The 548,506-nt window shown below is 54.1% G+C and overlaps 39 protein-coding genes and 2 long non-coding RNA genes across 61 annotated transcripts; 18 read left to right on the top strand and 23 right to left on the bottom strand.

The window, feature by feature from the left end:
* Positions 1–77,025: 77,025 nt before the first annotated feature.
* LOC117650865 (cytochrome P450 6a2-like) lies at positions 77,026–80,881 on the bottom strand. The gene is made up of 6 exons (XM_034394480.1): positions 80,546–80,881; positions 79,702–79,998; positions 79,189–79,363; positions 78,896–79,114; positions 77,538–77,789; positions 77,026–77,346 (listed from the first exon to the last, which is right to left on the bottom strand). The coding sequence occupies exons 1-6, from the start codon at positions 80,804–80,806 to the stop codon at positions 77,183–77,185; spliced, it is 1,368 nt and encodes a 455-aa protein (XP_034250371.1). The 5' UTR covers positions 80,807–80,881; the 3' UTR covers positions 77,026–77,182.
* A 787-nt stretch (positions 80,882–81,668) lies between these two features.
* Positions 81,669–92,769, top strand: LOC117650465 (phosphatidylinositol 4-phosphate 3-kinase C2 domain-containing subunit beta). The gene is made up of 23 exons (XM_034393920.1): positions 81,669–81,831; positions 82,218–82,518; positions 82,643–82,814; positions 82,919–83,008; positions 83,092–84,832; positions 84,918–85,134; positions 85,245–85,446; positions 85,522–85,704; positions 85,845–85,960; positions 86,066–86,219; positions 86,307–86,495; positions 86,578–86,803; positions 86,878–87,024; positions 87,112–87,363; positions 87,448–87,733; positions 87,844–87,994; positions 88,088–88,244; positions 88,325–88,560; positions 88,678–88,878; positions 90,136–90,341; positions 90,441–90,532; positions 90,605–90,760; positions 90,860–92,769. The coding sequence occupies exons 2-23, from the start codon at positions 82,218–82,220 to the stop codon at positions 91,034–91,036; spliced, it is 5,652 nt and encodes a 1,883-aa protein (XP_034249811.1). The 5' UTR covers positions 81,669–81,831; the 3' UTR covers positions 91,037–92,769.
* LOC117650466 lies at positions 88,975–89,864 on the bottom strand. The gene is made up of 3 exons (XM_034393921.1): positions 89,773–89,864; positions 89,556–89,603; positions 88,975–89,443 (listed from the first exon to the last, which is right to left on the bottom strand). The coding sequence occupies exons 2-3, from the start codon at positions 89,570–89,572 to the stop codon at positions 89,071–89,073; spliced, it is 390 nt and encodes a 129-aa protein (XP_034249812.1). The 5' UTR covers positions 89,573–89,603; positions 89,773–89,864; the 3' UTR covers positions 88,975–89,070.
* A 10,321-nt stretch (positions 92,770–103,090) lies between the features above and the next one.
* On the top strand, positions 103,091–231,162 carry LOC117650844. The gene is made up of 3 exons (XR_004588066.1): positions 103,091–103,460; positions 195,579–195,623; positions 231,080–231,162. It is a non-coding gene; the product is annotated as an uncharacterized LOC117650844 (long non-coding RNA).
* Positions 169,107–169,865, bottom strand: LOC117650843. The gene is made up of 4 exons (XR_004588065.1): positions 169,794–169,865; positions 169,531–169,709; positions 169,283–169,447; positions 169,107–169,200 (listed from the first exon to the last, which is right to left on the bottom strand). It is a non-coding gene; the product is annotated as an uncharacterized LOC117650843 (long non-coding RNA).
* Positions 231,163–231,184: 22 nt separating the features above from the next.
* On the top strand, positions 231,185–234,381 carry LOC117650841 (FMRFamide receptor-like). The gene is made up of 5 exons (XM_034394448.1): positions 231,185–231,597; positions 231,693–231,812; positions 231,892–231,984; positions 232,532–232,714; positions 233,612–234,381. Exons 1-5 carry the CDS (start codon positions 231,232–231,234, stop codon positions 234,188–234,190), a joined length of 1,341 nt encoding a protein of 446 aa, XP_034250339.1. The 5' UTR covers positions 231,185–231,231; the 3' UTR covers positions 234,191–234,381.
* Positions 234,382–236,522: 2,141 nt separating this feature from the next.
* Positions 236,523–243,416, top strand: LOC117650846 (DNA polymerase alpha subunit B). Of its 2 annotated transcripts, XM_034394453.1 has the most exons (10): positions 236,523–236,684; positions 237,102–237,333; positions 237,532–237,571; positions 241,098–241,222; positions 241,318–241,609; positions 241,737–242,010; positions 242,116–242,347; positions 242,432–242,635; positions 242,733–242,919; positions 243,007–243,416. In XM_034394453.1, exons 1-10 carry the CDS (start codon positions 236,609–236,611, stop codon positions 243,151–243,153), a joined length of 1,809 nt encoding a protein of 602 aa, XP_034250344.1. In that variant the 5' UTR covers positions 236,523–236,608; the 3' UTR covers positions 243,154–243,416. The 2 variants fall into 2 exon arrangements, with proteins under 2 accessions (XP_034250344.1, XP_034250345.1); XM_034394454.1 differs by lacking the exons at positions 236,523–236,684; positions 237,102–237,333; positions 237,532–237,571 and adding an exon at positions 238,593–239,061.
* A 759-nt stretch (positions 243,417–244,175) lies between these two features.
* Positions 244,176–250,621, bottom strand: LOC117650208 (folliculin-interacting protein 2). The gene is made up of 11 exons (XM_034393445.1): positions 250,196–250,621; positions 249,749–249,965; positions 249,520–249,677; positions 249,346–249,437; positions 249,035–249,247; positions 248,747–248,951; positions 248,380–248,673; positions 248,100–248,223; positions 246,159–247,984; positions 245,934–246,075; positions 244,176–245,844 (listed from the first exon to the last, which is right to left on the bottom strand). The coding sequence occupies exons 1-11, from the start codon at positions 250,279–250,281 to the stop codon at positions 245,638–245,640; spliced, it is 3,564 nt and encodes a 1,187-aa protein (XP_034249336.1). The 5' UTR covers positions 250,282–250,621; the 3' UTR covers positions 244,176–245,637.
* A 534-nt stretch (positions 250,622–251,155) lies between these two features.
* LOC117650210 (adenosine 3'-phospho 5'-phosphosulfate transporter 2) lies at positions 251,156–253,647 on the bottom strand. Its single transcript, XM_034393448.1, has 8 exons — positions 253,483–253,647; positions 252,984–253,207; positions 252,770–252,891; positions 252,592–252,688; positions 252,274–252,439; positions 251,994–252,184; positions 251,739–251,920; positions 251,156–251,570 (listed from the first exon to the last, which is right to left on the bottom strand). The coding sequence occupies exons 2-8, from the start codon at positions 253,179–253,181 to the stop codon at positions 251,408–251,410; spliced, it is 1,119 nt and encodes a 372-aa protein (XP_034249339.1). The 5' UTR covers positions 253,182–253,207; positions 253,483–253,647; the 3' UTR covers positions 251,156–251,407.
* A 103-nt stretch (positions 253,648–253,750) lies between these two features.
* LOC117650209 (histone acetyltransferase type B catalytic subunit) lies at positions 253,751–257,008 on the top strand. Its single transcript, XM_034393447.1, has 10 exons — positions 253,751–253,948; positions 254,177–254,246; positions 254,321–254,396; positions 254,471–254,594; positions 254,676–254,817; positions 255,213–255,369; positions 255,519–255,730; positions 255,807–255,961; positions 256,190–256,306; positions 256,399–257,008. The coding sequence occupies exons 2-10, from the start codon at positions 254,177–254,179 to the stop codon at positions 256,573–256,575; spliced, it is 1,230 nt and encodes a 409-aa protein (XP_034249338.1). The 5' UTR covers positions 253,751–253,948; the 3' UTR covers positions 256,576–257,008.
* Positions 257,009–257,105: 97 nt separating this feature from the next.
* On the bottom strand, positions 257,106–260,495 carry LOC117650211. 2 transcript variants are annotated; one of them, XM_034393449.1, is made up of 3 exons: positions 259,993–260,489; positions 259,339–259,614; positions 257,106–259,073 (listed from the first exon to the last, which is right to left on the bottom strand). In XM_034393449.1, exons 2-3 carry the CDS (start codon positions 259,611–259,613, stop codon positions 258,752–258,754), a joined length of 597 nt encoding a protein of 198 aa, XP_034249340.1. In that variant the 5' UTR covers position 259,614; positions 259,993–260,489; the 3' UTR covers positions 257,106–258,751. The 2 variants fall into 2 exon arrangements, with proteins under 2 accessions (XP_034249340.1, XP_034249341.1); XM_034393450.1 differs by having other exon boundaries at positions 257,116–259,073; positions 259,339–259,629; positions 259,993–260,495.
* Positions 260,496–260,650: 155 nt separating this feature from the next.
* Positions 260,651–268,623, top strand: LOC117650735 (coiled-coil and C2 domain-containing protein 2A). The gene is made up of 28 exons (XM_034394325.1): positions 260,651–260,888; positions 260,973–261,200; positions 261,285–261,440; positions 261,518–261,667; positions 261,746–261,847; positions 261,933–262,025; positions 262,115–262,235; positions 262,467–262,652; positions 262,725–262,863; positions 263,002–263,119; positions 263,207–263,367; positions 263,446–263,583; positions 263,661–263,982; positions 264,076–264,359; positions 264,438–264,680; positions 264,761–264,991; positions 265,191–265,329; positions 265,414–265,617; positions 265,702–265,907; positions 265,994–266,323; positions 266,400–266,568; positions 266,673–266,867; positions 266,953–267,118; positions 267,207–267,313; positions 267,393–267,656; positions 267,741–267,979; positions 268,062–268,200; positions 268,309–268,623. Exons 1-28 carry the CDS (start codon positions 260,808–260,810, stop codon positions 268,495–268,497), a joined length of 5,100 nt encoding a protein of 1,699 aa, XP_034250216.1. The 5' UTR covers positions 260,651–260,807; the 3' UTR covers positions 268,498–268,623.
* A 115-nt stretch (positions 268,624–268,738) lies between these two features.
* Positions 268,739–288,936, bottom strand: LOC117650744. Its single transcript, XM_034394342.1, is given in 19 exon segments — positions 268,739–269,113; positions 269,310–269,481; positions 269,545–269,726; positions 269,802–270,006; positions 270,203–270,564; positions 270,672–270,894; positions 271,004–271,180; positions 271,259–271,528; positions 271,612–271,860; positions 271,947–272,222; positions 272,316–272,677; positions 272,680–272,778; positions 272,884–273,079; positions 273,164–273,326; positions 273,453–273,711; positions 282,407–282,492; positions 282,587–282,834; positions 285,423–285,772; positions 288,747–288,936. Coding segments are annotated over 19 exon segments (4,194 nt in total). The 5' UTR covers positions 288,910–288,936; the 3' UTR covers positions 268,739–268,961.
* Positions 288,682–291,812, top strand: LOC117650737. The gene is made up of 9 exons (XM_034394330.1): positions 288,682–288,817; positions 289,137–289,381; positions 289,455–289,535; positions 289,607–289,685; positions 289,761–290,618; positions 290,693–290,850; positions 290,942–291,275; positions 291,349–291,439; positions 291,514–291,812. Exons 2-9 carry the CDS (start codon positions 289,283–289,285, stop codon positions 291,620–291,622), a joined length of 1,809 nt encoding a protein of 602 aa, XP_034250221.1. The 5' UTR covers positions 288,682–288,817; positions 289,137–289,282; the 3' UTR covers positions 291,623–291,812.
* Positions 291,780–293,452, bottom strand: LOC117650740 (proteasome subunit alpha type-1). Its single transcript, XM_034394335.1, has 5 exons — positions 293,292–293,452; positions 292,688–292,938; positions 292,456–292,615; positions 292,167–292,376; positions 291,780–292,079 (listed from the first exon to the last, which is right to left on the bottom strand). The coding sequence occupies exons 1-5, from the start codon at positions 293,292–293,294 to the stop codon at positions 291,879–291,881; spliced, it is 825 nt and encodes a 274-aa protein (XP_034250226.1). The 5' UTR covers positions 293,295–293,452; the 3' UTR covers positions 291,780–291,878.
* A 70-nt stretch (positions 293,453–293,522) lies between these two features.
* On the top strand, positions 293,523–294,836 carry LOC117650741 (protein NDUFAF4 homolog). The gene is made up of 4 exons (XM_034394336.1): positions 293,523–293,759; positions 293,961–294,049; positions 294,128–294,350; positions 294,487–294,836. The coding sequence occupies exons 1-4, from the start codon at positions 293,603–293,605 to the stop codon at positions 294,765–294,767; spliced, it is 750 nt and encodes a 249-aa protein (XP_034250227.1). The 5' UTR covers positions 293,523–293,602; the 3' UTR covers positions 294,768–294,836.
* A 74-nt stretch (positions 294,837–294,910) lies between these two features.
* LOC117650738 (zinc finger CCCH domain-containing protein 11A-like) lies at positions 294,911–303,339 on the bottom strand. Of its 3 annotated transcripts, none has more exons than XM_034394333.1 (6): positions 303,204–303,339; positions 302,590–302,671; positions 302,353–302,472; positions 302,105–302,270; positions 301,799–301,948; positions 294,911–296,624 (listed from the first exon to the last, which is right to left on the bottom strand). In XM_034394333.1, exons 2-6 carry the CDS (start codon positions 302,653–302,655, stop codon positions 295,873–295,875), a joined length of 1,254 nt encoding a protein of 417 aa, XP_034250224.1. In that variant the 5' UTR covers positions 302,656–302,671; positions 303,204–303,339; the 3' UTR covers positions 294,911–295,872. The 3 variants fall into 3 exon arrangements, with proteins under 3 accessions (XP_034250224.1, XP_034250222.1, XP_034250223.1); XM_034394331.1 differs by lacking the exon at positions 303,204–303,339 and adding an exon at positions 302,999–303,155; XM_034394332.1 differs by lacking the exon at positions 303,204–303,339 and adding an exon at positions 302,772–302,964.
* A 50-nt stretch (positions 303,340–303,389) lies between these two features.
* On the top strand, positions 303,390–304,904 carry LOC117650743 (60S ribosomal protein L34-like). 4 transcript variants are annotated; one of them, XM_034394340.1, is made up of 4 exons: positions 303,390–303,458; positions 303,639–303,715; positions 304,175–304,372; positions 304,770–304,904. In XM_034394340.1, the coding sequence occupies exons 2-4, from the start codon at positions 303,651–303,653 to the stop codon at positions 304,867–304,869; spliced, it is 363 nt and encodes a 120-aa protein (XP_034250231.1). In that variant the 5' UTR covers positions 303,390–303,458; positions 303,639–303,650; the 3' UTR covers positions 304,870–304,904. The 4 variants fall into 4 exon arrangements, with proteins under 4 accessions (XP_034250231.1, XP_034250228.1, XP_034250229.1 ...); XM_034394337.1 differs by having other exon boundaries at positions 303,391–303,473; XM_034394338.1 differs by having other exon boundaries at positions 303,444–303,564; positions 304,770–304,903.
* Positions 304,888–306,991, bottom strand: LOC117650739. The gene is made up of 5 exons (XM_034394334.1): positions 306,801–306,991; positions 306,299–306,458; positions 305,954–306,163; positions 305,343–305,769; positions 304,888–305,273 (listed from the first exon to the last, which is right to left on the bottom strand). The coding sequence occupies exons 1-5, from the start codon at positions 306,832–306,834 to the stop codon at positions 305,022–305,024; spliced, it is 1,083 nt and encodes a 360-aa protein (XP_034250225.1). The 5' UTR covers positions 306,835–306,991; the 3' UTR covers positions 304,888–305,021.
* Positions 306,992–307,610: 619 nt separating this feature from the next.
* LOC117650736 (paired box protein Pax-6-like) lies at positions 307,611–355,066 on the bottom strand. Of its 3 annotated transcripts, none has more exons than XM_034394326.1 (12): positions 354,824–355,066; positions 350,783–350,865; positions 345,880–345,900; positions 343,741–343,906; positions 339,471–339,651; positions 326,876–327,093; positions 326,709–326,800; positions 310,889–311,059; positions 310,249–310,331; positions 309,827–310,152; positions 309,291–309,706; positions 307,611–309,003 (listed from the first exon to the last, which is right to left on the bottom strand). In XM_034394326.1, exons 2-12 carry the CDS (start codon positions 350,862–350,864, stop codon positions 308,909–308,911), a joined length of 1,851 nt encoding a protein of 616 aa, XP_034250217.1. In that variant the 5' UTR covers position 350,865; positions 354,824–355,066; the 3' UTR covers positions 307,611–308,908. The 3 variants fall into 3 exon arrangements, with proteins under 3 accessions (XP_034250217.1, XP_034250218.1, XP_034250220.1); XM_034394327.1 differs by having other exon boundaries at positions 326,882–327,093; XM_034394329.1 differs by lacking the exon at positions 345,880–345,900.
* Positions 355,067–395,415: 40,349 nt separating this feature from the next.
* Positions 395,416–399,239, top strand: LOC117651220. Its single transcript, XM_034395035.1, has 4 exons — positions 395,416–395,925; positions 396,485–396,783; positions 398,790–399,010; positions 399,092–399,239. The coding sequence occupies exons 1-4, from the start codon at positions 395,664–395,666 to the stop codon at positions 399,237–399,239; spliced, it is 930 nt and encodes a 309-aa protein (XP_034250926.1). The 5' UTR covers positions 395,416–395,663.
* LOC117650514 (nose resistant to fluoxetine protein 6-like) lies at positions 398,857–406,704 on the top strand. Its single transcript, XM_034393998.1, has 11 exons — positions 398,857–399,010; positions 399,092–399,180; positions 399,251–399,444; positions 399,523–399,683; positions 399,756–399,924; positions 400,076–400,269; positions 400,502–400,649; positions 405,642–405,831; positions 405,958–406,100; positions 406,185–406,293; positions 406,372–406,704. Exons 3-11 carry the CDS (start codon positions 399,283–399,285, stop codon positions 406,473–406,475), a joined length of 1,380 nt encoding a protein of 459 aa, XP_034249889.1. The 5' UTR covers positions 398,857–399,010; positions 399,092–399,180; positions 399,251–399,282; the 3' UTR covers positions 406,476–406,704.
* Positions 406,589–413,995, bottom strand: LOC117650513 (WD repeat-containing protein 44). 2 transcript variants are annotated; one of them, XM_034393996.1, is made up of 14 exons: positions 413,866–413,995; positions 413,606–413,684; positions 413,134–413,314; positions 412,326–412,985; positions 412,103–412,237; positions 411,766–412,021; positions 411,483–411,691; positions 410,979–411,332; positions 410,627–410,896; positions 410,303–410,548; positions 410,062–410,217; positions 409,684–409,983; positions 409,319–409,597; positions 406,589–409,217 (listed from the first exon to the last, which is right to left on the bottom strand). In XM_034393996.1, the coding sequence occupies exons 2-14, from the start codon at positions 413,671–413,673 to the stop codon at positions 409,074–409,076; spliced, it is 3,258 nt and encodes a 1,085-aa protein (XP_034249887.1). In that variant the 5' UTR covers positions 413,674–413,684; positions 413,866–413,995; the 3' UTR covers positions 406,589–409,073. The 2 variants fall into 2 exon arrangements, with proteins under 2 accessions (XP_034249887.1, XP_034249888.1); XM_034393997.1 differs by lacking the exon at positions 413,866–413,995 and adding an exon at positions 413,770–413,848.
* A 218-nt stretch (positions 413,996–414,213) lies between these two features.
* Positions 414,214–421,150, top strand: LOC117650475 (RAB11-binding protein RELCH homolog). Its single transcript, XM_034393933.1, has 23 exons — positions 414,214–414,672; positions 414,760–414,921; positions 414,998–415,161; positions 415,241–415,426; positions 415,499–415,587; positions 415,655–415,782; positions 415,878–416,181; positions 416,282–416,492; positions 416,564–416,693; positions 416,771–416,916; positions 417,024–417,164; positions 417,260–417,424; positions 417,534–417,717; positions 417,820–417,979; positions 418,056–418,179; positions 418,269–418,406; positions 418,500–418,689; positions 418,773–418,908; positions 418,992–419,055; positions 419,147–419,285; positions 419,367–419,529; positions 419,613–419,726; positions 419,797–421,150. Exons 1-23 carry the CDS (start codon positions 414,399–414,401, stop codon positions 419,936–419,938), a joined length of 3,654 nt encoding a protein of 1,217 aa, XP_034249824.1. The 5' UTR covers positions 414,214–414,398; the 3' UTR covers positions 419,939–421,150.
* Positions 421,151–421,671: 521 nt separating this feature from the next.
* LOC117650476 (TAF5-like RNA polymerase II p300/CBP-associated factor-associated factor 65 kDa subunit 5L) lies at positions 421,672–426,279 on the bottom strand. The gene is made up of 12 exons (XM_034393934.1): positions 426,079–426,279; positions 425,411–425,616; positions 424,998–425,261; positions 424,831–424,921; positions 424,488–424,634; positions 424,123–424,250; positions 423,856–424,047; positions 423,612–423,767; positions 423,373–423,520; positions 423,099–423,267; positions 422,821–422,992; positions 421,672–422,729 (listed from the first exon to the last, which is right to left on the bottom strand). Exons 1-12 carry the CDS (start codon positions 426,178–426,180, stop codon positions 422,621–422,623), a joined length of 1,884 nt encoding a protein of 627 aa, XP_034249825.1. The 5' UTR covers positions 426,181–426,279; the 3' UTR covers positions 421,672–422,620.
* An 837-nt stretch (positions 426,280–427,116) lies between these two features.
* Positions 427,117–432,591, bottom strand: LOC117650878 (glucose dehydrogenase [FAD, quinone]-like). Its single transcript, XM_034394500.1, has 9 exons — positions 432,466–432,591; positions 432,092–432,244; positions 430,474–430,622; positions 429,743–430,154; positions 429,325–429,555; positions 428,821–429,054; positions 428,535–428,723; positions 428,144–428,458; positions 427,117–427,360 (listed from the first exon to the last, which is right to left on the bottom strand). The coding sequence occupies exons 1-9, from the start codon at positions 432,475–432,477 to the stop codon at positions 427,226–427,228; spliced, it is 1,830 nt and encodes a 609-aa protein (XP_034250391.1). The 5' UTR covers positions 432,478–432,591; the 3' UTR covers positions 427,117–427,225.
* A 3,788-nt stretch (positions 432,592–436,379) lies between these two features.
* LOC117650543 (putative fatty acyl-CoA reductase CG5065) lies at positions 436,380–445,124 on the top strand. Of its 4 annotated transcripts, none has more exons than XR_004588047.1 (12): positions 436,380–436,505; positions 436,599–436,705; positions 437,007–437,175; positions 437,597–437,845; positions 438,469–438,620; positions 438,690–438,799; positions 439,421–439,619; positions 439,895–440,140; positions 440,493–440,762; positions 440,886–440,921; positions 442,445–442,745; positions 444,171–445,124. XR_004588047.1 is itself a non-coding variant. In XM_034394048.1 (11 exons), exons 1-11 carry the CDS (start codon positions 436,497–436,499, stop codon positions 442,491–442,493), a joined length of 1,596 nt encoding a protein of 531 aa, XP_034249939.1. In that variant the 5' UTR covers positions 436,380–436,496; the 3' UTR covers positions 442,494–442,775. The 4 variants fall into 4 exon arrangements, 2 of the variants coding, with proteins under 2 accessions (XP_034249939.1, XP_034249938.1); XR_004588046.1 differs by having other exon boundaries at positions 442,445–442,757; XM_034394048.1 differs by lacking the exon at positions 444,171–445,124 and having other exon boundaries at positions 442,445–442,775.
* A 148-nt stretch (positions 445,125–445,272) lies between these two features.
* Positions 445,273–451,632, bottom strand: LOC117650542 (O-acyltransferase like protein-like). Of its 3 annotated transcripts, none has more exons than XR_004588045.1 (14): positions 451,494–451,610; positions 451,115–451,416; positions 450,813–450,952; positions 450,363–450,583; positions 450,095–450,165; positions 449,671–449,879; positions 449,416–449,576; positions 449,166–449,346; positions 447,158–447,339; positions 446,793–446,931; positions 446,503–446,695; positions 446,288–446,430; positions 446,040–446,204; positions 445,273–445,526 (listed from the first exon to the last, which is right to left on the bottom strand). XR_004588045.1 is itself a non-coding variant. In XM_034394046.1 (14 exons), the coding sequence occupies exons 2-14, from the start codon at positions 451,377–451,379 to the stop codon at positions 445,492–445,494; spliced, it is 2,085 nt and encodes a 694-aa protein (XP_034249937.1). In that variant the 5' UTR covers positions 451,380–451,387; positions 451,494–451,632; the 3' UTR covers positions 445,273–445,491. The 3 variants fall into 3 exon arrangements, 2 of the variants coding, with proteins under 2 accessions (XP_034249937.1, XP_034249936.1); XM_034394046.1 differs by having other exon boundaries at positions 446,040–446,184; positions 451,115–451,387; positions 451,494–451,632; XM_034394045.1 differs by having other exon boundaries at positions 446,040–446,184; positions 451,494–451,609.
* Positions 451,633–453,042: 1,410 nt separating this feature from the next.
* Positions 453,043–457,554, bottom strand: LOC117650544 (alpha-amylase B-like). 2 transcript variants are annotated; one of them, XM_034394050.1, is made up of 11 exons: positions 456,879–457,554; positions 456,367–456,521; positions 456,116–456,284; positions 455,928–456,043; positions 455,660–455,790; positions 455,275–455,400; positions 454,618–454,742; positions 454,330–454,546; positions 454,141–454,256; positions 453,686–453,838; positions 453,043–453,092 (listed from the first exon to the last, which is right to left on the bottom strand). In XM_034394050.1, exons 1-11 carry the CDS (start codon positions 457,062–457,064, stop codon positions 453,081–453,083), a joined length of 1,506 nt encoding a protein of 501 aa, XP_034249941.1. In that variant the 5' UTR covers positions 457,065–457,554; the 3' UTR covers positions 453,043–453,080. The 2 variants fall into 2 exon arrangements, with proteins under 2 accessions (XP_034249941.1, XP_034249940.1); XM_034394049.1 differs by lacking the exon at positions 453,043–453,092 and having other exon boundaries at positions 453,595–453,838.
* A 331-nt stretch (positions 457,555–457,885) lies between these two features.
* LOC117650950 lies at positions 457,886–463,061 on the bottom strand. Of its 3 annotated transcripts, XM_034394611.1 has the most exons (8): positions 462,362–463,061; positions 461,807–461,951; positions 460,624–460,854; positions 460,366–460,512; positions 459,886–460,038; positions 459,292–459,393; positions 459,054–459,227; positions 457,886–458,944 (listed from the first exon to the last, which is right to left on the bottom strand). In XM_034394611.1, exons 1-8 carry the CDS (start codon positions 462,376–462,378, stop codon positions 458,759–458,761), a joined length of 1,155 nt encoding a protein of 384 aa, XP_034250502.1. In that variant the 5' UTR covers positions 462,379–463,061; the 3' UTR covers positions 457,886–458,758. The 3 variants fall into 3 exon arrangements, with proteins under 3 accessions (XP_034250502.1, XP_034250501.1, XP_034250503.1); XM_034394610.1 differs by having other exon boundaries at positions 461,807–463,061; XM_034394612.1 differs by lacking the exon at positions 459,886–460,038 and having other exon boundaries at positions 461,807–463,061.
* Positions 463,062–480,324: 17,263 nt separating this feature from the next.
* On the top strand, positions 480,325–488,352 carry LOC117650978 (4-coumarate--CoA ligase 1-like). The gene is made up of 10 exons (XM_034394655.1): positions 480,325–480,385; positions 481,284–481,418; positions 484,678–484,885; positions 485,227–485,294; positions 485,461–485,714; positions 486,053–486,218; positions 486,606–486,884; positions 487,052–487,282; positions 487,692–487,857; positions 487,989–488,352. The coding sequence occupies exons 2-10, from the start codon at positions 481,287–481,289 to the stop codon at positions 488,147–488,149; spliced, it is 1,665 nt and encodes a 554-aa protein (XP_034250546.1). The 5' UTR covers positions 480,325–480,385; positions 481,284–481,286; the 3' UTR covers positions 488,150–488,352.
* Positions 488,353–488,625: 273 nt separating this feature from the next.
* Positions 488,626–491,822, bottom strand: LOC117650979 (pinin). The gene is made up of 5 exons (XM_034394656.1): positions 491,574–491,822; positions 491,203–491,283; positions 490,432–491,123; positions 490,129–490,347; positions 488,626–490,056 (listed from the first exon to the last, which is right to left on the bottom strand). The coding sequence occupies exons 1-5, from the start codon at positions 491,717–491,719 to the stop codon at positions 489,554–489,556; spliced, it is 1,641 nt and encodes a 546-aa protein (XP_034250547.1). The 5' UTR covers positions 491,720–491,822; the 3' UTR covers positions 488,626–489,553.
* An 86-nt stretch (positions 491,823–491,908) lies between these two features.
* Positions 491,909–501,034, top strand: LOC117650977 (probable helicase senataxin). Of its 2 annotated transcripts, none has more exons than XM_034394654.1 (20): positions 491,909–492,364; positions 492,827–492,936; positions 493,019–493,135; positions 493,225–493,410; positions 493,943–496,361; positions 496,461–496,777; positions 496,864–497,045; positions 497,135–497,223; positions 497,303–497,476; positions 497,577–497,677; positions 497,749–497,898; positions 497,972–498,068; positions 498,187–498,366; positions 498,447–498,730; positions 498,839–498,987; positions 499,079–499,226; positions 499,326–499,561; positions 499,648–499,794; positions 499,884–500,079; positions 500,197–501,034. In XM_034394654.1, the coding sequence occupies exons 2-20, from the start codon at positions 492,862–492,864 to the stop codon at positions 500,308–500,310; spliced, it is 5,361 nt and encodes a 1,786-aa protein (XP_034250545.1). In that variant the 5' UTR covers positions 491,909–492,364; positions 492,827–492,861; the 3' UTR covers positions 500,311–501,034. The 2 variants fall into 2 exon arrangements, with proteins under 2 accessions (XP_034250545.1, XP_034250544.1); XM_034394653.1 differs by having other exon boundaries at positions 491,910–492,359.
* Positions 501,035–501,166: 132 nt separating this feature from the next.
* LOC117650981 (ganglioside-induced differentiation-associated protein 1) lies at positions 501,167–505,141 on the top strand. Its single transcript, XM_034394658.1, has 5 exons — positions 501,167–501,525; positions 502,343–502,535; positions 502,610–502,789; positions 502,954–503,154; positions 503,561–505,141. Exons 1-5 carry the CDS (start codon positions 501,418–501,420, stop codon positions 503,866–503,868), a joined length of 990 nt encoding a protein of 329 aa, XP_034250549.1. The 5' UTR covers positions 501,167–501,417; the 3' UTR covers positions 503,869–505,141.
* A 117-nt stretch (positions 505,142–505,258) lies between these two features.
* LOC117650980 (fat storage-inducing transmembrane protein) lies at positions 505,259–507,243 on the bottom strand. Its single transcript, XM_034394657.1, has 2 exons — positions 507,106–507,243; positions 505,259–507,018 (listed from the first exon to the last, which is right to left on the bottom strand). The coding sequence occupies exon 2, from the start codon at positions 506,976–506,978 to the stop codon at positions 505,818–505,820; it is 1,161 nt and encodes a 386-aa protein (XP_034250548.1). The 5' UTR covers positions 506,979–507,018; positions 507,106–507,243; the 3' UTR covers positions 505,259–505,817.
* Positions 507,244–507,698: 455 nt separating this feature from the next.
* Positions 507,699–509,400, bottom strand: LOC117650684 (cuticle protein 38-like). The gene is made up of 3 exons (XM_034394264.1): positions 509,323–509,400; positions 508,110–508,310; positions 507,699–507,888 (listed from the first exon to the last, which is right to left on the bottom strand). Exons 1-3 carry the CDS (start codon positions 509,332–509,334, stop codon positions 507,730–507,732), a joined length of 372 nt encoding a protein of 123 aa, XP_034250155.1. The 5' UTR covers positions 509,335–509,400; the 3' UTR covers positions 507,699–507,729.
* Positions 509,401–522,131: 12,731 nt separating this feature from the next.
* Positions 522,132–524,593, bottom strand: LOC117650660 (pollen-specific leucine-rich repeat extensin-like protein 3). Its single transcript, XM_034394220.1, has 3 exons — positions 523,864–524,593; positions 523,177–523,437; positions 522,132–522,435 (listed from the first exon to the last, which is right to left on the bottom strand). The coding sequence occupies exons 1-3, from the start codon at positions 523,873–523,875 to the stop codon at positions 522,283–522,285; spliced, it is 426 nt and encodes a 141-aa protein (XP_034250111.1). The 5' UTR covers positions 523,876–524,593; the 3' UTR covers positions 522,132–522,282.
* Positions 524,594–524,891: 298 nt separating this feature from the next.
* LOC117650642 (oocyte zinc finger protein XlCOF22-like) lies at positions 524,892–528,100 on the bottom strand. 2 transcript variants are annotated; one of them, XM_034394201.1, is made up of 6 exons: positions 527,891–528,100; positions 527,625–527,721; positions 527,106–527,540; positions 526,842–527,012; positions 526,689–526,772; positions 524,892–526,587 (listed from the first exon to the last, which is right to left on the bottom strand). In XM_034394201.1, the coding sequence occupies exons 2-6, from the start codon at positions 527,677–527,679 to the stop codon at positions 525,635–525,637; spliced, it is 1,698 nt and encodes a 565-aa protein (XP_034250092.1). In that variant the 5' UTR covers positions 527,680–527,721; positions 527,891–528,100; the 3' UTR covers positions 524,892–525,634. The 2 variants fall into 2 exon arrangements, with proteins under 2 accessions (XP_034250092.1, XP_034250093.1); XM_034394202.1 differs by having other exon boundaries at positions 526,689–526,766; positions 527,891–528,099.
* Positions 528,101–528,126: 26 nt separating this feature from the next.
* LOC117650643 (ribonuclease P protein subunit p21-like) lies at positions 528,127–529,326 on the top strand. Its single transcript, XM_034394203.1, has 3 exons — positions 528,127–528,453; positions 528,532–528,632; positions 528,721–529,326. The coding sequence occupies exons 1-3, from the start codon at positions 528,370–528,372 to the stop codon at positions 529,061–529,063; spliced, it is 528 nt and encodes a 175-aa protein (XP_034250094.1). The 5' UTR covers positions 528,127–528,369; the 3' UTR covers positions 529,064–529,326.
* LOC117650641 (conserved oligomeric Golgi complex subunit 3) lies at positions 529,238–533,717 on the bottom strand. The gene is made up of 16 exons (XM_034394200.1): positions 533,520–533,717; positions 533,039–533,200; positions 532,833–532,952; positions 532,622–532,729; positions 532,362–532,529; positions 531,986–532,275; positions 531,691–531,912; positions 531,460–531,599; positions 531,210–531,370; positions 530,952–531,111; positions 530,683–530,858; positions 530,452–530,578; positions 530,162–530,373; positions 529,797–530,009; positions 529,532–529,705; positions 529,238–529,447 (listed from the first exon to the last, which is right to left on the bottom strand). The coding sequence occupies exons 1-15, from the start codon at positions 533,673–533,675 to the stop codon at positions 529,553–529,555; spliced, it is 2,568 nt and encodes an 855-aa protein (XP_034250091.1). The 5' UTR covers positions 533,676–533,717; the 3' UTR covers positions 529,238–529,447; positions 529,532–529,552.
* Positions 533,718–534,029: 312 nt separating this feature from the next.
* Positions 534,030–545,544, top strand: LOC117651219 (netrin-A-like). Its single transcript, XM_034395034.1, has 4 exons — positions 534,030–534,977; positions 540,034–540,559; positions 542,399–542,481; positions 545,377–545,544. Exons 1-4 carry the CDS (start codon positions 534,153–534,155, stop codon positions 545,542–545,544), a joined length of 1,602 nt encoding a protein of 533 aa, XP_034250925.1. The 5' UTR covers positions 534,030–534,152.
* The last annotated feature ends 2,962 nt before the right edge of the window (positions 545,545–548,506 follow it).

The following is a 548,506-nucleotide window of genomic DNA, read 5'->3' as shown; positions in this document are numbered from 1 at the left end:
TGGCGGACCCTTCTACAGTTGTGCACCTGGGGGTGTTTGACACCCCGTGCGCCGTGCCGCGCCCCGCCGTGCCACGCGGCACAAGGCAGCCAGCCATCAGCCTGCGGACAGGGCCAGGCAGTGCCAGGCAGGGCCACTGCGGCCCGCTCCGCCCACCTCGAGGCGCGGTGCATTGTCCTGCTGCGCTGTGCGAATCACCTAATGGACGCTGTGCCCCGCGCCGCCGCCCCGCCTCGCTCGGACTGCAGCCAAGCCAAGAGCCAAGCATCCTTGTAAATCTTGTCAGAACGTCAGAAACCTGTCGGAGACCCTGATCAAAATTCGCACACCTCTGAAAGCTGAAAACTTATTCTGACTCTAGCCCATCAATTTTAGCAAAAGTATTCAGAATTTCAGCTTTCAGAGGTGCGCGAATTTTGATCAGGCTTTCAGACATGTTTCTGACATTCTGACAAAATAGACCCTTTCAGTCGTCACCCGTTGAAGAACATAAGTAATACAGGATGCACGCCACCTACACCCAAAAATGAAAGGCGGTACAAATGTATCAAAAAAGGCGGTATTGAATTTACCGCCTTTTACGTGCCATCATTACCGCCAATCAAAGGCGGTACTTTCATTTACCGCCACAACTATTCCATCAGTGCTGAGTCCATAATTGAGGGTTATTAAAACATTGCATCAGTACCGCCAGTCAGAGGGAGTACCTAAATTACCGCCAAACACAAGCCATCAATACCGCTCATCAAAAGGCGGTTGTTTGATTTACCGCCTACACTGTACCATTGTGGTCAGATTTAAATGTCTCGCTGAATCCAAAATTTGTTAATATATCTTAGGTAATGTGTGGATAGCAGACTTTTCTAATTGCCCGTGAAGGTTGTCAGACCCACTGGGGACTCTTAAGAGAAACGATAGTTGTGACGCTCATAAACTAAGAGGTCCATACTTGCATAGCATAGCAGCAGTCATTCAGTTTTCTTGAAGTCAGATGTACTCACATGAATCATGATTGAGTGCACAGCAGTGAAACTGCTGCTCAGAAGATAAATATGGCAAACAGGTTGAGTCATCCAAAGTAGATAGCATCAAATCTTGTAGCTTTCTGCACTGGTAAACTGGGCTTGGTGGAGCACAGATGTGCTAGTGTGTATATAAACTTATGAAGTTTTGACAGTTTTCTCATTTTACACGCACTTTCACTGTAGCTTGGATGGTAGCAAACAATCTTCGCCCACGCACGACACAGTTGGCAAAAGGTCTCTATCTCACAAAACTAGAGGAAACTTGATTATATGTATGGATATTGGACAAAAACACGAACCGACGGCGGCCCTTTGTTTATGATTTTCAGGTTAGTTCTGCTTTTGTTTTGTAGGCCTCTAACTGCGAATACTGCCTATATCCTGCGTACAGCCGACCCGTAACTGCCCATAAAAATATCAGATATTCGCAGTCACTCGTCGCGTCAACAAAACAAGTTGCAGATGGTTGCAGAAAGAAAATGGCCGCCTGTAGCTGTGCATGCATATCAATATTATTCAGTTTCTTCTAGTTTTGGGCAATGACGTCTAGCACCAACGGGGTCGAGTGTGGGCGAGGGTTGTTCTTTACCATGGAAGCAACTGTGAAACTGAGAGTGAAGTGGATACACTGTCAAAATTTTATAGAAGTTCATCAACACAGTCTGTGGTCTGAGCTCCAGTGCTCTAGGCCCAGTTTAACAGTGTACAATGCTACATGTCTGAATACCAGCTTTATGACTTAACTCAACATTTCTGCTAATTTCATCAAAGAAGCAGTGCCATAGTGATTAATGTGAGTACATCTGACTTCAGGAAACTGAATGTTAGCGGCTCCGCTAAGTGAACAAGGACCTCTTAGTTTAAAAACGGAAACAAAATTTACTGCTTGCAATGAGCGGTAATTATGATTCTTGCTTGCAGTGTGGTACAACCTTATGGTTTAGAGCGGCTTTATATATTTATATGGCCATCCTCTTCTGGTGGTATAAAGATTCCCCTCCTGAAAAGGCGGTACAGAATATTCTTTCTGCATTGGCGGTATAAATTATTACCGCCATTTAAGACCCGTACATTATTTTTTCTCCAGACCTGCATTTGTACCGCCTTTTTGGGGCAGTTGAAAAAGTACCGCCTTCCCAAAGGCGGTAAAATTTGGATTCCGCCTTTGCAAGTTTACCGCTCTCAATTGTGGTAATTTTACCGCCTTTCAATTTTGTGTGTAGCGGCCACTGCTATGAACTTCGTCCACACATACGCTCGTGACTAATCAGGGTTCAGCTTTTGACAGTTCACAGTAACGGCCGCTAGGTGGCGCGCTACTGGCTCCTGTCTTTTTGATTACTTTTGTTCTTCACCCGGCGATGAATGAAAGGGTCTATTTACACGAGTGAGCATAGCGCGGCACCTCGCCTCCGTACCACAATGAGACATTACGCCCGTCCCTCGACCGCCCTCGGCGCATCGTGGTGGTGGATTCCTCGAACGGAATCAATCCTTGGTTGCCACGTGAGCGACGCACCGATCGTTTGGCCAATCAGAGAGCGGGCCTCCCCTCCCCTCGCCGTGGCACTAATCAGCGCCAGCAGGCCGTCATTGTTGCAAGGACACAGAGCACGGCCCAGACCGGGAAACGGAATGCGGCCTCGGGAAAAACACAGGGCCGATGTGCCAAAGGGTTGATTGCATCGCTCTTGGCGTCGCTGCCGCTCCCGCAGCTGCATAGCGTGCGCGCCATCCCTGTTCGCCACGGTCCGATAGGACTGTTCCCGCTCGCACTTGGGCCCGGATACAATCCCAGCGCAATCAAGGCACTGGCTGCTGAATGACCGGGTGGAGAGCTCGGACAGCGGACATCAGGTTGACGAGGTCGACAGGCGGTGTCGCCGACGTGTTTGCGGAGCACTGCACAGCCAGGGCACAGCCCGTGTGGCGGCGTGCGTATGAGGCGAGCGTGTGTGCGTGCGGGTGACTCGATCCACGGTCCGGGCGCCGGTGCACTCTGCCCCGATCAAGACAGCAGGCAAACAGTGTTGCCAACCTGTTTACAGACAACTTGAAAATGCAATTAATTCGCTGCAGTGCCGCGCTGCCGCCCCGCAGTCAGGGCGCCACCAGTCCCATTGTTGGCGGCCCTGTTTGTGCCCCGGCGGCCCCGGCAAGCCGAGCCGAGCCTGATCAGCGGGAGTGAATGGAGGTGGGAAGGGTTCGAATTAAATTGTGCGGCGTCGGCGGGGCGGCTGCAGTGGTTGCGGGGTCACGAAGGGGCGGCCTGTCTGACTCCGCTCTGGCTCTGGCCCTTTTGCCGCCAGGCCGGCGGCAGGCCCCTGGAGGTACTGTAGTGCCCTTTTCGAAAAAGTAGCAGAGCCACCGTCAAATGGGTCAAAATCGTGGCAGAAAAGCTGTGGACACCATACGTCAGCTCCAACTACGATTCCGGGACCCACCCTTTCAGGGTGGGTCTGGGAATACCAGGCGATACCTTCACCGCGCTCCCTCCAATAGGGGGAGCCGCAGAAGTGCGAGAGAGCCGGAATCCCTCTGCGACCCGCCTTCAGCGGAGCCAAGTGGAGTCTGTTCACTTGGCTGCGGAGGGAGAGAGACGGCGCTGCGTCGTGGCGCAGCCAAGAAGGAGACGGCGGTAGATTAATATGCAAGCGCCTTCAATATGAGGCGGGCTGGCTCCTCGCGAGTCGAGACCGTCAGGCCGAGGCGAGAGGTAAATACGGAGATGTGGTTTCATTTGATTCAGGCCAACCCCTCCGCCCCGAGTTTCATGAAAAGTCAATTAATGCAAACCGTGTGATTCGCGGAGGCTGCGAATTTTCGGCATGCAAATCCGCGGCGCACTGAGAAAGTTACCCGCCGCGGTGAGGCTGCGCGCCGCGCGGCGCACGGACGGTGGGATATTGGCGGAGAGACTCTCGCGGCCTCGGAGTCTCTCAGCGCTTCGATCGGCGGCAGCCGCGGCAGCGTAAGGCGCTCCGCGCTGGGGCGCTGAACCAGTCTGGCAACGAGTGGCTGAACTACCCACACTCACCAGCGCGTGGCAGCTGCGGAGGCTCCATCGTGGCTGCCAGTCCGCCGCGGCCCAGGGTGCTAACACCCCGGCGCCCTCCACGGCCGAGGTGGCCGAGGTGGCCGAGGTGGCCGAGGTGGCCGAGGTGGCCGAGGTGGCTGAGGTGGCCGAGGTGGCCGAGGTGGCCGAGGTGGCCGAGGTGGCCGAGGTGACGGAGGTGGCCGAGGTGGCCGAGGTGGCCGAGGTGGCCGAGGTGGCCGAGGTGGCCGGCCGAGGTGGCCGAGGTGGCCGAGGTGGCCGAGGCGGCCGAGGCGGCCGAGGCGGCCGAGGTGGCCGAGACTGAGATGGCCGACCCTCCACTTTGCTGGGTGCCAAAGCGCTGATAAGGCCCGTCTGACCTGGAACGGAAGCCAAGCCACGTCCGTGTCGTCCGCCGCTCCGTGCGGTGTGCACGCGGTGTGCACGCGGTCGGCCTCCTCTGCCTGTTTATTTATCCCATTAAATTCTCTCGCTTCATGTGAAGCAGGCGTCGGCCGCCTCCGTTGGCACCGCGGGCGGACGAAGGAAGACTCTCACGCGCTCTCTGGGTGGACCTGACCGCCGGGCTCTGGCGGTCGGACCCCAGGGAAGACGGGAACACCAGTTCAAAAGATTTGCTCTCACTGCGAACTGCATAGTAAATGTCTTACGGTGAAGGGCTGCACCAACATTATTATGGTGGAGATTTTCTCCATGATACCAACGAAATTCATCAAAATATCTATAAGGTACAGTGAATTCTTAATGGTATGTTACGAAGTCAGCTGCACCACCATAATATGGAACATTTTCACCATACACTCTAAAAAAAATGTCCTGTCAACGCCGTTAATTTATTACCAATGTTTGCTGTTATGCAATTCACGGCGTTTGCTGTTATGCAATTCACGGCGTTTGCTGTGAACTAGTTCACGGCGTTCACTGTGATCTCGGTTACAGTGTTCACTGTGATCTGGCCACAGTAAACGCCGTGAATTGGAGCCTGATTTGCAGTACTTCGGTGCTCAGCGGCGTCAAACTCACAGTGTTTACTGGGGACCAGATCACAGTGAACACTGTAACCGAGATCACAGTGAACGCCGTGAACTAGTTGTGAATTGACCTACAGTGAAAACTGGTAATAAATTAACGGCATTAACAGGACATTTTTGGTAGAGTGTAATATGGAGAATCTTCACTGTAGAACATTTCGAGTGTGGCGCGGTGTGGCAACCCCAGCCGCCGAGATCAGGTACCTGCCCTTTGTTCGGGCGGTATGTCACGTTGAGCAGTGCAAGCATGCAAGTTACCGGGCGCGAAGCGGCGTGCGATCAGTTTGTGGTCTAGTCTCTAAAGACCAGTCAGGTGTCAGTATGGCGAGTAGGTTTGAATCCCCGCGCTCAGGGAGGAACTCACGTCGCTAGCGGAAATGCTAGCGCAGCCCTTAGCGGCTGGCTCGCCAGGCCTCCACGGCTCTGGTGAGCGACACGCTAGCGACGCGAGTTCCTATTATCCCTGAGCGCGGGGATTCAAACCTACTCGCTACACATGCCCGCCTGCACTGCAAAACGAGACATGGCCGTCCTTACTAAGGTGACACTTTATCCCGGCGGGGAAGAGCCTCAAGCGACTACAAGCCCCCACTCGCAGTATGGCCAGTCAGGGTGAAGGAGTACATCCCCCCCGAGGGGGTTATGCAGGCCTCCACCCCGGAACAGCCCCTGCAAGCACAACCGGTTCCGGTGCCCCCCTGCTTCGTCCCCTTATCTCGGGGATCAACGGCGTCCTCTTGGTCCAAATCTTGATGCATTGAGAAAGGTGTTCTTCGCCCTGCCCCTCTCTTCATGCGACCTGTGTCCTGGCGAGAGCATCCTGCGACCTTGCCGACCGAATAGAAAGCTTCATCCAACCAAACACCCGACCGACTACACCAAATCGCCGTGCTGTGCATGTTGGTCAAGGATCTGCGATCTGGCGGCAAAAGAGACATCCCACTGCTGGCTACACTGCAAACCTAACTGTCTACTAAGTACACACTTACAGATGCATGCTTGCAAGTACACACTTACAAACGCATGCTTGGCAAGTACACACTTACAAACGCATGCTTGCAAGTACACACTTACAAACGCATGCTTGACGCCGTATAACTCCATGCGTCAAGCATGCGTTTGTAAGTGTGTACTTGCAAGCATGCATTTGTAAGTGTGTACTTGGCCAAGCATGCGTTTGCAAGTGTGTACTTGCAGGCATGCATTTGTAAGTGTGTACTTAGTAGACAGTTAGGTTTGTAGTGTACCTGTAGAGAGGACCTCCTGTGCGCGGCCCCGTCGCCTCATCACCGCGGGCCCTGCGCAGGCCTGGCGCGCGGCTTGCCTACCCTCGCCATCACAGGGGCTCTCCAGACGGGCGAGTCCGAGTCGTTCCGTCTCCCTGCCTCTCTCGCACCCCTGCGGGCGAGCCTGCGGGCCTGCCGGACGCACCGCGAGTGCGACAGAGACGGCGTGTTGAAGCGACCGACCGACCGACGCCAAATCATCGGCGGGGACGGATTAGAGCGGCGAGGGCCGGGATTGGGATCGGAGGGGTTTCTTTTTCGGGGGTGGGTGTACCGAGTGCAACGAGGGTGTGAATCCCCGTGCGAGCGCGCCTTCTGGTACGAGTGTGGGGGCGAGAGTGTGGGGGCGTACCGAAGTCGAGAGAGGCATGGCGACGGGGGGGATCAGTGGAGATAGACCGAAAGAGGGGAAAGAGGTGGATGTGAGTGCGTGTATGTGTGCGTTTCTGCGTTGGCCGTGTGTGTGTGTGTGTGTGTGTGAGTGTAATCGAGTGTTTGTGTGTGTGTGTGTGTGTGTGCGTGTGTGTGCGCACGCGCGTGTGTGCGTGTGAGACGCACGCGCGTGTGTGCGTGTGAGACGCACGCCTCGCTGCAACATCAGAGGAAATTGAAACGTTGTCTCCTCTTTCTATAAGCTCCGCAGAGAAGGAAAGAGATTGCACATAAAAAGAGGAGTTGGTATTGAGCGTGTCGGCCGGGTCGGCCGCCCTGCCCCGCCTGCCCCAGGGCTGCCCCCGCCATAGGCCTCTGCGGCCCTGCAGCCCTTCCCCCTCCAGGCCCACTAGGGATGCAGGTCTGGTGCCACTGCAGTGTAGGCCTTGCAGGCCGCGCGCAGCCGAGCCGAGCGGAATCGAATGTCGAGCCGAGCCGAGCCGTGCCGAGTCGAGCCAAGCCGAGCCGAGCCCGGTCCGACGTGGTGCTGACCTCGCCCACTTGGGCCCAGAGACTGGGGGCCCGGAGGACGGGGGGCCCAGAGGACGGGGCGCTGGCACTGCCTACCAAGCTAGCAGGCGCAGAGCCTACCAGGCGGAGCAGCAGCCTACGCAGCGCAGCCTGCAGCAGCAGGGCTGCCAAATCGCCCAGGGCACGGCAGCAGCGAACCGCGCGGAGCAGCGCGACCATTGTCCTGGAATTGCATCTCGACTGCCCCGACCACCCCAGACTGCTGCCGTGCCTCTGCGATGGGAATCAATGGGCAGAGGAAACGGTAAATTAAGTCGAGATCACACGCAAAGGCTCTTTGGAACACTATCAGGCGTACCAATTTTGCATGCTGAGAGTCGTCGTGTCAAACTGAACAAGTTCATCCTTTGCGTGCGGACAGCTTCTTTTCAAAGTCTAGCTAGGGGCCTGGCTTCCCTGTTTTTGTCGTGCCTTTGGCGGCCTCCAGCTGTGTCGCTTTTTGAGCACCTTCTTCGGAAGCGATGCGGGTCCACAGCAGCCAGTGGAGACCGGACCCGCATGCCCACAGTGCTTTTGGCGCCTCTCCCGCGCGCAGCGATACGAGGAGTGGACTCACCCCCTTCCCTTTTTTAGCAGATGATACGTTCACGTATCAGCGTGCTTGTACTCTCGAACAGACAGTACCGAGATTCCGGCTAGCCAGCCAGCATCAGTTGCCGTTGCCTGACTAGCAAGCCTAGAAGAGGCCGAGCGCCTCGCTGGCAAGGCAGCGGCTGGCTGGCCTGCCTAGAAGAATATGAGCGGAGGGCCCTCAGCGTGCCGCGCCGTGCCGTCGCGCCGCGCGCCGCACAATGAATCGGGGCGGCTGCGGGGGCTCGGGTTCAGCGCGCGGCGTAGAACCACCCAGTTATCTAGTTCTCATAAAGTGCGTCCCTCACGTTGCGCGCTATGCCGCTCCCCTTCCTCTCGTCACGAGACACTGCTATAGCACGCATCGCGCAGCAGCCCCCCGCGCCCCTTCCTCTGCCGAGATGCCACGTCCCGCCGCGCCCCGCCACACCCCGCAGCAGTCCACACACACACACACCCACTTGAACCTTGAGTGCGTAGAACGCATAGTGCAGCGCCCCCCCGAACCCCTGCCTCTCTCGAGAAGCGCCACTCATGCTTGCTTATCTTGAGCGTCTCGGGTTCGGGTGTCGCAGGCCGCGGCCGGCCGGCCCTGCTTGGAGATGTGGCTGACACGCCGCATGCCGCAAGGCGCCTTGCCCTAGTACCGAACACAACTTTTACGGGTATTGAGTATTTATGTGATTAGCCACCAAATTGTGCATCCTCGCGTTGAAACAACGAAAATGATACCCAACACAAGTGGTATCGGACACATGAGTGTCCCACCGTCATTGCGAACATATTTAACACAAAACAATTACGCTAGGATATTCAAAAGTTATACTAAAATTGACATTTTCATGAATTACCATGCGTTAGAAATTTGTCAAAAAAAAGAGTTCCGAGTGTTTACTCTTTGAAATAAATTGACAAAATGTCACATTCATACATTTAAATAAACATTCTCATAAGTATCATCTGCTTTCACGTTAGCGTTAGCGTTAACGTTTTTTTTCTTTCCCCTTCCCTCACACAAATACCCTCTCTCTCTCTCTCTCTCTCTCTCTCTCTCTCTCTCTCTCTCTCTCTCTCTCTCTCTCTCTCTCTCTCTTTCTCTCTTTCACTCTCTCTCTCTCTCACACACACACACACAGAGGCACACACACACACACACACACACACACACACACAGAGAGGCACACGCGCATGCACGCTCGCACACCAAGAGACTCTTGACGCGCGTCACAACACTTTTAACTCGATGTTGGGGCGCCGCGCACTCGTCTAGCAGGGTGGCTGACCCGCGGGTTGACGGACTGGCGGAGGAGGGCGGAATCATTAGACCAAGTCTTTGTGTGCCCCTGCGAAGGGCCCAGGCGGGACCCAGGGCCCTCCGCCACCAAAGCGCGGCCAGGACGCTGCAAAGGATAAGGCAGGCCGCGCCGCCAGGGGGCCGCAGGGGGCCTTCCGTCCCGCAGTGCCGTGGGGCCGTGGTCTAGGCCGCGCCGTGGGGCCGTGGGGGCGCAGGGTCGTTAGCACTGCGAGCCCCCCAGCCCCCGCCCGGCCCGGCCGCCCCGCGGCTAGACGACAATAATTGAGCATCACGCCGACCAAGGCCCAGCCAAGGCCCAGCCAAGGCCCAGGAGAGAGGACCAGGGCAGCTGAGGGACGGCGGCGGCCTTCCAGACGCCGCGCCGCCATTCTTTGAGGCCCTCATCAAATTCGGAGGTCGCGAGGGGATTGGTCTGGCTTCGCGTCCGTCGCCCTTTTAGGCACTCCTGCTGGAGTGCTGGAGTGCGCATCCCGCGACGCGGCACCACCTGCCTTGGCGTGTAGCCCCGCGGCCCTCGAGGAGGTCTCGAATCAACCATAATGCAGAGCCCCTCCAACGGGGAATCCATCCTGGGTGTGGATCGAGTGCCCCTTTCCATTCCAGTCTGCCACCGCACTGCCTAAACAGGCCCTCCGGCCCAGGGCCCGCGCTGCGCCCCAGCCCACTATTGCGGCCCACTCTCGAGCCCCCAGAGGCCCCGACCCGAACCCAGTGCCGTACGGGGCGCGAGGCTCGGCGGGGCCGCTCGGCGTTACAGTGTGCTGCCCTGACACTTAGGCATCCCTCTCGCTTTGACGCCCTGCCTCGCGCCCTGCACAGCCTGGCAGCCCGGACCGGCACTCAGCGGCAATCTCTTTGGCCTGAATCTTTCATTCCCAGAGTGTGTGGCTCACTCGCTTGGGTGAAAGGCACCCGACCCTCCTCGCCACACCTCAGAGTGGCCCCACCCCGCCCCGCCCCGCCTACCAGCAACGCCCCATCCACCGCGCGCCGCGGCGGCAAGCTGCTCGCTCGCGTCGGAAGGCAAACCACTCACTTTATATTGGCATTGTCGCCGCCAATCTAGTTTGGGGTAGGGTCGGCGATCCGGACCCACCGTGCCGCCGTTGGCTTCCTCGGTGCCTCTTTTTGTGTGAGGACCGCCGCGGCCACCCCAGCCTGGCCTCCCGGCTCACCCTGCCCACCACCCAAAAATGAAAGGCGGTACAAATGTATCAAAAAAGGCGGTATTGAATTTACCGCCTTTTACATGCCATCATTACCGCCAATCAAAGGCGGTACTTTCATTTACCGCCACAACTATTCCATCAGTGCTGAGTCCATAATTGAGGGTTATTAAAACATTGCATCAGTACCGCCAGTCAGAGGGAGTACCTAAATTACCGCCAAACACAAGCCATCAATACCGCTCATCAAAAGGCGGTTGTTTGATTTACCGCTTACACTGTACCATTGTGGTCAGATTTAAATGTTTCGCTGAATCCGTGGATTCATAGCAGATTGGATAAATTACTAGATTATGATTGCACACAAATTCAATAGAAAACTTTTCTAATTGCCGGTGAAGGTTGTCAGACCCACTGGGGACTCTTAAGAGAAACGACAGTTGTGACGCTCATAAACTAGAGGTCCATACTTGCATAGCATAGCCGCTGTCATTCAGTTTTCTTGAAGTCAGATGTACTCACATGAATCATGATTGAGTGCACAGCAGTGAAACTGCTGCTGAGAAGACAAATATGGCAAACAGGTTGAGTCACCCAAAATAGATAGCATCAAATCTTGAAGCTTTCTGCACTGGTAAACTGGGCTTGGTGGAGCACAGATGTGTTAAGTGTGTATAAACTTATGAAGTTTTGACAGTTTTCTCATTTTACACGCACCTTCACTGTAGCTTGGATGATAGCAAACAATCTTCGCCCACGCACGACACAGTTGGCAAAAGGTCGCCATCTCACAAAACTAGAGGAAACTTGATTATATTTATGGATATTGGACAAAAACACGAACCGACGGCGGCCCTTTGTCTATGATTTTCAGGTTAGTTCTGCTTTTGTTTTTGGAGGCCTGTAACTGCGAATACTGCCTATGTCGTGCGTACAGCCGACCCGTAACTGCCCATAACAATATCAGATATTCGCAGTCACTCGTCGCATCAACAAAACAAGTTGCAGAAAGAAAATGGCCGCCTGTAACTGTGCATGCGTATCAATATTATTCAGTTTCTTCTAGTTTTGGACAATGACGTTTAGCGCCAACGGGGTCGAATGTGGGAGAGGATTGTTTTTTACCATGGAAGCAACTGTGAAACTGCGAGTGAAGTGGATATACTGTCAAAATTTTATAGAAGTTCATCAACACAGTCTGTGGTCTGAGCTCCAGTGCTCTGGGCCCAGTTTATCAGTGTACAATGCTACATGTTTGAATACTAGCTTTATGACTTAACTCAACATTTCTGCTAATTTCATCAAAGAAGCAGTGCCACAGTGATTAATGTAAGTACATCTGACTTCAGGAAACTGAATGTTAGCGGCTCCGCTAAGTGAACAAGGACCTCTTAGTTTAAAAACGGAAACAAAATTTACTGCTTGCAATGAGCGGTAATTATAATTCTTGCTTGCAATGTGGTACAACATTATGGTTTAGAGTGGTTTTATACATATATGGCCATCCTCTTCTGGTGGTATTAAGATTCCTCTCCTGGAAAGGCGGTACAGAATATTGTTTCTGCATTGGCGGTATAAATTACTACCGCCATTTAAGACCCGTACATTATTTTTTCTCCAGACTTCATTTTGTACCGCCTTTCTGGGGCAGTACAAACTTTACCGCCTTCCCAAAGGCGGTAAAATTTGGATTCCGCCTTTGCAAGTTTACCGCTCTCAATTGTGGAAATTTTACCGCCTTTCAATTTTGTGTGACCCCGCCCCGCCCCACCCCGCCCCGCCCCGCCCCGCCCCACCCCGCCCCGCCCCGCCCCGTCCCTCCCCGCAGCCAAAGGGCACTCCGACGCGAGCAAACAATACGTAGGTAAACTGCGATGAGCAATGCTCACAGGGAGGGCTCCAGGGCGGCCAGGGTTCATGGCGGTGCCTCGCGCGAACAGCGCAGTCCTCACGACGGCCAACGGACCAAGCGGGCCAACCTCAGCGTCAACAAGCAGTCCGCGGGGCGGGCGGGCTGGGCACACCGACCTCGCCCCGCGGTCCCTGCGCTTCGTTCGGCCTCGTTGCCCTGAGCTGCGCTGCTGCGCTCTGCGGTGCCTGTGCCACGGACGGCAGACGGATGGACAGAACAGTGCCGTCGAGGCGGGGAGCGCCGAGCATGCAACATCGAGTCCTGATTCGACACGGTAAACGGCTCCTGGTTTTCCCAGGAACTTCCTGGAAATTGCCTATACCTTCACCATTAGCGTCCTGGGCAAACCAGGTTCCGTTTTTACCGTGGAGGTAGAGAGACCAAATGAGCGGACGGAGCGGACACTGCTGTCGGGACGTGTTGCGAGCCGAAGCATTTTTCGGCTTCCGAAGACACCCGAATTCGTTGCCGAACGGTGGTTGAAACCTCTGTTTCCGGGTCGACACCCGCCTTTTTCGGAAGCCGGCCAACAGAAACCCCCGCCTCACCCCTCGCCTGCTATCTGTCACAAACCGTCCCGACAGGTGCTGCCCTCTGGTAGGCAAGGGTTCAATCTAGCGGCTGTCGTTCGGCTCCGAGCGACCCGTCGGCCGCTCTTCGGGCCGCTTCGGCGTCCGAGCCTGGCGAGCTTTGCCGTGTCCGCCCGCCCGGCTCGGCACGAAACGGAGCCGAACGAGCCGAAGCTCGCACCTTCGTTTGTTTCCGGACAAACGGACAGCCAAGTCCGCTCGTTTGGTCTCTCTACGTGGAGGTACTCCTCTTGGCTGCAGCGCACAGAACGACCTTTGGACCCCTTTGCAAAAGGGCGGATGTGAGGACTTCGATAATGGCGCATACCTGAGTTCCGTATAAGCTGGGAGTGTTATTAAAGTTGCTCGTAAACACGGGCGTCGATGCATCCCCTTGTGCATCCCTCTTATCGAACTACTTTTGAGTTTGTACGCGCTGGCACCGCGTGCGCGCCAGCCGCACCGTGCGTGCTGGACCAACACAAGCGGAAAAGAGACCTCGCACGCCTGAAAAACGAACACGTTTTTGAGTCCTTTCGAGCAAGCTCCGCCCGGTGAAAAAAGTGGCCCGTTTTTGCGTGTAAATCCCGAAGGCTGGCAAGGGCGGGCCGACGGGGGTCCGTTTGTCTGGTTTGCACGCGGACAGCACGCGGACAGGCGGCCCAGCGCATCGCGACAAAGTAAGCCTGCAGCCCGGCCACCGTCCGTCCTTCCGTGGAAAAAAATGAAATACACGGAAACAAATGGCAGGAGAGAGAGATAGTAGCGGGCCGCGGGCTGCAGGGCCCGCGCCAAACAAGGAGGGATTTGGGCGTCGCGACGCTGCGTGTCACGCCTGACGTCGCGACGCCGTGCGCCCGCCCGATACATTGTGGCGTGACAGCAGCTGCACGGTGAAGGCCTGGAGGCCCTGGAGGCCCTGGAGGCCCTGGAGGCCCTGGAGGCCCTGGAGGCCCTGGAGGCCCTGGAGGCCCTGGAGGCCCTGGAGGCCCTGGAGGCCCTGAAGTCCGGGAGGGCTTGGGAGGCCTGAAGATGCGGGCAAAACTAAACCACGTTTCACTGCAGAAAATAACCACAACAAAAGTACACAAATTTCTGGCAAATTTTTTATCAGGAATTTAGTGTACTTTTTAAGTACAACAATTGTTGTACAAAGTACAACGGAACCGGCATGACGAGTGCTGGGCAGTCCAGGGCTGGTTGTGGTTTGTACAATTCTCGTTGTACTTTCTACAATCCCTGTTGTACTTTTATTGTACAGTTTTTGTTGTACTTTTGTTGTACTATCCACACTTTTTCTTGCAGTGTTCCACTCGAGTCCAACACTTGACGGGACCGCCGTATGTTGCCTTGTCGACGTGCAACCTGCCGGCTCTCTAGTCCCATTCCAGGATGTGAAGTCCAAAATTGTGCAGAGCGACAAGCTCCTACACTTTTGGCTGGTTGCAGAACGGCGCGGCGGGGCGGAGAGGCACCTGCAGGAGGATGTCGATCCCGTTCCGCGCAAACACTGTGCTGGAAAGCACGCACGGAAGAGCGCCGAAAAGAGGGCCTTTGTTTTCCGAGGCCATCCCGAAAAGACGCGTCCTGGTTGTCGCTGCGGTCGCTGCGGTCGGGCCGCTGGTTCCGGCCTGCTTCCGGTCCGCCGCTGTCACTCCGTGTCACTCCGTGTCACTCCACCGTGAGCGCTTTGCGCAGCTTGTCGCTGCAGCAGACGCGCTGCAGTCGGTTCGCTGCATTTGCGCATTCGTCGCTCTCCGTCGCACACCAGTGCGAGAGAGACAGAGCAGCGTGACTGCGCCGGCTGCATTCCACCGAGCCATCGCCCCAATCAAATTGGGGGCCTGAATCACGGGCATACGCGATGACGTCATCCGAAGCATCGACGCGAACAAAGGGCACAGCCGTGCCGTTTTCATTATTTTCCGGGGAAGTCAAACACGCGAGTCGCAATTAGTGACACAACAATAAAACGCAGAACGAGCGGGCCGCCGCCGTGTGTCGCGGCCTGGCGGCCTGGTGGCGCCCTCGCGGTGCGGCTCGGCGGCACAGCGGGATCCACTTGGGCCGCACATATCGACTGCAACAATGGCCGACAATAGCAACGTGTTTGCCGCCATCATCGAGGCCCAGCGCAATGCTTGCGCATCTCTGTTTACCGGAGCCAGCCAGTGGGGAAGAAAAAGAATCACCTCGTCGCCACACACACACACACACAACACACACACACACACACACACACACACACGCATACATACACAGACACAATGCACACACCTGCGAGCACGACATGCACGCACACGTATAACGTGCACCTTTCGGCCGGCTTCGCAAACACGTTTCAAAGAGTCCCATTGCAACAACGCATTGGCTTTGCCCGGCCTGCCGTGCAGTTCGAATGTCCCATCCGCTCCTGGTTCTTTTTGCCCTCTGCCACCGGCCGCCTGTCAGTCGACAAGTTTGCTCCACGCACGGCAAAAGCAGCGCCTGCATTGTTATTCAACGAATGTGACGCCACATTCGTTAGAATGTGAATTTTGTCACGTTCGTTTGACTACGATGTCACATTCGTTTGAACGTGACGCGGCCATCATGCGGCCATCTGATGCGGGTGTCACATTCGTTTCAGCGTGGATCAACATTCAAACGCATGTGACATCATATTCAAACGAAACGTGACAAAATTCACATTCTAACGAATGTGACGTCACATTCGTTGAATAACAGTGTGGGATTCCCAGGCGGCACTGGAAAATACAGTCGACTCTGTCATTTTGTCCATTTCTACTGTTGTCATTTTGTCCACAAGTCATCCCCACTACTTTGGCTGGACGGGCGCCCCCGGCCGGTGCCTGGCCTCGCCGGTAGGGATTACGGCGGCCTAATCCGCCCTGGCTGTTTTCATTTTGTCCGCAGCTCCTCCCGGGTAGGTGGACAAAATGACAGAGTCGACTGTATATCACTCTTAAAACCTTACGAAGTATTTTGAGCATACATATAACAAACTAAAATACTTTGTTATACGAAGAAATAGTTCGTAAATTACGAAGTATTTTCTTTGTAAGCTTACGTATGCTCAAAATACTTTGTTATACAAACTACTTTTCTTTGTAAGGCCCAAAATAGTTTGTAAGGTTTTCTCAGTGATCCTTTTTTCGAGGTGGATCTGGGTATCCCCGGCGCTGCTTTAGCCGTGCGTTTTTGTCTGAGACCCGCGACTTGTGCTGCCTTTGGGTGGCCAGTGCTGTGTCCAATGCAGGCCGGCCAGTTGAAGTCTTTCGACAGGGAGGCGTTCTTTTAATCTTTCTGTTCGATGGCCTTGAAAGGGTATGCGTTAAGGTAGCTTGTACCATGTGAGCCAAAAGAACCCGACCGCTCCGGCTGGCTCTGACTGAGGTTTTCTGGCCACAGCGAGGGGGAAACGACTTCGGTTATCCGATGTACGGCAAATTGATTATCCGATATCCGGATAACCAGAAATTTCAAAGTAATCCGGGGAAATTCTGAGGTAATCCGGGGTAATCCGGGGAAATTCTGAGGTAATCCGGCGCAATACAATGGTAATCCTGGAAATTTTTCGATGTAATCCGGAGGTAATCCGCGGGTTATCCGGGGTTATCCGGGGTTATCCCTATCCGATGTGCACAAAATTTCTCAGTCGTTTCCCCCTTGGGCCACAGCGTCTAAACCGTTCAATTTAGTAAGCGACCCGATTGTTCCTCGCACAGAGACAGCCGATTGTAGGTCTACAATCGGCTCGCTTACTATACCCCTCTAAATTGAACAGTTTAAACGCTGTGGCCAGAAAACCCCAGCCAGAGCCAGCCGGAGCGGTCTGGTTCTTATGGCTCACATAACTGGGAATAATGATTTGGGCCTTCACATTTTAAAGATGTTGTCAAACAAATTACGGACGCTGATTAGAATGCAAGCAGCACTATCAATTTCACCGCTACTGACACGTTTAAGAGCTGTGCTGTCCGATTCGAAAGACAAGTTATCCACCCGAAAATAAGTCCATTCATACCACTGTGATTCGAGCCCCATTCGAGCCGCATTGGGTGACGGTCGCGCCTGAATCGTCCCTTGGCGTGTGCCTACACTGGTCTCGCTGTTCGGCCGTGTCGCCAGAGTGCCGCTCGGCCCTCCGCACCGCCGCAGCCTGCAGCTCCCCCGCAAAGCCAGAGAATAAATAAAGAATATCAACGGGAAGGGGAGCGGCGTAATCAGATAAATGCGTTGACTTTGGCAGGCATCTCTTTATGTTGACTCTGTTCTCCATCTTTGTGCCGCGGGGAGCCTCCGGCCCGGTCCCGGCGCAGCGCGCTTGTCAAGCAAGTGATTCGGGCCCCTCCACACCTCGCCAGCCCCGCCAGCCCCGCCAGCCCCGCCAGCCCCGCCAGCCCCGCCAGCCCCGCCAGCCACGCCCCCAGTCACACGACTTGCTCGCCGATAACTTGTGTTCCCGTTTAATCATAGCTGTGGGAAGCAGGGGGAGGGGCATCCCGAATGTGATGAGGTCCCAGCCAGAATACGCGCGCATTGTCGAGGCATCAGGTGGCTGGGCGAGGCCGTGCGCGCCGTGCCGTGCCAAGTTTTGTATTTTCAATATGAGACGCGCAGGCAACGCGAACGCGCGGCAACGCGGGAGCGGAGAGACACTGTCAGAGAGGCCGCCTGTGCGGTTCCTCGCCATGACTGGTGCGACCGCACAGGCGGCCGCGCCCTGCCTTGTGGCCTTGCCGGGCGAGGCACAGCGAGGCGCTGGTCACGGCGTGCCCCATCCGCCCACACTGTGAGAGGCAGAGAGAGGAGACGCCAACAATTTGGCGTTTCCCATTTCCTGAGCAAACGGCTCGGCCGCCTCTGCACCGCGCCACGCCACGCCACGCCACACCGCGCCACGCCACGCGGACCGAGGCCACGGACCGAGGGCGAGGGGCGAGGGAAGGGCGGACGAACCGTCGCTCCTCACCTGATTGGTTACTGGAGGGCAGAATGCAGGCCGACTGCGGGCAAGTGCATGGAACTTTGCTCTCGTTACGGCCCCGCAGTCCTCGAACGCGACTGACTGAATCGCACTGCCGATGCAACCAATGGGGGCCCACAAATCAGATCGAGGAATATCTAAAGCGTGACAGAGGGCTTTGAAGCGCAAACGTATGTATACCTACACGTTCCTTTGAGTCTGACCCTCGGTCTGTGACCTGTCACGTTTAAAGGAACGTGACAGTTTTCACGTTCAAACGAATGTGACGTCACATTCGTTGAATAACAGTGATAGTCGCGCACAAGCGCCGTGTTACTTACAAACGACTATTGCGTGGATGCAGTCCCGATGTAGAGCTACACTCTCACCCGCTTTGGATTTAGAAGCGATGCCGGCAGAGGTACGGGAGGTGGCGCGCACAGTTGTGCCGCCCTCTTCCGGCTGGGGCTGGGGCGAGGGGGCAACCACTCGAGAAATCCTGTGTCGCCTAACTAGAAATTTCCGTAAATCCAAAATCTTTCCCCAAAAAGGCCCGAAACTGGCACATTTTAGGCCTAAAAATGGACGAAGTCCGACAAAATCTCTTGTCTGAAGAAATCTTGTTTCCCCGAACATCGTACTTGGTTACCCCCTCGGGCTGGGGGTAGTAGGGGTCACGGGGCGACGCTTCCCCGGCCGTCGCGCCGCTCCGTGACTGCAGGGCCTTGGACCGGCGAGCACGCGACGTAAACTACACTACAAACCTAACTGTCTACTAAGTACACACTTACAAATGCATGCTTGTAAGTACACACTTACAAACGCATGCTTGGCCAAGTACACACTTACAAATGCATGCTTGCAAGTACACACTTACAAACGCATGCTTGAGGCCGTATAACTCCATGCGTCAAGCATGCGTTTGTAAGTGTGTACTTGCAAGCATGCATTTGTAAGTGTGTACTTGGCCAAGCATGCGTTTGTAAGTGCGTGCTTGCAAGCATGCATTTGTAAGTGTGTACTTAGTAGACAGTTAAGTTTGTAGTGTACGCGGCAACGTGAGGGAAGGGCAATCAGCAACGCAGATACAGAAGGGCGGGCAAACGAGGCCCATTGTGCAATCTTCGAAGGCCGTCGCTGCGTCCGCCGGGGAGGCGTTCACTGCGTTTGCGCACGGCGGACGCACCGAGGCTCGCCCTGGGCTCCAGTCGGCTCCAGCGGCTGCAGCGCGGGGGAGGGGAAGCAGCGGCACTGGAAACACCGCGGAAAGTGCCGCGCCCGTCGGAGGATTGGCTCAAAAGCGATCGGTCAACGTACGACAGCACTAGAAGACTTTGGCCGTCCCCACTGTAATGTCTTAACATATTGTGGTAGAGATTTTCTCCATAATACCAACGAAATTCATCAAAATATATATAAGGTACAGTGAATTCTCAATGTATGTTATAAAGGCAGCTGCACCACCATAATATTTTCACCATAATATGGAGAATCTTCATTCACTCGTGTAAATCTTGTCAGAAGACGTGTCTGAAAACCTGATCAAAATTCGCGCACCTCTGAAAGCTAAAAACATGTTCTGACATTCTGCACAACTCAGGCGTCAGCAGCATAAGTTTTCAGAATTTATCAGCTTTCACAGGTGCGTGAATTTTGATCAGGATTTCAGACATGTTTCTGACGTTCTGACAAAATTTACACGGGTGCTGTACAACATATTTAGAGTGAAAGGCGGCGAAAGGACGTGCCGAAAGGAGGCCAGGGGACGCTGAAAAGTAGCCATCTCGGCCGGCAACTCTCCCGTACGTGGACAGTCCGCCACGTTTGAAAGAAGGCGCCGGGCCGGCCGCTTTTGATAGCGTTGGCCAGGCCAGCGCCGCGTTGCACCGAGGGAGCCGCAGGGACCTCAAATCAAGAACAACGCCGTCCGGGCCGAGCGTCGGCAGTGCCGGGCAGTGCCGGGCAGTGCCTGCAGCATTGCAGCTCCAGGCCGCGATCAACGTGGGCTTCAGGGAGGAGGAGGAGGAGGACGAGGAGGAGGACGAGGAGGAGGAGGACGAGGAGGACGAGGAGGACGAGGAGGAGGACGAGGAGGACGACGAGGAGGAGGAGGACGACGAGGAGGAGGAGGACGAGGAGGACGAGGAGGACGAGGAGGAGGACGACGAGGAGGACGAGGAGGAGGAGGACGAGGAGGACGAGGAGGAGGACGAGGAGGAGGACGAGGAGGAGGACGAGGAGGAGGACGAGGAGGAGGACGAGGAGGAGGACGAGGAGGAGGAGGGGGCGGAAAGGACCTTCCCCTCGCTCGTTGTCCGATTCAGACCGGACTTTACAAATCACGACCAGCCTCTGCATTCCAAGTGTCGCGGTGACAGGCCGCGCCGCGTCCGGAGTGTGGCGGCGGAGGAATCCAGGACACCCCGCTGGAGCAACCCGCCGGAGGCAGGATCCGGGCAGGCCGGCTGGCCCTGGGCAGGCCCCGCAGTCAGGCCGCCGAGTGAGATGCCTGGGGCGGTGCGCCCACACTGCGCAGACCGCGCGCCGCTGCCGCGCTGCCGGACCCCAACAAGACCCTCGAGCAGCCAATCAGCGGGACGTCACGTGGCGGAAACCGTGTTGTCGCCACTCTTTGTCAACACGGTCCCGTTCGGTCCCCGTTCCTCGGTCTCCGGCCAAGCCAAGATCAACAAAAATTGCCCACTTTATCCCCCCGAAACAAAAACACGCCAGACAGGCGCGCCACACTGCAGGAAATAACCACAACAAAAGTACACAAATTTCTGGCAAATTTTTTATCAGGAATTTAGTGTACTTTTCAAGTACAACAATTGTTGTACAAAGTACAATGGAAGCGGCATGAGGAGTGCTGTGCAGTCCAGGGCTCGTTGTGGTTTGTACAATTCTCGTTGTTCTTTCTACAATCCCTGTTGTACTTTTATTGTACAGTATCTGTTGTACTTTTGTTGTACTATCTACACTTTTTCTTGCAGTGCATTATTTTTTTCCCTCTTTTCTCGTCTTCGCCGCGCGTCGCTCCGCTCGGCGCTTGTTTTCCGCTTTTCATTTGCGAAGCGGCCGAAGCGGCCTCGGCCGTGACACCTTGGAACGAACGCCCTCATTGTGCTGCGGGACTCGCGCGGCGCGCCACTGGTAAATCAGACAAGCATCCGGCAGACTCGGGCTGACTCGGAACGCCGCCGCGCCACCTGCTCTCTCGGCCCTCCCTTCGCCCCATCGCCCCCCCCCCCTTCCCCCCCACGCGCCAGTTTCTAACTCCTGCGGGGACGCGCGCCCCGCTTCGCCCAGTGCCCCGTTGTTCCGTCGGACCCTGCTATGGCTGGCTGGCTGGCTGGCGCCCTTGCGAGCCGAATTACGGGGCTTAAAGTACAATTACTGTTTCGGACTCATTACCCCCGCCGGAGATCTTCATATAAGCGCGGCCGGAATCGCATATAAGCGCCGCCGTTCCGCGTACGTATCACTGCAAAGACGCGCGGCGCAGCGGCCGGGCCGCAAGGTTAGGTCAGGCTGCACTCGTGTAAATCTTGTCAGAAAGTCAGAAACCTGTCTGAGAACCTGATCAAAATTCGCACACCTCTGAAAGCTGAAAACTTATCCTGACGTCCTGCAGAATTCATGCCATTAATTTCAGCTTTCAGAGGTGCGCGAATTTTGATCAGGATTTCAGATATGTTTACCAACAGATACCTTACCTGTCCACTGTACGGGAAAGTCAGTTGGCCGTTTGTCTGCAGCACTGCAAGAAAGAATCCACAACAAAAGTACACAAATTCCTTGCCAATTTTTTATCAGGAATTTATTGTACTTTCAAAGTACAACAATTGTTGTACGAAGTACAGTAGCACTGGCATAACGAGTGTTGTGCAGTCTGGGCCTCGTTATGGTTTGTATAATTCTCGTTGTAGTTTCGACAATCGCGCTGTTGTAATTTTATTGTACAGTTTTTGTTGTACTCTTCACACTTTTTCTTGCAGTGAGGGATCCACTCGTCTGCAGCCCGCAAGCAGACAGCTGGCACGGCCCGGTACCCCACTGCGGACACTGGTAAAACTAAAGCGTAGTATTACCCTCTGTTTTCAAGCGTTCACGGTAAAAACGGTACCTGGTGTTCCCAGGAAGCCTATGTTAAAGACATGCGATTTTCAGGGAGTTCCTGGGAAAAGCAGGAACCGCTTATCAGTTTACGCTTGAAAACAATCGTAACTGGCACATTAGCCAAGATTTCCACTCTAAATGCACGGAAGAATTTTCCGAGTACGCTTCATTTCAAGCTTAACGTCTTCAAGCTTGACTCAAGCATAGAGTTACGCTTTAGTTCTAAGTGGATAGTGCTCCCTCCGCGGCGGCTGGACGCTTACAAGGTGTGGCACTTCAGCAACGAAAAAAAATGCAACGCGGCCGTGGTGGCGCCGCACCGCCGCACCGCCGTGCCATGACTGATGGCCTGCAGGCGCCGATTAATCAGCTTCAATACCAGGCCAAGTTTTAATTATGGCCCGCGGTCCGAGCCTCGGCGCGCTCTGCCGCGCTTTGCAGCCGTCAGCGAGGCGTCGGCAAGGCGTCACGGCGTCAGCAAGGTGGCGGCCCCGTGCCGCCGGCCTGGCTTTAGCCTGGCTGCAGCAGGGGGTAGGCCGGCCTTGATGGATGGAGGGGCCGCGCGTCTGCGTGAAAACGATTAGCTGCGCGCGACCGGGCGACCGACTCCGTCTCTCTCGCACCCCGACAGAAAGCCCCACGAGTGCGATGCAGTCAGACAGCGTCGAAACGAACGACCCATCGGAATCACTCCTTGCAGTGTAGCGCCTGCGGAGCGGCGGGTAGGCGAGGCGGCGCGCACGCATGCGTCGCGAGGCGGAGCGCGGCCTACCTCGCAGGCGGGGTGCACTGTAAATGTCTTACGGTGAAAGGCTGCCCCAACATATTATGGTGGAGATTTTCTCCATAATACCAACAAAATTCGTCAAAATATCTATAAGGTACAGTGAATTCTCAATGGTATGTTACGAAGTCAGCTGCACCACCATAATATGGAACATTTTCACCATAATATGGATAATCTTCACTGTACAACATTTAGAGTGTGGTGACTGCCACTGCTGGCTGCAGTGGTCCATGGACCAAAAGTCCAAGGACTGCGCCACGTCTTTTCACGGAAAAAGACGTGACGTAATAGCGGTGCCTGGATCGTGGTCCAGCTTGCAGTGGCAGTAGGCAGCCACCCCGCGAACGTTTCGAACTGCTTTTTATTTGCGTTGCATTTTCAAACTTTTATTACTGTCACGTACCTGACTAAATTTTCGTAGATTTTAAAAGTTTTTGCACAAAGACAAGCCTGCCATCCTGCTGGTTTCCCCGCCACCTGCAAGTAAATTTTTCAAATCTATTGGTTTTTTAAAATATATTCTTTTTGATCATTCTTTCTTTTTTTTTCTTCTTGGCACTTCTGAAGGATCTGGAGCGAGAGCGTGGACTAGTCTACCACCACCATTCCCCTCGGCCGTGCTGGCGGTGAAGGAGAGCAGAAGGACAAACTTTTTTCCTCTCTATCTTTCTCCTCTGGACTGTGCGCGCCGTGCTACGCCGTGCCGTGCCATGCTGTGCCGTGCTATGCCATCCATGCCGTGCCGTGTGCCGTGCCGTGCCATGCCATGCCATTCCGTGCCGTGCCGCTCCTTCAGGTTCTACAATTGCCGGCGGAAGACCAGCTTCCTAGACAGCCAGCCTTTCGGCCAACTCGGGGGCAAGGGAAGGGGAGTCCAGCAGGCCCGGCCGCGTCCGCGGAGACGGAGACGCTGCCTCGGACACGCATTGTCGCCATCGAAGCGTGTGACCCGCCTGGCCCGCCTCCCACTACTTTCGGGTGTGCTCTGGAGCCTCCTGCCGCACTGTCAGCTGGTAGACGATGGCGTTTGGGGTGATGCGGGCTCAGCTGCTAAACATGAGCCACACACTAAATGTTTTTGCACACATTTTGTACGAGACATCACAGTTTTTTTTTGCATACGAACTTTTCGTACAAATTTGTACAAAATTTGGTACAATTTTGTACAAAAATGGTGAAAATGTGCAGTTTTTCGTATGAAAATTGCACGAAAATTTCGTGTGCTCGAAAAACTGTGATGTCTCGTACAAAATTGTACATATCATTTAGTGTGCGTGATCTGTGGCAGCTAAGATTGTAGAGGTGTCTTGGGCCCCAGGAACGAGCCTTTGACTCCAGTGCAGTTCCAGCCCGTTGCGTCACTCGATCCAGCCAGATCCCAGCCCATTGTGGCTTTTGTCTGGACCGCCATGAATTAATTGTTTTAAACCGTCTTCATTAAATGCGTTTAAAAATCATCCACAGGGAAAAACGTATTATTAACAAGGGGTCTTTGACGGCAACTGCCCAAAGTGGCCGGCAGTGCCCCTGCAGTGCAGTGGACGCGAGTGGAGGGACACAATGCCGGTAACGAACAGCCCAGCCCTTGGCCCAGCCCGGACGCGGCCCGCAGTCCCGCGCCGCCGGAGTCCTTGGAAGTCCGCCGAAGCCCTTCGGAGGACAAGGCGGATTTGGCCGTAAGAAGATTCGATGGGGACGCAAAGGTGCGGTCCCTGGCCCCTGCGAGGGGTAAAACCAACAGCGAGGCAAGGACCTGGCCGGACATTGGGCGGGGCTGGCCGGCAGGCACCGGGATTGAATCAATCAAGGCTTCTGGAGGCCAGGACGCCACGCCGCACCACACCGCGCCATGCCGCCACCGGCCAGGACCGGCCTTTTAGATTGGGCCCCCGGGGCTGGCCCCGGCCCAGGCCCCACCGGGACCCATCAAGGCTTCTAGGCCCAGCACGGCACCCCGGGGCCCACCCGGGCCCCAAAATGGCCGCAAGCCGGCGTGGACCCCCGGTTTAGATGACCCGGGGCCCGGGGACTGGGTTCCACCGGGACCCACCGCCCCACCCCCCCCGCCCCGCCCCTACCCCGCTCCAGCCCCGCCGCGCGCCCCGCCCTGCCCAAAGATGGACCCGGGAAAGGCCCGGGCCCGTGGATGGCGTGCGGGGACGACCGGGGGGGGTGGCAACGGACCGCAAAGGCCCGCCCCCCCCCCCCCGCCCCGCCCCCGCTCCCGCCCCCGCCCTCCCCCCCACCCGCCCCCGCCGGGGCCCGCCCCTGAAACAAGATGGGATCTGGACAATACAAGAGGGGGGCCCGTGACGGGGACACAATGTTGGAGAAAGGTTTTTAAATGTAGACCAAAAAAGGCTTAGGGGCCTTTGCTTGCTTGGCATATATCAGCCTTTACCCCCCCTACTCGAGTATCGCCCGTTTTTCGGTCCCGCTCCCGCTCACACTCAGCCTCTCACTCGGCCCCACTCTCGCTCCATAATTTACCGGCCGAGTAACGGGACCCGCACTGAAGGATGATCTTGTTTCACATCAGGAATGAGAACTTTGGTTTGCGGGATCAAAATGAGTTTCATCCGTCCAACCTTTTAGCACGCGTATTAAAGTTCGGGTTCCCGTCATCAAAATTTTAAACGCCGAAACGGCAATTTTTGAAGCGTCGAGTGCCTGTGTTGGACGGATGAAACACATTTTGATCCCCGAGACCAAAGTTTTCGTTCACACTAAATGTTTTTGTACAATTTGTGTACGAGACATCAAAGTTTTTTTGTGCACTCGAACTTTCCGTACAAATTTGAACGCAATGTTGCACAAAATGCGTAAATATGTGCAGTTTTTCGTACAAAAATTGTACGAAAATTCCGTGTGAACAAAAAAAAAACTGTGATGTCTCGTGCAAAATTGTACAGAACAATTAGTGTGTTCTTGATGTCAACGAATCTCCAGGGCGAACGACTTTGGTAAAACCGATAATATAAGAAATTGGGTTAAAACGAGCATCCGGATATTCTGAGCAATTTCGAAGTAATCCTGGAATTCTGAAAGGGGAAAAACCCCAGCTTTCAGGGGCGAATTCCCGAGGGAAACCGTGGAATTTCCCCACGAGGTCGTGGTAATCCTGAAATTTGACCAGTTTGTAATGCGGAGGCAATTTCCCCCGGGGTTATCCGGGCCCTATCCATGTAAAACCAAATTTCCGCGTTTGATGCGGCGCGAATCCTCAGCCGCGACCAAAAGCGCCCAAACTCTGTCGAAATTGTAGAATAGAAATATGTCTGAAAATTCGAGCATCTCTGAAAGCTTATATTCTGAGCACTTACTCTGATATTGATGACCTGAGTTCTACAGAATGTCAGAATACGTTTTCAGCTTTCAGAAGTGCGCGAATTCACTGAGAAAACAAACGTGGCCAATTCCGCACGAGGTGGTGTGGTCAAATTTTGACAAGATTTGACCACGTTTCGTGATGCGGTCATCGCAATTCGGAGCGCAAACGTGGTCAAGCTTATCGAGGCCCTATCCTTTAACATGGCGCAAACGTGGCGGATTCCGCGTTTGGTGATGCGGCGACGAGACTGACCTCAGCCGCGTCACCAAACGTGGTCAAAGTCCCTGTCCGCACCACACGTGCGGAATTGGCCGCGTTTGTTTTCTCAGTGTTTTGATCAGGTTTCCAAGCAGGTTTCTGACATCCTGACAAGATTTACTCGAGTGCCGCACCCGGCCGGAGCATTATTGCACGGCTCGGGCGGCAACCGAGGAAGTAGGTCGCGGGGCTCGCCATCCGTGTTGTTGTCAAAGCGCCGGTCTGACTGCTGGAAAGCAAACTGGCACTTTTTGCCCGCCGAGCGAGGGACCTACACTGCTTCCCTCTCGTATTCTTCTCCTCGGGCACAGCAGTTGCACAGGCTTAGTTCGACGGCAAAGTTCTCGTAAAGTTGAGTCGAGAGGTGACGTGACTCCCGTTGGCCAATCCACGTGAATCTCCATTCCGCTCTCGCCTTTACAAACTAATCCTATTGCGCCGATGAAAGCACAATGACCACCGTCGACGTCGATCGTCCCGCGATGTTTGTCCACTGGATCTCCCGGAGGACGGGACAAACATCGCAGGCTCAGTACTTGGTTTCTGACTTTATTAAAGTAAATCTCTACCATACCGGAGGACTGAGGGGCGGTGGCGGACGTCAGAAAAATTCCTGGTGTAGTATTTAGTTCCTGGAAGGGCTTCTCGAGCAGTCGCCCCTCCATTGGAAGGGCGGCTACGGCCTCATGGCCTGACACTCCCTCCCCCCATTCCGGGCCAGAAGGCTGATTTCGAAATGTACTTTCATCTCTGTCTCTCTTACACTCACGGGGTTGCTCGGGGGTGCGAGAGAGACAGAGCGACGTGGCAGTGTGTTCGGAAGCGGCCTGCAGGACGACGACGCCTTTCGCTCTGAAAGTAGTGCGAGTGAGATTTGCTCCAATTGAGTGGAAGACCATTTCCTACACAGATGTGTCGCGCGAGGCGGCACTAAGGTCCGGCGGGGCGCGGCGGACTGGCGGACGCACGCTGTGGGAATGCGCCTACACTGCCAGCCTCCGCCAACAGTCAGCACGCCGTCACCGCTGAACCCCCTTCCGGCGTCCGTGAGCCGCGGGGCTCCGCACTGCTCCGCACCTCCCCGAACTTGGAGGTGTGCGAGGAGGTGTGCGTGTCGGCGCGGCGGCGCGGCGTCATTGTAAAAGAGCGGGAAAGCTCAAATTTAACGACCCCGCCGCTCCTCGCTGCTGCGCGCTGCTGCCAGTGGCCGTGCCAGTGGCCGTGCCACGTCCGCGACCGTCCACGACCCCCGCAGCTCTGCGACATCAGCATAACGTTTGTGGTGGAGTGGCACGGGGAGTGAAACGGGGAGCGGGAGACGGCGCGGCTATTGAAACGCGGCCCTCTCTTTTCCCTCTCGCGCGTGTGTGTGTGTGTGTGTGTGTGTGTGTGTGTGTGTGTGTGTGTGTGTGTGTGTGTGTTGTGTGTGCGCGCGCGCGCATTAGGCCCGAGTGTTGGCGCGGCGCGAGGCGCTGTGCTGTCGCAATGTTTCATGCGATCAAGATCGGCATGCACTGGGGAACTGGCATAAAATATCGGCGAGCTTATTTTTCTCGGCGGGCGACGCTGTTTTGGGGGGCCATCTCCTTCATCCCGAATGAGGTTTTTGCCGAGTGAGGGTAAAGGGTGCAGAGGCAGCGGAGTGACTACTCCAGCTCGGCCTCGCTTTGGTCCACGCGTGGATGGCGCTAAGGAGGAATGCTCTTCTGGGAAGGAGTCTGCAGCCTGCTGGGTTGGATTCGAAGCCCCGATCCAGAAGTCCACCAAGGTGTGGGGCCTTCCCGGCAAGCCGCCAGGCAAGGGTCGAGAGGGGCGTTTGCTCACGCCTCACGACTCCTCGAAGCAGACCGGTAGCACAGCGGTTCGCATGCATCCTCCTCCAGCCACCTCCGGAGCCGCAGCCGTGGCGGCTGGCGGGGCACAGTGGTTTAAAATCCTGTTTTAGGGGGAATAAAGCGATTTTTCAAAAGTGTCGCGGGGGGCATTCTGGGGAGTGGAAACGAACTATAATACTCCAATACAATATAAAATGACGTTTATAGATTTTTATATGACGCTGGGAGCCACTGGGAAGGGTTTGATTTTAGTCTTTTGTATTTTGATCAAATTCACGTAATTTTCTTAGATGTTTCGTACCCTTATTTTTCCAACGAGGGCGATGATACTGGTATGTTGGCGTGTTTTTCTTTTCGTTTCATCATTAATCAAAGGAAAGCAGCACACAGCGCAACATTTCGTTCGCGGTTTGGCTCACGGTGGCGGGTTTTTGCTACAAATGCGTTCAACACATTAAAAAACACACTTTTGGAGTTTCGGACATCGATGGGGCGCGATGGGGCGGAGTTATTGGTGCGAGGCGCTTCCCTTACATGTATATTAAGATGCCCCGATGATAACTTTTCCGCACTCGTCCGCAACACGAAACGCAAGGGGACCAACACCACAAAAACGTGCAAAATTGATTAGTTCTGGGGATAATCGCTTCTGGTGTGCACCATTCAAAATGAAAAAAACATCAGTGCAATTGTTTTTCTTTTCAAATATTTTGTTTTTCTTAGTAACAAAATGGTTTAATGCGGCTTAGAAGTTAAAACTAAGTATTTTGAGCACTTTTAGTTTTGCACTTTTTGTCAATTCTGTCATTTTTCTTCTAATTTTGCTATTTTTCTCATTATTTTAGCATTATAAATCCAATTTTTATCGGACCACTTTTTCCTTTGAACTGGTCTTTGCCTATTGCCTACAGATGATTCAGTTCAATTCTGGTAGCATTTGGTCGCACGGGACGCTTGCTAGGACTTATTCCCCCGAAAATCGCATTTTAAACTACTGTGCGGGGCCTGCCTATGACACGCGCATAGAATGAGACCGCAAGCGGGGCGCTCCTGTTGGGAATGCATTTCCGATAGGATTAGAAGGCGGGGCCGCGGCGTGGTCTGGCGGGGCGTGGCATGGCGTGGTGGGGCGGGGCGGGGCGGGGTGGGGCCGAGATCGGGCACCACCTAGGGCCAAGAGCGGGGCCAGCGGGGCTCCGCTCCACCTCGTTCCTCAGAGGTGCGCGCTAAACAGGGTCCCGGCCGTCCCGGGCGGGCTTTGCCTCTCGCCCACTCTCGCCTCTCGCCTCGCAGCCGACAATGCACTCCACTCCACCTCAACTCGGCTCTAACACGTCCGAATTCCGCCTGGCTTGCCTGCCTGTCTGCCTGGCTGCCTGCCTGCCTGGCTGCCTGCCTGCCTGCCTGGCTGCCTGCCTGCCTGCCTGCCTGCCTGCCTGGCTGCCTGCCTGCCTGCCTGCCTGCCTGCCTGCCTGCCTGCCTGCCTGCCTGCCTGCCTGCCTGCTGCCTGCCTGCCTGCCTGCCTGCCTGCCTGCCTGCCTGCCTGCCTGCCTGCCTGCCTGCCTGCCTGCCTGCTGCTGCCTGCCTGCCTGGCTGCCTGCCTGCCTGCCTGCCTGCCTGCCTGCCTGCCTGCCTGCCTGCCTGCCTGCCTGCATGCCTGCCTGCCTGCCTGCCTGCCTGCCTGCCTGGCTGCCTGCCTGCCTGCCTGCCTGGCTGCCTGCCTGCCTGCCTGGCTGCCTGCCTGCCTGCCTGCCTGCCTGCCTGCCTGCCTGCCTGCCTGCCTGCCTGCCTGCCTGCCTGCCTGCCTGCCTGCCTGCATGCCTGGCTGCCTGCCTGCCTGCCTGCCTGCCTGCCTGCCTGGCTGCCTGCCTGCCTGCCTGCCTGCCTGCCTGCCTGCCTGGCTGCCTGGCTGCCTGCGTGCCCGCCTGCCTGCCTGCCTGCCTGCCTGCCTGCCTGCCTGCCTGCCTGCCTGCCTGCATGCCTGGCTGCCTGCCTGCCTGCCTGCCTGCCTGCCTGCCTGGCTGCCTGCCTGCCTGCCTGCCTGCCTGCCTGCCTGCCTGCCTGCCTGCCTGCCTGCCTGCCTGCCTGGCTGCCTGCCTGCCTGGCTGCCTGCCTGCCTGCCTGCCTGCCTGCCTGCCTGCCTGCCTGCCTGCCTGCCTGCCTGCCTGCCTGCCTGCCTGCCTGCCTGCCTGCCTGCCTGGCTGCCTGCCTGCCTGCCTGCCTGGCTGCCTGCCTGCCTGCCTGCCTGCCTGCCTGCCTGCCTGCCTGGCTGCCTGCCTGCCTGCCTGCCTGCCTGCCTGCCTGCCTGCCTGCCTGCCTGCCTGCCTGCCTGCATGCCTGGCTGCCTGCCTGCCTGCCTGCCTGCCTGCCTGCCTGGCTGCCTGCCTGCCTGCCTGGCTGCCTGCCTGCCTGCCTGGCTGCCTGGCTGCCTGCGTGCCCGCCTGCCTGCCTGCCTGCCTGCCTGCCTGCCTGCCTGGCTGCCTGCCTGCCTGCCTGGCTGCCTGCCTGCCTGCCTGGCTGCCTGGCTGCCTGCGTGCCCGCCTGCCTGCCTGCCTGCCTGCCTGCCTGCCTGGCTGCCTGCCTGCCTGCCTGCCTGCCTGCCTGCCTGGCTGCCTGCCTGCCTGCCTGGCTGCCTGCCTGCCTGCCTGGCTGCCTGGCTGCCTGCGTGCCCGCCTGCCTGCCTGCCTGCCTGCCTGCCTGCCTGCCTGCCTGGCTGCCTGCCTGCCTGCCTGCCTGCCTGCCTGCCTGCCTGCCCGGCGCCGTCCGTGCAGCGCAACTGGCCGAGCAGCGAGGCGCGGCTGGCACTGACGACATTGTTCGCTGGCCCCATTCTCTGGCCCACTATGCAGCAGCTTCGTCCTGCTCCGTGCAGAAAGAGAGCGCCGCGCTGCCGCGATGTGCCGGCCAACTCCAAGCCCTCCTCAAACACGGCGCCGTGCCGCGTCAAAGGAGAGTTCGCCAACTGGACCGGCGAGGCCGGCGAGGCCGGCAGGGCCCCTTGATGCGAGGCTGCGACTCGGATGCTGCCGCGCGGCGCCCCGCGGCCCTCCGCTCGCCAGGTGCACCGTGCGCCGTCCGCTTTGACCAGGGAGGTCGGAGTGCGCACGTGCATGAGAGTTTGCGAGCGCACGTGTGTGTGTGTGTGTGAGAGAGAGAGAGAGAGAGAGAGAGAGAGAGAGAGAGATGTGTGCTTACTGACTGTGTGGGTGCCTATGAAAAGCTCGCCTTGAAGCACGTGCTCCGACACAGCAATTACGGAATTGCAGCGACATTGCTGGCTGATATCGGAAAGTTGGCTACAATGGGCCGAGCTGAGGCGCGCCGGCATAAATGCCTCCCGAGCATGAGCAGGAGGGGCGGTTGCGGCGGGGAAGGGGTGAGGGGGAATGCTGAATGTGCGGCCGGCTAACCTGAACAGAGTGTGTGCTGCATACGGACCATACGGACGGTGCGGTTCCGCGACTCTCGGTCCCGCCCGGCCCGCCCAGCCCGCCCAGCGCCAAAGTTGGATCTCCGTTCCAAACTGGAACTTTGAATGAGCGTGCCTCCCAATGTAAGCCCCCGCCGCCCCCGCCGCCCCCGCCTCGCCTCGCAGCCTCGGTGGCTGGCTCACTACTGTGGCGCCCCGCGCTGCCGGCGTAGTGACACATGTGCTCGACATGCTCGCAGCACCGCGCGCAGCACTGCGCGCCACACGGTGGTTTCCAATAATGCCTTCGGCAAGCCCACTGCGAGCCCACTGCGGGCCCACTGCAAGCCCACTGCGAGCCCACTGCGGGCCCACTGCAAGCCCGCTGCAAGCCCACTATACAAGCCCACGGCGTGCATCGCCGCCCCGGTGACAGCAGTCGACTGATTCCAAGGGGCGCCTTAGTCACTCTGTCTCTCTCGCACTCGTGGGGCGTCCCCTATAGGTGCGAGAGAGAAGGAGCGACGAAGGCGGCCTTCGGAATCAGTCGACAGGTGCTGCACCTGGAGGCGGCGTGGCGGCGTCGCGGCGTCGCGGCGTGGCGGTGCGCGAGGCCCGCCCTGACGGCGGCTGATGGAAACGACCGTTGCAGTATTTCTCCATACGCGTCGCACTGATCGGAAAAAAATAAGTCAACGTTGACAGCGGCGGAGTCGTCTGTTTTGATATGCTGCAGAATCGAACGCCCGCTTTCGCACACGTCACGTCCACCCGACTGCTGCACGTCATTGCAAGATTACCTTAGAATTTTTAACAGTTTCTTCCAAGTATTAACTAGGGGTACGCGCCGTTTAGTGTGGGCGCGTAGTGTGGCTGAGCGATGCGAATTTGTGCATTTCGGACTTTGCTTATGTAGACGAAATGTGCAGCTTGTGGGCTCATATTGAGTGAAATGTAGGTCTGGGGTATAAATGGAGGTGATTTTCGTTATCAGCACACAAAAAACTGTTGGAATCAACGTCAAACTCAATTCAAAAATTTTCGTCCAAAATTGGTTAAAATTCGGTAATGCGTGAGTCTAGGAAAAATTTGGAAGTCATTTTTGAGTTCAGCGCACCAAAAACTGCAGGAAACAATATAAAACTCGATTTGAAAATTTTGGTCCGAAATGACCTAATTTGGGATGAAAATATAAGTCTGGAGTCGAAATGGAGGTGATTTTCGTTATCAGCACACAAAAAACTGTGAGGATCAACATCAAACTCAATTCAAAAATTTTGGTCCAAATTTGGTCCAAATTTGGTAAAGCGTGAGTCTGGGAAAAATTTGGAAGTTATTTTTGAGTTCAGCTCATCAAGCACTGCAGGAAACAATATACAACTCGACCTGAAAATTTTGGTCCGAAATGACCTAATTTGAGATGAAAATATAAATCTGGAGTAGAAATGGAAGTGGTTTTCATAATCAGCACTCCAAAAACTCCAAAAATCAATATGAGATTCGATTGAAAAATATTGATATCAAATTGATCAATAATGGGTAAACAATGGGTCTGGGTTGGTCTTCATGGATCACCCTTTGTCGTCACCAAATACCTTGATGCCACACCAATTCGATTCCTTTAGTCGAGTAACATTCCATTGCCAGCATTGAGTCGCTTAATTTGCTATTCGTCTGCTTGACTCACTATTTGATACATCTTTTTCTTCAAACTAATGAATTTACAAATTTATTAGTTATATTTGAGAAGCCTTTTGTCATTCTTTCATTTTAAACCAGTTAATTAAACAATATAGACTGGAATATGTAATCATAGTTAACATGAAGTGACCAAGTTAAGGACAGGCTGATGTGAAGCATTCGACGGAGAACAAGTTTTGTCAAATTCAGTGAATCGCCTCATGAAGTCAAATGCAGAGGCCACTTGTTGCTCAATATGCCAACATAATTTACCTTATTCATGCCTCGTGATATTTTATCTTTAGAGTAAAAGAATACAGTATACTATTAACATTGGGCTTACATTCAGAGAGCCAGCTTTTAAACCATTACCAATACTTAGTTCCAGTTGTCGGACACAAACTTTGGTGAAGTGAAAGCAATCGTGTCATTAAATCCAATTACCAAGTCACCCACCCGCTCAAAACCTGAATCGTGTCATTGAACCCAATATCAATTCATAATCTGTTAGCACTAAATATATGGATTATTTATTGCACTAAATACATCTATTTATGGATTCTTTTAATCAATAGATGTTAGTACTAGAATATTTATGTTAGCTTGCAGCATTGCAATAGAATGTCATTTCCCGAGACAAACCAAGACAATTAACATGTCTTCTAATTTCAACAGAAGTTATTAATGCATTTACCAGATTTGATTTACTGTGAAAATTTTTAAAAAAAAGGGTAGTTTCAGAGAGAATAAAATCAGTAGATGCACACGAAGGCAAAGGAAACATTCTAGTTACAATCCACAACTACACTCACAGTGCACTGACCTAAAGCAAGATTCCCCTGTGACGGGGGAGGGGGGAGAGGGGAACGAAACACGCAAACCATTCTCACATTCAGTTTTCGTATTTTCCTCTGTTGACACTCCGGAAGGGTTTCAATCATTCTAGAATGTTAAAAAACTATCTCAGAACCTATTTGAGAACCCCTTTGCTCTTTGGTTTGTTTATTTGCATAAGTGCCGTCCCGTCTTGCAGACGGCTTGCAAGCGCGGCAGCCGGTATGAGAAAATGTTCAGCCAGACGCTGCTACCAACCTAACCACGCTAGTTACCTAGTTCAAAACGATGTTTTGAATATTTCAAACGATGATAATTGTTAATCTGAGATAAACTACCCCTGTAGGATGTTTAGGAGACATCAGGTGTGAAATTTGGATGCTATTCGTTCAGTAGTTGCTGAGAAACGTGAGTGATTACATACAGACAGACAGAGAGACGGACAGACAGACTCACGACCAGTCACTTTTTGGAGCGCCCAAACACGGCAAGGGCTTCGCTATCGCTCAGCCAATAAATTATTGAAGAAAAATGATCTTGACTCGACGGAATTCCTTTCTTTTTCATAGAGAAACAATTACCACAAGGGGAAATCAAGATCACCATGATTGTTTTCACGAGGGTTCCTTCCGAAGTGCGGGTGTACTGAAATACTCCCCGGTCGTCCTTTGCTCTTGCAGCCAGCCTGGCCGTGCTCGCACACCGTCCGCCGCCCTGGGGACGTTCCGAGGGACGTTCTGCCGCACAGTGGGCCAGAGGACTGATGGAGGCGGCCAAAACTCTAGACGCGTTTTGAGCTCCAGAGTCGCTAAGCAGGCCTCGAACCGAACATGTGACCCCACCAATGGATTGCTCTCCGAACGAGGAATCCATTGGTGGGGTCACACGCTCGGTTCGAGGCCTGTTTAGCGACTCTGGAGCTCAAAACGCGTCTAGAGTTTTGGCCGCCTCCACCGGTCCCTTGGCCCACTGTGTGCCGCCCCGCCGCCGCGGTGCAAACTGCCGCGACAGGTAAAATACGCCTCCGGCACAGCGGCCCCGCCATTCCTTTGCGCTTTTTTTCCGCCCTTTAATTCCTGCCAGCGGGAGCCGGGCCAGGCCGGGACAGGCTGGGCGGCCGGGTCAAGTGGCACCGTTACTCAGGGCGGCTCAAAGCCGTCGCCCTCCGCGAGGCTAGGGCGCGCGGGGCCGCGCGGGGCCGGTGCGTCGATGTCAGCGAGTCGTGGCTAATTTGGACGCGGTAATTAACGAATCAACGCGCCAACGCGCCACGCCGCCGGGCGCGAAGCGAGGTGTGTCTCTAATTATTTTGGGCAGCCAGCTCGTGGAGACCGGCGGCGAAATGCGGCGATTCGGGGAGTACTCGAGGAGCGGGGAGACGGGGAGCGTCGAGCAACAGAACCAACTTGACGACAATCATTTCTCCAACTGTGCACACTAAATGTTTACGTACTTTTAATGTCCATAGCTGTGGCCGTTTTTGTGCATACTGAAGTTACAAATTTGTACACACATCAGGGACAATATTTCCACATTGTGTTTAAGTGTTTAAAAAAATTGTACCTAATGTATGTATGTACAAATTTGTACACAACTTCAGTGATGCACCAAAGCGGCGGCCATAGTTATGGACATAAAGTCCATAAGCATTTAGTGTGTGACTGTTACACAATTTTGACGTTGAGGTGGCGTTCTGTTCTTTGCTACATTTGGGACTCCTACCCACCGTCGACTTCCACCTGAGGGCGCATCCTCCATCTCAATCTCTCTCTCTCTCTCTCTCTCTCTCTCTCTCTCTCTCTCTCTCTCTCTCTCTCTCTCTCTCTCTCTCTCTCTCTCTCTCTCTCTCTCTCTCTATTTCTACCTTTCCGTCTCCACCCAAGACCCAAAGCTCGCGGCCTGGCCTCTGCGGATCCGTCTTCTTTGCATCAGGGATGTCTCCGGAAAGGGATAATCCAGCCTGGAACGGTGCGGGCCCTTCTTTCAATGACGTCCTTTGAGGGCGGCACGATCCGAGGGCGTCGCAGGGACACGGTGAGTCCGAAATGGAGTCTGAATAGAGTCAGAAATGGAGGCTGGAATAACGGAGCCTGAAATATGGCCACCGAGCAAATAGTCACAAATAAGTCGTCGTGATGACGGCCTCGGTTTGGGGGGGGGGGGCAATTCCGCCGTTTCCGCCAGAGTTCCTCCTCAGCCAATACAGGCGAAGGCGATAAGGATGAGAATTTTGATGAAGCATAAATAGAGGTTGTCTTGGGGGCTCGCGCGGACGGGCCGGGACGGGCGCAGCGACGACGAGAAGATTGGAGGCAAATCGAAGCAACGAGTTCCGGGACGAGGAGACAGTGCCGCCTGATGGCCTCGTCTGGCCTCGTCTGGCTTCGTCTGGCCCTGGCCCCGCCTCGCCTCGCCTCAACCCGCCTCGCCTCAACCCGTCTCGCCTAAACCCGCCTCGCCTCGCCTCAACCCGCCTCGCCTCAACCCGCCTCGTCTCAACCCGCCTCGCCTCAACCCGTCTCGCCTCAACCCGCCTCGCCTCAACCGCTTCGCCTCAACCCCGCCTCTCCTCAACCGACTCGCCTCAACCCGCCTCGCCTTGCCTCAACCTGCCTCGCCTCAACCCGCCTCGCCTTGCCTCAACCCGCCTTGCCTCAACCCGCCTCGCCTCAACCCGCCTCGCCTCAACCCGCCTCGCCTCAACCCGCCTCGCCTCAACCCGCCTCGCCTCAACCCGTCTCGCCTCAACCCGCCTCGCCAACCCGCCTTGCCTCAACCCGCCTCGCCTCAACCCACCCCACCTCGCATAACCCCGCCTCGCCTCAACCCGCCCCACCTCGCCTCTGCCCGCCTCCCTGTTGCGATTATCCTCTGCGAGATGGCCTGCTCCGGAGAGTCAATTCTTATGGAATCACATTTGCACGCCGTATAAGGCGCTCCCGTCCTGCCACCCCCAGCGAGGAGTCTCGGCCCGCCATTGTCGCGGGACGTGTTGTGACATGTGTTGTGACGCATTGTGCCGCGCTGTGGCGTTCGGTGACGCGCCAGTCGGCCTGTGCACTTCGCTCCGTACAATTCGTGTCGCTGAGCACAGGACTATATTTTAATTTGAGGGGGCTGCGATTTCCGGCCCTCTGCGTAGCGTAATGCTTCTTTGGGTGAAAGAGGCTCTTGTCCCAACATGTCACATCTATTCTTCTGGCCTAGGTAGCACTCTACAAATCGAGTGTGCTCTAACTGGAGCACGCCTGCAGGCACGCTCTAGCTAGCGCATGCCTGCCAAGCATGCACTTACTAGTGCATACATGCCATGTACACGCTAACTGAAGCATTTATCTACTGCAAGGGATAGAGAGTTGCCTGCTTCAGGAAGCGTGTTCATGGCATGTATGCACTGCATGCTTGGCTGGCATGCGCTAGCTAGAGCGTGCTTGCAGGCATGCTTCAGTTAGAGCGTGCAATGTACGCTCTTCGATTTGTAGAGCAGAAAAGACTAACTTAGGAATATTCGACCAGATCTATCCGAGTGACTGTTTTGTTCGTTTAAAACCTTTGGGTGCTTCGCTTCGCTGCACAAAGAAATACCGAATCTCTGAAATCATACAATTCTCGTTTCTGGACGAGGGGACTTTAGTCGGTCCCGCTTTCACCTCGGGTGAAAAAAAAAAATTGAATTCGGAGAGGGGAGGGGGCGATGTCGGCGACATGCCCCGCGCCGCGCCACTAGCCAGCCCCCTCGGTACTCCTGGGATTCCGGGGATATTTTATTAGAGGGACAGAGCGCGCCCAGCGAGGGGTCGACCCCCCTACCCTCAAACCGGCGGCGCGCACACACACGCGCGAGCACACACACACACACACACACACACACACACACACACACACACACACCACACACACACACACTCCACACGCCACACATACTCGCTACGCACAGGGGATTCCCGCGCCCAGCCGCGTGTTAGGCGGGACGTGTAGTCTCCGGATTAGATTAGGTCTAGATTAGGTCATAATAAGCCGAAAGAGGGTGGAACAGAGAGGCGGCCGAATAATGCGGGATAAAGGTCTGCGAACGCTCGGAGCAGCGCACCACGCCGCCGCACCGCACAGCCCCGGCTCGGCCTGCACGGCCTGCAACTGCACGCGCCGATTGGCCCCGAAGTGCGTCTAGCGCTGCACTGCGCTGCACGCTTCCAGGGCCCCGCGCAGGCGGAGGAGAAGAGCGAGGAAGAAGGAGAATCGTCGTTTGGCGGTCGGGCGGCAGTGCCATCATGGATGGGCCTTCCTTTCTCTCTCTCTCTCTCTCTCTCTCTCTCTCTCTCTCTCTCTCTCTCTCTCTCTCTCTCTCTCTCTCTCTCTCTCTCTCTCTCTCTCTCTCTCTCTCTCTCTCTCTCTCTCTCTCTCTCTCTCCCTCCCCCCCTCCCTCTCTCTCCCCGCTTCTTGCTCGTCTTGCTGCACGAGACTGGCGAGACTAGCGAGACGAGGTGGCGCCGGTCTCCGCCGGTCGGCGCGACTTGTTCGCTTCCGGTAAGATTGCCTTTTGCGCGCGTATTTCGCGAATCTCCTCTCTGCCACCGCCGCCCGTCGCACGCGGCAGCCCCCCCCCCTCTCCTCCCGCCAATTTCGCAGCCATTCGAGGCCTCGTCCTCGCTGCCGCCCTGGAGCCCACACTGGCGGGGCCTGCTGGGCCTACCGGGCCCGCACTATTCCTATCCCATTTTCGTTCTCGGTTATCCCCGCCTTCAACTGTCCACTGAAGCGCAACACAGTATATCGAAAACTTTCCGAGGTAGTCCGAACCTTCCTCCTCCCTCTCCCGTCCATCCCCTGAAGAGGTCCTCCACCCTCCGGCGCGGGCGTGGCGGTGGGATGGGAAGGGCGGGCCGGGCCGGGTCGCGCCTAGCAGCCAGGGCCTCGGCCAGGCCCAGGCCAGGCCACGCCTCGCCGGTCCCAAACGTAACAATTGAATTTTCTATGCAATTCCAACAAAATCTTATCTCGTGCATACATCGCGAGAGGGGGTAGGGTACGGCGCCCCCTTGGCGCTCGCTCGCGTGTGTGTATGTGTGAGAGTGTGCATGTGTGTGTGTGTGTCTGTGCGCGCGAGGCCCCCCGCGGCGCGTGTCCCTGCGGTCGCCCGCGTGATGACTACAAAGGCCCCCGCATGGCGGCCAGGGCGTCCAGGGCGGCTGGGGCGAGCGGCCGGCAATATCTGCCGGTAGACGAGACGGGCGTTGCCGGAAGAGGGGGCAAACCGAGGTAAACACTCGTGTAATAATCCTGTTCACAAAAACCGTGTATTACTCGTAATACACGTATTGTAATACCTTTTTTGGGCCAAAGGTGCCAAGTTTCTTGCATTTTAATGCCGTAATACACGTGTATACCCCCGTAATACAGCGTAATACCACGTAAAACCGAGTACTGTACACAATTTCTTGGAGTGTTTACGCCCTCGCGGCCCCGGGCGTCGCCGCTGTCTCCGGCGTGGGTGAACCGCTCGGTGTTCAGGCGCGTTAAGGAGCCCCCAACCCGGGGGTGGGGGAGGGGGGGAGAAATTGTGTATATTTTGCCTACTAACACAGGCGCATGTGATGCTGGTTGCCTTACTATCAGGGTGGTGACGGGGAGGGACACTGCTGCCCGCTGCCACCGCTGCCCCATCCCCTTTGCCCTCCGACTCCGCTTTGACTTATTCAAATCACCAGGTCCAATCCAAAAGGCGGAAAGTGTCCTGATTCCCGGCGGCAGCTTGGCGGCCTGCCTGTCGCCCTCCGCTGCCCAACTCCAAATATCTTTCAACTTCGCGGCGAATAATTAGAATGCGGCTTCGTAAGTCCGAGGCTGAGGCTCCGAGGTGACTGAGCAGAAGAGGGGGGGGGGCAGCAGCGGCCCTCCAAGCCCGGCAACCCGGCTGCTTTGTCGCAAGTTTGTCGCCCCGCTCCGAGGCGAGGCAGTGCCTCGCCGGGCCGCGCAGGGCAGCGCCGGGGCGCAGGGTCGCGCGTTGCTCCAATCCTACTTTGCTCTTTTGTTGTTCACATATCCATGAATACCCGCGAACTCAAACTTAATAAAGATTGTATTTGGCCTTAATTTAAAGTTTATTAATAGTTTATTAAAATGGCTGTATAAGAGCCCATTTTATTCATCCTTATTAAACAAATTAAGGATTTTATTCAGTACTTATTAAATACTTATTAAGTTTGTATATAGGTGCAACTTAACGATATTCAGTTTTAATAAGCATCATCTGTAAGAGAAAGAAGTGCTCGGAAAAAATATATAAAAAGTAAATATGGCAAACGTGAGCCTAAATATAGTTTTTATTTACCTTAAATAAAAACCAAATATAAATTCTTATTTGTTTTATAAAAATGAATAAAATGGAACCATATACAGCCATTTTTAATAAACTGTTAATAAACTATAAATTAAGGCCAAATAAAGCTTAATTCAATTCAAGTCGGCGGGTAGGCAGTTAGTCTTTCCTGCAGGGAGTGGCGGTGGGTGCAGCCGGCGATAGCTTTATTCCTACGTGTGTGTTCGTTCGGGATGAGGACGCTTTCCGACGCTTTCAAACAAAACGACACCTCCCAGGAAGACTCGACTATCTTCGCGCGCCCGATAGAGACTCGACTATCTCCACGAGCCCGATAGACACTCGACTATCTTCGCGAGCCCGATAGACACTCGACTATCTCAGTTTTTACATATATTGTCTCATAAATCAATATGAATTCTACAAGTAGTTTTCCTTTTGATGGCACTTATCAGATACATACTAAGAGATGATTGTACTGCGCTCAAATTAATTACTAGAGTGAGAATCATCTCAAAAAGCGCAATCTGAAAAATAAAGTGAGGTTATGGTCGTTTGTTTTTACGGCAATTACAACCAAACTATAGTTTATTGCGAACAAAAAACTAAAGGAATTTCATCTCCTATATATTTTTAAACTTTTGAGACAACTTCGCGACTACAATCTCCTTGTATTTTGTTTTAATCGAGCTCGTTCTCAATTCTGCGTGTTCTAACTTTTAGCTCAATATTTTTGTGTGTTGTTGTGTACTTACGTGTATAAATCATATGCCGTCGTGTTCGGAAAAGACTGGACTTTGCGATGAATACCTCGGACATTACCACACATGATTATCTAATTGTTCCGAAGAATCTAAAGTTTCCTTTGCTAGCTTTTTGAGGCGACCTGATTTGAGATAGTCGAGTGTCTATCGGGCTCGCGAAGATAGTCGAGTGTCAATCGGGCTCGTGGAGATAGTCGAGTGTCTATCGGGCGCGCGAAGATAGTCGAGTCTTCCTGGGAGGTGTCGAGAAGCCGAATGCAAAAAAAAAGACAAAAAATTACGATAAACTGATGCATTTTCCTAAGTACTGATGTGGCTCCCGCCTTGCATGGTGCCCTGGTGGTCCACTTTTTAGGGTGCGGACCATAACGCCAATGTAAATATACATGTCTACAAAAAGGCACAGGCGCAAAGCAACACATCCCTGAAAATTTTGAAGCCGCGGATCCAGAGCGTTGTCCGCTGATACTGGTTCTCTACCTCTGCGCGTGCAGGGCCTGTAGGGCGTGCAGGGCGTGCAGGGCGTGCAGGGCGTGCAGGGCGTACAGGGCGTGCAGGGCGTACAGGCGTGCAGGGGGTGCAGGGCGTGCAGGGCGTGCAGGGCGTGCAGGGCGTGCAGGGCGTGCAGGGCGTGCAGGGCGTGCAGGGCGTGCAGGGCGTGCAGGGCGTGCAGGGCGTGCAGGACGCGCTTGGCCGTGCAGGGCGTGCAGGGCGTGCAGGGCGTGCAGGGCGTGCAGGACGCGCTTGGCCGTGCAGGGCGTGCAGGGCGTGCAGGGCGTGCAGGGCGTGCAGGGCGTACAGGGCGTGCAGGGCGTGCAGGGCGTGCAGGCGTGCAGGGCGTGCAGGGCGTGCAGGGCGTGCAGGGCGTGCAGGGCGTGCAGGGCGTGCAGGGCGTGCAGGGCGTGCAGGGCGTGCAGGGCGTGCAGGGCGTGCAGGGCGTGCAGGGCGTGCAGGGCGTGCAGGGCGTGCAGGGCGTGCAGGGCGTGCAGGGCGTGCAGGGCGTGCAGGGCGTGCAGGGCGTGCAGGGCGTGCAGGGCGTGCAGGGCGTGCAGGGCGTGCAGGGCGTGCAGGGCGTGCAGGGCGTGCAGGGCGTGCAGGGCGTGCAGGGCGTGCAGGGCGTGCAGGGCGTGCAGGGCGTGCAGGGCGTGCAGGGCGCGCTTGGCAAGGAAGGCCGAGTGGCCATGGAGCAATTTAGAGATTGAGCGCGCCAGTGCGCCACCATGCATGCGCGGCTCGCGGCTGCAAAGGGCCGCGCGGTCCGGCTTTAATGAACAGCCTCGCTAAATCCCGGAAATGAAAAGAAAAATCCGGGCGGACTGGAACGCCGGGACGCCACCTACCGCCGCGCCGTGGAGCCCCGTACTTTGTGCGTCGCGCGATGTGCTCCACTCCGCGAGGGGCCTCGCTAACCTCGCCGGCACCGCTGGCACCGCTGGCTGCGGCGTTGCGGCATTGCTATTCCCCAAGCAATTTGGAGGGCGTCTCTCTGCATCGTCGTCGCGTCGCGGCCTCGAACGCTGGCGCCAGCGGTGCACAGTGGGCCAGAAGACCGGTGGAGGTGGACAAAACTCTAGACGCGTTTTGAGCACCAGAGTCGCAAAACGGGCCTCGTACTGAACGTGTGACCCTACCAATGGATTCCTCGTTCGGAGAGCAATCCATTGGTGGGGTCACACGTGCGGTTCGAGTCCCATTTAGCGTCTCTGGAACTCAAAACGCGTGTAGCGTTTTGTACGCCTCCACCGGTCTTCTGGCCTGTGCGGGGTGCTGCCTCAGCAGGGTCGGGTCCAGCAAGAAGTCCGGCAAGTTGAAAGCCAAGACGGGCGCCTCAACGCAGGTGCGGAATAATGGTCGTGAGGGTAGGGCACTCCTTCTGTTCCTGGTAAAGTAAAAGGCTTTCCGGGTACCTCTGCTTTGTTTCGAAGAACGTAGTTTCATCATCCCCGTTCCAAGGACTTTAATGTCCCCAGACTTAAGTCAGGCCTCCTCGTGGGTCTTCTGGCCGTCCGTGCGACGGGCTTTCCTCTCGCCGACCACGGCGTCGTCGTCGTCGGCACTCCACCCGCACTCCGGCGACGCGGCGACGCAGCGACGCGGCCCGGACCGGCTTCCCACGCGTTCTAGGGGCTCACGACGACGGCGAGGCGCCGCGAGGCGGGCCAAGTTTTTGAGGGGCTCGCTCGGCTCGGGTCGGGCGGGGCACACTGCGAAAGTGGCGCGGCGCGCGGAGCTCGAGGACGCGTTGAGGACCGTGCGTGCGAACCTTGAGCCGCGCGCCCTCTTAAACAGGGGGAACGTCGCGGATTCCGCGCGCCCCGTCGAGGGGAAAATGGGCGGGAAGACGCGGGCCGGGCCGGGCAACTTCCGTACCCGCGCCGCTCGCCGAGCACCGCGTCGAGCACCTTGCCGAGCCAGGGGCAGCCGAGCCAGGGGCAGCCGAGCCAGGGGCAGCCGAGCCAGGGGCAGCCAGGTGGCAACGGGGCTAATTGGGTGGGATTCGCGCGACGTTCGCACCGCGCGCAGGAAGGCGGCCGGGCCGTCCAAAGCACCGGACGGCCGGAAAGCTTCTACCAATTCTCGTGCCATTGCTTCCGGGAGAGTGAACGCAGCAGCCGCACTACTGCAGACCGCGGCCCAGCACAGAGCTTCCACGGATCACTCCCGTTCTCGACACAGGATAGTCGGCACCGCTGATCGGAAACTATTCTGAGAAGCGTGGGCCGGGGCCCATGTCAATTGGGCCACGCGCGTGTCACCAGCACCCCGAACTAAGCTGTCACATGTTGCTCCGACTTACTCGACGCAAACATTAACACCTTCGCGCCGGTGCGAGAACATGGTTCTCGCACGCTGAAAGCCCAAACGCCGATACGAGAACATGGTTCTCGTCACGAGCTGTTTTCGTTCAAAACCTCTAGAAAAGATGGGGTAACTCGGATCGAAAAAGCGATGCCATATTCGGAATCTGCGTAAAATTTCCAACATTTCGGCTAAAAATTTAAGTCTCGAGCATGTAATTTGGCACGAGAACATGGTTCTCGTGCCGGCAGGAACGGATCGCAAACACGAGAACCATGTTCTCGTACCGGCGGGAAAGCCATTTCACCAAGGTAAATTCACAAAAAAGGTCCTCGTACTTTTGTGAATTTACCTTGGTGAAGTGGCGTTCCCGCCGGTACGAGAACATGGTTCTCGTGTTTGCGATCCGTTCCTGCCGGTACGAGAACATGGTTCTCGTGTTTGCGATCCGTTCCTGCCGCCACGAGAACATGGTTCTCGTGCCAAATATGACATCGCTTTTTCGATCCGAGTTACCCCATCTTTTCTAGAGGTTTTGAACGAAAAAAGGTCGCGACGAGAACCATGTTCTCGTATCGGCATTTGGGCTTTTGTCGTGCGAGAACCATGTTCTCGCACCGGTGTAAAGAGGCTGAGTCCATTTTTTTTTTTTTCTAATTTTATCATCCCTTTACCACCAATTGTGGCCTTTCAGCCGGTACGAGAACATGGTTCTCGTACGGCAAAGGCTCAGACGCCGACACGAGAACATGGTTCTCGTATAGGAGATTTTTGGCGCATGGTGTTTGGGTGGTCATACCAAGTCCGAATATCCATGTGCCATGTGGTTGCGACGTAAGGTTCGGAAGTTAGCACCTTCGGCATCTAGGCTTTTCCACCAAACTTGGCTTCGGCGCGAAGGTGTTAATCAAATGGTAGTGGCCCAAATAGTACAGAACCTTCTTGTTACTTGGAGGAGCCAGCCTTTGAAAGATGGCAGTTCGATTGTTAAATAGGTACTACACAGTAAAAATAGTTCCTGATTTTCCCAGGAACTCCCTGGAAATCAACCTATGCCTCTACTATAGGCTTCCTGGAAAAAACCAGGTACCGTTTTTACCGTGTACTTTATGGCCAACTGCTGTTAAACGATTTAACCATCAGTGCTTGATATGGCCTACATCCAAAAAAAATTTTTTTCAGAAATCAAAAGGGAAGAATGCACTATCATTCCAGGAGCGTGAACGTGTTGAAGCGAGCGTGACAAAATTTCACGCTCCTGGAATGAGAGTGAGAATGAAATCAATACGTTACTCATCATTTTTCTTTTTCGTTACAAACGAAGTGCCGATAGAAAGCCAGTTACAGTTAGTCCGGAGAAATACTGGGAAGCCAATGAGCGAAAGGCTCTGTCTCGAGCATCATCAGCGGCCACCCGGCCACGCCCGGCCCCGCCGCGCCGGCGGCCCCCAGGGCCCGGAGCGGCCGACTACACCAGCTGCTACCTCCGGCTCTGGCCAGCGGCGAGGCTTGCTGCCTGCCTGGCTGCCTGCCTGGCTGCCTGCCTGGCTGCCTCTCTGCCTGGCCGCTTCGTCGGGCGATGAGGGACAGGCGGCAAAGCCATCATTTATTTGGGCGATCGTGGCGGCGGGCCGAGGCGGGGCGCTTCTGCGGCCTTCCCGGAACCACGACGTGAGCTCCGGGCTTCATCTCGCCCAGACCACCGGCCACCCTTTTCGTCGCTCTGCCTCTCTCGCACCCCTTCGGGCAGCCCCATGAGCAGAGAGAGAGAGAGAGAGAGGAGAGAGAGAGAGAGAGAGAGAGAGAGAGAGAGAGAGAGAGAGAGAGAGAGAGAGAGAGAGATTCTCTCTTCGGAAGCAGCCTGCCGCGCGTGCCTCCGGTAATTGAGCCGAGCAGATAAGAGAGATAAGGATGAACGGACCGCCATGGCGCGCCACGCCGACCACCGCCCAGACCATTTGGAATGACTCTGCGTGCGGAGGCGGGGCGGGGCGGGGCGGGGCGGCTGGGGCTCGACGTGTGTTGCGCGTTGTTATATGGACCCAGCTGCCCACTCGCTGCCTCACCGCCCCTCGCACGCCGCAGCCACGTGGATTACGCCTTCCAGGATAATCACCATTAGAGTTTGTTGGAAAGCTGTTTTATTACAACTTTGTTTTTTGCAGTAATTTGCGTGGCCGTCAAAGCTCTGGCGCATTGTGGATTACTGCTGCTCGTAGGGGCCGGCCAGCCGCTTGGGCAGCCCTTACACTTGTGGTTATTGCGGGGTCGGCCGGCCCTTGGGCCCAAAGCCCTTGCCGCCCGGTCCGAGGGCGGTCATCGCGCGCCGACCGTGCAGGCATTTCTGATATCCGAACGTCTGAATCGGCAGATGCGATGGCATGGCCAGGGCCATGGCCAGGGCCATGGCCCGCCTGCCCCGCCGCCATCAACGGGCCCATCAAGCCGGCCCTGCCGCTCGCGCCGCCCGACACGCAGTGCCCCGGAAAAAGAGGGGCAACACGGCGAGTTCGAGAGGGGCGCTACACTCTAAATGTAGGGTGCCAAGAAACTGGGCGCCTTTGTCGCCCGCCCCACTTTTTAGGGTGCCAATGTCGCCCAGTTTCAGGGCACCTTTGCCGCCCAGTCTCAGGGTTGACAAACCATTAAGGAACCTGCCTTCACCCGTGGCTCAGCAGCGACTAAGGTGCCGAAGGTGCCCAGGATCTGGGCACCTTTGTCGCCCAGGAACTGGACACCTGTGCATGCTCTACTATGGGAGAGGGCCGGTTTGTCCACCCCGATTGGCCGATTTGTCCATCCCGAGACTGGGCGACGAAGGTGCCCAGAAACTGGGCGACATTTGGCACCCTGAAAAGTGGGGCGGGCGACAAAGGCGCCCAGTTTCTGGGCACCCTACATTTAGAGTGTAGTCCAGGGCGACGCGGCGCGGCTATGTATACCCCGCGCGTGACACCCGGGGGGGTCGGCGCTGCTTCGGCTGGAGTATCACCACTGCGCGCGACTGAAGCTCGAGCGTTACACGGGCCCCCGTGTTGGACCGTCGAAATCCAACTGGAGTGCCTGGGACACGACAAAGAACACGAAACACTCGCATTTGCTTTGCGCTTCGGTGTGTGTGTGTGGGGGGGGGGGGGGGGGGATATGCCGAGGGCGCCGGAAGCACTGCAGGAAAACAGCATCGAGCACTCATCCTCTCCCTCCGCACGGGTTTGTTTTGTCTTCTTCTCTTTTTCTTTCTCTTTTTTTTTGGCAAATCACTCAGTTTTACCCCATCTGAGTTTCTGCATTGTTCGGGTTGTACGCAACGTCACGCCCCATCGCCCCCCCCCCCCACCACCACACACACACACACACACACACACATAGCCTCTGACGCACACATTCACACACCACTCACACGGCAACGGCACCCTGCCTGCACCGCGATCAGATCTTAGCAACAGACAGCCCCGCCGAGCGTGCGTGTGTCGCGCCCCGCCCCGCCGAGCGGTGTGACAGGAGGCCCCGCCTTTTCCCCTTATTTCCCCCAACAACGAGGCTTCGACGCAGATTGTGCCCGACAAGCAAAAGAAGAGGGCCGGAGCGACAAGGCCGGGCCGGGCGAAAGCTTGGGCGGAGGCCTGGGCGGAGGCCTGGGTGGAGGCGCGAGGGGTGCCAGGAAAGACAAGGACTTGTGCTCCAAACTTGGCGCTCTGGGCGCACTCGCGCGACAGCATGCGGCGACACGCACACACACGCACACACACGCACATACACACACACTCACACACACTCACACACACACACACACGCACACGCGCGCACACACACACACACACACACACACAGACACAGACGCGCGCGCACAAGGTGCGCCCCGCGGCGCTGCATGACAGTGAGCGCCGTGCTGGTTAGGCAGCCTCGACGCACGGCTGGCTGACGGGCGGGCGGCGGTGCAGGGCGCTCGGTGCGCCCGGCTAGAGTCCTCCGGCCCGGCCTCCTTGACTTGCCAGGCTGACGGGGAACGCGACGTCGCACAGTGGGCCAGAAGACCGGTGGAGGCGGCCAAAACTCTAGACGCGGTTTGAGCTCCAGACTCGCTAAGCAGGACTCGAATCGAACGTGTGACCCCATGGATTCCTCGTTCGGAGAGCAATCCATTGGTGGGGTCACACGTTCGGTCCGAGTCCCATTTAGCGACTCTGGAGCTCAAAACGCGTCTAGAATTTTGGCCGCCTCCACCGGTCTTCTGGCCCACTGTGCGTCGGCGCGGCACACTCTTTTTTGTGGACGTCACACACGGCGCAGCGCGGCGCAGGCAGGGCGCCGCCATACGGTGGCGGAGAGAGCGACTGCGACATCCGGTAAAGCCGGGCAAAGCTCCGGGCGCTGCGGACGCCCCGGGCGGCCGTCTAATGCGGAGGTGGGGTAATGGGCGGCCCGGCTTGGCCCGGCGCGGCCCGGCAGGCCAGGCCCGCGGCCGTAGGTAAGGCGGCGAGGCGAGGCGAGGCGAGGCGGCAGCAGGCAGCGAGGGCGTTATCTCCTGGTAATGCATGCACTGCGGCCAAAGGCGGCCAAAGGCGGCCAAAGGCGGCCAAAGGCGGCCTAGGCGTGGAGCAAAGTGCCGCCGATGGAGGTGTCGGCAGTCGCACAGTGGGCCAGAAGACCGGTGGAGGCGGCCAAAATTCTTGACGCGTTTTGAGCTGCGAAACAGCACTCGAACCGAACGAGTGATCCCACCAATGGCCTGCTCTCCGAACGAGGAATCCATTGATGGGGTCACACGATCGGTTCGAGTCCCATTTAGCGACTCAAAACGCGTGTAGAGTTTTTACCGCCTCCACCGGTCTTCTGGCCCACTGTGAGTCGGTGGCAGGGATGGCTGGCCCTGCCCCTGACGCCCTCCAAATTCGCGAATCTGTCCGACGCGCGGCGCCGCCAAGGCGGCTTCGCCGCGCCTCGCCCACCTCGCCCGCTTCTCCCACCGCTTCCTCGCCGGCGGGAGGCGCGGTCTGGCTCAAGTGCACCTGAAGCCCATCTTATCAACTCGGCGAGATGGGGCGGCAGGGGAAGGGGCGGCCGGGCCGGCGGGGCGCGCAGGGGCCGGGCCTCGGGCCCCGGCGGCTCCGGGCTCGTCTGAGCTCTTCGTTCCGGGAAGAGGCTCTGCCAATTCTTCTTTAATTTGTCGATTTGTCGTAAGCCCCACGTGACGAGGGGAGCAGAGACAAAGCGAGGCCGCAAGGAGGACAGTCATCAACCGGAGTAGCGCCGTCCTCCTGGGCCATAAGACCACAGGACTACAGAACTACAATACTCCAGGACTACAAGACTCCAGGACTACAAGACTCCAGGACTTCAAGACTCCAGCAGGACTCCTGGACTCCAGGACTCTAGGATTACAGGACTACAGGGCTCCAGGACTCCAGGCGACCAGGTGAGCAGGGAGTCGGGCGTCCGAACCAATTCAAGCAGCAGTGTCTTTGTGGGTGCGGTGGAAAATGATGTGGATGTCCGCTCGCGGAAACACGAAGGACGAGGAATGCATGAATTTTGGTAAAGATGGCTTTATGACCCGATTTTGAGTCTGGTAAGTTTCCTTGGATGGATATCATCCCTTACCAAAGGTTTGTTTGACCCTACCTTGCTACATGGTCCTGGTCATGACTCATTCTCAGTTGCAGCTAAGACCGAATATCATCCATCTGCAGAGCGGCCTGACCTAAGCTGACCTAACCTATCCTGAACCTCAGCTCCCTGAAACGAAAGTTGGCGTCGCGGTGTGGGCTCCATCACGCTCGGCGAGTGCGGGCCGCCTCCCTTTTTTTACGCGGGTCAGGAGTTCGAAATAAAGCGGCCGGCGAGCGCGTTCGGCTCTGGGTGAGTGATGGCAGTGGCCAGCGCGCGTCGCGTCGCAGCGGGGCGGGGCGGGGCAAGGTGCGGCGCCAGACGGCCCCGGGGGTTAATTTTTCACAGCACGGGGTGCATTTTATTCCCCCTCTGGGTGTGACCGGGGCGGGGCGGGGCGGGGCGGGGCGGGGCGGGGCGGGGGGGTGGCGTTCCAACTTCACGGCCCGCTGCCCTGCTCCGCCAGGCCCCGCCAGACTCCGCTTCATCACTCAAGACGGAAGGACTGAAGCGGAGGCGCGGGCCGCTTCAATGAATGCGGCCCAAACCTGGAACCTGGAACCTCAGAGGGCGACGGAGTGCGTCCTCGCCGCAGTGCCTCGGAGGGTTGTCGCAGCGTCGTCACATCGCCGGCGTCTCGCCGCCCGGGGGCCTTCCGCCAAACCTCAAACTCGGAGACTCGGAGGCCCAAACACACAGACAGCCACGGGCCGCCCTCGCCCTCGTCCTCCTGTTGTCGTCCTATTACCACTCCACTGGTTTCGCGTCGCTCTGTGGATGCCACTCTGCAAATGATGCTCGCCGGGCTGAACTCACTGCCGCCAACAAGGCAGTGCCACCCCCACCCCCACCCCCTACCCTCAAATTGCCGTCTCATCCGCCGTGGCCACACTCAGGGCGTGGGTTCGAGTCCCCGTGCCGCCTAAAATTGAAAGGGAGGGCCGGAGGGGTCGCAGTGTGGCCGCCGGACCGCCGGACAATGACCGGCCTCTAACTTTATAATGGAATATGCCGCCTCTTTCGCCACACCCGGCCGCCCCGACCTTCTTCGTCTCCAGAATATGCCAAGCCGCCGGGCCGGCCGAGCCGCCTGGTCAACCCTGATAGCATATCCGTGTAATTAGAGGGTCGCTCTCCCCCATGCGTGCCTCTGGCCACCCCGCCGCACAGTGGGCCAGAAGACCGGTGGAGGCGGCCTCGGCGGCCACAACTCTAGACGCGTTTTGAGCTCCAGAGTCGCTTAACAGGACTCGAACCGAACGTGTGACCCCACCAATAGACTCCTCGTTCGGAGAGCAATCCATCGGTGGGGTCACACGTTCGGTTCGAGACCCATTTAGCGACTCTGGAGCTGAAAACGCGTCTAGAGTTTTGTCCATCGCCGCCGGTCTTCTGGCCCACTGTGCGCCGCCCCGCCCCGCTCACTCCGAGGAGGCCCCCGGACGCCCAGCGCCGCTGGTGGCGAGGCGAGGCCCGTGCCATTTGGCCAAAGGACAGCCATTGGGCGGCCGAGGCTCCGTGATGGGGTGTCGAGGGAGTGGCACGGAGTGGCACAGAGTGGCGGCTGGTGTGTGGTGCGGGTGGGTTGGCGTTTTTGGAGCGGTCGGTTGCAGCGTAAAAAGGCCGTGCCATGCCCAATCAGGATTGACCAACCCCTGGATTGATTGCCCAGTCCTGCCAGCACTGCACTGCAGACAATTGTTGCATTATTGCATTTCTCTAAGAGAATTTTTCCAGGAGCATTTCTCCAAGAGCGTTTCTTCTGGCAGCAAAAGAATTGCTCGATGGCATGCCGCACTCTCGGTCGGGACGACCGGACTCGAAAGCGGAGCAGCTCAAAAACTGTTTGCGGTCCATTGCGTGTCAACCGGTGTCAACAGTGTCAAGCACTCTGTTCCGCGCCGGGCCGGTCGAACTTTCCCACGAAGCCGAATGATGGACGGCAATGGACGAGATTCCCAGCGGCCCCTGGAAAATAGACCCTCTCTTTTCAGGATGCCCTTACCAGGCGTTACTTTTGCCGTGTGAATAAGCTGCTGAACGAACAAATTATTTTTAAACTTGACGAACTTCATAATATTTTCCGCGCTCCCTCTCCACTGGTTCAACCCATGGCAAGAGCACATGCGTGCAAAGTCACACGACCGCTTTAAAAGTGTGCATGCAAGCAAAAGCGTCTGCTCTTGTTGTTCTTGTCTTTGTAGCTTGTTGTTGTTACTTTTGTTGTTGGGCCCGCAGTCTGTGCGTCGCCGCGTCATTAATTTCTTCAAATACAGAGGGCGCCTTCGCGGCAAACGACACAAAATCAATCCCTCTGCAGCGCGGTCCACCCCCTCACCTTCTGCACCGCACTCCTTCCCCGGCGGCTAACAGCCCCTAATAATTGTTGGTCCGCTTCCTTCCCGCTCGTTTCCTTTCGGAGGCGATGGCCCCAATAATAAAGGGCCTTTGTTGCCAACGTCACGCGCCGAACGCTCTGAGCGTGGCAGCCATGGCTGGGCTGGGCGCCGCCATTGTTGCCAACCCCTCAATGGCCGGCACTCGGGCCAGTCTGCAGCGAAGCAGCCAAAGTGGAGCACACACTGCGACACGCGGCCAACAAGCGGGACAGGTGGCTGCGCTCAGCGCGTCGCTGCGCACTGCTCTTGGACACCGAGAGAAAGGATAACTCACGAAATGACACTGTTTGGCAAGTACACTGAGAAAATTTTGTTGTCACTTTGTGACAAAAACGCGGATGACATTTTCATCACTTTCAAATCATGACAATCTCATCACAAATTGATGACATTTTCATCAAAGCTCCTATACTTATTGCATGGGCGTGACAACAATGTCACTAATTTTTTTGATGACATTGTTGTAAGGAATATTAGATATTAGCCTTGAAATTGTCCTCAAGTGACGACTCAAATTTTCACAGTGTAGCAGCAATGTCTTCTTGCAATGAATTTTCCTGACACCACACATTTAAACACTCGAAACACTCTCAGCACGTTGCTGACTTTTTGCTCACTTTGTCAGTACTTATGCAAGTAATTTGTACAACCATAATACGCACTTTTCCTTTTTTTAAAGAACTACTTAGGAAATAATAATATGAAATAATGTTTTGTACATAATTTTACAAAGGAAATTAGTCATACTTTACTAAGAAAAATACTAAGCATTATTGTTGCTTATACGAATACGTACACGGTAAAAACCGGACCCTGGTTTTCCCAGGAAATCCCTGGAAATCGCCTATGTCTCTACCATTGGCTTCCTGGGAAAACTAGGTTCCGTTTTTACCGTGTAATTAATAAGGAAAGGGTCGGTAACGTGCTGAGAGTGAAGGATGTTCATATTCTTATGAATACTTTCAACGCAGCTTCAGTCTCGATTGGTCAGGGCGAATTCTACAAATACCACGGAGGCAAGAAAGGCCTCGGTCAATTTATTGGGAAGGTAAGCTGCCGAAACGATTTCCGCCGGCTGCTGCTCAGCTCCCCGTCCATGGAATCTGATTGGTGGGCGCACTGCGCTGCAGAGCCTCTATTGGGGCCGACACGATGAGTTTTGTGGAGAGATACGCGCAGCGCCGCGAACGGGATTTCGGAGTTGGACCGCTGCAACGCATCAGACTGCACGCGGCCCGGCCGGGCCTCGCATGGCTGCGAAGCGATTTACCCAAATCGGCTTTGTGTCGCCCTGGTTGGGCCTGAGCCCTGGCCGCGGCCCAGGCCGCTACCCTGCCCGCTACCCTGCACGCTACCCTACCCGCTACCCTGCACCCTGCCCGCTGCACACCCATGGCCAAGTCCCGCCATGGCATGGTGACGGGCAGCGGCACCGTGTGTAGCTCTGATAAGAGCCGACCACGGCGTGGTGGTCGAGGATGGGAAGCCAAAACCATTTTTATTGAGGCGGAAATTAATGCCGAAAACAACTAAGTTAAAGTTTGTCTGTTTTGGTGTTTAAGTGCCCAGTGCTTTGTTTTATGAAATGTGTTCGTTTCTTTCCCCCTCCCCTGAAGCAAAACTGTCTCGCAATTGCGTGTCCCTTGGGGCGGCCTGGGCTGCGGCTGAAATGGTGCGGAAGCGGCAGGGCGGGGTGGGGTGGGGTGGGGTGGGGTGGGGTAGGCGGATTGGACTGTCGGCGGGGCGGGGGGGCGGGGCTGCACGCGTCTAACGAGGACCGCGGCATCCCCCGCCACGCCCCGCCGATCTGACACGGGCCGTGACGAGCCGCAGAAGCCCGGAGTGGCTCGGACCCACATCAGGGATGGATTTGGTCCTATTTGTCACGTGACCGGAAAGATTAACCTCGCCTGGGGTTTATTGTTAATCCGGCGCGGCGTCCGCCGCGACGTAGCCCGACCGCAGGGCGTGATTTTGGTGGAGAGGGGGCCGGGTGCGGGGGGCGGGGGGAGTGATGGCGGAGGTCGAGTGCTCCGCAGAGGCTCACCGCGCCTCGGCCTGCCTGGACCAGAGTCTGGACCGGCCTTGGCAACTGCAACAATTACAGTGTGGGGTCAAGGGCCGCTCCAGGCTGTGCGTTGCTGGCGTTGCGCGCCTCTCAATTATATGCCAGTGGCTGCGGCGAGTTGGTGGCGCGTCAAATGTGCAAATTACAGGCTGGCTGGGCTGGGCTACACTGGGCTGCGGCGCTGCCAGGACGGGGCGCACAGTGGGCCAGAAGACCGGTGGAGGCGCTGGACAAAACTCTAGACGCGTTTTGAGCTCCACAGTCGCTTACTGGAACCCTAACCGGACGTGTGACCCCACTAATGGATTTCTCGTTCGGAGAGCAATCATCCATTGGTGGGGTCACACGTTCCATTTGAGTCCCATTTAGCGACTCTGAAGCTCAAAACGCGTCTAGAGTTTTGGCCGCCTCCGCCGGTCTTCTGGCCCACTGTGGGGCGCCCTCCGACACACAATGGTGTCATTTGGGCAACGGGTGCAGCGAGCGGTCGCCCCCAGCATCCAGCGGCTTGGCGAGCTACACTGTTCCATCCAGGTTGAGACCGATTGAGACTTTTGAGGGCAGAGAAGTGGCTGTCTAAAAAGCGATGAGCACAGCGAGTTGGATTTACACTACTAGCGGAAACTCTGTCCAAACGGAAAACGGTCATCTATTTAGCACCGACAGTCTAAACATCTAAACAGTTAGGTGAACGCAAAGGCCACGCCTCCGTATTTGCCTGTTACGCGGCGTGTTTCGCTCCTCACAGCAGTTTTCTGCCCAGCCAGCCGTGTTGTGATGGCCCAGGGCAAAGCTTCGCCTTCGGTCAAGGGATATTTAAGTTGGAGCGCGCCCTGTCGACCCTGACCAGACCACCCCACCCCGTCCCGTGTTTGACTTGGGGTGTTTCGCGCAGCAGTGCAAAAATAGGGGTTGGCGGATACAAAAAAGTGGCGGCGGCTGTTTACCGACCCCCACGAATCCAAACCCTACTGGCTGCCGGGGCTGGGCTGCCTCCACTTCGCTGGCAAGTTTTTCACTGGCGCCCACACTGTAACGGGGAAGACCGGGCTCCGGAGCTGTGGCGAACACCGTGGCCCGTGGCGTCCTCAAACCGGACTCGAACCGCTCCCATCATGATTGAGCGTGATTTGACGAAAATGGACACGTTAACGTCTCAGTCCGTGTCCACCCAGAGAGTCTTCCGAGCCAGAACGGCGAACGAAACGGGCGTCGAAAATGAGGGCTGGTTACCGACGCTGTCTCTCTCCCGCCCTGACGCGCCCCACACATATCTCACGTTACCGTCCTCTCTCTCGCCCCCGCCGCCGCCCAAACCCTCGCCGCCCCTCTCTGTCACTCTTAATCGCAGCTAGCGGGGAGCTAACGACCCCCCAGGCGCTCCTAGGGGTCCCTCTCGCTCGCTCGCCCGCCCTGTCCCACGCGGTCGGCTCCCACCTTTCTCTCCCTGTGCACTCACACGCGCTCACGCCGCCGCACACACACACACACACACACACACACACACAGAGGCACGCACCTACACGAACACGCGCGCGTCTCACTCGATGTTCCCCGGGTGACAGGTGGATCGGTGTGTGATGCCGATGCCCCCGGCGCCGTGGTCTGGCGCAGCAGCCCCGCGTCGAGCGGGCGCCCTAGGCGTGGTTCTATCCGTGCCGCAGTCAACCCGCCGCGCGCCGCCCCGCGACGCGCCGCGCCGCCCCGCCCCGCCCCGCCCCGCGACGCGCCGCGCCGCCCGCGCCGCAGCCCCGCGACGCGCCGCGCCGCCGCCGCCCCGCCCCGCCGCGACGGAGAATGCAGCCAGTAAATCTCACCTTATCCTCGCGTGAAGAAGCCCCGGCGAGCAGTGCAGGCAGCACGGGCGGCGCGGCCAACTCGTGCAGCCTGCTGCATGCTGCTGCACTGCACGCCGCTGCACTGCACGCCGCTGCACTGCACAGCTCGCCTGTCAGCCCCCGTGCACTGCCTGGAGATGAGCGAGGGCAGTCGCAGGCCGGGGGAGCGGGGCGGCCCGGCGGCGGGGCGGCGCGGCCGGTGACTCCGGGGGCCGCGCCAGGCCGAGGGCTCACCGACGCACTTCATCGTCGTTAGCGTGGATTTACAGCGGTGGCTCGCATTGTTGCACATATCAGCCCCACTCTCCGCTCGCCTGCAGCCTGGCGGAGGGAAGCACCGCTCCGGGCGCAGCGCGGCGCAGCGAGGCGCAGCGAGGCGCAGCGAGGCCAAGAAGCAGAGCAGACGAGGGCCTCGACGGCCGCGCCGACGAGGGGAGGCCCAGAAGTTCGCCCAATAAAGGATCGACTCTGAAATGCATTCCGTTTTAAATTAGCCAGCAGGAGGCAGGAGAAACAGTGGCCTTTAGTGAGTGCGCGGGGCCCGGCGCGGCGGCGGGGCCTCCTTACGCTCCGTGGGGCAGCGCCGGGCAGCGCGCGGCGTGCTCGGCAAGACTGATTCCGAAAACCGCGCTCCGTCCCTGTCGCACGCCTGCGTTGCGTTGGGCAGCCTCGCGAGTGCGAAAGAGACGGAGCGACGAAAGCGCGATTCGGAGACAGCCTGCAGGTGCGTTCATTACGCGTCCCGTACGTCTGCTCACAGTGGCGTGCGCGCAGTGCTTACCGTGCCGTGCCGCGCTGAGCCGCGCCGAGCCGTGCCGTGCCGCGCCGCGCCGCGAAAGCCTATGGCACACAGCGCCTGATTTATACCCGGCACACATGCATGCGAGATTCCCTGCAGCTGCCGCGGCAGCCGCTCCTCGGAGAATACTTCCGGGAGACTTGGCTCGCCGTGCTTTACCTGCCTCGCAAGCGTAGCGGAGCAAGCGTAGCAAGCGTAGCAAGCGTAGCAACGTGCCGTAGCAACGGCGGAGACGGGACCCAGCGCCACGGCCGCAGCCTGCCGCAGCCTGCCGCGATGCAGCAAGGCTTACTTTAGAGTCAAAACAAAACACCTCCTACTCAGCTACACACTCTAAATGTTCTACAGTGAAGATTCTCCATATTGCGGTGAAAATGTTCCATATTATGGTGGTGCAGTTGACCTCGTAACATACCATTGAGAATTCACTGTACCAACCTTATAGATATTTTGACGAATTTTGTTGGTATTATGGAGAAAATCCCCACCCCACCATAATATGTTGGTGCAGCCTTAAGACATTTACAGTACAACTGTGCATGGTCTGTGTGTATAAAAAGGCCGGTACGGGGCCACTGAAGATCTGAAGCTGCCAGATTCTGGCATGCCCGACTTTGGCACACCTCTTGCCCGACTTTGTCACCCCTCGTGCCAGATTCTGTCACCCCTCTCAGCGGTGATGGGAGGGGGTTGGGGTTGGGGTTGGGGTTGGAATGGGGTGCGGTACGGCGACGAGGTGCACCAAAAGTGAAAGGTGTGACACTACGGGCGTAACCCAATCAAAAACCGTACGAGGCAGACCATAAGCCGTATACGGCAAACAAAAAACCGTATGCGGCAAATCAAAAACCGTACGAGGCACACCAAGAGCCGTATACGGCAAACGAAAAACCGTATGCGGCTAATCAAAAACCGTACGAGGCACACCAAAAGCCGTATACGGCAAACGAAAAACCGTATGCGGCAAATCAAAAACCGTACGAGGCAGACCAAAAGCCGTATACAGCAAACGAAAAACCGTATGCGGCTAATCAAAAACCGTACGAGGCACACCAAGAGCCGTATACGGCAAACGAAAAACCGTATGCGGCAAATCAAAAACCGTACGAGGCACACCAAAAGCCGTATACGGCAAACGAAAAACCATATACGGCTTTTTGTGCGCCTCGTACGGTTTTTCATTTGCGGCATACGGTTTTTCGTTTCCCGTATACGGCTTTTAGTCTGCCTCGTACGGTTTTTGATTTGCCGCATACGGTTTTTCGTTTGCCGTATACGGCTTTTGGTGTGCCTCCTACGCACTCTACCAAAAATGTCCTGTAAATGCCGTTAATTTATTACCAGTTTTCACTGTAGGTCAATTCACAGCGTTTACTGTGATCTGCTCACGGGATTCACTGTGATCTTGTTCGCGGTGTTCACTGAGATCTGGTCCCCAGTAAACACTGTGAGTTTGACGCCGCTAAGCACAGAAGTACTGCAAATCAGGCTCCAATTCACGGCGTTTACTGTGGCCAGATCACAGTGAACACTGTAACCGAGATCACAGTGAACGCCGTGAACTAGTTCACAGCAAACGCCGTGAATTGCATAACAGCAAACATTGGTAATAAATTAACGGCGTTGACAGGACATTTTTTGTAGAGTGCGGTTTCTGATTTGCCGCATACGGTTTTTCGTTTGCCGTATACGGCTCTTGGTGTGCCTCGTACGGTTTCTGATTTGCCGCATACGGTTTTTCGTTTGCCGTATACGGCTTTTGGTGTGCCTCGTACGGTTTTTGATTTGTCGCATACGGTTTTTCGTTTGCCGTATACGGCTTTTGGTGTGCCTCGTACTGTTTCTGATTTGCCGCATACGGTTTTTTGTTTGCCGTATACGGCTTTTGGTCTGCCTCGTACGGTTTTTGATTTGCCGCATACGGTTTTTCGTTTGCCGTATACGGCTTTTGGTGTGCCTCGTACGGTTTTTGATTTGCCGCATACGGTTTTTCGTTTGCCGTATACGGCTTTTGGTGTGCCTCGTACTGTTTCTGATTTGCCGCATACGGTTTTTTGTTTGCCGTATACGGCTTTTGGTCTGCCTCGTACGGTTTTTGATTTGCCGCATACGGTTTTTCGTTTGCCGTATACGGCTTTTGGTGTGCCTCGTACGGTTTTTGATTTGCCGCATACGGTTTTTCGTTTGCCGTATACGGCTTTTGGTGTGCCTCGTACGGTTTTTGATTTGTCGCATACGGTTTTTCGTTTGCCGTATACGGCTCTTGGGTGTGCCTCGTACGGTTTTTGATTTGCCGCATACGGTTTTTTGTTTGCCGTATACGGCTTATGGTCTGCCTCGTACGGTTTTTGATTGGTCACACCTTTCACTTTTGGTGCACCTCGTCGCCGTACCGCACCCCATTCCAACCCCAACCCCAACCCCAACCCCCTCCCATCACCGCTGAGAGGGGTGACAGAATCTGGCACGAGGGGTGACAAAATCGGGCAAGAGGTGTGCCAAAGTCGGGCATGCCAGAATCTGGCAGCTTCAGATCTTCAAAGGCTCCGTACTGGCCTTTTTATACACACACATGGTCTTCCCCGTAGCAAATGAATGGTACGTTGACAACCACTTTGTGGTATTGGATAACTCTCATTCGGTGAAGTGAAGTGATCCCGGCCCCATGGATAACCATATTTGCACCAAACATTATTTCTGGGTGCGGTCCTAGAACTGCTCCTTACAAGAACGTCGCCTGTGCGCTAACTTTGATTCTGGGTTTGGGCCGAGTGCTAGGCCTTGGGTTAGTTGAAGGCTCGCGGTACGGTGGTGGGACCCACGCCGCACGCGCGCACCGAGGTACGTGTTCACGCGTGCCGCGCATGTCGCGGAAAAGTTTTGGCCACAGAGAAGCGGATTGCGTTATTCAGAACACGGAGAACTGGACGAGTTTTAGTGGCGACGAGCGGCGCTCCCCCGCCCCACCCCGCACCGCCTCGCAGTCAAAGTGGCGTCGCTCTGGTCCTCATCAAGTTTGCGCAAAGTGAAACCCAACGGCGAGGAAACTGCCTCTGTTCCCCTTATTGCGCTCCCCTTTTTTCTAAATTATATTTTTCATGGAGTCTGTGGTTATTAATTGGAGAAAGTATGACAAACAGAAAATGCGTTTATCATTTTCCGCCGGAGTTCCCCACTTGGCGAAGCAACTGCTCCATAACTATAACCACACTCCTTGGGAGCATTGAAGTATTTTACTCCGTGAGCCGAGAGTCTAGAATCAACATGCCAAGAACGGACTGCACCTGCCCGCTGCGGTGCGCCTCCGCCCGCCCCTCCGCCCCGCCCCGCCGCCGCCTCCGCCCGCCCTCCGCCCGTTCTCCACCGCACGCCCTTTTGCCGACCGCCGTCCGCGCCCCCCCTCCGCCCCGCCCTCCGCAAGGGCTCCGCCTGGCCCTCCTTCCCGCAAGCACCCACGCGCCACCGCCCCGCCTTTCCCCTTCCTCCGCCCTTTTCTAATCCATCCCCTGCCGCCTGGCTCTGCCCCGCTCCCCCGAACGCCCCTCCGCCCCGCCCCTCCGCCCGCCCCTCCGCCCCGCCCTCCACTACCCCCCTTGGCCCCTCTTTTCTCCGCCCCTCCGACACCCCCCCGACGCCTCGCCCCGCCCCTCCGCCCCGCCCCTCCGCCCCGCCCCTCCGCCCCGCCCCTCCGCCCCGCCCCTCCGCCCGCCCCTCCGCCCCGCCTTCCCGCTTCGGCTCGGCTGCTTGGCGTGCAGTGCGGTGCGCCGGTCTGGCCGCGTGCAACGCGATGCAGCCCTTTGCCGCATCAAGGCGCGCCGCGCTCCACTCGAAAACTTTTAATTAACAGACCTTGCTGGGAGCCCGAGCCGAGCTGCAGGGTTGCCAACAACACCAACAACGTGTCCGCGACAACAAAAACCGCCGGCGCAGTTGAGACGGCAAAGCGAGGAACCGCGAGGCCCCCCCCCTCCCCCACCCCCTCCCCCCCCCTCCCCCTCCCCCTCCCCCCCCCTCCCCCTCCCCCTCCCCCTCCCCCCCCCCACACCAGCCACCACGCACGGCTTGCCGCGTCACATTTCACGGTCTGGCGCACCTGCACCCAAAATCGAAAGGCGGTACACATGGTGTTACGAAGGCGGTATTCGTTTCACCCGCCTCCAAGTGTGGTACAAAAATTACAGCCCATTGAAGGCGGTAAAATTACCACCTTTCACCGCTGTACCGCCCTTTAAATTTTCCCTCCAAACGGAACATTCAAGGCGATAAAACTGTGGAAGGTGGTAATTTACCGCCTTCAATGGGCGGTAAAACAAATGCCTCACTTGGAAAGGCAGTAAAACGAATACCGCCCTCGATTGTGGAAATTTTACCATCTTTGGGTTTTGTGTGTGGCCACGATATGATTAGGTTGGCACCACTGCAGCGCCAGCACTGCGGCGGCTCGTCACGGTCCGGCCGTCGCGGGGGACAGCTGGACAGCAGCGCCACACACTCCGCTCGCCCTCTATTGGCATGCCCAACAAGCACGGCCAGCGTCCGCAGAGCGGCGCGGACCGCGGCGTGATTGGTGCCCTGCTCCGCCTTGGTCCTTGCTCCGCTCCGAAGCGGCTTTTCTGAGAAGAGCAGCCTCACCCCAAAGCAGAACCTGCTCCAGGAAAAGTGGCATTGCACTGCCACGCGAACGGCGACTTCCAAGAAACCGTTCCTTGAGGTAGAGGCGCCGACGGAGGCTCTCCTCTAAGAGTGGTAACGGAGCGGAGCGGGACGCGAGAAGCGGCTTCGACATGAAGCCTTGTTAGTCTGCACTCTGCACACGGAGAGCCAACTGCACGGCGTTCACAGCAGCGCGAAAATTGGCAAAACTCGAGGCTTATAACCGGACATGAAAGGTCGACATTTTTTCACCGCTTGCGATATCGTCCATGTTGGCGATGTTGACTCGTCAAAGGTGAAGCGTGCGCCTTTGCAGCGCTTTGCAGCGAGCAGAGCGCTGTCCCGGCAGCGAGGCACCGCTCGACTCTCCTCAATCAAATCCCCTATCGACCTATCGCGATGCAAAGCGAGTCCGGTCCTCGGGATGAAAGGGCTGCAGAAGCAAAGGACCGCCCGCCAGTGTCGTCGTAGCCCACGAGTGCCAGGCACCGCTCGGGACACGAGGGGATAGGGGCGGCAACTGCACTCTTTTGTCGAGGGAATAACAGAAGCACGCTTCCGTACATTTCAACTCTCTTCGAAAAGTCGACTGATTGTCCTAATTTTACGAACGGTTTGGCACCGAACCGACAAGCCTTAGCGGCTGGGTGCCGCCGCCGTATAGACACAAGATGGTATTTGTCGGGCTTCGCTTCGGCCTGCTTCGGCCGGCGTGTGTCCGCTACATTACGCAATTACACCGTCTCTGGAGAAACCTGCTCTCAATTAGGTGCGTTTTGGGGAAGGTAACACTCTCATTCCAGGAACGTTACATCACGTTGAAACGAGCGTGACAAAATGTCACGTTCGTTTGGGTGCGAATTGGCCAAAAATCAGGTTGTTCACATTTCAACGAACGAGACACAATGCCCAAAGGAACGTGAAATTTTGTCACGTTCGTTTCAATGTGATGTCACGTTCCTGGAATGAGAGTGAATGTGAATGCCATTACTTTCAGCTGCGTCGCCGCGGAGTCCATCAAAATTATTATTTTGGGTTAACGAGCGAAGCGAGATGCTCCCGTGACGGGGTCGAGGCACTGCTCTATTCCGCGCTTCTCTCTCTCTCCCTCTCTCTCTCTCTCTCTCTCTCTCTCTCTCTCTCTCTCTCTCTCTCCAACACACGTGTGATTATGCACCAGCTATCGCCATTAAGTCCCTCTCCTTGCCAAGCGGCGCGTCGCCACTACCTGTAATTTGCTAAAGCGGCAGTTTACAGGCCTCGGAGTCTCGTGATTTAAGGGAGGCGGACTGGCTCCGAGGGCGGGGTCCCCGCCCCGCCCCGCCCCGCCCCGCCCCGCCTCGCCCCGCCCAGCCCCGCCTCGCCCCGCCCCGCCCCCCCGCCCCGCCCGCCCCGCCCCGCCCCGCCCCGCCTCGCCCCGCCCCGCCCCACCCCGCCCCGCCCCGCCCCGCCTCGCCCCGCCCCGCTCATCCCCTCCTCGGCCTGGCTGCGACCGCACGGCAGCGCTCCTAGCGCCTGCGGATGGCGGGGTAGGCAGCCCCGCCGCTCGGGTGCGCTCGCGTTGCCTACCTCCCGGGCGGCGTGCGGCTCCCGCATCGGCTGCTCCGTCGGCCGGCTGCTCCCACGCGGCCCTCTCCCTCGCCCCACCCCGCCCGAGTAGCCGATTTCTCGCTACCAATCACACGCGCCGCCAGACGACAAGTAATATCCATTTGAGCAGAGTGGCGTTTGCTTTAATCTTGTGTCGGACGACCCGCGCCGCCTCCCCCGCACCGCTCTCTCCTCGCACCGCAGCACACGGCGGCAGCGCAGCAGCGAAGAGCACACAAACCACCCCATCGGCAGCCCAGGCAGCCCAGGCCCCTCGCGCTGCACAGGGCGCCTGAGGTGCACTACGGCCAGCACCACGGCCAGCACCACGGCCAGCACCACGGCCAGCACCACGGCCAGCACCACGGCCAGCACCACGGCCAGCACCACGGCCAGCACCACGGCCAGCACCACGGCCAGCACCACGGCCAGCACCACGGCCAGCACCTCGGCCAGCACCACGGCCAGCACCACGGCCAGCACCACGGCCAGCACCACAGCCAGCACCACGGCCAGCATCGCCCCTGAGTGGTATCCCAAGCCATCCTCGTTCTCAGCCCCGGTGGCACGGCTCGCGAGTGCCACGCCGGCGTGGGCCCACGACCAAGCTCACGCCCCACCTCACGCCGCCCCGGATTGTTCGGCGCCGAAGCAAGAGATTAAAATAGCCTTAATTTTCTTGTTAAGATGCAATTAAGGCTCGGGGCGGCGTCCGGCCGCTACTTCTCGCGGGGATGGGGAGGCGCAGGGACCGTGGCGCCATTTAGGCGGGCAGCCGCGCGGTGAGGCTCGAGATTGTCCTTAATTGCATTTCGATTGACATTAAAAACGCGCCGGCCGTGCCGCGCTCCCCGGCGGGGCGCCGCACCCCTCCCCGTCCCGTTCCGGTCCGGTGGACCGACTGGGCCGACTGGGCCGACCTGGAGACAAATTGGCTTTATTGTTTGGAGCTGCCGGGAGGCTAGAGGTGGTGGCTCGCGAGGCCACAGTGCAGGGCCTAATGAGCTGCGTGGGAGTTCCTGGTGGAGGTCCAGAGATAGGCTCCGGAGGCGGAGGTATTGTTACTTTCATTATGGCCAGGCGACCGCGTGAAGACGACGGAACTGACGCAACTTTCATGCGACGGCAGCGCGACTTGGATACAGCAGCTGTGACGTCAAGAGCCTTCTACCCCTCCAATTCCTGCCTGCTGACGACAAGAGAAAGAAAAAGAAGAAACAGGGGAGGAAAAAGAGTCTGTTATTGCCCCGTCTGGCTGGCTGGCTGGCTGCTTGTCGGCTGCTGCCTATGGATGCTTGCTGGCTGGCTGGCTGGCTGCTTGGCTGCCTGGCTGGCTGGCTGCTTGTCGGCTGCTGCCTATGGATGCTTGCTGGCTGGCTGGCTGCCTGCCTGCTTGGCTGCCTGCCTGGCTGGCTGCTGGTTGTCAGGTGAGGCACCGCCGAGCACCACAAGCCACCGACATTAATCAGCAACCGGAAGCCGTCTCGGTGCTCGGTGCTCGGCGCGAGGCGGCCGCTGTGACTCCGTGGCGGCTCGTCCTGCCGAACGAACACCTCGCCGTCGCGTCGCGCTGCGGGTTGTTACCACACGCCCCTTCCCCGGTGCAGCCTTTCGCCGAAACAAAGTTGTTATTATTCTTTGGGGACCTTGCCCCCGCCACTGTGCTGCCCCCGCCGCGCTGCCCCGCGCATCGGGGCCCACGGTTCGGCGCGCGTCACGGCGGCGTCGCGTCGCCCCGCGTCGCGCCGCGTGGACAAGTTTCCCAGATTATGGCCACTCTCCCTCCGCTCCTTATCATATAGCAGCATTATGTAAAGCGGCGCGCGAGGCCGCGGTGGCGGGCCGTGGCGGCGCGGGGAGGACCTGCGGCCCCTGCGGCCCCTGCGGCCCCTGCGGGGGCGGCTGTCTCGAGGTGCCGGGAGAGTGTTGCAGTGTGTGGCCGCGAGGCGCCGCGCGGCCGCATCAAGGACCCAATCGCACGATGGGAGAGCCAGTCGAGACGGATCGGCGATAGCGCCGCCTCCACACGCGGGAACGCGCAAGCTCACTCACACATACGTACGCATGCACACACACACACGCACACACACGCACGCACGCTCACACACACACACACACACACACACAGCGCCGGGAGTTTGGACTGGCATGGCAACGCGTTCCTCGCAAAGGGTGCGATAGGGGCTGCCTCTGTGGAAAGAGTGTGGGCGCCCCACCCTAGACAAGGCGAGTGGGCCGCCTAAAGCGCGCGTTCGTGTGTGATTACGGGCGCGCGCGTGTGTTTGTGTGAGAGTGTGTTCGAGATGAAGAAGCAGAGAGCAGGTGGGGGGAAGGGGTTAGGTGTGAACGTGACGCGGGAGCGAAGTAGTTACTGGCAGCTCGTTGCCGCGTCGCTCCGTGGCACTCCGTGGGCAGGGCGGCCTGGATGCATGCCGCCCCGCCTGGCCGAGCCTGGCCGACCCCATCCAGGGCCCCGTCTGGTACCCGCAGCCACGTTAAGGGGAGGTTCTACTGAAAATCTTACTTTCTTCAAATTGAGTCCCATTATCAATATTCATTGTAAATTTAAAGTATTTCATAGTAAATAGTTAAATTTGAAGTTTGGAGAGCAATACCTAGCCCCAAATCCAGTCGAAGATGAATTTTCTGCTATTTCCAGTCGTAACTTGAAAAATTCTCCTACGCAAAGTATTTCAACGTAAACTGATGTTCTGGGCATTTTTCACTTCTTTGGTTCATACTTGATAAACCGTGGCATTAGTAAGATACTGGGACCATTACTAAATCATAAGCTGTGTTTTTAAGACAGCATGTCAATAAAATTTCAAGAAAATTGTAAAAATCCTGATATTTTAGAGGTTTTTTTTCTGAAAAGCAATGCCAAAATTAATTTGTTGGGTTCCATGTCTTGGTAATGCCACGCTTTATTGCATATGAGCCAATGAAGTGAAAAATGTCCACCACATCAGTTTACGTTGAAATTCTATGCGTAGAAGAACTTTTAAAGATATTGTTAAAGTAGGCTGAAAAAACCTCTTCGACTTGATTTGGAGGGAGGTACTGGGCTCTAAATTTCATGTTTGACTATTTACTATGTATTACCATGCATCTGCAACAAATGTTTACACTGGGGCTCAATTTGAAAAATGCAATATTTTCAGTAGAACCTCCCCTTAAACAATTCCGCCAGGACGCGCCAGCCCCACAGCCATCCCGGTCGCCAGGCCATCGCCATCCTGCCCCCGCGCCGCCGCACAGTGGGCCAGAAGGCCGGTGGAGGCGGACGAAACTCTAAACGCGGTTTGAGCTCCAGAGTCGCTCAATAGGACTCAAACCGAACGTGTGACCCCACCAATGGATTGCTCTCCCATTCAGCGACTCTGGAGCTCAAAACGCGTCTAGAGTTTTGGCCGCCTCCACCGGTCTTCTGGCCCACTGTGCGTCGGGATGACTCGACGTGGGAACGCGGCTGTGTATTGTGCAGCCCGTGCACAACGCCGTCGCGTCCCGGCATGACCACACGGCATGGCCGGCTTATTGGTTGATGGCGGGTACGATCCTACACAGTGCAGGGCCAAAGACCTGCAGGTGGACAAGTTTCGAATGTTAACGATTGAGTGCCAATCGAATGAGAAAAACACAGGTCTCCCACTTGACCCACACCCTGAAAAGTGGGTTCTTGTCGTTAGAGTCACTCTTATCACTAGCACCAAATACTCTTGAGCTCAGCGAATATCCAATTGTGGCAATGAAATACTCTTGCTGCCGTCCAGAGTATCTCTACGGGCAAGATCACCCTTTTCTGGGTGCATGTTTTTAACATAATCAGTATTGTTCCCTCGCACTGCTAACGTCGACAAGACTTTGCAAAGGAACAACGCAAAGGGAACAAAGCCAGCCTTGAACAGCACCTGACCTCATGGCGTACGAAATGAAAGGTGGCATCCCTTCGCTTGGCGGTGCCCTGACGCAACTACTGGGTCAGCTCGTCGTTGTTGTCTCCGATTCGCTCCTCTGAGAGATTCCATTCCGCGAGGACGAGCTCTGCCTTGACCGGGCCCTGGCCGGTCGCACGAGTCACGGTGTAGGTTTACCCTGGGATTGCGTAATGCTGATGTCATTGCCTGCGGGCAGGGCGTAACGCGGATGACCGACATCAGTTTACACTACAAACCTAACTGTCTACTAAGTACACACTTACAAATGCGTGCTTGCGCATTTGTAAGTGTGTACTAAGTAGACAGTTAGGTTCGCAGTGTAGAATAATACTACAAATGACATCATCAGATAAAACGGACTACTCGATCATTGCCGATAAAAATATCCATGCCCCGTTTGACTCGTGTCTCTCACTCGCACCTTGCAACTCAGTTTTGTTGGTCTCCGCCACCTCGGCCCGCCTGCCAGAACTACACGCTAAAACTTTTTTCGAAAAGCCCCGCCGAAAATTCGGTGTAAATAGCCTTCTTCGGCGGACAACTGTCGCGCCGCGTCTAAGTTCGGTGGAATCACCCGCCGAGCGCCGCCGAAAGCCGATGACGCGGCCGATGAATAGTGGCCGGTGTTAGTCAAATGACCCTGCACTTTTTCCGCATGCAATGCCGCTTTGCACATCGATAGTTAAGGCCAAAAGAAACGTTTTGACCCGCAGACGCATTTTTTTTATCCCTTAGGAAAAAAGTTATGAAGGGTTAAATTTAACATGGCGCCTTACGGGAATTTCGGGTAGGCAACCCGCAGCGCACGGCGGTGGTTTCCACGTCGCGGCCGCGAGTTTTGGCCCAAAAGTGGGACTTTCAGTTGGAATTTCCGAACCAAATTTTCAGGGTTGCTTAAGAAGGGTTCAAAGATCACGTTGCCGTCGAGCACTTGCCAAAATTGTGACTGAGGCCGATTCTGCGAGGCCTCAAAGTCCGAATTTCGGGAAATTTAACAAGGTGGTGTTCAAAGCCGTCCAAATCCTTAACGGTGCGCAGAACAAGTTGCGTCTTCGGCGGGATCAATAAAGTGGAGTGTCCTGAACACGCTCCAGGTGGTCGATTTTTCAAATTTGACCTGGAGTTTGAGATAATTGATTTTTTTGGGGACATTGCAGCTCGGCCGGCGAGCCGCGGCGGTACCAGATTAGCACGCACAGGGGTTTTTGACGATACATGTTGGAAAAATGAAGCGCGCTAGACTCTTTTCACGCAGTGCTCCGCAAACTATGCCACAATCACAACCAAATGCCAAATTTTGAACCAGATAGGGGCCGGGGAACGTCCCTAAATGAGGACGGGAAAACGGCTCCGGACGCCGAAATGACAGACTTATGCCGCAGTGCTCGGCGAGCGGGGCGTAAGGGCACGTTTTTTGAGAATAATTGTGCGTTATAGAAGCAAGGTAGATCCTTTCCGCGCAGTGCTCCGTAAACTATGCCACAATTACAAGCAAATGTCAAATTTTGAGCCCGGCGGGGGCCGGGGAACGTCCCTAAATGTGGGCGGGAAAACGACTCGGGACGCCGAAATGACAAACTTTTGCCGAAGCTCGGTGGGAGTGCCCGGGCCCATGAGGCCCCGTTGTGCTTCGACGGCCTTCCGCCGAACGGCTTGCCGTCCATGTTCGACGCTCCTTCGTCAAATCAAACATAATTGGGATTTTATGTAACAGGGCACGGAATATACTAGCAAGGCAACGTAAAATTTCACGTAGAATCTTATTTTAGGGTCAGTTGTGTAAATTGTCCAAGGATGTCCCGGTTAAAAGCGGATCTGCAACTCAGAGCTAGGTTATGCCAGCCGTGACGTGCGCCTCGCACCGTGCTTCGACGGCAAACCCCTGTCGCGATTCACGCCGTATTTTCGGCGGTATTCCTTCGAAGGTTCGAGAAAAGTTTTAGCGTGGTGTTTGCATCGACGTAGAATCGATGAAAAATCCATCGATTCTACGTCGAACCGATGTCGTTTCGAACGCCTAATTCTGGCTGGGCCTTTACCCTAGCTGCCACCTGCCACCCGAAAAGGCGCGACTTTTTGCCAAGGCAAAGGCAAAAAAATTGTTCCGCTGCCACGGACTCATTTTTTTAGTCACTTGGGCCAAGCAACTGGTTGTTTTCACGTTGTTCTGCTCGCACTTATTGCGGTGCGCTGCCGAGGTGTTGCTGGCGCCCTGCCGCCGTCGCTGCCAACTAATTCGAAGCGAGAGAAGCACAATCTCGCGGCTCGGCTCCCCGAGGCGCGGCGGGGCGGCGGCGGGGCGGCAGCGTCAATCTTCTTTCCTTTTTCATTCCTTCCTGCCCCGCGTCGCCTGGCCGGCGATGGCTGTCGCGCCTGCGACACAGAATGCCGGCGACGTCGCCTCATCCCCGCATGCAGCCTGACGACACAGTAAATGTCTCACGGTGAAACACCCTTAAAACCTTACGAAGTATTTGGAGCATACATACGTACAAACTAATTTACTTTGTTATACGAAGAAGTAGTTCGTAAATTACGAAGTATTTTCTTTGTAAGCTTATGTATGCTCAAAATACTTTGTTCTAACAAACTGCTTTGCTTTGTAAAGCCTGAAATAGTTTGTGAGGTTTTCTCAGTGAAGGCTGCACCAACATATTATGGAGACTTTCTCCATGATACCAACGAAATTCGTCAAAATATCTATAGGGTACACTGAATTTTCAATGGTATGTTACGAAGTCAGCTGCACCACCATAATATGGAACATTTTCACCATAATATGGAGAATCTTCACTGTACAACATTTAGAGTGGAGAACACCGCCTCGCCACGGCCTCACCATGCGTCAAGAAATGTTCAACTTCAGCCGTCTTAGCGGGGCGTTTCGGGTTGCCATCCAGGGCCTTGCGACAGCTCGCCGTCCTCCGTCCCCGCCGCCGCCACACAACACTTCCCCCAGGTGCGCGCCGCGCCGCTCGCCGCGCTTGGCCGCGCCACTGCTTTGCCGTCCCCGAACTTTGCAAACTCTCGACTGGCAATGGTCGTCGTTTATTTGACTCAGCCGTTTGTCGCGCCCCAGGGGCCCGATCCGATCCGATCCGACCGGCCGGCCCGGCGGGGCGAGTGCCGTTGGCTGCACTGGCTGCAGCGGCTGCAGCGCACAGTGGGCCAGAAGCCGGTGGAGGCGGCCAAAACTCTAGAGGCGTTTTGAGCTCCAGCGTCGCTAAATGGGACTCGAACCGAACGTGTGACCCCACCAATGGATTCCTCGTTCGCAGAGCAATCCATTGGTGGGGTCACACGTTCGGTTCGAGTCCTATAGAGCGGCTCTGGAGCTCAAAACGCGTCTAGAGTTTTGGCCGCCTCCACCGGCTTCTGGCCCACTGTGCAGCGGCCGGTCTCTGCCGCTGCTTTGTGGCGCAGCACTGCACTGCACTCCATTCACCGTCGTCCGTCCCCCGTCCCCAATCAAGAGGCGGTGCAGCCAAAGTGCAGGCTGAAGGCTGAAAAACCAAACCCGGTCCGACAGAAGCGTTTTGTTTTGTTTTGTTTCTCGCATTTGCATGTCAGCGCGCGGCGCCGCGGCGGCGGGGGCGCAGGCGGGGGCGCGCCCAGAGGCGGCCCGGTGTGGCCCTTAAAAAAGGAGGGAGAGCGAGGCGAAAGGTGGGAATGCAAAATAGCGTAAACCACCTCGGCGCGCTGCAAATTTCATGAAATGTCAAAGAATAATCATGATAATGCGTTTTCGAGGTCGTGGAAGAGAGAGGCGGCGTGCGCTGCGCGGTGTGCTGCTGCGAGGTGCGGCAGGAGCGCCAACCGTTCCCTGAATTCATTCGCCCAGGCGGACCGCGCCGCTGCATTTCCCAGTGTGCGTCGCTCAATTCAGCCAGCGAGCCAGCACACTGGGGCCGGCGAAGTGGCACGGGGCGGAGCGGGGCTGGGCGGGGTGATTCGCCACACGTGGCCAGCCGGTCGCCAGGGCCCGGACTAACTTCTTCAGAGAGCTAAAATGGACTGGCGGGCCGTCACGCCCGGTCAAGCCGTCCCAAGTACCAGGAACCGACGCACAGTGGGCCAGAAACCGGCGGAGGCGGCCAAAATTCTAGACGCATTTTGAGCTCCAGAGTCGCTAAACAGGACTCGAACCGAACGTGTGACCCCACCAATGGATTCCTCGTCCGGAGAGCAATCCATTGGTGGGGTCACACGGTCGGTTCGAGTCCCATTTAGCGACTCTGGAGCTCAAAACGCGTCTAGAATTTTGGCCGCCTCCACCGGTTTCTGGCCCACTGTGTGACGCCTCTGCCACCTGGACTACCGAGGTACATGGTTGGATTGGGGGCGGGCGATTTCAAGCCTTAAACCGCACTGGGAGAGGCAGTGAAAAAGCAGAGCACTATAGTAGTAGTTCTTATCCTTTTTGGTTTGGTTGTGTACAAAATCTCATTCAATTGCATTTTTGGACCCGCCACTCACACAAAGACTTTTGAAGATTGTCCGAGCTTAAAAAAGCGCTTCGATCCTCATTGTTTGATCGTTTCTGCGCCCCGTTGTCTGTCCAAAAGTCATACCCACCACCTTTTGCGAACATGCGAACAGAGACAGAGAGTGCAGACAGGCTGAACGAGGGCGGGGGGCCCAGGGCCGCACTGCACATGCACTCGCCAAATCCCTTGCCGGGGAGCCACCGCGTTGAATTGCAAAGCAAGTCCTCATCCATTTGCTACCCCGACAGATATAAGTGCAAATATTGAAACTGCAGCCCCATGGGGCTGGGGAGGCGGCAGCCCCCTTTCCCAGCCGCTGGCGGCGGGCCTCCAGACCCGCTCACTCATCCCGTTGTGTGCCGGGGAGAGTCTTTCAATAAATCCACGGAGACGCAACTCGATAATCGCACAGCCAGCCGCGCCGCCCCGCGCCCGACGCGCGCCATATCCCTCTTGCTGAGCCGCTCTCACGCCCCACGCCGCGGCAATGCCACGGCCCACGCAATGCGAGGATGAGAAATCGGGCGGGAAGCGCGTTGGACGGCGCGGCGACGGCTGTCTCCGTGCAGGAAGATGCCTGGCACATTTGCACACCCGAACCGAACCCGAAGCGCTTCGGCTCCGAGCGGCACCTCGGCGGCCTCGGCCAGGCGGCTTCGGCGGGGAAGGAAGGGCGATGGGAGGCTTCTCTGAAACTCCAGAGACGAAGTTGTCCAACCTATTGTAACCAAACCTAACGGGCTCGCAACAGATCTTTCGATACAATCTTGAAAGCTGTCAAAGCAAACAACTTCGCGGTACAAAGTATTCTCCGGCATGGCGTGTGGCTCCATGTCTCCAGCTTTGTACACCGCGAACTTCTCTTCACTTTGCAAAGAAATAGTGCGTAAGTTGCTCCAAAAACGCAACGTTGCGAAGAGATGGTTTGTTAACTTCCAAAGCGATTTCTTTGAAAGTTCGAAAGTAATAGTTAACAAAGCAAAGAAAAAACTTTGTAACAGAGAGACCTTTTACGCGTACTTAGCAAGGATTTAAGAGTGTACCAACGGCAGCTATTACGCTACTGGTGGCAGATCTGAGGTGTCACGCAGACAAGGTCAATAAAAATTAAAAAACTCGGTACTCTCCGAGTATCATCTGCTTTATGTTAAAGTATAAAACCATAAACCCGCCCCAGCGATGAGAAGCCGCGTCCAGCCGCCGTTCCCCCACCCACGGGCCGGCGCCCGAACCGATGTGCAAATGTGCCAGGCATCTTCCTGCATTGAGACGCCAGTGGCGCGGCGGCGTGCTGCCGCATCATCAGTGTGGCCACTGAGTGTGCCAACCCCTGCCCGGGGTTCGGGTTCGATCGAGGGTTCGATTCCGAGACGCGCCCCTACAACGGAGTGGCTAGACTACACAGTGGGCCAGAAGACCGGTGGAGGCAGACAAATCTCTTGACGCGTTTTGAGCTCCAGAGTCGCGAAATGGGACTCGAACCGGACGTGTGACCCCACTAATGGATTCCTCGTTCGAAGAGCAAACCATTGGTGGGGTCACACGTTCGGTTCCAGTCCCATTCAGCGTCTCTGGAGCTCAAAACGCGTCTAGAGGTTTGTCCGCCTCCACCGGTCTTCTGGCCCACTGTGCGCTAGACTGCCGGCCTGCCCGCAATACCGACAAGGCCCTGGCGCCGGCCGGGCCGACTGCCTCGCCACCAAGTCCCGCTCAAAGATGCGGCATTTCAATGGAGCGCGCAGACAAGGGAAACGAAAGCAGGCAGGCACGGGGCCGCGGGCGGTGCCAAGGCGAAGGCGGTGCACTGCTGAGGAGACACGCCAGCCCGCCAAGTCGAAGGGGGCAGCGGGACCCGCAGCAGACGGCCGTGGCACGCCGGCGCGGCGGCACGGGCCTTTGAAGACGTCGACAAACATTGACTGTTGGCGGTTTGTTCCTTATACTCGGCGAGCCCGGCGCCGCTATTGAGGCATGCGGCACCAGGAGTTGGAGATCTCGGTCTTGGCGTCGTACGGAGGAGGCGGGGGCCGACCGAGGGCTAGGTCCCGCCGCAAGTTCCAAGAGAACGCCGAGATCGAGTCCAAGTCTAGTCGGCGCACTGTAAATGTCTTACGGTGAAAGGCTGCACCAACATATGGTGGAGATTTTCTCCATTATACCAACGAAATTCGTTAAAATATCTATAAGGTACAGTGAATTCTCAATGGTATGTTACGAAGTCAGCTGCACCACCATAATATGGAACATTTTCACCATAATGTGGAGAATCTTCACTGTAGAACATTTAGAGTGCGCCGCACCGGCGCCTACCCCCACGCGGGTAAGGCGTCGGCGTCGGGAAGGGAAAATGGGATGCACCCATCTCCAACTCAAGCTAAGCAGCTCATTTGCTCCCTCAAGTCAGCGAATGGGACTCGAACCAAACATTTTGATGATGCCGATTAGTTTGTCTTCGCACCAGCTGATCGGTGATTCTAGTTCATAACTATTCAGCGTAAACCATTGACCCCAACGCGAGGGGTACCTCACTTCGTCTAGTCAGTGTACACCCCTGACTCCAGTCACTGCCTTGTTTCAGTCTAGTCCGAGGGGGCAAAAACTCGCGCAATCATGTGTACACGGCCCCCGAAATCACACGCGAATCATTGAGAATCACGCGAAATCAAGCAATCCGAAATCAGCCAAAATCACTAAAATCGACCGAAATTAGGCAGAATCACACGAAACCAGGCCAAATCAGTCCGAAATCATTTCTTTCCGAACACAATCACACGCAATCACGCTCAACATCACCCTGGTGCGTCGCGAAATAAGGCAAAATCAGCCATGAAATCAATTTAAACCATGCGCAATCATTGTGTTTTCCGAATCATGTGTACACGAAAATCCCGAGTTTTTGCCCCCTCGGTCTAGTCACTGAAAAAGTCGGCAAAACCACGTAAATTTGTCCCAATTTTAGTATTTTTGCAACGCATTTCGTCATATTTTCAGTCTAGTCAAAGTGGAAATTGAGTATAGTCACCAGTCAGTGTACACCTGTTTTCGAAGTGAGGTACCCCTCGCCCCAACGTTGTCCGCTTGGGCAAGGCACCGGGCCAGTGTGCGCTGGACCGAGCACTGAACAACAAGACAACCCCGAGGGGGTAACCACTCGCGTAATACCCTGTACACCAAAACCGTGTATTACGCGTAATACACGAGATCGTAATACCATTTTTGGATCAAATAAGCCAAATTTTGGCATTTTAAGGCCGTAATACACGTGTAATACACCGTAATACAGCGTAATACACTCAAAAAAATTTAAATACTAAATTCTGTAACATGGTTACGCAGTAATTTCCACTACAGATGTTACAGAATTTTGTATCAGCACTGATACAAAATTTTGTATCACGCGTTACGGTAAACTGTTTCCCGGTTACAGAATTCTGCAATGCAAAAATCATAAAAATTTGTCGTTTTATAAACAAAATTTGAACCTCAACGACCGTTCGTTCCTACACTTTCGCTCCGTCGCTCCTGTACTCCCGAACACCCGGAGAAACCGAACTGCGTTCTCCGGAACCGAACCCCGGTCCCCCGGATTGCCAGCTCGGCATGCTACCGCTTGCGCCACAGCGCCGTATGGGGAGGCACGCCTCAGACTGTCGATGACACCGAGCGGGCACACTGCATGCCCAGGTAGTGGCGGGAAACGAGCCCTGCGGCGCGACAGTTGGCGTTCCTGGCCCAAAGCTTCTAAAAAACCATGCCCAACGTTAGGACTTTTCGCCCGATCAACTGTGATGTTAAAATGAAGCTCGTAATTTGACTTTAAATTTGCGTTATTAATTTTTGCATCAGACGATATGTAAACTTGTAACGATATGTTACGGTTTTCTGTATCAGTTACAGTTATTTGCATAAAGATCGCGTTTTTACATGAAACTATATCACTGATTGTGGATATTGAAACGAAAAGTACAGAATTTTGTATCAGTTTTAGAATTTTGAAGCACTAATTCATAAATTCGTAACATTCATGACGTGATACAGAATTTAGGATCAAGGATACAAATTTTTGTATCCGACTGACGTGTTACAGAATTTTGTATCAAGATCGTTACAAAATCCTATATTATTTTTTAGAGTGTACCGAGTAGTCTGTACACGATTTCTTGAAGTGTTTACCCCCTCGGACAACCCGGCCAAGGGTCCCAGGGCCCATGGCCCAACTTCCTCAAAGCGATATTCTGTCTTCTTGCTCCTCGGCACACATGCTGTGGTAAACATGTTGTGCTCCTCATTAGTCTGCACCGGTTTAGCGGAGAGGGCGAGGCGAGGGCGAGGCGGAGGACGGAGAGCGAGTGCGCTTCCAAAGCAAAGGCGGGCGCTCTCCATTCTCGGAGGCTTTCTTTGACTGCGAAGCGTAAAATATTTTCCGAGGAGAAGACGCCCCGTGGCGTACCGGGCTGCTGCGTTTGAGCGCGCGTCTGGAGCGGCGGCTCGGAACGTTCGCTCAGACGCTTTGCTGCCGCTAGCGAGCTCGCATTGGCGGAGCGGTCCACCTAGGCGAGGAGTGGGAACGCCTCGCCCCACAGTGGATTTGCCAGAAGACCGGTGGAGGCGGCCAAACCTCTCGACGCGTTTTGTGCTCCAGAGTCGCCAAACAGACTCGAACCGAACGTGTGACCCCACCAATGGATTGCTCTTCGATCGAGGAATCCATTGGTGGGGTCACAACGTTCTACTCGAGTCCTGTTTAGCGACTCTGGAGCTCAAAACGCGTCTAGAGTTTTGGCCGCCTCCCCCGGTCTTCTGGCCCACTGTGGGGCCGCGTCTCTGCGTCTCGGGATTAAAAGGAGCCTATTTCCGCGGCCGCAAACCGTTTTCCCGGGTTTCCTCGCGATTCCGCTCCCGCCGCTGCGACACTAAGAGAGGCAAGCGGAGGCGAGACGGAGAGAGGGAGAGAGGACATACTCCCGCGGGGATCGCCATCCCGGCCCCAGCGCGGCCACCTGATCCCCTGCACGAGGCGAGGCCTCGACTCGTCCATCCCCGATCCTCGCCACTCAGTCCAGGCGTGGCTCGAGGCGTGGCGAGGCGTGGCGTGGCGTGGCGTGGCGTGGCGAGGCGTGGCGTGGCGAGGCGTGGCGTGGCGTGGCGTGGCGTGGCGACCCGCGGCCGCGACACGCCTGAGCCATGGAGGCCGCAGGCAGTGGCAGCGCTTTACGGCTGTTTACGGTGGATCATGGCGATCTATGCTAAAGCGCCACAGCAGCCGAAGCAAACCGCACGCCGCTGCGCCCTTAGCTCCCCCCCCCCCCCCCGCCCGCCACCGCGGCCCGCGGCATTGAGATTAATGATGGGCGTCGCGCGGCCGGACAATTAGTAATCGTTGTTGCGCCCAACACTCCGTCTTTGTCAAGCGCAAGCCCCAGCCGCCCCCACCCCGCCCCGCGCCACCGCCGCCGCCGAGAAGCAGTCTAGTTATCGCGCACGTGACCGGGAGCGTTGAGGCAGGTAAGAGTCGGCGGAAAGCACGCGTCCAGGTGCGTCCTGCCGCTGCTGGTGCATGCGTTGCTGGGGGGCCAATTTAAGTTTCCTGCTCTTTTCTTTTTGGTATTTTTGCGTTTGTATGGGTTAATGGGCATTGGTCAACACGGACTCCGATCGTCCAGGTCGTGATTTCGGTATCGTGATGACACTGGCACACTGGGCCGCTCAGGCGGCGCCTCGCTAGCGCTTTGAGATCTTGACGTGCACATCTCCTTGGACCCTGGTGACGAGCCCTCTGGGGTCCACCCTAGGTACGCGGCGCCTCGCTAGCGCTTGGAGATCTTGACGTGCACGCCACCTTGCACCCTGGTGACGAGCCCCCTGGGATCCACCCTCAGAGGGTACGCAGAATCCCGGCTCGGTGACACGCGGTACGCCCTCATGATGACTGTGAGCGCCGACTTCATCTGCATCATGGCGAAGCGGAGGCCTGCCGCGGACAGAAGAACAAGGATGCAGATTCCTCAAGACCAGAGATTTTGCAAGATTTCATCCAATTTTACGCCATAAATCTGCCTTTTTTGCCTTTTGGGGAAAAGATTTCGGATTTCCAGAGATTTCTATATGAGGCTCCAGGGGACACAGGATTTCTCGAGAGGTCACCTGAGCTTGTCAACTCACCTATGCACACCCTGGGGCCCTCTCCGAAGGGGATGTAGGCGAAGTGTGGACGGTTCATCTTGTTCTCCTCTGTGAAGCGTTCCGGGTCGAAGCGGTCCGGGTCGGGGTAGTACTCCGGGTCGCGGTGGATGGCGTAGACGGGGATCATGATGCGGGTGCCCTTCTCCAGGACGGACTCGCTGTCGGGGAGCTGGTAGTCGCGGGTCACCATCCGGGGCAGCAGGCCCAGCGCGGGGTACAGGCGCATCGTCTCTGCGGAAGACGAAGACCCACGCCGTCAAGACGTCAAGAGGCTCGTCGGAGCAGAGCTCCACCCACAGCGCCGCACAGCGCCCCGCGGCTACACTCCAAATCCAGGGTGTCTAGAAACTATACGCCTTAGGCGTATGCCACAGAAATGGAACTGCCTTAAGGCGCCTTGATTCTACACGCCAAAGGCGTCCCATTGAGCACCTTTTGCAGATAGAAGTTAGCCTGTGAACACCATTGGTCGAAGGAAAGGTGCGTGCATTGTACACACCCTGGATCATAGGCACTGAGCTCAACAGGACTCTAGGTGCGTTGAATGCAAACACCGCCCTTGGCCGAGGCCATGCCTACCGAGGCCTTAAAGGGTGTTTACATTCTACGCACCTAGAGTCCTGTTGAGCTCAGTGCCTATGATCCAGGGTGTGTACAATGCACGCACCTTTCCTTCGACCAATGGTGTTCACATGCTAACTTCTATCTGCAAAAGGTGCTCAATGGGGTATACGCCTTTGGCGTGTAGAATCAAGGCGCCTTAAGGCAGTTCCATTTCTGTGGCATACGCCTAAGGCGACACCCTGGATTTGGAGTGTAGGCAACCCATTCGACAGCACGCAGCTCGGCCGTGACGCAGACGACGTGACGGCCCCCGCACGCCCACCGCGCCACACGGGCGTCATCAGTACTTACGACAGGCTGCAGGAGGCTCAGCAAGCATCACTAGGTTCTAACCTTGATTCTAGGCGCAAGAGTCACTGCCAAGCGCACAAGCATTCATCGAGATCCTGATTTGTTCGGTCCGCTCGCGAACGTAAACAAAATCTCCTTCTCTGGTGGACAACCATTCGGATGTTTTTTCTTGGGCCGCGCGCCACGGCGCCACCAACAATCAAATTGTCGTTGGTGTTTCTAGGATTTGGCTGGCGCTTGGGTCCAGCCAGTCACGCCAAGGTCAATAGACGACTTGAGCTAGGCGAAAGAAGAGGAAGGAAACACCTTCCCGAACATGGCGGACGGCCGCCGTCGGCTGCTAGGACCAATGAGGGGCCGGCCGCCATGTTCGGGAAGGTATTTTCTTCCTCTTCTTTCGCCTCAAGTCGTCTGTGCTTCACCTTCAAGGACCTGCTCCATGTAGGTCATCTCCTGCAGCGCCTCGTACGTGATGGCGCCGTGCTTGGCCAGCACGCGGTCCACCTCCTCCCGCAGCCGGTCCTGCACGTCCTGGTGGTGGGCCAGCTCCCCGAGGCAGGCGCTGGTCGCGCTGGACGATGTCTCGAAGCCCGCCACGAAGAAGATGAAGGCCTGGGCCGGCAGGATGGTCGGGTCGATGGCTAACCGGAAAACACGCTATTAAAAATAGTAAAAAGGCGGGAGAGGGAGGAACATGAAAGGGTTGTCGGCTGACCTCCGGCCTTCTTGATCTGGATCAACAGGTCGAGGAAATCGTGGCGGTGGTCGCCGGTGTCCTCCCTGAACCGCACGTTCTCGTTGAAGGTCTTCGTGAAGAAGGAGGTGACTTCGGAGTCGAACAGCGGCAGCGGGATGAGGCGGCGCAGCGTCGGCAGCGCCGTGTGCATGACCTGCGCGACGAACGGTCAGCAAATCGGTCAAGACTGGCAGGGCCATCGCCCTTGCCATCGCCTCCGAGGCGCAGGGCCCTGCACACTCGTGGAAATCTTGTCGGACTGTCAGAAACCTGTCTGAAAACCTGATCAAAATTCGCGCACCCCTGAAAGCTGAAAACATCTCCAGACATTCTGCAGAACTCAAACCATCAATATCAGAGTAAGTTTTCAGAATTTCAGCTTTTAGAGGTGCGCGAATTTTGATCAGGATTTCAGACATGTTTCTGACATTCTGACAAAATTGAGACGAGTGCAGGGCTGCAAGGCTTTGGGTTGTACCGCGTTGCACGCACCAGAAGCAGCGCACGCCACTGCGAGATGTTGAACAGCTTGCGGCCCATGTTGCGGAACGCGGCGTTCGGGTCCTTGAGCGAGTTGGTTTCGACGCCGAAGGCACAGGAGCCGATGACGTCCGTGGTGAACTTGGCCATGACCTCGGCCATCTCCAGCTCGCCGCCCGCGGCCGTCTCGGCCGCCAGGAAAGCGTCCAGCTGCTCTGCGCACGCGCGCACCAGGTAGAACATGTTCTTCATCTTGCCGGTCGTGAAGGTAGGCGTCAGCTTGGCGCGCAACTCTTTCCACTCGGAGCCCTGCAAACGCACCGAGCAGGTCAATTCCTTGCACATTGCAGAGTCCCACACTGGTAGAACTCAAGCGTACTTTTACGCCTTTCTTCAAGCGTAGTAGAACTACGCTCGGCTGGCTTCAAGCGTAGTTCTCCATTTTGCCCTGTATGCTTGAATCAAGCATTCAACTACGCTCCAGTTTTACCAGTGCAGCTCGAGGGGGCAAAAACTCGGGATTTTCGTGTACACATGATTCGGAAAACGCAATGATTGCGCATGGTTTTAATTGATTTCATGGCTGATTTTGCCTTATTTCGCGACGCACCAGGGTGATGTTGAGCGTGATTGCGTGTGATTGTGTTCGGAAAGAAATGATTTCGGACTGATTTGGCCTGGTTTCGTGTGATTCTGCCTAATTTCGGTCGATTTTAGTGATTTTGGCTGATTTCGGATTGCTTGATTTCGCGTGATTCTCAATGATTCGCGTGTGATTTCGGGGGGCCGTGTACACATGATTGCGCGAGTTTTTGCCCCCTCGGTGCAGCTGCACCTGCTGGAGCCCCCAGCTCACCGTCAGGTTGAAGAGATGGGCCATGAGAGGGTCTCGGCGGCGGTCGATGGCATGGCCGCGGTCCGTGATGTACTGGAAGTCCTTGACCAGCAGGGTCTTGAGCAGGTCCACGTCGCACACGATGAGCACGGGCTGGCGGCCCAGGAACACGCCCAGGTACTTGTGGCCGCTGGACTTGGCGCGGTGGTAGAAGCGCTTGGCCACCTCGCCGCGGTACTCGGTGGACAGCAGGAAGGCCAAGGAGCTGCCGACGAACGGCATGGGCTCCAGGAAGGGCACCCCGCGCTTGGCCCAGTAGTCCGCCGTAGCTTCGTCATGTAGTCAGTAACAGCTGGCGGCGAAAGAGCACGACCTGCCCGGGCGAGCCGAGCCAGCAATATGAACCGATGGCATCGCGTGTCTGGTTGGCGCACCTGTCGACTAGTCACGACTGACCAGGCAAGCTGGCGACTACGAGAAATTGTCTACGTACCTAAGCCCTGATTCTCGTGATGGGAGATCAAGATATGCACCTCATTGCTTCTATTCGGTTTAAAGTTGGCAAAACCCGGAGCCCACTACCGCGTTCCGCAATGCCCGCTTTCCAGCACGGGCAAGGGGAGATGACCAACCGAGACTTCTAGGAACTTGGGAGTGAACAAGGATATAAACAACAACACAATCTTCTATTCGGAAATAAAAAGTGTAATCAAAACACTCGCGAGACGCTCACTGTCTGTGACCTCTCGTATCTCCTAAATAGGCGGTCCTTTCTTGCAGGTGCGAGGAGAAGGGGAGAACCAACGCGATAGATTAGATACCGCCTTTCTCATTTTGTGAGTTATCTCCGCGGATGCAGGCGCGTCGGAACGTAAATAAAAGTTGGAGGGGATTGCAGGTTGCCTACCTCGCAGAGGATTGACCTGGGGCAGCTCGGAAACTGGGGGGTCAGCTGACCTTCTGACCCGGAGGACCCGGTGCTTCTGACGCCACTGCGCGGATGTTTACGTTTGAGCTCTGGGATTCCTTTGTGCCTTCCCTCATGTAGGGCTCTGCTCTTGCTCTACCTTCCCTACCAAAGAGCTACAAGAGTCGCGCAATTTTTCATAATCCACTAGCCTCACAAGAGGCACAGCGCATGCGCAATCCTCCAATCGCAATTGAAATAGTTAACCTAACCAGATTAAATGAACGAACGTCGTAGACGACAACTTTACATGTTTCTAAACATGCACAATGAATTGTCACGAATAACTCGGTGTTCGTACAACTTTTAATGCAAGTTTAACTATGCCACATGCATCGCTGTAAGTTTTTGCCGGCCCATCCCTTGTGTGCATTTTCCGTTAATATTGTTTTTAGAACCCTTGCAACCAATGTTTGACATTCTTGAACGTAAACAGACATCCGTCAGATTTTGACATCCCCATTCCTTGTTTTTCGGCGATTTTCTTTTTATTGTGTGTTACAATCATTTACAGACTATCATATACAGCATTGTTCACTATAGTCCCTTCCCACAACATTTACGGTTATTTTCAATCAACTGTTAAACTTAGGCTTCAATCTGAGTGGCCTCATTGTGAATTGTTTTTATGATCTCTTATTAGTGACTTTCAATGCATGTATGTTCTCTCAAATTTGTGTGTCTAAAAATATTTGATTATTTCCAATTTTTATGTAATTATTTTAGATGGATGCCACAAAGCACAAGGCTAAGTCAGAGATGGACCGAAAATTTGAAGAGGATTTAGAGCGAGCACGGGCTCTCAGTTTAGAAAGTCTTGCTCTTGAAAAATTTAAGTTACGCAAACAGCAGAAAGAGCTAGAAAGGTTGCATGAGAGCCAGAAACAAAGGCAGCTAAATGCACTGTCCACAGATAGCCAGCCAGACAGTCATGCTCGTAAGATGTCTGCACCTCAAACATCTAATATTAATGCACAAGAAAGATTAGAATTGAAGTCTAGGCCAAGGCCAGGCTCCTTCAACTCTGGTAAGTTCTGCATTGACATTTGATTTAATCCATGACTGCCTCTTAAGTTTTGCTTGCAACATTGTTCTCTTCCTGATTGATAATTTTCATAATATTTTACATTTACATTTTTGTTACATTGAAGGTCCCTCAAAAAATCCTCCAATCTTAGCACCACCTCCAACAGCCAGACGTGTTTCGGTTGCGTCTGCAGACAGTTCAAGAGACCTCATATCCTTTAGCAGCCCAGTTAAAGATGACAGTCATTCCTTATATCCAGATTTGGAAGATCTGAGTTCTCCCTTTGCTCGTCAAATGTGAGTTTCCCTCTTATGAATTTTGTGTTTTGTGCTTCCAACATTTTTTCAGAAACATATTCTCTTAATTGTATAGGTTTTAAATATCTTATCTTCTCTTTCAGTGATGTTTCTTCCTCAAACGAAAATATGGTTTCTATTGTATCTTCCACTCCTCGGCTAAACCGAAGTAATAGCAGTGTCAGCCACTTAGGGTATGTCCGTGTGTAGAATCATTTATTGAATTTGTTTCTTTATCTTTCAAACTGTGATTTCTCTTAATTTTTTGTTTTTGCAGGCCACAGAGACATTTATCGTTAGATAACTCTCCAATCGCTGCTCCCTCCCTTTCGCATTCCCACAGTGATAGTGTAGCTATGAGGAACATTCAACTCCCAGGGTTTAATAGTTCAAGCAATGTCAACAATTATTCAAATTTTTCAAATATGTCAAGTATATCAAGTCTATCAAATTTTTCAAATGCATCCAGCTCGACGTTTCCCACAAGTCCCTTGTCATCGTCAGCTCCATTTTTGGGATATTCAGCTGGCCAGCCCTATCGCACCTTGCAAGCTGTAGACACTTTGAAATCAAGTTGTTCCATGACTGCCTTTGGTGGAATGTCTATGGTACCAGCCTTGATGGGGACTCCATCCATTCCCTTTCGCTCGTATGAAATACCAGCCAACGGATCTTCTGATTCTGGATTGAGTACAGCAGGATCTTCTACGTTGTCCCAAGTACCCTTTCCTGCAATAACGCAATCGGGTGAGCTGAATAGCTCAGGTCTGGAGGTACTCAAGATAGTTGAGAAGAAAGATAATAGCAACCTAATAGACTTGTCCCTGTTTGAAACTCAAGAAACCAACCTCAGCCAAGGACATCAGAAAAGCAACAATGGCACTTTAGTGCGTACTAGTGTTCTGGAAGCTTTCGACCCTTTAATGACATCCCAGGACCAAGTCTCAGTTCGTCCTCCAACAATACAAGAAAATTCAGGAGAGCCAGATGAAATCGCTTCGCAGTGCTCAGGCAGCTTCTATGATCCGTATGACCCTTTTGACTTCATGTATGCTCCATCAGAGGGTTCGCAATCTGATCCTGTCTATGCAGCTGTTGTTAAGAAGAAAGACCTGTCAGAAAATGTTGTCATATCTCCCAGTGGATCAGCACCCCCACCGCTGCCTCCCAGAAATTATGCATCAAAAAAAGCAGAAGAAAAGAAACAAAACCGTCACAAGAGTTTCCTGCATGAAGATATATCTCAAACATCTTGCAATACTTCTTATATTAGCAGTGACTTGCGCGCTTTCCACGCCATGGTGCTTTCACTGAGAGCTGAACACTTGCATGATGACTTGTACACTAACACTGGCCTTGTCACAAGCTCTACCATTGAGAGTCATTACTCCGAAGGAACAAGCATAAAGTTAGTTGTTCACTCACTGAATGGGAAGAACAACCAACCTGTCACATTCACGTGTGATGTAGACTCCACAGTCGAACACGTTATACTCCATGTTATGTGTGAATTAGAAGGTGACATTTCTGGTGAAGCCAGTGATTATGTCCTAAGAGTTTGGGGCTTGGCAGAATATCTAACTCCTAGCACCTCTTTGTCAGACTATGAATACATTCATACTTGCATAAAACTTGATGAGGATGTGACCCTGGCCATTATGCATATGGATGAAGTCTGTAGACCACTGGCCCGGACAGTTCAGGATGATAATAGGGACAAATCTTTGACTCTAGAAAACCTACTGCCAAATGAACCGGTCACGCCCATTGCATATGAATCCCTTCTTATTTTATTAGAGACTCTGGAAAAAGAGATGAACAGACTACAAAATGCTTCAGAGCATGTGGTAGGCAATAGTGGTCTACAAACTAAAGGTGTTGTCCAAGCAGTTAAAGCTGTATGTGCTCTTCTTGGAAATGTTGAAACCTCAGAGGTCACAGAAGCTGTTGAAGGTATGATCCAGCATTGCACCCATCGTACCCAATCTTATTCTGTGCCTCCAGTGCAGCCTAAGCCGGTAAGTAAATTGTAGTTCACTCTGATTCAGGATATCTTTGGCATCTTTTACAATGCACTTAAATTTTGAAATATATTTTCAACAGGAAGTGGAGAGCTCCTACCGCACAGAAATTGGTGGGGATGATGGATATTATTCAGTGGTTACTCTACGACGTAAAGAGAACAGTGAAAGAACCTTCTCTGAAATGGTTGTCAACCAGTGTGATAAGATTAGAGATGCAGTTCATCACTTAATTGAAACTTATTGCCAAGCCTTCAGAGTTAATTTTCAACTAGAACCTCACCATACCATCTCATCAGGTAATTAATTGTTTTAGGATGGTTATAAGCCAGTCCTTAAAACACAAAATGTTCTTTCTAACAGAAAATTACAAATACTAAATACACCTAAATTTCTTTTTTAAAACCAGGAAAAAGGTGTCTTTCAACTGTTAATGATTGCGTGCTTGTGCACATTGATGGTTTACACCGACTACAATCTACTTGGGATCATGACGAATACCTCATTGCTGGACAAATATATCATGGAACACGACCTATTGGACACACTGTCCTGACGCAACCTGTGCCTGTACAGAATAGTTATTACAAGAGGGTGCTTTTTGACTCTTGGTTAGTAATTATTGATGTGCATTGTTGCATTTTATTTACTTCATCCTTATTTAATTCCATTCAAATTAATGCCAGGCTAAACTTTGACTCTTTGAGTGTAAATATGCTACCCCGTGAAGCCCGCCTGGTCCTAGTGCTGTATGGGAGATCAGTCACTAAGTCGGCTGACAACAGTGACCATGATGGCCATGATGGCTCACAGCAGATGAGTGAAGTGGAGTTAGGTTGGGCTTCATTGCAGTTCTTCAACTTTGATGGGTAAGAATATAAACTCTGTTTCTTTATTTAAAAAAAAATCTTTTTGATATTTTTTTATTGATATTGATTATTGACTGTTTTATTTATTACTTATATTATCTGGTTTTTAACATTGTGGTATCTATTTTTAATGCTTTTAGAGTCCTGACGCATGGTACCTTCCTTGCCTCCTTGTGGCCGCCTGGTGCTGACAAACGTCTTGGCCCTGCTCCATTGCCTGGCTCTCATCCCCACAGTGATCTTCATCCTGTTCTTGGTGAGTGGTCTAAGTGAATACTGTACTCATGTTAAAAATGTAAAAGTTTTGCAGTTTCATAGATTCTGTGGCTTCTTCTTTAATGCTTTTAAATGGTTTTATCAGGTGTGGAACTACCAGATTATGGAGGAACTCTTGTGTTCCCTTCAAAAGGAAATAATGAGACTGTGGTCTCGGCCCCAACCTATGACTTTGAGAGTCTTGATCAAAACACCCAGCAGCAATTGCTGGATATCGTAGGACAAGACACATTCACAAGGTTTGTTTGTCTTGTACTGAGATAAATCCAATTACATTACCTAGCTATTGAATGTGGCACTTTTAAGAACACTTTATTTTTTCACAGACCGGTTCCAGCAGACAGAGAAGTTTTGTGGGAGAAGCGACACTACCTCCATCACAAGCCAGAAGCATTGGCTAAAGTTCTTTTGGCTGCTCATGATTGGGACCATGCCTCAGCATCTCAAATTCATGCCTTGTTGCATTCCTGGTCACCTATGGAACCTGTGCAAGCTCTTCAGCTGCTTCTTCCCTGGCAAGAACAAAGATGAACTATTTGCTTTAGTTTGTTGCTGCCGCTAATACTACAACATTCATTCTATTCATTTTTTGTTTAGCTATCCCGATGGAGAGGTGCGGAGGATGGCAGTATTATGGATCCAAGACATGGGAAGAGATGAAATAATAGATTACCTACCACAGCTGGTTCAGGCATTGAAGCATGAAACTTATGACTCTTCTCCTTTAGCTGCTTTTCTTCTTCGTCGGGCATTGTGCTCGCCCCGAGTAGCTCACCATCTGTACTGGCTGCTCACTCAGAGTTTGCCAGGACAATGTCCACAGGTTGGTAAAAGAAATAAAGTTACTCTGATGTGGCCAATTTCATCTAACTCTGCTATTAATGGCAATAATTACAGAACACTTCTGAGGCAACTGGTACAGATGATGTCAGTGTTTGTGAAGCCCGCTACCATAGGCGGTTTCAGCTTATGCTACGAGCGCTACTCTCAATATCTGGAGAGGCCCTTCGTCAAAGGTTCTTAGCACAACAAATGCTTGTTAAGGTAAGAGACTACAAAAGAACGTGATTTTGCATTTATTGAAATGTATGTATGTATAGATTTTTCACACTGCTGGTTTTTTTTTCATAGAATCTGTTAGATGTTGCACAATCTGTTAAGAGCACAAAAGAATCTTTACGGATTCAAACATTGGTACGAGATTTGGAGTGGGTACATAGATCTTTGGAAGAGAACTCGTCTGCAACATGTTTGCCTCTAAGTCCTGCTCTTGAAGTTTCTGGGATACAAGTGCGCACATCATCTTATTTCCCTTCCAACACACTACCTTTAAAGATAAATTTTATTGGGTCCAACTCCGGAATTATTCCTGCTATTTTCAAGGTATTTTTCTCGGTAGATCAGATATTTTAATTGCTGAGCACCTTGTAACTCTTTGATAAACACTTTCATTCATTCGATCTCTAGGTTGGAGATGACCTTCAACAAGATATGTTAACCATTCAAATGATTCGTATAATGGATAAACTCTGGTTGAAGGAGGGCCTTGATCTAAAAATGGTAACATTTTCTTGTGTTCCAACTGGCCACAAAAGAGGAATGATAGAAATGGTGCAGCAGGCTGAAACGCTCAGAAAGATTCAAGTTGAACTTGGTCTAACTGGATCTTTCAAAGACCGCCCTATTGCGGAATGGTTGGCTAAGCACAATCCCTCAGCTCTAGAATATGAACGTGCGGTCAGCAACTTTACAGGTAAGGAAATGAAATTTAGTCAGTTGTATTCCCAATGGTTCGGGAAACCTGTTACTTCTTGTAAGTTGTCACTAACCAGTACGTATTTGTTTTGTTTCTAATATTCACAGCATCCTGTGCGGGGTATAGTGTTGCCACTTACATTTTGGGTATATGCGACAGGCACAATGACAATATTATGTTGAAAACATCTGGTCATCTTTTCCATATTGATTTTGGAAAATTTTTGGGTGATGCTCAAATGTTTGGAAATTTTAAGCGGTGAGTAATTAAAAAGATTTGACTATGTCATTGTTCTAATGCTATATTATTTTGTGGATATACTGTGAATGTCAATATTTTTTTTATTTCTAGTGACCGCACCCCATTTGTACTGACCTCTGATATGGCTTATGTTATCAATGGTGGTGATAAACCATCAGTAAAGTTTCATCATTTTGTTGATTTATGCTGTCAAGCTTTCAACATTGTTAGAAAGCATGGAAATCTTGTACTGCACATGTTTGGTCTTGTAAGTTATTCAACAATGTCCTTTTCTTTTTCTTTGATCTTGGTGTAATATTATTTCTATTTACTTTCTTTAAAATTCAGATGGCATCATCAGGTATATCTGGAGTGACTATGGATGCTGTTAAATATGTCCAACGTGCCCTTCTTCCTGATTTGTCCAAGCCTGAAGCTGATGCATACTTTGCTCGTATGATTCAAAGCTCTTTGAAGAGTTGGTTCACCCAATTTAACTTTTTCTTGCATAACCTCGCTCAGTTGAGATTTACTGGAGATCATAATGATGGAGAACTTCTCAGCTTCATTCCTAAAACTTACACGTATGTTTGAAATCTTTCTCTTTCCTCTCATGGAGGGTTTGCAGTTCCTGCAGCCAGGAATATTACAATGAATATTTTGAATTGTACTTGTAATTGTTTTTTCCCATTTCTCGTCAGAATGCAACAAGAGGGTCGCATAAAAAGTGTTGCTGTCTATGGATGTCAAAAGCGATATGATCCAGAAAAATACTATGTTTACATACTAAGAGTGGAAAGAGCTAACCAGCCAGACCCATCATACCTCTTCCGTTCATACAAAGAATTTTGTGAACTACAACAAAAGCTATGCATCCATTTTCCACTTGCCAAATGCCACAGGTAAGATCTATTTCTCTTTCAAAGTTGCCATCCCTTCTGAAGGAAGGGTTGTATATTTAACAAACTTGGGTGGTGAGGAATGAAGTTCTTGACAGCTTTAAAAATCAACAAATTTGGGATAGTTTATTACACTTTTTTCTTACTGGTTTTACAATTGCCAAAATCTTTTAGTATTTTCTCAATTTCTGAGATTTAAATTTGTAGAACAAAATCTTTTTCTTGATTTGGAGCATTTCTACTCTCAGTTATATTATTATCTTCTTGTTTTTCTCTTCCAATGGGTTCATTAATTATTTCGCCTTGTAAACGTTTCTCAGAATCTGTGTCCTCTTTATTTCTTGCCGGAACTTCCATTTGTATCATTGATGGAACAGATTGTAGGCGTGTCAAGGGAGATCTTACTGGTGGAGCTGGTGGTATTGGTTTTTGTTGTTGTTGTGTACCTCCTGCTATGGCATTCTCTTCCTGCACTGTCTTTCGATAATTTCCAAAAACCCATGATTTCGGCCTCTCTTTGATAGTGTATCTCCGAAGTCTTGGATTGAACCAGGAAGCTCGACGCAATCTGTATAGAAAAGTTTGCACAGTAAATTGTTGGTTTCAGTTTGAAGCTATACTTCCATAGGTGCAATTCCCACTATTCTGTTTTTCAAAGTTCATATTTTGAACTGCCTTACCTGTCGTCTCCATCCATTGTAGAGTTGAACTTGTTCTTGGTTATTTACCTTCAAACATTCAGAGCAATGCATCAACTTTTTTTTTCAAAACACGCCCTTGAATCAAATCAGCAGTGATCTACCTAACTTTGAAACTCTTTGATACTAAAACTGTCCCTAATTAGTCTGGCTACGTTTTCACAGCACTGTTAATGTTTAACTTTATCACAAAATTTACCAAGTAAAAAGTCTCTTTCCTTCCTCTATAAACGTGGGTTTCAAGTGGTGGGAGCTGTGTGTTCAAACCTGTACTGGCACGCACCTCTTATCAGTGCCTTGTCAGATGGGAGATTATGTGAGGGTTATCTTGAGACATTCCTATTGTCTGCAAGCAAAAAACAAGAAAAATGAATGATTCATTCTCAATTGCAGTTAAACCCTTTTAAACTGTCGATCGGTGGTCCGGACCAACGGCTGCTGACGTTTTAATCATTTGACTCTTTAAGTGGGTTTTACTGAGCCTCATGTGCTTCAATTTAGACCGTTGGTTTGTTGTGTAAGCCTAAGGTGTTTATGTTTTACATGTTTCTTTAACTTTCAGTCTTACCAGTGGGCTTCACATGGGCAGATCAAACATCAAACAGGTTGCAGAAAAGAGACGTCTGGATATTGAGAAGTTCCTCGTGTCCCTTTTCCGAATGGCTGACGAAATTTCACACTCTGATCTTGTTTACACGTTTTTCCACCCTCTTTTGAGAGACCAGGAAGAAATCAGTATGGCCAGTATAAATGCAACCAAATTTAAAGGTAAACTCACGTTATCATTTTTCCATTCAAATTTATTTTTCTGTGCTTTTTTTTCTTTTGTTCTCTTTTTTTCCATATTTCAAAGTATTTTTATTGCAGAGAGGAAGGCATCTCGACCCCAAGGCATAGAAGCACATTGCCTGAAGGGACAGTTAAAATTGTCCCTGCAGTACCAGAGAGGCACCTTAATGGTAATTGTTGTAACAATTCAGTACGTACTGCTATTGCCTTCATACTGTTACCTTTACACTTTTGCCCCACAGGTCATGGTTCATCATGCCAAGGAGCTACCCTCATTAGCAGGAAGTCAGGAGCCATCGGCTTATGTAAAGGTTTATTTGTTGCCTGATCCTTCCAAAGCAACCAAACGAAAAACAAAAGTTGTTCGAAGAAACTGTCATCCAACTTTTATGGAAATGGTAAGCATTGTTTATTGTTAGCATTCACTTTGACTTTTTTTTTTTGTTGAATAAAACTTTGAATGACATTATAATTTTTTTAACACATACGTTTTACAGATTGAATATCGTATGCCATTAGATATTGTACGCCACCGTACTTTGCAGGCTACAGTATGGAATCATGACACATTGCAAGAAAATGAATTTCTTGGAGGTATATCCTTGCCTTTGGAGTCTTGTGATCTATCAAAAGAAAACACCGAATGGTATTCCCTTGGAAATGTCTGCAGATGACCTTGGTAGTTTGCTTGTTACCCCATAAAAAGTAAACATCCAGAAAATTTTCCCCACTCATTATTGGCACTCAGCAACAGAAACATGATAATTTTAATTTGAAATTTTCATTTAATTTCTTTGAAGTTTTTAGCACAATTTGTGAGTGATAGATAAACCTCAAGTGTTTATCTTGGGTTGTGAGTGTTTTCAAGGTCTGTCAAACTCTTCTGACTCTCCATTTGTATACATTTATCTTAAAAGAAAACATTAATATCATACCACTTTAATCAAGTTTGTGTAGCATTGTGCCCTCCTTTTGTTTGGCATAAGTAAATCTTTAACATAGATATGTACAATATTCTTGTAACTTGCTATTTTTCAAACAAAATGTGACATATAAGGCAAAATGTTGTAATTTTTTAAAGAAATTCTCCTAATCAAGAAGCCTTGGAACAAAGCAAATTCAATTAGATGCTCAAAGACAAAGTATATATTTTTTAAAAGTTGTGGTTAAATGTTAGTAGAAATGATGGAATTTTGTATGGATATTTGTTGTTCACTATGGTGCCTCATGAATTTGATGCTTTCAGCACACTGTGTGTCAGACTGAACAGATGTTTTGCTGTGATGGAATTGTATTCTACTTGATAAATTGTTATTCCTATTTGTATATATGTGTGTGTGTTTTGTCTTCTTTTTTTTTTTCTAATCAAATTGAATCAAGTTGACTGCTAATTGAACTGATTTGGTTAAAATATTTGTCATTTATGTCAATGAGCTGATAGGAAAGATTGTTGGAAGGTGAATCATCAAACATGGGATGATTGATAATCGTATTACTGATATTGTTGATACAGTATTGTGTACTGTTAAGATTTGTGCATTTTTCTTATTGTAATTTACTTGTGATGAATTTATTCCTTTCCATGTATACTTGCTCGCCCGATGTACATGTAATTAGGTGCTGTTTTTACTTCCCATCCTAGATTTTTGTTCTTTGAGATTGTTCAATAGACATCACAATTTTATGAAATGGGTATGTAAGTTTTAGCATGTGTTTCATTTGCTAATATTCTACAAATCCATCTCACAGATGTTTATAAAGGGTACAATTATTTCTTATTCCTTTCTGCATATATTTAATGAAATGAGATAACTATGGTTTCTTTTTGTAATTATTTATTTCTATTCTTTTTTAAGGTCATTGTTGTGATTTTGTTAGTCTAAATGACCTACTGTTATGCTAATGCAAAGCAGATCAGGTGTGCAATATTTTAATATTTTGGTGTAGTCGTGCTTCATCACTGCCAAGGTCTTTCTTTTCCTTGAGTCATTCCTTTTTCCTGGGTGTTCTTTAACATTCTTCATTTGATAATGTCAAGAATGTCAATTGACATCCCAATTGCCTCAAAGTCATTGAGTGTGTGGTAGTTATTGAAAGTTTCTTACGTTATGTGCTGCCTACTATTACTCAGACCTTAGGCTTGTTGGCTTCTCTTAATTTTATACCTACTAGCCATTATGCTGTATTATTAATTTCCAATTTTAAAGCTTACCCATAATTGCGTGGGTGGATAAAAACCAAAACTGAGACCAAAAATGTTTATCTTTTAATGTAAGCATAATTATTATGTTATATGGAAAGCAGTTCTCACTTCTAACTGTTCGTATTGTCATCATTTCTCTTTCAGAAATAAGTTGTACAGGTGGTGCTTTCATTTAATAAAGACTCTATATTTTGCTCTGGACAACCGTATGTTTACTTCTTCGGTCCCTTACGCAAGAACCATGTCGGGGATGCACAGCACAGTGGCGTGACTGCCAGCACACTCTGAGCTCTTTTGTTTTTCGTCCTGCATCCCTGAAGATCTCGTCCCTAAAGGTTCCATCATTGTGATTTGGTTTTAATCTTAATTGAGGATCGAAAAGCTTTAAACACTCCACGTAGTCTTGTACACCAAAACATCTTGCGGCTCACTGAGGCACAGGGAGGGAGCACCTTGAGGACGAGGAAGGGAAGGTCCCCCCCACAGAGGGCGAGGAAGGGAAGCCCCCTCCGCGAGAAGGGGGAGGGGGCGAGGGAGGGGGTCACTACGGTGCGGCGTTGTAATGACCAACAAAAGAGGCCTTTCGCTCCGAGGCCGAAGCGCCTCACCACCGACCCTCTCAGCCCCCGAGCCTCACCGCCTCTCCCCGCGCGGCCTCATCAACAATAAAGTCGAATGCTGCACAAATGGGACGTGGGGGCGCGCGGGTTAAATGGTCGCTTCAAGTGACTCTTTAATGGTCCGAGGATAAAGCAGGGCGCCTGCTGCCTGCCTGCACTGCCCTCGCACCGCGACTACGAGGCGGCCGGGGGCGGCAAAAAGGCGGGCGAGGTTCGACAGCCCCGCTAAACAGGGCAAGCATGAGACCAGTCTCATGGGGCAATCACGACGCGAGCTGATGCCGTTTCGAACCCATGGCTTCAAGTCCTTCACTCCACGGGCCAATTCGCATTCGCCATGGAGGCCGAGAGCAGAGAAGCGTCGACTCCCATCACTGAAGTTGGGGTTCGAAGCCGTTCGGTCGCCAATGTCTTTAGCAAGCTTGCATCGCACAAAGGCGGTTCAAGTTTACAAAATCGGCCGGCGGCCTGCGTGCCTCACAGTTCAGTGGTTCCGCTGCTGGGCAGGGTGACGCAGACTCACTAGTAGGCCCGAGGGGTGCCTCACTCACTGCTCAAAAAAGTGCACAACTGTGTGCAGAATGTGTGGAGTGCTTGGAACGGATTGGAAATTTGGCCGGGTCGGACAAAAGAAGGCCGGACAAATGAAGTACAGTACACCCTCCTAGAGGAGTCTGTCGCGGAGCTGCCGCCCCCTCCCCCCCTCCCCCCCTCTCCCAGTCCGCGGTCGCGGCTCAAGGGCACAAAGCAGAATATTGTTCTGTAATGGAGATGACTGTGACGCTAGTAATGTGGTGAGCAGGGCCTGCGGCCTCTGCGATGTGCTGCCGCGGCCGGGCGCACCCCGGCTGGTGGACCCTGGCTGGAGGGGGCTGGAGGGGGCTGAAGGTCAGGGTGCACGCCCGTTTCCTTCCATCACACCATCATACCGTCCAATGCGGCGAGAAAGCCGGCGCCGGCGTGGGCAGCCTGGCCTGCGTGGCCAGAGGGGAAGGAGTTCGCGGTCGCATCGACCAAAGACAGAATAAAGTTATTTTTCGCGATGGGAAACTTCGTAGGGGCTGGGTGTACCATCGGCGCTGAGAGCGGAAGCGCGCTCACACTGACCTTCAAGCCTCCGCCATCTAGCAGCCTCATCACAATAAGTTGCTACAATGGCGTGGGGCCTTAAATGGTCCCAGCTCTTCAAGGTGCGAGATATATAGCAGGGTGCTCCTGCACTGCAGTGTCACACCGGTCGAACTGTGGGCGAACGGATTGAATGCCCGTAAACGGGCAGATAGCCAGTGCCATTGTAGATTTTCACTCCGAGCGACGTTGGACCGGGATTCAAGTCCTTCCTCCACTGTCCATTCGCTGCGCCAGGAGCGAACAAGCACGATATCTGGAATGGGTTGCGAAGCCGTTGGTAATGCTTGGAGCAGGTTGCATGCACCTTGTACAAGTCGCCGGCGGCCTGCGCCCCCCACTTCAGGTCCGCTGCTGGGCGGGTGACGCGCTCCAGGGCCCGAGGGTCCTCACGCTCACTTGCTCAAAGGCACCATTTCACATGTACGGACGGTTGTTCCGGTCGGACAAAAGAAGCCGATTCCGATTGGAAGTACATCCTCCTGATCTGTCCTAGCTGCCTCCTCCTCCCCTCTCCCCTTCCCCTTTCTCCCATCCTTCTCGCATGTAGGAAAAGCATTGTTCTGATGAGTGCACGACCTAGTATGTGGCAGGGACTGACCTGGTCCTTGCATGGCGTGACCCACTCGGGCCAACCCGACTGGTGCCCTGGTCATGCGTAGGTGGGCTGAGGTCAGGGTGCGCTCCGTTGACTTCCATCACCCTCATACCGTCCAATGCGGCGAGAAAGCCGGCGCGGCGTGGGCAGCCGGGCCCTGCGTGGCCAGAGGGGAAGGAGTTCGCGTCGCATCGACCAAAGACAGAATAAAGTTATTTTTCGCGATGGGAAACTTCGTAGGGGCTGGGGTACATCGTCGCGCTGAGAAGCGGAAGACCGGCTCACACTGCTTCAAGTGCCGCACAGCAGCACACAATATTGCAGGCGGAGGACATAATGTCCCACTCTTCAAAGTGTGGAATTTTCATGTCCTGCATGCAGTTTCACATGTCGAACTGTGGGCACTGATGAAACCTCGGCCCTAACTGTGCACTTCCAGCGAGAAATCTACGGGCGCGGTCTAGGGCGTGATTCAACCCAGGGGGACGCTAAAAGCCAGCGACGGCACTAGAAAGCCATCCGGTCTGACATGGGCGCTGGCGGCGCTGGCGCACTAAGAGCATTTCCGACTGGAATCCCGGGAAATCCAGTTTTCCCTGTTGAATGCTTTGTTCGTCGCTGTCAAGTTCGCGGCGCCGCGGCGCTATCGTAGGGCGGTTCAGGGAACACGGGAAGGGTGCCCGCGCGGAGGGGTTAATTCACCCATTGCTGCTGCTGTGTTCCGCGAACCGGTCCTCCGCGCGCCGCGCACAGTGGGCCAGAAGACCGATTATGGAGGCGGCAAAAATTATAGACGCGTTTTGAGCTGCAGATTCGCTAAATGGGACTCGAACCGAACGTGTGACCCCATCAGTGGACTGCTCTCCGAGCGAGGAATCCATTGGTGGGGTCACACGTTCGGTTCGAGTCCTGTTTTAGCGACTCTGCAGCTCAAAACGCGTCTAGAATTTTTGCCGCCTCCACCGGTCTTCTGGCCCACTGTGTCGCGGTCCGGAAGGCAGCACCGGCTGCGCGGCGCTCGGATCAGGATGCACCGGGATGCACCGAAGCCAGAATAATGGACGGATGATGTTCGGCTGGGTGCCCAGCGAAGCAAGCCAAGCGGCCCGCGGCCCCCGCGGCCACGCCCCGATCTGCTTGCCAATACCCCGAGGGATGAGGAGGGTGCGGCGGTGCACTCGCAGCCCTGGGCCTGGGACGGCGTAGGATTCTCGACTTGGATTCCAATGCTCAGATTGCTTTTCCCCTGTCATGCAGACGGTCTGGTGGTCCGCGGGGCGACCATCGCCATCGCCGAGCACTGCCCCGAGGCGGAGGGAGATGGGAGATGGCAGTGGGGGAAGGGGGACGCAGGCGGGACGCAGGCACGTTGTCCTCGGGCGGGCAGGGCAAGGCCCGACCGGGCCCGATGCCGCGCAGAAGGAAACACACTGAATTGTGACGGCGACTCGCCTGCCCGGCCCTGTCCTGCCTGTCCACACAAATGGAAAGAGGAGGAAAGGGTTGGCTGCGCGCTGCGCTGCGCGGCGTTGCGCGTACCTGTGCCGGCAGTGTGCCGGACAGTACAAGGTCGCGTCGCGTCGCGTCGCCGCGGGGTCCGAACGAGTTCCGGCAAGGCTTTTTCACCGGGAGGCAGGGCACGCGAGGGTCTCCGCGTGCACTGTAAAAAATTCCGTACTTTTGTACGGTACAGAAAAATATAGTACGGAGGTACAGAGAAAAGTACGGAACGTCCGCACTTGTCCCATAAGAACTCATGTAATCGGGTATCGGGTACGGAAAAGTCATAAGTCCGTAGTGCCCGGTCAGGAAATTATTGCGAGTGTTTTTTTCACTGTGTCAGGCAGGGGTCCGGACGAGTACCGGCAAACCGCCTTGACCAGGCCGGCCCGCGATTGTCTCCGGGTGCACTGTCGACTTTCGGCTCACACAGTGTGGGCAGACGAAGTCGGGCTCGGCGCGAGAACTGCGTGCGAACAGCGGCCGGCGCGTGTCGCGGCCGTGCGGCGGTCCGGCGGATGCCGCGCCGGGGCTGCCGTCACTTTCGGGCGCTGCAGCGCGCAGCGGCGCGGCCAGGACTGGTGGAAGGACCGGGGCGGCGCGGGGCGGGGCGGGGCGGGGCGGGGCGGGGCGGGGCGGGCGGGGCGGGGCGGGCGGGGCGGGGCGGGGCGGGCGGGCGGGCGGGCGGGGCGGCGCGGGGCGGGGCGGGGCGGCGCGGGGCGGGGCGGGGCGGGGCGGGGCGGGAGGGGCGGGCGGGGCGGCGCGGGGCGGGGCGGCGCGGGGCGGCGCGGGGCGGGGCGGGGGCGGGGGCGGGGCGGCGGCGGGGCGGGGCGGGGCGGGGCGGGGGGGCGGGGCGGCGCGGGCGGGGCGGCCAGGCGCCAAGGTTGTCTCGTGCAGATCGCCACCACGAGGCCGCCAGCGCCAGGCCGCCAGCACGCGGCGCGCCCCGTACTCAAATCGGCCAGCGAGCTCGTCTGCTTGACGAGACGACGGGGGGACGGGGCCGCGAGGGCGATGGCTCCGGCCGGATGGCTCCGGATGGCTCCGCCGGTCGTCACGGCGTCGTTTGCGTCCCCCAGGGCACGGCACAGCACGGCCGGCGCGGCCCTGGCGCAGCCGGGGCAACGCGCGCTTACGACTTAGAGCTAATTCAAATTGATGGAGCCACGCGACGCTGGCCACAGCGCCACAGCGCGCCGTCCGAGCCTTGGAGCCGTGCAGCATCGGAGACTTGGCGGGGCGAACAGCGCGAGGGCGACCCGCGCCTCGATTTCATCTGCACGTCCTGCGAGCGCGGCGAGAGCGGCTGGTGACGTCACACCGCGTCACGGCCCGGGCCGGCTGACGTCAGAGCCACCACCGCCCCCACCCCCGCCCTGCAGTGCGCCAAGTGCGGCTCACACGACACCCAGCGCCTGGAGCCTGGTGCACCAGCGGCACCAGCACGCCTATGCACTGTCGCGAGGCTTTCCGGCCCCATCTCCGGGCGGAGATGGGGGTGGCCCCTGCGTTCGACCACCGCACGCCTCGCCGCCCATCGAGGCCCATGCTGCACGGCCTGGGCCTCTCTCTCTCACTCGCGTTCTCCACACAACTACCCCTGCATAGCTTTCTGCTACTTAGCCCTTCCACGAGACAGAGACAGACAAGACCGCCGCGTTGAGTGGGATCGGCGTGCGGTGTGGCTTGGTGCCCCGGCCGCTGAGATGAGGTGCCAGCTCTTTGTACGGGCGCTATGTCATGTCGGCCAGTGCAACATGGTTGTCACCGGGCCCGAAACGGCCCGTATTGTGGTCTACGGTTTCCCGTCAAGTGAAACGAGGCCTGCAGCACAGTGGGCCAGAAGCCGGTGGAGGCGGCCAAAACTCTAGACGCGTTTTGAGCTCCAGAGTCGCTAAATAGGACTCGAACCGAACGTGTGACCCCCACCAATGGATTGCTCTCCGAACGAGGCGTGCGGTGACAACCATGTGACTTGGTGCCCCCCGGGCCCGAAACGGCCTGTACGATCAATTGTGGTCTACGGTTTCCCGACAAGTGAGGCCTGCAGGCGGACCTCGCGGAACGCCGAGCGCTTATGCTGCACCCCGCGCGTGCGCGCGTGCGCGTGGCCTATCCCGAGTTCTGCGGGCGCTCCGCTCGGCGGCTGGCGGAACGGCCGCGGCGTCGCAGTCAAATGCCGCGGCCGCCATGACGGCAGCGCCGTAGCGGTAGTGCGGCAGGCAGGCCGCCTCGTGCTCTTTTCCATCATGTTAATTTAACAGAAGTTGGCTACGCTCTGGAATTTCGTCACGGCTTCCTTACGAGCATGGAACCTTGCCACTAAACTCGAACTGTTGCGGAGACCTGATGAGCTCTAGCAATGACGATGAATGCACGTTCGAACGGTCAGTGCGTCATTAAAAACGCAATTTTGAATGAACACGACGCAGATGATCGTGCCTTACAACCAGGGAAACCAATGACTTCTGAACAAATTTGCTCGAAAAAGTTAAATTATTTTAATGAATTTACCACTTTCTCTCTCTAATATCTGTCTCGATCTAGGAAACATACATGTTTCAAAATGTCTCTTTCCTTCAACCTTGAAGGAAAAATGAAGAAAAATCTTGAATCAAAATATTCGGGAAAATTATCCTGGGGGGTATTGCATTGGGAACAGGTCGAGGAGCAGAAGTTTTGCGTGCAATCACTCTGCCTGCCTTTTCACGGGCTCGCCGCCCAACCCCAGCCCGCCCCGCCCGCTCCGCCCGCCATCGCAGCCCCGCTCCTTGAAGCAGCGCACCGCGCGATTACCATGATTTACATGCTTAATTACTGACTGCGATATTTCTCGGCGCAGCGTTGGGTCGCTGTGTGCTTCACGGAGTGCGTCTCGCCTCCCCGCGACGCCGCGCTTATACTTTTACGAGAAAAGGCGCGGAGAAGGACAGTGATTTGACGATATGCTGTTCGGTTTGTTTGCACATGTTCGGACTAATAACCTTAGCTAATTACTTGACAGCTGCCGTGCTGCAGGGGTCCATCGCGGTAGTTAAAATTTAAGGACTTTACAATTATCTCTCACATCTAACTTTGATTTGCAAAAAATAGGTCGAAATAGATTGGGATTTCATTTCGACTGAGCAAGATTTACATCGCAGCCCAAGCTAAGCAGACCCTTTTCTTTTAAGAAATTGTAAGGAATTGTCTGTGATGATGACGGTTTTCGACGGCTCATGCATTGTGGTGATTTGCGTCGTGGTTTTCTTCTTTAGGGGAAGGAAGTATCGCCGAGATTGGACTGTATCACCTCAATGGGGTTCCCTCGTTGGCCGTCGTGTCGTGGCCTGGTCGTCTTTCCCATAGCTTCAAGGGAGGCCCGCTTTCCGTAGCCTCCAGCGAGGCACGCACAGTCCCCCGACAACGTTGCAGGCTCGGACTGGCCCCCAAAAGGCCCCGGCAGATAAGACCGCAAAAGGCCCCCGATCATCACTGTTTTTACCCTTCATGACCAACTTTGTGAGGCTGCCGCTCCCACACAAGTTGCGGTCAATAGCCTTCCCGTACAGGACATGAAAGACTAGGGTCTTAAGAATTCTAGGGCGTCGAGGGAGGCCTTTTACGGCTACTAGATTGGACACAGTGGACACCCAAAGTCAGCAAAATCAGCAAATTTCCGATATTCGACTACTTTTTGACCAACTTGGTCGGAAAATCATTGCGGTCAAAGGCAAAATCGTTGTGGTCAACGTCTTCCCTATACAGGGCATGAAAGAGTAGGTCTTGAGAATACTAGGACGTTGAGGGAGGCCTTTTACGGCAACTAGATGGACACAGTGGCCGCCCAAAGTCAGCAAATTAGCAAATTTCCGAAATTCGACCACTTTTTGACCAACTTTGGTCCCTAAATCGTTGCGGTCAAAGGCAAAATCGTTGTGGTCAACGTCTTCCCTATACAGGGCATGAAAGAGTAGGGTCTTGAGAATACTAGGACGTTGAGGGAGGCCTTTTACGGCAACTAGATTGGACACAGTGGCCGCCCAAAGTCAGCAAAATTAGCAAATTTCCGAGATTCGACCACTTTTTGACCAACTTTGGTCCCTAAATCGTTGCGGTCAAAGGCAAAATCGTTGTGGTCAACGTCTTCCCGATACAGGGCATGAAAGAGTAGGGTCTTGAGAATACTAGGACGTCGAGGGAGGCCGTTGGCCGCTACTAGATCGAAGCAGTGGCCACTCAAATTCAGCGAAAACGGCTACTTTCGGAGATTCAATCACTCTTTGACCAACTTCGTGACGTTACAGGTCACAAATCCAAAGGCCCCGGCAGATTTTTCTGCCTGTCTGCCCTGGCCAGTCCGAGCCTGCAACGTTGTGTGCTCTAGGGGAACTCAGCGCTCGTGTAAATTTTGTCAGAATGTCAGAAACATGCCCGAAATCCTGATCAAAACTCACGCATCTCTGAAGGCTGAAATTCTGAAAATTTATTCTGGATATTGATGGTCTGAGTTTCTGCAGAATGTCAGTTAAGGTTTTCAGTTTTCAGAAGTGCGCGAATTTTAATCAGGTTTTTAGACTAATTTCTGACATTCTGACTAAATTTACACGAGTGAGCCCTCTGGAGTGTTACACTCGCCAACGGTTTCAAGTTCTCGTCGGTTCTCTCGAATTGGTCTTGCTGCGAAACGGGAGAGGAAGAGGGGGGCGGGGGGGTCTGTGAAGCCCGAGCCTCTCTGGTTTCCCCCTCCCCCTCCCCCTCTCCATTATGGCCCTCTGGTGGTCACGACTACCGGTGTTCTGTAAACGTAATCGTCATCGGATTTCAATAAATTAATTCCCTAGCCCGACTGGACTGCACCTGGGCCGCGATCGGGCACTGGGCCGCGACACTTCTATGGAGCGGATTCGCTCGTTTCGCCGCCCTGCTGGCACCGTTGTTCTCAGCGCCACAGCGCCGAGCGTTCACAAACCACGCGACACACTTTTCGTTTTCTCTAAATACGCTTTTACGTTAATGTACCCCTTACTCATCATCATCATCATCATCATCATCATCATCATCATCATCATCATCATCATCATCATCATCATCAGCGCTGTTAGACCTCAGCAGACCTGTAGCGTTCGAGTACGTCCCTGCGTAAATAAACAAGAGCTTTATGAAAACAAAAAGGGATCAGGGGGCAGCAACGCTAACGGCTCGGCTGGGGGCTATGCGCGAGACCGGTACATTGTCAATCGGGGGGCCTTAATTCTCGAAAACTGTTGCGTGTAACTTCGATTTCTCAAAGCAAACCTTAAGTTGAGGCATTTTTCGATGTAGTAGGCTATTTAAGTTCATGATAAGACTGCTAGTGACTAGCAGCTAGTCTCTTAGGAAAAGCCCATTGCCGAAACTCAAAAGTTCAAATTTAAAAATGGAGGGAAAACTTCTGAAAATGGACTACTTTGACTGCTTAGGAAAAGCCCATTGCCGAAACTCAAAAGTAAAAATTTAAAAATGGAGGGAAAACTTCTGAAAATGGACTACTTTGACTGCTCCCCATTAATAGACGGTGCGACGAATTGGTGTGCCACATGTCCTAATACACAAAATGAACCTGTATTTCTAAGACCGCGTGACGGGAGATTGAAGAAAAGCGACCGTCATTGAGCATTAAGGCCCCCCGATTTCCTTGTTTTGCGTGGTCTCGCGGATCGCCCCCGCACCAGCCATTGGCGTTGCAGCCCCCTGAAGGGATCATCGATAGAAGCTTCCGACTAAAGAAATTTCGAGTTCAAGGTTGAGCGGGCATTTTCACGGTAACCGGGTCGGATCCCAAGAAAGAACGGTACCGGTACCGACCAAGCCGATCTGCTCCTCACGCTGATTGGCTGGCGCTGAGTCGCAGACCAGTCAGCAGGAAACAGCTCGCGGTCGGTTGCTCTTCTCTTTGGGAAAATGGGAGGGGTGGGGATGGGCACCAACGGGAGTGACGTGACTCGTCGGCATCAAGGCAGGCAGGTAACGGGCACTTTGGCCAAAAGTCTCGTGTTTACACCTCGCCGCTGCATTGGAAATTCGATTTAGTTCGCTTCACGCCCACGCCCGATGCGGGTGGAAGACATGGCGCGAGCTGATAGTTGAGAGTGACGGGAGTGAGTGAGTCAGTGACGAGGCGAGTGCACACTACAAACCTAACTGTCTACTAAGTACACACTTACAAATGCATGCTTGCAAGTACACACTTACAAACGCCTATGCTTGAGCACGGAGTTATACGGCTTCAAGCATGCGTAAGTGTGTACTAGCCAAGCATGCATTTGTAAGTGTGTACTTGGCCAAGCATGCGTAAGTGTGTACTTAGTAGACAGTTAGGTTTGTAGTGTGCGTTAGGAGAGTCGACGTCATTTCTGTTGTGGCCACAACCGACCTCCTCCAACCACGCTAGGTGGCCACAAAAAGGAACGTCTGACAGGCGAAAAGTGAGGTTATGTGACAGTACCTTTCCAACGGTTTGAAAATGGAAGCTGGACCAGCCCGTTGCGGGTGCCTACAGGCCCGTGCTCGCCGCTCCGCCGCCGCTGCGGCTGCGCTCGGTGGGGCTGCTGGCTGGCTGGCTGGCTGGCGGCTGGCGGACGGCGTGGGGACCAAGGCGCTGGCGGGGCGCTGGCTGGGCGCTGGGCCAGCGCGCCAGCGGCAGTCAGTCCGCGGCGAACCTCCACAGCACTCGCACCGCGCCGCCCGACCGCCCGCCCGCGAGCGAGGGAAGGCCTGTCGCAGCAACAGCGCCCCTTCCCTCCGCCACCCAGCGAGAGCAGCAGAGTGAGCAGCAGTGGCAGCAAGTGAACAACAACAGTGTGAACAGTGGCAACAGTGACAAAGGACCCGTGTGCCTCGGCTTCAAGCGGCAATTGGACCGGAGTGACAATGTGGCAGTGAATGGGCGTTCGTGTGTTTGGCGGCGGCGGCTTCATAGCGGTGCAGTGACAGGCGTTACATCACCGGGGCGCCGCCGTGGCAACTCCGTGACGTCCACGCGACAGGGATTAACGCGCCCTGAAGGAACCCCCCTCTCGACATCACTGGTGTAAGTAGCCTCTTCAGGGATGGGATGGGGATGCTGACGGCGGGCTGACGCTGGCCGACCGCTGGCAAGCGTGCTCTCGCCCGCTCTTGCGTGCTGCAGCGTGCCCAACAGTGCCGTGCCCTACAGTGCCGTGCCGCACGCGTGCCTCTCCTAGTGACGCCTGCCGATGCCTGCCTGCCGGAAATGAGTGGCATCGCCGCGGCAGCTTCCGGGTGGGCGGGGGAGCGCCCCTGTTTGCTACTTTGTGGTGGCCAGCCGACAGGTTCCGGACGGGTGGTCTCTCTCGCTCTCGAGGGGCGTCCCGCAAGGGTGCGAGAGAGACGGGAGCTGCGCCTCTTCCCCCTGCTACCGAGCCGGGATGTTGTTTCTTGAACGGCGTGTACTGTACCTACGCACCCAATCTCGGCCAGTTGGTGGTTCACCCCCTTCCCTGCCTGCCTCCTCCCCTCTGTCGGATGGGCTGTGAAATATACAGGAGGTGTTTAGCTTGTGACAGAGCCAGAGCTCCGATCGAGACGTTGTTTTTACCCGCTCTCCTTTTCTTCTTGAGGGACGGCGGCGTGTCATTGATTGGGGAACGGACTGTAGCGAAAAGGATGGGGTTTTAGCTTGCAAAAAGCTCTGTTTGTTCAACTTTCATGGAATTCAAGGTCTCCTCCTGCTTCGTCTTTTGTTTCCAGCAATAGGAGCCAAGCCAGAAACCCGACTCGCGGTACCAGGCGGTATACCTTTGCAACTCCATTTGCTTTTGGCTTTTTCGCAAGGGGTGTCACATCTCAAAAAGTTCGACTCCCCTCCTCGCGCCCTCCTGGTTCCCGGTTCTCGCCAGAGGGCCAGACCATTCTAGAGTTCGATTCAAACGTCTGACTTTATGAATAAAGTGTCGATTGCAGGTGATTCCGCGCCCTCAATGCGGCGTCGTAGTTTGCCGATCCCAAACGGGCGCGTACCCAGGCCGCCCCGCCCAACGGGTCTCCATTTTCATTAGACTGTTAAAGCAGTCGGCAGGATGTAAGGTTTACAGTTGCCTCCGCGTCTCTGCATCAGCAGGCAGTACACCAAAGGTTACCGGGGTCGCGTCGTCCCGCTCCTCACACCGCTCCCGTGAGACGCGCCTGGACCTGTCTGCTTTGACTGCGCAGCGGGGGGGGGGGGGGGGGGGTCCTCACTGGAGGCCAGGAGAGCGAACGCGGGGCGGTCGCAATCAACCGGAAGGAGTGTGCGTCCCGCAGCGTCTCATGTTGACTGACGATTTCACGATCCCTCTTCGCTCACGTTTCGAGGCCTGCTGGAGGAGAGGAAAAAAGGGGGGGGGCCAACTTGGCGCAAATCAGCTGACGACTGATCCCGAAGATCGACGAAGCGGGAGGATTTTGTCCACTACGCCGACGCCTTGACCAATCAGAGACCTTCATACCTCTCACTAGTGCAGTGGCAGATCCAGAGGCGGCCTAAGGGGGGGGGGGGTTAGCACTTTTTGCCCACCTTTCAGGTGCCGCCCCAATATCCGCGCGAGCACTAGCGGCACGAAATCTCCCTTCGCCGTTTTTCGGAACCAGTGAGTCGGCTGTGCGCTTTGGTGGCGGCACACGTGACTTAACGCAGGCGGTGGGTGGTGCATTGCGGTGCATTGCGATGCAGTCGGCTGAGCGCTTTGGTGGCGGCACACGTGACTTAACGCAGGCGGTGGTGCATTGCGGTGCAGTGCGCTGTGGATGCGGGCTGCACGGCACGACGCCGCATGACGGCACACCGAGAGGCCGAGGCAGGCCGGGGCAGGCCGGGGCAGGCCGAGGGCTGCAGGGCTTTGCCTTTGGCGTGTCCCCGCGCGTCACCGTGGTGCGGGTCGGGTGCGTTGATCCGAGAGGCTCGGCGGGCAGGCAGGCCAGGGCCAGGCGTGGCCAGGGCGAGGCGTCCCCGCGGCCCTCGGCGGCCTTGCCACCGTGGCTCTCGCGGTGCACACACGACGGCCCCTGCTCCCGAGGGGGGACGCGGCCGGGCGTGTCCCCGGTGCGCCTTGGGGATGAGGAAAGGAAGGAGCACACCGACGAGACGCCACTGAGGGGTTTGGCGGGAAGGTTGCACACTGTGTACAGGACACGGTCGCGACACGCACACGGCAGGTACCTGATATGCACGTGACAGGCACGTGACAGTCACGCCCCAGGCACGATAGGGACGGGACAGGCACGCGGCGGGCACGCGACAGACACGCCACAGGCACGCGTTAGGCACGCCACAGCGCGTCACAGGCACGCGGCGGACACGATAGCGACGTGACGGGCACGCAGCAGGCACGCGAACGACACTCCAGCGACACGCCGCTTGCAACGCACACGCGTCTAATTGATTGGCACTTCGTGTGGAAGGGGTTCGAGCAAGGGTTCGAGTCAATTATTTGGAGCGCCTCGATCGGTGTGTCGAAGGGTCGGCCGCAATATAACAGCTGCTACACAGTTTTGAACGTTGCCTCGAACAAACTTGTACTTGTCAAATTTTCCGAACAAATTTGTGTTGCGGAATCGCAAAAAGTTCTTAGGAAATTCGGAACTTATTTGTTCCAAAGGCACGCATGCTCAAAATTTTGTGAGGCCACTTTACGAACAGTGTACCCTTCGATATTTATTGTGTACAAGCCGCAGCCGCTACAGCTGCAACAGCCTCACGTCACCGTTGTCGAGGCAGCTCCCCCCCCCCCCCCCCCCCCCCCCCCCCCCGCGGCCCTCCCCCGCGGCCCCCGCTTGGTGCTCTTATTAATGGGGGCAGTGTGCAGCAAGGTGTGGCGGTGCCCTTCATAACGGTGCCGGGTCTGGCCGTTGACCCTCCACTGCGAACTCGCCGGGCCAACGCAGTCATGACACAGTCAATGTCCGAGGTGGTCCATTAGCAAATGGATCGAGAGGCACGGCCCATGCCTTGAAAGCCGAAGCCCGCCCGCCCTCGCCGCCGCTTCGTCTGCTTCCGCAGAGTCTTTTGCTGCGTTTCGCGCACCTGCTGTTGGCGAGGTGCTCCTGTTCGCCCGGCCCACTCCGCTTGCTTGCTTGCTCCGCTTTGACGGTGTCGCCGGGTAAAACAGGCACACTTTTCGCAGCGGTGCAGATTAGTCTGAGGGCGTTGGGGCGGTGGGAGATGTGACTGGGCCGACTCGAGCCGTGCCGTGCCGTGCCGCGCCGTGCCGCGCCGTGCGTGAACCCTGGCCTCGGGCCAAGAACACCAGCAACAGCCGGGCTGTACTGGTCGCACCAGCCGTACCTTTGTCCCAGTAACTCTTTTACGATAATTAATCAGAAAAGTGGATCCCTTGTCCGAGGATTGGCATGTTGTGTCCACTGGCGCGTGCGGCCGCAAAGCTCCGAGTCAAACAGTGTCGCGCCGTTTTAGATTTTAGCGTGACTGACTAATAAATTAAATATAATAAAAAACAACATTTTTTGTTAAGGCGTTTCCAAGGCGGGGCAAAAAAGAGAAGGGTATAGAGGGTTACTTCGACGTCGGGGGAGGACCGTTATTTTGGACGCAGTGGCCGCCCAAAGTTTTAGCTTTTTCGATATTTTGACAACTTGGCGGAGCTGGCGCGCAAATAATATATCCCATAGTCTTGAATAATCAAACAATCATTTAGTATCTACCCACAATCAGTGATAGACAAGGGCGGATCCAGGGACGGGTTCAGGGGGGGGGGGGCGATGTCGCGAAAGTTGCCTACCTACAGGGGGTAATGTGCGACTTTTTGCCTACCTTTCAGGCGGCTTCGCCGCCTTCAGGGGCCGCGCCTGGTGATAGATAAAATAAACAGAAGTTATCACATGTAATCATTAAGTCTCTCCAATTTTAATAATTCAGTAATCACTGTACTTGAAAATAATCTTGAGTCGGTTACCCCGCGGGCCAGCCCTAGGGCCAGCCGGGCCGCCGCGCCTCTGCGATGTCTCTATTGCCGCTCATCCCCGATGTATTTTCTTCTATAAATATCGCCGCGGGGCGGCGTGGCGGCGGCACTCGGCGCCGAGCGCGGCGGCGCGGGACAGCGGCACCGCGGCACCGAAGGCGTGCGACCGGCGCGGCGGGCATTTGGATCAGTCGGACTCGAGACGCGCGCCGCAGGGGTACGCACGCTCTTTGGCCTGCGTCTTCTCGCTGTATCCTCACTCACTGCCGTGCTCGCCGTGCTTTTACGGGCGGCACTAAACGCGCCGAGCGAGAAACTCCACTCGTGTGCACACCGCCCCGACGTGGTTCTTCACGCCGCCGAAAAAGTACGCCGACTTCTGCGGCGTCGTGCGACCCCTTTCCCCTCCCTTCCCCTCCTCCCCTCCCCCCCTCCCCCCCCCCTTCCCCTCCTCCCCTCCCCCTTCCCCTCCTCCCTCCCCCTCCCCCTTCCCCCACCACGCAGGACGGGCCGGTCGTCACGCCCCCCAAGAATTTGACCCAGTGAGGAGGGGAAGAAGGGGGTTGACAAACAGCGAGTCGTGCGGTGGCCGGGCCGCAGGGTGGGCGGCCGGGTGGCTGGCGGGGTTTTGGCGAGGCGGCCGGCCGAGACACCGCGTGGCCGAGCGGCGCTGCCGAGCGGGCCGGGCCGCCGCCGCCGGGCCCGGGCCGGGCCGCCCGCCGCGCCGACTCTAGCCGCCGGCAGTCGATGGTCAAATGGGAGTGGAGCATGATGAGGTCGTGACGGGGGCCTCGCCCTCCACGCCCTCACGGCCGTCGAGGCCCTCTAGGCGCTCCTCTGTAGGTCGGCGCGGAGCGTCTCCTTGTTGCTTCGAGTGTGGGGACCCGAAGTGCTGACTGGTTCAATCCTCTCGGACGACATCTCGACTCTGCTCGTCGCCGCGCCGCCGCGTTCGCAGTGCACACTCGTCGCGCTCCAAAGAAGCGAGTCCGTTTTTTACCGACGCGAGTCGCGATTTGGCCGATTTGGCTGCAATCCCCGGCCCGGCCCACCATCAATCACGGCCCTTCCTTTGCCGTCGGAAGGAATTGATTTGGAGAAATTCACAGACGATGGTGTCCGTTTCTCTTTGAGCTCGATGAAAGGAAAGGAGACTAGCGGAGTGTCTTTCGGTCGGGGATGAGGTGAAGGTTGAGTCCCCTGGGCTGTACACCCCCGGCGGGAATTTCTGTTGGAGGGTCGCCCTGTGCAAAGCGGGCCCCGTGACCCTTCACGTAGACTCCGCGCAACCACCTTCGCGCGCCGGCAGGGTAGGCTAGGCTGGCCCCCAAGAATTAGGGCTCTGGGGGACCTCCACGTAGCGCCACGGAGCCTCCACGGAGCCACCGCCTGGAGTGGACAGTCGTAAAATAAAGGGCTTGATTGCCTTGAAGGATACGGTGGCCTCGTCGTGGTGGTCACCCCCCAAGGGCTGGGGGTGCGAGTGGCGTGCGTGCGGCTGTTTTGGGGAGGGCCGTGGGGTGGCTCGGCGGCCGTGGGGGCCTCCGAGGGGGGGGGGGGGGCGGAGTGGCAATCATGGCCTCCTCGGAGGAACGGACTCTGATTCGTCGCGCAGTTCAATGGGGCGTTAAGTGTCAATGTCGGGGTTACGGCAGTACGGCGGGCCAAGGTCTGCTCGGCCTCGGCCCGCTCCGCCTCAGCGGCAGCACAGCACTGCGCTGGTCGGACGCCACTGCACGACCAATCCGCCCAACGTCTGAAGCAGTAAAGCAGCATGACCGAAGGCACTTCTAGAGCTGAATGCAACTGGGCAAACACTACGCAGCGTACAAAAAAAATGGCAAACTGGGTGTCGAACAAGCTTTGCATCCAAAATGAAGAATTTTAGCACCAACTTTCTTTTTAGAGTGTGGACTGACATCGCGACGCGAGTTGTGTCCGCCTGGCGGTCCTCTAGCCCACTCCACTGTGGGCCGTGGACCGGCCGAGCGGCGCGCCGCATCCACTGAGGCAGCCACCTTTGACGATGCTGATGTTGGTGCTGGTGACTCGCGGGCGGGCATTCACGACTCATCCATCACCATCACGCTCCTGAAAGCAGGGCAGGCAGGACAGGGCTCGGACGGGACCTAAAAAGGCAGGCGGCGTGTGGTGTACCGCGCCATGATAACGACGCACGGCGACACCAGCTTACCCAACTTTTTAAACCCTTGCCTTTCAGAAGCTGCCGGAGCGGTGGTTCACTCTTTTTTCTAAACAGGAAGTACCTTTGTAAGGCCTCTGCACCGCGCTGTGAACTCAGTCGCTAAGCGCAGCTGGATGTCCTCCGGATGTTCTTGCCTGCCCTCTTTTTTAAGCGCCTCGCAGTATATTGGAGAGCACACACAGAAAATCAAGTTGAGTTCTCGGACCAGGCAAATGTCGTTCCAACAACGTTTCACAGAACACGCATGCGCATTGTTTAGATTCTTGATTGAAATGAAAGCAGAGTGCGACTGCTGCTGGCGCGGCCGCTGTCGAAGGATTGGAGTCCAGGTGTTGTTTTCCGAGCCGCTCGCTGCGCTGTTTTCGCCGAAGCCTGGGCAAGCGGCAAGCCGAGCCAGCAGCACGGCGCCGACCACTAGGGCCCCTGTCTGCTTCCTGCCAATTTGGCCTCTCCCACCCTCGATCGTGTGTGCTCGGAGCCTGTACACACGCATGAACTTTAGCTGCCTAGCTGCTCTGGCCCTGCCACAGCCCTCGGGTACAAAGGCTGGAGACCCTCCAACGTAAACTCTATCCTCGTTGACGGGGCTCAGGACCTCAAGTGTGCTGACGATTACAGAAAGTTTCGGTCTTCGCGGCGTTGGCTGGTGCAGGCTTGCAGGCGACTTGCAGGAAGGGTGTAACTCTCTGGTTGCACCCTGCCGCGCGCCGCCGCGCCTCACTCATGCCGACCAAAAGTAGTTCTGCTGCGGCCGCGCAAATTGGCCCCTTTCAGCGGCTGCACCCCCCCCCCCCCCCCCCCCCGGTGTCCCCGGAGGGACGACGGGGCGACCTCTCGAAAAGGCGGGAACGAAGTGCCTCTCCAGCAGTGCGGGGCAAGCCTCGAGGCAAGGCGCCAGAAAATGATTCGCGGAGCAAAGTTTGCGAGTGGCATATGTCGCCCCGAAAAGGGTGCTGCCAAGGCGCGGCTTGCGGGCGCACAGTGTAGCGGCGACGCTGTAGTGGGCCGGATGCTGGATCCGCACCCCGCGTGACGTCGCGCAGGGCGGCATAGACCGTCTCGTTAGCCCTCTTCACTCCGCTAGGCCCATCCGCCGACATCCAGGCCGAGTCCGCGCGGCGCGGCGAGCGTGGTCGTCGGTGGTCGTCTTTTTGCAGCCAGGTGCGGCACGGCACGGCACGTCGCCGGCGGCGGTGATGATGTTGTCGACCACTGATGATGCGGCGCCATCCGATAGTGCTGCCCGCCAGCCGCGCCAGCCCGCCTCTGGTCCCGGATTTAATAATGAAACGGGACGCGCAAAGTCACGCCACCCGAAGCTGGCCGAGGTTCGGCCGCCCCGTCACCGACTCGTCCAGCCAGGCCATCCGCCCGGCACCTGATAAATTGAGTCAACGGGCGGTGGCGGACTTCCTCATTCCTCCGGCATGGACCCTCGGACCCTGCGCAAACTGCGTGCCGGGCTGCGGCCGGGCCAGCGGCGGGTTGTGCGCACTGGGCCGCGGCCAGTCGGCACGCCGTGGACGCCGTGGAGGCCGTGGAGGCCGTGGAGGCCGTGGAGGCCGTGGAGGCCGTGGAGGCCGTGGAGGCCATGGAGGCCGTGGAGGCCGTGGAGGCCGTGGAGGCCGTGGAGGCCGTGGAGGCCGTGGAGGCCGTGGAGGCCGTGGAGGCCGTGGAGGCCGTGGAGGCCGTGGCGGCCGTGGCGGCCGTGGTGGATGGTGGAACGAGCCACCCGTGTTGGACTGGGACGCACCCAGTTTGTCGGACGAACTCCTCATCGCTTCACGCTCCAGCCCTCAAACAGGACGAGAATCAAACTTGCAGTGACCTTTAGATTTCTAGTTCGTTAGTTCGCCTGAGCGGGTCTCTACTGTGGCGTCCCGCCCGGATTGCGGGCCAGTGGACGCCCACTCCACTGCGAATCGGCGGGCCTAATGGACGCCGTAATTGGAACAAAGATCGACACGCGAATAAAACAGAACGTGCCGGTCGGCGCGCCCTCCCACACATGAATGAGGAAAGCTGGGGGCGAAAAAAGGAAGAACGCGTCGCGGTGATGGGGTGGGGGAGTTATCGTTCCCCGAGGATATTTAGCAGAGCCTTCCTGGCTGCACGCGCCGCGCCTCGCCCGGCCACGCCCGGCCACGCCGCGCTACAAGCGCCGGATAATGACTATTGCGCCGGGCCGTGTTGCATTTTATCATTTTATCGCCGCGGACGGGGAGGCAGGACGAGGCAGCAAGGCGCGCGCGGAATGCGTCATGAGGCTCGGCCGCGTTCGCCCTTCGGACACTGTGCCGACTTCATTTTCGCGACGACGGCGCCATTTCGCTTCGCACACGCACAACACTGGTAAAACAAAGGCATAAAAATTACGCCCTTTAGGGCATAAATACTCTTTTACGCCCTTACAAGGGCATAATCCTTTTATGCCCTTGGGAAGGGCGTAAATGGTATAGGAATTTCCAGCAAAATTTTAATGCCCTTCCCAAAGGCATTAACGATTTATGCCCTTTAAGGGCGTAACTCGTTTACGCCCTTAAAGGGCATAATTTTTATGCCTTTGTTTCACCAGTGAAGTCATCACTGTGGAAAAAAGTTGACTCACATTAAGACTTTCACTTGGTTGATTTAACAGAAACATCTCTATTCAATTTTACGTGTTATCTGAGGTTTCTGCTGTCGTGAGCACTGTCTGGAACATTCGCTTCCGTGTTGCGGAATTTGGATGTCGACATTAATTGGCGCGATGACATTTACCCTTCGATGCCAGTGGTAGTGCCTGGCTGCCTGCTCCGGCAGCCTGCACTGTGAAAATTTGTTGTTACTTTAAGGGGGGGTAAAGCGAAATTTCGAATTTTTTCATGTTTTTTCAGCCTTCTATTCTTAGATATTGGTCACCCTGACATGAAAATGGACATCACCATTGGATTCTCCATGCCTTTATACCATTTTACCATCTTTGGTTGGGGGTCTGGTGGCACTTTTTGAATTTTCGCAAACATTTTACATTTGGTCCATATTTGGGTTTTAATCCTTGCGCGCAGGATTTCAATTCCAAATGTTGTCCCAAAAATCTGACGAAGTTGCCACATCTTTTTAAGGTCAAAATGAAGAAGACAAGGGAGCCGGATTTCAAAAACATGTTTTCTTTCGCTATGAATCTTAAAAACTAGAATCATGACTGTTTTTATGCCGCTTTTGGACATTCATTGACCTGTAACTAAAGATTGGGACAAAATTTTGAAAAAAACTCTCCCTTGTCTTCTAGCTATTTGAACACTGATCATTTTAAGCTGTCGCACAACATTCTACCTCTTACGGTCTCCGAGATATCCTGCGCGCAAGGTCAAAAAAAAAGATACCGAGGAAAACCGGTTTAAAGTTAAAGGGCCTAACCTAACCTCACAGTGATTGTACGAATTAGAAGCTCCCTATGCCGATTTGACGGTGCTGTGGGTCGAAATATGGTCAGGTTTGGTTGTACCAAGGCCCAAAGAGTCGAAAAAAAGCAAAAACCGAAAATCGATTTTCTTCACTTTACCCCCCCCTTAAGACAAAAACGTGGATGATGTTTTCGTCACTTTCATATTATGACAATCTCATCACAAATTGATGACATATTCATCAAAGCTCCTATACTTGTCGCATGGGCGTGACAACAATGTCATCAATTGTTTTGATGACACTGTTGTAAGGAAAATTAGCCTTGAAATTGTCATGAAGTGACGACTCAAATTTTCTCAGTGTGAAGGGGTGGCCAGCTGGAAGGGTCGGGATGACTCTGCACCGACTCTGCACCTGGCCAGTCCTCGCGGTCTACGTACTCTGTTGACACGGCCCGGCGCCAATGGAGTGCAGCAGAGATGGACTCTGCTTGGTGGGACATGTGTGCAATGTGTGTGCGGCGGCGGCGACGCGACCACCCTCCCCCTTTCTCTCTCTCTCTCTCTCTCTCTCTCTCTCTCTCTCTCTCTCTCTCTCTCTCTCTCTCTCTCTGCCCCCAGCTGCGCCTGCCCTGGTGAGATTGCAGGAAGGTGTTCGCGCCTCGGTGTCCACAGACGTACCACCGGACATGGAATGGGCAGCAGCGACGCGTGTTCGAAAGCTGGACTTATTGAGCGACCCCACCCCCTTGGGACCAGGGACCCAGGTGCTGGTCTGTGGGATGCTGCTCAAGCCATCTGTGCACCTCAATTCAATTATTCCCCACTACCAGGACCCGGGCCGGGCTCGCACAGAAACCAAGAGCAAAGTGAGAGGGGTCCAAAGCCAACATCCCACTCATAGCATCATTCTCTTTGACCAGCGAGCCAATAGGGCCTAATTTTCCTTTTGGTGTGTTTTTTTTTTGTTTTGTTTTCGGTTGTGTGTAAAAAGGGGAGGGTGAAAAAAGGTACAAATCTGTTTGTTGCTTCTTGTTTGGCCGTCTCTATTTCACCGCACTGAAATTGCGGTCGTTCGGCTCTCTTGTGGCGAAGCGTGTCCGGGCCTGTGCGCGCCACAGACACGCACACACACGCACACACACGCCGCCCACACAGAAAACACACGCCTAGACAATCAAAGCACTCGTGTAAACGTGTCTGAAAACCTTGATCAAAATTCGCGCACCTCTGAAAGCTGAAAATATATTCTGACATTCAGCAGAGCTCAGCCCATCAATATTAGCATAATTTTTTCAGAATTTCAGCTATTAGAGGTGCGCGAATTTTGATCAGGATTTCAGACTTGTTTCTGACATTCTGGCAAAACCACAGTAGCTCGTGTGATGACGCCCGCATTACGAACTCAGTACTCGCCGTGCCAAGCCAACTCGCTCTCGAAAGGCGCTTTCGAGCTTCCCCGCGAAACTCTCCACCTAACACGGAGGCCGTGACGAACCGACTCGCTGGCCAGGGGACGGTCCCGATGCGTGCGTGCGTTTGGCGGTGCTGCCTGTTTTCCTGGATTGGCGGAGTGAGGCTTGCCGGCACCATGTGCGGCTCATCCCGAGGCTCATTCAAGGGCCGAGGATAATGATTCCGAGCAGGCCTTTGCCGTGGCTCTGTCTCTCTCGCAGCCGCACGACGGAACACCCCCGACAGAGAGAGAGAGAGAGAGAGAGAGAGAGAGAGAGAGAGAGAGAGAGAGAGAGAGAGAGAGAGAGAGAGAGAGAGAGAGAGAGAGAGAGGGGGCCCCGGCCTGTGGCTGCCTGCAGATGGGGCTGCGTGCTGCGCGGCCAGGCGTGGAATGCCGCCTATCCGAGCGCAGCCCATCCACGCAGCCCATCTGTCCGGGCGCTCCGGGGCCGGGGGGTTGTTCTGCTCGACCCGTCTTGCGGCACCGTCTTGCTGCCCTGTAGCGAGTCCTGTAGTAAAAAGACATGCTAACCCTTTGGCAAGTTTGTGTGGCGAATTGCGAGGCGGGCCGTCTCGGCCGTCACGGCCGCGCCGCCAGAGACAGCTCTTCGTCTCGTCGCCACCTCTCCCCAACCTAACCTAATCCCCGGCGTGCTCGCCAGCGTGCTCGGCAGCGTGCTCGGCAGCGTGCGGCGCCCCCTCGGGCTGCCGGCCGCAGCTCGCTGCTTGGCGCCGGTCCAGCCGACCGATTCCGAGACGTCGCTTCGTCGCTCTGTCTCTCTCGCACTCATGAGGCGCCCCGCACGGGTGCGAGAGAGACAGAGTGGCGAACCGGTCTTCCGAATCGCACGACAGTCCGGCCGCCGAGTGGACCGGGCGGGGCGAAGGCAGGCAGGCGAGTGCTGCACAATAATTGACACAGTTACCCACATTTTTCAAGGTCCGGCTGCCTCGGCCCCGTACGCGCCGCGCAGTCAACCGCGGAGGCAGGGGCGTCGGGTGGACGGTGGGAACGACGCCCTCCCTGGCGCCTTGCGTGGCGCCTTGCGTGGCGCCTTGCGTGGCGCCTTGCGTGGCGCCTTGCGTGGCGCCTTGCGTGGCGCCTTGCGTGGCGCCTTGCGTGGCGCCTTGCGTGGTGCCTTGCGTGGCGCCTTGCGTGGCGCCTTGCGTGGCGCCTTGCGTGGCGCCTTGCGTGGCGCCTTGCGTGGCGCCTTGCGTGGCGCCTTGCGTGGCGCCTTGCGTGGCGCCTTGCGTGGCGCCTTGCGTGGCGCCTTGCGTGCCCTTGCGTGGCGCCTTGCGTGGCCCTGCGTGGTGCCTTGCGTGGCGCCTTGCGTGGCGCCTTGCGTGGCGCCTTGCGTGGCGCCTAGCGGGCGCGCTTGCGGGCGCCTTGCCGTTGCCCTTTCGGTCCGGCGCCTCGGGGCCTGCCCTGCGCGCGCAGTCACCGCGGGCGGGGCGTCGGGTGACGCGGGAACGACGCTCTCTGGCGCCTTGCGTGGCGCCTTGCGTGGCGCCTTGCGTGGCGCCTTGCGTGGCGCCTTGCTTGGCGCCTTGCGTGGCGCCTTGCGTGGCGCCTTGCGTGGCGCCTTGCGTGGCGCCTTGCGTGGCGCCTTGCGTGGCGCCTTGCGTGGCGCCTTGCGTGGCGCCTTGCGTGGCGCCTTGCGTGGCGCCTTGCGTGGCGCCTTGCGTGGCGCCTTGCGTGGCGCCTTGCGTGGCGCCTTGCGTGGCCACCAGTCATGACGTCATGAATTTGCATGCGTCCCCTTTGTAGGCCCTTTGCTCTTCGCATGAGGGCGCCTCAGCAACGCACCGCTTTGACAACAGCCCGGCCTGCAGCCTGCAGCCCTTTGAGGGCCAGGCGACGAAGGGCGTGCGCCATCGTGCGATCCGCACCACTACACTGATAGGCCAGCACGTGGCGCTGGTCGCGTTTCGGCCAGGGGCACGTTACACAAGGCTTCATGCTGTTCTCGCTCACTGCGATCGGCCGGACAGTTGACTTGAAGCAGCAGAGAGGCCCGTCCCGGCCCGACCTGTGGTGCGGTGCCCGCGCCTCGTCCTTGGCACCTAATATAAATCCCGCCGCGTTGCTACGGCGACGCAACGACGCCACCCTGAAAAACGAAAAGACGAAAAAACAAAGTTCTCGTCGTCGAGCACGTGCGATCCGTTCTCCGCGACGAACGACGGCGGCGGCGCGCGTCGAGCCCTCGAGACGCTCCCCGCTCTGCTCCGCGCATGTATTGGCGGCTCATTGCTGAGCGAAGCGAAGCACCCTGTTTGGATTTTGAATAGCTCATTTGTCCGACTCCCCCCCCCCCGGATACCTTTAGTTTACAAGAGGTATCTTCCTCTGTTTATTTTTACTATATTCATATGCGTATACATAGTCGAAGCTCCATAGTCCAAGCTCTATAGTCCAAGCTCCATAGTCCAAGCTCCATAGTCCAAGCTCCATAGTCCAAGCTCCATAGTCTAAGCTCCATAGTCCATATTCTATAGTCCAAGCTCAATAGTCCAAGCTCCATAGTCGTACGCCAAGCTTCATAGGCCATTTAGTTTGAGAATAAGATCTGTCGCGAGTAGGGTATGATCTTTCGCGAGTAGAGGAAGATCTGTCACGAGCCCGTTAGGTTAGGTTAGGATTGGTTGGACCATTTAGTTTGAGAATAAGATCGGTCGAGAGTAGGGAAAGATCTGTCACGAGTAGAGAAAGATCTGTCACGAGCCCGTTAGGTTAGGTTAGGATTGGTTGGACCATTTAGTTTGAGAATAAGGTCTGTCGAGAGTAGGGTAAGATCTGTCACGAGTCGAGTAAGATCTGTCACGAGCCCGTTAGGTTAGGTTAGGATTGGTTGGATCATTTAGTTTGAGAATAAGATCGGTCGAGAGTAGGGAAAGATCTGTCACGAGTAGAGAAAGATCTGTCACGAGCCCGTTAGGTTAGGTTTGGTTGGACCATTTAGTTTGAGAATAAAATCTGTCGAGAGTAGGGTAAGATCTGTCACGAGTAGAGTAAGATCTGTCACGAGCCCGTTAGGTTAGGTTAGGATTGGTTGGAACATTTAGTTTTAGATTATTAATAGCCTTCCGTCGATTCAAGGAGAAACAACCATTGCCGAATCACAATCCTTTGCGCAAAAGCATACTTCCTGGCTATCACCCCCCAAAAAGAAAAGAGGCTCATTTTCAAAATAAACACATCCAAATTTACTACTGATGAAAATGCATTTCCATCTCCAGCAGAATCCAGCTCAGCATCGAGGCCGAAGGCCTTCCCCTGGCTAGTAAATATTTGGAGGCAGCTCAGCTCCTGGTGCGCCGCCAGTGCGCCTGGTGGTGAGTGGCGAGGCGAGTGGGGTCGTGCGGGTCGTCGTGTCGCTCAGTGCACTGAGCGGCTTGCCTCCAAAATGAGATTCCATTAAGGAGCCTCTCTCGTGGCCGCTGCTTCTGCTCTGCAGCCGTGGCCGCGCCGTGGCCGTGGCGTGGCCGTGGCGTCGCTGGGCTCGGGGATGGATTCGCTTGGATGGTCTCTGGTTCCCGAGCGGCGCGCGCTGAGAGATACTTTGATCAAATAGACACGATTTGCGCCTTTCGTCCCTGGAGGTTGACGTCGCGAGCGAGGTGGCGTGACGGGGACGGGGTGGGGCGGAGGGGAGGCAATCGTGCAATTGTGGGATTGTGGTGGCCGGGGCCGGGCCTTCACCTCGGCGACAACGGCGGGGCGGTCGCGGGCGGTCGGACCGAGGTCGGCGGAACGGCCCGCAGCACGGCTTGTAGTTGTCCAATATCGGGCCCGGCTAGAGAGGGCCGTGTCCCTGCCGACGCGACCCGCCGGCACCGGGGTTAACGAGACCGATCCCCGCGCGGGCCCTCCCCGCCCCAGCCGCCCCAGCCGAGCCGGCTCACAGTGGGCCAGAAGCCAGTGGAGGCGGCCAAAACTCTAGACGCGTTTTGAGCCCCAGTCGCTGAGTGGAACTCGAACCGAACGTGTGACCCCACCAATGGATTGCTCTCTGAACGAGGAATCCATTGGTGGGGTCACACGTTCAGTTAGAGTCCCATTTAGCGACTCTGGAGCTCAAAACGCGTCTAGAGTTTTGGCCGCCCCCACTGGTCTTCTGGCCCACTGTGCGGCTCTGCAGAGCTCTGCTCCCCGGAATAAGTGCTGTGGCCACTCGCTTCAACTTGAGTTTTGCGCCACGACACAAGAACAAAGTCTCAACTCAATTTCGTTCGTTTTCGCCACGACACGTCGGGGACAGCGGCGAGGGACGAGGCTCCAGCCCCGGGGCAGCCCGCGCACCTTCTTCCTCGTGTACCTTTCGGAACCAACTCCGCCCTCGCAGGCGCCCGGCCGCTCGGTCGTTGTGGAGGCCGTGCGCAGCTGCGGGAACAGGCTAGGAGACAACTTCAGCCACACTGTCTTTTGTTCAAAAATTGCGATTTAGATTAAGATAAATTTTTATTTTTGGCTCTTGGAAAAGATCTCGTCCTTTATTTTCTTGACCCAATCCGGAAATCTGTCCGTGGGTGCCAAGTTGCCCCGACTTGATCCAAGGGCTAACCAATGGCTTCTCTGGATCCCAGGCCTTACTGCCTTCCCTGTCCGAAGACAGAAAGCTGTCCCATGTTTCAGTTGACATTTTCCGGCGGCAGTGGAAAAATATTTTGCTCTCCTGATTCTCTCTTCGGAGAGCGCGCGCCTGTGCTTAAAAGCGCCCCGTGGTGCTTTGAGGCACACCGCTCAGACGCCCGCCCATCGTCCCCGAGACGGTCCCCGAGACGGTCCCCGAGACGGTCCCCGAGACGGTCCCCGAGACGGTCCCCGAGACGGTCCCCGAGACGGTCCCCGAGACGGTCCCCGAGACGGTCCCCGAGACGGTCCCCGAGACGGTCCCCGAGACGGTCCCCGAGACGGTCCCCGAGACGGTCCCCGAGACGGTCCCCGAGACGGTCCCCGAGACGGTCCCCGAGACGGTCCCCGAGACGGTCCCCGAGACGGTCCCCGAGACGGTCCCCAGAGACGGTCCCCGAGACGGTCCCCGAGACGGTCCCCGAGACGGTCCCCGAGACGGTCCCCGAGACGGTCCCCGAGACGGTCCCCGAGACGGTCCCCGAGACGGTCCCCGAGACGCCGTGACACGACTCGCTGCGACGCGCGCCCCTTAACGATCCATCAACTTTTTATGTTCCCCAAATATTGGAAGAGAATCGGCGCGTATCAAAATTTATTGTTTACCCGGGTGCGCGGCGTTCGGCCGTTCGGGTCGGCGAGCTTGAAGCGCGGAGGACGCCGGCGGCCTTGTCTCAGAAAAGATTCCCTCCCGAACCTTTTCCGAGGTTCGGCGAACCACTTTGCTTAGTCCTGGCGGCCTCGCGGACCGTCCGCCGGCCGCAGGTGGAGGCCGCGCCGTGGGTCTCGCTCGTACCGAACGGTCCGAGAGTGTACCAGTGGGATTACACTACCACTGAAATTATTTGTGCATCTCTTGCGAAATCTTCGCTCATGTCTTCAGTTGTCGCAAGCTGTCCACTTCTAACTAAACCCTACGAAATTTGACGTAAGTGGCGATTCCTTCGCGAGAAGATTTTACGAGGAACCGTGTCTGACCTTGCTGGGTCAAAGTTGGCTCCGAGTCGCACGAATGATTTTATGAGAGTGAGACGTGGCCCGGCGGCACGGCGGCTCGGCACGCCCTGAGAGAGAGAGGGTCTCATCCGCGGAATGTAAACATCACATCAGTGGCTGCATGCCGCGCAGCGCACGCCCCCTCGCCCCGTCTCCGCCCTGGCAGTGTAGGGCCCTGCAGGGCCGCGCCGGGACACTCCCTGGAGGAAAAGCAGCACTCTTTCTCCTCCATCTCTAACTTGGCTCTGCGATTTGGAACTTCCGTTCGGAAGCACTGGTGCTGCAAAGTTAGCCAAAATGTCTAAAAATTAAGTTTCGGGTTGACTTCTGGGCGGCTCTGCGTCTGAACGCTTGTTGTAAACCGCACTCCGAACCGCGGGGGTGGTCTTCACCCTCTTTTACGGCCCGACTCTCGGGCATGCGATCGGCAACACAGTGGCGCGACAAAGTAATGGCGGTGCCTGTTATACTACTTTCTCGCAACCGAACAATTGTGTACTTTCGCGGCCAGAGTCAAACCGGAGCTGACAGCACAATAGAGTTGGCAGAGTTACAAACAGGGCTTATAGGGCGCCGTGCCGTGACTAGGTGCTGGCAGTGCCGACTTGACAAAACGGCACTCCGAACGAGGAATTGATGGTTCCATTTCCTTGTTCGGAGTCCTCCCTGCCTGATGGCTTTACAGACCGAAACGTGTCCAGAGTTGTGTTCGCCTAAGCTGCCCTCCTGATTTCTGCGGGGAGAGGGCGGGCCCCAGGGGTGGAGGCAGGAGGGGTGCAGGGGGCGCATGAGTTGGCCTTTCATCAGGGTCCCGGGGCTGAATGGTGGCCCGCCAGGCCCGCCAGGGCGGCCAGCTGGCTGGACTGCTATTGCCCCGGGACGGGCCGGACGCGCGGGGACCCGCGGCGACGCCCCTCGCCCCACCCCACTCGCCCCATCCCGCGCCCCGCCGCCCCGCCGTACCGGTTTGCGGCCCGGCAACGCGAGCGGAACAAGGAAACGGAGCGGAACGGGCTGCTGGGGGAGGAGGAAACCTGTGCCCGTGCGAGGCGTGGCGGGGCGTGGCGGGGCGTGGCGGGGCGTGGCGGGGCGGGGCGGGGCGTGGCGGGGCGTGGCGGGGCGGGGCGTGGCGGGGCGTGGCGGGGCGGGGCGTGGCGGGGCGTGGCGAGGCGTGGCGGGGCGGAGCGTGGCGGGGCGTGGCGGGGCGTGGCGGGGCGGAGCGTGGCGGGGCGTGGCGAGGCGTGGCGTGCTGGGGCGAGCGTCGTCGCCGGCGGCAGCTTCCAAAATGATTCATCGCTTGATAGGTCCGCGCTGCTACTGTTCCAGAGCCGGGCTGGGCCTCGCGAAAGGAGTTGCTCGGCTTTCGCGCGTCTTCCGGCACACCGGCCTCTGGAGGGCCACTTCTGATTAACTCGTGGGTTAGCTGTGATGCGCCAGACGTGTCTGTCGGTGGGATCGTTGGGGCTCGACTGGGGCCCCGCCTGGGGTTCGGGGGCTGCACCGCACACTAAACTTCTTACGGATACATCCTATCTGTATTACGGACGTTTTTGTGCAATTGCAATTACGGATAGATTTTGCTTGTAATACGGATGAAATCATCCGTATTACAAAGAGTTTTACGTCCGTAACATACAGACGAAAATATCCGTATGGTACGGACGTAAAACTCTTTGTAATACGGATGATTTCATCCGTATTACAAGCAAAATCTATCCGTAATTGCAATTGCACAAAAATGTCCGTAATACAGATAGGATGTTTCCGTAAGAAGTTTAGTGTGCGCCACAGATGGTGGCCGCTTTGTTGCGCCGGGCCGGGCCGAGCGGCTCAAGACGCTCAAGACGCTCAAGACGCTCTTATTGCGCCCGGAGGCCTGGCGGCCCGCTGGCCCGATGGCCGGGTGGCCCGGTGACCCGATGGCTGGGGGACCGGGTGGCCTGGCCCGAGGATGCCCGCCACCTGATTTATCGGCTCCACACGTATACACTGCCACACCCGAGGCCACACCGGACCGGACCCCCTGGGGCCGCCGCCGCCGCCACGCTGGGCTGTGGGAACTCATTTGCGGGGCGAAAATGGCCGGGGACAACTACACTGTCATTCAGGGGTGCTCTGAAAGTTGGCGTCTTTTGACGCTTGCCTCAGTTTTTGTAGCGCCTTTCGGCGCCTCGCCATAAGGCGCCTAAAGGTGCCTTTTTATCGAGGTGCCTTAGGCGCTGAGGTTCGAGACACCTTTGGTACAGCCCACTGGCCCGCATCTAGTGGGCTGGCCCAAAGATGAAACTCGGCGCCTTAGGCGCCTCCAAATAAGGCAGGCTTCTAAAGACGCCAACTTTCAGAGCACCCCTGAATAACAGTGTAGGCTGCGGCCACGGCATGGAAGCTGCTTTTGTCGGGCAGCGGGGCGGGCCGCAGAAGTCGGCTCACCTTCTGGGGTGGCGGACGGGGCGACGGGGCCGCTTCACGGCCCGTTAGACCGGTGGCGCTGCGCGGCGGAGAAGCAAAGCCGCTACGCCGCAGCGCCGTCGTCGTCCGGAATGCAAAAGACCGCCATCAGCGCACACGCGGCTGGCCGCGGTTAGCCGAGGCAATGGCGCCGAATGCAGGCTGCGCGGACAAAGGCAGTCCGCCAGTCCGCGCCGAGCGGAACAGCGCGGGGGACCCGAGGGGGACCAGATCATCAGAATCGGCACGTCGGGGGCTGCGACTTCCCAAAATTAGGTCAAGAAACAATGACTACAATTAGTTTCCTCGTTTCGAAGGGCAGTCCGTGCATTCCATTCGGGTCCCTCTGAAGGGCTTATCTCCACCTGCACAAGTCCCCTACACTGCGGTGCAGTCGGGACGTAGCGAAAGCGCCAGACTCCGACCTTGCAAAGAAAACAGCAGCGGCTGAGCTCGGGGCGTGGACGCCGTGGACGTCGGGAGGGGGCGCCTTTGACCCAAACCCCCGCAGAGGAATTTGGAACGGCGTACAATTTTGTTGGGAAAGAAGGGCGAGGGGGTTGTCCCGCTGCCTGCCCTGCAGCCCCTGCCGGCCTGCCTCAGCCGGTCGTCGGCCTCCAGCCTCCAGCCTGCGGGCAGGCCGTGCCGTTGCGCGCGCGTGTGTTGCGGGCTGGCCTAAGGTCGCAGGCGATTGCGATTGCGATTAACGGCTGGACCACAAGTGATCGTCTGCCTTTCGGGCCCGCCCCGCCATGTCGGTGATACACCAGCACGCGCTCGCAGGGGTGGGCCTGCCCACTGAGGCCTGCCACGGCAGTGGCGCCAAGGCCACGGCCTCCTCGTGGCCCTCGAGGCCGCCGCCGTGGCGCCAAGGACACGGCCTCCTCGTGGCCCTCGAGGCCGCCGCCGTGGCGCCAAGGACACGGCCTCCTCGTGGCCCTCGAGGCCGCCGCCGTGGCACGCGCTGCTGGCGCTGCTGGCGGCTGCATAGGGGTTAACAGGACACGTTTTGTTCATTTAGCGCTCCGTGCTTCGCGTGCTTCATCACGCCGGCGGTGCGCGGCCATTGTTGTGGAATGGCACGTCGGAATGAGATTGTCAAGCCCAGCCCCGCCACGGCCTCGGCCACGGCGCGCCATGAGAAGTGTCCTTGTGGACGCCGTGCTTGCCCGGCCCGCCGTGCCCACCGTGCTCGCCGTGCCCGGGGCGACGGGGCGAGGCTCGGAGTGCCCGGACAAAGCCACTCCTCCTTAATCCTCGCCGTGATGCGCGCGTCGCGTGCGAATTCCTGGCGGTAATCGACGGCGTGTGCCGCGCTGTGTCCGCGTGCGGGGTTGTGGGGGCGTGGGGGTGTGGGGAATGGGGGGCTGGGAGCCTGGGGGCAGAGGGGCCTAGGGCCTCGGGGGCCTGGGGGGCTGGGGGGGGGTTTGGGGGGTGGGGGGCTGGGGCTGGGGGCCTGGGGGCTGGGGGGGGGGGTTCGGGGCTGGGGGGCCTGGGGGCGGGGGGGCCTGGGGGCTGGGGGGCCTGGGGGCTGGTGGGCCTGGGGGGTGGGGGGGCCTAGGGGGCTGGGGGGCCTGGAGGCTGGGGGGGGGGGGGGGCGTGAGGGGCGTGCCAATGCTGCTGGAGCAGGCCGGTCGCAGTCACCCCATGTTCACATAGACTCAACTGTTGTCTCTGGTCTTGTTGCAGATGTGGCTGCCCGTCGTCCTTGGTGGAGCCCGGCGTGGTGAGCAGAAGCACTGTCCGCTGCCGGGACGGCCTGGACGGCCGGAACGCTCATTTCGAGGCTGGCGCGCTCCCAGCACCCTGTAGCGGAGCTAGCAGCGCTGTTTGCGCTGCCCCGGGGCCTTGGGGGCTTGTTGGCCTGCCCAGTCAACTGCTGTCCCGCCGCAAACAGATAATTTCTGCCAGCCTTGCTTTCTTTTGTCGGGCGTCCCGGCCGTGGTATGGCAAAGCGTTGCAACTTTTCCTCCTCCGAGGAAGGCGTTTGCCTGGACGCGAGGACGAGTGAGCACCGAGTCACTCAAGAGCGAGCGACGCGCGGCCCGCTCCGTCTTTCCTCCGGCCTCTGGCGCCAGCAGGGATTATGCCCGAAAAAGAAGGCCGGAAAAATCAATCCCGCAGACAAGAAGTGGCTGTTGGATCGCGATAATTCCGCCGAAAAGGCTCTTTTTTATCACCCCAACCAATGGCATTGTCATAAGTTCTCTCGCTGTCCCCTCCCCTCCTATCTCCTAGCTCGCTCTCCCTCTCTCAATTTCCTCTTTTTCCTATTTTTTTGTTTCCTCGAGTTTGGCGGCGAGGCAGGGCAGGGTTCGCAAAACTAAACTCTCTTGAGGGTGACGTGAGGAGACAAGCGGGTGGTGTTGGGTGAAGCCCCTCCCCCCCCCTCCCCCGCTCCGTCTGCTGTCCCATGTTGAGAGTTACGGAGGAAAGGGGACTGCAACTCCGAGACCGCTCAGTCTTTGCTCCCCACTCCACTGTAGCCGCACATTGCGAGCGCTCGGGCGCCATAGAGTGAAGGGGGTGTAGAGTGAGAGGGGGGGGGGGGGGTAGATAGGCGTCGGCCGTAACACCCGCGGGGGCCCTGTCAGGTGGGTGTCGCCTTGTCGCCACGCGCCGCCTCGCCTAGGCCCGCCTGACTCCTGCTGACTCCCACTTGGAGAATTAACCCAGAGATAATCGGGCGGGAACATCGATGAGCTAGGGTGCCCCCCCCCCCCCCCCCTCTCCACCGTCGGGCGGGCTGCCGCCGTCCTTTGTCCGCCTGGAGAGGGCCATCCCGGAGGAGCTTAAATTACCTGGACAAAAGGGAAGGGGCAAGATGCGATCCTCGAAGGGAAACTAGTTTTGATGATGTTTTATCTCTGCGGGTCGGCTCCGTGAATGGGTCGGCGTCCGCGCGCAGAGGCTCCTCCCCCCGTCGTCCGCGAACATAAAAGGGCGGAGCAGACAGGTTCATTCTTTTAATTATTAATTAGATAGCGGCGCGCCAAGTTTCTGGCGATGCTCGGCCTCGGCGCGTGGCGGCGACACGCTGGCGGCCACCCCCGCGGCCCGCGCCCGCGGCCCGATTACAACCGCGGTACCACTCTCTGCCTTTGCCAGCACACTGGCCGTTCAAGTGACGTGCCGTCCTAGGCCGCGCCTCAGGTAGCCCCAACCTTTGGGCTAACTAGGGTAGTCATGTAGGTCAGGCATAAAGCCTGGCCGGGCCGGCCCTAGGCTGCGGGAGCGGACTTGAGCTCCTCGGCCGCGGATCTGCGGCCCTCCCCACGAGGCGCTGGCTGAGGGAGCGAGCCCCCCCCCCCTCCTTCCGCTACCCTCCATTTGTCAGAGGGGTTGATCCAGAGGAGCTGGCTCCCCAGCGGGTGATTTCTCTTTGGGCCGCGTCGGCCCCGCCCCGCCCGCCTCGCCCCGCCGCGCCTCGCCCCGCCCCGCCCCGCCCCGCCTCGCCCCGCCTCGCCCCACCCCGCCCCGCCCCGCCCCGCCCCGCCCCGAACCGCCCCCCCCTGGCCAGCCCCCCGCGCCCTCGCCTTGGCCCTGAGATAACTGCAGTTACGGCATGCTGCACTGAGATAGGGAGATCCCAGCGGACGGCCGACGGGGCCACGAATTTGGTTCATCTCGGCGCAGTCGCTGCGAGATAAGTCAGTGCTTATTGCATTTCCGCGGTCGCCGCAGTTTGGCGGGCGGGTGCCTCGCTGGCGGACACTGGCCTGGCTGGCGTTTGGAGCCGCACCTACAATCTCAAGTTTCCGCTTTCCTTCGTGTCGTACTAAGAAAACCGAGGAAATTGCATTTTTAAGACTTGATTGCCTTAGTGGTTTAGACAAGTTTCTTCATTCTGATAAATTTGTGAGTGGCATTTTGATGGATTTGCACGAGTCAAACTGACGGTGCCAATGTGGCATAGTACTGCCGCTTGCTTCGCTTCACTCCAGTCCCGTTCCGAGGACTTGGCTTGTCAATTAGAGCCCTATCCGTCTCGTATGCGCCAGTCCCAGCCTCCGTCGCAGGGATGCGGCCGATGCGGTCGCTCCAGCCGTTTCCGCCAATTTAGGACGCTCGGCGGTATCGGGTCGGCAGGTGGGCGCAAGCCCTGCCTTGCCACGCCCTGCCCCGCTCTGCCCCGCCCTGCCCTGCCCTGCCCCGCCCTGCCCTGCCCACCTGCTCGCGGCTCATTAAGTTTACCCGACTGGCAGCCAGCAGCGGTCCTGCGGCGGAGCGCTCCCTGAGACGCGCACACCCTGCTGCACTCGGAGCCTCGGCGCAACAGCCGAACACCAATGCCCCCTCCCCCTTCCCCTTTCCCGGGGCGCCCGCGACGTGCAAGCAACTGTGCCCGCTGTGCATCCGAGTCCACACGGTAAAAACGGTTCCTGGTTTTCCCAGGAACACCCTGGAAATCGCCTATGTCTTCGCCGTAGGGCTCCTGGGAAAACCGGGTACCGTTTTCGCCGTGCAGTTCGCTGGCAATGACTTGCGCGTTGGCAGGTTGGCTGCTGCGAGGCGCGAGGCGCATCGTCGCACCGGGGGGCCAGAAGGCCGGCGCAGGCGGCCAGAACTCCCGACGCGTTTTGAGCTCCAGAGTCGCTAAACAGGACTGGAACCGAACGTGTGACCCCACCAATGGATTGCTCTCCGGACGAGACCTGTGTGGTCACACGTCCGGTTCGAGTCCTGTTTGGCGACTCGGAGCTCAAAGCGCGTTTGGAGTTGCCGCCTGCGCCGCTGGTCTTCTGGCCCACTGTGCGTCGTTTCGCGCGGCCTGGCCGGGCCTGGCCGGCCGCTAATGCCTGTGCAAATGGTTGTCCCGGAAGCCGGAGCGATACGGCGTTATTGATCGCCGAGTATCAGAGCAGCCATCGGCGCGCTCCTCCCGGTCCCAGTGCCCTGCCAGTGCCCTGCCAGTGCCTCCCCCGGGACGCTGCGACGTTGGCGCGGGAAGCGAGGCGCGAGGCGCGGGGCAGCCGATTTAAAGCGCCACGCCCGGGGCATGCTGGCCGCCTTCCGACGCCGCTTCGTCGCCCTGTCTCTCTCCCACCTTTATGGTTCAGCCCGTCAGTGCGAGAGAGACAGAGTGTCCGGGGGCCCCGCGCAGCCCCGCGCAGCCCCGCGCCCCGCTCTGCTAATGGCCCGCCGTCTCGACAAGAAGTGGCGCGAAGCGGCGACCAGCTTGCCGACCAGCTTGCCGACAAAATTCGCATCGATTCCACGGGATTGACGCCGCGGGCCGGGCGTGCCCTCCCTCAGAGCGCACTCACACAGCACACCCCCAACACACTCACACTCACACACACACACACACACACACACACACACACACCGCGCACGCACGCCCCCGCTGTATAGCAGCGAGGCACGCCTCCAAAGCCGTAGCCACCCCATTCCTTATCAAGGAGCCGGCCCTCCTCGGGGGGGCCTTGTGGGGGGGCCTTGGGCCGACTCAGGCCTTCTGCTTTCCAAGTGGCCGCGTGCGCTGAGCGGGCGGGCGTCCGTGCGTGCGCGTGTGTGTGTGCGTGCTGGCGTGTTATGTTTGCTGCGCAGTATGTGTGTGTGTGTGTTGTGTGTGTGTGTGAGAGAGAGAGAGAGAGAGAGAGAGAGAGAGAGAGAGAGCGTGTCTGTGTGCGTGAATGTTGTCCACTAGTAGGTGCGCGTGCTGCATGGGAGGGGGAAGCCCTAAGGGCTCTCTGGACGACAAAAGATAGGCAACGGCTCGTAAAGCGCGGCGGGCCGCGACAAGGCGTCACGCTGTGTGTGTGTGTGTGTGTGTGTGTGTGTGTGTGTGTGGTGTGTGTGTGTGTGTGTGTGAGGGAGAGAGAGGGAGAGAGAGAGGGAGAGAGAGAGAGGGAGAGAGAGAGAGAGAGAGAGAGAGAGAGGAGAGTGAGAGAGAGAGAGAGAGTGAGTGAGTGAGTGAGTGAGTGTGTGAGGCTTCGGGCAGGCCGGTGTGCTTCCTAGCGGCTCGCTGGGCTCGCCGGTGTCTTGTCCGCGGCGTCCACGCCGTCCACGCCCACGCTGGCGATGCCTCACTGTTGATCCACGCCTTGACGCCACCCCGCCGCTTCCCTGCCCGCTTCGCCCGCTTCGCATCCAGTTCGTGTCAGTCTAGTCCGTCTGCGAGGCGGCGCGCGGCGCGCGGCGCGGTGGCCGAAGGCGGGGCCGTCGCGCCTTTGATGCGCGACAAAAACATATACGCGACTGGGCCCGTCCCAGCCTCTCGCGACTGCCTGTCCATGTGAGGCAGCGCCAGGCAGCGCGCACGGACGGAGCAGGCTTGGAGCAGGAGGCGGGCCGCGGACGCGCGGCAAGGCGGAGGAGAGAGTGAGAGCGGAAGAGAGCGCGAGAGAGATTCCCGCGGCGGCCGACTGGTGGGAGTGGGCGTGTGGCCGGGAACGCGATTCACTCTGTTCATTTCGCTAGCTTTTTATTCGTTTTCATGTCTTCTTGGCCTTGTTGCACTGTAAAAAAAAATCCGTACTTTTGTACGAAAATGGTACAGAAAAATAAAGTACGGAGGCACGGAGAAAAGTACGGAACGTTCCGTTCTTGCTTCATATGAACCCCATGTCAATGGGTACGGAAAAAAAGTACGGAACGTTCCGTAGTTGGCACGACGTTCCAGGCAAATTATTGACCAGACATGTTCCGTACTTTTTCCGTACTTTTTTCTCACAGTGTGGGAGGGAGCGTGTGGCCGGGAACGCGATTCGTGCTGTTCATTTCGCTAGAGCTTTTTATTCGTTTTCATGTCTTCTTGGCCTCGTTGGTGGCCGCTGCCAAATGTAGCGAAGCAAGCGAACGGCAGAGGATCTCGTTGAGGCCACGGCCGCAGCAGGTGAGCATAGCATAGCATTGCCCGAGGGCACCGCCGAAGGCCGATGCGTGATCTGGAGCGCGCCGCGCCCTGCGCCCCTCGCGCCGCTTGGCGCGGTGCTTCGGGCGGTGCTTTACCGCGCCCGGCATGCATTTCCAGGCGACGTAACTCTCGTGTATCGGCGTCGGGTCGCCTCAGGGACGCCGTGTGGACCGACGAAAATGGCCTGGCCCGGCCCAGGCGGGACGCGACGCAACGCGACGCGACGCACGGCCTTGAACCAGACGGTCACGAGGGCCGCGGTCGTCATCTGGAGGAGGAGAAGTGCGGCTGCCTGCCGGGACTAGGACCGGCCCGTATGTGGCGTGGGCGAGGCGAGGCGAGGCGAGGCTGGCAAGACAGACCTCTCTCTCGCACTCACGGGCCGTCGGCCGCCGTTCCGAACGGGACCGGGACAAGCGGCCAGCTGCCGAATCGAGGCGGTGCACAGTGGGCCAGAAGACCGGTGGAGGCGGCCGAAACTCTAGACGCGTTTTGAGCTCCAGAGTCGCGAAACAGGCCTCGAATCGAACGTGTGACCGCACCAATGATGGATTCCTCGTTCGGAGAGCAATCCATTGGCGGGGTCACACGTTCGGAGAGCAATCCACTGGCGGGGTCACACGTTCGGTTCGAGTCCCGTTTAGCGACTCTGGAGCTCGAAACGCGTCTAGAGTTTCGGCCGCCTCCACCGGTCTTCTGGCCCACTGTGCGTTGTCGCGTTTGACTGCTTGGGCTGGAGCGCTAGAGCACCGCGACCCGCGGTTCTACCGCGAGGTCCAGCGCGCAGCGTACAGTGGGCCAGAGGAACGGTGGAGGCGGTCGAAATCCCAGACAGGTTCTGTCTTCTGAGTCGCTAAACAGGACTCGAAGCGTGCGTGTGACCCCACCAATGGATTCCTCGTTCGGAGAACAATCCATTGGCGGGGTCACAAGCTCGGTCCGAGTCCCATTTAGCGATTCTGGAGCTCAAAACGCGTCCAGAGTTTTGGCCGCCTCCACCGGTCTTCTGGCCCACTGTGCAGCGCGGCGGCAGCGCATGGAACGACGAGGAAAGCAAAAACCCTCCTCGTCGGGCTTGATGAGGCGTGTCGCGTGTGCCCCGCGCAGTTTGGCCGCGACTTGAGCACCGGATGGAGCGTCGTGGAAGCGTCGTGGAAGCGTCGTGGAAGCGTCGTGGAAGCGTCCCGGGGGTGTATGTGCCTGGCGTAGGCTGGGCATGCCTGGCCCGGTGGGGAGGCACACTGTTTGCGCGAGACGGCGGCGCGGCCGGGCCTCTCTCGGGGACTAGCCGGAGACGCGACTTGAGTTTGCATTGATTGTCTCCGCAGACGAATAAACATGAGGCGACTTTGCCGGCAGCACGGGCCTCGTCGGTGCGCACCGAAGCACCTTTCGCTTCGCTTTCCAGACGCGCCAAAATGTTTCTTCGGCTTCCGAAGCTGGCGCGGGCGGCGGACTGGACGAGGCGAGTGTTGGCCGCGCGGCTGCGGTGCAGGTGGAATGCCTCATGTAAATGCAGCGTCTGGCCGAGGCGGACGCACCGCCACTGGAAGGCGCCCAGGGGAACCTTTCCGGCGGAGCGGAAAACGGCGCGAAAAATGGCGGTGGCCGGCCAAAGCCAAGCCAGGCAAGCCAGGTGCTGCAAATTGGCCCGCCCCTCAGGCACCTCGTAAACAAGTCGCGAGTGAGCCGCGGGGGCCGGCGGCCCGCTTGTCCCCAACCGGAATCTACGGCACAATTTACTTGTTTTCAATTACAACGGGCCAAAGTTTGCTAGAAGCGCTGCGAGTAGCGGGGTGCCGGGCACGGCAGGACAGCCGGCCCGGCCGCCACGCAGCGCAGCCCGAGCATTTTTCCCGGTTAGGCGCGGCGGCGGCCAAGGCACCGCAGTAAAGTTGCCACTTTCGGCCGAATTGGCGCTATTTGCGGGCTCTCCTCCGCGGCCCTGCGTCGCCCTGCGTCACCCTGCGTAGTCCGCGGCGAATGTACACTGGAGCGGGGCGCCACGATCCGAATAATTGCTTATCGCGACTCATTTTCGTCGGTCCGATCGCACTGCCAGTGGCGCGACGGTGTTGTGTTTCGCTGTCGCGGTCGCCGCGGTTTCGTTCCCTTTTTTGACCGGACCTTTCCACGACCTTGTCCTTCGTCCACGAAAAGGACTTTGCAGTGCCGGGCCATCCCTCGCCTTGATCCCGGGGCTGCGGGCCCCTCTGCGCGCCGGGCAAGGTGGATCCGATTCGGCACCTGAAATACGGCCGCCAATTAATTGATAAATATCGCCGGTGTCTCGGCGCCGCACAGTGGGCCAAAGACCGGTGGGAGCGGCCCAAACTCAAGACGCGTTTTGAGCTCCAGAGTCACTAAATGTGATTCAAACTGAACGTGTGACCCCACCAATGGATTACTCGTTCGAAGAGCAGTCCGTTGGTGGGGTCACCACGTTCGTTCTGACACCTGTTCAGCGACTCTGGAGCTCATAACGCATCCAGAATGTTGTCCGCCTCCGCCGATCTTCTGGCCCACTGTGCGCCTCACGGCAGCCCGCTCGGATGTCGCTGTGGCGCCGTGGCCCGTCGGTAGGTGTTTGAAGCCGTCATTAGAGCCAGGCAGGCGTCCCCGCGGGGCTTGTCACGGCGAGGCTTGCGGTGCGGGGCTCATCGCAGCATCCCGGCGTCCCCGCGCGGCGCCTCGTCCGAAATGCCAAAAAGGAAATGTCGCTCTGTCGCGTGGCATGAATAAATCCGCCTCTGCCTCGCTGCTGCGCTGCCGCGCTTCCGTGCAGAACGAGCGCACAGCGCAGGCCGTTTTAATAAGCGGGCCTGCGACTCGGCCAAGTCGTCCTGGAGGATGCAGGCATTCGAGGCTGGCAGAGCCCGGGGTGAGGCTAGGCCAGGCCCGAGGCCCCGGAAGGGAGGCTTCGGAAGTGGCGGGCACAATGGCTTCTCGTCTAACAAAAGGCGCCATTTCTTCGACGTCCTGGGGCAGAGCCGAGCAGAGGGACGGGGGCGAGAAGGATTCTAGTATTTCTCATTCACCGAATCCGGGTATTTCCAGCCGCGCACTTCGCTCGCCTGCAACGTCTGCAGCGCTTTCGACTTTGTCCCTACGCTGAAAAAATACTTTCCTCTTCATCGAAGTTCTGGTTTAAGTATCTTTACCGATTCCAAGGTTAGGCTCCATCGTTCAATCGGCGTAAGGCCAGTCGGAAACGAAGTTAAATGGGAATGAGCCACTCGAAAAACAACTTTTAATTATGAAAGTTGAGACTACGCGCCTACCTTCGCAGGGCTAGCGCGGAGCCTAAGCCCTTGAAGGGCGAGGGAGAGTGGTACCAATTCATCGCTCCATCGGAGCTCCATGGGAGGCGACTGTGCGGCGTTTAGCCCACCTTCCGGGCGGCGCGCTTGGGGCGCTTGCTCTCTGCCCTTATCATCCATTCTCAATATGCCGTCCCTGGGTCTTCTTTGCTCCGTTGCACACCGTCGCTGGGCCTGCTTTGCTCCGTTGCACACCGCGCCAGAGCCAGAAGTCGGCGTTCGATTGGTCATCTTTTACACGCTGCTCCCTTTTGCATACAGATCGAAAACATTTCGAATGAGAGTGATGAATGGTGCGTCGGGATCGCGGGAAAAGGGGGGTGGGGGTGGGGGGAGGCGTCAGCAGCACAAGGCAAGCCCGGCAGGCCCGGCAAGCCGCAACGACTTGGGGGCGACTTGGCGCGCCTCGGCGTGGAGACAGCCGTCGCGGCGGCCCGTCATCAGGCCGCGGGGGGAGACTTGCTCCTCAACGTCAAAGGCGAGCCAAAGGCGCCACAGCACAGTGGGCCAGAAGACTGGTGGAGGCGGCCAAAACTCTAGACGCGTTTTGAGCTCCAGAGTCGCTAAATGGGACTCGAACCGAACGTGTGACCCCACCAATGGACTCCTCGTTCAGAGAGCAATCCATTGGTGGGGTCACACGTTCGGTTCGAGTCCCATCTAGTGACTCTGGAGCTCAAAACGCGTCCGGGATTTCGGCCGCCTCCACCGGTCTTCTGGCCCACTGTGCACAGGCAAGCCGCTCGGCCGAGTCGTGGCGTCACGGCACTGCGCAGCACTGCGTCGTCAGGGAAAGCCGCCGGGAGAGCAGTTCCGAGTCCGAGACCGCAAGGGCTGCTTCCGCTCGTTGACGGTCCAGTCCGGAGCAGTTGCCGCGCTTCAGCGAACTATTTCCGGCGTCCCGCTGGCGCGCTGCTGGTGCGCCGCTGTCGCCGTGTTCGCCCCGCCGCATTCTTTGCCAGCCATTTCGACGCACGCCGTGCTGGTGCCCGACCTGCATACCGCGCACGTGTAACCGTGCAACACCCTCCATTATCGTTTTTTGGTGACGCGGGGCCGGGCGACTGGACGCGCGCCCAGGTGGAAAAGCCAGCCCCGCGAAACACGTGGAAACGAAATTGTAATTTGAATACCCTTGCAAAGAAGTGGGAAAATAAAAAAGGCTTGTCGAGAAATGTCCCTCCGTTTTGCGTATGCTGTAACGGCGCGGATCCAAGGGGCCCCTGAAGGCGGCGAAGGCACCTGGAAGGTCGGCAACAAGCCCCACTTTGCCCCTGTAGGTAGGCAACTTTCGTGACCCCCCCCCCCCCGGTCCCTGGATCCTTGATGCCGTTTGTCACCGTGTGATTCCAGGGACGGCATTATGGGATCCGACATACCTGGCATTGCTCGTGTGCCGGTGAGTCGGTGTTAGTGTGTGTGTATGTGAGCCGCGGTGGAGCGCTCACTGTTTAAAAAAGGGGGGTTTCGATTTTCCCGGAACCGTGGAAAGGCGGGGTCCCAATTTTTCGCCCGGCGAGAAAATCGGGTTAAGTAAATCGAACCCACTGGGGTTTTAATTTTCCGGCGCGGGGTTCGAGGGTGCGCCCGGCTTTTCGCTAGGGTTTCGGCTCGCGGTCTTCCCCCCGCCCGGCAGCGCCCGGAGTGAATTGCAGTACTTGACCGGCGCACCGCCTCACCTTGGCAGATTTAGATTCGTCTCAAGTAGACAAACCAATCAACATATCAGTTAAAATGAAAAATGAAGAGTTATTCACTTCTAATGTCTTTTACCATTTTTGCACTCTAAAATCCATACTCTTCTATTTCTATTTTAACCCATAACATGTTTGACATTTTTTGTTTGTCTTCTCGAGACAAATCTAAATCTGTAAGCAATGTCTATTTGTCAAGTTTGATAATTCACTTGTCTCAGCGAAGCTCATCCCTACAAGCCGAAAATCGAACACTACCAGAGCCGAAATCGAACCCTCATCTTGTCAAAATATCGAACCTGCATGTATCGGCCACCGTCCGATTTTCGACCGAGATGGGTTCGATCCTACTTAAGCCGTATTTCGAGCCAAGGTGGTTCGAAAGTCGAACCCTCTTCTACAGTGCTCCCGCGGTCGCCCTTCTAGGAAAAGAGGGGACGAACGGTTTCGTTTAAATTAAAGAGGGGCCCCTTTCACCACGGCTAGAACCAACAAAGCGAGCAACAAAAATGTCCCTGACTTTTAGGAAGAAAGTCGCGCAGAATCTTCTGCAAACACGGCGAGTAACCCGCGACTCCACCTCCCCTTCGCGGTAAAATGGAAGTAACAGCGTCATGCCACTGGGCGACGCTTTTTGGAATGGTAATCTGCCGCGCGCTGCCAGGGTGGTGCGCAGGGTGCGACGGTCTGATTTTCGCTAAGTGGTCTCTGAGGAACGACCCCGCCCGCCGCCGCCCGCCCCCCGCCCCGCCCCGCCCCGCCCCGCCACGCGACCCCGGGCGGAATGAGGACGTGCGGTGCAGTACTCCCCGGCGAGTGATTCCGGCGCTACCGGGCCTCACCTTGGCGGGGCGGGGCGGGGCGGGGCGGGGCGGCCTGGCGTGCTGAGCCGAGTGAATCCCTGTGAGCCGTCGAAGTCCCGCACGCTGGCACCCCCTCTCCGGCCTCGCCTGTCCCAGCCCGGCCTAGCCTGGCACGGCCCGCCTCCTGCTCCTGGCGACCGAGGCCGCGCTGGACAAGACGACGCCGCCCTGCTGATGTGTGCCGAGCGAGAGAAGTTGTCCGTCGGACATGTCAGCGCAGCGTCCGAGGCGACACCGCGAAAACGGAAAAAGAAACCCAAAACGGAAACCAACAGCGGAGGAAAGAAGCGCGAGATTAATTGCGGGACCAAGTCCTCAAGGGCCAGCGCACAGTGGGCCAGAAGACCGGTGGAGGCGGCCAAAACTCAAGACGCGTTTTGAGCTCCAGAGTCGCTAAACAGGCCTCGAACCGAACGTGTGACCCCACCAATGGATCCCTCGTGGAGGCATCCATTGGTGGGGTCACACGCTCGGTTCGAGTCCTGTTCAGCGACTCTGGAGCTCAAAACGCGTCCGGGATTTTGACCGCCTCCACCGGCCTTCTGGCCCACTGTGCAGCGCCGCCACCCCTTCCAGCGTGGAGGCAGGCCGAGCGGAGACTCCGTCGCTGTCTCTCGCGCACTCGTGGCCGTGAGGGTCGTGCAGAGTGCGCGCAAAGGAATGGCGACTGTTCGGACTTCTGTTCAGCGTCGCAAAAAAGGGGGTTCGGGGGACGGCGGCGTCCGGCCGCGGTTTGATATCCTATTTCTCCAGGCCCTATGGATTCGCTGCAGAGCGATGCGTGCAGCCGCGTGCGCCCATTTTCTTTTCTCTCCCCTCCTTTCCCCCCTTCTTCGCGGCGCCGCGACGGAGTGCGGCCAGGGCCAGACAGCCCGAAGTGCCTGCTGGCTGGTCCGGATGAGTGCTCCGTCGCTCCGTGATGCTGCGTGGTTTCGGCGTCGCAGAAACAACAACAACAACGACAAACTCCGTCTCGGTTATTTTTCGAGCGCGTTTGTTTGCTTGCTTGATTATTGCATTCCACGCGGATATTGGTTCGCTGCTGCTCGCTGGAGGCTCGCGGTGGGGCTGCAGGGGCGGCGGGCTGCGGGAGGTGAGGGGTGCTGTTTGCTGGTTTGCCGGAGTGCTGCGGCCGGGGCCGCGCGGGCCAAGGTGTCCGTCCGTGGCGGCCCCAGGCCGCAGAGGGATGGATGGCGCTGGCGGCGCTGGCATAGCCGGTCATCTGGCAGCCATCTGGCGGCCGTCTGGCAGCCATCTGCCGCCCGTCGTTACGCCCGGAGCATTTGTCGCCGTGTCCACGAGCCAGCTGTCCGCAGGCCCGCGGCGGTGTCCACCTCCCGAGAAGAAGTCTCGCGTCTTCCTCCCCCGGTGCGACACTGCGGGCCACTCACGGGTTCGCGGGCAATCCCTGTGACGCGCCCTCCTCGGCGCACAGCGTCCAGCGAGGCGTCCCACAGTGGGCCAGAAGACCGGTGGAGGCGGCCAAAACTCTAGACGCGTTTTGAGCTCCAGAGTCGCTAAATGGGACTCGAACCGAACGTGTGACCCCACCAATATGGATTGCTCTCCGAACGATGAATCCATTGGTGGTGTCACACGTTCGGTTCGATGCCTGTTTAGCGACTTTGGAGCTAAAAACGCGTCTAGAGTTTTGGCCGCCTCCACCGGTCTTCTGGCCCACTGTGCGTCCAGTCCCGAACGGCCGCGTTCGATGGACTCGCAAACAGAGGAATGCCGCGGTACGCTCCGATAGAAAAACGGCCTGAGTCCACACCGCCTCATGTCCATCTGAGTCGAGGTCCACATTCGAAGGGCTATCTGGATGGTTACTTACTCAGGGCATTGACGTAGGCATCGAGACATTCGCGTGTGCCGGTGTCCGGCGGAGTGTTACGGGGTACGATTTCCCGCCTAAGTTTGGGAGCAGTACGCGCCGCTAGGTTGGTCAGAGTTGTAAAAAATTTTGTAGACATTGTGGTTTGGACTGAGTTTAGGAAGCCACTGCGTCCGATCCGCGGTGGGAAATCGTGCTCCCTCGGGAGGGTGATCTTTGAGGTGCACAGTAAATGTCCTACGGTGAAAGGCTGCACCATTATGGTGGGGATTTTCTCCATAATACCAACGAAATTCGTCAAAATATCTATACTGTACAGTAAATTCCCAATGGTATGTTACGAAGTCAGCTGCACCACCATAATATGGAACATTGTCACCATAATATGGAGAATCTTCACTGTAGAACATTTAGAGTGTGGTCTTTTTTTTCAGCCAAGGTTAAAGGCGTTCGCTAGGCTGGGAATAGATGCTTCCACGAGCACGTCCTAAACAAGGCCAAAGCCGAATATTTTTACTAAATATTTTTATGATTTCGAATAGTTGCCTTTTTAAAATAGCGTCTTGATTAAAAACATCAATATTAGACCCTTCTTTTGGTTCACAGTGAGCCGTCCCCTACTCCCGGGTACATCTTCGAACCCCTACTTGTTTCAAGGACGGACTTTTCGGGGCGTCCCTTGATGAATGCATGCGCGGGGCCCTCTGCACACAGTCCGGCGTTTGCATATTCGCGCTGGGTGTCCGGACGGAAGGAGAGGCTTTGCCCCGCTTTGCCCGGCGCGTGTGTCGCAGGGGCCGGCCGGCCGCCGCTGCTTCAGCCCTTGTCAAACTTTTGGCAGCGCCCGCTTCGGGCGGCCCAGTCATTTACACGAATGAAGCAATCCCCTGCTGGAGTGCCGGAGTCCGCCGTGCCGGCCCACTGCTCCCCTCCGCTGATATTGAAATTCGCGGTGGCCGAAGGGGAAGCATGAGGGCTGCGAGGTGGGAGTCGTACGTGCGGCATACATAGCCCTCATCTCATCTCGCCGGGCGGCGCACAGTGGGTCAGAAGACCGGCAGAGGCGGACAAAACTCTAGACGCGTTTTGAGCTCCAGAGTCGCTAAACAGGCCTCGAACCGAACGTGTGACCCCACCAATGGATTCCTCGTTCGGAAAGCAATCTATTGGTGGGGTCACACGTTCGGTTCGAGTCCCATTCAGCGACTCTAGGGCTCAAAACGCGTCTCGAGTTTTTGTCCGGCTCCACCGGTCTTCTGGCCCACTGTGCGGCGGGACCTCGCCGAGGCGGGGCGTGGCGCGGCGGCGGCGTCGCGTCGCCCATTCAAACACGGCCAATCCGTTGGGAGCCTATCTGGGATGGTTGTTCGGTCCCGCCGGGCCGGCTGGCCGGATTATTGGCCCGCCGTGTATTTGCAGCGGCCGATTAGCTCGGCTAACGCGTCTCGCACCTCACGCACGCGCAAAGCACGCCGACGTCCACCCCGATTTTGAGGCAGAAAAAACGGAGTTCACTTTACAAAACGCCAAAAAAACAAAAAACTGAGTGTCGTTCGTGGTTGGAGAGTTCTCCGTTTCTCCGTGAGGTGGCATCGGATCCCACTTCATCGATGCATTCATCTTTATTTCGTTTTTCAAAATAAAACGCACCAGTCTTCGAATTCATGACTGCGGTTATGGCCATAAAGTGGGCGAGGGTGTTTGCAGGCGCGGCGCGCTGCCCGTGCTGTACACGGCGGTACATGGCGCGGGCGGGGCCGCGGGCGTGTCCTGGCGATGCATATTACAGGCGGCGGCAGCAGCGGCGGCAGCGGCAGGACCCAAAGTTGGACGCGCGCCGGCCAGTTTACTGCCGCCGTACATCGGCCCGTGCGCGCACACTCGCCTCCCTTGTCTTCGTTGTCTTAATCCACGTCGTCGCCCCCGCCCCCCCTTCCCTCCGTGCCCTCGGGCTGGGGCGCCCTCGCGCTCAGCTGGGGCCAACACCGCAGCCAGGGGGTGCTCCAGCCGGGCCAGCGGGCCGCGCGCGCCTTGCGTTATGAGATCAGTTGTTATTTCCACGGCCACCGCAAGCCCCGCTCCACCCCGCCCCGCCCCGCCCCGCCCCGCCCCGCAATGCTATCCGCTGGACGCCGGTCCTGCAGACCACAACCTCATAAGCCCCCTCTCCCCTTTGCCGGGCGCTTGGCGGCGCTTGGTGCGCACAGTGGGCCAGAGACCGGTGGAGGCGGCCAAAACTCCAGACGCGTTTTGAGCTCCGGAGTCGCTATACATGACTCGAACCGAACGTGTGACCCCACCAATGGATTCCTCGTTCTGAGAGCAATCCATTGATGGGGTCACACGTTCGGTTCGAGTCCGATTTAGCGACTCTGGAGCTCAAAACGCGTCTAGAGTTTTGGCCGCCTCCACCGGTCTTCTGGCCCACTGTGGTGCGGGCCTGGGATTAGCGCGTACACTCCAAATCCAGGGTGTCTAGAAACTATACGCCTTAGGCGTATGCCACAGAAATGGAACTGCCTTAAGGCGCCTTGATTCTGCACGCCAAAGGCGTATACCCCATTGAGCACCTTTTGCAGATAGAAGTTATCATGTGAGCACCATTGGTCGAAGGAAAGGTGCGTGCATTGTACACACCCTGGATCGTAGGCACTGAGCTCAACAGGACTCAAGGTGCGTAGAATGTAAACACCCTTTAAGGCCTCGGTAGGCATGGCCTCGGCCAAGGGCGGTGTTTGCATTCAACGCACCTAGAGTCCTGTTGAGCTCAGTGCCTATGATCCAGGGTGTGTACAATGCACGCACCTTTCCTTCGACCAATGGTGTTCACATGCTAACTTCTATCTGCAAAAGGTGCTCAATGGGGTATACGCCTTTGGCGTGTAGAATCAAGGCGCCTTAAGGCAGTTCCATTTCTGTGGCATACGCCTAAGGCGTATAGTTTCTAGACACCCTGGATTTGGAGTGTAGGGGCAACGAGGCGTGCAGACCTGCCAGCCGCTTTCGCTCATTATTCCAGCATCGTTGGCCACCTGCTTGCCGCGTGATCGGCACGCTCTGCCGCGCCCCGCCCGCCACACTGATAGCGACGCACTGCAGACGGACGGCCCGCCGGCCCCGCCATCCAGGCCATCCAGGGGCCGGCGCGCCGCGGCGCCAGTCGCACGGAATTTACGATCTTTCATGCGCACGCCACAACACTACCGAAATACCGGGGCTGGGGCCAGCCAGCGCCGCCGGCCCCGCCTGCCCCGCTCCAGCGCGGAGTAGTTGGGCGTGGCGGTGGAGGGGGCGGCGGGCGGTGGCGGACGGAGTGAATTATAGTCGCCTTGGCAAACAACATGAAAGCGTCCGCGCAATTTTCTATAAATTACTTCCGGTCGGCGGCGGTGATCGCGCAAGACTGCATTGTTCGACGATAAATTCGCATTGCAGCCCACTTTGCGCGGCGATGAGGTGGCCGAGGCCGAGGCGTTCCCCGAAGCTGGCCGAGGCGGCGGCGCCACACTGTGGTCTCGGCGTCGAGGGGGCAACCACATTGGATGTTTGCGGACACAAAATTTCTTAGGGCTAAAGATTTCGTAAGATTTTAATCGATATTCCGCACAAAATTAGCCTGTTTTTGGCCTTTTTTGAGGCAAGATTTCAGATTTCCCCGAGATTTCTAGCGCTAAGGGGACACAAAATCTCCATAGTGGTTGCCCCCTCGCTCGGTTCGGTGCGGTGGTCCCGGAGTGAAATGTCTGCGAGCTTCCCGAAGTTCCAGTGTGAAGTGGCCAGCCCGGAGCAGAGCCTCCAGCAAGCCGATTCCGCTGCGCTGGCTGCGCTCTGCCATTCATCGGACAGGTTCCGAACAGCAATCTGTCTCGCCCTCAGTGCGTCCCGTATTGAGGGATGGCTGCGGAACGCTTTGCTCCGCTGCTGGCTGCTGCTCTGCGACGCGCACACTGTTAGAAATTAGCTCCGAAATTTTATGGAGAAAAACCCTATAATCACGTTCATGAAGACTCCATTCATTTTCCATTTTTTTCGGAGAGATTTTCTCAGGGCTTATACAGATGTTCTTCGGAGCATTCCTTGGGTCCAGATAGGAGGTTAAATGCAAGTCTTTTCTCAGATATATTAAAGAGGACTTCGCTGAAGCATTTTTTGGTCTGAAATGGTCAAAGAAGGGACAATCTCATTCGAGCTCATTTGACTTATATCCTGTAGCTTTCCCTTAATATTATGAAAACTGAGCTCAATATGTAGGGGTTCACCCTTCCCTCAATTTTTAACTGGTTGCAAACCTTTTTTCGTGTTTTAGTGATAGTGCAGCATGCATTTTTGTTCAAAATTCCGTAATTTTTCGGAGAAAGCCCAGAATTTGCATTTATGGAGAGCTCCATGCAGAAGTTTCGGATAAACTCCATGATTTTTCCATTTTTTTTTTTCGGAATTTTCTGACAGTGCAGCGTACACTCTAAATGTTCTACAGTGAAGATTCTCCATATTATGGTGAAAATGTTCCATATTATGGTGGTGCAGCTGACTTCGTAACATACCATTGAGAATTCACTGTACCTTATAGATATTTTGACGAATTTCGTTGGTGTTATGGAGAAAATCCCCACCATGATATGTTGGTGCAGCCTTTCACCGTAAGACATTTACTGTGTAGGGAATGGCAGTCACACTGCAGGAAATAACCACAACAAAAGTACACAAATTTCTGGCAAATTTTTTATCAGGAATTTAGTGTACTTTTCAAGTACAACAATTGTTGTACAAAGTACAATGGAACCGGCATGAGGAGTGCTGTGCAGTCCAGGCCTCGTTGTGGTTTGTACAATTCTCGTTGTACTTTCTACAACCCCTGTTGTACTTTTATTGTACAGTTTCTGTTGTACTTTTGTTGTACCCCGTACAGAAAAATTCAGTACGCTTTTGGGTCGTTTTCGGGACGCTTTTAGGTCGCTCCCCTGTCGACTAGGTCGCTTTTGGTGCGCGCGCAGTGAGACTAATACGCTTTTGGTCATCGAAACAAGGAGGACTGGTTCGCGAAGGGTGCGCTTTGCCGGGACTGGGGCGTGAATAGGACGCGTCGTTGGCCCGTCGGAGGCGTACTAGGTCGCTAAAGGTTCGCGTGCGAAGGGACTAGGTCGCTTTTGGTCACCGGCAGAGCGGACTAGTTCGCTCGGAGTACGCGAAACGCGGCCTCATCACGCCCCAGTCCGCCCTGGACGGGTACTATTAGCGTACTGGTGCGCTCTGCCGGTGACCAAAAGCGACCTAGTCCTCACGAACGCGAACCTTTAGCGACCCAGTGCGCCTCCGATGGGCCACACGCACTGCCGTCGTCTTAGAGGCCGCACATTCTTCTTGCCCTCCGGTACCCTGCACTGTTAAAAAAATTCTGAAAATTCAGACAACTTTTTTCAGACTTGACGTTATGAAACACCAATTAAGACCTTTTTATGAAATTTCATAACTTTTGTCTGAGATGTCAGACAGGGCAGTCTGAGACCGTGCTTGGTCTGAATATTTGTACCCAGTCTGAAATTTCATAATGAGGGAAGTCATAAAATTAAGATTAGGCTGACTAATACAAAACCAGATATACAAAATCAAACGTCGCGCATCAAAGCATTATGATATTGGCAGTTGTTATGTTGAGGGAGCTTGTTGAATGCAAACTGTGGACCAATCACTTCTCAAATGGTTTGGTCCACTTGCTTGCAGCCGCCTGGAGTTACGTTTCAGGGACCTGCCGCTAGGTGGCGCCTGGAGCGCCGCGGCAGATCGCCACTTTGTATTTCCGATTAATGTCATTAAAGTAAATAATTTTTGCAAACAGCATCATCTGTTGCTTTAGTAATTATCAGCTCTAGCCTTTAGCAATAAGTTTGAAACAAAATATTACTCTGAAGTCGATAAAACCGCATTTCAATGTTGGCTCTCGCTGGCGTCTGCGTTCGGTCATTAGGTTGGGTGCCCGCATGATCCTCCGTGATGTTGTGGCACACATGGGAGATTCTATATGTGATCTCACCCTCGAACGACGAGTGCCTCAGTCTTACTGCGGACCATCTCGTCTGATATTTTTTGAGTAGCGATGGTGTCCATCGTGCGCGGAATCCCGGCGCGCTTTGAAGTTTGCTCTGTCTCTCACAGGAGAAAAATCGTTATCCGTCCAGTAGGTCCGCCCTATCAAGCGTCTAGACCACCACAATAGGCTGCCCTTTCCGCACGATTGCTGCAGGATAAATTCACACAGTATGTTCTAAAATTTTGGACAAAAAGTATGAATTTTCAGCTACAAAGCAGTGGGAATTTTAAGACTTGGCCATGTCTGAATTTTAAGACTTAATTTTCAGACCAAGACGAGTCTGAAAATTAATAACGAGTTTATGTAAAAGTACTTCACTCAAATTAGTCTGAAAATTCAGAATTTTTTTTTAACAGTGTGTGCGAAGAGTTTGCCAAGGGGCATATTGGGGCCCCTTTGAACTACGTAGCCTATGTCTCTACCGTAGTTTAAAATCATGGTAAAAGTAATCCGACAGTTTTAAATGCTGCCTGATAACAATCTGCCAGTAAGATACTAATGCCACGTCGCCAATCTAGTCACTAAATAGATTCAGCTTTGGTAACAAAACAATGACACAGTGCCGATATGCAATTTTCAGCTCGTGTAGTTTTCTTCGGGTCAAACCTTTACCTCGGGGTCAAATTAAAACAATTTTCCCGTAGCACTCCTGTGCGCTTGTGACGAAGTATCTAATCATGATATCCGCGTCGAAAACCGCATCTCTCTATCTTTATTCTGGCGCCCTCCAGAGAGCGAAGACTGAGTGCGAGCGGAGCGCTGGGCGCCGAGCCGCGCTGAGCCAGTGAAGAGGCTCGCCTGCGGGCCCAGTCCTCGTGTTTCAGGTTAGCGCAGTGGGCAGCGACGTCGACACCGAGGATCCAGAGGAGTCCACATCACCGAAGGCCAGGGGTTCGACTACCATCAGCACCGACGCCCTCAAAAGAAAATGCCAGCCCCTCCCCCAGTGTCGGCCCTCTCTTTTGACTCTCGGAATCGGACGGGGACTAAAAGCGTACTAGTCCCCCCGTCACCGAAAGCGAACTAAAAGCGTACCGGTCCGGCGCGGACTAGGACGCTTTGAGGGCGGTTTTTGGTACATTTGGGCCAGGAAGCGGACTAGTCCCCTCGTCGGAGGGGACTAAAAGCGACCTAGTCCACGCGTACCAAAAGCGTACTGTTTGGGGACTAAAAGCGTACTGTATTTTTCTGTAAGGTACCATCTACACTTTTTCTTGCAGTGCAGACGACGTCCTTTGCCCGCCGCTTTGAGCGATGCCTTTTGTCTGAGTCTGCTGGGGAGCGCTTTGGCTTCCGAAAGTTGCCGTCGCCCTGGCCTCGGCCGCCTCGGCCGCCTCGGCAGGGACTTACTCGCTAATTTGGCGGGTCCGCGCCAGCTTTGCACTCGACGCGCCGCAACGACGGTTGTGATTGTCTGGCTTGCCGATGCGGGTCGAGGGGAGGTATGGCCTAGGGGGTTGGAAATAACGAGGTCTGGCCACTGGGCTAGGGAACCAGCATCGCTTCAGCTCCATCAAATGGAACTCGAGTAAATCCCATGATGGCACCGACCGCTTGCTCTCCAAACGAGAAGTGCATCACGTCACGGCGCCACAGTCACGGTGCCACAGCCACGGGCCACAGTCACGGTGCCACAGTCACGGTGCCACAGTCACGGTGCCACAGTCACGGCGCCACAGCCACGGTGCCTCAGTCACGGCGCCACAGCCACGGTGCCTCAGTCACGGCGCCACAGCCACGGTGCCTCAGTCACGGTGCCACAGTCACGGCGCCACAGTCACGGTGCCACAGTCACGGTGCCACAGTCACGGTGCCACAGTCACGGCGCCACAGCCACGGTGCCTCAGTCACGGCGCCACAGCCACGGTGCCTCAGTCACGGCGCCACAGCCACGGTGCCTCAGTCACGGTGCCACAGTCACGGCGCCACAGTCACGGTGCCACAGTCACGGCGCCACAGTCACGGTGCCACAGTCACGGTGCCACAGTCACGGCGCCACAGTCACGGTGCCACAGCCACGGTGCCTCAGTCACGGTGCCACAGTCACGGCGCCACAGTCACGGTGCCACAGTCACGGCGCCACAGTCACGGTGCCACAGCCACGGGCCTCAGTCACGGTGCCACAGTCACGGCGCCACAGTCACGGTGCCACAGTCACGGCGCCACAGTCACGGTGCCACAGCCACGGTGCCTCAGTCACGGTGCCACAGTCACGGCGCCACAGTCACGGTGCCACAGTCACGGCGCCACAGTCACGGTGCCACAGTCACGGTGCCACAGCCACGGTCCCAGTCACGGTGCCACAGTCACGGTGCCACAGTCACGGCGCCACAGTCACGGTGCCACAGTCACGGTGCCACAGTCACGGTGCCACAGTCACGGTGCCACAGTCACGGTGCCACAGTCACGGCGCCACAGTCACGGTGCCACAGTCACGGCGCCACAGTCACGGCGCCACAGTCACGGTGCCACAGTCACGGTGCCACAGTCACGGCGCCACAGTCACGGTGCCACAGTCACGGCGCCACACTCACGGCGCGACAGTCACCGGGCCACAGTCACGGCACCACGTGTCCGGCGAGGCGTCCTGCCAGCGCGGTGCGAGGGCTTGCGAGGGCGTGCCCGCGGCGACCGTGTCGTGTTCGAGATGCAAGACTAGATGGAGGCGCCGAGAGAAGGGCGGTCCGCAGGGGGCCATGCATTCCGGCGGCGCGAGGCGCGCGAGGCGGCGGGGCAAAGGACGCCGGGACGCCGAAGGACGCTTTGCTTCAGCGATTGGGTAACAAGATAGGGCCTTTCGCCCCCCTCCCCCTCCCCAGCGCGGCCGTCTCCAATACGCCGTCGGCAAAAAGCGCTCCGGGGGTTGGTTCCTGCATAGTAATTATGCTCCTGGGCGAGGTAGCGGAGCCCGGCCGGCCGGCCCCGCGTTAACAGGGTGGCGGGTACTCGTTAGACTGGCTAGCCGAGGCCCTTAATGGCCCCTTGCATCCATCTTGCCGAGGGGACGACACCACAACAATGTCGGAAACAGACAAGCACGGCCCGATGGATGCCACCGATGACAGCACGTGGCGTGGGTGGGGTGGCGCCGGGTGGCGCAGGCCCCGCAGCGACGACGGCGGGCACCCGCCTCTCGCAGTTTTGCTCCAGTTTTGGAAAGCGTTCGCCGCGTTGCTGCCGCGCTGCTGGCCGCCAGAGAAATGGCCCCCGTTTGTTGCGCTGCCCGGACCGCGCGGACCGCCCGGACAACGGCGGGACCTTCGCGGAGAGGATGTCGTGGGCGCCGCTCCAATGCAGGGACCGCAGGGAACCGCAGGGAACGGGGACAAGAGCGCACATAACGTAAGACGCGAAGAAGGGGAAAAGTTGCTGCGCGAAAGGTCGGCCGTGCCTGCTGTCAATTTCAGTTAGCGACGTGTGGAGGATCCGACCGCAGCATGCGGGGGGCGTTGATGCGGCCTGCCTGCCTGCCTGCCTGCCTGCCCGCCAGTGACACGTAATGATGACAGAGAAGCGAGAATTAGGTGTGGGAGGTCCCGGAGCTGGTTACGCCGCGTCAAGGAGGAGGCGGGGGAGGGGAGGGGGGCCCCTTTGGACTTCATCACCCCCTCCCCTCCCCGATCCGGCGGCCATGCGCTGCTCGTAAAAGAGCACGTTTTATTCCCGCTATCCCGCTCGAAAGTTCCCGATCGGCATCATTAGTCGGCGACGCAGAGGCACGAGGTGTCTCCGTGTTGCCGGCGGGCCGACGTCTGGCGCACGTGCTCGCCGCGGAGGGGGAAACGCTAACGAGTGTCGCGGAAAACGGAAAAATAGAAAATGGATGGGCGGTCGTGCTCCTGGAAATGGAAAGGCGGCCGGCGGTATCGCGCGCAATAAAGGAGATAAGGGGACTCCTCGGAAGGCCGATTCCGAACAGTCGGTCTGTCTCTCTCGCACTCCCACGGCACGCGTCGCGAGAGACAGAGCGAGGAAGGCGTTGTTCGGAAGCAGCCTGCAGCCCCCGGCGGGCACTCCGCCTCGCCTCCAGCGCCGCCGCGCCCCTTGATGAGAGGGGCGACACGACGCGCAACTCGCTGCCGATGGCGACAGCGGCGTCGCGATGACGTGACGTCGTCCAGCCGGCCGGCCGGCCCCTCCCGGTGCATTCATTCGATTATTCGCTCGCGCCCTGCTGCCCCCTCTCCGACGGCGCGGCGCTCCCCTGCGCCGCCGAGGCGAAGCGCCGTCCGCAATGATGCTGGCGTTGCATGATGGAGACCGCACCACCGGCGCCAAGGCTGACGACGGCGTCGCGCGGCCCAGCCAGCGCACTAGAGCTCTTGAAAACCCGGACCCTGGGTGAGGCGCCCATGGGCGATCCATGGGCGGTCCATGGGAAATTGAAAGCGGATATCTATGGACAGTCCATGGACGGCCCATGGACGGCCCATGGAGGGTCCACACTGGCTGCATATTGCTCTGGCAAAGTCCTCTCACTATTAAGCAGTCTTTCCAAGTCAGAATAACATGGTGAGCTCTACATGAACTTTTCGCGCTTCACTCAATTCTAAATTCAGATTTTGTTTCGGACTAACGGCTCAAAAGTTAAAAGGACTTTGTGAAAATTACTTGGAGACTTAGATGCACGAGGAAGTCATTGTCAATTGGCCGTCCATGGACCGTCTGAGGATGACCATTGGTTGTCCATTGAGGGTGACCCTGGCCACCGGCGGGCCTCCGGTCGCCAGGTCGCCGCGCACCCTAGACGAATGCGTCACCACGGAACTAGTGCGATGGCGACCATGCGCCTGGGTCGCGGACTGGGGAGCGCGGCCGGCGTCCGGTAAACGGAGATCGGGGGCGCCCGGAGCCGGTTCCGACGCCGTCGCTCCTCGCCCCAGGCACGCGTCGCAGGGCGGTGCAGCAGGCGAGGATCCAAGGCTGTAACGAGCGGCCTGCGGCCCACCGGCGCATACCGGACCCGGCCCTCTAAGCGCCTGGGCTTCGGGCGTCCATTTGATGAAGCGGTTTTAGACACTGACTGCGGGACCCTAGGACTCAGACCTGGCGATACGCCGGCCGTAGCCTTCGGACGTAAAGTCTCCAAGTCCAGGTGCCTAAGCGATCCCTTTGCGATCCAAGTTCAGATTCGGCTCGGATCGCCAAGCTGCGGGACCCTTGGACTTGGGACCCTCTCGATGCCGCAGAGCCGGATTTCAAGTGCCGTCGCATGATCGAAGTTGAACATTTGCTCAATTTGTATGGATGACCAGAAAATCCCACGGCAGTCCAAGGCTGACACGGCTCGTCTTGGCACCCCACGCGATACCAATGAAACCGATTGGGTGACTCGGTTCCGCCCAGTAGATACCTTTGGTTCGCGGGAAGACCCAGGGTACCGCGGTACCGGTGTAGCGGCTAAAGCCGGTAGGATCCCGGGTACCCGTCTGCGGGTTTACCCGGAGCCTTGGAGCCACCGCCCTGGCAATAGGCAACACGCAGTGCGCTCCAGTGGGCCGTGTTGCCTACTGCCGGGCGGTGGATCCAAGGCTCCGGGTAAACCCGCAGACCCGGGACCTGGGTCCACGGGTTTACCTGCATACCCGGGTACCCGGGTCTACCCGCGGGCCCGGGTCCACCCGCGGGCCCGGGTCTTACCCGGGCGGGTGGGTAACCCGGGTACCCGGGCAAAAGTCAGAGCCCCACAGCACAGCGCACTGCAACCTGTGCGGTGCGGACTCCTTGCCAGCTCATTGTTACCGAAAGAAATGAGGGAATTGGGCTGGGTTGTCAGGAGCGTTCCGAGCTCTGCCTCGGTTCCCTTGGAATTAATCAGGAAAACAATTGCCTTCGGTCCCTTTTTCAGGTGCTAATTTCAATCTTCACTGCGAGTGAGTCGTGAGGGTAGCCAAGTTAACTAATGCTAAAAGGTCCTGGCGGTACTGTTTTACAGCACTTTTTAAAAATCTCTCTTTCCGGCCCAATGAAACCCGCGCTGCAAGACTCACACGAGCTCTGAAAAAGTACCTCACCAACTTTTTCACGGCCATGTCTGACCCTCTTTCTTTCTGCGCCTTTTTTTCGGTGGTGGTTCCGCCAGTCATTCCCAGATTATCATCCGGCTGGCCTCCGCCGGCGTCGCTGGCGGCTCGTGCACTGTGCAGTGAGGGGCTGAGGACGCTCAGGCGAGTGGACACACACAAAATCTATGTGTGTACTCAGTACACACTTCTAGGTGCGTGCTTACAAGCATGCACTTCTAGGTGTGTACTTGCCTAAGCACGCACCTAGAAGTGTGTACTTGAATGAGTAGACACTTTAAAGGTGCGTGCTTAGGCAAGTACACACCTAGAAGTGCATGCTTGTAAGCACGCACCTAGAAGTGTGTACTGAGTACACACATAGATTTTGTGTGCACTCTGCAGGGCGCAGCGGGGCTCATGCGCGAGTTGGACCTTAAACACACAGCCCCCTCCCGGTGGATCGCCGGGTCGAAACAGTGGCGGGTGTGGCGGCCCGGCTGCCCCCGCTTGGGGACGCGGCGACGCGCCGACGCGGTGTGGCCGCTATTTTTGAAACAATGTTATTTGATGGTCGTCATGACTGACAGGATCTACTTTATTAATAGCACTGGGACGCATCGCCCCCCGCCGCCCGCCTGCCTGTGCTGGGTCCTTCTCTGCCTCGGTCCCCGCCTCGGTCCGCGTCCGCCGCTGCTGCTGCACCCTTGACCGTGCCAGTGCCGGTCCAGCCGGAGCGGCGCGGAGTGGGCGCCGCCGAGGACGCCGCCGAGGACGCCGAGCAAGCCGTTCGGGCTGTCAGGCGCCGTCATAAGTCTCTCGGTCGGCGCTGTCGCCGCTGTCGCCGAGATGCGCCCCGGGAGGCCGAAGCTCACCACTCCGCCCTCCTCCGATGCGCTGCGGTTTGATGGGGCTGTGCGAAAAGAGAGCCTCCCCCCGCGCTGCCCGTCCGACCGGACGGAAACACGTGGCGAGGGGCAAGGTCGTCATTAGCGCCGACAACAGGTGCCCCCGTCGAGCCGACGGAGCAAGGAGCAGCAGTGAGGCTAGGCCTGGAGCAGGGAGCAGCAGTGAGGCTAGGCCTGGAGCAGGGAGCAGCAGTGAGGCTAGGCCTGGAGCAGGGAGCAGCAGTGAGGCTAGGCCTGGAGCAGGGAGCAGCAGTGAGGCTAGGCCTGGAGCAGGGAGCAGCAGTGAGGCTAGGCCTGGAGCAGGGAACAGCAGTGAGGCTAGGCCTGGAGCAGGAGCAGCGTGAGGCTAGGCCGAGGGAGTAAATCAGCTAGGCTGGCAACGTGCTACCTGAAATGTGCCACGGTACTCAGTGCTACCATCAGCAAGTGGGTATAAGGTGACATCAGTAGCTCGCTGGAGCAGGGAGCAGCAGTGAGGCTAGGCCTGGAGCAAGCGGTACAGCAGTGAGCGAACATTAGGCCTGGAGCAGGGAGCAGCAGTGAGGCTAGGCCTGGAGCAGGGAGCAGCAGTGAGGCTAGGCCTGGAGCAGGGAGCAGCAGTGAGGCTAGGCCTGGAGCAGGGAGCAGCAGTGAGGCTAGGCCTGGAGCAGGGAGCAGCAGTGAGGCTAGGCCTGGAGCAGGGAGCAGCAGTGAGGCTAGGCCTGGAGCAGGGAGCAGCAGTGAGGCTAGGCCTGGAGCAGGGAGCAGCAGTGAGGCTAGGCCTGGAGCAGGGAGCAGCAGTGAGGCTAGGCCTGGAGCAGGGAGCAGCAGTGAGGCTAGGCCTGGAGCAGGGAGCAGCAGTGAGGCTAGGCCTGGAGCAGGGAGCAGCAGTGAGGCTAGGCCTGGAGGCCGGGAGGCCCGAGAGCACGTCCAGCTCGCCTTTTAGCACGAACAAAGCCAACTCCCGCGGGGCGGATAGCAGCGAAGCGCGGCGCAGCGTCCGGGTGTCACGAGCGCGCTGCGCGCTGCGCCTGATGCGCCGACCCCTATCTGCCCTTTCGGCTTTTCCTCGTCACGACAGCGCCTGTCTACTGGCCTGGAACCGAGGGAGGGAAAAGCACCTCTCGCTGCCGGCGCCGGTGTTTGCAGAGTGTGCGCGCGGCGTTAACGCGCCGAGCGTGAACTGTTTGGCCTGGCCGCATGGCTAAGCGCCTCGGTCGCCGCGTCGCGTTGCACGGGGCGCACAGCACCGCACGGCGCCACGCGGCGCTAGGCGAGGGTGTCGTGTGCGGGACTCTCGTGACTTGTTCATGAGCAAGCAGAGTTGCGAACCCAGAGCCCCTCGAGCTCTGAGCCGGTGTAAGCCCTGCCCCCGGACCTTCGTGTCGTGCGCGTATGCATGAAACTTCAGGCCCGCCACGCCCGCCGCCGTGCCCTGCACGCCCAAACCATGTCCATCTCCCACATATTGTTTTTGCAGGTGATGTTTTTTCTCACGGCCAGGGTTTTGGTTGCGCGCGGCGCCCTGCCCTGCCGCCACCCCGCCTTCTGACCGCTCCTCCCCCCTCCCCAGGCTGGGCGGCCGGGGGCTCGGCCGGAGGGCTGGATGGATTAACTCCCTGACCGCTTGGCCGAGTCGGTCCGAGTCTGGCCGCGTCGGACCGCCTCCGGCCGGCAGGTGTAGGTGCAGCTCCCTGTTTGCTGACGGATTACGCCACGCCCCTATACGCCGCCCTGGCCGCCCAGCTCGCCTCGCCGAAGGCCCACTGCAAATCGGCCCACAAAAACACATCATGCAGTTGCAAAGGCGGTGAAACCTGCACTGCCTCTTATCGATGGTCAAATCTGAATCCCGCCAATCATTATTATACCCGCCAAGAACTCTCAAAACAACTTTGTTTGGAGCACGCCGTTGCTTTGTTTCGTTCTGATTTTTTTACGTGCATTACGGCAGCAGATTTGCTTTTGGGTTCGGAACTGCTACGCAACTGCTATCAGGCTGCTGGGGGCCGTGCTGCCACTCTGTGTGCTTGGCCGCCCCGCCCCGGCCCGCCCGCGCCGAGCCGCGCCGCCACACCCGCCTGCTGTTAAAAGTAGATTTGGAGCCAGCGCGGCTTACAGGCGCGACACGGATATAGATCGCGGCTGCGCGTGCGACAAGGAGAGGCGAGTCGGCGGCCGGCCGGCGAGCGACGGAGACGGCGAGAGACAGGGTGACGAGCCCTCCCCCCGGCTTGTCCCCACGCCGCGACGCGCCGCCACGCGCCGCCACGCGCCTCCTTGAGGCGGCCCGACCTTCTCCCGCGCGCCCGCCGCGGCTCTCGGATATTTCCCTCGCCGCGGCGCAGCGCGCAGGGACGCGAAAGGAACAAAAAGCAGCGAGAATCGGGGAGGCAGATTAAAAACGGGAATGGCGCAGCGACTCCGCTGCCGTCTGATTCCGAACACTGCTTCGTCGCTCTGTCTCTCTCGCACCCCTACGGACCGCCCCATGAGTGCGAGAGAGACAGAGCGACGAAAGCAGTGCTCGGAATCAGACGGCTGGCATGCCGCTGGGGAGGCGAGAGAGGGGCCACCTTATCCGCCCCTCTTCCCTCGCCCACGTGCGGCCGCAGTCATTCTGCGCTCATTTCATTCCGACCGCGAATCCCAATCGGAATGCGAACGTTATTGCCGAATAAATGATTGACTGTTGCGGTTCGCCGGGACTCTGGCAATCCCGTCGCCGCCGCAGGACCGCAGGCTGATTCCGAGCGGTGGGCCCCGCCCCGCCGCCCTGTCCCGCCCCGCCCCGCCCCGCCCCGCCCCCCCCGCCGCCCTGTCCCGCCTATCTCGCTCCCACTCGGGGCGCCCCACGAGAGCGAGAGAGACCTCCCTCCGCAATCAGTCCGCTGCTCTCGCCGCTGCTCGCGTCGCCGGCGACACGTGGCGGCGCGACGCACTTTCGACCGGCGCGGCAATATCGCGGCTTTGGAATCCTGGGGGATGATTGGTTTTATTTCCGATGGGTGTTGAGTGAATTTTCAGGGTTGGCAGAGCGACACTGGTTTGCAGAAATGGATCTGTCTCGACAAAGATAAACATATAAACGTCCGTGTAGGTTGTTCGACTGGGGAATGAAACCGTGTGAACTTGAAAGTGCCATAATGGCGCCAAAGGACAGTCGACTGCGGGCTAGTGTCTAGCCACTGCGTGTGGGCGACTTAGTGCTGCACTACTGTGCGTCGGCGTCGGTCCCGCCGTCTTCTGGACGCGCTTTCGCTCCCGGTCCATCTCGTTCCGTCTCCTTGGGATGTGCGGACGCGCGGCGGATGTCGCCGATTGGCGTGCCCATGACGTGCCTGGCCCAGCCGCTGCGTTCCACGAGGCGTATGCTGACCTGCTGACCCCCGCCGCCACGTTGATGCTCACGCCACGCCACGCACAGTGGGCCAGAAGCCGGTGGAGGCGGCCAAAACTCTAGACGCGTTTTGAGCTGCAGAGTCGCTAAGTGGGACTCGAACCGAACGTGTGACCCCACCAATGGATTCCTCGTTCGGAGAGCAATCCATTGGTGGGGTCACACGTTCGGTTCGAGTCCTATTTAGCGACTCTGGAGCTCAAAACGCGTCTAGAGTTTTGGCCGCCTCCACCGGCTTCTGGCCCACTGTGCCACGCCACGCCTCGTCACGCCACGCCGCGCCACGCCTCGCCACGCCACGCCTCGCCACGCCACGCCACTCCTCGTCATCCAGCGCCTTCCGCAAACCACTTTGCGTCAGGAGCGACGACGGACGCCATTGCCCCCGAGTGGCTCGCCGTGGCGGTGTCGACAGCAGTGAAACTGTATTACGCTATTGGCACGGGCGGGGCGCGCGCGAACGCGTTTGTGTGTGTGTGTGTGTGTGTGTGTGGTGTGTGTGTGTGTGTGTGGTGTGTGTTGTGTGTGTGTGTGTGTGTGTTGTGTGTGTTTGGGGGGGGGAGAAGGGGGCGACCCCGCGCAAGGCCGAGGGGATTTCTTTCGGCCACTGTCTTCAATGTTGGCAACGGCCGCGGGGCGTCTGCCTTGCCGGCCGTGCCGCGTGCTGCCGCGGGCCAGAAAGCGGGCGGGGCGGACCGAGCTGGCGGCGTCGCGGCGTCGCGGTGGCGGCGACGGCGCAGGTGGAGGGACGCCAGTGGCAGCAGTCCGCGGCCCGGGTCGTCGTGACGGCGGTGATAGCGGTGTGCTGGGCACGCCGAGAGCGACGCCGAGAGTGGCCATCGCCACGCTGAGCGAGTGCTCGGCGAGCGCCTCTCCCGCCGCCCCCGGGCCCCAAAGGAACGCCCTGGAGTGGCGCAGGAAGCCCGCCTGCGCCCGCCTGCCCGCCTCGCGCCCCAACGGCCCCCACTCGCTTCATTTCTTCTCCGATTTCAACCGGTTTGCCTTTTCTTACCTTTTTCGCTCTGCGGTGCGCGGGGCTACGAGAGCAACGGCGTTGCCGCTCGGGCGTTGCAGGCCTCCGTCGCCCGCGCCTCCAATGTCGTTTCCGCCCTCCACAAAGAAGCTCCGACGGATAAAGAGCGAAAGCGAAGAGCGATCCGGGTGGCGGCGCGGAGGCGCGACCGCGTGGCCCATGGCGCCGTTTTGTAACCCGACGCCCTTTTGTCAGGCCAGCGTGACAGGGCCAGGGCCAGGGCCAGGCCCCAGGCCGAGCCCCGAGGTGTCAACCGGCGACAAGCACGGCGCCAAGCGTGCCCCCGAGTGCGGCGTTGAAGCGCGGCGCCAAGCGGCCCGCCAAGAGCAGCGTCGAGCACCGCGATCGAGCACGGCTTCAAGGGTCGCGTCGAGTACGTCGTCGAGTACGTCGTCGTGTACGTCGTCGAGTACGGTGTCGAGCACGGCGTCGAGCACGGCGTCGAGTACGGCGTCGAGTACGTCGTCGAGTACGTCGTCGTGTACGTCGTCGAGTACGTCGTCGAGTACGTCGTCGAGTACGGCGTCGAGCCGGGCTTCGCGTCGCTGGCTGGCAGGTGCACTGAGAGCGCCTGCGGGACAGGCCGTGCCGCCACGCGCTCGCGAGTGTTGCGTGCTTAGGCGATGATCCGCCTGCGCGTGGTTCCACTCGTCCCCTCCTTCTCCCGGACTCAATAAACGGGAAGGGGCTGGCTCGGGCCGGACGGCCGGATAGGGGCGGCGCGCGGACTGGGACGCTTTGTCTCGCCGCGTGGGACGCCGAGTCCGGGACGTCGGAGTCCCCGCACGCGCCACTGCAAGAGGAAGCCGGTTTATTCCGCCGAATTGCTTAGTCTGTGTGTGCGCACTCCCGCATCCTGCTCCGGAGGCGCGGTGGCGGGGCGGGGTGGGGCGGGGTGGGGCGGGGTGGGGTGGGGTGGACTGGGGTGGTCTGGGGTGCGGCGCCGCATCCGTCATCTCAGCTCGCGGTCTGGTCGGTCTGTTTGCTGGCGGAGCACTGCTGGTAGCGCTGCTGGCAGCACCCCGCCGCCATGGGGCCACGCAGGCCGGTCCGTGGCCCGGCAACCCCGAGGGCAGCCCCGGCTTGGGTCCAAGGTCACCGCGTTCGTGTGCTCCGCGCTCACACACCTGCTGCTGGATTGTATAAATTTTAGACGCGGCGCGCACCGCGTGTGTGCTGTCGTTATTTAGCAAATACAGTTTGAGGCTCGCAGCCCTGGACACGTCGAGAGCATCGCGGCCTTCATGTCGTCCCCAAAGAGCTCACTTCTCCGCACGGGGCGTTGCACAGTGGGCCAGAAGACCGGTGGAGGAGGCAAAAACTCTCGACGCGTTGTGAGCTGCAGAGTCGCTGAATGGGACTCAAACCGAACGTGTGACCCTACCACTGGATTCCTCGTTTGGAGAGCAATCCATTGGTGGGATCACACGTTCGGTTCAAGTCCCATTTAGCGACTCAGAAGCTGAAAAGGCGTCAAGAATTTTTGCCGCCTCCGCCGGTTTTCTGGCCCACTGTGCGCTGCGTTTGTGCGCCCTTGATTGTGGGGCGCTGATGTACCCTGCACACCGGCCTCGGCGCGCCGCGGTGGGGCTGGATGGGGCTCCAGTGTCTGGCCCTCGCCGCGTCCCCTTTGCGCGCCCCGGGGAGCGGGCGCGGGTCTCCGTTTAATGGGTTCGTCAGCCCGCGGCGAAAGATCGTCTGGAGGCCGAGGCTCAAGGCAGCGAGAGTGCGGCGCGCCGCTCAGACAAGCTCTTAATCTTTCCCATTTGCGTCGTAATTTAAAAATCCAAAACTAGCCGCCATTCTCTAATGGCTCGCCGTCGCCGACCCCTCCCCTCCTCCCCTCACCCCTCTCCGCCTCACCTTGCTGCGGAATCGTTCTTCCGTCTATTTGGCGGCGGGCCACCCCGAGCCCGAGGCCAGTCGTTCTCCCAGCAGGCCTCGTCCAGCTCCGCGCGCTCCGCGACCTTGGCGGCCTTCTTTTCCGACCTGTTGAGTACGCGGCCTGCTCCGCCTGCCGGGGTCGTCGCGGTGCCCGGCGGCGCACGTGCCCCGCGGTGCCTCTCGACAGGCAGACTTTCCTTCCGGTGGCACATCATCCAGGGCGCGCCGGGCCCCGAGACCGTGATGGCTAAAGTTCCGGCAGCATGACCTGGCAAAAAGGCGGTCCAAAACGGCCGGCCAATCAGAGGCCGAGGCCGAGTCCTTGGCTGCTCGTGGGCGTGGGGGCGTGGGGGCGTGGGGCGGGGGGACCTAATCGGCCGGGCACCGACCGATCAAGTGTGGCCGGCAGCGCGGCAGCGCCGCAGCCCTCGAGCAGTGAGTCTCAAAACTAACTGTATTTCGGCCCGCGGTCCGGCCCTAGTGGAGCAGCGCGGCCTTGGCGCGGCAGTGGCGCGGCGGGGCGGGGCGGGGCGGGGCGGGGCTGGAGGACAGACGAAAACAAAGGCTTGGGGAATGGAACAATTAAGTTCCGCAAACTGAAATCGTTTGTCCACCTCGTTTTTCTGCCGGGGCTTTCTCTTCGCCTGTGCAGGACGCTGAGCTGGCCTGCGTCCTTTCCCGAGTCGTTTTCTTCTTCTTTCCGACCGTTTTCAGGTTTTTTCTTCCAGGAGGGAAGGCGGTGCTCGCGAAGCGGCAGTCGCAGTGAAATCGCACTAGTTGGCGGCGAGGGCGGGGCGGCGGGGCGGCGGGGCGCATTCCGCGGCAGTGGCGCTAAGCCAATAATCTTTAAGCCGCGATGCCGCGAAGCGAATAAAACATTTCGGACGGCCAAGGCAGGGAAAGCCCCGTGGATGTGGTCTGTCGCGACGGGACGCGGCGCACCCCGCCCCGCCCCGCCCTGGGGAACATAAAAATTGCGGACGCACGGCTGCCATTCCAGTCGGCGGATTCTGTTCTGCTCTCTTCCGGCAGCGCTGGGTGCCACTAGTGTGTAGCGTCGTGTGGGCGAGGGTGGGGCGCTCGCTGCAAAAAGAGAGAGGAAAACAATTAAAGAGAAGAACGAAAATGGCAGCAAAATTAGAGCGCGGCGTTTGCAATGCAAAACCAGGGCGTCAAATAAGAGCGCGCGAGGCACCGTAGGGGTTGGGGGCGCTGGGCTGGCAGTGTGGTGGGCAGGCGCCGCTGCATTGCTGCACGAGGACAAGCTGTCCACGTGGCGCGGCGCAGAGCCCTGCAGGGCTGGCAGTAGAGACCCTCCCGTCAGAGATGCGCAGAGGGGGGCCCTCTCAGCCAATCACAGACGACTGGTAGCCCCATGCGGAGCGGGAAGCCCGAATTCGCCCCGCGCGAGGCTACGCAGGTCAGCATCTGGTGCGGCACAGCCGAGGGGGAAACGACTTCGGTTATCCGATGTACAGCAAATTGGTTATCCGCTATCCGGATAACCAGAAATTTCGAAGTAATCCGGGGAAATTCTGAGGTAATCCGGGGAATTTCTGAGGTAATCCGGGGTAATCCGGCGTAATCCAATGGTAATCCTGGAAATTTTTCGATGTAATCCGGAGGTAATCCGCGGCTTATCCGGGGTTATCCCTATCCGATGTACACAAAATTTCTCAGTCGTTTCCCCCTCGGGCACAGCAGGTATACGGCGGTCGCCCGCTAGCCTGACTCAGGGTGCCTTTGACTCCACGAGACTACCAAGCGCTGGCTCGCGCATCTCTGATGGGAGGGTCTCTAGCTGGCAGGGCTGGCAGGGCTGGGGGCGACGTCCAGGCGTTTTCCCTGCCCTCCGGCCCGGCGCGCCGCGGCGTCGTGTCGACAGGCCCAAGGGACGGGCCGTGGCCTGGCGTGTGCGGCACGCTTGCCCGCTCTGCGCCGTCCTGGTGGACCCCGGAAAGCAAGAGGTCCGAGGGTGGCCGAGGGCGAGGGCCCTACAGCCGGGCAGGCCCTTCAGCAGGCCCTTCAGCAGGCCCTCTGGACCGAGAGGGGCGGCTGGCGTGTGTCTTTGAGGCCCTCCGCAGCGCTTTGGGCGGCCTCCTCCTTCCTAGGGGACCCGCCGTCTCTCTCTCTCTCTCTCTCTCTCTCTCTCTCTCTCTCTCTCTCTCTCTCTCTCTCTCTCTCTCTCTCTCTTTCTCTCTCTCTCACACACACACACACACACACACACACACACACACGCACACACACGGAGCCAATGTCCGCCACAAACAAAGGCCGGAGTGCTCCCGGTTACGCATGCGATAAATCAACGACGCGGTTAGAGGCACAAATATATTCGTGTCATCCGTCTTGCCGCGCTTGCGCTGCTTGCGCTGCTTGCGGCGGAGGCTGGGCCTGAAGGCTGGGCCTGAAGGCTGGGCGGCCGGCGCGGCGACGGCCTGCCTGGGGGCCCCCCGGCCCGGCCGCTTTGGAAGCGAAGAATGAGGGAAAAGCGAGTCTCTGGTGGAGCTGTGGCACTGTGGAACTCGGGTCGCCGGGCCGCGGAGCCGCGGCATCAGGGCTTGCAATTGGCCGGCGCTGGCGCGCACAGTGGGCCAGAAGACCGGTGGAGGCGGTCAGAACCCCGGACGCGTTTTGAGCTCCAGAGTCGCTGAACGGAACTCCACTCTACAAAAAATGTCCTGTCAACGCCGTTAATTTATTACCAATGTTTGCTGTTATGCAATTCACGGCGTTTGCTGTGAACTAGTTCACGGCGTTTACTGTGATCTCGGTTACAGTGTTCACTGTGATCTGGCCACAGTAAACGCCGTGAATTGGAGGCTGATTTGCAGTACTTCGGTGCTCAGCGGCGTCAAACTCACAGTGTTTACTGGGGACCAGATCACAGTGAACACTGTAACCGAGATTACAGTGAACGCCGTGAACTAGTTCACAGCAAACGCTGTGAATTGACCTACAGTGAAAACTGGTAATAAATTAACGGCGTTTACAGGACATTTTTGGTAGAGTGTCGAACCGAACGACTGACCCCATCAACGGATTACTCTCCGAACGAGGAATCCATTGGTGGGGTCACACGCTCGGTTCGAGGCCTGTTTAGCGACTCTGGAGCTCAAAACGCGTCTAGAGTTTTGGCCACCCGCCACTGAATAGAAGGTTGGAGGAGGCCCCGGGCCGCGATCGCCTCGGTCGCCTCGATGCGAGCGTACGTGACCGAATGGGTGCATCATTATGTGCATCGTCGCCAAAAAACAACAACAACAAAACGCTTCTACTCGCCGCATAAAAGGTTTGGAGCGGGCCGGGCCGTGAACGCCTCGGTCGCCTTGATGCGAGCGTGCGTGACCGAATGGGCGCATCATTATTTGCATCGTCGCAAAAAAAAAAAAAAAAAAAAACGTTTCTACGCGCCGCGCAACCACGTCGCGTGGACTCGTAGTTCAGCCGTTTGGTGACGCAAAAAATAAAGTTGGGAAAGTAGTTGGGGGCATGTGACAGGAGTCCACGGGCTCAGGACGCGGGTGCTGAACGTACGGTTGGGCGGCGATTCAGACATTTCACGAAAAAAAAACTGGGCACCGGTATGGACAAACACCTCCCCGCCCCCTTTCCCGCCCTCGCTGATTGCTCTGACCCGATCGCTAAAAGGCGGGTTCATTCAGAACACAAATCCCCGCGGCAAAGCTGCAGCCTGCTCGCCCCGCTTCTGCTCGTTAATCGGTCCGGCCTTCCACATGCTCCCGCGCTTTTCCGCGTCTCGCGGCCGTCCTGCCGCGGGCCTGCGGCCAGGCCTGCCATGCGAGCACAGCCGTGACGCAGCGACTGCGTCGTTGTCCCCCGCCGAGTGAGTCGGGGGCATGTTCTTCCTCGACCGGGCCGCACAGTGGGCCAGAAGACCGGTGGAGGCGGACAAAACTCTAGACGCGTTTTGAGCTCCAGAGTCGCGAAACAGGCCTCGAACCGAACGTGTGACCCCACCAATGGATTCCTCGTCCGGAGAGCAATCCATTGGTGGGGTCACACGTTCGGTTCGAGTCCCATTCAGCGACTCTGGAGCTCAAAACGCGTCTCGAGTTTTCTCTGCCTCCACCGGTCTTCTGGCCCACTGTGGGCCGGAGCATGCGGAAATGGTTTGGGACATCGCAAGCCCCGCTGCCCGCGATCCCTCGACAGACTCGTTTTGTAGCGGGTTGCTGTTCGATATTTTTCAGCTGAGCGCACCGTTGGTTTGACATTCGGACCATTTCGCAAATGTATCGTCTTTGGTGTGACCTCACCAGAAGTCTGGCATATGAGTCGGACAGTGTCCGGAGGACAAGGAGTTCAGGGCTCGAGGGCCCTGCTCTAACCGCGGTGTGACGTCCTAGTCGTGACCCCGTCGTGTCCTGGCAGCGCCCGTTCGCTGCTGCGTGCCGTGCCATGTTCTTCATCCATTGCTGATGGATGATTTTCCATCGACTCCGGCTGCGCGAGCCACGTCATTCCGACGAGACTGCGTCACGCGCTGCCGCATTTTCTCCTCTTTCTCGCTTTTATTTCGATTCAGTTTTGCTTTGTCGAAAGAGAGGCCCAATCAGCAGACTGCACGCGCAAACGTTTTTATGGATGAAAAAAGAGCCAGCTGCATAAGCGCGTGCAGCGCGGCTGACTTTGCGTGGGGCGCCGCGGTGCAGTGCGCAGCGCTTCACCGTGAAAACAAAAGGCCGGCAAAGAGAAAAGGCAGCGCCTAGTCTAAATCTGGTGGGACTCGTGTTTCGCTCCGATACGTCTCCACATGCGTACACTCTACAGAAAATGTCCTGTCAACGCCGTTAATTTATTACCAATGTTTGCTGTTATGCAATTCGCGGCGTTTGCTGTGAACTAGTTCACGGCGTTTACTGTGATCTCGGTTACAGTGTTCACTGTGATCTGGCCACAGTAAACGCCGTGAATTGGAGCCTGATTTGCAGTACTTCGGTGCTCAGCGGCGTCAAACTCACAGTGTTTACTGGGGACCAGATCACAGTGAACACTGTAACCGAGATCACAGTGAACGCCGTGAACTAGTTCACAGCAAACGCTGTGAATTGACCTACAGTGAAAACTGGTAATAAATTAACGGCATTTACAGGACATTTTTGGTAGAGTGTAAGCCGTGCACGGCGAATGCGCGCGTGTCGTATCGGCAGCGCCGCACTGCGCCGCCAGCGCGTGGCACATCAAAGCCATGACGTAGCCGTGTTGGTCCCGGCTTTCGACGACTTTTCAAGGTTGATTGGGTTTCGCCAAATCCAAATGAGGTTTACGGGACCCGCACAAAGAGAAAGCCGCCCTCCGCTCTTAGTTTTCGTGAAAAAAAAAATAATTGACTGACCTTGCATTAGTTTTTGTATAAAAAATTATGTGTCTGGGAAAAGAACAACGAGGACACGAAAAATAACGGATCTCTTTTTTGGCCGAGGTCGGAACGAAAATAGTTTGTCCACAGAAATCAGGCTCGTTACCAGGGCCCAGCACGGATGACACTGCGAGAAAAGATCACGGTAAATCCTGTACTGATTACTCCAGACTTCACCGTACTTTTTTTAACAGGCAATACCGTCGTTTTTTTACAGGCAATACCGTACTTATTTAACAGGCAACGCCGTACTTTTTATACAGGGAATCCCGTACTTTTTTACCCGGCAATCCCGTACTTTTAATACCTATCGAAAACTGCTATAATTTTTTTCAGTCGGTCGACCCTTGTTTTTCAAGATCCTGATGTACGTAACTGCTGAAGTCGGACTCCTGGACCCCCCTTCCGACCACTCGTTGAAAAGGTTTGGGACGGGACCCAAAAACAAAAAAAGTGGGCACTCCGCTTTTTTAAGATTTGTGGACAATTATTTGGGGACTGCCTTTGGGGCCAATTAGTTTTTGGTATTAAAAAACGAAATTCTTTTCTGGAATATGAAAACGAGTAGGGAAAATTTAACGGGGATCTGGTTTTTAAAGGGGTAACGGTAAAAGTTTGGCCACAGAAAACCCAGGCTTTACCGTCCCAGAGTGGATGCTCTTGTCCCGAATTTCGGGGTTCGTAGTTCGGCAACTACTCCAGCCCAGCGCGAGGGCTGGTGGCCCTTGAGCGCTCGGAGAGGGCCCTGGATGCGGGCCTGGACGCGGGCCTGGGCAGGGTCCAGAGCAGCCTCGGAGGCTCTATACAAACTGGACCGTACCTTGGCAAACTTTGCTGGTGGTCATATCCGTCCGAGCCAGCATCTTCCGTCGCGTAGCCGCGTCGCCTGCCACTGCCAAATCGGAATAGCTCTTCCCGCGCTCTCCCAAAACCTTACACCTGTTTTAGGACTTGAGAAAAGCAGCTTGCCATGAAAGTAGCTTACGAACCATACCTTACATACGCTCAAAATCCTTCGAAATGTTTCAAGCCTGCGTCCAGAAAGTGACAAATTCAGTAAAATGATCTGAAACTTAGTCGGGCGTCCCCAACTCAGAAACGGCTAGCATCCTCTTAGAAACGTTCTATAGAGAGAAATTCTATTTTTGAAATCGGTCTCGATTTCCAACTCGTCAGTCTTGAGTTCAGGTAGGGAAACGAGCCGTGCCGGGGGAGCAGCAGGGCCTGAGGTCGCGGTCAAGGGCAGGCCGCTGGAACGGCGTCAAGCATCGGAATATCATTGACGACTGTGTGCTAAGTAAACACAGTGGGTAATGATAAACCCGACCGATGGGAAAACGGCGCTGGCCGAACATTTCAGGATAACAAACTTCGCAGAAATGCATTCTAAAGTTTTGTTATCCTCCCCACCGCCGCGGGCTTCTTTTAGGGGCGCCCGGCCTTCCTGCCCGTGACTGGGCCTCTTAGCGCTCCGTCGTCGTCGTTGTTGTTGTTGTTGTTTTTTGTTGTTGTTGTTATTTTGCGATAGCGCCGCCGCTGCAGGGTGCTAATCGCTAAGCCACGTTCACGAAGCAGACGATGCGTCAAAAGAATGGCCTTGGATCGGGCTGGGCGCGAATGCTCCTTTATTCCCTACTACTGCAGGCCGGATTAAAGAGCAATAACAACAACGCACTCGCCAACACACGCGCACGTGTGTGTGTGTACACACACACACACACACATCCCGTCTGAAAAGGCCCTTCCCCCGCCCTGCTCATTGTGGTTTGGAATTGGGGGAATGCATGAGCAGATGGAGCCATGAAGCTTTGTGGTACCCACGGCATTGGCGTGCGGTATCACCCAAAATCGAAAGGCGGTACACATGGTGTTACGAAGGCGGTATTCGTTTCACCGCCTTCCAAGTGTGGTACAAAAATTACCGCCCATTGAAGGCGGTAAAATTACCACCTTTCACCGCTGTACCGCCTTAATTTTCCCTCCAAACGGAACATTCAAGGCGATAAAACTGTGGAAGGTGGTAATTTACCGCCTTCAATGGGCGGTAAAACGAATGCCTCACTTGGAAAGGCAGTAAAACGAATACCGCCCTCGATTGTGGAAATTTTACCATCTTTGGGTTTTGTGTGATTGGGCGGCCATCGCTCCGTACGTGAATGAAAAGCTCGGATTAAGAGTCAAGTCGACGGCAGCGGGCAGTCAGTTCACTGAGGAGCGAGAGGGGCGCAGGGGCCGGTGGTTGGGTGCTGGGAGTCGAGGCCCCCGACGGGGCCAACCTCATCGTCTCGTCGAAGCCTCGGCGCGTGCAAGGCCCACCAGGCCTACCGGGCCACCAGGCCGACCGGGCCACCGAGCCCGCCAGTCCCACGAGGCCATCAGGCCATCAGGCCATCAGGCCACCCGGGCCGGGAGAGCGAGGCGCGGCGAGGCGGCACCACGCAGACGGCTGCAGCGCGGCCTCCACGCGGCGCCCCGCCGTGATTCGACGAAACCAGCGGCAAACAATTTTGCGCAGAGAGGATTCGAGGAAAAGGGGAGGGGGGAGGGCATCTCCACGGGCGGCACTGTACGCGCTGCCGTGGAAAACGGAGAAGAGGCAGGGGGAGGGGAGGGGGATCGTGAAATTTACGGCAGTGTAGTGGCCGTGTGGCGGTGGTGGATATGTATCGGCACACCTGCGGGCCTGCGGGCTTGCGGCCGGCCACGCTGGGCTAGGGCAAGGCTGGGCCACTGCCGGGGCGTAAAGCTTTGAATTCTGGACACGCCCCGCATGCCGTGCAGTCACGGGATTGCGGAAATCCTCCTCTCTGGGCCTCAGGCTGGCCTTTCCTCCCCCCCCCCCCCTTTTACAGTGTGTCCCCGATATCAATCAGCCCGGTAAGTGGCGCCGTGAACCGGGGCTGGGATGGTTTCGCGCCCGAATGCCTATACTCCTCGCTTGCTGTGAGTGCCGTGCCTAGGGGCGCGGCCTCGGCCTCCGCGACGAGCCGAACCGGAAGACTACTTGCCCGCATCTGAGTCTCCCCCCCTCCGGCCGGACCTCTCTCTCTCCTCTCTCTCTCTCTCTCTCTCTCTCTCTCTCTCTCTCTCTCTCTCTCTCTCTCTCTCTCTCTCTCTCTCTCTCTCTCTCGCTCTCGCTCTCGCACACTGGACAACACTGTGAACCGCAATGGACACTGGCCGGTGACACTTTATTCTGAGAATGACAATGATGGCCTGCTTTCGTTTATTGGCATGTGCACAGCGCACGCCCGGAGAGTCGCCGTTGTTCGCAGGCGTGCTTTGCTCGCTGTCACCGGACCTGACATTGACACGCGTTGTCCACACACGACATTCGAAGTGCAGTCCGTGTTCGTTGCGTGCTGGAACGCGAAACCTGCTCCAGGTTGCACGGTAGAAACGGTTCCTGGTTTTCCCAGGAACTCCCTGGAAATCGCCTATGTTCCTGGGAAAACCAGGTACCGTTTTTACCGTGTTGGCCTGGGAGTTTTTCCTTTTTTGCCAAATTTCAGAAAGAATTACCCATGGTTCCGGCCCCGAACAAGCACGGGGTGAACCGGGTTTTGCCCGAACAAGCACGGAACACCCGGAGCATGCCCTGCGTTCCAGCCTGTTCCGGGCAAGCTCCGGCCCCTGGCTGCGGGCCACGCGTCGCGTCGGCGGCGCGGAGCGCGTGGAGCGCCTGCGGAGGGCGGGGTAGGCCAGCCGCCGCACTGCCGCGCGCGCCGGCACAGGCTACGCTCGCTTCGTAAGGCGCTCCACGCTCCAGCCATGCCTCATCCACACGTGGAGATTTAGAGTGTAGAGTCGGGCGGCCTGCATTGCTGTTGTGGCAACTTCACCGGATGAATGCGTTTTGTTGCGGAGCCGCGGTGCGGGGTGGCCGGGCCAGCGGAGAGAACTCCACACGCACCTCGCTGGCTGGCTCCACTGTGAAGTCGCTCGACGCACGGCCTTCGCGGCGCCCACTAAATGTTTTTGTACAAATTTTGTACGAAAGATCACAGCCTTTTGTGCACACGAATGTTTCGTACAAATTTGTGCAAAATTTTGTACAAATTTGTACAAAAATTCTTACAATTTTGTACAAAATGGCGAGAAATGGTTCCTCGCCCAATTTTGGGTGAGGAAGGGTGTATCAGCTCCCTATCTAGCTCCATAGTATTATGACCCAAATTTGGGTGAGGAAACTTTCCTCACTCAAATTTGGGCGAGGAAAATTTCCTCACCCAAATTTGGGTAATAAAGAACTCCTCACCCAAAATTTTAGTCATGATCATGACTCTTTCATTCTCAGTGATAACGGGGCGTTCCGTACAGTGTGATAGAGATGAGGCGATGAGATCCACTTTCGGAGTTAGTTTGCCGGCGGAGACCGCTCGGCCTCTTCACCACCCAGCCACTTACCCAGTCGCGGCTGTCGCGCCCTCTTGCAACTTTGAAAAGTGTCAGGCAGCTGCTTCGGGGAGTTGCTTCGGCCGACAAGCCAAGGGCGTCCAGGTGGGTTTGGATCCCTGTTAAACCGTCCTGTGGAAACGAAGCGCCCTTACAGTGGGCAGGCTGTAGCGGCGCCTGAGTGCAATCGGGCTCAGAGAGAGGACTTGAAAATATCTGGCGCGTCGTGGGTGCGAGCGTGGCGGGCGGCGGGGTATCCTTTTTGCCGCCGCGCATTTGTAGCCGCGTCACGTCCCTGCATTCGGCTCCACGGCGACGGGCGGGGCGGGGCGGCAGTACAGCACTGGGTGTTTGACATGCGGACGTCGGAAAGCCGCTTAGGGACTCTAGCTTATCTTATTGTTGGTTGATTCTTGACCAATTTCAATCTAACTGCAGCAAGGCAGCATTTGCACTGTTGGAAAAAAAGATTACAGTAACACGCCAACATTAACAACGTTGTAGTTCATACGCCGTCTCTCGTGTTCTCTGGTGTGTGGATAGTAATAAACGAATTTGTTGCTGATTTTAAGCGACTTAAGCTGTTTTAAAACAACAAATTATTGTTTATTGCCAACCCCGGTCAACCTGACCGTAAGAAGTGACAACTGCGGCGTACCGATAGTCTGTGAGGCCCGGGACTTTATCAGCCATCAAAATTGCGATCAACTTACCTCATCAATTAACGACTTGAATCATTTAAAAACGAATTTGCATTCGAATCACAACACTAATTATTTTACCACGAGGAGCTCCCCCCCCCCTTTTCCGGTGCGCTGCCGCTCCTGCCGTTTACACTGTGGCAAAAAGCTACGGAAAATTCTGTAAACAGCTTGTGGTAATTCTCCGTAGGCCCCTTATCAATATTCTCCGTAGGCTCTTACATTATTTTCTGTAGGACCGCACAGTATTCTCCGTAGGACCGCACAGTGATCTCCGTAGGACGATACAGTCTTCGAGGTCCTACGGAGAAGACTGTGCGGATTTACAGAGAATACTGTGCGGCCCTACGGAGAATACTGTAAGAGCCTACGGAGAATATTGATAAGAGGGCTACGGAGAATCCTGGCAGAAAAATTAACAGGATTTTCCGTACCTTTTTGCCACAGTGTAGCGCCGGTTGACGCTGCACAATGGGGCTCCCGTGGGGCAATCCCCCCCCCCCCCCCCACGCTCTCCCGGCCCCAAACTCATCAGCGAGTTGACAACTCGAAACAAACGTGGCGGAGGGAAGCGGCGGCAGAGCAGCGGTGATTTGCAATGAGTGGCGAACGGGTCGAGCAAAAATGAACCCAACTCCACTGTTCTGTTTTCCCCTCTGGGGGAGATGCGCCGGGCACTGTTCGCTGTCAGCAGACGGAGTGATCTGAAGCGTGGTGGGGCGAAGCGAGGCGGGCGGAGTGAAGCGAGGCGAGGCGGGACGAGGCGGGACGAGGCGGGACGAGGCGGGGCGGGGCGAGGCGGGGCGGGACGAGGCGGGGCGGGGCGGGGTGGGGCGGGGCGCACGGTAACACCGAGACATGCGATTTCTCCAGACCTTCCAGGTGACAAGAATCGGAGGCATTGCTTGACTTTTTTTCTCAAGAGAGGTCTGGAGAAATGAGATGGGCAACCCAGGTCTAAAAATCTCGTATGATCATACGGGATTTGAAAATTCGTTAAGGGATTCCCGTACTACCATACGAGATCCCGAGCCGTACAGGATCCTGAGATGGACGGGATCCCGTGAGGACACACGGGATCCTTTAACGAATTTTCAAAATCCCGTATGCTGGGACAGGATCCTGTACGCCAGGACGGGATCTCGTAGGCCGGGAAGGGATCCTTTACCCACTAAAAGGATCCTGTAAAGTACAGATAAAGACGTAAAAATGCAAGTTCTTCTGCAGATAGAATCAAAAGAGTGAATCATCTAGGGGGTGGAAACCGAGATCTATCCAAATCTGCAGTAAAAATTTGAAAAACTCCAGGGGTTCTCGAGATAGCAGAAAAAAGTTGTTAGTTTTCAATAAAATTAAAATGGCACTAGTAAATTTTTAGCGAAATACCCATATAAAATTTGAGTTTAAAAATTTTAAAAAACTTTCCGAGTTACAGCATACCTAAATTTGAAATCCCGTGCGTACTTCCCGGGATCTGGGCCCGCAAAAGGGGATCCCGCAAGACCATCACGGGACCCCGTTGGCTCTTCCGGGATCTCGGCAGAGTGTTGGATCCCGTACGCCCCTTCGGGACCCCGGGCTACAAGGGGATCCCTTATGACCCCCCAGGATCTTGCGTGACCTATACCGGATCCCGTAAGGTCTTAAGGGATCCTGTGCGACCCTCCCGGATCTCGGGTGTTCTTACGGGATCCCGCAAAACCATACGAGATCTCGTAAAACTAGACAGGATCCTGCAAAATAATAGGGGATCCCGTAAACCACAAAAATTTTTAGACCGGGGAACCGGGGTCTTGCCAATGGGCGAGCCGCAGTCGGGGTTTGTTTGCCGCTGAGCGCTCGAAAAAAACGCAAGCCCGCGTCTCCCGGGCCCACGCCCGGCCCACTCCGTGAGGCGCGCGCCGGAGGATTAGCATGCTCCCCCCACCACTTCTGCCAGTGCGGCCTGGGGAAAAGTCAAGTCTCCGCTGGGCCCATCGTCAGCAGCTCGGTCGCCTTTCTTCTTGCCCGTTCTCGCTGTTCGGCGATCGGTCGATGTGGATTTTGCATACGCACTTTTGCCTATTCTCATACTCTCTCTGACTTATCTGCAATGCTTTCTCGCCATTTGGAGGTTGGTCGCTCTCTTTTCTGCATTCGTATTTTGCCGTTCTAGCGGCCGTGGCGGGGTTTTTAGCAAAGAAATGGGTCGAGATTGAAATGTACATTTATTGATGTATTTAACACAGTAATTAAATTCATCAGTTAAAAAAAAACTTGGCAGAAAGTTCAAATTTTAAAAGTGTACTGTAGTTTAAACTAAACACAAAGTTTTTTCACATTTCGCTGAAATAGTTCATGCAGAATGTTGGTTGATATTGACATCTCTACACCACTGGTCTGAAATGAGGAAAATAAAAGATAAAATAAAATAAATGCATGTTATGTAAGTAATGATAACATGGGGGGAGAATCTACCTACTTTTTGTTTAAATATTCCATAAAATAGTTGTTGTGATGAAGTGGACTGTGGACATGTCCTGATCAAAACAAAACAAAATTTGTTTTCAGTGGCTGCTGCGGGAAACATGAAGTTATAAATGTGGTGATCCATAACTACATATTACTCCATTTCTTGATAAGTTGTCTGGAATGAGGAAAATAAAAGAAAAACAATCAATAAATTAATAAATTAAATTGTTATGAAAAAATAAAGAGGAGAGTACTCACATTTTTAAAAATAGTCCATAAAAGAAGATGCAGTGATGATTTGGACTCTATCGACAATGTCGAGATCAGAACAAAACAAAAATAGTGTTCAGTGACTGCTTCGGGCAACTCAAAACCAAAATGTGGTGTCCAGAATCATAAACGAGGGCCACATATTGCTCCATCTCCAAATTTCTTGTCTGAAATGAGGAGATTAAAAGAAAAACAATCAGATAAGTCATAATTTAAATAAGATAGGGTGAAACAAGAGATGGGCTACTTACATTTATCTAAAATTGTAAACAAAAGGAGATGTAATGAAGTTAGTGACTCCGTCAATAACTGGAAGTCCAGAACAACATATTTTTTTTTCTTGAGCTGTTGCCGCCCCCTTCAAACAACAGTGGGGTTCTCAATTATAATCGAATTATCATTTTCTGCCGCCTCTTCAATGTAACCCTAGAATTTAGTAAAAAAAATTAAAAACAAATCAAGAAACAGTATGAAGAGTTCTTCAAAAATAAGTGGAAAAGCGGATTACTTACATTGTAAAAAAAGAGTAACGACATAAATTATGAGAAGCTCTGGATGGGCCGGCTTTTAAACCCAAAATTAAGGCAGATATCAAACATAGCAGTTGTCAGCCAAGACTTTCGGGGTGCTAGAACAAAAGAAAAAAATTAGTATCGAAGAGAAGAGGTATTATCATACTAAAAAAATAAGGCTTAGAAAATAGGGGGGAAAAGACCAGCTAGAGTGTGTTAATTTTTCAAGAAAACCAATGACTTTGATAAGAGAAATACTTTTAGGGCAATTTTATTTGTTTGAAAGAAATTAGAATTTGTAGAAATAGAACAAACATAGCAACAACAGTCGATGAGGATTAAAAAATACTGAAATAAAATTTCTTTTGGACTTATGGCTGGAGAGGTTATGTTTCCTTTGGAGCAGATAACAACCATTCTTTCACTTCAAGCCAATCAGAAACTAAACCGAAAGCTTTTAAAATTTCACAGTCTGTTTGCTACAAAATTTAAAAAAAAGAACACTTCACGGTAACATGTAAATAATTTTTCATGAAACTAAAGAAAGGACCCGGCGAGAGTAGGCGACGAGACAGCCAACGCGGATAACGTTTGTCAATGTTTCCAATTTTAAAAATGTATTTTAAACAAATATTAAAACAAAAAATAAATCAAATGCACATTACTTACCTTCTCATTCCTCCAAAACAACCATCTTAAATTGGGATTGAATACCGTGCTGGTCCGATCGTCCCACAAGAGATGCCACAGGCTAGGCCACCGTAAGGGAGCAGGGGGGAGGGGGAGGGGGGGAGACGAAGCCTACGGGGAACTGGGGAAAGGGGGGCGGAGGGGAGGGGGGGAGTGAGCAGTGACGTAGCAGCCCGCCGGGGCCCCGCCCCGCCGAGCCGCACCTGGGCGAACGCCATCCGGAGACTTGACTTTTCGCATGACCCCCGAATCCCAGCGCTCTCTTGACTTTCGATCTTGCGTTTTCCCCAATGCTGTGGGAAGCTGCTAGTTGGCAAGTCTCGCTTGACAAAAAAGCAATGGCTCGGCGGATTCGCAAGATGTCGCTGGAGAAAAATTTTCAAGTCTACACTTGCCCACAGAGAATCGCATGTCGCGATGTTACCGGGGGGGGCGAGGCGGGGCGGGGCGGGGTGGGGGGGGGCGGGGCGGGGCGAGGCGTTCGCTGCTCGAAGCGCGCCTCAACATCAACAAGTGACGCGGGCCGAGACGGGGCGGTGGGCGGTGACTGTGTTCTTGGTCGGGGCGACGCTACGTGCCTGCGGCGAGTTGGAGCTCGGAGGTGGCAGGTGGCAGAAGTGCTACAAACACGGCGAAACTTTGCTCTAGCACTCTGCTTGCCGTCGGCAATTCAGTCACTCTATTAGATTTTTAAAGGCGATTTTGGTGATGTCGTGCGTCACCGGGTCGCGTTCGTCACATCCTGTCCTGGAGGTCAAATGCGTGCTGTCTGGACTAAGCCCCGGGCCGGCCGAAGGGGTGCTAAAGCTTTCGCTCGAGGGGCCGCACGGCGTGCGTGGAAAGCGATTCTGTCCGGGGATCCTTAACTTACCTCACAAGGGCATTATAACGTTATCATAAGAGTTAATGTTATTGAGCAAAATCAACTAAGACGGACCACTTCTTCCGGTGACCCTCTCCGATTTGCCTGATTTTTTGTAGGCTTAATAACGAACTTAAGGAGAGTCTAAAGCCAAAATATTAGGTCCGGCAAAAATTTATTGCCTGAGATATGGCCAACTTTAGTTTAACTTTTGGAGAAAAAACACGAATTTGGGTATTTTGGACTAATTTTACACTTTTCACAGTAGAGGGCTAAAATTTGGTCACTTTACGTAAAATTGGCCAAGGAACAAGAATATGACCTCAGATTTGACCTCTGACGAATACCGGAAGAGTAAACCCCCCAAAACAACCTAAAAACACATAAAAAAACAGTTTTTTCTTGGGGTTTCTGGGAAAAATATGTGGACAAATTTTTTTGATGATCTTATCTTGTAGAAAATGGCGCGATGAATCGAATGAGACCACGCGCAGATTTTTATGTCAAACCGTTTAAGAGATATGGCGGTTCAAAGTATGAAAATTTTGCCATTAATTTTTAAAAAAATGTAGGTTTGGAGCATTGTTTGACGGTTTTTGCCTCCTTGGTGTGTGTGGGTATTCTTATCTTGAGGTAAAAGACGCGCTGAATCGAATGAGACCACGCACAGACCTGTATCTCAAACCGTTCAGGAGATATAGCGGTTCAAAGTATGGGCACTGTAGTCCGCCTGCCAAACAGACGTGTTTGGCGGGCCTGCCTTGTCGGGTGTTTCAGGAGCTCTCCCGTGCCCATACTTCAAACCACTATATCTCCTAAACGGTTCGAGATACAACTCTGTGCGTGGTCTCATTCGATTCAGCGCGTCTTTTTCCACAAGATAAGAACACCCACACTCACCAAGGAGGCAAAAACCGTCAAACAATGCTCCAAACCTACATTTTTTTAAAAATTAATGGCAAAATTTTCATACTTTGAACCGCTATATCTCCTAAACGGTTTGACATAAAAATCTGCGCGTGGTCTCATTCGATCCATCGCGTCATTTTCTACAAGATGAGATCACCAAAAAATTTTGTCCACATATTTTTCCCAGAAACCCCAAGAAAAAACTGTTTTTTTATGTGTTTTTAGGGTGTTTTGGGGGGTTTACTCTTCAGGTATTCGTCGGAGGTCAAATCTGAGGTCATATTCTTGTTCCTTGGCCAATTTTACATAAAGTGACCAAATTTTAGCCCTCTACTGTGAAAATTGTAAAATTAGTCCAAAATACCCAAATTCGTGTTTTTTCTCCAAAAGTTAAACTAAAGTTGGCCATATCTCGGGCAATAAATTTTTGCCGGTCCTAATATTTTGGCTTTAGACTCTCCTTTAGTTAGTTATTAAGCCTACCAAAAATAAGGCAAATCGGAGAGGGTCACCGGAAGAAGTGGTCCGTCTTAGTTGATTTTGCTCATTACCCTTAACTTCTAAGATCTTTTCAAAAGGGCAGGGTATTTTTTATGTCTCGAATTTGTGTAGATATACTTTTGCAAGTCCGTACCCTTAACCTTTAGCGAACATTGTCTTATGTTACGTTAAAAGCAGTGTTAGTTAAAAGTTAAGTTAAGTTAAGGATCCCTGATTCTGTCGTTAGTCGTCGCGCTGCGGCAGACCGTTCGCTTGCATCCTGGAGGCCTGGAGGCCTCGCGAACGACCTTGGCCCAGGCGGCCGACTCGGGACACGGGTTTCGTAACCGGTTCGTCTCCCTCGCATGCACTCGTGGTGAGGGGTGGAGGGGCGCGGGAGAGGACGGCGGCGGAACAAGTGTGCGGATTCGCTCTGCTCGCTCTGCTGGCCTCGGCCGGCCGGTGGGAAGCGCGGTTCAAGTGACACGCTTAAATCTCCTGCAGCTGCCCGTTTGTGGCGCTGGCCTGGAGGTCGGGGGGCCGGAAGGCTGGGGCGCCGGGGCGGCCTGGGGCTGGGGAGGCTTGCGGAGGTTTCAGTCTCCGGCCGGCCTGCGCCCAGACAGCTCCAGCGGCCCGGCACACTGTTAGCCTGAGGTTGGGCTTTTCACCTAGGAAGCTAAACCACCCCAAGGTATAATTTTTTTTCCCTTTGAGAGGTATAAAAGTCTATACCTTGTGGAGGCAAGAAATGGCCCTCTATTCCTTTAGGTATGCCAATCGGCTTCCCCCACCACTTCTCCCTCCCTGAACTCTCTATACGGATATGAATGCGCCTGCAGACCCCACAGTCCCGGGCTTGTTTGGGATGCCGGGGCGCACAGGCGTAGGGCGGCCCCGACGGACTCCTCGTTAGGGCAGTCCGCCATGCGTGTTTCGCGTGGAGGAAAAGCTCGCGACGCGGCCGCGGCACTGCCATTCAACAGGCGCGACGGCATGCTCGTTATAATTAGAATTTTGTCACATTCGTTGTTGATCCACGCGAAAACGACCCCTGATTGCACGGCCGTGTTACGCTCAGCCGCGTTATGCGACACACGGTGCCCAATCGAACGTGACGAAACATCCGCATTTTAACAAATGACGTCACATTCATTGGATGCGCTGGAGAGACTTGCTTTTCTCACGCCGAGGGGCTCGGGCGAAAGCACTCTGCAACTTGCTCTGCAAGCCTCTCGTCAGCGTTCTGTTAAAAGGGAAGTTTGGCGGGGCCTGGCCTCGGGCCCCGCGCCGTGTGCCTGTCGAGGGAGATGATCCTTTTGTCGCCGAGGGCCGGGCCGGGCCGGGCCGTGGCGCGGGCTAGCGGGCGGCCACGCGGCCGCTCTGCTCGCCCTGCTCGCGGCGCTCAGTGGGATTATGGCGCACGGCGGCTTGCTGCTAGCGCGCTGCCGAGGCCGCCCGTCGCTGGGCACTGCCCCGTTGTCGGAGAGAAAAGTCCTGCTGTCACAACAACAGCACCGCCAGTGAGTGGAGTCGACCGGCAACATTTTGTCGCTGCTGTATTTATTTTTCCCCGCGATCATCCCGACTCCGTCCCACGCAGCGCGCGGCCCTTCGGCCTTGGCAGCCGGGCGGCGTTTATCGAGAGGTCGCCTGCCTGCCGCCGGGCCGGGCCCGGCCGCTGAGTGCAAAGAGAGAAGCTTGTGATATTCATGCCGGCCCTCTCCCCGAGCTGACGCGTCTAAATCCCGGCCCGCGACCAGGGGCACCGCACGGCGCGCTGGCCCGCGAGGTGCGAGGGAGAGCGCGGCGACTCCGTCTCTCTCGGCCCCCCTTCCTCTGCGGGGCGGCGGGGCTGCGGCCCCATTCCCGCCAAACGAACTCATTCGACCCCCAGGCCAGAGTCCCGGCCGAGCCGCTGCAAGTGGCACCAAGTGACACTCCAGATCCAGGCGATAGCGGCCTGTCTGCCTGGCTGCCTGCCTGGCTGCCTGCCTCCCTGCCTTCAAGGTATGAAGGTGGTGCTCGCGCAGAAAGCCCTTGGCGTGGACGGCGACTCGCTGCGCTGTCACGACGGGGAGACGTCCATTGCACAGTGGGCCAGAAGACCGGTGGAGGAGGCCGAAACTCTAGACGCGTTCTGAGCTCCAGAGTCGCTAAATGGAACTCTAATCAACCGTGGGACCCCGGATTGCTCTTCGGACGAGGAATCCATTGGTGGGGTCTCACGCTCAGTTTAAGTCCTGCTTAGCGACTCTCAAAACGCGTCTAGAGTTTTGTCCGCCTCCACCGGTCTTCTGACCCACTGTGCGTCGTCGGGCCTCGACCCTGCCTCCACCATCCATCGGCATTTATGAGGGCGCTCAGAGAAATTTTGTAGCGCAGCTATGGGGCAGTGTCCGTGTCACGCGTGATGAACCCGTGATTACAATAACATCCCACCATGTTGCGCTCGCTGCCCACAGCTTTACCGGGCCGGCCACTCCGCTTAACTCGACATCCACGTCACCCAGGGGTGAGTCGGCTACCCCTCGCTCAATGGGCGGAGAGAAAGAGAGACAGACACACATACACACAGACAGACAGAGGCAGACACAAAGATTTTCCGAATGGATGGGGACGGGGGTGGGTGGGATTTGAAAGGGCGTGCCGGCAACACTTTTATTTCGGTCCACGTGTTCATTTGACGGTCCTGTGTCCGTGATTGTCGCGTGCGCCCTGTCCACGCCGCGGAGGCGCGCAGAGGCCGGCCAGCACGCTGGAATAATAATATGCAGCAACCTTGCCCCGGCCCACGCAGCGGCATTGTGTTATAAAAGCAATATCGAGCCATTTCGGCGGCCGGCGGGAAGTGCGCGGCCTGTCGCCGAGCCAATTTGGGCCGATCGGGTCGGGGCGACGAGGCCGGGGCGACGAGGCCGGGACGACGGGGCCGGAACGACGGGGCCGGGACGACGGGGCCGCCGGGGCGACGGGGCCGGCGCGACGAGGCCGGGACGACGGGGCCGGGACGACGGGGCCGGGACGACGGGGCCGCCGGGCACGGGGGCGACGGGGCCGGGACGACGGGGCCGGGACGACGGGGCCGGGACGACGGGGCCGGGACGACGGGGCCGGGACGACGGGGCCGGCGAGGGCGGACGAGGGCCGGGGCGGCGCCGGGGCGACGGGCCGGGACGACGGGGCCGGGACGACGAGGCCGGGACGACGGGGCCGGGACGACGGGGCCGGGACGACGGGGCCGGGGCGACGGGGCTGGGCAGGCAGGCGGCGGCATGATTCACGAGGCGCCTCTCGATTAAACGACAGGTAATTGCCATCGCCGGCCGAAATTACAAGACGACGGGCGGCCGCCCTGTCTGAAGCACGCAGCGGGGGGGAGGGGGGGGGAGGGGTCGCTTCCTATCCGGAGCGCCAATGTGCCCAAGATTGGCTGCTCATCGCGTGTTGCTGTGTGCGCCTGACGGCGTTGCAATAAAAAAAGTGCAATATGTAGTTTCGACGAGGCACCCCCCCCCCTTCCCCTTTCCCTACGCATGGCTCAGGGGAACGCTTGTCAGCGGCAGAGATTGGATGTCTACTCTCGTTCACGGTACCGTAACGACGGGAACAACATTTGAATAAATCATGCTAACACCCGCCTTTTATGTGCTGATGGCGCGAAAGCGGAAGAGCGAGACTGCAACAGGGGAACAACGCAAACCGTGTTGCCGGGGCGGACATTGACTTTGATGATGTTTCGTTTTTGCCTCGCTTCCGAAGGCGAATGAGCTACGAGCAGCCGCTCCCTGGAGGGGACGGCAGAGGCGCTTATTGCATTTTCCCGGGTGATAATCGAAATGTTTGGACGCGCCGCGCTCGCCCTCGGCTTTCGGCAAGGGGAGGATCGTCACGGCTATTCTCGTCCAGCTGGCCGGCCTGCCTAAAACCCACTGACGACACGAGAGCGAAAACGTGGCGACGGCTCTTAACGAAATAAGCTGCAGTCCGCGCCAGGTGGCAAGGGCGTGTTGCGTCGGAGCGAGGCCTCAGGCAAGGACCGAAAAACAAACAAAAAGCGACGGCGCGCAATGAACGCGGAGTGGAACCAGACGTGCGGCGCGGGCATTTAGCGGATTTTCGGCGACCTTGAACGGCTTTCAGAGTCGAGCAGGGGATGGTGCCTATGGCGGGCAAGGGCTTTTGGCGGCGCGGGGCTCTCTCTGTTTGGCTTGTCTGTGCGCCGTGGGCCCCCTCCCCCTTCCAAAGTCGCCGGCACCTACGGCCGAGGCGGCTGCCTGCGATGCAAATTGCACGCAGACAGCCATTAGGTTGCAATCGCCTGGCCGATGAGGCTGTCAGGCTTGCCGTCCTGGGGCCTCTAGGCCTGGAGGGCTCGTCAACCAACACAGCGCCAAAGAACACGTCCACGCCGCGCCCCGCCCCGCCGCGCCCCAACCACCGCGCCTCGCCACGCCCTCAAAACTCCGATGCCGTCACGGCTACCTGCCTAGCCAACCTGCCTAGGCCTAACTTATTCATGAACAGACAGCGGCTCGGAAGCGAAGGGCGGCATCAGGTCAGGTAGGGCGTCCGTCGGCTAAACTCTCGTCTCGCTGCGCCCCGCCGCGGCCCGCCGCGCCCCCGCCGCGCCCCGCCGCGCCCGCCGCGCCCGCCGGCCCCGCCGCGCCCGCCGCGCCCCGCCGCGCCCCCGCCCGCCGCGCCCGCCGCGCCCCGCCGCGCCCCGCCGCGCCCGCCCGCCCCGCCGCGCCCCGCCGCGCCCCGCCGCGCCCCGCCGCGCCCGCGCCCCCGCCGCGCCCCGCCGCGCCCCGCCGCGCCCCGCCGCGCCCCGCCGCGCCCCGCCGCGCCCCGCCGCGCCCCGCCGCGCCCCGCCGCGCCCCGCCGCGCCCCGCCGCGCCCCGCCGCGCCCCGCCGCGCCCCGCCGCGCCCCGCCGCGCCCGCCGCGCCCCGCCGCGCCCCGCCGCGCCCCGCCGCGCCCCGCCGCGCCCCGCCGCGCCCCGCCGCGCCCGCCGCGCCCCGCCGCGCCCCGCCGCGCCCCGCCGCGCCCCGCCGCGCCCCGCCGCGCCCCGCCGCGCCCCGCCGCGCCCCGCCGCGCCCCGCTGCGGCCTGGGTTTGCTAATTAATTTCAGTTTCCACGCTTATTTGTCCTTGGTGAGGCGGGCGAGGAAAAACGGACGAGTGGCGCTGCGTTTGAACGGCCTCCCCCTCGGCCCTCCGGCATCAGCGCCTTTTTGGAAACAACTTGAAGGGGAGTGGGGCGCCAACCTTATCTTTACAAGAGAGGGGGACACGACAAACACAACCCCGTCGGCGGACACTCACCTCCGGCACGGCGAGCACGAGGAGCGCGCCGAGGAGGGACCAGGGAGGCGGAGGCAGCGGCCAGGGCGTTCGCGGCGCAACGGCCCTCCCCGCACACCTTCCCTCCGCCACACCGCCGCTGCCCGTTTGCGAAACGCAGTCGATTTACTTCGCGCTTTCTGGGTCGCCTGGTCGCCACTACCTCCGCCCCCGAGGGGGCAAAAACTCGCGCAATCATGTGTACACGGCCCCCGAAATCACACGCGAATCATTGAGAATCACGCGAACAAGCAATCCGAAATTTCCCCAAATCACTAAAATCGGACCGAAATAGGCAGAATCACACGAAACCAGGCAAATCAGTCGAAATCATTTCTTTCGACACAACACACGCAATCACGCCCAACATACCCTGGTGCGTCGCGAAATAGGCAAAATCAGCCATGAAATCAATTAAAACCATGCGCAATCATTGCGTTTTCCGAATCATGTGTACACGAAAATCCCGAGTTTTTGCCCCCTCGTCCGCCCCACTCCAGATGCAATCGTGCTGCAAACGCTCGCCGACGTATCAAAACGTTTTCAACGGAAAATGTAAAAGGCGCGGCCGGCGCGACGCTGGTCATATACATTTCTCCATTTGGGCGCCCAAGTGCGGGCTCCCCGCGCGACGCGCGTGCCTCGGAAGGAAATGCAAATGAGTAGATTTTTGTTGGCGCCGCGACCCGGACGTGCGGAGATTAAGAAACGAAATGTGGAGGCCGCGAGGAGCGGCTCGCCTTAAATCTGGCGGCCTGCGGGCGCTATCGCTCGCCGGACGCGAAGCGCCGAGCCGAGCCGGGCACAGTGGGCCAGAAGACCGGCGCCGGCGGACAAAACTGCAGACGCGTTTTGAGCTCCAGAGTCGCGAAACAGGACTCGAACCGAGCGTGTGACCCCACCAATGGATTCCTCGTTCAGAGAGCAGTCCATTGGTGGGGTCACACGTTCGGTTCGAGTCCCATTTAGCGACTCTGGAGCTAGATTTTGGCCGCCTCCACCGGTCTTCTGGCCCACTGTGCCGGGCCGAGCCGGGCCGGGGCCGATTTCACGCCACGTCGCCCCGGGGAGGGGGAGGAGAAGGAAGAGCACTGGGTATCGGGCGGCGCGCCGCGCCACCGCGCAGTAGGCAAGCAGGCCCGTCCGGTCTGGGCGGTCTGTGGCCGAGGGAGCTGCGCGTAGCTGCGCGTAGCTGCGCGGGCCTCAAACAGACCAGACTCGAAGCAAACACTCGGCGGTACCGGCTGATGGCCCTATCGGGCAGGACCCGGGGGACGAGTTTTGGGCGGGGCGCAAAAGAGGCTGGGAGTCTCGCAACGGTCTCATCCGCACCACCGCCTCGCCACGTGCCGCGCGGCCCCCCGGCCCCCCGGACGAGTGGGACGAGGGCCCCTAACGAGGCTGGGAGTCTCGCAACGGTCTCATCCGCACCACCGCCTCGCCACGTGGGGGGCCCCCCGGCCCCGCGGCGGGGGACGGGGGCCGCTAACGAGACTGGGAGTCTCGCAACGGTCTCATCCGCACCACCGCCTCGCCACGTGCCGCGCGGCCCCGCGGCCCCGCGGACGAGTGGGACGAGGGCCGCTAACGGGCTGGGAGTCTCGCAACGGTCTCATCCGCACCACCGCCTCCCCACGTCCCGCGCGGCCCCGGGGCCCGCGGACGAGTGGGACGAGGGCCCTAACGGGGTGGGAGTCTCGAAACGGTCTCATCCGCACCACCGCCTCCCACGTGCCGCGCGGCCCCGGGGCCCCCGCGGACGAGTGGGACGAGGGCCGCTAACGAGGTGGGAGTCTCGCAACGGTCTCATCCGCACCACCCCCTCCCCACGTCCCGCGGGGCCCCCGCGGCCCCGCGGACGAGTGGGACGAGGGCCGCTAACGAGGCGGGAGTCTCGCAACGGTCTCATCCGCACCACCGCCTCGCCACGTGCCGGGGCCCCCCGGCCCGGGGGACGAGTGGGACGAGGGCCGCTAACGGGCTGGGGTTCGCAACGGTCTCACCCGCACCACCGCCTCCCCACGTGCCGCGGGGCCCCCCGGGCCCCGGGACGAGTGGGACGGGGGCCCGCTAACGAGGCGGGGAGTCTCGAAACGGTCTCATCCGCCCCACCGCCTCGCCACGTGCCGCGCGGCCCCGCCCCCCCCCGCGGACGAGGGGACGAGGGCCGCTAACGAGGCTGGGAGTCTCGCAACGGTCTCATCCGCACCACCCCCCTCGCCACGTGCCGCGCGGCCCCGCGGCCCCCGCGGACGAGTGGGACGAGGGCCGCTAACGAGGCTGGGAGTCTCGCAACGGTCTCATCCGCACCACCGCCTCGCCACGTGCCGCGCGGCCCCGCGGCCCCGCGGACGAGTGGGACGAGGGCCGCTAACGAGGCTGGGAGTCTCGCAACGGTCTCATCCGCACCACCGCCTCGCCACGTGCCGCGCGGCCCCCGCGGCCCGCGACGAGGGGAGAGGGCCGCTAACGAGGCTGGGAGTCTCGCAACGGTCTCATCCGCACCACCGCCTCGCCACGTGCCGCGCGGCCCCGCGGACGAGTGGGACGAGGGCCGCTAACGAGGCTGGGAGTCTCGCAACGGTCTCATCCGCACCACCGCCTCGCCACGTGCCGCGCGGCCCCCGGCCCGCGGACGAGTGGACGGGGGCCGCTAACGAGGCGGGGAATCTCGCAACGGTCTCATCCGCACCACCGCCTCGCCACGTGCCGCGCGGCCCCGCGGCCCCGCGGACGAGTGGGACGAGGGCCGCTAACGAGGCTGCTTAGAGAGTGAGGGGCCGGCGATAATTAATGTGCGGCTCGGCCAGGGCTCGTCACCCGTCGGCTTATCGGAGTGAGAGGGAAGCGGAGGCCAACGCGAAGGCAGCTCACTTCCCCCAGTGCACTCGCGGGCTGGGGAGTTGAAACCGGCGAGTCGGCGGCAAGTGCAGTGTATTGCCCCCTGGGGTGCACGCGCGTGGCACGCACGCAGCACGCAGGAGCAGTGGGGAGCAGAGGACCCCGACGAGGCCGCGTCAACTACACGTCCTGCTGCTCGGCCTCCTCGGCCTGCCCGGCCTCGGCGCCGACGAGCTGCGGCTGCTTATACAGGCCGCGCCCCATTAGGAAGAGATTACGCTAGAGGCACCGCGGGCTAGAGAGAGAGAGAGAGAGAGAGAGAGAGAGAGAGAGAGAGAGAGAGAGAGAGAGAGAGAGGGGGGGGGGAAGGGGGGGAGAGAGAGAGAGAGAGAGAGAGAGAGAGAGAGAGAGAGGGGTGGATATACATTTCAGAAGGAAGCGCGAGGAACATAGGAATGACGAGGGGAAAAATGAAAAGGCGAGGAAGCCGCTTTAGCGGCGATGCTCTGAAGAGAATGGCCTAGGCTTGAAAGGGGACGTGTGGGGCGGGGGCCTGGGGGACTCGAGCCGGGGGTACTGGGGCCGGGGACTCAGGCAAGGGTGTCCCAGCAGCCCACGCTTATTGCAGAGCCGCGTGAGTAGTCCGTGAATGGGGGCCTTTCAAGCGCGTAGTGGCCGCTTTCACGGCCATCACTTTTATGATTCGTCAAGAGGCGGTGCGAGCGGAGCCGCGGCGGCCGCGGCCAGTGTGGAGGGACCACGCCGCGGCCTGTCGCCGAGGGAAATTCCAATTCCCCGTGGAGAGGCTTGCCGAGTCTTACTGTGTGGCGTTGCAGGCGTAATCCAGACAAATGTTACCGAAAAAAAAGCCGTGTCGAGCGGCCTAGCCTGGTGTTGGCCCTTGACCGACTTTACTGTAGGCAAATTTGGTTGGCAGCCCGCCGTAGTTTCTTTGGATAGTTTATCGGCAGCACTGCGGCCCGCCGGGCACGCGGAGAAAGTGACCGGGAAGGCGGGGAGGGGAGATGTTGGTCCGGTGTTGTGTGTGCGTGCTCGACCCGCTGCCCTATTTGTTCTCCCCCCCCCTTTTCCGCCCTGCCCGCTGCGCCATTCAATTTCCGGCCCATGTGGGGTAATAAGGCGCCGAGGAACTCGCGGAGACGGTGTGGGGCTGGCCGCACGGGGTAACAAGGGCATCGCGCATCCAGGCGCGGCAGGCCGTCACACAGTGGGCCAGAGGACCGGTGGAGGCGGACTAAACTCTAGACGCGATTTGAGCTCCAGAGTCACTAAATGGGACTCGAACCGAACGTGTGACCCCACCAATGGATTGCTCTCCGAACGAGGAATCAATTTGGTGGGGTCACACGCTCCGTTCGAGTCCTGTGCAGCGACTCGGGAGCTCAAACCGCGTCTAGGGCTTTGGCCGCCTCCACCGGTCTCTGTGCGTCAGTTGGACGAGAACGAGAATTTGATCTGCGTGAGGAGGATGGCGCCGTGGCAGCCGCCGCGACGCCACGCCGCGGGAGGAGAGGAGAGAGTGTGGTCTGGCCCGCCTGGCCCGGGAGCACGCAAGAGGCAAACAGTGCTTTGGGCAAACAGCCGGCGGGCCTGGCCTGCCGCTTCGCGCATGTGTTTCACTCGCACACCCGGGATGAGCCGCCCCGCCGGGTAATGCGCAGCGCATGATGCAGGGGGCCCAGGGGCTGCGGATTTCGAGTCAGTCCGATTGGGGATTCCCCCATTACCCCCAAAAAGACCAGCCGGATTACTCTCGAAACGAGTTCCTGGATTCCCGGATTCCTCAAACTCTTCCCGCCCCGGAACCTCTTCGGGGTTAAACCGGCGTTCTCGGATTCCACTTGCTGAGCACCCGGGATTCCCGGGGGGTCGTTCCGTCAATCACAATTTCCGAGGCGGGACCCGCCCGGGTGTGCAAGATCCGAGTCTGTCGGAACTTCCTGAGTGCCCTTTAAATGGGGGAGAAAAGAGCGGGGCGAAAACGCCGCGAAACGAGGCCTTTGTGAGGTGCCGGGGGGTTCCCGTTGTTTCTATCCGCATTTCCCCCGGATGGGGAAAGGTGTCCTTGGGGAAGTGAAATAAGCCGGCCTCGCCCGACCCACACTTCGCCCGACGGGCCCCATGAGGGCACCAAGGGGGAGATGCCGGGGCGCTCTGCCCGTGCCCTTGCCCCAGAGGGCATCGCTGCCCGAAAGCAGTGTGCAAGATGGCCGCAGTTTTGGAAAAGCTTCCCCATCGAGTGCCCTTTGATGGAGGATGGACGGTCCTGGAGCGAGCGCCGCGGGACGCAGGGCCTTTGTGCACGGGCTGCGCTGGAGGGAACGAATTGCCCTGCCTTGATTTTTGATCGGCATCCGGGATGGGAACGGTTTTCCTCATGTGATGTGAGCGCAGCCAGGCCCTCGCCCGAGCCGCCCTTGCGCCCTTGAGGGCCCCATGCAGGGGGCGCCAAGGGGGCGCATGCCGGGGCCCCGCTGTGCCCTTGCGCCCTTGAGGGCCCCATGCAGGGGGCCCCCAAGGGGCGCATGCCGGGGCCCCGCTGTGCCCTTGCGCCTTGAGGGCCCCATGCAGGGGGCGCCAAGGGGGCGCATGCCGGGGCCCCGCTGTGCCCTTGCGCCCTTGAGGGCCCATGCAGGGGGCGCCAAGGGGGCGCATGCCGGGGCCCCGCTGTGCCCTTGCGCCCTGAGGGCCCATGCAGGGGGCGCCAAGGGGGCGCATGCCGGGGCCCCGCTGTGCCCTTGCGCCCTTGAGGGCCCATGCAGGGGCGCCGCAAGGGGGCGCATGCCGGGGCCCCGCTGTGCCCTTGCGCCTTGAGGGCCCCATGCAGGGGCGCCGCCAAGGGGGCGCATGCCGGGGCCCCGCTGTGCCCTTGCGCCCTTGAGGGCCCCATGCAGGGGGGGCCAAGGGGGCGCATGCCGGGGCCCCGCTGTGCCCTTGCGCCTTGAGGGCCCCATGCAGGGGGCGCCAAGGGGCGCATGCCGGGGCCCCGCTGTGCCCTTGCGCATTTGAGGGCCCCATGCAGGGGGCGCCAAGGGGGCGCATGCCGGGGCCCCGCTGTGCCCTTGCGCCCTTGAGGGCCCCATGCAGGGGGCGCCAAGGGGGCGCATGCCGGGGCCCCGCTGTGCCCTTGCGCCCTTGAGGGCCCCATGCAGGGGGCGCCAAGGGGGCGCATGCCGGGGCCCCGCTGTGCCCTTGCGCCCTTGAGGGCCCATGCAGGGGGCGCCAAGGGGGCGCATGCCGGGGCCCCGCTGTGCCCTTGCGCCTTGAGGGCCCCATGCAGGGGGCGCCAAGGGGGCGCATGCCGGGGCCCCGCTGTGCCCTTGCGCCCTTGAGGGCCCCATGCAGGGGGCGCCAAGGGGGCGCATGCCGGGGCCCCGCTGTGCCCTTGCGCGGAGAGGCGCGTCCCCTCGACGATAAGCCTCGCCGCGCTCAAGGGCGCGGGGCGCGTCTGGGACGGGCGGCGAATCGTACCAATCGCATACCTAACGGCCTTTGAAGGTTGCGCCGCCTGCGCCGTGCATGCCATGCACGCGATGATGGAACCGCTCGCTTCGTTTGGCAGCCCTTGGTGCATTCCGCCGAGGCCGCCGGGCACCGCCAGGCCGGCCAGCTGCCCCCGGGCTGCGCCTAAGCTGGCCCTCGCCACTCGTTGCCATAATCGTGTTGGGCTATCGGCTCCACTCCAGCAGCAGCATCAGTTCCCAGAGGCGGCAAGTGGCTGCAAAGTGGGGTGCCAGTCAAGCCGCGAGGCGGCAATGTCCCTCCTGAACCGGCCGCCTCGTGCGCAGCGTACGCAGCACTGCAAGTCCATCCCCGCCCTGCACGCGTCCATGCACAGTGGGCCAGAAGACCGGTGGAGGCGGACAAAACTCCAGACGCGTATTGAGCTCCAGAGTCGCTAAACAGGTCTCGAACCGAATGTTGCACCCCACCAATGGATTCCTCGTTCAGAGAGCAATCCATTGGTGGGGTCACACGTTCGGTTCGAGTCCCATTCAGCGACCCTGGGGCTCAAGACGCGTCCAGAGTTTTGCCCGCCTCCGCCGGTCTTCTGGCCCACTGTGCTGCACTGCGGTAGCGGAATCCGCCACGCGGCGGCTGCGGTCTGGCGGCTGTGGCGTGGGTCGCGGCAGTGGCGTGGATTGCGGCGGCAGTGCGGCAGCCCCGTGGAGCAGCGATGGCTGTTGGTCCGGCCGATGACCCCCGTGGCCGCGATGACCTCGAGGAACATCATTAGCCGCGCGACGTGCGTCCGCGGCGAGCCCTTTCAAGCTCGCCGAACTGGAGCGCGCGCAGCACGGCCGAACGAACCCCCAAGCCCCTTCGAGAAGACGTAAGGTGCAAACTTTGTAGTGTGTTGCATGAATTAGTTCATTAATTACGGAGTATGAGTTTGTAAGTCTAATACTTTCATAGGTACATAGTGAGGTTTTGAGAGTTTGCTCGTCGTGCTCGTTAGAGAGGTCGGTGCCAGCGAGTGCTCCCCACACCACTCCGCGCTGATTCGGTTTAGCCGCCGCTGCGTCGCGGTCGCGGTGACGGCCCCGGTCGCGCGGCGGCCAGGTGGCGGTGGCGGCCCCGGCGCGCCCTGACCGCCGACGGCGCTGCTGGCCGTGCTGGCCATGACGAACGGCGTGTGGCGGCGGCTTGACGGCTGGGGCGCCACTGTAACGAGGCAGCGCGGCGGCGCGGCCGCGGCCAGATGGAATATGCATGAGTCGCGGGATGCAGGACGCCGCGCCGCCGCGGGCTCGCCGCATTTTTGCGAAAACTCTCTCTGTTTGTTCACGCGCGCGCCAGACAGTGCGTGAGTGGTGAGCTTTGTGTCTGCGCTTCGCAGTGCGTGGGCGCGTGCGCTGTTGACCCACTGAAACAATGGCCATCCCCGCGCGCGCAGGCGGCCACAAGCGCCTGATGAGCGCAGGGTAGGCACACCGCTCGGCAGGCGTGCGCCGCGGGCCCGCACACATGATCCGTAAGCCATTAAGGGCTCAACACATGCTCGCCTGCACTGCAAAACGAGACAAGGTCGTCCTTGCTAGGGTGACACGTTATCGAGGGGTGAATGTCTCAGCGGTCTGGTGTACACATGAGTACATGAGTACGGGTGAGTACACCTTACTTTGCTCACAAATTTCGCATTTGTAAACGTTTAAAGGCTTTATTTAGCGTTTTAAACGACACTCAACGCCAAATCAAGCGAAAAAGTACTGATTTTCACACTTATTAAACTTGTGAGTACACTGAGTACGGGCAAATTTGTACACATGAGTACACTAGTGATTCACCCCTCGCACGTTATACCGGCGGAGAAGATCGTCAATTGGCTACATGCTCCCACTCGCAGTACGACCAGTCAGGGAGGAGGTATACATCCCCGGGCGGTGCCTCCCGGCGGCGGTCGTGATGCGTCAGAGAAGGAAAAGACGGGGGGGAGGGGGGGGGGTCATGCGCTTGCTTGTCGATGTTGCACTTTCGTCTCGCGTTCGGCGGGGAGTGTGTGACGCAAAGCTGGCTTGTGTGCCGCCCCGGTCTCGGCGGGGAAAACCGATTACGCGTCGCACGTCTCGTCGACAGCCAGCCAGACAGGGAGGGGTGGGGGTAGTTCAGCCAAAGGGGGCGCCCATTTTTTGGTCCAGAGGGTCGCCGAGACGCCCAGACTTCTTGGGTCCAGAAAAGAGTTTACGCGCCAGCAGATGTGACGAAATCAAGTCATGGTTTCTAGCAACTTAGCTCCAGGCGGCTCCAGGAGTCCTGGACCTTCAGCTGGACCCTGGACCTCGGCAGGCCACTCCGCGCGCCAGCTCCGCGGGTGCGGAAGCCAGGGCGCGCAGTTTGAAACACAATATAGAGTGGCAGAGCCTCTCTAGAGGCCATCTGAATCGATCGAGCATGATCTATCGCATTACTCGAATGCCTGTATTCACTAAAAGCCTGGTGAAGGTTGCCGCGAGGTGTACCGTGCCGTGCCATTTCTTTTGTTCCCGCTCGGTCCCGTCAGCCTGCCTCCCCGGGGCCCTTGCGCGTTGTCTGCCCGCCTGCTTGTCTGCGAGGCGGAACTAGGGACTAGCTGCGGGTCGCATTGCTTTGCTTTTCAGCTGATGCCTCCCAACTCCAAGCGAGTTGCCGTGTTGCCGCGCTAATGCCTCTCGTGGAGATCCAGCGTATGCAAATCTCGACATGCGTTCCCACCGGGTTGCCCGACTCGGCTTGTGCCTGCACCACCGTCGCGACCTCGAGTCGCAGTCACACTGCCTCGTTTGGATCATCGGGCCTAAGGCCGGCTCAGCCCGCAGGGTTTTGATCTAACCCAGGCCCACCGGGATCAATCCTAGAAAGTCAAGTCCACGTCGGAGGCTGACGTGAATTTAGATTAACCTGAATCTTGTCCTGGTCCGCAGACGACGTCTAAGCATTTGGGCTTATCTGGCTTAATTTAGGTTGGATCTCCCGGCGCGGGGTTTCGATCAATCTGTACCATAATTTCTCTGAAAACCCTCTAACGATGAGAAGCCACGACTGGCTACGATTGCCGTTAGAAATGTTGGCTTCTTCATACAAAAGAATGTAAAGGTATCTGTTCCAAAATCCTTTGCAAGCCTTAAAACGCCCAAATTCCTGGCTAATGAAAGCGCGATACCCTTGCAAGGATTTGAGCAGCGCGCCGTTTTTCCTTTTTGCGCTTTTTTACGGCTTCTCGGCACATTTTTGCTCGCCTTCGCTGAAACGCTTTAAATTGATTCCATCGCTGAAAGCCTCGAGGTTGGCTTCCCTGCTTCGGCACCCCGGCGCTCGGTGCTCGGCGCCCTAGTCGGCGCCCGGGGAACGCATCCGGCGGCGTCGCGGTGTCGCTATCGTGGCCTGGGGCTGGCTAGGCTGTCTGCGCTGGCGGGGGGGGGGGGGGGGGGGGGCTCCGAAGCGCGGCACTCGAGGCGCCTTGCTGGGCTGGGGAGCGCCGCCGCAGTCAAATGTTAATCCCGGGGCCGCCATGCCGCCGAGCCGCCATCCGGGGAGACGGCCTTCTGCGACGCCAGTCTGTAAGCTTCATCTGCAGGTCGCGCCTCACGCACGCGAGGGGCGTGCCTGGGCTCTGGAGCGCGGCGGGGCGTGGCGGGGCGTGGCGGGGCGTGGCGGGGCGTGGCGGGGCGTGGCGGGGCGGGGCGTGCCTGGGCTCTGGGGCGTGGCGGGGCGTGGCGGGGCGTGGCGGGGCGCGGCGGGGCGCTAGGGACGGGCGATTTTGCGATTGATCGCGGGTGCGATGCGATTTTTTCATAAAATCGCGGTGCGATTTCTGTTTTTGAACCTCGGCGATTAATCGCAAAATCGCAAAAAATCGCTAAATCGCAAAAATCGCACCGTGCATGGATTTCGCGACCACTGCACCGAACGAGGCTGGCGCGTGTTGTCGGTGCCACTAGCCTGCCATTTGACCACTCAGGAATTTGTTTTGGCACTTTTTAAAAAGATTTTGTGCCATAATGGGTAGTATCTAAGTATTGTTGCGTTTGTTTGCGATTTTGCGATTCTTGCGATTTTTGCGATTCTTGCGATTTTGCGATTAATCGCATGAAATCGCGATATATAAGAAATCGCAATCGCGATACTAAAATTTGGAAATCGCCCGTCCCTACGGGGCGCGGCGGGGGTGGTGAGCATGCATGGCGGTAAAGTTTCTCTCCGTTTCGGTCGAGGTGGCAATCGCACGCGTCAGGGAGGCGTCGTCGGGGAGCTCCCCACAGTGTGCCAGAAGACCGGTGGAGGCGGACAGAACTCAAGACGCGTTTTGAGCTCCAGAGTCGCTAATCAGGCCTTATACCGAACGAGTGACTCCACCAATGGATTCCTCACTCAGAGAGCGATCTAGTGGTGGGGTCACACGTTCGGTTCGAGTCCCATTCAGCAACCCTGGGGCTCAAAACGCGTCTAGAGTTTTGTCCGACTCCACCGGTCTTCTGGCCCACTGTGCTCCCTTCGTAGACCGCCAGACACCCCGTCGTGCCCACGCGGCAGGTGCCACCAGCAGCACACTTTGGAAGGGAAAGGGGGGGGGGACAAATCATTGAGTTCGACTACTAAGCGAGGCCGAAACTTTTTAAACGGCTCCGTCCGCGGGTGTGTGTCTGTCTGCCACAGTGCCTACGTGTGTGTGCACGTGTGTGCGTGCGTGTGCCCACGACTGACGTCCGGAACCGCGGGTCCGCTCCAGACTCGGCACCAGCGCTCGCCGAGGAATGGTTGTTGGTCTGCCGCGCACGTCGACGTCGTGCTGGCTGGAGAATCTTTCTCTCGGATATAGACGCGTCAGACGGCCGGCCGGCCCGGCCGAGGCCTGCCCGAAGGGCCCGAAGCAGCGCGCCGCGGAGTGATTTGTTGTCGGCACCTCAGCGCACAGTGGGCCAGAAGACCGGTGGAGGCGGCCAAAACTCCGGACGCGCTTTGAGCTCCAGAGTCGCTAAACGGGGCTCAAATCGTACGTGCGACCCCACCAATGGATTGCTCTCCGAACGAGGAATCCATTGGTGGGTTCACACTGTCGATTCGAGTCCCGTTTAACGACTCTGGCGCTCAACACGCGTTTTTAGAGTGTTGGCCGCCTCCGCCAGTCTTCTGGCCCACTGTGCAGCGGCGGGTCTGAGCACGCGCCGGCCTGGTGGCAGCACCTTGGGCCCGCACTGATAACTCGCCCGAAATTGCAACTTCAAGTATCGATATTAAGTTATTAGAACGGCGAGCGTTTGCGTTCTCAAGCGCACTCTGCGTGAAAATTCTAATTTCGGTATCAAATAATTTTACTCAAGACGCGGCTTCTAACGCTCGCCGCTCTTCTCGCCGTTTCAAACCTTGAGAACACAAGGCAGGACTTTGTTTGATCAATGATCAATGTATATATATGCTTCCGTCCTGCCCCGCGATTGGTTCGCCACGACCCTCTGCTCCGCTGCTGTGTTTGCTCGCTCGAACGTCGCGCAGGATTTCCTCTTACCTCTTCCCCGAATCACCGCATCGCCAATCACTCGGTAGTGTGTGCAGTGCACGGTAAAAACGGTACCTGGTTTTCCCAGGAAGCCTATGGTAGAGACATAGGCGATTTCCAGGGAGTTCCTGGGAAAACCAGGAACCGTTTTTACCGTGTGCATATCGCCCAGGAGTGTTCCGAACCCGATAATCGAAAACCTCACCGAGGCGTCTGGGAAGATAACCGGTGCTCATAGATTGTCCGCCCTGCCCCAATTTCATCTGCCTGTGAATCGGCCCAAAATTTTGCCTTGAGGCACCTTGTTTTGAACGACCTCTATTGACCGACCCATTTATATCGCCACAGGCTCAGGCAGCTGGAGAGCGAGCGACCCGGCGGCCGGCGGCGCTCAATTGATTTTCACATATTTCCACATATTTTCACGTTTTGCCTGGCTATCCCCACTGCAGAGCAAAATCGTTGCCTCACCCAGCGCATGCTATAGACCCTGGTGGCCGAGTGCGCAAAGGCGTCCGTTATGGGGGCCCGAATCGGGCGATCGAAACCTAGCGCTCCCACATTACTGGCTCTACCATTTCGGTTCGAACTCATGGCATTTGAAGCCGTTCAGTCGCCAATGCTTTTAGCAAGTTTACACAAAAGCGGTTCAAGCATACAAAATCGGCCGGCGGCCTGCGTGCCTCTCATAGCCCAGTGGTTCCGCTGCTGGGCAGGGTGACGCAGACTCCTGACTACCAGTAGCATGGCCCCTGAGTGGGAGGGGGGCCGGGGATCGAAACCCGACTACTGGGAAAGGTGGCATCCTGGCCTACTATGAGAGGACTCCTCCACATCACAGATGACGTGACCAATGACGGGGCCACTGAGGTTGCTCCTGTGATGAGATGGGGGAACTGTCTGGTGAGCACCACTTCCGCAGGGAAGAGGGCCGGTTCGCCGGGGTGCCCTCTTTCGCTGAAATTTTCTTTATAGTGTTGATTTTATTTCTAGAGCTCTATTTTTTTCTTTTGTTGAAATGCGTTTGGAAATTATTCAAAGGTGATTAAATATTATCAGATCAAGTCAACAGGTTTAGGAATTTTGCTCTGGGAAAATTGTCTTTGCGTTGCGAGGGACTCCGTGCGGTGGGGCGGGACCATCGGGCCGAACTCAGACCGCCTCCTCTGTGAGGTTTACGTGAAGTTGACACAGACGTAGACAAACCAAGATGCCCCACCCGCTTGAATTAAATGTCTGAATAGCTGCCGAGGAGGGCCCTGGAAAGGGAGATCATGCTAGTGAATGGAGAAAATGGTGAGACTCCAGGGGCGTGCTGCGCGGTGATGCCTCCGGTGAAGGGCTGCCTCCGGCGAGGGCTGCCTCCGTTGCTGCCGCAACAGTGGGCCAGAAGACTGGTGGCGGCGGCCAAAACTCTTGACGCGTTTTGAGCTCTAGGGTCGCTAAATGGGACTCGAACCGAACGTGTGACCCCACCAATGGATTGCTCTCCGAACGAGGAATCGATTGATGGGGGTCACACGTACGATTCTAGTCCTGTTTAGCGATTCTGGAGCTCAAAACGCGTCTAGAGTTTTGGCCGCCTCCACCGGTCTTCTGGCCCACTGTGTGCCGCTGGCTAGGTCATCCTCCGGTAGGGGCTGACTCCCTCCCCCAGGACACGGACGGCGCGACCTTGGCGAATGCTCAAAGCGGACTGTCCGCGCACCCCTCGGCGGCGCCTCCTCAAAGCCTTCCCTGATTCTGTTTACGACGGCTCTCGCACCTCGCACGGCGCGGCGCGTTCCATTTTCACGAGGCCAGGCCTCGGGGACGCACCGCGCGCTGCCTCTCCGTGCCCCGCAGGGCACCCTGGGGCACCCAGCTTGGCTTGCCGGTGTCGGCGTGTAAGTGTACCCCCCCGACCCAGAGTACCCCCGGGTACACAACGCCTAGGGCCATAGTACCCTGGGGTACATGACGACTAGGTTCAATGTACCCAGGGGTACAATGCGCCTAGGTGCCAGGCGAATTGTACCCCGGGTACAATGCGGCTAGGCGAAATGTACCCCGGGGTACATTTTGCCTAGGCTTATTGTATCCCCCGCCGGCCGGAGGAGGATGCACGTCGCCTAGGCGCAATGCACCCCCCCGGATACAAAGAGCCTAGGCGAGGAGTATCCCCTCGGCCGGCCGGAGGGGGATACAAAAAGCCTAGGCGCAATGCATCCCCCCCCCGGATACAAAAATCGAGAAAAAAAAGAAGAAAAAAGGGGGGCCCTTCTCCCACCTCCGCACACAGGTCGGAGGGCCGCCTGCAACTTCGGTGGATCGGGGGAACCGGTGCTTTACAGGCGGCGACCCCAGGGGTTCTCGTCTGTATATGGGCCGGGCTTGAAGGGCGGGTTTGACAGTCTCTCTCTGCCTTGAGAGCCTTTGCTTTTCGCGGGGTGGTCTGTACCAATGTACACCCGCTGTCCGGCGCTCTCTACCAAACATACAGCTTGTTTAAGGGCCAGCTTCAAAGGACTTATCATCTCCTCCCGACGAATCAGGAGGACCCACCCGCGACCAATTACGGGTGGCTGGATTGACGGATCAAATACTCCGTCGCTCCAGTGCCGAGGCCAACCCGCCGAAGCGCAGTTGCTTTTTAGACACCCCAGCGGAGTGGCCAGGTGAATGTGACTCTGACCACTACGCTATCAAGCTTGTACGTCTGGCGTCGTGTTAGACGACGGGTTTGAGTTGCAGTGGAAGGAAGCCAGTCGAAAAATGTAATGAAATGATGGGAGTCGATCCCAGGACTCTACTGCCGGGCCGCACGACTTTTGCCGCTCGCCCACCACGGCCCATGACGAATGGAGCGGCGTGAGGCGGGCTCTTGACGCGACAGGAATGGACCGACCCGGTCAAAATTTCACAAGAGTTTGGGGAGTCGAACCGCCGACCTCAGCACGGAGAAGCGACGCCTCTACTCCCTAGACCACCACAGCACATGCAGTTCGTTGGCTGCAGTCACGGTTTTCAACCACACTGGGCGAGGCAGTAAAATTAAATGTTAATGTCCCTGCAGGAATCGAACCCCCGACGTGTGGGACTGTTCTACACGGCTCCGCTCTGATGGCCTCAAACCGTTCCACAAAAGAAAGGAAATCGAAAAAAAAATTTGAGATGCCGGTATTCGAACACCGCACTGTGCAAATGCGATCGAACGTCTGTAACATTTGCGGTGTTCGAATACCGGCATCTCAAAATTTTTTTTCGATTTCCTTTCTTTTGTGGAACGGTTTGAAGCCATCAGAGCGGAGCCGTGTAGAACAGTCCCACACGTCGGGGGTTCGATTCCTATAGGAACATTAACATTTAATTTTACTGCCTCGCCCAGTGTGGTTGAAAACCGTGACTTCAGCCAACGAACTGCATGTGCTGTGGTGGTCTAGGGAGTAGAGGCGTCGCTTCTCCGTGCTGAGGTCGGCGGTTCGACTCCCCAAACTTCTTGTGAAATTTTGACCGGGTCGGTCCATTCCTGTCGCGTCAAGAGCCCGCCTCACGCCGCTCCATTCGTCATGGGCCGTGGTGGGCGAGCGGCAAAAGTCGTGCGGTCCCGGCAGTAGGGTCCTGGGATCGACTCCCATCAATTCATTACATTTTTCGACTGGCTTCCTTCCACTGCAACTCAAACCCGTCGTCTAACACGACCCCAGACGTACAAGCTTGATAGCGTAGTGGTCAGAGTCACATTCACCTGGCCACTCCGCTGGGGTGTCTAAAAAGCAACTGCGCTTCGGCGGGTTGGCCTCGGCACTGGAGCGACGGAGTATTTGATCCGTCAATCCAGCCACCCGTAATTGGTCGCGGGTGGGTCCTCCTTGATTCGTCGGGAGGAGATGATAAGTCCTTTGAAGCTGGCCCTTAAACAAGCTGTATGTTTGGTAGAGAGCGCCGGACAGCGGGTGTACATTGGTACAGACCACCCCGCGAAAAGCAAAGGCTCTCAAGGCAGAGAGAGACTGTCAAACCCGCCCTTCAAGCCCGGCCCATATACAGACGAGAACCCCTGGGGTCGCCGCCTGTAAAGCACCGGTTCCCCCGATCCACCGAAGTTGCAGGCGGCCCTCCGACCTGTGTGCGGAGGTGGGAGAAGGGCCCCCTTTTTTCTTCTTTTTTTTCTCGATTTTTGTATCCGGGGGGGGATGCATTGCGCCTAGGCTTTTTGTATCCCCCTCCGGCCGGCCGAGGGGATACTCCTCGCCTAGGCTCTTTGTATCCGGGGGGGTGCATTGCGCCTAGGCGACGTGCATCCTCCTCCGGCCGGCGGGGGATACAATAAGCCTAGGCAAAATGTACCCCGGGGTACATTTCGCCTAGCCGCATTGTACCCGGGGTACAATTCGCCTGGCACCTAGGCGCATTGTACCCCTGGGTACATTGAACCTAGTCGTCATGTACCCCAGGGTACTATGGCCCTAGGCGTTGTGCACCCGGGGGTACTCTGCGCCGACGGGTACAGTTCGCCTCCTACACCGGCCAGATACACGATGCACTGCCTTCTGGGCCTTCTGCGTGGTTCGAGGCCAAGGCAGTGCAGCGCTCACTCCCCCCCCCCCTTACTTTTCATCTCCCCGTTTTGGCGGGTTGTGCCGGGCTTTGCGCCTCACCGCGTGTTTGGCCCGCGGCCCGGCTCGGCCTGTAGAGTCGCAAATGAGAAGCCGCCCGCCCCCGCGGCCACCCTGTCGCCCTTGCTTACTGGCTATTGCTTCTTTTTAAGTTTCATTTCCATTTATTGATTTTTTTTAAATTTCTGAAGTAATTGGATTGCGAACCCCGAGAAGTGGGGCGCTTTGTGGTTTCCCCGCTTTGTTCCGCGCTAGAGTGGAGTGCGCCGTCTGAAACAGAAATAATAGAGTGACACACAGGGGAACTGAGTGGCTGTCGAGTGCATGTTGCGTCGCTGCCTGGTCCCGGTGCGTTCGCCGCGCTCTCGCCGAGCACCACGTCGGGTTGGCCGCTGGGCTGACAGCTGGCTGCCTTTTCCTCTTCCAACTTCCTCGAGATTTTGCCTCTCTTTTTCCACCTCTCTCGTGCAGCATTCTTCGCAAAGAGATCAAGGCCATGCGGAGGACCGGTGGTGACTGACTCGGCTCGGTTGCCTCGTAGCTTTTGTTGGGGCAGCTGGCGGCGGTCTGCCTCCTGGGTGCAACCACGAGGTGGAACACGTGTCGTCGTCAGCGACCTTGACAGTGACCTTCACAGCGACCTTCACAGCGACCTTGACAGCGACCTTGACAGCGACCTTGACAGCGACCTTGACAGCGACCTTGACAGCGACCTTGACTGCGACCTTGACAGCGACCTAGACGGCGACCTTGGCGGCGTCCTTGGCGGCGTCCTTGAAAGAGGTGTACTCACGCTGCGCTCTTGCTTGCAGGTGAATGAGACCGCTGTCGTCGCTCCCCCGGGCCACGAACACCAGGTGAGTGAGAGGGACGAAAAGTCCTCGGGAAGATTCGCCGCTTTGTTCTCCCCCCGACTGGCCTCGATAGTCAATGGATCCTTTCTTCTCCGCGCTAATGCTGCTGCCCCTTTGTGGTGCTTGCCTCGCCCTCAACCTGGCCTGCTGCGCGAGGCTGCGAGTGCCACGGAGTGTCGGCCGCCACGCCACGCCCTCGCGGCCCTCAACCCTGGACTGGCTGGAGGCCGCGCAGAGCGAGGAGTACGCATTGTTGGCGTTCTCGACGGTGCGCCCTGCTGCGTTCCCCGCGAATGCCGGAGAGAGAGGTCCGCGGGCATTCTCTGTCATTCTGGGCCACGCCGGCTCCCGGTTTGCTCGGTTCGCCGCGCCACTCGCGTACGCCGCTGCTGCGGCTCTTCCATTATCGCATGATTCCACCGCAACCAGAGTCCCCCTCACCGCCCCTCACGCCGGCACGCCTCACGACTCTCTGGCTTTTGGTTCATTACGGAATGGCGCACCTGCGGATCAAGGCACGCTGCTGCAGGCACACTGCGCGATGGAAGCCTCCAAATCCAGGAGGACGTTTCTCCAGTAAGCTCGCTGACGGCGAAGGTGCTTCGCGAACACGGCTTACGCAGCGACACCAGCCGACTCGCCGCGCCTCGCCGCGCCCCGCGCCGCAGTTGCGGTTCCGCCAATCGAGCTAAAAGGGCGAGGGGTACCTCACTTCTCAAACAGGTGTACACTGACTGGTGACTATACTCCATTTCCACTTTGACTAGACTGAAAATATCACGAAATGCGTTGCAAAAATACTAAAAATTACGTGGTTTTGCCGACTTTTTCAGTGACTAGACTGAAACAAGGCAGTGACTGGAGTCAGGGGTGTACACTGACTAGACGAAGTGAGGTACCCTCGTAAAAGGGCGCGCCGCAGCCAGGCAGGCAGCCGGCCTCGAGCCGGCCGCAGCCACACGGAAAGAGTTCAGCCTCGCTCCTCGATCCCCAGCGCCTTTGCGGCGGTGTCGTCAGAGACCACGGAGAACAGTTTGGACGCGCGCTGCTTAGGTCCGTTTTGAGCTTCACTAGTCTTCGAATCCGTATCACGTGAAGAAAGATTGCCCCTCCAGTGGTTTCATCGCGCCCGTCGCTGCGGCCCCGTTCGAGTCGTGCAGGACACTTGCGCACTCGAGTGCCTACTCGTCACCGCGTGTCCGTCTAAACAGGTCTTTCGCAGTGCGGCGTCTCGGGAGATGCCGCCGCGATGCGGGTCAGGTTGTGTAGCAGTGCCGCGCCAACCTCGGCGCCAGCCCTGCCCGCACAGCGCGCATCGCGCGGCCGAGCCAGCGGCCCATTCCGGGGCTTCATTTGCCGCTCCCTTTATTCCGGCGACGCGCTGCTGGGACGGCGGGCCGCGGTCCACGCCGTGCACCACCATGACCGAGGGGGTATGCACACGCAGCGCGCCTTCCACTCCGCGGCCCCGCACAGTGGGCCAGAAGACCGGTGGAGACGGGCAAAACTCTGGACGCGTTTCGAGCACCAGAGTCGCTGAATGGGACTCTAACCAAACGTGTGACCCCACCGCAATAGATTGCTCTCTGAACGAGGAATCCATCGGTGAGGTCACACGTTCGGTTCGAGGCCTGTTTAGCGACTTTAAAGCGTCTAGAGTTTTGTCCGCCTCCACTAGTCTTCTGGCCCACTGTGTCGAGCGCCGCCCTGGTTTTACCGCTCGACGTGTGCGGAATGGAATATATGTACGCGGAGCGGGCGGGCGGGGCGGGCCCTGCCGGCGGCGGCCCAGCGCGGAAGACGGCTGCTCGGCGTCCGGCGTCGTGGCTGGGCGGGGCGGGACGGGGCGGGACGCAGTGAATGGAGCGGGTCCCTCCATCCGGTCATCGGTTTCCGGTTCAGCTGCACGCCGTGCCACGCCGCGCCGCCTTGGCCACCCCCAGCCTGGGCCCTCCGCCGTAATGGCCAGTTAAGCCGCTCGGCTCCGCGGTCATTCGTTAGAGGGGCGAGTAGTCCAGCGCTGCCAGGGCCTTGCCAGCGCCGCCCGATGGCCGACAAACTGCCGCGCCGTCCGCCAAGTTACCGCTTCGCCAGTTTCGCCGGACAGCACGTTTGACGTGGCAACTTGAAGAAGTTGGTGGTGCCTTCGGCGTCCGCGTTCGTAGGGCGAGGCAAGCCATGTGCCAGGGATGTGACGTCACTTTTGCTTGAACGGGAGTTGCGTCATGGGCGTTTTAATCAGTGTTGATTAGTATCCTGGGGGGGCTGATGAGTGCAAGCCACAGGGCCGCGTCGAGGGTATTAATATTGGCCCGGCGGAAACTGAAGTGCTCGTTGACTGTTCGCGGCTAGTTTGAGGCGCCCCGCCCCGCGCCGCCCCGCCCCGCCGCCACAAGTGTTTCGTTCGGCCCTAGCTCGCCTTCCCTTCGGCCGGCACGCCACGCACCTGGGCGCAGAGGGCATGCGGCTCGTCTCCCGGCCCGGCCCGGCCCGGCGGCAGGGCTGGCTTGAGAGGGCGCGCCCGCCTTCGCCGGCTATGAAATTAACTCGCAAGTTTTCAACTGCGGCGGGGCGGCCCGGGCGGGGCGGCCCGGCGGGGCGGCCCGGGCGGGCTGGGCTGCAGGGAGGGCCGCGCGCCGTCGCCGTGCCCCCTTTATACCCCTCTTCGGTCGCTCGCAAAAGAAGGACATTAGCGTGGAGAAAGTTCGCGGTGAAATATGACGCGCCTTCTTCGCGAGGCAGGCGGCGGCGGTGCGGCGGCGATGCGGAGGCTGCCGAGTGGAGGGTAGGGAGAGCGAGGGGTGAATCACTCTGCGTTCTGGTGTACACATGAGTACATGAGTACGGGTGAGTACACCTTGCTTTTCTCATAAATTTCACATTTGAAAACATTTTAAGTCTTAATTTACCGTTTTAAACGGCACTCAACGCGACATTGGTCGAAAAACTAGTGAATTTCGCCCTTTTTTAACTTGAGAGTACACTGAGTACGGGCAAATTTGTACACATGAGTACACTAGTGATTCACCCCTCGAGGGAGAGTACCATCCCGCACAGTGGGCCAGAAGACCGGTGGAGGCGGCCAAAACTCTAGACGCGTTTTGAGCTGCAGAGTCGCTAAACAGGCCTCGTGCCGAACGTGTGACCCCATCAATGGATTCCTCGTTGAGAGAGCAATCCATTGGTGGTGTCACACGTTCGGTTCGAGTCCCATTCAGCGACTGGGGCTCAAAACGCGTCTAGAGTTTTGTCCGCCTCCACCGGTCTTCTGGCCCACTGTGCCCCTTCAAGCCAGCGCGGCGGCCGGGCCTTGGGCCGCACTGCCGTCGCTGCTCGGGACTCCTGGCCGCGCCACTGCAGCCGCCGTGGTGCAATTTCGAGTTTGTCTCCCCAGCGAGACGGAGCAGTTCCACCCCTAATCCCTGAGGACGTCCCTGCTGCTTCCCGCCTGCTTTTCGCACCAGGTAGGCGCCTCACCGTCGCAGAATGCAGGCGCGCTTGTCCTGCTCATCCTCTTTCAGAAGTTGCAAAGCCCATAATGCGATCCTGGGCCGATTGCTGGGGCACGGGCGCGCGTCGCAGATTTTCTCATAGTTTACCAACTGAGGAAAAAGCGGTCCGAGCCCGTCGGCGACGGCCTAGTGCCAGCCGGAGGCGCCACCCGTCAGCCCGTGATCCAGGTGGAGCAGACTGGAGCGTGCGACTTCTCTCACGACGCCCTGTCAGAGCTGGCAGCCAAGCAGGCAGCCAAGCTGGCAGCCAAGCAGGCAGCCAAGCTGGCAGCACAAGCCTTTGGCGGGTACGGCATTCGGGCATCAGGCCTGACCCGGCGCTCCCCCGCGGCGACGCGGCGTGGACAAGCAGAACTTGATGAACTAACTTGCAAGTTCCAGTCGGCCTCCGCGGGCCGCGCGGGGCAAGGCAGGCCTTCGGGATCATCCCTGGGATCACCGAGTCGGGAGGCGAAGGCAGCGAGGCGCCGCCAAACGGAGCGGCCTCGTTTTGTCTCGGAAAATGGGCGCGGCTCGGACGTCGGCTTATCGGAAGCCACCTGGCCGAATGGTCGGCCAGACGACCGCGGGGCCGCGGATGGTGTAGATTGAACCTCGCGGCGTCACGGGAGCCACCAGAAGGCTACTTTCTCCAAATTGTGCCATCACTGAAATTCAAAGGGTGAGACATCTGACCGATTTTCGGTGATACAAAAAGTATGACCGAAAAACGGTCATACACAAATGTATGACCGAAAAACGGTCATACTTAAATGTATGACCAAAACACGATCAGACATCAGCGAGACTGGCTATTGTTTAGCTTGGGGATATATCAGCTTTTACCTGTGATACACTATAAAGTATGACCGTTTTTCGGTCATACATCGAAGTATGACCTTTTTTCGCTCTTACATTTCAGTACAGTATGACCCTTTTTCGGTCGTACATTTCAGTAAGACCGTTTAAGGGGTCGAAAGTCTGACCCGGTCTGACCTTTCTATTTTCAGTGATTCTGTCCGGCGAACTTTGATGTAACTGTTTTGGAATAAAATTGGTTTGATCGACTTTGAGTTACTTCGTCGATTTGGCTGAACAAATGGAAGCCAAGACTACTCCGGCATCGCTCCGAATGTGTCTGTCCGGCGCGACCTTTCCTTCCCCTCCTATTTGCCGCTCTGTGTCGCGGCCTGGCTGCCACAAGGGAGAGGCTCGCTCCCAGCATTTAAACTGCAGCGCGAGCTAAATAGACGAAATCGGATTCATTAAGCGAGTTGGCTCTTAACCGTGGCGGCGCAGGCGTGGCGGGCGAGGCTGGCGTGGCAGGCGCACGCACTAAGTGAAGTCGGCGGCGGTCGGGTACTCCCGGAGATTGGAGGTGCAATCTCTTTCCCTCGGCTCCGCGCGAGCCTCCCTGCACGGCTCTGTTGCCAATTTCCCCGCTCTTTCTGCTTCAGGCGCTCATTAGCTGGCTCTGCCTCTCGGCTTTTCGGGGCAGTGTTGGTCCCCGCCGCGGTGCAGGCCTGGCTCTGGCAGCACCGGCACTGAGAATGAAAAAGTCATGATCAATACCTAATTTTGGGCGAGGTTTACTTTCTCACCCAAATTTGGGCGAGGAATGTTTCCTCGCCCAATTTGGGCGAGGAAAGCTTCCTCGCCCAATTTTGGGTGAGGAAGGGTGTATCAGCTCCCTATATAGCACCATAGTATTATGACCCAAATTTGGGTGAGGAAACTTTCCTCACTCGAATTTGGGTAATAAAGAATTCCTCACCCAAAATTTTAGTCATGATCATGACTCTTTCATTCTCAGTGGGCAGCGCAGCGGCGGCTCTGCAAACGCTGCGCACTGCGCGCCGGGCGGCGCCGCGCCTTCATATCTGTCGCAGCCACGCACACACAAGGCCCTCTCCGGCTGCGGCCGCCGAGGCCTGGCTGTACTGGCCGGCTGGGCTCGGGAGGGTGGCCGATTTTACGACTCAATTCCTGTCGCTTCGGCCGGTGGTGGCTTGGCGGTGGCTTGGCGGTGGCCTGGGGCGGTGGCCTGCTGGCGGGTCGGCGCGGTCCGCGGCTCGTGATGGGCCAGTCGGCCTGCCAGTGCTGGACTCTCTGGCCGCGCCCATAAAGGGCCTGCGGGGTTATCGGCGCAACTTAGTCGGGGAGCACAGCCAGCACGGCCTCGGTGGCCTCGGCGGCGGCCTTGGCGGCATTCGCGGGGACGCGCGGGGAACTAGCTGCTTTTTCTTCGGCATGCTGTACTAAGAGCTCGGTTCGCTTGGCCCCGCATTGATTTTCCGTCAATGTCGTTTTCGGAGACCGAGTACGTAATTGACTGTACAGTGCAGTACCCGAATAGTCGAGCGGGAAACCGCTCCGGAGGCTTGTGCACAAGGCCAACCAAGCCCTGGCAAAGTCCCCCCGCCATCAGTCATCCTTCGTCACCAAACCTCTGTTCTGCCGCAGCGCTCCCCGCTTATTTGAATCTTAGTCCATTTGTTTGGTTTTCCAAATTTAGGTAGTGGCGAGCCACCTGTTTGACACCGCGCCGCGTTGCGGGACGGCCGGGGTCGGGCCAGGGCGACAACTCTGGAATCGATTTTGGGTTAATGAATGGGACTCAAATGAAAGAGACGGGCGGTACCGACGCCCCGCCCCTCGACCGAGCAGCCACGTGTCTGATTTTGTTTTTTCAAAGGCGGTTGCGCATCGCGGCAGCGAGCCCCGGCCGCGCCATGGCCGCGCGGAGGCGTGTCCGCCTGTCTCTGCGGCCCTCGGCCCTCTGCGGCGCCCCGCGGCCGCACGACGCCCTCGCCTGTCTGTCCTCGTCCCCCTCGGCTCCGGCTGCACAGTGGGCCAGAAGACCGGTGGAGGCGGACAAAACTCTAGACGCGTTTTGAGCCACAGAGTCGCTGAATGGGTCTCGAACCGAACGTGTGACCCCACCAATGGATTGCTCTCTGAACGAGGAATCCATTGGTGGGGTCACACGTTCGGTTCGAGGCCTGTGTAGCGACTCTGGAGCTTAAAACGCGTCTAGAGTTTTGTCCGCCTCTACCGGTCTTCTGGCCCACTGTGGGCTGGTCCCGAACATGGCTCGGTGGCTGTGAGTGCCGCGCGGCAGAGGCGCAGCGACCACGGGCGGGGGCGCGCCCGGGCGGTCTCACGGCACACGGCGCCCACGGCGCGCAAAGGTCGTAACGTGACGGCAGGATGGCAGTCCGCTTGCCAGTCGTCCGCGGCCCGTTTTCGTTTTCGCTTTCCATTTCCAGCCGGACACTCCAAAGGGGCACTCCAAAGGGACCCTCCAGGGAGGGCCACTGGGAGGGACGGCCGCGGCCGGCCAAGGCTGGCATTATACGGCCACGGCGCCGCGGGCTTCACGGCGCTATCTTTTACGGGAGCCGCGAGCACCCCTTTGACGCCGACTTTTTGATGATGGGCGTTTCCTTTCCGGCGACTCCTCGGCGACGGGCTTCGCGGTGAGCCGGCAGGCCAAGGAGGCCAAGCAGGCGGCGTGGTGCGTTGCATTACCGCCCGCTGCGGTGGCCACCGCGTCGCGTCCCTCTCGTCCGTGACCCCCTTTGTCCCGCTGCCGCCTCCCTCTGGGCGACTTGAGCCGGCGAGGGCAAGGCGCCGATCGGGGCGAGGCGGGGCGAGGCGGCCTGATTAGCTCCCCAGCTTCCGACCGATAGATAATGCCCCACCCCGCCACGCCCCGCCCCGCCCCGCCCCGCCCCGCCTCGCCACGCCACGCCACCCTCGGTCCGGCGCGTTGGCGGGGGGTGTGACGCCCGGGCCGTGTGAATTGTGTTAGGACGCCGCAGACGCCGCGACGCCGCTGCAGCGCCACTGCAGGGCCACAGCAGCAGCCAGCTCGGCCCGGCTCGGCCCTTCCTCAGACGCTTCGTTAGCGCCGCAGCGCCGCCACGACGTAAGACGGCACAACTGGGTCAGGGATGGCGGCCGCGCCAGGGAAGCCGGGCCGGGCGACGCCCGCGTTTTCCCGCAATTCAGAGCAATCACCGACCGCCTGGCCCCGCCTCGCCCGCCTGGCCGCACCGCCCCCGACGACAATTCGGGCCCGCCAAGGCTTGTCACCGTCGGCCGGAAAGCGGCGCCGCCCCACCAGCCGGTCCAAAAGCGGGACCCTGGCGGGACGCAGCACAGTGGGCCAGAAGACCGGTGGAGGCGACCAAAACCCCAGACGCGTTTTGGGCTCCAGAGTCGCTAAATGGAACTCGAACCGAACGTGTGACCCCATCAATGGATTGCTCTCCGAACGCGGAATCCATTGGTGGGGCCACACGTTCGGATCAAGTCCTTTTTGGCGACTCTGGAGCTCGAAACGCGACTAGAGTTTTGACCGCCTGCACCGGTCTTCTGGCCCACTGTGCGCAGGAGGGCAGGCATTCTCGCCATTCCTGCAGGCTGATTCCGAGCGGGAGATCTCTCTCACAAAGCCGTGCGGCGTTCCGTAATGAGTGCGAGAGAGACGAGCGGGCCGAGGGGGAACCCCCTGCAGTGGGGCGGACGACGTCGTCGCTGCGCACAGTGTCCGAGAGCCGGGGGGTGGGGCGCGCCAGGCGAGCGCGCCACCGCTTTGCACAATGTAGTCAGTCTGCGAATAAAAAGGGCGGCCTCCGTGGTGCCGTGCCGAGTGTCGAGAGTGCCGAGGGCTCCGCGGGGCTGCGGCGCGGCGCGCGGCACTCCAGCCCCTCCGGCGGCACGTTGCGGCCAGACAGCGCGTCACGTTCGCAGCGCCACAAACAAAAGCCCCACTTCCGCTTTCAGGGCTACTTTTAAAACGGACCTGGTGTGGAACTCGACAATGAGGGGCGCCAGCAAAGTGCGCGACGTCGCAGCGTCCTCGTCATCACGGCGACGATAAATTGATTTTGAGATTAATCTCGGAGCGAGCCACTCATAATTGCGTTAAGGGGTGTTTTCGCAATCGGGGCGACAGGAAAAACGGACCCGTTGTGGAGGAAAGCAGAGAGACAAGGTAGCCAAGGCTAATTTTGTTGTCTGGAGGATCTCAGGAAGCGGGTCACGCGGAAAAGCTTGGGGACACTTTTAGAGCTTATGACGACGAGACCCTGATGAAAGGCGGGCTAAACTTGTTTTCCAGACGCGGCGCGTCGCGGCAAGTTGAAGGCGAAGCTAACCTGATGACCTCGTGCGGCAGTGGGCGATCGGCGCGTGGAGGGGCAATATCGCGTCGCCTTTTGTGTGTCAAGCCTCCGACCCCGCCGCCGGGCCGGGGCCAAGTCGTGACACATTTCCTGCTCTGCAGACACGGCGGAGTGGGCAGAACCTGTCGCCCCTGCTCCCCGGTGTCAAGATGACATCGCTCGGCCGGCCCAGTGGAGACATCCCGATCAACTACGTCGCCGTACGTCGCATTCATGGCGTTTTGACGCACACCAGGGATATCTGAGTGAGGTGATCTGTCACCGGGCAGGCAGCAGGCAGGCAGGCGGTGTGTCCGTGTATGTGTCTCCCGTTTGGCTCCCTCCCTCTGTTTACCCTCCGGCCTCCGGCCAGCCAATTACGCCTTGGCTTTGTGCACCTCGCCTCGCTGCCTGCTCAGGCCCTGCTGGACGCGTGGCCCAGCGCCCCAGCGCCACGAGGGCTATCCGGTCCGACGCGCGGCGTGCCTGTTTGCCGCCGGGCCGCCACCGAGGTGCGCCTCTCGCTCCATTTGGCATGCAATCTCGTTTCCATCGAGCGACTGCCACGCAGCAGGCAGGCAGGCAGGCGGCCCCGTGGCAGCCCCTGGATGCTGGATGTGATCCAGCGGCTAACAACTTGGCCTCGGCAGCCGCCAGCGGGGCCTCCGAGGCCTCACCGGGCCGGAGTGGCGCTGAGCCCTGACGGGGCCGCCGGGCCGGAGTGGCGCTGAGCCCTGACGGGGCCGCGAGGCGCCGCGAGGCCTTGCGAACAGACACGCGGACAGGCGCGGAGGCGGAGGGAGGGTCCGACGTTCCGGATACCAGCACCGCCTTCCTGCGGGTCAGCTGTCTCTCACGCCCGTCTGCGTGACGGCGCCGACGTCGGAGAAATGTTATTTCGAGTGCCGGGCCGGCCGACCGCCCCCCCCCCCCCCCCCCGGCCCGCCCGCCCCGTCCGTCGCATCGGAGGGGCGATTCGGACGAAGGCCGCACGCGCCGCAAACGGGGTGGAAGTTAGTGGCGAATGTCTGCGCGTCTTCCCGATGGGAAACCGACATGCCCTCCGAAGCGCACACTGTCAGAAAGAGGCTCGATTACGAGCGAGTAAACCGCGACCCTCCGTTCTAGTGGGAAATCGGCACTCGTAGATCTGGTTCCGTCTAATTTCGCCCGTCCGAAAATCAAACCGCCTTCAAAGGGGCAGCGCAGGGCGGCTGTCAAGCGGACGGAAGCGCGGTGTCTCTTTCTTGTTGTTGTTCCTGTCTGTTTGTATTTTGACAAATCCTCAAACCGCCTGGGCCAGACCCAAACTGAGGCACTGTAACCACCGCCATAGTTCGGGCAGCCGCTGGCTTCCGCCCCGACCTCTATCTAATAGTTAGTTGGTCGCTGCCCGCGCCCCAGCGCTCCCCCGTAGAGAGACCAAACGAGCGGACTTGGCTGCCCGTTTGTCCGGAAACAAACGAAGGTGCGAGCTTCGGCTCGTTCGGCTCCGTTTCGTGCCGAGCCGGGCGGGCGGACACGGCAAAGCTCGCCAGGCTCGGACGCCGAAGCGACCCGAAGGGCGGCCGACGGGTCGCTCGGAGCCGAACGACAGCCGCTAGAGGGCAGCACCTGTCGAGAGGGTTTGTGACAGATGCCGGGCGAGGGGTGAGGCGCTGTTGGCCTGCTTCCGAAAAAGGCGGGTGTCGATCCGGAAACAGAGGTTTCAACGAGCGTTCGGCGACGAGTTCGGGTATCTTCGGAAGCCGAAAAATGCTTCGGCTCGCAACACATGCCTACAGCCGCCGACAGCAGTGTCCGCTCATTTGGTCTCTCTACTCCCCCGCCCCCTTTTCAGGCCTGGCCGAGAGCAAGTTCTGCGGGAATGGGGGCGGCGCGGTCGGCGCGGGGAAGACGGTCTGGCCTGGCCGGGCCCAGCGAAACCCAGAACGACTGCAGTGCCCTTCCCCCCGCCTGTTGCGCCCACCTGTGTTGTGGGTTGGCCTACTCGTGGCGCAGCGCGCAGCAGTGCGCAGCCCACGCAGGCAGCCAGGCGAGCTCACCGCCCGTGGATACCTGGCTTGGCAAGTAGCCAGACAATAGGCAAGCCAGGCAAATTGCCCGGCAAGCGGCGCGTCTCGGCGCCTTGTCTCTCCATTTACAAAATTGCGGAGGATGGAGGAGCACCGCGTCGTGCGCGCGGGTCTCTGGCGGGGATCATTGGATCAGCCGTATCGGCTCGCATCGGCAATATATCTCGGCGACCAAAGCCCCGCCGTCGCCCTTCCGCACTTCCGCTCGGCCTGGCTGGGGCGGGGCGGGGCGGGGCGGGGCAGGGCGGGGTGGGGAGAAAGGGGGGCGTGGTACGTCTCTGTACCTTCATTAAAACCATACTGAAGTTTGTATTTATTTATGTTATCCCCGCTTCAATATCCCAATCTCATTGTTACGTGTCAACGCCTACCTACACTCTAAATGTTCTACAGAGAAGATTCTCCATATTATGGTGAAAATGTCCCATATGTTATGGTGGTGCAGCTGACCTCGTAACATACCATTGAGAATTCACTGTAACCGTATACACTTTTGGAAGTACTTCAAATATAGATATTTTGACGAATTTTGTTGGTATTATGGAGAAATTCCCCACCATAATATGTTGGTGCAGCCTTTCACCGTAAGACATTGACAGTGTACGCTTTCGGCTTTCCTCGACTTTGGAGTGCGCCTCCAAGCAGGGGACTTGAAGTACCTGCAAAAGTGTACTTGAAGTCTTAAAAAAATTTAAGAGGGAAGGAAGTCGGCCAAATTTTGGCAAGGCGAACAAAACAAAAAGGTCGTACGTACTTCGGTCGGTTCGAGTCCGATTTGAAGAATGTAGGAAAGCAAACTTCCAGCTTGCGGCGTGCGTAACCCGTCTGCTGTTTTCACACGCCGGAGGGTTGCGCCACGGCGTCGCGGCTCCTGTCGGCTCCAGCACAAACATGATTATACTATAATTTTGTTTGGAATACAGACGCGGCCTTGTCGCATTGCTTTGAGCAGCAAGCAAAATGCATTTGGAATTGTGTTTGCGCGAAATTCGCCGCAGAACCAACCACTCCCCGCGAGGGGATTTAGAGTGCCGGTTTGAGTCAATAACGCTGGCGTCGCAGTCTGCCGCTGATCCGTAGGCCGTGGCCGCGCCAACTAACTTTGGCGGCCGGTTTTGGGCAAGGCCTTGTTGAACTCACTCACACTACTGTACCATTCGTACCACTACCATGTGCAAATTCTTGTGAAAGCACGCCACTGTATACACGCCGAACTTTTAACCAAGGTCATTTCAGTCTAATGCCACCTGAGAGGCATTACATCACGCCAAGCTCATCTGGCTCTCCGCTTCTCCGAAATGCAACAGGGCCCCTGCATCGCACTTCGCCCTCAGTAAAGGCGGGCTGAGCTTACCCTCGTGCGTTTTATTTTTCCCTCCAGGGGACCGCCCGTTCCAGCTTTTGTTTTTGTTTTTATTTCCGGTCCGGCGTGCACTAATGGGCGCAGCAAGGCAAATAATAAAAACAACACGGCGGCCTGCCTGCCGGGCGGCTACGTGTCCGCGAGGCCACGCCGGTATATTGAAGCGCAATGAACATTCCGGACGCGCATTGAGTGGCGTGGAATGTGCGATGAGAATAGGCCCCCGCGGCCCCGGGGCAGAGAGGAGGGAACGGAAAGGTGATGGCTGGGACTTGGGGTCGCAGCTTGCCGCAGTGGCGCGGACAGGCGCACCCGTCCCATGCCTGTCTCCAAGCTCCGTTTCGGCCAAGTCCGAAATATCGAGACAATATTTCGTCTTGTTCATGGAAACAAAGCAAAGCCCATCTGGACTTAGTTTGTTTTTGTTTCCCATCATGTTATCTTTAGGTTGTTACCGTGGCTGCACGGGGTGGGTACAATTGCTGCATCAAAAGGTACCAAAAAGATTGTCCCTCCCCCACACTGAGAAAACCTTACAAACTATTTCAGGCCTTAAAAAGCAAAGCAGTTTGTTTGAACAAAGTATTTTGAGCATACATAAGCTTACAAAGAAAATACTTCGTAATTTACGAACTATTTCTTCGCATAACAAATTAAATTAGTTTGTACGTATGTATGCTCAAAATACTTCGTAAGGCTTTAAGGGTGCAGAAAGCTTCGTTCTTTATCCGGTTAGTGAATTTTCTCCATGTTATCCGGGGCATAAGCGGCTATTTCATTTTCTTGGGGCAAGAACGACGTTTCTGTCTGAGTGCTGGAGATTCACTCGCAGCGAAGTGAGTGAGCGAATCCACAGCCGCCGTCTCGTTTTCCATTTTTGTCGCTCACCTCATTTCCCTCACAACACTGGGAACCCAGCAAAATGACATCACGTTCATTTTGAACGTAAATCGTGTCACGTTCGTTTGAATACCTAATCACAATCGCATTTGAACGTGACTCACGGCATTATCAGGCAGGCGCCTTCGCCGCGTCGAATTGAAACGAATGTGGCATTACATTCAAACGGACGAGACAACGATTCACGTTCAGACGAACGTGACGTCACGTTCCTGGATTCTCAGTGAAGTGGCAGATGCTTAGGTCCTCCCTCGGAGGGGCCCTCGGTGGGGCCGCTGCCGGGTCGTCCCTTCTGCGCGGCACAACACAACGCCCATGATTCGATTTGGACCTGATCACGATGCGGTCCGCCGCCCATTGCCCCCCCCCCCCTTTTCCTCCCTCTCTCCGGTCTCTCTCTCTAGCTCCCTCTCTCACTCTCTCTCTCTGTCTCTCTCTCTCTCTCTCTCTCTCTCTCTCTCGCTCTCTCTCTCTCCCGCTCTCTCTCTCTCGCTCTCTCGCTCTCTCTCTCTCGCTCTCTCGCTCTCTCTCTCTCGCTCTCTCGCTCTCTCTCGCTCTCTCTTTCTCTCTCTCTCTCTTTCTCTCTCTCTCTTTCTCTCTCTCTCTTTCTTCTCTCTCTCTCTCTCTCTCTCTCTCTCTCTCTCTCTCTCTCTCTCTCTCCCCCACACACTCCCACACTCACAAGAACGCCGCACACGTCCCCTGCCGTTCCAGATCAGGAGACCCAAGGTCATGAATACACCGAGGCACCACAATTGAACCGTGTGTGTGTGTTCCCGAGTGTTTTTGCGAAAGGGAGGAGGACATGGACATGACGTGTGCTAACTCGTGGCCTTGCACTTTGCATCCATCAGGACAGGTGTGCATGGTACAAATGTGTGCGTCTGCGCGCGTGGGTGTGAGTGAGTGAGTCAATTTCGAGCCTTGTTTATGCAGTGGCGGTCCTGGGAGGAGTGGCGGCATTTATAGTAGGGTTGTCGGCACGAATAATGGCCGTGTTGCATCTCAATTTGCGGCGTGTGTGTGTGTGTGTGTGCGTGTGTTGGGGGGGGGGCGCTCCCCTGGTGTTTACGGTTCAGACGCCGAAGACAAGGGCTATGCAGAGCAGATAACTGCGGCGGGGGAAGGGGGGGCAGCCTAGTCGGACTGTCTCAAGGCTCAGACGGCGGCGCGTTTCAAAGGCGAGAAATTGAATTCTGCCATGATAAAACTGGGGAAACTGTATATGACATTATGTTTTTTTGTTTTTTTTTCACGACGACGCCCTGAGGCTGCTCGACCTCGACCCGTCTGTGCCCTAGTACGTGTTGCACTCTACGGGGAGGGGGCAACTTTTATAAAACTTCCCTAACGACGATCGCGGTTGGCACATTTTCGCGACGGCTTTCGCTCTTTAACTTCCGGCGCCACTTTGCTAAGCCGGCGTGCGAATCCTGACGTGTGGCGTGAGCGCCGGCAGGTCTAGTCCCCGTCTGGGTGGGCCGCGTCGCGCCACGCGTCGTCGCGCGGCCTCTCGACTCGCGCGTCAAACTCGAGGCGGCGGCCCGGCCTCACGCCCTCGCCCACGTCGGATCCTCTCTCTGGGGTGGGGTGAGATTAAGTTGGCAGTACCGCCCGGAAGTCGGGTATGACAGATAAAAGAGTGGTGCGTAGGCAGGAGGCACGGAGTAGGGACCGTCCTCGCAGATCTCCGTAGCCTGGTCCAGCTCCAGGCGCGGAAACCGGGGTGGATGGGGTGGGGGTGGTAACAATTGGGTTTTCGCCCCCCCCCTAGCCCCAAGATCGCCTCCTGAAAGGTATAGGCAAAGGTGCTACTTTGCCCCCGTCAGTAGGCAAAAAGTGCTACTTTCAGGCGCGGATACAGTGGGGGGGGGGGGGGAATGGGGTTTTTGCCCCCCCCATACCCCCTATATAGCCGCCTGAAAGGTAGGCAAAAAGTGCTACTTTGCCCCTGTAAGTAGGCAAAAAGTACGACTTTGCCCCCTTCCCATAGGCCGCCTCTGGATCCGCCACTGCCCAGCTCCAGCCTTGGCTGGCCTTGGCTGGCCTCGGCCGGCTGATCCTGCCTCAGGCCGTCCTGGCCCTCATCAGAGCATTCCGGTGACAACCTTTCAGCCGCCAGCCCCATGTCCCGGCAGCGCGCCCAGCGAGGCGCCCAGCAGGCTGCGCCCTGGCGCGGATTACAACGTGTGGAGCAGCAGGGCAGCGGCGCACTGTCCCCGTCCCCGCGCTGTCCACTCCGGCAAACAGACCTCCGTTTTCCCGGCTCTGGCGGCGTCCCTATACCTGGGACGTCCTGTGCAAACCGCGGCGTGACCCGTTCAGGGAAAAGGGACAAGACGTCTAAATAGTAGTCCTCTGAAAACAAAGAAGAGGTCAGGTCGTCTAGGTCACCGAGACGGGCACACGGGGAGCGAGATTCGGAAGTTGCTTACACTGCGTGAGTGTGGCCGGGTCTGTGGCCGGGCCTGTAGCCAGGCCCGCGCCCTCCCCCGAGGCCTCCACCGCCTCCACCTCGAGGCAGCGCCAAGGGTGGGTGTGCGCGGCCCGCGCGGCCAATGCGCGCGGCCGTGTCGTCCAAGTCCTTGGCGGCTTACTGGCTGCCGCTGTGGCGTTGCGTGCCTCTCTCTCTCTCTCTCTCTCTCTCTCTGTGTGTGTGTGTGTGTGTGTGTGTGTGTCACACCTTTTATGGAGCTGGGAAGTGGGGCGGCCGGCGATCCGGTCGTCATCCGCAGGCTTTACGGCGCCTGGAGTGGCGCGGTGGGAGGGAGGCCGGGGGAGGGGGGGGGGGAGTTGACTGAAACGACAAGCGTGAACAGAAGGCAGCCGCGGAAAGAGAAGAGGATCACAGAGCACTAGATGCGCTGGGACAACTCCGAGGGCAACACACTCTCCGGGCGGATCCGTTGATTGGCTCATTGTCTCGGCGAGCGCATGCCTCGCGAGCCTAGCGCGGCTGTTTCGCGACTCGACTGCGCGAGGGGCAACAACACCGAGGGGTGCGTCACTTCGTCCAGTCAGTGTACACCCCTGACTCCAGTCTCAGTCTAGTCACTTAAAAAGCCGGCACAAACGCGTAAATTCACCCCATTTGCGGCACATTTGTAACGCATTTCGTAAGATTTACATTCTAATCAAAGTGTGAATTCAGTCCAGTCACCAGTCAGTGTACACCTTTATTCCGAGTGAGGTACCCCTCGAACAACACGGGGCAGCCGCTGCTCGCCCAGAGCGGTCTTCGCTTGCGGGCTCGGAGTTCCCCGCCGGGTTCCTTGGAAGTTGATGGCCCGGCCCCCATCATTAGGAGGGAAATAGCTGTTATGGACGGGGATGGCCAGGAGGACCCCCGCCCCGATCCAACAAGTCTGCGCCAAGTACTCGTCAGGCCCCGCCGCGCCGCCGCCGGGCTGATTAAACTCGTATTTCAGCGCCTTGGCGGCGCCCACCTGGCCCTTGACCTGGCTCGCCGCGCTTCGCCGCGCCACCTTCCAGTCGCTGCGCTTTGCGCGCTTTGCGCTTTGCCGCGCTTGCGAGCCGCGCCGCCGCCGGGCCGGCAGGGCGGGGCGCGGCGGCAAGGCCCCGCAGGCCGGCAAAGCGCGGCGAGCAGGCCGTGATGCGAGTTGATGGCCCATCGGGACGCCCACTTTGTAATGTGGAGGTAGTGCCGGCGCGTCGCTCGCTCGGATTCACGGTAATGCGGCGCTAACGGACGATCACGGTGGGGGTCGTAGACTGCAGCATTACTCGCTGGCGCGGCGCGTTGCCATGACGACGCCGCCGTCGCTGCGTCCACTCCACTGTGCACTGACTCGACCAGGACTCGACGCTGGCCGGGCCGGCCGGCCGATCGTATCGTGCGTTGTTGTTGTCGGCAGCCTGGCGGTGCCTGGCGGCCCTTGCGGCACCGGACGCTGATTTGTGGACGCCGCCCTCTCGCCCCGCGCCTCTAACTTTCTTGGCACGTCCGACCCGACGCCGTCCCGAGTCCGGTCCGGAGTCCGGGGGGCGCGGCCGAGCCGTGGCCGAGCGGAGCGCCGAGGCGCGGCGCCAGCAAGCCAGCGAGTCACGACGCGACAGCATCGCGCGGCGCCGAAGACCCAGACAGGTTTTGGCACATGCGTCCTTTACTTTAAGGCATATATAAAACACATGGAGGTGTCAGCCAGCTTTTGCTCCGAGACCAAACCAAGTGCGTAGCCCAGCGGTTCCCAACCTTGGGGTCGCGACCCCATTTTGGGTCGCGGAAATTTTTTTTTGGGTCGCGGCGTGGTGGCGGGGGTCGCCTTGGGTCGCGAAGCGTATACCTGGGTCGCCAGTGGCCCCTGGGTCATTCTCCGCCGAATCGACGATGGTCTGTTTTTGAGGTCGATGGATTCGGTCCAAACCACTTTTAATCGATGCATTGGGGCCCCAAAGGGACCTCTCTAAGAGGATTTTTTTTTAAAATCATTTTTCCCAGAGTTAAGGCCAATACCATTTTGGGAAATTTAGTGAAATTTAGTGAAAACAGTACTTTTCATCTTAGCCTATGAAAGTGTGATGTGAGACCCCTTTGGCTTAAATTTCCATTTCAACTAGCTTAGAGGGGTCCTGAAAACCTTCTCCTCTGACTGAAGGTGAAAAATCAAAAAATTTCCATTTTTTACTTAGGAAAATTTATGAAAAAAAGTGAAAAATGAGCATAACTTTTTTACGTGGTTTGAGAATTTTGACGATACTTTGTCCTAAGATTCACTTTAGGTGACCGCTTAAAACTACAAAATATTTCATCTGGCAATACGTATCTTCACTGAATCGGGTTGATAAAACTTAATTTTGAGCTAAAATTTTACTCGAAACTTATGACGACAAAGCGCATTGACTCCAAAATCAATTTTCAAAGGTCAAAAAGTTACTTATCATATATCTTGAAGTCAGGGCAGATTAAACACCTCAAGAATCCATCCCATTGATGCTCAAAATGTTGATCACTCCTTATTTTAGGTATTTTGCTCTCCATTTAAGTCTAAACCCATAAAGTACATAGTGGTTGGTAGTATTGGTGGTAATGGTGGTCCGTTGTTTCAAACAGCTGATTCTACAGTGTCTGCAATGTTTGTAAGTGGTCTGTACTAGTAAAACTAAGGCATAGTATTATGCCTGTCCTCAAGCGTAAAATCTTACAGTGTACTCCTGCGCTTGACTTCAAGCGTAAGAAGAGCTATGTTTGAAGCCAAGCGTAATCAAGCCACATGAGAAATTCTGACCCACTGCTTCAAGCGTTAAGTCAGTACACTCAATTTCAAGCATAGTGAAAACCCATGCTGCATTTTACAAGCACAGGAGAATGCGCACATTCATAATGCAAAATCAGCTCAGTTTAATTTAAGATAATATCTTGGCTATCTTAAACTGAGCTGATAAGATAATATCTTAGCTCTCTTAAATTGTCTTATCTTATCAGCTCAGTTTAAGATAGCCAAGATATTATCTTAAATTAAATTGAGCTGATTTTGCATTATGAATGTGCGCATTCTCCTGTGCTTGTAAAATGCAGCATGGGTTTTCACTATGCTTGAAATTGAGTGTACTGACTTAACGCTTGAAGCAGTGGGTCAGAATTTCTCATGTGGCTTGATTACGCTTGGCTTCAAACATAGCTCTTCTTACGCTTGAAGTCAAGCGCAGGAGTACACTGTAAGATTTTACGCTTGAGGACAGGCATAATACTATGCCTTAGTTTTACTAGTACAGACCACTTACAAACATTGCAGACACTGTAGAATCAGCTGTTTGAAACAACGGACCACCATTACCACCAATACTACCAACCACTATGTACTTTATGGGTTTAGACTTAAATGGAGAGCAAAATACCTAAAATAAGGAGTGATCAACATTTTGAGCATCAATGGGATGGATTCTTGAGGTGTTTAATCTGCCCTGACTTCAAGATATATGATAAGTAACTTTTTGACCTTTGAAAATTGATTTTGGAGTCAATGCGCTTTGTCGTCATAAGTTTCGAGTAAAATTTTAGCTCAAAATTAAGTTTTATCAACCCGATTCAGTGAAGATACGTATTGCCAGATGAAATATTTTGTAGTTTTAAGCGGTCACCTAAAGTGAATCTTAGGACAAAGTATCGTCAAAATTCTCAAACCACGTAAAAAAGTTATGCTCATTTTTCACTTTTTTTCATAAATTTTCCTAAGTAAAAAATGGAAATTTTTTGATTTTTCACCTTCAGTCAGAGGAGAAGGTTTTCAGGACCCCTCTAAGCTAGTTGAAATGGAAATTTAAGCCAAAGGGGTCTCACATCACACTTTCATAGGCTAAGATGAAAAGTACTGTTTTCACTAAATTTCACTAAATTTCCCAAAATGGTATTGGCCTTAACTCTGGGAAAAATGATTTTAAAAAAAAATCCTCTTAGAGAGGTCCCTTTGGGGCCCCAATGCATCGATTAAAAGTGGTTTGGACCGAATCCATCGACCTCAAAAACAGACCATCGTCGATTCGGCGGAGAATGACCCCCCTGGCACCTTACGGTATTGGCGCTTCCGCGAAGGGAAATCCCAGAGTTGTTTGTGTCTGCCTGGGCAGTGGGATGCGTCTTAGCATCTGTTTTCGGCTAAAAGGGGGAAGATGGATTTACATGGAAAAGGGGCCCTTGACATCAGCTGTCGAGTACAGTCGCTTGCAGAAAGGTTCTACTGCGGCCCGGGGCGGCGGCTCGGCTCGGGAGGCCTGCTGCCGTGCTTGGGGCGGCCGGGGCATGGCGGGTACGTATCCGTACGTGAGTCGTACGTGTCCTACTGCCCTTCGCTACAACATACCTGTCTGAATCGTCATTCTCTGACAATGGTCTACTTAATAGTCAAACACAGAAACAGGCTGGATGTTGAAGGAGATCTACGCTTGGCGGTGACGCAAAATACCGAACCGCGCATCGACAAGCTGGTGCGCAGAATGCAGGCTCAGGGCAGCCACTTGAAGTCAAATAAGGCTATTAAAAACTAACCTTTCTTTCATTTACAACATATAAAAAGACAGAAAGCTAAACAAAAAGCAATTAAAACATTTAAATTTTTTGAGGGGGGGGGGGAGTCATGGGTCGCGTTGGGTCGCGACATTACGGCTGTGGGGTCGCGAAAATTTTTGGCAGCCATTTTTGGGTCGCGAGCCGAAAAAGGTTGGGAACCGCTGGCGTAGCCTAACAATAATGTTCGGGGGGGGGGAGTGTCGTGAACCAGTGAGTCCACCCGTGCAGTCCGCCCACGAGTAGCACCAAGGAGAAAACCAAAGGAGTCTCATCAGCTTCCATTTGCGTTCCTTGAATGATAGTTTTGAACAGTATGCCTTTGAAACAGGGCCAGAATCCAAGCGTGGCAATCTCGCTGAGATTGCCTCGACTCCGACGGAATCGTGCGTTTCATTGGAGTCCTAGTTAAGACAGAAGAGTGTCCACGGGTCTCCCGGTGCAAGGCCTTGGCTCTGCGAGCTGCGCTGGGCTGGGCTGGGCTGCCTTTGGCTTTGCCACGCGCTCATCTCCTGCCCGCCGACTTCAAGCCTGCCGCCCTCTGAGGGCCGCTCGGGGATTAATTTGCCTGAGAGAGAGAGAGAGAGAGAGAGAGAGAGAGAGAGAGAGAGAGAGAGAGAGAGGTGAGTTTATAAGCCGCACGGCAAAAACGGTACCTGGTTTTCCCAGGAAGCCTATGGTGAAGGCATAGGCGATTTCCAGGGAGTTCCTGGGAAAACCAGGAACCGTTTTCACCGTGCGGAATGCATCTCCGCGAGGCAACGCTAATACGCCCCCGCGGCCCTTTGCGCGGGCGACTCGCCTTCATGAGCTCCTCATTCTCGGAATGCCATCACGTCCGGGAGGGCCGCTGATATCGGATCGGTCTTTGGGTCTGATTTGCGCACTCCCCCACCCCCTCCGCTCCTTTTTCGCGCAACCACCGTGCCGCCCCCGCCGCCCCCGGGGAAACACAAAAACGGCCGGGCCGACCTCGCAGGACGCCAATGGGACGCGAGGCCCTGCGTCCTGCGTGCCCAGAGAGTCTAGCGGGCCTGGCGAGGCCTGGCGACCCAGCGCAGCACAAGCGCCTGCCTTTCTTGAATTCCGCAGATGCCTCGGCCCGGCGCGCTCGGCGTGGGCGTCGGTCCTTGGCAGCCTGGCGGCTCCAAATCGGCCCGTTTTCCTCCTGGCCGGCAGTCTTTAGGTCACCTCGGAGCGTTGCGTGAGCGGAGGCACCGCGGGGGCCGCTGCCGGCAAGATGAACTCATTGTGAGCGCGACGGATCGCTGGAGAGATTCGCTGGAGTGCTCCGGTAGAGGGTGCCGTCAGAGGGTCCCGCCGGAGAGTCTCGCCCGTCCGTCTGCCCAGACGAGGGGCCGCCACGCCGCCGTCGGGGCACTGACTCCGCGTGTCCCCTTGCCCGCCTCGGCCCGCCCCGCCGCATTCCGGAGGCGCGCCAGGCCATTCCGCGCGACCGTCGGCGCGTAAGTCAAACCTCCAGTGAGTTTTCCATACAAAGTCGCCGGCGGGCCGGGCGGGCCGCCCCTCAGCCACTCCGCCACTGCCCGGCGAGACACTTGCCAGGTCGCTCCCTTCCCTCCGTCACATCCCGCTGATAGCGCCCCGTCCCGCCACGCCCCGCCCCGCCACGCCCCGCCCCGCCCCGCCCCGCCTCGCCCCGTGGGGCATGTGGCTGCATAGCCAAGTTTTTACACCCCCGGCGGCGATGGCGGTGGCAACACAGAGGCGGACCCGGCTTGGGGACAGGGCCCCAGAGAGCGCTGACCCCACTATCTCGTGGCCGCCACGCCCCCGCCCCGCCCCGCCCGCACTTCTAACACCTCCTGCACCGCCCCCGTCCCCCGCCGCCGCTTGAAGCCTGCGCCGCCAGCAGCACTTATAATTGGTTAAGTCGAGGAAGCCCGGGCGGCTGCGAGGCAGTGCGAGGGAGCGGCGCGGCCGGCCTGGTGAATGACCCCTGCCCGTCTCCCCCGCCGCCCCCCGCCGCCCTCCGCCCCTAACCATTGCCCTCCCCATTTCCCGCCGTCAAGTGTTAATGATCTCAAAGACACGAAAATGAAGTCACGCCGAGTCATGGCAACAAGTGGCGCTCAAATTAGACGCCGTGCCGAAATTGCCTTCCGTTCGCGGCGCTGCTGATGAGGTGGCGCAGCGCGGCGTAGCGCCCCTTGTTGCCCTTTGTTTCGGTTTTTACCGATCCCTTCCGGGCGCGGCGGGGCGGGGCGGGGCGGGGCGGGGCGGGGCGGGGGCGGGGCGGGGCGGGGCGGCCGCGCGGACGGGGACAGGGCAAGAAAGGGCGCCGCGCCGGCCAGGCCGGCCACGCCCGCGACCCGAGGAGCCCCGCGGTGCCCCCCGCGGCGCCCCATACAGTAGTTACTGTTATCGCCCTGCGGTCGGTCCTCTCGGCCCTCTCGGGCGGCCTTGGCTGCGGCTTGGACCTCGGCTCTGGCTCCGACTTCGGCTCGGACCTCGGCTTAGGACTTCGGCCCTCGGCTGCCCTCGGCCTCGCGCTTTTTACCATGCCGCCGCGCAGGGCCGCACAGTGGGCCAGAAGACCGGTGGAGGCGGCCAAAACTCTAGACGCGTTTTGAGCTCCAGCGTCGCTAAATGGGACTCGAACCGAACGTGTGACCCCACCAATGGATTCCTCGTTCGGAGAGCAATCCATTGGTGGGGTCACACGTTGAGTTCGAGTCCCATTTGGCGACTCTGGAGCTCTGCACGCGTCTAGAGTTTTGGCCGCCTCCACCGGTCTTCTGGCCCACTGTGGGCCGCAGGGTCCACGCGCCGATTGCCATCCGGGAGAAGGCTTGGCCGCTTGGCAGCAGGCCGGGTGCCAGCGCGGCCAGCGCGAAGAGGGACCTCCAGGGTGAGGGACGGCCGGGGCGGCCAGTCGCTGCGCTCACACTGTCGCGGCACCGCCTCCGCCTTTATTTATACCGGCCAGACATTCGGTTCCCACACTGCATATCGAGGTTGTTCAAAAGGCGTGTAGGAACAACTAGCCCCCCAACGCGTACAGTCTAGGTTACCTTTAGGCGTACAGCAGCGAGCACTCCAGATATTCGATGCAGTGCCCCAGAGGGCCGGAAGACAGCTCGGGCGCGGTTTGAGCTCTCTAGTCCTTAACTCAAACAGCACGCTGCGAGGGCAAACACACGAGAAATGTATTCCTCGCTCGAAGGGCAATCCATTGTGCCCTGCTACGTGTGATTCGAGTCCTAGTTTTGAGAGCACTACGGAGTTCAGGACGTGCCCGGAGTTATAAACGCCGGCCGAAATCGGTTTTTGGCTCAATTCTGCGGCGCGATTTTCCCGTATCGGCCGCTGGGGTTTCGCGACAGTCGCTCGCTGCATAAGGAACCGTTGCCTTTATTTACGGATACAAACGGCCGCGCGGAAGGCGTCGTGCTGCCGGCTAGGGTTGGCTGGGGCTGCCTGGGCCCAGTGCGGGCCAGAAGACCGGTGGAGGCGGCCAAAACTCCAGACGCGTTTTGAGCCCCAGAGTCGCAAAATGGAGCTCAAACCGAACGTGTGACCCCACCAATGGATTGCTCTCCGAACGAGGAATCCATTGATGGGGTCACACGTTCGGTTCGAGGCCTGTTTAGCGACTCTGGAGCTCAAAACGCGTCTAGAGTTTTGGCCGCCTCCACCGGTCTTCTGGCCCACTGTGCTGGGGCTGCCTGGGGCTGCCTGGGTGGGGCTTCCTGGGGCTGCCTGGGGCTGGCACCGAGCTGCTGCAGGGGCCATGAAATGTTCATCAGTGCCTCTGAGCGTAAACTCTTGGCCCGGAGCGGAGCGGCGGACAATCACATTTACCACAATGCAGCCCCCCGGCTAAGGTACGCCCGTAACTCAGGGCCGGACTCGCACACACGCGAGACTGGCGCCTAAGGGATGGGCCAGAGGAGCCCCTAAGTGCCAATTGATATTTATAATAGCGGTCCGAGGAAACGACACGAGGGTGGGTTTGCTGTTGTGCTGTGCCTTCCGTGTGGTGTGCGCCCCCCTCGGAAGATGGCCGGGTGGCACTGGCGGGGCTGGCGGGGCTGGCGGCGGGGAGGCGTGGTGGTTCCAGCAGGGCGACAAAATCCAATCCCACTGGGATGGTATTGTATCGCTTGCCCTTTTGCTTTGACACTCCTGCACAGGATACTCCTCACTCACTCACGCTCACAGACACACTCTCTCTATCACACAAATACACAGACACACACACACACGGAGTGAGAGACAGAGAGACAGAGACGGAGACAGAGAGAGGCAGAGACAGAGAGACAGGCACTCTCTCTCTCTCTCTCTCTCTCTCTCACACACACACACACACACACACACACACACACACCGTGGTTTCTAGGCCACCGTGTTCGTGCCGAGTTGCCAAGACGACGACGGGGGCGGGTCGGATTCAGTTGGAAATCACATTGTGCAAGAGAGGCATCGGTGGCGGCCCGGCCTCCAAGGCCGCCCGCTCCGTGCGCACTGCCGCCGTCGAGGCCGTCGAGGCCGCTGCCGTGCCGCGGTGACGTGGCGGTGCGCGGCTCGCCACGGCCCGGACGCCGGTTTAATAATCCAGAGCAGGCGCGCAAAAAAAAAAAAAAAAAGAAAGAAGCTGAAATCCGAGGGAGTCGATTAGGCCCTGTCTGGAGTCCCGGAGGCAGTTGGTGACGGCGGCGGTGCGGACTCACTCCCACGTAATGAACGGACGATGCGGTTCCGTTTCAGGAAGATTGCTTGCAGCCAACGCCCCGCCCCACCCCACCCCGCCCCGCCCCGCCCCGCCACGCCCCGCCCCGCCACGCCCCGCCCCGCAAGACGAATAGCTCCTCCATGATGGAGCAGCGATTCTTCTTTCCGCTGTCGCCGGGTCGTCGCCGGGTCGTCGCGGTGCGTACTGTACCTCGCAGCCCGGCAGCCTGGCAGCATCGCAGCCCGAGTGCCCGGCGCTCTCGGGAAGGAAAGGCGACTCCGTTTAAACGTCGGTCGCGCGGCGACAAAGAAGCAAGGGAGGGAACGGCGCGTTGGAAATCCGAGACAAAAGAAAGGCGGCCTGTAGTGACTGTCGTCGGCGGCACGGGGCACGCGCCAAGCCTGCGCCAAGCCTGCGCCAAGCCTGCGCCAAGCCTGCGCCAAGCCTGCGCCAAGCCTGCGCCAAGCCTGCGCCAAGCCTGCGCCAAGCCTGCGCCGAGCCTGCGCCAAGCCTGCGCCAAGCCTGCGCCAAGCCTGCGCCGAGCCTGCGCCAAGCCTGCGCCGAGCCTGCGCCAAGCCTGCGCCGAGCCTGCGCCAAGCCTGCGCCAAGCCTGCGCCGAGCCTGCGCCAAGCCTGCGCCAAGCCTGCGCCAAGCCTGCGCCGAGCCTGCGCCAAGCCTGCGCCAAGCCTGCGCCAAGCCTGCGCCAAGCCTGCGCCAAGCCTGCGCCAAGCCTGCGCCAAGCCCGGACCAGACGGACCCGGCCCGGCCAGAGACCACCGAGACCAGCAATGAATGAATAATGCATATTACCATTATGTAAAGCCGCGTCGTTACAGCCGTTACAGCGCGGAGGCGCGGAGGCCCATTTCATCCCCGCGCTGTGTAGACAAGGCCTCCGGAGGCCTGCGAGGCCCGCCTCGCCCCCGCGGACTTTGCCGTTTTTGTTCGAGGTGATCCTTACCTATGGGGGCGTCATCAGGCCCTGTTTGTTTGTTTGTTTTCTTGGACGCACGTGCAGACTCTCCCGGAGGCTCTCCCCGGCGACCGAACTCGCATTGGCGATACACTACGCCCCCGATGAGCGGCCCACTCCCACGGGCCCCCACAGTGGGCCAGAAGACCGGTGGAGGCGGCCAAAGACGCGTTTTGAGCTCCAGGATTTCTAAATATGACTCGAACCGAACGTGTGACCCCACCAATGGATTGCTCTCCGAACGAGGAATCCATTGGTGGGGTCACGCGTTCGGTTCGAACTCTGGAGCTCAAAACGCAGAGGATTTTGTCCGCCTCCATCGGTCTTCTGGCCCACTGTGCCACCCTCCACCTCAAGGCCTGCGACGCGCGCCTCTGGCGCCTTTCGCCTGCCGCCCAAGTAGGCATTTCGATGCGCACGATAACCAAAGACAAACAGAAAGATGAGATCGCCACAATCTGAGAAAAAACGACAACTTGAACCTTTCCAAGGATCGAGGGTTATTGGCGAGCGGTAAATAAAACCTCGCTTTGCGCGCACCGCGCCCTCGTCTCCAGAACGGAGCGATCCGACACCGAGTGTTTTTTGTTTGCCGTGTAATCACAGCAGTTCAAAGTGCTCACCTTGGATCCCACTCAGTGAAGCCCGTTCAGTCGGCATAACTGATTAACGCCCTTTCCCTTCGTAAAAGGTCGGTCCTCCAAGACCCTCGACTGACGATGAAGGGCGTGAAGAGTTTGTTGCTTGAATGGAGTGGCATCGAAGGGCGGGCAGGTTTCGCCTTTCCGTTTGCAGTGCAGCTGCACTCCCGGCGAGGTGCCCAGCAGACTCATTTCGAGTGTAGTTCCCGTCGCTCTGTCTCTCTCGCACTCACGGAGCGCTTCTTAATTATGCGATAGAGAGACAGAGCGACGAAGACGATTCTCGGAATCAGACTGCTGGCGGGTCCATTCAGGCAAGGCCGCTCCACGGGATGCGAAGGACCACACGCTGGTGGACTGGTGCCTGTTGACCTGGGCGCTGGGGCCACTCCGACAGCCGCCAGCGTCCCTCGCAGCGCCTTTCGACGCGCCCTGGCCTGGCAGCGCTGCAATAGAAATTAATCTATCGTCGGTGGTCTGCCGGCCGTGGTCCAACGGCCCCACCACACGCTGCACTCTGCGGCTGCCGCGGCAGTGCCGCCTCCCAGGGGCCAGCCCGGCCAGCCCAGGGCCTCTGGGGCCGGAACCAGTGCGGTCGGGACGGTCGGGACGCCGAGGCTCGGAGAGGGCCGCGGTGGGTCCGGCGGCGGCTCGGCCACGCCACAGCCCCAAGGGAGTGCCAGTGCCACAGCCAGCGCCACCACGGCCAGCGCCACCACGGCCAGCGCCACCACGGCCAGCGCCACCACGGCCAGCGCCACCACGGCCAGCGCCACCACGGCCAGCGCCACCACGGCCAGCGCCACCACGGCCAGCGCCACCACGGCCAGCGCCACCACGGCCAGCGCCACCACGGCCAGCGCCACCACGGCCAGCGCCACCACGGCCAGCGCCACCACGGCCAGCGCCACCACGGCCAGCGCCACCACGGCCAGCGCCACCACGGCCAGCGCCACCACGGCCAGCGCCACCACGGCCAGCGCCACCACGGCCAGCGCCACCACGGCCAGCGCCACCACGGCCTGCACGCTCGCACATTGCTGGAGTGGAATGTGTCCAGAGTAAGCAGGACAAAATGCCGCGCGCTCGCAGGGCAGCCGGAAGTGGAGGGGGAGGTCGTGGGCGCGACCAGCAGCGGGTGGGATAGAGACCAATGGCCTCAGTGGCAGGATTGGGGTAGGAGGGGGGAGGGGGGTTGTCTTGCGATTTCAAAGAGATGTGAAGGGATGCGTGGGGTGGCTGGCTGGGGGCTCAGGCGGCGCGCCCCGCATGGGGGACACGGCCAGCGGGGCGGTTAACCTGGACGTCGTGGTGTGCACGCGTGCGTGCTGCCCGCAGCGTGGCTGAAGAAGTGGGTCATGCCTGTTGCATTTGTCCCCCCTCCCCTCCCCTTTCGTCTAAGGTGCGCTGCTCAAGCCCAAGGGGAAGGAAGCGGCCGCCCGCCCGGCCATGGCCCTGTGCTGTGGTATCTGCCTCTCATCTCGTCTGCCTGCAGTGGCATTCGCAAGTGTCCCCTCGCCGCTCTGTCTCTCTCGCACTCAAGGGGCGCTCCGTCTGGGCGCGAGAGAGACAGCACGCTAAAGCGCTCTGCCGAATCTGGCCGAATCTCACGGCTGGCTGCTTCGGCATCCCCGTGCGCGTTTCTGTCTGCGGTCTGCTCGCGGGGAGGAGGGGGGAAAGGGGAGGGGGGAGGGGAGGGGGGAGGGCTGCGCGACGACCGCGCCGTGCGGAGAGCAGAGGCGGCGAGCAGAGGCGGCGAGGCGGCGCGGCGAGGCGGCCGGCTGCGGGGAGCGCCCGGCGGGTAGGCAAACTTTGGGCGGCAGCGCAGCCGTGCACGCGTGTTGCCTACCCGCAAGGCGCCTTCCGCCAGCGATTCGACCCGCACTGCCCTGCCACGCAAGGCTGCAACCGCAACCCTGGCCGGCACCTCCCTCTCTCTCTCTCTCTCTCTCTCTCTCTCTCTCTCTCTCTCTCTCTCTCTCTCTCTCTCTCTCTCTCTCTCTCTCTCCCTCTCTCTCCCTCTCTCGCACACGCTTGCAGCTGAGCGGTGCGCTGCGGCGCATCACGGCTGGCGCCATCAAGAGGATGGACGCGCGTCCTGGCCTGGAATGCTGCGGTGCGCGAGCTTCCCATTTATGTAAATCCCCCCCCCCCTCCGCTTGTTTTTACTGCCGTTGTCACAGTCGTTGTCGCCGCGCTTTGTCGGGCCCGGAGTCCGCGCACTCCAGCGGACTCGAGCTCGGCCGGGTGTTCGTTTGTCGCGAGCCAGCTTTGTTGTTTGTTGCCTTTGACGCGTCACGCGTGACGCCTAGGCTTTGCTGCGCTCCGCCGGGCCGTGCCGAGCCGCCCGTGTGCCGTGCTCTTTCAGCGTCGTCTCGTTTTCTCTGTCCCTCCCCAAGGCTTTCGACGCGGTGTCCGATCGCGCCTCCGGCTGGCCTCCGGCCTTGGCGGTACCGTTACCTTTGGCGTCGCTGCGCGTCGCTGGCTTCGCGGAAGCTCGAGTGACGTAAAGTGACGCGGTGATAAGGGCCGAGGGCGCTGAAGCCGATGCTGACGTCGTTCGGCGAAGTGGGCGACCGGCGGGGGCCACTGTAGGCACCACCTTGGCCTCCCGCCGGTACCTCGGCACCTCCTCCACGCCCTTGGACCTCTTGGTGCCGCCGTGGGTGGGGGCGGCGGGGGCTCTGCAGTCGCTTCCGGGAATATATATCGCTGCGGGGACAAAAGCCCGCGGGCCGGGGACGGGGACTGATGCTGCTGTTGTTGAGTGTGTGTGTGCGTGTGTGTGTGCGTGCGAGCGGGGAGCGCTCTGAGATGCCCCAGGATGTAATCCCCATTCGCCAACGTCGCCGACGCCTCGGAGATGAAGAGAAAAACACGGCGAGTCATTGCGTGGAGTGTCCGCTGTAGACAATGGGCTGCCGCCGCTGTGTGCTCGCAGTGTAGCGGCGGCCCGGGCCTCCCCCTCCCCCCGCCCCCGAGCCGGGCAGCCTGGCGCTTGTGCCGCCCCTGTTGCATAAGGCAACCCGCGGCGGGGCGGTGTTTCAAGTCCGGAGGGCTCTACCTCGATTCAGTGGCCCCGTGGCCCCGTGGCCGTCACACCCCGGGCAGCGTCGGGCGACAGGAACACGCTGTCATATCGAGCACATGTGTCAGCCGCCGCCGCCACCCCGCCCCGCCCCGCCACGCCCCGTTGACGGTGATCCCCTCGGGGCTGTCCAGGCGGGGCGGGCGGGGCGGGGCGTCGTTTATCACCATTATCCACTTGGCTTCACGCCGATAACGGCTTGAGATAGTGCGTCAGCCTCGGCGTCAGCGCGCTGCGGACAGGAGCTGCACAAACGCGTGCGCCATTTTCGGCGTTATTATTTTTGCGCTCACCGTTTTATGGAGCGTGTGGCCGAAATAGCTGTAAAACGGCGGCGGCCTGCAAGAAGTTTTTTTGTGAGGGGGCTCTGAGTTTTTACGCCTGCTTTTTCCATCGCGCGCACACACTATCTAGTGCTACTGGGGAAAGTGCTGGCGGTGGGGTTGAGTCGCGTGGCCCGAGTGGTGGGGCCGGGGCCGCCGGGGCCCCGAGTGGGGCAGGGCCGGGCAGGGCCGGGCAGGGCTGCAGGGCGACAGCCAGAGTTGTGGGAGACCGGGGGGGGGGGCGTCGCGGCGACGGCGCGGTCGTCACGCCGTTCCGTCCGGAAGTGCGTCAAGCTGATTTATGGACGGGGCTCCCCATCTTTCCGCCGGGGCGACTGGGCGACTGGCCGGGGCTGGCCGGGGCGCTGCAGTCTGCTGTAATTAACATGAAATGAGGTCGATGTACTGGAGCGACCTTGCGGATCGGGCGGCGAGGGGAGGGGAGGGCAGGGGATGAGCCGCGCCGGCATCAAGATAAGCCAGTCCGCGACCACGGCCACGGAGACCGCCATGCGTGCCGGCAGCGCAGCCATTACGAGAGCGGCTCTATTGAAATGGATCGGAACGGAAACTATCGTCAAGAGGGTGGATCGGAGAACGCCCCGTCCCGCAGTTTGACCCGCCCCCTCCCCCTCTTTCTCCCTTTCCGACCCCCGTCACGCAGCTGTAGCGGCGGCGCGGCGGGCACAGTTGCAGCGAACCCAGCGCGACATATGTCGCCCGAATCGACTTGGAAATCGGTTCTTTGTATGCAGGCCACGGGGTTTATTTATACTGCCTGTAAAGGGCCGGGCGAGGCCTGGCCACATAAAAGCGGGCTGGGGGCGCCAGGCCGTGCTCGGTGGCTCGGCTTGCCTTGGCTGACCCTCTCGCCCATACGCAGCACCGCGCGGCACGCACTGCAGAGTCCGATTGACCTCCCTCGGCGAACCCGTGCCCGTGTGCACTGGCGTGGGGGAAGGGAAGGGGGATGCCGTCCAGGCGAGCCGCAAGCACGCGCAAGCACCGGGCAGGGCGTGCTGCAGGTGGCGGAGCGAGACGAGGCGTCGCGTTTGCATTTGCACAGGCCTCTTTTTCCTCGGCGCCTGTACGCAGCGGCAGGGTCCCGTCCCGCGTGCCGAGGCCGAGGTGCCATAATCCCCCGGTGTGTGCTCGTGCGCGCCGCCCGAAGCGCCTCAAATTAAGTTGGCGGCGCTGCTCCACTCTCGCTCCCCGGCCCCGGCCCGGCGGCGGTTAAAAAGAAATTGGTCTCGTTGCCGCGGCGCCACGGCATGCCTGCCACTCCGCGCGAGCAGCCCAGCCCGTCGCGCGGTGCGCTCACCTGGCGGGATTTGAGAGCGTCGTTTGCTTTCGCGCCCTTGGAGTAGCCGCGACTGGAAGGATCAAAGGGCCCTAAAGGGGCAGGTTTTCACTTTCAAGCAATGAGTGGCGACCCGGAGGGCGCGGTGCGGGCACGCGTGGGAAGGAAGTTTCTCTCTCCTCTCGGTCTGCGAGGACCGACACACCGCGCAGGCAGCCTGGCAGGGCGGCAGAAGACACGGCCAGGACACCAGCCACCTCCGGGCACCTCATGTTCTTCAAAGGCCGTCCGAACTGGCCGTCCGAACTGGGGCGTGCTCTCCAGGACACCTTTATCGCGTTTGCCTTGCGGCTTTCCCGTGCCGTGGCACAGTGGGCCAGAAGACCGGTGGAGGCGGCCAAAACTCTAGACGCGTTTTGAGCTCCAGGGTCGCCAATCAGGCCTCACCACACCAACAGACCCCACCAATGGATTCCTCGTTCAGAGAGCAAATTGGTGGGGTCACGCGTTCGTTTCGAGTCCCATTCAGCGACTCTGAGGCTCAAAACGCGTCCAGAGTTTTGTCCACACTGAAAATAGAAAGGTCATACTTTTGACCGCTTAAACGGTCTTACTGAAATGTACGACCGAAAAACGGTCATACTTCGATGTATGGCCAAAAAAACGGTCATACTTCGATGTATGACCGAAAAACGGTCATACTTCTATGTATGACCGGAAAACGGTCATACTTTATAGTGTATCACGGGTAAAGGCTGATATATCCCCAAGCTAAACAATAGCCAGTCTCGCTGATGTCTGACCTTTTCTTTGGTCATACATTTAAGTATGACCGTTTTTCGGTCATACATTTGTGTATGACCGTTTTTCGGTCATACATTTGTGTATGACCGTTTTTCGGTCATACTTTTTGTATCACCGAAAATCGGTCAGATGTCTCACCCTTTGAATTTCAGTGCACCTCCTCCGGTCTTCTGGCCCACTGTGCGCGGCCCCTTGAAAGTCCTGGAGCCGCCGGGCTGTCCACGCCCTCACTGCCGTTAATTAGGTAGCGTTCTGCTTCTCGCCGGACCGCCCCTCGGCCGTCTCGGCCCAACGCACCCTGGCGCTGGCTGCCGCTCCCCACATTCCCGACCCAACTTTTGTCATCACACTCCAGACAAATTATATTGGAACAGCATCGGGCGACTGAACGGCGACAGCTGACTCGAACGAAAAGTCGATTTCATGGCTATGGCAGCTTCAGCGACGTTTGGAATGGCGCCGCCGCCGCGCTCCTGGAGCTCGGCGGCAACTTGAGGCACGCCGAGCCACGCCACGCCACGCCAAGCGAGGGCCGCGCTCGCCTCTTGTCATCCATCGATGGGGCCGCCCGTGGCAAGGCCACCAAATCCGCTCGGCGGCGGCACGGGGGCATGACGTTTAATTAAGGGAAGAGTGATCAGAAGAGGAGACGCGCAGAGATCCCTGGATCGGCTCGCGTCTGCCGGCCTGCCCCTCCTTGCCCCTCCCCGCCGAAGACAAGCAGGACGCCAGTGATAGTGCGGAGTCTTTCAATCAGGGCGGATGGGCCGGACAGGCCGGACCCCAAGTAAGTCCCCCCGGCCTACTCTCATTAACAACTGTCCCGGCCAGTGTCTCGGCCCCTGTCCCGGCCACTGGCGGCCCGCGGCCCGTGGCCCGGCCCGTCGCGCTCCGACTGAGCCTTGCAGGTCCTTGGCGTCCTTTGTGGTCGCGTCGTGGTGGGCTCGCCGATGTCGTCTGATTGGCAGTCCTCGCCATCCGCGTCGTCTGCTTGAGGTGGCCGGCCACCACTGCCCAGATCAGCCTGTTTGTCGCCCCGACCCTGGCCAGTGGGGAGCGCGCCACGCTGGGAGGCAGCCTCACCCCGCCTCGGCGGATAAAACCAACACAAACCCGCATCCCTCCGCCAACGCACTGCTCTACATTTTCTGCACATTTCAACGCCGCACGCCACAGGCGATAGTCTTTTGTTTTGATAGCGTCACACCCACACACGTGCGCCCGCTCACACCGACACACACACACATACGCGCGCGAGCGAGCGCTCACACGCCGACACGCAACCTGCGCGCGCGCACTTCCCCGCGCCCACTTGCACAAAACGCGCACACGCCGAACGAATGGACGTGTCCCACATGTGTCCGCATTCTTTCAGCCGCCAGATCATTGCGCGTGTGTGCGTGTGTGCGTGTATGCGTGTGTGCGTATGGTAGCGTGTATTTGTCCGTGTGTGAAAAGGAGGCTGTTTTTGCAGTCTCGCGTTGACGCCGCGTTGAGCTGAGGCTCAGGTTTTACAGTATATAGGGCAGCTGGTGAGGCAGGGGATTGGGAGGGGGGGGGGGAAAGGACCAAAGACGATGTGCAGTGCAGCGCTGCGTCTCTCCTGCCTACAGTCCCTCCCGCATCGTCGTCGCAAACCGAAACTGAAGACGCGGCAGCGTGCCCTCTCCTCTCACACATGCAGCCTTAGCCGACCTTAGCGCGATATCCGCGCTGCTCATGTCAAGCCTTTTAAAGGTCCTTTCCCTCCAAACCCCACCAAAAAACTCTTTCTATTTTTTAACTTTTCCACAGATTCCGGCGTTATTTATTTGCCGTCTGGGTGCGCGGTGGCGGCCGTGGCGGGGCGTGGCGGCGTGGCGGGGCACGGCCGGGCCGCCCCGCGCGGAATGCGATGCTGCGTTTGCTTTTTCCCGCCACTTCTTGGCAAGCGGCGGCCATGCACAGTGGGTCAGAAGACCGGTGGAGGTGGCCAAAACTCTGGACGCGTTTTGAGCTCCAGAGTCGCTAAACAGGACTCGAATCGAACGTGCGACCCCACCAATGAATTGCGCTCCGAACGATGAATCCATTGGTGGGGTCACACGCTCGGTTCGAGTCCTATTCAGCGACTCTGGAGCACAAAACGCTTCTAGAGTTTTGGCCGCCTCCACCGGTCTTCTGGCCCACTGTGCCATGGCCGAGCGACGCAGCGACGCCAACCCAACAGCGCCGCGCAACCACGCCTTTTTGCACCAATGTGGCACGGGCTTTTTTTTCGCTCCGCGCCGCCACAGCCAACTTCCCACACAATGCCTCAACACCGCCCCTGCACGTGGCTTGGGACCGAGGGGCGCGCGGGCCTCGCGGGGTGTATCGAAAAATCGAGAGTCATGTCGATAAGTCGATGGCGTGGATGGAGCACCATCTTCGGGGCGGCGCGAGGCCTCGCGGGGTGTATCGAAAAATCGAGAGTCATGTCGATAAGTCGATGGCGTGGATGGAGCACCATCTTCGGGGCGGCGCGAGGTCTCGCGGGGCGCGTCGTGAGGCGTCTGCATCGGGAAATGTCGGAAAAATCGCCCTGGCGCCATCTTTCTCCCTCTCCCTCTCTCGCCGTGCAGTGCTACATGGTGCAGCAAGTGTCCCCAATCTGATTCTCGCTGGGGGCTGCCTTGGCGTGGCCATGGCGTGGCCCCACCCACGGGCAGTGTCGCGCCGCCGCCGGTACCTCCCTACAAAAAGCACCTCTAAATCGGAGTTGACGATGTAACTAGGTTGAGGGCTGGCTTCAGCACGCTGTCTCTCTCACACCTTTGTGGGCCGCCCTTTGAGTGCGAGAGAGGAGAAGCGACAAAATCGCTGCTGATCGCTTGGACGGACTGCGAACTCAAGGCGCACTTAATTTGTGGTTCATTCAAGTGATTAACCACAAGTACTTCACTGATTATAGATCATGTGTTGATATGATGCCATTGCCGCCCGTTTCTGAGCTCCCGTGTCCCTGGAACTAGGATGGAACACCTAGTTTCACCTGGTTCCCGCCCCGTGAACTGCCCTTCGCGCCGTCCGTGGAAAGAGCGTCTAGAGCGGCCTGTGTGTGGCCGACTGCGGCGGCGCCAGGCGACGCTCCCTATGATTGCCGTGTCGCACGAGCGGCGCGGCACCGCGACACAGCCTCCTCCTCCCCCCCCCCCCACCGCCATCATTGCATTGCCATTCAGATTGCATGCAAGGCGCCACAGGGGCTGCCGCGGGCAGGCTGTCGCGGACGGGCTTCCGCACTGCGACGAGAGCGCGCGTCGTACCCCTGTCGTACCCCCTGCACGCCGTCCGTCGTCCGTCACCCCGTCCACGCCCTCCACACGCCGCCGCCAGCGAGGCCGCGCGGTGCGCAACACGGGGGATGGGCTCGTAGATTCGCTGTCGGCCGGAGTACGGATTACCCCTGGATTACTGCCGGAATATCCCTGGATAATACAGACTATACCCCGGCATTGTCTTTTGGCTTGCCTCCCAACCGCACTGTCAGTGATTGTCAGCCGGCATGTCCGACGTCGACCCTACCGAGGGGAGTGAGGGGCGGTCCAAGCCGATGCTCCTGCCTGACTGTCTGTTGCTTCTCCTGTTGCAGGTGGAGGCTATGAGGCGGGCGCCCGGCAGGCCGCGCCGGTGCCGAGGCCGGGGCCTTGGCCGGGACTGGGCGGGAGGCGGCGGCGATCTGGCCGTGCTGCTGGCCGTGCTGTCCGTAGGTCGTGTAGGACGTGGTGCTGGCCAGCAGGCGCTATGAGCATGTCAACGATGTCAACCCAGCCCAGCATGGACATCACCTCGGTCACCTCGGTCACCGAGCTGCCCGAGGTGGCCAACGTGACGCAGCGCGTCAGCGAGGCCGACGCCACCCGCCAGTTGGAGGTGCTGTTCCAGTTCATCGCGGAGGGCATCATACTCACCGTCGTGGGGCTGCTGGGCATCCTCGGCAACATCGTCTCCATGATCATCCTGTCGCGGCCCCAAATGCGCTCCAGCATCAACTACATCCTGATCGGCCTGGCGAGATGCGACACCGTGCTCATCGTCACGTCCATCCTGCTGTTCGGCCTCCCCGCCATCCACGCCTACACCGGCTACCTCTACACGTACCAGTACTATGTAAAGTATCCACTGCCTTACCCACGACCGGGACCACCCATTTCTTTTGTCGTCTCAATGTAATGCCAATGACAATTGTTCCCTAATGCCTCCAGGTGTACCCGCACATCGCCCCCGTGGTCTACCCCATCTCCCTGATCGCGCAGACCATTTCCGTGTACCTCACCGTCACCGTCACCTTCGAGAGGTTCGTGGCGGTGTGCCACCCGCTCCAGGTAACTTGGTAATCTGTGCCACAGTTTTGTTGTCCGACTGTGTCTTTGCGCTAACGAGGGCCTGCTTTTTGTCCACCAGGCGAGGTCCTACTGCACCTACGGCCGTGCGCGGATCTACGTGCTGCTGACCATCGTCTTCTCTGTGCTCTACAACGCTTCCCGGTTCTTCGAGGCGAGTACTGTAATCCCATTCCATCCCATCCACCCGGCAGAGTGCGCATACAAATCCCGACCGACCAGTCCGCCAGGCCCCGCCAGGTGGACTGTACTTTCCTATAGCCATCTCAGTCTGCTGAGCTCGCGGCTCGCGCGCTGCTGGCGCGGCGGAGCCTAGGCGGAGCCGGCCCTATTCCCTTCAGCCCTTCAGGAGGAGGTGTGTAGTCATTCATCAAACGCTGGGGGATCATCACATTACTCGTCGAGTGAAAAATGCCTTCCTCGCACAGCGGCCACCGCGCGCCCTGCCCGAGCAAAGGGCGAAAGGGCGCCCCTCCCTCTGCGCCGCCCCGCCGTCACTCGTAATTTGCCGCTCGTTCCCTTCTTTCTCTTTTTCGCCTCTCTGTTCCGCAATTTTTCTCGCGCCTTGAGTCTCCCTGACACAGCGCGTGACTGATTGACGTCGTTGATTTGGAGCCCTCCCTCCCCCCCCCTCTCCCTCCCTGTTTGCCTTCCGGCCCGGACTGCGGGACTGACCGCCTGCCTCTCTGTCGTGCCTCCAGGTGCACTGCTGCGAGATGGCGTTGGACAAGAAGACCAAAAAGCAGGCGTACTTCGCGAGGCCCACGACGCTGCGCCAAAACTCACTGTACATCAACTTGTACATCAACGGCATGTACCTGGTCTTCATCTACATGGTGCCCTTCACCATGCTGGCCGTGCTCAACGCCGCCATCTACCGCCAGGTGAGTCGAGGTGGGGTGCGGTGGGGTGGGCGCTGTCTTGGCGGTGCCTTGGCGCTGCCGCAGATGTTTCTCTCTGCCTCGCCCTGGAGCTGCAAGTCTGGCGGGGACTCGATGCTCCTCCTCTGACGACAGCCCCTCCCTTCGCTGTTCCGTGCTGTCGGATTGATTTCCCTGTCCCTGTCGGTCCCTGTCCTGGACCATTGGACCATCCTGGACCCTGCAGGCAGGCGCGCCCTATAAGACAGCACCGAAGGCGGCCCGCCGTGGGCAAGGCCGTGGGCAAGGCCGTGGGCAAGGCCGTGGGCAAGGCCGTGGGCGTCGCGTCGTCGAAAGTGACGTGGGTAGACGTGGGGTGTGTGAAGAGGGCCACCGTGGACATCTTTCGCGAACAAGCAGAGTGGAAGGTTGGCTATCGGCCGTCATCGGCCGCCATCGGCGCACAAAGGCTGGCGAGAAGTAGGCAATATCCCGGCGCCTGATTGGAGGGCGCCTCGCCTCTGCCGGTTGGCCTCTGCGTCGCCGCCTTCGCTCCGAGGGGGTCGAGGAGATGACACGGGAAGGCCAACTCTTTTCAAAGGCGCTTTCTGCGCTGGGCTGCGCTGCGCCGCGCTGCGCCGGGGGCGGCTTCAAAAGGATCTTTGTTGCGCCGTCCATAGTCCATGCCCATACCGGGCACGCTGTCCCGCGTGCACGCTCGTGCACATCAAAGGCTGCTGGCCCCGAACGGCTCTCCGCCTGCATGGCGGTGCAAACATGTTCCTATGCGGCCCTGTGTGCGGCCGGCCCCATGAGATGAGCCCCCCATCGCAGATGAGAAACCGTGCCAGGTGCATCGAGGCGCATCGAGGCGCAGCGGACCAAGTCGCCCCTTTTCACGATGACGTCTCTGTGTTGCAGATCCGTCGGGCGAACGCGGAGCGCCAGCGGCTGTCCCGACTGCAGAAGAAGGAAATCGGGCTCGCCACCATGCTGCTGTGCGTCGTCATGGTCTTCTTCATGTGCAACATCCTCGCTCTCGTGGCTAACGTCATGGAGGCCTTCAACGGCGTGATCCTGGACCCACTCATCAAGACATCCAACCTGCTGGTCACCATTAACTCTTCGGTCAACTTCGTCATCTACGTCATCTACGGGGAGAAGTTCAAGCGTCTGTTCCTCAAGCTGTTCTGCCCGCAAGGAAAGCTGCTGTGCGGCAGCCCCGCCAACGGCAGGGACAGCCCCGAGTGCGACAGCGTGGTCTCCAACGGCGACGGCCGCTCCTACTCCGTGCGCTCCAACATCCAGATGCAGACCCTGAACCGCTGCAACACCGCCCTGGTCCGCAACGGCAGCCGCGGCGTCGCCGGGGGCTGCGGCGCCAATGGTCCCACCCGAGCGGCCCCCGCCGGCTCCTGCGTCTACTACCCGCAGACTCCGGGCGGCAACAGCGAGGACAACCTGGCGACCGGCATCGCCACCACCGTGCTGGACGAATAGCAGGTGCCGCGCAACCCCATGGGCCGCAAGCAGTACGGCAGCAGGCTCGACGCCAGCAGGCGGGCGCAGCAGTTCCTGTAGGAACACTGCCCAGCCAGCTGATGCAGCTGATGCCTGCCGCTGCTGCCGCCAGGCCCGGTGCCGTGGCCCGTGGCGTCGCGTGCCGGGGCTCTAGTCATTCCCTTGGCGGGGGGAGGGGCAGCACGGAGGGGCCCAAAGGGGGCCGGCAGGGCGGCAGCGCCAACTCAGATGAACTTGCAGTGCTACGCGCTGCGCCGTCGTGGCGCGCTCCCGCCCCGCCTCACCGAGCCCCGCCTCACCCCTCCCCGCCCCGCCCCGCCTCGCCCCGCCCCGCCCCACGCCGTCATGCGCCCACGGCCGGGCCGCGGTCTTGCGGTAACGCCTGTTGCGGTGTCACACTGTACGAGACACGCCAGGCGATCTCCAGGGGTTGCGCCGTGATGTATTTAGTACTGGAGGGGCCGCGAGGGGCCCCGGTACTGTTAAAGCAGAGAAATGTTGCGATGGGCTGTGATACGTTGGCTTGGTCGGTGATGTAGTCATATAATTTATTTATTATTACCAGGAGTGAGTAATAATGTTTGTACTATGGGCTCTCTTGAAGTGTTGTTGGGAAGGAACAGGACAAGTCAAGAAATTCATGAGTACTGAGTGTGCTGGACACACGGGAAATTGTTTGATGAGCATTTGAATGTCTTTTTGGGATTTGGGAAAACATTTCCGGTACGGAATGTCAAAGAAAAAACGATTTTCTTCATATTATTATTACTACTATGTGGTGTCTTTCTACTTTTCACTGTATCAGCTCTTGTCTTTTCTGGAAGAGAAATTCTTTCAATTTTCAAATACATCTCTCTCTATCCTCTATCCACACTGATATTATGTCAAAGAACTCCTGTGTATTCTGTCATTTAGAATTCTAGATTGGCACGTTTTGGTGTTATTCTCTTTTGATTGGTGTCTTTTGATTCTGTGTGTGTACTCTGCTGTTCATGTTTATGTTACAAAGGATTTTCCCAAAGTCAGTTTTGGATGTTCAGGGAATTTTCTGTTAACTTTTTTAAAATAGAAAAAAGTAGAATTGATTCGAAGTTCCATTTCATACATTTATTTTTTAATTACTTTTTCCTAAGATATCTGGGCTTGACAGAAACCTGCTGGTTCCCTGCCCTTCTTTTCTCATATCAGAATTTTTGATGTAAAGTGTGCGTGTGGCAACTGGAAACTATTAAAATTATGCTAGCCCAAGTACATCAGACTAGAAGAGATTTTTTCTTGTATTTTCTTTTCTTTATGTATTTTCTTTCGAAGTAATTTCCCCAAACCATTATTGTGTGTCATGTGTACCAGCTTCACAGTACTGTGAAGACCAAAAAAAATCAATAGAATAGCATATTTTTAATCACTTCTGATTGTGTGTAGATATTCTGTTGATGAGGTGTTGTATTTTACAGATTATGTCTGAAGGAGGCCAAATGCAACATGTAATTATCAATAGTTTTAGTGTCTAAGAAATCTCAAATTGTAACAAGCGTGAGTGTCTTGCTTCTCCTCGGTAGAAACCTCAGCAGTGGCTCAAAATTCAGATATATAGTGATAATTTCCTCTCTTTAAATATTAAAATTGACTTGTTCCGTATTTCTTAAGTGAAAGCGGTATGGAATAAAACAGAGCCAATATTTGTACAAATCAAGGTCTATGTAGAACAAATTAATTCTTGTATACAAGTCTATTTTCGAAGAGCCCCTTAGTGGCTTGCTTCACGTATGCTGTATAGTAAAGGAACGTGGCTGTGACACCAAATTTGGTGTGCTGGGTAAATGTGTTATTTTCCTCTTTGATTGCGTGAGGCATAGTATGAGTGTGAGTATGTCTATGAGTATGTCTATGTGGAAGGATTTGGCTGTGTATGGGTATGTGTGCGGGTTTGTCTGTACAAGCATGAATGTGTGCGTTTTGATGAATGTGTTAGTAGATGAGCTGCATTCTCCTTTCATGTCCGTATGTGTCAGTCCGATGTGGATAGATAGCTCTGGTGATTTCCTGAATAAAGTCTTTACTGTCCTGTGTGTTTTTTCTTGTTTCATTCACCGCAAAATTCTACCGCTTACCCACTCTATTGATCCAAAACAACCAGAGGACACACGTTCTGCGGTCCCGTGTCAAAGCACGGAGCAGGGCATACACTGGGCACACATGACGAGACGAACCTTTGAAACACGCGGAAGCGGAAGTCGCCTTCTTTGTTTATTCCGCTCGGAGCGCCATCTGCGCGGGCGCGTGCTCAACGTCAACGAACGCTCCCGCGCGGTTTCCCGCGCTTTTCAGTCTCTGTACTGTACACACGTCTCATCTGTTGTCTCCAAAGAGCTGTCTCCTGAAAGTCAGAAGAAAACCATGGACATTCGAGCGAGTTTATCGGACGGGTTCGAAGAATATGGCGTGGACACCACCCCCGCCGTCCTAGATAAATGTAAGTCCGTTACATCACCGTTCACGCAATTCTGTTAGTTTCGTATCAGGCCTTCGTATCACGGAAGGAAAGCGAGGATTGCGCCCAGGAGGGCTGCTTTTCCTTCCTTATCTCATTGTTTCCGATGAATGCCGTGTTTTTTCTGAGTTTGAGTAACAAATTATCACAACCGCCAGTGAGTGAGCTTGCCCCCACTTTGATTAAAATCAAGTTCTACTTTGAACATAACCTACATCTGTCTCAACCGGCTTTTAGTGAAACATTTGTTTCTGGTCCCCTTTGTTGAGATTTCTATCAGTTGCACTGCAGTTGCATTCTTCTCTTGCCTCACTCTAAAATTAATTTCTTGTTTTCGTCTTGTATTTTCGACTTTCCTTACCACTCTAAGATCCTGTAATTTGTTGTTACTTGCCGAAGGTCTCGACATTTGTGCTCAATATGGAGTGGATGCACAAGAAGTCGTGGAGACGTGGATGGCCTTCAGTGTATCCAACAACCATCATGAAGTGACGCTTGAAGCTTTGGGCCAGATGGAGCGCAAGGAATTTGCCAAACGATCTTCCCGTGATGTCCCTACTCCTAAAGGGCCTTCCAAGCAAACTGCGAAAAGTAGTGTTGTTGTATATAATGCCAGCAAAGATCCCATAATGTATCCTTTGTGTACTTAAAACTTCAGTTTTATTATCATTTTTATTCTCGTGCAACACACTTCCTTTCTCTTACTGTAATTGGAAATCTTTCAAAGTGGGACATTTGAATACATGCTACATTTTATTTAATTTAGTGTTTCTTTGGGTTTTATTTTCTGAATTGTTAGATTTGTAGAATCCTTAAATCAATCATTCAGGGAGGACAACATTCTAAGTGCCTACTGTACCACTCCAAAGGTAAATACTATTTATTATTACTTTTATTATTATTCTGAAATGGCATGGTTGGTCTGAAAATGAGCCTCAACTGTTGAATCTATTTTTAGTGTGCTTAGCATTTGGTGGCACTGCCGACATGTCAGAATTTTGATGGGTCTGTCTTCCCTTCAAGCTCTCCTCGCCCTCTTCTCCATGAATACAACTCTTACTTTTCTTAGACACTAGAATTTGTGAAAATATGTCTGTCATGTTCAGTAAGAGTTAAAGCATGTAATGCCAGTCTCAAGACATCCACCTTTGTGTTCTGTTGACTTTGGCAGAATCTAATTTTACATCCTTTGCATCCTTATCAAGTGCAGGTGGGGGAAGTGGAATTCCCTTATTGATAATACTGTGGGTCCGATTTTATTCCATCCTTTAAGTTTGCAAGTGCATTCATTCATTTGTCCATTTTCTGTTCTCAAGTTAGCTTTCTTATTTCCCTTTTGTGCAATTGTGGAGCCCTTTCATTGTTTTGTAATGTACTCACTCATCATGACTTATCTGCATTTCCTTCATTAGAATTGTGCAGTTTGTTTCCGGGTTGAATTTTTCACCTGTTGGGCTTAAATGTGTTGTGGCAGTCCCAGCAAATCGATATGGAACTGAAACTTGATATAGTTTGGTGAGCTGGTTTGGTACCGGCAAACACGACGAAGTGCAGACTGCTCTCTTCCCGTTTGTCCGTGCACCGTCCGTCTGGCTATACGTATCTCTATGCTCTCAGAATCTCAAGGCCAAAGTCGCTTGACATGGCGCGCCAGAACGGATCAGGCAGCCAGCAGGCACTTGCTTCCAGGTAACCTGATCTCGCCTCTCTTTTCTGGAGTCATTGGTTGTCGTGGTGCAAGTTAGCTCGCTCCGACCATAGCCGCCTAGCGGCGAGCTTCGCGGCCGTGGCGACTCGACCGGCGAGCCGAACAGCCGAACCGTGTCGAGCAGCGCACTCTGCTCTGCCGATGCCGAGCCGAGCAAGTGAGGTGTGCCGCGTGGCCCGACGGAGCCGAGCCGCGCACAGTCGTTTCATCTTTCTTTATTTTTTCGAGCGTTCCAGGCCGGGCGGGGCGACCGACCGGCCGGCTTGGCTTTGGCTTGGCTTGCTTCGGCTTCAGTCAGTCACTCAGTTTCCATGGAAGTGCCGGGCTGTCCGTTCCGTCCGGGGCCCTGTTGTGTGTGCTAGGCTACGTTTCGTGGTTGTAGTAGTTCTCCCGCGTCATGGTGACTGTGCCGACTCTGACGGGAAGCTGGGCGTCGCTGCGTGTGTGTGGGTTACAGCAGCCACGGTGTAGTGATGGCAGTGCGGCTGCGGCGCCGACCTGTTGCCTGCAGGTCGAGCGGCTTGGCGTCGCGGCCCGCGGCCGGCCTGGCCCATGGCCTGGCGTCGGCTGCGTCCGCGTCACGTGCTGGCGCCGTGCCGGCGAGGAGCCCGCCTAGTCTTCGCCTCGGACAGCGGACAGCGTGAGCAAGGGGTGGGTGTACTGAGTGGCCGGGGCCCTTCTTCGAGGGACCTGGAGCGGACGTCGGCGTTCTGTCCGTTGCCGCTTGGGCGCTGGCATCTAGGCCCTGGGCGGCGTGGCTTGGCTTGGGGTGGGTCTTGATCTTGGAGTGGCAGAGGCCGACGCCGCCGAGAAGAAGGAAGGTCTCCTCCGGGCGGCGCTGGGGAGGGGGCATTCTTTCTTTTGTGTGGCCGGGTCCGTGCCCAGGCGTGCCATGCCGAGCATGTTGAGCTGTACCCCCTTCCCCTCCCTTCTTTCCCCCCGGCCCGCGCTGTGTGGCATGGCGGGCATGGCGGCTGCGGCTTGACTGCCGAAGCTCTGCTCGTCGTGAGCTCGTGACGTTGAAGGTGGCCGCCGTGCGACTGGCAGTCAGCTGCTGAACTGACACCTGTTCTTGTTGCGCGCTCAAGTCAAACTTCTCCCCTCTCCGGCCCTCCTTGGTCGTATTCAGCGTGAAATCATATTTGCATGAAAAAACTAAAAAGCGATGTGGTTGGGGTTATGGGCGCCTTGGTGCGGACGCTGCTACTGCGGGCCCATTTCATTAGGAAATTGTTTTGAAGCAATTTGGACGCTCCTAGGCAGCTTGCACGCGTGCTTGCGAACGTTAGTATTCCCTCTGAGCAACAAAACGCCATTTAAGTCACGAAATAATCATCCCGATGCTTAATTACGAGAACACTACTTGAATGTTCCCGCTCGTTTTGATCCCCAGATGATCGTCGCTTGTCGAGATGTGAGCCTGCCCTATGGCAGGCATGGCGGCTGCGGCTTGACTGCCGAAGCTCTGCTCGTCGTGAGCTCGTGACGTTGAAGGTGGCCGCCGTGCGACTGGCAGTCAGCTGCTGAACTGACACCTGTCTTGTTGCGCGCTCAAGTCAAACTTCTCCCCCTCTCCCCGGCCCCTCCTTGGTAGGGTTCTAAAAGCGTGAAAAATATTTGGAAAAATTGCGAAAAAAACGGTTTTTTTCGGTTTCTTTTCATCGCTTTACTTTTCGAAAAATATGAAAAATATAAAAATGGACGTAAATTGAAGCATTTGAGGTTTCCAATCGACTCGAATAGAAAGGTATAAAGCATTGGAGCAAGGGACCCACTTTGAAAAAGGCATGGAAGCATGAGGAATAAGCGATAGAATCGCTCTCAATAAGTCTTCTACTGATTAAGAAAAGCAAAACAATTAAATAACAGCTTTTTTCTCATTTTAAGTGCAATTCAAGTAAAATTTAATTATTTCCCGACAGGAGCTCTGTTTCTGCAACCATTTGAGTCTTATCTACTCCCGCCACCGATTCAAACAATTTTCAAATCAAAATATATTTTTCCGTTTTTTTCGGAAAAAAACCGTTTTTTTCCATGGTTTTTTTCATCAAAAATAATTTTCACGTTTTTTTAGAACCCTACTCCTTGGTCCAGTCATGACGAGGTGCAACAGATGGGGCGGCGATGGCATTTGTCTTACCCCCGGTCGGGACTGAACAGCGTCCGTATTGACGAAATTTCAAGTGAAGACTGTCCCTTGTTACCCCATCAAATATGTCTCTAATTGTTTCTTTTATGTGTGGTGTATTGGGAAGTATGTAGTTGAAATCTGGGTTGTTCATTAAAACAATTTGTGCATGCCCCTGTACTGTGGTAGTGATTTGATGGTGGTTTGCTCTCCAGTTTATTGTTTTAAACTTATTGCAGGTTCATGTGACAGCTGTCAATGGGTTTGGATCTTGTGCACTTTGTATTTGATTTGGTGACTAGATCCACACTCATTGATATTTGTCCTCAATTGTAGCTGTGATTGTCAAAGCTCAAGTTCAACCACCATCATCAATTCTTTTGGAGGTGGGCGGGTTTGGGTCTAGTGCATGTATATTTGATCATGACTAGATCCATACTCGTCTACTGCCTAGAGTACTCTCTTCGTGGGACCTTCAGGCACTCAACATTATCACTTTTTTCTATTTTGTTTGCTTAAAACAGCCTGTGTTTTTACCTTCTTTTTGCTTCTGTTTCAGCGCAACCGTGTTGAGAAGAGAAGTGCCGAATGTCATACCCCTGAGGACTATGGCGTTAAGCGTCAAACAACCGCTGGAAGAAGTCCACGCATGACTTTTTCACCTGCTAGCTTCTCACCTACTGTGTAAGTATTAACTCTTTCTGTTGCCAGGAATAAATCTTTCACAGTTTTGCTGTGAATTTCTCTTTTAAAATCATATTGTGTTTTTTCTTTCTTAGATCAACTCCATCAAGTAATTACAGTACACGGACTAATGCAGGTCAAACAGTTGCTGAATGGGGTTCCTTACCACCTGGAGCCACTTGGGCAGCAAGAAGTTCTATTCCAGATCTAAAAGTATGCAACTTCTCTGGTCATGGCCAAGCACCACTATCCACCGATGTAAGATATTTGTACGAGAGGCTCACTACAAAAGCTTGTGTTTTGAATGATGTGGTCGAATGGCTTGGAAAAGAAATATGTCTTAGACACAATCTGGATGAACCTGATCATTTGAAAAAACTTCACCCGGTAAGGAATCATCACACTTACAAGAAAAGACCTTCTCTCTCTCTGTCCCCCCCTCCCATTTTCTGCTTGACGGCTTTAATTTCTTTTCAAGTAGTAACATTGACAATTATTTTTTTCTCTATTGCAGGAAAGATTTGTTGGTATTGGGCATGTTTGTTGTGATGCTAATGGTAAGCTCAACCATACTGCAGTTCTTCTGGAAGGTGCACGAGGACATCCAAGCTTTGGCATAAGTGTTCCCCTTAAGTTAGCATCTGTTCCGTCATACGCACTGTTTCCGGGTCAGGTGGTTGCAGTTGAGGGAACAAACCCCACTGGTGAAGTGCTTGTGGCTGAAAAAGTCTACTGTGATGCTGCTCTTCCTCTGCCATCCACTCCTTTAAGATTATCGACAGCAAATGGTAATTAAGTTATCTATCTAAAATCATAAAAGAAATTTTTAAAATATAATTAATTTGTGCTAGAAGAGTGTCTAGTATTCTCAATATCCCTTTCATAAATTTCAGGGCCTCTTCATGTTGTTGTCGCAAGTGGACCATTCACTCAAAGCGACACTATGACTTATCAACCTCTTGAGGACCTTATAATGTATGTTCAACAACACCAGCCTCACATTTTAATTCTCATTGGACCATTTCTTGATGCATTGCATCCTCAAGTCACTGCAGGCCTTCTAGCTCAGTCCTTCACTGAAATATTTGAGAATATTGTTGATACTCTGATGCGTACCCTTGCAGGGTAAGTGTTTGTACTTCATATCGACTTTGAAATGAAAGCTCACTCATTTATCATTTTCTAAGGGAAATTGTGTGCTTGTTCCAGATGCCATACTGAAGTAATTTTAGTTCCATCTTCTCGTGATGTTCATCACCAACCTGTGTACCCTACTCCTCCTTATGTCCTGCGAAAATCATATCCCCGCCTTCATCTATTGCCAGACCCAGCGTTACTTGATATTAATGGAATAGTGTTTGGAATCACAGCCACTGATGTTCTGAAACACATCACCAGAGAAGAAGTTGTCAAGTATGTTATAAGTCCTCATGTTGAAAACATTATAGGTAGCGTCCTGTTATTACGTACATAATTTTTAAACTGTCTTTATTTTTGCACATCTTTGCAGTCCACCCCAAGCTCCGGATCGTTTAGGTCGTTGTGTTTCTCATCTGATCAACCAACGGTCCATGTACCCTCTTTATCCTCCCCCAGAAGATTTCAATGTGGATATGGAAATGTGGGATGATCACACTCACCTTCCAGTCACCCCACATGTTCTTGTTTTACCATCTGACCTGAGATATTTCCTCAAGGTGTGTAATTTCATTTTATCATTAAAAATTTTATGCAAACTTCATCTATTTTTCTCAACCACTTCATACATTTTTTTATCTTTGCAGAACATCAATGGTTCCTTTGTTGTTAATCCAGATAGACTTGCTAAGGGATCAGCAGGTGGTACATTTGCCAGACTGAGTATTAAACCTGTTCTCGAAGAAGACAGGTCTATAGCCAAGAGTATATGTGCTCAAGTTGTACGAATCTAATTATAATGTACTTGTGATATCTTGAGATCAATTGTTCAATGTTATTTTGTCTTTCGGAGGCTACTTTTCTTACTTTTGTACCCACCATTGATTTGATATATTCCTTGCTCTTGAAATTGATTGTTGTTTTCTAGTCTGTTAATTGTTAAGTTTATTTGCTTCTTATGTATATGGTGCCAAGTGCACTTGTGGAAGTACTAAAGATATCAAGTTTCCATGTATACCTTAGCTGGGCACCTGAATTAAAGATGTTGAAATTGTCACTTCTAGTCTTATTTGATTGGGCTGTCTCACAGCTTCCGCACCGAATTTCAGCAACTGAATCCACAAGCAAGTAGTCAGCCTTTTAAACTAAGACCACCAGCACACTCCATGCAGAACCCAAGTGCACTCACACTGGCAACTGAAGCAGGTCGGACGGTCAAACCGAAAATCGCCATCCGGTGGCTCCCCACCCTTCCACGCCGGTTCACGCAGGTTCAGGAACATTTTCCTCTGTTGACTGCTTCAATGCGGTAGCGGTACCATCACTCTGAGTTTCGACAAATATGACTCAATCGGTGGCTCAGTGGGCTGGCGTCGTCGGCTACTGGCTACCACCCACCCACCCCAGCGTGTCAATTGGGTGGCCTACCTTGGTGGCGCGGCTCTAGGGGCTAAAAGGGCTCGCATTTCCCCTCTAAGATGCAACGGAGTTCCCGCCGCTGGCTCCTGACAACTGACACTCGGTCCGCCCAAACTGAGGCCTGAGGAAAATAATAACTCCCCGGGGACGCGAATCCAGGTCCTCAATCGAGGAGGCCACTGCCTTTGCGCCCTGACCCACTAGAAAACACAGAGGTCATGCGCCCAAACTTAGACTTCTGCTCTAGGCTGGAGAAGTTAACCGAGGAAAGTGTTACCTCACTGGGGAGTCGAACCCGGCCTCTTTACAGGCTCGGACCGACCGACCCATTGTGGGATCACCTTTAGTTGAACCTTTGAGATTGATTGTAGCAGGGAAAAGAACAATTAATCATTGCTCAGAATGCTAACAAAACAAAGTTTATTGAAAACAGCAAGTGTCGATCAACAGACAAATAAAATAATACAAGAGAAAACAGACCAAATTTGGTCAAATTAGGAACTTATAATTCTCTTGATTCACACCAAATAAGTAAAAGGAGAAAAAGAAAGAATTGAACATTCTTCATGCAAACATTGGGCATTGGTCCCTTACAGTTACAAAATGAAATCTAAAGTACTTTGGAGAACATGAATGTCAAATTTATCCTCAAACCAATTTCATGTTCCCCATCAGCTTCATCAAGAGAGATGCTCAAAATAAGAAAAAAATACTGTGTAGTTCATTTGTTTTACAGGAGATCATTGTGGCTGTACACAATTTAAACAATGTATGTTTTAAGTTTTAACAAAGAGGCAGAAACAAAGCAATACCATTTGACCAATGATAAAAAATAAATAGAATAAATTAATAAAAACAAAAACAGTCAGACAACAAGCACTAAAAGTAAAAGAGGAAGGGGAAAAAATGTTCCTCTTCTACAAAGTCTTATCTTAATTTTGAACAGGAGTCATATTCATATCCAAAAGAACACAAACACACACCACTCTACCAGAACGTAAAAGCAAATATTGCTTGATCTATAAGAGCGAATTAACTACATTGTTACATGTTTCAAAGAGTTATTTAAAGATAAATTGAATACATTGAAATACTGGTACCAACAGAGAACCTATGAGCAGACTGGCTAATCTAAATAAAAATTTGAAATGTAGGTCTTGATTATCTTTGAACAACATGCCATGTGTAACAAAAAAAGTTCAGGAATGACAGGAATCTACAAAAAAGTTGCACAAAAAGAGAAATAGGTCACATATTTTAAACTGATTATTGCTATGTGTTGATAGGGTACACTCATCCAAAAGAAACAATCTACTTTTACCAGTATCTATGATTTGGGAATACCTCTAATATATTGCATCATTAGAAAAGTAAATAAAAGAAAGCTCTAATGCTGATGGTGTCTACATTTTGAAGTAGGAATGTTGTTTTCTCATTTTCTAACAAAGTGGAAAACAGTGAGCACTGATGAACAATGAATGCACAGGTTTTATTGATTTAAGTCATTTCGATATTCATCAAACTAGATTAATTATAAATAATACAAACCCTGATATTAAGATTTTCTGAAACTTATTGCTTAGTCGATAATGATGGTATATCAAAGTCAAAGATGTCAGTCTGTATCTCAAAATCATTACTTAAGAAAAATCACAAGCCATAAATAACACAGTTGAGACAAAACATGCTCGTGACATATTACCAAAACTTCAGCATAAAAGTCATACTAAACCTACATTATTATTACTGTATTATTATTTCTTCCGCAACTTTAGAGTTGTTTAAACATCCAGATTTAGGATTCTCCCATTAAGTGCACTTAGAATTTGACAACATGGGTTTACTGAGAAGGAAAAATGTCATCTAAAGCTCAAGCCATATCTCTGCGTCACTTCAGGTGAATGTGTCGATGCCACTGATAACAGAAGGGGCACATCATTTGGTTCAAGAGAGAGAGATGAAGTTAAATTATCCATATCACAAAATTCTCTTGTAAGGAGCAGCTCTGACAAAGCCTGACTGCGTAGCACAATCTCCTGAAGACGGCTTTCCAAAAATGATAAGCACTGCAATATGTTTAAAAAAATTATTGTAAACATGAATATGAATTCAAGTAAAATTATTTTTGTTGTTTTCATGAGCGCCTTATGCTTACCAACTCAGAAGATGCATGTAGCTTCCACATGTGGTACACAGACTCAAGCATGTTTGCAATAAGTTGAGACAGCCCCACTCTAATGCCCAGCGTACCTGGTCTATCCACAACATAAGTATGACTGGATATCAATTGTACTTCCCTGAAATAAAATTAAAAGTATAGACAAATTCAGTGATTTTGTCCTTAACTAGAAGATTAAATATGCTTTATTCAATTGATTACCATGAATCGATGTTAGCAACAATAGCAACAGCCTCTGTTAGTCCTGGGTCCAATGTAGGGTGCAGTGCATCCAATAAGAGATCTCTTTTTAAAATAACTTCCCATCCAGGGCCAAGGGGAGCACAACCTTGAAGAACTCTCTCCGGCACGTAACGTGGTGAAACACCACCAAATAATGAGCCAGCAATGCCCCAGCCACAAACTGTTTCTGCAAATTCACCGCATGCCAGGCTCGCAGGAAGAGGAAGCTCCACAACATTTGACTGCTTCAAATCTGAGTTCTGAGTTTCTTCAAGTCCATTGCATTTTTCTCTTGTAGTGAAGGAGCAATCGTCAACACGAGATTTTGCATCGTGAAAATTGCACTTCTGACATATGGGGTTGCTTTTCAAAGACTTCCTGCTCTGACTTTGAACGCAAAATGAACTGTGTGCTCTCCTTAGGTTCCTCATGTTTTTTTTACCGCACGCTTGTCTCAAGTCTCTCAGAGGGTGCATATTTTCTTTACTTTCTGCTTTGGCAATCTGGTCACCGCATGAGATACATGTATCACTTTCACACAGCTCATGCTTCACTGTTTTCAAACACACCGGGAGATTCACACTTAAGGATCTGGCAAGAGACCTTAGGTTGGCTGAACTAACAGAAAATGAGTCTGCTCGTTTTTCAGACGGAATCAATGTTGACTGAATTGTTAAAAGTCTAGGGTTAACCTCATGGAATGGTAAAGTTTCTTCTTTATGTGAGAGACGTGTAGAACTAGTATTAAAATTATTTGTGTTTCTTTCATTATTTGAACAGTAGAGCCTTGGGTCCAGGCTAGAAGTGAGGAGCTTAGAAGAATTAGTTGTTTTGCCAGAAGAATTCATAAGATTGGCACAACCAGTGCGTACTGGTGAAAGCTCAAATGATTCACATTCAGAAAATCCACTTTCCACTTCACTTCCAGAGAAGCTCAATGGCTGTTCATGCATCTTCCCTTTTTCATCTATGATGTTAAGGTCCAATTCATCAGTATCGGTCCTTGATTTTCCTTTCAGACCAATTAAGTTTTCATTCTCTCCTAGCACAAAAATGACTTTGTCAAATGGAGTGCACATATCCTGTGAAGCCCTTTGATTGGGACAGCTGCTGCCAAATTCATGCAACTTTGATAGCTTTTCAGATACACACTGGGAGGTTATTATTTCTCTTGATATTTCACTTGTAACAGCATTGAGCGTATGTTTTCCCTTGTTGATTTTATTTTCAACTAAGGCTGAAGTTGTCATTCTAGAGGAATAACTCATAGTTCTTCTCAGTCCCACATTGGCTGTTTTCTTGAGAGAAATGTCTAAATGTATTCCATTTCCTTCCACAATCAGAGGGGTTTCACCTTTGCAAGACATATCCACAACACCCAGAGTCTTAGATTTAGGTTGAGAACCTGATAATTCACAAGTATTTACGGCAGTAGAGGGATGACAAGCTAGGGAAAGAGGGGAGGACTTTTCTCTCCTTGAATGAACAATAGATGAGGAAGATGTGTGGCCATCAGATGACAACATCTGAGAAGTAGAAACTCTGGCAGCAGAAGGACTTGAACTGATACTTGAGAGAATATCAAACTCTTCCAGTTTGGGTTCTTGTCGCTCAATAGCAGCACATCTGATGAAGTATGAAACAATGCGCAACATCTTCTCAATTGTTTCAATACGGTTCTTATTTGAAGCCAAAGACATAATTATTGTACGAGACGTTTTGAGAGGGTTCCCAAGCGCACCATACAAATCCATAGCTTGTGCCCATAAAGGGTTATAAGGATGGACTTTAGGTAGATCAAACAACTGAAACAAAAGGTATAAATCATAAGACAAAAGATAAAAAGGGTAGGCTGGCTAAAATTTATGGACAGAAATCATTGGAGAGAAAAGCAATGATGTGCATCTTAGTCATACTAACACTGCAAGGTAGAGAGGTACCATCTATACAAGATGGTCGAAGACACAAATGTGAACCAGGAGTAACTGTAGGAACCCAGCCTAAATGGTGTGTCAAAACAGAAGTCAGAAGTGTACTCACAAAACTGTAAGAAAGCACATAAAGACTATTAATTTATCATTCCGTACTTCATAACCAGTTTATTGTTTGATGCCACATCTGGACTCCTCTCCATTCCCCTTGTGACCTCAAATGGTAATATAGTTTGAAAATACAAAATTAAAAGAGATAGATGACTTACAAGTTTGTGTCTTTTGTGTCAAAAACCTCAAGTATTTGGCATAGCTCTTGCATGAAACCTGAAGCTAATGAAGAATGTTGAGAGGGCGAGGAGAGAAGCCCAAGCCACATAGGCATAGACAGCCTTGGTCCTAAGAGCAGATCCTCCACATTTTGTTCTAGGTCGCTACTCGCATCCAGCATCATTGAAACAAACTGTTCTTTTCGACAATAAGCTCGCTCAACCGCAGAGTGAAGGCGAACTGCCATACTATCCAACAAAGCTGCATGTTCTAACAAAAACTCCTCCATGGAACTAGAAGGAAAACAGAATATTTAAAACAAATCAATTGACAGAAAAAATGGCAGGTAATTGCTGAAATCCTTACTCTTTTTGATGCTGGGTAAGGCTGATTACAAATGCAACTCCCAATTTGGTGCGGCGAAGGGGCTTGTCATCCCCACTGGGTGGCAGTGAGCCACACGAAGCTACTGAATCAGTCTTTGTTAGGCTCTGACTGGAATCAAGGTCCAAAGACGTACTAGCCGTACGGAGCCATCTTCTTCTTAAACTGGATAAGCTTCCACCAGAGCCTACATGTGATTCAAAAACGAAAAGTTAAAGAAGACCTCTGTGGAAAGCATTAAACATGTTGTAAAGATACAATAGAAACTACCTTTCCGTGAGTCTGGACTAGCCAAAGCAGCATTAAATGAACTATTAGGTGGTAGGCCTGCAGCACTGCAGTCGCTATTTGTATAGCACCCACTGTCTGCTTCCAAGCTACCATAATGACCAGTTCTATCATTTCTAGATGAAAATTGTGATGCCCCTAATGTTAAACTGCTAGGAAGAGGCACATCTAGAGGACAAGATCCAGTGGAAGTAGCTGAAATTTATTTAAAAAAGTAGGAGATTAAACTTAAACTGGTGAGTGAAAGTGCATCAATAAAACAAGTACGAAACCAACACATTTCTGACACACACCTATCTTAAAATCTGAGCTGCTGCTTCCTCCACAGAGGTATTCATTCATAGAATTAATTGAGCTTCCATAAGAGTCCTCCAAAACATTATCACTGCAACAAGCCAGAAATTGTGGTGATGCTAAGGGCAAACAGTTTAAATTCAGTCTAGAAAAAATAAAAGGGGACACCTCACCATTCTCTCTTTGCTGGAGAGATTGAAACTTTAGTAAGCATAAGAACAGGAGGATTTCCGCCAACATGAACTTTAAATGTTGTACCACGAAGAGCCATGGCAACAGAACCGAAGATCATTTCGCCTAATGGCTTCACATCTGATGACGGACGAGTGTACTATACAGAACATAATATATTAAATAACGTAAACCAAATAAAATTTCACTCACTGCAGTAACCTTGCTCACCTGATAACCAAAGCCATTTGTGATTTCTACAAAAGCTTCTGCCTTCTTTATTTCTTCTGCCTTTACACCTTTTCTCAATTTGCTGCATTGTAATAGGCTTGGTAGAGATACCTTTTTAACGGCTTTGGAATCAAACAATAATTTCCTTCCACGACGTTCACATTCTCGGAACAATAATACCCTAACTTGGCCTTTATTAAATTCAAACACTTTGGAGCTGAAACAAAAAAAAAAATATGAAGCAAATAAGCAAATACATGCACATTAAAGAGCTGGCAAAATAAGCCTTTGACACCAGATTGACAGATTTAAAGTAGATTGACAAGTGTCAATGGACAAATCCCCAAAAGGATCATTAATGATAAATATTTGCAGGTGTATTTTGATGATAGTCCAGGCTACACATTCAACACTTACATCTACAAAAATAATAGTGTAGTAACTTACTTCCCCTGAGAAAGGCTCGGAACAGCATAACCTTTGTGAGGTTGTTGTTTCCTTCTCGATGAAAAGAGGCGATTCAGAAGTGCCATAATATATTTAAATTAATAATGTGGTTCTTTTTAACATTTTTGATGACAGATATTTGTCCAGGCCGCTCTAGTCCTAATCTATTTTTGAGACTGAGTAAATAACATCACGTGCAGCCAGCGGCGTTCGTCAGCACAGCAGTCATATGATTTCATGTCACCTGCCTCCTCTGGCAAAACGCCAAAGCTAATATGAGTTTAGGTATATACTATAGAGGAAGCACGCTAGAATATAACAATTTCTTTTTCTTCTCCTTGTGAGTTCGGTGAATTAAAGAACCCGAGCAAGTGACACGATAACCGTAATCCAGCCATTTGTATACAAACAAGGTAACGAATCTATCTAAATCGGATGTCATCTGTTTCGTTTCCTTTTCCTTTCACGAGCTGTTGGTAACAGTGGCTTTTGAGACAGGCAGCTTTCAACCATTTTCTAATAATTTTCTTCCGTTTCGTTTTAACTATTTTTAGGAGAATCAGGGCTGAAATGGAATCTTTGTATTACTTTAGTACTTATAAAAAATGAAGAAGGACGTTTGCAATTACCCTTTTCTACAAAAGGTATCTTGCCAAGCACATTGTAGGTTGGCACTAGACGTTGCAGACCCGCGCGGTACAACACCGCGTGAAATTCGATTTGAAATTTGGCCGTTTCTGAAGGTATAGTTCACGGCATTGAAGTTCATGACAATTTTAAGCCGAAAGAGACTTTTGACAATTCGACCAGCATTTGACAAGACCTCAGCAACATCTGAGGAAAGAGCTTTCATTTTGGTTCTCTGCAATTTCTTCACCGTAATTTTGTGAGAAATAGTAGTTCGGGTCCAAACTTTTGATAACAGGAATTGGAAAAATATAAAAGGAAAAAGAATCTGAAAACATGAAAAATGTGATAATTTATTTACGCATGTTTATTTTTTTGCCACCCATCAGCTCATAAAACAATAACAGTTTGGGATCAGCAATAGAAATAAATACTGATTGGTATGGAATTAATTTCAATCTTCAACCAAACTTCAATCATGTACCATAATGACAGCCATGTCAGCATGCCATGACAGCAAAGTAACACTTCATTTAACAATGCACTTCTTGGTTTCCGATGGGGCAGTGGATTGGATAGATTTACCTAAACATTCTGAAGAGTTCTGGATGGATGTTTCCGTACACAGTTCAGAGCCCATTGAATCAATTTTCTTGGAGCACCAGTCAAACTTTGACTAGCGTTTTTATTTTTACTACAAACACTAACATAAATACCAACAACCACCAAAAGTCCAGACCATAGATACCTGAATATAAAAAGATAGAATAATTAAACAGTGTACATGGTGATACTTTACATTTAAAATGTGAACAGTGTATGAATAGAAATAGAAATGTCTATCATAATGTTACTTCCCCTGAAAAGAGCCTCTTCAAAGGAGGTTGTATAAGGAAAATAAAACGAAGGTACTTACGTAAATGTGAACGGCTTTGAAAAAAATATGAATGATATCACAATTGAAACAGCCTTGCGGCAAGTTGTCACTGTTGCGGCTGTTACTGCTCCACCAGTCCTCACTAATATGAGCACAACTTGAATTCCCAAATATCCAGTCAATGAAAATAGCAGAGAGAACCCATATGTGAAAGTGGGGTACTAGAAGTAAAATAAAATTATGAGTTTATTTTTGCATTAAAGCAAAAGTTAAAAGACATAAATTTTAGCATACCTTTGAGCATGTCCCAACAGATGAAGTCAAATTCCCACTTAAAAGAAGGATTAAGAATAGATAGACAAATCCAATAAAGTAAGAGTATAATACGACTTCAGCATTACTAGCCTTAAAAGACTTCATTGACTTCTCTTGCACATTTCCAATTACTGCATCACAAAGCAAGGCACAAGATATCATGAAAACTCCTAAACAGGAAAGGAGACCAATCCATTAGAACAATTTGTGTTGTAGCCATAGTTTTGAAACAGATAAACAAACTCCTGTTTCGACTTACCTATTGAGCTAAATACTGGTGATATTTGACTGTCAGCCAACGTAAAAAGGGTCAGACCAAGACACATGCAAAATGCAGCCAAAAAGTCGAGGGTGCTATAAGCTTTTCTTTGAATCAAAATACCTCCTACCATCACAGGTATAAGTTTACAGCATTTAAAAATAACCTGTTGATAAAAAATTGAAGAACAATGAATTGAATTAGTGCATATAAGCACATAAGACTGTATATTGTGATTTACTCTTTTCTTTGTCCATAGTGCGTGCAAAAAATAAGCTGCATACTTGCCGACCAGCTGTTTATAAAAACAATACTTACTTGGGTAGGATAATTAAGATACTGCAACGATGAATTTGAGAATCCCATCGTCCCCAAAGTAAGAAAGGCAAGTAGGCAATAGGTTTTGAGAGGAATCCTGTGAGAGAAAAAGAGGGGAGCCAATCATGGTTGGTTCCATGGGTTCCATTTCAAAATTAAGGCAACTAAATCAACTTACTTTCGGCCTCTTATGTCTCTGAGTTTCATTTCTACTATTCCGAACACTGAGTAATATCCAAACTGTATCAGAGTCAAGTACCATCCACAAGATTTCAGACTTTCCAAGGTAAAAAGAAGCTCCTAAAATGGTCAATGATAATAAAGTGAATGACATGCCATGGGATATAATCCATCCCACATCAATAAACACATGGTTATACTAGCAGGATTACCTGAAGATAACCATACAGTAAATAAAAAATGAACACTGCTAAGCAGCATAAAAGAAATTGGTTAATAGGACGAAAGGTACTAATGTCAATCCATAAGATTTGAAGATTGTTGCTGTTCTGGTCTACAGCATCTGAAGCTTTCAAATGTTTGCCACCGTCATAGAGTTCCGTTTTAACTTCTAACACTACGCTAGACATTTTTCAATTGTATGATGTAAATTATTCTGTAACAGAAAGACATCAACCTGTAGTGAACGCTAGATTGCATTGCACAGAACAATTCCCATAGACATAAGAGGTGATAGATGACAGCCAATGGGAAATGACTTTGAAACAAGTTGAAGTAAACTAGAAGGAAAATCTCGCGCCAGACCATCAAATGAAAGAAGAGAAGTAATAGGATACGACAACTATGGTACATGTCAGTGTCAAAATGTTGCGGTTATGTCACCAACACAGCAGCAGACAGCAAGCAAACAGTATGTTTGAAGGGACTAACTTATCAGCATGGATCACGTCAGCTTAGGTGAACTCTTCATTTGCTCTGCATCTCACGCAGAGCAATAAACTACGATAAAAACAGCATGGTTCCGAAGAAAATAAGTTAGACCCGTGGCCGAGCGTATATATGTTTTTGATAGGTGGAAGGGGGGGGGGTGCGGTGGTGCGGTGGGTGGGGAGTGGAGAGAGAATATGAGAATATTCTTCATGTCAACACAATTTGCGTGCGAATAGTACAACCCTGGCCGAGTGGAGCAATTTCTTCTCTTCTCTCTGCCGCGATCGGCCGTTGGTGCGAGTTGTTGTAAGCTGAAGCTGAAATCCCCGTTTCGCGCGCAGTAGCAGAATCGTCACCGACCACACCATAGTTTCCCTCTATTTGTAGCAGTTGGATTGGAAAGCTCTTCATTGTCAGAAACTGAGAACACGTGTGGATTTTGCAGAAGTCAAGCCGGACAAACATCGTGAGTGATTGGTGAAGCGACTGTCCCGTGCTCTTTCCTTTCTACTTTGGGCATCGGACATTAGAATGAGCCTATTCTCACTTATATCTTCTCATTCAACTCCTAACTGTGTTCATTGTTTTGTTTCAATATTAAAATTTTACATGAATTCCTCTTCTTTCACTCCTGTTTGCTTTGTCTGACGTCGGTTCTTGAAGAAATTATTCTTATTTCTCTCACCTTGTTCAGATGGACATTGCTGGCGATTGTTCAGAGGCGTTTCTTGTTGACAGCAATTCTGCATTGGAGTTTAAACTAGGTAAGTGATTGCAGTCACTGCGGCCTTAGTTGTTTTTATATCACAGTTCTTGGCTTATCTCCTTTCTATTGCAGTTCGACATGCTGATGATTTAAAAGATGAAAAAACCACCTTCCGTCCAGAAATGTCACACCAGGTATTTGGAGAAAAGTAAGTGTCATTCCATGTATGAACTGACTGAGCCTTTTTTGAAATGTTTTTCATCTGTTTCTTTTCCTTCCTAGTGAAAGAATCTTTGGATATCGAGACTTGAAAGTCAAGTTGTACTACACTGCTGGTCGACTTAATACGTACTTGGGAATAGATTTCAAAGAGACTGCAGATCCAGATGATTTTGATGGAGTTGAGGTACCTGTTAAGCCTTAGCACCTTGGTACTCTATGGTTTGTTAGTAACTTATCTCATATGCATTTCTCTTTCCTATTTCAGCCTGATGATATCATGAGGATTGTAGCAGAGAAAATACCACCAGGTTTCATGGTCAATCTTGATACTTTTTTGGAAAGTCTGAACAAGGAATCAAGTTTCAAACCGCATGGGGAACTTGTCCACTCTTTCAAAACTGAAAGGGGTATGTTAGTTTTCTTTGTGATTTTCAGCATATGCATTACTTTGTTCAAATTGATTGTACCCAAGTGGCCAGTGAGGACAACATGCATTGATAAAGTCATGCTTTTTTACATGCTTTAAATGATGGATAAAGTTTTCAATCTGAGGCACACTTAGGGCTAGTGATGATCTTGGTTTGTTTGAGTTTTTGTGGCAGCTGTACAAGTGATCCCTGAGATTTTGTTCTGTATTTCTTTTACAAATACATGAGCATGTTTTTAGGGACGTTTGTTCTAGCCCCATTAGCTTGCAAGCCTCTGAAGCCCTTCCTATATCAAACTATTTTCATTTTCCAGAGGAAGCTACTACACACTTTGCTCTGTAAAATTAATGTATTAATGTTTTTTTCTTTGTTAGATGGTAAGGCCCCAAGTACCTGTGAGATATACTATTGTGAAACTTCCAATGCTGACTTTATTAAGTATCACAGCCGACTTCAAACATTCGTTCTGTGGTACATTGATGCATCCTCATATATAGACACTGATGATGATAACTGGAGATTTTTTACTTGGTAAGTGTTTGACTTTTATGAATACGTAGGTTGTATCTCCTACTGACTGGGGAACTGGCAGCTGACTGGTGGAGAATCAGCCATTCAAACATGATAAAGGGCTTTTGTCTACTTGCTGTGGTAAATGACTTCGTCAATTTTTGTTGCAGCTATGAAAAGTATGAGAGAGATGGCAATACTTTGTATGCTATTGCTGGATATGCAACTGTCTATGATTATTATGCCTACCCTGAAAACAAACGGCCCCGCATTAGTCAATTCCTTGTACTTCCTCCTTTCCAGAGGCAAGGTATTGGTGCAAATTTGCTTAGAACTATTTACAACCGATATATGGGTAATGCGAAAGTCCTTGATATAACAGGTATTGTATATGAACTTAAACCTTTGCGGTAAGTTGGTCAAGATTTATGTTCCACACCACCTTTAAAATGTTGCAGTGGAAGATCCGTCTCAAGATTTCCAATTCCTTAGAGATTATGTGGACTGTGAAAATTTGAAGCAGCTTTCTTGTTACCAACCTGATGCACTGAAAAGAGGATTTTGCCCAAATGAAATGGCACTAGAAGCCAGAGAGAAATTCAAGATCAATAAGGTAAGTCTACTTTTGAGCGCATCTCATAATGTTTTGAATATACGCTTCCTCCTCCCACCTACCCCCTCCCGCCAAATGTTAAGGTGCTCATATGGAATATATCCCTTAAGACTGGACCCCCCGCCATTATTTAAGCTCAATTTTGTGGGGAAAACAGGGGCTTGTATTTGGGATATTTCAGTTCCAGTCTTCTTAATGACTATCAATTTTCTGTCCCTCACTTCATAGAAACAGGCCAGGCGAGTGTATGAGATTCTGAGGCTGAGAGCAACCAATCGAAGTGATTCAGAGGAATATAGGCAGTATCGCTTGGATGTGAAAAAGAGACTTAACACACCATTTCAGGTATGTGTCGTATTTCAGCACCTGTTAAAGCTTACCGTATACAGTGGGCTAATGTAGGATCCTGTCGCTAATAAGATTATTTATTTTGACAGAAAGAGAACTTGATGCTTGAGAAATTGCAAAAGGTCTTGAGTGAAGACGAACTTAAGGCAACTGCTCTGAACCTCAAGGATAAATCACAGCGCCTCGAAAGTTTAGACCGACAGTACAAAGATCTGGAGGAAGAGTTTCTTCATGTGATTGAGCGAATGGCTGCTAGCTCATCGTAGATGGCAAGTCATCATGTATTGTGAAAGTTCACACTTGTGGAAGTCTTGTTACTCTGTTTTAATCAGGTTTTGCTTTTGGACTACTATTAAGTATCATTTCTGTACCTGTTATATTTCAATAGTATCTCCAACTTTTAGTTTTGAATTTTAAGACATTCCAAATGTTCATTCTGTTTTATGGTTTTGATTAATTAATTTGTAATGTAAAAGTGATTTGCACATGAGCACAAGGGAGAGGGGAAATTTGTTAAGTCCTTTTGTTTTTTTTCTCCTTTTTTTAAAAATCAAACTGAAGGTAGCAAAGTTAATAAACTAATGCAAAGTAGCAGGAGGAACTATGAACATAGTGTTGTATTTATCTTGCTTGTCTGTAGTCTTTGTGATGTGTGCAAAAACAAATTTCAAAATAGACATTCTGTCACTTCTGCCTTGATGCCGTGTTTTACTTTGATGTGATACCCTACATAGTCTGGCAAAACAGGTAGAACTGCTTTAGTGTAATTTAACAAGTAGTAAGTGCTATGAACAAAAATACAGCAATCAAGTTTATGCATTGCATGTAGTATAGCATTAAAAATACAATATAACATTTCTGTAGGTTTAACAACAATCTGGCATTGCAAACATTCAACTGCAATATACCAGAAGAAAAAGAAAAGAAAAAACAGGTACACACCAAACGTACATATTAATCAACAATAGTAAGCTACAAGTTTGTGCATTCTTGTGGTCCTTTCATGCATTTATAAACTAATTTATTGTACAGGGATTGCTGGTTAAAGCAACAGTAACAGTGTAAGCTCAAAAAGAATATCTAGTCCAGGTACTAACAGCCAGATGGAACAAAAACAAGGTTGCCTTGCAAACCAAAGATGTATACAAATTATCACTATCAGACTTCCTGCAGGTTAAAGAAAAATGCACTAAACTTGAGCAACCTAAATTTAATCATGATTATAAAGTATTTATCAAACATTCCAACACCCCTCTGTGATGAAAAGGACCTGAGATCAGCATCTGTTTCCATGAGCAATATTGAGGCCAACACACCACTGCTTAAGCTTGAGGGAATTGTGAAGCACTGTGGAACAGACACAAACTATCTACAAAAGATGGATGAAAAAAAGTCCAGTTGGCTCCCAGAGTGTTATTTTTAAATTCCACTAAACAAGACTATCTTGTGTCAAATTGTATGATTTGTTTTTGAAAATAGACGTTAATGTAACACATTTCATTAACATTAAATGAGCAAATAACATCCTATTTCTCAGAAATAATTCATCATGGAAAAGTACATTATAGCGTGCCAAAATTCTCATTTACTGAACATTCAAAGAGTAGCAAAATTAAAACCAGTAATTTAAGAAACAAAAACAAACAAATTTCAGACTCTTGTATGATGTCAAGAATGTCTGAACATCCTGAGGAAATTTACCTTTACACTCAGAAAAGAAAACAAGTGTAATGTGAGAAAAAGAGGGAGAAGGAAGGATGGCTCCCATGAGATACTTCACAGCAAACTTGGGAAATCCACGAAACCAAAGTTGATAGGACAATTGCCATTGCATACTTATTGATTTCCTTCCATCATGAAGGTACAAGCTATAAATGGGCTTTTGTTTCTTTGTATCAAAATGAATTTCCCATTGTAGCACCCTGCTCAGCAAATTTCTAGGAACTCTAAAACTTTTGAATCAATATTAAACAGTTTCAAAAATCGCTGATGGTTCCCTGCTAAATAAAAAACACACTATGACCCCATGTGTTATGAACATCAAAAACATTTGAACAATTTTCTTCAGTCTTGTTTTGACAAGATTCAATACTAGCCAATGTTCCCTTAATCATTACAAAATAAATACATGGTGCAATTCAAGCATATATTAATTATGTTACGTATATGCATCGGTACACACAAAGAAATGGGGTAGGTTCAAAAACTGAAATAACCAGGATACTGGAGAATTAATTAAGGGAGAGCAGTTACAATAAATAGTTGCAATCAAATTGCATGCAATTGTGACCGCCAACACAGATGATGTTCATAAACAGACTTTCCCTACACCAAATATCACTTATTTAAACTAAATAATAAATAAGTTCCATTTAGAAAATGATATTGATGACAAAGTTACAATAGTTCACCTCCTTTGAAAGCAACACCTTTAATGTTAATTTATTCACTGACATTCAGTCTATGAAGTCCACTAGAAACAGAGTCTACTTCTCTTAAACTGGCAATTGTATCGGAAATTAGCTCTTTCTCTGCGGTGCATACATTTTCATCACTGGTCCGTGCATCAATACTCTCCATTGACCGTGATTTAAACAAGTTACTTGCTAAGACACTGTCTATAGGGAGAGCAATATAGGGCACTGGTTCTAAACTAGGGTGCTGGTTAGGTGCACAGTGGGGCAAATGATCAAGCAGGTCTGATTCATTTTCGCTTTGCGTTCGTGATCTTCTTCGTGAACTTTTTGGTTCTGATAACCTTAACCTGAAAATTTAAAAAAAAAAATTCTTTAAGAATAGGCCGCAAGTAAATGCAAAAAAATGCAAACAATATTCAGGGGGACCCACTCATAACATGGCGACTTGGGAGATATCTTTAGGTTACAGGAAGGAGAATGTTTAATAAAGGTAAACACTCAAGTGTGATGAGTGATTCTGTTCAGCACATCACAACATTATCTGGAGGCAATGTTATCAGTGGGATCCATGGAAATTCAAGAAATAAGCATAAGGAGTTTTGTTTTTCTTACCCATCATATGGCTTTAATCTTAACCTAGAATCCTTGAATCTCTTCAAAACAAAGGTGCGCCCATTAACAGTCGACATGCTGCTTGCTCGAGTACGCATTCCATTACCAGCATTACTTGAGCCCACATCGCGATCCTGCAGTATTTCTAGAGCAGCAAGTCTCGAAAGCTCTGCAATGTATTCTTGACGGCTGTTGGTGATAGAGCTCAGCATACCCAATTCATCCAGGGCTGCGTCTAGTGCCACTTTTGACATCACTCCGCCCGAAACGGACATTCTGCAACAATGGTAACTGATAAAAGACATTTGTTAAGGAAGCATGTTCAACATGAGAAACACAAACAAACGTCCATAGATCAATGGGATCTAAGAGTGCTACACTTTTGAGTACCATTGAGCTAAATAAGTTGACATAAAACATTGACAAATTTAATTAGGGTAAAAGAAAGGAAGCATATTCTCCACAGCCGAAAACATATCAATTATTAATGTATTATAATAAAGGAATATGATGGAACCAGATAACAAAAGAGAGAAAGAAAGACATAAGCAATTGAAAGATATCCTGTACACACTCATGGCAGACTTACAATGTACGAATTTACTCGAACAACTGAGTCAAAAATAAATCAATAAGATGGAAAGATATAAATACCTTATTTTTCTGGCTGATGCAGAAATGAGGTTGGACGTACGACGAGACTGAATACAAGTTCAACCTCGGGTCCCCAGTAAAATGAATTTCATGAAAGCCACATTTTCTTTTCCTCAATGATAGACATATCAAACCGGTGTAGGCACTAGGAAACGGTTCTTCTCTTAAACAACAGACTAAAATTCCTTGAATGGGTTGGTTTAGTCAGCCTTCATCCATCAGCTGAGCTCGCTGCTGACTGAGCTCATAAATATGAGGATCCGACAGTCCACAACAATGCTGCTGTGAAATTACTTCTACTCTACTTCTCCGATTTCGAACACGACATACGACGTTACTCCAAAATTAAACCAAATTTTGATAATACAAGACTTTTGACAAAGTAATCAACTATAAAAATAGGATAACAAACTACTAAATTTGCTTTAAAAAGTGGTCTGCTGGCTGGCTGGCTTTTTGACAGGGAGGCACTGCCCTCCGTTTTAAATTTCAACCGAAACGTTCGGCAAGTACCAGGACGAAATCATTAACCAGCTCGAAATATGGAATCGCCAAATAATAAATATTGCTCATATTTATATCTTTCCTCTCCTTCATTGTTTTTTTTTAGGAGGAAGGGGGGAGGGGGGAAGCAGTAGGACTGAAAGAAAGTGAGTGTGGTGGTGTTGGTAGTATTTGTTGTTTACAAATGTCGGATGTCGGCTGCTTGTTTGATTGTCCCCCTTAGCTAGCCCTTTGACATCGGACATCAGTTTACATTTTGTGAACGGTTTACGACAGCAGCAACTACGCAACCGGTGTAAGACTACCTTAGTATGAGTTCCTTAGACGTAGAAAGCGGAAAAGGGAATGTTGGTCAGTCAGCATTGCGACAGGCAAAGCAACCAACAGCTTGGGTGAGACTTCAAACTACTTAAAACCACTGGTACTGATAATATCGTTGTATGTTTGATGAACGAATGTTCAACCCTTTGCTGCAGGTTGAAGATGAGCTTCCAGAGCTAAGCCTCAGCTCTACAAGTGCTTCATCAAGCGATGAACCTGATAAAATAAAGCAGACGGAAGCAAATATGAAGAGCCAGCAAAGCATCAAAAACACCTCAAGAGCTCATCGCAATCCTGCCACAGCTGCCAGACAGGAATACCCTGAGGTTGTTGTTCGAGCCAGAATTGTCGAAACAGCTGACAACAATCCCAAGTCTCTAAAGGTAAGCAAGTTTTATTGAAGTTGATAGTCTCTAAACCTTCCACACATATTTTTTAAAATTTTACAGTTAATTTTGTTTCTTTAGTTAGATCTTCCTGCTGCAAAATCTCATGATGAATTGATACAAAACTTAAATGAGAAGACCAGTGACTCTGAGCCTAACAGCTTACATGCGTCAAATGAAACCACTCCAAGAATCTCAAAAACTCCAAACAATAAGAATGAAAAGTACCAGACCCAAGTAAGCCATATTTTAAAAGTATACAAATAAAATATTATAGTCATTAATACATTGTATTCTTGTTTCCACCTGATCAGGTGGCTAAAGATGAGGTTGAACCAGATATTACCAGGAGAATTTCTGTGGGTGATTCATCACTTGACGGAAGCTACAGTATGACATCACAGTCTCACTCTGAGACTCGATCATATCGAGACAGATTGAAGGATCGATTCCAGAGTGTCAAGGTTAGCGCACCACTTTTAACCAACACTTCATAGAATATAAATTCTGTTTGTTCTTTATGATTGACTTTGGAATTTCAGGTAAGAGCTGGCAACATTAAGCCTGAAACAAAGGCTAAAAGGAACCCTATTAGTGATTACATAAGTCAGCAGAAAGCTGCTCAGTCACGGGTTGATGAACTGGTAAGTTTTATTTCTATGCCAGAGGACAACCAATACCTCGTTCCCCAAATTGCATATGTCTAAAATTATAGTTGCTTGATTTCAGTTTAAGAAGGAAGAAATGGAACTAGAAGTTGCATTGGAGAAACACCAAAACTCTCACCATAAAAGACTCTCTCCTGACAAACTTCCAGAACAAGTAAATCTCTGAAAATCCATTTCTTTAAATTGGTTTTTTGGTAGGAAAAAAAAAGTAATTTTGGACCTTTATATTTAATCTATTTACAGGTTTCAAATGCAGACTCATCCATTGATTTCTTTACCAGAGTGTGGGAACCTGAACCAACAACAATAGGCTCTCCAGCTCCTCTAGCATCCCAAGATGAAGGAGATTCTGTCTCATCATCAGGTAAAAAATTGACTCATTCCAGGTGGGCCAGAACACTGCCCTAATTTTTTGTCAGTAAATGCACATCTTTAGAGGTCTGTAAGGACAAAAAGAGTATGAAAGGCTCTATGTAGCAATAAAGATTGTTATAAAATACGTCTTATGCATTCAATTTTTCCTTCTTACGGCTAAAATAATTGTGTGCAGAAACTGTTTGGTTATTTTAGTGTACTATATATTTTATTTTAACAGAACGAGCTGAGGATCATTTGGATATGAGTGGAGCAGATAAGTCCAAGTTACTGGCAGCTGATTATTTAGGTCTTACCCGAGATGAATGGGAAGTAGTTGATCATAATGCTGGACCTTCACTTCCTGATGATCATGAATCTCGTACTAAAGAGTCTGAATTATACTTCTTTCCAACAAGAAGTCTCGGTAAGTCTAAGTGCTCCTTTCCTAGTTTTCAAGTCGTGCAGTCCAAGTCTTTCAATGCAGTTTAATTTTCAGTCCCACTAGAAGATCGCCTTGCTCCAGGAAAGGAGGTCCGATACAGAGAAGAAGAAGGGCTCTTTGTTGGTTTTCGACCTAAAGTACGTTCAAGCAACTGCCATCGCTTAGAAAAGAGATTGCTTGAACAAGGGGGAAGGTAAAAGTTGAGAAATAAATGAAACTTTCAAACTACTTTCAGCATTTGTGTGTTTAATTTTAAGTACCTTGGATTACTTGGATGGTCCAAAAAACTTTTGTATTTATGGCAGTTTTTAATTTTGTCCTCTGGTTTCAGACATTGGTTTGGAGATGATGGAGAGTTACATGTTCTACCTAATCCCATCAGGTTGACTCCTTATAGACCTCAAATAGAAGATTTTCCTACAAATTTACAGCATGTTGAATATGAACCTGTATGTCATCCCATTACAATGTTTTTAAAGTAAGATATTTTTTAAAATCGTAATTCATAATCATGACTATTTTGGTACAACATACAGGGAATAAAACCTCTCATCTTTCAAAGCAATGTAGCTTCTGAAGGTGTCAATTATGCCCTACTAGAAATCCACATTGGGACGCTTCACTTCGAGCACCATCCTCTTTTTAGTCAGGAACATGTGCTTGCTCAACGTCTGTTAAATTTGTATAATCAATACAGGTACTTCAACTGTTGAAAATGATTCTATAATTTGAATTTGCACACATTTCATCCTTTAATTGCAGAGTTTAATTACAGAGTAAGAGAAGCTATGCAACAAGAAGAAAGACTATCAGGCCGTCTAGATTCATTACGCCAAGCATATGATAATCTACAAGCCTTGCTAAACTCTAATGCTGCTGACATTTCTCCACAACAATTGGACCGTATGAAAATGTAATTGACATAAAACAATATTGATTTTTTTGCTGTTTGTTTTAACATTTTTCATGGGAGAATGCATGTTTGCTCAGGTACAAAAAAGAAGTTCGGGCTACGTGGCAACACTTACTAGCTGAAGGATTTCAAAGCCGCCAACTACTTGTTTCCCTCCTTTCTATTTGGCGTGATCTTAAAAAGCTTAGAGATGTTCAAGGTTTCACATGTACCCCTCATAGGCTGGTCATTCATTGTGAGCAGTTGACTCAGAAGGAATTATTAGCTGAAAAGGCTAAATGGGAAAGAGAGATACGACAAGCATGTATTGAACTTGAAATGGAAGAACAAGAAAGATTCAGCTCTGAGTGGGAGCATTATCAATCTCAATTAAAAGTTTGGAAGAAACAAGAAATTATGGTTGGTACAATGATAGATTCTGTGTACATGTTGCTAGTGCCCTTTATTGAACTCAGTGATGTTACATTGACATTTAACTTTTAAATCTTGCAGAGAGGAAAGGTAACTAACATACAGTCAGAGTCCATACCGATAGTTTACAGTGAAGAAGGAACAGAGGACCACACAAATAGTGACAGAACATCACAAATTATGATAAATACAGGTGGTTTTGTGCTGTTGGACAAGCCACTAGAACCTAAGCCGGTTGACATAAGCAGTATCAAAGCGCAAGTTTTTGACAAAATGTCTCTATGTTTACGTCCTCCTGGAGAGCCTAAGCTGAAAATTTCATTAAAAGAGTCTGAGAAGGCAACAGATGATCCCAAAGATGCGAGGTGGGCTAAATTTCATTGTTTTATTCTCATTGATGTGATTATTATTCTGTGGACCTATAATTTGTTGGGAAATTGCAGAGAGAAGCAACGATGTAGTGCCTTGAAGCGGTGCCAGTTATTTATTCGTATCTACTACAATAATAAAGAAGTGTGCAAAACTCAATCATATTCTCTTAATGCAAAATTTAAAGTAGTCTTCAATGAGTGCTTCTCAATCAGAATTCTTCAGCCACCTGAGAGTATTCACCTTGCAGTATTTGAAGATGGTGCTGGAGGAGGTAGGCACCAGCTTGCTCAAGTATTCTTGCCTATCCCAGCTGCGTGAGTATATAGGAAGCAAGGACTATCATGTAACATTGTACACATGGGTAAATCTTTACTGCTTTGTTTCCCTCTTTTAGAGACAAGACCTTAAAAACGGCAGTTTTGGATCATCATGAGTTTAGCAGTGATCGGATTGTGTCTTTTAGTCATGCTGGGGTGGGAAGTGGGACATTCATTAGTGGATCTCCTGGTGTTAATGGATGCTTGTACACATCTGGTGTTGTGTGTTGCCGGGCCGGATGGGGCATAGACAAGGAGAAAAATTTGATTCTTGCCCCTCAACAAAAATATTTGCCCCCTACTGACAGGTATGCTGTAATTAAGAGTACATAGATTTGTACTAAATTGCATTGCCTTTAAAAAATTAAGATTCCTGGTCATAGTTTCCTCAGAAGATTCTTAAAAAAAAGTCACTAGATTTGTTAAACTTTTTTTTTTTTTAATTAAAAATTTTTGTGTTGTATTCTGTTGTGCTTCTTCTCTCTAATTCTTGAAAAAAATTTTCAGTGAGCTCGAATCATCTGATTTTCTGGCTGATTTGGGTAAAGATGGCTCCTTTGATCTTACCAAATTGACAGAGTGGGCTCAAAAATCTCAACTTGATCCTAATGATCCGTCCAATGCCTCTTTCTTTTTTCTCTTGAAGGTTGTAATTTTTATATCTGTTTATCTTTAGGTAACTACTATTTAGTGTATTGTGTTACTGTTAATTGTAACTTTTTTCTTTCAGAACCTCAGTGCAAACTCAAAGCAGGAGTTGAACTATTTTCGTTTAAGTCCTTTGCAATGCAATTTTGATTTCTGTGAACCCAGCTTTCTTGATAAAAACCGAAGGTTGCGTCTGTTAGTATTACGCGCCCAAGGAGAGACAGAATTCCGTGACTGGAAGCAAATACCAAACCGAGAAAAAGAAATTTCAACTGAAATTTTTAAGGTGGTAAAAATATTTTGTTGAGACATATTCTCTTATATGTTTAAACATGTTCAAATTTTCCTTTCTGCCTTTTTACATGTAAAGTCCTATGAGAAAAGGTTGAGCGTCAGTGCTAGAGAGACTGAACTTGATGTTGAAATGATGTGGTCTGATCCACTGTCATCTCACAGAGCCTGGGGTCGATTATATTTGGAACGAGTTTATCAGAGGGTTCTTGCGCAGTGTAGACAAGCACAGCGTAGTGCCAACTTGCATCATATTGTAGCAGAGGATCAAGTACCCGACATTAGGTAAAATATTTGTTCTTATGATGAGACGTATTTTTGCTCTTTTCTTTGTACAATGTATTTAAATTTTTTAAATTTAAATTTTTTAGTACATTAGGATTGACGTTTATGAAGTGGTTGCAACCCAAAAGGCCTTTGAGACCACTACGCAAAGAACGCAAAAAAGTAGCTGTTCAGAGTCTTGCTGGACAAGAAGTCAGATTAATGGTGAATGTCATACGGGCATTTGAAGTTCCTGTTCGTAAGATGACTGATTCACTGCTAGGATCTGTATCTGTGCCCTCATCTACAAATCTTGGTTTTGCTACAGTTGCTGTGCGACCATTTGTTGAAGTATCATTTCAGGGATTATCTTTTCGCACTACTACTGCTGAGGGAGCTAACCCAACATGGAATCAGGATCTTCAAATTCCAGTGAGGTAATATCAGATGAGTTTCATTTCACACATGAATGGAAGGATGAAATAAATTCTAATGAGACTCATAGCATTACAGGCCTGGAAGTACCGAATCTGATACTCTTTTTATTCATTTATTTGATGAAGTCATTGTTGATCTTGTGGAGGACGACAGACAAAGAGAAACAAGCATCCACCAGCGTTTAGAACGTAATTGGCTGGCAAGCTTGCACATTCCTTTTTCAACTCTGGTCCATAATGCAAGAGTAAGTATTTATATTTCTTACCAGGCTAAAAACAGATTTTGATAACAAAATTTTACTTCCAAGTATTTTTTTTTTTTTTTAAATGAATTGGTTTAATTTTGTAGATTGAGGGAACCTTTAAAATGTACTCTCCCTCAATGCTTCTTGGCTATGAGAGAGAATCCCACCAGAGGACAGGCTGGCAGCCAGGAACATTCTCTTCAGATCAAGGTGGCCAATTATTTCCAAACAGGGATGCTACCTTTCTCAACCTATTTATTACAGTGCTACCTGTTCTGAACCCTCCAGAACCATTCAATGTAAGATTCACTCAGTTCACACAACTGTGTGGTGAAGGTATTATATTCTACATGTGTATTGTGAACTATGCCATATTTATTTCAGGAACGTCTTGATAGCAGTGAAGTGTCAGTATTGGAAGAGCATCTTCTCCATTTTGAGGAAGAAATGAATGTGGTTGTCCCACATAGGCAGTTTAAAACTCTAGTCATTGATGCAAGTGGAAAGTCAGTTTGCATTACTAGATTTTTCCGTCCCTTAACACCACCAGGTAAGTACATTATTAGAATAATATTTTTAAAAAAATTATAAAAGCTGTGTCTTTTAATTCTATGCATTGAATAATCGCCTTTGAGTAGCCCTGTTAGGTGAAGGGACAATTACAGAGCACATGGCTGCAAGATTTGTGTCTATGGTACCAGTGGCTCCAAACCAAGGAATGTTTGACGTTTGGTTAACCTGTGATGTGGGTACTCCCTTATATTTCATGACTTGTATAATTTTCTCGTACTATGTACTTGTTTTTAATCAAAGTCATATTTCAGCAAGTTCTGCGTCTGGGCTGGGGAGATCCATGGGCTCATGCAGTTCTGCTTTGCTGCTACTTGATGGGATTAGGCAAGAAAGCCTGGCTTTTGGTAGGGACGGGCATACCACACGGTCTAACAGCTTATGTGTTTGTCCATGAGAAACAAGAGCAGAATAAATCACACTTTTGGGTTTGGGACCCAACAGCAGGGCAGTGCTACAGTATATTTGATTCATTCTGTCCTTTGCAACGAGTCTATGGCCTCGTAAATGATGAAAATGTAAGAAGTAATTTTATGTTATAATCTCCATGTAAGAATATATGGTGGTATTTGATTACTAATATGTCATTGTTTGTATGTTAGATTTGGATTAATTTGCAGAAGGAGGAACTTCCTCGGCGCACTCAGTTTGATTTGAATCGCAGATCAGATTGGATGGCTGCCTTTGGAAGCCGAAGAGGTGCTATATCTGCCCCTGTTGGGAGTGTGCAACCCTCTTCCTTGCACTATTCTCCAACATCCACCAATGCCTCAAATATCTTACAAGATAAAGTTGAAAACTTTTTAAGAGATTCTCTTATGAAATGGAGGCGTACAAAAATGTAACCCTTCAAATTAAGTTGTTGAAAAAAATCTGTTTTGTATTTTGATTTGAAACATAGATTTTGTTTCTTTTTGTTACAGAACACTGTGGAATCGTTACTGTATTGCTACCCTTCGCAAATTACTGCCTCGGCTAGAAAATGCTAGTTGTTTTGGTTCTGGAGAAAATTCTAGCCCTCACCATTCTAGGGAATTGCAGCATATCTTGACTTCTCATAAGGTTTATATAAGATTTTTGATAATATATTTAGATTGTGAAATTCCTTTCCTAAGTTTCCCAAGTCAGCACTTGCTTAAAACATATTAATATTTTGATGTGATGTTATAGGTTTGTGGATTTCCTATAAATCTACCATATACTTCAGTTGAAGCTATCGTTGAAGCAGTTCGAGCAACTGGAGTCCACCACAACCAAGATGAAAATGCCGAATTTGCCTTAGCAGTGTACATTCATCCATTTCCAAATAATATATTATCAATCTGGGTTTATGTTGCATCTTTAACAAAGCTTCGGTAGCTATATAACTCATTTGAAAACACATTCTTGAGCGCATGAGTGTTGGAATTTGATTTTGGCATGTATATCAAGTTGGATTTACTGATGATGATTAAAGAGTCTTTAAATAAAGAAAATATTACCAGATCTTGATATCCCAATCATGCTACTACTGTGTCTAAAGAACCCTTTTTACATTTCTAAAATATAAGTTGTTCTACAGATAGATCTGGATTTTTAGCTTAATTACCAGTACAGCACATCTTTAAAAAAATATTTTATTTCACTAGTTTATCTTTTGCTTATGGGTTCTGGAAAAAGTGACTGTTCCCATACAATTGGAATCTATTTAAATTACATTTATACAAAAATCACATACACAATTCAGTTCATAGCTATGAATAAGAATAATTAATAATTACAACAGTCATATTCTTAAAAAGAAGATATTGCATCAACTACACACCTGAATATTCTTGGTGTTATCAAATTTTGCCAATGCGATGTACAGACCAGCTGCGAAAAATTTTGCGAGCAGGTTTCTTTAACTCTCTGCCATGGGCAACTTCTACTTCGACAGAGGCTCCATTGTTTAAAGCCAACCATGTGTGCACTTCATTTGTGTCTGGGGCAGCAGCTGATGGTAATTAATACAAGGTGAATCAGTAAACGAGTTTAAGTGGAAGGCCACTCATCACAAAAACCCTGCTATGCTTCAGAAACTAGACATCAACATGAGAACAAAGGCTTGCTCTTGCTGCATAGCTCGGTTTCTGATCTAGGTAGAGCCAATAAATATTGACCTTCCATGGTGAAATTGCTTGACATCTTACCTGACAGTAAATCTTGAAGAGTGATGCGCCTGGAAGCCACAATGTCTTTGCTGGCACTCCGTATTTCAAAGAGCAGTGCAGCTTGTCTCGGGATTGGCGATGATGAATCCAATTGGAAGTGGAGATCAAATCGTGGATTTGGAACAGCAGGAAGAAGACGGGACTTTCCAACCTGTATGAGAATACTATAATTAGCAGGCACAGAACAGATAGTAGATAATAAATGCGAACTTGCCGTTTTTCCAGTTGCACTATTGCTACTCAGTCTGGTCTGTTTCTCTGGACTGACTACTGTCTGCAGTTTGACGCGGCAGTAGAGCTGAGCAACATGGGCAACATGCAGTCCCTGTGCTTGAAGAACTTTGCCCTCTACACCTACATAAGTGTCTGGACGAGGACTTGCAAGCCCCTTCAGATCTAAAAGAAATTGCCGCATGGTAGATAGTTGGGAAGATGATGAGTTATAAAATTTATCTTTTACATTTCCAATACCTGTTGGTCTTTTGGGCTTGGACGAGAATAAGCTAGGTTGCGACACAGCGTGAGACAATGGCTCTCCATGCAGCATTTCAGATTCATCTGCTTCTTCTGCACTTCGAGGTTGAAGTGTTATCCCTGATGCACTATTTTTCCCATTCTTTTCCTCATAAAAATTAATTTCTGATCGGAACCTTCTCAAACGAAGACCTTGTTTTACCTAAAAAGGTGGATATTAAAACGATCACTAAACAACCAATCACAACTCTACTAATCCAATAGATAGAACTGCAACTGAGAGCACTGGGTTATAGATGCTGGTTTTCCTAATTAAAAATTAAAGAAAGGAAAAAAACTTTCTAAACTCAAAGGTACCTGAACAACTGTAAGTTAATTGATAAAAACTCTTTAAGTACCTTCTGTTTCATGATCCTTAAGCTGCTGTATTCGTTTCCTTTCTTGAATGGGCTCTCATCATTGGCCTCAAAGCCTGAGTGAGTGCCACTGGGACTGAGTCCACTCAAAGGTGGCTTGTGTGATCGTAAGGAAAATCGACCCGGCGAACTATGCGCACTGCTATGAGGTGATGTGACCAAAAGCCGAGGCACAGGCAAAGGTGATGAAGTGGCTGAATTGACTGGGCTCCAACTACCACTAGCAAGCATGGATTCACTCAATTGATTATGAACACCATTGCCATTCACTTTGTTGAGATTTATTTCTGATGAGTTCAAAGTTGTCTCAGTTGAATTTGCATTCCCCACCAATGAATTGGGTGCTGCCATAAAATTTGAAAATAGAATTGGAAAAGATTGACCAAAAAATTAAAAACCAAAATATATTTTTAAATATTTTTTTTCATGAATTTGTTGAGTGGTTAAGTACCTTCCTTATTTGTTCCTTTGTGTTGAAGAGTGACAGTTCTCGGAGGAGGAGGGGGTGGATCAACATGCAGCTTAAGGCGTGAACGCTCCATCGAGGGTCGTCTAATTATCGGTTTAAAACTATAATTAGAGTCTCTGTCACTCTCAGTTTTGATGGGAAGGCGGGGTGAACTGGTGCAACTATTCACACTTGGAGCAGTGCTAGGTGCGTAACTGCTGCAACTCTGTCAAAAATATTCAATAATTTAAAAAATTTACGCAGCAAACAAAGAAGCTCTAAACATACAAACAACGTAGACAGAGCTATAAAAAGCAATTAAAGGGTTTGCCTACCTCCATTTCCATATCAGATATCACTTTCATTTTAATTTCAACACTTCCAGATTTAGTGTTCTGAAGTTGAAACCACTGAGGAGCATCAATAGCAGAACAACGTCTTATTTCATCACAGGTAAAAGTTATACTGCCAAGAAAATCTTTCATGCCAAAAATGTCATGATCCCAAATTAACTGAAAAGAAGGGAATAAAACATAAACAATTGATTTGGCAATGATGATGCCAAAAATAGCAAATATGAAATCTCTTACTATCTCCAATATTTCAGAGTGATTTGGCATCCCTGTGATAGTGCTTTCTTCCCATACAGGGTTTAAAGTCTTCTTTTGGATACTAGTCTTATATTTGCACTCTCCATTTACTTTCACTTCACAATATGGATCACTAAAGCCATTCAAATCCTTGGCCACAAGGTTCCGTGCTCTAAAAAAGCTGACTTCAATCAATCCTTGACCATTTGAAAGAAGATTGCTAATATCGGATACACTTGTATCATTATCTTTGTGAGTTAAAAGCATCTTCTGCAATGAGTGATAAATCATTAATAAGTAAGCCTTTAAGTGTGAAGAATCAAGAAAAAGAAAAAATGATAAGGTGTTCTTACAGCTTGATGCATCCATGTATTACTGTTGCGCTTTCCCCTCGTAAAAGTGGAGAAGTCATCAATATTTCTTTGGTCTGGAGAAGCAGGGCGCTGTCTGTCCCTTTCATGAAGACTTCCAGTTCCTAGTCTTGATATAGAATTAGATACAGATACTGAGGCTACCGGCTGGAACGCAACAGAAACAGTGATGTTTGCAGCAGCACTATTGCCAGTGAGAGCCAGATGCCGTTGTGCCAATCTCCTTTCAGTCTGCAAAAGCGAAATCTATTCGAGAGAATCCCAAGAAAATTAATTAAAAAAATAAACTGAAAATTGTGTACACCAAAAGACTCTACATTAGCCATATTTAAAACAGCCACCCCGAGAAGGTCTGTGTCTGCCATTTTAGCAGAGCTCCATGAGCAGACAACAAATGACAGAGATGTTTGAGAGAAATCAGACACGAGCAGTTGGGTGCGAGATTCCCACGCTGGGGACGTGGTCCCGCGCATGTAGTGGGTAGTTTTCACTTTCTGTCGATTGTTGAATATCATGCAGTACGGGTTGCATTCATTTTGATCCGAAGGTGACAGTCCTTCCGCACCATGGATCACAACATGTAGAACACCACCCTGTTAGAAAACAATTTAAAACGCACGTAAATAAACTCCCCAAACACTGAAAACGAAAATAACATGATTGAGAATTGGAACAGCAGTTCTTGCCTGTAGTGAGTCGGTGCCATTTGACATGGGTAGCTCGGGCTGGTTGGCTTGCATGGGGGGGAGCGGCGTGTATTCGAGGCGCACGTTGATGTTGGGCGCCTGCTGCAGCGAGGACGCCTTGCTGACCTTGCGCAGCACCGTGTCCACCACGAGGCTGGAGCGCGCACCGTCCGAAGGCGAGTCCGCCGCGTACGCCGACTCCATCACGTAGGCCGACAGGGGCAGCTCGTACTGGGCGAGCGTCAGCGCGCCCACCAGCCGCTTGGCCTTGAGCTTCACCTGCAGCCGCTCCGCCGAGGTGGCCGAGGGCTGCAGTTGCGCCGCGCTCACCAGGAACGACACGCTCTCCGAGGCCGACTGGGCGACTGGGACGACAGCTGGCAGGTGCGGCGCTGCGACCCCAGCGTCAGCACCAGCCAGCGCGCGCCGCCCTCGTCCGGCCCGGAGCCCGCACCGCCCGCACCTGCAGACCAACGCCAGCGCGCGTCAGCGGTGCCAAACACAATCCGTGGACACGACTAAGGGAGGCAGGAGGCTGGCTCACCATGGCTGGCGGCAGAGGCCAGGCTGCTGGACAGCGTGAGGGTGAGCACGCCGCAGGCGAGGCTGTCGTTGTCGGTGGCCTCCTTGGCCGGCCTCGGGCAGTCCGGCGACATGAGCACAAAGTCCAGCTGGCCGGGGTCCACCAGGGTGGTCATCAGGGCGTCCAGCACCAGCGAGTGGATCCACGTCTTGAGCAGCGGCACCTCCATGGCCTGCACTGCCTGCAACAAGTCAAGAGTCATTCGCGCCTTCCCCATTCGCTGCCAGGCGGCGAGGCGGCCCCACGGGGCACCGGGGCCACCCACCTTGAGGACGCGCACGCTGAACCAGATGTCGGGCTTCTCGACGAAGGCGATGGACAGGTGCGTGATGTGCGGGAATGGGGCGTTGATGTCCAGGGTGAGGGTCGCCAGGACGGTGCCGCTCAGGTGCAGCTTCTCGATGGCCATCTCCATGTCCACGCCCACTCTGAGAGCAGTCAGGGCAAGTGGTGAATGAGCAACGTACACACGCATGCGCCACGAGACAGACGAGACTGGACGAGACGCTAGCTCCATGTCCACTCCACTCCGCTACGCTACGCAGGCTACGCACCCCCTGATGCGGGCTCGCAGGACGCAGCGAAAGTCGTCGCTGGGCTCCAGCTGGACGTCGGCCCGCAGCGCCACTCGGTGGCAGGGCGCCAGCGGGGGGGAGCCTGCCCTGCCGCTGGCCGGCCCTTGCAGCCCGGGCCCCCCCAGCAGCGAGGACAGCGAGAAGGGCACGCAGCGGCCGGCCACGAGGTCGGTGGCTCGCAGACCGGTCAGCAGCGGCGTCTTGGAGCCCAGGCACAGTTCACGCAGCTCCAGACTCTCTGAAATCAAACACAACAAAGACGTGCTGCTTACAAACTGCCCGAAAACAGCCCATACTCTCGGGGTGTTCCAAGAACCTCGTCATCAAGTACTTTGGCCGAGGCTCTCCAATCGGTCACAAGCTGGTCTACCAAACGACATCGGCCGGCAGGGAAATGGGCCGGCCGATGTGACGCGAAGGCACCGACCAATAACAGCACTTTGTCGGCCCTCGACAGCGTACCGCCCCTTGAGCCCTATATAGAAATATAAAGGGCTCTAACCACCCCGGCTGGCCCCGGCTGCCCGGGCCGACCCACGCCGCCGCGCCGTACCCACCAGGCCGAGCGCCTGCAGAGCCGAGGGTAGGCTAGCCCGCCGCACCCACCTGGTACCCACCAGGCCGAGCGCCTGCAGAGCCGAGGGTAGGCTAGCCCGCCGCACCCGGCCGAAGCACGGGACAGCCCGCCCTCGACTCCGCAGGCGCTCGGCTGGCGCTCCCTTCGCGCCCCGCCTGGCCGCCTGGCGCTACGGCGAATTACAATCCCGATCGGACCTCACATTTTGCTTGACAAATCTCAAGAATCACGATCCCAACCGAAGCGCTCTGCTGTCAGGGGAAGCAGTCGATCGATACGGCATCTTTCAACTTCCTCAACCCGGTTTCCATTTTGTTAGTGTCATTTCACAAATTCTGTAAACTCAAGCGCGAAGTTTTTTTTACACGCCTGTAAGAGGGCAGGCCTACTTGTAGGTTTTTCCTCAGATGAAACCATTGATAGGCCGTTGATACGCACACTTGAAACCAATGAACCAACGTCTTCATCTAGTGCACTGGCAAAACTGCATACTTGTCACTCTTGTCAGTCAAGGAATCGTTGCGTGTTCAGAACAACCCGATCCTTCCACACTGAGAATCCAAACGCTATGAGTATAGCGTCAATTGGTGCAATGCAAAAGCATTGCACATGAAGTGCAATGCCTCCCATTTCCCATGCATTAGGATAGGGCCTTTTCGGGAAGCATTGCACCAAAGGTGCAATATGGCTGTGGCATTGCACGTATGGTGCAATATCACAGCGCATTGCACCATACGTGCTATACTCATAGCGTTTGGAATCTCAGTGCAAACAGTTCATTATCGACAAGTACGCACTAAAGACGAGGCACACATTAAAATTCACTCGATTGGGGGGTGGCTTCCCCAAGGCAAGACTCGGTCCGGTGCCTCCCTTGGGGTGCGGTCAAGGCGGGGCGAGGCGGGGCGAGGCGGGGCCAGGGAAAGCAGCTAAGCAACAGCAACTCTTATCACGAGCAACTAACTTGCCCAAAGCACGCTACCTAGCGGGGCCAGAGTGGGGCCATTAGAGCTCACCCCCGCCGGCGGGCCAGCTTGCCCTGGCTTGCCGGCGCAGAGTGGAGAGGAGCAGACAGACATCGCCAGACATTCGGCAACACTCTTCAGCAAAATCGTTGTTTTTGCCTCGTGCGTATCAAAACTTTGCCAATTTATGTTGGCCAGACTGTGTCGGGACGTCTGCGTCCCGACGACAAAGACGAACAGAACGTCAAGTTTGAGTATGTGCCGTCTGGGCCGTCTGCGCCGGTCTGCGCCCACACTGACACCACACTGACACACCACAACACCGAGCACGGCCAGCACGGCCAGCACGGCCAGCACCGCGGTCCCAGTCCGCTTCCGAATGTTTCACACGCATCGCAGGGCGGTCCGGCCGACGAAAAGGGAAGACAAAGAGGCGCGCGGACGGGAACAGCAGCACGCGTGGCGTGGCTCAGAGCCCCAATCCAGTAGCCAATAAACTTCCCCCACGCGTCGAACCGCCTCGGACAAAAGTGGACAAAGGCATCCCGCGACGGACCGAACACTACGCTGAATTGAGCAGGATACCTGGGGGAGGAAAACCGGGGGGGGGGGGGGGGGTGACGTCAATAAGAAATAGCTGGCGTGGCGCGGCCAGCCCCCGACATCCCATCCCCGCGATATTAATTAAAACCGCGGCGCTCGCGCGGTGGCACGACAGGGCCGAGAGGGTCCGCGAGGCGCCAGGCGCCGCCAGGCGCCGGCAAAGTGGCGGAGTGTCGGACCTCGGCGCTCCCAAGGCGAAAAGCCAAAAGGCTCCAGCCGTCCAGGTGGCCCGAACAAGTCCGACCGACGCGGCGGCAACACAGACAGCGCGCGCGGCAATCGCGTCAGCCAATAACCTCGTCAGCCGTTCATTTCCGTCGCTCGGCGAAAATCTAACTAAAAGGTAATCAGGAGATGCAGGCCATGGCGCTATAGACTCGACGAGGCGTCTCGCCGGCACACAGAAGATTCACAAGCGATTCAATCACCGCCCGCCCGCACGGCACGCACAACGACTCGCAAACAGGGTTTCGCCAGCCGCCCTCCTCGCAAGGCGTCCCGCGTCAGTGCGAGAGAGAAAGAGCAACAAGGCCCACAATTCTGGATCAGCCTGCTGCACGCTGCACGACAGCACGGTGTCGCTTCGCACCGCTTCGCACCGAACCTAGCCACGCCGCCACGCCTACCGCGCCCCATCCCTCGGCAGTCGTCCTCGGCAGTCGTCCTCGGCAGCCGGCAAGTAACCTAACGCACCTACGCACACGAGAGAGAAAAACAAACTCAGTCTACATTTGTTTCTGGAGACCGCGTGTGCAGCGGCGGATCCAGAGTCAGTCCAAAAGGGGGAGGGGGGGCAAAGTAGCACTTTTTGCCTACTTACAGGGGCAAAGTGGCGCTTTCTGCCTACCTTCCAGGCGGCTATCTAGGGGTCAAGGGAGGGGCAATTTTCCTTTTGCTCCCCCCCCCCCCTGGATCCGCGCTTGCGCGTGTGGGTGCGCGTGAGGGATCCCAATCCTCTACATTCTGACCGAGAGCCTCGGGAGGGCTGCCCACAACCCTGACGGGTCGCTGGGATGTGATTTGGAGCTCACATCATCCAAACTAGGTCCATTTCGTGTCTGTTGCATCCACCTAGCGTCCACCCCGCGTCCACGCAAGTCCGCGCCAATCCACATTTCGAGCATTACTCCAGTTGGCATCCTGATCGCGTCCACTTCATCCCGAGCAGCCGCAGACGGATCATCCATTAAGCATCCGACACATCCAGGAGATCTACTGACATCTAATTTACGTCCACCACGTCCACATAAATCCGCAAGGGGTCCACATTACATCCGCAAAATCCACACAAAAGTGACTGGGCTGCAACACCACATCTCCGTCAAGTCCAACACATCCACGAGACACCTAAAGTCCAGATGAAGTCCACAACATCCAAACGTTCATAATCCACATCACATCCAAGCCACTCCAACACATCCAGACTGCATCTACCACGTCCAGACTGCATCTGCCACATCAAGATCGCATCCAAAGTACATCTACCTCATCCCGATCGCATCCCAAGTACATCCACCACACCCAAAGTGCATCCACCACATCCAGATCGTATCCTAAGTGGATCCACAACATCCGGATCGCATCCAAAGTGCATCCACAACATCCAGATCACATCCAAAGTGCATCCACAACATCCAGATCGCATCCAAAGTGCATCCACCACATCCAGATCGCATCCAAAGTGCATCCACCACATCCAAAGTGCATCCACCACATCCAGACCACATCCAAAGTGCATCCACAACATCCAGATCACATCCAAAGTGCATCCACAACATCCAGATCGCATCCAAAGTGCATCCACCACATCCAGATCGCATCCAAAATGCATCCACCACATCCAGATCGCATCCAAAGTACATCCACCGCATCCAAAGTGCATCCACCACATCCAGACCACATCCAAAGTGCATCCACCACATCCAGATCGCATCCGTAGTGCGATCTGGTTGCGTTGAATGCGATACGAGTGTAGCGGATGCGTTCAGGATGTAATGGATGTGCATAGGATGCGTTCATGGTGTGATAGATGTGCATTGGATGCGATCAGGATGTGATGGATGTGCATTGGATGCGTTCAGGACGTGATGGATGTGCATTGGATGCGTTCAGGATGTGATGGATGTGCATTGGATGCGTTCAGGATGTGATGGATGTGAATTGGATGCGTTCAGGATGTGATGGATGTGAATTGGATGCGTTCGGGATGTGTTGGATGTGCATTGGATACGTTCAGGATGTGAATTGGATGCGTTCGGGATGTGTTGGATGTGCATTGGATGCGTTCAGGATGTTGTGGATGCACTTTCGATGTGATCTGGATGTTGTGGATGCACTTTGGATGCGTTCAGGATGTGTTGGATGTGTATTGGATGCGTTCAGGATGTGATGGATGTGCATTGGATGCGTTCGGGATGTGTTGGATGTGTATTGGATGCGTTCAGGATGTGTTGGATGTGCATTGGATGCGTTCAGGATGTGACGGATGTGCATTGGATGCGTTCGGGATGTGTTGGATGTGCATTGGATGCGTTCAGGATGTGTTGGATGTGCATTGGATGCGTTCAGGATGTGACGGATGTGGATTGGATGCGTTCAGGATGTGATTGATGTGCATTGGATAAGTTTAGGACGCACTCCAGATGTCCTGGTGGTTTCGGAAGCCAAGTGGAGATTGTGGATGTTGTCTGGACGGTTGATGCCTGTGGACGAGCTGGACTTAACGAGGATGCTGTGTGGACCATACCTCGCGTGAAGTTTAAGAGTACCTATTGTTCTTGCTCCTCTAACAAGGATGTGGTGGCCGAGTGACTTAAGTTGTAGGCTAGTATGCGGAAGGTGCCAGGTTCAACTCCCGGTAAAGGCTTACCAGTTTCGAGAAGTTCGTCACTCATCCAGGCAACATCAACACGACGAGTCGACAGGCTACAATTTCTCCCATCCATCCCATCCGCATCCGGAGGTCGTCCAGCTCACCCAGAGTAAAGGAGTCATCCATCATATCCAGAATAGGCCCTAATCACATCCAAATAACACCTTGGATGTGAAATGGATACGATCTGGATACGATGGATATGTTTTGGATACGTTCGGGATGTGCTGGATGTGGTTTGGATGCATTTTGGATGTGGCGGATGCATTCTGGATGTGAAGGATGTGTGTTGGATGCGCAGTGGATGCCGGGGATGCGATCTGGCTCCGTTAGACACATTTTGGATGCGCAAGGAGAGCGTTGGATGCACTTTGGACTGCATGTGGATAGGTTGGATGAGAAATGGATACGTCGCAGTTGTGGATGGTCTGGATGTGCTCTGGACGTGTTTAAGACGTTGTTTGGACATCATTGTGGACTTTGTGGATGCTACCTGGATCGATTGTGGATCGATCGAGCTCGTCCTATTCGCATCCAATATGAAACAAATCGGATGCGATCTGGGCGTCCAATCCACGTCCCCGCGACCCGTCAGGGAAGAGCGGCACGGCCGCACGGGGCCATCGCTGGCCTTGGGCCACACGTGGCGGCGGTCCTTGGGAAGTACACAGAGGGGACGCCCTGTACAATGCTGGCGCCCTATTTGCAGCGATTCCAAGATCTGCGACTCATTTCAAAGGGCCACCACCGGGCCACTTGTGCGCGCACTGGTGGAAAAGGGGGGGGGGGGGAAGCAGCGCGGGCCCTTAGCGACTTACTGTACACTGTACGGTACGAGCACTAGAGTGCTGGCCAGGGCGGGCCAGGACCTCACTGAATAACAGGAAAAGTAGCGATATACATCGGCAACTTTGGCCCGTCCCGTACATTAAGAAATGTGCGAATTTATCACCTATGTTTAACCCTGATGGGATTTGAACCCGAGTCTGGGGTCAAAATAGATTTTATTTTCGTCATCAGCACCCTCCAAAAACATCAGTAACAATGCAAAAACTCGAATAAAAAGAATGTTCAAAATAAACCCCACTGGGATCTGAACCCGGGTCTCAACTTCTCCGATTCGCTTGAAACTGGCACCGTTGGTTTTGTCTTGTCGCCCTGATTCAAAAAGTACCCCAACATGCCCTACTAGCTGCATCCGTTGCCGAAATCCTCCTCGACCCCATGTAGACCATGATGCACCTGCAGCAGCGCCCCCGGGGCTCGGATCGGATTTGCTGCCACCGGGTGGTTCTTAGGATCACCCAAGGAGGCTGCATACCAAATTTGGTCAAGGTCGGACCACGGGAAGACGGACGGACGGACGGACGGACGGGCGGACGGGCGGACGGACGGACGGACGGACGGACGGACGGACGGGCGGACGGACGGACGGACGGACGGACGGGCGGACGGACGGACGGACGGACGGACGGACGGACGGACAGCATGCATCATACTATATGCACGTCCCTCCGTCTTTTTTTTTTTTTTACAAAAAATTAACGGGACGGGCCAAAAACCAAACGTGGTCCAGACCGCACCACTGGTGTGGTCAGACGGGCGCCATTTTGACCACATCAGTTGGTGTGGTCTAGACCACGTTTGGTTTTTCAGTGCTCTTGGCAGAGTCGGGCAGCGGGCTTGGCAGCGGGGCCAGGCGGGGCCCTACAGGAGACAGTCAAACCATAAAGCCACGGAGCGGGTGAGCGGCGAACCTCCGACCGGGGCCTTTCTGCTTCGGAACCGACGTTTTCTCGCGACCATCCCCATACTCGTTTCGGTGAGCGTGAGCGCTCGCCCCTGTTGAAACTTTGGCCGAAAGAGAGAGGAAATGAACTTCCTTCTATCGAGTTCAACTTTTGAATATTGTTGTATCGCTCCCCCCTTTATCCCCCACCCTTGCTTCCACCGTCCAGCGTGATCCGAGAGTGACCTGCGCCCCTGCAGGGGCATGCCCGAGACCGAGACGACACCACGACGAGCCCTTCCGAGGGCGGCGCGGGGCGGGCGGCGCGGAGAGGGCTCGTTTCTCACCACTTCCTGCACGCGGGGGCCGCGCGGCCACGCTCGCACGCTGCATTCGCCAGCGCGAGACGCTAACAGCAAAATGCCTTTAGAGGGATGCCGCCGCCAGGGGGTGCGGGGGCGGCGCGGGGGCGGCGCGGGGGCGGCGCGGGGGCGGCGCGGGGGCGGCGCGGGGGCGGCGCGGGGGCGGGGCGGGGGCGGGGCGGGGGCGGGGCGCCCTGGCGAAAATCGTAACGACAATAAAGCGTTTCTTTAGCGTATCGAGGCGTTTGCGGAGCGCATCTGAGCGTTTCGAGGCGTTTCAAAGGCGCTTTACAACGCCGCTCTGTCCAAAACGCCTCAAAGCGCTCAGCGATCGCTCTTCAGAGCGCTTTTGGGGCGTAGTGTCAGTGCTGTAGAGCGCTCTTGTCGGCGTGTTGCGCAGCGTTGCAATGCGCCTGAAGTGCGCTCTGCAGGGTGTTTGCGGGGCGTACTGAGTGTGCTGCTCTGCGCTCTCACGGGCGTTCTCTCTGGGTGTTGTATTACGGCTCATGAACGCTCCTCAGGGCGTTCACACAGCGTACTGGTGCGTTCTGTAAACCGTCGTTTCGGACTTAGTCGCTGGCACTGCGTGACGCCGCGTCTCCCCCACCAAGTCGCCTAGAGTGTTCGCAAGGCGCTCTGAAACGCTGTCGTCCGATCCCCGCCGGTGCAGTGCTATATGAGAGCCACACGCACAGCTCTCCAGCAAGGAAGCCTGGTAGCTCCGGGGTAGCGTGCGCGCTCTCGGGGTATCAGGAGCACAAGGCGTGGGTTCAAATCCCACTAAAGCCATAGCGGTTAGTTTCGGGGAAGCGTTCGCGCTCTCGAGCTAAACGGTGACTGGCGCATGGCGTACAATCCAAATGAGGCTAAAATGAAAAAACAATTTAGATGTTTTTTTTACCGCTTTTGCAGCCGTGCCGCTTGTGATAAAAATTTTAAAAATTTATTGAAAGAAGTGGATGTAACCTATGAGCGCAGCGTGCCTGGTTCCGTGGCGCGGGGCGGTGGGGAGTGGTGGGGGAAGCAGCGGGCCGCCGTGTGGCCACGCACCTCGAACGCTCTACAGAGCGTTCTGGCTGTACCCAACACTCACATTGCACTCTGCAGAGCGCTTCAATGCGCTCAATAGGGCTTTTGGAGCTGCAGACGGGGTGCGTCGAAGCACTCTACAAACACCCGACAACGCTCTGTAGAGTGCTCCGTAAAACGCTCGAAGTGATCACAATTTCACCCTGCGAACACTCTGTAGGGCGATCTTAGAGCGTAAACGGTGTCTTCAACACGCCTTTTGAACGCTTTTTGCAACGACTCCAAACGCTCCAATCTTGTTACGATTTTCGCCAGGGCGGGGGCGGGGCGGGGGCGGGGCGGGCGCGGGCGCGGGGGCGGGGCACGGTTTCGGAATAACAAGCGCCCGCGCCGCCCCCGCGACCCCAGCTCGCCGCTCGCTGGTGACGACGCGCAAGACGCAAGGTGCGTTCGGCCTAAGCCCCATCAGACGGCACGCCAGTCCACGAGACAACACCACGCCAGACACGGCAAACAGTGAGGCGGGCGGCGGAGCGAGCTCAGACTCGATTCGATCACGCGCCATGCGCTTTCGCGTGACATTCCGCCAACAAGGAAAAAAAGTTTCCGCCCGGCGAACGGGTTGGAATCAACCCTCTTCCCCCGCCGAGCACGCCGGGGAGGGCGAGCCATCACGGCGCATCAACTCCACAGGTCGATACGGAAACGGGAATCATTAGCGCCAGGAGTTCTCGCGGGAGTTCCTCATTTTCGGGCACACAATGACGATCGACGAGCTGAAAGTTAACGAACTTACCAGCGATGGAGGGCCGCGCCTCGTTGAGCAGGGGCTCGAGGCGTTCCTTGAGCGTGGTCAGCAGCGAGTTGGAGCTGAACGTCCACCTGCAACACGACGAACAAGCCGGCCGGCAGAACAGGATGAATACGATCCGAGCCACTCAGGCACGGCCAGGCACGGCCCGGCCAGTGACCTCACCATCGGTGCAGCAGGAAGTTGAACCACTCGGCCGTCTCGTCCTGGCACAGGGCGCGGCGCACGCGCACCCTCACCGTCTCGCGGCGGACCGCGTCCGCGACGATGCCGGGCAGGGAGGGCCAGGCGGTGCCCAGGGCGGCCAGCAGCAGCAGCAGCCAGGCCAGCGACAGGCCGACCGCCCCGATCAGCCACGCCAGCAGCACGGACACGCCCACCACGGCCCCGATGCGCCACATCACTAGGTGGCTCTGCAACAAACCAACCACAAAATCCATTCCCTGGCCAACGTCTAACCTCACCCAACTTCCGGCGCCTACCGATCTCGGCGCCTCGGGCGGGGCGCGCGGGGCGTTTGGAAGGGCATCGGCCTCCGCGTCCTCGCCCACGTCGTCCTCCTCCAGGTCCTGCTCCACCACAACACCGAGCGGCGGGGCGGCCGCCCACGATGGGGGCACTGCATGGCCGCCATGGGCGCGCCGGCACCGCGAGGGGCTCGCCGTCATCACTCCGGGAACACGACCAACACGGCGCCCACCGCGAGGGGCTCGCCGTCATCACTCCGGGAACACGACCCACACGGCGCCCACCGCGAGGGGCTCGCCGTCATCACTCCGGGAACACGACCCACACGGCGCCCACCGAGGCGCCCACTGGCCTTCCGTCCTGCGTGCGCGGTGCCAGCGGTGCCAGCGGTGCCACGCTGGGCGGGGAGCCGGCTTGCGCGGGGTCGTGCAGGGCCTCATCATCTATGGATGACGTGCCCACCGCTCCATCCCCGGCAGCGGGCCGGCAGCGGGCCGGCGGTGGGGCAACAGAACTTGAAGCCTGAATAAGACCCCCCCCCCGGTAATTTTGCTATCGATTGCACGAAGTCTGACTGCACGTGTATAAAGCAACACGTAATGAGGAAAGGAGGTTTGGGGGGGGGGGCACCTATCACCGCGTGCTGCATTAGCGAACGCATTCTTGCCAAACACCATCACAGGACCTTCAGCCGCTCGACAGTGTTTTGACGCGGCCGCGCCGACGGCCTCTAGGTCGGCTTGAGGGACTCGCGAGGCACGAGGGCGTTTTCGACTCAACGCGTGCGTCCATGCCGGCGAGCCGCGCCTCGCCCCCGCCGTACGATCCCGACATGACGACTATGGCGTGGACGTCGTGGACGGCGAGGATGGTGACCGCCGGCAGCGGCCACGGCGGCGGTCAATATCGGCCGCCCGGCCTGTCCGCGGCACGGCGCCCCTTCGAGGATAGGCAGGCGTGCAGCAAAGGGCACGCCGCCCTCGGCGCCTCCCCGCGCCGCCAGCGCGCCAGCAAGCCACTCCGTGCGACCACTCGGCGACCAATTCGGCATGCCATGCCACGCATGACGGCTGGCTAGCCGGCGACGCGCATCCTTCCTGCTGGCGGACGACGCCGGCGTGCCGGCTTCTGAACCCGCAGTGCCTCGTGTGGCCGTGCGGCCCTGGGACGCACAGTGGGCCAGGAGACCGGCGACGGCGGCCAAAACTCTAGACGCGTTTCGAGCTCCAGAGTCGCTACATGGTACTCCAACCGAGCGTGTGACCCCACCAATGGATTGCTTTCCGAACGAGGAATCCATTGGTGGGGTCACACGTTCGGGCCCCATTTAGCTACAGTCTTCATCGGCAAAGAGTCGACGGGTCGGGACCGGATTTCGACTCTTTGCCGACACGAAAACCAAACAGCACATGGTGGTAGACAAAAGCTCCGGTAGTGCTCCGAGCTCGGGAGGGCCATAAAACTATTGTGGCTCGAGCTCGCCCCCGCCGCGTAAGCGGGGACCGTCACATGAAGTCGACTCTTTGCCGGTCGACTCTTTGCCGATGAAGACTGTACTCTGGAGCTCAAAACGCGTCTGGAGTTTTGGCCGCCTCTACCGGTCTTCTGGCCCACTGTGGGACGTGCACCTCGACGACGAGTCGCGGGGCGGGGCTGGGGCTGGGGCCGCGGCGCGGGCGACCGGGAGAGGCAGGGGAGAAGGGGGGCGGCGATTGCCGCTTGGCCGCTCTGGCGAGCGCGGAGCGCGGTGCATAAGCAGAACAGCGAGTGCAGTGCAGCACAGCGCCCCACTGGCAAACTGGAGCGCGCGGCCGCCACTCCCGCTGCCCGCCCGCGCTCGGTGCCCACGACGACGTGCGCCCGTCGCGCCCCGCCGCTTGAAGGGACCAAAATGCCACAGTGTGCCTCCTCGACGGCGCGCCTCGCCGGCCGAGTCGGCGGCCCACCTCCACCTCCGTGGCCTCCCTGCGGTGGAGGCGTCGCGGCGCCCCCGGCAGCAATCAAAGCGCTGCCGCCCCTCTGCCGCCCCGCCCCCGCCCCCACCCCCAGCCGGCCCTGGCCAAGGTCAAGCAACACGCGTATTAGCACAGGGCGCGTCACGTCCAGAGAAATGACCGCGATCGAGATAAAAGTGGCCCGCGCTGACCACTGACCACGCGAGGGCCAGGGCGCTGCAGGGCGGGCGCCGAGGCCGCGCGTGTTATGGGCGGCGCTTTGCCGTCGCCGCCGTAGCCGCGCCGTAGCCACGCCGAAGCGGCGCGTAAAGGGGCTGTAGCCCGCCGGCCGCCACGGACGGCGAGGCTCCCTGGCTGTAAAGTGCGCGACAGAGACTCTCCCGGAAAAGAGCGGTTGGAACAAGAGGGGCGATCAGACGTACGGAGGCAGCCACTTTCGCTGCTGGCATATTCAGAGAAAAGGGGAGAGAAAAGCACGGCCGTTTTTGTTGAATGTCATTCATTCTTTCCGAGGGGAGGGGGGCACTTCTTTTCCCTGTCCACGCGCACAGAAAGTGAGACACCGGGCTGAAACTTACCGTCATCTTCAGCTGCAGGTCGGCGGCCTGTTGGCCGTCGTCATCGGTGGCCGCCATGTCGCCCGGCTCGGACGGCGCGGTCGTCGGAGTGCCCGGCTCCTCGGTGGTCGGCGCGCCGGCCGCACCCTTGGCGCCCTTGGCAGCCTTGGCGCTGGTCTTGGCACGTTGCTTGGCCTTGGCGGCCTTGGCGGCCTTGGTCTTGGACGACCTGGACGTCGACGCCCTGCTCCCAGACGACGCCCCCGAAGAGCCGGCGCACTCGTCGGGAAAGAAGTCCTCGGCTTCGGACCCCTCAAAACTCCCCGGCTCGGGATCGCCGGGGTGGGGGGACGCGCGACGGCCCCTGCTTCCTGCAACCAGAAAGGCAGAAGCGCAAGTGCCGTGAGCACACTGCAACAAGCTGGGCAGCAAAGGGAGAGCGAAAAAAAACAAACGCATGCACGGTCAATCCAATCCAGCCGCGCGGAACGGCTCAAGGCTCCAGCCTCCTGGCGGCGCCTCTCCGCGAGGCACGCCGTCCGTCCGCACGCGCCGCCACGCCTCGCCCCGGAAACCGATGCGACAACAAAAGGAAAAGAAAAGAAACAATAAGTTTTAAAGGACTTGTTGCGGCGCCGCACGCAACTCCGGCATGCGCCGCCAAGCCGTGGCCAAGCCATGCAAATGTGTGAAGAGGGAGGAGGGCGCCACGACGAGCAGTCGCGGAGAAAAGCGCAACATCCAAACGCCTTACCTTTGCGTCGCCTGGCGCCGCCGAGGTGACTTTCCAGGGCGTTGCGTACGCGCAGGAACATGGCGTCAAGGGACTGTGGGACGACTTGCTGAGCGCGTTATCGCATTGCTCGCACGGCCCCGGCCGGCCCGGCGCCCTCCAGGGACCGCTACTTCGCTACTCGCCCCGCCGCACTTGGTCGGCTGCACAAGGATGCCAGACACAGAGAGCGCCGCAGTCAATCATGTCGGCCGGGGCGAAAGTGGTTCGCGGCACCGACACCGAGTGCCGCTTACTAACACGCCGCGATGAGACTCACTATCCAGCCGGCGCAGCGGCCTGGCCCCTAGCCCGGCACACCGCGTTGAGGCATCAACGTCATGGTGCCCGTCGGTACGCGGCCGGCGCCGCCAACACCAAAAGCCACCAGTGGAGTGGCCAACGGCCAAGACCCGCACCAGTGTAAACACGTACGTGAAAGCCCCCGTGGTGGGCCCGGACGCGGACAGACAACGCGTTAGCATGGTGTTCGCCTCCATGCCAGCGCGCAGCACCGCGCTGCTGAGAATAGCCCTGCCTCTCGGCCCGACGGGCCCGACGGCCGTGGCCATGCCGTAAGCCAGACCTCGCAGTCTCGCAGGACTACATAGAATCACTAGCGTGGAAGCAATGAGGCCACAATGCGGCAAACCTTGGCCGTCGCAACCCCATCTCAGAAACAGGAAAAGTCCGCCGAGAGGTCGGCCACCACCACCACCACCAACACCTGAACGTACAACTACTATTGACTAAAAGCACTAGTTTGTTTTGAGATGATTAGTCATTTAAGGTTAAAAGTGCGTGCGACATTAGTAGCAGACCTGACTGATTAGTTCAACAAAAACAAAAAGGGTGCCATTTAGAGGTGTTAAAAGTTAGGCGAGGGCAAAAATCCGCGCCCGTGCGTGCGGCTTCGACACACTCCGAACTTACTTGAACGGGACCGAAAGGAGGAGGTAAGGGCGGGCATTATTTCAAACCATTCGCCCACCCAACGAGTCTGACAACCTCAGAGCCGAACAAGGAACGATACTGACACCCTCAATCGGAACAAAACGAAAACGGTTCGAATGCGCCGGCTGGAACGGATGCAGTGGTGCAGCGAGCACGACACGGGGGAAACGAAACGAGTCTCCCTTGGTCTCCCTCCGCCGCGCAGCGCGCGCAGCCTGGCGCAGCCACGCAGGGAAGCACGCTGACGAATGGGACGGCTCGCTCCCTCGTCGCCCCGCGTCCGCGTCGTCCGCGTCCTCACTCGGACTGACTGCCCTGCCGACTGCACCCACAACACAACACGGCACCGGCACGGCCTGAGCCCGGCGTCCGGCAGAACCGGGGGAACGGAGGGAGCCGAGCGCAGCGCCGCCGAGCGCCTCGATACCGCCAAGCCGGCCGAGCCGCGAGGCACCGCGAAGCGCGAAGCTGTGGGGGGCCGGCGGCGGAGCGCGAAGACGCCACCCCCTTTGCACCCCCGCACTGCCGGGGCCAAAATATCAGGAAGAGTGCGTGGATGTGAGTGTGTGCACGCACGCGCCAGGCGCGGGTTCAGGGGGTTGGAGCGACGGGGGTGTCCCCCTTCCCCCGAAAGCCGGCGAAGCCGACTGAAAGGTAGACAAAAAGGTGCACGTTGCCCCTAAAGGTAGGCAACTTTTGCGACATCCCCCCTGAGCCCGCCTCTGGATCCGTGCCTGGTGTGCCTGCGCGCGCGTCTGCCGGCCTTGGTTCGGCCTTGCCGAGGGGGGCGTAGTCACTGGTAATCACCCTTTTTGCCTGCTAACAGGCTGAGAGTACTGCAAATGGCCCAGGCGTCTTGTTAGGTGTGGAAGGTGTGGAAAGAGGGGAGGGGGCTCTGCAAGCGCCACTGGATGCAATTAATGATCTCAGAAAAGAGAGTTAAAGTTCCTCTTGCGAATACCCCGCGCCTCATGTTCGACGATACCTCGCGCGCAAGTGACTTCTTGTTTGCATTGACATGGGATATTGACACCTCTATTTCTTTCTCCGCGACACGGACGGAGCGCGGGTGGAAGCAGTCTAATTTTGTTGCTGGACTATTACATGCTTACCTATTCATAATGCATCCTTGCAACGAGAAATGAGATGGAGGAGTGCTAAAAAATGGCGTCTTCAAACGCTGCAGAACGAAAAGATTGTGGAAACGCGCAGTCCAATGGTTCCGGCGTGGGACGACCGCAAGCCGAGCGTGGTGAAAGGCGAGCGTGGGGAATGTTCATGTTCAATGCTCGACAGCCGGTCGGGCGTATCCATCGTCTGTCTAACCTGCAATCTGGCGACGCTCGCTACGCGCTACGCTCGCTGCACCGGGACATGAAACGCTGCAGCGCGCAGCGCGTGCCGCCAAGTTGTTGGCCGCGATGCAGTCCGGTCCGGTGCCTCTCGACGTGCGACGGCTGCAGTTGCAATGCGGGCCCAACTACATCGCGGCTCCGACGTTCCCGACTCGCGGGGCAGCCAAAGGGGCTCGCTGGAGCACGCCGATGCCGATACGTGACGGACGGGGTTTGTTTGTAAACACACCGCACTGACACTCGTCCCGTTGTTGCCATCCTCACCTTGGGCGAATCCTAGAGCGCTTCGCACGGACCGGGAAGGCTGCACCAACGTGGGATTATTGTAGCTGAAGGTTCCGCTGCACGCATCTAGATTTATTTCAAATGATAAGAATGACCGATTAAAATAAGAGCTCTTAAAATTTTGAAAGGAGTACTCAAACATCAACCAGCGTCGGCTGCACCGGCTTCAAACAGGAGCACCACTTTCGTGGACCGCTTTCCGAAAAATATTTCAAATTGTTGATCTTGTGCCATTGATTTTGAGAGGTTTTTCTGTTTCGATTATTTAAGATTAGGAGTAATTATGAATTAATTTGAGTTTATATCATTTTTAAATTCTAGTTTCACTGTTCCTAGATAAAATTTCTATATTTTTTTTGGTTTGTGCAGTTGGACGTTTTGGAGAGCTAAAACGACGACGTTTCAAAAACTTGTGCCAACGAATTTTCGAGTTGAATTCGTAAACACAGTTCCGTGATGCTTGAACTCACTCGGGCCTAGTTTTACTTTTGACTTAGCTTATCCAGCCTTTTAAAATGGTCGAGTTTAAGAAGGAATCTTTGGAGGTCATGAAATACACAGACCTGGTGAAATTAGCTAAGGAACACAATGTTTTTCGACGCTACGCGCCAAAGGTACAGTTCTTGTTTTCCAACCTCTTGTGTTCTTTTCTTCGTACCATTTTATCCTATGCCTCCTGTTTTTCAGATTGAATTGGTAGAGAAGTTAATGGCACTGTGCGAGTCACCAGCTGAAACTTTAAATGATATTTCCATGCCTTCTTTCATGGTAAGAAGAGATTCTTTCTTCAATGTCTGTTATTTGTTCTTGTATTTATTGTGATTTTATTGTGTTTTAAGGAAAATGATGAAACAGGATCAGATGAAGGTGATGCTGAAAACACATTGCCTCATGAGGGTACCACTGAGTGCCGTAAAGGTGACTACTTCCACCAAAGTAAAAGTAACGTTCCTAGTTGGTGAAAATCTATATGCTATTTTCTTCTGCCTTCAGGCTCCACCTCCGATTCCAAACCAGACAAAGTGAGTTGTTCATCGCCTCGGGTCCCTCTATTGGACCAAGAAAAGAACTTGAATCGGCATTCATCAGTATTTAAAAGTCAGTCTCCAATGAACAAGAGCAGATCTGGCACCCCTCAATCCCTTCGAAAATCTTTGGCGGGGCCAGCCAAGCCTGCCATTATTGGTAAAAAATTAAGGCGTCAAGGTGCATTTGAAGTGGATGACACAACAGCAGCATCTTCACCCTCGGTTCAAGCAATTACTCGCAGATTGACACGCCAACGAACATTTGAGGTAGAAGAAGTTAGTGGTCTCAAAATCAAAAGGGAAGGAACATTTGAAATTGGTAAAGGCACCAAGGAGCTGGAAACTTCTGTTGCTCGAACTCAAATACTGAGACGTGAAGATACATTTGAGATCACAGAATTAAAAACAGATTCCAAGGAGAAAATTGATAACCTTCAGCCTCACAATTTGAGACGAGAAGGTACATTTGAGGTAGAAAATACTTCTTTTACTAAGAAGCCCTCTCATGGATCAATCAGTACATCCTGCTCAGTTTCGATTTCAAAGCCCAGGGAAACCATAAATCGCTTGTCACAATCTAAACAGCCAGCAAGAACATCACTGAAGTCTCCTTACCAGTTGAGGAGGGCTTCTGCTCATACTCCCAGTTCTGTAAAAACTATTGACAAGAATGTTACTGAACAATCTGTTCCAAGACGATTTATCACATCAAGAATCAAACCTATGGCATCATCTCCGGGAATTAAGTCGCCAGCTATCAAATCTAAAATACCTTCAGTAATAAATCAGATTGAAAGGAACAAAGCTGAGGTTTCTGCTAAAAGTAAGTCAGGTGCAATAAGCTCATCACAATGAATTGTTTTAGTTCCTGGAGTGATGTCTCTTTTTCTCTTGCAGAAGTTGTTGAGGCTACAGCAGAAAAACCTATCCTGGCTAAGAAGATTCCAGACTTCAGTGCTATCCACAAAAGGATGTTTAGTAAAATGGAATCTTTGGTAGATTCCAGACAAAAGGTCATAGACAAAGCCAATTCAATGCAAAAATCGCAGCAAAAGGTATGTTAAAGTGAATAAGTACCTCCATGAACAAAAAATCTCTGAATTATTAGTATACCAGTTTCAAATGTTGCCTGTTGCCCCTTTTCAGTTCGGTAACAGCAAAAGAAGTCCTCCAAACACACGTGTGGTAAGGAAACTTCTGTCACCCAAGGCTGGAAAGTCGAAACTTGTTGGAGTCAAATCTAGACTTCCCACTCCAAAATCAAAAATCCCCTCTCCAAAATCAAAACCTCCCACTCCCAAATCTCAGCTTTTTGTACCTCAGTCCAAGTTAAATACACCACGAGCAAAAGCTGCTTTCCAGCATGTAGCGTCTGAATACGCATCCAACATTGTTTCCATCCAGAAGAGACCTTCAATTGGATCCCTTATACCAGGAGTGTCCAAATTGCAGTCTCCTAAATTTGAGGCGAGAGGAAAAAGTAAATATTTGAATTTCACCACATTTTGGCAATTTTCAATAGGAAATGTTCTGATTGTATCAAGTTGTTCCAGGCACCAAAACTCACTTTGGTTTTACCAAGACTGAGCCTTCACGGAAAGAGGCATTGAAAGCTAGCATTATGGAAAAAAAGCCCCTTAAGAGGTACTATATTTTGTGCTACTTAATATTACAATGATTCATGTATAGGACTTGAGTTAACCAGTATCTCATTACAGGAGTAGCCCAATGGCAAAAGCAAAGAAAGCTCTGCAAACTGTGAGGCTGAACAAGCGGTTTGAACTTCAGATGAAACATCGTATTGCGCAACAAGAGCATGGCAACTGATCTACAGTTCAAAGTTTAATTTGTTTACATTTGATTGTGTAATTAATAAGTATGCATGTCCTCCTCTCGGTTTCTGAACTTATTATGTAGACATTAATGTTTTGTGTGGCTTCAGTGTGTGATTGTGAACTATTCTTCGAATTTCAAAAAAAGCATATGTGCCTTAAATAAAAACTTTATTAACTGTAAAGAGCAGTTTCCAATAATCAAAAAAAAAAAAAGTTGGAGTTTTTTTTTCTCAAATTATTGCCTTAAATTAGTCAGTTTCCATGGCCACAGCAACTTCAGGGTCTTGAGGGTCTTCACCAGTTGCTTGGCTTGTAGAAGACTTTGAGCCCGATGATCCTCCACCACCACGCCTCTCCTCATGCTCAATAGATGTCAGATACACAGCAGTTTCTTGCTCATCCAGTACTGAGAAAGGTGTCTTCTCACCCACCAAGCCAATGGACACATTCTGAAAAGAATGAAAGAATTAAATATAGCCAAAGTCATCAGAAAATATGCTCAATAATGAATAATGAACTAAATGTTGGACAACTACCTTCACTGTCAACTCAACTTCATTGGGCAGAGTATCACTCAATGCACGTAGCCCATGCCGAATCAATTCATCTTTATCACAATCAGGGAATTCCCCCAAATGCTTTTCAAGATAAGTTCTGGCACTTTGAGAGCGAGCACCCATAGCCATAGCCTTACAGTCAAAGAAGTTTGCAGATGGGCAAGTTTGATAGATATGTGGTCCTTGATCCTGGATTAAATTTCATAAATAAATATTAAAAACTTATTAATTTTCCCAATGAGAAAAAGGGTTTCAAAAGGATACAAACATCATATCCTGCCACAAGCAATCCAACACCATAAGGTCGACGATCATATCTCTGCGTAGAGCTCTGCATTTTGTTTCCAACATTGGCAATTAGGCGGCACACAGGTAGAGGAGAATCATGAGCATACTGGTAGTTCAGACATTCGGTCCGCATGTAACGGCTATAAGAAATAAAATAATGATCAAGCATATAAATATATTACCAATCACAAGTTGATGATGCAAGTTCATACCTTAGCATTCTAGCGTCTGCTGTGAGCCCAGTAATAGCCATTCCAAGATGTTTGTCAATGGGAATGATCTTTTTCTGATGAGCTGAAAGCTCAGAAGACGCTCTTTTAAGGGCAACCACTACAGCGTGAGTTTTGTTCTTGAGTCCAACAGCCGCCGATCCCAATTTCACAGCTTCCATTGCATACTCAACCTGGTGGAGTCTACCCTGCGGACTCCACACAGTGACATCACTGTCATATTGATTACGGAACTGAAAGAAAAATTCGAACAGTTGAAGGAAACAAGACGAAATCAATTTTATATGACAGTAGAGATCTGCCAGTAATCTTGACTATGACAATAATGACACATCATGTATTTGAATCAGTAATTGAAGTAAATTTGAACAAGATGTGAGGTATAATAAAAATAAAAGAGTTTATCATGAAATTGAAACTGATGTATATATGAGAAAAGAACACTTAAAACCCTTTCTGACAAGTCATGTTAAGCGCTTGCTCATGCCGGTCATAACCTATCGAAACATTTCAATCCGTAAAGTACACCTAGAAACATTCCACTGAAACCAGAAAGCAACTCAATTAGATAACAAACGTCGATTACCATTTTGCTTGAATGGAGAAATTGAAGAAGGAGCACTTCAATTCGCACTGACAGCGGTCTTTCTTTTAAACCCTAGACGAACAATCCGGCGAGCAGTCTCTCGAGTCCCGTCCCGTAAACAGTGGAGGAAAGGGGGAGGGGGAGGACGGGGAGGGAGGGAGTAGGCAGAGTGGCAATTTTCAACATTCAAATTCATATTCGCTTCCGGTGCAGTTGAGGTATGAGAAATTATACTGTACAGAAAAGCAGAAGCCTCTAAGCAGAAGACAGAACGGAAAAATGGTCAAATGGTTATGGTGAAGGGTTAAGCCATGGGTAATGCTGCTGGAGCTTTAGGGCGATTCGTTACGAAAAAAGCACGTCGCTTTAATGTCGAAAGTAGAACTGAAAGATATTTGGAAAAGAATGTTAAAAACCCTGCACCCAAGCCTGCCGCTACTCAAAGAGAGATTGAGCAACTTCAGCGAGGTAATGAGAGGTTAAGTGACTTAATGGCATATCCGTTTCAAATACTGAAATATCTGTGTGACTTCGTCGAAAAGACTGATGACCAGGCAACTGACAGGTGTTTCAATTTAAAATGTCACCTCACCACTTCTTGCTACTATGCAACATCTCAGGAAATACTCTGAGGTCCAAGATTTTGACTTACTTCTCTCTCTTTTCCAGAAATGCCAGATTTAATGCAGAAAATAAATAAGCGCAATGAAGAACTTCTTACTAGATTAAAGAAGGTTTATGTATCTTCAGAGGATCCGGTAACTTTATTTACTTTGTCGTTTACTTACACAAATCGCTTCATTGTTCCGTAAAGACAATGCTTTTGTTCTCTTCAGCCACTTGACAAAATAGAGGCAGATGCCAATCCAAACAGACCACTTCCTCTCCAACGTAAAACTGAATATCTTGAATATGGTTATGTAGAACCTGAGTCTGTAACGCCCGGACGGTTGACTTTGAAGCAAGCTTTACAATTACTTTCAAAATATCAATTAGATAAAGAAAAGGACAGCATTAAAAGCCTTGCACTTCAGTATAATTTAAGTGAGAAGGATGTAGGTGAGTTATAATAAGTTATGAACTCCTGTGTTTTTTGGTCTGTAAAAATAGGTTTTTACTTAGGGTCTTGAGTTCGCACATGCTGATTAATGCAACTTGATCATATTTTTTTGACATGTTGTGTTCTTTGTTCCAGGCAATTTGGTTGATTATTTTAAAGTTTATACTCTTGTTGAAAATACTGTGCAACAAAGTGGATATGATGTTAATCCTTACACCATTCTGAATGACCCCAATGACAAGATTCCTATCAATTTAATGAATCTACCAGAGGAAACAAAGAAGTTCCAGGCAGCTGTTCAAAAGTTCTCTGATGCTGCCACTGAGAGGTCATTAGGCACATCTGAGAATAATTCCAAGAATAGTTCCCAGGACAAGAATAGTTCCCAGGACAAGAATAGTTCTAAGAATAATTAGAACCTGCTCCTCTCAAGATTACCTGAAGTGCCCAGTTGTTTATAAATATAAAGTAGTGGTGGCAACGTGTTTCTTTTTCTAATTCTACTCCACAATGTATTGGGTTGAGTTACAAGGACAGAAGATTCAATGTTCACTGTAAATTTAAAAAAAAAGGGGGAGTTTATTAAGAAACAAATTGCTAACAAATTTACCAAGAAACACACAAACATTTTTAAAAGTGCTTTTTCCTTCACAAACACACAAAAGAATGTAAATATCAATGAGTTTCCATTTGATGTAAGTGGACATTCACACCTTGTATGGTTTAATATATGAATGTGACAATTCAGGAACCATAATGAGGGCGGCAACAATTTGCAAATAAGAAAAAATGGTCCCATCTTAATCCATGGAAGATGTTATGGGACTTGCAAAATCTCTATTTTCAAAAACTTATGTGCTAACATATCACAGCAGGATTGGGCACAATAAAAAAAATGCAACCAAGTCAACAATAGCTTTCAGGGGAAAAATTATCTCTGCTAATCTTCTTTACTAACATGATGTGAAAAAAAAAAGTCCCTGATAAATACATGGCTTTATCAGTTTCTCACAAATATGATCACTGCAATGCAGGTGAACGATAAAAGTTGAACCAAAACTGCAAATTTTTAAAGCAAAGGGAAGAAAAATTTAAAGAAAGCTATGCAAACAGGTACTGTTATACCTGAAAGAAATGAAAAACAAGAAAAAAGGCTACTAGCACGCCTGTAAATTAATGTCAAACACATACATAACTTAGAAAAGCTAAATATTTATAACTCAACAAAATTTGGCCACAACTTCAAAAGAGAAAAGTAAGTCCTTTACACGCTAGACAGGGGAGTCAGTAAAATCACAGAAGAAATCAAGAGACCGTTGTGGAAAGTCCTTCACCAAAAATAAAAATAGGAGTTTCATTTTAGAACTTTCAACAATTTCTGCCAGCAAGTGGAATATATATATATCTTATACATGACATACAAGAGAGTTTGTGATAACAAAACAGATGAGTCAATTTTAGTATTCCGGTTCACTAGGCCTACTAAGTGCAACCAGTACCTTTGAATGGAATAAAATAAACTCATTCCAACTCCATCAAAAGTTTATCAATGTCACTAAGAAAATTGTTATCACTGTCCAATTCTTCATATACTCCATCGCTTTTCATGCTTCTCATTAACTTGTCTCCTGTCTCCTTGTCACCTATCATCTCACTTAGTCTCCTAAGCCTAATTCTTTGTTTCTTGTTAGGCCCACTTGGAGGAGATATTTGACGTTGGCGTTTAGAACTTAAAGTGTCACTTACATTTGAATTGTCTGATCTATCAAAAGGCTTAGCGCTAGAGAGTTTTGATCTCAGGTCATTCATATCTGAATGGGATTTACAATCCTCTGATTGTTGGTTGGAATGACCATTTATCAATGGTTTTGCTTGGGAACTAATGTTACATCTCCTATTGTCCATTCCATTTCTGAAATCTGTTCTTCTTGCTCGATTTTTTCTTATTTCATCTAGGGTGAGAACTTGAAAGTCCAATTCTTTAGTCACATTTTTGGTGTTAATGTTTGATTTCTTAAAACTAGATGCATTTGTAGATGAGTTACTGGGTTTCCGCACACCCGAAATAATGCTGCAAGGACTGCCTGATGGGTTTGCAGCTGGATTGGCTGCCTCCCATGCCATTGGTCCCCCAGCTATCCCTTCCCAGTATGCAGCTGATTCCGCCTGGACCTTTTCAAGACGAATCTCCTCCAGCGTCTTTACATGTAATGTCTCCTTCTCCTTCGGCATCTTAGTTGGTGTCCAGGATGGGGCACTTTCTGAATCTGATTCTGCAAGAACACCACCCCAGCAAAAGCCATTAGTTTTTATACTGACTGAAAGCAATCAAATATTCCCTCACCTAGACATGAAACACGAGTGGAAAATAAAATTACAAGCCACTGCCACACTGATTAAGCTTCCAAGGCCAACTATTGGGAAGCATTTTCAAAGTACTGTCATGATTTTAACTAAACCTGTCAAATGAAAAATGAAACTGCAATAATCAATATGAAATAATATGATCCCATTGAATCAATCAACATTGAGTTGATCAACAGATGCTTCCAAATTGAAATGAAACAAATGCATGACCAATATTGTGCACTAATAGTCAAAAGAGGTGAATTCTTGCAGTTCAGAGATGAAAAATGCAAAGTCAATAACACATAAAAGAAACCCAATGATGAAGAACAAAGAAAAACAAAAAGTTGATGAGGCCATTTATATTTATTATCAACCTCTCCTTATGACTATCAGGGGAAAGAAAAAGACAAATCATAAGGTTAACATAAACACAAAGGTCGAGTTGTTTCGACGGAGGTGATGGCATCTCTAAACAAAATAGCTTTGCACATTAACCAAGGAAAGCAATTTTTAGATTGACATATTACCTAGACATACAAAAGTAAGGCACACACACTTCATAGTAAATCTTGGTCAAAAACAAAACAAGAAAACACTCACAATAGCAGAAGTTTGAACAACGTTTAAGGTCAACCTCTCACCAAATCCATAAAACATTTTTATACGTATTTTTAAAGGGGGGGAGGGGCATATTTGAAAATGTACACAGGGTGCAAAATAGCTCTGGATTTCTGCTGTAATACCTTTGGCCTTTGTGAGTCAATAGCTTCTTGGAACGTTTGAATAGTTTAAAGTGAATAGACATTTCTTATCATTCATGACACAGAAGATTTAAAAAATCGGTTCAAACATAGCAGAATTCAGCAGCTCCTCCTCCGCCCCTTGAAAAAGAGAGACATAAAACAAAGGGAGTGGAAACTTAATATTTTCAGTACTGAATAGAACTCAAATACTTTTATTAAGATGGTGGTGGATGTTGATTTGGAGTGACAGTGTTTTAAGGAATTCAGAGCTATCGGTACTAACTATCAAGTCACAGAGTCAAGCCTTTTCAATGCAAAAAACTTTCATAATTTGCCCCTTTTTAAATTGACAAGGGTTGACCGACAAAATAGCCTATACTACTTTTAGAGGTAGACAACAGGTAAAGTGCAGCAAATTTTCTTCCTCTCTTTTCTATTAATTACAATTGCTCCAGAATGGTTCTTTGGTCAATGAAAGATGGGCTTTTGAATAATGCATCCTCCAGGTACCGTATGGAGGTATAAGTTGACTCTTTCCAAAACCAGTGTGGGTATGCAGGCCACCCTGCAAAGTTTTGCTACAATCAAGAGATCAAAATGCAATAGCTACCTCACAAAGTTGGGCAAGGAAATTTTTTTTGCCACAATTTATAAATCTGCAGATCTTACCAATTTACAGTACTGCACTACAAACCTAACTGTCTGCTAAGTACACACTTACAAATGCATGCTTGCAAGTACACACTTAGAAACGCATGCTTGGCCAAGTACACACGCCGTATAACTCCATGCTTCAAGCATGCGTTTGTAAGTGTGTACTTGCAAGCATGCATTTGTAAGTGTGTACTTAGTAGACAGTTAGGTTTGCAGTGTGATTGTCATTAAGTCCAACAGGCTACACTAAACAAGCATTTTGCAAATAAATATCCATATAAGTATTGAGTAAGAATTTAAACTTTAAAGAGAATCCATTCTACCGAGAACATAAAATCGAGAATCAAGACCCTGTTTACAAAAACAAAAAACAGTGCAATGCTTATTTCATGAAAAAAAAAAAAACAATGCAGCTCTTCAAAGATTGCAATAATAATGTTTATGAAAAATACCATATCCAGTGTATCATCACTCTTTCAAGCTTTCAAGATAGCTGAAAAAATTAACATTACCACCAATTTGAACTTTACAAAGTTAAACTTAATAAAAGGCTAAAATTTATGATAAAGCTACACGGAAGATAAGAAAAGCTGACTAGTTGCAAGAAATACGCAAATTGGGCAGAAGACATACAGATTTGCTAAAAAATCATCAGAGATGGGATCCTCAAATGACTTCAATAAGACAATTCTATCAATACGATATCAAATTGACATCATTGACCCATTCCTGAATTAGGGATAAAGTTGAGATTCTTGAAATACACAATGGACTTGAAGTTTGTTAGTCCTTAGCAACTTCAAATCCATGCAAACTTGAGCAAACCTAGACACAGTTTGAATTGTTATTAAACAAAAAGGAATCAATATTAATTCAAGCCCATTTTGACATATTAACAAATCCAATTTTTAGATGAACCTAACAATATTAAGTTTGTAATAAAATAGCCTATTCGTGAAGAAAATTGTGGAGCAACTTGACACATGCAGGGGATAAGAAATATGCAAATACAGCAGTACCGAACTGATTTTCTTCAAGAACAAGCTTATTTTAGTCCAAAATCAAGCCAACAAACTTAAAAAAAATTAAGTAAATTAAATAAATAAGTTGATTTGTACAACAAAGGAAAAAGAAATGCTTCCGATATGACATCATAGCATTGCCAAAGTAATTTCCAGAAGAAATTTAAGACATTCTGGAAGAAATTGGCATGGTAAAAAGATACCTTCAGTTGAAATACATCAAGACAGCATCCAAGTTCTCTAAATTGAGCGTTTTAAAAAAATAGCTGCACAAATGACCAAATATCAATACTTTAGGTAAATGCCTAAAATATCATGTGGTTGGTTCTACACATGATGAAAGTGTTAGAAAGTAGCAAAATCACAAGAAGGAAATAGGCAGAATAAATATGAGAGGATGGCAATAGTACACCCCTCCGAGCACAAGGACATTGAAGTCCGTTAAGTCACTTAAGAAAGAAAACTTATTATTACATTGCAGTCATGACACAACAACTTGCCACTCATTTGTGAAATCTTCAATCCCCACATAAAATTTATTCAAACCCTGAAGAAAGATCCACAGGGGCGCAACGAAAATTTAAGACACAAGAAATGAAGGAAAAAACAGGTTATTGCATTGAAGTCTGGTAAATATGGCTTTTAAGGTAAGGATCCTTGGTATACCATTCTGAGAAACACAAGACAATAAAAAAGAATTATGCATAAAATACAACAGAAAATATTCATTCCTTACAGAAGAAACATTGAAAACGCAAGTTTCATTGGTTTCATTGAAATAAGGTATCATCAAGTCACTTCAAATTCATTTCACTTTTCTTCTTTCCAATGCAAGAGATTTTGGAAAGTCCAAACATATGTGAACTAGAAACTAGATGAACAGTGTGATGCTGTATAAATGATAGATAGTTAAAATATAAATATAGATAATGATAAATATTTACACATATAGAGTACTATCTGTTACTCTTAGTGCTAGCTTGTCATTCACCAACACTCCAAGAAAATAGGGAGGCCAAGAGACATTGAGAAGATAAGACCAAAAATTTCTTATCATACTATCTCAACTTTTGGCTCTATAAATAACAATCAACACGCCTCAATTTTTTTTAAAAAAAGAAAAAAATGTGAGGAAAACACACATAAAAAATTCAGTCTGATCAAACGGCATTGTTGAAGTTATTAGGCTAGTCCCATAATAACCAATCTATTGCATTTAATATAAGGGAACTTTCTTTCATGTTCACACCACTTTCATTGTGTTTGGGTTTGTCTTGAAAAATACTCCACTTTTACATCTGATAAGCTGAAAGCAGATATCATACCAAGGACCTAGAGGCTTGGCCTGATACGCACAAACCCTATAATTCCAAAAACTTTCACTTTGCTCACTTTAAGAGGTCTGCTCCTTTCCAATTAACAAAAGTAAGAACAGCAATAAGACAGCAACAGTACGAATAAAAGTTTTCGGAACGCCATTAATAATCAGTTTTTGGAGATCAGACAGTTAAACTACAGTTTAACTGAAGATGCAAGTTTGTTACAAAATTGAGAAGAGAAAAAACTGAAAAGAAAGTATTTAATCAGAAAAAGAAAAAAACAAGAACACTAACACACGTTCGAGTGAATAGATTATGTGCACGCACAAATTAAAATGAATCTAGAGAACAAGACTGATGAGAAGTCTTTGAGAGATAAGAAGTGCAGATTCAAGGTGATAAGGTTGTTGATATTCAAACAAGGTTTGTTTTTTCAATCTCAAAATACTTTCTTCTCCAAAAGTGTAACATAGAATTACTATTAAAAATATCAGAAAACTTAGGGAAAGGCCAAAATAAAGTGCCAGTGTCATGACCCGAACTTGAGCTGAGTGAGATTGGCTGTCAGTCAATCAATTTGATTTGAGGGAGCAGTGACCTTGCCCTTCAAGAAGTGGGTTTCCCTAGTCCATTTTGATGGTCACAGCTGAATCATTAGAGTCATCTCCAGTACACTGCATCCACATTCCAATAGTACAAACTCTTGTACAATTGGAGTTAGAAGCTAACCCTTAATTAAATGACACTTAGCTCAACAGTGCTCTGTCCACCTTAAAATAATTTCAAGGTGGTGAAGAACAAGCAAATGTTGATGGAAGACCACACTCACCTAGATCCAATTAATTATTGCACTTGATACATTCAAACAAATGTGACTCAATAACAGACACATATAAATAGGAGAAATGAAACCAAACAGAAAGAAACGTCTAATTTGATTAATAAATAACAGATGGAAAAAGTACAAAAATTTGAAAGAGTAAATAAAGGGGAGAAAATGCTAGTGAACTGGGCCTACTTTTTAAATAATACCAAACACGTAGGTTAAAGTGAGAACACTCTTCTTATATTTTATCATGTAAAGAATAGCAAGAGAGTATAGCGAGAGAGTAGAATCAACAGAAACATACTAATTGATTTCTCTTGCATACTCTTGATCTGTCCTCTATTTTGGCACTTAATTGAATAAATTTCCCAGAAATTTCATATCATGAAAGAGGTTCAGCAATGTGGGGTAGAGAAGAACAAACATTGAATGTGATTCTTGATTTACCTTGAAGGCTATGAGAATACAACAGCAGAAAGGAAAAACACACACACTCTACAAATGTGAGATAAACCTCTCAAAACAATCGCATACCTTCTTCAAAGTTGACTACAATTGGTTCAACGGCAGCTGGAGATGAGTTGTAGCTTTCAGCTGCACCTTGGCTCACACGCCGTGATGTTTCAGCAATAGGTGCCTCAGGTGTGGATGTGGACTCCATACTTGCAGCACCTTCCAATTTAGCTGTAAAAACCAAGCACAAAGATAAAAATAAAAAATGGTTAATTTGATATTTTTTAGACAATAATTCAAGATTTTAATTTTTCTTGTTTGAAAAAAAGAAAATACATATGATAGCAAAGCTGGTTTAAAATAATATAAACTGCTCAGAATATTTACCATTCCGCCAGTCTGGCACTGATGTTTCTGGTTCTTTGTTGGAGCCTTCTGGAGAGTTGGGAAGTTCACCTTGTGTTGATTTAGATTGGTGTTTGAATGCGCAATGAGCTTTACGACAGCCTCCTGGCTGCTTTTCCCAATAGCATGGGATTTCTTTCCTCTTTTTCTGTTTGAATGCAAATTAAAAAACATTTGAATTACGACCCAATAAGACAGTCATGAAGTTAGTTCAAACAAGGACTACTTACTTTGAGTTCCATGTGACGTAGACTGCAATGTGCCTCTGTACAATTGCCGTCCTTCCATTTCATGCACACATCTTCACAGCCAAGAGCAGCCGGTTCATGTCGAAATTTGCAGAAATTTCCCTGCGGTATGAGATGTTAATGAATTATTGGATTCAAATGGTAATAAAAAGGATCCCAAAGAAAAACGTATCAAATAATTGAATGTCTTGGATGTCACAGAAATTATTCGTTCCTTACCCTAACACATTCAGAATAGAAATAAAAATAGCAGTCAATATTCTTCGATTTCTGATCCATGGCCATGTTGCTTGAAAAGTACCTGAAAAGGAAAATGCAGGCAGACATGAAGGAAGCAGCTTCGGAGTTTGTGACATAACCTCAATCCAGTGTGGTAATAAAACGAATGGAAATGTCTGAACCTTGTGACACAGAAAGAGCAAACTACGTGCACTAAGAAAAGATCTCCAGAATAAGTAACTTTAGACAATAGGCATAAAGTTAGAGACACGACCCGAGTAAAATCTTGTGGGGAAAATGTGGGGCAAATCGTCTGTTCCTGGATAGTGTCCTGAACTCGTGGCACAGAGTTTACATTTAGGATGGAGGAGTAAACTTAACATCATTTGGTTGTGTGCGAGTACAGTACCTTCAAAATAGTGTAAACAGTTACAAATGAGTTACATTCAATCCAACCATAAGGTATCTTTTAAAAACATATCACTAAGAAGAGGTATTTTTCTCTCTTCCCCTCCCACTGCCGCCCACTCTCCTTACTCTCTCTCTCTCCCTCTCTCTCTCTCTTTCTCTCACATCACACACACACACACACTCTCTCACCCACACACACTTACTCCGCCCCTTTCGCCTTTTCTTCACGAAAATATGATTTCCTAAGTTCAATAAATGGACGATATAAAAAGCGAAGTCCTACTAAGTGACATTGTTATTATTGCAACTTTTACAGCCATTTTTGAGAAAAGAGGCGAGGAAGCTAAAACTAAAAAGAAGACAAGGAACCTAACAGGGTCCTTTCGTTTGTTTAAAGGCGGAGTGCGGTGGAGGAAGAAGAAGAGCAGCACGTCTCGCTTGAACCTTTTCTATTTCCGGTACGTGGATTGTAGGTGTGTAGTGTTCGTTTCTGTCGTGAAATTCTTTTAATCCATTCGAATCGGCAAAGTTTGTGTTTTCCAATATCCTCGAACTTTTCCATTTGTATGATTTACTTGGTTAAGATTTGGAAAATACCTTCGAACGTTCTCTGAATTTCTTGTTGTCTCTGTATTCAGCTCTCCCCCAAGATGGTGCAACGCCTGGTTTACCGACGACGATTGTCGTACAACACCAAGAGCAACAAAAGGAAAGCGTGAGTATTTTCAACTCTCTTGTATCGGTTAGTTCATTGGACCTACAAACGGTTCCAATATTATTATCATGCTTCGTCAGTCTCTCTTCTATTTGCTCTTCTTAAGCCGGCAATGCTAACCTCCAAAAAAGTGTGACGCCATCATTTCCAAAACATTCTTAGAACCATGAGCAGAACCGATTGCCTCGCTTGTTTTAGTCCCTTTCTTCATTTCTCGAGGGGATTAGTGCGACTTCTTTCAACTGCGCACCAAGTCCTTTATTATGGGCGATGTGTCATGCCAGTTTCTCAAAGTAAACAGATCAGTTATGTTCCATATTTGCCTCCCTCATTGATGTCTCATTTCAGCATTTTCTTATAAGAATTGGATTTGGTTATGCTGCACAATTCTCTGTTTGTAGATAGTTAACACTCTTCTACTCATTTTGAGGTTTAATTTGCTCTCGTTTTGTTTGCCAGTGTCCGAACACCCGGTGGCAAACTTGTGTACCAGTACCTGAAGAAGAAGGGGAAGGTTCCATCATGCGGTCAGTGCAAGGATTCCCTCAGAGGCATCACCCCTGCCAGGCCAATGGAGCGTTCACGCATGTCCAGGGGACTTCTGACTGTGAAGCGCCCTTATGGTGGAGTCCTTTGCCACAAGTGCGTCAAGGAAAGGTAAGAAATCGCCACTCACTGTCTGGTCTTGCATTGATATTGGTGCCCATGAACTATCTTCTAGTCATGTGTAGACTCTTCCTAACAATATTATCCTTTGTATTTTGTAATGTATTTTTTTTTGTTGTTTTTTCATTACTGGCACTGTAACTTTTAAAGTACACAACTCAGTGGGTTCATTTGCACTTACTTGCCAGATTAAGTTTAGTAGTCTAATCATAACTTTAAAGTATCTAATTTTGGTTTGTGCCTGGCCGTCAATGTTTTACTGAGAATAATTACGTAGTTTGTTGGTCTTGTTTACCACTGTGAAAGTTTGTTCACCCTAATTAATACTCTTTGGTTCCCTGAATTGATTGATTGGTTGGTTGACTGATATTCTTTGTTTTTCTTGTAGGATTGTCCGAGCCTTCCTTATTGAAGAACAGAAGATTGTAGTAAAGGTGTTGAAGGCACAGAAGGCTTCTGCCAAATCAAAACCAGCAGCCAAGAAGTAATCTGTAATTTTCGTAATATAAGATTTAAAAAACACTGTTTCATTTATTTATTTATACTTGCCCTGTTGTTTTAGAACTCCGTTATATTTTACACACTTTAAGTTTTTAATTTGATTGACAAGGTTTGCTAACAGTCTTTGGCTCATTCAACCTTAGGCTTCGTTTGGAACTAGTATTTTGTATTGGGTGGTAGTATTGCGAGGAAACGAATACCATGCCAATAATGGGTGGTATGTTGACATGTACAAAGAGAAATGCATGTTCGCATTGTGATACATTCTTATGAACTTGCCAATTATGGGCCAGTTCATCGTGGAAGGTACAATGTGAAGTAAGTACAGAAGGGATGAGCTGTATGAGTTTGGAGGCTCAGTTCGTTGTGGCTGAGGAATTCCTATTAATTCCTGTAACACAGCAGATTATTAGGTCCCCTGTTGACTTCATATTTGGATTAAATCAGATAAACTTCGTACCTGAGTGAAGTTGAGAAATGATGAGTATTCTAAGACCGGCATAATGCACCATGATCCTTCCAGAAGAGCATGTGACATTTGAGCGAACTCTGGGGGTGGGGAGAGCAGTGCAGGCCCCAGCCACCTTGTGCACACTTCTTCCAAAACACCATCAGTAGCACTGATGTCGTAGTCGAACTGGCAGATATTGAACCGGTCTTGAATGCCTATGAGGCACCCCAGCGTCCTCCAGACGTGCATGAAGTCCAATACGTCTTGGTCGCTGGCGTCCAGGTGCAGTAGTTTCCGTCGCACCACGGCGATGCCGCAGAAGGCGAACTGAGTCAGAACCAGGTCCAGCTGGGAGATGCCCGGTAGACCGGCTCTCCGAGCTGCCGCGGCCCCCCGCAGGTGGTGCCCGCGTACAACCGCCAGTGACTCGTGGCTCCTAGGGTCATGAAGGCAGATGCTGTGGTTATACTCTCTCAAAAGCTCTGGCAAAAGGGAAGGACAATCTGGCTTCACTTCTCCTCCGTATTTTGAGTTTCGCTTCAGAAGTATTTCAACGGTGGCTCATGGATTATTTCTCTGTCCATTGTCTTTTTAACATTGTAATTAAGATTCATACTCACAGAGATTTAGGATCCTTCAGACTCGACCTGTACCAGAACAGCATGTGTCTGATAGTGTCCACATATCTTCTGAAAGCTTTGACCGGTTCTTCTGACTTCTTAGTCAGCACCAACACCTTCACGATGGTGGGCACGGCCAACAGGGTCAACAGTCCGGCCATTTTACCGGTAAACATGAGAAAGATGTTTTTCTCAAATGTCTCCACACCCCTGGCGCCAAAAAATTCCAAATTGAATTAGTGCTCAACTGTTCTCATTCAAGCTAGTGCACTGCAGGCGCTAGGCTAGGCAACCCAACTGGCAGCCCTGCCGTGTGGGGTGCATGCCTTCTGGCGGAAAGCTTACCGTTTGAATCTCTCCTCGTCAAACCATGGAGGCAGTCCATTTTGCGTTTGGGCCAGCCCCTGGTCATGGTTGTCCTTCTCGAGATACACGTACGGGGCTTCGTTCTCCAGGGAGGAGACGAGTTGCCGGAGAAGCTCGTCGCCGTCATCAACGGGTCGCGCTGCAGGGACAGTCCACCAGCCAAAGTCACGGGATGAACGCACACAATCGTCTCAGCTGCTACTGCTATCGAAACATCGGCACCGCTTCTCCGGAACGCATTGCAACAAGGCATCACCATCACTTTCGTTTAGGTCTTTCTCTGGGGCCGTCCCCCCCCCCCCCCAAAAAAAAAAAAAAAAAAAAATCGCCCCCCCGCCTTGATTTTAGGGAACGACCTCAATCAAGCCAGAATAAGGTGTTCGGAACGACATCGGTTAGTCGCAGAATCGATGGATTTTTCATCAAATACGTCGTATTGAACATGTAAATCTGACCGGGAATAGTTCACGACGCATAGTACCTGAAGAGTCTTTGCGGCCGCTCTTGAAGCCCATGGTGTTGACAGCTTGCAGTGCAGATAGCGAAAGATGGCAGGCCTTGTCGCCGTACAGCCGCGAACATCCTCGGCGAAGAGCGTGGAGCGACCAGAAGGTCCTGCAGTGCGCCGCAGCGCACTCGAGTCCACGCACGACGCCGAGGCGCTGAGCTAGCGTGGCGCGCTGTGGAAAGCGGCTGGCCCCGGCCACTCCTCCGCTCCCCCTTCCTCCTCCTCCCCCGCCCTGTTCCGCCGTAGTGAAAGTGAGGGGGAACCGGGGGGGGGGAAGGGGGGGGGGCTGCTGCGTGTTGGGCTCGGCCTCTCGGATGGAGGGGGAATTCTCATGAGAAGAACCGGGGGGAACGGGGGGGGGGGGGGTCATATGTGATGTGTACATTTCGATTCATTTTCGGCAGACCTCAGCAAATTTGTACATTTTTTGTAATTTTGGATAGGCATCAGTAAATTTCAAAGAATTTTAAAGTTCGTTTTCGAGTTGCATCGCTTTTCGGTCATGGCCTCAGAAAAAATGTCAAAAATTGACAGCCTTGTGCTGGATTGGGGTAGCGCCGAAGGTAGGCAACTCAACCAACAGCAAACACTGTAAAAAGGCGAAATTCAAAAGAGCTTTGGCTTCGTACGCGAAGGGCTACAAGACGCATTGACGCAGATTGTAGCTGTGTGTGCAAAAAGCCAAAAGCTCTCTCAAATTTCACTTTTTCATGGTATTTGCTGTTGGTTGAGTTGCCTACCCTCGGCGCCGGCATGCAGAAGGGTTAAAAAAGATGCATCGTGGATTGATAAAAATTCACATATTTATTTGGTCAAGAGATCATCAATAACATTCAGAAACAGGAGCTTCTAAATTCACAGCGGGATCTTCTTTTAAAAATTACAATAGTTTTTACATTATATAAGTATAATCACTTTGTTTTTTAAATATTTTTTTGAACAGATTCTACAATAAGAACAACGTGGGCGACGCAAGACAACCAAGTTGTTTGCTTGACTTGGGGAAATAATTATGTATAATCTAGAACACACCACTTTCTCTTCACTTACGGATTACAAAGTGCACTGACAGCAGTGTGCTCTACATATATCTCCTAAGATTGCAAGCATATCACGAGAAAAGGAATAAATTCCATCTTATCACCTTAAACATCATATATTATTAATATGCATCTTCTTCTTACTCAGCACTACACCACAAAATTAAACATTGCACTGACAAAGAAATTTACCAATGCGATTATGAACATGGCAATCTAGTATCGTGTTGACTAAAGCGGTACAGACACTGGGACAGTTTTTGTATTTAATCTATGTGTTTCGTCGCCGGATGGCATCGCGTTGGTGAATCACCACTTCAAGGTGGCAAGGTCGTTGCCGATCTCAGATGGGCCTGGCCCGCAAGACTATCACCACGGGGCTTCCCTCTCGGCCGCTGGTGCCCTGAGTCCGACATCAGCCCATCCCCGAGGGGTATCACTTGCACACTGCCGACACGTCCGACACGGAGGACGCCGGCGGCTGCGGGGACCCTGATCACAACACTGAAGACACACCGCTGACACTAGTGCATCACCAATCCGAATTGCCCTGGGCTTGTCATTCTGGACCGGCAACAACCACTTGCTGTTTATTATTTCCTCCTGATGGGTACAATGGGTACCACGGCCCGCCTTATTTTTCGGCAAGGGGAATCGTGGCGTAATTATAAACATATCATCACATTGCCAAACAAAATAAGGAAATCTTTGGAAACAACCACCATACCAAATTCAAGACGTATGCTTACAAATACGGATTTAAATCCAAAACGGTGGTAGAGTAGGAAACCATACACTTCCTTTTTTAAAAAACAAATAACAACAACATTATTTCAAGTGAAAATCAGGTTATAACTTAAGGATCCAACAAAGGACCACCTAGAGGGTATTCACTTTAAAACACATTCTATGCACAGGCGTGCTGTGCGTGATTACATTGACTGCGGGGCCGTATCTATCTCATCCAGTGGGAAATGGCTAACTTTATCATTTAATTTAACACATGGGAGGGCAAAATGCGGGCTGGACTGTCCTTCGTTGTCACTGCAGACGCGGCCAGTACTGCGCCGACATGTCGGGACCCGGCGTCTGACCGGGGACGGCGATGGGGACGGACACTCCTGGCGATATTAGACCTGGACAGACAAACAGAGATAAGGTTGAGTGAGTTGAGGGAAGCTCAGTAAGCTGCACGTCTTGCGCATACTCCATGCCTCCCACAGCGGCATCTGCCGCTAGAGCGCGCGGCGGTCGGCACGCCGGCAGTCGGGTGGCAGGCGTGGGGTATCTCCGCGGCGTCCTCGCCTAGCCTGCAGTGCAGCCGCAGCCTGCCAGCCGACCGCGGCGCGCCGCGCCAGCAATTACATTTGCCCGTCACCGTGAGGCTATCGAAGATTGTCACCGTCCCCACCGTGGTCCTCACCTGTTGACGATCCTCCCGCCGAGCTGAGCGCTGATCCGTACTGGTGGTGGTAAGTCTGCATAGAGCACGGCGACGGCCGACTGCCGTAGGACAGCCCGCCCGAGAGTCCGCCGGACAGGCCGCTAGACAGCCCACTAGAGAGCCCACTGGACAGCCCACTGGACAAGCCGCCAGACAGCCCGCTGGAGAGACCCAGGGTCTCGTAGTGCGGCCGCATGCAGGAGTAGGGCGAGGGAGAGTCGCGCTGCGGCACGCAGGACACGCCGCCCGACATCATGGAGCCCATGCCCGAGGAGGTGGACACCAAGTCAGCCGCGCAGCCGGGGCTGGGGACGTGGCCGTGGCCCATGCCCTGCCCCATGCCGTGGCTGGGGTGCGTGCCCGACATGCTGAAGGTGGACATCGGCGACATGGCGCTGCAACACGAGGACACAGTTAGCACACGGCGCCCGATTCGCCCGCTCGTAAGGAGGGAACGGCGGCACCGTCGGGGCCGGGCAAGCCGCAGGCAAGCCGGGGCCACGACGTGGGCGTACCTGTACGAGTCAGCCATGCTGGTGATGCTGGAGTAGCAGTTGAAGGCATTGGCGCCGCCGTTCATCAGCGTCCTGGGCGGCGACACACTGCCCACGGGCGTCACCGAGCCGGGCGTCGGCGGGCCCACGCCCTGGCCGACCACTGAGCCGCAGTCCACGCCCGGAGTCGCCCCCGCGCCCGTCCCCGCGCCCTGTGGCGCTCCGGAGTTGGGGCCGCTTCCGGGGCCGCCGGGGACACCCCCGCCCCCGGAGGACGGCTCCATGCGGCGCTGGTCGCGCACCTTGGCCTCGCGGCGCCACTTGGCCCGCCGGTTCGAGAACCACACCTGCGAACGGAATGAGAAACTTGAATGCAGGAGGCTGAAGGCGCTGGGAGTGGGCGGCGCCAGGCTGGCCATGCTCTAGCACGGCGAGTGGCTCACCTGGATGCGAGCCTCGGGCAGTTTGATCTTGCTCGCCAGCCGCTCCCGGGCGAAGACGTCCGGATAGTGCGTTCTCTCGAATTCTGGAAAGGAAAACCATGTTTCTCAGCATGATGTCCCACACTGTTTATTCTTGCAGCGGTTCAAAGCAGCGCTGTGCCTTTGACTGAAACAAGGCCCCCAAATCCCCGGCGAGCTCTTTTTCTCTTCATGCTTCACGTCTTCGCATTTTCCTGCCTTTATCTACAAAGGGAAGACGTCTGGCTGCCGTCCCGGCGTCCCACGGCCAGGCCCCATTTTCCTCAAGGTTCCCTAAAGGGGAAGCGCTGCAGTTGACGCGGCGCCGCGCGGCAGGGCCGGGGGGGGGGGGGGGGGGCACGGCTCGACTTGGGGTCGTCGGAAGGCAGTTTAGCCAGAGAAAATCGACTATCGATAAGTCGATGTTGCTCGCCCGCCGCCCGCGGAGAAGTCGTGGGCCGCGCCTTGAAACTTGAAACTCATAGCGGGGCCCCGGCTTTGGCTCCGCCAAATCCCAAAGACACCACATCAAACCCTCCAACCCAGCCGGCTGGCACGCGCCGCTTGGCCCTCACGCCTCGGCGACCCCGGCAGGCCGGCGGCAGGCCGGCGGGCGCATTACCTTTTTCTAGGTTGTCGATCTGCTCGTTGGTGAAGGACGTCCGGTTGCGCTGCAGCTTCCGCTTGAGCCGGAGCCGCGCCTGGTCGTCCTCGCCGCCCGCGCAGGAGCCGGGGTTGGAGTTGTCGCCCCCAGACGCCGTCTCGTCGCTCTGCACGCTGTCCAGGTCCATCACTGCAACAAACAACGAGCGAGTCCATCCATCATTTGTCCATCTATCGCCGCATCGTCGCCGCATCGCCGCATCGTCGCCGCAGCCCCAGGTAAGACAGGTGCCGCAGCTGGCGCGCGGGTTGCCTGCAGACACACACAGCGCTCCACTGGTGAAACAAAGGCATAAAAATTATGCCCTTAAAGGGCGTAAACGATTTACGCCCTTAAAGGGCATAAATCGTTAATGCCTTTGGGAAGGGAATTAAAATTTTTCTTGAAATTCCTATACCATTTACGCCCTTCCCAAGGGCATAGAACGATTTATGCCCTTGCAAGGGCGTAAAAGAGTATTTATGCCCTAAAGGGCGTAATTTTTATGCCTTTGTTTTACCAGTGTCGATACAAAGTTGAAGGTTGAAAGCGCCTTGCCTGCGGTGGGGGCCGCCCCGCCGCCCCGCGGCCCCGCCGCACCCCGCCGCACAGTGGGCCAGAAGCCGGCGGAGGCGGCCAAAATTTTAGACGCGTTTTGAGCTCCAGAGTCGCTAAACAGGACTCGAACCGAACGTGTGACCCCACCAATGGATTCCTCGTCCGGAGAGCAGTCCATTGGTGGGGTCACACGTTCGGTTTGAGTCTCATTTAGTGACTCTGGAGCTCAAAACGCGTCTAGAATTTTGGCCGCTCCACCGGTCTTCTGGCCCACTGTGCGCCGCTGGGTGCTGGGGAGGCGGCCCGTTATCTTGACGGCGAGATAACGGCCTGCAAGGGGTGGTCCGGGCCCGGGCCCGCCCGGGTGTGGTGTTTTCCATACGGACCGCAGGCCAAAGCAGGGCAACGCTACGCAACGCAGGGCGCCGCGCAGGGTTGCAAACCCGCAGATAAAAAGCCATTATCAGTCCGATGGGCCGCATCGTGAACCACATCGTGAACCACAGGCCGCAGGAAACAAAGCGCAAGCTGGCCAGCGCCGCCGGCATTGTTTCGGGCGGCGCGACCTCCAGGTTGGCAACACTGGAGATGAGTGCGCGTCGCACGGCGTCGCACGGCCGGGAGGGTGGCTGTGGTATCAGGGGGCCGCGCTGGGCCGCGCTGCTGTGCCGCGCAAGGGCTCTGGGGCTCTGGCAGGGCTCGGGCTGGCTCCAGGAGGCGTTCGTTACGTGTATACCAACTTGCGGATTCGCTGAGGCAGAAAGGGCCGATAACGCCACGCCCGCCACGCCGCCACGGCCCTAGCCCCGGCTGGGACGAGGGCGGAGATAGGTGTCCGGGGGAGGGGAAAGGGGGGGGGGGCATGGGCCGCCATGGGCCGAGACGGAGAGAGGCAGGGATGGAAAAAGGGAGAAGGGGGAGGGAGATAGCGAGAGTGGCTGGACTGAGCTTGGCTGTGGTCTAACGGAGGAGGCGCGAGTGGCGGGGCGGGGCGGGGCACAGTCCGCGCGGAAGGAGTTGTACCCCGGGCCGACGTTACCCCAAACCACAGCGGCAGCAGCAGCCGCGGCAAGACAAGAGTTTTCAAAGTTATAGGCCCGCCTTCGCGCGCTGCCCGCAGCCCACAGCCCCCACTCGGCACGCCCCGAAGACCCCACCCGTTCTGCCCTGGGCTGCTCCAGGCCGGGGACTTTGTGGAGACCTTGGCGGATTCCCCGGGGATCCCTCGGGGTATCCGAAAGGCACTGCTTGGCGAAGGAGAGAGAACGAGAGAAAGGAATGGGGGAAGGGGGAGTTTGTCAGACGCCTCTGGGAAATTGTTCGGGATTGCGGGATCCGTTTGCAGGGTAGCGAAAGCTTGTGTCTGCGTGAACGAGTAGATGTTCGGCCTACGGCGGAGTCTTTTGCGAAGCTTCGGCAGTCCCTCTGGCGGCTTTAGTCTGGCCGGCCCCCTGCTCCCCCTTGCTGCCGGAGTGCACATGGCGACCCCCCTCCCCCTCTCCGCCTCGTCTCGCCCATCATCTCCGCCGCGCCATCTTTGTGGGCGGGAAAGGGTTCTCTCTCCTTCTTCCACCCTCGCCGCTAGGGCGCCCCTTGGAGCGGGCCGTGCGGGCGGCGCGATATCGAAATATCGAGTGCACAACACGAGCAGCGCCCGCCACTACGACGAGGCCGACGACGAGGCCGACGACGAGGCCGACGACGAGGCCGACGACGAGGCCGACGACGAGGCCGACGACGAGGCCGACGACGAGGCCGACGACGAGGCCGACGACGAGGCCGACGACGAGGCCGACGACGAGGCCGACGACGAGGCCGACGACGAGGCCGACGACGAGGCCGACGACGAGGCCGACGACGAGGCCGACGACGAGGCCGGCGACCCGACGAGGCCGACGACGAGGCCGACGACGAGGCCGACGACGAGGCCGACGACGAGGCCGACGACGAGGCCGACGACGAGGCCGACGACGAGGCCGACGACGAGGCCGACGACGAGGCCGACGACGAGGCCGACGACGAGGCCGACGACGAGGCCGACGACGAGGCCGACGACGAGGCCGACGACGAGCCGACGACGAGGCCGACGACGAGGCCGACGACGAGGCCGACGACGAGGCCGACGACGAGGCCGACGACGAGGCCGACGACGAGGCCGACGACGAGGCCGACGACGAGGCCGACGACGAGGCCGACGACGAGGCCGACGACGAGCCGACGACGAGGCCGACGACGAGGCCGACGACGGGGCCCGACGACGAGGCCGACGACGAGGCCGACGACGAGGCCGACGACGAGCCGACGACGAGGCCGACGACGAGGCCGACGACGAGGCCGACGACGAGGCCGACGACGAGGCCGACGACGAGGCCGACGACGAGGCCGACGACGAGGCCGACGACGAGGCGATGCGACCACAATCGTGGTAGGCCTCGAGTCGCTAGACCCCGCCTCTTTCCGGCCGCGCGCCGCGATGCGCCAAGTCCGCCAAAGTCGCGACACTCCGGGACCGCGGGGCGCCCCGGGGACCAACCAACCACCTGAGAGGAGTCTGGCGGCGCTGGCGGCGTCCCCGCCCTTCCTTTCCCGTCCCTTTCAGCCATTCAGCATAACTGTTCTGGCGCTCCTTGGCGCTTACCGCGAGCGCCCCCCGCAGCGCCCTGCCCGGGGAGGGGCGGGGCGGGGAGGGGCGGGAAGGGTCTGATATCAGCGCGGAACAGTCGCTATCACTTACAGCTCCTCCCGGCAAGCTTATGGGGGAAGTTTCACTTTAGCAAGGGCTGCGCGGCGCGGCGGCGCGGCGGCGGAACGGCGCGGGGAAGGGGTGGGGGTGGCGGGGGAGGCGTGTCGGCAGGGGCGTGGCCGCCGCCCGCCTGCAGCGCCGTAAGATATGGAAAATAATAATATAACAGGTCGGCCGCGGCGCCGCGGCGTGGCGCTGTGGGAAGGGGCGGCCCTCGGGGCGGCCGCAGTGCCGCCAACGTCGAGAGGAAAAATAGACGGGAAAAAGGAAACAAAGTGGGTGTCGGAGAGAGTCGGCGAAAATAATATAAAAACTGCCAGTCAGCACCATTATCTGCCCACCTAACGAAAACAGCCGCGACCGCGCCACTGATTCAACAGTGTCCCGCTCACCCAGGTCCGCCTCACGTCTGGGCGTGTTTGTGCGTCGCTGTTACGAAAATAAGTTTGATCACTCCGCGCCAAAGTTGGCAGAACATCGGACGCTAAAGCCCGGGCTCCCCCACTGCCGCCCACTGCCCGACTCGGTGGCGGAAGAGCTTAGGATGCGGAGCAACTTTGAGAGACTCAACCTCACACACACGCGCGCCAAAGTAACTCCCAAACACGCGAAATAAAGAAGGGACACCGAGAGCTACATCCGGCGCCGGAAGTGTTGCCCGCCCCGCCTTTGTTGAGGCCGCGCCAGGCCCTCTGCCGCCTCGCATCTCGCGTCCTTTTTTCCCGCCATAAATTTGGAAAATCGCTCGGGCCGCCCCTCGAAAGGGGAGAGGAAAGGGGTCCAGACCGGTCCAGACGCATGAGTCGCCGTCGCCTCAAACGACCGTCATTTTAAACGCGCCACGCGACGAGAAAGCAGGAGGCGGGCCGGGCAGAGAGGCCACAGGCCAGCGTGAGCGGGCGGCCCAGCCTGGCAGGTAGGCAACCCCTCGGTCCGGGTGCGGCGCGGCACGGCCTAACCTCGCGTCGGCGGGCGCTACGAGTCGGGCGGCGGGCGCTCGGGGTTCGGGGGTCGCCCCCGAGGACGACATCGACATCAAGCTCTAGGCGTCACGCGTCGTTGAAAGGGCGAGTGAAAACACAATCGAGCGGGACTAAGGTGGAGGAGGGGGAAGGGAAGGGGGAGGGGGCGGGGGACACTCCCGCCACCGCCGCCACCGCCGCCTCACTCAGCGCGCCGGAACACTTCGCTCCGCGCCTGCAAGTGCGTGTGCTTCTCGAGCACGGCGGCGTAGGGCGGCGCGTCGAACGTCGTCGAACATATTGTCCCCGGGAATCAAAAGCGCGACCCATTATGCTGCGGTAATGGGAATGGCCCCCGGGACTTCAATCCACCCCGCCCCGCCCCGCCCCGCCACTTCACGTCGATGCGGCTCGCGATTCCGTTGCCCACTTCGGACACAATGTTGGTGCACCTGAGCGCTCGCACTGCGCAGCGCACACCGCGCACGGGCCGGAATGACTGCCGCGTACACACACACACACACACACACACACACACACACACACACACACACACACACACACACACTGGCACACTCACGTGCACCCGGCGGCTAAACGGGCGCGCTTGCGCTGCAAAGCGCTTTGCCCAGGCCGGCCATGGCCGTCGGCGCGGTGGGCACGTCGAGGAGCAGCAGAGCGACCTCCTCGCTCACTTCAGCGCTGCCTGCCTCGCTGCCTCGCTGCCTCCTTCATCGTCATCGATTTCATTATTCGGAGCGAAGGATGAAGGAGCGAGCAGCAGGCCACGTGTGCTGCCCGTGAGTGCACGTATCGCTAACGACCCGCGGCCGCCGTTTTGAGCGTTCCAGCGCTCCGGCAGCCAGCGTCATTAAACGGAGCGGGCGCGAAGGGAGGCTTCCGACCGAGTGCTCTGTTCGCTCTTTTACTTTCGTAAAATGGATCTAGAGTGAAAACAAGTTGCGTCCATTTTTGAAGAAAGCAACCGAGAACCCATTAAAACGACGGGATTCTTCGTTGCTTTGGTTTGGAAGTCACACTGATGGACGTACATCGCGGAGCCCGGCGGGCGAGGCCCCGGCTCGCTGCTTGCTGTGCTCGCTGTGCACGCGGTGTAAACGCTCCCAACGGACAGGAGACAATGACGGAGACGGGCGAGGCGGCGAGGGGAGGAGCGTACTCACGGTGGGCGCGGCCGTCACGTGTAAATAAAAAAGGAGAAAGGGGAGGGGAGACACCGAGGGAGGCACCCGGTGTGGAGGGGGGAGTTAAATGCCGTCATCGAACTGGTGATTCCGAGCCGCTACTGGCAAGGGTGCTGCGGCACAGTCAGGCACAGCCATAAGTAGCCACTTAATTCAATAAGTGATGTCCCCGACAGGACCCCGCGCGCGCGCTCACACACACACACACACGAGAGAAGGAGAGAGGGAGAGAGAGAGAGAGAGAGAGAGAGAGAGAGAGAGAGAGAGAGAGAGAGAGAGAGAGAGAGAGATAGATAGAGAGAGAGAGAGAGAAAGAGAGAGGGGGGGAAGCGTTATTCTTGCTGCGGTGCGATTGTCATAGCTGATGTGCCAGCTGGTGTGTCCGCCTGACTGCGCGACAGCGCGACACGGAACAGGGAATTCGCACCCAAAGGCCTCGGCGCTCAAAAACGCGCGCCTTTGAATCGGTGCCGTTGATTTGCATGCCGTTGTGTTTATTGTTTCCCTCGCAGTCACCCTGATGAACCCCTCCCCCCTCCTCCCCCACGCCGGGCCGCGGCACTCGACTTGCCATAATGATTTTAAACGGCCATTTACCGCGCCGCCATGTCGGGCAGTGTACCTGCTTGGGTGGACGAGGCGGACGCCACTCCTGCTCCGAGCCGCTCCGAGCCGCTCCGAGCACGGATCGGGCAAAACAATCAAACGCATGGCGGCACCAATGGATTGCCATTCGAACGAGGCCGCGAGTAGACTCCCCATTCGTGTGCAGAGTTATGTTCTATGATTTCCGGGCGAACCGCAGTGCCGTGCCCGACCTGGAGGCTACCCTGCAGCTTAGGCCGCATGAAGCACCACCTGCACCAGCGCGGACCAGCTCGGAATGCAGCGCGGCGGCAGCCTGGGCAGCCTCCCTCCCCGACGTCCCCGACGTCGTACCCGCCGACCTCCCGTCGTCCATTACGGTGTCACTTAGAGACAAAGGGGTAAACAGACTGGCTGACGCCCTGCACGTCCAGTCGGGGGCGGCCACGGCGGCCACGGCGGCCACGGCGGCCACGGCGGCCACGGCGGCCACGGCGGCCACGGCGGCCACGGCGGCCACGGCGGCCACGGTGGCCACGGCGGCCACGGCGGCCACAACGGCCACGGTGGCCACGACGGCCACGGCGGCCACGGCGGCCACGGCGGCCACGGCGGCCACGGCGGCCGGGATGCAGCGCCGCGCTGCCGCGCCGCCGGGGATCCGAGACGTCCGGGCCGATAAGGATAAGACTGGAACGGCATCCAATATAGGGGGAGCCTCTCGCGGCCGCCCTCCCCGCGCGTCTCGTGCATAGAAAGAAGAAAAAAATGTAGCTATACTCTTTTGTTCCGGTATTGAAATAGAATCATTTGGGTGTAAATAATTTGCTTTGCTGGATTTTCAGGCGCGCGCGCTGCCACTGTTCCTTTCCCTCCCCAACCGAAACCTCCGCGGACCCCCGTTCCCCCCTCTCCCTCAGCTGACAGCATGCACACCCCCTCCCACCCCCTCCCACCCCCAGCTGACAGCTTGTACACCCCTCCCACTGGATGGCCGCTCCCTCGCATGTCGAGTGCCGTCCCCACAAAAGTAAAGTCGTCTTATCGCGCGGAACACTGCAAAAGAGGGAAAAGCGGTCGAGAGAGGAAAACATATTTCCGCATCTCGCCGCGTCCCGAACCCGAAAAAACGGTTGAGCAAATTACGGGCCGCGAGATTGACACTGGAAACAGGGCAAGGAAAAAGAGAGGCCCGAGTTTTCGGGAGAAAGGAGGGTGATGCTGCGAAGCATATGAGACAAGCAGACAGAGACAGCGAGGCGGTGCAGCCCCGCCAGCCCCGCCAGCCCCGCCAGCCCCGCCAGCCCCGCCAGCCCCGCCAGCCCCGCCAGCCCCGCCAGCCCCGCCAGCCCCGCCAGCCCCGCCAGCCCCGCCAGCCCCGCCAGCCCCGCCAGCAGAGGAGGCGGAATAAAGGCGGAAGGAAGGCCGCGGCCCCGCGCTGCGCGCTGCGCGCTGCCCCGAGGCCTGTCAGCCGCAGAAGATTCAGGGCAAAAGGAGAGAGAGAGGTGATGCCGGTGAAATTGTTGCCGAGATGGCATGGCGCGAGATGGCGCCGAGCCACGAGGAGACCGACCAGTGTGTGCGCGAGTCAGGCGAGGCGGCCGCCGCGTCACCACAACACGCCGAGCGGCCCCGCCCGCCAGCCAATAAAACACCAGAGTGTCTTTTTATTTTTATCGTCATTTTCTTATCACCGCGGTGCGGCCGCGGCGTAAAGCGTTCAAGCGAAGCAACCCCCTAGCGCGGCGCGTCGCCCCGTCGCCCCGCCGGGCTGATCAAGGCGATTAGACGCCAGAAAGCCAACCAAAAAGCCGTGCGTGAACGGTTCGCACCTCGACCGGGTCGGGCCGGGCCGCGCAGACCGAGCAGGCATTCTCCACGCCCCGGCATCGCACAGTGGGCCAGAAGACCGGTGGAGGCGGCCAAAACTCGAGACGCGTTTTGAGCTCCAGAGTCGCTAAGCAGGACTCGAATCGAGCGTGTGACCCCACCAATGGATTGCTCTCCGAACGAGGAATCCATTGGTGGGGTCACACGTTCGGTTCGAGGCCTGTTTAGGGACTCTGGAGCTCAAAACGCGTCTCGAGTTTTGGCCGCCTCCACCGGTCTTCTGGCCCACTGTGCATCGCGGCACGTATCGCGGCACGGAGCCGGCGCGCCTAGCCTCGCGGGCGGCCATGTTTAATATCGTGCTGGAGGCGTGGCCAAAGGGTGGGGGAGGGAAGGGACAGGCCTGGGCCCGGCTGGGCCCGGCTGACACACGTGTTCACCGAGCGCACAGCCTGTTACGAATTTTCCGGTTCGCAGCCTACTTTTCCTCGCGTGTCGCCTGGGCTGGGCGCGGCTGGGCGGTCCCCCCTGGTTCATTCCAGCCACGCGAGGAAAATATTCCCATTTTCATATTACGAGCAGGGCGTTTCCCGCGCAAGACGGTCGTCTGGCCGCCGAGGCTGCAAGGCTGAGGGAGATTTCCTTTTATTTCCGACTCCTTCCCTGGGAGTGCGGTCCGCTGGGCGCGCGCAGGCCAGGCCTGGGCCACGCCTGGGCCACGCCCTGCCCCGGATTCGATTTGAACGGCGTGGCGCAGCGTTGCGTGTGTGCGAGAGAGATAAAGGGAGAAAGAGTGTGCAGTGCAGGTCTCAAGAGGACGGAGCGGGCTGGCGCCACATGTACCCGACACATGGGTGCAAACGCAAAATAAAATGAATCAAATCAACATTTTATGAAAAACAGAGAAAATGAAACCAGGCGGGATGTGGGCTCAAAATGGCATCGCACGGCGTCCACCGAGACAGAAAGACAGCGCGGCCTCCCTTATGCATTGCCTGCCGCCTCGGCGCCTCGGCCGTCCCGCCACCACAAACCGGGACGAGCGAGCCGCCCGGCCGCCCCTGCTGGCTCACTCCGAACATCGTCTGTCTCGCTCGCTCTCATAAAGCGTGTCGCAGGGGTGAGAGAGAGAGGGAGAGATGTCGACAAAGCTCTCTTCAGAAGCAGACTTACTGCTCAGCAGCCCTTGCTGCCCGTCGCGCCCGAATTTAATTTGGAGCCCAGACCTGCCCGGGCAGGCCGCGCGGCGGGCCCCTCCTCGCCGCAGAGACCGCGGTGCGTAGCGGTGCGCGGTGTACGTAGAGGCCGGGGCCACGCCCTCGGCCACAAGTCACACACAACACCGACATTTTCCAGTGAAAAGACAAACAGAAACTGCGGAAACAATCAAGATGAAGGTATAATTTTGCGAGAACAGAAAATAAAAATGCCGACGCGTGCACCGAGATGACTTTCGCTAAGCGTTGGATGTGCAATACCGCCGGCGTGCCCAAAACCCCCAAAAACACGCGCAGACAAGGCGGCCCATTGTGTACACGGCATGACTGACTTGCTCCCGCCAGCGCGCCGCCAGCCCGCCGGGCCGATCGAAAGCCCGCCCGCCCCGCCCCGCCCGCCCCGCCCCGCCCGCCCCGCCCCGCCCCGCCCCGCCCCCCGCCCCGCCCCAGCCCGCCGCGGCGTTCCGAGGCGTTCCGTTTCGATATCACCGCCATTGGAGATGGTCGGGCGGATATAACAAATATGACAATATGAGAAACGGACAAAGGAATGGTGGGGCGGGTGGGCAAGGCGGGGCGGGGCGGGGCGGGGCGGGGCGGGGGAAAGGGATGAAATACAGATGCGAGGCCACGGTCATGATTGCCACGGAGGGGCTCAGCGGGGCGCTCCGAGGGGAGACCTGGAATCACTCTGCCCCTTCTCCTCCTTCTTCTCGGCTGCCGTCGTCCCGCTGTGTTTTCCGCGAACGGCGGATTAGTCGGCACGGCCTCGCGAGGCATCCGCGAGCTCGGCTCCACACGTCATAGTGGTGCGCGGGCTGCGCGGGCCCCGGGGCGCGCGGGGAGGCGACTCGGCGGCTGGCCCGGCCCGGCCCGGCCCGGCGGGGGCGGATAGGGATTGCGGAAGGCACTTCCAAACTTGGCTGCTCCGCTGCTCCGCTGCTCTGTTGGCTTTAATCTGCGACCTACCGAGCGCTGCTTTGCCTTGCTTTGCCTAGCCCCGCCTCCCGCCATCATAGGCCCGACTGCCTGGCTGAGTGGAAGGGCGGATGGATGGCGGGATGGAGCTTCAAGTTTGGAGACGCCACGGCCCGACTGGCCCGACTATGAAACTATCGCGGTTCGCCGGTCCGCCACTCGGCGCGAGGGCGCTGCCATGGCGCCGCCGCTCCGACGTTCCGACCCATTGGCGCACCAGTCCGAGTGCCAATTATTCTGGAGGTGCCGAATCGACTCAGTAATGCCCGTAAAGTTGCCCGGGACAGGTGGCCATTGATCTTCGTCGCAAACTCCGCAGCCACTTTTTTCCCGTCATCTTTCCCCCTCCCTTTCCCGCATTGCCCTCCTCCCGTTTTAATCGCTATTCTCTTGTCGTCCTTCATCAACTCCACCCCATTTTCGCACTTCTTTTTTTTTCTTTGACCATCCCCTCAAACTTTGAGCATATCGAAGTTGTGATTATGGGCCGGGCCGGGAGGGGCCCGAAGACAAAGCCGCGCTGCACTGGGCGCCGCCGGGACCGTCGGCCCACTGCCCGAATCAAGATCAATAACGGGGCAGCGCGGCACGCCGAGGAGCAGCGCCTCAAAGTGCCGCCATTATTTAATTAGCAGTGGCTGGGATTGCCGCCGTGCCGCCGTGCTCCGAGTGCTAAGCGGCGGAACGCCTCGGCGGTGGCCGTCCACCGTCGCCGCGCCTCCGCGTCCTCGCACAGTGGGCCAGAACACCGCGGTGGAGCCGAGGGTGGAGCCGGCCAAAACTCTAGACGAGCTCCAGAGTCGCTAAACGGGACTCGAATCGAAGGCGTGACCCTACCATTGGATTCCTCGTTCGGAGAGCAATCCATTAGTGGGGTCACACGTTCGATTTGAGTCCCGTTTAGCGACTGTAAAGCTTAAAACGCGTCTTGAGTTTTGGCCGCCTCGACCGGTCTTCTGGCCCACTGTGCCTCGGCGCGCTTCGCCGCTTTACCTCTTTACCTCTTCGCCGCTCTGCCGGCCGACCGGACAGCCGAAGCAGCAAGGGCGGCGCGCCGCTCGACGTGTATAAGCACACCAACGGATCGAAGGCGGACGGAAGCCGACGCCAAAGCACGGCGAGGGGAGGCCTTTCTCGAATGAAAGCGAAAGTCGAGTGAGCCTCGCCGCGTCGCTTCGAGAGTCGCTTCGAGAGTCGAGAGCGCGCCGCCGGCCGCGGCAAGTGGCAGAGCGTGCGAGTGCTTACTGGTGCTTACTGGTGCTTACCCCCACCGTGCCCAGCGGCCTCATTGGCCAGGCGTATGCTCGCGGCACAACTCGGGGTGGCTTGTCATTCTGGGGGTGTTTAATGCGGCGCTCGAACACGGTGCATGCAAGATCGTTAACATGGAAACGACCGCCACGTCGTAACAATTGTTTGAACGTGTCGACAGCGTTTCTTGCTCCCAGTGTAGCTGCTGCCATGAGTCATTAGCGATCTTCACTCTGCTCCATTTAACCCTCCACGTTGCGACATTCGCTTGCCGAAGCCCGAACGCCAAGTGGACATCGTGTTTGGCGAGGGTGTGCAGTGCAAGGGTGCGCCGCGCCGACACGATCGCCCCGCGGCCATGGCCTTGCCTGCCGTGCCGTGCCGTGCCGTGCCGTGCCGTGCCCGGACAACGCGATCATCTTGGATTAGCCGTCGCGGATTACGTGCCTCGGATTAACATCGTCGCCTCGGGCCGTGCCGCGCCGTGCCGTGCCCTGCCGCGTGCCGCCGTGCCGCCAGTGCGGGGCGCGGTGCACCGCCTCGACGACGATGCGCATCGCGCGGTTCTGTGTCCTCCGGCCTCCAGGACGCCACGCCGCGGGCCAGGTGACCAGCTCCGGCGGACTCGACTCTGCGCGGGTACTCTTTGATCTTGAGAGCTCCTCGAAAGGTGCGCACTCAAATACAGTTTCATTGCAGTAACGACAGATTGCCCTGCGGACGGTGAATTCACCAAGAAGTAGTCAATACTTGATTCGGGAGCGAAGTGAGAATTCTGATCCGCAGAGGTTGCCCGGCGTTTCCGTCTTCTGACACGGTGCGCCGCCCGCATGGTATGCAGCGCGATGACGACGGCATGTCGCCGTGCTCCCACGGCCTCCACGGCGGCGGCCTCCTGGGACCTCGGCCGCGACGCGGCGCGCGAGCCGCGAGAAGACTCCTCTGGGAGCAATCCCCCTCGCCCTCGCGGAGGCCGCGTTGCAGCCCGAGGGCACGCTGGCGGCACGCTGGCGGCAGGGATGGTGCGGCTGGTGGGCACGAGCCGAAACCCACAGACAAGGCAACGCAACGCGCCGCAAAACCTCCCCCAAGCCTCTGGGGACCCTGGGGCCTGGAGCCTGGGGGCAGCCAAGTACTAATCCCTGCGCCCCACCCGCCCCCGCCTCCGCCCGCCCCAGCCCGGCGTGGCCGCTGCACTTGTTGCACGACGTGACCCCCACCTCCGTCCCCACCGCAGCACGCCCCGCGCCCTCGCGCCCTGGTCAAGGGCCATACCGACAAAACACGCCCAGAATGTGGTGTGCAGATCGGAGCCCGATGGAAGGAGGAAAGGGGCATAGTCGAAAATGATGTGCCTATCATTTCTGCATTTTGTGTCTAGGGTGATCTAGGGCCCCCTCGCGACAGCAGAAGTCTATGCAGTCCCGGGGATGGCTACCACGCAGGGGCCATCGGCCATCGCCCAGCTCGGCAGAGGCGGCATTGCTGCGAAATAGTGCAAGAACGGCCTGCAGGCCGTGTTAGTAATGGTTGTCCGCATAGGCCAGAGCCTTCGGGCCTTTGCCGTTGCCGTGCATGTACCCCCTGATCGTGCCCCACTTGCGCCCTGGTCTGATCTGAAGGTATCAGCGGGACGGGGATAGACAGCAACAAACAACAAGGACAAGCTTCGCGACGCCGCGCCCCGTCACGGCCTGGCCCTCCTCCCCATCAGCCGCCACGCCGCCACGCCGCCGCAGCAGCGCGCCCCGGCCCCGTCGGCTCAAACGAGCTTAATGCAAGCCATCTCGCCCCAGTGCATTCCAATCTCAGGACCAGCTGATTGTGAGATCCGCGGATTTCACGCTCGAGGCCCTCGCCAGGCCCTCGCCAGGGCTTCCCCAGATGGGGTTGCCGACCTGCCCTTGAAAACCGGGGACGGAGCGGAGCGGGGCGCGCGGGGCGCGCGGGGCGGGGCCCGTAGGGAAAACAGCCGCACAGACTTTTTCCACTCCTTCCACCGGCGGCCCTGGTCGCTCGGAATTGGCGCCAAAATCGGCAGCTGCGAAGCGAAGGGGCTCCTCTGGCACTTCTCTAGCAGGCCGGGCCGACAAATGGCACGAGGGGCCTCGGCTGGGGGTGCACAGTGGGCCAGAAGTCCGGTGGAGGTGGCCAAAACTCTAGACGCGTTTTGGGCTGCATAGTCGCTAAATGGGTCTCGAACCGAACGTGTGACCCCACCAATGGATTGCTCTCCGAACGAGGAATCCATTGGTGGGGTCACACCTTCGGTTCGAGGCCTGTTTAGCGACTCTGGAGCCTAAAACGCGTCTGGAGTTTTGGCCGCCTCCACCGGACTTCTGGCCCACTGTGGGGCGGCCGGGCCGAGCAGCAGACGGATTCCGAGAGTCGTTTTCGTCGCCCTGCCTCTCTCGCACGCCCCATGAGTGCGAGAGAGACAGAGCGACGGTGGGGTCGCGGGGCGTGGTCGGGTGATGCGAGCCACGCGTGCGACTATTAGACGTGAGGCAGCCGAATTTATAATGGGGCCCCATGCGGTTCAAGCGGGTAATGTACCTATTAGGCAGGCCAGGCAGCCACTGCTGCTGACAGATGAGTGTAAAATGCGAAAAGATGCGGCGAATCTAGCGGGAGGGGACGGCAGGGGTGGGGGTGGGGGTAGGCGAGCGTGATGAGTGAGTGTGCGCAGCAGCCGCGCCTTCTGTCTCTGACGGGCCCCGGGGCGAGGCGCCGTGCCGGCCGTGCCTTGCCGCGAGCCACAGCGTTGATACTGTATCGTTTCATTTGCAGACTGTTTGCCGCCGGTTTCAAAGCGCCGTGCGGCGGCGTGCGGCGCAGTGTGGTAGCGGCCGACGAGGCGGCGGCGGGTCGCTCCACGCTCCACCCCTCGCCTCGCCTCGCCTCGCCTCGCCTCGCTCCTTCAATCCAAACGTCCCGCACCTTCGGCGTGGTGCGGGCGAGGGGCCTTCTCCGAAAACTTTCCCCATCACTGCGTTGCAACCTCGTTAAATTCCCGCGTGAGACTCGCCCCCGCCCCCGCCCCCGCCCCCGCCACACAGGTCCCCTTCGCCGAAGCCGCCTCTCCTCAGAAGCGCGATGCAGAACGTCGAATTTCCCCGTCCGCGCCACATCTTGCCAGCTGACTGGAGGTCGTTTTCGTCGCTCTGTCTCTCTCGCACTCATCGGGCGTCCCTTACGGGTGCGAGAGAGACAGAGCGACGAGACGACTCTCGGAATCAGTCTGCAGGGTCGGGGGCGCGAATATGTTTCCATGTTGGCGAGCGGGGCCAGGGCTGCCGGGGCTGCCGGGGCCGGGCCGCGGCGCTGCGGCCGTCGAGGGTGTGTCGTTGACGCAACAATGATGCTGGGGTTGGCACCCCTTCTCAAACACAGCGACGCAGCGACCGGGCCGGGCAAACAGCGGCAAACAGCGACGGCGGGACGGCGGGACGCGGCCGGGGTGGCGGCCGGGCAGCCGGGGGCAGTTTGAACAAGGCGAGTCAATATTTGCTGCGTAATCCGGCAGCTATAGGCGGCAAATGAACAAACGACGGCCTGGCTGCCTGGCGGCCTGGCTCAACACGCGGACCGACGGACGGACTGACGGACGGACAAACAGAGACACTGACACGGTTCCCACTGAGGACCCAATCGGTAAGTTAGACCTAACGGGACGAACTTTTTAAAATATCTGTACTCTAAAGGGTGTTGTACAGGTGTTTCAGAAACCCCGTAGAAGTTTGAAGTTAGGCAACCCGCTCGCCGTCGTGCGGGCGGGCTTGCCTATGTGCTGGTCGGCGGGCGCCGGAGCGATCACGGGGATCAAGGGTTGCCACTCGTCTGCATACCTTCAAACTTCTACGGGGTTTCTGAAACACCTGGTACATCCCTCGCTGAACCGCCGCGTCGCGTACGACGCTTTAATACGACACCTTTGGCAGGTGCACTGCCCGGCGCGTCCGTCCCTGCGGCCCTGCGGGGTGGCAAGCGGCACACGCCCACCGCGGCAGAAGGGAGAGTTTTAATCGCGGCGCGAGTCGGCTGGGGAGGCCAGGCGGCGAGGCTAAGAGGCTGCGGCCACCCGGGCCGCCCTCCGCGCCCTCCGCCCGGCGCCCCACCGCTCCCTCTCGATCGCCATTTTGCCAGCCCACCCGCGCCGCCCCACCACGTCCCACCCTCCCTTCCCCGCCCCGACGTCACCCCGACGGGGCTCTGTTTATTCATTATTGTACTTTTCATTACTGAGGGGAAGAAGGGCACGTCCTATCTTCGCCGGCAACGAGGCCCTTCGGGGCCCTTCGCCCCGCGGGGCGCGCCCTCCCCACCCGAGGGCCTTCTCGCCCTCCAAGGGCATTCAGCGGCTCGGCGAGCGGCCGCCCCGTTTAGCCGCACCTGCTGAGGAACCGCCGCCATCTACCCCGGTGATTCCCGTTCACGGCGTTCAATGTCGAAGAGAATAAAAGCGCTCACCTTTTTTGCAGGGAATGTCGCTGTCCAAGCCGTGCGGACTCGCGCTGCCCGGTAGGAGCGTCGGGAAGGGGCTGCTGCCTCCGGGCGGGTACCTGTTGTTCAAGTCATGTGGATGAGAAATTGCGCGGGCGAGGCGGCGCCAAGGCGGTCGTCCTTGGGATACTTACACGGACCAGGGGTTGGGCCGGTGCCACGCGGCGCCGTGCTGCCCGTTGAAGATCCTCAGCTTGTCGTAGACGGACTCGGCGTGCGTCGTCGGCGTCCCCGAGCCCACGCCGGAGCCGGGGCCGCCGCCGGGAGTGACGCCGGGGCCGGGGTGCGTCGGCGTGCTCTGCTGCTCCTTCTGCGCCGCCAAGTTCCTCAGGACCCTGTTGATGGAAGACACCTGCACACAAAGGCCACACGTTAAAATTTTCCTGGCGCCGGTTTCTTGTGGCTTGTGCAGGTGCGGTGCACAGGAGACGGCTGGAGGCCAGTCCAGGCACACTCTCCATATGGTCCTAAAATGGGTGCAGAATCAAACACCTGATTGCATCAATGGATTGCGTGAGCCGCTGAAAACACACTCCTGTAGGGAGGTGGAGAGGCCCTGAATGGGGCTTCCAGGGCGACTGACGCGGCCAAGGACAAGCAGTGGGGCATGGGTGACACACTGGACAAAGCGGCGACCCGTCTCCGCCTGGCTGGCTGGCGGTCTGGCTGCCTGGCTCCTGCCTGGCGGTCTGGCTGGCTGCCTGGCAGCCCGGCTGGGCCGCACCTCATCCCGACCCTGGAGCAGGATCACTCCGCAAATTACAGACAAATGAAGCGAACGAAACGTACTCGAAAGTAGGGACCGGGACCGACCGGGACCGACGCAAAGCAATACGGCAGAGAAAAACAATTGGTGGCATGCGTCAGAGAGTGAGTGCTCGGAAGAGAAAATCAGGAACTTCTGGAAAAGAAAGAGTGAAAGGCAGAGGAATTCGAGAGATTCCCGGAACTGACTTTGTGCGAGCAGAACTATTGGGGCAGTATGCTGCGCGTACCCAAAAAAGAATCCGTTATGACGTCGGGACGCAGCCTGCTGCCGGGGTGGTTTGAATGGCGCGACAGCGCGACGCGACCGACACGACACGACACGGCACGGCATGGCACGGCACGGCATGGCACGGCACGACACGGCACGGCACGGCCACTTGAACAATCTCGAGGCCTTCCTGAGGCGGGGACACGTCGCCAAAGAAAACGCGCGCCGAGTGGACGGGAAAAAAAGGCGGACAGATCGGAGAGAAAAGAAGGACGACAAGGGGCTCAGGAGCACTTGATAAGAAAACGACAGGAGCGCGCAACGCGTCACCTGGACGCCGCTATTATCAGGCGAGGGGCGACAAGAGGGAAGCACCAGGCTGTGCCAGGCGTCTCGCTCGCAGGGCTGAATGCTGGATGTGCTGGATCCTCGGCTGGATCCAGGCGATCCGAGGGGAGCGGGCCTCCTTCCCGGAAACCTGACCGTCCAAAGGGATTACCACACTTTGCGGCGAGCGGGCATGGAGCGGGCCTCGCTGGGCCCCTCGGCGCCGCCGCACAGTGGGCCGGAAGACCAGCGCGGCCGGTCAAAACTCTAGACGCGTTTTGAGCCTCAGAGTCGCTTAACAGGACTCGAACCGAACGTGTGACCCCACCAATGGATTCCTCGTTCGGAGAGCAATTCATTGGCAGGGTCACACGTTCGGTTCGAGTCCTGTTTAGCGACTCTAGAGCCCAAAACGTGCCCGGGATTTCGACCGCACTGATCTTCTGGCCCACTGTGCGTCGCGCCGTCCACGCTCGCCTCCGCGGCCCGCGGCCGGATTCAGTCAGCACGGCCAGACCGAGCCAGGCAGGCGCCACAGACAGATGTGCCGCCAAGCAGAGGTGCAGCGGCCCTCCCACCGAGGTGGGCGAACGAGCCCTTCGACGCGGCCGGGCCGGGCCGGGGCCCCTGCGGGACGTCCAAGGGGTTAATTATCACAATCTGGTATATTGAGCCCTTCTGCTCTGCTGGCGTGGCGGCGTGACGCTCGGCGCGCTTTGTGTGAGGTCCCCGTCGCCATCCCCGCCGCCCCCGGCCGCCCCCGCTGCTAGCGTCACCGAGCCACCGGTATTGTCACCTCTCTCTCTCTCTCTCTCTCTCTCTCTCTCTCTCTCTCTCTCTCTCTCTCTCTCTCTCTCTCTCTCTCTCTCTCTCTCCCTCTCTCTCCATGTGTCGCGCCACTCCGAGAGGGAGAATTCCATACGCGCCGCGTCGCGCCCTACCGCGCCGCGCCCCGCCGCGCCCTGCCGCGCCATCACCCCGCGCCGCGTGGATTCTTGGAATCCTCGCGACTAAAAGAGGCGCGGCAAAGCATTCTCGCGGGCCACGCAGGCTGGTGCCGCTGGTGCCGCTGGTGCTGGTCGAGCGGACACCGGTCCACCGAACACGTGCTTGAGGTGACCGGAGCGCCGCCGGGCCGGTGGTGGCCCTGAATGTGGGAGGCGATTCCATGATTGGCCCAGCAACACCCTCCACTTGACGCACGCACACAGACAGACACACGCGCACAGAGAGGCTCACACTACGCGAGCCATCGACACAGGGTGATGCGTAATTACGTGCTCTCAGCCCTGCAGCACACACGGCCGAGTGGCGGGGAGCGGTGCGCACTGTGTGTGTGTAGTGTGTGTGTGTGTGTTTGTGTGCGCGTGTTGTTGAACAGTGTTGACTGCCACGCTGGTAAATAGCGTTCACGGATTCGACTAGTTCCGCGCCGCGCCATACTTTGCGCGACGCGCGGGGCGGGGCGGGGCGGGGTGTTCGTCCACGTGTGCGCGACCGGGGCAATTATACATTGTGGAGACGCAGCGCGAGGCGTCGCGAGGCGAGGCGTCGCCGGGTCGCGCGGTGCGTTCCGCTGCGGAGGCCCTCCTCTCCTCGCCGTCGAGTCGCGGATGCGCGGATGAAAGAGAGAACTAATTACGACGCCCCGCGGTGCCTGGCGGCGCCTGGCGCGGTCAACGACAGTGCGCCGCGCCGCCTGTCTCTCTCGCACCCCAAGCGTTCAGGCGTGCGAGAGACAAAGAGCGACGGCGCGCTGTCCGGAGGCGCGAGGTGGGGTGGGGTGGGGAGCAGGGCATTGGCGCCCTGCAGGTAGGCCGGCGCGCCCCGGCGCCGCGCGGGTGTCCGCGCGTTGCCTACCTGCCGGGCGGCCGGCCGGGGCTGGCCCGGGCTCACAGTGGGCCAGAAGACTGGTGGAGGCGGCCAAAACTCTAGACGCGTTTTGAGCTCCAGAGTCGCTAAACAGTGCTCGAACCGAACGTGTGACCCCACAAATGGACTCCTCGTTCGGAGAGCAATCCATCGCTGGTGTCGCACGTTCGGTTCGAGTCCCCTTTAGCGACTTCCCGAGCTCAAAACGCGTCTTGAGTTTTGTCCGCCTCTACCGGGTCTTCTGGCCCACTATGGGGCTGGCCGCTGGCGCTCCCACGAGACCCGCACACCCGCACCCGCGGCCGGGGGAACTGCAATGACACGAATCGTTTTCCGCGCGAGGCGTGAAAAGTGGGCCGCTTTTCCCAGGAAGCGCGGTTCGGAGCAAACTGTTTTAATTTGCCGTGAAACGGGGAGCGTGCCTCTCGCGGGTGTGGCGAATGGCAGCGCGGGGCGACGCGGGGCAGCGCGGGGCGGGCTGCGCGGTGTGGCTTGGCTCGGCGCGGACGGGACTGGCCGGCCGTAGGGCAGAGGGGTCTACGGTGTAGGCCGATGTTCTACTGTCCTAGTCCTACTGTGAGCACGCTTGAGCTCTGTTCGGAACGCCCAACGGCACTCGCACCGAACGGACTGGTACCGTCAGGTGTTTGGTTCGAGTCCAGCCTGATGCCTGCGGAACGCTCACAGCGTGTGCTCAGTCGGATGCCTAAACAGGCCTTCTGGGTGAGTTGGCAGAGGCGCACAGTGGGCCGGAAGACCGGTGAGGCGGCCAAAACTCTACCCGCGTTTTGAGCTCCAGAGTCGCTAAGCAGGACTCGAACCGAACGTGTGACCCCACCAATGGATTCCTCGTCCGGAGAACAGTCCATTGGTGGGGTCACACGTTCGGTTCGAGTCCTATTTAGCGACTCTGGAGCTCAAAACGCGTATAGAGTTTTGGCCGCCTCCACCAGCTTCTGGCCCACTGTGCCGAGCGGCGCGCTAAACGAGGAGCAGCAACACGATTATGGGGCGGAAGCGGCAGTGAGCGCCCGGAGGCGGCAATCGCCCTCCCGGACTATCGATTGTCGTCATTAACCTGTAGACTTTCGTGCAAAGGCGCTAATAAGCTTATCGGCAAACTCATTCGCATGAATGAAGATCAATCGCGCGCCGACTTGGCGCCAACAAACACAATCCCGGAAAGGCGCACAACACTTACAGGCATAATGGCAGAATGTTAGGATACAGTGGGGGTCTCTGGAGAGGAAAACCGATGGCCCAGGCCGCGCTCTGGAGCGCGCAGGAGCCATAGGCCGCGAAATTGGAGGTGTTGGCACGGACGGCGATGGATAATTTAAAATGGAGCGATAATAACGTCCTTTAAAAGCGAGCAGGCCAACAAATAAGGCAGTCAGGCCGCCCGCCAGCCACACCAAGTTTTTTTCAGCGTTATAATCTGATATGAGAGAAAGAGCGAGCGAGAGCGAACTGTGAAAGGGGTGCTGGGAAGAGAGAGCGAGGGGAGTGGTCTCCCACTGTGGTGGGGTGCTGACAGCGCTGATAGAGATATCAAACTGATGGCATCACCCCGGCGGACCCCACCCCACCCCTCTCCTCCCCTCCCCCGCCTCCCCCCGGTCCACACACCCTGCGCACCCCTCGCACACACGCGCACGCACACACGCACGCACACACGCACACACAGGCCGTCACAAAGCGATGAGCGGTGGCAGGGTTGCCAACACTGCTGCCAATACCGGGGCTCGCAAGCCGCGCAGGCCCTCGGCGTGGCGTGGCCGGGCACGGCCATGGCCCCCTCGACAACCCCCACCACGGCGGATGGAACATCAAACAGCCAAAATAATGAAACAAAACGCATTTCCCTGCCGGGCCGGCTTTTCATCCCTTCGGTGCTTTTATTAAACGTTTGTTGTTAGCGGCGACCGTGCCGCCCGGCAACAACACTCGGTGTGCGTGGGATGCGTGAGGCCTCGCAATTTGGAGGCTCCAGGATTCGTGGAAATTCGAAACGAGCGCTGTAGCTTAACACATGAAACGCGGATAAATTAAATGGGGCAGCCGAAAAAAAGAAGTCGAGTGGCGGAGTTGTCTTTTCGCAAACAATCTGGGCATGTTGTGAATATTATAATAAAAATCCGCCTGCACCGAGATGCACTACGATCGGAACCAACAACACTGAGTGAACGCGGTGGCGAGCAGCATGGTCTCCTCGGCTCGGGTTAGCGCGCTCGGAGGAGGCTGGGAAGAGGCTGGCGGCGGCAGGAAATCTTTATTTGAATTAGAGAGGCCGAGCCGGAGATTTGCTCGTGATCTCTTGGCACGGCGCCGGCGCGGCCTCGGCGGCCTCGGCTCCCATGGCCTCCCCGGGGAGCGGCGCGTGTCGGGCCGAGGCCGCGCCAAGAGCAGCGGCACGGCCGGCCGCCGATAAGAGACTTCTTATTGCAGACATAATAATAACAACATAAGCAGATTCGCGTCAGCGCGCGTCAGCGCCATGTGTGGCGACTTCCTGCAGGGCCGGGCCGCCCTCTCCCTCGGCCGCGGCACTGCCAAGTGGCGCCGAACCATCACCGACCTTTGCGTCTCGGCCGAGGGCGAAGCGGCGCCCGCGAAGGGGCCGAGGCGGGCCGAGGGGCTGCCGGCCAGATCCATAATCCAGTTTCCATGCGAGGTTTGGCCCCAGCAAAACAAACGGGGTGCCCCGCCCCGCCCCGCCCCGCCCCGCACAAGGGGGTGAAATGACCCGACACACAGGCCGGGCCGGGCCGGGCGAGGCGGGGCGGGGTGTCGTGGGGCGGGGTGGGGCGGGGCGGGACGGGGTACGCCGAGTCGTGTAGTTTGACCAAGTTTCTGCCTGTGGCGCCTGCCGCGGAGTTTGCAAGGGCTGCGGGAAGGGTGAAGGCGGCGCTGGGAGGGCCGCTGCACGCACACAGACAGACAGACAGACAGACAGACAGACAGACAGACAGACAGACAGACAGACAGACAGACAGACAGACAGACAGCAGCAGACAACAGACAGACAGGCACAGACAGACAGAGACAGACAGACAGACAGGCAGACAGACAGACAGACAGACAGACAGACACACAGACAGACAGGCAGACAGACACAGACAGACAGACAGACAGACAGGCAGACAGCAGACAGACAGGACAGACAGACAGACAGGTAGAGAGACAGACAGACAGACAGACAGACAGACAGACAGACAGGCAGACAGACAGACAGACAGACAGACAGGCAGACAGGAAGACAGACAGACAGACAGACAGGCGCGCGCGCACACACACACACATACACACAGAACGCGCGTGATAACGCCGATAAAGCGCAAGAGGCCGATATTTTAAATTTCCGCCGAATGCTCGGCTCCGCGTCCGTCCACCCCTTGCGCGGCGCTGCGCGGCGCTGCACCAGTGGGGACTGGGCCGTCGAGCTGCCGCGTGCCACCACCACCACCGCCCGCCGCGGCCGAGCGCACAGCTAGAATGCCGGCTGATAAACTTGTTTCCGCACAGGGTGACTAGGGTCAAGAGTTGTCCTTAGAAGGATAACTCCCAGGTACTCGCAAAAAAATACCAAAAAGACTGTCACCTATGTAAAAAAGAAAAACAAAGAAATACTAATTTCCATGGACCACGTAGGCTGGGATAGGCATCCTCGCGGCATCCCGAACTGCGAGCTGGGCTGGGCCAAAGGTGGTGCTGATGACGCTGAGGGCGCTGCTCCGATCACACGGCGGCGTCACCATGCCTCGCCCCGCCCCGCCCCGCCCCGCCCCGCCCCGCCCCGCCCCGCCCCGCCCCGCCCTGCCTCGCCCCGCCCCGCCCCGCCCTGCCCTGCCACGCCCCGCCACGCCCCGCCCCGCCCCGCCCCGCCCGCCCCGCCTCGCGGCGCCACGCGGCCCGTGATAATGTCTTTATAACCCCCAGCCCGTCTTATCTGATGTGCCGCGTCGCGCGGCTCGGGATGATACGCTTCCATTTTCGTGTCGAGCGGCGAGTGCAGCGCAGTGCAGCCTGCAGCGCGGCGCGGCGCCACGGCCGGCGAGCCGCACGTGCGTCGCGCGTGCCGCAGCCTCCAACCCCTTCCTCTCTCGGTTCCGGTGTTTCCGAATATTACTTTATGAGGAGCACATTGCCTTTTAACAAGCTGCGCGGGAACAATCGGCATTCCGTACGGAGTATTTCGTTTCTATGAGTAGTGATCAAAGTTCGGAAGTCAGTGCACGGTAAAAACGGTTCCTGGTTTTCCCAGGAACACCCTGGAAATCGCCTATGCCTACCATATGCTTCCTGGGAAAACCATATACCGTTTTCACCGTGTGAGCAACTGTAGGCAGTGAGCCACAAACCTTGAAAGTAACACGGTGAAAATACTGAAACGTTCCTTTTCATACAACGGCAGGTAGGTTGTCAGAGCCATTTGAACACACAACCAGATCGATTCCACATCGACAAGAGACATCAACAACAAAATACATAAACTTTTGATCGCTGATGGGAAGTCGAACCTCCGAAGAAAGCGCGTATCGACGGCAGCAGGAACGTGTAGGTTGTGATAAAACTTCGCCGGCGTCGGGACTCGAACCGGCGTGGCGCGCGGCGATTGCTTGTAGAAAGCAAACGCTGATTTGCCACGCGAGGGGAGTCGAGTCTGAGAACGGGCCGGGCCTCGGGCAGGGCGAGGGGCAGGGCGCGCGGCGTGGTCAGTTTCGCAGCGAGGCGAGGCGAGGCGAGTCGGCGGGGCACGTGCCGGAACTCTAATAAAACGCCTGCCTGCGATTGCCTCACTCCCCTTCCCCCTTCCCCTCGCTCGGCCGCGCCACCCGCCGCCAGGCAGCCACCCGCCGCGCCGAGGCAGCGCCGCCAGCGCGGCCAGCCTCGCAGTGGTCACGACCACCACGGCCACCATGTCCATCACGGCCACCACGGCTATCACGGCCACCATGACCACCACGACCACCACGGCCAGCACGACCACCACGGCCACCAGCACCACCATGGCCATCACGGCCATCACGGCCACCACGGCCACCATGGCCACCACGGCCACCACGGCCACCATGGCCATCACGGCCACCATGGCCGTACGCAAACCACGACCACCACGACCACCACGGCCACCACGACCACCACGGCCACCACGGGGATACCGGCGCGGCCAGCCTGGGAGCTGTAGCATGGAGAATAGACGTCTATTCTCCATGGCTGTAGACTACATTGCGCGACCAGCGGACCTGGCGGACCTAGTCGTATGTAAACAAAATTCGCGACAGCAAAATGAAAGAATTTATCTCCTGGAGAGCGCTGCGTGAGGCGTGCCGACGATTGTTGTTGGCACGCATTCCTTTGCAAAGTCTCCGGACGGACGGCACGACGCACACGTCGTGGAAACAAAACCGAGGCACCATTCAGCCTCCTGTCCGAGAGAGAGAGAGAGAGAGAGAGAGAGAGAGAGAGAGAGAGAGAGAGAGAGAGAGAGAGAGAGAGAGAGAGAGAGAGAGAGAGAAGGATCACGCCCGCCCGCGCCGGCCCTCTCGCAGGTGCTCCAATTTGTCAGGGGAGGCGCGACGACGAAGAGGGAGGCCCTTCAGGCTCCAGTATGCGCGGCGAGGCGGCCGGCGGGGGCGGGGGCAGCGGGGGCGGCGGGGGCGGCCGAGGGTGGCTCTGTGTACACGCTGCGGCCTGGCGGGGCGGCGCCAAACACGACAGCTACTTCGGGACGAGCCCCTCTGTGTGCTGGGCATGTGTGTGCAAAAGAGAGAGAAGAGAGAGAGAGAGAGAGAGAGAGAGAAGAGAGAGAGAGAGAGAGAGAGAGAGAGAGAGAGAGAGAGAGAGAAAGCACGGCCGGTGCACTGGAGCCGCGCGCGCGCGACACGGCAAACAAACACAGTGTCAAGTGCGCACTTGTGCGAAACAGAAAAGAGAGGAGTTTAATTTGGTGCGCGAGACGGCGTCGCGGCGCTGCGCCTGCTCCACTTGTTGCAGGCCGTCCTGATGAACAGGCAACACACCCGCGCACCGCCACCGCCGCCACCGCGCGGTCCCCGGGGACATTCCTAACAGTCCAGCGGGAGCGGGCAGCGGGCGGGAGCAGGGCCGGGCCGGCCGGGTGACAATGCCACTGGCCCGCTCCGCGCCCCGCCGCCGCCGTCCCGCTCCATGCTTTGCAACCAAACCAACCAAACCAACCAACCCCCCGGGCGCGGGCGACCCACCGCGAGAGACGGGAACGAGGGCCATCACCATGGTGACGCTACGCGACGCGCGGCGTGTGGGCTCTCTCTCTCCGTCTCTCCCTCACACCTTGGTTGCGACAGCGACTTCCCATTCACCTACAGCGCGACGTGCTGTTTCTACAGTCTCGTCACCTACATCGGGATCCTTTCTATTCCGTTCCTCTGCTGCATCTTTGTCTTCTCTTGCAACACCACTCGATCCTGCCCGCGTAGTCCGATGCGACTATCCCAGTTCACCCTGGTCCACCCCATTCTATCCTCTATCTTCGTCCCACTACTGAAAAAAGTTGTCGTAATTTTACGACATATTTGGCGATGAATGCTTCATAAATTTATGAATGGCTCGTTTCATGCTCACTACGAAAAATCATAATGAACAATTATGAACCTTTCTATTTTGGTTGAAAAATGTGCCTGAAAATGCCCGAAAGGTATTCAGATTTACGAATCATTCATGAAATAATGAACCCTTCATCGTTCAATTGTTCCTAAATTTACGATTTTTTAATGGGAAAATAGTGTACAAGAATGGCTCATAAAAACTTTATGGAACATTCATAAATTTAGAATGATTCGTAAATTATGAATTATTCACACAACATTATGAAACATTCGTAAAATTACGAATGGCTCGTGATGCTGTCACGTAAAAATTGGGGAATGAATCATTCGTTTTGGGGTGTTTATGAATTATTCATTTTTCGAATGAAGCATTCATAAAATAATGAGTGTTTCATAAAAATAATGAATCATTCGTCGTGAAATTATTCGTAAAATTATGAATTTAATGTGGGAAAATACTATACAAGAATGGTTCGTAATATTACGACTTTTTTTCTCACAGTGCTCGTCTCCACTCTTTATAGGGCGACGCGGCGACGCATTAGCAAGGCAAGCAGGCAGGCAGCCAGCCAGCCAGCTTGCCCCAGCACGTTACTTATTGGCCAACAGGCCGGGGCCCCGCCTGGCCCCTCCTGGCCCCGCCATGGACGCAGCACGTTCACCCCCCGCATTTCCACAAAATTTGAAATGCAATCTTAAGCCCTGACATTCGCCTTGTTTCCAGAGTACTTAGAAGGGAGACCTACTACTCCACTCGGAGGCCCTCTCCCCGTCCCCGTCCCCGCCCCCACCCATCGCAGAATCAAGGAGGCGGACCGAAGGCGAAACGGAATCTCTGCTTCACACACACAAACACACACACACGCACACACACACGCACTCACAACACAGCGCACACACACACACGCGCGCGCACGCACGCACACACAGGGAACAAGGCGACGGCCGAAACAACAAAATGTCTCCCCATGTGTGGGCCCGGCTTGGGCCCGGCTGACGCCCCCGCCCGCCCCACCCCCGCTCCCGTTCGGCTCGTCAGTCCCCGCTCATGCATTAAAGATGTGTGTCCTGCGGGAGCTCCCTCTCGACCGCTTCCTCCTCGAGGAAATGGTTAGAAATGGAGATGTAGTCTACACTGCCGCCTGCCGCGGTAGGCAACCAGTTGCTCTGCGCGCGGCGGTGCTCGGCGCGTTGCCTACCTGCGCGGCGTTTGCGCGGCCGCCGCCACAGCCCGGGCACTGGCTTGGCTTGGCACTGCAGGGCGCGGCCCCGCTCGGCATGGCCAGGCCAGCATGCGATGCGTGGTTCGCGACTGTGCGCTGCACAGTAGGCCAGAAGACCGGTGGAGGCGGCCAAAACTCTAGACACGTTTTGAGCTCCAGCCAGAGCCGCTAAATGGGACTCGAACCGAACGTGTGACCCCACCAATGGAATGCTCTCCGAACGAGGAATCCATTGGTGGGGTCACACGTTCGGTTCGGGTACCATTTGCGACTCTGGAGCTCAAAACAAGTGTACAGTTTTGGCCGCCTCCGCCGTTCTTCTGGCCCACCGTGCGCTGGGCGGGCTGCGGTCCGGGAGAGCAAACACGGCGTCCTGGCTTGCGGACGGGCCCCGACGCTGGCTGGCTGCGCGGGCTGGCGGCTGCTGGCGGCGTGGGCTGGCTGGCGGCGAGGTGGGGTGGAGTACTCAGGAGGGAGGCGGAGGGTGAAGGGAGAAAGGGGTGGGGGATCCTTCCACACCAGCGATTGGGTGTCGGGTCCGCCGCGCAGCCAGTCAAGCGGAAGGGCGGGGCGCGGCGCGGCTCGCTACGGCGCGGCACGACGCGGCGCGGCACATCGCGATACGACACAAACCCGAACCCGCAGGACCACCCGAAACCGAGACAAAAGGCCGGCATAACGCCCGTTTTCCCTTTTCAGAGGGCAGTGCAGTGCATAAAAACGAGGAAAACGAAAGAGAAAGGGCAGGAAGGAAGGAAGTGGGAGCGAGAGGAGGACTGCGGCGGCCCAGCCGTCTCGAGGAATGTTCGTTACTCCAAGTCGATGACTGGCGAGGCGACCCCCAAAGGACGGGCCGAGGCAGGCCAAGGTGACGAGCGGCACCGTCTGCTGGCGCGGCTTGGGCGGCTTGGGCGGCTGGCGCCAGGCTGGCAGGCGGTGCCCGAGACGCTCGGCCCTGCCCTGCCCGCCCCGCTGTCGCCAAACAAATTCAATCAAACGCCATAATGAAGGTGAAATTAATCTCGAGAGAGGAGAAAGGGGCGCGAGGGCCGCGCGGCTCGGCGCGGCCAGAAAGTAAAATGAAGTGAAGCGACGCGTAATGAATGAATGGATAAACGGGTGGCCGGGATGATGAATGGCGCGCACTGTAAAGCGCGCCGTTTGCCGGTGTAGGAGCGTCCGAATTAGCCCCGCTTGCTGTCTGCAGGCCGTGGTCGAGCGGTGGAGACGTGTGTCGCGGGAATTAGTGAACCGGGTCGAGTCTGGGCGAGTCAGGGCCGACGGCCCCGCCGACGCGGCCCCTGAATATTCTGCGGGGGCCGTTTGGAGCCCCCCTCCCCTCCCCGTCGGGGTGATGTAAAATTCATGCTTTTTATCAGGTTGTGGGAGAGGTACTTGAGGACGAAAAGGAGGGTCGGAATAGGGGACTCTGCTGCGTGAAAGAGAGTATTGGGCAACAAGAAAGCGCCCAGGGCAACACGCATTGATTTGAAATAAAGACAAAGCCATGGCATTCCACAACGTCCGTAGTATCTCGGCCGATTTTCGGCAGTATCCTCCCAGCCAGCCTCCTAATTTCCCATTGATTCGTCCTGGTTTGGCTGTTTCGTGTCTAATTTGCACAACTGCATCTAGTCATGCAGATTGAGCCTCCGCCAATAATTCGGAGGACACTTTGACGGCGTTTCATGGGCGGCCTAACGCCTCTACACTGGGCGCTGGGCCCGGTGGGTGTACTCACGCTGGGGATGTTGTCGTTGGTGCACACGGACTCCTGCAGCAGGCGGTCCCGGATCTCCCAGGCGAAGATGGACGGGCACTCCCGCTTGTACTGACTGATCCTGGCCACCACCTCCGCCGTCGCCACCCTGGGCTTGGAGCCGCCGATGGCCCTGGGCCTGATGGAGCCCGTCTCGTAGTACCTGCGGCACAACATCGCGGTCAGCAACACGCCGGCAACACGGAGGCAGCGAGGCGCCCGCGCGCCCCATCCTCGGTCCCATCTTTTCCCCGCTTTTCCGGCACCGAAGTCAAACAGTCTTTCTTTCTGTCAACATTAGTTTTCTCGAACACATTTCGAGATGGGAGCGCGCGAGCAGGGGAGGGGGAGGGGGAGGGGGCCTTACAAAACCGCGGAGCCCCTTCTTAGGGGAGGCCCGGGCCGCCCCGTCCACTCGGCCGTATATAAAATGTGTCCTAAAAGGCACACTATATGCCCATTGTACAAGTCCCCGGAGCGCTGGAGCGCTGCTCCGCGTCAGAAGCGACAACACTTTTTAGCTGGTGATACAAATGCGGCGTATTGTAGGAATGAAAGAGGACGCGTACAATGGGCCGTCCCCCAATGGCACGAAATCATTTGTAAATACACCTTTGGGGGGAATCAGTTGATATTACACGGCGAATCCGTTTTCCCGGACGATTTCGACACTCAACCGAAGGCTTTCTGATCGGGGCGGAGCGGCCCGGTCGGGCAGCGCGTGTTCAAAGCCCCGACGCGGGCCGTACCCCACCCTCACCGCGGGTAGCGCTGCAAGGCCTACCACTTTTCGCAGTGTAGTCCCCTGGAGTCGGTGGCAGTGCCTGGCAGTGCTTCGCAGTGCCTCGCACCGGGTGCGTATCATTGTCAGCCACTCAGGCAAGGGGTCCCGTCAAAGCGACACGTCGGCGACGCGTCCGCGACGCGGCCGAGGCGGCAAAGGCTGTGCCGCAGCACAGCGCAGCACAAAGCCGAGAAGGGACGGATTTAGGCCTGCGGTGGATTAAGGCGGCGTTAGAGCCTCGGCTGGAGCCCCGGCCGGTGACCCGCCGGCGCGGTCGTTGTAAACACGCATAACCCTCGTGCCGCAACGTTTTTCTATTCGCCGCCTTTCTCCTACCGAACGCGTTTTTAACAGCGCCTTCTGCTTCGTCCGCTGTTCCCAGGCGAGGAGGGGCGGCGGGCGCTCCCCGCGGGGGACTCCGCCGCCTTGGTCCGCCACCCCCGCGGCCGCCACCCTCGCCCCCCGCCGGGACGCATCCCTGCCCGCCCCTGCCCGGCGCGCGGTCTCGGGCGCGTAAAAAGTGTAATCCAGCCCGTCCCGATATATATCGAAATCTTGGGAGCGCCGCCTCAGCCAGCAGCCACGCCCCCGCGGTGTCGTATTGTTCGGCGCTCCACTCGCCTCCCTCGGCGCCAGTCGCCTCGGCCGCGCCGCACCGCGACGCACCGCGCCGTCAAACGCGGGGACACGTGAAACCGAATACGGACGGCGGCTCGACGGCCAAACCGCCCCACCTGCCCCATCGACCTCACCACCTGTCGTCGTTCCGGCGCAACAGAGTGAGTGAGTGAGTGAGTGAGTGAGTGAGTGAGTGAGTGAGTGAGTGAGTGAGTGAGTGAGTGAGTGAGTGAGTGAGTGAGTGAGTGAGTGAGTGAGTGGGTGAGTGAGTGAGTGAGTGAGTGAGTGAGGGAGTGAGTGAGTGAGTGAGTGAGTGAGTGAGTGAGTGAGTGAGTGAGGGTGAGTGAGTGAGTGAGTGAGTGAGTGAGTGAGTGAGTGAGTGAGTGAGTGAGTGAGTGAGTGAGAGTGAGTGAGTGAGTGAGTGAGTGAGTGAGTGAGTGAGTGAGTGAGTGAGTGAGTGAGTGAGTGAGTGAGTGAGTGAGCGAGTGAGTGAGTGAGTGAGTGAGTGCGTGAGTGAGTGAGTGAGTGACTGACAAAGTGACTGACGGACTGACCGACTGACTGAGTGACTGACTGAGTGAGTGACTGACTGACTGAGTGACTGACTGAGTGACTAAACTGACAGACTGAGTGACAACTGAGTGACTGACTGACTGACTGAGTGACTAAACCGACAGACTGAGTGACTAACTGACTAAGTAACTAACTGACTGACTGAGTGACTGACTGAGTGACTAAACTGACAGACTGAGTGACTGACTAAGTAACTAACTGACTTAACTGACTGACTGACTGACTGATTGCGAGGGCCTCGTGACGCTACGCAGCCGTACGGCTCTAGCAGATCGGTCGGCATCCTCTGGATTCCCCGTCTCGGCGAGATGCCCTCTGGAACGGCGCCGAGCGGCGCGCTGAGGATGCGTGTGCCTAATGGTGCAGGGCGGCCCGGGGATCGGCAGGCAGGGGGCGCGGCTGGTCGTGGACTCGCTGCCATTCCGGAGCCGATCGGCCTTGTTGCGAACCTCACTCGCCGAACGGGCCAAACGAGTGAGACGCCCTCGGCTAGCTTCTCGCTCCTCTGCTCGGCCGCCTCGGCCGCCTCGGCCCCGCGGGGGAAATGGCGCACACAAAGCCACCCACGCCGCCAGCCGGGCCGCGCGGGGGGCGCCGCCGAGCGCCGCGCACCTCACCGTCTCGCAAGCAGAGCCACGCATGGCGGCGCGGCCAGGCGTGGCTGGCACCGCGGCCAGGCAAGGCAGGCGGCAGGCAGGCCTGGGGCGGCGCGGCGAGTTGACTGTCGCGTCTCGCCGCTTGCAGTGACAACATCGGAGTCGGCGGGCTGGAAAGCTAGCTGCCCCCTCCCTCCCCTCCCCGGCGGGGTGGACGCCGGGACGCCGGGACGCCGGGACGCCGGGACGCCGGGACGCCGGGCGGGTCTCGGGGGAGAGGAGGGAGGGGGCGGCGTATGGAAGGCAGTGTGCCCAAACCCGCACGTCCCATATACCGCCTATCAGCCCCTCGTCCCGCGCCGCCACGCCGCCGCGTCCAGCCGCCGCCTGCACCTCGGGAAAAAAGGGAGCGGCAACGACGCCTCGGGAAGAATTTTTGGACTGTCACACAAGAAAGAGGGAGGACCTGTCGCACGCCTGTCTCGCTCGCTCCATGACCTCCGCCGGGCGCGCGGCACACAGCGTGCTGGAAGGCCGCTGCCGCCGGAGCCTCTCGTTGTGCCGGCCGGAGCCGGCAGCGGTACCTCCCCCAACCCTCGTTGCCGAAGTCGATGAGGTGGAAAAGATGGCTCTGGACTCGCGGGCGAGGGGAAGGGGGGACGTCAAAGTGGAAGGGAAAAGTAGGGGAACTGGTAAAGGAAAAGGATGGGAAAGGGGGGGGGGGGTCTGCTTATATGCTGAGACGCCTCTGTTCTGCTTCGTGCGGATACATCCGGCCCGGCTTCAGTTTACCTCAGAAAGGGGAAAGGCAAAACAGGGGGCCGCCGGGGCCGCCGAGGGCCACCGGAGACTGGAATGGCCGCCGAACTTCCTCCACGACCCTTTATGGGTCGTACGGGCCGCATCAGGGGGGCGTAGCGCACAGTGTAGTGTGCGGGCTCGTGGGCGCGGGCGTTTTCCCGGGGATTGAAACACGTTGCGGAGGCCGCGGGTACTGAGTCGGTTTGCCGCTCGCCGTGAACCGAAGTGACAAGTAATGCCGGCGCGCAGGCCTGTCGCTTCGCGGCTGTTGGCGGGGCGGGGCGGGGGCGGGGCGGGGCGGGGCGGGGGGCGCGGGGCGGGGCGGGCGGCGGGGCGCGGCAGGTAATGTTCCCACCAGATTGGCGCGGCGGGGCGAGGCGGCGCGCGGCGGTGATCGAGTTTCAGGGGCGATTTCACACTCCCCGCCACTTGGGGCCTAACATGCGCCGTGTATTTACCCTCTTAAAATCCAGCCGCGGCGCAACGCCGCTGTGGGTGGAAACGACCCTCATCGCGCGACGCAGTCCTCCCCCTATCAAACCACCTACCAACGTATGACGTCAGAAACGGAACCGTCTTGCCGCCACACTCGTATGTAAATCTTGTGAGGATCTTGTCACAAACCTGTCTGAAAACCTTATCAAAATTCGCACACCTCTGAAAGCTGAAAACTTATTCTGACATTCCGTAGAACTCAGGTCATCAATTTCAGAGCAAGTTTTCAGAATTTCAGAATTTTCAGCTTTTAGAGGTGCGCGAATTTTGACCAGGATTTCAGACAGGTTTCTGACCTTGTAACAAAATTGACACGAGTGCGAGGCGATCTGGCGCCAACTGACTGGAACTAAAGCCAGAACGCGCTACACTGCGCTGCACTTACCTGCCCAGAATCTTGGAGACGCATCCGTTGGAGACTTGCAGTATCCTGGAGATGTCGCAGGGCCGCGCCCCCGAGTGCGCCAGCTCGACGATCTTCTGCCGGGTGTGGTCTGGCAAGGGCCGGCCGCCGACGAACACCCCCCCTAGCTGGTTCACACCGCTGTGGCCTGGAAGGGATTGGGGCGTTTCTAAGATCCTCCCTCAGACACTCCGCGCGACACACAGTGGGCCAGAAGACCGGTGGAGGCGGGCAAAACTCTAGGCGCGTTTCGAGCTCCAGAGTCGCTAAATGAGACTCGAATCGAACGTGTGACCCCACCAATGGATTGCTCTCCGAACGAGGAATCCATTGGTTGGGTCACACGTTCGGTTCAAGGCCTGTTTAGCGACTCTGGAGCTCAAATCGCGTCTGGAGTTTTGTCCGCCTCCACCGGTCTTCTGGCCCACCGTGCGACAGGGGCGTCCGACGGCCCCTGCAGCGCGCGGTAAACATGACTGCGATTCCCTGACGCGAGCACCAAAGTCTCATGGGGCGGGAAGCGACCCGTCAGGATCTGGGGACGGAAACGATTCTGGGACTGTTATACCCCTGGTAAGGTGCACTCGGCCCGTCCGAGGGCTGTCCGCAAGCTCTCGCACAAGACCACGAGTTCGGAAAGCCAACTTTGAACATCCCGAAAACTCCGTTTCAAAACCAAACGCATTAGTTACTTTGTTCCATGAAAAATGAAAGCTACAGCTGTGTGGAAATAATGTAATATCCCTTTTGTTCACTTAAAAGTGATAGGGTTGAGGATAATGTAACCAAACTTTATAGTAAAAGCTCATGTTTGGTTTTGCCGACTATGACGTCATGATAGGCTGTTCCGAACCCTGCAGTTCCGCCGATTGAATTCAACAATGCCATTGTCGTTAAACACAATTTTACCACCACACATGATGGGTTTATTTAGTGAAGAGCCCCGCGCTCCGCGATTGCGATGCAAATTGAATGCAGTTGGCATCCCTGGCTGGCGGAACACTTCATGGCGTTGTGCGCAGAGACTACTAAGACCCCAGCCGTGAAAATCGACTTGAAAAGCTCGCTCAAAAGGGAGAGGGGTGGTTGGAGAGGGAGGAGGGGAGGCTTGGCTTCGGTTATAAAGGGGCAGCAGCCACCCTCCCCGCAGCGTCCCAAGTTGCTTAAACTGGCAATCTAGTCAAGTGTCGGAGAGGCTCACTTCACACTGGCTAGAAAGATGGGAAATATCCACCTGGTTTCTCTGGTCATTTTGGAAACGCTGTTTTGGAGCGCGTATAGCGTGTGCATAAGCCAGACCGTCCAGGCCGTCCGTGCCGCAGCCTCCAGCAAACATTGACTTAGCCGCTGTTGTTCGCGACTCGCAGCCTCGCGTGTTTGTTTGCCCGCGCGTCAAACACGCCGTCATAATTGACTTACTTTCGCAGCGGATCAGTGCGCCCGAGCAAATGAGAGAGTGCACTGCCAAAAAAAAAATGGAATAATATCACGAAAAACAGGCGAGAACGAACGCACCTGCCGCGCCGGGCCGCGCGACCTCTTTAGGCTCGCCAGCACTGCAAAGCGCTGATTTGGTTTTCCTTTTTTTTTTCGATCGCAACGCCTCGGGAATATAAAAGGAGCGGTGACCTCGGCCAGTAAACTGTCCGGAGGTGGGGGCGGCGCGGGGGCGGCGCGGGGGCGGCCGGCTGGGGGTGGCAAAAGACGCCACCCAGCTGATTCCCCGCGCGTCACGGCGTCACGTCGACGGAGAGGGAAAGCGGACGGTCATTTCGGGGCGGAACGGGGAGGGAGGGGAGCGATCCAGCGACGTGAGCCAAGCTAAGACCTGGCTTCGTCAACACCGACCCTGCTACTGCCTGGAGGAAGGCTCCTCCGCCCAATCCAGAAGCATCGCGCCAGATTTAAAATCAAACTTAAAACTTTAAAAAGTTGTTTTTTTTTTGAATTTTAATTGATTTACAAAAGAAAAGGCAGTTGGAAAAAGATGCGGTCTGGATCTTGTTTCGAGCGACTGGGGAGCCGACCTCCGGGGCATCCGGGGGGCCCTCCGTAAGCCAGGGAAGTACCAGAGCCCCACGCTTACGGCGGGCCCCGCTTGGGGAGACTTGAGTGCCGCACCTTCCGCGATGTAGCTGAGTCCTGGGAACACAAAGAGACGCAGTTGCAGACCCTGCGTCCTCTACCGCCTCACCGCGTGCGCGCGCTGTGGAGGGGAAACATTTCACTCTCGAGGCAAAACTGTTTTGTTTTAGCCCCAATTAGGGTTAGAATGAGACAATTTTGAGCCGTGCAAAGATGGATAAACCATTCGGTTTCACAAAAAAAACAAAAACAACAACAACAAAAAACTGTCCGTCGGATCTTTCCATGACTCAAAATTGTACGTTACATGTTTCTCGTTCCGGCAAACATGTCCCCTCATACACGCGTTTCAAAGGAGATACAAAAGGACACGACAGATGCAACAATGCAAAATCACACGAGCACTTTCCGCACCGAACCACGACCAGAACTGTGTCACTGACGCTAATTCGCCACAACAAGGCGACGCATGAGGGCGTCACTGACGCGAGAAAATCGATCGGACGGCGGAGGAGAGGAAAAAAAAGAACAGAAAGTGACCTTTTCGATCAGCAAGGTGGATGGCGGCGTTTTATAGCAAAATATCGTGTTTCACGGCGGCCGCGTCCCGCGCGTCCCGCGTCCCCTCTGCCGTAGAAGGGGACGCCGACAACAAGTGGCACAGGTACGGCGACAAGCGCGACAAGCAAGGAAGGCAAGGGCTTTGGAACAATGCGAGACAGATAGTCGACGAGCCACAATGCCATAAAGGGGCTACGGGGAAGAAGCGCTAGTTGCAGCGCCCCCTTCTCGTCACCCTGATGCAACATTTTGTGGATCGCTGGCACCGCGGCTCTGTACACACATTATTTGTGTGTTCAATATTGGTCATTCATGGCTAAGCCAGAGACCACTCTAAATGTTATGTACAATTTTGTACGAGACATCACAGTTTTTTGTGCACACGAAATTTTCGTACAATTTCTTGTACGAAAAACTGCACATGTCATTTTTCGTCATTATTGTACAAAATTGTACAAAATTTTGTACAAATTTGAACGAAAAGTTCGTGTGCACAAAAAACTGTGATGTCTCGTACAAAATTTTGTACAAAAACATTTTGTGTGTGTGTGTGTGAGAGAGAGAGAGAGAGAGAGAGAGAGAGAGAGAGAGAGAGAGAGAGAGAGAGAGAGAGAGAGAGAGAGAGAGAGAGAGAGAGTCGGTGACGCTGATGATTGCCGCCGATCACTGGCCTGCATTCATGGTCTACTTTGAAGGAGCCTCCTGTGACGCTGCCGACAAATAGACTGAATGAAAGCAATTGGCATCCTTCCCGGAAAGGTGCGACTCCCGTGCGTGTGGGTGGAGCAGGTAACGTAGGTATATACTTCGCCAAAAAAAAAACGAAAGAGGACCGGGAACATAAAAATACAACGCGCGGATCGGGTCATTTTAATATTTTGTAAAATGTTTGGTTATTTTGCGTTTTCGTCCATGTTTCAAAATACACGGGAGCGCACCCTCACACGGGGCAACGACTGTCCCGTAATCCCCGCAGCTGCGACCAGCTTCCTCAGCTTCCCCAGCTGCTGGCCGTGCCTGGCCCAGGCTTAGCCTGCATTGTGGACGACGTCGACTTGGCGATGGCCGCACCGTACCGCACGGCCGCGAGGTCCGTTCCCGAAGCCTCGCTTTTTATTGCCGCTGACATCTGACCGGCTGCCGACCGGCCGGTTGGGCCGAGCGGCCACGGCGTGCCACGGCCAGCAGTAGCCCCTCCCATGCCGCCCCTGCCGTCCCCTCGCCGGACAAAAACTACAAACAACCCTGCTACTGCCCACGAGCTCATTACATATGTATACGCGATCCGCGCCCCCTCCCCTCGCACCCTCCCCTCCAGGCTCCGCGTCGACGGAACGGCGCGGCCGTAAATCGGTGTGTAAATGCGGCTCGGCATTGCGCGACGGTCCCCACGGTCGCCGCGCTATTAGCAGTGCGCCGACACCCCGCGCCGCGACGCCACTGTCGGCGACGCCACTGTCGGCACCGTGACGCAGCATGCTGCCGCAGCAGCGCGCTGATGACGGCGGCCCTCCCGGCGCGTCGACAACACCCCCGCCGGCACGCCGCGGCACGCCGTCGTGGTGCCGGCACTTGCAGAGAACGGGTCGTAATCGCGTTTTGCGGGACGCGGACGACGCGGACGCGCGAGCCCCTCGGCGGCCGCGAGGAGAGGAGGTCCCAGTGGCGCGCCTGGAACGGCGCTGGAACTCTGTTGGCGCTGACTGGCCGCCAGGAGGATGCTCCCCGGCGGCGACCCTTCCAAACCAACCGCGCCGCGCCGCGCCGCGTCGCGTCCCCCCGCCCCGGCCGGCCGGGCTGGGCCGTGTTGCTGGTCGTGTCGCCGCCGTGTTTGCAGCCGTCCCCGTGGTCCCCGTGGTCCCCGTGGTCCCCGCCCCGTGTTGTCGCTGCCCTACACCCCGCACGCCGCGCACCGCGCCGCACCGCGCCGACGACGAGCAGAGGTGTGGAGTGATGATGATCGCTGTCCTCCCCTCGCCGTGCGCGCACACTGCGCGCCGTGCCGTTTACATTCGGCCATTGTGCCGCCTCGATATAAAAGCGACACTCTTCGGCAGCCTCGTGCTGCGCGGTGCTGCGCGGTGCGAGGCCCTTGCCGCCACTCGTCTGTGCGACTGGCGCGCGGCTGCCGGACTCGAGTGTCCACACTGTAACACGGCCCGTCGTTCACCCCTCGCACTCGTCGTGCTCGTCCACCTGCACCGCGCATGCGCCCCGCATTCCAAGCCGAATCGAGTGTATCGCTTTCGTTTGACGAAACACTTTCATTCCGTCCGGAGCCCTGCCGAGCCCTGCGGCCTGCGGTTGCGGCGAGGCGTTGCAGCCCGCTGCAGCCCGCCGTCCCGCCGTCCTCGCCTGTCGCGCCGCCCGGCCGACCGATGACGTGAGCCTCGCTTGTTGCGGGACGAGTCCGGCGTGGCGCGGCGGGGAGGGCTAAGTCCCGGCTTACCGCGCGGCGTGGGTGGCGTGGGTGGCGGGGCGTGGCGGTCATCCAAGCCGTTTTCAAGTGTTACTGACGGTGCAGTGTAATTTTTGGCGAAAGAAAAGTATGACAAGAAAGAAGAAAATGAAGCTAAGGGATGGAAATGGTGGGGCGTTCTGGTTGGGGCCTCAAGGGTGTGCCGCCCCGCCCCGCCCCGCCCCGCCCCGCCCCGCCCCGCCCCACGCGCCACCACCCCGCCACGCCTCGCAGGCTCACTACTTGTCATTCCGCACAGTTACCGAAGTCAACCCTCGCGACACCCCGCGTGCTGCCGCGCCCCCACCCACAACATCCTCCCCCTGAGGCCTTAGGCGGCCCCCGGCGGCCCGGCCCGACGTTTACGTGCAGTTTGTCGCCCCGAGGACTTGTTACCCCGCCGGGGCCGTGCCGGGCCCGGGGCGACACCAAGCAGTGCCGCGCCGAGTACGAACGGGGGTAAACACTCCCGTAATACCCTGTACACGGAAACCCTGCACACTAAATCGTTTTGTACAACTTTTGTACGAGACATCACAGTTGGGCACACTAACTTTTCGTACGAATTTGTACAAAATTTTGTACAATTTTGTACAAAAATGGCGAAAAAGGTGCAGCTTTTCGTACGAAAATTGTACGAAAATTTCGTGTGCACTAAAAACTGTGATGTCTCGTACAAAATTGTACATAACATTTAGTGTGTGCATTACGCATACGTGAACGTAATCGACGTAATACCATTTTTTAGGGTCAAATGTGCACAAATGTGCAAATTTGCACTTTCAGGCCGTAATACCCATGTAATATCCCCGTAATACAGCGTAATACCGAGTAGTCTATACACGATTTCTCCAAGTGTTTACCCCCACGAGTACGAACTACCTCGGCCGGGACTGCACGGCCTGTACGGGACGGGACGGGACGGCGCGAGGCAGCTCCAAATGAAAGCGGTTGGGCCGCCATATTCAGAGCGATGGCGGCGGAGAGAGGCCGGGAAGGGAGTGCGACACAGTCTCTTGAGGACACAATAGCAGTCACCCTCTCTCTCTCTCTCTCTCTCTCTCTCCTCTCTCTCTCTCTCTCTCTCTCTCTCGCTCTCTCTCTCCATCCATTCCGCGACTCGTTCGCCCGGTCCCCGCCGTGGGGGTGGCGAGGGAGTTCCACTCTCCTGCAGGAATTCTTTTCTTGGCCGGCGTAGTATTTTATCGTGCCTCCTCCTCTCTCTTCCTCCCCTGCTTGATTCACTTTACTGCCATCATAATTTTAAACTTTTCCTGGCCGCTGAGTTATTGTAGTTTCTCATGTACGCGCGTCCTTCCTTCTTTCCCTAACGCCCTCGGCCTGGGTTTCTTCCCCGTCCTCATCCCATCTCTCTGCCTGACCTCTCTCTCTCTCTCTCTCTCTCTCTCTCTCTCTCTTCTCTTCTCTCTCTCTCTCTCTCTCTTCTCTCTCTCTCTCTCTCTCTCTCTCTCTCTCTCTCTCTCTCTCTCTCTCTCTCTCTCTCTCTCTCTCTCTCTCTCTCTCTCTCTCTCTCACACACACGCACAAACACCCACACACGGTCGCGGGTTATTGATTTGTTATCGGCCAAGTTTTGCGTCGCCCAATTTGTCAGAGCGCTTTACCTCGTCCAGGAACACACCCCGCTGTCCGTCGCCTCCACGGCTGCCTCCACGCCTGCCTCCCTCCGCGGGGCTTTAGCACCGGCCCGCCCACGCGAGCCCCTCCCCCTCCCCCCCCCGGCCGCCGGTTTATTATGTCATTTTATGGCGGTGCATGGCAGCGGCAGCCAGTAGCGCCGCCTCAAGGATGCCGCACGGCCCTGCTCGAAAACGCGCCGCCAAAAGTTTCATTTTTTCGGGACTGGTTCTGGTCGTGGGTTGGGCGGTTGGTCTCTTTGCTGGCGCTGCTGGCGCTCACCCTTGTGCTGCAGGTCGTCGGCACACGGCCAGCCCGGCGTCGAGGCCAGGTGATGTGGGTGTGACTGGAGGGCCGTCTGCATCCTGCAACAAGGAGAAGGCGCCGTCAAGAACAAAAACATTTCCAACATCGAAGTGGATGTTTTCTTTCGCGTCATCAGGGACTTCCCTGGGTCAACAAATTAATGCGTGTGAAAGATTGAGCGCAAATAAAAGTATCGGGCGCGCTGCACCACGGCCAACACGTGTATCAATCCTTGTCGACGTAAGAGACCTTTGCACACACCGACACCTGTGCCGAGTGCATGTGCCCTCCTTCGCCTGCTGAGCCAACATGGCCCGGCACTGGGTCGCCCTCACCGCCGTCGCCGCAGTGCAGGCAGATCCTAGTTTCTCTAGTTTCCCTCTTCGAAACGCTCCCATATCACCATTGTGCGCATCGCGTTGGCCTGCACAGCCTGCACACGGGCTCAGTAACACAACAAACACACACGCAGACACACACAGGCACACACACGCGCGAACCGCCCTGCAAGACAACACACCCACACACGGTCGCGCAGTGCCATTCCGAGGCGCTCGCCCTGAATACAACATCGCGGCGCGCGCTTTCAAGTTGCTTTCAAAATGCGCGTCCCGCCGCGGGCCGCGGCAAGAGGGCGGTAACGCGCGCCTGCCGGGCGGCATTTGCGCCCCTCTCGGCTGCTGCCGCGACGCGCCGCGACGCGCCGACGCCCTGGCGGCAAGCTGCGCGGCGTGGCTCGGCGCGGCGGCGCCCTCCCTCAATCAGCTAGTAGATTTTGTGTCTTTGTTCGCTACATCCGCCTGGAAATGCCTTTCCCTCTCTGCCACGGCTGCTGCTGCCTCCAGGGTGCGGCGCAATTTTTCATCATTTTCGACCGCAAAAACTTGGGCTGGTTTTCTCAGAGTGCGTTTTCTCGCACTCAAAGAAAAGTGCAAGTGCAATATGATAAAGCCAAGGTCATTCTTCAAGTACCCATGTCACAAGAGAGTGATTCCAAAATGACCAAGACACCGGCCTAGCTGGGTGACGCTAGGGAACACATATATTTAGTAACGAAGTGCAGAGAAAGGGGGACAATATCGCGACCCGCGACAAGCAGGCACTCTATTTCACACTGAATGTTATGTACAGTTTTGTACGAGACATCGCAGTTTTTTGTACACACGAACTTTTCGTACAAATTTTGTGCGAAAAAGTGCACATTTTTTGCCCATTTTCGTACAAAATCGCGTACAAATTTGTACGGAAAGTTCCTGTGCACAAAAAAACTGCGATGTTTCGTACAAAATTTGTACAAAAACATTTATAGTGTACTGCTGCACCGATTTGGAAATCTGATTCCACGCCCAGCAAAACTCGTCACTCGAAACAAGAAAAATCGAACATGAACCAGAATGTGCCGAAGTGCAATCACTGCAAATTGGATGGAAAGACTTCACGCCTAAAGACTTTAAAGTCTCGCCAAGTTTTGGTCAGACCTCAAAGTCTCGTCAAAATTTGGTCAGACACAAAAATTTCGCCATTTTGCGGTCAGACATTTGTGTCTGACCATTGGCGAGACTTTTTTATCTTTATCAGACCAAATTTTGGCGAGACTTTCAGAGGTCTGACCAAAACTTGGCGAGACTTAATGTCTCACCTCTGGAGTGGCGAGAAGTCAGACCTTTGGATTTGTTGTGACGTATCTTTCCAAAATAATTTCCTCCCAAATTTACTTCTGATCTCAATCGGATTTTCGGGGTGGATCCAAAATAGCAGGAAACGGAGTTAATTTTGTCTCTGGCCAGATGGCCTTGCCCTGTGGGACATTTCGCTAACGAGGCTCCTCGCGTCGCTGTGCCGCGCCGTGCCGTGCAATGCCGCGCCGTGCCGTGCCGTGCCGCGTTCCCACGCAGCAGAACGACGCAGAGCGACAGAACGATGCAGAGCGATGCAGAGCAGCGGCGCGCTGCAGCGGCTCGTCCGGCATGCCTTTGTTGACGCGCTGCAGGACGCCGCCTCAGACACCGCGCTCCTCGCTGCACACTGCGCGCAGCATCCCGACGGCATCGCGACGGCATCCCGACCACGCCCCTTGCCCCTCTATTCGGAAGCCACTCCAGGCACTCCAGGCACCGATACGGGGGACACACTGGGTACGAGTGACTCGGTGACATCGATCATAAATTAAAGTGGGGCGGGGCGGCCGGCGCGCGCCACGCCAGACACGCCGGAGCCGTCCAAGAATTTCACGCGTTTTTGTCAAAGCGGGCCCTCCTATCCACCGAGAGAACCTTTGACGACTGTGTTCGGAGCATGGCTCGCTGGCCGAGGTAAGGCAATGCTTGACCGACCACCCAGCCAAAAATGGTGTTGTTTTTCAGGTTAATTACGTCAGAAACTGATTTTACTTCATCGTCGGCTGATCTTCGGATTGCAAGTTAAAAGCAACCAGCAAGCTACCCAAGCAACCAGCAAGCCACCGCAGCACGCCGCAGATATACCAGCAGAGCAATCAATGTCCCCAACCTGGCGGAAAATTACAAAATTCTCATAAGTTGGGATGTTGCGAAATACGGAGGGTGGATTGTAAAAATTGCTTTCGTTCGCTTTTTTTTGGCGCGGCCGGTATGCGGTCGACTCAGGGCCCGAGGCGCGGGGCGCGCGGGGCCATGCTGACCGGACTGTCGACACGCGCTGACCGCGCTGACCCGGCAGAAGGCACCATCACTCACTGGGCAAGGAGGGGCCTGCTTGCGCTTAGTGCCTCCGTGTCGAAGCGGCCGCCCACGGGGGCGTGGGCCCAGATGTATTCGCACAATTTTGTGCATCACACAATTTTAAAGATGCGAAATTTTTCGTGCGAGTTTGTGCGCAAAATCGCACAAATTCGTGCGAAATTGCTTACAAATTTAGACGAAATTGCGTACAAATTTAGACGAAATTGCGTACAAATTTAAACGAAATTGCGTACAAGTTTAAACGAAACTGCGCACAAATTAAAACGAAATTGCGTACAAATTTAAACGAAATTGCGTACAAACTTAAACGAAATCGCGTGTAAATCTGTGTGAAAAAATTCACCAGTGTAAAATTTTACAGTAAAATTTAGTGGGTATAGACAATTTTGTTTTACCAACTGGAAACGATTTTGTGCATTACCGAAACTGGTGACAATATTGTTACCTGCCATAGTACAAATTTGTCACAAGGTGTATTCAATCTCATCACCGGGTTTTTGCAAAGCGCAAGATTGTTTCCAGTCGGCTGGCAGTTGGTAAACAGTTGTGCGTTTTGACCAGCGCCAAGAAGCCCCGTTCAGCTCGGCGACGTCTTGCATCGATTCTTAGTGTTGCAAACTGTTTTTCAAAAGCTGTGCGTCCCCGCCAAACACTTCTCACTCTCGCTTTGCAGATGGAGGGGTGTTGCGGGCGTGTGGACCAGTATGGACGGACGGACGGCCAGGCACAAAGCAGGGCTGCCGCCCGTCGCCGGTCGCAGCGTCGCAGAGGTCGCCAGCGCGCCAACACGCCGCAGACTCTTTCCGAGCACTGCGTTCCTCACTCTGTCTCTCTCGCACTCGTGGGTCGTCGTGTAAGGGTGCAAGAGAGACAGAGTGACAAAGAGAGTTCGAAAAGTCTGCTGGTGGTTTCAGACGCAGCCCACGCCGGCAGGGCAGAGCCGAGCCAACGCCGAGACCGGAGCGACCGCCACTGGATCCTGGTACCCAGCAAAGGGTAGTGTCGTTGGCAGCGGACGAACTGATCTCCCACCGATGTCCTGAGCCACGGCTAGTTTCGTGTCCGGCCGCCTGACATCATCTGCAGTGTGAGCAGTCCAGTCGGATCCGTCAACTTTCAAGCAACAACCCCATTGGCCGGCACTGCGGTTGATTTGGACACGTTTTTAAAAGGTGACAGCAAATCGTTGTTACAACACGATAACAGCTCGTTGCTTGGGCTGGGCGACGCGCGTCCGAGCCTGGCCCTTGGCCTGGCCGGCCGGTCCGGCGCTGCGCCTGCAGGACAGCCTACTCACTCGAATAAATCCGTCAAGGTCCTGAAGGTAGATGGGTGCCGGCTCGCCTCACTGCCGGAGACACATGCCGACGCACACTATCCACTGATTCCACTACACTGACAGTCCGGTCAGGCACTGCACTGTCACTCGCTTCATGGCGCTTGCCGGCCTCCTCGGTGCAACACAACGCGAAAGCGGCGAAAGCGGCAGCGACACGCACGCGCCCACACACACACACACACGCACACGCCTTGCCCGCGCGCTGCACCACGACAGACTGAGCCGCGCCGAGGGCCGCCGCCACGCACTCAGGGGTGGGCCCGGCGCAGCCCGGCGCGGCCCGGCGCGCTGCCCCCCACCACCAGGCCCGCCGCCGCGCCGTCTCGCTCGCACTCGCTCGCACCCCGGGGCCGGGCTGCGCTTCTCCCTCGCACCCGCGGGGCCGAAGCGGCGACCAATGGCGGCGGGCCCACCGCACCGGCAGCCAACCAGCGCCGGGGGGAGGGGCGGCCGAGGCGACGCGCCGCGACGCCAGGCTGTATGGACCGACTCCAGCCGCCGGACCCCGGCCGGGCGGCGCAGCGCCGCGGCGGCGTGGCGGCAAGGGGTAGCAACGGGACCCAACGGGACATACCCCGCGCGCCGGGTGCCCCGTGCACGTAGGCCCCTTGCTGCAGGCAGCAATGCACGGAGTGGATGGATGCTCTTGGAAAAGTGATACTAGACCACTTTCAAAGGGTTAGTCCTTTATCTCTCAGAATATAAAAAAAAACTTAAGTAAGTAAGGTTTACGTACTTTTTATGTTTTTCTTGGTACGTTATGGAAGACCCTGAGACAGGTGCAATTTCTCTGACCCATTGTTTTGGCTTTCTTAATGAATGGCATAGAAAGTAAATCCTTTGTACCGGCTGCTTTGAAGCCTTCGCACCGGGTAATTTTAAACTGTGGCGTCTTCAGACGACCCCACTCGACAAGTGAATGCGTCGCCGCGGAGGTCCACCGACAGAGGGGCCACACACCTCCTCATCGGGGGCTGGCGTGTCGGCAGCAGCGACTCCAGTCACTCAAAATAATCACTCAGTGACACACAAACACGCATTCCTTGCGAGTTTCGTCGCGCCGGGCCAGGCTGAGGCTGGCCGGGCTAAAAAAGGGCCAAATGAAGTGACGCCTTATTGAGCAATAAGGTGTTTCCGTCCAATTGCCTTCCCACGTGGCTGTTGACCTGCGTGGCGCGGACTGGCGTGGAGTGGAGGGGAGGGGGAGGGGGCTCTGCTTGTTGGCTCTCCGCCCCGCCACCCTAGACCGCAAACGCAACAACCACATGGACGCGCCGCGCCGCGTGCGAGTGGCCCTCCGCGTCGCCTGGGTGGGTTGTATGGAAGACTGAGTACTTCGGCCAGCGGACGCTCTGTCTCTGTCGCACTCACGGGGCGCCTCGTACGCGTGCGAGAGAGAGAGAGACAGAGCGAGCCCTGCTGGTAGTCCCTGGAGTCCAGCAGGCTGGGGCGCCGCCGTGTGGGATGAGGGCCCGCGTCTGCGGCGCGGGGCTGGAGGGTTCGACGCAGCCGTGTGGAAGCAGGATAGAGCTGGTCTTCTTTATCACGGCGCCCGCCGCGCCGCGTCCCGTCGCGTCTCGCGCCACCCCGCCACGCCGCCGCCGCGCCGCCAAGCTACACCCTACCTGCCGGCTGGCCGAGGCTGCCGGGCCGCCGGGGCTTGTCGCTTCCGCGCCTATTTCCGGCGGGGCGGCGGCAGGCCGATACGCTACTCGCCACCATCGCACCATCGCCGTGGCCGACACCGCCACCGTCACCGTCACCGTTCGTCACCTTCACCGCCACCGTCACCGTCACCGTCACCATCACCGTCACGTCACCGTCCACCGTCACCTTCACCATCACCATCACCGTTACCGTCACTATCACTGTCACCGCCACCGCCACCGCCGTCACCGTCGCCGCCGTCACCCGTCCATAGCGCGCGGTGCCCAGCTGACAGGCCGTCCCGCCTGCAGTCTGTGCAGCATGAGCGCGGCCAAAATGGGACAGGCGAGTCAAGTCTGTCGTCTGGGAAACTCGATACTACTAGTCGCGTCGTCGGGGACCGTCGGGGAGGGGACGAATCTGGCGGCCAATCGCGGCGCATAGCGCTGGCTGGCCTGGAGTAGCCTGGCGGGCAGGCGGGCCGGCAGCGCCACAGATGCTGCCAACACTTGGGGATGATGTAGCACTTGACACGCGAGGCGAACCGGGAAAAGGGGGGGGGGGGGTAGCCCGTCAGTTTCCGCGTGATTGCAGACGTGTTTACCAAACACGCATCTTTTTATGACGGTCCGTAGCGAGACGGCTTCGGCAGCCTGGCGGTGGCCTTGCCTGGCCCGGCCGGCCGGTCGGGACATATTCATTCCTTTCAGCACCGGTAGGGTCCTCTTGGTCTTCTCCTCGCCATGTCGTGCCGAGCCGCTCCAAAAAGAAGGACGCGGCGCAGCCTGCGGCCCCACCAAAGGATCGGGTTTCCTGAAAGGAGGCGGTTGGCTGGACGGCATGACCAACTGGCCACACACGAAAACACAGAAGGAAAGGGGAAAAGTAGTGCAGTGGCATTGCATGCGGGGCGACATTGGAAGTTAGTCGGATACTTCCATGTCTTTCAACTCAGTGTCCTGCCAACTCCACTCTAAACTGCATCATGGGCTCGGGCATATAAATGAAACCCAAGCTTGACAGTGATAGGTCTGCACCTAGAATCAGCATCAAGTTGGAGCAACGTAGCAATAATTGCCTAGGAGCAAAGTACGACTATTGGCTAGGTTGCTCGGACGATGTCTCGAGCTTGGCGGGGGCCTTGGAGCTGGCCGGACGGGCAGTAGCAAACCAACCGGCAACTGGGCCGGACACCGTGCTGCTTGAGGAGCGAAGTGTGAAACTGTGATTTGAACCGTTGAACTGTAAACGTTTTGCATAAGAGATTCCGCGGGTAAGATGGTCCCCGGCCGCAGTGGATAATTTTTTATCCAGGCTTTCTGGCTGCATGGTTCCTGAAAAGAATGGAAGAAACACTCTACTGTAGTTTCTCCTCGGGCAAAAAAGGTGGTTGGATGTTTTTCCTTTCATGCCTTTGAAAATAAACCAGCACCCAACCGGTGAGCATCTCGCGGATCTAGTCTCCACGCTACCCTTTCAGATCTTTGCGAAGAAATGTCTTTTTTTTTCTAAGTATTTTGAGCTTGCGTTAGGTGTCAAAGAAAATAACCCTGCGAACAAAGTATAGTTTGCAGTTTGGACCTTATCCAATCTCTTCGTCAGGTTTTTATTAACATACCAGAGTGTAATGCGATAAGCACGTATCAAGTGAAAAAAGATGGCATGTTATAGCTGATGGCTGCGACAGGTAACAATTTGTTTCCTTGAGGCTTTGGTGCTCAAAACTTAAAACCCTGAGTTAAGATCATTAATAACATTTATTGGGAAACACAGCGTATACCATGAATGCTCTTATTTTTCCGTGTCGGGGCGCTGTTAAGTAACCGACACCCAACTTCGTATGACCGCGAGCGTTTCAAATCCCTTAGAATATAGAAAAACCTGCTTGAATGAGGCTGCCGGTTTGCAGTTTTCTTTCATTCCTTACTGCGCTTGCCGGCATCCATACAGTGCATGTAATATTTTCAGTTCGCCGCCAGGTTCGGACCACCCCGCCAAGCCCCGCCCAGCCGCACCCCGGACAGCCTAAGGACTCACTGGCGCGGAAACGCCGCCGTGGGGCGCCGGCTCTTGGGTCGCCTTGTGTGTATATTGGAGGAGGCATGTGTGCGTGTTTGTAAGTGTGTGCGTGCGTACATGCGTGCGTGTGCGTGTGTGTGAGTGTGTGTCGGTGTGAGTCGAAAAGGGAGAAGGGGGGAGGGGGCAGGGTGCCGGAGACAGGTGTGCTTCAAGCATGATTCGCTCCAAGCCGTTATCCTTTGATCATCGTGTTGTTGATAAGCTCTCTTTGCTGGTTATCTTGCAAAAATGCCATTTTCTAAACAGATTTTTTTACTTTGTCTGTTGACTTCTTTCCTGCTCTTTTCACGGGTCGGCAACATTATAAAACACTTTTCTCGCCAACTTGACAAAAATTTCAACCGGTTTTTAACATAAATAAATACTTTGGAATGGGCTTGACTCGGCCGTCGACGGCCATGTCCGTCTGAAATATCACATCGTGCTGCTGTGCTCGTTCTTCATTTTCTACAGAAAACAAAACATAAAAACGAACGGGGAAATAAAATGAGTCTGTCCCTACGCTGCTGCGACACGTAGAACAGCTATCGACACAGTGGGTGGCTGCGACTGGCAGGTTTGCTCTGAAGAAATGAAAACATTGGAAAAAGAATGAGCTGCCGGGAGCGGGGTGGAGCGGAGCAAGGCGAGCTGCAGGGGGCGCGAGGCGCGGCTCGGAGACGGCACGGGGGTGAACCTAGTTTTGGATTACATAAAAGACCCCAACGGAGACTTCGGTAGGCTGGTGGACATCCGCTGCCACAACACGACGCGGCGGACCGCAACTGAAGCGAAATCGCTCGAGGAACGGGGGACACAAACCACCACATAACTAAACATGGCTGAACTAGATTCTAGAACAAACTGGCTTCAGATCCGCGTGTAGTCACTGCGGCGTCCCACCATCGTAGCGTCGCAACAAAAACATTCCAGCCAGGGGACCAGGGGCCAAGGCGATGTCTATCTGGTAATTGAAACCCATCAACCCTGAATTACATGTTTGACATGTCCTCGCCCCCACCTCGCCCCTTGCCTGGTTTGCCGCCCGTATCTGGGCCATCAGTGGGCCGGTGCTGCGGCGCTGCTGCTGCTCAGGTTGGGGGCCGACAGGGCCGGCAGGCCGACAGGGCCGCCACCGCCATGCGAGGACAACGCCAGCAGCAGCTACCTGAGGGACTTGAGTCGGACTTGAGGGAGGCCCATGATTAGCGCTGTTTGTTCACAACGCTGATCCACATTGAGTGGATGACGTTTGTAGTACAACAGGCTGAGGTGTCACTTCCTATACCTGTTGCTGCGTCGTCTTGTGGGGGCGGTCGGGCGGGCCGTGCCGACGGCGCTCTCTTTGCGTACTGTGTCTCATCTCACTCACTCCACCCATTCACTCACACCCTCACATTTAAGTTCCAACCCTCTTTACTAGGCGTCCAATCACTGTTTCGAAGTTTAGAAGCACGAAGAGCGAGCAGTGTGTCGATAAGTTTCACTGATAAACTTCACTGGTAGCCAACGAATGTGGCGTCATATTCGTTGGAATGTGAATTTTGTCACGTTCGTTTGAATATGACGTCACATTCGTTTGAACGTGACTCGGCCGTTTAAGTAGGGTGTCTCATTCGTTTGAACGTGGATCAACATTCAAACGAACGTGACAAAATTCACATTCGAACGAATAGTATGGCGTCACATTGGTTGGATAACCAGTGTTCGAATAACCGTTACTCTTGTTACTCCGTCACTTATAAACTTCGAAAAACCGTTACTCTCGTTACTCCGTCACTGAAGTAAATGGATAAATTTTCGCAACGAAATTTTACTGCGATTATCACAAAGTAGTAATGCAGCTGGGAGCTAAGCCAGAATAGTGTCCGAAGAGGAGCAGTTAGCGGTAGCGCCACTTGAACCCTCACTATGGGGATGAGTGTCGATGGTTCTCCCCCCCCCCCCTCTCGTGGTACGCAGCAACACACAGCCGCGTGGTCCGGCCGCCACCCACACTGCTGCTAATCCCCTACTACACACGGCAGTGGCCCCAATCCCCAGTTCTGTGGCGTTCCGTGGCGTTGCGCGGCGTGGCGTGCCATTGCAACAAGTCATTGCCGCGTTTGCAAAGGACATTAATCACTAATTCGCTGGCCACTCATCCCCTCGTCGTAAATGAGCTTCTGTTCTGTTTGCATCCCGAAGCGCATCAACGCATTTTCCTCGCGCGCCAGAAGAAGAGGAAGAATAATAATAACAGTAAGAAGAAAAGCAGAAACAAATGTAACAGTTTCAAACACGATTTTTTTATTTGTATTTTTTTTTTGCACGCAGTCGTTGTTTTTGCAGTGTGGCAGCGCACCCTCGCCGGGATGAAGTCATCGTGATGCGCGGGGCCGACGGCTGCGCCGAGCTGTGCAGTCTGAAGCAGCGGGGCTCTCCTCTCTCTTTCCCTCTTGAGGAACGCGCCTGGCGTGCGAGAGAGACAGATGGGATCAGCGAGCCGGCGGCGAGGACAACGATTTGGATGATCGGCGTGGCGGAGTGGCGCGCCGAATCGCGCGGCGCGAAGCGGGGCGAAGCGGGCGGGGTGCATCGCGCCGGTGCCTCCGTCGCTCTGTCTGTCTCGCGCTCGAGGCGTTCCGCAGGGGGTGCGAGAGAGACGAAGCTCTGAATGAGACTGCTGTATCTGGACCGGGCACCCTCCAGAGCATGGAGTCGTAGTGCCCCGGCCGAAGCGGGTTCGCTCCCCCTACGCACAGTGGGCCAGAAGACCGGCGGAGGCGGCCAAAACTAGACGCGTTTTGAGCTCCAAAGTCGCTAAATGGGACTCGAACCGAACGTGTGACCCCACCAATGGATTGCTCTCCGCACTAGGAATCCGTGGCGGGGTCACCCGTTCGGTTCGAGTCCCATTTAGCGACTCTGGAGCTGAAAAAGCGTCTAGAGTTTTGGCCGCCTCCACCGGCCCTCTGGCCCACTGTGCTACGCCACTGGACACTTTTCTCTGTCTTTGGCTGATTTGCAGTATACTGAGTTCTGAGTTCCTGAGTTCTCGCGGTTTATGGCGTAGCCCTCGACCGCGAGGACAGGGCTCTTCGTTTTCTGGTCAGGGTTCTGTATAGTCGAATCGCAGCGACGGACGGTGCGGGTAGTTGTGTGCAGATCGGGCCGTAATGAAAGCAGGCAAAGCGAGCCGATGGGGATTATCGTCAATGGGCTGCTGGGAGGGCGACAGGGCCACGCCAGCCTCTTCCATCACGCGCCGACGCCGCCACGCCGCCAGCAGGCTGATTCCGAGCGCTGCTTGTCGCTCTGTCTCTCTCGCACCCTTGCGGGGCGCCCCATGAGTGCGAGAGAGACAGAGCGACGAAAGCGGTGTTCAGCCTGCAGGCTGGGGCTTTGTGGCCGATTTCTCGCGGCTGTCAGTGAGCCTGCAGGCTGAACACCGCACTGCGCAGCACACGGCGTTTGCAGCACTGCGCAGCACTGCCCGTGCGTCCCGACGCCCCCCTTGCCCCGTTGGAGGATGCCGGGGTCCTGGAGGTCCTGGAGGTCCTGGAGGACGCCGATAGCGGCCGACGTCGCGCAGACGCCAAAGGGCTTTGTTGTCGCGCTTCGAAAGTAGAGGCCATAATCCGAGAAGCCTTTTCTCTGACTTCTCCTACTGCAGTCATCAGTGAAATTAAATACTTCTTTTCGTTTCAATGTGCCTTTTTAAAGTGGGGTCGTTTGATTAAAAGTTTTGTTTATGCTAAAGGAAGTGCAGGGAAAAGTAAGGTGGATTTTTTAAACACCTTGGTTTCGATGAACATGTTTAGGGAAGCGGAGGCAAGTTTCATCTTTCTGTGAGCACACTGTTCATGTTCGCACTTTGTCTCTGCCTCTTGGGTTATTTTACGGGTAATGATTGGACCTTAGAGGAAGACAATATCACGCATAGCATTACTGACAGACCCCTTGGTTCCCCGACGAAAAACAAGAGCAGAAGCTGGTGGGATTTTAACTCAAGACGACGAAACTGTCATTGGTCGTGCGAGGGGCCTGACTGCTGGCGGCGCGCCGCGGCGTGGAGGGGGCGCTGGGCGTGCCTCTACCGCGCCCGGGCTCCGTAGGGCTCCGCCCCTCGGCGGGGGAGGGGGCAGGGGGAAGTATATACCACCTTGACACCTGCAGGGGCACACAGTGGTCAGTGCCTGGGGAACTCCTTGACCCCTGGTCGCCTCCGAACTGTCAACACCTCAAAATCCGAGCACCAAGAACAGGCGCAAGTTCTTGTCTGCTCCAGTACGTGCTGGACCACGCCGCCCCGGCCACCGCGTAGATTTTGATACATGCTGTCTACTTTCCTCAGACGGTTTGTTGAGGTTCAATAAAGCTAACAAAAAAGGGCACTCAGCGTCAGTTTCTCAGGTGGAATGCAAAGAATCACACGGTAAAAACGGTTCCTGGTGTTTTGGTAGTGAACTCACGGACCTTCAGATTATGAGACTGATCACCATGACCATGGTTTATTGACAACTATTACAATGGCCTAACTTGTGCTCGAACCCCGGTCACTCTCCACAAGAGCTTGGCTCACCTTGTCCGTATCCCGGCTGGGCTGCGACTGCCCGTCCGCGGCCGCGTCGCTCCGCTCCGGGCCTCGGCCCTTCGCGACGCGCCCGGCGGCGATTTTGCTGACACAAGGGGTATGAGCCGCGGCGGTGGCGGATGCAGCGGCCGCGGCCCGTAAAGTGTTTGAACCTGCGTGGAGTGGCGCAACACTGGGTAAACCAGGTACCGTTTTTACCGTGCAGGAGGCTTGGTGAAAAGCCGAGGGGGCATGCGCTCTCTGAACCTGTGTACCGACTATTACGCTATTACGCTCTATTACACCACAAATTAATCGGAATTTAGCTAAAAACGGCCTAAAACACACCAAAATTGATAAAATTTTGACAATTTAGGCTTTTACGCGACTATTACGCGTATTATTACGCGTGCTATTACAGATAGAGTGAACCGACTATTACGCGAGTGCATACCCCCTCGTGAAAAGCTGTTTCGAGAACCCGAGCCGGCATTTGGACCGGCATATGCAGTCCGGTCCGCAAGCTGGGCGAGAGGCGGTCGGGAAAAGTTGAGAACATGGGTTATTACAGCGATAAACCGGGGCGGGGGGAGCGCGGGTGGTGGCGGGGTGAGAGATATTAAAAATGTGTCCTCTGCTAATATTTTCTACTGCGGTGGCATCATGCGGGGCTGAGCATTTCGTACGGAAAGATAAGACCTGCTACAGCATGCCGCGCCAGCACCAGCAGCCCCGCGGAGCCGCGCGGTGATGCGGCCCGATTATTTTTGCGTTTCTTGGCAAAAAAATAAAAGGAGGGTCGCAGCGTAGAAGCAAGCGTAGAAGCGCGTGTTGACACCGTCTCGTCGTTTTCGGCGGCCCAACGCGTCGTCAGCGGAGACGACCAGACATCAAAGTTATATCCTGAAAAAGGCGGGAAAAGAATCAATGAGACCTGTTTGAGTTTGCCACTTGAATTTCTGAACTGAGCACGGGACTACAACAGAACTTTGGTTGAAAATAGTACAGGAGTTAAACATAATCTGCCGCGTTGTTTCATTTTTATTTTTTTTTTCATTTTTTGTTTAAAGTAGTTACCCATTTACATCACTGCTGCACCCACTTGACGCCGCGAGACGCGATTACCTCTGGATTACACTGAGCCGATCGCGGACACGCCGCGCCCCTCACTCCCCCCTCCCCTCCCCCACCCCCGGCCCTTGCAGTGTGCGCGCCCATGGCTTTTTCCGCGAGCCGCGAGTGTGCGTCTCACAGTCAAGCCTTCCGCACCCCACCGCAGCCTCGCAGCCCAGCAGCCTCCCCCGGGACTCTTCAAGATGCCTCTCCAGAATATAGAAAGGCCATATCGGTCGCTATTATATCCGATTTATGGAGGGCTCGTCATCGGGCCGTCTTCAATTATGTTTTGATCGGCGATTAGAGAGAGAGAGAGAGGGGGGGGGAGACGCTGCCGCGTGCCCTAAGCCTTTTCGAAAGGGACGGCGGACGCCCGCCCCTGCTCGCCCCGCGTTCTGCAATAATAATTCACAGCCATTAATACTTCCGGATTCGCTGCAGATTCCAAGGGAGCGTCATCGCACCGATACACTGCCAAGTTTCTTGAGCCTCCCCGGCAAGGCGAAGAAGTCGCCCAGAAGACCAGACTGCCTGGAAGAAGGACTCGAATATGTGACAGTAGCTGCCCGTTTTTTTTTTGTTGTTTTTTTTGCGGCGTTTTCGAACTTTTTGTTGCGATACGACATCGACATGGAAAAGCCGCTTCGGCTGTTGAGCTGGTCTACGAAGGGTTCGATGGGGCGAGGCTGGCGGTTGGCGGGGTTTGCGAGGCGACCGCAGCAAGGCTACAGCAAGGCTGTCCAGGAGCGAGGCTGGGAGCGAGGCTAGGCGTGTGCCAAGGGCGAGGCAAGTTAGGACGGAGAGTGTGGGGCTCAGGGCTCAGGGTCCCGGGCCCCGCCCCAGCCCCGGCCCGCGCCGCTCCCTTGCCAGGAACAGTCGACAAAGTTAGTGTGAGCGCAAAAATTAAACTGATGACAAAAGTTAGCCAAGAAACTGTGCAGCGGAGAGGAACCTGCTCGTGTCATATATAATGTATTTTCCCGCTTCCCGCGCTCCGCGTTCTGTTATTAACTTCCCTCCCGGTAGAAGTTTGGAGGTTCGCGGCGAATAATTTCATTTTACACATCCACTATCCCACTGCAGCGCCGCCGGGAGAATGCTGTGCGACCCCGAAAATCTCGAACCTTAGAAACGTGACTGTGCGCGCAAGATGACAAGTAAGACATTCCCCACCCACGCAAAGAAGTCTTTCTTGGTCGAAAGATTTCAAAAAGATTTGCACCAAGCAATGATCTGGAACGGACTTTCATCAGAGACATGACATAATTTCTCAGCTTTGCCGTAATAGAAGGAACGCATTGCTGAAATTGGTGTCAAACTCCAGAGTCATTCACAATATTGCCGCTTTTTCTCATCTCCGTCATTATGGAGGTGAGAGACGGGAGGTGTTACACGAACGTGAACCGGTGTCACAGTGTCAATGTCACAATGTGTCACTCGGGGAGTGTTTGGCATGATAATAGCCGCTGGCGAGACCGGCGAAAAAGGACGACAACACAAACGGCGTCATCCTCTTGACAGTCGCCTGTTATACAAACTCTGAGGTCGAGGAGGGTCACGTGGGCGACGAGCACGCGGAGCGCGGAGCACGCGGAGGGGCCACGTGCGAGGAGCCAGCTGCCGCACCGCCAGCCCCGCCACACAGTGGGCCAGAAGACCAGAGGGGGCGGACAAAACTCTAGACACGTTTTGGGCTCCAGAGTCGCTAAACAGGCCTCGAACCGAACGCGTGACCCCACCAATGGATTCCTCGTTCAGAGAGCAATCTATTGGTGGGGTCACACGTTCGGTTCGAGTCCCATTCAGCGACCCTGGGGCTCAAAACGCGTCTAGAGATTTGTCCACCTCCACCGGTCTTCTGGCCCACTGTGCGCCAGCCCTCCGAAACAGCGCGTTGCCCTCAGCAAGTGGTACCCGTCGGGGGATGCTCGGGCTTGATTCCCTCTTAAGGCTGCTATTTTCAATTTTTCCAAAATGACCCTTTTCCTTGGTAGAGGTATCTTTCACTTTGGATAAAAAAAATACTAACCGATCAAATCATGACGAGCGGCAGTCACTTGTATTATGCGTTCACATATCTGCCTTTATTGATCGTTTTATATTCGTCCAAAGCGATCCGGCCAGCGCGGCCTCTCCGGTAGTGTCGCCAAGTTCGCTATATCGCTCCGGGACGATCCCCCAGAAGGGGGCCTTTTAATAATATAAGGCTGGGCTGAGCGTTGCCGGCGTGCGATAAGGGGGCGTGGCTGCGCGGGGCGGGGCGGGGCGCGGCGGGGTGGGGCGGGGGGCGGGGCGGGGACGCAGGGCCATAAAACTAACAAGAGAGTGCCACAATAACTGACTGCCTCATGCCATTTATTTATAGCCGTGGAAATTTTGGCTCAAGTGTCACTGCCCCGCCCTCCTCCCCCTTCCCTCCCTCCTGCTGGCCACTCGGCCGAAAGCAGCTGGAGTGGTAATTGAATTCAGGTAGCAGAAAATAGCGCACCCGGGATGAAACGGCGCGTACTTCATCGCGCGCGGCGACATCGCGAAACTCATTTGCCCACGCTCTTTGTGGAGGAGCAAGCACCTGCAAAGCAACAACAACAACGACAACATCTTTAACAACAACAACAACAACAACAACAACGAATTGGCGCTCTCGTCGCTTTTTTGAGTCATACTTCTTTGCTTTTTAGATTTGTGCGGCGCGAAATCGGACAAAAAGCGTTTTCCAGGTTTTTATTATTGCGTTTGTCGTGCTCCTGCACACCGGACCCCCATAACGTTCAGTCAGTCCATGGACCATGGGATTTGGTTAGAGTCGTCTCAGCCATGAGGCGAGCAATGACGCGCGCTTTCTGGCTGCGCTGCCCGGGCGACTCACACTATTGACTGCTGAGCACAGCACCCTGTGCTTCTTGTAAGGCAGCCGAAGGCAGCACACCACAATAAGCAAATTGTCCCGGGCAGAACCTTTGTCGGCTTGCTGCGCCCCGTCCTCCTTGTGTCGGCCAGGTAAGCGGCGACGTGGACTCTGCGGTGGACTCTCCGATGACTCTTGGAGAAAAGTAGTTCCAGTGTGGCGAGGAACGTGCGTGGCTGCGGGGAATCGGAGAGGTGCAATCGTCACCGACGGTCTGTTTCTGCCTTGATTAGAACAAAGCATTCTGGAGCAAGAGGTTCTGAAACGTCCCGACTTTCAAAACTTGGCGGCACTCAAGGCTCTCCCCGCCACCCTCCACCTCGTCCCCCCTAGCTCTGCGCGCGGGCCGCAAGGTCCATTCACGGAACGTATGGGTCGAGTCGGGCCGGAGGCGGAGGGTCGGCCAGCTGGACCATTCTGTCCATTCATAAAAACTGGCTGAAAAGCGGGGCAACACGATGCAAATTCGGGGTGTAATTCCCTTGACCTGCACCGCCACTGCTAAAGCATGCTGCAGCCACTGCCCTTGGTTGACACCTAATAAAGATGTCAATGCGGTCGCTAGTCCGCGGTGTTTGCCGGCCGGCCGGGGCGGCCAGCGGGGCGGTGTCCGGGGCGCGTCGAAAGGGACACAGTGAGTAGCGCCTTGGCCGAGGACTTAAAAACACGCCTTGTATCGTATTTGGCCGAGGCTCCGAAGGCATCGCAAAAAAAGGAACACACTACGAACGTCACACGTGTAAATCTTGTCAGAATGTCAGAAACCTGTCTGAAAACCTGATCAAAATTCGCCCACGTCTGAAAGCTGAAAACATCTCCTGACAGTCAACTCAAACCGTCAATATCAGAGTAAGTTTTCAGAATTTCAGCTTTCAGAGGTGCGCGAATTTTGATCAGGATTTCAGACATGTTTTTGACATTCTGACAAAATTTACACGAGTGGTTCACTCATGGTTCGTCTATTGGTTCTGTAGGTTCATCTGATTCGTTGTTTTCTGCCCTCCAATGTAAATGCCCACAACTGAAAACGACTTTTAGGCGGCGCCGAGGCTCACGCAACCTTCATCCCTCAAGACTCCGAACGCCACGGCGAAGGCTGCGACAAAAGATTATGAATAATAAGTGGGTGTTGAAGGAGCGGAGGGCAGGCGGGGAGGGAAAGGGGAAGGGAAGGGAAAATTGGCGCAAGTCACCCGTCAGCATTAACATATAGATTATAGAGATGATAGTTTCATTAAGAAACGTCGCGGTAGGGACTCGGAGACAGCAGGGAATGTTCGAAAACGGCGCGAAAAATACACGTCAGCGCGTGGCGCGCACGCACACCGCCTCGACGTCTCCATCGCGGCGCGCTGATCCGGCGGACGGCCGCGACGCATCCGCGATTCGTTCGGTTTGCGCGCACCGCGGCATTGTTCTGCGGGGAACGTCAATTTTCGCGACTAATACATCGTCCTCTTGTTGGCAATGAGACGTGGAGAATTCCAGTGAAAAGAATCTGGAGAGCACGTGTGTGCGCGAGGGGAGACAGCTGTGTGAGGGAGGGGAGTACTGCACGGTAGTGCAAGCTCATCCAGGCCACGGAGGCCCAGCCACAGGAGTGTCAACACGACTGGGCCTCCTCGACAGGCAGTGGACCGCACGAGAAGGCTACTTTGGGCCGACATGACTCTGGTGGCTGCAATGCGTCTTGCCTTTCGTATACGAAAGCACTCGAACACGTATCACATCATCATCAATGGATGGATTTGATTGGCACTACCATGTTTCTCATTCGAGTCCCGTTTGAGGACTACAGAGCTCAAATCGTGTGCATAGAGAGTTTTGTCCGCACGCTGGGCGTGCCCGTGGAGCGCTCCATCCTCTCTCTCTCTTCGCTACGCTCCGATTATTCGTCCGCGCGAGTACCACCCCGCTATAAACACTGCTTGCGCCATGGCCGGGCCGATGCGGCGCGGCGGACGCCCTATCGGTGACGCCAGCTCGGCCGGGAAAAGGGGGGGGGGGGGTCGTGCGTTTTGCATCGGACGCAGTTTATGTAACGGCTCGGCGAGGTCGTCTCGCACCGCGCAAGTTGTCGGGACGCATAGTCGGGGGCGGCTGCCGAATGGTATCTCCCCCGTGGCTTGCCCCCTGCACTGAGAAAACCTTACAAACTATTTTGGGCCTTACAAAGAAAAGTAGTTTGTATAACAAAGTATTTTGAGCATACGTAAGCTTACAAAGAAAATACTTCGTAATTTACGAACTACTTCTTCGTATAACAAAGTATTTTAGTTTGTTATACGTATGCTCAAAATACTTCGTAAGGTTTTAAGAGTGTGGCAACCCCAGCGCCCCACGCCGCCGCCACCACTTTCCTCCCGCTAACAGGCAAGCCAAACGAACGCGGCGGTGCATAGTTACATAGTGAGAGCGGGAAGAGACGGTAAGGGAATCTGCTGGGAGTCCGTCGAAACGTGTCAGCTTCCACCGACGCACTCGAACCTGCACCTAGCCTCGCGTTTTCCTCGTACTAATCAGCCGAGCCAGCCCAGCCACCTGAACACGCAATCGGGACGCACACCTGTCCGCGCTGTGAGCACCTTGCAGCGAGGCTACAAATGGGACTGCCCTGTCGCGTTCGTCCCCGAAGTACGTCGCGAGGCTCGCGCCGGTCAGCCGCGCGCATCCTTTCCTGGAGCAGCGCGCCGCTCGCTGCGACGCCGCCGCGCGGGACGCAGTCGGGTATTCAAATTGTATATATTTCCATCCGAGATGGGCGGCCGGGAGTCTTAGTTTTCGGCACGTCGCGGCGAACGGGCGGCGAAAACAGAGTCGGCGAGGGGCCTCGCCCGAAGCCGCCAAGCCTTGCCAAGCCCTGCCAAGCCTTGCCAAGCCCTGCCGAGCCCTGCCAAGCCCTGCCAAGCCTCGCCAAGCCCTGCCAAGCCCTGCCGAGCCCTGCCAAGCCTCGCCGAGCCCTGCCAAGCCTCGCCAAGCCCTGCCAAGCCCTGCCAAGCCCTGCCGAACCCTGCCGAGCCCCGCCGAGCCCCGCCAAGCGGGCGGCGCAGAAAATTCGCGCGCCAAATTAGAACGCCGGAGGAGCGGGAATATAATCTTAGACGTGAGTTGGGGACGCGGCGCTACGCGGCGCCGGCGGAGCGGGGAGGGGCGGGGCGTGGCGGCGCATGGCGACGCGTTGGCCGTGTCGCCGGGGAGAAATTAGCAGCGCGGATTGTGGCGCGGGGGCAGCGCGGGGGCGGTGCGGGGAAAGGGGGAGGGGGAGGGGGGTGGCGGCGCAAAGAGCGTGGCCATGGAGGCGGAAGGGAAACGGAAAGGAGCTAAGCGGCAGCGAACAAGCCGCGGCCCGGGCCACGCCACGCCACGCCACGCCATGCCGGGCCGCCGGGCGGGGCGGCGGGGCGCGGACGCCACCCGCGAACGGCAGCTAAATTTAAACCCGCTCGACGCCCTCCAGCCAGGGGGCACGCACAGCCAAACGAGGGGTGAATCACTCGGCGTTCTGGTGTACACATGAGTACATGAGTACGGGTGAGTACACCTTAGAAAACTCATAAATTTCACATTTTTAAACGTTTAAAAGGCTTTATTTAGTGTTTCAGACACAAAACCACCAAATCTTACTTCAAACTAGCGAATTTTGCTAAATTTAAACTTGTGAGTACACTGAGTACAGGCTAATTTTTACACATGAGTACACCAGTGATTCACCTCTCACCCCCAAACCACTCGGCCGGGTTTAGGCAACGCGACCCGCCTCGGCGTTTAGGGGTTTGCCGCGGCGGCGAAGGCATTCCAGGCAAAGAGGCCGTGCGTTATGCCGACACGAGACAAACAGTATCTTTTTGTATTTTCGTCTATATTTGAACCGCCATCACGCGACCCACCGCCACCCGCCGCCCCCCTCCCCCCCCAGCCCGGTCTGCTCTCGCACCGCCCCTAAAATAGCTCCGCGCCATCTCGCCTGGAAACACTCGCAAACGGATTTCATAGTCGGGCTGGGGCTCATCCGCGACGGATCGTTAGTTTGGTTGATTATTCGGGACGCCGATTCAAAATAATTAAGGATGTGCAAGCACGCAGATGTCGGGACTTTTGCGCCCCGGCGCAACGCCGCCACCAACACCGTGACTAATTTTGCTGTCGGCAGTCTGCTGTCGTGGAATCTGATGCGTCGTCCACCTGCTGAGGTGCAGTTTCGCGCCGAGATGAGGCACGTTGAGAGAAATGGAAGCTCGGAATCGGGCATGACTTTCGGGCAAGGGCCTCGTCATGGTGGCGACGAGCCGCCGGACGCTGGAGGGAGACAGAGTCCCCCCCCTCCCCACCCCCCTCGCCTGGAGCCCCGCGCTCGGCTCTCTCCGCTGGATGGGACGTCTTCGCCTCGTAAATTAACTTGGCTGAAATTCATTTTCCGCCTGTTTGAGAAACCGTTGAGGCGTGGCGGAGCGTGGCGTCGCGATGTGTCGCAGCTTACTGGGGGCTTGTCAGCACTCCGCAGCGCTCGGGACGGCCCCGCCCAAGGCCCTGCCAATGCCCTACGAGAAAGGGTTCCGGAGGGGAGGGGAGGGGAGGGGAGGGGAGGGCGCGGCACGGCGACACGGAGTGCCAACGCGTTGTGTTGTTATTGGGACTCGGACCGGTCGGTGCGCATCGCGCATCGGCAGGTCGCCGCGAATAAAGCCCCCAATTGGGGCCCCGGCGAGCGGGTGTAAGAAGGCCCGGGGTTGCCCGAGGTTGGCCCGAGGCCCCAGCCCGGGTCGTGGAGGTCGCAAGCCTCCTATCCACTTCGCGCCCACGCCAGCCACGCCCCTCGGGCCGAGCCCACAATGGAGCCAGTCTTGTGGCGGCCAGATAAGGTGGCCCCGCGCCACCCCGCCACGCCACCCTCGATACAACGTGTGGCCCTGGGGGAGCGGCCTACATTTATATAAATACGAGCGAAAGCGGCGCCACCCTGCCGGAGGTATTATCGGATCCGTTGCCTTGGGAGCCGGCCGGCAGTGGTTGGGCGTAGCGAGGCGGGGCGGGCGGGGCGGGGCGGGGCGGGCGAGGCGGGGGGCGGGGGCCCCCTGTGCGGGGCGGGAGCGGGGCGGGGCGGGGCGAGGCGGGGCGGGGCGGGATGGGGGTGGTTGGGGCGGCCAGATACCGCCACCCTCGACCTGCACGGCGTCGCGGCGAGACCGCGGGACTTCCACCTGCGGAAAAAGAGCACCGTGTTGTCGGTCTTGTTCTCGTCCCTGCACTGAACTCACTCCCCCAGCCTGCCTCCATTGTCTCACGAGACCGAACGTCAAAATAATGAGGAGGCAACGACTCCGCGGGCAGCCGCGGGGGGCGAGGCCAGGCACGGCCAGGCAAGACGCTGGGCCATGTGAACGCGGCTCATTGCAAATCGATGACGGCGACCCGCGGAGCACCGCGACGTGGAGGATGACGACGAGGCCCTCGTCAACACCGTGACGCACCGTGATGACGTGGGGGGTCTCAAAGCGCCTGCAGTCCATCCCGTCCTGGCAGAAGAGGAGACTTCACAATTAAAAGAATGCGAACGAGTTGTCTGCTCGATTCTGCGGGAGTAGAGGCCCTGTGGGGCATGTGGGCCTCTATGCACGTGCACTGGGACGAACCCGGTCGGAAGGGCGTTCGACAGGCGTTCGTAGAAACCTCGCTCCCCAACCGATCTTTGGCGCGAGGCCCTTTGCTGCGCACGAAACGCGAAAGGGCCGCACGAGTGTTTTCTAAAACATGGCGCGAAGAACTCCTCATGGGCGGTGGTGCAGTCTTTTGACTCCGCATGCATCGAGCTCGTCGACCGTCGAGCCCTTAGCGCCCATCATTTTGAGGCGTGCACGTGCACTGTGAAAATTGGAGTCGTCACTTGATGACAATTTCATGGCTAATTTTCCTTACAACAATGTCGTCAAATCAAATTGATGACATTGTTGTCACGTCCTGCAATAAGTATAGGAGCTTTGATAAAAATGTCATCAATTTGCGATGACATTGTCATCATTTCAAAGTGATGAAAATATCATCCACGTTTTTGTCATAAAGTGACAACAAATTTGCACAGTGTGGAGAACTTTACCGTGCGGAGACGAAAAAGCGTGTTTTCTCGAGGGACAGGTCAGTGCGTCCGAGAAATATTTTTTGTTCCTAATCGTCTGATCCAAAAGCTTTTGAGCCTCACTTGCGGTGTTGAAAACTAAAAACATAGCCCGAGTTGAGTCCTGCCTGAGCATCACTCGAGAAAATTTCGCCAGAATGTCAGAAACCTGTCTGAAAACCGGATCGAAATTCGGGCACCTCTGAAAGCTGAAAACTTATTCTGACATTCTGTAGAACTCAGGCCATCATTATCAGAGTAAGCTTTCAGAATCTCAGCTTTCAGCGAGGTGCGAGAATTTTGATCAGGATTTCAGACACGTTTCTGTCAATCTGACAAAATTTACACGAGTGAGGCCCAGTGCACCCCAGTGTGCTACCCCCAGCACGCTGCAGGTACCGCGGCAAAGTGGTTGACATGTAGGCTGCAATTACGACCACAATGGCCTAATCGCCGGGCCGCTTGGCTCCGGTCTCCGCGGCAGTGCGGCGGAGCGGCCGCGGCACCGCGCAGCACCGCGCAGCACCCCCTGGCGCGGCAGGAGGTGCACCCTCGTCGTCCACCTCGAGGCCGGAGGGCTGCAGGCACGCGTCGCTTCCTGCCGCGGCGCGCCTGCCGGGCGCTCGCGGTGCCCCGCAACAACAAGGTGGCCCCGGGGTGCACCTCCAGCCGCGGCCCGCACCGCCAGGGCACCGCCAGGGCACCGCCCACTGCGAGTTTTATCGTCTGCGGTTGGCCCCTCGCCGCGTGAGCAAGGCCGCTTGTGGCAGTGGGTGCCGGAAGCGGCGGCCGCGACCCGGTCCTTCCGGCCAACACGCGCGGAGTCCGAAGGGAGCGAGCCGACGCACAGTGGGCCAGAAGACCGGTGGAGGCGGCCAAAACGCTAAACGCGTTTTGAGCTCCAGAGTAGCTAAACAGGACTCGAACCGAACGTGTGACCCCACCAACGGATTCCTCGTTCGGAGAGCAATCCATTGATGGGTTCACACGTTCGGTCTGAGTCCCATTTAGCGACTCTGGAGCTCAAAACGCGTTTAGCGTTTTGGCCGCCTCCACCGGCTTCTGGCCCACTGTGCGGCGTAGACAGGGCCGCAGCCGCACTTTGCTTCACCCTTTTTCTGAATAATCGCATCTCTCTCTCTCTCTTTTACTAGCAACTTTTCTTCCCTGATTCCTCCACTGCTCATCTAGCGGAGCGTTTACGGGGAAGTCCCTCGTGCATTTCACCTCCAACCTGTTGGAGCCCGTCCAGGGCGGTGTGAGGAAGTACACGCATCCGTACTCCTACCGACGGTCAAAACAAAGACCCCGCCGCCAGCCCGCAAGTGCTGTGCTCAGCCGCGAGAGAAAATATTGTCCGTTATCCACCAGGTTGGCCTCGAGGAAAGACGCCGTAATGGCGATACCGGGCGTCACGCGGCGAGCGGGGCAGAGCGGAGCGCGGAGCGGAGCGGCCGCCGCACAATATGATCAGCCATGAGAAAAATCGGCGGGCTGTTTCCCAACACAAACAAGAGAGCATATCAAACAGTCAATAGCCGAAGCGAGAGCCCGAGGAGCCATCAGGTGGTTGCAGGAGGCGAGTCACCGGGAGGGCGGAGGCGGGACGCAGCACGGCACGGCACGGCACGGCACGGCACGGCATTGATTAGTTTTCCCCGCTGGTCCGCGGTGCCGTCCGCGCCGTGCCGCGCCGCCCCGTGAGAACGCCGCGGGCAAGACGAGCGGCGCGGAGGAGCGGGCATTTGGCGTCGTCCCGGGGGGTCCTGCGGGGGGAGCGGCCAGGTGAGGGGAGGCCGGGGGCCGGCGAGGCTGGAGGGCCTCTCAGTCCAGACGCGTCTAGCGCACCGTCAAGATTCTCGGCCCCTCGACCTGGGAAGGACGATGGTCCTCTCAGCCGTGGCAAGGGCTTGAGCGACGGATGCTCGCCGGCGGCAAAGTTTGGGGGCAGCTCTGGCACGCTTGAAACCTTACGAAGTACTTTGAACATACATAGTACAAACTAATTTACTTTGATACGAAGAAATAGTTCGTAAATTACGAAGTGTTTTCTTTGTAAGCTTATTTATGCTCAAAATACTTTGTCATAACCAAGTGCTTTTTCTTCGTAAGACCTAAAATAGTTTGTAAGGTTGTCTCAGTGTGGCAAGCACCGCTCTCATCCCAGCAATTTCGAAAACAAAAACGAAGATGTCTTTATTATTTTGAATTTTTTTTCGGGTTCAAAAGAAATTAAACCTGCTGCAGTTTACCGCGTCACAGTGGCACTGTCTGATTGTGGTGACTCTGGTAAATAACTCTAAAATCCATGTCCATGAGCTCAACATTTTCCGAACAACAATAATGATTCCTTCTTACCCGCCGCGATTTCGCCAATTAGACATCAGCGGAGGAGAGAGGGGAGAGAGAAGAGAGAGAGCAGGAGGAGAGAGAGAGAGAGAGAGGAGGAGAAGAGGAGAAGAGGAGAGGAGAGAGAGAGAGAGAGAGAGAGAGAGAGAGAGAGAGAGAAAGGGGGACACACAGTGGCGGCACGCAAGACGCCGACGTCTTTGTTTGGCGGTGACACAACAAAAGCAGCAGCAACAGTATCGTGGGAGCTCTGTGCGTGTGTGTGTGTGTGTGTGTGTGTGTGTGTGTGTGCGTGTGTATCGGTGTGTATAGGTGTGTATAGGTGTGTGTGTGTGTGTGTGTGTGTGTGAATCGGTGTGTGTGTGCGCGAGTGAGTGCGCGCTTTCATTCGGACTGCCTCGGGCGGGACAATTAGAGTAAGGGGCACGTACCCCGCCTCCTCGGTTAAGGCGCCCCGCCCCGCCATGCAAGTGCGCCGGCCGCGACGGACGTCGAGACGTTCGTGACATACTCCAACGGGTGCGTCGATACCCGAGGGGTGAATGTACTCATGTGTACAAACTTGCCCGTACGCAGTGTACTCACAAGGTTAAAAAGGGCGAAATTCACTAGTTTTTCGACCGATTTGGCGTCGAGTGTCGTGTAAAACGCTAAATTAAGCCTTAAATTGTTTACAAATGTAAAATTTATGAGTAAAGGAAGATGTACTCACGCGTACTCATGTACTCATGTGTACACCAGAACGCTGAGTGATTCACCCCTCGTCGATACCTCGGTCGAAACGAATAGGCCTGCAGATTTTTAGGTCGTGACCCGGGGGCAGTGGGCAGTGTCGCCGCGGCATGCTTCATTAGGCGTGGCGAGGCGCGGCTAGACAAGCCTGCTGCTGAGAAGCGCGGAGCGCGGCCAAGGGACCCGTGCGACTTGTTGCGCGCACTGCGCGATCACCTCGCCGAACGGGCAAGTCCACGCGGAGTGCGGCTCGCCTGGCAAATCGACATCGTTCGTTCGACCTCTTTTCGTCCGACCTGCCGAAATTCGTCGTCCAACATCCTTTCCTCTTCAATTTTTGTACGGCCACTTTTTGTTCGACCTAGACTTCTCTTGCATCGCCATTTGTATCTCCGACCTACGGTTGGTCCGACCTGTTTCCAGGAAAGAGGAGAGTGAGGAGGAGGAGAAGGGAGGGGAGGGAGGGCGGCCGGACAGGTGAGCCACGAACAACTGAACCAACAACGGACCTAACCTTAAGTCAAACTGCTACCGTCGAGACCTGCGGGACGCTTGGAGTGAAGGCAATGTGACCATGGTGTAGGGTCACATATACACTGCCTATCCAAGTGAAGTCGGTGAGCATGGGCCTTTACACTACTCACAGGTCAGCACCCTTCCGGATTACCTCCTCAGACCCCTCACCACTCAAAACAACACATGGTAACTGAGTCATTACGCCACTCTCCGCACGGCAGTTTTGGCCCGCCAGACCCGAGGTTGCAAGAAATAGGTCTTCAGAGTAGCAAGACGTTGACGTTGAGGGAGCTAGCTCAGCCGACATCGTCGCCCTCGTGCACTGGGGCGCTGACCGGCCCCGCCGGCCCGCCCCGCCCCGCCGCGCCCCGCCCCGCCCCGCCGCCCCGCCCCGCCCCGCCCCCGGCCCCGCCCCCCCCCCCCGCCCCGCCCCCGCGCCCGCCCCGCCCCGCCCCGCCCGCCCCGCCCGCCCCGCCCCCCCCGCCCCGCCGCCCCCGCCCCCCCCCCCTCGCCCGTCTTGACAAAAGGCGCCGCGGCGGAAAGGTCAACAGAGAGGCCGGACAAGCGTAACCGCGTTAACGAGTCACAGTCCTACTCCACACAACGGCCGCACTAATCCACTTCGCTTTCCGGGTGAAAAGGCCGAAACAAGGATGGTCCATTATGTGATGGCCGATTTCTTCCGCATTACAGGAAATGAGGGAAGAATGCGGCTCGATCGAGCGGGGTGAGTGGGGCGAGCAGGGATTGAGGGTTTGCAAACAAAGCCGCCGGGAAAGGGGGTCAGCGTGAGAATCCGGCCTGTCAAAACACGAGGACGCCGTCTTGAAGGAGGAGGGAGCACTGCGAGGGCCCGGGGGGCCTGGACACGCACTGCAAGTCAAAGCCGCAACGGACAGCGGGGACAGCGGGGCGACAGCGCGCGGGGCTGGTCCACTCGTCCACTCACACTCCCGCAGCAAATTCCCGCGCCAATCCATCCACTCGGAAAGAAACGAAATCGCGTCACCACAAAAGCCGCTTTGAAGTTGAGCGGGGGACGGGACGCGTGTGCCCGGCTATGCAAAGCGCCACAGCGTGGCTCCGAACTGGACGGACGGGCCGAGGAGGCGCGGGGCGGGGCGGGGCGGGGCGGGGCGGGGTGGGGTGGGGCCGGGCGCTTACTGAGGCCACCCGCGGGGCAGCACGCGCCCCGCAATAATCACCGTGTACTCATCGCGCCGCCCTACCCACCCACCCCCGCGCCCACCTCCGCGCCCACCCCCGCGCCCGCCCCGCGGACAGGTCAGAGGCGGCGCGGCAAAGGATTAAGAGAAAAGCGCGCGAGCAACACGAGGCGAAAGCGGCGCCGCAGCACCCCTGACGATTCAGTGCCGCGCCGCCCCGCCTCACCCCGGGCCGCGCCGTGCTCGATACACCGTGAACATGTTTGTGCACATTAGTGGGCGCGGCGGCCCTCCACGGCCCGGGCGGCGGGGGGGGGGGAGGGGAGGGGCGGAGAAGGGCGGCCAGAGACACGCAAGGGGGCTGAGGGGGAATTTTCTCGCACGGCTGGCGCTTTTGACTGCGGTTAATTTGACAAATTCGTCCGTCGACCACGTTGCCCCCTCCCTTCTGCCCCTTTCTACCCTCTGCCCGCTCGTTCCAACCCTCCAGGGAGAGTACGTCCGAGAGCGAGGGGGTATTCTCAGTATTCTGTCTGCCTGCCCAGGTAAACTAACTCTTACGAATTTATGAATATTCAACAATACTCACATTCATACCCGGTAGCTTTGTGGTGTAGGCCATGCTCTTGGAAATAGACACTTCCACCACCAGAGCACCGAGTGAAGAACAAGAAGAATAACAAAAGCCGGAAACAGTCCATAAAAGTCGCTCATTTGTTCATATTATGTGTTTATTTGGGTTCTAAAAATTGTTTAAAATCAGATAAAGACGAGTTTCACGATTTTAAACCGTCAAAACCTATAAATAAGACGTTTATGGGAACTGGTTCCGGTACCATCTCTTCCTCTTGTTCTTCACTCGGCGTTCTGGTGGAAGTGTCTATTGCAGATCCGGGCCTCGAGACCGCTCCTTGAGACCAGCAACAAGCTGGTGTGTCCTTTTCTGTGTCCTTTCCTACAATGTTGAGTATTAATTTTCGATACTGAACCTTGGTTTTTGACAGTCGATTCAAAATTTAGTATTTCAATATTCAAAATTCGATATTGGTTTTACCCATTGAACATCGATATTGAAGATTTCAATACCGTCGTATTGATTTTCCAATATTATAAAATATTGATATTGTAGTCTACTGACACAGCGCCCATCTCTGGGCTCATATTGACCTCACTAGGACAACGACAACAAAAACAACAACAAGAAGAGTGCCGGACAATTGTCGGCGCCGCGTGGCGCTGGGCTGCGCGGCTGCGCTGCGAGGTGAGCAGTGTGGCGTGAGGGGACACGCTTTGAACTCGCCTGCTCGCCCCTTGATCAACACACGGGCCCACGGCTGGCGGCTCACACACTCACACCTCAGCACCCCGGCACCGTTGGCACCCCATGGCACCCCGTGGCACGCCACGCCAAGCCATCGCCACGCCGTGCCACGCCACGGCCTCAGAGACAAAGAACACGTGACAGCGCGCGCCAACGACGCGACGACGCGGACGACGCGGACGCACGTGGCGCGAGGGGCGGAGGTTCACACCGCGCACCGCGGTCTTCCCCGAGGATTAGATTTGCGTATCGGTGCCGCCACTGCGCGCAACTCGGGGAGGGTGCGTCTGAAGAGGGAAAGGGTGCAACCTACTTTCCCCCACCCCTTTTCCCCAACCGACACCTTGAGTGGGCCCTCCGGCTCATGGCACACCCCTCCACTCCTGCTCCCTATTCCATAGGACAATCAAAACGGTTGTGTACTGACAATATGACTGTCCTGCGTGGGGCGTTTTCTCTGCTCATCGGCCAGCTCACCCACCCCGCTGCCCCGCCCCGAGGTTTGCGGAATAATTTAACGACGCGCTAAACGTCCCGCGCCCTGGTGCCGGGACAAAGCACCCCTGCCTGCCCCGAGAGCCCCCGCCCCCGCTGCGCTCCACGCGTACGTGCGGCCGTGCCGTCGCCGTGCCGTCATCGTGCTCCTCAACGGCCTGGCCTGGATGGCAGCCTGGATGAGGGCCTGGATGGCAGCCTGGATGGCGGCCTGGATGGCAGCCTGGATGACGGCCTGGATGGCAGCCTGGATGACGGCCTGGATGGCAGCCTGGATGACGGCCTGGGTGGCGGCCTGAATGGCAGCGTGGATGGCAGCCTGGATGACGGCCTGGATGGCAGCCTGGCTGGATGACGGCCTGGATGACGGCCTAAATGACGGCCTGGATGACGGCCTGGATGACGGCCTGGATGGCAGCCTGGACGGCAGCCTGGACGGCGGCCTGGATGGCAGCGTGGATGACGGCCTGGTTGACGGCCTGGTTGACGGCCTGGATGATGGCCTGGATGGCGGCTTGGATGGCGGCCTGGATGACGGCGGATGGCAGCCTGGACGGCGGCCTGGCTAAATGGCAGCCTGAATGGCGGCCTTGATGGCGGCCTGGATGACGGCCTGGATGGCGGCCTGGATGGCGGCCTGGATGGCGGCCTGGATGGTCATGAAGCGACACACCGCGGCGCCCTTGGCGCTGGATCACTGGAGCACGTGTAGCATAAGCCCTCCTGAAAGCCGCGGCCCCTCCCTCCGCGAGGTGAGGTCGGCGTGGTCGACGGTAGCGTGGCGGTAGCATGGCGGCAGGGGGTGCTAATGAGATAAGTTTCCCGCTAAGGCCCCCTCGACTCCCCTTCGCCTCCCCCTCTCCGCTCTGTGCGGGGAGTCTCGACGGGGCCTCTCAAGCCATGCATGAGATAGGGTTGGGCCGTTGGGCGGCGAGCTTGTTACAGCAGAGCCCTCCCCCGCCTCCCCCAAAGTGATCCTTACAACAACCGAAACGGCCAAATCGGTCCTCTCCCCCGCGAGGAATCCAGCGGCGTGCCCCGCAGTGGCGCAGGGGGGCGGGTGCCGTGTCACCAGGGCCGCGACACCGGCACGGCGTGGGGCGAAGCAACGCGAGGCAACGCGACCTGTTGTCGCTGAGGCCACGACTCTGGCCATGGCCATGCTGGTTCAGACCACGCTGGGCCACGGCGACGGGGCGCGCGGCCTGCGGGCGCAGCAACCCGACGACGACCGCGCCCCGACATCAAGCCGCGATGACGGCGATGACGGCGCGCGCGAGGTCGCCGATGCAACTGACTGAGAAAATCCGTTTTAATCCGCCTGCATGAAGTAGGGCGCGGGCGCGCGGCCATCGGCAGTCCCCTGACCCCCTGTCGGTACGCCCCCCTCCCCCTGCTGCCCCCGCCCTGCCCCCGCCCTGCCCCCGCCCCTCCGCCACCTGCTGCGATGGTTACGCCGTGGTGCGCTGGGGACAGTTCCGCTCCAGTGACCCCGCCTCGGCCAGCCCCGCCAGCCTGGCCTCGGCTGCCTCGGCCCAACCCGCCAGCCCGCTATGGGAAGCAGCGGCAGCACAGCGGCCGCGACACTGTGGCTTTATCTTTTTATTGTGCCAGATTGGCGGCCAGGCCAGGCAGGCCAGGCTCCCCTATGCACGCCGAACAAAGCGGGCCGCGCTGCAGGCCGCGGTGCACAGTGTGGCGGTGCGACGCGCGATGCGACCGTCTCTATTTAATTCGCGTCTGCATTGCGCGGAAAAGTAAATCCAGAACGGAGTGCGCGAAGGCGCGGGGGCGCTGCCGTACCAGGCGTGTTGCAGCACCTTCGTCCTTCGTCCCCGCGGGGAAGGGGCAGCAGTTGATTCCAGTGACCATCACGGAATGTGACAAAAGGTTTCAAATTCTCGGCTTCAAGAAAACCCTTTGTTCAGATGAAAGAACAATCATTGATTCAAAGAAAACGGTCGGGAAAGATATTATTGATTCAGAAACTTTTTCGATTCGGTGAAACGGTTTTCCTGGACATGACGCACGCGCGCATTGGGTCGGTTGGACCAACAGCCGCCCTCGACGACACCGCGGTAGGTGCACACACACACACGCACGCGCGCGCGCGCACACACACACACACACACACACACACACACACACACACACACGCACACACACACACCCACACACACACGCACACGCACACACACACATATACACACACGCGCACACACACACAGGCGAGCGCGGGCTCCGCCATTGAGCGGGGTCATCCACGCACTACGTAATGCGGTGCGGGGGGTGCCTATGCCGTGCCGCCTTGCCGCCGTGCCTGTCGTTCCTACTGTACCGACCGAGTTGCCCGCCGGGCGACCAGTTTTCCTGTTCCTTTGCCGTCGAACGCACCATGGCTGCGGGACCGGCTGGGGGTATTTGAGGAATCGAGCCAGAACGGGAGAAGTGGATCACGGCCCGTGCCCCGCTAGACGGACACCGCGCGCCACCGCCTCGGCCGCGTGCTTCTTCCCTGCTTTCCTTTCCTCGCTTTCCACAGCTTCCCGATTTAATCAGCGTGCCGCACACAAAGTCATTCCCTCCCTCGCCGGGCCGCCGCTGCCGCCGCCGAGTCCCCCTCCCCCCGCACCTCCCCGGCTGGAGTCCCCGCGGGCGGAAGTCACCGAACTGTAAGAATCAACTGCGGGGCGTCTTCGCTCCGCTCCTCGCTGCGCGGAGCGCGGAGCTCCGCCATTCGGGCCGTTCGGCTTGCCGTTCGGCTTGCCGTTCGGCCAGACCCTCATTTGGAGCCTCACCGCCGCGGCCACGCGCTCGGCGACGCGGGCTGCCGTCCCGTGCCGTCCCGATCGGACCGCGGCACCACACCTGCACGTCGTCTGTTGCCTCAACGCGGCAGGCGGGACCGCAGCCACGCCACGCCCCGCCATGCCCCGCCACGCCCCGCCGCGCCCCGCCACGCCCCGCCACGCCCCGCCCCGCCTCGCCCCGCCACGCCCCGCCACGCCCCGCCCCGCCACGCCCCGCCACGCCCCGCCCCGCCTCGCCCCGCCACGCCCCGCCACGCCCCGCCACGCCCCGCCGCGCCCCGGCAGTCGTATGCTCGTCGAGTAACCAACGGTTGAGGCCGAGTTCGGCTGGCTTATAACAGGCGGTCCAACTGGGTCTCGCTCCCGCCGTCAGCACTGTGACAGTGCCGCAGACTCGGCCCCCACTAGGACGTCGCCAAGGACCCGCATGCCGATGAGACCTACGTACGCCGAATAAACTCTAATAAACTTCTCCTGGTTTTTTTTTCGTCCAGTGCCTCTCTGCTGCTACTGCTGCTGCTGTTCATTAGCTCACTCACTTCATAGTACAACACGCCTTTGCACCCGACACCTATCCGCGACTCGTAGCAATACAGCACCACCCCTACTCCCCCCTCTCCCGCTTTCCCCTCCCCATTCCACCAACACACGCCGTGGCCGCTCGAGTGGAGGACAGCATTGTGAGGAAGGAAAATGAAAAGTGGCTGCTGCTCCTCTCGATAGCATTGTTGGGCCCCTCCACCGCCACGTTACCCCACTCTATACAGTCAACACTCTGTGTGTGTGTGTGTGTGTGTGTGTGTGTGTGTGTGTGTATGTGTGAGAGAGAGTGAGTGTGTGTGTGAGTGCACTACCCCCATGCAAAGTGACCTGGCCCAGGTCCTTCCGCCTCGCCTTTCCTGATTGCGGTGCCTTGCGGTGCAGCCCGGCCTGCGCCTGGTCGGCGGCCCACCCGGCGCCAGCCTCCCCCCTCACTTTTACCCCTCTTTTCCCCCGAAACTCGACTGGGACGGCAATCAGGCAATCAGGCCGAGGAAGAGGAGCAAGAGGAACATGTGTTTGATTTAGCAATGCATCCCAAATGTGATTTCCCCCGGCCGGCAGTGGGCTGGGCCGCTGGGCCGCTGGGCCGCGCGGCCGCCGGACATCTGATCACCCCATTAACAGCTGTGGCGGTCGCGGTGCGCGGTGTGGCGGCGATAGCGATCAGAGGCATGCACTGCGCAGCGCTGCCGGCACCCCCTCCCATCCCCTCCTCGGCCATGACGATCACGACGTCGACGACGTCATCATCATTTGGAAAGGCGATTATTTGGACCGCCGCCGTCGTCGCCCTCGCGCCACGCGGACCGAAGCCGCGAGGCCGTCGCGAGTGAGCGACTTGAACGCTAGACCCGCCTGCTGCGACGCCGCGACGCGACGCCGCGACGCGACACGGGGGACTCGAGCGCCCCGAGCACCCACACTGCCAGCGCAGGCCAGCGCGCAGGACGCAGTCAAATGTGCCTTTTCTTCCCTTTTTTAGCCTGCCCCTCCGACGCGACGCTCCCTTCGTCGTCGAGCAGTGTCTCTGGCAGCTGACAACCCGTTGACGGGCGGGACGGGCCGGGCGGCCGCGAGAGGCTGGCAGGCAGGGGTGGCGGTGGCGGCTTGGGGTGAGGCTGGGGAGACTCCGAGATGGCCACACTGATAGGCCGCCCTGCCCCGCCCGCCCCGCCCCGCCGCGGGCAGGACCGCGGTGTCAAGGCTCGCTCCGTTGACGCACTTGACGCACGACAACAACGTCAACTTGTCCGACGCGGCAACACAAACCGTGTCGTCGGCGTCCTCGCAGTGCAGGGGCAGTGCGTTCCCCCCGTCGGTCCCTGGGCGTCGCGGCCTCGCGGCCTCGCGGCACGCAAAGAAACGGCGGGGCGCAGCACAGTGGGCCAGAAGACCGGCGGACTCGCCGGCGGAGGCGGCCAAAACTCTACACGCGTTTTGAGCTCCGGAGTCGCTAAGCAGAACTCGAACCGAACGTGTGACCCCACCTAACCAATGGATTCCTCGTTCTGAGAGCAATCCATTGGTGGGGGTCACACGTTCGGTTCGAGTCTCATTTAGTGACTCTAGAGCTCAAAACGCGCCTGGAGTTTTGACCGCCTCCAGAGGTTGTTTGGCCCTCTGTGCGCAGCGGGGTCCGCCAAAGCCCAGCCGAACCTGAAACGCCAAAGCTGGCCAGAGCGCCGCCGCGCCGCGCCGCGGTACCGGTCCGGCCGGCACGCGCCCGTCGCATCCCGTCCAATCCCGCCGGCCGAGGCCGCAGTCGCAGTCGCACCGCGAGACGCGATTTTCCATCCCGCGGCGCGGAAAATGGCCGAGCGCTGCTGCCGCTGCCGCCGGGCCCGTGCGCCGTCGCCGCTGCGGTGTTTCGTTGTGTTCTCGAGAACATGCTGCTGCCGTGGCCGAGGCCGTGGCCGGCGACGCGCTCCTTGTTACACTTGAATCAATGCACCGCTCTGAGTGGCGCGGGCCACGCAAACGCGTGTGCGTGAGTGTGTTTGCGTTTGTGTGTGTGGCGATGCGAGTGTGTGAGTGCCCGCTTGACCGGCGGCGCGTGCTGAACGTGTCGGAACTGGACGCCATCATCGCCATCGCCGAGGCCCCAGCACTATCCATACATTGATACGTGTGTGTGTGTGTGAGTGTGAGTGAGTGAGTGAGTGAGTGAGTGAGTGAGTGAGTGAGTGAGTGAGTGAGTGAGTGAGTGAGTGAGTGAGTGAGTGAGTGAGTGAGTGAGTGAGTGAGTGAGTGAGTGAGTGAGTGAGTGAGTGAGTGAGTGAGTGAGTGAGTGAGTGAGTGAGTGAGTGAGTGAGTGAGTGAGTGAGTGAGTGAGTGAGTAAGTGTGAAGTGTATGTGCGCCAGACAGAATGAATGCCCTTCCTTTGCCATGTGTGCAGACGATATAGCCGGTGTGGTGTATGTACCGATAATTTGCAGTGTCTCGCATGCTTCCACAAACACACGTACAACATCCACACAGCGCGTGCGGCCTGGGGCCTGGGGGTCGGGCCGCGGGGCGTGTGGCGTGGCGGGTGTGGCTGTGTGGCCGTGTGGCGCGGTGCGGGCGCGAGCCATCACAATGAAACCATATTTATTGCGCAAAGGGGTTGAATGCGGTGGGCTGGGCCTTCGGCTGGGCCGGGGCCGGGCCGGCTGGCCAGTGGGCAGTGGGCGGCGCGATCGGCGAATGGCGGGTAATCGGCTTTCTGCGCAAAGGGTCGCCTCGGCCCGCCCCGCCCCGCCCCGCCCCGCCCCGCCACGCCCCTGGGGAGATCCTTACCGCATCTAATAGGCCACACGAGGCCACCGCGCCTCGCCTCGCGCCTTGCAAATAAGTTGCCACCAGGGGCCCGGCGCGGCGGGCCCGCCCCAGGGGCCGTGAGAGTGACGACAAACCCGTAAATATGCCCCCTTCCCTCGCCCCATACGCCCCGCCCGCCAACTGGCTTGTTTCCGGGCCTACCGGAAGCGTGTCCGGTTCCGCTCTGGCCCACTATTGTTGCCAAGTCACTCCATAAATTTGGACGCCCCCGCCGCTTTGCCTGGCTTTGCCTGGCTTTGCCCCGCTCTGGGTGTGTGCCGCGTTGGCGCGCCCGCAGCCCGGCCAATGTTTTACCGCGTTGTGAATTACGGATTCTTACATTCCGATTTGCAGGGCTTTCCCTCTCGTTCTTGTCGCTTCGCGTCCGCGCTGGAGGCTGGCGGTGGCGGTGGCTTGGACGGTGGCTTGGACGGTCTCCTTCACCCTGACTGGCCATACTGCGAGTGGGAGTCGTAGCCGTTGGTGCTTCTTCTCCGCCGGGATAAAGTGTCACCTTAGTAAGGACGGCCATGTCTCGTTTTGCAGTGCAGGCGAGCATGTGTCGGGCCCGAAATGGCATACGATCATGTGTGGTCTAGCCCTAAATGGTAATGGTAATGGCTTGGACGTGGCGCCACGCAGCACGCAGCGCGCCTGCAGCGCGGCCGCAGCGCCGCTCCGGCGTGCGACGGGTTGCCTACTCTCGGGTCTGCGGGCGCGCGGCAGGGCTTGTGGCCCTGCCTGTGGCCATGTCGGATGGGCGGCCTACTGCCGGGGCGCTGCCTCTCCTCCAGTGCCGGGCTGCGGGCTGCGCGCCCAACCTGATTGGCTGCGATTCGGTGTAGCGGCCCGGCGGCCCGGCGCTGCAGATGGCAATGTAGTGGACCTCCCACGCCCCGGCCCGCGCCGCCCCGTCCCGCCGCCGGGGATTTGGCAAGCCTGTTTGCTATTCGAGCCGCGAGCGGGCGGAGCGGGCGCTCGTTACACGCGGTGGTGGCTTGGCCGGCCGGCCTGGCCCTCGGCCCGGGGACGGGACGGGACGGGACGGGGCACTGCGGGGGACTGAGTGGCGACCTGCAAGCTGCAGTACCCGGGGCCGCGGTGCCGCCACCACAGAACGACGACGTTGACGACGTTGACGACGTTGACGACGTTGACGACGTTGACGACGTTGACGACGTTGACGACGTTGACGACGTTGACGACGTTGACGGCGTTGACGACGTTGACGACGTTGACGACGTTGACGCGTAAAATGGCCAAAGGAGAATTTGAATTGGAGCCAACAGCAGGTCCGACGACAGCACAGATTCCGGATGACTAGTTTAGACGGAAAGAATCTGGACACGTTTGAACTCTTGGGCACTCTGAATGTTGTATGGTTAATATTATCTAAATTATGGTGAAAATGTTCTATATTATGGTGGTGCAGCTGGCTTCATAACATCCCTTTGCGGATTCACTGTTCCTTAGTTCCTTATAGATATTTTAACAAATTGCGTTTGTATTATGGACAAAATCTCCACAATAATATGGTGGTGCAGCCTTTCACTGTAAGACATTTACGCAGTGAGCCCGGAGGACACGCGAATTGAGCCCATGGATTTCTCATTCGAAGTGTGCTTCATTCCCGTCGACTTGTGTGGTACACATGAAGTAATACGGGATGGTTTCACTTATTTCTCAAGCACGAAAATCCCTGGCCAACTTTTCGAATTTGACCTACGGTAGTTTTTTTTCTGACATCGGTAGCAGTGTTCGGTAGTTCGGGCCGCGGGTCCCGGGCCGCGGGCCGCGGGCCCTGGGGAGATGAATCTCATATCGCCCCCACCCCTTTTCCCCGCCGTCCCTTCGGCCTTGCGCCCGGCTTCGGACGGCCAGAAGGGCCAGAAGGGCCAGCCAGCAGGCGACGCATCCGAGGGGCAAACAACTTGAATTTAGGTGTACATTTTCCGTGAAATAACGTGAAATAACGGTGAAATAACGTGAAATAACGGTGAAATAACGTTGAAATAACGCCAAAATAAGCGTGAAATAGCGTGAAATAACGGTGAAATAGCGCGAAATAACGTGAAATACCACGAAATAACGCGAAATAACGTTGAAATACCCTTGAAATAACGTTGGAATAACAATGAAATAACGTGAAATAACGTGAATTTGAAATAACGGTGTACAAATTTTGACGAAGTTGTTTGCCCCTCGGACGCATCGAACTAGAAGAAGTCGATACAGACTGAGCTATGCGGGCGGGGCAGAGCAGGCCGAGGGCTGCTGGCCGAACCTAAGTCTAGACGGAGACTCGACGGAATCTAGAATATGGTGAATTCGAGGGGAAAACCAACACGATGATTACCGGTTATCCGAAAAGTTTTGCCTGGACTGGCGAAGACGGTGTGGGAGCTCGTTGTTCGGCCCGTTGTTCGTCCTCCAGCATCCCGGAGTCGCAGGCATCCGCCGCCGTGACCACCGATCTTCCGCGCCGGTGCGCGACCGGCAGCGGCGCGGGTCTAACCGAGACCGCCACCGCCACCACACTGCACTGCACTTGCTCCGCGACGCTGTGCAGTGTGGGGCGGTGTGGGGTTGGGGCTGCAGGCCTCCCTCAAGTAACCCCTCCACGTCGGGAGTCTGTGGTAACCTACAGCCGTCGAGCACGGCATGTTGTCGTGAGCATCCCCACGCGTTTTCAAGGAAACAAAGGGGATATTAGCGCATCAGCGATATCCCCCTGGAAAGCAGTGCTGCTCCCCACGAGTTTGATAACGGATTAACGTTGATGAGTTCCATCATTGTCAGAGAGGGGTCGCGGCGCTGAAGTGGGGGTGTAAGAAGGATTCGTTGGAACGCAGATCGCAGTACCGAGCGGGCCGCCTTGGGGCCGCCCCGATGAGTGTAGGATACGTCCGTTAAGCAGGCTGGCCCCTGCGGAGCCGAGCCCTAGAGGGAGGGTCGCTACGGGGCCCGCAGCCACAGCCAAGCCAGACTGATATGTAACAAGCCGCCATAACCGAGTTTGGTCCGCCGGGGGAGGGCAGCTGGCGTCTCAGTCAGTGACCTCCAGAGTAAAAACTGTTCCTGCAAGAACATGGTTTCTATGGTTTCCCAGGAGCTCCCTGGAAATCGCTTATGTCTCTACTGTAGGCTTAAAACCAGGTACCGTTTTTACCGTGTTGGTAAAATCGTGTGCAACTCTGTATAGCCGGTGATGTCTTCGAAGCCGCATGAAACAAAACCTGAAAAGAAATATGGGTGTCTCCGAGACGATGGAGGTGCACGAGCAGCGTCTGCCTGGTGTTCACTGCGATCGCAGCGTCGCAGCGACGGCGGCCACTTCCACGGACCGCGGACTCTAAGACGGCTTTCAAGTAATCGCTTTCCGCTGGGTGCCATTGTGTGTGCCGCGGGGCTCGGGCTCAGGGCACCACCCCGCCCCGCCCCACAGGGGTGTCGCGGCCTCGGCCTGCGATAAGGGGAAGGGAGGCCGTGGGGCCGTAAGTCAGTGGAGGCCCAGTCGATTATTGTTAATTCTTTTCCGAAAGTGTGTATCATCACTGGCCTTTCTCGGCTCGCTGGTTCATGACTCCGCCGGGCTCCGCGCTGGGCTCCGACAGGACGGGCGACTTCTCTCCTCGCTGACAAATTCGTTTCGCTCTTTTGTCACTTCGTTACCGCCACACTCCGCCCGGGCAATTCTTCCGGCACGACGTCGAAAGATTGTCTCTCCGCCTGGCGCTCCTAATTTAAATCACGCGAGGTTCTTGCCTTCGTTGTCGTCGGCCTGCTACGGGGGCGATGCCGGGGACAATGCGCCTCCGCTGCAGCTGCTGCGCTCGTGCACACGAACAAGTGCGGCATTTGGTGCAGCGCCGGGGCGATGCGGGCGAGGCCAGGGCGAGGCCAGGGCGAGGCGGCAAGGCAGGCAGGACTTTTCATCGACGCCCTCGAAAAGCGATTTCCTTCCGACTCCTGATGTTGGAGGAAGGCGGTGGAAAAGGATTTTGATTTGATTGTCGCGTCTCCAGGGCCGCCGCCGCGCCGCCAGGCCCGCCAGGGTGTGGCGCGGGGCGCGGGGCGCACGCTTCGTTACGCAGGCAAACCCTTTCCTCCTGCAGTCCGCCAGTCTCCTCCTGGCGGCTTCAAGCGACAATCTCGACAATAGAATTATTCGCATTTCTCGACATTCCCCCTAATGCCCGCCCAGAGCAACGACGGCGGCGGCGGCGCGCAGACGGCGCCAATGACTTTACGTCGGAATTTGGAAGAGACGTCGTGAGCTCGCAGAGAAATCGAGGTGTAAGCCAAAATATTTTATGGAATTGGACCAATGAGGCTGCTGCATTCATCTTCATTCGCGCTGCCGGAAACGCTGCCAGCGCCGACTGTCTGTCATCCTCGCGGGCCGCCCCGCCAGGGCCGCCAGCCAGGCCCGCCCTCGGCCCGACACATGCCGCCCCGCGCCGCGCCCCGCGGACCGGCCATATTTTATGCGACGCCAGGCCGCGCCATGCATCTAAACCATCCCTGTCGCGCGGGCGACCTCGCCCTTTTAAGCAACTTTCTGGTTATCGTTCGCGTTCGTCCAGCCGTGCACGGCCGTGCCCGTGCACCCCCGCGGCCACCACCTCACATTCCATTCACATTCACCACGTCCGCGGCAAAACAAAACGAGAGAAATCAGTGTACTGCCGCGGCATTTAATGCAAACACGGCGCTAGTGTGTGAAGAAACCCGAAGAACCGAATTTGAATTTCTGTGCATTGAAGAACACACTGCCTTGCACCCACAATACAGCATTTCCTCGGAGTTTCTCCTCGGCTCCAGACGCACTCCCCCCCCCCTTTTTTCTGCTCCTTCCAGTCGTGTCTTTCCGCCCCCGATGCGTTGCCGAGGCGCGGAACGAACCGCCGCGTGAAATTCGGTAAGAATGGCGAAGTGATTTAAATGTGCGCGGAACACGAGTAGAAGGAAGGCGAAAGAAGGAGCTTCGCGTCTGGCGGTCCTTTTTCTATTTTGCCCGCATTGTTGTTCGGCGCCGCGAGACGTCGAGATAAACGTATAATTTACGTGGCTTTCGGCAAACAGTCGAAAAGCAAGGCGCTTCCTCTGCGGGGCTTGGCCAGGCTTGGCGAGGCGAGGCTGGGGAGCGCGCGGCGCCGAGGGGACGCCATGGGGACACATGGGGCGCGGGGCGCGGTCCACTGCGCGGTCCGGCCCGGCGGGCTGTTTCGGGCCGCAACCTGTTACGACGCTGGCTAGTCAAAGGAGCGGGGTGATGCTGGGCTGCCAGCGAGGCGGCCCGGGCGGCCAGGTAGCGGCAGGGGCGCTAGTCCCTGCACATGGCCCAGTCACGCCCGGTGCCAGAGGCTGGTGCCACTGGACCGCCTAAGAAGGTTAGTGCCACCCCGCACCCCAGACCCAAGGTCCTTTGGGGCCTGGGGGCGAGCCTGGGGGTGTCAAAGGGCTAAAGCAGGCCGGGGAAGGGCCGCCTGCTGGCCTGCTGGGTCTGGCGCTCCCGGCCCGGCGGCGGCGGCGCTCGGCGGCGCTGGACACTGTACCGCCATCAAAGTTTCTTATTGCCAGACCGCTGCCCCAGCTGGGCCCCTCGGCGAGACCCTCGGTGCGGGCGGGGCTCCGCAGGGCAGGGTTCGAGAACGGCCACCCCAAAGCAGGCCTCCCTCCACCCTTCCACCTGCACCCCTCGCCCCGACCGTATTTCATGTCCTGCCCATTTGAGGGGCAGTGAGGTGGGCGGAATCTGAAACTCGCTAAACACATCCCGACACACGCACCGCGCGCACGCCGAGCCACGCCGAGCCACGCCGAGCACGGCGCCCGCGGCAGCGCACCTCCCCGTCCCTTTCATCCCTTCACGCACGCACACACGAACACACGCACACACACACACACAGCGCGCCATGTAGGTCGCGATAAGCCAATGAGCGGCCACTGAATTACGGTCAAACGCCGCTCGTCAAATGGGGCAAGTCTGCTGATGCCCGCAGGGCTGTCCGCAGGGCTGTCGACTGATACAGGGAAATTAATTGGGCGATAGCGCGACGGCTGCTTCAGCAGAACGCGGCGACGCCGGACAACGCGCTGGGATGCGCACTCCGAGCATATTCCAGTCAAAAGTGGAAACCGTTTTCGGGGCTTCGAAAAAGGGGCGAGGGCGGTGCATAGATCGTTTTCCAGGGCCAAGTTTATTTATTTGTTTTTTTTTGTGCAGCGCGCGCACGAGGCAGCTGTCAACTAAACAGGTTCAGGCCTCGTAAAAAGTCCCGCCTGCCCTCTTGGTCCTTTCGATGGAGCGACGAAAACCCAGCAAATTACAAAATATTCATCGCAGCTAAGGAGCGGGGCGAAAGCGCTTCATGGTTTCTGAGAAGCGTCGGCACTATCCCTGTTGCGTGCGAGCGAGGGCGGTGCGCGGTATGCCTGACTGCGTCTGATTGCACGCCCTGTGCACGCCCTGTGCACGCCCGGCGACGGCATCGTCCGTCCGGCATCGTCGCAAAGAGAATCGCGGAGCTTGTTTTTAACAAGCGCTCGCCCTGACCACCGTTCGGCTCTTGCTTGGCCTCCAAACACCCAACAGTTCGCCTTGGCCCTCCTGCGTCTCCCTGGGGCTTTCCTCACCACACTTTTCGCGGCTTGTCGCATTCGTGCGTCGCACCGCGTGACAGCCTTTCCTAGATCATACAGTGGGTTGACTTCAAGTGGAGTGCACATCGGAAGGGCGCGGTATTTCACCCGTCTCGCCTGGAAGATGGAGCGAGGGACAGGAAAGAAAGACGGTAAAAAAGACGAGCTGCACCTTGCGGCTGGACTTGCACGACCTTCCCGGTCAGCGTGATGGCGGCCAGCGCGGCCCGCCACGCCGCCACGCCCGTCTGGACACAGTGTTCGCATGACGGAGAGGCTACGCCAGGCTACGCCGCTACACAGCAGCTGCTCCTTGCTGCGCGAGCGAGACGGAGGCAGTTTTGCAGGTTGTCCCGCGTCACGTGTCTTCCGCCACGGAAAGGCGCCCGGCGGCAAGTTTCAGGTTAGGTTAGGGCAGAGCGCTGCTGGCACTTCCATAAACTCGCTAAATGCCGTGGGACCAGTCCCAGGCCACTCTTTCGTTCATAGTTTATACCCTAAAAGCCTAATGGCTCAAATCCTCTGAGCATGCATTTAGCCTTATGTCGGGCGAGCAACCTAATTCCCCACATAATGCTCGAGTGGGAGAGAGAGCGAAAGAGACAGCTTCGGCATGTTTCTCCCGGCATCGAGATGTATCGGTTCAGCGGTCGCTGCCCCCCTCACCTCCTTTCCCCCGCCTGGCGAGCCGTCCTTCAAGGCCACGATCCCGCCAGCCCCGCCCCACCGCGCCCCACCGCGCCCCGCCCTCCCGCGTCTGTGCGTCCGTCTGTAGGTAGGGCCTTGCCGCACACGCGGCTCATGCACATCGGGCCGTGCCATCGGGCCCATCTCGCCCACCTCGCCCACCTCGCCCACCTCGCCCACCTCGCCCACCTCGCCCACCTTGCCCACCTCACCCACCCCACCTCACCCACCTCGCCCTCCCCACCCACCTCGCCCTCTCACCCACCTCGCCCACCTCACCCACCTCGCCAACCTCACCCACCTCGCCCTCCTCACCCACCTCGCCCACCTCACCCACCTCGCTCACCTCACCCACCTCTCCCAACTCGCCCATCGTGCCTATCGCGCCCGACGCGCTGACCTTCATACCTGTTCGCCGGGCCCTGCACGCAGAAAAATAACTTAGCTGACCTGCTAATGTACCTTAGCAAGAGAGACTTAGCACAAGAACTAATATCCTTAGCTACATTGTGCAGACTTAGCAGCGGAAGCTAACACAACTTAGCAAGACTTGACAAAAATCTTAGCACAGAGGTTTAGCGGTGGTGCTAATAAATTAGCTGCTGGCGCTAAGCTCCTATTGACTGATCATTCGACCCCAGCGTAGGATATGAGTCCTCCCTAACTTCTCTCCGCAGAAGGAACGGCAGTAGCCGAAGGGGAAAGGTAACAAGTCGGCAAGTAAAAGTCTGAGGTTCGAATACCGAAAATTTTCTGACTTAGTTTTGCTTGCTAAGGCCTTAGCTACCTAGCTAATATGTGCCTGCTAAGAATATTAGCAACTGGTGCTAAGGTATTAGCTGTCCATATACAGCTAAGATTATTAGCAAGGGCAGTTAAGAATTAGCAGCTAGCGCTAAGCATTTCTCTGCGTGTGGGCTGAGAGGCTTGGCCGTGGGCGGCCCTGGGCCTATGTCGGCCCTCTGGTTTGGCTCCGATTTGGCTCCGTCAAAGCGAATCCCTTTGGCGCGCGTTTTGTTCTCAGTATTTTGCATGTCGCACCTTTTCGAGGCCGTGCGCCCGGTGCGCTGCACACCAGGCCCCGTTCCAAGTAGTTCTTTGCAGTTTCGTTGCGTTTGTTGTTGTTGTTGTTGTTGTTGTTGTTGTTGTTGTTGTTGTTGTTGTTGTTGTTGTTGTTGTTGTTGTTATTCTCTATCACCACGCACCGCACGCACCGTCACCATGTGGCCGACCGTGAGGGAAAGTATCCAGGATCAGCAAGAAGGACAGAAATGAGACTAAATGAGACTACAAAGTTTGCGACGCTTGTCGCACGAGTTCTCGCTGCTGCAAGGGGCGCGGGGCGCGGTCCGTTCGGGCGGCGCGCGAAAATCTAAACTGCGTCTACTGGTGTCGACGACAAGTGGCTCGCGTGGGGCCGCAGGCCGGCCATTAACCCCCTTATGCAAGCCGCCACTCATCACCGCCGTGCCGCGGCATGCAGGCCATGCAGGCGGCGCACGCCTTGGGCCGCCTTTGGCGCGCGCCGATCGCGACACCGCGTGGCTTATACGGGTGCCGCGGCGAGCTGCCGCTGTCGGTCAAACTGGGGAGTGAGGCGGGTTGTTGACGCGACAGGATTGAACCGCAATTAGCGGGCCGGTCCAAAACTGTGATGAAGTTACTGGAGTCGATCCGCCGACCACGGCGGCAACGTGTCGTACCGACGCATCTACAATTTGGAGCCACCACGGCACACGTTACAGGTCGACTGATGTCACGGGTTTGAACCACACTGGGTGAGGTAGTGAAATGAAAATGATAAATGTTGGGGAGTTGAACCCCCGTCAGTCACCGTGCGCGGTGCTTGGCATGGCACGCTCGGTAGACGACTTGTTGACCCCCTCCCCGGCGGATTGAGTCACGTCGGCGCGGCCGACGCCGTGGTCGCCGTCGCGGCGCGGGGGGCGGGCAGGGGCGTAGCGCGCCGCCAAGCGCACCGCCAAGCCGCCGAGCGCGCCGCGCGCTGCGTTCAGTTCTCCGGTGCCGCTCCAGCAGGGCCCCTCGCCCGGCCCAACGCTCGGCCCCGAGTCCGCACCGTCCGCACGCACGCCGCGCCGAGACCAGCCGAGACGAACGCTACGCTCCGTTGAGCTACGCTCCGCCGTCGGCGTGGGTGTGCGGTGCACGCGGTGCACGCGGTGCGCGCGCTGCGACGTGAGGGAAGTCCAAGGCGAGCTGCGGTGGCGCCGCGTGTGACAGTGCAGTGCTGACAGCGCCTCTACCCGGCCTCGGAGGCCTCGGAGGCCGTGAGGATGGCCAGGACGTGACCCGAGGCCACGAGGCCCGGTGGACGCCAACCATGGCTCCAAGAATGCCTGCCCTCGCCTCCCTGCTGCTGCTGGTCCTGGCCGCAGGGCCGGGGCCGGGGCTGGCCGCGGTGGAGGACGCCGCGACCCTGGCGACGACCGCCCTGTCCTGGATCCGGCTGGAGCCGTCCAAGATGCTCGCCGCGGTGGAGCACCTGCAGGGGAGCCTGTGTCGCAACCACACCAAGCAGCTCCTCGACGCCTACCTGGCGGCCGACCAGGCCGAACAGGCCGGCAATGCCTGGGCCAGTCGCAGTGAGTACAAGGCTAGCTGCCGCGCCGCCAACGGCCGCCAACGGCCGCCAACGGCCGCCGCGCCAAAACAAAACTGCTGATTGCTTTCCTTGCGCTCGCCGCGCGCCCGTCGGCCCGTAGGCTCGGCGACGGTGCGGTGCCGGTTTCGGCCTCATAATTGTGGAGACAATTTTGCATCCTGGCCTCCCTGCGCCTCACCGTTCCTCGCCCCCCGCTCCGCCCCGCCCCGCGCGCCGCACCGCGCCCCGGTCTCTCCGGTCTGCGGTTGTCGGGCCGCGGCCGACGCACGGCCTCCAAGCCGACGCGCCGCACGTCGCCGAGCACTAGTATGAGGCCGAGATGCCTTTGTGGTGTCAACTAAAAACGAAAAAATAAAAGGTGTTGCATGAAATGGTGCGTGTGGTTGAAGCGTCAGATGTGCGGTGACTGATGCAGTCCGTGCCGGTCTGCGCCGCGCGGGAACCTGAACGCGCCGGCGGGGCGTGGGGGCGCAGGGATGCGGGGGCGCGGGCCGGTCTGCCTAGCTTAGTCAACAACCATCGCCCAAATTGCTTTGCAGTGGTGGACGCGATGGCCAAGTCCGGACAAGACCTGCTTCGCGGCAGCCAGTACCAGCTGGGCAGCTTCGACGAGTGCCTGCGGATGGCGGCGGCGCCCGTCCCTCCGCAGTACTGCCTGGCCGAGGTGCGCCTGAGCGTCGAGACGCCCTCCTCCAGCAGCTCCAGCAGCTCCGGCACGGACAACGCCACCTCGGCGCGGCCGGCTCGGCCCCAGGCTGCGCCGACATCGGGCCGGCTGCTGACCTCAGACGACGTCAAGGCCGACGCCTTCCAGCCCCTCTGGCCGCTCAGGAACAAGGTGAGGGGAAGGGCCCGCGGGGCCAGGCAGGCGGGGCCAGGCAGGCGGGGCCGGTGGGTCGGCCTGCTTCCGCACTGCATGCAGACCAATGCAGACGTCCTGGACGACCTGCAGGGCGGACCGGAATGGAGCCGACCAACACAGCGATAAACCTGCAGCACTGCCAACCCGAGAGGAACTTGTTGCGATTGCTTTCGGCAGGGCGATAAACGAGCTGCGCTTGAACGCGACGGTTCTGGAATCATGCTTCACCACTTGTTCCAGGTGCATACCCCGTCCGGCCGCAGGGAGCGAGAGAATCTGTACATGCGAGACGCATGCCGTGACCACTAAAGTGAAGCCTGGCGTGCAGGGCTGCAGGGCGGCGAGGCGTCGTTGCGGGGAAGGGCAGCACAGTGGCAAACGCGGGGTGACCGCCGGCAACACACCACACACGTAACGAGCACAACACCCACCCTTTGCTGCCGTGCGTTTCACGCCGTGTTGGCACCGCGCCACGCCACGCCGCGCCACGCCAGGCCACGGCTTGTCGCACCCCCGCGGAGAATCATTGCGAGGAATAGGTTCATCCGGCCGCCCCAGGCGATTTTGTTGCAGCTCGTATTCAAATGACGCGGTGATTCAAAAAGGACGCGCCTCAGAACGCAGCTTCGCTCTTTTCTTTTTGAAGCGTGCAATGCGACCAGCAGTCACGTGTGTGCGACAGCAGCAGTTCGCGCGCCGGCCTGGTGACTGGCCTGCGCTGCCCTGCCTGCCCCTGGCCGATGGATGGCACGGCACGGCACGGCACGGCACGGCACGGCACGGCACGCGGGATGACATCCGCGCGACGCCTTGACAGACTGACAGACGCGCTCGCCTCGCCCCGCCCCGCCCCTCGCCGCCAGCCACCGCCGCCGAGGCCGTGACGCTGGAGTGCGGCGATGACGGTCGGCTAGGCCCCAGGCGCTCCAAGCGTTCCAAGCAGAGCCCGCCAAAACCGCCAAGTGGCTTGCTAGACGGCTACCACACCGACAGAGCCTACAGGGCGGAGCGCGTTTCCCAGGTCCGGGTCTCGGGTCCCGCGGACGCGGCGGTGCTGTATGTGGGACTGCCCCGCCATGGCCCCTCGGGCAGTGATGCGTGTTGCAAGTCTGAATAGGCGCACGATCATTTGAGGTCTAACAAGCAAAATCAGCAGGATGGGTAGGCAAAAATGGTCCACGATGCAGCGGCGTTTCACGGGTTGCCTACGACGCGGGCGTGTCGCTCTGCAAGCTAGCTGAGGTGGGCATCGCCCCAGGCTGCCCGCGGCTCTACGCGGTCCGAGTCCAGCAGTGTGTTTAGAGAAAGATACTGACTGCAATTCATTTGGTACTGGTGAACCGGGGCGCCTGGAGCGGCGGCAGGCTGAGGCAGGACAGCCCGCACCGCACGGCCTCGGCCTGCTCGACGCGTGCGTGCGCGTGCGCCGCCAGCCACTCCTCGCATAGCCCCGTTTCGACCTACTACCACCGCAGCACAGAGGCGGAGGCTGAGGCTGTAGCACTGTCGCGGCGTGTGTGCGCCCAAGCGCCCCTCAGCCGCGATGAAAAAATCGACCTTCAGCTGCTTGGGCGTCGCACCGTCGCAACGCGCTCCGGGACCAGGGCCGCACAGTGGGCCAGAAGACCGGTGGCGGCGGACAAAACTCTAGTGGCGTTTTGAGCTCCAGAGTAGCTGAATGGGACTCGAACCGAACGTGTGACCCCACCAATAGATTGCTCTCTGAACGAGGAATCCATTAGTGGGGTCACTCGTTCGGTTCGAGGCCTGTTTAGCGACTCTGGAGCTCCTAACGCGTCTAGAGTTTTGTCCGCCTCCGCCGGTCTTCTGGCCCACTGTGGGCCGGGAGGGGCAACATGACAATCATAAATGGAAGGCCTGGCCTACTCGGGCCTACTATTGAGGCAGTGCGTACTAGCGTACTTCTGCCGCTGTCGCCCAAGGTGCTTTCCCAATGCAAAACCGATTTCGCCTCTCGACAGGTTGGCGGGCGCTTCTGGACGCCGGCCTCGGCGTCGCAGTGGGTGCGCTGGGGTGCTTGCCTGCCGGCGGCGTGCTCCCCGCAGGACGCCCGCACGCTACTGGCCGCCGCCATCCACCTGGACCGCGCCAACGCCGGCGTCGTGTTAGACGTCAGCATCCCGGAGCGATCCTGCCAGGACAATGCCGTCAAGCCCTTCCAGGGCCCGGAGCTGGTGGTCATGTAAGCGTCACTGGTTGTTTGGGCTGGGGGCATCGACCGCATTGACGGCGTCCTCCACTGACCCACCATCTCTGTCACCAGAGGCGTGTTCATCGGCTTCCTGTCGCTGCTGGTCATCGCCACGGTGTACGACGTGTTCCTGTCGCCGGAGTCCGATCTCGACACGAAAGGTAAACGAGCGCGGGGTATCGCCGCCGTCGCCGCCGTGGAGGTCGATACCCCCTGCTGACGCCCGCGCAGCCATTCTGCCGCAGGTCTTGGTGTCCTTCTCGATGCGCAGCAACTTGGAGAAGCTGGTGCGCTGGACGCCGTCGGACCTGGGGCTGGACTGCGTGCTGGGCATCAAGTTCTACTGCATGCTGCTCATCACGGCGGGCCACGGCGTCGTGTTCCTCGCCACGGGCGCCGTTGCCAACGTCGACTATGTGGAGCAGGTATGGCGCGGGGTAGCGACGCGGCCCGTCGCGGGGTATGCCCGGTCCTGACATTCCCCGTGCCACGTGGTGCCACAGGCGGTGCGGCAGCCGCAGCACAGCTACCTGCTCAACGGCATGCTCCTCGTCGACTCCTTCCTCGTGGTCAGCGGCTTCCTCCTCACCAGACTTCTGCTCCTCGAGCTGGACAAGCGGCGCTCCGTCAACTTTGGACTGCTGTACATATTTAGATACATAAGGTCAGTGAAAGAGCTGCAGCGCGAGTGCTTTGTTGAAGAGAATTCCGAAAGAAACGTGACTGGTTCCCTCAGACTGACGCCGTCCTACCTGGCCGTGGTGGCCCTCTATGCCACGCTACTGCCCAGGCTCGGCGCGGGGCCGCTCTGGCCCTCCAGGATACTCCTCGAGCAGGACCGATGCCGCGCGTCGTGGTGGGCCAACATGCTCTACATCAATAACTACGTCAACACTGACAAGCTGGTGAGTGCGGCCCCGTAGCTACCCCGCGCCTCAGAGCCGCCTGGCGCCCGGCGCGTGGGGTAGTGACGCGCCGAGTCGTGTCGAATGGGTTGCCTGCCGCGCGGCGCGGGCTGTGCGTTGTCTAACCGCGGCGGTGCGGCGCCCCTTACAGTGCATGTTCCAGTCCTGGTACATCAGCTCCGACACGCAGCTCTTCATGCTGGCGCCGCTAGTGGTGTACCCGCTGTGGCGGTGGCCGACCATGGGCCGCCTGATCGCCGCCACCGCCACCGCCATGTCCATCCTCATCCCCTTCGCCGTCACCTGGGCCAGGAAGCTGGACCCCGTTCTCCTCATTTTTCCCAAGTAAGGAGGGAGTGGTGCGTGTGTAGATGTGTATATACTTCGTCATCTCGCGGCTAGGTTGTTGACTCGGCACGCGCGCCACCCTGCCTCTTCGGCCGCGTGTTGCGTGTGTGCGTGTGTGCGTGTGCGTGTGTGTGTGTGCTCGCTCCTTGTGTGCCCGTGGAGAAACGTGGAGAAGCACGCCCATCACCTCCACCTCGACCACCTTGCTAAGTCTGTTCTTTCCCTGCAGGGAGATCTGGCAGGGTGACCTCTCCGGCAACGCCATGTATCAGACGGCCATCATCAAGACGCACATGAGGGCGAGCAGCTACTGCTGCGGCCTGCTGCTGGGCTGGTTCGTGCATCGCTTCCAGGCCGGCGAACGCGAGGTGTCACAGGTAACAGGAGCGCGTCAAAGGAGGCCATTTGCCGCCGTGAAAGTACTGAGACAGAGGGTAGGGCCGTCGCCCGACTGGGCTGGCCCGGCACGGCCCGCCACGGCACGGTGTCACTGATTTGGGTTACAAAAAGCTCGGCGCGCTGGGCGAGGCCGGCAAGGTCGCAGCCTCGGTGTTCAAACAGCGATTTCCGGAGGAGCCGTGAAGGCGGCAGGCGGGCCGAAGCGAACCTTGCGTCTGGTGTGGTGAGCGGGCTGGCGGGCACCTCTGCCTTTCCACCACAATTTCTTTCAGAGAGGGCTTTGAGGGTCCTTAAAGGTAAACAATGAGACAAAAAATATTGCGGTGTCCTCTTTGTTTAATGCGTTTGACAAAAAGATAGTACTTTGGTTCCTTTTCGGCAACACCAGGGGCACACGCCCGCACTGATTCATCCAACCACCAAGTAGAAATATCTGGCAACATTTTTTTTGGCAAATTCAAATTACTCATTCCATCTAGCCCCCTCCGGCCCCAGTTGAAGGGGTGCGGGAGCTACGGCAGGTACAGCGGCAAGTGGCGCAGCGGGGCAGAGCGAGAGAGCGCAGAACAACCTTAAGCACAAGACCGACAAGAGACTTCGGGCTATCAATTCAGTTATTGCAGTGTTGCAGCTCACTGATTTTGATCACAAACTCTTGTACGGAATGTTTCCTTTTTTTTGAAAAAAGTGAAAACGGGCCGGTCGTTGGACCTGTTCCTCTTTGATTGCGAACAAGCCGCGGGCCTCAGAGACGCGTGATTCCCTTGCTCACGTCCTGAAGGGCACCCTGGGCCGGAAGGACCTCGCCGGGTAGGGGGCGCCGGGCAGAGAGGCTGGTGCGGACGGGGCTGCGGGCAGCGCCACGATGGTGGGGTTGTCCACCACCACGGCGTCGTCGCTCACCACGCGTCCGGGCTGGGTCCACTGCGGCGCCGCGGGGGCGGGCGCGGGGCCCGCGGGCTGCACGACGAAGGACAGGACTCCGGGGCCGCTGGGCGCAGCGGGGGCGGGCGCGGGGGCGGGCGCCAGCCAGTTATAGTCAAACTGCGGCTGGTGCTGCTGCGGGGGCGCCTGGACGAAGGCAGGGGCCGCGGCGGCGGGGGCGCGGTAGGTGTACGACGGTTGGAACTGGGGCTGGGGTTGGGGTTGGGGCTGCGGCTGGGGCTGTGGTTGGGGCTGCGCTTGAAGCTGCAGCCCTTGCTGCCGGCACTGCTCCTCCAGCTGTGCCTGCTTCTGCAACAGCAGCTGCCGCTGCCGCTCCAGCAGCGCCTGGTCTTGCGCCAGTCGTGCCTGCTGCGCCGACAGCTGCTGCTGTTGCTGCTGCGCCGCGATGAGAAGCTGCTGGTGCTGCTGCTTCAGCCGCTGCTCTTGCTGCAGTTGCTGCTGGCGGAGGATGTCCTGCTGGCGCTGCAGGTCCTGCTGGCGCTGCAGTTCCTGTTGGCGGAAAAGTTGCCTCTGCAGCTCCTGCTGCCGCTGAAGCTCCAGTTGTCGCTGAAGGTCCTGCTGGCGCTGGGCTTCCAGCTGGCGCTGGAAGTCCTGCTGGCGCTGGGCTTCCAGCTGGCGCTGGAGGTCTTGCTGGCGCTGGGCTTCTAGCTGGCGCTGAAGTTCCTGCTGGCGCTGGTTGTCGAGCTGCTGGCGCCACAGCTGCAGCTGTGCGGGTGACGGTCCCGAGGGTGCGGGCAGCGCGGCGGGCAGGACCACGGCGCCGGAGGGGCCGTTGGGCGTGGGCGAGGGCGTGGGCGACGGCGTGGGGTCGGCGGCGACGAGCACCAGCCCGGGCGCGGGGCCCGAGGTCGGCGTCGGACTGGGGGACGGGACGACGGAAGTCCGCCAGCTCGGTGGTCTCGGGGGGCAGGTACGGCGCCGCGGGGGCGGTGGGCTGCGGCGGCCTCCTGCAACAGGGACTGGCCGTGTGAGCGTCGCGTTGCACACCGCCACACCGCGCACTGCACAGCGGACGCAGCGGCGGTCCCCATCCATGACAAAAGAGTGCCGCGTGCCTTCTGCTCCGAAACAGGAACGTGACAGGTGAAAAAAGACCAGCAACTCTGACCCGAAGGCCGAGGGCCCCGCGCCTCCGCTTGCGGCGCGCGCGCGACCGCCGCGGCTACCGTTGCGGCGTTGCGCGGACAATTCGTCTTGCGGACGGAGTCACTTGCTCTTTGCTTTGGGAACTTACTCGTCCTGCAGGGTCGTGGTGTCCTGCAGCGTCGTGGTGGTCACGTCCACGGTCGAGGTGTCCAGCCCGGTGGTGGTGATGACCTCAGCCGTGGGGGCGGGCGGGGGCGGCGGTGCCGGTTGCGTTGCCTGTCGGATGGGGACGGCCGGTTGCGGGAGCCTGCTGGGAGCTGACGGGCTGTCGTATCCAACCGGTGGATTAGGAGTTAGCCAGGCCCAACCAATGCATCATAGTCTTGTTTCACTTACCCAGTAAGGAATACTTGCTGAGGCACGGGGTACTCGTACCTGCGAAGATTCGAACGCATTTTGAGTACAAACACTCGAAACTGTACAACTCATTCCGGTCAACTTTGGAGGATTGAGCTAACGTACGTACCCGGAGTCCACCTCTGCACGGACGAAGGTAGTTCCGCAGAGCAAAAGCACAGCCGCGAGGGGCGCCTGGGAACAGAAAGTGGCCAACTATCGACATGTTTTGGCTCCCGCAGGTCCTTCTCGGTTTGGCTGCCGCAGACGGGCCACTGGCCGTGCCTGCTCCTAGCTTACCATCACCGCTGTGACCGCCATGCTTGGGTGTGCGCTGGGGCTCTGCTGCGGGCAGACTGACACCTGCCTCTTCGCGCACCTTCATATAGGGAAAGCACGACCATCCCCTCCCCTCCCCTCCCCTCCCCTCCCCTCCCCCTGCCGTTTCCTTGCCGCCACAAAACGCCCCGGCCCATCTTCGCTACTGGAGTTTTAACCGGGTTCCATTTGTTTGTCTTCGCAAACGGCTCAATGCCTGTTCAACCTCCTAGGTGCTCGGGGAGAGAGAGGGAGGAGGAACGGAGAAAGAGCAGGGACCGGGGGGGGGGGGGGGGGGGGGTGTCACCACACCCGCTACACACACTGCGCTGCCACACGCCGTGCGACAGTTACACACGGGTCAAGGAGCTTCCAATGTGTTTCTTCAAGGCCCGCGCGCGCCTCCAGCGCCTCCAGCGCCGGGCTGCTCTGCCACCGCCGCAGCGGAGGCGCCTGCCGGGTATGCAATCGTCGCGCCGCACGACGCCGCAGTGTTACGGGCTTGCCTATCCACGCATTCCGGGGGAAATGTCACTCGCGGCCGCGGCGCTTCTCGACCAGCCCATCTCATCTCTCCATCCGATCCGTACGGAGAAGTTCACGCACAAAGACAGCGACTAACAACAGTTCGTTTCCACGAGGAGAAAATATCCACGGACCTTAATTTGCTGTTGCTGGCGTCTTATTCGGTGGGCAAAATTTTGACGCCTCGTGTGTGGCCACACTGCTGCTGTGGCCTCACAAACGCTGTTTCATCGTCCGGGTTTGACAGCTAGCTGTACGCTCTATGACGGGCCTTAGCGCCTGTGAGGTAGGCAAACGGGGCCAGCCTGCAACACACCGCTGTGGAGACGGTGGCCTACGTTGCGCCTGTGAAGATGACAGGGGCAAGGTAGGCCACCGTCTCCACAGCGGTGTGTTGCGGCAGGGGACGATGGCCTACCTCACAGGCGCTGAAGGGGCGATAAAGACGGGTTCTATGTCCCGAGATTCGTGATCCCGTTTTTAGAGTCGCCTTAAGATCCCGGGATCAAAATGGATCTCCACATTGCCCCAGTTAGTCCAAGCGTATGATAGCATTCCCGATGACCATCCAGCCTGGCGCTCTTTACACGGTAAAAACGGTCTGGTTTCCAGGAATCCTGGAACCGCTATGCCTTTACCCTTGGCTTTCCCGGAACCCGGTTCGTTTTACCGTGTCAATCTCTGTCCACTGTAGACCTGTTGCTCTTGCCCTTGCCTCGAGTGTGGCCACACAGGTTTGTCCCTGCCAACAGGCACGTCAATTTTGGGGCATCTTGGTAGTAGCGCTCGCACCGTCCCCCACCGTGAGGCCCGGCCACGCTAGAAAAAAAGGACATCTTTTCACACCTGGGGTTGACCCCACTGGGGAATAGAGTAATGAATAAGAAATGTGCTGCAATCGGTCCGAGCCTGCTTTCCCCGACACGGCCAGAAAGTCGCTCCAAACGGCTGACAGCTACCAGGAGCAGTGGCAGTTCTGCGCAATACTCTTTGTATCAATCAATCAATGTATTGGTGCTCCAGTATGGATTGGTGTATGTGATTCCCAGTGTGATCCAGCCTCACTCCCATACTACTCCCATGACGTAATGCAGGCGACTGGGCGGATGCCTCTCTGGGCGCGGAACCGTGTTTGACAAAGAAAAAGTCCGTGAACGCGCCGCAACGCACCGCAACGCACCGCGCCATGGCCGCCGGCCGCGTGTCCGTACCCTGGATTTGAGTCCTCGGAAGAAAGGAGGACTGGGAGCGAGGCGGGCGAGGCGGGGCGAGGAGGGTGGGGCCGTGCTTCTCGCTTTCGTTGGGCGCAAACATTCCGGCCAGAAGCCGCGGTCACCGCCAACGTCCTGGGCCCTGCGCCCTGCGTCTCCTCGGTCCGACCCGGCCCGGCGCCGAATGGGGCGACACCACTGCACCACTCCAGCACTGCCAGGAGGTCGTTGCTGTTGCGACTCCACTCCAAACCGACCCTTTTCTAATCTTGGCCCGCATTGACATTGTCATAAAGTTGGTCCATTTTGAATTTTAATGCCTCTAGCCTGGCTCTGTAGAGGCTCTAGCCCCACAAGGTAGGCAACTCACTTGACGCGACGGGGAAGTCCGCTTTCCCCCGTCAAGGGATCCCCACGAAGAGGGAGGACCCTCCCCAAGTTTGGTCGTTTTCACAGCAGGTTTCTCGATAACTCGAATTCTCGTTACAGCGGAGCGTCCGCCTGGGCTGGGCCGCCGCCGTCCTGGTCGGGGTGTCCTGCATGTTCTCCGTGTCGACGTTCTACCAGTCCGGACACGCGTACCGCCCGCTGGAGGCCGCCCTGTACGCCTCCTTGCACCGCCTCGGCTGGTGCGCGGCCACGGCCTGGATCATCTTCGCCTGCGTCACCGGCAACGGGGGTGAGTAGCTGTTGCTCCTGCTCGGATTCGAGTACTTGGATCTCTGTGTGTGTGAGTGCTTTTTGTAAATCTTTATATTTGTTTTGTGTTGACCCCTGTTTTTGAGCTTGTGAGTGTGCCTGACAGGCGTGATGCAGCGTGTCCTGACGTGGCGGCCACTGGTGCCCCTGAGCCGCCTCACGTACTGCGCCTACCTCGTCAATGGAGGCGTCGTCCTGTGGAGCGTCGCCGGGGTCCGCCAGCCGCGGACCCTTAGCACGCCGGCATTGGTATGCGAAATGCGATGCCCCTCCATGTTGGCATTCTTTCTTTCGATGCAGCTCTCTTTAGTGAAATGATGCTCGGCTCTGCAGGCGCTGGAAGTCGTCTCCCAGATCTTCGCCACGTTCCTGGGAGCACTCATCCTGTCGCTGATGCTCGAGTCGCCGATTCATGGCCTGGAGCGGGCTCTGCTTGGACGATGTAAGTGTCAACATCATAATGCCTTTGAGTGTCCACTCCATGGTGAAACCAAGAACACAGTTTAACTTTTGTCTGCAGACCGTAGCGGAGAGAAAGATGGTGACAAAAATGACGAGGAGGACAAACATACCACCCCTGGCGATCAACAGGTCACTGAGGAGCAAGCAACATCCCAACTGTAAAGTAATATCAATTAGGACGCCTACTGAAGGATACGTGCTGAAGTGTTGGATGAACTCTGTCAACGGGAGACTGAATGTGTGGGGTAGATTAAGGAAGGAATTAAGAGAAATGGTCCTTTCTAATGAGGCATTTTAATTCATCCCAAAATACTTTCTATATTCATGACTGAATTTAATGAGTTTGATGTTGAAGAGAAACAGGAATAAATTACAACTTTGGTAACAATTATCTACAGGAAGTGATCAACAAAGTGGACCCTTTTCCTGAACAACATCAAATCTAACATCACAAAGACACTCTTTCTAATACCGACAACATTTAACGTTTTAAAAATAAATTGGCATCACTTTCAGAAAGCAAAATCAATTGCTCTCAATAATAGCAACAGAAAATACTGGCCACCCGTTTTTTTCCATTCCAGTCCGATGTTCAAAATCACAAAATTTATCCAGATTGTTATAATAGAAAGGATAAAGGATGACTTGCCGTATCAAAGGTAATAAAATACCAATACAAACAATTGTTAATATTTTCAGCGAGTGTACCATTACACAAATTTAAGTAGGAGACTTTCAAAATTAATATCTGACATACATTGGTTGCTTCAGAATTCATCAACAAAATAGAGCAACTTGCAATTCAAATGAAAAAGACACCACAAGTTTTGACTAGGGGAAGCATTGTACACATTATCTAATGACTTACATTAAATCGCACTAAAACATTAATGACAAGGTCAACAAAATGGCAGATAGACTGGATAAAGGTCCCAACATAAATATGGAAACCAGGTGCCGTGGAATTTTGCTACCTCACTAAGAACTAAAAATATACCAACTGAAATTATCAGAGTAATATTATTGCCAGATATATGTACGGCATATTGTTCTGAAAACAGTATGCAGAGTTAGTAGTGAGAATTTGTGAAATTCTATAGCAGTCGGGGTGCTTACAAATGCAGCCAAAGCAAGGAATGAGTGTTATTCACAGTAAGAAGGTTCTCAAAATGTAATCCACGTAATATATTATACTGAGTTGCCATAAAAATTCACTTATGCCCAAGGCCCAGACTTTAGAAAAACAAAATACTGGTGCAGCTTTAAGAAGTGTAACAAAATGATACTGTAACTGGGAAAATATTACTTCAATTTTACTGCCTCATAGCTGAAATGCATAGCATTGTGCTAAGTTAAATTATCAGTTCAAAGAAGCAGAACCATAATTAATCCAGGCAAGACATGTCACATGTGACATTAAAATTAACAGCAATATGCAGGTACAACCTGTATTGGTTTTCAGGGGCAGAGCCGATCTGCACACTCAGGCTTCTTGTTAAAACTTTGAAACCACAGATTTTGTTTAGAGACAAAACATGAACGTCACTCAGTGGTCAGTTTCTTTAACAATGGTTACAAATTCATTCGGTAAAAGTTAAATATTTCATACGAAGTGATTCTTGATAAGATGAAACAATCAAACACGGCTACAAATTTTGTAAACATACCACATATACAAAATTTTAGCAATTGATTTCATAACACTGTACAGACCTTAAAAACTCAAAAGGAAGCAGTTAAGTAAATAAATAAATAAATAACAATAATGAAAAAAAGCTAAAGCTCTTTTACATCAACATAGAAAATAGAAGACGCATCAAAAGAAATGCTCTTCCAGAAAGGTTTCAGACCTGTACCCGGTGTATTCCACAAAGAAATGAAAAGTTAGGAGACGAGCCACATACCCATTTAAAATGTAATCAATAAAAAAGATTGTGCGTCCAAAAAGAAAAAAAGAAAGAATAACACAAACCAATAAAAGCTTCCTATAGAACTCCATACAATTAAGAAATAACACAGGCCAAATATCACAAATTGCAGAAGGATCAGGTTTTTGTTTTCACAAATGATCAATAAGGTGATACTGAGACAGACCTGATAGAGATGACCGATTGAAGGTAAGATCCTGGGTTGATAGAACTAGGTACCACCAGTCACCTAGTTTAACCACAGATGGAAGCCTAGAATATAACACTAGATAACTGTATCCTTTTTGCACAGTAAAAAGCAGAAATAATAGACAGATAATTAAGTTGGAATAACATGCATAAAAATTAGGAGCAAAACTATGAAATCACAGGGACCTGATGAGCAATTTCATAGAACAAGCTGGATGTTGCTTGTATTTTCCAGAAGGAAGTTCATATGCATTTTCAAGGCATGCCGACCACAATTACATACTGTACATTATTAAAAATGTATTAAGTAATAAAAAATTAATTTCTCCGACTTACAGTTAGATCTAATAATCACGTAAGGAGCATAATAATACAAGTGGAGTACAAAAGCCAAAATTAGCCACAATAGCTCAAGAAGGGGGACTTGCAAGAATCTTAAGTATCAGCCTTTGAGAATAAAGTCCTAATGATGGATGCGACAGTAAACCTTTTTGTTTGTTAGTACTGCACTTCCCTTTACCCTGCCACTCATTTGAATTATGCTCTAAGACTGAGCCATTTGGCTTTGGTCCCATTAGATCAATATGAATGCAAAAATGTAGTTTGACAACAAGTGTTAACTTTCAGACCATGAAATATGCATCTACACCAGTGCAGATGCTGGCAATGAACTATGCTTGGGTTTAGTCCTGTTAATGAAAACTTTGATACATCCATTGAAATCTGCACTGACAAGCACATGACCACCACAGCCTTGTTTGTGCTGAGCAACCAAGGGATCTTCAACCTGAAAAAAAAATATTCAAGATATTTAAAGAATGTTAAAAATTCTGATAGGTGGAAACAAGAGAAGCAACACAGCAAAGGCAAATGTGAATTTCTACTTGCCACTCTAGGTTTTGCCTTCTCTTCATCTTTTTCATCTTGATCATCAATTTGTCGAAAAACTGCCTCAGGATTAGGTGCAAATACAGCACATGTGACTACAGCATTATGTGCTTTAATACCTTCCCAAAAGTCATTTCTGTCTTTGCGTACAGATGAGAATTTGGAATAATCATGGTCTGTACGCCATATATAAATACATTGGTTCTCTGAGCCACTTACAATATACTTTCCATCATGACTGAAACTTGCTTTGATCTGACTGCTGACATTGACATAGCCCTAAATGAAATAAAGAAGGGTAATTTTTTAAACTGGAAGTAACATTTGAGGTTTCTTGGGAGTGGGAAATTATACCATGTACATACCTTGTACTTGCAAGAGACACTCAAGTCTCTAAGGTCATAAAGGCGAATCCTACTATCGTTAGATGTAACTAAGATTTTATCAGCTCCAGGCATGGGTTCAATTCCACTTATTTTCCTGCCAGTTGAGTTTTTGCCACGAGTGGATCGCACATGTATCTGAGTGTGATACTTCAACTGATCTGTATGATAAAATATGCAACGGCCGTCATATGAACCTACAACAGCAAATTTTCCATTCTGGAAAAAGTTAGCAGCTGTAATAAGTTTTGTTTGGCCTTCAACCTCATTCCAAACAGCAACCTAAAAAGAATATAGAAAATTAATAGACACCAATTCAAAAAAATATTTATAAAAAATGTCCCAAACAAAGAAAATTACCTTCTTATCTGGTATATTCCACAGACGGATTTTACCATCCAAAGATCCACTCAGGAAATAACGGTCATCCCGAGGGTGAAACACTATAGCTGTTACAAAGTCTATATGTTGAAAGCAGCACAGGCATTCTTTCCTAGAAATGTGCCACAGTCGAACCTATAGAAAAGATATGAGGAATTGAAATAAGTATAGCAGAAAAGACAACACTGTCCCAACAGAGGGAAACAATGTGCACACTCACAGTCTTATCCATTGAAGAGCTTAGAACAAAGTAATTCTTTGACCATGAAACATCCAGAAGATCTGAAGTGTGACCAGTATATTTACAAAATGGACGTGGCATAAAAGGACTGTTAGGATTCGGATCAGCAACTGAGGGATCATAGGCTGCGCCTGTAGAACTGGCACCAGCAGAATGTTGGGAAACCAAAGATTCTTGAGATGGGGTTGGTGACACTTTTTCTGCATTGTATTTGGTTCGCATTTCCTGAAAGAGAATTTTGCTGATTAAAAGAATGACGAGAAATGAAAATGAAAAGATAAACAAAAATACCTCTAAGCTCACCTGAAAATAAGCATAAGCACTCCTCATGACCCAAACCCTTAGAATACGATCCTGCCCTGCAGTGGCAAGTAGCCTCCCACAAGTTGAAAATTTCATGCACCAAATAGGTCCAACATGTTCACCACTGAGGTCCTGAATATGTTGGAGCTGGTCAAAGTCATAAGGACCTTTATGACTACTGCTTGCCTTCAATTTCATATAAGGGGGGTCATTTGGGTTAACCTTGTCTACAATATCCATGACATCTTCTTTATGTCTTGCATGAGATACCTGAAAATGAGTCTCTTTAGAACTTGAGGTTCTTAAACAATAAACACAAACACAATTTAAAAATTGCTTAAATCTATTTTACCTCCTGAGCGATTGTTTTTGCCTTGTTCATAGTCTTCTTAACCGTAGAACCTAAAAATCTTTTAAACCTTGCAGTCCTCTTTCGGACACTTCCTGCCTCACTTTCAACATCATCTATGTCCAACGAGTCGCAGACTGAGAGAGGTACTGACATCTTGCTATCAATACTTTCTTCATCTGACTCACGAGGTCTTGAGGTGGGACTACTTGCCTCTGTCCCAGCATATTCAGAAGTAAGACGCATTATGTGCAATGATAACGGGTTTATACACTGAGGAAGCTTGTCTTCTGCTATACTTAGAGGAACTCTTTCCCCAGTATCTAGATTAAGTACTGTTACTTGAGACAAAATTTCCTGAAACAAAAAGATGCAAAATATAAGCTGACACAGTTGCAACAAATGCATTTGTCCTTGAGGGAACGTCCATATACTGCATTGAAACATTAGATTAAAATGGACCAAAAATGGACTGCTCTCTAAAGAGAGCAGTACATGGATGCTTACCAAGTCTGAGAGCTGCTTGCCAGAGTCTGTGCGTGTACGAACAAACATATTAAGTTGTGCTAACATTCCCTGCTCATCACCAGCAGACCTGCGTCTTTCTTTGGATCCTCGTGGACTAAGGGAATGACGACTACTTTCTCCACCTTCTCTCCCAATACTATTACTGCTCAGAGATCCCAAAGTGCTCCGTCCTCTCTTTCCGCCACTCCCTAAAGGGATAAGAAAATAATTTTCAGCAACACAATGACAAAATACAAACTGTTACTGCATTCATCCACTGCACCTGTGCCAACAGAACTGAAATCCCTCATACTGGTGCTGCTCGTGCTACTTGCTGTGCCGGAGCCAACAGCTACAGTTGCACCAACACTTTCATTGGCAACACAAGCTAACAAGGAAGGTTTGCGCCCTATGCTGTTGCTTCCTACAGACCCTCGAGGACTATTGGAAGCTTGACTAGACCTGGATGACACTTTTTCTGATTTAAGACGATCTAGCTCTTCAGGAAGAGGACCCTCTGCTCGAGCTTTATCTTCATCCTGTTGCAAAAATATTCAACACAGGTTTAGATGTCCAGCCTTTGCGAGTTAAACTTATCTATTATAAAATCTCAAATGTACCTGAGGCTTGACAACATATTGCCCTTTTGTTGCTGAGCGAATGTCAAGAGAATGTTCCAAATCCCTTGTGAGGGATTCAATGGTACTTGCTGGGCTAGGAAGTTGTGAAGATGTGGAAGCACTGTCAGTTTCACACTAGAAAACAACAAAAATAAAGAAATACAATTTTAGAAGTTGCAAACAGAAATGATTCTTTTAGTAACTTCTGAGAAACAAGACCTACCACTAAAGGAATAGCAGTTGTAGAGGTGCTTGGAGCCTTGTTTTTTTTCTTTCTTCTGGGGGGAGCTACTGGAGCTTCTGAGGGGAGGGGAGAGGTCCCGTTACCAAAAGAGTTTTTAGTACTGGCTATCACATCAGGTTCCTGAAGAACACCTTTTGAATAGTGAGAAGGAGATGAGGGTGCAGTGCTTGCTGAAGTAGTAGGGGTTGATGATAGAGTAGGTGATGATGTGACAGGGCTAGTTTGAGCAGTCACTGGTGTGGAAGACTCTTCTTCTTCCTCCTCTTTCAAATCACCACCAAGAGTACTACAGGAGCTTGTTGAAGTCAATTGTTGTTCAACTCGACCACTACTTAAGCTTACAGTATCCTGAACTCCTCCCAATATTCTGCCAACTCGGCCAAGGGAGGTCAAACTTTGAAGACTAAGTGCATCATGTTCAATTATTCGAAAGGGATGAGAAGCTTTAGTTCCTGAGGAGGACCCTCCGACTGATGCAGCGCCAGCTTGGGGTACGGCAAATATCCCTTCAACGGAGGAAGATTGGCTGTCGGGGGGAGAGCCTACTGCATCCTCTTCCTCAGTCTGCATTCTCTGGCGTAACTCTCTAAAGCGTCTCCGGCCTTGCAAATTATCAGCACCTTTTTTTGGAACTGGCACCTTATGTAGGACAATCAGATAAATTAAAAACGAGCTTAAAGACAATATCTTTATAAAAAGAATAAAAATAGTAATGATTTAAAAAAAAACAACAGAAACATTGAAATGAATGTTCAAAATTACATTATAGCAAAAGTCATCAACTCACATTTTCAGCGATATTCTCTTTGGGTGGAGCAGCAGGTGAAGAAGTTGTGGAAGAACTAAGGTTTGTAACTGGTACTAGAGTTTCGTCGAGGTCGCTCAATTCTTTAGTTGGTGAAGTGATAAGCTTAACAGCAGGATCATCCAAACGAGGTAATGTACCATGTTTCAATGAGCGGCTTCGCCTGAAAGAGAATTGAACATTAATTTCTCAGTATTATTTGTTTTCACAATCATTAATATTCCGATTATCAAACCAATAATTGTGTAATGGAAATTCTAAACATAAAGAGTCGTAAGTTAAAAAACAAAAATATTTTGTTTACATTTAATTCTAGCCTAAAGAGTACAAACTAAGTTATGGAATAAGGAGGAAAAAATGTTTTGAATAAGAAGGAACATCAAGAGAGAGCAAAATAAATGAAAGGTTCATAAGGTTGGGACAAGCAAAATTTGGGTCTTGATGAATCACCCACCTTGCACTTCGGCTAGGAGTACCGTCTTCGGCGTCGTAAAATTCGTCAGAGTCACTAGTGGTAGACATGATTAATATTCCTGAAAGTTACATTGAAAATAACTGACATCAGTAATACATGACAAAACTTATTTGAAGATTTTAGAGATGGGTTTCTGCACTTGCTTCAGAACCCCTGAAGTCCCATATCAAGGTACCACATGAGGTATCAACATTTCGTTAAACCCTCAATAAACCAATTAAGAGCTCTAGAATACTTACAATTGCGAGCATACTATCGATATTCTAAATCTAAGAGGGGGGACTTCTTTATATGCCGCGAGGCGTGTAGGCCAGGGTTTGTTTGGTGGCGCACTGTGCGCATGCGCTCGGTGCGATGCGCGGCTCATCCGGGGCCCTAGAGGGCGCTGGCGCAAGCTAGCGCAAGCAGACGACGAACGATGCGAGGGCACACGTGGTTTCCGCTTCCGTTCCCGTTTGGGGAACTAAAAACTAGGAAGTGTCTAGCTGGCGGCTGCTGGCTGCCGAGACAGAGATAAATACATCTCTGGCTTAGAATCCTCTGTCGTCTGCGCTTCTGACTGAGGCAGAACGATATGAAGAATTTCTCGGCTTCCCAGGGACTTCCCCTGCCTAGCCTCAAGCCTGCCACCTCGTATTCGTACGTGAATATGAATCAGCAGCTCGGTTGTGTGTTCGTGTGTGACGTTTATTTTGACACATGGAGAGGTTAAGAAGACAATGAGCAGAAACTAGAGTTTTTGATAATGACTTAATGTAATGCTATTGACGTAATGGATTCGAACCAAACTTCCTTGAATCCCTATGAAGCAGAGGAAGAATGTGATGTGAAATACGAGCAATCGTCATGTGACACTCGTGATCTTAGTTACCATGACATAGCTACTAAACTTTTGAATGACAACCTTCTCCTGACTGCCTTAGAACTTCATGCTGAACTTGTTGAAGCTGGGAAGGAGCTTCCCAAATTGCGAGTCTTCTTTTCAAATCCTGGCAATTTCGAACAGCATACTATAGCTAAACCAGATATTTGCTCCCCATCCATCCGTAAGTACCCTTTACTCGTACTACGAAGAAGTCTTTGTTGTTTGCTCCATGGACTGTCACAGAATAATGTATTTCGATTCTTTACAGCACGCTCACTTAGTCAAGCTACTCTTGATTCGTTAGATTTAACGAGGTTTTCAGAAGATGGTGAAAGAGGAGTTGATGAAAGGGTAGCAGTTCTTGAATTTGAACTGCGAAAGGCAAAGGAGACAATATGTGCTTTAAGAGCTAACTTGACTGTTGCCACTGGTGAGTATTCCTTTTCTCTTTGCACATTTTTAAAAATCATTATTTTACTAAGATTAATTTTGAATGTTGCCTGAAGAATCTGAGACTCCAACACCCGAAGGGGTTGCTGTTAAACCGTTTGGCAGCGAACCAGTCAAACCTCATGAGCAGCGAGCTCTCAATTTTCTCATTAATGAGTATCTAATGTTGCATGACTATAAACTGACATCAATTACTTTTGCTGATGAAAATGAAAACCAGGTATTGTTGGGGTCCGTTCAATATTGTTGATAATCCCTAAAACTTTGGAAGCTCAACATTTATCGTATTTGTGCTTCAGGACTTTGAGGATTGGGATGATGTTGGTCTTAATATTCCCAAACCTGCAGAGCTGCTTCAGTTATATCGTGATTACATGAGGCAGACTGGTCACTTGAAAGCTCCTCACATTGATGCAGAATGTCAAACAGATGATGCTGCTGAAGAGGATGTGCAGACCGTAGATATTACTGCAATAGAAAAACTGGTTAGAATCCTTACATATACAACTGTGTACTTACATGCTTCTCTTGTAACCAATTTCCTTATAATTTGACAGAGAAATGAAGTTTGTGGATTGCAAGGACAGAATGAAAGTTTAGAGAGAGAGAAACAGGAACTTCAGAATAAACTATGGTCGCTTGAACGGTGAGTAAAGGACTCCAAGTTGTTGTTGGCTTACATTTGTATCACATTTTAATATTTTCCTTTATAGGCTAAGCAATGATGCCAACCATTCTGGGGAGCATGTAAAAGAAGCAGCAAAGACCAGTAAGGAAAGTTTTAATCGAGATGAAGAGGATGGTGATGGCTGGACTGCTGTGGCCCCAATGGACCTGAGAGGTATATACTGTACCTTGTATATCAATTATTTGAATGATAATATTGATGATACTTTTCCAAATCATCTGAATAACTGTTTGTATGAAACCAATCAGATTTACAACATACTACTGCTGAAGAAGATCAGATATCGGCTGACATTGACTGGGCTTCTGTCACTATGTCCACTCCCGACCCTGTGAAGGTAACAAGGTCAGACTCCCAGTCAGGCTCGGGCTCGGGCTCGGGATCGGCGTGGGGTGCAAGTGACACTAGAGGCCTTGTAACGGAAGATGAAGACCGTATTTCGGCTGATGCGGAATGGACTTCGGTTGGATCTAGCCAAAGTGCTCCACAGACCAGAGCAAAAAATGTGCCTTCATCTGTAAATCTAGATACATTTTATCAGGACTTTGAAAGGTGATTTTACTTCATGGAATAATGCTATGGAGCATTATATGCTGTGGCTTATTGTTTATCCAATTGCTTTTCTTGGTGTTTTACCTGACTGTCTTTCCAGACCTCTGTCTACAGCTCTTTGTAAGGAAGTTTTGTCCATATGCACTATAAACACCCAACAATTACCTGAGAGTCACCAACATTTGTCAGAGGCTCTTTCAAAGGTTGGGGAACTCTCAGGGCCAACAGATGGTCTTACTGACAAACTTGTACATATTTTGTCTAAGACACTTGTGAAACTTCTACCCTGTGTCATTTTGAATAGACGAGAGGTTTGTGTGTTTCTATATGTTTCTTTCTATTACTTTACCAAAGTTTGTGATAATTTGCTGTATGCTTTTAGGAAGTGATTCCATTGCTGGTAACATTAGTGCGGCTTCATCCTGATGGCAAAGAAAGAGATGGCCTTTTGCACCAACTTTTTAACCTTAAGAAGAGACCAGATGAGGAGGAACGGCGTCTCATTTTGACTGGTATTTCTTGGAAATTAAAGAAAAGCAAACAATCACCTTGTAAGGGTTGGGGATAATAATTTTGCATGTGTTTGCAGGTTTAATATATGTTGCTCAAGGGATGGAATGTGGACTTGTAGAAAATGAGGTTTTGCCTCAATGTTGGGAGCAAATCAATCACAAATATGTGGAGCGCAGACTTCTTGTCGCTGAAGCTTGTGGAGTGTTGGCTCCGTTTGTGACTGTTAGTATATAAACTGATTATAAAATATTTTGGTCTAGTTTTGTTCCTAAGTTGTATTTATGTTGATTTAAATTTTATCCCATCCTATTTTATCCTTTTCTTGGCAGGGTGCAATGAGAAACTCTCTTATGCTATCCATCCTACAACAAATGCTCTCAGAGGACCGTGAAGAGATGGTCCGGGCTGCTGTTGTTCGATCAGCTGCTTTAATTGCTGCCATGAGTCCAGTCTGTGATAAATATGCTCAGGTGCCTTTTCTAGGAATAAGCTATGATCTACATGTTTCAATTATAATGCAAAACGTTTTGTTTTTGACAATTTTTTATTTTGTTTTGCTGTTTAGTGTGAAGATCTTGTCATAGCCTGTTTAACTGACCCTTCACCCATCGTAATCAATTGTGTCACTCAAACTTTGCTTCCTGTGGTGGCTCAATGGGCTCTTTCCACCAACTGTCTTCAGTCAAGCCTCTTGACAAAATTACTCAATCAACTCTCATTACATGTGCAGGTCTGTAATTCCACCTGCAATTGCACTTGCAATCCACTTGTGTATGCATCCTGTGTAAGCTTTTTGTTCCTTCATAAATTACATGTACACTTGTTTGTTACTCCTTCAGGCCAAACAGGCAGAATCACCTCGTAGTCCTTCAATGGTTCCAAGCAGCGGAAGTCAAGCTTCACTGGCAGCTTTAAACATTACTACAGTCATGACTGCTGGCCTGCCTTTCCTTGTGTTATGCGTAGCCAATGTTCAGCCAGTCACTGCCAGGATCTCTTCTGATCTCTTGGCACCTCAATCGAGTGAGTCCCTTGACAACAACAAAACCAACTGATTCATTATGGATCCCTCATCAATTGTTTGTGTTTCTTTTTTAATGTCTTTCAATCTATGTTTTTATTTAGGAATTGGTTTTTCTGAGCTGTGTCGTGGTCTTTCAAATCCGGTTGTATTTCACTGTGGAAGTACTACTGTTGGACAGATAATTGCAGCATTTGATGCCTTCTTAATTGACCTGGATGCTTCACATTATTGGCCTGAATTATGCTGGATATCTGACAATATGTGAGTTACGTTTTCAGCTATTTAAAATTAACAATAATTAATTTATCTCTTTCCACTAATTGTAATCTTCCTGCAGGCTTCCAGTTCTTATTGACATTCTAAACCATGTCACTGTTTCTCAAGATGACCTCTTGTGTGCCCTTGTGTCCTTCTTCCGCTATTTATGTGCAGGATTTGGACCATTAGTCGTTTCTAAACTGGTATAAAACAACATTTTTTAAAAATGTTTTTGTAGCTTTAAATTGAATTCAGTCTTGTTTACCCATACAATTATATTATGATGTTGCAGATAAAGCCAGCATTTGAGAGTAAGCTCCAAGAAATCGAGCAGACCTTAGTTGAATTATCAGGATCTGCTGCAAAATCCTGTTGGCCTTCTCTTTCTATCCTCGCAGTGTACCTTGGTGGTGTCCTTTCAACTGGTCAGGTAATTTTCAAAGTAGACATTAATTAAGTTTTAATCTTATCTTTACCTGGTGTGCTTTATATTGTATTTACATGTATTTATGTGGTGTTACAGTCGGAAACCGAAATAGATGACCTCCGAAACACACTGCGAAGATTTTTGATGGCACTGCCTCTTTGCTCAGCTAATACCCCTGATAGATTTGGAAGTGGTCCCATTGATGCTCTGCAGGCTGCAGTATCTGTCTTGTGTTGTGCCAACAAGGACACTGTCACTGAGGCAGTGTTGGCAACTTTATGGGAAGGTGCAAGAAACATTTCTATTCTTGCAGGGCCTTAGAAAATAAAGAACATACAATCACTAGGTTTCCTTTGGTCTTTGTTTAAGGTGTTGTTTCCCAGCGTGCCCCAGTGCGGTGTGCAACGGCTTCTCTTTTTTCGGCTGTAATTGGAACCATACCAGAAGCCTTGATTTCAGCGAGAGTTGCCCCTGCTTTGGTCACATTAGCCAGTGACCCTGATGTGTATGTGTCACTGTAGTTTTTTTTTTTTTTTGTGTTGCAAAGAAGGTTTTTTATTAAAAACTGTTTGGTGTTTTTGTTTGCAGATCAGTCAAAACAGCTGCAGTTCCTACATTTGGAAAACTTATCCTAAGCACTACTACTAAGGAAGTTAGTGAAGCATCCTTTTTTCCACTAGTGGAACCTACTTAACTGCCAGTTTAGGGCTTCAATTATATTGTCTCAAATTATCTGATTTTAGGTGAAAGAGAAAGTTTGTTTCCAACTCCAGAGTGTGTTATCTGATCCTGCTACTAAAGACAGCCATGCACTGATGCTACAATTGGTCACCACACTTGGTCAGGTGGTCTCTTCTTGTGACGCCCAATTTAGAGAAGATGGTAAAGCTAAGTTCTCTTTTGTGTTTATCTTTTGTGTTTTTTCATGCACATTACAATATGTACTTTTGCTTACATTTGCAGTTATAATGCCACAGCTCGCAGGCTTAGCTGCATATGCCTCGCAACTACAGAATCTAACTCGCCGGTTGGATTTAGCGGTTGCCCTGACGGAGGCTTTCTCTGCAGCTGTGTATGTTCCACTTCCAGCATCAGTCCTAAGCAGTGCTGTGCTTCCTGGTTTGCGGTAAAAGACAGAATTGTTTGGTATCCTGGCATTCTTATTGCCTCTGCAACTTTTAGAATCCTAATGACACTTTTTTGTTCTAGTTATCTTGAACAAATAAGCCAACAGCTGCAACCAGTTCATAGAGAAACAATCTTGGCCATGATGCGAGAAGTTGAGTCAAGATCTGATGCACCGACGACTCGGCAAGAAGAAAGGTAAGTTTACTTTGTTTTGCCCTCAATGAGACTCAGATTCACGCATGAGCCGTTCAACCGTTTCTTACAGGCGCTCCAGTCGTGGACTAGCATCAGCAACAGCAAATATGAACCAAGGCGTGGAGGACATGAGGCAGCGGATGAGCAAAATGTTTCAGCCTAAGAACTTAGGGAATCAACCTGGTTTGCCCAGTCTCTTTCGCAAGAAATGAACATACCGGTAGTTTGTGCAATGATACGTTACCATTGTCTACACAGGTCTTCTTCACTTTGTTTATGTGCTTTATTGATAGTTTTCTTTATTATGCTTCAGGTTTTTCTTTAAAATATGAACTGTGTTTGGAGCACTATCTTTTCATGTCTCTTTTTCTATTCATTTATGATTTCCATGCTGTACCTCTATCTTGCAATCAAATTTTTGACAATTTTCTTTTTATGCCCTTTTATTCTATCATAACTTTAATATTATTGGTCTCATTTGCTGCTTTACTATTAGCATAGCTATAAAACCTATGAAGACTGGGAATTTTATAACATTGAAATTGTGACATTCAGACAGTAGACTGCACTGGTGGCTAATGGTTGATATATCTTTAATTACAATTTGGCCTTGTGTTTATCAATTGTTGTCTGCAAATAATCATATCTGCATGTTGGTTAGTAAAGATTCCTGACTTTTGTTAATAGGGGTATGTTGGGGAAGAAAAGTTCAGTGTAAGAAAAGCTCATCCTTGTGGAGCTGATGTCTTGACTGGAACCATCCCAGTTACTTCAACCAAAAAAATCTGAGTGTGAAATCCCTGTCAAATGGATGTTGAGATCCCTGCAGTAGGTCACAGTGGGGTGTACTTTTCATCCCCAACGTACCCTTACGGCAATGATGTGTTATCATGAATCTCGTTTTGTTAGATAATTAGACAACAAACATTTTTGTGATAATCGGGTACAGTGGCAACTATGGTGTTGTGTTTTGTCAGTATCTTTTAATCTAGACAAAATTCTGTTGTGATTCTGTTGCTGAATTTGAAGCCTGAAGACTTGTTGCCTGTGATTATACTCTAAAGATATTATTTTGTTTCCATTTCGACCATTTGAAGAAGTTCCCAATTATAATTAATTTAGTTATTCAAGATCTATATATACTCTCTTACTCTCAGTTGCTTTCATTTACAGTATTTTTGAAGCTGTTTATGATGTTAAGATCCTTGCAAGTAGTGACAATGTGCAGCTACATTTAGGAGTTTTTTTGGGGAAAAGAAAGCCATGTACTTAAACAACCAACAGATTTTAATATTGTTACTTAGTTTTACCTGTTTGGTATTTAGTTTCTTGTTAAATATCAGTTATAATGAACTTATTTTTGTAATTTTATTGATGAGATTGCAACTATGGAAAATAAACAACCACTTAGAAGTTAAACAAAATTCTTTGTCAGCTTTTTTTCCTAATTTGGCCCCATGGGTGGGCTACTTGCACAAGCTAGCACAACTAGATTTTGAAATCAATTCAATTAGTAAGTAAATATTGCTCATACTCAAAACATCACAATCCATAGAGGATGAATAAATAGCATGTAATTGAAATACTCTTGAAATCAGCACCACAAATTGTGGAAAATTAGTTAATAAAGATCTAGGGGAGATACAAAAATACTTTTTTTAAAAAGAGGATTTATGTTATTGTGAAAGACCAGCATTGAAATACGACAATCACCAGCCGAAACAAACAAAAGGCGAATGAATTAATGTAGTCCGGACACACGCAGCGTGCTGATGGCGACCGGTCCGTATCATTCGCCTAGTGGAACCGAAACGGCCGGGCGCCATGCAACCTTCGCGTCGCGAATGTTCATCATTTGCTTTTCTCCGTATCAATTGGCAGTTGTGACCCCTCACTGTAGAAGTTAGATATTAGCTGGAAAGGTTCTTGCACCATAACATATACATATTATAAGAATATGAGTTTCTTGCATGCATACAAAATACAGTAGTATCACCATGTACACACTAGTCAGTTGAAAATGCAAAAGGAAGTAAACAATCTTCAAAAGTAGTGAGCAAAAGCCCCCAAAAGCTACTTCATCACATAGTTACAAGTAAAACATTGCTCTTTTGATTATACCCAACTTAGTTTTTAGGCAGTGCATCTTTAAATTTACAACTGTAACGGAGTAACAGTCCACTTGACAAAGATATCACAGAGTCCTGGCACTACAGGGAAGTGCAGGTAATACAACGAACAAACTGCGTAATTGACCAAATCACATTTTAAGTAGCATTTGACACTGTTACTGCTGTAAAGTTTGGTTCTGCTACTGAACTTTAGTGTGGAACAATTCTTTACCTTGCAAACATAAGTGTGGAACAATTCGTCACCTTACAAACCTAAGTGTGGAACAATTCGTTACCTTACAAAGTTAAGAGTGGAACAATCCTTTACCTTACAACTAATACTTCATTGTCATGTACCAAGGAACAAAAATCTAATGTGGAAATCCACAATCAACTGTGATAGACATTTAAAATTGGCATACAAAATAAATAAAGCCAATGTTTAATGGTGAAAGCAGAACAGTTTTATGGAGCAAAGATTAGGCTGGAATGAAACATTTTAACAGAGGATAGTTAGGTTGGTGGTCGTACTATTTTTAAACAAAACAATAAAGTGTTTGACCCTGATATTGCCTACAACAGTATTTGAAACTAATTTTGAACTTCCCAAGTATTTGGTGTTATCACAAATAAATTAATCCGAGGAAGCGAAACCTAATAGTAGTTATTTCTTTGATATTTTTCCTTCCTTCGCTCACTTTTTATTGCACACATTTTATTTCACATTATTTTCACTCCAGTCTAACCTTTGGTAACAAGAGAAAACACTCAAATAGAAGATTTTCAAAGACAACCTATGCATGTTACACTGTTGCGTTGACTATATTGAAGATTGAGCAGGTGAGAGCAGCCAGTATCACACTCAAGGACATCATTGCTGTATGAGTCAGTTCTGAAATCAGAAATAAAGATGCTGGTTTTAGTCCGAGTCCCTTAAGGGCATACACAGAGTCATTGGATATTATTAAGCAAAAAAGGCCTACCCTAATGTTGTATTCAACCCCCAAGTTCGGACTACTCCATCAGTACTAAATGAGGCAATACCATCACAGCCAGGAACCCAATGTAATCCCACTACAGAATCTGAATGCCCTTTTAAGTCAGCAACCACAGTTCCTTCTGCAAGATCCCATATTTTTACCCTTTTATCATCTCCTGTAAGGGAAGTAAAGATAATAATAATCAAACATAACACATAAAAAATAATTAAAACATTTTTTAAAAATTTAATAAGAAAAAACCAGCTAACAGAAAAACTTACCAGCAGAGGCAATGTACTTTCCATTATCACTGAATGCCAAGGCGTGCACACTTCCCTTGTGACCTGGAAACACCCTCACCATTTTCCCATCAACAATGGACCACAGTCTAACAGTCTTATCTGCTGAGGCAGTTGCTAAGTAGCTTCCATTTGGGTGGAACTTCACAACCTAAAAATTGAAAAACTCCAATTAAATTTTAATTATTTTTTTTGTGTAATTTTAACATTAACTCTACTAATACCATATTGTTCACCTACAGTGATAAAAACTTACATTTACTTCCTGTTGATGTCCAGCAAATATACGCAAGCAAAATGTCCTATCTAGAGACCAAAGTCGAGCTGTCCGATCATGAGAGGCGGTCGCTAAGTACACACTCCAGGCACTTACATCTACACTGTAAATAGGGTAATTATGTCCCCTGTAACAGAACATAAATAGTACAGTAATGACAAAACTTATATCAGAGAACAAAACATTAAAAGAAAGTTGCATTGGGTATTCAAGGCTACCTGTATATGGCTGCATTTGAGAAGTCCTGCATATCCCATGCTCTCATGGTGCAATCAGCAGACACAGATATAACAGTATCTGCTTCAGGCACAAAAGCCACGTCATGTACAATATCACTATGGCCTCGCAAAGGTTCATAATTTGAGTCCTCAAATCTACAATTACAAAGGAAATTCCTGATATACAATCGCAATGAAAGAAAACTGACTAGAATGAGCAATAAAGCAAGGAGTTACTACTTACCCAATTTGCTGGATTTTCCGAGGAGGTAAGACTTTATTACAGGCAATATTGATGTGTGCAGTGGGATTGTTAATTATGGGACACTCATATCCAAGACTTCGACTTCCAGGTATTGGGTAAACTCTTACTTCTGATGACATGCACCCAGCAACTAACACTCTTTGAGACTGTGACAGTCTTGCACATGTAACACTTTTTTTAAGGAGCAATGGAATGAGTAAGGCATTGTAAAACAAATTACATCAGCAATACCTGAATTGAACTTACTTTAAGTCTGTGTTGACAATAGTGTACAACATTATTGGGATAACTTTTGTGGGTTCGTCTTCCAACAATCGCACAGCTTCTTGCAGTTGGCATAGTTGTTCATCTGGGGTAATCGGACCATTTTTCATCTTCAATTAAAAAGACACCAGTTAGTATGTCAAATCACAACTGAGCAAAAATCAAAGAGGAGGTTTGAAATTTTGATGTGGATAGTTCTAGAAATATTTGAAATTCATAGTATAAAGTAGAAAATTGGAAAATGTAAACATAAATAAGAGTTACAAACTATTTTTTTTTAGCTACAATTTTAGATTTAAAATAGATAATCCACAACAAAATGCCTATATGATCCAACAAAATCTCACTGGAAAATTCCGTTTGGAAGTGGTAAAAATATTATCCATCTTGAAGTTCTTCTGGTCTCTTAAGTCAGTCTTATCATCATCCTCCTCTAATCGAGTAACCATGGTTGATGTTGTTGGTACCTCAAGTTCGAACCATGTCTGGAGAGCCTGAAAAAGCAAGAAGTAACAGGATAAGGCATTTATGCAGCATGTACCATCAGTGGAGTACCCTAAGGTAAATCCTTTTCAAGTGACATTTAATGCTAGGTTTGTGAGTATGTCTTCTGTGGCCAAATCTCTTTAAAAGAGTCAGTTCTGTTTCAACTCATTATACATATCATTTGGATTGATTTGAGAAACTCACTTGGAACAGTACTACGTGGCCCTGCACAGTTAGGTACTTCTTTAAGCAGGCCAAACTTCTGGCGGATAATTGACAGTGGTATTTACACGAGCTGCAAAAAATGAAAAAAATAGAAAAAAGGAACAACAGAAAACTTTTAAACCAAGTACAGATGAACAGTGACATACCGAAATGCCTTTAATAATGGCCTTGTATTGATATCCTGTGTGCAAGTTACAACAGATAATTCATCTAAAATTTCAGATATTCTCCCAACCGTAGAATTTTCAGAGGCTAATAAATGTTGATATCGCTTAAGAAACTTGGGTGCAGACTGTCGATTGCCACCTTGCAACATCTCCAGATATATATGACAAAATAAAGGTATAATCAAGCATGTTAACTCCGAACGACAATCTGCGGCAGCTAAGTCATTAACCCATGTTTTGAATCTGTAAAGTCAGAAAAAATATAAGCAAATGTGTGTTAAGCTAAATCTACTGTTGGAAAGCAAAAGTGATTAAATATCTAAAATTGTCATCAAACTTTGATAAAAATCACAACTTTAAAATACTCCCCCGATTATTTCAAAGAATCTTACTTGGTAAACTGTTGATCTACTTGTAGAGTATCACTATTGATGCAGCTATAAAGTATTGAGTTATTCCTAGTTACATCATTGTCTATGGCAGTTGCAAGGGCAATCTGCTCCCTATTGAATAGAATAGGAATTTCTAGTTTCTGCCCAAAGTCGTGATTTTGAAATACGTGGTTTTCACAATTTGAGTTTTTTATTGTTTCAGATAGCTGCAAAGAAGGACAAAGGGTCAAATATAAAGGAACAGGACAAATCTTAGTCATTAAAACATTAGCAACAATGTTACATTGAGGATACACTGTGTGGCAGTATGCTTTATACTATGGTATTGCACTGTCATTAAAATGAGACTGTGTACAAATATCAGTTAAAAATTTAAAAATATATGGGGGAAACCTACAGCATACAGTTATAAATCCTATTGATTTAGAATAACATAATTGGTTTTAGAGACAGTACATCATGCAGGTTTCAGGTTCCCATCCAACCTGACACGCCATAAAACCATTGTCGGTGGCGTCGCAAAAAAAAAGTGAATTAAAAAGGAAGAAAGAGTGGATTTCAGTACGGTTTCACGGAATTATCGTAATTTATGACACTCCGAAACCAAATGATGCGCCTAACCTGTACGTGTCACAGAGAATCTGCATAACATGACACACATAACTTACAGTATAATTACGGCGTTTCAAATAAGATCCAAGAGTTGCCTTAACCAATTCGTTTTTCGAGCGTTTATAAGGAATTTCTGCCTTCGTCCTCTTTTTGTTCATGGTAATCTGTTTGTTTACATTTGAAACTTGCCGGAGACCGTAACCTAACAAACGTCGCGAGGTTTGGCTCTCCACAACCACCAACCGAAATCGCTCCTTCACCACCGGTCAACCTGCTGTTGAGCAGAAAGAAAAAGAAAATACTGAGAATTTAACTTTAAAAAGAGAACAGATCTTGGTGTTTCAACTTCTCGAAGTCTCTTGAAAGATCTGAACCAAAAATTATTTGTGCGGTCGAGCCGGGTGAAACGTTACGTTGGCATGGTTGGCATACACATAATTTGAATTTGGATCGATGCATGCAGGAGCGTGATTGAATCAACCGGTCTGCCGGCGACGTCATGTCGAAATGGCCCCAAAGTCAATCGTCCAGAGTGAGTGCGTTTCTGCTGAAGCGGAGCAGAGCCAGCGACCGTAGCTTCGGCCGCGCGGCGCGGGGCGCGGGACGCCTGCGCACCGCCTGCGCATGCCGGCCCGCAAGTCGCCGATGGGTCGGCATTGCCTACCCGCCAGGCGCTCCGGGCCCCGGGCTCCTTGCTGGAGCCATTTCGGGGCCGGCACCGGCGCTGCCGCACTGCCGCACTGCGCAGCGTGACAGGCAAGAGGAATTCCGTTTCTCGGTCAGCCGGGTCACTAGGGCGCACCGCACCCAGTGTGAGCAATATTTTGGGTATGTCCACGTAGAGTCCTACAGTGGCACTGCGGTCACAGGGCAAAGCCAACCGGTGCGCCGGGCTGGGTACTTCGTCTTTTCGCGGAAGTGGTTTTATGTGCAAGTCATTAAAGTGCTTTGCGTTTTCAGGGAACCGGGTTTATGTAACTTTCGAGCCTCAAGGGAAACGGTTTTATGCACACAAGCCACGCGTTTTCAAGGGAAACGGTGTTACGTGCAAGCCATGTGTTTTCCGAGGAAACGGTTTTATGTTAGCCGTGTGATTTAGGGGAAAACTGTTTTATTGACAAGCCGTGTGTTTTCACAATAGAACCGGTTTAACATAAAAGCCGATGCCGGCAGGCATCCGTAACTCGTCCCAGCTCGAGGGAATCACTTCTTCCAGTCCGCCTTGACGAGGTCCGCGCCCTTCTCGCCGACCATGACGCACACGGCGTTGGTGTTGCCGCTCGTGGTCTCGGGCAGCACGGACGCGTCGATCACGCGCAGTCCCTTGATGCCCCGCACCTGTTGCACAGCGCGCCGAGCGTCAGTGACACCGCACCGCCCCCTTACTCTCTGTCTCCGTCGCACTCACGGAGCGCCTCGCCCCCGAGGGAGCGAGAGAGAAGGATCGACAGGTGCAATCCAACGTCGTCAGGCATTGATCTGGGAAAGGGAAGGGGGGAGGGGACAAGAGGACGATCGCCCCTCTCCCCCCCCCTTTTCCGCCCGACAGGGAGCCAAAAGGCCACTCTTTGCCCCTGTACTACAAACCTAACTGTCTACTAAGTGAACAGTTTCAAATGGGTGCTTGCAAGTACACAATATACGGTACACTTACAAATGCATACTTACACTCTCAGCCGCTTATCGATTTTATCGTCGGTAACCAGGTACTATAGCCTACAACAATAATACTTAGTATTTTCTTTTTAGATACGAACAATTTACTGCATAAAATTATGTAGGAATTATTTTTTGTCAATAAGTGCTAACAAAAATGCAGATAATACGAACAAAAGTCAAAAGTACATATTACTGTTGCACAAAAAACAGAGGTACTATCGACAAAATGTCAATACCATGTACTAAAAGTCAATAGTCTGTCTGAGAGTGTGGCAAGCACACATTTACAAACGCATGCTTAGCGCATGCTAAGTACAGGCGCATCTGTAGGTGTGCACTTGCCAGGCATTTGTAAGTGCAAACTCAGTAGGACAGTTGGGTTTGTAGTGCACGTAGGCAAAAAGTGGTAACCCACTTAGGCCCGCCCGCTCTGCGTCGCTCTGCGTCGCTCTGCGTACCCACCTTGAGCTTGGCGTCCACCACGGCCAGCTTGTCGCTGTCCGGGCCCATGCTGCAGGAGGAGGTGGGGTGCTGGTTGGCCGCGCCCTGGCCCTGGAACGTGCACTTCCAGTAGGCGTCGCTGTTGAAGCGCAGCTTGGCGCACGCCTTGGGGCTGCCGATGCTGAGGGTGATGCCGTTGTTGCGGAAGGTGCCGGTGGAGTTGAGCCTGACCACCATCTTGTAGGCCTCGATGATGGGCTTCAGGTCCGACTCGTCCCCGAAGACGTTGGTGTAGACGAGCGGTGAGCCGTAGAGGTCAGTCTTGTTGAGCAGAATCTGTCCGGGAAAAGTTGCTCTCAAAATCAGGAATTCACTTGTGACGTATTGGCCTTCGCCGCCTCGGCGTCCCTACCTGCCCACGGCTCTTGGGGTGCAGGTTGATGGCGTTGAAGCCGAGCTGGTTGTAGAAGACGCCTGCCGCGTCGGCGGCCTGGCACCCGGCACCCAGCTTGCGGATGTACTGGCTGCCTCCGACGGGGATCTGAATGTCCGGACGCTTGGAGCCCTTGGCCTGGTAGGCCGACCGGTAGAAGAGGTTCGCCTGCGCAGAAAGCCAAGCTCACTCTAGCTTTCTCAGTGGGGAAGTCCAGGGGACGCACGCGGTTGGGGAGGACGCAGCTCGGGGCGCAGGGACTCACCGGGTTGGCGGAGCCGCTGAGCGGCCCGGTCCTTTTCTGCACGTACTCCGTGATGGTCTTGATGTATTGCTGCACGGTGCCGGTGGAGGCAGTCTTGCTGAGCATGAACTTGACATTGCCCTTGGCGAATATGTGGTCGTGCAGGCGCTGGCCCACGCCGGGCAGGTCCAACACGGTCTTGATGCCCACCTCCTGGAGGTGCTTCTTGGGGCCGATGCCGGACAGCATCAACACCTGCAACAGCACAGAGGTAAGCTTGCAGCCTCAGCCACGCAATCTCTGCTGCCGACTGGACACCATATCACCAGGCGAGGGGATAATATTGTAACCAGCCTTACATATTTGAACCCGGGTGGCTTCAATGTCATCACCAGCGATGCACAAAATGGCTCCCAGTTGGTGGCAAATAGTGTCCACACGCTTTAGTCGCGTGCTGGTCGCGTGCTCTGCTTGCTTGCACCGCCAGAGCCGCGCGCGCCAAGCCGACGAACGAGCAGCACTGACCTGGGGCGAGTTGTAGGCGCCGCAGGACAGGATGACCTCCTTCTTGGCGGTGACCGTCTTCCTGCCGGCCGGCCCGTCGAACTCGACGCCCACGGCGCGGCCGCCGGACACGACGACGCGGCGCACGAAGGCGCGCGTCTGCACCGTCAGGTTGGGCCGCTTGCGCACCGCCGGGCCCAGGTAGGCGCGGTTGGAGCTGCGGCGCTCCCCGTTGAGCATGGCCGAGGGCGCCTGCAAATCAACCCTCAGCAACCTCCTCCCTAGCACTGTGCAGAGTGCACGGAGTACTCAGAGTGCAAAGAGTACGCAGAGTGCACAGAGTGCACAGAGTACACGGAATGACACAGAAAACGGAATACACCTGAGTAGGGAGTGCACAGAGTACACGGAGCACACAGAGTACACAGAGAGCACGCACCCAGGACACGGCGCCGACGGTGGACGTGCCGAGCTGGCTGGCGCCGTTGACGTCCTCCACCCTGGCCATGCCGATCTCCTGGTAGGCCTTGAGCAGCAGCTCGGTGTTGGGCTCGCGGTACGTGTCCAGGGTCACGTCCTGGGGGCCGCCCGTGCCGTGGTATTTGGTGTCCTTGGGGAAGTTGTGGTTGTTCTCGGACTTCTTGAAGTACTTGAGCACGTCCTCGTAGCCCCAGCCCGGGTTCCCCATCGCCTTGATGTTGTCGAAGTCCTCCCTGTTGCCTCGGGTGAAGTGCAGCGCGTTCACGGCGCTGGAGCCGCCCATGCCTTTGCCGCGACTCGCGACGGAACCGGGGTTCCAGCCACTCTTCTGGAGGTTGTACCGCCAGTAGAAGAAGTCGTCCTCCATGTACCTGCAGAGCGGAGGAAGGCAGTGGCATGAGTCTTGCTGCTGCAGCGCTATACTTCAACAAAAAAAGACTTCTTGGACAAAAAAAATTCCTGTTTATTTTTTAAGAAAAAAATTTGCAAATCAAACTTTTTTGGTATGAAGAAAAATGTTCTTGAGTCGAGATTTTTCTTACAAAATACCAAGGAAATTTAAAATTGATAAACCATATTTTTCTGGGTATTTGGAACCAAGTGTAGGGAGCTCCACACTTGCGGTGGCGTGGAATTTTGAGTCTCCGCACTTGGGAGTGGATGGAGTTCCCTGCGGGTCCCTGTACGCACCGGTTGTACATGGACGGCACCATGTTGATGTCGGTCTCCTCCGCGCCCGCCTCCAGTAGCAGCACCTTCCAGCCCTTCTCCTCACTCAGGCGGTTCGCGACGACGCATCCCGCGCTGCCGGCACCCACCACGATGAAGTCGTACTCGCCCTGTTGGGGGGCAGGACAGTTTCATGACTGCAATGCTCAAGGCTGGCGGCTAGGAGCGGTACACTGGTAAAATGAAGCGCAGCCTTGAGCTTCATTCAAGAATACAACTGGGCTTGAAGACTTCACGCTTAAAGTGAAGCGCGGAGAAGAAATTCTCTAATGCGTTGAAATAGGCGGGAGAGGGGTGAAATGTGAAATCTCGAAGCCGACGCTTGAAAAAAGGGGCAGGAGTCCTACCAGCACCAGGGTGCAGGGCGGTGCAGGGTGGTCTCAGGGTGCCACCCGCGACCATCCGGCCGCACACAATGAGCTGATTTGCCACAGGTTTTGGCAGGCTCCCGTCTGCGCACCGCTTGTCACAGACCTCGAGCGCCTGTGAGGTAGACCGCCGGTCCGTCCTACAACACACTGGCGTGGAGACGGTGGCCTACCCTGCCCCGTATGGTGCGTAAAGCCGAGAAGCTTCGCAAAGCCGAGGGACACACGGCAAAAAAAAGATTCCTAGTTTTACCAGGGTAGCCTAAAATAAAGATATTGGTGATTTACACTGAGTTCCTGGGAAAACCTGGAACCGTTTTTGGTCGTGCGGCAGGGGCAAGGTAGGCCACCGTCTCCACAGCCGTGTGTGGCGGGACGGACGGGGGCCTACCTCACAGGCGCTACACTGCAAGGGGCAAGGTAGGCCACCGTCTCCACAGCCGTGTGTGGCGGGACGGACGGGGGCCTACCTCACAGGCGCTACACTGCAAGGGGCAAGGTAGGCCACCGTCTCCACAGCCGTGTGTGGCGGGACGGACGGGGGCCTACCTCACAGGCGCTACACTGCAAGGGGCAAGGTAGGCCACCGTCTCCACAGCCGTGTGTGGCGGGACGGACGGGGGCCTACCTCACAGGCGCTACACTGCAAGGGGCAAGGTAGGCCACCGTCTCCACAGCCGTGTGTGGCGGGACGGACGGGGGCCTACCTCACAGGCGCTACACTGCAAGGGGCAAGGTAGGCCACCGTCTCCACAGCCTGTGTGGCGGGACGGACGGGGGCCTACCTCACAGGCGCTACACTGCAAGGGGCAAGGTAGGCCACCGTCTCCACAGCCGTGTGTGGCGGGACGGACGGGGGCCTACCTCACAGGCGCTACACTGCAAGGGGCAAGGTAGGCCACCGTCTCCACAGCCGTGTGTGGCGGGACGGACGGGGGCCTACCTCACAGGCGCTACACTGCAAGGGGCAAGGTAGGCCACCGTCTCCACAGCCGTGTGTGGCGGGACGGACGGGGGCCTACCTCACAGGCGCTACACTGCAAGGGGCAAGGTAGGCCACCGTCTCCACAGCCGTGTGTGGCGGGACGGACAGGGGGCCTACCTCACAGGCGCTACGGAAAACAAAGTGCTTGGTAAGTGCCTCCAGTTTGGAAGGGGCCTGTGGGCTGACCCTCGGCCTGACCCTCGGCATGACCCTCGGTCTGTCTCACCTTGGCGATGTTGGGCGTCTTCCTGGCCTTTTCTTGTGCCGTCTTGAGGGTCTTGTTGGCGAGGGAGAGGACGAGGGTGGCGAAGAGGGAGGCCGCCGTGCAGTGCGTCGAGGACTGCCACGCCGCCGCCGAGGTGAGCGGTGCCAACCACATCTGTCGACAACGTCACAAGCTTGTTCCGGCAAAAAATGGAAATCCATCCCTCTCCGGGAATCGCTCAGTCGATCTCCATTCCACCGAGATATTTGTGGTTTTCGCGACATTATCTTGCTCAGAGTGAAACGGAGTGAAAAAATCCAGTCCCACGCTTAGCCACCTCCGTTACATGAACTGAAAATTTTTCTGCGCCCTGTGGAAGTTTGCCTGGTACCTACACTTCCCGCCATGACTGGTAGTTGTGAAGCACAGGCCCTGTCGGGTCTGCTTTTCTATCATTTTGTTGTCACGAATCGATCCCGTCGTGACCACTTCGACGAAACAAGACCACGCAGGGCCAAACTGTAAAAAACGGAAAAAATTTTACTGCTGGTTTTTGTCTACAAAAGAGGGCAAGTAAAAAACCCATTGAAAAATAAAATGATTTTTCGATTTTATCCGCTGAAATGAGAAACCGTAAACTTAGCGATGATCGATGAGGGTTTTACTGGCCATCCAGGCTTAATTGAACAAAAGCCTCCCTCGTCCAAAATTCCCGCCATTATATTGCCATGATTTTGAAACGATTTTAGTCGAGAAATTCCCATTTTCGTACACGAAAACAACTACAGTAATAGTATCTGATTTTCTTTTTGCTGGCACGTGTCAGCAAGGCAGTGTGGTGACTAGATGCCACCGAAGGGCCGCTTGGCAGCGCTTGGCAGCGCTTGGCAGGTTGCTAATCAAGTGCATCGTGAATTGGAGACGGCCACCGACGGCCGGGCACATTCCAAACAGTGCTTTCGTCCATCTCTCTCGCACCCTTACGTGCCCAATGATTTCAAGAGAGAGAGAGACCTCCCACTCGGAATTAGTCAGGTCGTACAAACTCGGTGGAGACGGAAAAAAGTCGCCCAGTCAATGAATGCCCATCAGCATTTCGTTTGCCTGGACTATGAACCCGTTTATGCTGTCTCACTCACATCAGCCTCCTTTCAGGACTCTCGGCGTCAGGACTTACGACGTTGTTCAAGGGTTCAAAGGGTACTTATGAAGCGGACCTAGAAAAAGGTCGTCACACACGGGAGAGGGGGGGGGAGAGAGAGAGAGAGAGAGAGAGAGAGAGAGAGAGAGAGAGAGAGAGAGAGAGAGAGACGGGCGGGAGGATTAGTCGGATGCCTGCTGCACTGCGTGGCTTGACCGAGCACTGGTCGCTAGACGTGGCAAGAGGACACAGCAGATTGGAAGAAAGATGATTGGATCCCAGCGGTTCCAAATAATCTTTATTTGATGATAGGGAAAATTCCTAACCAACGTTTTAATTACATAGTAATTGGCTGAGCGATAGCGAAGCCCTTGCCGTGTTTGGGCGCTCCGAAAAGTGACTGGTCGTGCGTCTGTCTGTCTGTCTGTCTGTCTGTATGTAATCACTCACGTTTCTCAGCAACTACTGAACGAATAGTATCCAAATTTCACACCTGATGTCTCCTAAACATCCTACAGGGGGAGTTTATCTTAGATTAACAATTATCATCGTTTGAAATATTCAAAACATCATTTTGAACTAGGTAATTGGCGTGTTTAGGTTGGTAGCAGCGTGTGGCAGACCAATTTCTCATACCGGCTGCCGCGCTTGCAAGCCGTCTGCAAGACGGGACGGCACTTATGCAAATAAACAAACTAAAGAGCAAAGGGGTTCTCAAATAGGTACTGAGATAGTTTTTTAACATTCTAGAATGATTGAAACCCTTCCGGGGTGTCAACAGAGGAAAATATAGAAACTAAATGTGAGAATGGTTTACGTGTTTCGTTCCCCTCTTCCCCCTCCCCCGTCACAGGAGAACAGGTCAGTGCAGTGTAGTTGTGGATTGTAAATAGAATGTTTTCTTTGCCTTTGTGTGCATCTACTGATTTTATTCTCTCTGATACTATCCTAATTTTTAAATTTCATAGTAAATAAAATCAGGTAAATGCATGAATAACTTCTGTTGAAATTAGAAGACATGTTAATTGTCTTGGTTTGTCTCGGGGAAATGACACTCTATTGCAATGCTGCAAGCTAACATAAATATTCTAGTACTTACATCTATTGATTAAAAGAATCCATAAATAGATGTATTTTGTGCAATAAATAATCCATATATTTAGTGCTAACAGATTTTGAACTGATATTGGGTTCAATGAGACGATTCAGGTTTTGAGCGGTGGGTGACTTGGTAATTGCTTTTAATGGGACGATTCCTTTAACTTCACCAAAGCTTGTGTCCAACAGCTGGAACCAAGTATTGGTAATGATTTAAAAGCTGGCTTTCTTAATGTAAGCCCAATGTTAATGCTACACTGTATTCTTTTACTCTAAAGATAAAATATCACGAGGCATGAATAAGGTAAATTAAGTTGGCGTATTGAGCAACAAGTGGCCTCTGCATTTGACTTCATGAGACGATTCACTGAATTTGACACAACTTGTTCTCCGTCAAATGCTTCAGATCAGCCTGCCCTAAACTGAGTCACTTAATGAAAACTATGATTACATATTCCATTCTGTATTGTTTATTTCACTGGTTTTAAATGAAAGAATGACAAAAGGCTTCTCAAATATAACTAAAAAATTTGTGAATTCATTAGTTTGAAGAAAAAGATGTATCGAATAGTGAGTCAAGCAGACGAGTAGCTAATTAAGCGATTCAATGCTGGCAATGGAATGTTACTCGACTGAAGGAATCGCATTGGTGTGGCATTAGGGTATTGGTGACGACAAAGGGTGATCCATGAAGACCAACCAAGACCCATTCTTTACCGATTATTGATCAATTTGATATCGATATTTTTCAATCGAATCTCATATTGATTCTTGGAGTTTTTCGAGTGCTGATTATAAAAACCCCCTTCCATTTCTACTCCAGACTTATATTTTCATCTCAAATTAGGTCATTTCGGACCAAAATTTTCAGGTCGAGTTTTATATTGTTTCCTGCAGTGTTTGATGAGCTGAACTCAAAAATAACTTCCAAATTTTTCCCAGACTCACGCTTTACCTAATTTTGACCAAATTTGGACCAAAATTTTTGAATTGAGTTTGATGTTGATCCCAACAGTTTTTTGTGTGCTGATAACGAAAATCACCTCCATTTCGACTCCAGACTTATATTTTCATCCCAAATTAGGTCATTTTGGACCAAAATTTTCAAATAAAGTTTTTTATTGTTTCCTGTAGTTTTTGGTGCGCTGAACTCAAAAATGACTTCCAAATTTTTCCCAGACTCACGCATTACCGAATTTGGACCAATTTTGGACCAATATTTTGGAATCGAGTTTGACGTTGATCCCAACAGTTTTTTGTGTGCTGATAACAAAAATCACTCCCATTTATACCCCAGACCTACATTTCACTCAATATGAGCCCACAAGCTGCAGTCCGAAGTGCACAAATTCGCATCGCTCAGCCACACTACGCGCCCACACAAAACGGCGCGTACCCCTAGTGTTAGTTTAACTTATTATGACATTCACCTTTTTTTTGTGAGGGTGATGGTGATACCACGCACGCCGCGCGGCCGTCGGTTCTCTCTCTCTCTCTCTCTCTCTCTCTCTCTCTCTCTCTCTCTCTCATGAGACGTCCTATGAGTACGAGGAACGAGGAAGAGACGGGGCTTCTCACGATCTGCCTGGGGGTGCGGGCCGTGCTCCTAGCACCTAGCCTAGGCGACGTGAGGAGGTTTCACGGCAGGGAGCGCGTGGGTGTGGCACTGGGGCAGCGAACGGCTTACCAGGTTGCAACTTTCCTGCACACACACACTGTCCCTCACCCATCGAACCCGTTGGCGCTCTGCAGTTCAGTTCTGAAGCATCCCTCGGTACCGACACTAAATCTGGATTTTGTGTCCATCGCAGAGTGCGAATCTCTGGTCCGATAGTCCTGGGAATCGATCGGAATCTGACTCTAGAACATGATAGGTCCCCCGGCGTGGCGGCCCAGCGCCTGGCAGCTCGAGCGTCGCCTCGTTTGCGTAACCGATGCCACCCGCGCTACTCGGGCCTGCATGGCCTGCATAATCGCCAAGGGGTTAGCTGGCAGAAACGAGCACGTGCCCAACGCCTTCTCCCTCGCACCGTCGGCCGTTCCGTGCGGGGCGAGAGAGACAAAGCCACTCAGTTGTGCACCGCTTTTGCAGCAGGGCATGCCATCATGCATTTTGAGAGTCCACCTCTGACAGTCGCGCGGCCGAACTAGACCAACGATCAGTGTGGACTCGGGCGCGAGGGCGGAATGGAACAGGTAGATTGGCGCGGCTGGGACTGTAGGGTGTGGCACTGTGTGGCACTGTGTGGCACTGTGTGGCACTGCTTGAGACTGGCGCTTTGGTTCCAGCTGAACGCCATCAAGAGAGAGCGGCTCCATGCTGTGCGCGATGACATCGTGGCTCGGCGCGACCTGCACTGGGAGGAGCGGGCGTCGCGACCCAGCGTGGCGGAGTGGTGAGTGCAGTCACAGTGGATTTGCCAGAAATCCGGCGGAGGTGGCCGAAACTCCAGACGCGTTTTGAGCTGCAGAGTCGCGAAACGGGACTCGAACCGAACGTGTGACCGCACCAATGGATTCCTCCTTCGGAGAGCAGTCCATTGATGGGGTTACACGTTCGGTTCGAGTCTCATTTAGCGACTCTGGTGCTCAAAACGCATCCGGGATTTTGACCGCCTCAACCGGTCTTCTGGCCCACTGCATCCCCAGTGCGTCCATGACGGTCCATGACGTCGCGGTGTGCGACGCGTGTTGCAGGTACGCCGGCCGCAGCGTGTTCATGACGGGCGGGTCGGGCTTCATGGGGCGAGTCCTGATCGAGCTGCTGCTGCGGAGCTGCCCCGACATCGGCCACATCTACATCCTGCTGCGGCCCAAGAAGGGCGTGGACCCGGCCGACAGGCTGGCCGTGCTTCTGGGAGTGCCGGTATGTTAGTGTCTTACAGGCTGCTTCATTATGGTAAATTTTTCCATTCTGCAAAGGAAGTTTAATTATGTGTCAAAAGGATATGGTGAATTTTCCTTGTCATTTAAGAGTAAAGTAGCGGGGCCAGTTTCTTCACCACAATCTTCACCATAACATGGATAATCCTCACCATAAAACTTCACTGTCATATTGGTTGGCTCGTGAATTTTATCAGGTTCGTTTGAATATGATGCCTCATTTTGATCTGCGTTCAAACAAATATGAGGCCCTAAGTAAAACAGCCGAGTCGCACGTTCTAACAAATGTGCCGTCGCATCCCCATACGAATGTGGCATCCTATCCACACGAACGTGACATAAATCACATTTCCCACGAGTATATGACGTCACATTGGTCGAATGACGCGTCGTCTTGCCGACAGCTGTTTGACCGACTCCGGGCGGAGCAGCCGCACGCGCTGTCCAAGGTGAAGACCGTGGCCGGCGACATCGAGGCGCCGGGGCTGGGCCTGAGCGACGCGGACCGCGTGCACCTGTGCAGCGAGGTGTCCGTCGTCTTCCACGTGGCGGCCTCGGTGCGCTTCGACGACCCGTTCCGCAAGGCCGTGGCCACCAACCTGCGCAGCACCAAGGAGGTGGTGCAGCTCGCCGGGGACATGCCCAAGCTCAAGGTCAGAACCGGCAGACCCGCTGGAGTGCGCCTCCCTCGCCAAAGGCAATCTCCCTTGACAGAGACATGCTTACTTGACAGAGACACGCTCCCTTGACTAAGGCATGCTTCCTTGACAGAGACATGCTTCCTTGGCAGAGACATGCTCCCTTGACAGAGACATGCTCCCTTGACTAAGGCATGCTTCCTTGACAGAGACATGCTCCCTTGACATAGGCATGCTTCCTTGACAGAGACATGCTCCCTTGACATAGGCATGCTTCCTTGACAGAGACATGCTCCCTTGACAGAGACATGCTTCCTTGACAGAGACACGCTCCCTTGACTAAGGCTGCTCCCTTGACAGAGACATGCTCCCTTGACATAGGCATGCTTCCTTGACAGAGACATGCTTCCTTGACAGAGACATGCTTCCTTGACAGAGACATGCTTCCTTGACAGAGACATGCTCCCTTGACAGAGACATGCTTCCTTTAGGAACGCCAGGCACACGAGGAACACTGTACGTGCCAGACACACGCCCAGAAACACTGTCATGTCAAGCACGCGCTTAGGAACGAGTAGGCATGTCATGCGGAGGGACTTTCCAGATAGAGCCTCCTCAATTGTTGTCGCCGTTTGCAGGCCCTAGTGCACGTCTCGACGGCCTACACCTTCATCAACCAGGACCCCATCGACGAGCGCGTGTACGCGACTGACATGAGCTGGAGAGAGGCTCTGCGCTTCGCTGAACTACCGGACAGCGACAAAGATGCCATCGACTTAATCGAAGCCAAGTAAGGAGCGAATTTGCCACGAAAACACCCAAGGGTTGTGTTAAATCACAAACTGTATTTTGTGACAAGGTTGCGCGGCTGGCAGCCCAACACGTACACGCTGACCAAAAGCTTGGCGGAACGCCTCATGGAGGAGGCGTCCGAGCGCCTGCCCGTCATCATCACGCGCCCGTCCATAGGTAAGGAAGGGGCCTTGTACGGGCGGAACAGCAACCCACAGACGAACTCCATTGAAAGTTAGGGGTAAAGTTGGGGAAGAAAAGTACAGGGTAAGAAAATTATACCTTTGGGGAGGTGATATTTTGGCTTTGAGCCATCCCACAGCCAGTTTTCAATTTCACACATATACTTGAGTCCCTGTCTCTACAAATAATCTTGGAGAACTACAAAGGAACTTCTGAATAAAAATCTGGCGGAACCTTCATAAAGTGCCAAAGTACTGTGAAACCAAGTGTAGAGAACTCGAGGGGTGAATCACTAGTGTACTCATGTGTACAAATTTGCCCGTTCTCAGTGTACTCACAAGTTTTAAAAAGGTGAAATTCTCTAGTTTTTCGACTGATTTAACGCCGACTGTAGTTAAAAACGCTAAATAAAGCCTTAAAACGTTTAAAATTGTGAAATTTATGAGTAAAGCAAGGTGTACTCACCCGTACTCATGTACTCATGTGTACACCAGAACGCCGAGTGATTCACCCCTCGAGAGAACTCCACATTTATAGTTGGTTTTACAGTACTTCGGCACTAAACGTTATTCGTTGTTGAGTCTTCGCTGAAATTGCGGTTTGTTTTGTTGGCAGTGACCACCTCGTTTAGTGACCCCCTGCCCGGCTGGATAGACAACTTGAACGGGCAGACCAGCTTCTTGGTAGCGAACATGAAGGGGTTGCTGCGCTTCGTGTATGGCTACGAGAACACCTTCGACTCTGTCCCTGTGGATGTGGCCGCCAAAGCGATAGTGCTGGCGTCTTGGTCTAAAGGCCTGGGGATAAAACTCAGGTACGCATTTCAATACTTAAAAATTAAGGCTGGAACTGTTTCAGTCTTGGATTTAAAGCCTTTTTTTTGTAGAAATGTGTAATTCTGCACATAGTCAGGAAAAGTAAAACAAAAGTCAATTTCCTGGAAATTAAAAATGAGTAATGATGCGAGCACAATTTATGAACCCTGACAAAATGGCAATTTCCCACCTTGGACGGGTAGACATTTTCAAAACTTCCCTTTGCAAAAGTTTTTATTTTTGCGGTTTAACATTGGCCTTTGTATTACTCTAGCGATCGGCAGGTGGACGTGGTCAACGTGACAGTGGGAAACGACTTCGCCTACAGAACCGACGAGCAGTTCCACACGGGTTTGAAGCACCGACTTCAGTACGAAATACCGTACCCGGGGGCTATCCGTGCGCCTCGCCTCCGATACGAAGCGTGCCCTATCTTGTACGCGGTGCTTCACATCTACCACCACCTTCTCTTTGGTTTGGTATTGGACCTCCTCGCCCCTGCATTTGGACAAAAGCCTAGGTGAGATAATTTTATTTCTGTCGTCTGCGATGAGGACGCGATATAGGCATGAACGCTAAGACTATTAGTGCACGTCCAAAGTGAACCCGATGGCACATCGCTTTTCGGACAGTATATCGCTCGTACTGCTATGCAGTAAGACAGCGCAGCGCGTCCCTCCATTTACCGCCATATTGCACAAAGCACTCGGATTCAAGGGGCATTTAAAGGGCCTAGCTGTCCTATACTGATTTACGTTTTTTTCAAGGGCGCGCAACGCTTTAGGCCGTTTAAGGGCGTAAATAACTCTTTCCCTGTCAGGGCAAAACTTTTACGCCTTTGCTTTACCAACTCACCCATCAATATGTTGCAGGGTACTGAACCTCTACCGCAAGGCCCAGATGGGGTTCAACGCGACAACGCCGTTTCGCAGAAAGTTCTCGTTCAAAATGGAAAACCAACGCAAATTGCAGGGAATGACGCATCCAGCAGACCTCAAGAACCTCGACTACCTGAACATTTACAACGCAAGGGATAACGAACAAGAGATATTGAAAAACATGAAATTCCATCTTCGTGGAGTGCTCCGCTACGCTCTCAAGGAGGATGACGATGTTGAGAAGACCGCGGCCAGACTGAAAAGGTGACCCGTTCTCTAAGGCTTTCCGAAACGCTTCTTTTGGTTTTGACGGCCTTTGTTTGCCGAGTTAAGTTGACTGTTTTCCATTGTACTTATCATCTTTGAACGCTTTGTGCCTGCCCACAGGATTGAGTGGCTCATGATCGCATACCATTCTTTCATGGCTCTCATTTTCCTCGGAATCACGGCGTATTTTTGCAACCTGCTGTAGTTCACCTTTCCACCTCACGGGCCTACCCACCAGTGGGCACATGCTTCTCCGTGCAACACCGCCCATAGAAGAAAGGCTCTGATGACCAGGATGGACAGCTACATGGCTACAGATCATACAAGTCGCATGCACCAATGAAGCGGTTTACACCACCACCGTAACCATTAGCATCATCATCCATCGATGGTACATGAAAACGGCCAATTATTTTTTGTCGTGGTTCAAAGGATGAGTTGAACTAGAAGCCTTAGGTGCAGTCACTGTGACTGAGGGAGCTTCTATGAGTGGCATGAAGAGAAGACACCTCCCAGGAAACATCAACTTCTGCGAAAAACCACTCAATGACCATACCAACGTAAAATGGCCGTAGGCGTGACAACAACATTTTTTCATTGTAAAAATAAGTTAAACTAGAGTAAGAATTAGAGTCATCAATGGTGTCCACCGCTTATCCTTCAAAAGTTAGAAAACATCAAAAATACCTATTGTTGAAAATTTAATTCTTGGGCAAAGTCTCGTTTGTGCTTGTAGAAGTGAATAGATTATGCACAATGTGCAATATTGCTTCTGAATTTCAAAAGATGTCAGTGGTTACTCACCAGTGACAGAAGAAACTTTGCCTCTAATTTGAAAAACCCACCTTGTGACCGTTGACTGGATGTAAATGGCTTTGTATTGGGTGGCGCCAGAGACATCAAACTGTATTTTTATTTTAATTATTATTATTATTATTTTATTTTTGTAGACAACATGAGCATTGTACATAATTAAATGGGAGCGTCTCTACGCACTCCAAACTCTTAAATTATGAAAAAATAAATACTATGGGAGATCCTTTTTCTGCGTAACCTTACGTTTTCACTTAACATAATATTTACATAATCATAATGCCCACGTTGTGGTCCAATATGAACGAGCACATTAAAAATATCTTGCACTTAAGGTCGATAATATATACTAAATATATCGGATATAAAACAGAATCATTGTTTATGGAGACTCAAAAACTTTTCCACCTTCTGGAAACATTATTTTTCTTTTCTTGGAAAATTCAGAATTTTCAATATGTCTACCCATTACGTGTCTCGTTAAGGCGCGAAGAGTTTTTTCCTGCCCGTTCCCCCGGCCTTTGGAAGAGATCAGGTGTGTTGTAAAAGCTGCGCGAGAGCTGGATCAGCAGATCACATCTCACCAGATATAATCTCACCAATAGATTCCACCACATAAAACTCACGAATAAAATCTCACCAGATTACAGTAATTAATTTTATTTGCTTCAACGCATATTCGCACGAAATATAAATCCCACCAGATATACAGTAATTATTTTTTAAAGAAATATAAATGCAGTTGTCCCTGCTCTTTCGCGGCAACGCAACTACACTGCCAACTCGACAGTGTGCTCAGTGTACTCTATTGACGTGTACTCACAAGTACAGTCCAGTGAGAGTGTACTTGGCATACCATTCTTTCGGGCTCTCATTTTCCTCGGAATCACGGCGTACTTTTGCAACCTGCTGTAGTTCACCTTTCCACACGCTCAAGATTTTTTCGACACCTCCCGTTGTATCTTCGACGGGGACCGCCTGTTCGACGCGAAACTTATGCCTCCCGTTGAGCAACGACGACGGCCCGTCAAACTTTTCGTTGAACCTCGACAGACATTCGACACCCGTGCCCAGCGGAGCCCGATCATCGAGCTTCAACGGAAGAACGACTGGTTCCCGTCGAAGCGTCCGCCGTCGTAGTTCAACGAGCGCGGCCTTGACGCCGAGGTCCATGGCCAGGTGTCCAGGATTTGCAACCTGGGGGTCCCCGATGGTGTCCCTGAGGTCCCTAGGACACGGGGAGTCCAACGCCGAAGTCGCCGTCGCTCTAGGACAAGCGGTTCGGGAGATACGAGGACGTACCATAAGGAGTCCGTCAAAGCAACTTTTTAGTTGGAGGCCAAAATCATCTTCGGCCTCTGGCTCCGTTCCATTTGGGTGTCCGGGACTTTTAACTTCAGCATCGTGTTGAGGTAGTGCTAGACTACCAGGAACCCGTCAGCGGTCGTCGTCGGACCTCCGTTGCGCCCAGGATGCCGACGAACGAGGGTGCTGTGCCGCCATACGGTTCGACAAGGTTTACGCCACCACCCAGGTGGTCCCTGGTGGTGTCCTCGAGGTCTTCAGGACACGGGGAGTCTAACGCCGAGGTCGCCGACGCTCTAGGACAAGCGGTTGCGGAGATACGAGGACGTACCATAAGGAGTCCGTCAAAGCAACTTTTTAGTCGGAGGCCAAAACAGCTTCGGCCTCTGGCTGCGTTACATTTGGGTGTCCGGGACTTTTGACATCAGCATCGTGTTGAGGTAGTGATAGACTACCCGGAACCCGTCAGGGGTAGTCGTCGGACCACCGGTGCGCCCAGGATGCCGACGAACGTGGGTGCTGTGCCGCCTTACGGTTTATTACCGTTGCCACCACCTGCCGCTGCCGCCGCCGTGTTCTCCGACGCCACCGTGAGCTTGGGGGGCCGGGGCTGACGCCGTTTGCACCGACGCCGCTGACGTGTGGCGTAAGGCGGTACAGCACCCACGTTCGTCGGCGTCCTGGGGTCACCGGTGGTCCGACGACTACCTCTGACGGGTTCCTGATAGTCTATCACTACCTCAACACGATGCTGAAGTCAAAAGTCCCGGACACCCAAATGGAACGCAGCCAGAGGCCGAAGCTGTTTTGGCCTCCGACTAAAAAGTTGCTTTGACGGACTCCTTATGGTACGTCCTCGTATCTCCGGAACCGCTTGTCCTAGAGCGTCGGCGACCTCGGCGTTAGACTCCCCGTGTCCTGAAGACCTCGAGGACACCACCAGGGACCACCTGGGTGGTGGCGTAAACCTTGTCGAACCGTATGGCGGCACAGCACCCTCGTTCGTCGGCATCCTGGGCGCACCGGAGGTCCGACGACGACCGCTGACGGGTTCCTGGTAGTCTAGCACTACCTCAACACGATGCTGAAGTCAAAAGTCCCCGACACCCAAATGGAATGGAGCCAGAGGCCGAAGATGATTTTGGCCTCCAACTAAAAAGTTGCTTTGACGGACTCCTTATAGTGCGTCCTCGTATCTCCCGAACCGCTTGTCCTAGAGTGTCGGCGACTTCGGCGTTGGACTCTCCGTGTCCTAGGGACCTCAGGGACACCATCGGGGGTCCCCAGGTCGCAAATCCTACGAGCCCGGTGTTCGACGCGCGCTCGTTGAAGAACGACGAAAAATGTCCCGATTGCTCCCGTCGAAGCTTCGACGCGCTCCCGTCGTAGTATCGAAGAAATTCTTAGCGTGCACCTCACGGGCCTACCCACCAGTGGGCACATGCTTCTCCGTGCAACACCGCCCATAGAAGAAAGGCTCTGATGACCAGGATGGACAGCTACATGGCTACAGATCATACAAGTCGCATGCACCAATGAAGCGGTTTACACCACCACCGTAACCATTAGCATCATCATCCATCGATGGTACATGAAAACGGCCAATTATTTTTTGTCGTGGTTCAAAGGATGAGTTGAACTAGAAGCCTTAGGTGCAGTCACTGTGACTGAGGGAGCTTCTATGAGTGGCATGAAGAGAAGACACCTCCCAGGAAACATCAACTTCTGCGAAAAACCACTCAATGACCATACCAACGTAAAATGGCCGTAGGCGTGACAACAACATTTTTTCATTGTAAAAATAAGTTAAACTAGAGTAAGAATTAGAGTCATCAATGGTGTCCACCGCTTATCCTTCAAAAGTTAGAAAACATCAAAAATACCTATTGTTGAAAATTTAATTCTTGGGCAAAGTCTCGTTTGTGCTTGTAGAAGTGAATAGATTATGCACAATGTGCAATATTGCTTCTGAATTTCAAAAGATGTCAGTGGTTACTCACCAGTGACAGAAGAAACTTTGCCTCTAATTTGAAAAACCCACCTTGTGACCGTTGACTGGATGTAAATGGCTTTGTATTGGGTGGCGCCAGAGACATCAAACTGTATTTTTATTTTAATTATTATTATTATTATTATTTTATTTTTGTAGACAACATGAGCATTGTACATAATTAAATGGGAGCGTCTCTACGCACTCCAAACTCTTAAATTATGAAAAAATAAATACTATGGGAGATCCTTTTTCTGCGTAACCTTACGTTTTCACTTAACATAATATTTACATAATCATAATGCCCACGTTGTGGTCCAATATGAACGAGCACATTAAAAATATCTTGCACTTAAGGTCGATAATATATACTAAATATATCGGAGATAAAACAGAATCATTGTTTATGGAGACTCAAAAACTTTTCCACCTTCTGGAAACATTATTTTTCTTTTCTTGGAAAATTCAGAATTTTCAATATGTCTACCCATTACGTGTCTCGTTAAGGCGCGAAGAGTTTTTTCCTGCCCATTCCCCCGGCCTTTGGAAGAGATCAGGTGTGTTGTAAAAGCTGCGCGAAGCTTCGATGGAGGTCCGCGCTCCACCACCAATCAGCCTTTACGCGCAACTCTGTTGATCGGGGTTTCCGAGCTCTGAAAAAAAATGAAAAGTATCAACATTACTGTCTTGCAAGGGGAGCCCTGACGCCTGTGGCCTTGATGCCGAACTAAGTCCCTGCTGTCCTGCACTGTAAAAACAGTATCAATTTCTAAAATGCATTTTTGCACGATATGCATTGTACCTCTTGTGCCTCTTCTTCCTTACATGGTCACTGCAAAGGCGTTCTTTTGCAACAAACACATTGTTATTATTGGCAGTTTTCATCGGTATCTTTTTGCATTTTAATTTACAGTAGAAGTCGTTGGAGTTCAAAAATGTGCAAAGGTGTTTTAGCCCCTCGCTTTCGATAGCAGCTAGATAGCTGGAGACAAAGAGTCCATACTTTGTCTCTGTATCTAGGCAAAAATGTTGCCCATAAAAGGCTGCTTCTAGATCGGGCACTAGACTGCCAGCATTTTACGCAGGGAGTTACGTTCACCGATAAAGACAAGACAACTAATAAATACTACGATTTTTTGTCGCATTCTCCCATTCACCCAACTGACCCTTTGATGTAACGTTGGAGGAATGCTGACGACCACGCACAGTTCGAAGCGATTTTTCTATGCTTGATATGGGTGACTCCAGAGCCAGACACAAACATGCGCCTAGGATAGACGACAAAACTACGTCGCTCAACATCTTCTCAACCTGGTACAGAAAGCACAAGACTTAAGATATAAAATTTTAATACAGTCAGGATAAACATGTTGTTTCTTTAAACCTGGCATTTTAAAACCTTTTTCTCTCTCACCATTTTGAAGTCAGAGTAGTACATAGAAGTCCGGGTAGTACCGTGGTCCACTGCTTGCACGGCCGCGTGAGTCAGGTAAATGCCGTAAGTGAGTCTGCCCAAAATGGTGAACGGTGCCCACGACAGCAAGCTATTGACGGGCCCTGTTGAAAATGCAGCATGTTGTCAAGTCATGACGTCATGAGCTGTGAGCAACAGAGAAGTAGACTACTCACCTCCATGGCCCAAGATGCAAGCCAGTACGACCCAGGATATCCCAAGGCACCAGGCGGGGCGGTGGAGGCCCGCGAACAGGGACGACCTCCACACATTGTAGGGGTAGTGAGTGAAGTCTACAAGCGGCTTCTGTCCTAAGACCACGGCCAGGCACAGCGCCGTGCTCAGCAGCCAGCCCAGCCGGACCTCATTCTGGATTCGAAGAATGACCGCGATGAAACAAGAACGCTGGCAAGACGAAGGCGCTGCTTACACAGCTAACATTGACACCAAGAGAGCCGAAACCAACCTTGGTCAGCTTTCGGTTGATGCTGCCCGACTTGATGAGGAACAAGACAAAGCCCGCCAGAGTCCCACATATGTACGACGCGGCTCGCGAGTAAGCCGAGTAATACATGTGCTGCATGAACCACGCCTGGCCATCGAGACTGTAACAGAAGGCGCGCTCTCATGATTTTCTTCTGAGTGCAATTCGTCATTCTCGAAAGTACAAACAGTATCGCATTAAGAACCATGTTTTTATTCGAGCTTTTATTCTATATTCAAAGCAAGGACTTTTATCTCCATTCTCGGTGAGTGCACGTGAGTTGAACCTATGGTATTTTTAGAGCATACTTAAGGAATCGGAACCTTTTGGATCTTGATAAAGCTTACCTAAGGCTGAGCGGTAATGGTGAAGGAAGGTTGTTGGCAAAAGTCAGGCCGAACGGCCAGGCGCACGAAGCCGCGAGTACCACGCAGAGCCACACCACGCCATAGCGGCGCCATCTCCACAGCGGGTAGAGCAGTAGCGGGGACACCCAATGGAGCTGCATGTCCGCCATCAGGTACCACGACTGGAAAAGGGAATAAGGGTTAAAGAGACCAAAGAAAAAAGGATCACTAGTCTGCGAACAAAGAGGATGGACGTTAGGCGGCACTGTCAGGTAAAGAAAAAACACGACCGGAAGGTTGACTATTTTGGTACTTCTCTAAATCAAAAGTGCAATCCATTTTGGAGAAGGTAGCAACTTCCACCTGATTTTTGCCATTACAAGAATAGCGTACTGCGATGTTGTGTCATTCATTTCAGACTCAAGTGAACACCTACCAAAATACCTCTGGGGGATCATTATTTCAAGTACGCTGCGACATATGCTGGCTGAGATAATTGTTACAGAATCAAGATAGCATGAGTTTCGAACATGCATCAAAAAGGCCGAGGCGGCCTCAGCCCAGCACAGGCAGGAGGAGGACGAGAGTGAGATAGCCGTCTGCTACAAAATGCACTCATTGTTTACCCAGCTCAATCGCAGAGAAAGCCAGAGCCAGAAGCGAAGATACTCGCCCAGGATCTTCCCCCGCCCACCCAACAAAACACATCTCTGACCGAAAAGCTGATTCCTCGTGGCACTAAATAACTGTCCAAGAGGAGATCAATAGAAAAAAGAAGACATGAAAAATGAAGGCTTTAAGCGATGTAGGCTCTAGAATCCGGCATGGTTCAAGCGTACAGTCTTGATGCGTCATGCCACCAATCAATGTCACACCCTGCTTCCATGACTGGCAACATTGGGTTGGCGAAACAAATATAGTATTACTGAGGCGCGCCTTCATCCATGAATTAAATTGGCTTTTGGGGCCGCTAGTATTTTAGCCAGCCAGTGGCGGATCCAGAGTCGGCCCAAGGGAAGGACAAAGTAGCACTTTTTGCCTACTTACAGGGGCAAAGTGGTGCTTTTTGCCTACCTTTCAGGCGGCTATCTAGGGGTCAAGGGCAATTGCCCCCCCCCCCCCCGTAAATCCGCGCTTGTAGCCAGCCTAGCAGGTGATCGTGAACAGGTGCAGCCGTCACGACTTGCTGCACATTCTGCGAGAATGATACTCGTGCAGACCGTATTCTGTCCAATGACAGGCTTTCGCGGGAAAAACCTCGCGCAGCGGGATGTGGCTTCTCGGAGCTGCATTCTGCGGACTAAGGGCCCCCTGTGTTGCTCATCATCCTCACTAACAAGGGAACCTATTCAGGGGGTACACTCAGATTTCGACCAAATTTTTTTTTTCGTAAGAATAACATATAAGATTAAGAATGCACCCCAAAGTTGGTGCCAAGATACATATCCACACCCCTCCTGACCTTTTTAAACCGAAAAAAAGGGTAAAATGGCCCATGATTTTACGTGCAACGAGCAGATTTTCGGTCGTAATTGGGCAGTTGCACCAAATTTGTGCAAAATATGATAATATATGAAACAGACCGAAATTTTCTCTCATTTTCGTCACAAGGGGACCAAACATTGAAGGAAATGACAAAAAAAACTCGACTTCAAATTTTCCGGTTCGATGTCCGAAAATGACCCATACAATGCAAAAAGGCTTATTTTACCCCTTTTTTAGGTTTTAAAAAATTGGTAAAGGGTGTAGATATATATCTTGGCACCAACTTTGAGGTGCATTCTTAATCTTATATGTTATTCTTACGAAAAAAAAAAAGTTTGGTCGAAATCTGAGTGTACCCCCTGAATAGGTTCCCTTGTAAGTAAAAGTAAGAGGCGCATGCTTGACGGAGCCGTTTGTTGAACGTCCATCCTTAAACCTTAAACCAATAATTTTGAGAATCCTTGTAATGACAAATGCATTTTCAAGGATTCCAAACGTGATATCCACGTGCTTCGTAGTCTACCTGCATCATGCATTGGTCATCCGGGTTGGCGTAGTTGGCTACGTACAGCAGGGCAGTCCACCAGTGCTGCCGACAGGTCTCACTCGCTCCGTCCACTATATCAGCCCACAGCGGGCCGTCGCCCAGCAGGCTGATCCACGTGGCCGTGATCGCCACCATGAGAGCGAAGGCCGGGGTGAGCCTGAGTGGAAGCAGGATTAGATTCATTCTAAGAGCAATGTCTAAGTCCGGCAAGAGCTTCGATACGTACCTTATGTATCTGTGGAAATAGTACATAAAGATGTTGAAAGATCCGGAATCATGGGCTACTTTCATAAACACGTAACAGTTGACCAGGCCTCCAATGCAAAAGAAAGTATCGACTGACAGCGGGGCCGCGTACAACATCGTGCCAGAAAGGTCAGCGAACCGCTGCAACATTAAATCCAGCCCACAGACACGTAAGTTTATTGTTTTACTAAAAAAGAAACCGATTCTGTAAGCTGATCGAAAAGGGGTACTGCACCTCAGGAACGGCAAGAAGATTCATACAGGGCAATCGCGTTAGTCCCAAGTACCGATGCCCCAAAACAACCCAGACAGCTGACATAAATCGAATTCCATTGATGCAGGTAAAATTTGAATCGCTTGGAGGAGCAATGGCGAATAGCCTTCGTCCATTTGTCCAGGCTGAAAATGCCAGAACCAGAGAGGCTTTCCCCATGACACGTTTCTCTGGAAAATAAAATTCCAACAATTAAAGTACTATGTAAAGTTCTGCTCGTTGCAGGCTAGATAAGAAGTGTGAGTGGCATCGTTTGGCTTGGAAGAATAAAATACTTCGAAAACTGCATTTCAGAGTGGTCCGAAATCCATCAGACATGTGTGCACGAACAGAAATATTTTGACCACATCGGTAATACGGACAAGAAACATTCCCCACATCTTACCTTTTTCACTTAATCGCAAGTCAATGGCTGTTCCTATGGCCACTAGCATCGCCAATATAAGGCAGATAACGCTGCAAAATTAAAATAATAAACGTTGAACTTGTATGTAGAAAAACCAGCAAAAATGCAATATTTGCCCAAGCAAAAGGCGTTTTTGTAAGCCATTTTGTGTGCAAGATAGCTGGGTGCCAAATTTTAATCAATGGCTCTGAGGGACTTTATGTTGTGTCACGCGTGAGAGCCGCGGATCACCTGGAAATATCCTTACATGACAACGTAGTCTCCTGCCGCGGGGGTACGCCACAGGCCAGCCACTGCGGAGGCTTGGCGTGGCAGTCGGCATTGCACACGAAACCCAATGGCTGCAAGCCCTGCGTTTATGTATTTTAAGGCTTGGCTCAGAGTTTCTTCCAATAGCTGTTCATCACACGTGCTGGGAACGCAGAAAGCTATGCGTCCTGTCACCAAAGTAGAAATGTTGGGCGCCGTCTGAAACAACGTTGTAAGTTGCTTTTATGAAATGGGTGCACGGTGCCGTACGCAAGGAGAAAAAACATCGGTATGGTCGTGCACACACAAAATGTATTCGAACAATTTTGTACGCGACATCGCACAATTTTGAACATGACAACATTGTGTGAGACCACGTGCAAAAATTGAACAAAAGAATTCGGCGTGCAATCAGTCGGAATGAGGAGTCAGTGATTTAGTGGCCTACCTGCACGTCTAGATAAGGCAGGATGTAGCGTCCCGAGAAGCCGTCCGGACTTGACGCACGGACGCACTCGTCGAAGTTTCCAAGGTCAGCTGCGTTGCCATAGAGAACGCCGGTCACCAGTTTTGCGCTGGAGTCCACCACTTCAAAGGCACACGGTGTGATCGTCAATGTCAAGGTACAGTGTCAGTCGCTCTTGCACTCCGTGTCAGCTGACACCGAGTGGCAAGGACGCAGTATGTGAAAAAGTGCACAAGATCTCCGAAGCATTTCCAGAGCTCTCTGCTTCACGCGGCTTCACGTACTTCGCAGTGCCCAGCCTTGCGCGGACCGCAACCCGCTGGCCCATTGTCCCAGGCTCCGCGAGCAAGCGTTGTCGTAGGCAGAGGCGGCCGAGGCGGCCCGGACAAGAGGGCCGAGGGTGTCGGGGTGCCTCACCGACGCGATGAACTTCCCGACGGCAGCGTCGACACGGTCATGGTGCTGGTCGCTGATGTCACCAGACGCGCCACCGAAAATGGCAAACAGCGTCGCAGAGACGGCCACCACGGAAGGCCAGTGAAACCACATTGTCCGGCCTGGCACATGAAACATGCCCGCAGCATTCCTTTACATATTGTCAGTTTGAGTGAGTCCGATTTTGGGAGGTTTCTCTGCATCTCGCGATTCGTGCTCGAAACGTACTTGCTTACGGGAGAAATTCTGCTGCCACCCTCGCTGGCGGGAGAATCTCTGCGGGCGCCCTCGGTGATAGCAGCAGCGATGGCATCGGAGCAATGGGCGCGGCTTTTCCGCTTGACACCTGCGAGTGATTGGTTTTATCCTTATCGCGCACCCACACCATTGTGCCTACCCAACTCCCTGGCAAGCAGGAAATGCGGCTAATAAAGTTAGTGAAGTTTTTTATTTCCTCGAAACACGTCTCGCGTCACGAATTGGATTACACTGGTAGCCAACGAATGTGACGTCATATTCGTTGGAGTGTGAATTTTGTCGCGTTCGTTTGAATGTGAATCGGCCGTCAATCTAGGGTGTCACATTCGTTCGAACGTTCACCAACATTCAAACGAGTGTGACAACGAACGTGACAAAATTCACATCCGAACGAATATGACGTCACATTCGTTGGCTACCAGTGTAGTTTACGAAACCGGGCCTCGGAAAAGCAGTCAGGTCGACAACTAAAAATTTAAAGACTTAGGTTGTGTCGATTGTCGATTTTATTCTGCACTTTTCCGTCTGTACATTAACAAAAATTAAATCTGCTTTTTGATAATTATTTCATTTTACTGCATCCTTTGTACAAATAACTTCATATTTACTTATGTGATGTCCGTTGGTACGTCGAAGTTTGCTATCCTTTACAGTTCAATGTTTTCTGTTTACCTTTCATGTGAACAACACAACCAAGAGAGTTTGTTTGTAACAGTGTGTCCCACGATCCTCATTTACCTCTTCATATGTGTGCCAAAAACTAACCAGAAAGGGCAAAGGTTGGGCGCATACTACGTACTTGTGTAGGGTGCGCCTCGCCGGCGGATAAATGAAGTTCAAGTGAGCGAGGTAAGACAAAATTTGTTGCATTTCACTTTTTGTTAGTCTTTAACGTCAGTGTGGCCCAAATGGCGTTGACGCAGGGATCTCGCGCCACATGGTTCAAAGTCCTGTCGGAGGCTCGCCCATGATTAACACTGACAGCACACATTTTATAAAGGCTCTAGCTTAAGAGTTGCACCAATTAGTGTGTCTGACTTCTTCTTTGTCACGCGTAAAATGTATGGTGCGTCACAGTCTGCAATCTGGTTGACTTTGCCGTGGGATTTGCAGTGAGATAAAGGTTACGCTTCTCTTAGATTGGGTGTTCTAGGAATCCAGGAAGGGGACATCGCTCTAGCGGATGTGGCATGTCGCTCTCCGTTGACCATTGTGTCACATTTGCCCAAAGTAAACCAGTCCAAAATAAGCCGTGCATATCCAGCTTCATTGTAAACCCAACGAAGACACGCTCTACACAAAAGGAAAATATTCTCCAAATTCTCCGCTTTTTTCCTGAATACCAGTATTTATTTGATAAACCAAAGAGTATTGGTTGCTCAATACAACTGCTGCATGCACAGTTTTTCCGCAAGCTGCGGCAAAGGTGCGCAAAGGTGGGCAAAGGTGGGCAAAGGTGGGCAAAGGCGGGCAAAGAAAATAACTCCAACTGTTTTGGGCTGAACATTTATTTAAGGCCGACAGATGTGTCCAAGATGTAAAGGTCGCTTCGTAGATCTAAATTCGTGTCTGCAACAAATCAAAATCACAGCAGGATTTCAATCCAACAGTTTCAGACAATTCTGAATTTCATAAAAGAAGTAAACTGGCACATTCAATGGAAACTTTTTGTTTTGCCCAAAAATATAGTAGTCGGTATTGAGTCAAAACTAGACTTCCTTCTACCCGGGAAAAAGGCTTACAAAACATTTTGAAACTTGAAACTAACGCACCACCTACGTGTGTACTCAGTACGGTTTCGTACTGAGAGTGCACTAAGCCAGCATGCACCAGTGGCGGATCCAGAGGTGGCCTATGGGGGGGGGGGCAAAGTAGCACTTTTTGCCTACTTACTCGGGGAAAGTGGCACTTTCTGCCTACCTTTCAGGCGGCTATCTAGGGGCTATGGGGGGGGGGCAAAAACCTTATTGCCCCCCCCCCCCCTCTGAATCCGCGCCTGGCATGCACTTTAGTGCTCACTGCTTGTGCCGAGTACACTAGTTTCCAGAGGAGTCAAACAGGCATTGTCCCAAACTTTTTACACTCTCTTTTCAAGAGGTGGCATCTGCGACACCTTAAGGTGGTACTCACTACCCACTCCATACAGAGCAAGAGATACTCACGTTGACGTCAATGGCGAGCACGCCGTCGCCGCCGCGACCGATGACGATGCGTGCCGTGCCGTCCGCACTTACGGTCACAGTCTTGCCGACGCAGCGCCCGCCCTGCACGCCACCCGAGACCACATCGCAGTAGGTGCCCTGAGGAAGGCACGTCTGGAACAACGCGGTCAAAAGTGCCAAAAATCACGTTTACCGAAATCAATGATGTGCGAGTAGTTCAATATTCGATAGTAGCTCGTGATGTCGCCAGCGCACTGGTGTCTAAGTTGTGACCAGCCGGGTACCCTATTTACCTCAGGCGCGGTTTACATCCCCGACAAAGAGGGCGATTTTGTATATTTGGCCTCTCTACAGGGGCGTGTGATGCTGCTGGTTGCCTACTATCAGGCGTTTTGGGAACCTCACTGGGGGGCGATCACCCCTTCACCCCTTGCCTTAAGCCGCGCCTGATTTACCTGCAGCGTCTGGTCCAAGTCCTTTGCCTCGTTGTTGAATGCCGCGAAGCCCTTGCTGCCACGGCAGAAGGCGATCTGGTTGTTCCCATTGTCCCACCAGTTGGACAGAGGCTCCGCTGCGGACCAAGGCATGACCCCTTGTAATGACAAACCTTCCTTTGCTGTTGCTCTTTCCAAATCATTACTCACTCGCCACCACATTGCCGAATCCAACCATGCCGTGGATTGGGGTCCAGCGGTGCTCGCACATCCAGCCGGAGCTGCAGGAACCGTCCCGTTGCAGCGTGGGGCTCACGATGGAGCCATTGCTCGAGGAAGGGGGACCCTGGTCTCTGGAGACGAATGCGAACGAAGACATGACCCTCTTCACGGCGTGAGGGTGCGCCAGCATGAAGGAGACGGCCATCTGGAAGCAAGCATGAGCAAGTCAGCGAGCAAGTACAGTTTGCTGCATTGCGGCAGAGGGTGGGCGCGTACCGTGTAACGCTTCTTCTTCTTGTGCGTGAGGATGTTGCTGCCGCCGGCGCCGTGGCCTCGCTGGTTGTCGTGGTTGTCGACGAACACCACAGCGTCGCTGCTTTTGGCAAAGTTCCACCCTTCTCCTGCACAGTAAAAAAAGATTCGCTGATTCGGTGACGTCTGGGCGCCAAAACGAGAAAATTACAAGAACAGCGACACACTCAAACTCTGCAGTCACCCTCCCGCCAGCGACTTTTAATCATCGTATTGATGTGAAATAGGAGACAAACCAGTCAGGGGCTGTCAGTAATCGTTCGCGTGACTCATCAAAGCGTAACGTTGCCGGCGGGCACGCACAAATATGCACAGACAGCTCAAAAACAGTTGTTGTGGTCAACCTAATATCTCTGGCGGAACACCACCGTTTTGGTGACCGACCGTCGCCGGGTTTGTATGGGTGGGTGCCCGTTTCGGTGAGATTGGATATAGAACGACCACCAAAGCAGCAAATCGTTTTTTACTGTGTGCCACCGCAAAATGTGGACAAAACTTCAGACAACTGATTTTGTTTGCATGTGGAATGGTGTCATAATTGCAGTATCTGCAGTAACAACTATCCCCCTTTCTTTAAAACGACCTTTTCAGGGGAATGATGAGGTCTCCAATCATAATTACCCCAGTTTCTAAGGTAGCAGAGTTTGTCCTTGCCACCAAAGACGCGACCGATCTCCGCGCTGTACCGGAAGTCCAGCACTCTGCCGATGCCGAGGTACTCCTTGTAGGACACTGCCTCACCAATGCCTGAAGAGAATTGTTTATATTGTTTTAGCGATAAGAGTGTTAAATGTTAGAAGTAACTGAACAGTTTTTTTTTTTAAATGACCAGGTGTGCGACGCAACAAATCACTTTAACATGGCTCACTCGCTAATTGCAACCTTTGACAACGTACATTGTTTCAAAAAGAAGTGGCCAGAAAGCTTAGTATTCATATTTATGTAAGTTTTACGCTTTGCCAAATTTTTAGTGCATGTGCATATGGGTATGGATATGCCTCCTTACCCATATCAATGACTTCTTGGTAAAGGAAAGGGCGAGTGTTGGCAGGGAAACCATGCTCCTCACTCAGGTTGTGAACTCGTTCAAAGATCTTCTTAAGGTCCTGGGGCCACATGTGCTTGGCTGCATCCACTCTGTAGACACACAATTGTTAAATTTGCCAAGGGATCATTGTGGTTGGTAGGACAAGGATGTAAATGGAAAACAAGAATCGAATCGTACAAACTTGCGACGTGTTTGACATTTTGGAATGGAAATGCCAGTAACTTACCGGAATCCAGCTACGCCCATTGCAACAAGTTTGTTGAGAAGTTCCACCTGGCGGTCTCGAACTATTTCCTGAGAGTGGTCGAGGTCTTTCAGGCCGGACACCTCGCAGTTCCGCACCTGATGAACCACGGTGCCATTTCGCTATCACTTAAAAAAACGATTCTGTGAAAGGGCACTGAGAGGTCATACCGTATTGGCGTCGTAGTACGTTGTGAGCTTGCAGGAGCGGTGGAAGTTGCTGGCGTGGAAGGGCACGGCTGGGAACTCTTTTTGGGTCGTCTGCGCAGTTGACCCCGCAGTGCCCACTGGCTTGGCGTGCTCGTTGGTCATGTGGTTCAGCACTACGTCAACGTAAGTCCTGTGCGCCACAAACGGCTTTTAAATAATTTTTGATTTCCCGAGTGCTGCAGTTAAATTTTAAACTATGAAGGGCCGCCAACCTGACTCCAGCTTTGTTGCAGCGCTGCACCATGGCACGGAACTCTTCCTCAGTGCCGGAGCGCGTCTGGAGGAGGTAGGAGATGGGCTGGTAGCGCTCCCACCACGGACGCATGCCGTCCTTCCACACCACCACGTTCTCTGTCACCGGCGATACCTAGACGAAGGCAAAGGATTACCTCCAGCCGACCAAGGCGTGCAAATATTACACTTTTTCAATTAACGTTATTTTTCTCTTATGTAAACGGCTAGAGATAGAAAAGTTATGCATAAAAAAGACCCCATTTTAAATTGAATTTTAGAAGAGGTCCACCCCAACGAACAACAATTTTTTTATATCTAGCCGTTACGATACAGAAATTACGTTAATTGCAAAAAAGTAATATTTGCACGCCCTGCAGCTGACTTTTCTCTTTTGAGTTATCCTCAGTAATTTGCAACTAATTGCACACCGAAATAAACCCCTGTACAGAACTTCTCAACTTTCCAAAGCATTGCCCTAGCTTTCCCTCACCTGGACCGCTCCGTAGCCCTTCGGCGCAAGGAACCTTTCGCACTCGTCTGCTACGTCCGTCCACTTCCACTCGAACAAGTGCACGATAGTGCTGCGGCCTGGAGCCATGTTGGGCTGCCGCTGCGCCCAGCTCGTCGCCAGCAGCACCAGCAGCGCCAGCAGGACGGACAGGAGGCGGGACTGCATGGCGGCGGGCTGGACACTGACGGCACCAGGAGCATCTGGGCCATTTATACGAGGCGCCACTGCGCGCCCGCCATTTGCATCTGCATATTGTCCTCAAAGAGCGTGAAGCGGCAAGCAGCCTTTTGAACGTCGCCTCTTACCGATCACATTTCAAGGAGTGTCAACTTGGACATCGGTGACCCTTGCACATCGCAGTGGGACTGTGTAAGGGGAATGACCTAGAGGCCTATTTGCAACGCCTTATGGCATGCTTTGTGTAACGTAAAGTTTACTTTCCACATAAATTTATACATTGTTTATGATATTTGCTAAGATCTTCCATAGTGATTGCAACTCGTCGTTACGGCGTTCCGAGTGATTATGACTCAGTCGAAGCATTTCTATTCCTGAGCCGTGCCTAAATGCCTTACTCTAATACCTTAATGGTGTATTAGCGTCTTACTTAAACTTATTGCGAACATTTGAAATGAGTCACTCTGTAAACTCAATAGTGTACTCAGTACACTCTCTTCAGCGTGTACTCAGTACACTCTCTTCAGCGTGTACTCAGTACACTCTCTTCAGCGTGTACCGACGAGTACAATTTCTTCAGCGTGTACTGACGAGTACACTTTCTTTAGCGTGTGCTCACGAGCACACTCCCCCGAGCGTGTGATCAACTACATTTATTTCCAGGATCTAAGCAAACTCTCCTCAGATTGAACTCATCTAAGCACACTCTTGTTGGAGTGTATTCATCTGAGTACACTCTTTTTGGAGTGTACTTGTGAGTACACGCTGAACAGAGTGTGCTGAGCACACTGTTGAGTTTGCAGAGCAGTCAGCACGTGGCTGTGAGAGAAGCTGCTTTCTCGTGTCCTCGAAACAGTGTAGCAAGTAATAACCATCAGACGAGCTATAAGCGTGAAAGTGGGTATCGTCCCAGAAAGGCCCAAGGTGGCGAAGCCGCTGACAGTGTCACAGTGCCCTGCAAGCTTAGCTTTAACCTGGAAAGTAGTCTTTGTCGCAGCTAGAGCTTTCTCAGGGAATGGAGGCACACATGACAAGAGCAGAGCATCAGCAAAACATGTGGGCCCCAAGTGTTATCAGTTTACGCATGCAATAAAGCATGCAGGAACTTCAGCTCTGTAGTGAAACATCTGCAAAATCTTCAATTCTTTTTGCTGAAGGAAGAAAAAATGGTTTTTCGGGAGCCAGAGAAAAATTGTTTTTGTCGGGACAGGCTGCGTTGAAGGCTCGTACCAATAGCCATTGACGGCTGGCGGTGGCTGGCCCACATATAATCGGCGCGTAGGATAAATGGTGTGCATCGGTGAACGCACTTAAAAGCCTACGAAGCATTTGCTTCATGACTACGAAGGAAATGAAGCCATTGTAGAATTGCATCGTATTATGAAGATATGGTTCCTATTACGAAGGATTTTGCTTCATAATACAAAGCATTTCTTCGTAGATTTTACAATGCAATTCAATTTCTTCGTATCAGCTATTGTACAAATCGCGCTCATTCTCGTGTCATGTGGCAACATGTTGAATCTTAAAGCTCGGCTAGTGAGAAACTTCTAGCGTCCAAAATAAGGAAACAGGGGAAAGAAGTTGGTTTATTTCAGCCAGTTAGATGTGACCAAAAACGCACTTTACCATTGTTATCTACACTCATCCTACTTTTCAGCTCATATGCAATTCCGAGCTTCTCAGTTGTGGCGGAGGTTTTGAAGCACTTGCAGGTACTGGAACCAGGACGTTGCCAACTTGCGGCTCAAGGGCCGGTTCAGAGACCCGAGCCCTTCCACTTTGAAGCACAGGGGCCGCGCGCTAGATTGAAGCATGATTTGCAGCCGAACGCGTCGAGAGGGTGCGTGCTCGTCCAGCCAAGGGCCCTGGCAAAACCAGAAGTTAGAACGAATTGTCTTTTCCAAATCTAGAGAGGATACCTGGGATGCCGTACTTTGTAAGATTTTATGAGAAGTTCTGGACCATCGTACTTACGGAATATGCCCGGGACGACACTGCTCCACTTGCGTTTTGCATACTTTGGCTCGCTTCACAGATCGGGCCGAAAAACAAAAACATCAGTGGCAGCGAGAGAAAGTCAAAAATGTCGGCCTTTTCTGGGCTTTGGACGATAGAAGCCGTGCTCAATATGGGAACTGTAAATGTTGCCTGCGGGCAAAATACCAGTCACTCAGTGAATATTGACGTTGAAGAACAGTGTACAACTACTCACCATCACGTAATGCGGCAAGAGGTGTCCTGTGGCAGTGTTAATGGCACGGGCGGATTCAATAACCAATGAATATGTAGCTGCTACTGGGCGAGTATACATAACCTGGTACATATAATAATTTGAAGACATTGAACTAAAACGTACAAATATTATAAAAAGGGCGAAAATGGTCGACCTTGGTCAGCCATTGCTTCTGATCTATCATAGTCCTACAGTCAGGGCTATGAATGGTATAACTCGAGTTCTCGCGTGGCTGGGTATGCGTTACTACAAAGAACCGTGCGTAGCGTAAGGAGTTGGTCGGGTCGTTCGTGTCAGTCACGTAGTGCATGCTGCCATGTTCTTGGTCTGTTGACGCGTATTTTCAACGCGAGACGCCTGGAGTCGCAGGTAAATAGATCCAGTCAGCAAAGCCATTCCAGGATAGGCAAACCTGCTTGCCACCTAGCTTTGAGTGGGTTTGCCACTTTGTTCTGTTGGATAGTGGTTTCGACCCGCTGGCCAATTTTCATTTGTCGTGGCCGTGGTCGAGTGGAATTGTTGTTCAAAGCAACCGGAGAAGATTTCGAATACTGAATATGGCAGCTGACTTACTCCTCTTTGGGTCTCGAGGCGCCGCCCAATCTCCCGGCAAAGCACGGCACAAGTGTAGTGGACGTCCACCAGGACGGTGAGCAGCACGGTCACGCTCGCGCAACAGCTTGTGAGCATGTAGCAGTCAAAGATGTTTTTCACCCCCACCAACAGCTGCAGCCGACAGAAGGTGCAAGAACAGAGCCTCTTGCCCTCAAGATGTACAGGGCTTTTGTGTCTAAAGGGACCACCTTAGATTTTTTCCACGAAAAACAATTAATGAAAAAAAGATCGAGATCAAACAGTGGTTACCGAAAGTTAATTCATCTCATCGAGACGAACAAAACTGACAGCCTTGCTGGCAGCACAAGTCCTTGTCTAACAATTTACGACAGTTTTTGAAATTTAAAAGACCTGCAGAACCCCGAGTCTTTACGTTGTTCAAGCGATTAATAGCACATGAGCTCAGGTGAAAGCAGAGAATCTCGTCCCAAAACTTACCAAGGATTGTTTTGCAAGAATTTGGTTAACAACTGAGGGGGCGCTCAGTGTCGCGAGGGAAGCCGTGGTTGCCATTAGAAAGGAGTAGACGGGATAGAACCTCCACACGAAAAGTTCCTTCCTGTTTTTGGCTGCTTCGAACGCCAGCTGCACTCAAAGAAGGGCACAATTTAATATAACTAGGCAATTGACAGACAGGTGATTCGAATTGCAGTCCACATATCTGAGGGCATATGCGCCGGCCCCACCCGCCTTCACCTTGACTTCTGGGGTCGCGTCCTTGGCCAGGATGACGGCGGCCAGGCGGGCGTGGTACAGGGCGTCGAGGAGGATGTCCTTGCGGTACGTCAGGATGACGTGTGCGAACAGGGCTGAGTAGCAGGCCAGGCCGTTGCGAAGCGGCAGCCTGCGAGCAGCCTCGTCTGCATCGAACATGATGACGTCCACGACGTTGAGGGTGACGGCCATGGCGAAGCCCAGCGATAAGTACTGCGGACAGTCACTTGCACCTAATTTTGACACAAATCTTAATTTCGCTCCGCATGCTACAAAGTTTCACTGGGACATTTGCGGTATAAAATATTTAGGGAATAATAGAGCCTAGAAGTACGAAAAACAAGTACAAAGATTCCAAAGCTGGAAATTTTGGACGCAAATTGTTGACCAGGCTTGGTCCGTGCTTTCCAGTACTTCGTTGGACAATGTTTGACAAATTTCAGTTTAATAGTTTTGATATGTGTGAGAGAGAGTGAGAGAGAGAGAGAGAGAGAGAGAGAGAAGAGAGAAAGAGAGAGAGAGAGAGAGAGAGAGAGAGAGAGAGAGAGAGAGAGAGAGAGAGAGAGAGAGAGAAAGAGAGAGAGAGAGCGTGTATCGTTTTTGTACTTGGGTAGAGAACACACATTTTTAATTCTAGATCCCAATATATGGATCGGGATACGTGGCTGCCGATCCTGCTCTACTACAAATCCAAACTCCATGTGTATCATATCTTTTGCTCCGGTACTTAAGTATAATCCCTTTTTCGTTTACAAATTTTTAGGATATCGATCAGTTGTATGGCAAGGAAGGATTGTTGGACTTGCGCTCATCGCACAGGTAGGTGCAATGAAAACCTCAATTCAGCCCCCAATCGTCACTGCCCACTGCCTCACCGTTTACAGTGGCTTACAGCGGAGAGACTTGTACGCAGGCGAAGCCATTTAAGTTACACCAGATAAACCAAAGTTCTCTTTGAGTGAAGGACACAGTGAGATGGTCACGATATCGAAAAGTGGTAAACAATCGTGCTTTTGACTAAAGTACCTGGTTTGTAATTTTTTTTTGGGTGCCGTTTGTCGCGTTTCTCGAACAGTGGCTGCTTGCGGCCGCATTTTTTTTGCTTTGCCTAGCTAAACAAATTTCTGCCGATAAAAATATTGCTATTGATAAATATCTATCTTACCTTAGGCGCGTAGAAGAAGTACAGAATGCGATAAATTCTTTCGTCGTCTCTATGCTCGTGTCCGACGTCTCTGACCGTGAAAAGTCGTTGCCACTTGTTCAACGATGCTGGAAGCGCCTCCTTCTCTGACGCAGTCATGCTAGCACTGACAATGGAAGATTCATGACTAAAGTTTTGCATGCGGAATCCTTCCCCATAAAATTTCGGTGTCAATTATTTTCTCGCCAAAATTTGAAAAGAAAAGGTTTTTCTACTCAAATTTAGGGATAATGCTTCTAGCGTAGGAAGCAGATACAACCTTCATCGCTTAAATTTGAGAAAGGAACCCTAAGAAATCTTTAGCCTTATAAAATCTTGTGTCCCCAAACATCCAATGTGGTTTCACCCTCGCCAGAACCGGAAGCCATGGAAGGCAGCACCAAAAATGAGCTACACCTTCGACGCCAAGGCTTTGTCCTTTCGATTGCGGGATCGCAGATTGCAAGGGGGTCCTGGAACGTAGTTCCGGAACGTCCTGGAAACTTCGTTCCAGGACCCAACCACGACGTGCCTCACCTCTTCGACTTGGACATACATGCAGGAAGCCAGTTGGCACGTCAAGTCCGGCGTGCGCCCACTGCTTTGCCTGCTTCACCGCCCCGACCCCTGGCGTACCGCATGCCACCAACATCACTTATTCGCGGCACGGTGCACGCATGCTGCATTATTGAGTTCCTGGGGAACTGAGGGCGAGGGAGGCCAGGCCAAGCCTGCTGCAGCGGAAGCATGTGTGTGGAAGGGTGCGGCCACGCTGCACACACTGCAAGCACGCGACGGGCCCAAGTGCTGTGGTACTTGTGGTACCCAGCAGTTCACCAGGGGGGACGTCCGGAGTCGGACGGTCGCCAGCGTGCTTCGAGCGTGCTTCCAGCGTGCTTCCAGCGTGCAGACGGAGCACGGTTGAGTAGGCCCACCAGGGCCATACACAACTACGACTATCAAACACCGCACTCGAAAGTATGTTTCTGGTCACGATAGGGACGTGGACACGCTCAAGTAGGTTTGCCACTCTTCAAAAATCATATCTTTTTGCAAAAAATGATTCATTTCTGAAAGATCTCACTGCAAATCCAAAGGTGAAACAGGCCTACACTATTTAGTGCGGGCGGACCACAATGTCTCACGCAAGTGTGAGACACGGTTTGTCTCACGAAAGTGTGAGACACGGTTCGTCTCACGCAAGTGTGAGACACGGTTTGTCTCACGCAAGTGTGAGACACGGTTTGTCTCACGCAAGTGTGAGACACGGTTTGGCTGTATCAAGTTAAGGAAAATCAACAGATCAACGCATAAACAGATCAACGGATCAAGGCGGGTCGGAGAGTAAAAACTATTGAATCAAATGTCTTAGGATGACCTAAGTACTCAATTTCTTCAACATATTTCTTGGTTTTAGACCTATTGAGCCATCCCCAAACCGTCCCGGTCCGTTGATCTGTTGATTTTCCTTAACTTGATAGCCTTTGTCTCACGCCTGCTGCCTATGTGTTACCTGTGGTTAAACGCCAGAAACCCTCACTTGCCAGTGCAAGACAAACTTGTAAGCGCACACTTGTAAGCGCACACTTGTAAGCGCGAGACATAGTACATTGCACTAAATAGAGTGAGACACTCTCACACTTGGATTTTGCAGTGTTTTATTTAAAGAGTTGTTATTTTCTTCAAAATCATAAAATACTGCGGAAAGATCTGGCTTTATCGAGTTCCTAGCTGTAGCTCAACTGTAGCTAGTGGCATCATTCCGTCTACTGCTTTTTTTTCTCTCGAAAGACAGCTGTGAAAATGTAGAAGCATGGCAAGGAACGCCGATAACATCCAGCCAGGGCCCAAACGGTAGCCGCTTTGTTTCGACTAGCGTAACCCGCAAAACAAGAGAAAAATTAATGGAAATTCCGGAGAGAAACGACGAAACACTCTTGTGGTTGCACGGCAAGTCCAGTGGTAAAGTCTCACTTCTGAACCAAAATTTCTCACGTCTCTCAGTTGAAGTGCGAGACACTCACATGACCGGTCGCACGGAGCCAGCCAAGGCCGAAAGTGTGTGACAGACCGTCTCGCACTTACGAACGTGCGTGAGACACTGGAGTCCCACGCTTACGCGCGTTAAGGTGCCTCCACAATGACCGGAATCCGACCGTCAGTCGGTCAGTAAGTCACTTGCTGTAGCTTCCCACGTCCGATGTTTGACATGGTGATCAACCTGAAATGGTACCTTATTCATGAAAAGTCTTGGATTGAAAAAACAAGTTCAAAGGTGTGACTGACGGTCATATTTCGGCCATTGTGGGGGCACCTTTAGACATTCCCAGACAGAATTAGGTGCTTGAAACGACGTTGTTTCGAACACCTGATTCTGGACAGGATTGGCGTCTCTCGCTTACGAGCGTTAGACATTTGTGTCTCACACAAACGTGAGCCATTGTTGTCTCGCAGAACCGTGGGACAGTTGTGTCTCACTTCGACGCCTCCTAATAGAATAATCCTAATTGTCAGTGCTGATCCAAGATAATCCTAACTGTCAGCGCAGATTGTACGACGTAGAAAGCTATTTCTTATAAAATTCTGTGACGCCAACATGCTGCTTCAAATTTCTAGGCAATGGACTTGTTAAAGAGTATAAACCTTTGCATGCAAACGTGGAAGCTGTATTTCAGTGATATCATGATTCGCTGCTTTGGACTGAAAAGAGCTAATGAGCAGTTTTACCTCCTCTGAAACCTCTTAGCAATTAGGATTGTCTTGGATCAGCACTGAAAGTTAGGATTATTCTATAGGAGGCGTCGACTTACAATCGTGAGACATTGGTAGACGGTTTGGTTCATGCTAAACAGTAAGAGACTGTCCGGATTTGCAGTGTGCGGTTTTTCTGTGCATACCACTTTTCCACTTTACTTATGCAGTTGAAATTTTGCATCGCTTTGGGTGCTACAATGTCAGGCATTATTCTGACCTCTGAACCTGTTGGTCGGGCTAAGGCACTTTCTGATCGGTGGCGTTGTGACGTTTGACATTGTGACACCCCTCCTTGCCGTTTTTTGGGGACTGTGACGGACGAAACGTGACTCCAAAGACTGAATCTATCCCAGCACACCACCCATTAAACACTGAAAACTTGCCATGTCAGTACACAGGGGCACTCAAAGGGAACGAGGCATGGACGAGCTAAATGTTTCAGATGAAATAAAGTATTTATAATTTACCCATAAACGGGTCAAGAAAACCTTCAACACTTAAAAAACTATTCAAAATATTACACAAAATAAAAACAGTGTGTGCGTCCACTTTCTACTATTATTCTGAGCACGCATTGATAGACGAAGATAATAATTCATTATTTTCGAAGCAATTCTTTCAACAAAATAAAGTACGCATATGCTCATACTTTATACGTTTTGTACCGGGATACTCCACATGGTTCACAGGAAGAAGAAGATAGCGGGAACAGGGTACCAACACAAAATTTGATCTTCAGTACTGCCAACATAAATCTTATAATTTCAACACAGATCACATCACAACATATAACAGCCTTACCGGACGTCTCTTTCAACCACGCTCGACTAACTGACAGCACTCCCATCGGCGTGCACGACAAACGCTCCACAAGTTGACGCACGCCTTCAATTCGTTCAGTCGGCTGCCCTGGTTCCCATAATAGGCCCTTTCACTCGTCGCTGAGTGAAGAACAAAAGTGATTAAAAAGTCAGGAACCAGCAACGTGCCACTTAGCAGCCGTAACTGTATTCTGACTTTTCCTTCATCCGGCACAAGTCGTGAGATACCCTAAACTCCACTGCAATAAATAATTAGCGTCGATTTCAGCCCGCTCGACCCGCAGTGGCGACAGACTTGGAAAAATACAAAAGAAACACTAGCACGCCCTCGCGCTCTATCTCTTTCTCGAGCCGCCAGGGTTTGTCAGAAAAATAGTCGGACAAGCGGCTAACAGATCTAGTCGTCGGCTGCCAATGAAACCACAAACGTGGGACCATCCGTACTTATATTTTCGGTGAGGAAAACCCAAATATTGTGATTCCCCACTTGCCGTATAGGTTGTCGTCTGAGTCTGGGCACGGCGTTGGAGAAATGCTTGTTTGTTTAAAGTAAAAAGAGCCCCTTGAACTTCTTCTTTTCGAAAAATAACTATATCTTCACCCACTTATGTGCTTTTACTGCGAACGAGCTCCCGTCTGGCCACGTTGCTTGATCACCAGATCAACCGGCCGCCCGACTCTTGTTGTACGAAACTCAAACAAACTGAACTCTCACGTTGACACTCAGGAAGGTAAAGACACCATTCACACGACGGATTCTGTTTAGCTTCGCCGCCACTATTGCTGCGGACTGAAAGCTTGTCATCGGAGTGGAGGGTGGCCGTGTCGGACTAGACTGGAGACATTCGAAATTCTTTTGGCATTCTCATGGATGCAAAACCAATGGCGTGTTCTGCTGCCGACATTCGTTCGGAATGACACTTTTCGAGGAATTTCCACGGCATCTTGTTATGTTTCTAGCGTTTTCTTTGCGTCCCTTCACGCACACTGTCTCAGATGCGTTGGCAGGAGACACCCTCCTTCATGCAATACACCGCAAGACACACATATAAACAAACACACGCAAAAAACACACCACACAAACACTGGGCTGCCCGCTCGGATTCCTGCCCCGTCAGGGTGAATTTGTGAATTTCTTCGTCTTTTCATCAGTTTTTGGTTCTGCCAGTGCCGTAGCTCATTCGAGCCCTCGCAGTGCGGCGTCGCGGTCTCTCAGAGACCGGTTTCTCACTGCATGCCAACAGACCTTCCATCGGTGATGCAGTTGCCTTTGTTTCGGACGGACGCTTGTCCTTTTCAGCATCCCCCTCCGTTGCAGGCGGTAAAGGGGTCCGCACTCTTGCTTGCTGCGGGCTTGGTCGCATCCTTACAGGGGTTAGTGTCACTACAGGCGCACTCGCGCACACGACTCCACCGACACTGTAAAACCATGATGCGGTGCGTACGGGATCACTCCGCTGGACAAGGCATGTCACTTTACGCATTTTCACCGTGGCGAGCAACACTAGGCGACTCACTGCAAGTAAGAAAAGCATGCCAGTGCTCACTTCTGTTTCTAAAAGAAAAATCGGTCGGCAGAGGCTTGACGAAAATCGGCGGTCAACAGCTGCTACTTTTCTCTGTAAGGCCGCAAATAGTTTCCGGTTTTGAGGGTGAAGGCCTGCAGTGGCCTAACAGCGTTTATGATGATGCAGTGCAAAACTTCTCTGGTGACGTCACCCGAGGCGGCCCAGCACAGTTATGGACGGCGGCGGACGGCCGTCCCTCGCGGGGAATGGTCGACGAACGCTCGCCGCGGACACGACCGTCTCACTCGGCGGATGGCCGGCGAGCGCTCGACGACCATCACACGCGGCGGATGGCCGGCGAGCGCTCGACGACCATCACACGCGGCGGATGGCCGGCGAGCGCTCGACGACCATCACACGCGGCGGATGGCCGGCGAGCGCTCGACGACCATCACACGCGGCGGATGGCCGGCGAGCGCTCGACGACCATCACACGCGGCGGATGGCCGGCGAGCGCTCGACGACCATCACACGGGCGGATGGCCGGCGAAAATAAGCGCATCGACGACCATCACACGCGGCGGATGGCCGGCGAGCGCTCGACAACCATCACACGCGGCGGATGGCCGGCGAGCGCTCGACGCGGACACGACCATCGCACGGTGGCCGTCCAACCCACTATGCGAAACTAACGCGTCCGCCGCCGGCTAGCGATCGACGGACGACAGGAAGCAGCATTCTCAGTCTGCGGCCCGGAGACGCCGCCATTGCTTCTCTGCAGGGCAAGGCCCTAGTCATCGTGACTTGTATGCGCTGAAAATTGAAAGGTGAGAATTGAGACCAAATCTTGGCGAAAAATATTCACACCGTCTTACATGTTATATAATTTAATGTTCTCACAAAATAGTTGTATTGATTATTATACCACTCTATGGAATGTGGGAAGACATTCTCACCACTTCATGGCCATGGCAGAATTTCGTTTCTCAGCACACAAAGGTCATAGTTCGACGCATCCTAATAGAATAATCCTAACTGTCAGTGCTGATCCAAGACAATCCTAACTACCTAACTGACAAGATCGTGTTTGTTTTCGTTTTGCAGATGCTCGACCGAGCGATCCTGGAGACGGCGCCGTGTTGTCTGGGAGGATAAAGCACCTGCGAACAGCCAGCGCGCCGATGGCGGATCTAAAAACGGGTACGGGGGCAAGGCGTGAAGTCGCGAAAGTTGCCCACCAACAAAGCGCCACTTTTTGTTTCGTCCCAGACGGCTGGCCGCGCCAGCGGCCCCGCCGCCCCAACACCCCCACCACCATCCCCTGGATCACGCGCCTGCACGCTCAGTGTTTTCAACTTGTTTCGTCAACATGCCGTTATTAAAAATCGTCGAGTGCAGATTTTAAAAAATGTTCGTTCATCTCCAACCCATTTTCACGAATTACTCGACGCGGCTGCCCCCCCCCCCTTCCACTCGTGCATGAGTAAGTTTAGGCGACGGGCCGGCCCGCCCGGACTCTCGAGCGAGCACCGAAAAAAATTTCTGATCATTATATTTTGCTTGGTTTTTGTCTGGATGATTATCGGTTCTCGCATATGACTCCCCCTAGCAGGAAACTCTTCAGTTTGCCCCCCCCCCCTCCCCGAGAAGCGGGTGAGGGTCCAGCGCCATCATCATCATCAGCGCTCTTCGGCCTCAGCAGAACTCTAGCGTTCGAGTAAGCAACTGGGAGGCGGTCAAAATCCAGGACGCGTTTTGAGCTTCAGAACCGCTAAAAGGGACTCGAACGGGTGACCCCACCAATGGATTGATTTCCGGGCGACGAATACATTGATGAGGTCACTTCGGTTCGAGTCGTTTGGCGACTCTGGAGCTCAAAACGCGTCTAGAGTTTTGGCCGCCCGCGCCGGTCTTCTCGCTTTGCCGCGTTGCTTTGGCACACGCGCGCTGCCTACCCGGGGGCGCTCGCCCAGCGGGCGGTCTCCGGTAGCGCCAACGGCGCGACCCCGGCACCCCGGCACCCTCCCCCTTGCCCCGTCGGAAAGAAGCGGATCCTCGGTGCGACACGCCAGACGGCAAAACTTTCCCTCCCCTGCCTCTCCCTGCGAGCGTCGGCGGTACGCGAGAAACGGGTCACCAAGCTTATTAGGTGGACACGCTGCTGGTCCAGTCTCTGTGCGGGGTCGTCCCAGCCGGGCCAGCCGGGCAACTCTCAATGAAAAAGCGCCAATACACTATCCCCCCCCCCTCGCGACGCCCTCCGCGCGCCATGCCAGGCGCCACGCAGGATGCTACACAGAAGCCGCGAATTTCCGATAGTGCGCTAAGCCACTCAGCCGCGTAGTCGTGAATACAGCACTGCTCCCCTCCCCTCGCCCCTCCTTTGCCCCGCCAGTGTGGACCGCAGGCCGCAGGCCGAGCACCGCGCCGAGCACCGCGCCGAGCACCATTCAGCACGCAGGCACCCGTGAGTCCGCGTGTCTGCACACCAACGCACGCAGAGTGGCAAGGGTCACTGCGCCCGTGCAATGATGGCTAATTAATTGTACCGACACTGAAAGAAAAAGTGTAGATAGTACAACAAAAGTACAACAAAAACTGTACAATAAAAGTACAACAGGGGTTGTAGAAAGTACAACGAGAATTGTACAAACCACAACGAGCCCTGGACTGCACAGCACTCGTCATGCCGGTTCCATTGTACTTTGTACAACAATTATTGTACTTGAAAAGTACACTAAATCCCTGATAAAAAATTTGCCAGAAATTTGTGTACTTTTGTTTGGTGGTTATTTCCTGCAGTGGAGGAGGTGACACTCCGACGGCTGGCCTGGCCCGGCTTGAATGGTGCAGTGCACGATTCTCGCCGGCCTCCAATCCCTTTAAAACCCACTGGAGCACACTGGAGCTGCCACGTGGGGGCTAACTCCCGCTTGGAGCGTTCGAACGGTTGCAATGAAACTTGAAGGGTGAGACATCTGACCGATTTTCGGTGATACAAAAAGTATGACCGAAAAACGGTCACAAATGTATGACCGAAAAACGGTCATACACAAATGTATGACCGAAAAACGGTCATACACAAATGTATGACCGAAAAACGGTCATACTTAAATGTATGACCAAAAAAAGGTCAGACATCAGCGAGACTGGCTGTTGTTTAGCTTGGGGATGTATCAGCCTTTACCCGTGATACACTATAAAGTATGACCGTTTTTCGGTCATACATCGAAGTATGACCTTTTTTCGGTCTTACATTTCAGTATGGCCCTTTTTCGGTCGTACATTTCAGTAAGACTGTTTAAGCGCGGTAAAAACGATACCTGGGATTCCCAGGAGCCCTATGTTATAAGGTATAGGAGTTTCCAGGAGATTCCTGGGATTCCCAGGAAGCGTTTTTACCGTGAGGGGTCAAAAGTCTGACCTTTCTATTTTCAGTGTGTGCCTTTTGTTTCTCGATTTCACGTGCTTCTCTCCAGAGGTCTATGCACCGTGGCGCGCGCCTTCTTGACCAAAAGCAAGGACCACCCAATGTCCACCCCAGCCTTCCGTACGCCGTACGGCAATCCTTTGATGCCTCGGTGCACTGGTAACTCAAGCGTAGTTTTAGGCCTTTCTTCAAGCGTAGTAGAACTACGCTCGGCTTCAAGCATAGTTCTCCATTTTGCCCCTCTCCCCCCTATATAAATGCATGGAAGAATTTCTTCTCTACGCTTGAGGTCAAGCGTAAAGTCTTCAAGCGTAGTTGTATGCTTGAATCAAGCATACAACTACGCTTCAGTTTTACCGGTGCGCCTTCTCTCTCTCTCTCTCTCTCTCTCTCTCTCTCTCTCTCTCTCTCTCTCTCTCTCTCTCTCTCTCTCTCTCTCTCTCTGTCTCTCGTTCTCTCTTTCTCTTTATCTCCTTCTCTCTCTCTCCCTCCCTCTCCCTCCCTCTCTCTCCCCTTCTGTTTATTGCGGTGGCACGGAGCTCCTGTTGCACACTTTGTTGGAATCAACAGGTGCGCAGTGTGTTGTGGCGAGAAAGGAGGGCAAAGGGCGACACCGCAGGGCACCGCAGGGTGGCCGGTCCTTGTGAGACGCTGGCGAAGCTACGCCTGCTCGGCTGCCTGTCTGCCTGCCTGCCTGGATGCGACGCGCGACGCCAAAAAAAACAAGAAAAGAAGAGAAAGGAAGAGAAAATAAACGAAACGACGGACAGACGCACTAGATTGTCTCGTTTTTTTATTTTTGGCACCCCCGAGCGATTTGAGCTCTACCATTGGAGCGACGGGAAAAGGAGCAATGAAGCCGCCCCTCGAGCTAGGATTGTGACGCGCGTCACTGTTGCTACTCCATTTTGCCATCAGCGCGCTAGCAGTGCCATTCTCGAGTCAGCAGATCGATTCTGGGAGTCGTTTCCGTCGCGCTTTCTCGCTCGCACTCATGAGGCGTCCCGCAGGTGCGGCAGGCAAACGTAGTCCTGCTGCCCCTCGCGATGCGGTGGCGGCATATCGGAGCGAGTTGGAGAGCACTTGCCGCGCGGGTGGCGCGGAGCACAAAGCAGCAGCACGCCGAGCCAACTCGTTCGGAGGGCATTAGGATGGGGCAGCTCGCGTTAATCTAATTTTCTATCGAAGAACAAAGCGTCGCATCCGTGCAACAAGCACCTATCTCAACTTGGTATCGTCAACAACAGTCTATCTCTATGTGCTATCATCAACAACAACCTTCGACACCTGTAAGGAAAAGGCACGCAGTAGCGGCCGCGCGATCCAAAAGGCGCTCAGTTGAGGCCCTGCGATCTGAAAGGACCAGTTTGCCGCGCGCGATGCAAAAGGCATCATTTGCCCGGCGATCAAAAGACACGCAGTTTGCCGGCCGCCAGCCATAACTGCGTGTCTTTTGGATCGCGCGGGCAACTGAGTGCCTTTTGGATCCGCGCGGCAAACGCGTCTTTAAATCGCGGGCCAACTGAGTGCCTTGGATCGCGCGGCCGCTACTGCGTCCCTTTTCCTTACAGGTGTCGCTATCTCCTATCCCTAGTGCATACAGATAGGTTGTTGTTGATGGCAGCACATAGAGATAAAGAACATAAGCGCCGAATGGCTTGGAATGATGCGGCAGATGCAAGTTGGCTCCACCCACATCTCCAGCAGTGGTGATCCGGCGCTGGTCCATCCGAGGGTCCGTCTCAATGCAGCACGGATGCGTCCGCGGAGGCGTCTCTCTCGCACTCGTGGGTGCCGGAGAGAAACAGAGCGAATGTCCAGCTCGGACTGTGCAAAACCGCGAGGCAGGCGAGGAAGCCGAACACCACGGCATCACTGCTGTCGCGCTGCCCCACCGCGTCTTAGCTGGAATAATATGAGGACAATACAACGCCTCCATGGGAGTCCAATCTCGCGAGTATTAGAGACTTTGTTTGCTTGTTCGCGCGGCTCGCTCGCAGTCTTTCTGCAGACTGAGCCTGAGAGACGTTCTCGTCGCCCTGTCTCTCTCTTTGCCAGGACGACCCATGAGTGCGAGAGAGACGGAGAGACGAAACCAATTTTCGGAATCAGTCTGCTGGCAGCGCGGCTGGGGGCAGGCGGTCGAGGCGGGCGGGCCGGCCGGGGCAGCCGAGTGATGTCGCACTGTATCTCTCGCTCCCTTGCGGAGAGCCTGACCAGCGCGACAGAGACAGAGAGCGACGGTGACGGCGGGGATGAAGGGGGACGCAGGGATGAAGGGGGACGCAGGGATGAAGGGGAAGGCGACGGGGATGGCGGGGAAGGCGGCTTCGGCGGGCGGGCGTGCCTCCACCTGTCGGCGCGGGGTGTCTCGTGCCCGAGCCCCGTACCCCGAGCCCCGTGCGCGGTGCTGCCGTGCCACCCCCGGACCCGCGTCCGGGCCCGCGTCCAGCGCGAGCCCGAGCTCAGTCTCGACGCACCACGCACCGAGCGCACCGAGCGCACCGAGCGCACCGAGCGCACCGAGCGCAGCGGCACAGACGCATTTCGCGGTCCTCCGTCGCGATGGAGGTCAAAGTAGTTGTGGATGACGAGGTGACCATCAGAGTCTCCGGGCCGGAGCCTCCGGCTAAAGAGTCGGCAGAGGGGAAAGGCGCACGGAAAGTCGTAGTGGCAGTGGTGGCTGAAGGCGGAGTGCGCGAGATGGCTGCCGGGCCCGGAGAGGATGGGGGCCCGGGAGGGCCCCGGAGGCCTGGCGGCTTCGGAATGCGAGGTGGAATCGGAGGCCCCGGGGGGCTGGGACGGGCTAGGTTCGGGGTCCGTCCACCACGAGCTCCTGGAGCGCCTATCCGAAGGGAACGACCAGTGTCCCTGGCCTTTGTTGGCCCTGCTGCTACTCCGCCGTTCCTGCTCCTGCCTGGCGTGCCCCTGCCGTGTGCCCTGCCGTGCCTGCTCCTGTCTGGCGTGCCCCTGCCGTGTGCCCTGCCGTGTGCCCTGCCGTGTGCCCTGCCGTGTGCCCTGCCGTGCCTGCTCCTGCCTGGCGTGCCCCTGCCGTGTGCCCTGCCGTGCCTGCTCCTGCCTGGCGTGCCCCTGCCGTGTGCCCTGCCGTGCCTGCTCCTGTCTGGCGTGCCCCTGCCGTGCGTCCTGCCGTGCGTCCTGCCGTGCGTCCTGCCGTGCCTGCGAGGCCTCCACCGGCAAGCTTGCAGCAGGTGCTTAACGAGAATCTGCTGCCGTTGCCGGCGCCGGCGCTCAAACTGGCGCTGCGGCGGGGCCGGGTCGTGCCCATCATCCAGGTGCAGACGGTGAGTCACTTCCATCTTCTGCCGGGCCCTCACTGTTTTCCAACGAATGTGACGTCACGCTCGTCAGTGCAGCCGTGCTTTTTTTGGAGGTTAGCCCAGCGTGCTTAGCGGTGCCGGAAACTGTTAGCTGGATAACGCGAGCATTCCTCGCTTTGCCACACACAAAATTTCGTCTTTTTATCGTATCTGGCTCCGTACCAGCCAATTAACGCACGACTTGAAGATCTCGGGTGGGAAGAGAGAGGGGCAGTAATCGAAGAAACAGAGCGTAAAAAGAGTTTCTCAGTGAAACCTCATCCTTTTCAGCCTGACCCTGACCAGCTGCTTCAAGGGCATTATTTAAAGCAAATTGTTGTGCCTTTCAGCCTCCTGCGGAGACAAGTGTGCCACAACAAGAAGATGCAGAATTGGCTCGCCGGAGGCAGCTTTTCGCCGCAAACCGCCAGAAGGTGAGATGACACGACGTTAAGTTAGGGGCTCAGACGCATGGCTCACAGTCAGGAAGTTGGTCAAGCGATTATTCCCTTGCGCAGAGCAGGCGCACGACGCCACGCGTTTCGGGGTTTCACGGTGCTCTCGATGCGCGGTGTGGGCGTGGCGAGCTCAGTGGCGGCTGTGAAAACGGTCGGGGGCCTTCCCTCGCCTCAAGTACTGAATTCCTGAGAGCCAGCAACTCTCCACTCCACAGCCCCGTGCAAATATCCTGTAGACTTGTTCTTACTCTCGAGGAGCTGTATACCGAGCCACCCTGCCAAAGAGCCGTTTCGTTGTCTTGTCTCCCTCGCACTATTTGGGCACGCCCCATGAGTGTGACAGAGACAGAGCGACGAGCCGACTCTTGACTTTTCTGAACCAGTCTGCAGCCTGCTTGAAGTCAAGCGCAGGCGCACCAACTTCCCCGCGCCGATCACAACACCCTCTCCCCTTCGCCGCGTTGCGCCGCGTAGCCCCGCGTCCAGCCTCTCCGGGAGAGGGGAAAGGGGGAGGGAGCGCGGCGCGCGGGGCCGGGCGGCCCGAGTGGGCTGGCAGAGGCCCCCCTCCATCCCCCCTCCCCTCCTATCCCTCTCCACCTCAGCCTTCCCCTCCCGCGGCATTGCCCTTGCTGCGTCGTACAGTACTAGCGCCGTACAGTACACGCCACTTTCACTGAGATTAGAAAACGGACTGCCGCTACCACTCACTGGACTCTTTGCGTTTAGTTTCTATGCCATGGCTGCAATGTATTGGAGAAAACCTTTCGCGCTTTTCCAAAAGAACGCTTCACTAGTAAATCTGAAGCGTAACTGTATGCTTCATTCAAGCACACAACTACGCTTGAAGACTTTACGTTTTTGAAGTCATGCGTACACTGAGACAAGGTGGTGCCCAGAAACTAAGCGACCAAGTCGCCCGCCCCAGTTTTTAAGGCGACTTGAGTCGCCTAGTTTCGGGCGACACAGTCGCCTAGTTTTAGGGCATGTGTCGCCCGAAACTAGCGACTAAAGTCGCCTTAAAAACTGGGGCGGGCGACTAGTCGGTCAGTTTCTGGGCACCACCTTGTCTCGTGTAGGGAAGAAAGTTCCTAAATGCAGGAAGACGGGAGAGGGGCGGAAGGGCAAACGCTTGAAGCCGAGCGTACTAACCACTACGCTTCACGAAAGGCGTAAAAGTACGCTTCAGTTCTACCTGTGTTTTAGCAGATGATACTTTACACACTAAACACAGACTAGAACAAGACACTGTAAGGTGTCAGCTAGCTTTCACTCTCGAGTCCAGAAACCAAGCGCGTACCCTAACAATAACGGGGCTGCCGGGCGAAATAGGCTGGCTGACTAGCTCTAGCCCGCCGGCGCAGCTACGCAGAACACTGACAATCCTACGAGAATCAAATCACAGTTAAAGCGCGACGTGATGCCTGTGTGTCTGTGCAGGGTGGGGTGAGGCGCAGTGTTAGCTGCCCACCCGGTGGCAGCAGACTGGAGCTCGGCATGCCTGTCTGGTCGCCTCGCCCTCAGGGCCCCGAGCCCAACCCGCAGCTGGCCGTCAGGTCCGTTAACCTCCTCACCGTGCCTTTGGACAACAAGCAGCCACTGCGGCGCTACCCCAACCAACGGGGCTAGAAGACCGAGAGTGTCCGACCTCATGTAAACCACTGCTGCCCACATTCGGGGCACCCATTGCGCCTAGATTCAGGGCACCTCTGACGCCATCCAAATGTGAAATCCATTGAGTTTATCCATGTGCAGGCAAACTTGTGTGCAATGTCTGGGGCCAGCATGGATAAGTACACGGCGAAAACGGTACCCGGTTTTCCCAGGAGCCCTACGGCGAAGACATAGGCGATTTCCAGGGTGTTCCTGGGAAAACCAGGAACCGCTTTTACCGTGTAAGCTCTGTATTTACATGACAAAGATGCCCTAAAACTAGGCGACTGTGTCCCCCGAAACTAGGCGACTCAAGTCGCCTTAAAAACTGGGGCGGGCGACTAGTCGGTCAGTTTCTGGGCACCACCTTGTCTCGTGTAGGGAAGAAAGTTCCTAAAAATGCAGGAAGGCGGGAGAGGGGCGGAAGGGCAAACGCTTGAAGCCGAGCGTACTAACCACTACGCTTCACGAAAGGCGTAAAAGTACGCTTCAGTTCTACCTGTTTTTTAGCAGAGGATACCTTTACACACTAAAACACACAGACTAGAACAAGACACTGTAAGGTGTCAGCTAGCTTTCACTCTCGAGTCCAGAAACCAAGCGCGTACCCTAACAATAACAGTGGCTGCCGGGGCGAAATAGGCTGGCTGACTAGCTCTAGCCCGCCGGCGCAGCCTACGCAGAACACTGACAACTCCTACCGAGAATCAAATCACAGTTAAAGCGCGACGTGATGCCTGTGTGTCTGTGCAGGGGGGGCGCAGTGTTAGCTGCCCACCCGGTGGCAGCAGACTGGAGCTCGGCATGCCTGTCTGGTCGCCTCGCCCTCAGGGCCCCGAGCCCAACAAGCAGCCACTGCGGCGCTACCCCAACCAGAACCTGGGGCTAGAAGACAAGTAGGGGTGCTTCCAGCGATGATGATTTGGAGATGGCGGTGATGATTCATGTTGCTGGTGTCGGCAAAAACACTCTTAAATTTTATCGCGTGTTTTCGTGTCTCTTAGAAATGTTCAAATTTTTTTACTGTTTAGCTTTATTTAAAAGTTTTTGGGCTTTGAGTGCTTAGCTGGTTAAAAAGGTTCAAAAATACTCTTAAATTTTATCGCGTGTTCGAGTCCCTTTGAAATGTTCAAATATACTGTTTAGTTTTATCATGTGGTTTTTGTGTGTACTTAGCTGGTTAATAGTGTTCAATACGACTTTTAAGTTTTATGACGTGTTTCTAAGTGTACTTAGCTGGTTAAAAAAGTTCAAAATTACTCTTAAATTTTATCGCGTGTTTTCGTGTTTTTAAAATGTTCAAATACACTGTTAAGTTTTATCGTGAGTTTTTGTGTGTACTTAGCTGGTTAATAGTGTTCAATAGTGCTTTTAAGTTTTATTACGTGTTTCTAAGTGTACTTAGCTGGTTAAAAAAGTTCAAAAATACTCTTAAATTTTATCGCGTGTTTTCGTGTCTCTTAGAAATGTTCAAATATACTGTTTAGTTTTATCATGTGGTCTTTGTGTGCTTAGCTGGTTAAGAGTGTTCAAAAATACTCTTAAATTTTATCGCGTGTTTTCGAGTCTCTTAGAAATGTTCAAATATACTGTTAAGTTTTATCGTGTGTTTTTGTGTGTACTTAGCTGGATAATAGTGTTCAATAGTACTTTTAAGTTTTATGACGTGTTTCTGAGTGTGCTTAGCTGGTTAAAAAAGTTTAAAAATACTCTTAAATTTTATCGCGTGTTTTCGTGTGTTTTAAAAATGTTCAAATACACTGTTAAGTTTTATCATGTGCTTTCGTGTGTACTTTGCTGGTTGAAAGTGTTCAGTAGTACTTTAAAGTTTTATCGCGTGTTTCTGAGTGTACTTAGCTGGTTAAAAGTGTTCAAAAATATCTTTAATTTTTGTGACATATTTTCATGTCCGTTAGAAATTTTCAAAAATGCACTTTTATTTCAAGACGTGTTTTCGTGTGTGTTAGAAATGTTCAAAATGCACTTTAATGTTATCTCGTGTTTTCGTGTCAGATAGAAATCGAAGATACTCTTCCATGTTACAACGTGTTTCGGATCTGCAAGAATTGTTTAAAAATACAAGGGAATTTGGTTAAGTCTCTGGTGTCTCGTGTATTCGTGTCTGTTAGAAATGTTCATACATTTTCTTAAATTTTGTTACGTGTCTGTCGTGTTAGTTAGAAATGTTTAAAATATTAGTAAATTTTGTTACGACTCTTGTGTCTGTTAGAAATGTTCAAAAATACTCTTAAATTTTATCACGTGTTTTCGTGCCTGTTAGAAATGTTCAAATACTTTCTTAAATTTTTTGACGTGTCTTCCCTGTTTATGTTAGAAAGGTTTAAAAATCCTCTAGTTTTGTCTGACGTCCGTCAGAAATGTTCAAAAATACTATTGTGTTTTACGTCTTTCTGAATGTACTTATCTGGTTAAGAATGTTTATGGCGTGTTTTTCGTGTGAATCCAGCTGTTTAAAAAGAGATGTAACGTTCAACGGCCCACAAAAAAATATTCTAGCTGCTGAGCTTCTTGCAAGTAGGAGGCTTGGTTTAGAGGTTTTTTTTGTTATTTTTTAATTAGATAGCTTTGCATACATAGCTGGTACCTTAAAGCATCGACTTCATGTAATTCCCATCTAAGGTATAGTAAATGTGGGAGAGAGAAGCTCGGGGTACTCGCCGTGCCGGGTTTTCAAAGGCTGCTTCGCTTCGCTTCGTAAAACCCCCCAAAAATGTTTGATGGGCTCTAATGTATTTTAGTTTATTACTTTGTTTCGTGTTATTTTGGTGTTATTTTTCAAAATAAATTATTTTATGTTTTAGATCTTTTTTGTTATTTGCAAACTTTCACCTGTCCAATGGATTCAAGAGTTTCGGATGAAATGAGAGGTATGTTTATGATACAGACACTAAGTTCAGAACAAAGCACTCACAGAACGCCGCGGGAAAAGAGGGGGAAGGGAGGGGCCGTTGGTTGCCTGACTGCCGTAAGGATTTGATGATTAGACGGGGTGCTGCAGTATGTTGGTTCAAAAATATTAAGTGCTCACGCGCTTGTGGTCCAATGCAGATCAGGTGGAAAATGCCGACTCTGGGAGAACCGAGGCTGTCCAGGACCAGAGTTTCAGTCTGCAGACTAAATGCTCATGAACTTTTTTTGTATTTGAGTCTTGTCGTATTGGTGCAAGTGTACAACTACATAAATTAGGAGAAATTTTCGAAACATAAACATGAGCATTAAATAGAAATATTGTGCCTAATTTTGTGTTAAATTGTTCATAGCTCACATATGTACGAATCTGTCAATGGTTCTGGGCAATAAGTGCGTAACCGTTGAGTGTGCGAGGCAGACGGGGTGGGGCACTGGCTGGGTACTGGCCGCGGTGCGTGGGCGTGCGAGACCTTTCGACGACCAGGGCGCTACGGCAGCGCGGAGGTGGCCGCGGCGCCAGACCCCGTATTGATTTGTGGGTGGCGGCCCTGGCGGCCCTGGCGGCCGTGACCGCCGCTACCCCCTGCGCGCTGCGCAGCGCTGGGCGGCCGACTGGCAAGGGGTAGCGACCCCCCCAGCCCCCCACCCCTTTCCCTCTCCATCCCGACCAGAAACCACGCGCGGTCCGCGCGGCTGACACGGCTGCGATGTTGAACTCATAAGCCACTCCCCGATTTTAAGGCTTTCGAACCCTTGGGATGCCGCACAAGGTTTCATGTGCCGTTTCTCAAATCTGCAGTTTAAATTCTCATGAGAAAGGAGCGGAAAATAATGGGCGGAGAAACACTTCTCGAGAAAACTCGTGCATGCGATAAGAGCCTGCTTTCTGCATTGAGGATGACCCAGCCGAACCGATGGTGCGGCTCGCAGAACCCGCCTCGTCACGCGAAGGTCAGTGACAAGGAGCCGCGTGGCTGTCTGGCTGCAGTGCCGGTCCGCCGACGGTCCGGCGGCGGGCCGGTGCTGCCCACGCTCCCCCCTCACCGAGGGGATACTCACTTAGGTAAAAGTCGGTTGTTCGCTTTGTGATTGATCTGTTATAGTTCTGTGCTGTGATTTATTTTATGCAAGTTATTGATCAGATAATGAGGAACAGAGGGGAAAAAAGGGCAAATAGGAAAAACTTGGGGCTTTTTTTTGTCCCATTTTTGCCATTGTAACATGTGGAAAAGCTTTCCGGATCTAATAAATTAACACAACGCTTACAAAATTAAATGCCCCCAATAAAAATGACCCATCACCCCTTCAAATTAAATATTAAAATAGTTCTAAATGGCCCAAAATGCTTGTTTTACGCTTAAAAACACCGCGTCCGTATTGAAAGGTGTAATAGGCGTAATTGGTGTAATACTTCCGATAAGGTAACAGTCGGTTGACCTTTCGAGAGTGAATACCCTCTCCAATCTCACTCGCTCCCGAGAACCACACTGGATGCTGCGCGTCCGCACGACGTAATAGTCTATATTCAGTGTGGCGTGTGCGAACGATATCGTTACGTCATTGAGATGAGTTTGTTGCCAAGGTGGTCCGTCCCGGCCTGGCGCTTCCCGCGGAACCTCGCGTCTCGCTCGCGTCGTTCAGTCCCCATCCAGCACTCGAGCGCACTCTACGCCCACGGACGGGCCGGCCGCAGTGAGTCAAGTCAGTCAATCCCGCTGGGCGGCTCGAGCCTCCATCGCAGCATTCACTGGTGAACCCAAAGCTTTCGCTGTTGCATTCAAGCTCGAAGACCTGCGCGCTCCTTGAGGCGCGCTCACAAAATTCCCTCCATGCATTCAGATAATAATGAGGGGGGTGCTCGATCGCCCACTTCGCCGCCGGATGTACCGCCACTTGGCTATTTCTCAGAACTGCGCGATAAAACCTGAGCAACTTATTCGTTAAAAGCTGAAACTACATGCCATAATTGAAAACCCTTCATAGTAAGTACACTGTGAAAATTTGTTGTCACTTTATGACAAAAACGTGAATGGTATTTCCATCACTTAAAAATTATTAAAATCTCATCACAAATTGATGACGTTTTCATCAGAGCCCCCATACTTATTGCATGGGCGTGGCAACAATGTCATCAATTGTTTTGATGACATTGTTGTAAGGAAAATTAGCCTTGAAATTGTCATCAAGTGACGACTCAAATTTTCTCAGCGTGACTGCACTGGCTCAGCAGTCTATGCTTTCCGCTCGTGCTGAAGAAAAGAGACTCGGTAGAAAACTTGAGTGCGTTGGCACTCCGCACGCTTCAGAACGGCCAGTAAGACGCTTGAAAAAAAAAAACTTTACGCTTTGGTTTTACCATCATCAGTGAACGAGCACAATTACAGAGCTCAGCACTAATTGCGATACACGAATCATAATACCTGCTCGGTCGGTCGGCTCGGCAGTCTAGCTCAGTTATCAATCCGGCAGGGGACAGGGGGATTAGGAGCTTCGCGCTCATTTAAGACAGTCAGAATGACACGTCGGGGACGCAGGGAACCGACAAGGGAGTTGGAGATTGAACAGGGTTGTGACGTCTCGGCGCTTCCAGGAAATGGCGTCCGCCACACCGCAAGGCTTTGAATGGCGAGGGCCGCCGGCGCCACCGCACCCCGAGCTCCCCATCGGCCAGGTGCTGCTGGATGCCCTGCGGAGACACGCCGCCGACCTCACCAAGCCGGCGCAGGTAATTCAGCGGAGTGGGACGGAGTGGGACGGAGTGCCTCGAGATTCTTCCGCCAGCGCGGGGCGTCCTCGGCCCGCCCTTGCTGCAAGCCTGCAGGAACATGCCACCACTATGCAATTTGTTTGAGTGGCGAACCCAGCTTTCGCGAAAGTTAAGCTGAAAACGTCATGGTCGGACACATGGCCAAATTATGGCTTGACGAAAATCGGCATGATATGTGAGTCACGCCGTCATTTGGCGTGAATGACGGAGCGTTTTATGAGAAAAGTCATGCCAAAAACCGGCATGACAAGAAATTTACGCCAGCATTAGGCGTGAATTTTTGAGCCACGCCGACTTTCAGCATGACTTTTCCGTTTTTTGCCGTGATTCTTTATTCACGCCCCGAAAACGGCACGGTCACGCCGATAGACTTTAAGTAGCTAAGAATATTAGTTGTGAGAACTCATTTTTAAAGGCTGTTGGAGCAAAATATTTGCTGCTGAAGCAAATTTTTTGTTGACCTTTTGCCCAGTGGAGTCACGTGAAATCGAATATGACATGATGACATTACATCAAACAAACGTGTCGTCCCATTCCTGGATTCCCCGCCTGCAGAGACAAAATGGCACTGCCACAGGATGACTCCATTGCGACCCCCTTTGTCTCTGGAAAGGATGGATACAAAGTTATATAACGTATCCACGACGCCTCAAGAATGTCTCATGTGGAGACATCGACACATGTTTTGGGCATGCTATATTTGTGCACATGTAAGCTTTTGTACAATTTAATGCATAAATTTGGTGCAATTTTTCCATATTGTGCCTGAAATATTTTGAAAATGGTACCTAATCTGTGTTCAAATTTGTACACAACTCACACCTGCACAAACTCGTCAATAGGTCCATGTGTGTGGAATAACTTAAGCATAAGCACTTCCAAAAGCCTATTAGTGTGTAGAAGAATCTACCTATTTTTGTACGGTTAATCGTGGAAAGTTTACACTGTGTCCCACGCGGTCGCCGCAGGAGTACAGTGCCTGCGAGTAGTACTCCACTCCACACACGCGCGGCCCAGAAGCGCGTGTAGGCAAACATTGAGATTACGTCATCGACTCGCGTGCTCGGGGTCGGGGTACGCGGCGATAACACCTGCACTGTACGGCGCTATCCCGTTTCGTTTCGCTTTTCAGGTGTGTCTAGCCCATCCTAGTACAGTATCTAGTCCCAATCTGGCGGCCCCTTTCCGTCCGTGTCAAGGCCGCAGAGGGCGCGAGCGCGGGCAGGTCGCGGCAAGACGCGGGCTATGAGACCGCAGCACAGTGGACCAGAAGACCGGGAGGTGCCGGCAACTCATAATCGCTTCGAACACACTATAAATGCTTGTGGACTTTTTGTACTTAAGTATTGACGCATTTGGGCTTGCAGGTGTATAAAATCGGCCCCTCCCATCCCAACTTGTCGCGGTGCGAGGACACCATCCTGGCTCGCTTGCCTGTGGCTTCAGGCCTTTCTCGCCTGGCATACGATCATGTGTGGTCTAGCCCTTAATGATAATGGCAATGGAGGGGTAGGCCGCCTGCCCGACCCCCAACACACCGGAGTGGAGACGGTGGCCTACCTTGCCCCTGTCGTCTTCACACGGGTAAGGTAGGCCACCGTCTCTTCAGCGGTGCCATGCGGGCCGCTGGCCTACCTCGCAGGCGCCAAAGGACGCAAAAGACAAGCGGCTGCAGAACCCTCGGTGAACCTTCATGGTGAAACCGTGGTTTTGCACGAAAATTCGCTCATGCACACAGCAAGCGGTGGCCTCACGATCTGACGTCCTGACCTGACCCGGTCGAGATTGTGTCCTGCAGCAAGTGGAAGTGCCAAGGCTCGTTTCGGGGGCGGGGTCCTGGCGCGGGGCCTCACTGGTCTTCCTTGGCCGGTCCGTTTCGAGCAAGCACACTCTCAAAACTATACAAACTGTTTTGAGCCTCACAAGACAGATTGTTTTGATCATACATATTCTAGCTTAAAAAAGAGAATACTTCGGAATTTCGCGTGTCATTTCTTCGTACGGGAGACTAATTAGTTTGAACCGAACATATGCTCAAAGTACTTGTTTTAAGCGTGCAGCGCCGTGTTGCTTGAGGCGCCCGAGGCTCGGCACGGCGGTGCACTTTGGACCGACCGAACCAAGCTTGCTGAGTGGGCACCAGGAGTCGCGCCATCCTCTCTTAGACTGATTCCGAGGGTCGGTTTCGTCGCTGTCTCGCTTGCACCGAAACGGGACGACCCATGAGAGCGATAGAGACAGACCGACGAAAACGACTCACGAAATCAGTCCGCCGGGGCCCAGACGGATCGCGTGGAGGGGAACGGAGGGAGGGGAACCGAGACGAGCCTGTGGTGAAGCAAGGCGGCTGTCCGGCCGCTCTGGGCAGCGGAAAATGCCCGCTCTGAAAAATAACAAACTATTAAGCCTTACAAAGAAAAGGAGCTAGCTGTTATATAACAAAATGAGCATACTTAAGTTTACAAAGAAAACACTTTGTAATTTACGAACTATTTCTTCGTACTACAAACTAGATAGTTTGCACTTTACATGTGCTCAAATTATAAACTTCGTGAGGTTTGTCCCTCTTTATCTCGAGGAGATTTCAGACAAGGCAAAGCATCTTGCAAGGGGCATTTTGACCCTATGCCTTTCATCGCGGACAGGACGTTTCGGGGGAGGGGGTGTCTTCGCGGCGCCTGGCAGCGCCTGGCAGCGCCTGGCAGCGCCCAGGGCCTTCGCCGCCTTCGCACATGTGGCAACGACGGGGACACACCGGGACACACCAGGACACGCCACTCTAAGCTGCGTCCATAAAGAGGACGATCTCGTCTTAGAGATTACGCACTAAACTTGAGTGCGTACTAGTAAACACAAGTTTTGAGTGTACTCTTCTGATGACGGAATCTTCTCGCTCTCCCTCAGCCAGGGAATGTCGGTCACACTGAAATTACGTTTGACTCTGGCTGAACCAGTGCCCAATGCTGGGATGGGGGCATGACAACCCCCCCTTTTTTTGGAGCACTAGATACCTGCCTGGAAGGTAGGCAAATTGCGGCACATTCCGCCAGGCATGGCTTGACCCCCCCCCCCTTTCCCCTTTTCCAAAACTTCTGCGCACGCTACTGCTCGGCCTGAGAATACCCCTTTTGGGTGTGTCCGCGAGATGCCAGTTGGAATATGGCATTGAGAGGAAAGAAGAAGAAAGAGACAGCACTTTCTTCGTCCCACAATGTAGATCGAGGCGGCCTCCGGCTCCAGCAAGACGTACGCCGAGCTGCTGCGCGACTGGGTGCACGCGGCGGCGGGCTGGCGGTCCCTGGGCATCGGCGTCAACGACACCGTGGCCGTCTTCACGCGCAACAGCCACCACAGCTACACGGCCATGATGGGCGCCGTCCTGGAGGGCGTCACCCTGGCCACCATGGTCCCCACCGCCAACGAAGGTGCGCGCCGTGCGTTCCGCGCACCGCACAGTGGATTTGCCAGAAGACCGGTGGAGGCGGCCAAAACTCTCGACGCGTTTTGAGCTCCAGAGTCGCTAAATGGGACTCGAACCGCACGTGTGGCCCCGCCAATGGTTTGCTCTCCGAACGAGGAATCCCACGTTCTGTTCGATTCCCATTTTAGTGACACTGGATCTCAAAGCGCATCTAGAATTTTGGCCGCCTCCACCGGTCCTCTGGCCCAGTATGCGGCAGACGCGTCGGTGGAACTGTCTGCCTTGCGTTATTGCAATGTTTGATTTTATTTTTTTTACTTTTTTTTTTGTTTGCAAAATTCGCAGCTGAGGCTCGTCTGCTGCTATCCCGCGTCCACATCCGCGCCTTGGTGTGCGAGCCAGCCAACATCCAGGTCAGTTGCTGAGGTGGATGCCAAAAACTCTGCCCTCCGAATGACTCACGGAGGATGCACGAAACGCCATTGGGAAATGAATTAAGATTGGAGGTCTGTCTGGGACCCCGCCTGCCGAAAACAGCTCGCGCTAAGGTGTGGCGTTTACCCTTTCCCGTTTCGGCAGGTGGCCCTGAACGTGCTGCCGGCGGGCGCCGTGCTGGTGGTGGCGGCCGAGAGCACGGGCGTGGACAACGCCGGCGTCATCGCCGTGGCCGAGCTGGTGCGCTGGGGCGGCACCGTCAACGTGGACACGTACCAGGCGGCCGACGTTGGCGACCTGCGCGACCACGTCTGCTGCATCGTGTACTCGTCCGGCACCACGGGTCTGCCCAAGGGCGTCATGATCACCAACTACGGCCTCGTCGCCAGCACGCTCCAGTAAGGCAGTGCCTATGAGTTCAGCATCGCACCCATGTCAGCCGCGCAGAGCCCGCGTGGTTTCTGGCCCAAAATCCCGGACGCGTTTTGAGCGCCACAGTCGTTAAACATGACTCGAACCGAGCATGTGACGCGTAATTTTTATGCCTTTGTTTTACCAGTGTGTGACCCCACCAATGGATTCCTTGTTCGGAGAGCAATCCATTGGTGGGGTCACACGTTTGGTTCGAGTCCCATTTAGCGATTCTTGGCTCAAAACGCATCTGGGATTTTAACCACCTCCACCGGTCTTCAGGCCCACTGTGCTAGCGGCATGCTGACGGCAACCTCCGATGCAGGCCCAGCTGGTCCGTCGTCCCCAGCGACACGGTTCTGGTGACGTCCGCCGTGTCTTGGATCACGGGCATCTTCTACCTCATCGTGCCCGTTATCGTGGGCGCCACCCGGGTCGTCCTCACGTACACCAACGAGAGCGAGTGCCTCGACGTGATGCGTGAGCACAAGGCAAGTGTTGGCGCGGGCGCGGGCCGGGCACACGCCTCGGCACACGCCGTGGACTCGACCGGTTGACACCGCCACCGACAGTGTCACCGACACACGGTGGATTTGCCAGAAGACTGGGGTGGAGGCGGCCAACACTCTAGACGCGTTTTGAGCTCCCGAGTCACCAAATGGGACTCGAATCGAACGTGTGACCCCACCAATGGATTGCAATGGGGGAAACTACTGGTGGGGTCACACGCTCGGTTCGAGTCCCCTTTAGCGACTCTGGAGCTCTGCACGCATCTAGAGTTTTGGCCGCCTCCACCGGTCGTCTGGCCCGTCTGGCCCACGCCCACAATGCTGAGTGCCGCGTCCCTGGCGGTCGTCCCTGGCGGTCCCTGCCTCCAGGTGTCCATGCTGTTCATCGCGCCGGCGCGCTACTTCCTGCTGGCCGGCCACGTCAAGGCCCTGCGCAAGAAGGGCGTCGTCGTGGACCTCTCCAGCTTGCGCGTGGCGCTGGCGGGCGGCGCCGCCATGTCCGCCGACTTGCAGAAGACGTGCTCCGAGGTGCTGGGCGTGGGCATCGTGCAGGCCTACGGCTGCACCGAGCACCTCATCCTGAGCGCGGACACCTTGCCGCCGCGCTTCGGCTCCGCGGGCAAGCTCGGCGCCGGCGTCCGCGCCAAGGTGAGCCTGAAGAGCCTGGAGCCGGAGGCCTGGAGGCTGGAGGGGGAGACTCGGGCCTGTCTTGTCACACAGACACGTGTGTCGGTCTTCAGGTCTTGTACCAGCGTAGCGTACGGTTTGTTTCTCTTTCAAAGTGCGCGTGAAAGAACAGCAACACTGTGTTGCAGCTGGTGAACATTCGCACGGGCGAGGTGATCCGCGACGCCAACACGGAGGGCGAGATGAGGGTCAAGTCGCACAGCTACATGAAGGGCTACATCGGGGACCCCGTGACGACGGCCAAGGCCGTGGACGAGGACGGCTGGTACTGCACCGGCGACCTGGCCAAGTTCGACGAGGAGGGCAGAGTCTTCATCACGGACAGGATCAAGGAGCTGCTCAAGTTCATGAACATGGAGGTGAGCAGCCGCCATCCCGGAGCACCGCCGGTCTCAGCGGCCTGGGCCTGGGCGTGTAGCTCGGCGTGTAGCGCCTGTGGGGTAGGCCCCCAACCAGGCCCGCAACACACCGGCGCCGAGAATGTGGCCTACCTTGCTCAGTGTTCTGTTTTGATCTTTTGGCTCGTCTAATTATTTATTTGAAAGCACATGAGCTAAAATTTTTCAAAGACATTCTGATCGAAATTTTATCCAAGAACGTACAAAAATAAGTAAAAGGTAGACAAGCCACGCGTCTGAGCGCCTGGACGATAGGCCTTAGCTGTGTGTGTCGAGCTTCGGTGTCGCGAGAATTGCCTACCCGTCGCTTGCCAGGCGCCCACGCGGTATCCCGACGATCCTGACCTACGTCGGTGCGTGTGCTCTCCAGATGACGCCGTCAGAGATAGAGGACGTCCTGATGACCCACCCGGCCGTGCGGGCCGCCTGCGTGGTGGGCCGGCACCACGACGTGGTGGGGGACATCCCCACCGCCTTCGTGGTCCTCTTCCCCGGCCAGGCGGCCTCCGAGCAGGAGATTAAGGACCTCGTTAAGGGTAAGCCCGGCCCAGCCCTGACCACGAGTCGTCCTCCTGGCCAAAAGTTGAGATTGATTTTTAAGCGTGAGTGGCCCGGTTCGGCTGCACCCTTTGATGCTAACTCATCGACATTGCCGTGTTTCTCTTAGCCCGACTGTCGGCAAACAAGCAGCTACGCGGAGGCGTGTTTTTCTTGGACGAAATTCCCACCTCAGTGAACGGCAAGTACGACCGGAAGGCACTGAGGGACCGCCTGAGCAAGCTTCCGCCCGTCAGCGACCAGGTCCTGGGCATCGCCAGCCAGCCCTGACGGCACTGCCATGGCCACGCCGTGAGTTCTCCACCCAAAAGTGATATCGACAAACAAAGGCGGATCACTGACAAGATGCCGTCTACAGTATTGACGTAACATATCTGTTTTGTTCCTTGTTTCTCGCCTAGTTTATCTGGGCTATGTTATCTTTATTGTTAGTACAAATTGTTAGCATTAAATTATAATGAAAACGAGTTTGAGATTGGGCAGTCCTCCAGATTTGTGCAAGCCCGATTGTAGTAAGTGACAAAGATCATTTAAACCTCACCACCCCACCCTAATTATCTTTAACCCCTGCTGGCGCCGTTCAATTCTGCACTTTATGAACTAAGAATAAAACCTCCAAAATTATGTTAAATGTTTAACTGCACCTTTTCCAAAAACTGTGAAGATTTTTAAATATGCTACCTTCAAAGCAATGCAGCAACAGCTTTAGTAAAGTGAGGGGAGCCAGGTCGTAAAAGACAATGATATAAGTTTTGAGATATATTGGAGGTATAATAACATACACGTAGGGCACCCTTGGGGCCCCTAGGGGCCTTGTAAACAGCAATTGCTCAATTGTATTGCACACATTTATCTATTTCAGCAGTTACAAATGTGCGTATTAAGCAGTACCGCTGAGTACACACACATGATCATTCTATCAAAACAATCACAGAACTCATAGTATTTCTTCCATTTAAATTTAACTTAAACTAAAACAAAAGTTATCTCACCCTTAAAACTACTGTTTTTGTTTTCATTGAACAAATATAAATGGTAACAACACAGCAAAGAGAAGAGACACAGTTTAAAAGCAACTGTACGAAACTTACTAAAAAAAATTATTTCACACCTCACTGCCCTTTGATTAGTGACTAAAATAGAATTAACAGGTGACAAGACTGACAAGAAGGCCAAGAATTTTCCATATCCTTCATAGTCAAAAACATGTAAAAAGATAAGAAATTAAAGTCAAGAAATTCAAAGCAAAAGTGGAAGTATTTCAAATTTACATGGTGTTTGATCTCAATAGGCTGATTCCAAATTCCAGAGAACACACAACTGACAGATAATACATGAAAAATGTGACTACAATTATATATATAAAAGGAAAATACCATGCCTGTACGTAAGATGGATGAACACAAATCATTACTGTAATTGAAAAACAGCTGAAATCCAAAATAATTAATAATTATTTGAAAATTGAGGGTACATTTTAAAAAAAGGTGCGTTAAAATGAACAACTATGGACTACCCAATTGATCAACATCTTTGAATGGGAAAAAAAAGTCCACATGTTGTTTGAAACAGATTCAAATATTGACCATCATTCATTCCGATTTTAAACAAGGTAAGACAAATGCAAACAAGGTAAATACAAATGCATGACTCCTTTTAAAGTTCTTTATGCGGTCATTCTGAAGCGTCATCTAGCTCACCCAACTCAGGCTGCATAAAAGATGGAGACTGTTCACCTGGTAGTGATATAGAGCTCAGTTCGGGTGGTGGGATAGCAGAATTATCATCAGCCTCATCCTCCTCTTCCATTGCATTAGTATCACTGCTATTATGCCTCTCTCTTTTTCTGTCCCACTTTTCCTCCTCCTCTTTCTTTGCCTCCACCCGCGCTTTCATTCTTGAACCTCTTTCCCGCATCCTATCCCTGTCTCTTTCATTTCCTCTGTCCCTTTCTTTCCCCCGTTCTCGCGCCGACTCCTTCTCTCTCGCTCTGTCGCGGTCGTCCTGAGGATCACGTCGCTGCCGATCTTTCGGGCGATCGTGCAGGTTCTCTCTTGATTCTCGTACACGTTTCACGTTTGAAGGTTGTCTGTGATTGTCAGTAGAATGGTCACCTTCCCTCTGCTTATCTTCAGGGTCCGACTGCACAGGTTCAGAGTCTTTCTCCACTTTCACATCTGTAAGGCAATAATCATATTAAGCATACAGAGCAAAATTTGCAACAAATCAAACAACAGTTTTGGACTTACTTGCAAAACGTATTCTGTTCTCCTTATTTTCAACAGGGCTGTCACCAGTAACCTCCTGCAATTCTTCATTGTCTTCCGTAGGTCCATTTTCCGTGTTCATTTCCTCTTCTTCTTCATCTTCAAAATGTTGTTCCCCAGCATTTTCAGTCTTAACCTGGACGTTGCCTTCCAGACGCTCTAATTCCTCCTGGAGAGCTGTTCTTTTCTTCTCCATTATTTCTAGAAAATGTAAACATTGTAGTTAGAAATCAGCATTTTAAAAATTTACTTGAACTTTTCCTATTTATCATCTAAAGGACTTACTTGCGATAACCTTTTGACTGGCAACAAGCCTTTCCTCAGTCTTTGTATTTTGAACTTTTGGTAAATAGAAAATTGATGGCTTTGCTTTTGTTTGAATAAAATTCAATAAGGGTCTATGCCTAGCTTCCCACTGGTCTTGTTCTTTGACCCGTTGAATTTTGGTCTCAATGCGGCGAATTTCCTGCTGTTTTTTGCGTCTGTCAAGAAACAATTCTTGACGTTCTTTTTTCATCTCTTCTTTTTCCCGTTTTGCAGCTTCTTCAAGCTTTTTCTCAACTACTGCTCGTTTGTCTTCCCGGTCCCTCATCCTTGTTTCTTCTTGTCGAAACCGCTGAAGGGTTCCCAAAAGGGCTCCAAACATTCGTCTATTTCTTGCTTTACTTCGCTCATCACCCTGAGCAGCTAGTATAACCTCCTTAGACGGAAGTTCACGGGTCTGAGGAATTACACGAGAACTAATGGCAGGTTTAAATTGAGCATCGTCTTCTTCTATTTCCTCTTCTTCCTGTTCCTCTCTCCTGTAAAACTTTGAGAAGGGCCCAGGAAACTCATCATCCTTTTCCTTTTTGATGTGTTTTATAGGAGGTCCAGACAATCTGCTGAAAACATTGCCAGGTCCATCTCCCAGCCTCCTGCGAATTCCGGGAGGTCCTTCATCCTCCTGCGGCCGTCCAGGATGGCCAATTCTACCCCTTTAAATTAAAAAGAAACTTAAGAATCAGTCCAATTTTCATTTCAAAAATTCATCAAACAGCAAAAAATTCAACTTACCTTCCTCCGCCCATTTGAAAAGATCCTCTCCCTCTAGCATAAAAATCATCATTTTGAGTGGCAGGTCTCTTCTGTCCGGGCCTAAAATCAGAAAGCAGACAAAAAAAAACACAAACCTTAAAGTTGCTTACAATTTGACATGATTTAAGTGAGTATTTAACTTTGATTAGAACCAACAAAATAAAAAAAAAATGGTGGCACGAGGTTAGGTAACCTAACAACCTTAAAGAGTGCGTCCTTCAATGAAAGAAAGCCATTACTGGAAGTAACGAGACAAACGTCGAGTAAGGTCACAACAAAGGCTTAGAAAATATGATGCACCGAAACATTATATCGCCATAATGCAACATGATTTGCCATTGTCGGCTTACCTAGGCGGACCCTGTCCTGGAGGCTGGGCCTCGGGGTCCCTCCCAATAATCCGTTTTATGTGACTGTCCACATTCCGAAGACCTTCTTTGGCTTTCTGCAGCTCATCCTGTAAAGCACTGAACGTTTTCAGAACTTCGGTAGCCATTTCAACTTACAATACTTCAAATATTTAACGAAAACGAGCATTCGGCCAAAGAACCAACAAGAACAAGCGTAGACAAAAGATAGGAGTTGTTTAGGTCAGAAGTACCAACTGTGTCTCACCACATAAGGGAAACTTGGAAAACAGTGAAGTTCAAGTTTCTGTTACTTATTTCACAACGAATAGAAAATAAAAATGAGAAGGGATGGTGATTTCAAATCTTGGGAGTATTATTTCTCAGGTGTGCGTGGTTCTTCCTGGTTCTTCCCTCCGGAAACTGCTCATCTTGTTTTAGCGGGTTTTTTGAAAGTTCCCGGGGCCTGCATGAGATTGATCAGAGATTCTGCGTCTTAACGGATTCGCTCTGCTCTCTTTGCATTAATCAGCCTTCTCAGCTTGAATTTTCTTATTCCAAACAATGCACTTAATTGTGACGTCATTTGCTGCGTCGGTTTTGTCAATTTCAATCCCAATGTAGACGTCCCCCACGCTAGATGTCTCCTAACCGAATATGAATATGCATGTGATGTGATATGTGAAACAAGATAGAAACGAGGCGAAAGCCAGCGAAAGCTTATTTGTTTGAATTTGAATGCGGCGTGATTGTTTCACTCAACAAATTTTGTTTGCGGGTTGTCTCATCGTAAGGTTTCGACGATTCGTCTTGTCTTTTTTCATGTTATTTCACAAAATCAAGTCCACTGAACTGCTTGTGTCTTCGCAGTATCTTTGTCTTTCCCCGTCCTATGTTTCTGGAGGTTGTCTCTCACTAAGAGTTCCTTTTATACATTTTTCTCCCTTTGGCTTTTTTTTTGGTTAGTTTTTCTCTTTTTGTGTCTGTCTTTGTTTTCCCTTCCCACCTCCCGCTTTCATGCCTCATGTTCTCTCCCTCCATTTCTGTCGGTATTTTGTACCATAACCTTAACGCAGTTATGTTAGATCTTTAATATTATTATGATTGTATTATATAATTATGCAACTCTATCGCCTCTTGTTTTGATGAGGAATTTTTGTAAAGCCCTTCTACCATCTTTTATTCAACCTTATGTCTTCTCAAGTTAGTTAGTCCAAAGCAGTGTGTGTTATTTACAAGTCTTCTTTGGTCTCCAGGCTGCATTCATGAATTTAGTCAGTCAAGGTTAGCCATGGGCTGGTTTCTATGGAGGAAACCGAACCCAGGATTCACCGGGGTTCAGGAAATTCCTCTCCTGTCAGATGTGGTGAGCATCGACAATTCTTTTTTGTGTTTCCTTCCTGTAAGACGTATTTCAGACAACTCAAATATTTTGAATCAATTTGTAGGTATTTGTTGGCCGGGGAAAGGATTGTACAGTTCACTGCTTAAGTTTGTATGTATCAAGACGTCATCTCAAGTTGATTCCCAAAGATGACGGGTCCATTTCATTGCAGGATCTTGGAGTAAGTATTATCAGATTTAACCTTACCAAAACCTGTAATTTTAGTATGTTTTTTCCCCCTAATTAATGATAATTTTAAAATGTTTCTAGTCATCAAATGGTACTTTTGTCAACCAAATGAAAATCCCACCAAATGCAGAATTTTCTCTTAGATTAGGAGATGAAATTGGAATAGGAAATTTTAATAATGATAATCAGGACTGCTTTGTATACGAAGTTCGTAACATTGAGTTATCAAGACTCAAGGTTGATTCATCAGCTAACGAAGACAAACAAGTGAGTGTCATACCATTACAAGAGCATCAAGTCAGTTGTCTGAAATGTACAGTCTTCATGGGCAAAGAGTCGACTTGGGGTGATGGTCGCTGCATCCATGGTCGCTGCTTATGCAGAGGGACTTATGGCCCCTATAGCTTCGAAGATGAATGACAGCGACCCTATCCGCGCCTATCCGTCTCTCGTACCTGTACGGGACGCCCTATGAGTGCGAGAGAGACAGAGCGACCACAACGACTCTCGGAATCGGTCCGCGGGGAGTCGTCCGGAGCCTGTCCGCACAGGGGTCCAGCGTCGCATCTATGGGCTCTAAGGGCTCTTTGGAACTGGCTTATGGTTTCATGGCCTTCGCGAGTTCGGAGACTGGTCTAGTCTAACGGAGCACTGCCGAAGCCCGGCCTACGAACTATGTGCTGTTCGGTATTCGCGTTGGCAAAGTGTCGAAGTCCGGCCCCGAGCCGTCAACTCTTTGCCCATGAAGACTTTGTATTCCTTTTTGTTCACACACTTAACATGCTCTTGATTATTTCAGCCCATTGACATCAATCAAAACCCTCAGCACCAATTAGAGAGGGGCTTAAAGCGATGTGCTGATGAGCCTGAAATTGTTGTCTTGGATGATGATGACGATGATGCAAATGGTCTCAATTCGAATGGTGTGGAATCATTTTCCAACTCGCTGAAGAGACAAAAAATTGATGAAACTGCTCATTCAACTATTCATCAATCTTCAACTGCTCAATCCAAGGAAACAGAAAAATCAACATGCTGCCCAATAATTCAAGAAGACTCAAAAGTTGCAGCATGTAAAGATCTGTCAAATTTTGCTTTGACTGCCAATGCAGCTCTTGGTGTGGAACATGTGTCAAGTTCTTGTGATGTACCAGAGGTTTCTAGACAGGTCCTTACTAATGCAAAAGCAACACACACAAAGCAGGAGCTTTCATCAAATATTAATACTAGTGATCCAAAATGTGACGAAGTATTCCCGCAGCCTTCTGGCCGGACAATAATGAACATAAAACCTGAGATTAGTTTTCAGAAACCTGCAAATCCACGTGTTTCTGCCATTTTAGAAGGAAGCTGTGATTCATCAACCGCAACTTTAAGATTGTCATCGCCTGCAATTGATGTGAAAAGTAATTTGCCAGTTTTTAGCTCAACTCCACTTCACAATAAACATGTCAAACTGGAAGATATGTCTGGATTGACTCCTCGTGAAATTAAGACTGATGAAGATACACCTTCAATATCTCAAACTGGTGCTGATTTCTCACCAATTGTTAAGGACAAGGTTAAGGATTCCTCAAGGCTAAGTCAGAACTCATCTGCAAACTATACCATAGATGAAGAATTGATTCCTATTGATTTATGTGATGATGAAGATGATGATGAGATTTTCCCTTGCTCTCAGATGTTTACGGAGGAGGAGGAAGTGAAGCCTTGCCTTGAGACTTTAGATAAAGAGATGGGAGTTGTAGATCTTTCCTTGGATGAAGAACCACAGAATAATATATTAGAGAGGGATGATGATGTAGTACTGATTTCAGAAGATGAAGATGAGGAAGAGATTCAGGAAGCTAATAAGTGGTTCAATAGATTGTCTCAGTCATTTATAAAGGTTGAGGCAGAGGACGAGGTTTCCAACGCTGTCCTTCCGACGGAACAACAAGATGATGATATCTGGGAAGATTGGCCGAAAGAGTTAGAAAACAATGATCAAGACGTGGCAGAGGCAGAACCTAGTGGAGATCTTGAACATGATCAGGGTAAGGCTGAACCTATTGTAGTTCTCAAGCAATTGGACTCAGACATGTTGAACAAAATGGAGGAGGATCAATTGAAAATAAATCATGTGGAAGAAGACAAGGATAATGTTAAATTGGAAAAGAACACTTATAAGAAAGAGAGTAAGGACAAATCCAAAGCTAAGGATGCTGATTCTCACCGTGGTAGGACTGAAAAGAAGAAAAAGCATAGGAGCAAAGAAGAAAGGCACAGTAAGAAGCATTCTAGCCGACATAGGAAGCATGATGTGGATAAGAAAGAATCTCGAAGCAGAGATAAAATTGTTGAGAGATTAAAAGAAACGTTTGGTGGCAGTAGTTCAGAAGATGAAGACAAAGCTGCAACTAAGTCTTCCAGTAAAACACAATCTGACATCAATTTTGATGCACTTTTAAACAAGTCGAATGATAAACTAGATCTGTCAGGGGAAAGTAAGCAGCTTCAAATTAATCTGAATAGGTTGGAAGAGAACCCTCAGCTGTGTGAGCGTTATGGCCTGTCGTCATTGTCACCAAGCACAGCTCAACAACCTCCTGCTCCAGTTCCAAAAAAAGCTCCCAGGAAAATAGAGATTGTTGATGCTCTTCCAAACCCTCCTCGCAAAGCAAGCAACCGAGGAATTAGTATGGAAACATCTCGAAAAATGTATGACACTGTCAGGCAAAGGAGTGTAGATGAGCCCAAACGTCCTAAGTCAAAAGAAGACACCAAAGCTCTTCGGAAGGAGAAGCTTGCCAAGGTTGCCGCACACAGTGGTTTGAAAGACTCAAGAAGTGCAGAGCATAAGCGATCAGCCCCTGCAAAGGCTAAAGTTACAATGGCTAATCGAGGTTCATTCCTTACAGAAACTGACGAATCCTCTCCCATAGTTAAACCTAAAAGCCGAAAAGAGATTTTGGAAAGTATTAAGATACCGAAGCTGAAAGATAAGGCTGTTGTTAACCTTTCTACCAAGTCACCCTTGCAGGCATTAAATTTGTCATATGAAAAGAAAGAACTACCACAGACTTCAGTGCAGTCAAATGCAGAAGCCGCTCCTGTAGAAATTCCAACAGGACCTCAGCCAAAAAAACGAGTTGCTCAGAAACCTCCTCCTGGATTTTATGAGGATACAAGACAACTACATCCATCATCTCATGGTGAAGGGCAGAAATCATTACCAGGTTTGTTTTAAAGTGCTGTTGTTATTAATTACAGTTTTTGTCTTATATTGAGATTTAACATTTTGATATTATTTTCTTTCTAATCTGAAATCCATACAGTTCCTGCTGAACATTCACTGTCAATGAAGTCCTGTCTGTCTGGCTCTTCCAAGCATAATATCACAATGAATGACTCCAAGCCCATTGCCCAGAAAAAGAAGAGAGTTCAGTTCAAAGAAAACCTTGAGGAAATTCGTTATATTGATAAATTACCTAATACAAGGAAAGTAAACTCCAGTAGAGATGCTGATAGGCCTACACCCATGAGTCATATCGTTGCCCCCAAACTACCAAAGGGACCTGCTATTCCTAATGATGAGTCAATTCTTCAAGATATTATTTATGATATCTCTAAGTGGAACCCTCTTTGGTTAAAGGTACACTAGAAAGTTGCATATCTTTTGGCTCTACTGGGAATCAGAAGCTCATCTAATTTATCAATTTGTTTCCGTTTCAAATTAAGGAAGAGAAAGATCTGCCGCCTGACGTAGTGCCTCCAGTGGTATCAAATATGGTAATGCCACCCTTACCTAAAACAGAGTTCTTAGATTTTCATGAATATCATGAAACTATGTACCCTCTTCTGATGTTGGAATTATGGAGTGGTGTTTCCAGGGAATATAATACTCGTATGAATAATTCAAGGTAAGATTTCTGTGTCAATGGAGTGGTATCTTTATGCTGTTATTATGTTCGTAAAACTGAAATTCACATTTTCCCTTTCTTTTTTGTAGGAATAATTTAATCATGGCTGTGGATAAGGCCTCCTCAGCCCCAGTTTTCTCAAGACCTGAAAGAATGTTGACAACATTAAGCTGTCATAGTAAGTTGTGTCCTATCTAACAATATTTCATGGTTTATTATTTTTCAGTATCTTTTAATTTGTCGAGTATGATTTTCAGTGCTGGTGAATGACAGACCAGGGCCAGAGCCGCCAAGACTGGGGAATTTAGTTATTATTGATCTCGCTTTAAAAGATCCTTGTAACAAGCTTGTAATAATTCCTGTGTTTGGATATGTCTCCTTTGACGCCAAGGATCGTCTCAGGAACACGGATCAATTTCACAAAGATCTAGGTACGTTTTAGCAGACTCCAGAAATTTTTTCCAATGTTTTGAACTTGATGTTCAACAAAGTTATAAGCTCTTTGTCATTGATTTATTTTTCTCATTGCAGTATCTCATTGTCCTAACCCTACATTCAAGATACGTTTCAATTTGCAAATTAAAGAAAGAAAAAACTTTACTTTTGAATTGGAAAGACCTATGAGAATAAAAGTAAGGAGCATTTATTTTCTTTGACACTTAGAGCACTATGTTCTATCTTCACTTTCTTGATTTAATTACAGCATGTTAAGTATCTCCGTGGAGATCTCCGAATGTTTCAAGCCATGAAAAACCTTGAATATATGCCTTTGCAGTATAGTGTAATTTCACCTCTAGCTGCAAGTGAAGACTTTACTCTGCCTGATGTTTCCCAGAAAAAATTAGCATTTATTGTGAGTCTAAAGTCAAAAGTATTCTGCTGTTTAAACAAAAACAAATATTAATAATAATAAGTTTACTTTATAGGAACAACTAAATCCAATGCAAACGCAAATAGTTCTTCAAACTGCAGAAGTTTGCCTGCAAGATAAGCCCAAAATATGTCTTATTCAAGGTCCACCTGGCAAGTATCTTTATTTAGATGTTACATGTTTGCAGTGTGACAAAACCTTGCTCCCACCCTCTTTAAAAAAGACTTATTTATTGCTCCTATTTTTACCTCGTCACTTTGTCTATTCTAGGAACGGGCAAAACACAAGTTATTGAGAGCCTTGTAATGCATTTGCTCTACAGAGACAGCATGTATACTCGTGCAAACCGAGAGCGGCGTTTGGTGCCTAGAATTCTACTATGTGCACCCTCTAACAATGCAGTTGATCTTTTAGTTGCTCGTCTACTTAGACGCAGAGCACGATTCGAAAGTAAGCTTTTTAGTGTATTAAATGAAATCAACCTGCTGCTTACTAAGCCTTACATTTGGTTTCAATTGTATTTCCTACAGAAGAGCATCGTTTCAAAATGGTTCGTGTTGGCCAGACTCTTCATGAAGATGTGAGAGGAGTTTCACTGCAAGAACTTGCGAATGTTGCGATGAAACAAGACAGGGCACTTCATGATTCACAAGGAGTTGATATAGACATAGGCCATTTAACAGCTAAATTGTGTGCAGTAGAAAATCAAATCAGAGATTTACAGATGAATTCCAAGCCCGTTCCTGGAGAAATAACGTTTCGCCAGGCTGATTTAATTCGTAGACTCAGAGTTCTAGAAGAAAGGAAGAAGCAGGTGAAAACCTAGTCTTTTTGCTATTACTTATAGATTCTTTGGTAGTCCACTGTCCTAAACTGTATATAAGTGAACGTTCTTAAATTGTGTCTTTTACATTTATTGCAGCAACAGCAAGCTTCCAACTCTTCACCAAAGTATGACTTTGCATTTGAGCGAGAAACCAAAAAAAAAATTTTGAGAGGTGCTGATATAATTGGTACTACATTAAATTCTTGTGTAATAAAACTCATGGAAACTGTTTTTCCACCCACTAGGTATGGCTCTGACCGCTATATTTCATAAGATATCATTTTCCTAAATCATGCTTTCACCTATCACTGAAAATGTTAATTACATGTTTTGCAGTGCTGGAAAATATCATTTTCAAGTTTGTATTGTAGATGAAGCTACCCAATGCCTTGAGGTAGAAACTTTGATTCCCCTTCTTCTGGGAGTAAAAACACTAGTTCTTGTTGGAGATCCTAATCAATTACCTGCAACAATACTGTCCAAGGTCAGAAAATAAATGTACATTTTAAAAAAAATATTTTAATGAAATCTTTTGCAACCTCCTGTTATTTTTAATTTTGTTCAATTACCTTTTCTTTTATAGATTGCTCGTGACAAAGGATTGAGTACATCATTGTTTGCAAGGCTCCAAAATGTTGTTCCAAAGGCTGTTCAAATGCTGGACATGCAATACAGGATGCATCCGGAAATATTAAAATGGCCTAACAAATATTTTTATCATCGCCGACTGAAAAGTCCAGAAGAAATTGTGAGTTGTCGAGATTCAAGAGTTCTTCCTTACTCTGTTCTGAGCCTCCCCTTCCATCAGGATTCAAGAGGGTATTTAATTTTGCTTTTCATTAATATTGTTTGAGAATGTCTTTTAAACAAACACACAATCTCACATTATTGTTTTTTGTTCGCAGTGAATCAAATTCTGAAGAGGCAAAATTAGTACTGCAGCTTTCTGAACTATTAATTGATGAAAAGGCCATACAGCATGATTTTAGAGTGGGTATTGTCACCCCATACCAGACTCAACGTCGACTCATCGAGTCAATGATAATGGGAAGGTAAGTTTCCATTTCACAACTGATAAATTTTACAAACACCTTGTTACATACTGATGTATGTTTTCTGTAACATGTATCACATTTTTTAGATTACCGAAACTCAATAAACCATTGGTAGAAGTCAATACTATTGATAGTTGCCAAGGGCAAGAAAAAGACATTATTATAATATCTTGTGTGAGGACAAATGGAGTTGGATTCCTGTCAGACAGACAAAGAATAAATGTTGCCTTGACCAGAGCCAAATATGCCATGTTTATATGTGGAAACTTTTCTTCGTTAGATGTAAGTATTTTATTATTAAATACCAATGAAACCAGCTGAAATTTAAGTGATGAAAATAGGGTTTTTGCCCATATTTATTGCCTTTCTCATGTGGTTGATTTCATGCTGCTGTTTCAGAGGGATTCAATGTGGAATAATCTTCTCACAGATGCAAGACACAGAAAATGTTTAATAGAAGTGCGTAACAATTACAACAAAGGGGATCTGTGGAATCTCATTTCAAAAAAGTAACTGAAGCATGTACTGCTGGTTCTTGGATGGAACAGACCTTGAACTGTATATATATGGTTGATTATTATTGTTGAATTTTGATGCTCATAAATTTATCATCTTGTAATGTAATACTAGCAACTAACATTGACTCTCATTGTTTTGTATTACTCGGTTGATTTTGCAGTAAGGTCATTGTTGTTCACTGACTCAAATTTGTGGAGGGGGTTTAGCATCTTAAATTAATTTATTCCATGCCATTTTTATGAGTCATGATCATTTTCTTCATTGATGAAGGAAGCAATTTCATTTGCTTGTGGCATTAAGAACAATTTCATTCATGGCTAAGCTCACAATTTTCAATGACGCTTTTCTTTTTCTCTTAACTTTTTCAAAGGGTTCGTCTTTGAAGCAGTGCTATTTATCTACCCCTTTTGTTACGACTTTTTAATCATGAGCTTGCTCAATACAATTTGACGTAAAGTAGATAGTTCTCTATATTATCAACTACAATTTGCTCTTTTTCATTAAAAGCATATCATGTTGTAGAAACCTCAGCTAAATCCATCTCAAGTTTATTTAGAGAGAATGTTGTATTACTTTGCACAGTGTTTCTGTATGTTGATGTTGAATGGTTTAGTGTAAATATTTGCTATGTACTAGTCTGAAAAACTTGTATTTTTATACTGGAATCAATCTGAATTTTGTATTTATTTCCTTTGTGTAATAGAATGTTGTAAATATCCTTGTACTCTCTGCTCATTTACATTTCATCCTCACCCCACACATGCTGATGCTGACTTCAGACACCGGGAGTGTTCAGGACGTCCTGACCGCGCCCTGCGGTTTTAAATGTCCCGCTTCACGGCTGGCACAACCACAACAGTTGTTTTGACAGACAACCTCTTCACCTTCACAGCTGATTAGAATGTCACCTCCCCGCCGAGTATCAAGCTCGGATTCTGCAAGAGCGTTTTCGTGACGAGACTACCTGTTCTCGTTGAGCTGCGCTGGAGCCGCGTGTTTGGGATTGTTCCACTCGCTGCCGGTGGTCCAGTCTCGGCCCCCGCGGCCCGGCCGGCCGATCAGGTGATCGTCAGTCCCTGTCTCGTCCTCGCACTCGCAGCCATGGCCGGGTCGTTGCCTGCAGGTCCTTTATCCGGACCCAATAGCGACAACGGCAAAGGCAATGGACTCCTTTTGTACTTTCATCACTATTCGTTTTACTCCCAAAAGGTTTGTTGATCCTTCCTTCAGCTTGAAGGAATCTCTCTTTTATGTTCCGTTGAGTCCAGTTCAAGTTTCGGTTGACTGTGCAGGTTATGTTTCTCTTAGTCTTTTTGTTGTTATTACGATCCACGGTCTGACTTTGACATGACTTTTTTTTTTCACCTAAAGTTGTTAACGAAGATTACAGTCCTCATCTCCTGAAATAATGTTTTAGCTTGGCGGACTTTATTTTCAATTTCGTTTTATGATTAAACCTGTTGAATATTTGAGTGTTTGTTTTAAATTCCTTTTTTTTTTCTTCTCAATATTTTAAATTTTATTTTATTGATTAGTGTTCGAGCATTTTGCCTGCATGTTGCTTGAACCATAGAGACGTGGATTGGGGGTTTCCCAGATTTAGTGCACCAACAGCTACAATATGAATTACTAGGTGATATTTCAGTAGTTCTTTAAGTTACATCGATGGGGCTCTAAATAATAACACTTAAATATTTCGGAAGACAATTGTGGAGCAATTTCTTCAAGTCTTTGGTAGAAAAACAGGCAGGGGCCTTTTAAAGTTTGTCTAAGTTGGGCAGAATTGTGGGGAGACACATAGCTTTCAGTAATTTTAGTAATTATAGACAATGGTAAAGACCGATTTTCTCATTATTGTCTATTGAATTTTTGAGCATGATTGTCGGACTTCTCTCTTGCACGATCACGTTAGACTTAGTTTTAGCATGAGAGAAGGGCGCCCTTCTCTCATGGTTTCAGCCCCTGGAAACTCCCTGTGAGTCGTTGCTTGAACTATTTTATACTTGCATTTCTTCTTTTGTTTCAGGTGGTAATGGCATTGCATGAAAAGAAAGTACCTTTCAAGACGCATTTAGTAAATGTTCCCAAGGGTGAACAATATGATCGATGGTTTATGGAAATAAATCCAAAAGGGGATGTACCAGTCTTGAAGGATGGCGTTAAAATTATCCCAGATTCGGGAAGAATTTTAGATTATTTAGAAGACAACTTTACCAATGGTTAGAGACTATTGACTACATTACCGTCGCCTTTCTATTCATCTGGTCTTTAATTATGTTTCTTTGCTATTCAGGGGGAACACCTCTTATTCCTAAGGACCAAGGGATGGAGATTCGTCAACGAGTTCTCCATTTCCGAACCTTGCTTGACCAACTGCCAGTCAATCATATCACTGCGGGATCTATCTATCACACTGATCTAATGTGCAAACCTAAACTTCCCTATGTTACTCCATTTCGGCAAATGCTTAGAGGTTCGTTAAGATTAAAACATACTTCATGAACTAATTTCTTTCTGGTTCGTTTTGGTAGTGTTCTAATTATTGTTGTCTCCACTCCTTTCTGTTACTAGGTTTAGTTTTTGCACTTTTTATTCAATTTTCATTCAATTAAGTGTTAAAAGAATTGTTTCCTGTAGTTTCAGAAGTAAATCAAGAAAAATACATGCGTCAACATGCTGAAAATAACCCTGATTTTCGTGAGATACTGCTGCAGAGAGCAGAACTAGTGAACCAAAAGCGCAAGTCTATTGTTAATCGAGATGAATACATCAAAAGGCTGGATCAGCTAGACTCAGTTCTTACAGAAGTGGAAGCGGAGCTAGTATCTCACAGTTCAGGTATGATATATTAATCTAATCAATAAGGTATGCGAAAAGTTAAAACTAGGATTTTGCCCACATACCGTAGGCCGGGGTAATATGAGACAATTTCGGGGTAATATGAGACGCATTTTTATCGTTAGAATTATAATTTTCGTGGCATTTGATGACTCATCCCTGTCAAACTTCACGGCGAAAAATGGTACCAACAAAGAGTAATTAATTTTTTACAGCAGTGGCTCTCTTTGTGGCCGAATACCGAGCTCAGAGTGAATCTTGCGCAAACCAAACTCCGTCTCATATTACCCCGAAATTGTCTCATATTACCCCGGCTTACGGTATGTTTTTCATCTTGAAATGTTTAGAGCTCTTACACAGCTTTTTTCCCCACTCTCACCTGATAAAAAATGTCTTTTATTTGCAGATCAAGCAGACTGGTGGTTATGCAGTCCAAATTTTAGTATTGCTGATGTTGCCCTCACTGTTCTTCTGGACCGTCTTAGTGCACTTGGCCTGCAAGAGCGATTTTGGAATCAGAGCAAACGCCCCAACCTTGACTTGTATTATAAGCGGGTTCAAAACCGAGATTCATACCAGAAAGCCATTCCCTCTTCTTTCGTACATCTACAGTTGTTACTTATGATGACTCCGCGTGTGGTGAGGGTGGGCACATGTTTTGTGGCTGCACTGGCAGTCATAGTTGGTGGATATTGGTATCTAAAGAGAAAGTAGGAATTCACTGATCTTAAGAACGTTAGTGCTGGTTTTGTGGCCCATATGTAGTGTGCTTTGCATTTATTTTGAATAATTTTAGTCTCTGAGAAGTCTAGCTATGATTTCAATGCAACAAATCATGTGAAAAATTTTTATTTGCAGGCCATTTCTATCACATGTTATGAAATTGTTTGCCTCCAAGTAAGATCTGTTGTCGTTCTCATTATGGCAGTTCTATTCTCTCTAATTCAGTATTTGTAGGTAACTAATGCTTCTGTCACAAGCCCTTGAATTTCTTCCCCTCATCTTGTTGCTCAAAAAATTGAAAGGAAGGGAGAACTTTGGCATTTCCTAAACGTGCACCATTTTGTTCAATATTTTCTTTACTTGCTTCTTTTGCATGTTTTCAAGCATCACATAGCGAAATTCCAAATTTATTAACAATTTACCCTTTCCTTGTGAGATGGTCTTATTTTTGGGGGTTTGCATGCGCTGAAGAAGGAAAATACATGACATTCTAGAAAAAGTTTTCTGTGCGAAAAATTTTCTAGCTAATATTATTACCTGTGGCTGATCTTTGATCTTGAATATTGTCCTCTTTGCTTTACACCTAATGTGTAAGTTTTTTTTTTTTCATGCTGTGTCTGTTTGTGTTTTTTTGCAAGGAAACAATCGCCTGTGTCTATAGTTTCATTACATATGACAATGTCTGAACATTTCAATGGCTTATATTTTTTGTAGTATAACACCAAATTCTTAAACAGGCGGCTGTGATGTTGTAGTCTTTATGGAGGCCTGACTTAGTGTTACGCCTTTGGAATGCTGTGATAGAGATGGTGCAGTTTAACTGTTTTCTTTTTTTTTCTGTTCTAATTTTCTTTTCTGTTTTAAAAAAGTTGATGAACTCTGTTGTTCTACTTGATAAGTAAGAAAATAGGAGAGCCGATTGTAGTAGTTACGATTTCAGTTTTAATGTAATTGTTTGTCATTATACTAGTTTAAATTTTAATTGCTGCATAGTGCACTACATTTTTTTTAAAGATACAAAGCATTGTCTTCTTTGGTGGTGGTTAGTTTGACCGTTTATATGTTTGATTACATTTGCTGGTCTAGTTGTACAAACTAAACCATTCCACATCTCAGCCTTGTTAATTATTCACGTGCAAGTTTTATTTATTGTGTGCATTGAATATACTGTACTTGTATATAAGACTGTTTAAATGCTCATGCTACTTGAGATATAAGCTGAGTATTATGGGTATTACTCTTAATAAATTGTCTAATTTCTTAATCCTTGTACTTTGCTTCAACATCTTATCTTTACTCCTATCTCATTAAAATGGAAAGGCTACTAACATAACCCACAGAAAGTTCTGGTAAGAATGCTGATAAATATAAACACAGCAAATTAAAATCAAGTATATATTTCAAAGGTCTTCTTGTTTCGGAGTTCAAATAGCCACTCTAGTGGTACAGAATCAATTGGATGGTCTAGGAAAGATTAATAGCTGATACAAATTAAAATAATAATCGGTAGAGAGCAGATTTTTAACAAAATACATTGAATACAAACATTTCCCTGTCTCATGTAATTTACATTGTGTTGCATACAAGAACAGTTCAAATAATGAAGTTAGACCATTTTGGTTTGCACAATCTTGAATACACTTTAAGATTGCAATATTGTGCAGGCTGGAACACAAATTACTGTGGAGCCTCAAAGGCCACAACAGCTTCTAGAAAAGCAATAAATAACAAAACAAAAACGGTAAAAAACGTTTACCCAAAAATTAAAGCTTAAACAACATACCATTAACTATATTATGAAATTCAACAGAAAAATGCAAAGATTGAAACAAAAATAATACAAAATAATGAAATAAAACGAGTAACCATGAATCACAACAAAAATTTGTATCTCCTTTTCCCCCCCAATAGAAAAGCTGTTATAAGACCAACTAACTACATTAAAAATCACTGATTGCACTGGACCCATTGTTAACTGCTTCAGTTTTATCAACATCCTGAGCTTTGAGACCATACAAAGGCATACCCATAAATCGAGGAAGTTGTCCTTTTGCATTAACAGAGGCAACTGACTTTCTTTTCTTCATGGGAACATCTGACTGTACTTTGCCTTTATACTTAAACAGACCTTCCCCTGGCAAGTCAGGAATGAGTTTGGGCATGGTATACCAGCCCCGATAAGTTACAAACCATATGAAGATTGCAATAACTCCAGCCAGAAGTTTTTCTACCATATTATGAAAGTACAACATTGTGAAAATGAGCATAAAGTCCCACAATACAGAGAAACATGTCATTAAAATGAATAGCAGTCTCACAAGAGGAGTGAATCGCTCATAGCAAGACTTTAAGATGATAAATTCACTTTCTGTTAGATTCCCAAGGGGACTCGAGGTGGCCACTGACCTGCTATCTTCTGCATTTGAACGAGTGAAGTATTCGTCTCGAATTAAGTCTCTAATTCTCTCCCAACCTACGATGGCTCTAGCTTCTTCAATCAAAATTAAACTGCTGTATACTAAAATGAAGGCATGCCCAGATATGTGAAAGCTGTGCCAGTATTGGCCGTTGGCAAGACATTGTTGTTTGGTGAAGTCACCCTTTGTGCTGCATTTACCGTAACTAACCTCAATATAATCGAAGAGCTTCGTCCAGAAAAACCAGGAGGTCGTTGCTACACACAAGCGAACAAAATGTTTGAGAACTTTGTCTCGTTTCCCACAACAAATGGTGTAACTGGTGAGCGCAAGGAATGGTATGGTTACAATCATTGTCCATCCCCAACCAAATTTCACAAAGCACTGGTTTAAAATATTGTCTGATCTGGAGAAATAACTCCTCGGGATTGGCATGACATCCCCAAGCAATGACACCAAGAAAAGAGAAAAGCAATAGACTGCGACCCTCTTGGTGGTGTCTACAAACACTATTTTTCTGCAGATGTGCAGAACCATCATGAGTAAGACATTTCGTATAGAGGATTGTTCAGGCACAGGCTTCGTCCCCTTGGCTTCCGACTTTGAGTTTTCTTGACTCATTGGTCTAAAATTTAAGTTAGAAGTCCCAGAGTAAGTGTAGATAGGTTTCCTCTTGGTCGCCATTGTTGGTGATCCAGCTGTATCTTGAAGGAGGCCAAATATACTGGAAGACAAGAAAAGAGGACAGTGTGACAGCTGTTGTCAACGACTGAAATAGCAAACAAACCATCTCATCGAAGTGGACACGAACCATTTAAAAGCTCCTTGACCACTCTCGTGATGCAGCAGAAAGCTGAGGTTAAAAAGATGCTAATTCGGCACTGCCTTTTCGTTCACGTCCAAACGCCCTGCACACCGCTAACCTTCCCCCCCCCCCCCTTTCCTCCCACGCTAGAGAAAAGACAGGACAGCAAACTGTTGCCTCGCTGTGGTAGGAGCCCAGCTCAGCCTAACCATCCATCAAATGTGTCCTACTGCCTTTCGTCCTTCGCATTCAGTTCCACGATAGCGATAGCACGATACTGCGTGTATTGGTCGGCCAGGTGGGAGGGGAATTCCGAGAGTCGTTTTCGTCGCTCTGTCTCCCTCCCACTCATGGGGCGCCCCGTGTGGGTGCGAGAGAGACAGAGCGACGAAAACGACTCCCGGAGTCAGTGAATCGTCTTCACATGGTCCTCAGAGCCACGGCTTGCTTCTTCTTCTTCCGAGCCACGCTGCCACCAGTTGGGTTGCCTATGCTGGCATTGGCAGGGGCTCCTGCACCCCACCAGACCCCACACACTACCACGGCGAGGCAGTAGTGCACCGAACAAACAAGGATGGAGGGAGAACAACAACCGAAAATCGTTTTCAAGCCGTCAGTTTATTGCCGAAATCATTTGTACAGGTGGTGGCCGTAGGCGTAGGGGGCGCTGTAGGGGCTGTAGGCGCTGTAGGCGAGGGGCGCGTGCGCGTAGGAGATGGCGGGGGCGTAGGTCTTGATGACGGGGGCGGCGTAGTGGACCGGGGCAATGGCGATGGACGGCTTGTCGATCTGGCGAGCAAACATAAGTCATGAGAAGGACGATCCGCTATCAATGGCTTTCAGGGAGGTCAGGACTAGACTGATTCGGAGAGAGGTTTTCGTCGCGCTGCCCCTCTCGCACTCTTAGGACGTTCCGTATGAGTAGTGCGAGGGAGGCAGAGCGGCGAAAACGACTCTCGGTATCAAGTTTGCTGCGTTGCGAGAGGGCCGAGACGGCCGAGAGGACGCACCTTGGTGAAGGACTGGTAGGAGGTGGCCACGGGTGCCTTGTAGACGACGGGCGCGTGGTAGGCGATGGGCGCGACGTGCGCGATGGGGGCCACGTGGGCGATGGGGGCCTTGAGCACGGTGGACGTGGAGTAGCCATACGAGGTGATGGCGGGCTCCAGGTAGCCGGCAGAGGCCATGGCGACGGCGGCGCACAGGACGATCTGCGCGACAAGGAGTACGAGTACACGTTAGCGCGACGCAGGACTCGCCACAGGCACGGCCCAGACAACGCCCAACAAGCGGCAAGCAGACTGATTCCGAACACTGCATGCCACTCCGTCTCTCTCGCACCCTTGGCGAACGCCCCGTGGGTACGAGAGAGACAGGTGGACGAGAACGGCTCTCGGAATCGGTCCACTGGCGCCCAGTCCATGATGTCGTGTCATCTGCTACATCTGCTGGATGCCGCGGCACCCACAACGCGTCCAGTAGCACGTGCTGCCTCCAAGGCGCCCCTCGAAGGGAGCCAACTCACGAGGACGTGCCTCGGGGCTTGGACAGCGCCTCGGAGATGCCGATGCGACTTCTTGTGCACTCCCCGCTCCTCTCCTCCTCCTCCTCCCCTCCCCCTGGTGCGGCCATGCGTTGCCGTGTGTTGTCGTGTGTCGCGTCCTTGCGCCCGGCGACGCTCCGAGCGACGAGGCGCATCGCCTGGAAGCGGATCGGATGGGATTGGATCGCATGGAACGGCAAATGGATGCGCAGTGCACGGCGGCGCGCCAAGCCACTGTGGGGCTTCTTCCCTATCCCTTCATTGGAGTCAGGGGCATAGCCATTCAGAAGAGTCACCTCGCCGCTCCGGCTCTCTCGCACTCATGGAGCTGCACTCATGGAGCTCAGACCGATCTTCTGAATCACTAGGCTGGCGTAGGTCTTCCACTTGTTCCTCGGAACAAAGGGTTGCCTGTCTCGACTGTCTCACTCAGACTGCCCACTTTTCCACGCGCGCAGCGGACGGCAGCAGGGAGACCACGGGGAAGTCCCAAGTCTCCATGCCAAGTCCCTACCGTCGGTACGGTCGCACTGTAAGTCAGTCACTTTGCAGGGCACGGCACTGTCGGGCTGCAGGCACGGTCACTTGGTCACTTCACTTGACTCTTTCACACGCAAACGCGTCACTGCGTCACTCGCGACGTCGAGGGCGCGGCTAGCGCGGCACGGCGCGGCACTCACCAGCTTGAACATGGCGGTGATGTTTGGTGCTCTGGTGGTCGGAGGGTCAACACGAGTCGCTGCACTCACTGCACCGGTGCTACAGGACTGTGAATGCTGCCCCGGCGGCTCTCCGGCTTTATATACGCCTCCACAATCACGAAAAATAATGCAAGACCCCGCCGCGGACCCGCCCCGCCACGCGGCCGCCGCGTCGGGGGGCCCTCGGCCCAAACGCAGCTCGGGCGCCCCACCGCGCCCCACCCCGCCTGGAGGGGTGAGGGTTCAGGCCGGAAGGGGCAAGGACACGCGGAGGGGAGGGGGTGGGGGCCCCCGCGGCACGCACGCCGGCAAAGTCAAGAGCAGACGTTCCGAGTCCTCGGCCGGTGCAGCTGACACACTGACTGACTGCGCCTCGCGCGCCTCGCGTGAAAACGCGAAGGCCTCATTCCATTCCGCCACAGCCCTTCGATTAGGCGGGTGGCTGCAGCAGCTGGTGTCAGGGTTGCAGGAGACTGATTCCGATGGCCGTTTTCACGTCGCTCTGTCTCTCTAGCACTCATGGGGCGTCCCGAAAAAGCGAGAGAGACAGGAATCAGAGCGGGGTCTGCCGAAGGCCCCGCGTACGTATTGGTTCGTTGTCTAGCCCGCAAGCCGGCATGCTGTGTCGAAACGCGGCACGCGGCGTGCGGCGGCCAGGTCGTGCGCCGCGGCCTGCTCGGCCTGCTCGGCCTGCAAGGCGTCGTCGGGCGCGTGGCGCGAGGCGGGGCGGGCGGCATGCCGACCGATGCCAATGGCAATGCTTGGATCCGCAGGGCGCGGTCGTCGTGGTGGTGGTGGTGGTGGTCGTCGTCGTCGTCGTGATCATGGTGGGGGTCGTGGTCGTGGTGGGTGGTCGTCGTCGTCGTGGTGGTGGTGGTGGTGGTGGTCGTCCGTCGTCGTCGTGGTGGTCGTGGTGGTGGTCGTGGTGGTGGTGATGGTGGCGGTCGTGGTGGTGGTCTTGGCGGTCCTCGTGGTCGTCCTCGTGGTCGTCCTCGTGGTCGCTCGTGGTTGTCGTCGTCGCGTGCTGGGGCTTTTTGCAGCTGGGGATGTCGTCTGTGGGTTGGAGGCCATGCGTCGAGTCCATCCCCAGCACAAGTCGGTGCTTTCTCGCTCCTGGGGGTGCGCTTGGTGCGGCTTGGTGCTTGAGGCCGTTCGCAGATACGGCTCTAGAATCGTTTTTCGGAGGCGCCCATATGTCACACCTTTCGCCTGCCTTCAGGCTGAGTTCCATTTCTGTTGCCTAGGGCGTTTCCAGATCGGGGGGAAGGGGGGAGCCCCCCATGGCCACCCCCTAGAGCCGCCATTGCCACTGGTCGTTCCCCGCATAGCAGTGCGTCGGCCAGTGCGGCTGGGAGACTTGCAGAGACTTGGGCGCGCGGTGGAACAATAGCCGCGCGGTGGCACCACGGTGGCACTTAGGGGCGTTTAGCGGCGCGCGGCGGCGTGCCGTCGATGCATGGCGAACATGGCGATGCACTTTACTCCAGGCCGCTGCTGGCTATTAGGCCCAACAGTTTCTTAACGCTCAATCGTGCCATTTCGCCTTTCTTGCGAAAAAGGGACAAATAGTTACAGTGCCGGGTTCCTTGCACGGTTACCTCCCGGCTAGTCAGGGTCCAGTCCAATGTATGGCTTCTCCCCGCCAGCAGACTGATTCCGAGGGTCGCTTCGTCGTTCTGTCTCTGCCACGCCTGTATACGGGCCGCCCCATGAGTGCGAGACAGACGGCGCGACGATAGGCTAACGAGTCTCGGAGTCAGTCTCGAGGGGGTAACCACTCGCGTAATACCCTGTACATGAAAACCGTGTATTACGCGTAATACACATGATCGTAATACCGTTTGTGGGTCAAATGAGCCAAATTTTTGCATTTTAAGGTCGTAATACATGTGTAATACCCCCGTAATACAGCGTAATACCGAGTAGTCTGTACACGATTTCTTGAAGTGTTTACCCCCTCGGTCAGTCTGCGAGCCAGCATGGCGCCTGTCCGACCATGTGCCGTCTGCCGCACTGCAGCTGCAATTCCATTGCTAGGTTTCCTTGCCACTCCAGTGGCGCTCCGTTTTGAATGCCAAAATTTCGCGTCCTGTGCCAATGTTCGCTGCGAGTGGAGTGGACGTCTCGTTCCGACGAGCCTTGGAGCCGCGCGAAGGATGAACGGAAAAGCCCTCCGTCGGCCGAAACGGGAACTGGGAGGAGGATGGCGGCGGGCAGCCTTGTTTTCGACCAGACCCGCCTTATCTGCACGGCAGCCTTGTGCACCGCGTGCGTGATCCAAGCCAAGCGCGGGCAGTGCCGGCAGCGAGGCAAGCAAAGCGTCTCGCTGGCCGGCGCACAGTGGGCCCGATGGAGGCGGCCAAAACTCTAGACGCGGTTTGAGCTCCAGAGTCGCTAAGTAGGACTCGAACCGAACGTGTGACCCCACCATTGGATTCCTCGTTCGGTGAGCAATCCATGGTAGTTCGAGTCCCAACTCTGGGGTTCAAATGCTCTGGTTTCGAGTGGTCTTCGCCCATGTGCGGCGCTGCAGGCGTCCTGAGACTCTGGAGCTCAACAGACTCTCGGAGTTTTTCGTCGCTCTGGCTTCTCGGCACTGTGCGGCGCCCTGCCAAGGCGTCCTGCCAAGGACCGGCCAGCCGTCCACAGCAGACTCACTCCGAGAGTCATTTTCGTCGCTCTGCCCTTCTCGCACTCGTGGGGCGTCCCGTGCAGGTGCGAGGGAGACAGAGCGCCGTAGTGGCCGTAGGCAGGGCCTCCCTCGCCTCGGTCGGTGCCTCGGTCCGCGAGTCCGCGACGAGGTGCGCGACGTCGCCTTCCCCTTCCCGCCGGCCGCCCGGGCAAATGGGGCGGCACACTGCGCACGGGGCGCGCGGGAGGACGCCAAGGACGTGGGAGACGCGGTCAGCAGGGGACCGTGACACACCGTGATGCGACGGGACGCGACGGGACGCGACGGGACGCGACGGGACGCGACGGGACGCGACGGGACGCGACGGGACGCGACGGGACGCGACGGGACGCGACGGGACGCGACGGGACGCGACGGGACGCGACGGGACGCGACGGGACGCGACGGGACGCGACGGGACGCGACGGGACGCGACGGGACGCGACGGGACGCGACGGGACGCGACGAGTCGGGCCACGGCGGCACGGCCGGAGATAGGGCTGCCGAGCGATCCCAAAGAGTCCCTTCCCTTCGTCGCTCTGTCCCTCTCGCACCCCTCCGAGATGCCCCACTTGGGCCCCACAGAGACAGAGAGACGAAACGGCCAGGGCGCCTGGCTCGGCCACACCATCGCGCGCAACGAGAACGTTGTCAGTTAGGTCGTGACTGCGACGCTGCAGCGAGTGTCCTCCCAGAGCGTTCCAGCGTTTTGGGGCGCCAGGCAACGACTCTGGAGCTCAAAACGCGTCTAGAGTTTTGCCACCTGCGCCGGTCGTCTGGCCCACTGTGCCGCTGCCAGGCTGCTGGAATGCGCGTGGACGCCCGCAGTGCCCGCAACGCTGCGATCGACGCTCGAGTTCGAATGGCTGCTACCTTTCTTTCGGCACAGGCTGCTTGCTGCTTTTGTTGTTGATGGCGATGATAACGATTATGTCGCATTGCGACACGCCGGGTAGAAACTCCAGGACTTTGTGGGCGGCGCTGGGAAGGGTGGGAACGCCACCGTTTTCTTCTTGCTTATTGTCTCTGTCTCTTCGGCGGACCGCCCCGCCCCGCCCCGCCCCGCCCCGCCCCGCCCACCCCGCCCCACCCCACGGCGCGTTCTATCCAGTTCGGCCCTTCCGATGGATCAAGCTGCACCGGCCAGCAGGCTGATTCCGAACCGTGCTGTCGTCGCGCTGTCTCTCTCGCACTCGTGGGGCACCCAGCCAGTCGAGCGAGGCCGGCCGGTCCGGCCGATGGGAACAGCGACGGCCCGGCGAAACCAAGAATGGGCGCGGTGTAACCCCAACCCGTCCTGTCCCGCAGTTTGTTACGGAGCGTGCCGCCCTGGCTGCTGCCGGACATCGGCGACCCGGCACTGGGAAACCGCCCCACCGGAAAATTAACGGAACAACAGTGGTAGCGAGTGGTATTCACGGGCGCGTTCAAGAAAGGGAGAAATGCGCCCGGCACACAGTGGCCCAGAAGACCGGCGCAGGCGGCCAAAACTCTAGACGGTTTTCGAGCTTCAGAGTCGCTGAACAGGACTCGAACAAAACGTGTGGCCCCACCAATGGATTCCTCGTTCCGAGAGCAATCCATTGGTGGGGTCACACGCTCGGTTCGAGTCTCATTTAGCGACTCTGGAGCTCAAAACGCGTCCGGGACTTTGACCGCCTTCACCGGTCTTCTGGGCCACTGTGCGGCACGGCAAAGGACCTTAAGATCCGACGTCCTCTATGAGTCGTGGAGTGGATAGGGTGCAGAAAGGCGCGCAAGCCACGCAGCGCAACGCAGCGCGGTGCGGACGGTCCCGTAGTTGCTGTGTGTCCGTGGTGGCGGCGCTGGCGGCCGTGCGAACGCGCACCAACAATGACGCGACTAAAAACAACATTGTGTGTGCAGTGCACCTCCTCACGTGTTTTTTCCGTCAAAAACAGGGAAAGAGTGCAATGCCATTCAATCAATTCGGGATGGTTGTTTGCCCCTCAAACACGTGATTGTAGTGCTTCGTTGAGCACGTGTTGTGCCGCCTTGCGCGCCGCGCGGCCGCCTGCACTAATCTCGATTCCGCCCTTCGATCTACGAAACTACTCGCGGTACCCGGTACAGAGTGACTGACCAGGCGCCACGAGGCTCGAGGAGGTCCGAGGAGGTCGCAGCCCTCCCGGCGTGGCACGGCGCGGCGCGGCGTGGCGCTCGACTGCCAAGGCCGCCTCCGGCTGCTTCGCCACCACGCCGCCGTGCAGCGCCACGCCACGCCAAGGCTCTCTGATTACCGAAGGCACCAGGCACCGAAGGGATTGGCCAAGCTGCGAGTCAAGCTCCGAGAGTGTGGTGAGCAGCGCGTCGTGCCCACACTGGTGCCACCAGGGCGCTAACAGTCTCGGCCCGCTTCCCTGCAGACTCACTCCGACCGAACGGCAGCGTCGCTCTGTCTCTCTCGCACCGGCAGGGACGCCCTATGGGCGCGAGAGAGATAGAGCGACGAGGGCGCTGATGTTCGGAAGCAGCCCGCTCAACACAGCCCCTAGAAACGGGGTGAACAAAGACGAGTGTCAGACTCGGCTAAGGTGTGTAGGGGTGAACGGCCAAAAGCTGCTCCCGCTACATGCCTAGATGCGTGGGCGTATGTACCCGGTCTACCGAGAAAACCACTCCTCTCAGTAGGGACGCCCCGTCACGTGCTGGTGTATCACCGACATGGCCGGGCGGGCCCGAAAGCCAGACGATCATTTGTGGTCCAGGCATTAATCGCAATCGCTGACGCAAGCGACGCCTTGGAGCGCCGAGCAGGGTAGGCGAGGGTAGGCCACCGCGCCCTCAGCGGGCACCGGTGCGCGGCGGGTTGCCTAGCCGCATGTCTGCAGGCGGCTCCGCGCTACGCACTATCAAAACCTTCAAAACCCTAACTCACTACAGTGGCTCGCCTTTCGTGCCTTCCGCCACTGCCCGCCGTCCGAGAACATCAACAACCCACAGCATCCTCCTCTCGCCTGCCCGGGCCGGGCTCTGGCCGCTCTGCCTTGACTTGAAAGGCGCCATGCAAATCCAGACTCGGCCACCACCGGACGTTCCGACGTTCCAGCCCAGCGATAACGCAGCTTTTGCCTCGCTTTTGCCTCGCTTTGGCGTGTTTGGAACGGCATTAGGCATTAGCGGCCTTCTTTGTGCAACGGCTTGGAATCCAACACGCCGCCCAGCGCAGCCCAGCGCAGCCCAGCGCCACGCAACGGACAACGGACCCCACGGGCAGCCGGCAGTCAGACAGGCAGGCAGCCAGGCAGGCAGGCAGCCAGCCAGGCAGGCAGGCAGGCAGGCAGGCTGCAGCGGCCGAAATCCAAGTTCATGCCATTCAAGCGGCCTGCAGTGGAGTGTGCGCCTTCCAGTGGCGTGCCGCCTCCACATCCCACAGGCACGCACACAGGCACGCACACACGCACGCTGCGAGTGTCGTTCTCGCTGCGCGGCCGCACGGCACCGCACGGCACCGCACGGCACTTGCAACGCACTGGTCGCGTCGCCGCCTCTCCCACGGCCAGGGAGCTGCCGCCGTACACGCTCATTCCGACCGGTGCTTTCGTCGTCGCTCTCTCTCGCACTCACGGGCCGATCGGCAGGGCGCGCGAGAGAGACGGAGCGACGCTTTGTTATGCTTTGTTGCGCCGAGTCCCAAAACAGCCTTAACGGAATTATGCGGCATTATGCCGATATGCAAACCAACGCCGCCCTCTCTCGCACTCACTCTCACACGCCATGGCCCTATCATATGAGTTTATCCCCCCTGTGCTCCTTGCTCTCTCTCTCCCTCTCTCTCTCTCTCTCTCTCTCTCTCTCTCTCTCTCTCTCTCTCTCTCTCTCTCTCTCTCGCAACTCCTTGCTGGACGCCCCGAGAGCGAGAGAGATAGATGATATGCGTCTGTGCGTCTCGGCCAGCGGTCAGCGCTAAACACCGGCCGGCCATCAGCGTGGCGCGCATTACCTACATTCACACGCCGCGGGCCGTCGGGAAGGGGGGGGGGGGCAGCGTCTCACGGGGGACCTTCCAGCTTGCGCGCTTGCACCCCGCTCTGTGCTTCGTCTTTGCCTTCTCTGTGGGCCAGGCCAGCCAGGCCAAGGGATCTTCCAGTCAATAACGGAATCATGAGTAAAAGGGACACGGAAAAGCATCTGCAACTCACTTGCAGTCTCATCGCAACCTCCCCCCCCCCCCCATTATTTCATCTTCTCCCTTGGCAGTGGCGGATCCACATCCACAGGCGGCCTTTGGGGATACCAAAGCGGCTTTTTTGGCTAGCTACAGGGGTATATAAAGTACATCTTTTTCGTGCCTCTCAGGTGGCAAAATTTTTCAAGCTCCAATACATCCCCTGTCCACGCTTGTTGTTGTTTTGTTTCGACAATTTCAAATGAATTCTCGCTGCGGTGCGCGCCGAGGTGGCCGCCCAGCTGCGGCGCGTGCGCTTGGACACGGAGGCGGCTCCACGCGGCTGCCTGCCAGTCTCCTAGAGTGCCACCGCGCTGCGCTTTGGCCGGCAGGAGAGCAGGAGGAGGGGGATGCTTCGGGCAGAAGGCCCCGAGCGGAGAAGGCGCGCCGTGTAGCAGCCACGCCGCGCCACGCCGCGCCACGCCGCGCCAGGCTCTAGGCTCTAGGTCTAGATCACCGCACGCGGTGCAGGAGGCGCAGGGCAGTCAGAGAGACGGAGCCGACGGAGCCAAGGCAAGCCAAGGGCAGGACGCACCGCGCGCCGCCAGCGGAGTTACGGAAGGCCAGCGATCTTTCTGTTCCTCCGCGTTTCAAGGCAAATTGCCCCCCGGACGCCGTCATAGCAATTGGCCTCGTTTGCTGCGGCTCGGAATTCGAGCGAGGACGATCCGGGACTGTTTTGAATGAGTGGCCCGTCGTTAGCCACGCCGTGACTGACACTGTAATTATTAGTACATTTTTCACTACTGTCGCTAAATGGAACTCGAATCTAACGAGTGACCCCATCAATGGATTGCTCTCCGAACGAGGAATCCATTGGTGGGGTCACACGTTCGGTTCGAGGCCCATTTAGCGACTCTGGAGCTCAAAACGCGGCCGGGATTTTGACCGCCTTCCCCGGTCTTCTGGTTCACTGTGCGCGGACCGCGGACAGTTGTTCTTCCCGAGGTCCTCGCACCGCACCGCGCCTTCCGAGGTGCGCCTCGCCTTTGCAGTGCTGCAGCGTCCTTCCACGGCGGCTCGGCTCGGCACGCACACGCACCGGCCAGCTCTATGCCTAATTCGCACAGCCTGGCTCAGCGGGCCCTGCACGGTCCCCGCCGCGGACGACGGGCCCGGCCGGCGGCGGGAACTAACGCGGCTAACCCGCCGCGACGGCCGCGGGGCCCGGGGGCAGGGGGGCCTGGGGGCAGGGGGGGCCTCGCCGAAACAAAGAGATGAAGAGATGAGGCCAGGGAGTGGATGGGTCAAGCGTAAGCACGCGTATGACACGCGTAAGTGAGTCGTGCCTAGCCTTCGCCGTCGTGGGCCGCCTTGGGCCTCCTTCATTTGTAGCGCGAAGGCCCCTTCACACTCACACTCACACACACAGTGCAACGTGCGCACACACACACACACACTGTTGCGCTTTGGTGGCCGTGGAAGAGGCGATTGGATGGCAGATGGCAGTGCTTCCCAAACTCCTGGCTGGGCCGAGCTGGACACTGCGCTCTGCTCGCTTTACTCCGTGCCCCTCCCCCCCCCTTTTAAGGCGCTCCATTGATAGAGCCGGCGCGTGCCGCGGCGGTCACTGCCGTCTGATTCCGGAGGACCGTGTTGCGTCGCGCTCCGTCTCCCTCAACTCCCATGAGTGCGAGAGAGACAGGGCGACCAAAACAATCCCCGGATCCGGGCGGCAGAATGACAACAGGCCGATAGCCCTGTAAGCTGCAAGGGCCACAGTTGCCCTTCCGCAATGCCGCCCTGGGGGTGCGCGGCGCGACGCGGCGACTTCAACCGTTTGGAATTCGATCCGTGCCTTCATGTTTGCCATTTGTGAGTGAGGCACTACTGGCAATAAGAACCTTCAGAATAACGCTTTGCTGCTTCCTTTTCTGTCTGCACCGGAATGGTGGAACGGCGTTCGAATGCCGAGCGGCCGTGTTTCGCCGCTCTCTCTCCGTCGCACTCGCGGGGCTCTCCATGAGGGTGCGAGAGAGACAGAGCGACGATCGCGGGGCGCGCAGAGTGAGCGTGTCCTTGAGACTGGCCAAGGCAAGGCCCAAGGCCCGCACTGCACTGGACACCTGGCTGGGCAGCGGCAGCGTCCTTGGTCCCTTGGTCCGCGCTGGCCGCCGGCACGCCGCTGTCGTGTAGCACGTTCTTGTTGTCGGTGGGCGCGGCACGGCGACGAGGGAAAAGCCCTGCAGGTGCAGCCGAGAGTTGCCCAAATCCATCCGTCACGGCCGCGCCGCGCTGCGCTGCCGTCTGCCTGCTGATACACTAACACCACGATGCAGTCGCACTGCCTCCGAATCCTCGGGCCGAATGAAGCGTTGGAAATGATGATCGCGCCGCGCGATTAATCAAAGCAATTGGCTTATTAGAACGGCGGGAAGGCAGAGCGGCCGCGTGCCGCACCGCAACGAAAACAAAACAAAAACAACAAGAACAAGGCACGCAGCGAACGGCGCGGCGGCGTGACTGGCGCATTCGCATTTCGCGTTTGTTGTTAGTTTGTTCTCCCAGACAAGCTGGGTCAGCCTGAGCGCGCGGCCCGCCCGGCCCGCTCAGCCCCAATCCGCGGCATCCAAGGATTCGTGGATTATTCGGCCGTAATTGGCAGCCCAGGCCGAGTCCCGATCCGAACGCGGCGCCGTTCGTCGCTCTGTCTCGCTCGCACTCGCGGGCCGTCGCGAGGGCGAGGGCGGCCGCGAGGAGGGAGTGAGACAGACTCGGACAGACAGCGACGTGAACACACTCCTGGAAGGGCGAATTGGCCGTCGGCATGCCGCGCTAGGCCGCGCTAGGTCGCAAAGGCCGCTAGGCAGGCAGGGCCTGGCAGGGCGTGCTGCCGTTGCTCCAGACCCCAAACGCCACGCCGTGCGCGCCGCCCCTGTCTCTGTCTCCGACCTGACGACGCCATTGTTGTTGTTGTTGCTGATGCCGAGGAGCGCAGATTACGATTGGAAGAATATCTGATAAGCGCGCGGCGGTGTCGACACTCGTAACGGAGCGGCTGTCGACGGCGACCTGCCGGGTGAATGGATCAATGAATGGGCCAATATGAGTGGCGGCCTTCCCTTCTCTCCCCCCCTTCCCCTCCCCCTTCCCCTTCCCCTCCCCCTCCCCCCTCCCCGCGAACCACGCCCTCCGCGGTCACGAGGAGTCGCCTCGATATCTGAGCCATCAGATTCACTCCGCGCGCTGCCCGAAAAAGGGTGGACTGCCGAAGGCCGCGCGCACAGTGGGCCAGAAGACCGGTGCAGGCCGTCGAAATCCCGGACGCGTTTTCAGCTCCTGAGTCGACGAAAGGGACTCGAACCGAACGTGTGACCCCACCAATAGATTGCTCTTCGGACGAGGAATCCATTGGTGGGGTCACACGTGCGGTTCGAGTCCTGTTTAACGACTCTGGAGCTCAAAACGCGTCCGGGATTTTGACCGCCTCCACCGGTCTTCTGGCCCACTGTGCGCAGGGAAGAAGTTCCCCCATGGCTTAGTTACAGCGAGAGGAGCGGGACGGAGAGAGGCACGCTTGAATCCGAGCGCAGCAACCACTACCGAGTGCACGAGTGAGCCACAGCTTCCAAAATGGGTGACATGACTGTGTGATGGCTCGACGGGCGCGACGCTTGCACTGGCCCGAAGCAGACTGTGTCCAGTGCGCGCGTTACTTCGCTCCCCGCTTCTCGGCGCTGCCAGGCGCTGCATGTCCGTCCGGCCAGCGCCTCGCGCCTAGCCTCGCGCCAAGCCTCGCGCCAAGCCTCGCGCCAAGCCTCGCGCCAAGCCTCGCGCCAAGCCTCGCGCCAAGCCTCGCGCCAAGCTCGCCAAGCTCGCGCCAAGCCTGCGCCAAGCCTCGCGCCAAGCCTCGCGCCAAGCCTCGCGCCAAGCCTCGCGCCAAGCCTCGCGCCAAGCCTCGCGCCAAGCCTCGCGCCAAGCCTCGCGCCAAGCCTCGCGCCAAGCCTCGCGCCAAGCCTCGCGCCAAGCCTCGCGCCAAGCCTCGCGCCAAGCCTCGCGCCAAGCCTCGCGCCAAGCCTCGCGCCAAGCCTCGCGCCAAGCCTCGCGCCAAGCCTCGCGCCAAGCCTCGCGCCAAGCCTCGCGCCAAGCCTCGCGCCAAGCCTCGCGCCAAGCCTCGCGCCAAGCCTCGCGCCAAGCCTCGCGCCAAGCCTCGCGCCAAGCCTCGCGCCAAGCCTCGCGCCAAGCCTCGCGCCAAGCCTCGCGCCAAGCCTCGCGCCAAGCCTCGCGCCAAGCCTCGCGCCAAGCCTCGCGCCAAGCCTCGCGCCAAGCCTCGCGCCAAGCCTCGCGCCAAGCCTCGCGCCAAGCCTCGCGCCAAGCCTCGCGCCAAGCCTCGCGCCAAGCCTCGCGCCAAGCCTCGCGCCAAGCCTCGCGCCAAGCCTCGCGCCAAGCCTCGCGCCAAGCCTCGCGCCAAGCCTCGCGCCCATCGTCCGTGAGGGCCGGCAGGGCCGCTGAGCCGTGGACTATGTATGGAGATGGACCGCGCCACCGCGCCACCGCGCCAAGGTGCGTCCAGCTACAGGTGTTCCTCTCGTGTTCCACATATGCATCGCCCTTGGCTGCGTCGGCTGCCTTGGCCGTGCGTGCCTTCGGTGCCTTCCCCCGGCGGGCGCATAGCGCATAGCACGGCACAGCCGGATTGCCGCACAGCCAGCCTCAAAGCCAGCCGCAGCCGCGGCCGTACAACGCGGTGTGGCGGTCTGGGTCCGGGAGCCGCGACACTTTCGATCAAACTTGGGGGCCAGCTCACAATGGGTCAGAAGACCGGCACAGGCGGACGAAACTCGAGACGCGTTTTGAGCTCGAGAGTCGCTAAATAGGACTCGAACCGAACGTGTGACCCCACCAATGGATTCCTCGTTCGGAGAGCAAGCTATTGGTGGGGTCACCCGTTCGGTTCGAGTCCCCTTTAGCGGCTCTGCAACTCAAAACACGTGGAGAACTTTGGCCGCCTGCGCAGGTCTTCTGGCCCACTGTGCAGCCGGGCGATTCAGAAGAGTCATTTTGTCGCTCTGTCTCCGTCGCACTCATGGGGCTCTCCAAGGGTGCGAGAAAGACAGCAAAAACCTCCCTTCTTACCTGAATCGCTCGGCAAACTGATTCCGCGCAGCGCTTCTTCGCTCTGTCCCTCTCACACCAGCACGGCCCTGGCCTGCGAGTGCGAGGAAGATAGAGCGACGAGTGCCCGGCAAAGTGGTAAAACACGCCACATCCATTCCGCCAGTGCAGGCGTGGGATCGTCGTCGCCGGTCAGGCGGGCCGGCGGGGCGCGCGGGGCGAGCCTCGTTGTGCCGCAAAGTGCAGCCCAGAGGTATGGACGTAAATTGCGAAATGGCGCAACGCGGCTGTCTATTTGCCTCGGCTGCATGGGCGTTCCGTCGGGGCGTTCCGTCGGGGCGTTCCGTCGGGGCGTTCCGTCGGGGCGTTCCGTCGGGGCGTTCCGTCGGGGCGTTCCGTCGGGGCGTTCCGTCGGGGCGTTCCGTCGGGGCGTTCCGTCGGGGCGTTCCGTCGGGGCGTTCCGTCCCTCGCACAGACACATCACTCACGCGCCACGCCTCGAGCTCGAACGTATCGATTTATTTCTCAGACAAATGAGTGTCCCGACGTGTCTCGCACTCGCAAGTCTCCGGACTCCGGCTGCACAGTGGGCCAGAAGACAGGCGCCGGCGGCCAAATCTCAAAACGCTTTTTGAGCGCCAGTGTCCATAAATAGGACCCGAACCGAGCGTGTGACCCCACCAACGGATTACTCTTCGAACGAGGAATCCATTGGTGGGGTCACGCGCTCGGTTCGAGTCCTATTTAGCGACTCTGGCGCTCAAAACGCATTTAGAGTTTTGGCCGCCGGCGCCGGTCTTCTGGCCAATCGTCAGTCATTGTGGTCCGGACGCTCAGGTGAAAAGGAGGATGGTTTTCAATGACACACCAATGTTATTCTCTGGCCATAGCCGAGCTTGCAGCGGGTTTATTTTTTATGTTTTTGGTTGGTCCGATCATCGTGTCAACACTCCGGCTGCCTCCAGCGTGCGCGTGGCGGCGGGCGTGGCAGGTGTCGCCCGTGTGGTGGTGGCGGCGGCAGCGGCTAGTGGAGGTAGTGCGGGTAGTGGGGGCTGTAGGCGAGGGGCAGCGGCAGGGGGTGCAGCGGCGCGGGGTGGAGGGGCAGCGGCAGCGGAGCAGGGTGGAGCGGCAGCGGCAGAGGCTTCACGTAGTGGATGGGGTACACGGGGCGGTCCACCTGCAACAACATGCGCGCCAAGTGGTTATCATGGTCGCCGCGCGTTGCCGCGTGTGGGAGGTGGGAGGCGAGGCGCCGCCATGCGCGAGGCGCACTGCGTGCACATCGCTGCGTGGTCATCTGGTGTGGCATTTCACGATCGCGCGAACCTCAAACTGGCAAAGCAGGCGCAAGGCACACTAAAGTACCGACGTGTTTGAAGTTGCCTGCTGCCATTTCTAGATGCGCATGGAAGCAAGTAAACTAGAAATCGTGCGAAAGCTTTGTACTTCGAGGGGCAGCAGGTCACATCCTCATCACCGTCAGGTTGCTCGGTCGACTACCTGCAGCGTAGACCACCGGCCCACAGTGGGTCAGAAGACCCCTGGAGTCAGTCATAGTCCCGGACGCGTTTTGATCTCAAGAGTCGCTAAATGGGATTCAAACCAAACGTGTGGCCCCTCCAATGGATTGCTCTCCGAACGAGGAATCCATTGGTGGGGGTCATACGCTCGGTTGAGTTATTCCATTTAGCGACGCTCGAACTGAAAACGCGTCTAGAGTTTTGGCCGCCGGCGCCGCCGGTCTTCTGGCCCACTGTGTGGCCGCCTGCAGCGTAGGCCACCGGCCGCCTGCAGCGTAGGCCACCCAAGCTGCTTCTATACACGCGTGTCAACCGGGCTGCCTATCCGTCAGGGGCTTCGGAGCGCAGCCAGCCCTCAGGGGACTCCTCTCTGGAGGCAAGTCGAAGACTGGACGTACCTTGTGGAAACTCTGGTAGGACGTGGCGATGGGCTTGATGATGACCGGGGGCGGCAGCGGGTGGTAGGGGTGGTAGGGGTAGTGCAGGGGCGGCGCCAGGGGCACGGGGTGCACCAGCGGCTTGGAGACGACGGCCGTGTGGTAGCCGTAGGACACGACGGGCGGGTGCAGCGGCAGCGGTACGGGGCCGTGGAGGTAGCCAGCGCGCACACCGTGGAGGCCGTGGAGCGCGGCGGCCAGCAGCGCCAGCAGCAGCGCGTGCTGCAGGTTGCACCAGGTGGCACCAGGTGGCACCAGGTTCACATGATTCAGACGTTTCGGGCATTTATCAAAGCTCAGCACGCCAAGTGGGGCAGTCGGTTTCCCCCGTGCACCAGTCGGCACCAGCTCACAAGCCGCGGCACTGTGGGACAGAAGACTGGTGGAGGCGGTCAAAATCCCGGACGCGTATTGAGCTCCAGAGTCGCTAAAAAGGGGTTCGAACCGAACGTGTGACCCCACCAATGGATTCCTGCTTCGGAGAGCAATCCATTGGTGGGGTCACACGTCCGATTCGAGTCCTATTTAGCGACTCTGGAGCTCAAAACGCGTCCGGGATTTTGACCGCCTCCACCGGTCTTCTGGTCCACTGTGGGCGGGCGGGTGGCGGGTGCCGTTCCCGCACCGTCCTACCGAGACCGAACTCACCACTGAGATCATGGTGCCGGAGTGGGCGAGGGCGTCGAGTCCTGGATGCGCTGGCCTATGGACCGCGCTGCCGCCGACTTGCAGTGTCGCAGTGCTGCGGTCCCTACACTGTGCTGCACTGCACTGCCCGGCTGGGGCACGACCTTTGGGCTTTTATCTGAATGCACTGTGCCTTGTGCCCGTGCCGTTGCATTGGCTTGCATTGGCTGCAGCTCCCCCTTGTGTTCCCTTCACCCACCCTTTTGCCTTCCTCTTCTCGTCCTCATCCTCCGATCCCTGATCCATTTCCCCTCCACTGCCAGTAGTGCCCATCGCTGAAGGCTCGAGGCTGAAGACACTTGCCCCAGGGAAATAAATCGTCCCACTGCAAACACACAACGCGCGCGCACAACACACACACACACGCACACACACACACAAACAACTAACCAAACACGTGCGCGAGGCGGAGATCTCGATACTCAAGATGTTGCACCGGTGTCCATCAGCGCAGCGCGGTGGTGGCGCGGCCACATACTGACCACTTGGTCGCCATCTGAGATGGTGTCTTTTCACCTACGTAACGTTTGTGGGTCAAGGATAGGGACGGGCGATTTCCAAATTTTAGTATCGCGATTGCGATTTCTCACATATCGCGATTTCATGCGATTAATCGCAAAATCGCAAACATCGCAAAAATCGCAAACATCGCAAGAATCGCAAAATCGCAAACAAACACAACAAAACTTATGTACTACCCATTATGGCACAAAATCTTTAAAAAATGTAAAAAAAATTCCTGAGTGGACAAATGGCAGGCTACTGGCAACGACAACACGCGCCAGCCTCGTTCGGTGCAGCTGTCGCGGAATCCATGCACGGTGCGATTTTTGCGATTTAGCAATTTTTTTGCGATTTTGCGATTTTTTGCGATTTTGCGATTAATCGCCAAGGTTCAAAAACCAAAATCGCATGGCGATTTTTTGAAAAAATCGCATCGCACCTGCGATTAATCGCAAAATCGCCCGTCCCTAAGGAAACGTTCAAAATGATTGTTCATACAGCTTTTATTTTTACATCAAGATGTTGTCATTGATTTGAAAATACAACAGCCTTGGAAGAAAAGAAAAGGCTTAGCCCATCCAGTTTTTACACATAAAGGGAAGGGTTTAATTGATATGACATGCTATCAATCACATTTAACATGTTGAATGTTTTTTTAAAAAAGTACAAAAGTAAGGAAAGAATACAAAGAGGAAAGCAAATAAAACATCAAGTGTCTAAAAGCAGCAAAACAAAACATAACAATCTGAACAAAATTTTAAAATAGGAACAACTAAGAGCAACAAATATATGCTAATCAGGTACAAACAGATAAAACAAAATAAATTAAAATATTTTTATGAACACAATATTTAAAGGGAAAACCAAACTAGACTAGCAATTCTTTAAAATTGCTTTTCACAACAAGACAAAAAAATAAAAAAATAGTGGTAATAATGCATTTTACCTATTTTTTCAGTATGCTTAATCATTCCTACAAGGATCTTTCGATTGTATTCAAATCAGAAGACATCCGTTACTGATATGACAGGTTTAGTCATTTTAATGGCATGTTTTACTTTGTATTTAATTCCCTTTTTGACGAACACTCAATTCACAGTGGTACTGAAACTGCCTTAAGGACTGAATAAGACAGTCCACACATACCACTGTTTCAAAGGAAAAAATGTCTCATTATTATCAGAAAATGAATGGCAAAATATACATATTTTTATGTGCCCAGAAGAGCTTAAGTGGAGCCCATAAGTGCAGCCATCTTTGTCACAGATGATATCATTGACGAAGGGAGTGTTGGAGTACCATTAGTGGAGCAGCTGGAATCACTTGAATTGCTGATTGGGGGAAGAAAATTGCATTCCTCAGCATGAGTCATAAGATGCTTCTTTAGATTGCTATTATGACCAAACTTTTGCTTACAGAATGGACAACTGAACCGCTTTTCTCCAGTGTGAGTTCTATAATGGACATTCAAATTGCTCTTGTGAGAAAACGTCAGTCCGCACTCAGAGCAAGAGTACGGTTTTTCCCCAGTATGAATTCGCATGTGAAGCCTTAACCCTTCTCTGCGAGCAAAAGAAAGGTCGCATTGGTCACACAAAAATGGTTTCTCTCCCGTATGAGTACGAATGTGAGCCTGGAGCCTGTTGTTGTGAGTGAAGCCTGCATCACACATGGGACACACGAAACACTTCTCACCCGTGTGAGTAGCAGAATGAATCTGGAGGGCCTCACTGCTGGCATATCTGCGGCCGCAAACTTTGCAGCCAAAAGGCTTCAGCCCCCTATGAATGGTCACGTGCTTCTTTAAGTTACCACTTGAAGCAAAACGCTGCCCACATTCGGGACACTCAAAAGGTTTTTCACCAGTGTGTGTGCGCCAGTGTAATTTCAATCCACTTTTCAGAGAAAATGAAGCGGCACAAACAGGACAAGCAAATGGCCTTTCTCGAGTGTGTACACTATAATGCTTTGTCAGGTTACTCTTGTATGCAAACCTCTGGCCACATTCCTTACACACAAATGGCTTTTCACCAGTGTGAACTTGCATATGAGCTTTGAGATCAGTCTTATTTGTGAAACTCCTCCCACACTCATTACAAACTTGAATACCTGATGATTCCTTTCTCACATTTTCATGATCGATATGTTGTTGTTGAATAAGTACCACCGATGAGGATTCATCTGAAACATTGATGACAGTTAAGTGAAATCCCAAAGTTATTTTCTCAAATGACATCAAAAGGACAAAAAAAAATTAAAAAAAAAAAAAATCTAAAATTTACCTTGTAAGGCAGGAAGTGTTGAGGTCCCAGATTGATCTTTAAGCTGCTCCTCTTCTACAAGTTGTTGGATAACTGGACCTAAAACTTTGATAAGATTTACTATCATAAAAGGCAAGGCACAACATCAAGTATAATTGCTAGATTTGCAAATACCTGGTGGGTCCAGAGCAATAGCTGCATCATTTGAAACTGTGGGGAGTCCACTGGGTGAAGAACATTGGCCATCAGTACTGACAGTACCACTATCAATTTTTGGGGCTACCACCTTCAGATAAGATTTAATGAGGTGCTTTAAAAACCAGGGGACTGGCTCAGATTCATGAGCTAAAAATAAAGCAAAATGTAAAACATTAGAAACACTAATTTGAAAATTTTACAAATGACCAAATTAACATAGAGGTGACAATGCATTCTTACAAGTTCCTGCTTCATCCATGGGAGGAAAGGCCATTAGAGCGTGTGAACTATTATTAGTGCTTGATAACAACACATCATTGGAGTGATGAACACATCTCTCCATGGGTTTATGGGTCTCTGAATGAAAGATTTCTGGAGACGTTACTGTGGCTTCCAGAATGAAGTCTGGATTCACTCCGCGCAAGATTGAAGAAATATCATTTTCTTGGTTTGCCTGATGTTGTTTCAATTCAGGTGATGGGCTGGTTGCACTCTGATGGAATGATTCGGTGTTGAGGGCTAGTGAATCATTACTGTTGTGAGTGTCAAAAGGCCTTCCTGGATGAACTTCGGAGCTGAAATGAGATTTGATTCCATTGCATATGTCAGAGTGTTGACTTAGGTACTCCTCACTCCCAAACAACTCATTGCAGTCGGGGCATACAAAGGGCACACCTGAAAACAAACAAAGCATTATTTTAACAAATCATGGAACAGTCTGACAAAAAAAGGGAAACACTGTCAGCATTTCAAATTTACCAAGGTCTGCTACAAAGTTTTGATACAAATTTAAATCAAGATTTGCCTTGTCCATTGTCGAAACAAGTATCAGTCGGCAATCAGCAGAGGCGGATTCCTGAAACAAATAAAGCACTTTAATAAACAAACATAAATATGTTTTGTGCCAAGCTATGATAAATGTTTAGAGTGTTGGAGATTGGAGAGAAGAAGACTTGACGTCAATAGAATTTTGATCGTATTTTAAAAGAGTAAGACTAAGTTGTAAGAGAGGTGTAAATACTAACCCGATAGGATAGTCATTAAGAAGAAACAACAACGAGTATCTTCCTAAACCAACATTACTTTAGAATCCTCTTAGGTTATTCTCTCCTTGAAACAGTTCATAACTGAAAAACTATGGGTTGCTGAGCTTTGAACTAATGATAAGTAATGAATGTAACCTTCTCATTTTCACTCATATCAGTATAAACACAACATAACCACTATTGACAAGACGAGACGACTGCCTCTAACCCAGTCTAACCTATTGGCAGGCAGATTGTGCGGCTGTAAAGGATGTAAACAAACGTCGACGGCTTCAGATCTCTTCAACTTTTTTCCCTAATTTTGATTTGTTCTGATTTAAGTTGACGAGTGCAGTTTCATTTAGCCATTGAAAAATGCTCAGCTGCTGCAGGAAATAAGTCGTCATGTCTCTGGTGAATCTTAATTGACTAAATCGCTAGGGCGTCCCTCATTTCTCATAGGTTATATATGTTTTACAATGACCGAAGGAAAAATGAACAAAAAGGGAGCGAAATGTTTTCCTGGGAAAGAATCATTTCAAAGGATGAATTTTTTGTATCAGGTATGTTCCTAGGTCCTAACTTGTCATCCAATGTCTATGGTTTGTATGTAGGAATAAATTTAATGTTGTGTTTCTCAGGCGGCTCATGTTACTTTGGCTAAAGATCATAAGAACTGTGACATACCTGCATATTTTGGAAACTCCATGGTATCCATTGCCAGGAAATCTGTTCTTAGAATGTAAGTTAGCAATTTATACGAAAGTCAACAATGGTTTATCTTCTATTTTACAGCCAGTATTATTCTAATTGGCATTTGATTATTGCAGGGAACCTTCCATCAAGAGAGAATTTTGCAAGGGTTGCAATAGCCTGCTGAAATCTGGGTTAACTGCAAGGATCCGTATTCGTTCTGGTAACATGATTTGTACATGCTTACGTTGCGGCACTGTCAAAAGGTTTCCTACTAAACGGCAATATAAGCTGTGGTCAGAATGTGATGATGCCTGCCTTGAAATATTAGATGAATCAACTGGTATTGAGAAAACGGAATTTTCCCAGAATGAAGCCACTAAATCAAAGTCATTAAAACCAGAAGTTAAGGTTTTGGATGAAGACAAATCTGAAGCATTGAAGGAAGAGACTACTGTTAGTATAGCAGAAGGTAGATGAGAGGCCCCCCCAAAGAACACTACAACCTGGTATATATATTTTATTTGTAAGAAATCAGTCATTCTTGCATTGTGAAAAGTTGTGTATTGGTAGTTATGTAATTTATGTTTGTATTCAATCCTATCTGGTGGGTGAGAAAATTTATTGAAATAGAAAGAAAAGATAAAGTCAGCAGAGTTGTTCAATTAATTTAGTAAAACATAATTTTAAAAGTATGTAACAAGTTATAACAGTTAACATAAAATACAGGCATGTATAATTGAGAATTGTAACTCATTTACCCTGAAATGGGCCTCCAACCATGTGATCAAATACTTATTTTCAGTTTGACTGTATTGCTAGGTACATATTTACACAATATCTTCAACGTCGGCATCAGAAAGCCTAAGATTTATGAAGAATAAAACAAGCTTTAGCACAATCATTTACTCAAAGAATTAACTGGGTGGTTCAGTTTGGATCACACACCTTACATAGAGTCCAGTAGGATCATGGTGGGCCAGCAGCCAATAAAGAAGCTGAGGACAATATAACTAACACTTGCTCTGGGGTAGGACATGCTACCACCAGCATGTCCTCAGCAGAGTACTTCTCAGTCACTAAATGCTGCTGGAGACTTGCAAAATAACTCACAACATTATTCTGGAAAAAAAAAGAAAAGAAAACAAGTAACATACGTACATGGGCATCCAACCAAATTACCTCAGGGTGCATAAACTCTATTGGGTGTTACCTTAATAGGTCGGTAAAGGATTGATTCAGTATCTTTGTTAGCCAGGTATAGTTGCATACTGCGTTGAAGAACAGGCAAGACATTCTTCATCAATTTCTGAGTCTCACGGACCGTCGTCCCAATAGCACTGGGTGTGGCAAAGTGCTGCTGCTTTAATTCTACATCTTTCAACTTTTCACCTTCCTCTGATTTCATTTTTAGGAATGACTGGACCTATTTACAGAAAATTTACACCAAGTGAGATGGCACAATCATGTTCATTAGGATGCGCAAGATTGCAATTAACTTTCTCATTGACAATTGATGATTTTTTTTACAAGTGAAAACAATTCATTGTGCAATTTGATAAAAACTCTGCCCTTTACCTGTGTCAGGAATGTTTGCAATGGACCCACTAATGCAGTGGTGGCACTTGCAATGAACTTTTCACAAGTGGCTTTTAATCTTAAGTCAACATCTCGCCTGCTGTCAATGAGTTGCTCTCGGACTGCAGGGGTGCCATCCAAAAGAAACTCCAGAATAGCATTGTTTGCATTAAACGAGAGAAGCTGTCTCCTTCGTTGTAGGAGCCCAAAAGCTAAAAAGAGGTGAAGCACATTACATCAAAACAACCAACAAACTTTAGCACTGGGTTCTGCATGTATAAACAACTTACCAGCAGTCTTCACCTTACTGAAATCCAAGCTCGTCTCACGAATTGTAAAATCTACTTGGAATGGAGCTATTTGTTCTCTCAAAATTAAGAGATGTTTTACTTCAAACAATTCTCCATCCATGGCAGTCTGCAAAAGAGAATGTGGTATAATAAATTCTGTAAATGTCGACACAAAAAATATAATAGGCACGCAGTTTTCAAAACCTCACTGTCTTTCCAATTTTAACCTACCTTTCTTTGAGAAATAGCATCAGCAGCAGCTGTCACACTTTGCATGCACATACTGAGCGCCTCTTGCGACAGTCCTTGAAAGATGGGCCTTTCAACACAGCGGTAGAGCCGAGATAAACAGACTAGAGTTCGGCGCACGGTTGGGTACCACATACCATGAAGGTCTGCAGGTGAATCTGAAATAAAAATTACAATTTTGTCAAGTCTATTTTTTTTTTTAATTTTAGAAAAATATTGATTGAGAAATCTTGATGTGAGGAAACACTAACTTCCAGTGCGGGACCGGGGTTGTTCCACTGCGTGGTTGATGTGTGCTACTTCTTGAGAAGTTGCAGAACCAATTGAGGCCAAAGATGAGCGAGAATCAGATCGACGCATTTTTCTCTCAGACTGTTGAGTCTGTTGTTCAGCTATAGATTGAGCAATGCTCTAATTTTTTTTAAAGAAAAATTGTAATTAATTAGAATTGTCATGCTTGTTCCATTCAAATTTACAGGGACAAAAGAGAACTTTTAAACTAAGCCTACCTCCATCATCTCCAACTTCTCTGGGTATGCAAGGTCCCCTGGAGCTGGCTTGTAATTTAAAATATCTGACTGTAAATAAAGGTGAGCACGGAAAACTAGCCGCTCTTGAACGTCTTGTAGTAGCTGCCAAACTACCCGTCCAAAAGCCTCCAATGGACCAGCTGTAATAAATGAGCAAGAAACAGGTCAATTCAAAACTGAAATCAAACTTCATTGTATCAAATTCGTTTATTTTACACATTTTACTTACGATTGGACGGCACATGTTCTTCAAGCATTTCAACTCTCAATATAGAGCAAATTTCTGCCAGTGTTTCCAGATGGTTAATGTGAATAATTGCTGGCCGTAAAACATCATAAAGGCTAGTACACAACCCTTCCAAGTAATCACTGCACAACAATGTGTAAGCAATAAGATATAATTATTATTTTCTTTTTAAGTGTCAACAGAAAATAAAAAATAAATAAATGGAATTCTTACGTAAGCTGTGCTTGCACTTGGCTACTGAAAAATTCTGCAAACAGTCTATGCTCATCTTGACAAATGTGCAATAAAAATGCACATCCAGAACGGACCATTGTGCAGTGGTCGCCCTTATGGCGGAGTGATAATTCTCGAACCGCAGTGCAGACACTAGACCACAATAGTTGATGACGTTGCTCAACATAACATGATTGGCAGTCCAGGAGAAGACCTTCATACCTGCAATGTGGTTTAATTTTTTTTAAGTTTATGTTTATTTTGGTGGAAAGAAAAAGTTGAACCTTAAACTCACCCGCTATTTGCAATTTTTTGGACTCTCTCTTCAATGTGTCCCAAGACAGACCGAATGCGAGGAGCACAAGCTTGAAACTTTCCATAACACCTTGCAAAGTCCGAATCTGCAGCTGGAATGATATTTGCACTGGGGGTTGTTGAGCTGTCAGTTAAAGGTGAAGGGGCAGAGAGGCATTGCTGTGTTGCAGTCTGAAGAATTTGTGTGACATAGGATCGTACCAATGCTACAGCCCTGCTTTGACAATGGTGCAGTTTCGCCAGGTACACTCGTGACTCCTTAAAATTGGCCTATGAATGCAAATAGATATTGTTACTTTCAGTTAAAATAAAAATTGAAAAACGAAGTTGAAAAAATTAAATTAAAAAAGTCTTACATGAGATGTCATGTACTCAATACATTCATCTAGACGATCCAAACACTCCTTAAATACAGGGCTATTGACGCCAAGTGTTGAAGAGGACAAGCGTTGAGTAATTCTATCTAAGGATCTAAAGAACTGAAGTCTCCTCTCCATTTCTGAATGAACTGTACTAAGCTTCATCTGGAGAAATAATTTTAAAAAAATTAATCGTCACTCATGGTTTGGAACACTCACTCCAAAACAACAAACTGTGTAATGTTTGAGCACTATACCTGGTCTGCAAGTAACTGTTCACTAACTTGATGCAAAGAATTTGTACTATTTGCAACTGTTTGGTGTTGTGTACTTAGTAGAGCAAGGTCTTTGAGGCATGACTCAACCTGATGGAGAGAAGTAAGGATGAAAGATCAGTCAGATAAATAGAATAATTTCCTTTACTTCAGCTTTCTTTAGAACTGTAGAGCTTTGTAGCTGTTCACAAACCTGGTTAAACAGCTCATCACATTCTTTCCGCCTGAGAGACATTTGCTGAAGGTAGCTGATGTACACGGCATTGGCTTGATCCTCAAGCTGCTCCTCTACTTCACGATGCCATTCAAGAAACTACAAAACGAGTAGCAGTAGTTCATTGGCAAGATTAACATTTAAAATTTAACAGAGGTAGAAATTTGTTAAAATTTGCTACAAACCTTTTGTGTTGTCCCTATGTTTGATGGTTTGAGAGGAAACACTGATTTTTCAGAAGAATATAAAGGAGGTAAATTAAGATTGGTTGCTTCTTGAATGTCATCGCTCTCATCATTGATGGACATCTTTTTAATCTCGCCAGAGATCGTATCGCCATCTGGTAGCTGCAAGGAGAGGAGAGACATAATGAAGCAAAAAGTTCACTCAAGTAAGACAAAATCATTCAATTTTTATGAGCCCTTTGAGTCTTTAAAGGAGCTGTCATATCAAAAGATAACATAACCACAAATTTCTCAAAAACTATACAATGACAATAGATGACGAGGGGAACTTGAGCTCATATCACAGCTTATCTACCCAGAAAATAGAAATATAATTCCAAGCCATGCTAAGGAAGCACGAACGTCACAAAGCCAATTTCATTGACAGTAAACAGAGTACCATAACCAACCGCTGTGGAATAATGACAGAAAGTGTACTAACATTAGAAGGAACATTCCGGACACCAACTGCTTCGGATATTTCGTAAATAGCATTTCTTTGAGACAAGCTCAGCGGTGCCAGGGAGTTTTCCGGATGTTCCCATTCTTGAAGTTTATTTTGAATTTGACGCAAGTCTGCACTCGCCACGTCGGCCATGATGGTGGTGCAGCCGACTAACAATTATGAGAAATAAACGGCATCGCATCGCCGGAGTATGAGAAATAGAGCGTGCTGCAGGGGAAGTCCGGCGCAGGCCCTCTGGCGGGCGCCGCGCGCACCCCGACGAGGACGGCGTCGCGCCGGCTGGAGCTGGAGCGGCCTGTGGACGCGGACGCCGACGCGCCACCCCCTGATGGAGCCCAAGCCGAAGGGAAGGGAAGGGAAGGCGAGCTGCCGGCCCTTGCAGCGCCGCGCCGCCGCGCCGCGCGTCCAGTCCACAGCCGCCAGGCCGACAGCCGAGTCTTGCGAGCGAACCGCCGAAGCGCCGAACCGCCCCCGCAAGGCGCGAAGCGCGAAGCGCGAGCAGAGACGTAGCGCGGCTCGTAGCGCGGCGTGCCCCGCGACACAGCGACCCAGTGCGCGTGCCATGTGAAGCAGTGTGCTGAACAGTGAGTGCCGAGTGAGAGAGAGGTCATGTCCTTCGTGGTGCTCGCGGCCGCGATGGTCGCCGTGTTGGTGGCGGTGCCGGCGCCCGTGCGCCCCGCGCCGCCGGACAGCTTCCTCAAGATGTTCCCCGCCATCTCGACGACGCCGCCCGACCCGTGCTACGACGAGGCGCAGACGCAGACGCCCAAGCGCTGCATGCCCGACTTCGTGAACGCGGCCTTCGGCAAGGCGGTGGAGGCGTCGTCCACGTGCGGCACCGCCGGCCCGGCGCGCTTCTGCGACAACACCCCCGACGGGCCGGGGGCCGCCACGGCCGGCACCAGCGCCAACAACCCGCTCTGCCACATCTGCGACGACACCAACCCCAAGCGCCGCTACCCGGCCTCCTTCCTGACCGACCTCAACAACCTGTCCAACGTGACGTGCTGGCGCTCCGAGCCGCAGCCGCCGCCCGCGTCCAGCGCCGCGCCGCCGGACAACGTGAGCCTCACGCTCAGCCTGGGCAAGAAGTACGAGCTGACGTACGTGAGCCTGCAGTTCTGCCCGCGCGCCGTCAAGCCCGACTCGCTGGCCATCTACAAGTCCATGGACTACGGCAAGACGTGGCAGCCGTGGCACTTCTACTCGTCGCAGTGCCGCCGCGTGTACGGCCGGCCCAACCGCGCCACCATCACGCGCGCCAACGAGCAGGAGGCCCTCTGCACGGACGGCAGCTCCATGGCGTCCCGGATCGCCTTCAGCACGCTCGAGGGCCGGCCCTCCGCCGCCGAGTTCGACTACTCGCCCGTCCTGCAGGACTGGGTCACCGCCACCGACGTGAAGGTCGTCTTCAACCGCCTCTACTTCCCCAAAGTAAGGGACCGCCAGGACGCGGGCCAATTCGCACGGCCTGCCCGACGGCCTGCCCGGCCTCCGCCAGGCTTCGCTCGCGATTATTGTTATTTCGGACGGCCCCCTCGCGCCATGGGCTTGCCATAGGCGTGCCCAGGCCGCCAACCCCGCCCCCTCCCTGCCCTGCCGTCCCCCAGGACGTGTTGTACTCGTATTTGCATATGCAGACCGAAACGTTTGAGGGGTCTTCCACCTCCAGCCGGCTCGCGCTGTGACCCTTGGGAGGCGCCAGCCCCGCCAGCCCCGCCAGCCCTGCGCCACGCTGTGTGCTTTGCACAGCCCTGGGCCCCACGCAGCCCGCGCCCGCCCGAGCAGTCAGCCCGCCGCTTTGTTGTGTAGAGGGTGATGATACGTTTCCGACTGCCTTTGCTCAGAAGCACGGTGGCGGGGCGGGGTCTCTCTCTCTCTCTCTCTCTCTCTCTCTCTCTCCCTCCCTCTCTTGCTCTCTCTCCGCATCTGCACCCCCAATGTTGACTCGTGAAAGGCCTATCAGGACTCGCGGCGCGGAGCTGCCAAGTCTCGTGGCCTTGGAGGCCTGGCCCGCCTCGTTCGACTAGCACAAGTAGACTGATTCCGAGAGTCACCGAGAGTGGTTTTCGTCGCTCTGTCTCTCTCGCACCTACTCGGGGTGCCCCATGACAGCGAGAGAGACAGAAAACGACTCTCGGAATCGGTCTGCTGGGCGCCTCCCTCCTCGTCCTAAAGGCGGCCGTGGACGTGCTCCCGCATCACTGTTTCATCCGGCCGTCGCGGCGGGGGTCTTGTCAACCCCGACGCCGTCCGCCGCCGCGTCACGACAGGACAGGGACGTGCGACCGGACGTGACGCTTCGCGGCGTCTCCGGAATCTGCCGAGCGACTCAGAAGATCGGTTTCCCGCTCTGTCTCTCTCGCACCCTCACGGAGAGCCCCATCAGTGCGACAGAGACAGAGCGACGAAATGACTCTCCTCGACTCTCCTGAATCGCCCAGATGGCTCCGAGGAGCTACTTGCTTTCGTCTTTTGAGTGAGGCGGCTCAGAAACGGACGAGTCTCAAATACCGAATCGTGCGACTCGGAATTCGGCATTCTTATGTGTACAGTGAGAGCACGAGATGGCATTGCCATTTGGCCGCTTTGCTGGCTTGGACACCTTGCGACACCGGTTAACTGAGATGAGTGGCATTTTGTGCGGGTTGACCACAGGGGAGATGAATGCTAGGCGAGGATTCTCCTTCCTGGGCGTTAAAAGATTCACATCACATATGATTCCCACCGATACTAACTCGCACAGGTGCCTTAAAAATCATTTCCATAAGCGGGGTGCAACTAACTCTCATGCACATACTCAGTTACTTTTCTGCATGCGGTGTTCTTCCGGGTCAGCCCACCCTCTGATTCTTAAGAATGTTTTCGCACTCTCTCGCACTCACTGGGGCCGCGAGCGAGATGGAGCGAGACAGCGCGACAGCGGCAGGTCCACTGTTCGGCGTCTTCCGCGGTCACTTTCCTCCGCCTTTCAGACTTTCCGACGAGCTCAGTTACATTTATTATAACTCGGCGCCCGTCTTCGGGTTTCGCGATGCTGCGGATGAAAGTTTCACAACGGACTGGCAGGCTGCCGGCGCTGGGCTCGTTGTTCGTTCGTCACCTCGCTCCCCGATGCCGAGGCCGCCGGGGCCGCCGAGGCCACGGCCTCCAGGCCGCCGCTGTGCTACGCCGTCTCGCGCAGGCGGAGAGTAAAGAGTGCCTCGCGGTGATAAAAGACCAACAGTCTCGAGTCACTACGACAACATTTTGCCTCGGGAAACTAGACGGCCTCCACCTGCGGCCGTTGTAAGGTCCCCTAAACAAATTTCTCCCCCGGTCGCCCTGCATGAAAAACAAGGCAGAAAAAGGGCTTTATTTTTCATTGCGATTGAGTGGGGCGCGCTTTGTTTTAAAACGGCCCGCTCCACCGCGCAATGGCCCTGCCGCCCTGCCCGCCCTGCCTGCTCTGCCAGTCACTCTGTCTCGCTCACTTCTACGCAACGCCCCACGGGTGCGAGAGAGACGGAGCAGCCTCCGCGCGGAAGCAGCCTGCCGCCAGCAGAACGCAGCCTCGGCGCATAATCCGCCCTAACTGTGTACGCGATTTGGACTGCGAGGCAAATCCCGCCCCGCCCTGCGCCGCGCCCCGCCGGGTGGTCCGGGCGGGAGGGTGGCTGGGCTGGGGCGCAGCGGCGACGAACCGTGTCCGAGCTCCGAGGGACTTCCTCGGAGTAAGGGAGGTCGCTAGGGCTGGGTGTGCACATGTTGCGAGGGCGCGGCACGGCCTCGGCCAGGGCACGGCCACGACCACGGCTCGCCACGGCCTCGGCCAAAGTAAGGCCACGCCACGGCCTCGGCCAAAGTAAGGCCACGCCACGGCCTCGGCCAAAGTAAGGCCACGCCACGGCCTCGGCCAAGGTAAGGCCACGCCACGGCCTCGGCCAAGGTAAGGCCACGCCACGGCCTCGGCCAAGGTAAGGCCACGCCACGGCCTCGGCCAAAGTAGGGCCACGGCACGGCCTCGGCCAAAGTAAGGCCACGGCACGGCCTCGGCCAAGGTAAGGCCACGCCACGGCCTCGGCCAAGGTAAGGCCACGCCACGGCCTCGGCCAAGGTAAGGTCACGGCACGGCCTCGGCCACGGCTCGGCATGGGGTGGGATGGGGTAGCTCCAGCTGGTAGGAATGAAAATCTCGGAGATGGCCTCGGCCTCGGCCACGCCCGGCTCGTTTGCAAAATGCAGGGCATTATGTCCCCCCAGTTGGCCGCTGGCTTGGCGGCTGGCTTGGCCACTGGAGTGGCCCCACCCGGCACCACCGAGGCTGCCCTACACCTCCTGGTGGGCCGGGCCGCCGAGCCATGTGAAGTGGCTGCCAAGTCGGGCACTGTTAAATTCGGGTTAACCGCTCTGCGCTGTGAGCACCCAGCCGAAAATCTCGGTTACGATTACGGCCGGTTTCGACTCCGATTCCGACCCCGACCGGGAGAGTTCCGGTTACCTTCGTAATTTCGGACAGGGTCCGGCTACGGGTACGATCGGACCCGGACGAAGTTGCGATTACGATCGTAGCCTGATGGGACCGTGGTGAAATGGAGGTGCGCAGAGTCTCCAAGTCCGTTGCCTGTGACCTCTCTCTACCCTCTGATTTCAATGCACGATACATGAGCCCAGAGTGAACTTTGCGCGCTACGCCCAATTTTGACGTCAAAAATTTGTTGCCAGGTACCCTTTACAAGTTATTGAGTGTTTCTGAAAGTTCACTGGAGACTTCAACGCATGGGCAACGCATCTTGGAGTCCGGATCCGTAACCGGAACGGGTCCGATCGCAACCGGGAAGAGTCCGATCGTAACCGAGACGAGTCCGATCACAACCGGGAAAAGTCCGATCGTAATCAGGACAAGTCCGATCGTAATCAGGACAAGTCCGATCACAACCGGAGTTTCTTGTCGTAGTCGGGAATTAGGTCCGGTTTCCGACGGTAATCGGGAAATTTGGGCGATTTTCCGATCGGAACTCGTAATTTTCTACGGGATCGTAATCGAGATTTTCGGCTGGGCAAGCTGCGCTCGTGGAAGGTCCGTCCAGCGCACAGTGGGCCAGAAGACCGGTGGAGGCGGTCGTAACCCCGGACGGATTTATAGCTCCAGAGTCGCTAAATGGGACTCAAACCGAACGTGTGTGACCCCATCAATGGATTGCTCTCCGAACGAGCAATCCATTGGTAGGGTCACACGTTCGATTTCTGTCGTGTTTAGCCACTCTGGATCTGAAAACGCGTCCAGAGTTTTGGCCGCTGGCGCCGGTCTTCTGGCCGACTGCGTGAAACTAAAACTTAATTCCTCGAGTCCGATCGTCGTCTGTTTAGAGCACTCCACTCATTAGCGGGCCGATGCAAATCCCGAGGGATTTCCAGGATTTCCCGGACTGGACGCAACGGCGGCCCGGCGGATTTGGCAAGTTCTCTGGCACAGCCCTGGCACAGCCTGGCGCGGCGGTGGTGTGGCGAGGCCGGAGGCACTGCTGGTGTGCCCGGCTTGCTGCGCCACCGTAATCCTGATCGGCAAAGCGCTCGTCATTTAAATCCACTTCGGCGACCCTTGAAGCCTCCACGGCGGCGGTGGCCCGTCCCGAGCCGCCCCCTGCTGGGCTCCGCTGCCAGAGCACAGCTTCCTTGCTTTGCGGAACACCTAAAGTTTCCAGTGATGCCCTTTGACTGGGGCCAACAACAAAGCTTCTCTATTGAGATGGTTCCCAAGCCGAGGCGAGCCAAGCCGAAGCCGCGCTGAGCAGAAAGCCAAGCCGAGGCCAAACCGAGGCCGGGCGAGAGCCCAGCCCTTCACTTCGAAATCCTCCCCCTCCCCCCCAACGACACCGCGTACTCCGTGATTGACTCGGGCGGTGCTAAAGCAGCAGCTAAAGCCTCCGGGCCGCCACGCACTGCCACGCTGTAGTGTTGTACTCGACTCTCTCATTCGAGTGACTGAGTCTCTTCGAGTGAGCTATCGCGTGGCTCGAGCCTACGAGGCTTTACTGACAAAAAAACCGTCTGCAAAGTGCTTTAGCTAGATTAGAAAATTTTACTGTCTACTCTGATAAATAAGCCGTCGAATGACCCAAATATCCTACGTTTTATTTCATTTAATTGAAAGAGCTCGAGTGATTGACTTTCTGATTTACTTTGTTCGAGTGAATGAATGAGTCGAACGCGCCGGTTTCACTGACGAAGTCGGTGCTCTTTTGAGTCTCTTGACTCAGGACTGAAAGCGTTGATGGCCCTAATGCTGTCTCCGGGCTGGGTAGTGTAGGGGGAGGCTCCAGGCGGGTGTCGTAGGAGCAGCACCCGGTGGCGGTCGGGTGTAGTGTAGGGAAACGTTGGTTGTTCGGATAGGATAAATAAACCATGGCGCCACGTACAACACACAATTTGGCTTTCGATTAGCACAGTACGAGCGTAACCGCCTTGACAAGTGACAGTGTAACAGTGTGTGGACCGTCATTGTGCGCAGGACGACGCGGACGACTCGCTGTACGCCGAGCCGCAGCCGCAGACCCCGGCCAAGAAGGAGGCCGCAGTCGGCGGCGCGCCGCCCAGCAAGGCCAAGGTGCTGTCCACCTTCTACGGCACGGCCGGCCTGGGCCAGCAGGGCCTGGGCATGCTGGCCGGCCACGCCGCGCCCACGGCGCCGGCCTTCAGCGAGGAGGAGGACGACGAGGACGACGAGGACAACAACGCGCAGCGCGACCAGCCGCAGGCCATGGAGCCGTCGCTCAAGTTCAAGCCGGAGCTGGACAACTCGCTGGGCACCACGGCCACCACCAGCATCAGCATGTCGCACTACGCCGTCAGCGACTTCGCCGTCGGCGGGCGCTGCAAGTGCAACGGGCACGCGTCGCGCTGCTCGGCCAGCGGCGGCCAGCTGAGCTGCGACTGCAGGCACAACACGGCGGGCAGGGAGTGCGAGCGCTGCAAGCCCTTCCACTTCGACCGGCCCTGGGCGCGCGCCACCGCCAAGGACGCCAACGAGTGCAAAGGTAAGCGTAGTGGACTTGGCAGTGGCCGAGGCCGGGGGGGGGGGGGGGGGCAGTACGGGGCAGCACGTCCCCGTCGTCGTGGCCGGCAGGTCAGTGCGTTGCGGAGCGCATCGCGGCGCCTCAAAGTGGCCGAGGCGCCGAGGCCTGGGGCGGGGTGGTAAGTACGTGGCTCGCCGGCGCGCGTCTGGCCGTGGCGGCTGGCGCGGCCAGCGGCTGCAAGTACTGCCCCACGGCCTCGAGGTCCGGCACGCCGCGCCGCCAGCCACGGCCAGCGGCCAGCCCGCCACCGCAAGCAGCGTGCCGTGAAATTGCACCCTCTCTGCAAGGCAGCCCGGCACGGCGGACCGCTGTGTGGTTTACCAAGATTTCACAACCCCGTCCAGGCCAGGCCAGGACAGCTCCGCCCCGCTCCGCCCCGCTCCGCCCCGCTCCGCCCCGCTCCGCCCCGCTCCGCCCCGCTCCGCCCCGCTCCGCCCCGCTCCGCCCCGCTCCGCCCCGCGGTTGCCAGGAATTAATCCACGCCACTTTGAGAGGGGAAATAATTGGGCGTCGCCCGGACCGCGCACCGCGCCGCCACCACCACCGCCCTCGCCGCCGCCACGCCACCGCCACGGACGCACAGCGCAGCAGCGCACTCAGGCACTCAGTGGCAACGGCACATCACCGCAGCGTGGGCCAGTCCGAGTCTGGCCAAGTCCAAGGATGCCAGATCCGTGGCGGGTCGCTTGGAACGATCTGGATGGCGATCCTGGATATCCCGATCTCGTCCCCTCCCTGATGTTGCCGCATTGAGGGGGCCCTTTGGCGAGCCTTTTCTCAGGCCACGTCGTCGGTATGGGATCCAAACACGTTTTTGGACGGTCCAGAACCGAGTGAAAGGACCAAGGTTGCGTGACGCGCGCAGCCTCCTGCCTGCCCGACGTCCAACTCAAAGCCTCAAAGAACACCTTGGCGTCGGCCAGAGGCAGCTGCACGGGGTTCAGGGGTACTTCGCGTTGACGCAGAGTTTCTCCGTTTTCAGTTCCCGGAGAGACAGTCGGAAAAAAGAACTAGTACTCGAGAAACTGCACTGCTCCTTGTCCCCATGGGAACACCCATATTCCATCCACGTAGAATCTCTGTGGACAAGGTGGATACGACCACGTGGATTTATCCACCTGTTATTAATATGTCATCGACGTTGAATTCAAAGCGAACAATCAATGTGGACTCTGACCCCTGGTTTCAACGTTGATTACTGATGTGCAATTCTATGTGGATTGGAGGCCTTCTATTCGATGTGTTTTGATGGGTGCACGATCGACGTGGATAAAAACATTCTCTATCCATGAGGTAATTCACAGGCATTCGGAGATGTGGAACACCACACTACGCATCCACGTCGACTCTCAGTATGTCTTGAAATGTAGATCACACCGCGTTAGATCCACCGGGCGTTTTAGGTGGTTGAGAGACGTGTTTAGGAACATGAAGTTTCAATATGGTTAGATGGTGCTGGGCCGCATGTGGGCCATCTGGGCCCTATTCTACACGATCTCGATGTCGATCATATGTATCCAAATTCATTGAAACAAAGTCGTCTCTTTATGCCGGATTCATCTGAGTAGATTCGGACGCTTCCACGTGGATTGAATGAAGATGAGTGAGGACCTTGGAACTCGATTAGTTTTAAAAGCTGCCGACAGAGGGCCTGCTGATATTCTTGTCATTCCTTCCCCTCTCGGCCTGCTAGTAGGATGCCAATTCACCATATCCCAGAGCTAAATAACAAAGCACATCGGGCAGCTCCAGAGGACTTCGCAGTCTTTGGACGAAATGTTTCGGTCATTTCATTTTTAGACATCCTCAAGGGAGTTAACCTTGAGGGCTTCCTAACAAAAGTGTTAGGAATGACCGATATGCGCCTCGATGTAACATCGATGGTGGGTGGATAAGGCGAGTTAGGGTAAGGGATGTCCCCATGGGCAGCAGATGGCCGCTGAAGAATCAACATCGATGTGATGGGGATCGCGAATTTTCTGATATGGATTCTATGTGGATAGCAGGTTTAAGAGTTCCTATCAAATCGACATATCTATCTCTTATCCACGTGGAAATTACATTTCGATATGTCTGGATCCACGTGGAATCCACCTATACTCGAGTACCGCTATCCCGTGGATGATCGACTCGATCATCCACGTAACATCCACGTCGTTCCTCCACATCGATTCCACGTGAATTCGATATGGGTGTTCCCATGGGGGTTGTGCTGCAGTGGGACGGCGGCTGGGACGGCGGTTCGCGGCCTCGCACACCTATTTTCGCCCTGCGCGCTGCCAAGCGTTGCCAAGCGCTAAGCGCCTTTCCCATTTCCATTTACCGTTGCAAAAAGAAAGGGGGCGCAAATAAAAATCCCCGCCACGTTTCGGACCAATCGCAGCCCTCGCCCCGTCATTCGCGAGAAGAATGCGGGCAGATTATTCAATTATATTCGATTTGCGGGATGGCGAAATGGTTTCGGTAATTCGAGGTGTACGGCGGGGGCGGCCGGGCCGGGAAATGGGAAATTGGAAAGGAGGAAGGGGGGGGGGGGGGGGTAAACTCCGTCCAGCGAGTGAGGCGCGCGTGTCAAATGAAGGAGCTCGATAGGAAAAAATAAGCGAGAACGGCATGCGCGGGAGTTTTGAAAAGAGACAAACTCTGTCGTCCCGCCGTCACCACACTGCTCAAATAAAATGCGACGACCTGGGCGACCAAAAAGAGGAACACCGCTCGAGGTCCGTCGGCGTTACTGCCATAAAAAGGGGGCAAATGGAAACACCCGCTGGGGGTCCGGTCGGTCGGCCGGGTCCGGTGGTCGGGCCACCGCCGCCTTGCCACGCCGCCACGCCGCGGGTCCAGCCTTGCCTCTCATTTTCTGCCCGCTCTCCGTCGCTCTCCGCTGCTCCGTGTCGCTCTCTCCCTTGCACCCTTGCTTGCACCCCTTTGCCCCCCACCCCGCTCCATCCCGTCTGCTGCCCCGGTAATTATGAGCGGCGTCTCGTCGGCCTGCCCGTGCTTGCCAGTGTGCTTGCCAGTGTGCTTGCCAGTGTGCTTGCCAGTGGCCTCGCAGCCTCGGGCCGCAGCTTGCGCTCCGTCTCTGTCGCACCCCCTCGGGCCCAGGGGCCGGCCCGCGAGTGCGACGGGGAATGAGTCCGCTGCCCAGACGCGCAGACTAACCCAATCACCCTTCCCTCCCTGTTCTTTCTGGCCCCTCATGCGCGGCAAACGTGTAGTCAAACTTGGAAGAGCCCGGGTTAGTCAATAGACGACTTGAGCTAGGCGAAAGAAGAGGAAGAAAACACCTTCCCGAACATGGCGGACGGCCGCCGTCGGCTGCTAGGACCAATGAGGGGCCGGCCGCCATGTTCGGGAAGGTGTTTTCTTCCTCTTCTTTCGCCTAGCTCAAGTCGTCTATTACAGCTTCGCCGGCTCGTCCCTCCGGCCGGCGGGGCGGGGCGGGGGCGACTCGGCTCGCTGCGGCGGATGCGGTTCACAGTGGGCCAGACGACCGGCGCTGGCGGCCAAAACTGTAGACGCGTTTTTACCTTCACAGTCACTAGGGACTCGAACCGAACGTGTGACCCCACCAATGGATTGCTCTCCGAACGAGGAATCCACTGGTGGGGTCACACGTTCGGTTCGAGTTCTTTCAAGCGACTCTGTACGCCGAAACGCGTCTCGAGTTTTGGTCGCCTCCACCGGTCTTCTGGTCCACTGTGCGGTGTGTCCCGAGCGCAAGCGCGGTCTCTCTCAGAGGCCCTGGCTACGCGGACCGCAGCAACGCGCGCGCGAAGCGGCGAAGCGTCGGAACGGCCCCTGCCTCGGCCTCGGCCTCGTACCAGTTGATCCTCTTTGAGCTCCCCACGGCCGCAGAGACTCAAGGCAGCCCGAGTTGTGCCGCGGAGTGGGTAGTCAGTCGCGAGTCAAGCGACGTCAAACAGCGGTAGCGGCGTAGACAAACTTGTCTCAAGGCGGCTGTTTTTACGGTCGCGTCTGTCCGCGAGAGGAGCAAAGTGCCTAACCCACAGGCGCGCCTCCCCTGCAAGATAGACCCCAAAAAATTAGCTTCGCCCGTTGAAGTTGTATCAGTTTTGACGTCACCACGGTGCGATGCGAAGGCATTTTGAGCTTGTTTTGATCTGGTTCGGTTCGGCACCGCCGTCGCAGCCCCGGCCCACGGATAATCCATCCCCGAGAAGGAAGAGGAGGGGGGCCCGCCGCCGTCTCCGCGTCGCCCTGACACGCGTCGCGCCGCCTCGCGCCGCCTCGCGCCGCCTCGCGCCGCCTCGCCTCGCGCTATCCAAGCCAATGGCGACATTGTTTCCGGGTCGGCCCGGTGTTTGCATGGCCATGGCGCCGATGGTCGGACAGGTTGGAGTCCGGATAGCTTCGGATGGCTTCGGATAGCAGGAGTGCGGCTTGGAGAGCACGGGGGAGGCGGGCTGCCTTGGGCCGGCGAGATGGAGCGGCCAAGTTCAAACAGCTTTGCTCCGGGTATTGGAAAACTTGCCGCGTCAGCCTCGCCAGTCAGCCTCCCCCTCCGGGCCCTCCGCCCTAGGAGCTTCTTTTTCTCCCTTAGCATTCGATGTCTGCGGGACTCGTTGTGGGCCTGCAGTGGCGTGGCCAACTTGCCCTCCCCGCCGCTTTTTGCCGGGAGCATCGCGCCGCTGAAGCACCTTCTCGGCTCCGGAGAGTGCCCCTCGGAGCGCCCCGCCTGGGGCCGGGGGCCCGGGGCCGGTGCTTTTTCCGCCGCCCCTGGGCGACACTTGGAATCCGGTTGGCTACACTGCCAGGTGGCCAGCGGGGGCCACGTCGAGTGGTGCGAGGTACCAAGTATCAAGTACCAAGCATGGTGCCCAGTACCAAGCACCTTGCTCCAAGTACCAAGTACCATGTACCAAGAACCATGTACCAAGTACCATGTTCCAAGTACCAAGTACCCGGTACCAAATGTCAAGTAACCAGTACCATGTTCCCAGGACACAGTACCAGGTGCGAGTACCATCACGCAAGTGCCAAAAGTACGGGTCTTGCGCCTTCCACGAGCAAACATAAACACAAACAACGGTGGTTGTTTTCATTTATTTTTATATTTAATTAACTAATTAACTTTGTTTGAAGGGGTGTGGGTGGAGTTGGGGGCAGCTTTGAGAGGAAGACGACGTGGGAGGGGAGGGGAAGGGAAGTGCAGCGTTGCAGCCCTTCACCGACACCGTTCGGGAGGAGCGCGTCGAGGCCGTGTTGTTGGAGACCGACCCCGAGAGTCGTTTCCGCCGCGCTGTCTCTCTCTCGCACCTACACGGGACGCCCCAGGAGTGCGAGAGCGTCAGAGCGACGGAAACGACTCTCGGAATCAGTCTGCTGGGTGAGGATCAGAGGGTTGACGGCACACAAACTTTGGCCGGGCACCGATCCGATACACGCTGAAGGCGATGGACTTGATTGGCCCTCCCTCTCTGTCGCACTTCCGTCCCTCTCTGTCGCTCTCCGTTGCTCTCATTGGCTAATGAGGCCGGTGTTCGTGAGCCACTCCGGGGCCGCGGCGGGGGAGCGTTGGCTCGCAAAGGAATTCGGGAGGGCGAAGGGCGGAGGGGCGGAGGATAAAGTTCTCAGCTACTTCGCGGAAGAAAGCTTTTTGCGCGATTCCCTCCACGTGTTTCTTTATTTTCGACGGAGAATCGATTCCCTGGCGGAGACTCACAAGAAAACACGCCTCAAAAAAGGGAAACCCCGTTAGAACGCAATTTAAATTAACGCCCGATCTGCCTGGCCGGACGCAGCCGGCGTCATTCGCGGAAAGCAGCAGCGGTGCGTGTAGCCGTTGGTTTCCATCGGACGAAGCAGTTTTTAGCAGATGATACCTTTACTCTTGAAACATACTTACTTAAAACTTTTATACACAAATGAAGGTGTCAGCGTGCTTTTACTCTCGAGTCCAGAAACCAAGCGCGTATCCTAACAATATAATAGGGGCTGGCTGCCGGGGCGGGCTGGTGTGTCTGGCCGGCTGGCGGTGAGGCGCAGCCTGCGCGGAATTCGACAATGCCTCCGCGGTACAGCGCCAGCGGCACCGGGCGTAAACAATGGCACCCTCTCCTCACATTGACAATCCCTCCCCGCCTGGCACGCGCAACAATGCCTCTCGATTCGGCCCGGCCTGGGGCGCTCGGGCTCGGCGGGGGGCGGTGCAAGCCACAGCTCGGCACGGCCAGTACCCAAGTACCTACACCGGCCAGCTCGCTCGGGTCTATGTATTTTGTTTCATACACAATTTTAAATACTATCTTTGGAATGAGCCCGCATACTACCCCGTAAGAAAACCAAACGAGTATCATCTGCTTTCATTAACGTTCGTTGAATGAGATTTTTTTCGCCATTCTTATTTTGGCGGGGCTCTTTTTCCCCAAATGGATTGGTGACTTGACTGTCGCGTGAATACAGTCCGCCCCGCGCGTCGCCGCGTCGACTTGTCGCAGTCACTTTTCAAAGTTATAATTTCTCCCGCGCGATCTCTCCCCCCCTTTCTCCCCTGGCCATCCGTCCTATCGAGGTGGACTTTGAAAACAGCTCCAATGATATAATGTACCGAACCGGATATAAGTCTGCCAAAAAGCAGCGTTCTCTCTTTATTTTCTTATTCCGTGCCCGTGCCACTCCATGCGTCTCTCTCTCTCTCTCTCTCTCTCTCTCTCTCTCTCTCTCTCTCTCTCTCACTCATCATGCCACTGGGTCGCTGAGCTACCGCCACTGGACTGGGCCGGCTGGGACCGGGGCCCGGGCCACCCCAACAGACTCACCTGAGGTGTCAGGAAGGCTTCACTTGGGTTGATTTACAGTGGAAACCTCCCGCGACACTGCTAACCTAGGGGCGAAGTCCGCCTCTTCACCTTCTTCAAGAGAGCCTTGCTCCCCCCTTCTCTCCCTCCCCCTTTCCCTCCCCTCCCCCTCTCCCCCTCCCCGTTTCTCCTGCTCGGTTTGGCTCATTCAATCCATCGTCCGGCCTGCCTGCACGGCCTGCCTGCATGCATGCCCGCAGCGCCCCGGCCGGGCTTTGGGCCCTTTGGGCGCCGAGCGCGATATTCCGAAGAGTCGCTCCGTCGCTCCGTCTCTGTCGCACTCATGGGGCGTCTCGTCAGGGTGTTAGAGAGACGGAGCGACGAGTAGGCCACTCTCGGGAATGGATCGGCCGGCTTTGGCCGGACACGCGCTGGTTGGCGGGGACGCGGCCGCGGCCTCGGCGGGTGGACGCGACGCGACGCGACTCAGAGAGCACGCCTTCTTTGTGGACCCGCACAAGGCAGGCCTCGAGGCAGGCACAGGCCGCGGGGGCGCGGCGAAGGTGAAGGCAGCGGGGCACTCCAAAAAGCCTGTCCGAGCTCACACTGCAACAATGCCGCCACTCCACTGTAACAGTGAACGGTCTACAGTGGAGCAAGACCGGTGGAGGCGAGGCGGCCAGAATTCTAGACGCGTTTTGATGTCCAGACTCGAACCGAACGCGTGATCCCACCAATGAATGGCTCTCCGAACGAGGCATCCATTGGTAGGGTCTCACGTTACATTGGTCGAAGGAAAGGTGCGAGCATTGTACACACCCTGGATCATAGGCACTGAGCTCAACAGGACTCTAGGTGCGTTGAATGCAAACACCGCCCTTGGCCGAGGCCATGCCTACCGAGGCCTTAAAGGGTGTTTACATTCTACGCACCTTGAGTCCTGTTGAGCTCAGTGCCTATGATCCAGGGTGTGTACAATGCACGCACCTTTCCTTCGACCAATGGTGCTCACATGCTAACTTCTATCTGCAAAAGGTGCTCAATGGGGTATACGCCTTTGGCGTGTAGAATCAAGGCGCCTTAAGGCAGTTCCATTTCTGTGGCATACGCCTAAGGCGTATAGTTTCTAGACACCCTGGATTTGGAG

This window comes from Thrips palmi, unplaced genomic scaffold, assembly GCF_012932325.1.
Source record: "Thrips palmi isolate BJ-2018 unplaced genomic scaffold, TpBJ-2018v1 HiC_scaffold_5, whole genome shotgun sequence".
Classification (NCBI taxonomy): domain Eukaryota; kingdom Metazoa; phylum Arthropoda; class Insecta; order Thysanoptera; family Thripidae; genus Thrips; species Thrips palmi.
This window is presented reverse-complemented; position numbering and strand designations above follow the sequence as displayed.

Coding starts and splice junctions, on each gene's coding strand:
- LOC117650210 (XM_034393448.1), bottom strand. CDS start 253,181: ATGTCTAGCGTAGTGTTAGAAGTTAAAACGGAACTCTATGACGGTGGC. Junction 252,689..252,769: donor AGAGACATAAGAGGCCGAAA/GTAAGTTGATTT, acceptor TTTCTCTCACAG/GATTCCTCTCAAAACCTATT. Junction 251,921..251,993: donor CTGTTGGGACATGCTCAAAG/GTATGCTAAAAT, acceptor TTTTACTTCTAG/TACCCCACTTTCACATATGG.
- LOC117650741 (XM_034394336.1), top strand. CDS start 293,603: ATGGGTAATGCTGCTGGAGCTTTAGGGCGATTCGTTACGAAAAAAGCA. Junction 294,050..294,127: donor ATGTATCTTCAGAGGATCCG/GTAACTTTATTT, acceptor TGTTCTCTTCAG/CCACTTGACAAAATAGAGGC. Junction 294,351..294,486: donor TTTAAGTGAGAAGGATGTAG/GTGAGTTATAAT, acceptor TCTTTGTTCCAG/GCAATTTGGTTGATTATTTT.
- LOC117650641 (XM_034394200.1), bottom strand. CDS start 533,675: ATGGCCGACGTGGCGAGTGCAGACTTGCGTCAAATTCAAAATAAACTT. Junction 532,730..532,832: donor GTGATGAGCTGTTTAACCAG/GTTTGTGAACAG, acceptor TCTCTCCATCAG/GTTGAGTCATGCCTCAAAGA. Junction 532,530..532,621: donor AACAGTTACTTGCAGACCAG/GTATAGTGCTCA, acceptor TTATTTCTCCAG/ATGAAGCTTAGTACAGTTCA.
- LOC117650684 (XM_034394264.1), bottom strand. Junction 507,889..508,109: donor CCTACCAGTCCTTCACCAAG/GTGCGTCCTCTC, acceptor TTTGCTCGCCAG/ATCGACAAGCCGTCCATCGC.
- LOC117650846 (XM_034394453.1), top strand. CDS start 236,609: ATGGACATTCGAGCGAGTTTATCGGACGGGTTCGAAGAATATGGCGTG. Junction 237,572..241,097: donor CCTACTGTACCACTCCAAAG/GTAAATACTATT, acceptor CTTCTGTTTCAG/CGCAACCGTGTTGAGAAGAG. Junction 242,011..242,115: donor AAGATTATCGACAGCAAATG/GTAATTAAGTTA, acceptor CATAAATTTCAG/GGCCTCTTCATGTTGTTGTC.
- LOC117650208 (XM_034393445.1), bottom strand. CDS start 250,281: ATGGCACTTCTGAATCGCCTCTTTTCATCGAGAAGGAAACAACAACCT. Junction 249,966..250,195: donor CCGAGCCTTTCTCAGGGGAA/GTAAGTTACTAC, acceptor TTTTTGTTTCAG/CTCCAAAGTGTTTGAATTTA. Junction 246,076..246,158: donor GTTGCTAACATCGATTCATG/GTAATCAATTGA, acceptor ATTTTATTTCAG/GGAAGTACAATTGATATCCA.
- LOC117650544 (XM_034394049.1), bottom strand. CDS start 457,064: ATGCAGTCCCGCCTCCTGTCCGTCCTGCTGGCGCTGCTGGTGCTGCTG. Junction 454,547..454,617: donor AGAAGAAGAAGCGTTACACG/GTACGCGCCCAC, acceptor GCTTGCTTCCAG/ATGGCCGTCTCCTTCATGCT. Junction 454,257..454,329: donor ATTCGGCAATGTGGTGGCGA/GTGAGTAATGAT, acceptor CTTGGTCCGCAG/CGGAGCCTCTGTCCAACTGG.
- LOC117651220 (XM_034395035.1), top strand. CDS start 395,664: ATGGCTCCAAGAATGCCTGCCCTCGCCTCCCTGCTGCTGCTGGTCCTG. Junction 395,926..396,484: donor CAATGCCTGGGCCAGTCGCA/GTGAGTACAAGG, acceptor ATTGCTTTGCAG/TGGTGGACGCGATGGCCAAG. Junction 399,011..399,091: donor GGCCCGGAGCTGGTGGTCAT/GTAAGCGTCACT, acceptor CTCTGTCACCAG/AGGCGTGTTCATCGGCTTCC.
- LOC117650209 (XM_034393447.1), top strand. CDS start 254,177: ATGGACATTGCTGGCGATTGTTCAGAGGCGTTTCTTGTTGACAGCAAT. Junction 254,247..254,320: donor TGCATTGGAGTTTAAACTAG/GTAAGTGATTGC, acceptor TTTCTATTGCAG/TTCGACATGCTGATGATTTA. Junction 255,731..255,806: donor GAAAGTCCTTGATATAACAG/GTATTGTATATG, acceptor AAAATGTTGCAG/TGGAAGATCCGTCTCAAGAT.
- LOC117650736 (XM_034394326.1), bottom strand. CDS start 350,864: ATGCAGACGGCCCTCCAGTCACACCCACATCACCTGGCCTCGACGCCG. Junction 343,907..345,879: donor ACTCAGCTACATCGCGGAAG/GTGCGGCACTCA, acceptor AATCCCTTCCAG/GCCACAGCGGTGTGAACCAG. Junction 310,332..310,888: donor GATCGACAACCTAGAAAAAG/GTAATGCGCCCG, acceptor TTTCCTTTCCAG/AATTCGAGAGAACGCACTAT.
- LOC117650743 (XM_034394340.1), top strand. CDS start 303,651: ATGGTGCAACGCCTGGTTTACCGACGACGATTGTCGTACAACACCAAG. Junction 303,716..304,174: donor AAGAGCAACAAAAGGAAAGC/GTGAGTATTTTC, acceptor TTTGTTTGCCAG/TGTCCGAACACCCGGTGGCA. Junction 304,373..304,769: donor CACAAGTGCGTCAAGGAAAG/GTAAGAAATCGC, acceptor TTTTTCTTGTAG/GATTGTCCGAGCCTTCCTTA.
- LOC117650841 (XM_034394448.1), top strand. CDS start 231,232: ATGAGCATGTCAACGATGTCAACCCAGCCCAGCATGGACATCACCTCG. Junction 231,813..231,891: donor CGGTGTGCCACCCGCTCCAG/GTAACTTGGTAA, acceptor TTTGTCCACCAG/GCGAGGTCCTACTGCACCTA. Junction 232,715..233,611: donor ACGCCGCCATCTACCGCCAG/GTGAGTCGAGGT, acceptor TCTGTGTTGCAG/ATCCGTCGGGCGAACGCGGA.
- LOC117650979 (XM_034394656.1), bottom strand. CDS start 491,719: ATGGCTACCGAAGTTCTGAAAACGTTCAGTGCTTTACAGGATGAGCTG. Junction 491,284..491,573: donor CCAGGACAGGGTCCGCCTAG/GTAAGCCGACAA, acceptor TTCTGATTTTAG/GCCCGGACAGAAGAGACCTG. Junction 490,348..490,431: donor CAGTCAAAAGGTTATCGCAA/GTAAGTCCTTTA, acceptor TACATTTTCTAG/AAATAATGGAGAAGAAAAGA.
- LOC117650642 (XM_034394201.1), bottom strand. CDS start 527,679: ATGGACAAGGCAAATCTTGATTTAAATTTGTATCAAAACTTTGTAGCA. Junction 527,541..527,624: donor AAACTTTGTAGCAGACCTTG/GTAAATTTGAAA, acceptor GTTTGTTTTCAG/GTGTGCCCTTTGTATGCCCC. Junction 527,013..527,105: donor CATGGATGAAGCAGGAACTT/GTAAGAATGCAT, acceptor CTTTATTTTTAG/CTCATGAATCTGAGCCAGTC.
- LOC117650660 (XM_034394220.1), bottom strand. Junction 522,436..523,176: donor CCTACCAGAGTTTCCACAAG/GTACGTCCAGTC, acceptor ATGTTGTTGCAG/GTGGACCGCCCCGTGTACCC.
- LOC117650738 (XM_034394333.1), bottom strand. CDS start 302,655: ATGGCCATGGATCAGAAATCGAAGAATATTGACTGCTATTTTTATTTC. Junction 302,271..302,352: donor TACGTCACATGGAACTCAAA/GTAAGTAGTCCT, acceptor GCATTCAAACAG/AAAAAGAGGAAAGAAATCCC. Junction 296,625..301,798: donor TGTAGTCAACTTTGAAGAAG/GTATGCGATTGT, acceptor GTGTTCTTGCAG/AATCAGATTCAGAAAGTGCC.
- LOC117650977 (XM_034394654.1), top strand. CDS start 492,862: ATGGGCTGGTTTCTATGGAGGAAACCGAACCCAGGATTCACCGGGGTT. Junction 496,362..496,460: donor AGGGCAGAAATCATTACCAG/GTTTGTTTTAAA, acceptor AAATCCATACAG/TTCCTGCTGAACATTCACTG. Junction 499,795..499,883: donor GAGTCAATGATAATGGGAAG/GTAAGTTTCCAT, acceptor CACATTTTTTAG/ATTACCGAAACTCAATAAAC.
- LOC117650476 (XM_034393934.1), bottom strand. CDS start 426,180: ATGAACAAAAAGAGGACGAAGGCAGAAATTCCTTATAAACGCTCGAAA. Junction 425,617..426,078: donor TGAAACGCCGTAATTATACT/GTAAGTTATGTG, acceptor CCTTCTTTGCAG/CTATCTGAAACAATAAAAAA. Junction 423,521..423,611: donor TCAAATGCAGCCATATACAG/GTAGCCTTGAAT, acceptor GTTCTGTTACAG/GGGACATAATTACCCTATTT.
- LOC117650865 (XM_034394480.1), bottom strand. CDS start 80,806: ATGCCGTTCGTCGGCAGCTCCTTGGCCTTCCTGCTGTCCACCGAGTAC. Junction 79,999..80,545: donor CCCATCTCTTCAACCTGACG/GTGAGCTGGGGG, acceptor GTGCGTTTGCAG/GGCTCCGAGTGGAAAGAGTT. Junction 79,115..79,188: donor CCAGATCAAGAAGGCCGGAG/GTCAGCCGACAA, acceptor TTTTCCGGTTAG/CCATCGACCCGACCATCCTG.
- LOC117650475 (XM_034393933.1), top strand. CDS start 414,399: ATGGATTCGAACCAAACTTCCTTGAATCCCTATGAAGCAGAGGAAGAA. Junction 415,427..415,498: donor TTACTGCAATAGAAAAACTG/GTTAGAATCCTT, acceptor ATAATTTGACAG/AGAAATGAAGTTTGTGGATT. Junction 416,493..416,563: donor TCATTTTGAATAGACGAGAG/GTTTGTGTGTTT, acceptor GTATGCTTTTAG/GAAGTGATTCCATTGCTGGT.
- LOC117650514 (XM_034393998.1), top strand. CDS start 399,283: ATGCGCAGCAACTTGGAGAAGCTGGTGCGCTGGACGCCGTCGGACCTG. Junction 400,270..400,501: donor GTTCTCCTCATTTTTCCCAA/GTAAGGAGGGAG, acceptor CTTTCCCTGCAG/GGAGATCTGGCAGGGTGACC. Junction 406,101..406,184: donor CCCTTAGCACGCCGGCATTG/GTATGCGAAATG, acceptor TCGGCTCTGCAG/GCGCTGGAAGTCGTCTCCCA.
- LOC117650740 (XM_034394335.1), bottom strand. Junction 292,616..292,687: donor GCAGACGCTAGAATGCTAAG/GTATGAACTTGC, acceptor TATTTCTTATAG/CCGTTACATGCGGACCGAAT. Junction 292,377..292,455: donor TGCTTGTGGCAGGATATGAT/GTTTGTATCCTT, acceptor AATTTAATCCAG/GATCAAGGACCACATATCTA.
- LOC117650643 (XM_034394203.1), top strand. CDS start 528,370: ATGACCGAAGGAAAAATGAACAAAAAGGGAGCGAAATGTTTTCCTGGG. Junction 528,454..528,531: donor GGATGAATTTTTTGTATCAG/GTATGTTCCTAG, acceptor TGTGTTTCTCAG/GCGGCTCATGTTACTTTGGC. Junction 528,633..528,720: donor AGGAAATCTGTTCTTAGAAT/GTAAGTTAGCAA, acceptor TGATTATTGCAG/GGAACCTTCCATCAAGAGAG.
- LOC117650513 (XM_034393996.1), bottom strand. CDS start 413,673: ATGTCTACCACTAGTGACTCTGACGAATTTTACGACGCCGAAGACGGT. Junction 410,218..410,302: donor GCTCTTCAATGGATAAGACT/GTGAGTGTGCAC, acceptor TCTTTTCTATAG/GTTCGACTGTGGCACATTTC. Junction 409,984..410,061: donor GGAATATACCAGATAAGAAG/GTAATTTTCTTT, acceptor TATTCTTTTTAG/GTTGCTGTTTGGAATGAGGT.
- LOC117650978 (XM_034394655.1), top strand. CDS start 481,287: ATGGCGTCCGCCACACCGCAAGGCTTTGAATGGCGAGGGCCGCCGGCG. Junction 481,419..484,677: donor ACCTCACCAAGCCGGCGCAG/GTAATTCAGCGG, acceptor CCCACAATGTAG/ATCGAGGCGGCCTCCGGCTC. Junction 485,715..486,052: donor CTCGTCGCCAGCACGCTCCA/GTAAGGCAGTGC, acceptor CCTCCGATGCAG/GCCCAGCTGGTCCGTCGTCC.
- LOC117650542 (XM_034394045.1), bottom strand. CDS start 451,403: ATGTTTCATGTGCCAGGCCGGACAATGTGGTTTCACTGGCCTTCCGTG. Junction 450,166..450,362: donor GCAGGAGACTACGTTGTCAT/GTAAGGATATTT, acceptor TTAATTTTGCAG/CGTTATCTGCCTTATATTGG. Junction 449,577..449,670: donor ATCTTCTTGCCGTTCCTGAG/GTGCAGTACCCC, acceptor TTAATGTTGCAG/CGGTTCGCTGACCTTTCTGG.
- LOC117650739 (XM_034394334.1), bottom strand. CDS start 306,834: ATGGGCTTCAAGAGCGGCCGCAAAGACTCTTCAG. Junction 306,164..306,298: donor GACGAGGAGAGATTCAAACG/GTAAGCTTTCCG, acceptor TTTTGGCGCCAG/GGGTGTGGAGACATTTGAGA. Junction 305,274..305,342: donor CATTTCTCAACTTCACTCAG/GTACGAAGTTTA, acceptor GCTGTGTTACAG/GAATTAATAGGAATTCCTCA.
- LOC117650543 (XM_034394048.1), top strand. Junction 436,706..437,006: donor CGACCCAGCGTGGCGGAGTG/GTGAGTGCAGTC, acceptor CGCGTGTTGCAG/GTACGCCGGCCGCAGCGTGT. Junction 439,620..439,894: donor GGCCTGGGGATAAAACTCAG/GTACGCATTTCA, acceptor GTATTACTCTAG/CGATCGGCAGGTGGACGTGG.
- LOC117650981 (XM_034394658.1), top strand. CDS start 501,418: ATGGCCGGGTCGTTGCCTGCAGGTCCTTTATCCGGACCCAATAGCGAC. Junction 502,790..502,953: donor ATTTCGGCAAATGCTTAGAG/GTTCGTTAAGAT, acceptor TGTTTCCTGTAG/TTTCAGAAGTAAATCAAGAA. Junction 503,155..503,560: donor GCTAGTATCTCACAGTTCAG/GTATGATATATT, acceptor TTTTATTTGCAG/ATCAAGCAGACTGGTGGTTA.
- LOC117650735 (XM_034394325.1), top strand. CDS start 260,808: ATGAGTTCCTTAGACGTAGAAAGCGGAAAAGGGAATGTTGGTCAGTCA. Junction 262,026..262,114: donor CTGACAAACTTCCAGAACAA/GTAAATCTCTGA, acceptor ATCTATTTACAG/GTTTCAAATGCAGACTCATC. Junction 266,569..266,672: donor CTCTGGTCCATAATGCAAGA/GTAAGTATTTAT, acceptor TTAATTTTGTAG/ATTGAGGGAACCTTTAAAAT.
- LOC117650950 (XM_034394610.1), bottom strand. CDS start 461,986: ATGCAAAACTTTAGTCATGAATCTTCCATTGTCAGTGCTAGCATGACT. Junction 460,039..460,365: donor TTCTTGCAAAACAATCCTTG/GTAAGTTTTGGG, acceptor TGTCGGCTGCAG/CTGTTGGTGGGGGTGAAAAA. Junction 459,394..459,885: donor GCCTCGAGACCCAAAGAGGA/GTAAGTCAGCTG, acceptor TATATGTACCAG/GTTATGTATACTCGCCCAGT.
- LOC117650465 (XM_034393920.1), top strand. CDS start 82,218: ATGGATGCCACAAAGCACAAGGCTAAGTCAGAGATGGACCGAAAATTT. Junction 82,815..82,918: donor TCTCCCTTTGCTCGTCAAAT/GTGAGTTTCCCT, acceptor CTTCTCTTTCAG/TGATGTTTCTTCCTCAAACG. Junction 88,245..88,324: donor TACTGCACATGTTTGGTCTT/GTAAGTTATTCA, acceptor TTTAAAATTCAG/ATGGCATCATCAGGTATATC.
- LOC117650211 (XM_034393450.1), bottom strand. CDS start 259,613: ATGTCCGTTTCGGGCGGAGTGATGTCAAAAGTGGCACTAGACGCAGCC. Junction 259,074..259,338: donor AGATTAAAGCCATATGATGG/GTAAGAAAAACA, acceptor TTAAATTTTCAG/GTTAAGGTTATCAGAACCAA.
- LOC117650878 (XM_034394500.1), bottom strand. Junction 429,055..429,324: donor GCGCCTACAACTCGCCCCAG/GTCAGTGCTGCT, acceptor GTGCTGTTGCAG/GTGTTGATGCTGTCCGGCAT. Junction 428,724..428,820: donor TCAGCGGCTCCGCCAACCCG/GTGAGTCCCTGC, acceptor CTTTCTGCGCAG/GCGAACCTCTTCTACCGGTC.
- LOC117650737 (XM_034394330.1), top strand. CDS start 289,283: ATGGTCGAGTTTAAGAAGGAATCTTTGGAGGTCATGAAATACACAGAC. Junction 289,536..289,606: donor TTTCCATGCCTTCTTTCATG/GTAAGAAGAGAT, acceptor TTGTGTTTTAAG/GAAAATGATGAAACAGGATC. Junction 291,276..291,348: donor ATTTGAGGCGAGAGGAAAAA/GTAAATATTTGA, acceptor AAGTTGTTCCAG/GCACCAAAACTCACTTTGGT.
- LOC117650980 (XM_034394657.1), bottom strand. CDS start 506,978: ATGGCGACCAAGAGGAAACCTATCTACACTTACTCTGGGACTTCTAAC.
- LOC117651219 (XM_034395034.1), top strand. CDS start 534,153: ATGTCCTTCGTGGTGCTCGCGGCCGCGATGGTCGCCGTGTTGGTGGCG. Junction 534,978..540,033: donor ACCGCCTCTACTTCCCCAAA/GTAAGGGACCGC, acceptor CATTGTGCGCAG/GACGACGCGGACGACTCGCT. Junction 540,560..542,398: donor GGACGCCAACGAGTGCAAAG/GTAAGCGTAGTG, acceptor TTTCATTTTTAG/ACATCCTCAAGGGAGTTAAC.